At 41.9% G+C, this 576,716-nt stretch overlaps 1 protein-coding gene across 1 annotated transcript; it reads right to left on the reverse strand.

Annotated features, from left to right (window-relative positions):
• Positions 1 to 130,782: 130,782 nt before the first annotated feature.
• RFX3 (regulatory factor X3) lies at positions 130,783 to 397,394 on the reverse strand. The gene is made up of 18 exons (XM_040357345.1): positions 396,704 to 397,394; positions 302,399 to 302,523; positions 254,907 to 255,004; positions 243,857 to 244,115; positions 220,715 to 220,789; positions 194,313 to 194,494; positions 187,030 to 187,149; positions 185,050 to 185,171; positions 178,011 to 178,123; positions 176,410 to 176,525; positions 175,333 to 175,487; positions 161,302 to 161,399; positions 161,073 to 161,222; positions 156,920 to 157,128; positions 150,375 to 150,528; positions 148,878 to 148,943; positions 148,094 to 148,136; positions 130,783 to 133,370 (listed from the first exon to the last, which is right to left on the reverse strand). Exons 1-18 carry the CDS (start codon positions 396,843 to 396,845, stop codon positions 133,129 to 133,131), a joined length of 2,469 nt encoding a protein of 822 aa, XP_040213279.1. The 5' UTR covers positions 396,846 to 397,394; the 3' UTR covers positions 130,783 to 133,128.
• Between the last annotated feature and the right edge of the window lie 179,322 nt (positions 397,395 to 576,716).

The following is a 576,716-nucleotide window of genomic DNA, read 5'->3' on the forward strand; positions in this document are numbered from 1 at the left end:
CCCTGATCTACTTTATCCCAACAATCACCCAACAAGCTGGAGCCTACAAGCAAACAAAACTGGAGACTTTTCCCTGCAGTGCCCCCTAGTGGCATAAATGCATATTTCTCAGAACTGTATTGAAAATATTCCAGGATTTGCTTATCTTCAGCTGAGAGAACTTGCAATAATTTAAGACTTTACATAAAGTGTCAGAAATCTTTTATTAGGGTCTTCATGTTACATATAGTTTAAATACCATATCATAGATATATTACTTATCATTGTAAAATAACGTATTCCGCAGTTAATTTTTCCCCAAAAATTTCCAGAAAAAAAAAAACGTTGAAAAAATCCAGATTTTTTCCCCCACAATTTATCGTCTTTTTTTTCCAGGCTTTCTTATCTCTAGTCAATGGGGCCTGCTTTATGTACGTGTGGCAGAGTGCTCCAACCAGCGATCCCACACTTTATTGTATTCGGACGAGCATCCTCTATGAGTGTAAATTAGCTTTTTATACAGAAGTGTAGTATCGATGTAGCCGACAGCGGACTATAGTTATCTGGTACTGCAGACTGACCCTCTCCCTTCTTAGACCGTCTCGGTGTTCCTCTAGTGCTGGGCTTGAAATTACCAGCATCATCTTCCTGAGACCAGCAGAGAGCATTGTGGGGACTGTAATCTCCTGAACAGACATCCTGGTTCTGTAGAACTATGCCTGGACTACACATCCTAACATTTGCTCCAAAGAAGGAACTCTGGGAGAGGCTTTAAAAGGGTAGCAGACTACGCCCAAGGTCTTGTTTCCTGGGGTCCATCAAGTAAACACCCTTCTGCTGCTGTGCAAGACGGCTGCGGCCTACCACGCGGCAACACGGAGATCCCAGCTCTGACCCAGGCGGGTCCAATGCCGCTTGCTATATAAGGGGGCATCACCGCAGCATCGTTGTAACCCGCTAGATTGGACGACTCAGGGCTAATTAATAGGCAGCATTATACAGTTAGAAGAGAAGCAGTTCTGACGCAAACAAAAGCCTATTGATAAAGGCCTTTAAACTGTCAGCTCACGCAGAAGGGATTACATGATTAGGCACATTTATTTTTGTACGTTTCAGTTTATTACTGTATACATAGTTTTTTTTTTACAACCTTTAGCCAGAAATGTTTAATGATATTTCTCTTTACTTGATTTAGACTATACTGTCTAATAGAAAAATGGAGTATTAAATCAGAATATTTTTACATTTATTATTACTGTCTCTCAATTATAAATGTAAAAGCTCTTAAAATGTAAATCGAATACTCTCATAATCACCAGTACACATAGCGAGTAATGTATTATTGAACAAATATTAGTTTACATTTTTACACGCAGTTTTTAACTATATTCACCACAAGATGGCAGCATTTCTAGTTTTTCGAGTCGACAGTTGGATAATAGCATTTTGCCTTATGATTCTAGTAAAGCAACAAATAGACAATGGGGGTTATTTACGAAAGGCAAATCTCTTTCACTACAGCCACCCTTTCATGGTAGGGTTAGAGCGAAACTTTAATGCCGTGTACACACGACTGTTTTTAATGTCATGGAAAAAAAACAAAGTTTTTCTCGACGTGATTCTTGTCAAGCCTGCCTTGCATACACACAATAGTAAAAAAAAAAGCTTGAGCAAAGCGCAGTGATGTACAACACGTATGACGGCGCTATAAAGCGGAAGTTCCATTCAGATGACGCCACCCATTGGGCTGCTTTTCCTAAATTTGTGTTACTAAAAGTTTGGTGAGGATTTACGCTTTTCAGTCTTTGTGCTTTTCAGTCTGTTACCGCGTGACGAATGTGCTATCTCCATTACAAACGCTAGTTTTACCAGAACGAGTGCTCCCATCTCATAACTTGCTTCTGAGTATGCTTGTTTTTTTCCCGTCGTGAAAAACGACAAGAAAAATTAGAGCATGTTCTAAATTACACACGATCGTTTGAAAAATGTGTGGTGACCGGGGAGGGTGAGCCCCACGGCCACACACATGCGCTTGATGGTTAGCTACTTGGTTCTTGGGGCTAGGAGCCCAGGGTCAGGTGGTATTAACCCTTAGTGAGGGCCAGATGGTATTAACCCTCTCTGTCACGTGACGCCACTGTAGTCTTGGTATACCCCGGGAAACTACAGCTCCGGGGGCCTCCGTATCCCCGCTAGTTAGGATGGTAATAACACAGTCCACAACAGGGGTTAATACAACGAAGGCTTTACTGGCATGAAGGCAGGTGTCAAAATCTTCACAGCGTTTAAACAGAGTGTCACAAAGGTTCTGCAGACAGTCTCTAGAGGATCACACAGCTGATAATGCTTGAGCTTGGCTGATCATATATATACTCGGCTGCTGAGGCCGGATTAGTAATTCAGGGCCTATGCTTAACTAGGCTGAAAAATAGATACACTTACTGAAGTGTCGGTAGACTTGAGGCTTTTCGCCGTAATAATGGATTGATCCGATAAATGAGCTGAAGTACTGGTTCTGTAGTGTTTAGGGATACTCCACGCTTTGCTGTACTTTCTCCTGAACTGGAGGCTTCTGGCCTGCACTGCTTCTCCTCTGACTGTGTTTTGCTCTGCTCTGCCAGGAACTGTGTGAAGCACTAGACTGACTTAAACAGGAAGTACAATCCCTTATAAGGGCCTGATAAGACTGAAGCCCATTGGTTGAGAGCTGTGGATCATAGAGACTGACCTGTATTCCCCTTGGAACTTACATTCAAAGTTTGTTACAAGTTAAAGTATAACACAACACAGTAAGGTCTTGTCTAGCACTTAGTCCTCCTGACTCTAATACACTCTGACTGAACATGAGATGGCTGACTAAACCTCTTAAAGCTATACACACCTAATAAACGTATTATCAACCATAACAGTATAAATCACATCATGACTAGCTGAGTCCCTGCAGGGGAGACCCCACAAGCCGAGGGCCTCAATCTGACAGGGCCTACAGCAAATACCTGTACTGGGACACCACAAATGGTCATGTGTACGCGGCATTACAGTTTTGAAAATTGCAAGCTTATTGCACAAGAGACATACTATTGGGGTTATTTACGAAAGGCAAATCCACTTTGCACTACAAGTCGCTGTAGATCGCTGTAGATCTGAGTTGAAGATCTGAAATGAGGTGAAGCTGATTTTATCATCGACTCATTTGCAAGCTAAAATGCTATTTTTTATTTTCCTTGCATGTCCCCCTCAGATCTAGAGTGACTGCACTTCCAGGTTCCACTGTAGTTTGATACCCCATTTTAGTGGTTGGTCCCTTAGTGGCGACAGCTCCCCTTCTTACCTCCGACCATAACAGTTTCTCCAGCCGGCAGAACCGTCCCTTTTTGGTTGGACTGCAGGCGGCAATCCCAACCCAACCCAGCGCTGCCCTATTACTTCTGGATAGGCCCTCACACAGCCTGGCAGCCAGGTGCCCCCGGGATAGGCCCAATCTCTGGCCTAGCAGCCCAATGTGTATGACACACGTCCACCCAGACAGACGTCCAGGTGGCACAGAACACAGACAACCTGACTCCACCAAAATATATAGGTGCTCCCAGCAGGCCAAGGGATTTAATATAATCCCTGCCCATTGGCTGAGATAATCCATATACCCATAACCTTACCTTGGGCTTCCCTTCTCATATCTAGTTATACCAGGGCTTTTTTTCAGGGGGAGTTCCACCACCTCTGGCTCAGACCCTTTGGTGCCTGCTCACCACAATCACTTGTAAACACAGAAGTCTGGTTTCTGTGTTTGCAAGTGACAGCTCTGCACTCTGTGTGTAACCCCCCTGAATTCTGCACTGTATGTATGGAATGCAATCCTGGTATTTAATGCCCCTTTAAGACCCTTCTACTGTTTGTGAAATATGAACAGGGTCGTGGTTGAGTTCCTCCACCTATTTTCTGAGAAAAAAACTCTGAGTAATACCAAGTACCTGGCCACCTAATGTTAGAAGAGAAATGTGCAACAGTGCCAAACAAAGGAGGAAATCAATAGATCTCTATCAATCAACCAGGATAACTACTCATAGCAAGTACATTTGTGAGGAACTCCCTGCCTAAGCTACAAGGTGCTACACACACATAAAAAAAAATCTTAAAAACCTGGGCCCCATGAATATAATGAGCTCATCCTTCCATGTCCTCTGAAATCTACACAGTGCTATAGGCATGGCCCTGGGTTTCTGGCTAGGGTGTCCCTGATGTCTTTCTTTTGCTCTTTTCTTTCTCTTTCAGTCCAGCTCTATTCCTTTCTCTGGCATTTCTCTTGGCCCTCTGTCCATATATTTTGACCACCTTCTGTATAGGGCCTGACTATCTAATCCAAGAGTGTTTCCTAGTTCAAAGTTAACACACGTTTGCCCTCCCCCTTACCCTTTCCACCCTTCCTTTCCGACCTATTTTCATCCAATTCACAAAACAGGCATTGTTACTGCAACTCTGGCTTGTAGAATGTCATACCTATTGATCTTTACTGTTATAACCTTTATTACTTTCTATGACTTACAGATGCGTTCTGAAATGCTTCTTCATATGTTAGTCACATTTGAGCATTTGTATGGCTTACATTATGTATCTTACGAAAACAAAAAAGTGAAACTAATACACAAAATATTGTGTTCTTGCTGAATAGAAATCCCAGAATGCAGTAGCTGTGGGTAGATAGCAAATTTGTGGAATAAGAGATAAGACGTTGTGAAGGATTTCCCAGTGGGTCATAAGCTCACAAGAAATTGGTGGTATTTTAATCACAAATTTCATCTTCTTTTATTACCATATTTGATGGTAAAACCATTTCAAATTAAATTAATGAAGCTACAATCACAAGGTACTAATAATTTTCTGTACTATATTGTAAACTAAAAAAAAAAAAAAAAACAGGTATTTGCATATATTATTGTTTCTCATAAATATAAAAAAAATACAAGATTCATAATTCTTCATTTAAGTGATTTTGATTTCTTAAAGGCAAATAGGCTGGTCAGTTTGCCAAAGAATTTACATTTTGCAGTGGAGTTTTCGCTTAACTTATTGAATGAGGTAAAGCGTGAGGATGCATGTATACCTGTAATGGGTAGTGAGTAAACACATTTCCATGTTTGGAGGAGAATATATATATATATATATATATATATATATAGTGTTCCATACATTCAGTAATATCATGGCACCTTGCTAAAATTACAATGTTGCAAGCTTTGCCTAAAAGTTTAGAACTTTTCTGCATTTGAACTTTGTATAACAAATCACTACATTTTTGATACTATATACAAGTGATGGCGAACCTTGGCACCCCAGATGTTTTGGAACTACATTTCCCATGATGCTCAACTACACTGCAGAGTGCATGAGTGTCATGGGAAATGTAGTTCCAAAACACCTGGGGTGCCAAGGTTCGCCATCACCGCTATATACCAATACTCAATGTGCCATTATTTCACTATATAAATTGTGAAGGATATATGAAGTGAAAGAATGGCACAAGTGCTTCAGTAGACTTGATTGGAGACTTGACAGTTAAAGTTTTTATTTTTAAATGTTTAATAAAAAAAATTGGAACATGTTCTGTTGTTATGGTGACATAATACAATGTTGTGGATTGGTGTTTTTGAGCACAATATAACTTATCATAAAATAATTATTTTCGGTAATTAATTTTAATAGCTCTGTATCTAATATTAGTATTTTTAAAGATATAGTATTAAAAATTCCAATTGGGGTCCTTAAAGTTTTGATTACTTAACTTACATTTACATAACTTCTAGGCCCCTTTCACACGGGCGAACCTTTCAGTTTATTCGGCGGACCTGAACGGGCGCTCCATGCTCTTCTATGAAGCATCGGATGTCAGCGGTGACCATGTCTGCTGACATCCGTTCCGATCCGCTAAAATCAGACAGATGGCGATACGTCACCGGATCGGGTAAAATTCGATGAAAACGGACATGCTGTCGGTTTTCTTCCGATCTCTCCATAGACAAGCAGCCGTGCTCGACAAGCCCCTCCCCGCTCAGTAAGCAGAGAGGGACCTGTCATCCGCCGGCTCAGCAGAGATCAACGGAGAGAGCTGGTGGACGCCGCTGACAGATCCGTCCCCGTGTGGAAGGGGCCTAAATCTCTGATGGCTGATATGCACAAATGTAAATACACTTTATTAAACACATTCTGGTATGTGCTCTTTGTTTTCCCTAAACATACTTTCTTGTAAAACAATAAATGAACATGAATTCTTGAATCCCGTAAAGAGAGCACCTTCCAGGACCATAAGAAACATTTCTAATGAGCTGTGTAGCCGTGTTGTACATGCTTTCAGTGCTTTATCCCAGGTGGCTACTAATTTTCATATGTTCTATTTTCAAGAGAACTCATACGAAACAGCCAGGAGGAAAACACACATTTATGTCAAGATATGAATAAAAAAAATTCAGTCCCTGGCTGATTTTAGCTAAACATATCCACATTGTGCAAGTCAGCTTTAGAGTATCTGGAAGCATTTTTTTCTTCAATGGTCTTTCCTAGAGGTATTTCTGAAAGCAGACACTCCACCATGAGAAATTATTATAATAATGCAATTTACAGTATTATTTTAATTATAGAGTTAGCTTTTAGCCTATATTCTCTAAAAAGAAAAAAAACATCCCCAGGTAGGTGGGGAAATGGTTGTAAATATACTGTATTTTGATGGGGGGAAAAAAATCAATCCCTGATAATATTAATGTACAAACATTGCATTTCTAAACACAAATTGAGGAATGTCACCAAATAACTTAAAAAAAAAAAAACAATAGTTGATTATAGTTCGAGTTTAGTTTTGTAAAACTATGAGTATCCTCCAGCTTTATTTCAAGAAAATTAAGGGAAACTGTACTAAGAGAAAGGGGGCTGTCAATGTAGATCTTTATTTAAAAAATAAAATATTTTTTTGGGTCAGACCCCAGAATAAAACATACATCAAACTATGTCAGAACTTTCTTATTTTAGGTCAAAGATTTGAAAAGTCAAAGGATCAAGATGATAAACAGCTAGCATTTTCTGAACCAAGGAACACAGCCATACTCTGTCTTCCAGCATAATATATACGGCTTGATTGCACTTGAGAATGTTTGAATTGTACTTGAGAGAACTTGACAGTACGACCACACCAGGATCTCACTACCTGATATATTTCACCCAAAGAGCTTTGTTAAAGGGGTTGAAGGAAACACCTTTGTGTATACTGTAAATAAATCCCATGGAGTTTCTCAACGTCACATATTTTATAAATAAAAATAAATGTACTTCTGCACTACTAATATAAAATAAGTGCTATATATTAAATCTAAGAGGTTGGTGCTTAACATTAACTGTTATCAGCAGATCAGAGTAAAAAGAAAAAAGTGCTCCCTCTTTTCCAAAAAAATACTATGTGATGTAAATACAAAATAAATAAAATAAAATAGTGACCCCTAGTGGGAGTATTGCATATGACACCCAAAATATATTTCCGTATATACTGCATATCACAATGAAAGTGGTATGTGCAACCAGTGACCTATATTGGGTACAAAAATGATAACACATATATCACAATAACATTAACCACTTGCAGACTGGGTCACGGACATTTACGTCAGCACAATGGCACGGACAGGCAAATCGACATATATACGTCACTTTAAATTTGTCGCCGTGTGGGTTCGCATGCGCCCCTGCCACAAGCTCTGTGATCTGGATGTCCGCCGGTGTCCCGCGATCGTGTGTCACGGAGCTACAGAACGGGGGATGCCTGTGTAAACAAGCATCTCCCCGTTCTGCCTAGTGACACTGACACAGATCGTCTGCTCCCCGTCATCGGGAGCAGTAATCAGTGTCGTGTAAACCATAGAGGTGATAAAATACCACCAAAATAAAGCTCTATTTGTGGGAAAAAAAAGGACGCAAATTTTGTTTGGGAGCCACGTCACACGCCCGCACAATCATTGGTTAAACCGACCCAGTGCCGAATCGCAAAAAGTGCTCTAGTCTTTGGCCATCCAAATGGCATACCTCCCAACTTTCTGAGATGGGAATGAGGGACACCTATCAGCAAAAGTATGCAGGCATAGGACACACCCCTTGCCACGCCCCCTTAAAGGAGAATTGTACAAAAAAATAAGATTGGTTAAACCCACAAGTGCTTTTTTTACCACTACTATTTCTTTATATTGGCTTTTGGAATTTACAAATGCAGCAATTTAGAAATCAGATTAAAGGTTTAGCACTGGGAAACACTTTTTGATAGATAAAAAGTGCATTTTATATACATCTATATAGATCAGACCAAAATGCGGGACAAATGAGGAAAATGAGGGACAGAGGGACATTGCTCCAAATCAGGGACAGTCCCTCGAAATCAGGGACTGTTGGGAGGTATGAAATGGTTCGGGGCTGAAGTGGTTAATATGTAAAACTAGTGACCTCTAGTGATTACAAAACGTATAACATATATATATATATATATATATATATATATATATATATATATATATATATATATTGTGACGGTATGCAAGGTGAGATACACGATACACGATTATAGGTACATTTCACCTCACATTCGCTCTATTCTAAGGGAATTACCCGCACTGTATAGAGAGGAGACCATTTGTTTAGTTTAGTACCGGACAGCAAGGATTTCATTTACTGTTTTGTTTATTTTTTACCTGCAAACCTCTTGTAAATAAAACCTGGCACCTGCCTGACTTTTAAGAAAGTGCCTGTTTACGGACTTTGATTCAGAATAGTCAGATAACAAGCTAATCTCCCACACATGGTGGATTCAGTGGGCACTTTTCTGAAGACAGAGGAAATGTTAAAGGCCCTGCTACAAGCCAATGTGGCTCAGTAAGAAACCAATCGCCAAGTCGCAGAGGCTGCTGCAGCACAACAGGCGGACCAGCTGACAGCTTTTTTCCTAAAATTCCACTGATAACCCAATGAAATGGTTGAATTGGTCCATGAATCATAAATATTTTCTGCCCAGATATGAGTGAAGAGTTTTCATCAAATTCCCATTGGATATACCTGGCCGGCTGTAAAAAATAATATTTGTTGTGTCAATGAAAAAGTTGTCTTGTTCTTGGGAATCTTTCTAAAGGTTGAATAAAAGCTCTTGCAATTTTTCCCTTTATTCTTTACTCGGTCTATAAGAGCTACCCTCTCTGCAATTATCAGAAAACAGTTTTCAATCCAATGATTGTTTGACATAATTTTTTCCTACCCAACAAGATTTAACTTGAGTGTAAACCCATAACCTTGCTAATGTCAGATTCTAACTAACTTCCTAAATGTTGAACCGGTTGTATGGGATCCTGCAACAATTTGTCTTTAATGCTGGATATGTTAACCAGGTTTTCACTTGAAATACCCTTTTAGATGTGATGGGGGATTACATAGCTCACAGACAATTCCCCCACAAAGTCACCATCTAGCAGTGGCTTCTAAGTACTTTTTGGTTTAGATTCCTTGTAGTAGTGTGTTTTCAACATTTATTGTCCAATTTGAGAGGACACTTGAAGCCAATGTTAGTTCCACCACGGGTGTCCATGTAATTTTGTGGACATATAGGTTTTTTAAAGTTTAGGGCACTTTTGCAATCTATGCATCCCAGAAGGTTACAGCATTTTCCATCAGAAGTGTGGTATGCCTTGCTATTGTTAATAAAGGTTCATTTTTTTTTTTTTTTATAAATACTTTAAATACATTTTTACACTTTTCTGTCCTGTGCAACATTTTTTATTCACCAGGGGGGCCAAACAGAAGAGAAGTTGTCTCAAATGTACAGTATACTAGGGGGCAGATCCACAGAGATCTGCACGCGCGCAGCATATCAGAGATACGCTACGCCGCTGTACCTTACCTTGCTTTAGTTCGAATCCAGGAACATTTTGCGCTGTAAGTTACGGCGGCGTAGTCTATCTCTGGCGGCGGAATTCAAATCGGCGATTAGGGGGCGTGTTTCATTTAAATGACGCACGCACCCGCGCCGAATGAACTGCGCATGCCTCGTCCCGAAATTTCCCGCCGTCCATTGCGCTAAATGACGTTGCTAGGACGTCATTTTTTTTAACTTAGACGTGAGTTACTTCCATCCCGATTCACGGACGACTTACGCAAAAAAATTCAAATGAAACGCGGGAACGACGGCCACACTTAACATGGCAAGTCTAACTATACGCCACAAAATACCAGCTTTAACTATACGCTGGAAAAAGCCGACTACAGACGAAGTAAGAGAATGCGACGGCCGCGCGTACGTTCGTGGATCGTCGGAAATAGCTAATTTGCATACCCGACGCGGAAAACGACGCAAACTCCACCCAGCGGACGCCGAAGTATTGCATCTATGATCCGAAGGCGTACGAAGCCGTACGCCTGTCGGATCTAACCCAGATGCCGTCGTATCTTGGTTTGAGGATTCAAACTAAAGATAAGACGCAGGAAATTTGAAAGTACGCCGGCGTATCAGTAGATACGCCGGCGTACTCTCTCTGTGGATCTGGCCCTAAATCTGTTGTTGTTGCAGATCAATTTTGGATCATTCATTCAAAATGATTTCTTTACTTTGTTCACTAAATGGGCAAAGTGTAAAAATGTATTTAAAGTATTTATTAAAAAAAAAACCTGAACCTTTACTATTACTTGAATAACAATAGCAAGGCATACCACACTTCTGATGGAAAATGCTGTAACATTTTGGGATGCATAGATTGCAAAAGTGCCCTAAACTTTAAAAAAAAAACTATGTCCACAAAATTACATGGACACCTGTGGTGGAACTAACATTGGCTTCAAGTGTCCTCTCAAATTGGACAATAAATGTTGAAAACACACTACTACAAGGAATCCCTTAGGGTTAGGGATTTTGGACTATTGGGAGTGGGATTAGGGTTAGTGTTAGGGATTTGGGAGCAGGGTTAGGGTTAGGGATTTTGGACTATTGGGAGTGAGATTAGGGTTAGGGATTTGGGACTAGTGGAAGTGGGGCTAGGGTTAGGGATTTGGGACTAGTGGAAGTGGGATTGGGGTTAGGGTTAGGGATTTGGGACTAGTGGAAGTGGGATCAGGGATTAGGGTTAGGGATTTGGGACTAGTGGAAGTGGGATTAGGGTTAGGGTTTGGGATTTGGAACTAGTGGAAGCGGGATTAGGGTTAGGGTTAGGGATTTGGCACTATTGGGAGCGGGGTTAGGCATTTGGGACTATTTGAAAAATTATCGTTTTTGAGATCCCATAGATGTTCGCTTTTAGGCTTGCATGTTACATTTTTTGTGAGATCATGTGACTTTTCTACAGCTCAGGGCGTTTTTACCGCGTTTTCAATTCATTTCAATGGAGAGGGGCGTTTTTGGAGCGTTTTTTTTTTCAGCGCTCAAAAGCTGCTCCAAAGATGCTGCTTGTAGGACTTTTCTCAACGCTCCTCCAGCGCAACGCCTCAGTGTGAAAGGGTCCATTGAGATGCATGGGGAGCAATTCATGTGTGTTTTAATAGCGCTATTTTTACCACAAAAAACGCAGCAAAAACGCACCAGTGTGAAAGGGCTCTAAGGGAATAACATCTCTTTTGTCAGTTTCTTTATTTCTTGTAGCTTAGTGTAGACACATTTGATATACAAACTTTCTCAGAAGTGCACATTTACCACTTTGTGTTTCAAAATGATAATTCCTGAGGGTGTCATTATGACCTGGAATGGCTTTGTTTGTGTGAATGATGGTAGCGAATAGGCTGACCCTCTATGGAATCTTATCTTTGAGTGCAGGTCTGCATCTTTCTCATGCAGGACTGAAACTGTAGACTATCCATATATAATTCAGACAAAGCAATGCACGGCTTCTCACTTGCTTCTCCTCCTGGCCAATCAGGAAGCAGGTCCTGAGACCCAATTGGCCAATAGGAGAAGCAACCGTATTGGCTGGTACAGGGAGGATGGGTGTACATGGCGATCCAGGAGATGCCCATCCTCATCGGACCGATCTCTCATTGCTCTGCATAGCCGCCACCGCCAACACACACAACACAAGCCAGAGAGAATGTATGGGGAGATCCGGGAGATGGCTGTCCTCAGTGCTCTGCATCGCCGCTAACACACAAGCCAAGGCCCCACCACGGGAGTACCACCCCCGGCCACTGGTACAACTATAAGGTTATAAGCTTCTCTCAGAGCTGATTGCAATGGCAGTATGTACAGTACTTGGTAAATACTGCCTGAAATGTCAGTAGTATATAAAATATATTGTCTCCAATGATCAATTATCTTACTTTAAAAAAAGGGCTCTTTAAATCAAGAATATTGCCAGTTTTAAATCCAGTCTGGTCTACTCCTGCCACAATGTGAATATCAAATAGAAAGCATAGTACATGAATCTATTAAAACGTATGCATCATTACATTGTAATTACCTTATCTAAAATTCCTTGTCAGTTCTGGTTAAAAACATTAGGAATAACAAGCACGTATGATCACAACGCTCTGCTTCCGCTTTATGTGTTGTTATAAAGTGCTGATTGCCATCAAACTGTTCAGGACATTTTTGTGGATGCACATTCCATCTGTTAATTTCCGTTCTTTCGGTTAATTAGTGTGCTTTGGTGCATACAGGTACTGTTCCTCAACACATTTCAAATGAAAATTACAACATAATTTACAACTGTAGGACTCACTGGAACGTTACAGCAATTTAGATTGCGGCAGCTTGGAAAGTTATTTTCTCCATTTGAAATAAAATTGCCCATTTTCCACATCTCACTTGTTTTACTAAATAAGGGAGTAATTATGCCTATACATTATAAATATCAATGTCTTTGTGCTTTTTTATTATGAAAGGAACTTAAATATCAGTGAAGGCCTTAGCTTAGATCTCACGTAAGGTTTTAGAACATGGTATATGAAGAGGTGTTTGGTCTAGATTTTTTTTATTGCTATTCCTGAAAGACTTTGTCATAAAATCGTATTTGATAAAATGACCATGAAGAGATATCAGTGTGCAAATGGTAACACACTTCCAGCATTCCTTTTAATTAATACTGGAAATTATATCATATGTGCAGCGCCAAACAGTGATAAACAATAATAAAAAAAAAAATAGTACAATTATACCATAAAAATATCAATAACATAAGTATAATCAACCACTGTGTGTATTAACATATACTGTACAAATACGTAAATAAACTGCCAAGTCCTAATACATGAAAAAAGGGAAACGGCAGAACTTTTAAGGTGTCAAATAAATGAATACAGTAATACATTTTATATGAAAAAATTTTAATTTTATTAACATTAAAATTCATAAAAATTTCTTGTTGTACTATTAGGTCAATTCATATACAGATACAAACACTGACACTCTACATGTTTCGCTTCAAAGAGCTTCTTCAGGAGACTTTAAAGTGTTGTATAGATTGAATGCTAAAAAATATAACAAAAGGACAGCAAGAAAATAATTATATAAAGTTTTGAAAAACAAAAATTACTAGTAGGTATTTACAAAAAATACAATCATAGAGAAGGGATAAGAGATACCGCCTCTTTCCTAAAAGAAAGGGGGAGGGGGGACGAGCATAAATATATAGTTGTATATATGTTATAAAATTTATTTAAAGAATATTCCTAACTTCAATGGATGAAATAGAAATTACCTTAATCCTGTTAATATAATGGGATCAATTGATTTGGTACTCGATGGAGATGGGGACCCCAAGAGTTGAGTACTAGAGGGAGGAGAAAAAGAAGGGGTACAAATCGGGATGTTGCTGTTGAGATGTCTTGAGGATTATCAGAATGGTATTGATCCACTGAAATTGCTCCTCAACTAATTGACCCAAAACTGATCACCTCCCAAATAAGTCAATGGGAATAGAACCTATATAATAGATATAATGAAATCTGCTATTAGAATAGACCACATGGGTGGAAAGATAAAGTAGGAAATAATATGAATTCCTATAAGTATCAAAGAACGAAAACTTACCAAACAGTTGGATTAGGTTAAGGCATAAAGAGAGGGAGGAGAGATATGTGTTCTCTCACTCCTATGGGCCTCTGACAGATAATGGCAGCCACACCCAAGCTTAAATCCCTTCACTGTTGCAGAAGCGTCTGATGTCACTCCCGAAACGCAGATGCATATTTGGGTGCTAGTGCACATGCATGAAATCCAAAAGGCGGAAACGGCGCAGAGCATTGCGCTTGCTGACCAGATTCGCCATTTTGGAGGCTGGCTGCCCGCTGTTCGATCATAGATGAGGGGATCTACAGTGGAACAGAGGGTGCAAAAGATTGAGTGTGTGTACAGATGACCGAACATGTCAGTTGGGATCTCAAAAATGTATGTGGGCAATAGACTTATACCAATAGGGCTCCCATACATCTTGCAATTGATCAAACAAGAGGTAATATGTGCCCGGGCGTCCGTGTGGTCACCATTAATCCAGGAACTTGGGCAAACTTGTTGTGACAACTTGAACAAAATCCATCTAATTAAATTTGTATGAAAAAAATCCTTTCTTATAAAAACAAAGGAAGTATAATAAAGTCATTTATAAATTATAAACTTAGTAAAGAGAAAAATCTTGAAATGGTAGTCCATTCTTTTGGTCTCATCATCCTGCTCTCTTTAACCTCTTGACCACTGGGCACATAAACCCCCTTCCTAACCAGATCAAATTTCATACAACATTGTACCCGTCTGAAATTTTTGTCCTTTTTTTTACACAAATAGAGCTTTCTTTTGGTGGTATTTGATCACCTCTGCGGTTTTTATTTTTTGCGCTATAAAAGAAAAAAGACTGAAAATTCTGTAAAAAAAAAAAAAAAAAAAATCTAGTTTCTGTCATATTAGCAGGTTATTTCTCACACACAGCATATGCATACCACAAATTACACCCCAAAACACATTCTGCTATTCCTCCCGAGTATGGCGAGACTTTTACACAGCGTGGCCACATACAGAGGCCCAACATGCAGGGAGCACCATCAGGCGTTCTGGAGCACCCAGACCAATTCTGACATTTCTCTCCTACATGTAAAAATTATAATTTATTTTCTAAAAAATTACATAGAAACCCAAAACATTATATATGCTTTTTTTTCAAAGACCCTAGAGAATACAATGGCGGTTGTTGCAACTTTTTATCTTGCACGGTATTTTCGCAGCAATTTTTTGAACGCGTGTTTTTAAAAAAAAAAACAGTTTTGTGCTTAAAAAAAAAAAAAAACAGTAAAGTTAGCCCAATGTTTTTGCATACCATGAAAGATGAAGTTACGCTGAGTAAATAGATACCTAACATGTCACCCTTCAAAATTGCACACGCTCGTGGAATTGCGCCAAACTTCGCTACTTAAAAATCCCCATAGGCGACGTATTGCAAGGTATTGGAGTATTGGGGTATTGTGGAGTATTGGGGTATTGTGAAGTATTGAGGGTATTGTGGAGTATTGGGGTATTGTGAAGTATTGAGGGTATTGCGGAGTATGGGGGGTATTGCAGAGTATGGGGGGTATTGCACAGTCTGGGGGGTATTGCAGAGTCTGGGGGGTATTGCAGAGTCTGGGGGGTATTGCAGAGTCTGGGGGGTATTGCACAGTCTGGGGAGTATTGCAGAGTAGTGGGGGTATTGCACAGTATGGGGGGTATTGCAGAGTATTGCGCAGGGTGGGATGGCTGGATCTGTGACTGCAATTGTCACAGATCCAGCCCACAATGCTGCTGCTGCTGCCACCTGCTCCCCCCCTCTCCTCTCACACTGTACCGATCTGTACAGAGAGGAGAGGGAGGAACCGGCGTCACTACATGACGCCGGTTTGTTTACAAGTGATCGCTCCGTCATTTGACGGAGCGATCACGTGGTAAACGGCCGCTATCAGCGGCAATTTACCACGATCCGTGATGCGCCGGGTCTTCTAGACCTGGCGCTCACGGATGATTCCGGGAGCGCGCCCCAGGGGGCGCGCGAGTGAAGGATTCTGGAAGGACGTCCCAGGGACGTCCTCCCAGCTGTAGCAGTATTTTCACTATAGCGCGGTGGGAAAGTGGTTAATAATACTCCTAATATTTAATCTATGCATCTTGTATATGAATGCATTCATAAATAAAAGTCCAGTATTTCATTAACCATTTGACCACCGGAAGGTTTTACCCCTTTTATGACCAGGCCATTTTTTTCTAATCAGCATACAACTGTACACAAATTAAATTTATATGATTTTTTCACACAAATAGAGCTTTTTTTTGTGATATTTGACCACCGGAAGGTTTTTTTATTTTCTGTTATATAAACGAAAAAAGACAGAACATTTTGGGAAGAAAAACAATAATTTTCTACTTTTTGTTATAAAACATATCCAATAAAATTTTATTCATAAATTTAGGCCAAAATGTGTTCTGCTACATGTTGCAAGTGCTAGCAGTGATCAGAGGCTTATCCTGCGAACACTGCGTTTTTGGGAACACTATACTATTGGGGACCCTAGTATAGTCCTCCTGATCATGATCAAGATACTGATCCGTACAGACACTATACTAGTAATACTGGTGATCAGCGATTTATACTGTGACTACAGTCAATCAGCAGGTATACAGCCTAAATGATTGGCTGTAACCCGCTGACAAACTTGTGCTGTGTTCATTCACTGCACAGGTCAGCAGGCGCATGTGCACCTGAAAACCAGGAAGCCAGTGCCTGGCTGTGCCTTCCAATCAGGCCTCGTACACACGACCAAGTTTCTTGGCAAAAACCAGCAAGAAACTTGCTGGGAGATATTTTTTTGCCGAGCAAACCGGTCGTGTGTACATTCTTCCGCCCTCTGTTGAAGTCGGAAGTGACGAAACGCGTCAGGGCGTGGCTACAACGACGCTACACACGGAAGCAGCTTGCGTTCCACCGCGCTCCACAGATCTCCTATCGCAGCCCAGCACCAAATACAGCAACAACTGCACAGAGCGCGCGCGGCCCCAGGAGGTGTCTGACATCAGCGGTGACAGCGGTGAACCCTTTCTGTTTACTTTTGCTTCATTTTCAGTGACATATTGTACGGGCATACACTAATGGTTTTTATTTTACCTGCTTTCATTTGATTACTTTAAGACATCACTGCACTATTATCTGCTTGTTGATTTCTCTTTCATGTGATTTTGCTGAGACGTTTATCACCCATACAATATCTGGAGGAACTGATGGTGCATATGCAGAGTCCTTTCTCTGCCGTGGCAGGTTTGCACCCCCTGAGGGTTACACTAGCCATTTTTGAGGCAATTTTTACTTGAGCTATCTTTGGTGCACATACACTCAGGTTCTGATCACCTCTTGTGCCATCTGGGTCTACCAGTGCCCTTTTCTGAGTTGACATATCTACTCATTAGCGCTGTTTTCATCTTTGTTTGAACTACAGTTCACGTTTAGAGATAATTGTGTGTACATTTTCGTTGAGGAAACTGTCGAGAAACTCCACGAGCCAAAAAGAGAGCATGTTCTCTATTTCCTTGACGGGAATGGAGAAAATTGGCTTGTCGAGTTCCTCGACAGCCTAACAAGGAACTTGATGAGGAAAACTATGTGTTTCTCTTGTCGAGTTCCTCGGTTGTGTACGAGGCTTCACAGTAAATGTACTATGGGTGAGTGGCAAATGGTTAAACCGTGCTGCATAAAGTATCATCAGTGTCACCAATGCTCCACCAATATGCACTCACCAAACAATAAGCTGCAAAAATAAGCAGCAAACAGCGTGTACTGAGGTTTTATCGTCTCCCCTTTCTAATTCCAGCTCTTGACTCCTTCAGGTAAACTCAGGTCATCATACTCCTCACAACGAGGCGGCAGTCGCCAGTCAAAAATTACTTTTCTTGTCAGTGACTGCTTTTTCCTCTATGCCAGCCGGGGCAAGGAGGTTTCTGAAGTTCTGCCAAGTCCAGGGTGTTTGGTGCTGGTCGCTCAGACACTGAGGCCTGCTGGAGTTTATCACCTGTTGCTGTCACTTCCTTGTTTCTTCACCACATTATTATAAAGAGGGGAGTTAAAAGGGATTGTGTTTGGTGGTAAAGCTGTGAGAACGAGACAGTACAAAGACTATTAGGCCAGGTTGCTGTATGTTGTGAAAAACAGCTTGATGGGTCTATAGCCTGAGTGGAGTAGAAGTAGGTATTAAGGTGACAAGGAGTCTGTAGGCGTGAGGGGGCAATGTGAGTGGTAGGTCTGAGTGCAGGGCCTGGTTAGGGAGGAAAGAGGGAGATGTTTTTCTCTTTTTTAAACAGAACTGAGGGAAGTTGTAGGGAAGCCGAAGTTCCTGTTTAGCAAAGGTATGTATATGGACAATGGAGGCCAGCTAAATAATGCTAACGAAAGGCTTTTTCTCTCTTTCTAAAACCATAATAGAATACTCTCTAAGAGACATAACAAACCACCTATACAGTATGCAAAAAAAATGTTCTATTTACATTTGAGGAGCTGTATGTACAATATCCAGAATGGTAAATAAAAGAGATGAAGCAGTGTTTGACATTTTGAATTTTGTATATTTAGATTGCTGTTTTACACAACTATTTTCTTATTTAACTCATTATTTGATAAAAAATTAATTTGAAATTACTGAGAAATGCAAGTTTGAAAAAGTACTAATCAATTAAAAAAAATTTGTTGTGATCAGTATACTATAAACCACAGGATTTGGTAATGTAGGATCGCTTCCCTGTCCCAAGCTCTGCTTCGGAATTGTTATGCACAATTGTAAATGCCTATAAGTTTGTCTGCTAACCTGATTTACAACTTGCTTACTAAGCGGAACCTGACTCTATTGTGGTCAGTACCTTTTGGGCATTGCTGGCTGCTGAAATGTTCGTGTCTCTACTAGACTGAAGTGTATATTACTGCATCTGTTATACCAATGAATCTTTGAATCGGAAGAATTTGACATACATAAGCATATACTCTGGGACCTAAGACTCATAGCTCTGTAGCAGCCAGTAGCCAACCTAGCATATACAGGCATCTACTATGTCATTTCAGTACATCTTCCTAATGGTCACCACAACTTATTGAACACGACCTCTACCTTGCAGGATTTCACGAGGGTCAGGAGTAAACACAATGTACCTTCATCCAATCACAGTAAACGTATCTTAGATACGTGTGGTTCAACGCACTGATCCACAGTGTGCGATCCCATTCCATAAATCCCATCACCAGATTTCCTTTTTGATGTACCGCAGGTTCCTCATAATTATTGCTTTCCCAAACCCCCGGGGGCCATGCACACAGTTTGCCTAGATTAGATTTCTCATTTGAGAAATATCTTCTTTATATGTAATAAACTGCGTATTTCGCCGGCAATCCCTGTGTGTATGGTAATTTGGCATCTGGACCTTCGTTATAAGTATGTGATTTGTTTTATGTCTGTGTGTCCATTGTCTGTGAACCGCACTCTATTTCAGTAGTGTGGGACCTCTTAACCTGTAACCCGGTGAAGACAATGGGCCAGATCCACATACCTTTACACCTGCGCCGCGTATCAGAGATACGATACGCCGCCGTAACTTTTCCGGCTTTGGTTCGAATCCTAAAAGCTTGCGCCCCGAAAGTTACGGCGGCGTAGTGTATCTCTCGGCGCATAATTCAAATCGGTGGGTAGGGGGCGTGATTTATTTAAATGAAGCGCGTCCCTGTGCCGAATGAACTGCGCATGCGTCATTCAAAAATTTCCCGCCATGCTGTGCGCGAAATGACGTCGCAACAACGTCATTTTTTGAACTTAGACGTGAGTTACGTCCATCCCTATTCACGGACGACTTACGCAAAAAAAAAAAAAATCTAATTTCTATGCGGGAACGACGGCCATACTTAACATGGCAAGTATACCTATACGCCGCAAAATACCAGCTTTAACTATACGCCGGAAAAAGCCAACTACAGACGACAATCGAAAATGCGACGGCCGCGCGTACGTTCGTGGATCGTCGTAAATCGCTAATTTGCATACCCGACACGGAAAACGCCACCCAGCGGACGCCGAAGTATTGCATCTTAGATCCGAAGGCGTACGAAGACATACACCTGTCGGATCTAACCCAGAAGCCGTCGTATCTTGTTTTGAGGATTCAAAACAACGATACGACGCGGGAAATTTGAAAGTACGCCGGCGTATCAGTAGATACGCCGGCGTACTTGCTCTGTGGATCTGCCCCAATATTCCTTACCTCAGTATTCTGAGCCATGTTTTTATTCTTTAAAACCTTTGATGAAAATGCAAACAAATGTATTCAATTCGTCTCTAACATTGCCCATCGTTGCCTTGGTAGCCCCTTTTTCTTTTAGGTTCCCTTCATCTGAGGTCTCCCTTACCCCCATTTTTTGTCTAGTCTGTTTGGCTACGGCAGCAACACCTGATTATGGTGAGTGGCATAGGGTCTGTAGGAATGGCAGTTTGTGCAAAATATAAGTATGATTTGTCATATGTATATTTTTTCCTGAGAGGCCTTTGCTTGCATTTATATTCTTAAGTGTGATTCATTCACTGTATGTGGTAAGACTAAAGAAAATTCAAAGCATGCAGTTTTTTTCATGGCTCATTTGTTAGACTGAAATACTAGATTCAGCGGGGATAGATGTGGCACAAAACCATCTTGTCCTTATATTTGTTCTCATAAACGTTCTCTAATTGAATTTGAAACTATGAATTAAATCTATAAATCACATTCATTTAGACGTGATATACTTGCATAAGAGAACAACCTAATATAGCAATAAAAAGTAAAATATTTATGATGAGCGGATTACTGCCAAAATCTCTTCTGCAGACCATATTTTTTATTGATGTATAAATCAACTTTCTGTCCAAGCTCCTCAAGATATCCTGTTATATCCTGTGCTTCTTGTATCTGAGCCAGAGATTTTGGAAAAAAATCACCCTAGCCTACACAAATATTTCTACATGTGCCAATTTTTTAAAGGGTCCTCGATTTAGGACACATACAGGTGTAGCACCCTTCTAGATATGTGCTAGGATGAGTATATTATAGTTTTTGGCTGCTCTGCTTAAAGGGGTTGTAGAATTTTTTTTTTTAAATAACAAACATGTTATACTTACCTCCACTGTGCAGCTCGTTTTGCACAGAGTGGCCCCGAACCTGGTCTTCTGGGGCCCCTCGGCGGCTGTCCCGGCTCCTCCCCGCAAGAACTACCCCCATTCATGGGAGCTCTCTCCCATGGGGGTTAGTTCTTGCAAGCGCAATCCCATGATACAGCCAGCAGCTATAGCTGCTCACTGTATCACTCGCCCCCCCCCCCCGGCACACCGCTTCATTGGATGGGATTGACAGCAGCGCAAGCCAATGGCTGCGCTGCTATCAGTCCATCCACTCTAGCCAATCAACGGCCAGACTGAGCGGAGAAGGTAAACGGGCTCAGGTAAGTAAAACGGGAGGGGGGGGGCTGGACTGTCAGATGGTTTTTCACCTTAATGCATAGGATGCATTAATGTGAGAAAACATGAACCTTTACAACCCCTTAAACAGAGAAACAGTGTGTAAATGTATGTGTTGTCTGCTTAACCACTTGCCAACCGCCCTATAGCAGTTTTAGTGCTACAGAGCGGCCACGCTGCACAGGATATATATATATGTATATATAGATATACTGTATTTATTGGCGTAAAACACTGACTTTTTTACCCTGAAAATAGAGGGTAAACTGTGCCTGCTTGTTATACGCAGGAGGCTGTGGAATGTTTTTTTCCTGAAACTTCCCTCTTAAAGTTAGGGTGCCTGTTATATGCCTGTGCGTGTTATACGCCGATATATATATCTATATATATGTAGCGCCCCCTTACTTTCAGTATGGGCACTACGCTAAAGTTAGTGGGGAATGGGAGAATTACTTTGCTCCCATTCAAAATTTGCTAAAATTGGGACTTCTGTCACTCCAGAAATGTCCACTGGGTCAGTCTGTGCTCCAGGGATGCAATACCATCCCTGGCCAGCAGTTAGCACCAGAGGGGTTCTGGCAGAGCAACTTTCCCCAGTTTCTCCCTCGCAAGGCATGCTGGGGAGGGGCATATCTGTGACAGGTGTCATGTGCTAACCGAGTTTCGCGGGGTCCCAGTTCCAGGTGCGGCATCCACCTTCAGGGTGTGCGCATCCATGGACCCCCCAAGCGAGGCCCACCAGGCCAGAATTGCAGCCTACATAAACCCTCATCCGGAGGTAAAAAGGGACTCCAGTGACTTACTGGGTTCCCGGTTCTATTTAAAGGATCCCAGGCTGGGTGCCGTTCGATTGGGGAGTCGGCTTGAGGGGAACCCGGAGGCAGGTTGTCCAACAGGGCTTGAACGAACCAATCGGGGATCTGTTGACCGGAATGTTGACAGGTACGTTTTGCTGTCATCCGGTGACCTATGCTAAAAACCTACTGGGAGGATTTGCTCAATTTATCCATCTAGATCACCTAAAGTAATTGGCCTGTCGCAGAGGCCCTAGAGCCAGGTCTGTGAGAGAGATCTGTTCCTCCCAGAAAATCATAAGTGACACTTCGGCTGCCAGGCTTGTGAGAGGGGTCTGTCCGGGGGCACTTTACCCATTCCAACTAGAGTGGCGACGAATAACAGTTTGGTACTCTATCGGGCAAGTAATGCTCAATTAATATCCGGGCCTGACACTGCAAGGTTCTCTTTTCTTTTTCATCAACCTGCTCTTCCCATTTGATGTTGGCCGTGTTTGGCCTGGAATAAAGCATTGGAAAACCCTTTATTCACTGTCTGGACCTTCGCTCACTGCTTTGTTCTCCAACTGCACCCTTACGCCACATTAAGGTAACTCAATATGCCGATCCCAATAACAAATCAGTGGCTCCTTTGGGGGTAGCGCTACATATATATAGGTGATCCCATACCTCCCAACTTTTCAACATTGAACTGCGGGAAATTAAAGTTGTTGAGGGGGGGGGGGGTGCTACCACGGGATTCAATTTCACAGGACATTGAATTTGTTGAGCTGGAGGGGGGGGGGGGGGGTTTGGGGGCTGCTGCGGGATGCCGAAATTGTTTTTACCGGACCAGCAGTTAAGGTTTTTACCTCTTCCTCCTCATATTCATGTCTTTTCCTCCTCCCGTGCAGCAGTTAATTGTTGATGTCTATGAGTCTTGGAAGGTTATTTTACTTGCCAGAGAACATGGTCATTGGTTAAAGTGATTCCAAAGGCTGAAGTTTTTTTTTAACCTTCATGCATTCAAGGATCCTTTTTCAAATATTTTTACCAATTTTTCCAATTATTATTTTTTTACATGTTGGTGTTATATCTTTCACTTTGATGTTATAAGTTGCCTTGAGAAAATATAGCTGAAAAAAACAAAAACTGTGTCTGTCTTTATTTCAGGCTGCAAAGCAACAAAATGTGATTATTTTAAAGGGGATGATTTTTTTCTATACCCGCTGTAGCTTCCTCCCCACCCTCTACTCTGAATATTGGTCATTGGAAGAGTTCTACTCATCTTCTAACAACAAATGTGTTAATGTTGGATATTTCAGAGATGCACATATAGCTTAATGCTTGGAAGAAGGAATGTTTACATCCATACATGATAAAGCAAGCATAAACTGCCATTATAAGTAGTTAATATTGCATTATGTGGTAGGGTAATTACAGTTATTATATATTATTATAAAGCATTCACCTAAATGTCTGGTATTGTCACTTAAGAAATCCTACAAGGAGCTAGTGAACAGTGTGCAATAGAACAGCATGACATAGAGACAAATAACAGCACATGCAACACTTACCACTGCATGACATAAACTCGAGCAGAGCATTGATGGCGCCTACAGTAATTAAAATGGATCGCTTTCCAACACGACAATGCTCTCTATCCTGGTTAATTAGGCATTTAAAAACAAAATCTCCGTTACCTGCAACAAAATGTATAGGTCCAAACATTTTAGCCATTTATTTTCTGAATCTTGATAACATTGCAGCATCATCCATCTGAAAAATCTAAAAAGATTGACATTGAATGGCTTCCCAGCCAGTAATGGGGAGAAATTATTGAACCCAAAAGGCTCTGGTGAGGACTGGTCTGAGCTGCTATTTCCATACATACATTCATTCATTCATTCCTGCAGTGAACATAAACTAGCTTCAGCACTAATGTCCCGTCAAAGCATATTTACTAACATAGAAGCATTAGGTATCTTTTTTTTTTTTTTTACTTTATGTTAGAATGTTTGTATTTCTGTTCACTTCCTCTCTTATAGCCCAAAGTGTGGAAATCCCTTGTCATCAGGTTAATCAGAGTTACTGTACTTATTGGAAGATCCCCCTCTATTATTGTTCTGGTGACAACCCAAAATTTGGGATTTTCCTTCACTATCAGTGTTACCCATAAACAGGACAACTAGAGAGGATAAAAAGGGGACACAGACAGTAATACAAACCTGACAGGTATTCTAATACCTTTCCACAATATCCAAAACTAAAAAAAAAGTTGTACCTTTCGTTATACTTTAAATTTTACTTCAGCCTAAATAACTTCATTTCTTATGCCGCGTACACACCATCACTTTATGTGATGGAAAAAAACGAAATTTTCTGTGAAGTAAAAAACAACATTTTTGAAACTTCAATTTTCAAAAACGACGTTGCCTACACACCATCGTTTTTTCACAATGCTCTAGCAAAGCGAGGTTACGTTCACCACTTTTTTCCATTGAAGCTCGCTTCATAACTAGCTTCTGGGCATGCGCCGGTTTAAAAACGTCGTTTTAAACGTCGTTTTTTGCTACACACGGTCATTTTTTGTGAAACAAAAGACAACGTTTTGAAAAACGACACAAAAAATTGAAGCATGCTTCAATTTTTTTTTGTCGTTTTTCACAAGACATAAAACAACGTTTTCCCCCACACACGGTCATTTAAATTGACGTTTTTAAAAATGTTGTTTTTTTCATCACATAAAGTGATGGTGTGTACGCGGCATTAGGTATATTTTGTTTGGCTATCATTAACTACCTACACATAAGCTAGACTTAGACTAAGTCCATAGAGGGCTGGAGCGCCGCCCCCTCTGGCTCTCACCGCCACTGAGTCTAATAACATAGATTCATACATTGCACGAATCTACATTATTGTCCCGCTGCCGCCCACTATTCAGCTGGCTGGATGTTGAGCGCCAGCCAGCTGAATAACGGCAGCTGGTTGGCTGTACAAAAGTGCCTATCAGAGCCAGATAGGCTTTCCGAGTACAGCCCTCGGGTCCCCGGAAGCTTATCCTCGGCACGCATGGTATGTGCGCTCCTTGGATAAGACTGACAGGCGTCTCAGCCAATCAGGTTGATTGGTTCTGGCTACCGGTAACCTGATTGGCTGAAGCGTCATCAAGGGCGGGAGAAGACATCGAGGCGAGGGTCGAGGATGTGGATGGCTGACTCCAGTAAAGGTAAGTGCCGGGCGGGGGGGGGGCGGGAAGGGGCACAGTGACATCAATAGAGACAATTGGCACAGCGGCGACAATTAAAGGGCACAGTGACGAGTCTGACGACAATAGGCACAGTGGGGACAATGGGCATAGCGGCATGAATGGGCACAGTGGCGACAATTAAAGGGCACAGTGGTGATAATTGGCACAGTGGCGACAATTGATGGCACAGTGGCTGCGTTTGATGGCATGGCACAGTGGCTGTGTTTGATGGCATGGCACACTGGCTGCGTTTAATGGCATGGCACAGTGGTGACAATTGATGGCACAGTGGCTGCGTTTGATGGCATGGCATAGTGACTGCATTTGATGGCATGGAACAGTGGTGACAATTCATGGCACAGTGGCTGCGTTTGATGGCATGGCATAGTGACTGCATTTGATGGCATGGCACAGTGGTGCGAATTGATGGCACAGTGGCTGCGTTTATTGGCATGGAACAGTGGTGACAATTGATGGCAGAGTGGCTGCGTTTAATGGCATGGCAGAGTGGTGACAATTGATGGCACAGTGGCTGCATTTGATGGGCACAGTGAGGCTGCAATTTTTTTTTCCGTTTGCGCCCCCCCCAAAAATGTTGAGCACCAGCTGCCACTGGACTTAGTAAATGGTTTTACAAATGCTAATAGAGTTTTCAGAAAATGATACATTCACAGTGCTGGTGATAGAAAGAGCAATCTGTTAGGATCCTAAATCGGTATGGGTGTGGGAAAGAATTCCAGCTTTATACACATAGTGCCATTATCTTAGCCAGTCATTCATTTCACAATTTTGTTCAGAAGCCAGATAAGAATATATTAATATGTCTTAATGCTGAAAATGATCACCGAATCACTTATATTCATTTAAGCACTATATCCTATGACTAATGTTTTATGTTCCTAGCATGTGATTGGGTACTCTGCAAATTGAAACTTTTATTTTTTTTTCACGAGAAAAACGAATTGAAACTTTACCTCATTTACCAAGCTCTGTTGCAACTGCACTTAGCAAAGTGCACAGTCTATTTGCCTTTAGTAAATGAACCCCACAGAGTTCATACAGAATTAAAAGATACGTCACACCTATCTTAAACGTGGCTGGGTTCACCAAGGAGCAGAGTATAAGGAATTGGGTGGTCTTCTTCAGAGCCCCTAGTGATGGAGTAGTATTGGCTGCTTCCTGCTTTCAGATCACTACCCCAGTTACTACCAGCGATGGCAAGGTGAGTGAGAGGCTCTGACAAGGTGCCAGCTACTGGATCGGTACTGCTCACGGGCTAAATGGCACTGAGTGCAGCAAAATGTAAAAGGGTCTCAGGGGACTGGAGACTTCTAGATTTTCAGTGTGAGAAGGAGCAGCAGTAATATACAAACATTGTGCAACACAACAAAGTAGAAACCAGACTGCAAAAGGCTTCCTCAGTGCACAGACATAATTAAATGTATACACAGAAAATAAGGATTTAAAGGAGAAGTACAGCCAAAGCTCATTTGGCTGTACTTCTTCTGTGGCTCACAGGAGCAATCGCCGCCGCAATTAATTTGCAGAGGTACTTTTTATTTTTTATTTTTATGATTTATTTTTTATTTTTATGATTTTGTTTGGTATACTGTACTTATGATTTGGTTTATGTGTGTGAATGATGTGTGAATGTGGGGGGGGGGGGGGGGCTGTGGCATTCCTGATGAAATAAGGGTGTCACCCTCAGTTTTGGTGGAGAAGGGATCCCCAGGACCAGGGAGAAGTGATCCCAGGTCCCTGAATGGTGTATGAATGCACAGTAACAGAATTGGAGCCGTGGCATGGCGTTACTGCTCCCAAGTACCAATGGGGGGGGGGTACTTGGATCTAATCCAATTAGATGTGCATGTGATATGTCTGTGCTAGGGACCACAGTGGTGTGCATTCATGCATTCTCATTGTGACATAATTAATGTGTGTGTTTACTGTGCAAAGATGCATTCTGCGAGGCGTCTCCTGACTGCTGTTCCCTCAAAAGAGGGGGTACCCTCGGTCACTGAAGTCACTAGTCTAGCTATGCGCATGGATGCCCCTGGCATGTTGGCATACAGATTGTAGTCCAGCAAGTGTGTGTGCTCAGCTCTTCCTTAATGGTGTTGCTTTAGCTGACCTTTACACGGCATGTGTAAAATTAGGGCACCTTTTATAAAGTGTAAATTTACACATTGAAACTAACAGAAGCGCACAGGGAGTAATCTACGGCGCACACACTTAATTTTGTGGATCGCCCTATCTCCCTCATTTGCATCTTTGCCTATCAGAACAGCGGCGTGTCTAGCGTAATTTGCGCACGGAAAAGCGCCGGTGTAATTTTTTTAGGTAGGACGGAAAAACCTGATTTTAAGGCGTATCTCGTTTTGAGGATCAGGCGCAAAGATACGCGCCTTGGAAATTTTAATTACGCCGCGTATCTCGAGTTAAGTCGGCGCATCTGCTTTGTGTATCTGGCCGATTGTTCCAAATCAGGGACAGTCCCTCAAACTCAGGGACAGTTGGGAGGTATGCACATGTCTTATACACTGTCAACATGGTGAAGCATTCTTTCATGTAGTCTCTGATGAGAATCACTGCTAATGATAAAATAAAAATGAAATGATTACAAAACAAAACTACCACTACTGAACCTCACTCTTTCTGAAAACTGTACAATACAGAGCAACTTCACAGAAACTAAAAGCTCCCAAGCATACACTTTGGAAATAAAAATAATGCATTTGGTTCAGGAGACACCCCCTGGTATTTTTTCTGTAATTTTTTTTTTGGCTGTAAAGCAACCGTATTATTTTATATCCCATTGCCTTTGTAATACAGCGCCACTAAAGATTACCACAGATCTCTAGTGACATCTACTGGATTATTTAGGAATAGCCTATTAGAAAATGATGCTGGTTACGATAGCAGCTAAATGATTAAACGTAGCTTGTTGGGGATACATAAACACCTGTGTTTTTAGAACTCACACATGCTTTAGGATTATAATATATTTTCTGTGCATTATTCACTATAGTATATACATTATATGTCACATCTGGACAGGGCCGTTTTAATAGATCATGGGCCCCTCGGCAAAGTAATGCTCTGGGGCCCCTACAATGGTGACAGTGCAGGTATACAGACATCAAGTAGGTAGGAGGCAGACTGCCTCCCCTGTGTATATATCACTCTCAATTATAGGGTAGCGTGGGCTCAAGGACCAGCTGCTTTGGGGAAAGTGCAGGGGCCCCCCATGCAGTGCCCAGGTGTGCCCTCTCATTAAGACAGCCGTGCATCTGGATATAAAAGACACAGTGGCCTAGGCTAAACAGCATTAACAGAGGCTGAAATGTAAGAGTCGGTAGAGACAAAATCAGATGGATGTACCAGCACAGGCTGCCGAAGGCAGAACACTAAACTACCTACAAACACAGAACAGATGAAAGGGTTAAAAGTGGAAAACACACTTATTTGTGACCCATCACTATGGAAAGTCAGAAAGCTAGCTTCTAGGAATGAGATCTTAACTGAATAAGGTTTCTGCTGTTATTACACAAGAATTCCCTTTAACAGTCATTTAGTGTTAGCTACATTTTTTAAAGCAGCTAGCTATGATCTTATAAAACTACCATAAACTTTTCTGCTGAACTGTAACCATGGAAATAGTGCACAAAACATCCCCGACAGAGCAAAGAAATGCACCCGAAAAATAAAATATCTTGATGTGATTGGCTAAATGTACAGAATTAAAGCCTATGCTACATCTTGGTTGTAGCTCAGTGTCGTCGTCACATTTTCTCTTTGAGTAACAGTATAGTCCGTACTTCAATTGTAGTCATAAACATGGAAGTAGGGCTGAGCTCAGGTGTGTTCAGATCCTAGTCCTAATCCTTGTGAGCAAGCCTGTCAGGAAGCTTTCACCTGTACTGGGCCAATCATCTATGGCTAAGGCACTCCCTGAAGTCGCACGTATACCGTATTTATCGGCGTATACCGCGCACTTTTTTGCCCTGAAATTCAGGGCAAAATCGTATCAAAATCGTGATACCCTCTTCCCGCACCGAGTTTGAACTACTGCGCCGGCATATACCGAGCGCAGTACACTCGTGTATAGTCGGGCAGGCTCGGCTCCTCTTGCAGTCACGTCCTGGACGTACAGGACGCAGCCGTGCCTGCCCGACTATACACGAGTGTACTGCGCTCGGTATATGCCGGCGCAGTAGTTCAAACTCAGCGCGGGAAGCGGGGATCAAGCGGGGAGGACACCGCAGAAGGACGCCGGACCCGACGAGGACACCACCAAAGCCGCAAACGGACGCCGGACCCGACGAGGCCGCCGATGGACGCCGCGCAAGACACCAAAACTGTAAGTACTAAAACATTTTTTTACAGGAATGCGGGTCCACTTTAGGGGTGCGCGCTATACGCTGGAGCGCGCAATACCCCGATAAATACGTTATATGCCCCTTTTTTGCATCCGGGTCATAGGGTGGGGAAAGCCTTGGCTGCAGATGATTGGCCCAGTACAGGTGCCAGCTTCCTGGCAGGCTTGCTCACAAGGGTTTGGACTAGGATCTGAGCACACCTGAGCAGTCAAGCAAACAGTAGGATGCAGTAGATGTTGGTGTTTATAGATCAAAGGGAATATTTCCTTCCTCACTCCAGTGTGTACCATGCAGGAAAGAATATGTAAACTTTAATATCTGACAAACTCTTTAACTATCTGACAAATGAGCTTTCAAATGTGTCCAGTTTGGCAGTTGGCCCAGTATCATAGTTGAAATGACCCCTATTAGTCATTGGGCCTGCATTAATAAGGTTTAAAGTGACAAGAAGTGAAAATTATCACTTTAAACATCCAGTCATGTGGTGCTGAGTAATTACTTTTAGTACACCAGGCACTACACAAAAGTGGTGCCTTTCTTGTAAAATGAAAAGAACAATTGAGACATTATCCTGGTAGACCACTCCTTCTAAACCAAGAGAAGGAACCACCAAATGTACTGGCGTGTAAGCCAAGAATTAGGGAAAAGTTTTTCAAGACCTCCACTTCATACTTACCAGAAAGTTAATGGCCTTAGGTCAGAAGTCTAGATACTCATACCATTTAGTAGGACCAAAATGCATTACTTAACCAGTTGCCGACCAGCTGCCGCAGTTTTACAGCCGCAGGTCGGCTCCCCTGCGCGAGATCACGTAGCTATACGTCACTCGCGCGGCCGGCTAGGGGGCACGCGCGCATGCCCCCCCGCCGTTCCTAATGATCAGATTTGTTTTAGAACTGATCTATCTCCAGGCCCAGGCCAATGAAATCTGGCCTGGACCTGGTGATCACTCCTGGCCAATGACACCCTTCCCCTGTCTCTGTAACTGTAAACATTGACAAGGGAAGTGATGTTCTCTCCCTCGTGTCGGTGTTTTCGTTCCAGACCGAGAGGAGAGAACATCTAAACGTGTCACCCCGATCACCCCCCCCAATTAACCCCTTCACCACCTGTCACTGTGTCACCCAGTACAGCAATCAGATTTTTTTTTGATCAGTTTAACCCCTTGGTTACCCCCTGTCACCAGTGATCACAGTATGAAGCCTCGTACACACGGCCGAGGAACTCGACGGGCGAAACACATCGTTTTGCTCGTCAAGTTCCTTGTGAGGCTGTCGAGGAACTCGGCGAGCCAATTTTCTCCATTCCTGTCGAGGAAAAAGAGAACATGCTCTCTTTTTGGCTCAACGAGTTCCTCGACAGTTTCCTCGTCTAAAAATGTACACACGACCGGTTTCCTCGGCAAAAAAAAACAAAACAGCAAGTTTCTTGCTGGTTTTTGCCGAGAAACTTGGTCGTGTGTACGAGGCCTAAGTGTCACAGGTGATGCAGTTTAGCTAGTTTATTTTTTATAGCGTCAAGGCACCCACCATATTTTTTCCAATAAAGGGTTAACCCCCTGATCACCCGGCGGGTGATCAAAGTTTGGTTTTAGTGCCAGATAGGGTCTGCGTCGCCCCAGGCAGCGTCAGATTAGTGCCAGTAGCGCTAACACCCACGCATGCACCATACGCCTCCCTTAGTGGTATAGTATCTGAACGGATCAATACAATTCCAACAGGCTCGGAAAAACAAAAAGAAACAGAGTGCTCCAGATGGTGCAGGTCAAAAATAAACCATGACAGGTTTTATTTAAAAGGTCATGAAAAAATTTCAAAAATATGCACATGCCCCCGGTGACGGCTCTCTAAGCCAAAACGCGTTGGTTTCCGCTTTACAGCACCCTATACTGCTTTTATTTATGTGATCACTTTTAACTTACATATTTTTGTCATTTTTTCATGACCTTTTAAATAAAACCTGTCATGGTTTATTTTTGACCTGCACCATCTGGAGCACTGTTTCTTTTTGTTTTTTTCCGAGCCTGTTGGAATTGTTTTTTCCCACTTATCCTGCATCTGAAGGCCCATCAGTTTGGTTCCCGTCGTTCCTGGCATTCATCCCACCTGAGTGATTGAGAATGCACCATCAACCTTGGAGTCCTTGTTGCAGTGATCCAGGTCCACAGAGGCCATCAAGCGTATCAGACTTACTGTTACACCCCATGGTAAGAGTACCTCATTATTCATACTTGTTGCCTTGGTGATCCCTGCAGACAACTAGATATTCATCAGTCTACGTCAGATATACTCATTTCTGTACACGGACTATTTCACATATAGTGTTTTGTGTACACTTTTTTCCAGCATCACATTGTTTGTGGTGTCTGGTCTTTGCACATGGACTTCTTTCATTATTTTTTAAGTCACATTTTTTGTATCTATTATTATGGATCTTATGTCACTATAAGTATTGTGTTTTGATACTTCTGGTGAACTGGCAAGCACCAGCGGCCTAGTACATCCTGGTTGTACATCCAGCACTGCAGTATCACGTGGTGACGTGGCGAGTCCCATAAGTGCAGTTCAAGCTGGCGAGGTGGCAAGCACAAGTAGTGTCCCGCTGCCACCAAGAAGAAGACAAAGACAGGCCCATAGTGCCCTTCCTGCTGCATTCGCCAATCCTGATTGGGTACCCACCACTTCTGCAGCACCCGTACTTCCCCCATTCACTGGCCAACCCGGAATTCAGGTGGAAACAGCTGATTTTACGTCACTTGATTTTTATTTGCTGTTTTTATTCACCTAAGATCTCTATAGATCTATTGTGGACCAAAGCAATTTGTATGCTGGTCAATACATCGCCGCTAATCCCCAGCTGACCCTTGCCAGAGATTGGAAACCAATTACGGTTTCCGAATTTAAAACCTTCCTGGGCCTATCCCTCCTCATGGGCATTACTAAAAAGAGTGAGTTACGGTCATATTGGTCCACTGACGCAATTCACCATATGCCCGTGTTCTCTGCCTCCATGACCAGGACACGATACGAGCAGATCTTGCGGTTCATGCATTTCAGTGACAATGAACTCCGTATCCAGGGTCTCCCCGAGGACGACAATCGGCTCTACAAAATTCGGCCCCTCGCTAAGTTTTCTGGCCGCTTGTCTATCAAACAGTACCTTCCCAGCAAGCGTGCCAGATACGGGGTCAAGATTTATAAGCTCTGTGACAGGGCAACTGGCTATACATCTAGTTTTATGGTTTACGAGGGAAAAGATAGTCACGTAGAGCCGGAGAACTGCCCAGATTACATAGGGAGCGCTGGTAAGATAGTGTGGGACTTGGTGTCACCCTTATTCCGAAAGGGGTACCACTTGTACATGGACAATTATTACACAAGCGTGCCACTTTTTAGTCACCTTTTTGATTGTGGAATTGGTGCATGTGGCACCGTGTGACCTAATCGCCGGGGCTTTCCCCAACGACTTGTAGAATCCCATCTTAGTCAGGGGGAGAGAGCCTGCTTGCAGTGTAATAATTTGTGAAGTGGAGGGATTCACGGAATGTTTTCGTTCTGTCCTCGCTTCACGCAGACACGGCATTCCAAATTCCTACGGCGACTGGTGTTGTGGAGAAACCCCTCTGTATCCACGAGTACAACCTTAACACAGGAGGGGTGGACCTCAATGACCAGTTGTTGGCGCCATACCTAATTGCCTGTAAGGCCAGACGCTGGTACAAAAAAGTGTCTGTATATTTATTTATTTTAATTGGCTTTGCTGAACGCTCATGTGCTATACAGAGCTTCAGGACGGACAGGTACAACATTGTATGACTGCGCAATTACCAGTTAAAGCAGCACAGTGCCAAATTGTAAAAACACCTCTGGTCTTTAGAAGAGTTTATTGTTTGACGAAGGAATGGACTTTCTAGGCACCAATAGTTGACACAGAATACATTTTTATTGATACAATCCCAAAGGATGGGTAATTGAATCAACAGGGTTGCCGTAGCGTCACCAATAGGATAGCACAATGAGGGATCTCCATCTGGACCTTTGGTGATATCTGGATATTTTTATTACCTCCTTATCCAGCTCCTCCTACCGGACTTTAAAATCAAACCTTATCCATTACCTTGGATGGTAGGCATATAATTATTGCCTCTGGCTTCTTTCCTGTGTCACCATATATAGGCCCTTCCATCACCATGTTGGTTCCTATTGGAGGTTCTTTGATCTGCATTCCTATCCCCCCCACCACTATTACCTTTCCTTCACTACTTTGCAGTACCCTCTGCAGCCTGTAAACACATCCATACCAATGTTCTCATGTTTTGCGTGAACCCACTTTTCTAACACTACAAACTTTTCTGGGTGTGTCCCTACATCTTCGGTGTGTGGTCCCTCATTGTGCTATCCTATTGGTGACGCTACGGCAACCCTGGTCATAGATGCACTTGTTTTGCTATAGTGCTTCAATGCACGCATGATACGGTCTATGGTTATTTACGAATGTTTAGCTCATTACTAAACTGTAAACCAATAATAGTCTATTTTTTCCTTTTTAGAAAACCTATAGCTCCTGAAGAAGCACTCAACTGCGAAACATGTAGAGCTCATGCAAATTGTCTACTAACATATATGTTAGCCATCAACCTACGTTGATGTCTCTAGTGGACCTCTTTTGGTTTTCGTAATTATTTTTTTTTTTAGTTGTTTTATTATTACAAAATTATTCTGTGATAATTCATGTTTTTTAAATGTATTTGTACTCATATGTACTGTACTGTTGATTCAATTACCCATCCTTTGGGATTGTATCAATAAAAAATTATTCTGTGTCAACTATTGGTGCCTAGAAAGTCCATTCCTTCCTCAAACAATAAACTCTTCCAATACAATTTAGGACGTGGCATCGCAGTACCCCAGGACACCCATAGTCCATCCTATGGTTTGTGTACCTCAAACTTTTCCAACCTCTGGTCTTTAGGCTGACAAATGGTCCGGGGCTAAAGTGGTTAAGTTGACAATAATGCTTTGACTCATCTGCCTAATTTAAGGCTATCATGTCGTGAATTGTCTGTTTGTTTGCCTTTAATAATGTTGTCCCTACCTCACTCTGTAGTTAGGGGATACTCTATGTAGTTAGTCCCACCCTTGGTCTTCATGATTTAGCCCTCATTCATCACATGTACTGTATTCTGCTGGAGCTAGACAAACTATGATTTTTTTTTACCTACTTAATGTTCATCTGTCCTGATCTGCACACATTTTTGGATTAAAGCTTTGTATGATTTGCAAGATGTTATTTGGATCAAGTCACTGTCTGCCAAGCTACTGAGACTCTAAGTTAAGCTATCTCACCACAACTGGATCAGTTATAGAAATCACACTTTGAGTGCTTAGATTGCAGAAGCAGAACAAAGGCATTGGGTTCATTTTGTAAATAAATACCATTCTCATATTTTTTTTTATAAGCTAACAAATGAGAACGATGGTAAAACATAATTTTTTGGGCTATTTGAACACAACTGATTTTAATTAAAATGTTTTAATGTTATTTCTTTTACACACTGTAATCCACAAAGATATCTGCAGCCTGTCAGCTTCAACTGTCATTTTGTCTCACTCTGTGATGCACAGTGACAACTGAAGCTGCCAGGTAATTTATAAGGTGAGTTAAAGCAACTCTTTCCTTTGCCAGTGTTTAGAGAAATTTAGTACTAAGAATGGGCTATTCAGCCTATAACCAACTTACTGGCTCATTATCAGTTTTCAAAAACTCTGCTTTGTTCTATTGCTAGACTAGACATTATAGTCTGAGACATAGTCAGGGATGGACTGGCCATCGGGACTACCAGGAGTTTCCCGGTGGGCCGATGGCTCAGTGGGCCGGCTTCAGTGACAGCGGACCGTCGCCCCCCCTCCGCTCCTCTGTGTCTCCCTCCCCTCATCGCTCACCTCCTCTCCCTCCCCGCAGAACTCTCCTCCTCTACCTCCCCGCAGCGTTCACCTCTTCTCACCCCCCTTCAGCGCTCACCTCCTCTCCCTGGCTAGTTAACTTCAGCGTGACTGAATACAGACATGCTCCTCGGGAGTCGCACTGAGAAGCTCATAATATGATCCGGATGGGGGTACCATAGAGGCGCATGGGGGACCAGAGCATCATGGGGGATAGAGGCGCATGGGGGACCAGAGCATCATGGGGGGAAAGAGGCGCATGGGGGACCAGAGCATCCTGGGGGGAATCGAGGCGCATGAGGGACCAGCGCAGCACATGGGGGACCAGCGCAGCATGGGGGAAAATAGAGGAGCACAGAGGACCAGAGCAGCATGGGGTGGAATAGAGGAGCATGGGGGGACCAGAGAAGTATGGGAGGCAGAGCAGCAGGGGGGAATAGAAAAGCATGAAGGGGACCAGAGGAGCATGGGGGGACCAGAGCAGCACGAGGGTACAGATGATGTCCGGCCGCCATGGGAGAGACCTGTCAAAGTGGGCAAGTCTGGATAAAGTCCAGGGCCAAATGTTTGTCCCAGTCCAGCCCTGGACATAGTTATTCCCCCCTAATGAGTAAGTGTGAGTGAGTAACTTGTATAGCGCTACCAATGCGAACTAAATAACCTCAATGCCCGTGGCCTGGGCGGAAACCAGATTGTAGTGAGTCCAGGAGTTTGTAGATGTCCAAATGGAGTTGTAGCTGTTGTACTACTGCTTTCTCAATGATCTTGGAGATGGTGTTAAGGCTTGTTACTGGTCTGCGGTAGTTTGGGTCTTTGGGGTCGAGGTTGGGTTTCTTTAGGAGGGGTTTGATTATGCCTTTGTCACGTACCTGGTGGAGATCAAGCTGGAGAGGGGGTTTCTCTTGCACCTCCTGTCTGACACCCCTGGTAGTGATGACAGTGAGTGACAGACACAGAGTGGCACGAGGGCCGATGTAATGGATGGCACTGGCTGAGTCTTGGCAGGAACCAGGTGGGTGGAGAGCGCTGAGCAGACTGGGTCAGCAGATGGAGGTGTAACTGGAACGTAAGCCAGGAGGTCATCAACAGCCGAACAGAGCAGGTACCGAGACGAGAGGCAGAGACGGGACACAGACAGGGTTCGGTACACAGTCGGGCAGCAAGGTGCAGGAACATTAGGCAGAAGCAGAGTCAGACACAAGCCGGGATCAGGTAGGCAAGCGGAGATCAAAGAGTAGGTTCAGTTGAAGCCGGGTCAAGACACAGGAAACTTGGATGAGAACGGGTAAGCAGACACTAGCTGAAAGACCACTCAGCAATGTTCATGTGTCAGTGTTCCGTTTAAATAAGGTTACTTGGCGCCCATACGTGCACGTGCACACGCACGTGCATTGGCGCGCGCATGCATCAATACAAGTCCTTTGTGCACACACTGGTGTGCCCGTGCTTGAGTGCAGGTGCAAGTCTGTTGGCCGGACTTTTCTTACAGCCTTGCTTGAGGGGGAGATCGGAAAAATACCTTCTTTGGATGATTGATTTATGTGGTGTGTTATGGTGGGTGCCAAGATGTCAGTACATTCTTTCAGAAATTTTGTAGAAATAATGTAATGATGATTTTGGTGGTGTCGATGATGATTGGGACCACAGTAAATTTCGTTGATTGTAGAGTATTTATGTGGCTTTTTTTTCTGGTCGAGTGAGGTTTTTTTCTGCTGAATTATTTCACGAATGTTTGTGATTTTGTCAATAAAAAAATCAGATAGTTCATTGCAGAATTCTTGTGTTTCGTTTGCTGGAGACTCCAGGAAGGTTCATAGTCTGAGTGACTAGTTTGAAAAGTTTGTGGGGATGGTTTATGGCTTTTGAGATGGTGTTAGAGAAGTTTTTTTTTTTTTTGCTTTGAAGATTGCTTTGTGGTATTTCTTGGTGAGTAATTTGTAGTTTGTGTGGGTTTCCTTTGTTGAATTCTGTCTCCAGGCTCCTTCAGTTCTTCTGCTTTCTTGTTTGAGTAATGTAAGAGCATCATTGAACCAGCCAGAATTGTTTTTGCGGATGAGTGCTCTGCGTCTTGGTGCGACTGTGTCTGCTGTCTGTAGTAATGCTTTGTTGAGGGAGTTGAGTGTTTCTTCAGTTGAGTAGTTTTGGGTTAGCATCGCATTTTTGTTGGATAGTGTGGTTTTGAAGCGAGTGTAGTCTAAAGAAAGTAATGTTCCTCCACAGACTGACAGATTTTACCTTCCTCTCCAGCCACCTGACATTGGAAGGAGGCTCCCTATAGTCATTAACTGCTCCACATCCAACACCTCAGTTCTCAGAAGAAAGGAGGAAAAAAGTTGCTTGCCATAAAAGCAAAGGTTAAGGGTCCTTTCACACGGAGCGGACCGTTTCTGTGTCCGCTCCGTGTGTCCGCCAAAGCTCAGCGGGGATCCCCCCTAAGCTGTCGGCGGATAGGGCGGTCCCCGCACACAGTGCAGAGAACGCCCTGTCTCTGCTCCGCTCTCCCCTATGGGGGATCGGATGCAGACGGACCGTCTGTCCGTCTGCATCCGATCCATTCCGCCGAACGGAAGAAAAATAGGGTTTCTTCCATTCGCAAAAGCGGATCACGACGGACGCTAACGGACGCGATCCCATAGGGATTCATTACAAGTCCGTTAACGGACTTGTAATGAACGGACGAACGGTCCGCTAGTGTGAAAGGACCCTAAGTTTATTGAAGAAAACTGATGCACAGACAGGTCCACCAGATGCAACCAACCCTAATGCATTTTGCTTCTCAGTGAACTGCTCCACATCCAACACATTAGTCCTTGGAAGAAAGGGGGAAAAAGCCACTCATCATAAAGTAAAAAAAGACTGTTTTTGGAGCAAAGGCAGGTATTACCAGGTGAAACCAACCCTAATGCGTTTCACTCCTAGCTTGAGCTAGTCTCCAGTTAGGAGTGAAACATGTTAGGGTTGGTTGCACCTAGTGGACCTGTTTGTGCATTGATTTGCTTTAATAAACTTAACTTTGGCATTTCTGGCAAGTTGCTTTTTCATAATTCCTTCTGAGCATTAAGGTATTGGATATATATTGGTTGCCACATTATGCCTCTAGCACAGCATAAAGAAGATGTATCAACCACAGCCCATTCATCATACACCCCTGCCACTCCTGTACAACATTTCTCTTGGCAGGACAGAAGGATTATCTAAGTGGCCAGGAGGAGTTCTTATGCCGCGTACACACAATCGGTTTGTCTGATGAAAACGGTCTGATGGACCGTTTTCATCAGACTAACCGATCGTGTGTGGGCCCCATCGGTTATTTATCCATCCGTTAAAAAACGAGGAACTTGGTTTAAAATTATCTGATGGTTAACTAACCGATAGAAAAAAAACGATCGTCTGTGGGCACGTCCATCGGTTAAAAATCCACGCATGCTCAGAATCAAGTCGACGCATGCTCGGAAGCATTAAACTTAATTTTTCCCAGCACGTCATTGTGTTTTACGTCACTGCGTTCTGAAATGATCGTTTTTTTAACCGATGGTGTGTAGGCACGACTGATGAAAGTCAGCTTCATCGGATAACTGATGGAAAAATCCATCAGACCGTTTTCATCGGATGAACCGATCGTGTGTACAGGGCATTAGAGATGAAGTAAAAAACATTACGAATGTGCATATCTGTAACAGTGCTGTTTAGTTTGCTTATATTGAAATATGTTAACATAGCTGGGGAATAAAGGTGTTCATTTAAAATAGAAACAATGACACATTTAAATTTACAATTATTATTTCAAATGTTAAATTAATATTTTCTCCCACAGATTTGTTTTATTATCACGTGGCTGTATTTAAATGTTAGATGTGGAATTGGCATATTTGTAAGATTAAAGGTATGCTATGGTTATAATTGAAAAGTATGTCTTCAAATCCTTAGGGATAAAAATCCATCTGCTCAGAGCTTTAGTTTTTCATCTAAATAAAGTTGTACTACAATAATTCCCTCTTGTTGGTTTTTGTTGGTGATCTGTTTGTAATTTGTTTTAATGCGGGATCCTTATGAATCAACAGCGAGGATCTTTAGTGCAATATAGTTGTTACATGGGGACTAGTAATAACTGTGCACTGAACACTGAAGTCTCCAGGATGTGAAGAAACAGAATTGCTCTGCACACCATTGGGCACCTGGTAAAAATTCACTTTGCAAAGAATAACCAATCACGTGCAAATAAAATAAAAAAAAACAGTATTTTGTTTGTACACGACTGGATGATGGAAGTCCACAGAGCTTCACCTCATTCACTAAGATAAATGAACATTCCCTTACAAAGTGAACAGCCTATTTAAATAAACCCCATAGTATTAGCCACATTGAGGGGCATGGACAATTTACGTTATAAAATGCATATTTAATTTGACACATAGAAGCTGATTTACTAAAGGTAAAGAGATTGCTCACTTTGCAAGGGACGTTGCACTTTGCAAGACCATTTTACCCAGAGCTTAGAATGAGGTGGAGCTCTGCTGATCATGTTGATCTGCTGATTATCTCTCCAATCATGTGCAATCAAATTTTTTATTTTTTTTTGTCCTTGCAGATGGCTACATATTCTTTGCAAAGTGACATTTCAGCACATTCACTAAGCTCTGTGGAAAACACCCTTGCAAAATGAACCGCCTACATGCATTTAATAAATGAACCCCACAGTTCCAAACTAAATATTGTAAAACAATATGGCATCATCTCAGATACAAAACCTATCTTGCGCCCTGATCAACACAAACATCAAGCACAGACATGAAATCCACAACTTCATCGTCCAACACAATATAGATTGCCTTTTCATCACAGAAAGCTGGCTAACATTGGATTGTAATACCATTTTAGGTGAACTAGTGCCAGAGAATTATGGTATTCTAACCAAGAACAGAACTGGGCAAAGAGGCGGAGGCCTAGCAGTGATCTTCAAATCTCATATCTCTCTCACCAAACCAGACTTACAGAGTTCATTGCCATTCATGGAAACACTTACTCTGCAACTCCAAACAACACCCCAGGACATGGTCCACATACTACTATGCTACAGACCACCAGGCCCAAAAACGCAGCTCCTCACATCGCTGACAGAATTAATCTCCACTTATACTTTAAAAACCGAAAACCTCCTGCTACTTGGGGACTTCAACCTCTGGGCCAACTCCTCACAGGATCCCATAGCCAACGCCTGCATTGACCAATTGGAAGGACTAGGTTTGCAGCAACTGATATGCGGGCCCACGCATGTTTCAGGTCACATCCTAGACCTAATCTTCAAACAGGATATGGATGTCAACATTACAGAGAATGAACCCCTACCATGGACAGATCATCATGCAATTAAATTCAAAATAACCACGTACACCATATTAAAAAAACATGCAAACCAGGCAATAACACACTGGACAAGATCCCTGAAGGATCTCCACTCGGAGCACTTCAAAACTACATTATTAAACAAAATGACAGCAATAAAACAAACTCAATCAGCAGTGGAAACTCTCAACTCCATTAAACAAGCTTTACTACAGACCGCAGACAAAATCGCCCGAAACGCAGAACGCTCATCTGTAAAAATAACTCTGGCTGATTCAATGACGCTCTCACATCATTAAAGCAAGAACGCAGGAGAGCGGAGGGCGCCTGGAGTAGAAATCCTACAAAGGAAAACCACGCAAATTATAAATCAATCACTAAGAAATATCACAAAGAAATCTTCAAAGCAAAAAAAATAAAATTTCTCAAACATAATCGCAAAAGCCCGGAATCACAAGATTTTTGCAATGAATTATCAGATTTTTTCATTAACAAAATTGAAAAAATTTGTGAAACAATTCAACAGAATATAACCCACAAACCTCACACCTACGAATCAAAAAGAAATTAGTAATACAAACGTGATTCAATCAACAACATTTTCATTGGAGCCAATTTCCATCGACACTATTAAAAAAATCATCGGAAGTCTACGAGACAGTACATCTGGCAATGACATCATCTCCACAAAACTGCTGAAAGAATGTGCTGATATTTTGGCACCCGCGATCACGCACCTTATAAACCAATCATTTAAAGAAGGTATGGTTCCGACCTCCCTAAAACAAGGCATTATTAAACCCCTTCTAAAAAAATCCAACCTTGACCTAAAAGACCCTAACAACCGTCGCCCTTTAACCGGCCTCAACATATTTTCCAAGGTTATTGAGAAAGCAGTAGTACAACAACTAAAACACCATTTAGACACCCACAAACTACTGGACCCACTACAATCGGGCTTCCGTCCAGGACACGGGACAGAAACATCACTTCTCAAAATATGGAATGACGCTCTAGAAGCAGCGGACGACGGAGAATTCTGTCTTCTGATATTTCTGGAACTTAGTGCTGCCTTTGACACAGTACACCACAAACTGTTGCTGTCTCGCCTCACAGAAGTAGCCAGAGTTGCAGATTCAGATCTGCCATGGTTATATCATTTCTGGAAAAACGATCCCAGACAGTGAAACTAGGACCTTTCACATCTGAAACACGTATGGTGTCATGCAGAGTCCCCCAAGGATCACCCCTATCGCCGGTACTATTCAACATTTACCTCCGCCCACTCCTAAAAATTATTAGTAACCAAGACCTACTTTATCACTCCTACGTGGACGACACACTCTATTTTCGAATCAGCAACAAAAAGGACCAAACCAAACCAAACCAAAAGAGACTGGCCAGGACTACCTGGACACCACCACCCATTTTGGGACAAACCATCACCCCAAGCACCAAAGTCAAAAGTCTCTGAGTAATTTTTGACTCTGACATGACAATGGATGTACAAATAGGATCAGTAGTTAGCGGATCTCACCATCTTCTACGTCAGCTACGAAGACTCGTTCCCTTCATCCCAAAAAAGGATACAGCAGTAGTGGTAGGGAAAATTATTAACTCCAGGTTAGATTATGCAAACTCCCTTTACCTCGGACTCCCAAAATACCAGATTGCCCATCTCCAAGTCGTCCAGAACACGGTGGCACGACTGGTAACAGGGAAAAAACCCTGGGAATTGATCACTCCATCCCTGATATCCCTCCATTGGCTGACCATAAAGGACCGAGTCACATTTAAGGCCCTATGCCTGATGCATAAATGTGTACACGGAAGCGCCCCCCAATATTTGGTTGAATAAAATAAAATAAAATATCAAAACCCTAATCGCGTTCTTCGATCAACTAACCAAAAACTACTCCCAATCCCCAAAGCCCGTTACAAGGCCAAAAGAGAACGAAGATTCGCAGTCCAAGGACCTCGACTGTGGAACGCATTACCGACTAACATCCGAATGGAAATTGATCACCAGGCCTTCAGGAAAAAACTCAAGACCCACCTATTCTGAAGGATAAATAGAAGGAAAATGGATGCCAATCGCCTTGAGGCGATTCAGTTTGCATTTGTAGCGCTATACAAGTTATTCACTCACTCACTTACTCACTCAGATTTATATATATAGAAGGTCAAGCCTGTTGCTATTTATTTAATTTATTTATAACATTAATTGATGGTAACCAAGTGTAACTTGAGTTTTTTTGAGTGAAGACACTAGAAATTCTCACCAATGCGCACTGGCAATCTATCTGTACTGAGCCACAAATTTAGTAAGTTGTAATTCAAGTATGGGAGTGTACTTGAGATGCACCAAAATTTCAGTTGTCGAAACATTTCAGCAGAAAATTTAGTTTTCACCATTTTGCCGATAGTAAAAACATGCCGACATTGGCGCCAAAAAAAAATTAATTACTGTGCTTATGGTGTGTTTTTTTATAGGTCACCTGACTCAAAAACCGCAATAAAAATTAACACAGGTGAGTTATTGATGTGTTCTTGCTGCGTTTTCAATACATTTCAACGGGGAGGTGCATTTTAGATGCATTTTTTTAATTGACCAAAAATGCAGCAAGCAAGGTTTTCAACACCACAACGGAAGCGCAATGGTCCAGTGTGATGACATACATAGAATTTAAAGGGATGCATTTTTCTTGAGCTTTTCTTGCGCTAAAGCTAAATGGCCGACAATAAATTCATATTAATCTAAATTTGTGATATTAAGTAAAAAGATGAATATATTACAATTATATATAAAAGTATATATCTTTTTCGAAAACTGTCATTTTCGCTTTCAGCCAAGTGCATTCAAAATTTTCGGTTTCTGCACCAAAAGGTCCATTTAATGCACGTCTAGAGTTTACCCATTTACAATGTACAGTATTATCCCATATGGTTTCTAATGCCCCTCCCTATCACAATAAGAACATTAACAATGGGCTCAAACTTATAGAAATAACTTAATGGTAGAAATCCTCTTACTTTTAAGAATTCTTTCCTCAGACATGACTTATGAGTAGAAATGCTTACTTTCCATCTCTTCATCTGTGTTCACAGCAAACAGGGGCATGGACCCAAAACACCTTCACAATTATTATTTTATTGTTTGCTGACTCCAGCCAAATATGACGTATAAACGCAACTCCAAATACATTTGGCAGTTGACAGCTTTACGAGGAGCATCTTAGAACTATATTGCCAAACAGAATGCCAAAATTTCATAAAATATAGTCTTTTTGTGAGATTGAAAACTGAATTTAAGCTACAGCTCAAGTCTGACTACCATTCACCGTTTTGTTGCTATGTGTTTAAACCTAAAAGTTCTAGAAAGTTCACTGTCCAAAGTATACTTTTTGGGGTACCATCAAGTCCCCTTGCCTCTTTTCAAGCTCTTAAAGGAGAAGTTCACTTTTTTTTTTTTACATTCCAGCTTCCCTATTTACCAATATACCATTAACGTACCTTGGTTGCAGAAAAAGAAAAACTTTCTTTGATCTTCAGAACAAGGCCTTACCTTAGCCCTGTATTTCTTAGAAAGCTTCAGAGACTTCCTGGTATATAGATTTGTGATGGAGAAACCAGTAAGACACAGGAAGGAGTTTACCAGCTGACCTCATTAGCACACACCCTTCACCCATCAACTATGTTTGCACAGCATCCCCCAGCACCTCTCCACACATTAATTTGCCTGGCTTGTCAATGTAGGCTGACACAGCTTCTAGGTTTGCTAAACTCTCTGGGGACACCCCTGATGTAGTACAAGGGCCTACCTGATTGGATACAGAGCGAATAGTAAGATAAGTGGGTCCTCCTTTTCCATAGTTTTTACAATCAGATTGTATAGTGTATGACCACCTTTTAAATACCTAAAATTAACTAATGCCACTTTCAGTGCCATTAGTTGTTAATGGCACTGCAAATACACATTTTGCCACATGAAAAAAATGGGTGACAAATGTAGAAAATTGCAAAAAACATGCAACTCGCACCGCACCAAAATGTCCCAGTAGCTACTTTGCTATATGTAGGACAGCCCATTGAAATCCCCTATGTGTGTCACAGTAAAAACAAGCCAAAAAATGTGCCTGATCCCTCCAGTGCCTGGACCGGCTGAATAATGTCAGCCGACAGCCGACTTTAGCCTACTGTCTGTGAACTACTGTGAACCAAGTTCAATCCTGTGACCCACAGGAGAAATAGGGCCAAAAGAGGTTTGCCATTTGTACTTAATCAACAGTCATTTACAGCATCCTTATTTCAAATATTTGGTATCTATTTTCAAAACAGTGAAAAATTATCATACACTGTATTTGATTGAATATCAACTAGCCCAAGCATTTCCCAAAAAATAATACATTAAAGCCCTGTACACACGATCGGTTTGTCTGATGAAAACAGACTGATGGACTGTTTTCATCTGACAAACCGATCGTGTGTGGGCCCCATCGGTTTTATTTCGATCGGTGAAAACAAACAGAACATGTTTTACATTTTTCCTATGGATAAAAAACGATAAAAAAATCAGATCGTCTGTATGGAACTCCATCGGTCAAAAATCCATGCATGCTCAGAATCAAGTCGACGCATGCTTGGAAGCATTGAACTTCATTTTTTTTTTTTTCAAAATTCTTTATTTGTACAACACAACGGGCGTTTCCGCACGGATCACAATAAAAGTGCAAAACACAATGGTAATTTCAAACATGTAAGTATAGTGGATTCCAGTCAAACATACATTCCCATCAGATTCTTGTAGTTAGGATCCGTGGGCTTGCCCACATTTTCCTGGTTTCTGAGAAATAGCAAGTGGAAAGAGAAGGGGGCTAGCGGGCAGCAGCAGTTCCCGAGGCATAGCTCGGGGGTTAGAAGGGGGGGGGGGTGACACCCTGTGGGGAGACTTCCCCCCAGGGGGTCTAGTGTAAGGGGAGGAGAGGGGAAGTAAAAGAGTAGCGGGGTGGGGAGGAGGGGGGGGGGGGGGGGACCCACGAGCATGGATCCACGTGTACGGTCCCACGTGCCCGGCGGACCCATCTGTATCGGGCTTGGATTGTCACGTCTGTCTCTACTTAAACAAGGGTATCGGTCAGTTTTTATTAGTTCAAGGGCGGGTCTCTGAGGTTTGAACTTCATTTTTTTTCGGCTCGTCGTAGTGTTGTATGTCACCGCTTTTGGACACGATCAGATTTTTGACTGATGGTGTGTAGGCAAGACTGATGAAAGTCAGCTTCATCGGATATCCGACGAAAAAATCCATCGGGTTAGATTCCATCAGATATCCGATCGTGTGTACAGGGCTTTAGTCTGATAGACCTTGTTGTGACAGCTTCATTTGTCTTAGTTTTACCTCCACTTTCCCATTATAGAAGGTATGCAGTTTGTTAAAATATGTGTAGCCCACCAGAGTTTGACCAAGTGCTCTGTGTGATCAAAAGTTTATATTTTGTTATTAAAAGAATAAATAGGTTTATACCTACCTGCTGTGAAAAGTTATCCCACAGAGTGGCTCCTTACTGCCCCTTCTGGGGTCCCCCACCAGTGCTCTCTGCTACACCTCTTCAGCATGTGTTCCCACAGTAAGCTGCTTGATATGGGGGAAAACGTGTGAGCGTGCTTGCAAAGGATGCATTAAGGGAAAAACCTTTAGAGTTTTTTAACCACACAGGTCTTGTCCTTCCCCTGCCTGTGACTAGACAATGAAGGAAGAAGCAGCAAACTGATAAGCTCATATCTTTGTTGCTCCCTTTCTGTTAGCATGCTCCTGGCTAGCAATAAAAAACCCTAGCCACAACTCTTTGTTTCCTCTCTCTCTATCCCTTAGCTTTCATTTGCAGGGGATTGCTAGAGGCTTTTACCAAGTCAAATGCAGGTACTTACATTGCTTATAAAAAAATACACTGCTATAACGATGCTGCATATGTCTCCCTCCAGCTCTAATACTGAGAACTGAGCGTTTAAAGAATGCTGAATGCTCGGTTCACAACCTTCAGTGAGCAGAGAGCCAGTGACTGCCAGCCATTGGCTCTTTGCCCTGCCCCTTTAGTGCTCACTGGAGTGCTGGGTTGGGCAGGGGGCGGGAGCGGCTGGCTCAGGCTCTCAGCAGCTCCGAGAGGATGAGCCAGCTGTCAAGCCAGGCATGTGGGTGGATCCCAACCTGGCTCAGCTTTAGTCCCCTGTCGGTTGGAAATGGGTCACAGGAGTGCAGAACGAACTGCACACTTGTGATCCCCAGGAGAAGCATAGCCAAAATAGTTTTGGCTATACTTCTCCTTTAAGCTGTATGCAAGAATTTTGAGTATAGCCTCCTATACATAGGGTAGTAATCAATAGGGGTGTACCATCATCCGGGAAAGTATATAACAACAAAGAAGGGCGGGGCAAGAGGGAAAGAGGGACAATAGCTGAAGTTGGCCCAATAATGTTCCCTCCCCCTAAAATTTAAGGACTGTCTTGGTACAGTAAAAATAGCATACATATAATTTAAAAAGAAATTTATTACATAAAGAATTGTACAATAAATACATGATTAAAATTGAAAAAACAGAGGCCTAAGATAACTCGAGGCAATTTCTGTAATTTACAACCATATGGAATGATCTGAGTCTCGACTAGTTTCGTGGTTTGACCACTTCTTCAGGAGAATCATTCTACAAAACAATACAATAAAAATAAGACAAGAAAATTGGTAGACAATAATTCAGCTGAAGATTAATATAGACATTAAAGTTTGATTGGAACTGGCTTACCCGCCATATATGGTGGTCATGCGTGGCACCAACCCGCCGGAGCAATTTACCCTGTGCGGTGGACTGGGGGGAATATGCGAGGATCTTCTAGGGGGGGCATAATGTGAAATAAAGGTTAAGGCGAGGAGCACTAGTGGAGTGGAGGGGACCACCAAGTGAAGGGGAAGCAAAAGGGAGTGAGAGGTGAGGTGGGAAGAGGGAGTGGGGGGTAAGGTGGAAAAGGGGGGGGGGAGACAAGGGGGAGGGGTGGAAAGAAATGGGGGGGGAAAAAAGGAGGAAGGAAGGGGGAGAGAGAAAGGAAGGAAGAGAAAGGGAAGGGGAAGAGGGATGTGAAGGGTTGGGGAACAGGTGTAGATGAGGAGAAGGGGGAAGGGGAGGAGGGAGGGAAAAATAGTGGAAAAGGGACAAAGGGGAGGGGGAGGGAAGTGAAGGGTAGGGAAGGGGTGTGGATAAAAAGGGGTAAAAATGGGTGGCGCCAAGGGAAGGAAGGAGAAGAGTGTGAGAAGAGCAGGGGAAAGTGGGGGGAAAAATGCCCATCACCTAGGTTAGATGAATTAACACGGGAGACAATGAAAAATTAGGCTCACCGATAAATGGGGATGGATTGCCAAAAAAATTATAATAAATAGTACTGCGTGGGTAGAGGCATGATGGAGGTAGGGGGTAACCAAATGCAATGGTAAATAAACATACAGTGGGTAAACGGTATGTGTAAAGATAGATATTGCAAACCAGATGACTGTGGGAAACAGGTTGGTTAGCATCTATGGGTAAAAACAAGGGGATTGCAGTAGTGGTTACAGTGGAGACTTACATGGCGAAAGTGCCAATAAGAACCGGGGCCATACCTCTGGGGAGCCGCTCATAGGTTAGTAGCAGTCTCCAGCCTCTACCCCGCATAATGGACATATCCATGGAGAGATCCTTGCGTGCTCATCCACGGGCGGAGGCCCGGGGACGCCAGACACGCCGCCGGAGGGCAGCGCGTGTGACGTAACCAGGTCAGTTTCTCCACGTGACGCGGGTGCGTGATTGACGCTACCGCGCATGCGCGTTCGGCCCGAGCTACGGAGCCATAAGCCCAGCACGGGGAGAACTCTTGTCTGGCGTCCCCGGGTTGGGGAGCTCATTTAACGGGCCTCCGCCCGTGGATGAGCATGCAAGGATCTCTCCATGGATATGTCCATTATGCGGGGTAGAGGCTGAAGACTGCTACTAACCTATGAGCGGCTCCCCAGAGGTATGGCCCCGGTTCTTATTGGCACTTTCGCCATGTAAGTCTCCACTGTAACCACTACTGCAATCCCCTTGTTTTTACCCATAGATGCTAACCAACCTGTTTCCCACAGTCATCTGGTTTGCAATATCTATCTTTACACATACCGTTTACCCACTGTATGTTTATTTACCATTGCATTTGGTTACCCCCTACCTCCATCATGCCTCTACCCACGCAGTACTATTTATTATAATTTTTTTGGCAATCCATCCCCATTTATCGGTGAGCCTAATTTTTCATTGTCTCCCGTGTTAATTCATCTAACCTAGGTGATGGGCATTTTTCCCCCCACTTTCCCCTGCTCTTCTCACACTCTTCTCCTTCCTTCCCTTGGCGCCACCCATTTTCACCCCTTTTTATCCACACCCCTTCCCTACCCTTCACTTCCCTCCCTCTCCCCTTTGTCCCTTTTCCACTATTTTTCCCTCCCTCCTCCCCTTCCCCCTTCTCCTCATCTACACCTGTTCCCCAACCCTTCACATCCCTCTTCCCCTTCCCTTTCTCTTCCTTCCTTTCTCTCTCCCCCTTCCTTCCTCCTTTCCCCCCCCTTTTCTTTCCACCCCTCCCCCTTGTCTCCCCCCCCTTTTCCACCTTACCCCCCACTCCCTCTTCCCACCTCACCTCTCACTCCCTTTTGCTTCCCCTTCACTTGGTGGTCCCCTCCACTCCACTAGTGCTCCTCGCCTTAACCTTTATTTCACATTATGCCCCCCCTAGAAGATCCTCGCATATTCCCCCCAGTCCACCGCACAGGGTAAATTGCTCCGGCGGGTTGGTGCCACGCATGACCACCATATATGGCGGGTAAGCCAGTTCCAATCAAACTTTAATGTCTATATTAATCTTCAGCTGAATTATTGTCTACCAATTTTCTTGTCTTATTTTTATTGTATTGTTTTGTAGAATGATTCTCCTGAAGAAGTGGTCAAACCACGAAACTAGTCGAGACTCAGATCATTCCATATGGTTGTAAATTACAGAAATTGCCTCGAGTTATCTTAGGCCTCTGTTTTTTCAATTTTAATCATGTATTTATTGTACAATTCTTTATGTAATAAATTTCTTTTTAAATTATATGTATGCTATTTTTACTGTACCAAGACAGTCCTTAAATTTTAGGGGGAGGGAACATTATTGGGCCAACTTCAGCTATTGTCCCTCTTTCCCTCTTGCCCCGTCCTTTAAGCTGTAATTGGATCTACAAAAGATAAAATACTATCTGATATGGCAGAGAAAAAACATAGGGGTTGATTTAGTAGAAGAGAGTGCAAATTCTGGTGAAGCTGTGCACGCTAGCCAATCAGCTTCTAACTTCAGCTTGTTCAATTAAGCATTGTTAAAAAAAAACCTGGAAGTTTTTTTGTTTTTTTTGCACAACTGCACCAGATTTTGCACTCTCCAATTTTAGTTAATCAAACGCATAGTAGCACTATATAAAGTGTTCATAATTCACCAAACATTTACTGTATAAAATATAGAAATACAGTGAAGAATATAAAAACTGTAGCCATGTTTTTTTGTGTGTCTAAAGCCCTGTACACACGGTAGGACTTTTGGCCAACCAACTTCAAAATCTGCAACTTTTCAAATTTGTCCGACCGTGTGTACGCTCCATCAGACCAACTTTTTCTGGTTTCATCCAACAAAAAGTTGGGTCTGCGAACGGACCAACTTTTCGGCAACAAAAGTCAGATGGTGCTTTGTGTGACCGTGTGTACAGCAATCCAACCAACTTTTGGACAAAGTGCAAATACGAATGCTCAAAACCAATGTTAAAAGCAACAAACAATAGCAGAAGTTAACCAAAGGGTGGCGGTAAAGAGCAGAAAAGATAAAAAAAAAACACGTGATGTTAGGAAACTTTTAGAAAAGTTTGCAGAAAAGTCTGACTGGGTGTGGCAGGACAAATCAATTAGGACAAAAATCCAAGGGAAATTTTGTTGGATGTCCTACCGTGTGTATGAGCCTTTAAGCCCCATACACACGGTCACACTTTTTGCCAACCAACTTCAAAATCTGCAAGTTTTCTAATTTGTCTGACCGTGTGTACGCTCCATCGGACCAACTTTTTCGGGTTTCATCCAACAAAAAGTTGGGTCTGCAAACGGACCAACTTTTCGGCAACAAGTCCGATGGTGCCTTGTCTGACTGTGTGTACAGCAATCCAACCAACTTTTGGACAAAGTGCAAATATGCATGCTCAGAACCAATGTTAAAAGCAACAAACAATAGCAGAAGTTAAACAAAGGGTGGCGGTAAAGAGCAGAAAATAGCAAAAAAAAACACGTGATGTTAGGAAAGTTTTAGAAAAGTTTGCAGAAAAGTCTGACTGTGTGTATGCTATGGGTGTGGCCAGACAAATCAATTAGGAAAAAAATCCAAGGGAAATTTTGTTGGATGTCTGACTGTGTGTATGAGCCTTAAAGCCTCGTACACATGATCGGACTTCCATTGGACCTTTCCATTGATTTTTGTGCGGAGGGGCATTGGCCGCGAACTTGTTCTGCATACACACGGCCCAACATTCAGCCAACATTCACCAAATCACGTGTTTTTTTAGCTTTTTACCATCACCCTTTGGGCAACTTCTGCTATTGTTGTCTGATGTTTAGTATACATTCTAAGAATGTGTGTTTGTCAACATTTGTTGTCGTAAAGGGGTTGTAAAGGTAAAAAAAAAAAAATCCTAAATACCTTCCTTTACCTTAGTGCAGTCCTCCTTCACTTACCTCATCCTTAAATTTTGCTTTTAAATGTCCCTATTTCTTCTGAGAAATCCTCACTTCCTGTTCTTCTGTCTGTAACTCCACACAGTAATGTGAGGCTTTCTCCCTGGTGTGGAGTGTCGTGCTCGCCCCCTCCCCTGGAATACAGGAGAGTCAGGACACTCTCTACGTTGCAGATAGAGAAAGGAGCTGTGTGTTAGTGGGCGTCCTGACTCTCCTGTAGTCCAAGGGAGGGGGCGAGCACGACACTCCACACCAGGGAGAAAGCCTTGCATTACTGTGTGTAGTTACAGACAGAAGAACAGGAAGTAAGGATTTCTCAGAAGACATAAGGACATTTAAAAGCAACCCCTTTAATTCAGCCAACAGTTGCCTGATGGAGCATACACAAGGTCGGATTATCCGACACAACACGTCCATGAGAAAATTATGGCCATAAAATTGGATCGTGTGTACGAGGCTTAAAGCCTGATCGGACTTCCATTGCACTTTTCCGTGGATTATTGTGTGAAGGGGCGTTGGCCGTGAACTTGGTATGCATACACATGGCAGAACGTTTTCAGCCAACATACACCAAACCAGGTGGTTTTTCAGCTCTTTACCACCACCCTTTGGGCAACTTCTGCTATTGTTGTCCGATGTTTAGCATTGGTTCAGAGCATGCGTGTTTATACTTTGAATTTTAGTCCGATGGATTTGTGTACACATGATCGGATGATCCGATGGAACACATGTTTTGACGGACAATTTGAGAGCATGCACAGCCAACATTTGTTGTCGGAAATTCCGACAACAATTGTCCGATGAAGCATACAGACGGTCGGATTATCCAACAAAACACGTCCGTCGAACAATTGTTGTCGGAATATCCGATCGTGTGTATGGGCCTTTAGAGATTGTATATTATCAGGCTCAGGCTATGGTGAAAAGTCTATAGCTTCGTACACATGATCGGACTTCCAACCAACTTTTCCTTGGATTTTGGTTCGAAGGGCGTTGGCCGTGAACTTCTTCTTACACACGTCACAACATTTCAGCTAACATTCACCAAATCACGTGGTTTTTCAGCTCTTTACCGCTACCCTTTGGGCAACTTCTGCTATTGTTGTCTGATGTTTTGCATTGGTTCTGAGCATGCGTGTTTGTACTTTGGATTTTAGTTGGACGGACTTGCGTACACACAATCGGATAAACCGACAAAACAGATTTGCGTACACACAATCGGATAAACCGACATAACATATTTATTGCCCAACAATTGGTGAGCATGAACAGTCAACTTTTGTTGTTGTTAATTCAGCTAATAATTGTCTGATGGAGCATACACATGGTCCGACACAACACGTCCGTCAGACAATTATGCCCAAAAAGTTGGATCGTGTTCACCAAATCACCTTTACACTTAAGCCTCGTACACACGATCGGACTTCCATTGGACTTTCCGTGGATTTTCGTGCAAAGGGGCGTTGGCCTTGAACTTGATATGCATACACACAGCAGAACATTTTCAGCAAACATACACCAAACAACGTGGTTTTTCAGCTCTTTATCGCCATCCTTTTGGGAACTTCTGCTATTGTCTGATGTTTAGCATTGGTTCTGAGCATGCGTGTTTGTACTTTGGATTTTAGTCCGACTGACTTGTATACACACGATCGGATGATCCGATGAAACACATGTTTTGTCGGACAATTTGAGAGCATGCACAGCCAATATTTGTTGTCGGAAATTCCGACAACAATTGTCCAGTGGAGCATACAGACGGTCGGATTGTCCGATAAAACACGTCCGTCTGACAATTGTTGTCGGAATATCCGATCGTGTGTACAGGCCTTAATATTGAAAATTTTCTTCAGATTTCTCATTAACCTCTATTCTGCACAGTAACGAGACACATTTTTACACATTCATAATGTTCATACTGCATACAATATGTATATGGCAAGGACTAATGTTAACAACATACGGTATAAACTAGCAAATACACAGAATTTGTCAGCAACATGTTTATTGTGAAATACTTCTCCATATATTAGCTTATTAATTCTGTTTCTTTATTTGATTTCGTCTGAATATGCATAGTTTAACAAACACATTTTGATAAATTAGAGATAATTGCATTTAACACCTTTATTTATATCTCAAATAAAAGTGTTGCATGATTTAAATATTAAAAGTAATTGTGCCTCTTTGAGATTATGCTTGCTAATAAACTATAAAAATGTTAAAACACGAATCCTTGCGCAAACACCATCACAGCGCAAAGCAGGTCAAACACAGCCTGTAAAATGCTGTTTGGACTGCTCAATTAAAGTTCCAACACATGTCAAACACAGGCAAACAAAGCCTAAAACTAAATTATCTAAAGTGAAGCAGGCCTGGAAAACAAGTACGTAGAAAAGGGCAGCACGTTTTACTTCATACCTTGTAGAAAGTACTAAAACACACAAATCTCAAAATCAGTTCCTTAAGTTGAGCTCAAAGTGTTACTAAATTAAAAAGATAACATTTATTAAAAGTAATGACAGATACAGACAGGCACAGCCAATATGGAACTGCAAGTCCAAGCAGTCCCAAGGGCGAGAGAGTAGCACACCATCCATGTGGGAAGTAGTCCTAAACACCTTCTAGTCTCCTTCCAGTGGAACCACAAGACATGAGTTCCCCTGTGTCAATCAGTGGAGGAAGCTCTAAATAGTCCGACCCTCTCCCCTCAGCAAAGGGATGCTATCCAGCACTATCCTGGTACAGGATACAATAAGTTTTGTCCTACATGCTAAAAGGAGCCTCATCCCATACCCTCTGTGGGGACACAGGAACTCATAGACCAAATAAAGCAGATAAGCTGACTTCATTACACACTACCTCTGGATTAGAGGTAAATAATTTCACAATAGTGTTTATGTTTATCACCCTCCTAGTTAGGCTGCTATGTATATTTAGTTTTGTCTTCTGATGTAATCACAGGAACAGTAATTGTTTGGTTTGGCCTGCTCAGAGCTTCACAGGTTGATAGGTTTGATTACTTCCCTCTGCCTCTAGAACAAATATCCAGAGCTTAGGGTTGCAGGATTTAAATGTCCAGTCTGTATATTCAGCAGGGCCAAGGGAGGTATGCCCAGATGAAGCTTGGTTGTTGATAAATAGCCTGGAGACCTGGGGAGATTGTCTTTTTCCACCTGTAGGTATTGATTTGTGATGTAAGGGGAGAGGGGCTGCCAGCAATATAGTGTATATAGTGCAGGAGACTGTAATGCACTATAGTATGTGTAGCACTACCCCCGGAGGAGCTACTGGTTTGTTTTGGGTGGCACATTTACCTCGTGGCTCTCCAAATTCCTAGGGGTGTATGGTGCATATAGCAGAAGTAAAGGAATGTCCGCAACAGGTGTCTTTTGCTGTGCTCTTTATTACCCAGCCGGGTAAAAACAATAAACTTGTGGTGAAGAAGGTAAAGTTGAAGGAAGAAGAAGAATAACAAATTCAGGCGTAGCGATAGAGAAACAGTCCTGCTCCCACATGTAACACTCCTGCTTGAGTGGTAATAGCGTACCTGGACAGACCTCTCTCACTGACCTGGCATCCAGAGTATCACTCGAACCTTTAAAAATAAGTCTCTGCCACAGACCCTTCTGGAATGAACTGGAACCTTTTGGGATAAGTCTCTGCCACAGACCCTCCTGGAATGGATTTAGTGAGAAACCTCTGCCACAGGCCCTCCTTATTGTGATTACGGAGATGAACCTCCTTGGTAGAATTACGCCTGGATCTCATTCAAGTTGCTCTCAGGTACCGACTGACAGGTGACCAGCCTCTTAGTGTCCGGATACCTCGATCCCCGGTGGATTTTCGAGACCCATTGGATCGCCAGTCTCTCATTGGCTCTCCTCAGATGGACTCCCCACCGTACAGCTATACCGCTTGGGATCTTCGGGATTGGGAACCCAGTCGACCACTGGGTTCCCTGCCACAGCTCAAATGTTCCGGACCAACATGGTTCCGGAACCAGGAACTCCACGTGGCATGCACGCCCCGGCCTGGTAGGCCATAACACCGGGGTGCAGACAGCCTAAAGGTGTACACCCTTGTATACATTGGCCCGGATTCACATACATTGGCGCATATTTTTGCGGGCGTAGCGTATCTAATATACGCTACGTCGACGCAGCGCACAGAGGCAAACACTGGATTCACAAAGCACTTGTTCCCACTCGCTCTTATGATACGCTGGGTTTCCTCAGCGTAAGCCAGTGTAAGTGGAAGTGGGCGTGAGCCATGCTAATGAGGCGTGACCCCATGCAAATGATGGGCCAGGCGCCATAGAAGTACTTAAAATGAACATAAATGGGAGAAAATAAATTTTGGACAGCCGCACTCCAATAAAAGGTAAAAAGGTGGTGCCTTTTATTCTGATAAAAAAATACTACAAAAGCAAGAAAAAAACAGCAAACAGTGGGGTAATAGAGCTAACTAGTTTCACATTGATAACCAATGCTTAGTCATTGGTTATCAATGTGATTGGTTATCAATGTGAAACTAGTTAGCTCTATTACCCCACTGTTTGCTGTTTTTTTCTTGCTTTTGTAGTATTTTTTTCCAGAACAAAAGGCACCACCTTTTTACCTTTTATTGGAGTGCGGCTGTCCAAAATTTATTTTCTCCCATTTATGCTCTGTGCATTGCCTGCACCCACTGGATTTTGGGCTATTTTATTCACCACTGAGGTACATCATCTGGAGCGGCGGTTCCTTCTTTCTACTTAAAATGAACGGCGCATGCGCCGTCCCGTGGCCACATCCCAGTGCGCATGCGCAGAATCACGTCGGAACTACTCCCTAAGATACACCGGATCACTGCCTACGACGTGAACGTAACCTACGCCTAGTCATATTCACGTACAACGTAAACGACAAAAGATACGACGGCTTGTGTTCCCTGGTCCATACCTTTGCATGGGTTGTGCCTCCTATATGGGGAATAACTTTACCCTGGACGTACGACTTATGCAAACTGCGTATATTATGCGCCGGGCGCAAGTACGTTCGTGAATCGGCGTATCTCCCTCATTTGCATATGTGCATAGAAAATCAATGGGAGCGGCAAATGCACCCACGATACACCGGCGTAGGAAAGTTACGTCGGTCGGATGAAGCCTATTTTCAGGTGTATCTCAGTTTATGGGCACAGCGCATAGATACGACGGCGCATACTTACACTTACGCGCCGTATCTCGAAATAAGTAAGTGCTTTGTCAATCCGGGCCATTATGTGTATAAGTATACATCTTGGATGGTAATCAGTATTAGTACACTTACCTCTCCCCCTCCAGCGGCCCAAATATTGCTCATCCTTGGGTACACTTGAGTGGTCAGTGGTCTCCCCTTCTGAAGACATGAAGAGTCTGAGTACCCACATTATGCGGATGGGTGTACAGGGGTAGAGTGTTTCCTGCAGTCGTTTGCAAAACATGTTGAAGCCACTACTCACCTGTTGTAATGTGAAGATGTCTATAAAATACAATCAAGAATGGATTTATACTACATATACTGATAATCTTAGTGGGCATTATTACTATTTTTAAGAGAGTCTAGGTTATCGTTGTATAATAAAGCATAATATTTTTTACATATTCAATGTGAAGTGTGTCTTTTTGGCACCTGGAAAGTCCCACAGCTATTTTTTTTTTTACTTGTACTCTCTATATATATGGGATTTGGTGCCTTTTTCTCTCCACTACCCTTATTAATGCTATATATTCACTTTACCTGTCAGACCCTGTTGTAGCTGTATAGAAAATATAAGGGAAAAATTGGGGGGAAGGGAAGGCAAGTTAACCACTAGTATATACTGTAGGTAATCAATATAGATGCCTATAATTGATCATGTACCCTGTTGGGTTTTGTTGCTGTAACCAGGGCTCAAGTCCTGCGGGAACGCGTGGGAACGGAGTTCCTGCACTTTTTTCACAGCAGGAACTCAGTTCCCTTTGCAGGACTAGAGCAGCCGAGTCGCCCGAACCAATCCTTTACTAAGCAGCGATGCCCAGCTCGATTCACTGTCAGGGGCAGGCGAACCTTAGTAATCCTTTATGTTACTGGCCGCTTCCTGTATATGGATTCATCAGGTAGTGTGCGGGTATTCCGTCACTTCCTCGATGCCCCAATGTCTCCTGGGAGCTTTTGTCATTGTTCCCAGGAGACATTGCGGAGGTCTGCCGCGAGTTATCACGGGATTTAGAAAGAAACATGCGGTTTAGTAATTATGCATATGAGCGTATCATTATTTTATTTTTTTGATGGGGGAGTGGATCTTGGGTGAGAGTTCCCACACTTTTTTCCCCAGGACTTGACCCCTGGCTGTAACCAATATGCACAGCTATGAAAAGGGGAAATGGGGAGAGGGAATAGCCTAAGAGAATGCTAATTGAAAGGGGGTTACTTTTAGCAACAAGTAATGATCTAAACAAAGTATGATACAACATTAGTTTTATTCCAGTATCAAAATAGTATATTAAAAGTGCAGTTATGACAAACTTTATAGAAAAAATTGAATAATTTAAAAGAAATAGATTGCCATGGACATATATGACGGACAAGACTCACATGTTACAAAACATAAACACAGCACTAGTCCGGACGTAATTGATTCAGCCACAGTTTATATGCACACCATCCAATTGGATTCATTAATTTAGCTATTAAAGAAATGTAAGAGGGGCAGTTAATGGGTTCAAGAAATAGTGCTTGATAACCCCTCCTTTAGCCAATGGGTGCTTTTACAATGGAAATTTGGCTAGAGGACAACCTAAATTGCCTTATCTTGGTAATGAGAGTAAAGGCCGTGTGCATGCACTGGTTAAACCATGTTGTTAGTTGGTAGTCCTAATTGCTGTAGTCCTTAGTTTGCCTTAGGCAAACTACCGTACTTATCGGCGTATAACAAGCACTTTTTTCTCCTTAAAATCAGGGGGAAATCGTGGGTGCGTGTTATATGCCAATATCACTTTCTTTTTTACAAACGGGGTGGGTGGGGATTACTTGTTGCTAAAAGTAACCCCTTTTCAATTAGCCTTCTCTTAGGCTATTCCCTCTCCCCATTTCCCCTTTTTATAACTGTTGTAGCTGTATGACTGCAGACAGTGTTTACACTGTATACTATTACTACTCCTGTCTGGAGTAGTAGTAGTATAACAAATACTGCAGCCTGTGTCTCACTTTACTGTAGACATTAGAATCTTCTTACCAGTAAAAAACTGTGCACAGTCTAATCCCTGTTGCATGCCAGCCTGCCGCCCCTGCCACCTGACAGGTATACAGCCAATCTAACAACAGCTGCTCTCCGCAAAGCCCTTCCCTCCTGATATAATGAGGAGCATATCACTCTGCCAGCCAGGGCTGCCAGTGGCTATGGGCATGAGTGGACAGAACTAAAATCTTTGTATCTGCAAATGTGACTTGGCTGTTGTTGCCTATGTGCCAAAAATGAAACAGAAGTTCCATAGCTGCTGTTAGTTACCGCTACTTGGGGCCAGACCCCAGGGAAACGTGGTAGAACTATTGATATTTACTCCATGTGGGTGGTGTGTATCAGAGCACAGTGGGCCCCCGTCCCTCAGGGGCCGTGTGCTTCCTCGACAATAGACTTAGGAAGGAAAACTAGCTTGTCAGGAGGGGACCAGTCATCATACAAAACCAATTGTAGTAGTGAAATCCTCCGGATTTTGATCCGATGGCTTGTACACACCATCGGATCAAAATCCGCGCGGAATACATCCGTGGTGACGTGTCGCGCCGTCGCCGCGACGATGACGCGGCAACGTGCGCGACGCTGGAAGGTAAGTACTTCCACGCATGCCTCGAATCATTACGACGCATGCGAGGGAGGGGAGCGGACGGATTGATCCGGTGAGTCTGTACAGACGACCGGATCAATCCGCTGGAAACGATTCAAGCGGATAGATTTCTTAGCATGCTAAGAAATTTCTATCCGCTTGAAATCGATCGGCCCGACGAATCTCCGCGGATAAATATCCGCTAGGCCGTACAGACGACCGGATTTGTCCGCTGGAACTGATCCACGGATCAATCCCAGCAGATAGATCCGGTCGTCTGTACGAGGCCTAAGAAATGCAATACAGAGTGAATGTAGACAGGAAGTGGTCACAAATGGGGTGCAACAAGAGGTTAAAAAAAAAAGAGAAAAAAAAAGTGTTTAGTTAAAAATAAACATGGCAATTGTTTTATGAAAGTAAACAAAAGACAATTTGGCTAGGGTTTACCTTTACATTAAATAGCCCTCAAAGTAGTTTAATTAATATTATACATGAGGATGGATGTCATCTGGTCAGATGCTTTATCAATCCTAATACTGTTTAGGCATAACACTATATCTTCTTATGAGACAAATCACATTCAGTGAGCACCATTGGTTATCTTTCTCCATTATATTTTTTGTCATCAGCCAGATGAAAAATACATTTTTTTTAAAAATCCTGTAAATTAGTGTTTTTATATAAGAGCTCAGCTTTTACTTTTTAGTCCTATGTAATGTTTTCTATGTTCTCTTTAGAAGTCTTATATGTTATTATAAAGCATATGCTTGGATAACTTATGAAACATCTTCAATGTTAAAGAACAAATTCAGATGGATGTGCCTAACGGCTACTCGCTATATTATTAGACTTCTTCCTCTTGGGATTAATATACTAGTAAATTACTGGCATATACTTTAGTATTGTTAGCGATCTATGTTTAAGCTTCAGTCGCTGCTAACTTGATTTCCTTTTTTACATTTTCATGATATTGCCTAAATTAAATAAAATGTACTCTATCAGTACCATCAGCCTTTTAGGAATTGTAATGTTGGCCACAGTTTGTAGCAGCTTTAGTGGCATCACTTACTGTATATGAGGTGGCTTATAACAAACCCCATTAATTTAGTGCATTTGATTACCTTCACTGCATAGATCTACTTATACAGACTCTACACTTTGAGTCTTTACAGATATCTTCAATAACAGTAGGTCTAAAACAAGATTTTACATATAGATAAAGCCCTCCTATTTTTTCTTTGCCATTTTCTCTTAACATACTATAACCTTCAATTTTTATTTTATTTATGACCTGTGTAGGGATCTACTGCACTCTACTGGTCGCATTTGTGAACAACCTAGCTATCACAGAGTTATGTATTGTATAGTTATTTATCAGCACTTCCTGTCTCTGGGAGGCTGGCTTGGAAACCCCAGAAGAAGGAAGTGGAGAGAGAGAGAGAGAGAGAGAGGGAAAAAGAGAGAGGAGCTGAGACCACATGTCCCCATGGAAAAATACAAATATTTTTCAAAATAATGTTGTGCAGTAATATATGCAATCCTAGTGACAATATGTAGTGGTATCCTTCAGGAAAAGAATCAAAAGAAATAGAATTCGAACAATCAAAAAATTATATCATTCCAAAAAAACATTTGTATATAGTGTATGTCCCAGTTGGAAATAAAAACTTAATATAGTCTCCACACAATTCCTGTGTTGGTGTCTTTTGGTGTGTTGTTCCTGAAGTCTCATTTGGCAGTTTTATGATTTACCATGCACAGTTCAATTTCACCAAAATAAAAAAGATGTATCTCTGTGCTGTGGTGGGGGCAGCAGCTAACACCAATAAGTAATATACCAAACTTATAAATCATCTTAAGAAAAAGTGTGTAGTGCCAAAAGTAAATGAACAGCCATGAGATTAGAATACTGTGTTATAAATGGACAGCACATAATGACCAAAAAAAGTGTATACAATGAAAAAATGCTAAAGTGAATTTTTTTTTATATAGAAGTCCAATCTTGTGGATGGAAATCAACAATAAAAAAACAATGTAGTGAAAAATATAGATTTAAATGCACAGTCCCATGATAGGATCAGCAATATAAACGTATAGGTGAAAACACAATAGTTCAGTGCAAAGATGTGCACAAAAATGTAGTGGTGACTTGAAAAATTAAGAGGTGATATATGCAATCCTAGTGACAATATGTAGTGGTATCCTTCAGGAAAGAAATCTAAAGAAATAGAATCCGAACAATCAAAAAAATTATGATTCCAAAAAAACATTTATATATAGCGCATTTGCCTTTATAAAAAAAATATAATAAACTGAGTCCCAGTTGGAAATTAAAAGATATTATAGTCTCAACACAATTCCTGTGTTGGTGTCTTTCAAATTGTGTGTTACTCCAGAAGTCTCTGTGTGCTGCTCCCCCCATTACTCACCTGCGCTCCCCCTCAATCCAGTGATATGCACAAGAGCCTCAATATGAATAGATATCATTGGAAAACCTGGGGAACGACTTGTCATGCAACTCTGATGTCCAAAGTTGCATGACAAGTTGCACAAGTGTGAATGGAGCCTTATTACATTCTATGCATGATAAAAAAAGTCTGTGTGCAGCAGCCCCACTCATAGATCCAGAGATGTTACTCAAAAGTCTCGGCTGTCCGGTCACCTCCCTCTTAATTGGCTGAGACATTAAATTAAAGTTATTGTAAAGTCTCTTTTTTTTCTTCAATAAAAAGAACAAACATGTTATACTTACCTGCTTTGTTGAAGTGGATTTACACAGAGGAGCCCGGATCCTCCTCTTCTCGGGGTCCCTCTTCTGTGATTTGGCCCCTCCCTCCTGTCGAGTGCCCCAACAGCAAGCAGCTTGCAATGGGGCACCCGAGCCGAGTCATAGCTTCCTGTGTCCATTCAGACAAGGAGCTGCGGCCCGGCCCTGCCCCTCTCTCTCCTGATTGGCTTACTGACTTTGATTGACAGCAGCCAGAGCCAATGGCAATCAGGAGGTAAAGTCTCGGATGGCCAAGACACTTGTGGACATCGCTGAACAGAGATGGGGTTTAGGTAAGTATTAGGGGGGCTTCTGCACACAGAAGGCTTTTTATCTTAATGAATTGAGTCTGTAAACCAATGAGTAGAGAGAGGGGGTGGGCTGAGTGTGAATGGACACACAGAGCAGCAACTTGGCTCGGGTGCCCCCATAGCAAGCTGCTTGCTGTGGGGGCACTCGGCACGAGGGAGGAGCCAGGAGCACCTCAGAGGAGAGGAGGATCTGGGCTGCTCTGTGCAAAACCAATTGCATAGAGCAGGTTAGTATAACCTGTTTATTATTTTTAAATGAAAAAACTAGTATCACTTTAAATAGCATTTTTGATCCGTGGTGCTCATATGAACTGTAGTTCCACTTTAATAAAAAAAGTGCCTGAAATGCATTTGTCAATCTCTTCCCATATCTACCCTGTAAAAGTGCTGGATACTGATTGGTTGCAAATAGTACACCACGTTGGAAAAAAAGGAGACCCGGTGTGTTCTCCCATCAGACAAGTGTCACAATAGGGACATCAAGACTTACCCTGGACACAGCACTGAAATTCTGAACTTGAAGTTTTTTTTTTCTTTAATGAAGTTTATTAACCACTTAAGGACCGCCTCCTGCACATTTACGTCTGCAGAATGGCACGGCTGGGCACATGCACGTACAGGTACGTCCTGTGCTAGTACCCAGCCGTGGGTCCGAAGCTCCGTGACCGGGACCGCGGAACCCGCGGACCCGATCGCCGCTGGAGTCCCGCGATCGGTTCCCGGAGCTGAAGAACGGGGAGAGCTGTGTGTAAACACAGCTTCCCCGTTCTTCACTGTGGTGGTGGCATCGATCGTGTGATCCCTTTTATAGGGATACACAATCGATGACATCATACCTACAGCCACACCCCCCTACAGTTGTAAACACACATGAGGTCACACATAACTCCATCAGCGCCCCCTGTGGTTAACTCCCAAACTGCAACTGTCATTTTTACAGTAAACAATGCATTTTAAATGCATTTTTGCTGTGAAAATGACAATGGTCCCAAAAATGTATCAAAATTGTCCGAAGTGTCCGCCATAATGTCGCAGTCACAAAAAAAATAGCCATTAGGAGTAAAAAAAAATAATTAATAAAAATGCAATAAAACTATCCCCTATTTTGTAAAAGCTATCAATTTTGCGCAAACCAACCCATAAACGCTTATTGCGATTTTTTTTACCAAAAATAGGTAGAAGAATACATATCGGCCTAAACTGAGGAAATTTTTTTTTTTTTTTATATATATTTTTGGGGGATATTGATTATAGCAAAAAGTAAAAAATATTGAATTTTTTTCAAAATTGTCGCTCTATTTTTGTTTATAGCGCAAAAAATAAAAACCGCAGAGGTGATCAAATACCACCAAAAGAAAGCTCTATTTGTGGGAAAAAAAGGACGCCAATTTTGTTTGGGAGCCACGTCGCATGACCGCGCAGTTAAAGCGACGCAGTGCCGAATCGCAAAACCTGGCCGGGTCCTTTAGCTGCATTTTGGTCCGGGTCTTAAGTGGTTAACCACTTCCAGCCCAAGGGCGTCATATGAGGTCATTGACTTTGAGTGGGGATATCTGAATGATACCTGTAGATATCATATTTTTCGTGCACTGTAAGAACAATCATAGCGGCAGTTCAGTCGCTTGGGGGATCTCCCCTCCCGCCACTCTCCGACCTATCAGTGTCCATCATTGCCACCTACCAGTGCCCATCCCTGCCCATCAGTGTCGCCTATCAGTGCCCATCAGTGCCACCCATAAGTACCCATCAGTGCAGCCTTTCCGTGCTCATCAGTGCCACCTATCATGCCACCTATAAGTGCCCATCTGTGCCGCCTATAAGTGCCCATCAGTGCTGCCTATCAGTGTCATCTCATAAGTGCCACCTCATTAATTACACCTCATCAGTGCATGTCAGTGCAGCCTCATCAGTGCCCATCAGTGAAGGAGAAAACATACTTATTTACAACATTTTATAACAGAGACGAAGAAAAACTTAAAAAAAAAAAATTACAAAATAGAAACACCAGAGGTGATCAAATACCACCAAAAGAAAGCTCTGTTTGTTGGAACAAAGTGATCAAAATTTTGTTTGGGTACAGTGTAGCATGAAATGAGCAATTGTCATTTAAAATGTGACAGCGCTGAAAGCTGAAAATTGGTTTGTGTAGGAAGGGGGAAAAGTGCCTGTTATTGAAGTGGTTAAAGCGCCCTTGTATGCTCGGGCACAGAAGCGAACGCATATGTAATTTGCCCCCACATATGTAAACAGCGTTCAAATTACACATGTGAGGTATTGCCGTGTGCGTTACAGCGAAAGCAACAATTCTATCACAGGACCTCCTCTGTAACTCTAAACTGGTATCCTGTAAAAAAATTAAAGCATCGCCTATGAAGAATACGGCGTGACATAAAAAGTTACAACCCCCATTTTATTCCCTAGAGTCTCTGCTAAAAAAACATATATAATGTTTTGGGGTTCCAAGTAATGTTCTAGCAAAAAATACTAATTTAAACTTGTAAAAAAGATGTTCCAGAAAAGGCCCAGTATGGAAGTTTAAAGTACAATTAAAGGCAAAACCTTAAACTTTTCTTAAATTTTGCATAGAGTGGAGAGGGATTAGAAGCCCAGTCAGTTTTTATTGCTGTCTGTGCCCCCATTAGGCATATTCATTAGTCATGTACATGATGAAAAAATGTGTTTAGTTTTGTTTAGATACGTTAATCTAGTTATTTAGTTTCATTAAATTCGATTGATTTGTATAATACGTATTCGCAATTCATAACATCGGAAATTCGTTTTATGTCTTTTTTGAATTTTCATTGAATCTACAGATTTTTCTTCGATTTGAAACGTTTGAATTGATAAATTTTGAATCGGTTGAATCGATTTGAATGTGGCAAAGTGAACAAACAAATGAAAAATCTTCATCAAATGATTACAATGACTCTTTAAATCACCTTTGGCTTAACAAAAACAGCATTTTTCCAAAATTGGTACTCTAATGACACACACAGTTTTTGATTTCAGAAACATGTTTACAGTTCGAATTAGACTGAAATTCGATGTAATATTCCAATCGAATTTCAAATTGAATTTCAGAAATTCGGACAAATTTAATTTTGTTATTCGGAGCATTCCGTAAACTTAGGGCCTGATTCTCAAAAGAGATACGCAGACTTAACTGCTGTTCAGCCTGCGTATCCCTGTGCCTAACTTTGGAAACGATTCTCAAAAGGCTTTTTCCAAAGTTAGGCAGAAAATCTGACATGTGTAAGACACTTACACGGTCAGATTTTAGGATGCAGTACCGCATCCGCCACTGGGGGCATTTCTCATTGAAATGCAGCTTTGCGTATGCAAATGAGGACTTAAGCAGATTTTCAAAGCATTTCATCACTGTGATTTCTGCGTAAGTTCCGAATTTGCCTGCGCAAAACTAGGGCTGGTTTTATAATGTGGAAAGTTAGTCACACATTGTAAAGGCCCATTCCAGCGACGGCATTTGGTATGCATTCCCGAGGGAGAACTCCACGGCAATTTTTAAATTCAAAACCGGCATGGGTTCCCCCCCCAGGAGCATACCAGGCCCTTAGGTCTGGTATGGGTTGTAAGGAGACCCCCCCTCCGCCGAAAAATCGACGTAGGGGGTCCCCCTACAATCCATACCAGACCTAAGGGCCTGGTATGCTCCTGGGGGGGGAACCCATGCCGGTTTTTTCTTTGAAAATTGGCATGGAGTTCTCCCTCTCAGGAATGCATGCTGAGCGACGCTGTCATTTTTTTTATAATTATTTGTTTTCCCGGCGCGTCTTTTTTTTTTCACCCGTCGCAACTTTAGTGTCCCGTCGAAATTCTCAAAGCCGCCCGGCGTTAATTACGTTCGCGCGCTGCACGTCGGGAAAATGACGTCACACGCATGCGCAGTACGGCCGGCGCGGGAGCGCGCCTCATTTAAATTTTAAACGCCCCCAGGAGAGGAGGACCGCCTTACGACGGCGGCACTTAAGTTACACGGCCTGAAATTTCTAGGTAAGTGCTTTGACGATCGGGCACTTAGGTAGAAATTTTAAGTCAGTGTAACTTAACTGCTGAAATTTAAGTTACGCAGGTTTTTTGAGAATTTGGCCCTTAGTTTATACTGTAATTCAGGTATTCAGATACATCCAAATCTCCGAATTGGGGGTCGACCTATTATCGGCAGGCCGATATTCACTTTTTTAAGCATCGGTATTGGTCACAAACTTACCAATGTTTTCGATATTGCTGCAAGGGGTTGTACCGGTGTAATCACCCTGTTCTTTAGAGCAGACGGTCAGCTTTCTTTTAATAACAACCGATGCGACTCAGCAGTCATTCAGCTGTTATTACATGCAGCGAGAGGGGACATCCCCCCACCTCTGCCCAGGTCTCCTGTCCCACCGGGAGGCCCAAGGGACAAGCCAGCACGTTCGTCAGCTGACCGAAGCCCTGAACAAAGCCAGATCGGCTTTTTTTGGATCTTGGATCTAGTAACCTGGACCCAATGTCATGATATCAGTTCCCGGATTACTGGCATCGTAAAGGCTCCAGTTTTAGAAAATAGAAAGTATTCAAAACTGATATTGACGTGTTGAATACTTTCAAGTGCAGAGGAGGGGTTTAAAAATAAAACGTTTAAATCTACAGAATATTGGCACCTATCAGCTATCGGCCTGAAAGGCAGCTGAAAAATTGGCATTGGCCCTGAAAAAACGATATTGGTCGACCCTCTACCCTGAATAACTAAAAATGAATCCGAATATTTATTCGGAACAAAACAAACCACACATGTCTAAGATTAACCCTCTCTATTTGTTGCATTTACCATTATCATTGAAAGTGAAAGTAAAAAAATGGGAAAACTTATTGACTCCAGTATAAGCCTAGGGTGTCCATCTGCATGCCTCACTGTGTCCATGTGCAGTGAGGCATGCACATGGACACAGTGAGGCATGCAGATGGACACCCTAGGCTTATACTGGAGTCAATACGTTTTCCCATTTTTTTGTGGTGATATTCGGGTTGGCTTACACTCAAGTATATACAGTAATACATATGTACAGCAGAAGAAAACCTCTCTTTGTGAAGAAGCCAGACTCTCTGTGGAAAAACTAAATCAACCAATAAATGTTAATTAATTTATTCATTCCCTTCAACTTCTGTAATCTGTAAATCCAGTATAATTTTCTTTGGATAATTGCTGTGTAGCACTTCCTTACCCCTGGGCAGTGAGTAATGAAACTCGAGCTACTGGAGAGGCTAGCAATTTAAACATCTAAAAGTGGGTCCTTGGACCGTGTTGTGGTAAAACACACAGTTGATTGCCAGTCAGTTTAGTAATTGTTTGTTTATTTGCTCAATAAACTCATAGAAAGAGGGTTAGTGGCACATGATACCCAAATAAAGCCAAATATCTCAGGCCTTCTACCAGTAATGGCAGCCCTTTAAGAGGAGCCAGATAAGATACAGTGATTTAATAAGAGAGACACCTGTAACTGTCCAAAGTAACAGTATTGTTGGTGGCTTAGATCCTTTTAGTTGGAACCTCTCAATAGTAATTGACCCTTATGAGCAGAAGCAGCAAACTAGCTTTGCAGTTGGATGTACAGATTTCAATGCTGCCACACTGTACTGAAGCCCCAGTCAGTGTTGTCAGCCCTACTTGTGTTCTGTCTTTTAGACTACAGAACACCACCCACCCTCCTCATCTCCATAACATAAGGGAATATGTTCTGTTGTCTAAGGGAAAACTCAGGCAGGGATGATAACACTACTTCAATTTTAATACAGTTAATGTAGAACTAACTAAAGGCAAAATTATTATTATTTTTTTTAATTTTGGATGGCGTGAGGAAAAAATATAACCAATGTCAGTTTTATAATTGCCACCTGTGTTCCATTGGGTAGATATGCCTTCACTTCATGTTCCATAGCCAAAAGAGTAAGGCCCCGTACACACGATAGAATCCATCCGCAGATAAATCCCAGCAAATGGGTTTCTGCGGATAGATCCTATGGTGTGTACACGCCAGCGGATCTGTTTCCGCGGAGAAATCTCCTCTGGGATGGATTCCAGCAGATCGGATATTTGCTGTGCTGCACAACAAATCCATCTGCTGGAATCCATTCCAACGGATGGATCCGCTCGTCTGTACAGACTTACCGGATCCATTCGTCCAAAGGGATTCCCCGCACGCGTCGTAATGAATTGACGCATGCGTGGAATTCCTTATATGACAGCGTCGCGCCCGTCGCCGCGTCATAATCGCGGCGACGGCGCGACACGTCATCGGCAGAGGATTTCCGCGCGGATTTCAATGCGATGGTGTGTACACTCCATCCCATCGAAATCAGCAGAAATCTTTGAGAGGATTTATCCGTGGAAACGGTCCGCTGGACCGTATCTGCGGATAAATCCTCTCGTGTGTACGGGGCCTAAGTGCAAGGAAATCTCTCCAAAGTGAGGGAATTCCTGGTTGTCACCAGGGCCACAAGAACTAGTGTACTGATTGGAAGATTTACCCCATATTACTTTTCTGGAGACACCATATAATTAGGGTTTTTGTTTTAATTTCCCTTTCATTCATAACAGTACACAGGACAAATAGACATCAATAAAATCCTGACAGGTGTTCTCAGGGACGGACTTGGCCGGGGGGTAGGGCGGCAATCCCCCCCCCCCCCCCGGCTGCTTCCAAGGAATGGGTGGCGCGGGTTAACCAGAGAGCAGTGATGGAGGAATTGATTTGCACCACTCAGGACAGAATAGCATACTTCTCGGCAACATGGGCATCCTGGCTTGAATACCAAAACTTGCAGCGTTATCAGGACTTATTCTGGGATTCCGGTATAATCCTTAAAAGGTGCATTGAGGGTCGCTATACCTCTCACACCACCTGGGGTTTACTGGGAAGTGTAGCTGGTGGTGATCCCACCCCCTCCTCACATATTCCCCTTACATTGCCCCCCTCACGCCACCCCCTCTCCTCTCCTCTCTACTTTGCCCTTTCTTTCTTTCCTTTCCTTTTTTTCCCTTTTCTTCTCATTCTTTTCTTGTTTTTTTTTTTTTTTATTCTACAAAAAGGCTCTGGAGTTGAGTTCCGACCTAGTAGTCGGAGGCCTCTCTTAATCCTTGTTTGACGTATAGTACCTACAGGAGCCATATTGAAATAACTTTATGTGAAATCTCCCATTCCAACGTGAATCAGGCAGGCCTGTAATACACTGCAGTATTTCTTTTTTTTTAAAAAAAGATTACTCTCTACTCCTATAAGTTTCTTTATGTGGCCTTCTTTATAGCTATACGTGGAGGCAGCATCTGAAGGTTCTTACTCTCAGATACCTTTAATTTTATGTCTCCGCCTAGTTGGAACCATGTACTTGTAACTTGGTTGTATGTTTTATGGTACTATTTGTATTATCTATAAAAAACATTCAATAAAACATTTTGTGGGGGGAAAGAAAAGGCTGCCACCGCGCCGCGCCGCCACTTCACTCACAGTCAGACAGTAGTATCTTGGCCGACCGAGAACCGCTCTGACCTGTTCCACCTCTGGCCAATGGTTGCAAACCATGTGGGTGTATTGTAGACACTACACCCACATGGTGTACTAAATATACTAAATATTTTTTTCTTTATTTTTTCCAAGTATATAAGGCTCAATGACGTAATTGTGAGTAATGTTGCAGTCAATTAGGTCAATCTGTATTTACAAATAAAGACATTTTAAGAACTCATCTCCTTGGAGACTGGAAAAGTCTATAATCTGAATCTTCTTTCTGTACACCTTTATTGCTTGCTTCTTTGCCACCCTCTAAAGTACCCTGTGCTATTAGCCTCCACTCCACTGTTGCTGTCTAGGTAAAGGGATTGGCAGTTTCTGCTATGGTAAATATGTTCTTCTCACAACAAACCAGCTCCCAAACTTACATATTCTCCCTAAAATTTAAGCTCTGCAGCATGGGAAACACAGTTAAAAATGAAATGGATATTAACGGTGGCACAGGCAGCAGGTGGTGGGACAGAGGACTAATGGCAGCACAGCCTGCATCCACTTACCTGCAACTGCAAAACCAAACTTTTTTTTTTAAATCTTGGAACCTAAACTGGTGGAAATCCCTTCCAAGTTGGAGTATGTTGCACTGACATCAGAGTGTTGATAAGATGCAGTTTATCCCAAGCAGCAACAGTCCAAGGGAGCTAAAGTTCCATTAAAAAAAACATAGAGGTCAGTTCACTGTACAGGTCAATTTATTACCAAAACTGAGGTAGTAAAGATGAAGACAGAAGAAAGGGGTGTCAATCCATCGAGACTTTCATTCAGTGCTACCAAGGTAACAGGAACTAATCATGTGCAGTACCTAATGATCTGAAAAGTAAAAACATGTTCTCCTAATGATAGCACTGATAGCTGCAACAAATTTGTTGACATTAGATCTTTTGTTACACTATGTGACATTCAAATGACCATTAAATATAAAAATTATATGTTTTCATTTAACATACTCCAACCTTTGCCATCATAGTCACATTATGCTCATTGGACCGTGAGCTGCTATTATGAAAAGCCTTGCTGTGGAACACTTATTTTCCTTATTGACTCTTCCCTTATTACCTTATCAAAACTGCTTGGCTATGTGTTTATAGTTCTTCCTTATTCTAGTTAGGCATTAAGGCTAAAACTAGACCCCTTTTATATGTTTGTAAGTTTTAAAGCTTTCTTTCATGATCTCAAAATTCCAGGGAAATGCCTTCAATGGCTGCCTGGTTGCTGCATTTACTATTATCTGGAACGTTACTTAAAGTGTTTGTTAACCCACCCCTACAAATGTACATAATCCTGCTGCTTCCCTAATGACAGGTGCTCCTGTCTCTGTGTTCTCTAAAAAAAATGCCTCCTTTACCTGATTTCACAATGGTTCTCCACGATCACGTCACCAGCCGTGTCTCCTCTCTGCCGGCTGACAGATGCACCGGGCAGTGCCGAGATTTTCCCACTGACGTCAGTCGGGACGCAAGGAGGAGAGAGAGCCGGCCGGCCGGTCACGTGACTGCAAGGAGCCACTCCGCAATACAGTAATTGAGGCATTTTTTATTACACACAGGGAGGAGCACCTGTCATTAGGGAACCAGCAGGATTATATGCATTTAAAAAAGTTATGAGAGCAGCAGGAGTGGAGGGGGATGGCACTGACACAGGAGCAGGCAGGCAGGGAGGGGAGGGGGGAGAAGGACACAGGAGCACATAGGCGGACAGGAGAGCTGTGGCTGACAAAGGCACGTAAACTGACCACGGTGTCAGGGCCAGTGTTGCCAAACAGTGCAAATATCAATATTTAAACTATAACCATGTAACTAGTGCTATTCGTAATGTGTTTAAGTTAAACAAAAAAGTCCAAAAACATATTTCTTCATTTACATGAAGGTCAGATTAATATGAAAAGAAAATGGGCGGGACTTTATCAAAGAGTATATCTAGCACATATTATATACATGCAGAATTGATATATATACAAAACATGAATACATTGAATATATGTACACACATACAGTCATGACTGAAATTGTTGGCACCCCAGACATTTTTCCAGAAAATCAAGTATTTCTCACAGAAAAGTATTGCAGTAACACATGTTTTGCTATACACATGTTTGTTCCCTTTGTGTGTATTGGAACAAAACAAAAAAAGGGAGGAAAAAAAGCAAATTGGACATAATGTCACACAAAACGCAAAAAATAGGCTGGTCAAAATTCTTGGCACCCTTTCAAAATTGTGGATAAATAAGATTGTTTCGAACATGTGATGCTCCTTTAAACTCACCTGGGGCAAGAAAGAGGTGTGGGCAATATAAAAATCACACCTGAAAGCAGATAAAAAGGAGAGAAGTTCACTTAGTTTTTGCATTGTGTGTCTGTGTGTGCCACACTAAGCATGTACAATAGAAAGAGGAGAAGAGAACTGTCTGAGGACTTGAGAACTAAAATTGTGGAAAAATATCAACAATCTCAAGGTTACAAGTCCATCTCTAGAGATCTAGATTTGCCTTTGTCCACAGTGCGCAACATTATCAGGAAGTTTGCAACCCATGGCACTGTAGCTAATCTCTTTGGGCGTGGACGGAAGAGAAACATTGATGAAAGGTTGCAGGACAGTCCGGATGGTGGATAAGCAGCCCCAAACAAGTTGCAAAGAAATTCAAGCTGTCCTGCAGGCTCAGGGAGCATCAGTGTCAGCGCAAACTATCCATCAACATTTAAATGAAATGAAACGCTATGGCAGGAGACCCAGGAGGACCCCACTGCTGACACAGAGTCATAAAGAAGCAAGACTACAGTTTGCCAAAATGTACTTGAGGCAAAATCCTTCTGGGAAAACGTCTTGTGGACAGATGAGACCAAGATAGAGCTTTTTGGTAAAGCACATCATTCTACTGTTTACTGAAAACGGAATGAGGTCTACAAAGAAAATAACACAGTACCTACAGTGAAATATGGTGGAGGTTCAATATTGTTTTGGGGTTGTTTTGCTGTCTCTGGCACTGGGTGCCTTGAATGTGTGCAAGGCATCATGAAATCTGAGGATTACCAAAGGATTTTGAGTCGCACTGTAGAGCCCAGTGTCAGAAAGCTGAGTTTGCTTCCGAGATCTTGGGTCTTCCAGCAGGACAATGACCCCAAACATATGTCAAAAAGGACCCAGAAATGAATGCCAACAAAGTGCTGGAGAGTTCTAAAGTGGCCAGCAATGAGTCCAGATCTAAATTCCATTGAACACCTGTGGAGAGATCTTAAAATTGCTGTTGGGAAAAGGCGCCCTTCCAATAAGAGAGACCTGGAGCAGTTTGCAAAGGAAGAGTGGTCCAAAATTCCGGGTGAGAGGTGTAAGAAGCTTATTGATGGTTATAGGAAGTGACTGATTTCAGTTATTTTTTCCAAAGGGTGTGCAACCAAATATTAAGTTAAGGGTGCCAAGAATTTTGATCAGCCCATTTTTGGAGTTTTGTGTGACATTATGTCCAATTTGCTTTTTTTCCCTCCTTTTTTTTGTTTTGTTATAATACACACAAAGGGAATAAACATGTGTATAGCAAAACATGTGTTACTGTTGACGCATCCGCCCCTGATGAGTGGTTTTTACCATGAAACACATTGGGCCTATTCAGGATGCATAAAATTGGATGGTAACCCGCACTTAGGAAAATAATATAAAAGAGGTCAGACTGCAGCCCCCCCAATAGAGTCCCCCTCAGGGGGATACTAGAATGAAAAAGGATTGAGGTATGGGGGTGGTGGCGCTGCCTGCCCTTCCACCTAAAAAGGAGATGCGGAGTTAAAATGGGACCCTCAAAATAATAAGGTGATAGTATCTACAAATACCAATATGTGTTAGTAGATGAATTAAGTGCTAAACTGTGTATTGAAAGCATATATGTTATAGGCACTTACATAAGCAGTGTGAGCAATTGTCATGTGCCTGTACCGTATGTACTATCAGTTGTCACCAACCAATGTGATAATGAGTTTGTAATCTGTGCACACTGTGCAATGTGTAAATAATAGTGCGTACCGAAATATCATAAAGTACCCTAGTTCCAACCAAGATAATACCAATAAAAAATCCAGCTCCCTAAAGTTGATTTGAAAAAAAAACAAAAAAAACAAGGGGAAAAAAAATGAAAAAAGATGGTATCAGTCTATATATATGCGTTGGTATACACATAAATTAAAAATGAAAATAGTGATCACAGAAATGTTATAATCAAAAAAATCTAAAAATCATGATAATGATGGGTGAAAGTCCTTCAAAAAAACGTGATTAAAGTCCCATACACATTATAATCTTGCAATTCCTGTGACTAATAAAGTGCTGGGCTCCGTAGCAGTAAAGGTCCGGGAGATTGGAATTACATGCTGTGTACCCCTGGAGGGGTGAGTCTATTCGGTGAGTGGGGACCCTTGTGGGGGAGCACTGGAATCACCTTGGAAGCACATATTATAACATAGGACCACTCTTCACTACGGAACCCAACACTTTATTAGTCACAGGAATTGCAAGATTATAATGTTTGGGACTTTAATCACGTTTTTTTTAAGGACTTTCACCCATCATTATCATGATTTTTTGATTATAACATTTCTGTGATCACTATTTTCATTTTTAATTTATGTGAATACCAACGCATATATATAGACTGATATACCATCTTTTTTAATTCCCCCCCCCCTTTTTTTTTTTTTAAATCAACTTTAAGGAGCTGGATTTTTTATTGGTATTATCTTGGTTGGAACTAGGGTATTTTATGATATTTCGGTACGCACTATTATTTACACATTGCACGGTTGGCACAGATTACAAACTCATTATCACATTGGTTGGTGACAACTGATAGTACATACGGTACAGGCACATGACAATTGCTCACAATGCTTATGTAAGTTCCTATCACATATATCCTTTCAATACACAGTTTAGCACTTAATTCATCTACTAACACATATTGGTATTTGTAGATATTATCACCTTATTATTTTGAGGGTCCCATTTTACCTCCGCATCCCCTTTTTAGGTGGAAGGGCGGGCAGCACCACCACCCCCATACCTCAATCCCTATTCAGGATGCAGTCATGACTTCAATCCACCATGTTTCTTTTATATTTTTATAACTTTTACCATTATTATCCCTTACTAACCTTATGGAGTCACACATACCGGCCACCAGCATGTGCCTTGACACCAATGCAATATATGTGTGTACCTATATTCAATATATTCATGTTTTGTATATATATCAATTCTGCATGTATATAATATGTGCTAGATATACTCTTTTATAATAAATACTTTGATACTTTTACACATTTTATGGTCTGTCATATGCTTCATTTAAAATCCAAAACTTTCTCGCCTTGTCAGATTAATATAACCCAGCCAGTACAGAGTTCCCCATATATCAGAGTGTGTAGGATTCCCCCTTACAGTGCAAGGGAACTTTGACGTAAACGGGAATGCTGCAGATCATGATTTAAGGGAGAACTCTGATGTAAGGGGGGCTCTGGTCACCAGAGACCCCTTTATATCAGAGTCCACTGCATTCCCCTTTACATCACAGTTCCCACTTACAATAGGGTCTGTCACAGAGTTCCATCTTGCACTGTAAGGGGGATACTGCAGACTCTGATGTAAAGGGGAGTTCCGGGAACTCTGATGTGGGTGGGGGGCTCTGGTGATCAGAGACCACCTTCCGCAGAGTAAATACACGAAGGTAAGGGGGTGCAGAGTAAATACACTAAGGTAAGGAGGGTTACTCATATAAGGGGGAACCTTTAAATCACTGCTCCCTTAAATTATTGTATTTACTCCCCCTTACATTTCCAAATACTGTATTTCACTATATAAGCTGACTTTACTGTTAAAAATAAGTGTGAAATGCAAGACTCCGGTGGGTGTAACAAGATATCCGCTTGCCGCCTTCTCACTGTATCCCTACTGTGGACCAGTGCGAGGTGTAGCAAGATGGCGACGATGGAACGTCACTTACATTACAAAATCTGAAGGGTCGTCTCATCTGATGAAACACCAGCCCCTCCTATACAGGCACAAAGGCATGAGACTTGTATTTTCTTATTAGCTCAGTGAACTACAATCCCAGAAGGCATTGCCAGAAGGAAGTACAGTAGCAAGCAGAAAATTCAGAAAATGCTTTGAATGCATTTTTCGAAATGACTCACAAAAATGGGATATGCAGAAGAACTCAGGGGTGAGTAATTTTTACAAAAAAAATTAAATATGCACATTAACCACTTCAGCCCCAGAAGGATTTGCCCCCTTAATGACCAGGCCATTTTTTGCGATACAGCACTGTGTCGCTTTAACTGACAATTGCGTGATCGTGCGGCAGTGCACCCAAACAAAATTTACATCCTTTTTTTCCACACAAATAGAGCTTTCTTTTGGTGGTATTTCCTAATTTCTGCGGTTTTAAAGTTACCCCTCATAAAGCAGGGGTAAGTCATGTTAGGTATGGACGTCGGAAACGTCGGAACAGCGTCGTGTTTTACGTCGTTTGCGTAAGTCGTCCGTGAATGGGGCTGGACGTAAGTTACGTTCACGTCGACTAGGCATTGAGCGGGCGTAATTTAATTTGAAAATTCAACGTGATACTGAGCATGCGCCGTTCTATAAAAGCGTCATTTACGTGGGGTCACAAAACATTTACATACAACACGCCCCCTACCAGCCTAGTTTGAATTAGGCGGGCTTACGCCGTATCAGATACACTACGCCGCCGTAACTTAGAGCAGAAGTTGTTTCTGAATACGGGACCTGCCGCTCTAAGTTACGGCGGCGTAGTGTATCTGAGATACGCTACGCCCGCCTAAAGATAGGCGCTTTTTTGAGAATCTGGGCCAATGTGTTTTACTTTTTGTCATGGTAAATATCTCAAAAAAATAATAATTTCTTCATCAGTTTAGGCCAATATATATTCTCCTACATATTTTTGGTAAAAAAAAATGCAATAAGCATATATTGATTGGTTTGTGCGAATTTATAGCGTCTACAAAATAGGGAATAGATATAGCATTTTTATTATTATTATTTTTTTTTTACTAGTAATGGCGGTGATCTGCGATTTTTAGCGGGACTGCAACATTGCGATGGACAGATCGGATACTTTTGACACTTTTTGGGACCACTGGCATTCATACAGCAATCAGTGCTATAAAAATGCACTGATTACTGTATAAATGTCACTGGCAGGGAAGAGGTTAACACTAGGGGGCGATCAAGGGGTTTGGGCCCCGTACACACGACTGGATCTGTCCGCTGGGATTTATGCGCGGATCAGTTCCAGCAGATAGATCCGGTCGTGTGTAGGGCCTAGCGGACATTTTCAAGCGTACATTTGTCCAGCCTACGGTTTTCCAGCGGATAAAAATTTCTTAGCATGCTAAGAAATCTATCCACTGGAAACCTGTCCTTCGGACTTATCCGGTCGTCTGTACAGACTCACCGGATAAGTACGTCCGATCCCCATCCCTCGCATGCGTCGAAATGATTCGACGCCTGCGTGGAAGTATTTACCTTCCAGGGTCGCGCACGTCGCCGCGCCATCGTCGCCGCGACGGCACGGCCATGTCACCGCGGATGTTTTCCGCTGGGATTTTGATCTGATGGTGTGTACAGCCATCAGATCAAAATCCGCCAGCGGACATATCCGATGGAAACGGTCCGGTGGACCGTTTTCATCGGATATCCGCCCGTATGTACAGGGCCTAAGTGTTCCCTATGTGTATTTCTAACTGTGAGGGGATGTGACTGACTAGAGGAGTAGCCAGATCGCTGTTCCTACTTTGTAGGAACACACGATCTGTCTCTTCTCCCCTATCAGAGCAGGGATTTGTGTATCGAGTCCCCCACCATGCAGTGGGCGTGTGTGCTTGCTATGGCTCTTAACCACTTAAGGACCGCCTCCTGCACATATACGTCGGCAGAATGGCACGGCTGGGCACAAGCACGTATATATACGTCCTGTACTTGTACCCAGCCGTGGGTCGCGGGCGCGTGCCCGCGGCGCGCTCCCGCGACCCGGTCCGAAGCTCCGGGACCGCGGGTCCCGCGGACCCGATCGCTGCTCGAGTGCCGCGATCGGTCCCCGGAGCTGAAGAACGGGGAGAGCCGTGTGTAAACACGGCTTCCCCGTGCTTCACTGTGGCGGCGTATCGATCGCGTCATCCCCTTTATAGGGGAGACACGATCGATGACGTCACACCTACAGCCACACCCCCCTACAGTTGTAAACACTCACACAGTGAACCCTAACTCCTACAGCACCCCCTGTGGTTAACTCCCAAACTGCAACTGTCATTTTCACAATAAAGAATGCAATTTAAATGCATTTTTTGCTGTGAAAATGACAATGGTCCCAAAATTGTGTCAAAATTGTCCGAAGTGTCAGCCATAATGTCGCAGTCATGAAAAAAATCGCTGATCGCCGCCATTAGTAGTAAAAAAAATAAAAAAAATAAAAATGCAATAAAACTATCCCCTATTTTGTAAACGCTATAAATTTTGCGCAAACCAACCGATAAACGATTATTGCGATTTTTTTTACCAAAAATAGGTAGAAGAATACGTATCAGCCTAAACTGAGGAAAAAAAAAAATTATATATGTTTTTGGGGGATATTTATTATAGCAAAAAGTAAAAAATATTGCATTTTTTTCAAAATTGTCGCTCTATTTTTGTTTATAGCGCAAAAACTAAAAACCGCAGATGTGATCAAATACCACCAAAAGAAAGCTCTATTTGTGGGGAAAAAAGGACGCCAATTTTGTTTGGGAGCCACGTCGCACGACCGCGCAATTGTCTGTTAAAGCGACGCAGTCCCGAACTGTAAAAACACCTTGGGTCTTTAGCCAGCATATTGGTCCGGGGCTTAAGTGGTTAAAGGAGGCGGCGTACATATATGGCAATTCAGGCAGGAGAGCCAACCTGCTGCCATTTATGTATGGGAGCCAGTTGGGAAGTGGTTAAGATTGTCATCAATGTTAGGCATGATTTATATACTGTATGAATTAGATTTTTAGTGCCAAAGATGAACTTACACTTTAAACTTGTACTGTATGTGTAACAAGGAATAACCCATAACAACCAATCCGAATTTAATTTTTTTTATTTGATTACAGAAACCTTACAACTGGTTGATTTTAAATCTAATATTTTGCACTACCTTATTAAAGATTTTTTTTAAAAAGTGTTCATATAACTTTTCACCCTAATCTACAATTGTTAGACCCTGTTACAGCTCATAAACAATCAGAATTGTCACACAGGGAGTCCATAGTCCTGTGTAAGCTATGAGTGGTTTTGTTGGACACCACCAACTTCCTCAGAGACTTTCCTCTGAGGAAGTTGGCAGTGTCCAAGGAAACTGGTCAGGCGGTTTGTTGACCTCTCTTTCTCTGCCATGATGTTCTTTACTGTGCATACTTGAACATTAATTCTATTTACATCAGATGCAACCTTTCTGCTATATTGATCTCTATCATCTAAGATCCATAACATTTTGTAATGCCTCGTACACACGGTCGGACTTTTGATCATGCAAAAGTCTGCCGTGAGTTCGTCGGAAGTCCGATGGAAAGATAGACAAATGGGGTGGTGGCGCTGAAGATCAGTGGTACATTGAGGTTAGAAAAACAAACATAGGAAGTCGATTGAGAAAAGGGGAGAGTGTCGCCTCTCTTAAAATGGGGGTATAATAGATGAAAATTGTGCCTACATCCCATTGAATATAAAGAAAGATGTGACCACAAATATTTGACAACTTGGGTGCTTGAGGCCAGTAAGAGTCAATATTTGGGTCAGGGATTGGGGGGAGGGGGATTTTGGAGGGGACTTTTCGCGGCACTGATACAAACAATCTGGTAAAAGGTATCGATATTTATTTAACAAAGAAAATACATATATAATACAGATGAAATTTTAAGAACAATCCCCACATCATACATCAGAAAGTGATTAACAGACTGTGTTTTAGTGGAATTGATGACCTCGACCGGTTTCGCGGTTTTACCGCTTCTTCAGGAGGAGATTATGTTCTAAAAGGTATATATAAACAGTTGAAATAAACAAGCAGAACATACAAAATATATATACATTATGTATAATTCAAAACAGCGCATTATACAGTAGAGCAAAGCACTCACCCAGGCTGGTCATATGGTCGGACGTGAAACCTGGCAAAAGCCTTCTGTGGCGCGTGGAGGGGGATATTTTTATTTAGACGGGCTCTATTAGGATAAGGAGTAGAATGAATAATATATATATAACAAGGATGGCCAATTAGTTATTGAGGTATGGATCACCAGGGGGTGAGGAAGGTGTGTGAATGACCAAACAGGATGAAAAGAACAAGGAAGGGAGGGAGGGGAAGAATTGGAAAGGGGGGGGGAAAAAAAGGAAGGAGGGAAGGAGAGAAAGGAATGGGAGAAAGGGAGAGGGAGGGAAGGGAAGAAGATAGGGGAAGAGGGGGAGGAAAACAAGAGGAGGAGCGGAAAAAGAGTTATTGAAGCGGGGCAAGGGGGAGGGAAAAGTGGGGGGGGGGGAAGGGGAAGAGGGGAAGAAAAAGAGAGGGTTTTTGGTTGGTGGAAGGGAGAAATGAAAAAGAGGGGAAAAAAGGTGGAGGCCATGGGGGGGGGGAGGGGGAGTTGGGGGGTTGATGGTGAAGAGGTAGCGGGATATAGGTGAAAAGAAAAAAGTAAAAAATAAACCTGAAGTGAAAAAAAAAGTGAGAAAAAGGGGGGGGAGGTGAAGAAAAAAAGGGGGGGCAAAAGTATTGGTGAAGTATAAAAAGTGAAAAAGATGAGAAAGGTGAAGAAAAAAAGGGGGGGGGGGGGGAAAAGGGGGTAGAATGGTGAAGAAAAAGAGGGGGGATTGACTGTGATGGGGGATTGGGAAAATTAAAACGGGAAGGGAGATTTTAAAGGGCAATGGAAGAAAAAGGGGGGGAAAAAATTGGAAGATGCCAGTGAGAAGCACCAGCAATTATACATCCAAGGTGCAGTGTTGCATAATAGATGATAAAGAATAAAATTCAGAGAAGAAGTGATTGATTAAAAAGAACTATCACCAAGCACTTACTGAAGTTAAGAGTACCCATCACCAGGATAACCAATAGATAATAGGGAAGTTCCCCATAGGGGCCTTACCATCAACATATTGATAGTACACAAATTACTGGGGCACAAAGATTGAGGTGGAATCAGCCTTAAATAGTAGCTTTGCATTGCCAGGATAAGGGCAATCGCTGTGCAGTCAGTCCAACTGAGAAATCCAAAAAAGGAAAGATTTATCCATGAGGGCAGTTGCCAAATCAAGGGTAGAGCAGTCTTAATGACAGGCAGTCAGATGTACTCACCTCGAATGTAGGACATTCACATGTGTCCCCAGGGAGAGCGTCCGTGCTAACTCACAGAAACGGCTGTGTGAGCCGCTTTTGTAGGTATCCCTGGACGGCGTGTGACGTCATCAAATTGCGACGCCGCCGCCGTCCAACGTCCCACCAACCCATGCACGTGAGTGCGTGGGTGTGTAGCTGCTGACCCAATGGCAGTGCGCCAGGTCATAGGCTACAAGCTGAGAGCTCCAATTGGTGCTCACGGCCGGGGACGACACACCACGCGCCAATAGGAAGGGGAAAAACCAGGTGCATGATCCAATCGGCCAGCCAGGCTGTCTGAGCTCCGAGAATGCGCTGTATTGTAAACAGAAATACATGGACATTTGCATTGCAAGTAGAGTGATACACATATTCAATACTGAAATTATGAAATAGCGTGGGGTTACCCCATCACAATGCTTGGCTGTTAATTCAGAGTAGAGGGTCTTTTTTTGCCAAGATAGGTTATGGAAAAATCATCACATAGTTACCCTCTAATGTCCCTATATATATGAATAAAAATATACTTTTTTTGGGGGCAGATAAACGCCTCCACATTAATGCCACAACCTATTTAGGAATGATTGGCATTTAGGACATCAGTATGTTTTTCCAAAGAGGAGGAAAGACACGGGAAGAAAGGAGGGGGGGGGGGAAAAAAGAACAGGGGGGAGGGGGGATGGGGGGGGGGGGGGAGGAGAAATGACCGCCATCTAGGGGACTAGAGGGGGATCTCAATACTAGCGTAGGAAAGATTTGTAGGAGTTCATTTCATTTAATCCTGGAAAAGTTGTGGCATCGAGGTGCTCGATCCACAGGCATTCTTTCTGTAAAATAATCCTATTCCAGTCTCCACCCCGTGGATGTTGTGGGATTATTTCCAAGATAAAAAACCTTACAACAGAAAGGTCATATTTATGATACAATCCAATATGACGCCCTACTGTTGTTAATTTCCCTACGTTTGAATCGTAAAGGTGATCACCCAAACGCTGTCGAAATTCCCTAAAGGTCTTGCCTATATAGAAGGCTCCACAAATACAAGTCATGAGATAAACAATGCCCTTCGTGCCACAATTGGCCGAGAATGGGGGGTAAAAATCCTCGCCATTGGGTAACAGAAAATGATCACCCTCCATCACCCATGGGCATCTTGGACAGCTGCCACATCTGTAGGTGCCCCTAGGTGATGTGTGCGTTGTGTCCTCCGTAACATAATGACTACTGGTCAGTCGGTCGCGTAATGAATAAGCCCGACGAAATACCAGTTCGGGTTGTTGTTTAACATATTTCCTCAGGATATTGTTTTCAGCGAGGATGTGCCAGTTAGCTTGCAGTATGTTACGTAAGTCATTGTGGTGTGCAGAATATGTTGTGATGAATCGTACTGATTCATGTATACGTTTTTTAATATTTTTAGAGGGGTCATACAACAAGGATTGCCTAGGTCGAAGGCAAGCCCTATTGTAGGCCTTTTTCAGATTAGTGTGGGTGTATCCACGAGCAAGGAGACGATCTCGTAGTTCATCTGCCTGTCTCTTAAAATCTGTAGGTATTGTACAGTTCCTCCGCAGTCGTAGGTATTGGGCAAATGGAATACTTCGAATGAGGGGCCTAGGATGGGCACTCGAGGCACACAAAAGGGTGTTTCCTGCTGTCGGCTTCCTGTAAAGGTCAGTGTATAGTGTGTCATCTGCCTGTTTGATGACAGTCAGGTCCAAAAAGGGGACCTGGCTCTCATCAAACACCACTGTAAATTTCAAATTAAACTCATTGATATTAAGCATCTGTACAAACTCGAGTAGGGACTCCTTGGAACCTGTCCAAATGATGAACAAGTCATCTATGAATCGATACCATATCAGTATCTTGTCCATAAATCTGCTGTATAATTCGTTTGCATTTAGGTAACGTTCCCATGCACCCAAATATAGGTTTGCATAGGCTGGGGCACAGGAGGTGCCCATAGCCACGCCCTGGGTTTGCAAGAACAGTTGATCGTTAAAAATGAAGTGATTCCTGGTTAGGATAAACAATAACAACTGTAAAACAAAATTAACCAGCGGCCAGGAGGTGTTCTCCTGTTCGTAAAGGAAAGAGCCAGCCATCCTGACACCCTGCTCGTGGGGGATGCTCGAGTACAAAACATAGGAAGTCCATTTTTATACAAGTCCTTAGGGTGTTGAAAAAAATATTGAAAAAGGAGAGCGCCCAGCTATACGCAGCGCCAGCTCCGAAACGTCGTCGCATGCCAAAGGTTCCTGTGACGTCACCACGACTCACGCTGCGCTCCACGCCTCGCCCCCGATGGTCTTACCGTTCCAGCCAGACTTCCTGCAACACGGACGGTTCGACACAGAGAGGCACCAGAGCACTTTTTCAGCCGACATCTAGTGCGGAAGAACGCACGGTCGGACTTTTAATCATGCAAAAGTCCGCCGTGAGTTCGTCGGAAGTCCGATGGAAAGATAGACAAATCGGGTGGTGGCGCTGAAGATCAGTGGTACATTGAGGTTAGAAAAACAAACATGGGAAGTCCATTTTTATACAAGTCCTTAGGGTGTTGAAAAAAATATTGAAAAAGGAGAGCGCCCAGCTATACGCAGCGCCAGCTCCGAAACGTCGTCGCATGCCAAAGGTTCCTGTGACGTCACCACGACTCACGCTGCGCTCCACGCCTCGCCCCCGATGGTCTTACCGTTCCAGCCAGACTTCCTGCAACACGGACGGTTCGACACAGAGAGGCGCCAGAGCACTTTTTCAGCCGACATCTAGTGCGGAAGAACGCCAGATCCAGGACCACTATTAAAGGATCTACATGCCGGATCTCCATTACCTATTATGTAAGTGGATGCTGTCACCTATTGTAAATTAAAGCTACTTTGTCCTTAACCTGGAGGCGCCTTCTTCTCTTTTTTTCTTTGCGATGGAAAGATAGAGAACATGTTTTCTATCTAAGGTCCGTCGGACTTCCGACAAAAAAAAGTCAGATGGAGGCTACACACGGCTGGACTTTCTGAGAAAAAAAGCCCGTCTGACTTTTTTTCTCTGAAAGTCTGGCCATGTGTACGAGGCATAAGAGGCACATTTGTGGTGGAGGGTCATGAGATTGTTTGGAATGTTCCTTGCATCATCTTGCTTATGAGAGTGAATTTAGGAATCTGAATGACAATTTTGTTTGGTGGATGGACTTTTGAACTTTTTTTGCATTTTTCACAAAATTTTAAGTTGGATTGTCCTTACATTAGCATTTACTTATTGATTTAGTTGATAGTGCACTTTTTGCTTATTTTAAGTATACTGCATATATGTATATTCCTTTTTTTTATCTGGTAGCGCACTGGTTTTAGGGTATATGTTAAGAGCGTCTTTGTATTCAGATATATAATTGGTGCAGCTCTGGATATAGGGTACCACACTGAGTGCAGAAGAACTTTTTTTTCATTTAGCTATAACTTTCACACAAACCAATCAATATACACTTTGTATCAAAATATGTAGCAGAATACATTTGATTTGATAAAAAAAAAAAAAAAAAAGAAAAACATTATTGGATATGTTTTAAAACAGAAAGTAACATTTAAAAAAAAAAAATCATTTATATCACAAAAAATAAAAAACCCAGTGGTGATCAAATTCCGCCAAAAGAAAGCTCCATTTGTGTAAAAAAAATTATACAAATTTGTTTTGGATACAGCATTGCATGAAGGCTCAATCGCCAGTTAAAGTAGTGCAGTGTCGAATAGAAAAAAATGCTCTGGTCATGAAGGGGGTAAAATCTTCCAGTGCTCAAGTGATAAATACATTTTATATAGTAGTATTTTAACACTTTTTCTTGTTTTAGGTAATTTAACACTTGATATTTTGAGCTCTGTTATACTCATATTTGTTTCTTTGCACACTGAGTTTAGTGACTGCAGCTGGATAATTGTTTATTATATCATTGGCACAGAGCTTTTCACATTTATAATTCATTAACATTTTACTTCAATCAACCTGCACTTTATATGCAATGACAGTCACTATTGGTTTACAATTTTAATTAAAAATAGAGCTACTATTATAATTCCTTACCGGCTACAGGGTTCTTCCTATAGGGGATGGTTTCATACGGTTTTCATATGGAATACCACTGTATTCAGGATACATTTCTTTCTATAGGTTTAAAATCTGTAATTATAATTCGTTTTTAATAGTTATGCTTTCTGTTTTTTTTTTAACAACTACATATATGTTTTTTTTTATATAAAACAGCTGGTCAGTTGTATATTTATTCTTTTTTGGAAAGTGTAAAAAAAGGTTTTATTTATTTTTTCAAATTTGACATGTCCATGGCAGCTCATCTAAAGCTCTATAAAAAATAAATAGCTTAGGTTAATTTTTGATCCACTGAGCTCTGGATTAAATATTTAGCAATGTGATGATGTTGAGACTGCTGAAGTTCTATTGCCGTACAGATATTTTGACAGTGGTACGAGCCTTTATAGTCACTCACATTTGAATGGGGCAGTAATGTGCTCTCCCTGTCACTAAAATAAAAAAGGTTATGATTCTATCATTAATTTATTATTGGGAGTGAAAATATAAATGAATATCCTAAGCCAGGAAACCCTCTTGTTTCTTATCAGAATTTAGCTTGGCCCATTTAACTCTTTCATGCCGGCTACCTCTCAACCCTTTAAGGCCCCGTACACGCAGTCGGACAAAACCGATGAGAATGGACCGAGGTTCAGTTTCATTGGTCCAAACCGACCGTGTGTATAGCCCATCAGTCTGTTTTCCTTTGGTCCAAAATTTTAAAACATGATTCAAAACCGAACCGATGCCCGATTGGTCCAAACCGATGGTTAGTACAGAAAAGCATCGGTTTAAAACCCGCGCATGCTCAGAATCAAGTCGACGCATGCTTAGAAGCATTGAACTTCGTTTTATTCAGCACGTTGTGTGTTTGACGTCACCGCGTTCTGACCTGATCGGTTTTTGGAACGATGGTGTGTACGCACACCAAACATTAGATATTATAACAACCCAGGTCATTAACCATTTAAAACCATTCACAGAAAGTGTACAATAGATGGGTGAGAAACATTTTCAGACATTTTTTGAGATGTCTCAGGCAGAAACAAAATTTCTGCCTGGGAAATTATTCATTATGAAAAGATACTTGAAGTCCATTCTGGTCAAAAAATTATAGGAATTCACCTCCATCACATAAACAAATCTCGAAAAAAGGAAACATTAAATTTGGACAAAGGGGAAAAATTGCGCCAACCAATAATATAAACAATAAAGTCCTTTGTGTACCCACAAGTGAATTAGAAAAAATGCACCATATGAGTGCATTTAAAGCATAAGTGAATGAAAAAATCCGGTGTCAGAGTCCATAAATGATGAATCCAAACCAGACAACACCCGGTGTGAAGATGATATTACAGTTTTGAACCGCCACCATATGGACTGAGGCTTACCGATAGGTAATTAAATAACAGCGTTATTCAATTTACAACAGGATACTCCAGAGTACGGGATCACAGCCAGGAATATACCAGATCACGGCCCTTTAAGAGATCCACGGCGGGATGCAGCAGGATATAATATGCAGTACTCGTCCTCATAACATCTCAACAGCCCAGTCGGTTGTAAACATATAAGGAAGGAGACCGCACATAGAGTAGTATGCACTAACAGGTTTATTAAAAAAAGGATAAAAACTACTTACAAACGAAGGTAAATAGGGAGCAAGTAAAACAATTGCCGGCCGGCATCTAACAGGAGCCCTTCCTGTACGCGGTGATGTCACTGCACTCCGTCCCAGACGCGTTTCGTCACAAAATGACGTTCCCATTGAGAACGTCATTTTGTGACGAAACGCGTCTGGGACGGAGTGCAGTGACGTCACCGCGTACAGGAAGGGCTCCTGTTAGATGCCGGCCGGCAATTGTTTTACTTGCTCCCTATTTACCTTCGTTTGTAAGTAGTTTTTATCCTTTTTTTTAATAAACCTGTTAGTGCATACTACTCTATGTGCGGTCTCCTTCCTTATATGTTTACAACCGACTGGGCTGTTGAGATGTTATGAGGACGAGTACTGCATATTATATCCTGCTGCATCCCGCCGTGGATCTCTTAAAGGGCCGTGATCTGGTATATTCCTGGCTGTGATCCCGTACTCTGGAGTATCCTGTTGTAAATTGAATAACGCTGTTATTTAATTACCTATCGGTAAGCCTCAGTCCATATGGTGGCAGTTCACAACTGTAATATCATCTTCACACCGGGTGTTGTCTGGTTTGGATTCATCATTTATGGACTCTGACACCGGATTTTTTCATTCACTTATGCTTTAAATGCACTCATATGGTGCATTTTTTCTAATTCACTTGTGGGTACACAAAGGACTTTATTGTTTATATTATTGGTTGGCGCAATTTTTCCCCTTTTTCCATTATTTTGTGTTAGTTCACGCTATTTCAGCCTTCCTATTTATTCACTTAATTTTTATTTGATTAGCGCAATTTTTTCTTTTTGATTAAATTTGGACAGGATAGGAAAGTAAAAACCTAGGGAAGATATCATTAAGCCTCATACACACAATCGGATTTTCCAACAACAAATGTGTGATGGCAGGATTTTGTTGGATAATCCGACCATTTGTACGCTCCATCAGACAATTGTTGTTGGAATTTCCGACAACAAATGTTTTATAGCATGCTTTCAAATTTTCGGACAACAAATGTGTCGGATTATCCAATCATTTGTACACAAGTCTGTTGGAAAAAAATCCAAAGTACAAACACGCATGCTCCAACCCAATGCTAACCATAAGACCACATTAGCAGAAGTTGCCCAAAGGGTGGCGCTAAAGAGCTGAAAAACCACGTAGTTTTGTGTATGTTGGCTGAAAAATTTCTGCCGTCTGTATGCATACCAAGTTCACGGCCAACGCCCTTCGCACAAAATTCCACGGATTTGTCTGATGGAAATCCGATCTTGTGTACGGGGCTTTAGAGTACTAAACTTACAAGGAACACTGCATTTTCTTGCTGCTTTCAGAATAGTTTCAGCAGTATTTTTGGAGGGAATGCTCACTCAATGCCAAGTTTGCCGTGGCATAAATTGGGGCTGGCTATAAAGAACTGTATATTAGGTATGGTTTAGATGGACAATGTTAATAGAGTCTGAGTCTACTTATAGTAGACACTGCACAGGTTTGGAACTACCCTTTGGCAGTACCCACAAAATACTCTGCCAATACATTGCCATGAGAGAGAAGTCTTGAGAAATATAGAGATGTTAAATAAAATTCAGATCAAACTTCCTGCAGTACAAACTACAAAATATCCATATAAAAAAAATCTACTATCAGACCCAAGATCAGTGTAGGTATGCATATAGACATAGTAGTTGTTTAAATGTATAGGTGCCCTTATATGTATTGTGATCAATTTTGTAAGTTATTCAACATGGCAGAAAATACACTTATCTTTTACTGAGCCAATTGCAATCAACTGATACCTGCTAGAGGTGCAGAACAAACCCCCTGCAGCACAAGGAGCTAATCTATAACTAAAACTTAGCAGCCAAGAGCTGTCACTAAGTTTGTTTAATCGTGTTGCATAGATATACTGCGGCACAAGGGCTCGGCTGTGCAAAATCCTGCACCTGTACGGGGCACGCCCCTGCCCGTGGCTCAAGACCATCGGTCCAGGCCAGTGATTTATGGCCTGGACCTGCTGATCGGTTCTGGCAAATTAAATCTTTCTCTGCCTGTGAAAGAACACAGTTAGGGAAAAAACACACATAGGGGAAGTCATCTCTCCTCGTGGAATCCTTTTCGTTCCAGAGAGAGGAGAGAGGACATCTTACCGAGAGTTGCACCAACACTACGCTGACACCAGTACACGTAGGTACACTTGTCACCCCCTGATCACCCCTTGAGTTAACCCCTTCACTCCCTGTCACTGTGACACCCAGTGCAGTTGTCAGGTTTTTCACTGATCACTGTATTGGTGTCATTTGTGACACTAATCAGCATTAGGGCAGTTAGTGGTAGGCCCAGGTAGCTTTAGGGTACTCCCCTAACCCCCCCATTAAAGGTTTAACACCTTGATCACCGTATTAGTGTCACAGGTGACGCTAGTTAACTATTTTTTTTTGCATCAGGGTACCCGCCGTATATCACCTAAATAAAGGTATAACCCCCTGATCACCCGGCGGGTGATATCAGTTAGGTTTTAGCGTCAGATAGGGTCTGAGTTGCCCCAGGCAGCATCAGATTAGTCCCATACACCTCCCTTAGTAGATCACTGTCACTTACAAAACACATAACTGCAGCGTTCGCAGAGTCAGGCCTGATCTCTGCTTTTTGGTACCAGTAAATTTAGAGGCCAAAATGTCGAAGGTACACTAGTGAAGAGGCCTACATGTTTCTGAGCATGACAGAAAGTGAAGAGGAAGTCACCCATCTGTCAGATTCAGACTCAGAATACGATCCGGTAGACAGCAGCCTGACAGATAGCTCTGACGACAGAGTTATGGTCCCTGCCAAGGTCAGGCGTACCCGACCCCATTCTTCTGCTGTTGTTGAGGTGAAAGAACTGCAGGGCTCTCGTATGGAGCAGAGAGCCAGTACTAGTGCCGCTCATCCTTCTGGTGAACTGGCAAGCACCATCGGCCTAGTACATCCTGGTCGTACATCCAGCACTGCAGTAACACTTGGTGACATGGTGAGTCCCATCAGTGCAGTTCAAGTTGGTGAGATGGATAGCACAAGTAGAGTCCGGCAGCCACCAAGAAGACAAAGACAGGCCCGTCGAGCCCATAGTGCCCTTCCTGCTGCATTTTCCTATCCGAATTGGGAGCCCACCACTTCTGCAGCACCCGTACTTCCCCCATTCACTGGCCAACCTGGAAATTCAGGTGGAAGATCTCTGTAGATCTATTGTCGACCAAAACTATTTCTATGCTGGTCAATTCATTGCCTCTAATCCCCAGTTGTCCCTTGCCAGAGATTTGTAACCTATTACGGTTTCCGAATTTAAGACCTTCCTGGGCCTATCCCTCCTTATGGGTATAGTTAAAAAGAGTGAGTTGCGGTCATATTGGTCCACTGACCCAAATCATCATATGCCTGTGTTCTTTGCCTCCATGACCAGGACATGATACGAGCCGATCTTGCATTTCATGCATTTCAATGATAATGAACTCTGTCGTCCTTGGGGTGACCCTGAATATGATCGGCTCTACAAAATTCGGCCCCTCGTAAACCACTTCAACCAACAGTTTGCAGCCTTGTTTACTCCCAATCAAGTTGTCTGCGTTGATGAGTTCCTGATTAAGTTTTCTAGCCACTTGTCATTCAAACAGTATCTTCCCAGCAAGCATGCCAGATATGGGGTTAGGATGTGTAAGCTCTGTGACAGGGCCACAGGCTATACATATCATTTTATGGTTTACGAGGGAAGAGATAGTTACGTAGAGCCAGAGAACTGCCCAGACTACATATGGAGCGCTGGTAAGATTGTGTGGGACTTAGTGTCACCCTTATTCGGAAAGGGGTACCACTTGTATGTGGACAATTATTACACGAGCGTGCCCCTTTTTTTTTGAATCACTTGTTTGATCATGGAATTGGCGCATGTGGCACCATGCAATCTAATCGCCGGGGCTTACCCCAGCGGCTTGTAGATTCATGTCTTAGGCTGGGGGAGAGAGCCTGCTTGAAGTGTAATAATTTGCTCGCTGTGAAGGGATAATAAGAATGTTTTCGCTCTGTCCTCCCTTCACGCAGACACGACTGGTGTTGTGGAGAAATCCCTCTGTGTCCACGAATATAACCTTAATATGGGAGGGGTGGACCTTAATGACCAGTTGTTGGAGCCATACTTAATTTCCCGTAAGGCCAGATGCTGGTACAAAAAAGTGTCTGTATACTTATTCCAATTGGCTCTGCTGAACGCTTATGTGCTATACAAGCGTGAATGTTGGCTGAAAATGTTCCTGCTGTCTGTATGCAGAACAAGTTCACAGACAACGCCCTTCGGACAAAAATCCACGGATTTGTCCAATGGAAGTGTGTATGAGGCTTTACAGTTACAAATAAAAGTGTTTAAAAAAATAAGTAAAAAATAAAATATATAAAATAAAAAAGCCAAAAATTGTTTTATTCTTTCTCTAATCTCTCTCAATTGTTCTCTCTCTATTCTGCTCTGTTTTACTGTATTTTTTAACTGCAATGTTTTATTGTTACTATGTTTTATCATGTTTGCTTTTCAGGTATGTAATTCTTTTACACTTTACTGTTTACTGTGTTTTAATGTTAACCATTATTTAATTTCCAGGTACACCATTCAGCTGCAGTACTGATTTATCCATCTTGACAGCAACAGCGTTTGCTCTCAAGATACATAAATCAGCCACTCCAGCGCTGTAAGAGGTGATTTCACCACTACAGTTAAAAAAAAGAGCATATATGCCAAAGCATGGGGGCAGGGGTGTAGGAGCCCCTAACATTAGGCCCATGCTTTAGCATATATTTTTTCTCTTTTTTGGCACAGATTGTTGTTGTTTTATTGCGTTAAGGTTTTATTGTTACCATTGTTTGCTTTTCAGGTTTGCAATTTAGCTGCAACACTGATTTATTTATCTTGACAGCAACAGCGGTTGCTCTCATAATACGAAAATCAACGACTGATTTCACCACCACAGTTTAAAAAAATGGTGCATCTATGCCCATCATTAGTAGTGGGTGAATGAAGGGCGGTATTCTAATGGTGGGCATACCCATCGATCAATCGCTTTTTTTCATTCAGCCCACAGGTGTCAGAAAAGGGTACTCACCGAGGCTGAGATGCAGAGAGCGGCTCACTCTTGTGACTAAGGGCACTCCACCCCTTGGAGATGGGACAGAGGGTGGATGGCACAAAGAGGCACGAGCTACCAGTAGGCTGAGCAGGACAGGTACAGGAACTGATGGTGATCAGAACTCAGCTGGTGTAGTTGTGCAGAAAGTCCAGAGCAGGCCGAGGGTCAAACACCCAAAAGGAGGAAAGTCTGAAAGCCAGAAGAGGGTCAAGTACTTGAGACTGGAGGTAATCCGGGTCACAGGCAAGAAGGTCAGGTAAAGGATGCTGGCAGCAAAGTCCGGGTCACAAGCAGGGGGTCAAACACAGGAGATAGCAGCGAAGTCCAATAAGCAAAGCCAAGGGTCAGGTAAGGAGAGATCAGAGTAGTCTAAAGGCAATCTGGGTCACAGCAGTAAATCAGGCAGGCAGGAAACAGGAACTCAGAATCACAGGAAGCTGAAGACAAAAAAGCAATTTGCTTGGGGATTTTCTCAGCTTATATAGGCAGCCAGGATGTCATGTGACACGCTGAATCAGATTGAGGCTGTTTGCTTCCTGGCAGGCAGCCAGGATGTCATGTGACACGCTGGACAGATTAAAGCTGATTATTTCCCTGACAACAGGCTGTATGAAAAAAAGATTGCAATATATGCCCAACAAGGACAAGCAATGTACTGGTATGTTGCTGGACTTTTAGTGGTTATACCAGAATGATGCCTGCAGGTTTAGGTATCTTGGTATCATTCTTTTCAGCCATCGGTCCACTTTCATGTAAAAGCAATCCTAGTGGCTAATTCACCTCTAGACTTCTTTTACAAACAGTGGGAGAGAATGACCCACCTCTCCCACTGTCTTCCATGGTTTTCTCGGGCTCTCCTGTCCCAACAGGGAACCCGATAATGCAGTCTGTGGTTCTGTTAGCTGACCATAGAGCTGATCGGAGACCAGAATGTCTCCAATCATCTCTATGGCCTAAGAAACCGGAAGCTATGAGCATTTCATGACTTAGGTTTCGCCTGATATAAACAGCGCCATTGGGAAATTGGGAAAGCATTTTATCAAACTGATATTGGTGTGGTCAGATGCTTTGAGGGCAGAGGAGAGATCTAGGATCTAAAAGACCCCAATTGTTTAAAAAACGAGTACCTGTCACTACCTATTGCTATCATAGGGGATATTTACATTCCCTTAGATAAGAATGATAAAACATAAATAAAAGAAAAAAAGAAAAATAAATAATAAAAATAATGGGCCAGATTCACAGAAGAGATACGACGGCGTATCTCCTGATACGCCGTCGTATCTCTGTGATCCGCCCGTCCTAACTATGCGGCTGATTCATAGAATCAGTTACACATAGATAGCCCTAAGATCCGACAGGTGTAATTGACTTACACAGTCGGATCTTAGGATGCAATTCTAGGCCGGCCGCTAGGTGGCGATTCCATTGCGGTCGGCGTAGAATATGCAAATGACTAGTTACGGCAATCCACGAAGATCCGCGCGTTCGTCGCAATCTCGTACGTCGTCGCTCGTCGGTTTTTCCCATTGCAAAGTTATCCCTGCTTTAACATGGCTTATCTTTAGAACAGCCATGTTAAAGTATGGCTGTCGTTCCTGCGTCAAATTTCTATTTTTTTTGCGTAAGACGTCCGGAAATACGAAACGCCGTAACGCACGTCGCAGTTCAAAAAAAGCTTCGGGGCGCCGTAATTTCACGCAAAGCACGTCGGGAAATTTTAACACGGAGCATGCGCAGAACGTTCGGCGCGGGAACGCGCCTAATTTAAATGGTGCCCGCCTAATTTGAATTAGGCGGGCTTGCGCCGAGCGGATTTACGTTACACCGCCGCAAGTTTACAGGTAAGAGCTTTGTGAATCATACACTTACGCTGTAAACCTGCGGCGGTGTAACGTAAAATCAGATACGTTACGCCGCGGGGGAGCAACGTAAATGTACCTGAATCTGGCCCAATGTCGGTTTGATGTCATATGTAAACAGCAATTGCACCATGCATGTGAGGTATCACTGTGAAGGTCAGATCGAGGGCAGTCATTTTAGCAGTAGACCTCCTCTTGTAAACCTAAAGTGGTAATCTGTAAAGATCTCATATTTCGACTAAAATGCAAAAAAAATAAATAAATGTGTAATTTGAAAAAATTACAACAAGAAAATATTGCTTTAAGAAGCATGGACGGAAGTGACGTTTTGACGTTGCTTCCGCCCTGCTATGCTATGGGGACGGGTGGGGGCCATCTTACTTATTTTACATATCTAACCCCCGAATTAGAATGCCTAATTTGATGAGAGCATTAAAAGAATATGGAGAATTATCAAATTTTAAGATTAATCCGAGTAAATCAGAGATATTAAATATACCGTATTTATCGGCGTATAACGCGCACTTTTTTCCCCTTAAAATCAGGGGGAAATAGTGGGTGCGCTTATACCGAGCCGAGCATGGCTGAGCCCAGCCGAGTGTACCCGAGTGTACTGCACTCGGTATATGTTGGCTTTCTGAGCGCCGCCGCCAACATATACCCAGTGCAGTACACTCGGGTACACTCGCCCACCTTCGGCTCCGCGAGAGGAGCCAAGCGTGGCCGAGCCCAGCTGAGTGTACTGCACTCGGTATATGTCGGCGGCGGGTTCAAAAACAGCACGGGAGAAGCGGGAAGAAGCGGGGAGGACACCACGAATGCCGCAGATGGACGCCGGACCGGACAAGGCTACCGATGGACGCCGGGCAACTGTAAGTAACTGCATCTGTAAATTGTCAGTATTAATTTTTTTCCCTAGGATTCTCCTCTAGGTTTGGGGGTGCGCGCTATACGCCGGTGCGCGCTATAGGGCGATAAATACGGTAAATATGAAAGTGAGGAACAATGTCTACAACAGGAATTCCCATTCCCTTGGAGGAGGATGGAAATAAAATATCTGAGGATTAAATTAACTGCCTCGCCTTAAAAAATATACCAAGCAAATTACATCCCATTATTAGAGGAAATTAAAATTCGGAATCTGCACCATCCTAAGTTTAAGTGTATTCTCAAACTGAGATACACTAAAACCTAGCTAAGATACGACAGCCTGCGCCGTCGTATCTTAGGGTGCAATATTTAGGCTGGCCGCTAGGTGGCTAGAATGTGTAAATGCCTAGATACGCCGATTCACGAACATACGTGCGCCCGTCGCAGTAAAGATACTCCGTTTACGTAAGGCATTTTCAGGCGTAAAGTTATTCCATCAAATAGCTGGACTAGTAATGTTAAGTATGGCCGTCGTTCCCGCGTTGAAATTTGAAAATTTTACGTTGTTTGCGTAAGTCGTCCGTGAATAGGGCTGGACGTAATTTACGTCCACGTCGAAACTAATACGTCGTTGCGGCCTACTTTGGCGCAATGCACACTGGTATATGTACACGGACGGCGCATCGCCGTTCGTAAAAAACGTCAATCACGTCAGGTCACCCTCCATTAACATAAAACACGCCCCCTCAGCCTAATTTGAATTAGGCGCGCTTACGCCGGCCACATTTACGCTACGCCGCCGTAAGTTAGGAGGCAAGTGCTTTGTGAATACAGTACTTGCCTATCTAACTTACGGCGGCGTAGCGTAAATACGATACGCTACGCCGCCTTAAAGATGTGGCGCTCTTTATGAATCCAGCTAAAAGAGAATAGCAGCACGCCCTCTATCATGGCTAGGTCAGATAAATGCCCTAAAAGTGATAATACTCCCGAAGATCATGTACAAGTTTCAGATGCTTCCTATATATATATATATATATATATATATATATATATATATATATATATATATACCTCCAATGTATTTTAGAATATTAAAAACACTAATTACAAAATTAATATGGCACAACAAGAAACCTAGAATAGCACTGGCAACATTGAAGAAAATAAAAAGCCAAGGGGGACTGAGTGTCCCTGATTTTCAAAAATATTATGAGGCAGTATTGTTAACAAGGGTGGTGGAATGGACGAAATTCGGAAATGATAAAAGATGGGTTAATATAGAGCACACAGGGCCAGCCTTTGGGGTGTGCGAGCTGTGCGGCCGTACAGGGCGCCATGGGCAACGAGGGCGCCGTGCAGCCATCCAGAGGCGTACTGAGGGGGGGCGAGCCGCCCCCCTGGTACCACACACTGGGGGGGTGTCAGACCGGCGCCCCCCTCCGCGATTGTATTACACCTGTGGCAGCGCCGTGGGTTTAGGCAGCGGCACACTGGCACAGGCAGGGAGAGGCGAGCTAGCTACAGTGGCGAGGGGGAGGGGGTGTGTGAGGGGGGTGCAGGGTGACGCCGCTGCACCTACCATCCCCTCCTCTTGTGGCCACGGGCTGCCTGTCTGTGCGATCCTGGATGTCACACAGGCACAGCCAAAAGAAGCCGCCTCCCCCTCCTCTCTGTTTATGTGTAAACAGGGGGAGGGGACCTGCTATGCATGTCCCGCCACGCTAAGGTGAAGGGGGGCTGCACTGGACGAGGGGGGCTACACTGAACGGGGGGCTGCACTGAACAGGGGGGATGCACTGAATGAGGGGGTCTACACTGAAAGGGGGGAGGTGACACTGAACGGGGTGAGGGCTACTCTGAACGGGGGGGGCTACACTGAAGAGGGGTCTGCATTGAAGGGGTGGATACACTGAAGGGGGGTCTGCACTGAAGAAGGGTCTGTGTAACATTCAGGGGGTCCAGAGCTGCAGGGTGCTGTGTAATGTAAAGGAGTGCAGGGGGCTGTGTAATGTAAAGGGGTCCAGAGATGCAGGGTGCTGTGTAATGTAAAGTTAAATTAAAACAAATTATTTGTTACAAATATTTTTTTCCTCTTTGTGTATGTTTAGGTGACCAGGGGGCGAGGCGTGAAGATGGGGGGGTGCCACAGGATTAGCTCGCACAGGGCGCCAGAACACCTAAAGACCGGCCCTGCTGCACATAATGGCAAATACGCAATTAGGAAGGGACATATGGACACCACCACAGTATAGGATATTGGGAGAAAAAACACGTATGCCCTGTACACACGATCGGTTTGTCTGATGAAAACGAACTGATGGATTTTTTCATCAGATATCCGATGAAGCTGACTTTCATCAGTCTTGCCTACACACCATCGGTTAAAAATCTGATCGTGTCCAACGCGGTGACGTAAAACACAACGACGTGCTGAGAAAAATAAAGTTCAATGCTTCCGAGCACGTGTCGATTTGATTCTGAGCATGCGTGGATTTTTGACCAATGGATTTCCCCACAGACAATCGTTTTTTTCTATCGTTTTTTTAACCATAAGAAAAATTTAAAACAGGTTCTATTTTTTTTCACCGATGGAAAAAAAAACTGATGGGGCCCACACACGATCGGTTCGTCCGATGAAAACGGTCCATCGGTCCGTTTTCATCAGACGAACCGATCGTGTGTACAGGGCATTACACTGACAGAGATCGTATTAAAAACCTGGGATAGAGTGCATAGGAATAATACATTTAAATATAATTCACCACTGATGGCACTAAAAGGTAATAATTATTTTGCACCAGGGAAAATTCCATGGGAGGGAATTGGATTAAAAAAGAAAATGCACAACTTCGGGATATAACACAAGGGGGAAAAATATGCACTATACAGGAGTTCAAAATGAAGAAGGATTTGATAGATATAAACGAATGGAGGTTCTTCCAACTCAAGCGTTTCATAGCTGCGCTCCCTTATCCGTTGAGAGAGGGAGATGATTTAATTTCAATGGAGCATTTCCTGACATGCTCCATGGTAGCATTCGTGTGGGTTGGCGCCACCTCCATAACTACCCAATAGGACCCCTCCCTATAAATTTCAGCTGTGGGCTCTCAGCCGTGTTCCTTTTTTGTCCTCCTCCGTAGGACCATGTGTTTTGGTTCTCCTACCTGAAGACGATTGTTCCTACGATCAAGATCGGCCGATGATATGGTGTCTCATCCCTCCGATAAGCCTTGACTGTTAAGCAGGGTATGGAGTATATTGCATAGTAGCGCTGAAGAGCTGGATTATGTCTTCCACTGGACAGACGAGCGCGCACAGGCCTGAATACCTAGCAATGTGCAGGTGGCCATTATCTGCTGAAAGCCAGGTGTGCGTATGGATGCGGTGTCCCTGGCCGGATTGATCATAGGTGGTGGTAAGCAGTATCACCTTCATGGCAGCAGTGTTTATGTTTGTTGTTTGTTTTCTCTGTTTTTCCATATGCTGTTTTTTCATGATTGCTTCATGCCCAGTGAGCGACTGGTTCCCGTGCGTTCCAGCCGCCGCTCCCTCTTACTTCCGGGTTCCGTCTGCGTTCTACGAACAGACGGACCCGGGAACGAAAGCAAAGCTTGGTTTGCGCATGTGCGCAAGTATCGCCATCGTTTTTAAAAAAAGTTGGGGGAAATCTGTGAAGCTCGGGAACGATTGTTCGAAACGACGGCTTCCCGCTGCATTTACAGAGACTAACCCAGGTAACGGTCGGATTTTAGCATGTGTTTTAGTCATTTGAGATCTGGTGTTTGACTCTCCCGCCTGCAATGTGTCTGTTCTACTATGGATGCTTCACTGCCCCCTAGTGGCTAGCCCTCTCTCAGCAGGTAAGGTTGGAAAACTATGGCCCAGATTCTCTAAGGGCTTACGACGGCGCAACGCAATGTACGCCGTCGTAAGTCCTTATCTGGTCCGTCGTATCTATGCGACTGATTCTTAGAATCAGGTATGCATAGATATCCATTAGATCCGACAGGCGTAAGGCTCTTACGCTGTCGGATCTTAAATGCAATTTTTTTTTTGCCGCTAGGTGTCGCCGCCGTCGTTTTCCCCGTCGTGTATGCAAATGAGCTAAATACGCGAATTCTCGAACGTACGCACGGTCGACGCAGTGAAGTTACGACGTTTACATTAATTTTGCGCGGTGTAAAGTTGCCCCTGCTATATGAGGGGCAACCAATGTTAAGTATGGTTCCCGCGTCGAAAAATTTTAAATTTACGTTGTTTGCGTAAGTCGTCCGTGAATGGGGCTGGACGCCATTTACGTTCACGTCGAAACCAATGACGTCATTTGGAGCAATGCACCCTGGGATATTTTCAGGACGGCGCATGCGCAGTACGTTCGGCGCGGGAACGCGCCTAATTTAAATGCTACACGCCCCCTACCTGGCTAATTTGAATTAGGCGGGCTTGCGCCGGGTGATTTAGGCTACGCCGCCGCAACTTTACAGGCAAGTTCTTTGTGAATAAAGCACTTGCCTGTAAAATTTGCGGCAGCGTAACGTAAATCAGATACGTTACGCCCGCACAGTTTTACGCCCATATACGAGAATCTGGACCTTTGTTTTTCTTTACCTGTTGGGGGGGAAGAGAGTGGAGTATAGGGCATTGTCATGACTATGCTTGTCTCTCTCTATTCTTCTTCTTTTTCAGCCCTTCTAGGTCTGACCAACATCACAGCGAGTCCCGCAGACGCAGCAGGTCCTCTAAATCGCACCACCGGCACTCATCTTCTAGACACCATAATTCTTCTAAATCCGGACATCCCAGTAGGGATACTCCTCACCCCCCCCACTCATCTCACAGCAAAAGGTCAGAGAGATTTTGTTGGTTTTGTTGGATTCTGCTAGCAAGTCCCTTTGCGACTGTTGTTTTTCAAAGGCAGCCAATGAAAGGGAAGGTGCAGACAAACACCTAGAAGCATTGGTTAAGCGGGTCGTGGACAAGTCGCTACAGGAGATAGATGCCAGAGTGCAGCATGATTCTCCTCCAGACCCAATGATTCCCTTTTTGGATCAGGGACAAATGCATGAGACTTTTGAAGTCGCTGAAACCAGCCATCCCTCAGCTTCCCCCTCAGAGAGTGGTTCAGAAGTGGAGGATACAGGGATAGGCTTTCATTATGTCTTAGTTCCTGCTTTAGTGAAAGCAGTCAAGGAAGTTTTGAATTTGGAAGATCCATTATCTCTCCTCCCAAACAAAGAAAACTTTTTAAACAGCTCAATAAGGAGCGACATTATTTTCTGTTTGTCACGGAAATAGGTGCCATTATCTCAGAAGAATGGGGTAAACCTGATAAAAAATGCTCTATGCAGTCAAAAATTGCAAAATGTTATCCTTTTAAAGAGCAAGACGTGAAACATCTTGACTCTGTTCCATTGGTTGATGCAGCTTTGATGCGTTTGGTGAGATACGTAACCCTTCCCCTGGAAGATACGGTTTCTTTCAAAGATCCTCTAGAGAGACGGATTAATTCAGACCTGAAGAGAATCTACCTGACAGCAGGATCAGTCTGTAAACCAATTCTGGCTTTAGCAGCTGTCTCAAAAGCCTTAGAGGCATGGTCAGACAAAGTGAATGATTCCCTCAGAAGTATCTCTGAAGAAATGGCCAAGAGCTCTCCTATTCAGGAAATCAGGTTAGCATCGGCCTTTCTGGGGGAGGCCTCTATTGATGTTATTCGCCTAGTGGCTTGAGTAATGTTGTCAGCGGTAACTGCCTGCCGTGCCTTATGGCTTCGTCCCTGGTCGGCGGATTCAGCTTTAAAGCAAACTTGGTGCTGCATTTCCTTTGAGGGCTCTTCTCGCTTTGGCAATTAACACGATAGTGCCATTTCCCGGGTTGCAGGTGGTAAGTCGGGGTCCCTCCCTCAGGACAGGCATTTACAAAATCAGAAATGCACATTTTTCAGAGCACAGAATACAGACCGTTCAAGGGAAGCACGCAGCTACAGGCCTGGTCGTGAATTTTCAAGGCCCTGGAAATCCAGACAATCTTCTTTCAAGAAGCAAACTAAGAGTACTCCTTTTAGTAATCAGGAGTCTACTGAAAAGTCTTTCTGAAATTGGGCGGCCTCAATTCGAGATTTTTGGACCATCAAGTCGGTTTCTTCAGGCCACACCTGGGTCTTCAACAGCGACCCCAGGCTCAGATTCATGCCTACAAATCTTCCATGTACAGAAGAAAATAAACAAATCCTATTGGCTTTTGTAAGCTCTTTAGTAACTCAAGGCGCAGCTATTAATGTTCCAGAGGGTGAACGAGGCGAAGGCATGTACTCCCCTTTGTTCATGGTACAGAAAAAAGAACAGTACCTGGGGACCAGTAATAGACTTGACTCATCTCAACCGATTTATTCGGAAAGAAAAATTCAAAATGGAGTCACTATTGACAATCCAGCAGTCAGTCCATCCAGGAGATTGGTTAGTGTCATTAGACCTGAAAGACGCATAATTCCACGTTCCAGTGGCGGCAGACTATCAAAAGTACCTTCGCTTTGCGGTAGGCAATCAACACTTACAGTTCACCTGCCTACCATTTGGTCTCACGACGTCACCTCGGGTGTTCTCCAAAGTTCTGTTAGCCGGTGTGGCTCTCCTCCGAGTGAAAGGAGTTCGTCTTCATCACTACCTAGACGATCTCTTACTTCTAGCTCAAGACAGAAGTCAACTCCTGGAACACGGGGACCTAGTAATTGCCACTCTCCAAGAATTCAAATGGCTATTGAATTTGGAGAAGAGTCATCTTGTTCCAACACAATCTCTGGTATTTCTAGGTGCCCTCTTCAACACAATAGAAGGCACCATTTCTTTACCCGAAGAGAAAATTGCAACAATCTGGGACAGGATACACGCAACACTTGCTGCTCCTTACCTATCTGCTCTTCAATGTTTTGAAGGTGATTGGCACCATGGCAGCCACCATTCCTATGGTGAAGTGGCACACTCACCCATTCCAAAAGGGTTTCTCCAGCAATGGGACTTCCCCAGCAATAATCAACGCATCATGCTCACTCAACCCATGAGAAAGTCTCTCCTGTGGTGGCTTCAGGGGAAGATTCTCTGCAACTATAATTTTATCCATCCCATCACTTGGGTTACAATATCCTCGTATGCCAACAATCAGGGCTGGGGTGCTCATTGCCTGTCAGAAATAGCTCAGGTCAAGTGGAGCACACCTTCTCAAGGAACTGTATCCAACATACTGGAGCTGCGAGCTGCCTCAGGCGCTAAAATCCTTCCGCCATCTACCGGACTCCTCTGTGATGCTCAAGCTGGACAACACAACCACTGTTGCTTACATAAGGAAGCAGGGAGGAACCCACAGCTGGTCCTTACTCTGAGAGGTGGAGCCAATTGTGAATTGGGCCCAGAAGAATCTAGCCAACATCTCGGCAGTGTACATTCCAGGGGTCCAGAATGTTCAAGCGGACTTTCTATCACAAATCAAATTGAACAACAACGAATGGTCTCTGCACATAGAAGTGTTCAATTGGCTTCTAACACTGGGAGTGTCCCCAGAAGTGGATCTGTTTGCGTCCCCATGCAATCACAAGTTGACAAAGTATTATGCAAGGTTCTCACAGATCGATGGAAATTGAGCAAAGCATATGCCTTTCCACCAGTCCCTGTGATCCTTCAATTTCTTTGCCGTCTCAGATCAGAGGATGTAGAAATCCTAGCAGTGATTCCAACAGGCCATGGTTTTCCCTCCCAACGCTTCTCAGTTACCGGGACTCGATCCCTCTTCCTCTCAGACCGGATCTCCTCTCTCAGGGCACAACGTTGCACCCATGTCCGGCTCATCTGCACCTCAGGGTGTGGTTCTTGAGAGGGGAAAGCTTGAAGCATTAGGATGTCCAGAAGAAGCCATTTCAACTCTTCTTAACGCTAGAAGAAATAGTACTAACAAAGTTTATGAGCGTATCTGGCCAATAATTACAGATCATATGTCTTCCAGAACTAACCCTTGCAGTTCCCCAGACGTCCAAGATATACTCAGTTTCTTACAAACAGGTTTGGGCTTGCCTTTAGCAATCAGTTCACTCCGAGTGCAAATCTCAGCCATCTCTGCATTTACTGGAATCTCTTGGGCCAATCATCCTTTGGTTCACCAGTTCTTCAAGGGTGCCATCCGGCTTAGACCCCAGAGAAAACCAAGGTTCCCCAAATGGGAATTGCCTCTTGTCCTGGGCTATCTTACCACGATCAGCTCTGATCTGGATAAACCACTATCAGCTAAGGATCTTACTCTCAAGACTGTCTTTCTAGTAGGGTTCAAAAGAACCATTCTTGACCTTCTTTCCAGATAGAGCAGTATTAATTCCTATGCTGGGCTCAAATCCTAAAGTTACATCCATTTTTCATGAAAATCAGGAAAATGTACTGCCCACTTTCTGAAGATCAAAGTATTCATCCCCCTGATGTGGGGCACACATTAAGTCAATATCTGGAAATGACAGAATCTTTCAGACAAACGGATTTTCTTTTCATTTTTCTTCATGGAAAGAACAAAGGAAAACGGGCCTCAATCAGATCCATTGCAGCTTGCATAGTTCAGACCATCCAGAGGGCATACAATGCCAAGGGCTTGGCTCCTTCAGAGGCAGTGTCTGCGCACTCAACCTGGAGCATTTCGACTTCTTGGGCAGCCTTACATCATGTCGCACCTGAAGTTATATGCAGAGTATCTTCGTGGTCATCTATTAATACGTTTTGTTTCCCGCTATTGTGTTGAACCGCTTTATCTTCACTGAATTTTAATATATGGGATAGAGGGGTAGTAGGGAAAGGATATAGGGATAGAAATAGGTGAATATGTCTGACACACCCTTATGGACGTGAGAAATGGTGTATGGTTTTAATACATTTTGCAGACTATAAATTATAATAAAATAAAGAATTACATTTTTTTTTAGCAGATAAACACAGCAAATTTTACAAAATTCTTGATAGATCCCTACTAAATATGAAACCTGAACCTGTTTATAAATCATAAATATGTTTACATTTTAAATTGCGCCTTTTTGTAAATTGATGACGAACGTACCCAAACATTTCTCAAAAGGAGGTTTTCATTTTTCACTTACAGCTTTCGGAGTTTGTAAAAGACCCCCCAAACCATATATTTTCTGAAAGCATGCGACCGCTGGAATAAAAATAAGATTCTACTGATTTTTTAGGCCACGCAGTATTTGCGCAAATGTTTATCAAAACAATATTTTTGCTAAACATACACTAAAACCATTATTAGTAAATAAAAACACAGCTAATTTTACAAAATTCCTACTAAATATAAAAGCTTAACCTGTATGGAGTAAATACACAACAAATATTTGTAATTTTTACGATGCGCCTTTTTGCAGAATGGTTAAAATCGAACATACGCAAAAATGTAAATATACAAATTTCTCAAAAAATCGGAAGATTTTCATTTTCCCCTTACAGTATTCAGAATTTGTGAAAGCCCCCCCCCCCCCCGCCAACCATATATTTTCTGAAAGCATAGAACCAGTAGAATAAAAAGAAGATGCTACTGATTTTTGCGCAAATGTTTACCAAAGCAATATTTTCGCTAAAAATACACTAAAATCATTAGCAGATACAAAACACAGCACGTTTTACAAAGTTTCTGCTAAATTGCTACTAAATATAAAAGCTTAACCTGTATTGAGTTAATAAAGTAACAAATATTTGTAAATTTTAAATTGCGCCTTTTGAGAAATAGTGAAAATCGGAAAAAAATATTAAATATTCCATGGACTCAACATGCCTCTTAGCAAATACCTTATGGTGTCTACTTTCCAAAAAAATGGTAATTTGGAGGTGTTTGAACTGTCCTGGCATTTTCTGCCCAACACTAGAAGCCTATGCAATACATCATCCACTCTTCTAACCACTTGAAGACCGAAACCTTTTCTGACATGTTTTCTGCAATTTTTTTGTCACACAGTATTTGTGCAGCGATTTTCAAAATGCAAATTTTTGGAAAAAAATACAATTTTTTTTTTAATTTTATTTCTTTATTTTTCCTTTTTTCTACAAATTCTTACATCATACAAGCATAATAGTCATACCCCCAAATACCCCATTCCTCCTCCCATTCTTCCCTTCCGCTTGTAAAGCAAGGATAAGAAAAAAAGAGCAAATAATAATGGGCTACTACTTGGTTATCTCTTAAGTGGCCTTGGCCTCTTACCGCTAGGCCTACCTAGTGGTGCTCCACCTGGTACTACTATCCTTACCAGGCACTCCTCTTCCTCGTCCCTTACATGCACTCATCCCTCTCAGAACTTCTCTTTTTGCCATAAGCCTAATGCCGCGTACACGCAATCATTTTTCGGGTTGTAAAAAGTTTTTTTAAAATGTAATTTAAAATGAGGGTGTGGGCTTCAGAGCATTTTTCGGGTTCTGAAAAACGTCCAATTTTTTTTCCGAACACGCTCTATTTTTTCACGACGTTTTAAACTATGTCGTTTTTCGGGTTGTAAAAAATTATAGTGTGTGGGTTTTTAACGAAAAACCCGCGCATGCTCAGAAGCAAGTTTTTTATCGAAAATTCCCTTCGTCTGTATGGAACTCCGACGGAGAAAAAAAACGCATGCTCAGAATCAAGTCGACGCATGCTTGGAAGCACTGAACTTAATTTTTCTCAGCTTGTTGTAGTGTTGTACGTCACCGCTTTTAGGGCGGTTGGAATTTGGTGTGACAGTGTGTATGCAAGACAGCTTGAACAGAATTCCGTCAGAAAAATCTGTCTGAGAAATTCCGATCATGTGTACGGGGCATTCGTTTCCATTAGGTCACCTTTCAACAGTTAAGTGCTTTTTTTTCTATCTTTTTCCTTTTTCTTTCCTTCTCTCTCCCTCTCTAATAATTAAACACTGATCCCTCTTGCTTCCCACCAAGGTTTCCAGATGTTATCGTATTTTATTAACGCCCCTTGCTTTAATGCACAAAAACACAATATATTGCCCAATTGTAAAGTATAAAAGATAATCTTAAGCCAATTAAATAGATATCAAACATGACATGCTTTAAAATTGCGCATGCCCGCGCAGTGGCAACAAACTAAGTACCTTTTTAAAAGCTTTTAGAGGTTACCAGTTTAGATTTAAACAGGAGGGGCCAGATTCATAAAGACTTACGACGGGCGTATCAGTAGAAATAAGTCCGAATCCGCGGCGTCGCAACTTTAAGCGTATGCTCAAACTGAGATACGCTTAAATGTTGCTAAGATATGACCAGCGTAAGTCTCATACGCCATCGTATCTTAACTGCATATTTATGCTGGCCACTAGGGGCGTGTACGCTGATTTATGCCTAGAATATGTAAATCTGCTAGATACGCCTATTCACGAATGTACACGCCCGGCCGTCGCAGTAAAGATACGCCGTTTACGTAAGGGGTTTTCAGGCGTAAAGATAAACCACCAAAAAGATGGCGCAGCCAATGTTAAGTATGGACGTCGGAACCGCGTCAAATTTTTCAAATTTCACTACGTTTGCGTAACTCGTCTGTGAATGGGGCTGGCCGTAATTTACGTTCACGTTGAAAGCATTAACGATTTGCCGACGTCATTTGGAGCATGCGCACTGGGATACGTCCACGGACGGCGCATGCGCCGTTCGTTAGAAACGTCAAATACGTGGGGTCACTAGTATTTTGCATAGAACACGCCCCCAACCAGCCTATTTTGAATTAGGCAGGCTTACGCCGGCCCAGTTTCACTGCCCGCCGTAAGTTACAGCGCAACTTCTTTGTGAATACAGGACCTGCTGCTCTAACTTACGGCGGCGTAGTGTATCTGAGATACGCTACGCCCGCCGAAATCTATTTGAATCTAGCCCAAGGTCTATTGCTAGAATTACTGCCTTTGATCTGACAATCACGGTGATACCATGGGGGGACACAGGGGTGCTTTTTTTATTATTTATTTTGCTTTTTTTATTTTATTTGTACACTGTCCCGTTAATTATTTTTTTTATCGCATTTATTGTTATCACAGGGAATGTAAATATCCCCCTGTGATAGCAATAGGCAGTGACAGGTACTCTTTTTTTCTGGATAATCTGGGGTCTATTAGACTCTAGATCTTTCCTCTGCCCTTAAAGCGTCTGACCACACCAAGAACAGTGCGATCAGATGCTTTCCTAATTAAAAAAAATCGCTGTTCTTAACTAACGGGGGGTTATAGCAGCGGGACAAAAGGTAATCCAAGTGAACTGTTTACATCAAATTTATTTTACCCCGGTTCGCTTATGTAAGATGGTTAGATTGGAGTCCTCTGAATGTCATAAGTGCCACAGTGCTACAGGAATTTTTTTCAATATGATCTGGGAATGCTCCAAAATACATTGGTTCTGGTACAGTATTACTTCCTTTATGGAAACAACCCTGGCTTTACCCAATATATGTACCCCTTGCCAGGTGTCTTTTGGGTGATATTATTGAGGAAGGTTTAGGTGCTGCTCAAAAAGTATATGTGCCTTTTTTTTTTCTATGCAAAAAAAGGCAATTGCCCTTTGTTGGAAAAAAAACGGAACGCCTATGCATAAAATGACTTATACTGCTAGGGGGTGCCCAATACAATTTGATAGAATATGGTCTGCGTTAACTTCTAAGGTCTCAGGAGAGATTAAAGCCTAACTAAAGTAGGGGATATGATGTGGATGAAGAAATCTCTGCCAAGAAAAGTGAAAAAAAATAATAATATGCTGAAGCATAGGGGCAATCTGCGCACTGACCATCCCAGCACACATGCTTCACGATATACACTCTTTTTTTAACTGCGGTAGAAAAATCTCCTCTTACAGTGCTGCAATCACGGACGTATGTATTCTGAAAGCACACCCTGTTGCTGTCAGAATAAACAGATCAGCTGTAGCTGAATGACGTTCCTGCAAAGAAAATAATGCTTAACAATAAAACACAGTAACAACAGAACATTAACTCAATAAAACAACAACTATTTGTGGCTTTTTTATTTCTTTATTCTTTTTTACTTTTTTGTAGAAAACTGCAAATGTTCCAGGCTAGGTTCTCGAAAAATGCAATAGCCAGTTTCCTGACTATCTAACATCTTTTGAGACCCTGTGTGAATGTGTGCCCTAGACCAGTGGTCATCAACCCTGTCCTCAGGGCCCACTAACAGGCCAGATTTTATGTATTACCTTGGGGAGATACAGACTAGAATAGTGCAATCACTGAGCAGTAAATTATATCACCTGTGATGTATTTCAGTTATCTTGCAAACCTGGCCTGTTAGTGGGCCCTGAGGACAGGGTTGATGACCACTGCCCTAGACTGTGCTGTACCCTATACTAATACTCCACTGGTGCATGGTAGCGACGGAAACTGCCCCTTGAGGCAGAGATCCAGTTGGCCAGGACAGGAGGGACAAAGATAGCGGGTTTCATGCCTATATCCGCATCTATTACAGACACATTTCTTTTGGGGTGCTCTTTGGGTCAGGGTACCAGGTAGGACATCCGGAAAATGGCACTCATGCAGCCGGCTCACTGCATCTGGATTGGGAAATTGGGCTACAGCACCTTTTGCATACAAAAGGGTTGCGAGGTTCTCTTTTTAGGAAGGATCCACTTCTTCCTGGTGCGTTGTATAGTACAAAAGCATTGAACACAGCCAATTGGAATAAATATACAGACATTTTTTGTACCAGCGCCTGGAAATTAAGTACAGCGCCATTATCTGGTCGTTGAAGTCCACCCCTCCCATGTTAAGGTTGTAGTCTTGGACGCAGAGGGGCTTCTTAACAACACCAGTTGATGATGCAATTTGGAATATCGTATCTGCGTGAATTTAAGACGGTACAAAAATATTCCGTTTGTTCTTCCACTTCATTGCAAGCAATTCATTATTTCTCAAGCAGGTTCTCCTTCCCCATTTACAGTAAGTTGGGTATTTACAAGCCGTTACAAGCGCTTGTATAAAAATCGTCCATTTACAAATGGTACCCTTTACTGAACAAAGGAGACACCAAGTCTCAAACAATCTTGCCACTGCTCCCTATTTAGTCTGGGCAGTGGCGGGGTTTCACGTAAATAACTTTTCCCTTGTAAATCAGGAAACTCCATGTATAGCTTGTTGCCCTCTCACATAGCTTAAACATTTTGGGCCTGATCCACAAAAGGGATACGCCGGCGTATCTACTGATACGCCGTCGTATCCCTGTTTCTATCTATGGAACTGATCCACAGAATCAGTTTCACATAGATAGGCAGAAGATCCGACATGTGTAAGGGACTTACACTGTCGGATCTTAGGATGCTGTACCCCAGCTGCCGCTGGGGGCATTTCTCGTCGAAATCCAGCGTCGGGTATGCAAATTAGCACTTACGGAGATCTACGAAGCTTTTACGCTTAGTTTTTTCTCCGTAAGTATTAGTTTGCCGTCGCAAAATTAGGGCTGCTTTTACAAGGTCTAAACTGTTTACACCTCGTAAAAGGAGACCCTTCTATCCTGCGTCGCTGTCATTTTTTTTTTACATTTTTTTTTTCCCGCCGCAACTTTTTTTTTTTACGCCCGTCGCGATTCTCAAAACCCGGCGCAACGTAAAACCGCGCAAAGCACGTCGGGAAAATAACGTCGGGAGCATGCGCAGTACGTCCGGCGCGGGAGCGCGCCTAATTTAAATAGGACTCGCCCCATTAAATTAGGAACGCCTTGCGCCGGATGGATTTAAGTTACACCGCTCAAAATTTCTAGGTAATTGCTTTGTGGATCGGGCACTTAGGTAGAGATTTTGCGGCGGTGTAACTTAAATCCGAATATTTAAGTTAAGCCCGCTCGTTGTGGATCAGGCCCTTTGACCCCATATCTGGCACACTTGCTGAAAAGAAACTGTTAGAAAGCAAGGTGGCCAGAAAAATTTACGAGGGACTCATCTATGCGGACAAATTGTTGGGGCATATACAAGTCTGCAAATTTTTGGTTAAAATTATTTAAGAGGGGCTGAGTTATATGGAGCCGATCATATTTGGGGTTACCCCAAGGATAACAGAGTTCATTGTCATTGAAGTGCATAAACCGTATGTATTCTCATATCCATGACAGCACACGTGTTCCCCCCTACACGGAAGCACCAATCACGTACTAAGTACGTGATCTGGTGCAGGGCGGCCACTCTCCAGCAATAAATATATGGTAAACGGTCCGCAACAGGTTAAACATTGCCCCAGTCTGCACCTGTTTCAGCAATATTCATATGAATGATTTATATTTAACTCTATACAGTAGGGATAAAACAATGACGTCCTTGTGACGTCATTTCGCGCAATGCACGGCGGGAAATTTAGGGACGGCGCATGCGCATTTCATTCGGCGCAGGGACGCGCTTCATTTAAATGAAACACGTCCCCTACCCGCCCAATTTGAATTCCGCGCCCATACGCCGCGAGAGATGCACTACGCCGCCGTAACTTACGGCGCAAATTCTTTCTGGATTCGAACCAAAGAGAAGTAAGTTACGGCGGCGTAGCGTATCTCAGATACGCTGTGCCGGGGCAGATCTTTGTGGATCTGCCCATAGTTTTTAGGCATCCGGACGATCGTTTATTTGTATCCCATTGTTGTGTGTTTTGTCTTGTGCTTTGTATTGTTTAGTGGCCACAACTTGGTGATAATTTGATGCTTGTTTCCCATTGTTGTTTAGTGTTAAATTTCAAGTATCTCTACTTATTTTCCTCCTATTGTGGAGTTTTATGATATATATCAATAAATTATCATATTTTACTATTTCCAATACATTGCATACAGTGTCACTTATTCGGTCCTTTGGTCCCTTAACGACCGTCGCATGTAAATATACGTCGGCAGAATGGCACGTACAGGCAGATGGATGTGCTGGTACGTCCCTGCCTAGACGTGGGTCGGGGGACCGATCGGGACCCCCCCCGGTACATGCTGCGGTCGGTAATTGTCTGGGAGCGATCCGGGATGAGGGGGCGGCTTTTCGTTTCTAGCCACCCCTTCGCGATCGCTCCCAGCGAATCATCTGCCGCCTCTGCCCGCCCTGCCTGTGTAAGTGTAAAAACAGGCAGGGGGAAGTGATGTCATCTCTCCTCGTGGCGGTCTTTTTGACCAACGCTGAGGAGAGAGAAGACATCAGAACTGTGAGTTGCACTTAACAGTACACTGACACAGTCACACATAGGCACGCAACCCCCCCAGTCACAACCCGATCACCCCCCCAGCCCCCTGTCACAGTGTCAGTGATCATTTATTTTCTGATCACTGTATTTAGTGTAATTTGTGACAGAAAAAAGTGTTAGGGCAGTTAGCTTTAGGCCCCTTTAGGTCCAGGGTAGCCCCCTACCCCCCCCCCCTTAATAAAGGTTTAACCCCTTGATCACCGCCCTAGTTAAAAGCTGTGTAAATTCCAGAAAATGTACCCTAGTTTGTAGACGCTATAACTTTTGCGAAAACCAATAAATATACGCTTATTGCGATTTGTTTTACTAAAGACATGTGGCTGAATACATTTTGGCCTAAATGTTTGACTAAAATTTATATTATTCGATATTTTTTACTTTTTGTTATAAGAAAAATATTTTTTTTCCAAAAATTTACAGTCTTTTTCTGTTTATATCGCAAAAAATAAAAATCGCAGAGGCAATCAAATACCATCAAAAGACAGCTCTATTTGTGGGAAGAAAAGGACGCAAATTTTGTTTCGGTACAACATTGCATGACCGCGCAATTACCAGTTAAAGCAGCGCAGTGCCAAATTGTAAAAACACCTTTGGTCCTTTAGCTGCATATTGGTCCTGGGCTTAAGTGGTTAAAGTATTGTAGGGGTACCCATTTTTTGTTTATATGATGGGGACAAGAGCCTCTTCCTGACAGCCCTGGCTATTGGTTGTCGGGGGCGGGGGGCTTATCAAAATCTGGAAGCATTCTTTAACAAGAGGGCCCCCAGATCCCGCCCCCCTATGTGAATGGGTATTGGGTACATTATACCCCTACCCATTCACCAAAAAAGGTGTAAAAAAGTAAAAACCACAACAGACAGTTTTTGACAATTCCTTTGTTAAAAAAAGAAAAAAAAAATTCCCGCGATATCAACCCATCTTCAATCATGCTGCCTGACAGCCCCAAAAAATAAATAAAAAAGATCTGCCTTGATGGGAGGCCTCACAGCGACTGCTGTCTCTTGACCGTGACAGCTGTTATATAAGCAAGGGTGATCGGATCACATACGCGTGCGCTTCTGCACATGAACTTGGCAGGAGGCGGCGCGTTTATAAATGTTTATTTTTTCTTATTTATTTTACCTTTTATTTTTTACACTGTTCTTTTTTATTATTATCACTTTAATTCCCATTACAAGGAATGTAAACATCCCTTAGAAAAAAGCATGACAGGTCCTCTTAAATATGAGATATGGGGTCAAAAAGACCTCAAATCTCATAGGCCCCGTACACACGACTGAGTTTCTCGGCAGAATTCAGCCAGAAACTCGATCGGAGCTGGATTCTGCCGAGAAACTCGGTCGTCTGTACACTTTTCACCGAGGAAGCCGACGAGGAACTCGTCGGGCCAAATAGAGAACATGTTCTCTATTTCCTCGTTGTTCAATGAGGAAAGTTGGCCCGCCGAGGAACTCGATGTGTTTGGCACGTCGAGTTCCTTGGACGTGTGTACGGGGCCATATTTAGACTTGAATGCAAATTTGTCAACTTGTCAGTGTCCCTTTAACCACTTAAGACCCAGACCATTACGCAGGTAAAGGACCTGGCCAGTTTTTGTGATTCGGCACTGCGTCGCTTTAACTGACAATTGCTCCGTCGTGCAATGTGACTCCCAAAAAAAATTGGCATCCTTTTTTCCCACAAATAGAGCTTTCTTTTGGTGGTATTTGATCACCTCTGTGGTTTTTATTTTTTGCGCTATAAACAAAAAATAGAGCGAGAGTTTTGGAAAAAAAAACAATATTTTTTACTTTTGGCTATAATAAATACCCCCCAAAAAGATATAAAAAAAACATTGGGCCAGATCCACGTACATCGGCGCAAATATAGACCGGCGTAGCGCATCTCATTTCCGTTACGCCGGCTCAACTTAGAGACGTAAGTGCCGTATCCTCATAGTATTTGCGCCCAAATTTGCGCAGGCGCAGCGTAAATTCCGAGGCGTAAGCCGGCGTAATTCAAAGTGGGAAGGACGTGGGCGTGTTCCATTGAAATGAGCTGTGACCCCATGCAAATGAAGTGCCGGCCAGACTGCGCATGTGCATGACGGCGACTATGGTCAGAGCCTCTCTGCGCATGCTCAGAACTCGGCCCGGCGCAATCAGTGAGATAGGAACTAGGCCCGGCGTACTTAGTGAGATACGCCCAGTGCATAAATAGGCCCAGACATACGCCCTTCCATTGCAAAAGTACATCCATTTGTTTCCCTTCCTGAAGCAAGGTGCCTTTGTTTTGTTGCCTGTGGCTGTTTGTTGGTTTGTGTCGTGTCGTTGTGTTTTTTGGAGAGTGTCTTTGATCGTGTGTTTTGGAAAGATGAGTGAGAGGAAGAGAAAGCTGAACTACTCCTCGCAGGAGAAGGAGATTATTGTGAGGGCCATTACCAGATTTGGTAGTTTGCTGCATGGCCCTGAGAGTGCCAACACCACCCAGGCCAGGAGGAGGCAGATACTGCAGGATATCACAGACGATGTCAATGCGTTGCGGGTGAGACCCGGACCCGCAATGGGATACAAAAATAAATAAATAAATCTCAGGCGTGTGGTCCGTGGGAAGCTGGCCAAGATCGTGGCTCATGCCAGGGGCACTGGAGGGGGACCACCATGCAGTATTAGGCTGACTGCTGAGGAGCGTGCGGTGGCCCAGTGCTTCCACAAGCAGCAAGTGGAGGGCCTGCCTGGCTTTGACTCCATTGAGGAGGCCGTGAGGACAGGTAAGTGTTTTTTTTTTCTATCTGGTGAGTAGCATGTGGGGGGGGGGGGTTGGGAATATGTGACAAGTGTGTGGATCCTCCAACCTGTGTATGTTTTGTGTCATCCACAGATGTGCAGGAGGGTGCTGGGCCAACTGGACAGTCCGCAGCCTCCACCGGACACGAGTTTGAGGTAGACACCCAGGCAAGCCCGGAGTCCTCTGAGGAGGTTGAGGAGGAGGAGGTTGAGGAGGAGGTGGTGTTGGGGAATGATGTCACGCTCCATTTGGAGGAGTCTCCCCCTAGGGCTGGCAGCAGTCAGGCCTCCATCAGGGGTAGCCCCTCCCACTCCTCCCCCAACAGGGCTTCCCCCCCAGGGGTCTCCCCTACTCCCAGGCCACAAGCCTCATCTGGAGGCAGGAAGGCGACCCGCAAGACCAGGGGGCTGGCAGAGCTTCTGCCGGCAAATCTGCGGAGGGACCAGGCCCTTCAGACCCGCCATCTGGGTCAGGTCACCCAGACTTTGGGCCGGATGGAGGAGAGCCTGGCCTCCATCAAGGAGTCAGTTCAGGACATGGGCTGCAACTCTCTGGCAATGATAAACTGCTGCAATGACCTGCAGACTGCCACAGCAGGCGTGGGTCAGGAGGTGCGTGCGTGCCAGGCCAATACGGCAGCCCTCAATGTGGGCCTCACATGGATTGCCCAGGCCTTGGAGGGCAGGCCGCCAGGTGGGCAGAGACCAGGGGATGCTCCTCCTTCCCCTGATTCTCCTCCCCCCCATGAGTCTCCCCTGCGGAGCCCGGGTCGTGGCTGGCCCAGGCGTGGGTCACGCCAGCGGCGTTAAGTTTTTCTCTTTTTTTGTTTTCAGTGTTTTTTTTTATTCTTTTTTTACTGTGATTATGATTTGTTTTATGTTTGTGAATGATGTATGATTGTGGGGGTGACATTCCTGCCGGAAAAGGGGTGTCACCCTCAGTTGTGGTGGAGAAGGGATCCCCAGGACCAGGGAGAAGTGATCCCCAGGTCCGTGTGAATGGTGTATGAATGTACAGTGACATAATTGGAGCCTTGGCGTGGCGTTGCTGCTCCCAAGTCCAATTTGATGAGGATGCGATGTGTCTGTGCCAGGGACCACAGTGGTGTGCATGCATGCTCATTGTGCCATGATTAATGTGTGTGTTTAACGTGCAAAGATGCCTAATGCGCGCATCTAAAGCCAGTAGTATAGCTATGACCATGGATGCCCCTGGCATGTTGGCATACAGATTGTTGTCCTGCAAGTGTGGCTGCTCAGCTCGTCCCTAACGGTGTTGCTTTAGCTGACCTGCACACATATGGTGCAAAGTTAAAGCGGTGGTTCCCCCTTAAAAACAACTTTTTTTATTCCACTGCCCCCCCACATTACAATCGAATTAAGGCTCTTATTTTTTTTTTGCTGCTGTACATACCTTGATACAGCATCTTCACCCGTGCATCCGGGTTGCGAGTCCCGTTCCTCACATGCTGTTGATTGACGTTTTGCCCAAAAACGAGCTCTCCCCTGTCGCGTAAGCCGCGTCACGGTTGGCGAAAGCCGCGTCACGGTTGGCGAAAGGAGCCGAACGGCGAGTCGGCGCTATACTGTGCATGCGCATCGCCGTTCGGCTCCTTTCGCCAATCGTGACGCGGCTTACGCGACGGGGGGAGAGCTCGTTTTTGGGCAAAACGTCAATCAACAGCATGTGAGGAACGCCCACTCCCGCGGGACTCGCAACCCGGATGCACGGGTGAAGATGCTGTATCAAGGTATGTACAGCAGCAAAAAAAAAAATAAGAGCCTTAATTCGATTGTAATGTGGGGGGAACCACCGCTTTAAAGCTGCTTTTATGAGGGGTAACTTTAGACCGGACGTACAGCTGATGCGCAAAGCGCGTAGCCTGCGCCGGTCAAACGTACTTTTGTGGATCGCTGTATCTCCCTCATTTGCATAGCAAAACAATGGTGCGTCTAGCGTATTTTTGCGCACACGATGCGCCGGTGTAATCTTTTTACGTTGGTCGGAAAAATCTGGTTTTCAGGCGTATCTCGTTTTGGGGATACGCCGGCGCATATTTACACTTACACCGCGCATCTCGAGATATGCCGGCGTAAGTGCTTTGTGGATCTGGCCCCCTATTTTTTTCTCAGTTTAGGCCGATACGTATTCTTGTACATATTTTTGGTAAAAAAAAAATCGCGATAAGCTTTTAACGATTGGTTTGCGCAAAATTTAGAGCGTTTACAAAATAGGAGATAGTTTTATGGCATTTTTTATTAATATTTTTTTTTCACTACTAATGGCGGCGATCAGCCATTTTTCCGTGACTGCGGCATTATGGCGGACACATCAGACAATTTTGAAAAAATTTTGGGACCAAAAATTGCTATATAAAAATACATTGTTTACTGTGAAAATGACAATTGCAGTTTAGAAGTTAACCACTAGGGGGCGCTGTAGGGGTTATGTGTGACCTCATATGTGTTTCTAACTGTAGGGGAGCGGGGCTGGACATGTGATGTCACTGATCGTCTTTCCCTATATCAGGGAACAGACGATCAGTGACATTGCCACTGTGAAGAACTGGGAAGGTGTGTTTACACACACCTCTCCCTGTTCTTCAGCTCCTGTGACCGATCGCGGGACACCGGCGGCGATCGGGTCTGCGGGTCCCGCGACTGCGGTCACATAGCTTCGGACCGGGTCGCGGGCGCGCGACCCACGGCTGGGCACTTAAAGGGGACGTACAGGTACGTGCTTGTGCCCAGCCGTGCCATTCTGCCGACGTAAATGTGCAGGAGGCGGTCCTTAAGTGGTTAAGAGGTATGGGCGGAAGTGACATTTTAACGACGTTTCCGCCCTGCTATGGTATGGAGATGGGTGGGGGCCATCTTCCCTTCACTCGTCTCCATACCCAGCAAGGACCACTATTATCGTAAACCGGACTGCTGCCTGAAGACTAGGATACCTGGGTTATCCTAGTCTTAATATCCTAGTAATAACAAATATATCTCTCTTCAAAGTGCCGTTGTATATAGTCATGCGGCGGTCAGGAAGTGGTTAACAGTGTAGAATATGGACACACTAGTGACCCAACTAAAAAATCCTTGGAAGTTAACCAAAAAAATCTTTGCACATGGTAACAAGGCTGGTCGTTTACTTGAATATCTGGTCAGACCTGACTAAGTACACACTTTTATTCCCTGTATCCAAGTATCTAGTAATCAAATTGGTACTGCCCCTCATGAGGTTCTGGATGCTTTCATTCCTCACTTTACACCTCCACAGTTCACTATATGGATAATAAACAATCATCCGATTATATGACTCAGATTACTCTCCCTTCTTTGTCCTCACGTAGGAGGGAGGAGTTTGATGCACGTATCTCCATTGAGGAGATCGAACTTGCCATCTCGCAGCTGCCTACCCATAAGACTCTAGACCTTGATGGCTTTCTATCCGAATGGCATGCTAATTTCAAACAGTTGTTGAACCCTTTTCTCCTTCATACAATTACTGAGGCATTGGATGCTGGGGTTCTTCCTCCATCAATGTGGAAAGCGTTGATTGTCATTCTTTTAAAGCCACATAAGGGCCCTCTTAAATGTGATTCACACAGACCTATCTCCTTAAATAATATCGATGTTAAAATTTTGACTAAGGTTCTGGTGAATTGTTTGGGTACAGCGATTGCGAGATTGGCGAGGGGAGACAAGGATGGTTTTATTCCTAATAAATAAACATGTTCGCCAGCACACCATGGATTTTGAATTGCAGTCCAAAACTTTAGTTGCAGAAAGATCAAATCACAACCGGTTAAGTGCAATATTTCGGAGCCATGCAGGACCTTTTCGTCAGGCATGTGATCACACACACTTTGTTAAAAAGTGAAAAAAATTATTTGCTACTTACAAAACATTTGGGGCCGACGCTATTTGCTGGTTAAAGGGCATTAAACATTACACACTGTACCAATAATATTGTAGAAACCCATTTGTAAATGAAACCTGCAAACACTTCTTGCAGGTTTAATTCACACAGGAGCTGAATTGTAGTCCCCTGAAATAAGAGCAAAAACCAGTGTCGGACTGGTGGGGAAGTTGTGCATATGAGATATGGACACAGTATGGGATTAAGTTGTTTTCCAAATTTGGTCTTTAAATTATTAAATTCATTCGATTTGCCCTCTGCATGGTGAGCACATAGTGGTTGAAAGGGTATAGTAAATTATGGATAGTTGTTCCAGAAACTTTATCAATGTAACTGAACATATGATGGAAATTTTCTTGGCTGTCCAAGCTTAGTGACTCTTTCTGAGCCACCTGGAACAATTGTGTAGCATGCAAACTGTGCAGCACTCCTTATATGAATACTTGTTCAAGATCAGTGACTCAAAAAACGGAAGCCAAAAGATTGGAAATCCTCCAATTATCTTCCACCCGTCCATCCTGCTAACAAATGTATTCTACAACATTTGTTTGCCCCAAACTCTACTGCACCTATTTTTTCTTATTGCAAAAAGATTAGTCAGATAGGGAAATTATACAGACAACACACATTTGTAACAAGAAAACAAATTTATTAATTTTTAAAAGACAAGACACAATTTTGTTTTGAAAAACAACACAAGAAAGCTAGCCTGAGTTCAAGTCTGAAATATTCAGAAAAATCCTACTAATATCTTTAGTATGTTCCAGTCATTTTTAAACAACACACTAAAAGTTAATATATATATTTTTTTATAATTATAAAAGTTCCCCAGTTATTGTACAGTACACAATACAAATTGCCCACAAACTATCATTTAGCTCCTGCCAATTCGGAGAGGACATGATATACTAAAAGATTTAGCATTTTTCACAAAAATCACATCAGGAAATACGTATTTACAAAATCCAATACATTATACAAAAAAATGCATCACGTGGTTTCTCCAAATAGGTTTTAAATAAAAAGTATAGTCAACTGTAATCCAAAAACTGGAAAAGAACATTACATTATCACACACATACAATCTCTATTAAGGAAAAAAAGCTGCCTATCTTTTTATGCAAAATATTAATCATATATAAAAACTTAAATAAAATAAAAATAAAAAGAAAGAAAAGAAAACCAAAAATCTCTACTGCTACTATACCTCTGTGCTTATGGACCAAACCTTAGTCCTTAGCCACTTACCAAGTGTCATGGAAATAAATGGCACTTAAATAGAAAAATAAGACACAACAAAAGTAAAAAGATGGTGTTGTGAAGCTTGGTGGGATAAGAAAGCCCTGAGAAGTTACAAATGAATCATGCTTTTAGGGCTCATGATTTTATTACTGAACAACAACGACCAATCCTAGCTTAATTTATGTGTGTTTGTACACAAATGTATTTGTAAGGCTATTTTATTATACTGGCACTGTTTTATTTGGTCGCCCTCATAATGGTCAGTGCAACAAATTATTTTCATTATAACTGAAGCAATTTTTTCAGTCAAATTGTAAAAAGATCTAGGTTTAAGTTTTTTTTTCTTAAAGGCTAATTCACCGCAATCACCCACTACATTTAAGCTGATCTTTTTGTTTTTGGACTTTGAATTTGTAGATCAATATACAATTCACAGACAGCATTTTGAGAGGGGTTAAAAATCCATTTAAGGTGAAATAACTTTGTGCCATACACTATAAAAACACCACAGATAAATATACTGTATGTTTAAAAATGTTTCACAAGTTTTTGTGTATTGATTCGAGTCCCACTTTAATTTGCTTGTTGTATAAAAGTACTGAAAATATTTTCAAGTTGAAGATTAATTTAAATAGTAGTCTACAAGGCTGTGCTTCTAGTTGGATTTGCAGTCCAGATGGTATCTTTTTAATGTCCAAAATCATATAAAAATATAATAAAATAACACAACCAATCCTTCCAGTGCTATACTAATAATTTAAATATTTCTTCTACATGGTTATGATTCAGTCAGTGATGTGTTCATAGAGAATGCTGCTTCCTTCATAAAAAAAACAAATCTTACAACTCAGAGCTTTCATCCCCAGTGTAATAAAATAAGGCATGTTGCATATCACTGAAAATAAACTAGTGACACCTCAAATACTACAGGAGTTATCCAGCAGTAACTTTGTAAGTGGCTTTCACTAAGACAAAATTGGTAAACTCTACTTAAATCTACTGGCACGTACAACCACTAGCAGCAATGATCAAGGCATGCAAACTTAGAAGCATATACAGTAAATAATTGTGAAGATCAACAGAATAATTGTCAAACTACAACCCTTTGAGTATTGTACAGCTGTATTTAACAGATATATAGAAAATAAGTGGGCAGTCAAGCAGGGCGTACAACCACCTAATGTCACTCCCAGAATTCAGTTTTGCGTTGAAATAATTTATACATATTACTCCATTTCACAAAAATAAAAGACAAAAAGGGTCTGGTTTTAAGCTGGAAATGAAATGCGTCCTATTACAGTTACCAAGTATGGCTTATTCAATAAACAGTGCAAGAAACAAAGTGCATTTTTTCACAGAAACTAATCAGAATTATTGTTGCTGATGTAAGATGAATACAACAGATTCTGATTTGTTGCTTTTGCACTGAGCTCCTTTTTTACTGAATAAGTCTTGTAGTGTTAAATTCCTTTCCGCTCTACCATCATGTTCCTGAAAGTGATTTTTCCCATAATCTATCCTCTATTTTTGATAACCTTATCAGATATTCACAAGCAATTTACGAATAAATGAACCATATACCTAAAAAAATGCCAAATATTGAAAAGAAAGCCATTGGCCATGGTAGTTTTTAAATAGTAACAAGACTGTAGTTTAATTCACAGTAGTTTTGTAGAATCAGTGTCCCAAATGTAAGCTCAGGTTAATAAATGCAATCATTGGGATAATTCACAGCTACAAGTTTTCAAATAAAAATGCAAAGCATTAAAAGGGGATCTAATATATTCATACAGACTGCTGACGTTCATATAAACAATGTGTGTACACAGCATATTACTTGAGGTATCATATTCACATTATTTCAGGCTTTTAAGTTCATGTTTTTGAGCGTATCTGTAAAACCAGTGACTTGTGAAAAAAAAAGCTTATCAGTGGTTTATTAAATTTGTACAAAGCAGTAGTAAAGGGCAGAAAGTAAAAGTGAAAGGTTTTTTTATTTTAAATTTCCCTGCACGATTGAAGTTTCTGTTCAATTAACGTCACAGCGACTCAGCCTATTTCACTCTAAAGCAAGCCCACTGTGTCATCCAATAGAAAGATGCTTTTATTTTGCTGTCCCATCTTATACAAAATAATTGATAGGGCAGTAGTTCTTATTTTAGACACACAATGGCAATACAATGTTCCATGGAGAAGAGTTTAATGCCGCGTACACACGGTCGTTTTTCGGCATGAAAAAAAAAGACGTTTTTCAGCATGTCCAAAAAACAAAGTTTTTCCAACTTCATCATTAAAAACGATGTTGCCCACACAACATCGTTTTTGAAAAATGATGAACAAAGCGCGGTGACATACAACACGTACGACGGCACTCTAAAGGGGAAGTTCTATTCGCCTTTGGGCTACTTTTAGCCGATTCCTGATTAGTAAAAGACGATTTGCGCTTTTTTGTCTGTTACAGCGTGATGAATGTGCTTACTCCATTATGACTGGTAGTTTTACCAGAACAAGCGCTCCCGTCTCATAACTCACTTCTGGGCATGCGCGGGTTTAAAACGTCGTTTTAGCCCACACACGATCATTTTTTACAACCCGAAAAACAACATTTTAAAAAACGACGTTAAAAAATGCAGCATGTTCGGTTTTTTTTTTTTTTTTGTTTTTCAGAAGCCGAAAAACGATGTGAAGCCCACACACGATCATTTTAAAAGACGTTTTTAAAAACGTTGTTTTTTTTATGCCGAAAAACGACCGTGTGTACGCGGCATAAACAAACATTCAGTTGTAAGATGAACCACCAAATGTTTTTCAGTAGATTAGCTTGAGTTTTAATTAACATTGAGTTCTGCTTAAACTTACTCCTTCCAGAGATGAACATATTTTACAAACAGACCGCACTTATTAGATGCCAAAACATAAAGGAAATAATTACAGGCATGCATTTCGCATTACCATGTTAAAGGTGAGCCGCCTCCACTTGGCCTAGAAACCAATTATCCAAAGATACCTTATACACGTGGAGCAGAAAATAGAACTGAGCGACTTATTTAATACCTTGGTTATTTTTTTTTTACAATGCTCAAAGGGTTAAGCACAACTTTATAAAACACTAATAATATAAATGATGTTTCTATTCCAGTTTTTATTAGCTAATTTTCCAAATAAGTAGTGCATATGTGTTTTTTAAATACTTGCCACTGTTCTGCAGACAAGATATATGATTATACAGACAAAAGAGGTATTTTCAACCCTTACAACACCAAGTCAGGCCTGTATATCAAACTGTATGCATAACACCTTTTTCTAGCGTGGAAAGGGTTGGAGCTGTGTTTTTTTTTTTTTAATAGCTCCTACCTTTTGTGTTCTAGAAAAAACACTTGTGAGCCTACAGTCTAGCACACACCAAATATTAGGCCTATATGTTTTTTTTTTTTCAAAGAAAAGTAAAAAAAAAAAAAAAAATTAAAGAATGGCTGTGTTGCAAGTAGAAAATATAAGGGAACAAACTGAACTTTGTAAATTATATACAGATTGATTTAATTCATTATGCAATATAGTCAGCTTGTTCCTTCTAATTTACTTTACTTTACTATTTGATTACAGTCATCTCTGTCCACCTACATCCACAGAAAATATAACAATGAAAACAGGATTTTCAAAAATACCCAAAGCTTGCCTATGTGTGACCAATGTATTAAGACAGATGTGAAAGCACTAGATTTTGTTGTGCTAGCACTTTGCCTGAACATACAGGTTTAACGTCAAAAGAATAAAAATGAATGTGCTCAGTTTTTGGTTAGATGCATCTATAGTAAATTACCTGCTAGCTTTAAAAAAAATGTTGGAGACCCAAGTTGAGAGATTAGCACTCAACATGGCTATAACTTAGGAGTAAACAGGGAATCCAACTCATAGTAGTGTAACACCATTACAAGGCTTAGTCAAAAAAGATCACATGCAGCCAAAGGGGAATCTCTGTGAGAAAATTCTGTGAGAACCACAGGGCTTAGAGGAGGTTGATGGTTGATGTCATCCTTCAGCATTAAGATAATAATTCTGGGCAGACATAGCTTTAATGAACAGCAGAAACTTTTTGGATAAAATCCCAATAAATTGCACTTCATACAGTTTTGTTGTTTTTCTGGATACTTGTGCTTAGCTTATGCACATGTTTACTGTACATGTCGAATAATTATTGTCAATATATTTAATTTACAAAGAGCAGACAAAATGAAATGTGTACTGAAGTGAAGGCCGTATAGCAGACATTTGTTTTCCTTTTTAACTTACTACAGATTGAACTGCAATAAATGTAATGTACACTCAATAGAATTCATATTAAGAACTGAGTGTGTGCAAAGTTAAAGGCTGTCTACCAAATACATAAGGACAGAAGGATTAGGCACAACACACCTGAAACTGCCATATTCCCATAAAATGTCTACATTTAAGTGACAGATAGGCACTAAACTTTACAAGCCAAACAGTTCAACACTCCTTTGTAAACAATAAAAAAAACAAAAAAAAAAACAGTACATAGTAAAGAGACAAAAAATAAATTATAAATACAAATCTACACACAAAAAAGGCATATAATTAAATTAGCGTTCTTTTTAAATCCTAAAGAAGCAAGTAAGCTCATAGGCCCAGATTCACAAAAGAGATACGACGGCGTATCTCCTGATACGCCGTCGTATCTCTGTTTCAGGGTCTTCCTAACTATGCGACTGATTCATAGAATCAGTTACACATAGTTAGCCCTAAGATCCCACAGGTGTAATTGAATTACACTGTCGGATCTTAGGATGCAATACCTCGGCCGCCACTGGGGGGAGTTCGCGTTGTAAACCAGCGTCGGGTATGCAAATTAGTAGTTACGGCGATCCACGACGGTTTTTCGCTACGTCACTGCTAGTCTAGTTTCCCGTCGCAAAGTTAGTCGTCGTTTTTGCTGCCCTAACTTTACACAGCCCACGTATGTGCTGTATAAAGTATGGCCGTTGTTCCCGCGTCGAAAGTTGAAATTTTTTTGTCCTTGCGTAAGACGTCCGGGGATACGAAAGTACGCTACGCACGTCGCCGTTCTAAAAAAATGACGTCACTTCGCGCAAAGCACGGCGGGAATTTCAAAACGGAGCATGCGCAGTAGGTCCGGCGTGGGAGCGCGCCTAATTTAAATGGCACACGCCCCTTTGAATTACGCGGGCTTACGCCGGAGGCCGCCAGCGTAAGTTTTCATGCAAGTGCTTTGAGAACCAGGCACTTGCAATGAAAACTTGCGGCGGTGTAATGTATCTACGATACGTTACGCCGCCGCGATTCTACGTGAATCTGGGCCATAATTTTTACCGAAGGTATTTTTGAGGGCAATTTAAAAATATTAAAATTATATTTGATTCTAATCAAGGCAATACTTTCTTATACAAAGCACCAAATTATTTTAATTCATCGTTGCTGTTTGATTATGGAACTAAAACTGTTGAAGTGTTAATAGAAAAGAACGCCCTACTTTTGTATTGTTTTTAAAATAAATTGTTATGAATATTTAATATTAAACAGTACACACTAAAATGAATCAATTATATAGAAGATAAAAATGTTTACAGATAGTTGCTGCAGACATACAATTTTAGAACTAACCTAAAGTGACAAAAAGAATCCATAGTTATTTTAATATTCAAAAGAGAAACCAAAAGATATTACCTTTTACTGTAGTAAGGGTAATTTGCACCCTGATGTCACTCCCCTAAGATCTTTCACATTGGCAAAGACCTCTTGGTCAATGCCTTGGCATTGATCATGTGAACAAGAACAGCTTCAGGATTAGCCGTATTACATTAAAAGGTAAGCTTTGACTTATATCATGCAAGAGAATATTCAAATGACTGTGTTTTCCTTAACCTAAGGAGTCTATTTTGCAAACCCAAAAAAATGATCTCCCTTATTTGCTGCACATTTCCTCATATTTGCTCTAGTTGTCAATGACAGACCAACCTTACTCAACTGCACATAACAGAAAGTTCAAATAGCAGATCAGACTTTAAGTGAATTTATATGTGTTGGCAGGGTTGAAACAATTATATGCAGACTAGGGAGTAACTATGCCCGTCACACCAAAGATGACAGCTCAACTGTCTGTTAAGCAGACTATATGGAACTTTGTTACCTTAGAGAATAAGGGTCAGGTCAGAAGGTAGGACTACTTTTCAAATGTTAATAAATACCAAAAAGATGACTTCTTGCTAAATCCAAGACAAGTTGATAGTTTTCATTGTGTGTTTTAACACATGTCATGGTAAAACAACTCTTTCACAAACTGCCATATTTTATCCAGAATGTAGTAGAAAATCCTTATAAACATCCATGTTAATTTCAGTAAGGACCTACTGACCTCTTTGTGTTTCAATAACATCGTAATGTGGTTTGCTGTACTATGCGTTAAAAAAAATAGTTAAGTATATTAAAGTGTGCTGCTAGCTCATGCAAAATGAATGGGCTACTTAACCACTTAAGGTCCGAGCCTCTTTCTGAGTTTTGTTGTTTACAAGTTAAAAAATGTTATTTGCTAGAAAATTACTTAGAACCCCCAAACATTATACATTTTTTTCTAACACCCTAGACAATTAAATGGCGGCCATTGCAATACTTTTTGTCGCACTGTATTTGCACAGCGGTCTTACAAGCACAGTTATTTTGGAAAAAAATGTTGAATTAAAAAATAAGACAACAATAAAGTTTGCCCACATTTTTTTATATTGTTAAAGATAATGTTACGCCGAGTAAATTGATACCCAACATGTCACGCTTCAAAATTGCGCCCACTCGTGGAATGCGTCAAACTTTTACCCTTAAAAATCTCCATAGGCGACGTTTAAAAATTTCTGGTTGCACGTTTTGAATTACAGAGGAGGTCTAAGGCTAGAATTATTGCTCTCGCTCCAACGATCGCGGCAATACCTCACATGTGTGGTTTTAACACCATTTTCATATGCAGGCTCTGCTCACGTATGCGTTCGCTTAACCACTTAAGACCCGGACCTTTAGGACCTGGCCAGTTTTTGCGATTCGGCACTGCGTCGCTTTAACTGACAATTGCGCGGTCGTGCAACGTGGCTCCCAAACAAAATTGGCATCCTTTTTTTCCCACAAATCGAGCTTTCTTTTGGTGGTATTTGATCACCTCTGCGGTTTTTATTTTTTGCGCTATAAACAAAAATAGAGCGACAATTTTGAAAAAAATTCAATCTTTTTTACTTTTTGCTATAATAAATATCCCCCAAAAATATATATAAAAAAAAAATGTCCTCAGTTTAGGCCGATACGTATTCTTCTACCTATTTTTGGTAAAGCGTTTATCGATTGGTTTGCGCAAAATTTATAGCGTTTACAAAATAGGGGATAGTTTTATTGCATTTTTATAAAAAAACTTTTTTTTTTACTACTAATGGTGGTGATCAGCGATTTTTTTCGTGACTGCGACATTATGGCGGACACTTCGGACAATTTTGACACATTTTTGGGACCATTGTCATTTTCACAGAAAAAAATGCAATAAAAATGTGGGAGTTAACCAAAAGGGGGCGCTGAAGGGGTTAAGTGTGACCTCATTTGTGTTTCCAACTGTAGGGGTGTGTGGCTGTAGGTGTGATGTCACTGATTGTGTTTCCCTATAAAAGGGAACACACGATCAATGACGGCACCACAGTGAAGAACGGGGAAGCTGTGTTTACACACAGCTCTCCCCGTTCTTCAGCTCCGGGGACCGATCGCAGGTCCCGTGGTCACGGAGCTTCGGATCGGGTCGCGGGCCCGGCTGCGACCCACGGCTGGGCACTTAAAGAGGACGTACCTGTACGTGCTTGTGCCCAGCCATGCCATTCTGCTGACATATATGTGCAGGAGGCGGTCCTTAAGTGGTTAAAAAAAATATATTTATTTTTTATTTATTTTACTTTATTTTATTGATTTTAAAACTGTTTAATAGAAAAAGGCATGACAGGTCCTCTTAAATATAAGATCTGGGGTCAAAAAGACCTCAGATCTCATATTTGGACTTAAATGCAATAAAAAAAGTCCCTTTAAGGCGTATGGGCGGAAGTGATGTTTTGACATTGCTTCCGCCCTGCTATGGTATGGAGGCGGGTGAGGGCCATCTTGCCCTCAATCGTATCCATACCCAACAGGACCCAGGACCTGATTGCCTCCGCCACTACCGACCCCTCCGGTAAGCGGCGGAGAGCGCGGGAGAATCCACTGCAGAGACCACCATTATCATAAACAGGACCGGCCACTGAAAAGATGGATACCTCGGTTGTGGCAGCAGCTGCTGTCGTTAGAGATATCCATCTTTAAAGTGCCGGCTGTACAGGAGCCCGTCCTTAAGTGGTTAATCAGTAACACACATACATTATTGGAACACAAAGTCTGAATGGGCTCTAGGAAATTCCCAACATGGCATGATTTGAAAATGGCAAAACGTTTTATTCAAAAAAAAAAAAAAGAGACAGAAAGTAACTGTCTGGTCCAAATTTTACATTTGCAAACTAGACCCTTATTTTGTTCACTTCATTAATTTTACAATTGTACACTTCAACTGTAAAAAAAAAAAAAAAAAGAAGCAGATCGCAATTATTGATTTTACAGTCTTCTTTTGGTTAAAACCATGTTTAAATTGCATAAATCCCAGGCTATATCACAATAATTAGGAAACAGAAACACATGTGCTGATGAGTTTACTTTACAACTTTAACATACACCTATTTTATTATAAAAATTTGAAAAAATAATGAAAGCCAGTGAATATACCTCAGTGTTATATTATGATTTTTTAAGTACATTTAAATCATAATTTAATCTTTTTTTGAATTGTGAGGAACAAGAAAAAAATATTTGAAATGTCAGAACTGTTTTTAGTATTTACCTTTTTAAAGGCTGGAATCCAAATGGACTTAAAGTGGTTGTATACCCTTTTTTTAACTTTTACCTACAGGTAAGCCTATAATAAGGCTTACCTGTAGGTAAAAAGAATATCTCTTAAACCTGTACGGTTTAGGACAGGGGTCTCCAAACTGCGGCCCGAGGGCCAGATGTGGCCCTTTGCTAGCCTTTATCCGACCCTTTGGGCTTTATTCCTCCCACTGATATGAGGCACTATTCTTCCCACTGACGCCAACAAGGGATGGGATACAATTACTCCTACTAATAGGGACACTACTCCTTAGGCCTCGTACACACGATAGGTTAACCAGAGGACAACGGTCTGATGGACTGTTTTCATCGGTCCAAACCGATCGTGTGTGGGCCCCATAGGTTATGTAACCATAGGTTAAAAAAAAGCCAACTTGCTTTAAATTTAACCTATGGATTCCTAACCGATGGGAAAAAAACGATCGTTAGTAGGCACAACCATCAGCTAAAAATCCATGCATGCTCAGAATCAAGTCGACGCATGCTTGGAAGCATTGAACTTCGTTTTTTTCAGCACGTCGTTGTGTTTTACGTCACCGCGTTCTGACACGATCGTTTTTTTTAACCGATGGTGTGTATGCACGACGGACCATCAGTCAGCTTCATCGGTTAACCTATGACAATGGTCCATCAGACCGTTCTCATCGGATGGTCTGATCGTGTGTACGAGGCTTTATCCTACTGACTGCAAACTCTGAGGCCATATTTGCTCTCACCAATGCTGGGCCGGGACATTTTCTATCCTCACTGGCCACAACCCGGCCCTCCTACAGTCAGAAGGACAATAAACTGGCCCTTTATTTGAAAAGTTCGGAGACCCCTGGTTTAGGAGATATTCCCTTTGCATGCAGCCGCTGACATCAGCGGCGCATGCGATCTGAATGACCAGCTGAAGGTCCGGCAGACGCTGCCGGACCTTGCCGGAAAGAAGTATCCTGTGCGGAGTGACGACATTGCGGCTCCAGCCACTCACAGTGCCGGAGCCGCGATACCCAGAAGACACGCCGAGGGAAAATGGCCAGCTCCCTCGGGGTGGACCGAGATCGCCTGCCGATGCCTCGTTCTAAGGTAAGTATTTCATAATGCGCTAGTATGCGGTGCATACTAGCTCATTATGCCTTTTGTCTTACAAGGTTATAAAAAAAAATCTGCAGGTATACAACCGCTTTAAAGATAATATAGTGTACATAAAAAGGGAAATTCAATATCATTTATAGTAAAGATAATTGACAACTGTTCTAAGCATGGTTGACAAATGGACAAAAATACACTTGCACCTGTATTTTTCTGAAATGGCAGAAAATGGCTCCTGCAAGCTTTTTACAAAATATTCTGTCCAAAATACCCAAATAGCCTGCCCTGGGATTTTAAACGGTTTAAGAATTTGAAACGGATGAGCTCTAATCTACTATATATCATTTGCTTTCCTAAGAAAATACATGGTTGGTTTGTGTAATAAAAGTAATAATATTATATAAAGATTTGTTGAGAGAGATTTCTTGTTCTATAAAATGCTTTTTGGAAACTAGATAAGGATGTGTAATTGTTATAATTTTTATGTATTTTTATGTGTATTTTGTATTCTGTGGATGATTATTGTTAGAATTTATGTTGGGGCCACGTAATTAAAAACCAAAAAGGGAATTGTGCTTATTTTTACATACAATAACAAGCTGAGGGCACACAAACTCATTTCCACACTCTCCATAAAGCAAATATAAATACATACTTTTTACGTAAATTTAAAAATCTGATGATCTTGTATTTCCATCATACCTCTCTAATGTGATTCCTTTATTTTCTAAAAATAAAATAGTGTTGACAAGTATATCCAGTCCTAGCCTTTCCCCTTAATTGGAATACATATTTATTCCCAATTACTTTGAATTATTCAGGACACATGGAAACCATGCATTAGGAGGCAATATGTGAGGGTTTCACTGGAGTGCACATCCTGCCATCCCTATAAGGATGAACATCGCTGCAGCTATGCCAACTCTAGTTACACAACGGAATGTGTCCTAATTAGTATGCTTGCTGGAGTGGCTTTCTTTTCACAGCAATAAGTACATGCAGCTTGGGGGGCCTTGGACATTTTAGCTACTTGTGGACAAATTTCCAATAATCCCTAGTATCTGCTACTTGCACTAAAGCAAAATACATCTAGTTACAAAATGGGGAAACACATTTTCATTTTTCACAAACTTTTCATTTTCAATCTAAAAGAGCAGAAAGTATTTTCTAATTTATTACAAAATTAGGACTTTTCCCCACATTCCGTGGGCTTTAAAAACAACAGGCACACCTTGCTGCGGAAAAAAAAAGTGATTTAACAAGAACGAAAATAATTCAACTACACCTTAGCTTCAGTTCTGTTTAAGGCACCATGAAATAGGCGAGGTACTGTGATCCCTGATGTACATTCTTAAATGGCAATGGTGTGTCTAGCCACCTGTTCAAACCCTACACAAATGGGGACAAGTTCCAGTGAGGTGTGCCAGGTACACTGCCTAAAATATATTACACGCACTTTACTCTTTTCACACACTTTATCCTACTCACATTAATACAGCAGTCCTTGATGCCCTGGTTATTATATAAAAGATACATTCACACAAGCTTCCTTTAAAGGCACATGAGTCCTATTGATTCGATTTATCTTGGTGTTTCTCTGGTACAAAATGAGAAATAGGATATTGAAATAAATTTGTGTACAGCCAAGTTATGCTTCTTACATAACTAGGCTGATATATTTCAAGGAACATGATGGCTTTTCAATTAGTCTTGTTCATAAAAAAAAATGCTTCCAAAATTCAACGGATTAGAAATCGTAAAGTGGAAGGCTACCTTTAATAATACTGAGCAATGGCATGATGTTACTGGGTGAATTACCAGGCCTGAAAGTCAGCAGAAAAAGAAGGGCAATAATAGACATGTCATATATACGGTAGATGCTTAGCCAGATAAAGCTTTCTGAAATGCCTAAAGAGAAAGCCTAGTTTTTAATGTAATAATATCAATAGTGCTTAGGTGTCTGGGAAATGTATGTAGAATCTAAAAACAAAATATCTGTTAAGGATAGGCACGTGGCTTACTGATCATAAATCAGTCTGTCTACACAGTAAAGTTGCAACATATCCAATAAAGAAAGCTTGTTTGAACAGCAGTCTCTAAAAATCTCAACCTTGGTATCATGAACTGCAGTTCTAAGAACCTAGGTTCTTAATCCTAAATACTATGCAGGTTGCTACATTCCTTGCATTCTATAATTTCTGTATTTGTGTGTGTGCGTATATATATATATATATATAAAAACACACACACACGCTTACATGCACACACACACACGTACACAGCTTAATAGCAGCAGAATGAACTACTGTTATGAAATAGTTTCTGGAATAGCAGGAACACAAACATATGACATTGGCCCTTATCTATTCTGCACATACATGTCTTTAACCCCATCTTCCCTGAGTTTTGAGTCTTGACATGGCACTCTTTTGGTAACATCAGATTAGGTTCCTTCCACTTCATTTTGACCGTGAGGCTATGTCTACTGTGTCATTTTGCACTGCTTCAAAGAACCCATCAGGGTTGAAGAGGTTAAAGGTTTATGCTAGACTTAATCAGTAAGGATAAGAGCAATATGCAAAGTTCAATAATGGATACCAACAAATCAGAAATCATTGTTGTGGATTTGACTCCATTTCACAGAAATGTGATTGTTTTTTTTTTGGGTTACTGCACTTTGCATGTAATCATTGTAGTTTGTGCAGTTTTACTGAATAAGCCCAGAATTTGGGTTTTTATATCTCATACCTTCAGTTATCAGCATGGTTTAACAGCATATAGCATTTGTGCAATAGTATCAAATGCACAATCAGTAGTATCTTAACAGTGTAGCTAAGGATGCACCTAGCTGAATAAACGTTACAGAAAGATGCTTGCTAAGAGACCCTCAGCCTTTACAGGCATCTTCCTAAAACAGATGGATACAGTTAACGGAAGTTGATTGCGTTGTTCACCGTTACACAAAAGCATACTTTTTTTTCACAACTTTAGCATACTGCACTATTTTATGCAGGCCACGATAGTGATTTGTAGGGCACAAAGAAGTTGCTTGAATACTCCCTTCGCACAACAGAACAACCGCCAAAACATTTACCTCCATAGGTAGAACTATCTTATCTTACATAGATAAGGGGATTCCCAAAATGAGTGTCATTCGTCTGCTGCCGCACCTTTTTTCTCCAGTGTAAATGATCAGCATTTTCTTAAAAAGATGTGCAACTAATAAAATAACTACAATACAACTCAGCAGTAAAATAGATATAAAAAAAAATCCAGTATTAAAACAACTCCAGTGGAACGTCAAGGAATTAGGAATTGTGATACAATCTGCTTGAAACAATAACATGAATAAAACCAGAAATCATATAAAAACAACGTTAACACCAAGCACAAAGAAAAACATGTTTGTACACTGAGAAAAGTAGAGGAAAGTGTGCTTGGGGAAAGGTTGACAAAGAAAGTTAAGGTCACAATAGGAAAATTTGACAACAGTCGACCTTCAGGCGTATTCTGCGTTTCTGCCATACTCTTAAGCCCATCATACATATATTATAAACTTCTTTTGAAAATCTTTCATATTCACTAGACTGCAGTATAGGTATTCCCAGTGGCACTGCACTGTCTGATGGTCTGAGTGCTTGAGACAATGTGCTCGCTGTGTATTTGGTTCAAAACCAGGCTCTGCTGGACGTTGCCCTCTAGTGATGGCTGCATACAGCCCACCTGGAATGCCTGAGCCAACTCAGTCTTCTCCCTCTTTGCCAGGGGCTCTCCACAGTCATCCATTTCATCGTCCATTTCACTGTCTACATCACTTCCCTCATCTGCACAAATAAACAACCATTAAAAAACAGAAATATGCCAAATCATATATTTATTTACTAAGAGCAACATTATACTTAAAGAAAATCTACGGTCACAGCATGCATGTTCATTTTATAACATGAGTACTGTAATAGCAATACAAAAAAAATCTTTCCTCAACTTCCTAGATTTCATGCATGCTTTGTAGCCTATCCACTGCTGTTTTCTTTCAATTTTTAAGGACTACATATCCTATTAAACCTTACTGCCTGTAAGCAGCGATTCCTGTATGGATGCCGCCTCCTGAAACTACTCCTCTCAGTACCTCAGTAGTTCAGAGGTAGGCTCTGTGAACTGTGTGACACAGCAGTGACTACTCACAGGACAGACAGTAAATGTGTGGGGATCTTAGCAAAGTAGTTTACAAACTTCAATATCGTTCAGATTAATAGGTATAGGCAGGAAATACATTGAAATACATTGTAGAAATTAACATATGATTTCAAATGTTGACCATAGTTAAGCTTTAAAGAAAAAAACAAAGGTAATAATAAAGCCCAACGCCAACCATACCTTTCTTTTCAGTTTGAATAGGGAAAGGGAGGGCAGTGACAAACTCTGTCATGTTATTATTGCTGTCTGTCTCCCTGCTGGGGGATCTACCCTTACTTTCTATTTACATGACAGGCACTTGTGAAAAGAAAATGCTGTAAAATGAGGATGATATGAAAAAATTAAATAGTACAAAGGACATAAACATAAATAGCCGGATTCAAAAAGACTTACGTCGGTGTATCAGTAAATACGCCGTCGTAAGTCTGAATGCGTGCCGTTGTATATTAAAGGGTATTCTGGAAACCAGATACGCTTAAATTTGGCTAAGATACGACCGGCGTAAGTCTCCTACGCCGTCGTATCTTATGTGCATATTTACGCTGGCCGCTAGGGGCGTGTACGTGGATTTACGCGGTGAATATACAAATTACCTAGATACGCCGATTCACGAATGTACTTGGGCCCGATACGCTGTTTACGTAAGGCGTTTTTCCGGCGTAAAGATAAACCACCAAAAAGATGGCGCAGCCCATGCAAGGTATGGACGACGGAACAGCCGTCGTATTTTACGTTGTTTGCGTAAGCGTACGTGAATGGGGCTGGGCGTATGTTACGTTCACGTCGAAAGCAATGAGTATTTGCAACGTGATTCTGAGCATGCATGCGCCATACCAACGGCCCTCATTTACATGGGGTCACGGTTAATTTAAATGAAGCCTGCCCACTACATGCCTACTTTGAATTAGGCGGGGTTACGCCGGGCCATTTGCGCTACGCCGACGTAACTTAGGGAGCAAGGGCCTAATCCTCAAAAGAGATACGACGGCGTAAGCCGTCGTATCTCTGGTTCTAACTTTGGAACTGATCCTCAGAAGCAGTTTTCCAAAGTTAGGCAGAAGATCCGACATCTGTAAGGGACTTACACTGCTGGATCTTAGGATGCAGTACCGCATCCGCCACTGGGGGCATTTCGAGTCGAAATGCCTCTTCTGGTATGCAAATTAGCACTTAGGGCGATCCACAAAGCTTTTCTGCTTCGTTTTTTCGCCGTAAGTTTTAGTTTGCCAAGTGTAAAACTAGGGCTGCTTTTACATGGTCTAAAGTTAGTAACACCATGTAAAAGCACATTCAAGCAACGGCATTTGGTATGCATTCCCGAGGGAGAACTCCACGGCAATTTGTAAAATCCAAACCGGCATGGGTTCCCCCCCAGGAGCATACCAGGCCCTTAGGTCTGGTATGGGTTGTAAGGAGACCCCCCCTCCGCCGAAAAATCGACGTAGGGGGTCCCCCTACAATCCATACCAGACACGTATCCAAAGCACGCTACCCGGCCGGCCAGGAATGGGAGTGGGGACGAGCGAGCGCCCCCCCCCCTCCTGAGCCGTGCCAGGCCGCATGCCCTCAACATGGGGGAGTTGGGTGCTCTGGGGCAGGGGGGCGCACTGCGGGCCCCCCCACCCCAGAGCACCCTGTCCCCATGTTGATGAGGACAGGATCTCTTCCCGACAACCCTTGCCGTTGGTTGTCGGGGTATGCGGGCGGGGGCTTATTGGAATCTGGGAGTCCCCTCAAATAAGGGGGCCCCCAGATACCGGCCCCCCACCCTAAGTGAATGGATATGGGGTACATCGTACCCCTATCCATTCACCTGGAGGCAAAAAGTTAAAGTTATTAAACACACAACACAAGGGTTTTTAAAATAATTTATTATTCTGCTCCGGAGGCCCCCCCTGTCTTCTTTATTAGCTCTAATACCAGGGGGGGCTTCTTCTTCCACTCTCCGGGGGTCTTCTTCCACTCTCCGGGGGGGGGTTTCTTCTTCCGCTCTCCGGGGGGGCGGCCTCTCCGCGGGTCTTCTTCTATCTTCGCCGCTCTCCGCTGTTGACTCGGCGAACCCCGGTTCTTCTGCAGCTGTCCGGTGCCTTCTTCTTCAGCGCTGGCTGCCTGCTATCTTTGTGTGTTAGCTCAATTAGTAACAGGCAGCCAGCGCGGTCTTCTGTGACGTCAGGTTCTTCTTCTCCCCTCTTCCGATGTTGACTCGTCGCCTCTTGTCACTGTAATGATGGAAGCGCGCCTTGCATCCCATTTATATAGGCATCACCGTCCCATCATGCTCCGGTAGGTACCCACGTGGTGGGTGCACGTGGGTAGGCACCCACCACGTGGGTACCTGCCGGAGCATGATGGGACGGTGATGCCTATATATTATTTATATAGGCATCACCGTCCCATCATGCTCCGGTAGGTACCCACGTGGTGGGTGCACGTGGGTAGGCACCCACCACGTGGGTACCTGCCGGAGCATGATGGGACGGTGATGCCTATATAAATGGGATGCAAGGCGCGCTTCCATCATTACAGTGACAAGAGGCGACGAGTCAACATCGGAAGAGGGGAGAGAAAGAACCTGACGTCACAGAAGACCACGCTGGCTGCCTGTTACTAATTGAGCTAACACACAAAGATAGCAGGCAGCCAGCGCTGAAGAAGAAGGCACCGGACAGCTGCAGAAGAACCGGGGTTCGCCGAGTCAACAGCGGAGAGCGGAGAAGATAGAAGAAGACCCCCGGAGAGAGAAGAAGACCCCCGGAAAGCGGAGAGGCCGCCCCCCGGAGAGCGGAAGAAGAAACCCCCCCCGGAGAGTGGAAGAAGACCCCCGGAGAGTGGAAGAAGAAGCCCCCCCTGGTATTAGAGCTAATAAAGAAGACAGGGGGGCCTCCGGAGCAGAATAATAATAGGATTTTTTGTACTCACCGTAAAATCCTTTTCTCTGAAGTCCATGGACGGACACAGCTCCTTATATCTTGACAAGTGGGTTATGTTCCCTGTTTACAGGAGAGGACTAGGCAGAAACATGTTAAATAGTTAAATACATGTTACATTAACAGAGTTGAACAGCCCCGCCCAGGGGGCGGTCCCTCCAGACATAACCCTCCTCACTGCAGCTTGCAGCCTCAGTTCGTAACAAGCAGTACAAACCTAAAAAGGAGGGGTGGGAGCTGTGTCCGTCCATGGACTTCAGAGAAAAGGATTTTACGGTGAGTACAAAAAATCCTATTTTCTCTTATCGTCCATGGACGGACACAGCTCCTTATATCTTGACAAGTGGGACGTCCCCAAGCAGTGTCAAAAAACGAGGGGTGGGAAATATATCAGTAAAAACAATTTTAACTTCACCCCAAAACAAGCAGAACTCCTCAACGGAGGAGGTGCAACTTTAAACAGCCGCCGGCAAAAACTAGCGGCTGAAAAAAACATCATAAGATGCACTCACAGCAACCATGTAAATTCTGGAAAAAGCGTGAACGGACGAGCAAATCGCCGCCTCGCACACCTGTGAGACCGACGCATGATGTCGGAAAAAAAAAAAAAAACCCAGGAAGCACCAATTGCCCTGGTCGAAAGTGCCGTGACCGGAAAGGGGGGCCCGCCCTTAGGAGCATAGGCCTGTATGACGGCCTGCCCGATCCACCGAGAAATGGTGGTCGACGAGACCGACAGGCCCTTTTGTGGACCAGACACCGACACAAAAGAGAGTCAGAAGCTCCGAAATGGAGCCGTAGTAGGCTGGTATACCCGCAAAGCACGTACCACGCCTAAAGTATGAAAGGCCAAAACCTCCTTCGGAAGAAGGGAAGGTCGCGGGCGCACCATCACCTAATCCTTATGGGGGATCAAGCATGGCGAATTAAAGAGAAAACCGCCAACTCAGAAACCCCTCTAACAGAGGTAAAGGCCACTAAAGGGGCCACCTTCTGAGATAGTGTCAAGAGAAAATCTCTCTGATGTTTCCAAAAGGAAGGTTCCTGAAGAACCGAGAGCACCAGAGTCAAAACGCATGGGGGAAGAGATGGGCCAAGAGGGGAAAGTATATGACAAACCCCTTGCACACAAAAAAAGGGGACCCACCAGGGAACGGGCCGCAAAAAGGCCACTAAAAGAACACAGCCAAGGCTGAAATCTGCCCCCAAACGGTGCTTTAAGCAATTTTTAGATCCAATCCAAGCTTTAAAAACAGCAGGACCCTGGACACCGAGAGTACACCCGTGGACGTCACTCCATCCCTTCGCACCAAGAGAGGTGCGACGGTAGATCCTCCGGAAGAAGACTACGGTGCCCTGTTGAGATGACCGAGTCAGACAGACCCTGGTCACCTAAAGTCTGGCTTCCAATAACCATGTTAAGCAAGTCAGTGACTGTACAACAGGAGGAAGTATGGGACCTTGAGACAGGAACCTCCTGTACCAGGCGCCCGATATCAGCGTACCAAGGACGCCAAGATTAATCTGGAGCTTTTAGAATCATCGGGATCTCCTCAGCATCCACTCTGTGGAGCGGCCGAGGAAGCAACTACCATGGAGGAATGGCAAAAAATCACCGATACAGACAACACAGGGCCACCAGCGCGACTGACGCGTCTGTACAAGATCACTAGACCTGGCCACTAACTGACACCCTTGCGGCGGAGACAAGCTGCCAGGAGATCCATGCCATGTGAGGCTCACCTCCTGTAAGGGAGCCGAAACACCCCAAGCACAAAGACCAGTCGCCCTGGTCCAGCATCTGGCGACTCCAGTAGTCCGCCTGCCGGCATACCTGATGGTAGACTGAAGCCACGGCCGTGGCGTTGTCCGGCTGAAACCAGATCGGTCGACCACAAGGAGAAGCATAGCCTGATCGCCTAAAATAGTAGGACAATGAACAGTAGACAGCACCTGGTATTCCCAGGCGGTCTCCCACCAGGCACTAGCCAGGCCCGACCCTGGGTAGCTACCGAGACCAGACACATTCAAGGAGGTGTGGTCATAGGTCCACGCAAGTCCAGCGACTCAGGGCCGACTGGACCCCCCAGTTTTGTGAACCTCCAGGTTCACAACCCGTGAGCTGGCATCCGTCGTAAACACCGACCACTGGAAGGAAGGAACAACTTCCCGGACCGAAGAGTCGGGAATCTCTGTCACCAACTCAGAGAGACTCTGACTAGGTGGCGCACAGGAATCTAATGATTTCAGAGACAAGAGATTTTTACCACCTGGACAGTAGTTCCACTGGAAAACCAGGGTGTGGAACTGGGCATACAGTACCACCTTGAAGGAGGCTACCCACAGACCCCGAACCAGCAGGCGCCCGGAGAGAAGACCGATTGCGTGATGCCAATACCTTCTCTGCAGACTGAAGAGTCTGCAATTTCTCCAGGGGAAGAAGGACCTTTGCCACTGAGGAGTCTGGATCAACACTAGATACTCCAACGCTGAGTTGGAACCTAGCATGCCCATAATTTGAACCCTGGGTCGCACACATGGAGGGCAGGCTTGCTGCCACTGAGCTACACTTTCTGGCCTAAACATTTAACATCCACCCGAATCTTCGGAGGGTCTGAATGGGAATAACCCATCCACTAGGTCGGAGACAGAAGCTGCTCTCAGAAGAAAGTCGTCAAAGTAGCCAATGAGGCAAAGCCTCGCTGTCCCAACAAAATTCAAATAAGTGCGAGCTCCTGGCTGAAAACCCATGGTGCTGACGCCAGATCAAAAGGGAGGGCCACAGGCTGACAGAGACCCTTCTCTCATCACGAAGCACAGAAAAAAACACTGTGACATGTGCAAAACGGGACATGCATGTATGCGTCCCTGATGTCCGAGGACGTCATGACATCCCCCGGATGAAGCGCAGCTCCGAACAAATGGATTCCATGCGGAACTACCCGACGTTCACAAAGGTATTTAGGGCCTGAGGCCCATAGAAAACCCCCAAAACTCTCGTCCTGCAGGAAAGGTAAAATTACCTTGCAGCTTAGCAAATCCCACACTGCCCAAGGCAGACCGACGTGCCGGGAGGGGAAGACACAAGGACAGAACTTTGTTCTGTGGATAGGAGGAAACCCTATCTAGTACTCCGAAGAGACCACCTCGCAGACCCACTAGTCGGAGAGCAGGGAGGTTTCACTGAATTGTGAACCTGCAAGCCGCCCCTCCCACCTAGAGACAGGGAGGGAAGGCTACATACATTGTCAGGATTTGGGTGCCGGCGTGATCGGCTTATGCACCCAGGGACAGATTAGTCCCCCAGCTGGGCCTTTGACGGCCTGGGAGGGTTGCCCCTAAATAATACACACACATAGTGTGTATGTATATTATGTAGGTGTATGCACACATGTCTTTGGAGGAAACCGGAGTACCCGGAGGAAACCCACGCAGACACAGGGAGCGACAATGCAAGCTCCAGGCAGATTGGCGTCAGTGTGCAGATTGGCGTCAGTGTGCAGATTCGAACCAATGACTCTTTTGCTGCCAAGTAATGGAGTTAAGCACTACACCACCGTGTGCATAAAACCATTCTGAAACAGACGCCCTGGATAACAAGGGCGCAGCATTCAATGAAGCATCACAGACCTATATGAGGCCCTGGACCAGCTGGTCCGCTAGGCTAATAACCTCAGGAGAGAGTCGGTGCTCCTCCACTGTCTGGTGCAAAATGCTCACTCTGTGAGTTGTATACAGCACTAGGGGTCAGGACTACTCCAAGATGGCCGCCGAGCGTTCAGAACGCGGCCACAGGAAAATGGCCAGCACAATGTAAGCTGCGCCATAGCGTGGCTACGATAAAATGGGCGCCAATGGGAGTTTTCAATGTAATTGAAACACCTCCCAAAAAATAGCGCCAGCGACCACTGAGACCCCAGTGTAGTGGCCACAATAGGCCGCAAGCCAGACCCCAGCATGGTAAACATGAAACGGGTCAGTACTTCGGATCTTCTATCAGTCAGATCCATACAAGCAGGAGCTCCCGCCCGGCGGTGAGGGACTACAAAAGCCCTCAGTGGCTTTTCTCACTCCGCATCTCAGAAATTATCAAAGAAGGGCACAGAAGGAAAAAACCTACACAGCGGTCTGATTTGTGTGATCCAAAAAAGACCGAGCCCTCGGCGGAAACCCAGCTGCACTATGCAGCTTAGGAGAGTCCCTTGCAGCAGTAAAAAGCGCACCCATAAATGCCTTATTCTGCCTTTTTTTTTTTTTTTTTAACTAGGTACCTAGTCCATGGCTCCATAACAGAGCATTCCCCAGGGGATAACGGGGGAAGGGGGCACTCTTTTACCGCCCGCCCGCAGTCCACCCCCACCCTGGCACAAACTGTGTCCAGGACTAACAATAAAAACTCTGTGGGAATCCCAGGTGCTAACACCTGCTGCCACCACCAGCATGTGGGGAAGGACCCAGATACTGACTCCAATATTTACATATAGTGTGTATTATAATATGCACACCTGTCCATACAAATAGACAAAAGCTCCTAGAGCCCTATTCAGGGCCTCTCACCCACTTGCTGCGCTGACCAGGGGTAACCAGGGGACTCCCTCAGGAGGAGACTGCACAGCGCTGCCTGTGAGGAAAAGAACCGTGAGGTAACTTCTGCAGGGACCTGTGTTTAAACAGGAAAAGCCTTCTGGGGCTGTTTTATTTAAGGACAAGTCACAGATACAGCATAAAAAGCAAAACCGTTACAGGTGTCACCAATCAGTCAGCGTCTGCTGAAGTATAATCATAAACATCTGTGCTCATCACAGGGCTTTTTACCTCACAGGAAAGCCCAATACAAAAAAAGAAAACACAGGCCAGATAACACAGTCCCCTCAGGAAGGCCCCCTCCCCCCTGACAGCGGCAATGTTAGCAATGCAGCAAGGGAAAGGAGCAGGGAAGTAAGGGGAAGGGACCCCCGAACCCCAGGAATGCCCAGCCGTACCAACCCACCGAAGCAGGAGGGACTGTACTTACCCGTCCAAGCGAGGACTCGCTGACGCATTCCTGACAGAACTACAACCGAAATGGAGGTAGCTGTCGGCCCGGTCCACTGTGAGTGAGACAACACCACAGCTCAGTCATATGTGGACCTCGGAGCAAAGCTCACTGGCCACCCCAGGAGTCATGGGGTATGGCGTGGCAGACCAAGCCTCTTTGCATAGGTGTGCCCACGCTTGCTGGTCGGACTGAGTAGACTACAAGGATCTATAATATCCAGCCTGTCTCTCAGCCAACAGTTGAAAGAAGATTCTTCAAGAAAAAGTGAAAATAAAATAAAATAAGATAGAATAAAATAAAATTTCTCCTCAGGGCGCTGGGCCCAAAGGGAGCCATACGTCCTTCTCCTTTGCTAGGCAGAACGAAACTGAGGCTGCAAGCTGCAGTGAGGAGGGTTATGTCTGGAGGGACCGCCCCCTGGGCGGGGCTGTTCAACTCTGTTAATGTAACATGTATTTAACTATTTAACATGTTTCTGCCTAGTCCTCTCCTGTAAACAGGGAACATAACCCACTTGTCAAGATATAAGGAGCTGTGTCCGTCCATGGACGATAAGAGAAAAATTATTTTAAAAACCCTTGTGTTGTGTGTTTAATAACTTTAACTTTTTGCCTCCAGGTGAATGGATAGGGGTACGATGTACCCCATATCCATTCACTTAGGGTGGGGGGCCGGTATCTGGGGGCCCCCTTATTTGAGGGGACTCCCAGATTCCGATAAGCCCCCATCCGCATACCCCGACAACCAACGGCAAGGGTTGTCGGGAAGAGGTCCTGTCCTCATCAACATGGGGACAGGGTGCTCTAGGGTGGGGGGGCCCGCAGTGCGCCCCCCTTCCCCAGAGCACCCAACCCCCCCATGTTGAGGGCATGCGGCCTGGCACGGCTCAGGAGGGGGGGGGGGCGCTCGCTCGTCCCCACTCCCTTCCTGACCGGCCGGGTAGCGTGCTTTGGATACGGGTCTGGTATGGATTGTAGGGGGACCCCCTACGTCGATTTTTCGGCGTGGGGGGGTCTCCTTACAACCCATACCAGACCTAAGGGCCTGGTATGCTCCTGGGGGGGGGAACCCATGCCGGTTTTTTCTTTGAAAATTGGCATGGAGTTCTCCCTCTCAGGAATGCATGCTGAGCGACGCTGTCATTTTTTTTTATAATTATTTGTTTTCCCGGCGCGTATATTTTTTTTCACCCGTCGCAACTTTAGTGTCCCGTCGCAATCCACAAAGCCGCCCGGCGTCAATTACGTTTGCGCGCTGCACGTCGGGAAAATTACGTCACACGCATGCGCAGAACGGCCAGCGCGGGAGCGCGCCTCATTTAAATTTTAAACGCCCCCCGGAGAGGAGGACCGCCTTGCGACGGCGGCACTTAAGTTACACGGCCTGAAATTTCTAGGTAAGTGCTTTGTGGATCAGGCACTTAGGTAGAAACTTTAAGTCAGTGTAACTTAACTGCTGAAAGTTAAGTTACGCCGCCTGGCTGAGGATTTGGCCCCAAGTGCTTTTTGAATACAGTACTTGCCTCACTATGTTACGTCGGCGTAGTGCAAATGGGATGCGCTACGCCGGCATAAAGATACGCCGCCATACGTGAATCTGGCTAAAAGAAAATAACTATTTGAATCAATATTTTGTGTGACCACCCTTCGCCTTTAAAACAGCTCAGTTCTCCAACGTACATTCGCACAGAGTTATTTTAACTACTTCTGTATCGCCTTCTGCCCATTTACTGCGGCAAGGTGGCCCGGCTGCGCAAAACGACATACCTGTATGTCGCTTCATGCAGTAGCCTCTGGGAGCGCGCGTGCTGATTGGCCAGAGGGGGAGCCAATCAGCGGGTCCAGTAGGCACGATGTCCACCGGCCACCCACAATTATCTACCAGAGAGGCAGAAAGGTGATCGCCATGCTGACAGGGGAGAACATGGAGATCTTGTGTTCCTGCTTAGCAGGAACATGGATCTCTGTATTCTCCCAGTCAGAGCAATCCCCACACCCCTAGGGAGACACTTAACCCTTTGATTGCCCCAGCTGTTAACCCCTTCCCTGCCATTAGTACATTATCATGTTATTAGTATAGTAACAGTGCATATTTTTGCACTGACCACAACAATATTGTCACTGGACCCCAAAAAAGTGTCAAAAGTGTCAGTTAGGTGTTCCGATTTGTCTGCCGCAATCCTGCTAAAAATCGCTGATTGCCATTATTACTAGTAAAAAAAATCCATAAAACTATCCCATAATTTTTAGACACTATGGCCCTAATTCTCGTAGATGGGCGTAAAACTGCGGCGGCGTAACGTATGTAATTTACATTACGCCGCCGCAGTTTTACAGGCAAGTGCTTTATTTACAAAGAACTTGCCTGTAAAGTTGCGGCGGCGTAACGTAAATCCCCCGGCGCAAGCCCGCCTAATTCAAATGAGCCGGGTAGGGGGCGTAGAGCATTTAAATTAGGCGCGTTCCCGCGCCGAACGTACTGCGCATGCGCCGTCCCTAAAATTTCCCGACGTGCATTGCGCTAGAGGCGCATTGCAGGCGGTATTAACCCTTTTCCGTCGCTAGCAGGGGTTAAAACCGCACCACTAGCGGCCAAATATTGCGGTAAATACGGCGGTATAGCGGCGATAAAAATCGCGCCGCTATACCACCACCGCACTTCTGCTGCCCCGTGTGTGGGGCCTTATTGGGATTTTTTACCAAAAATATGTAGCAGAATACATATTGGCCTAAATTGATGAAGAAATTTGATTTAAATTTTTTTATTTGATATTTATTATAGCAAAAAGTAAAACATGTTGGCCCGGATTCACAGACAGCGGCGCACATTTATGCCGCCGTAGCGCATCTCCTGTACGCTACGCCGACGCAGCGCAGAGAGGCAAGCACTAAATTCACAAAGCCAGTGCTCCCAAAACTGCGCTGGGTTTCCTAGGCGTAAGGAAGTGGGCGTGAGCCATGCAAATTAGGCGTGACCCCATGCAAATGATGGGCCGAGCGGCAGACAGATACGTATAACGAACGGCGCATGCGCTGTCCCGTGGACGCATTCCCAGTGCGCATGCTCAGAATCACGTCGGAACTACTCCCTAAGATACGTCGGATCACTGCCTACGGCGTGAACGTAACCTACGCTCAGCCATATTCACGTCCAACGTAAACTACGTAAAATAGGCCAGCTTGTGTTCCCTGGTGCAGCCCTTTGCATGGATGCTGCTGAGTTACACCTCCTTTATGGGGCATAACTTTACAACGCAAGTATAAATTACGCGCACTTGCGTCGGGCGCACGTACATTCGTGAATCAGTGGGATGAAGCCTGTTTTTAGGCGTATCTTAGTTTGTGGGTCCGGCGCATAGATACGACGGCGCATATTTGCACTTACGCGGCGTATCTGGAGATACGCCGGCGCAAGTGCTTTGTGAATCGGGGCCATTGTTTTTCTGTCAGAATTGTCCCTCTTTTTTTGTTTATCCGCTTAAGGACCGCTGCACGACGATATATGTTGCCAGCGGGGCGCTCGCGACCCGGTCCTCTTCTCTGTGACTGTCCTTGCGGGAACAGCGGACCCGATTGCCGCCGGTGTCCCGCGATCGGGACACAGAGAGGAAGAATGGGGAGAGGTAAGTGTTAACAAACCTCTCACCGTGCTTCCTAGTGAGCCCGTCACTGATCGTCTGTTCCCTGTCATAGGGAACGATGATCAGTGACATCACATGCCAAGCCACGCCCCCCACAGTAAGAATCACACATTAGGGCACACTTAACCCCTACAGCGCCCCCTCCTGGTTAACCTCCTCACTGCCAGTGTCATTTTTACAGTAACCAGTGCATTTTTATAGCACTGTTCGCTGTAAAAATTACAATGGTCCCAAAATCCAAAAAGTGTCCGATGTGTCTGCCATAGTGATCGCCGCCATTACTAGAAAAAAAAAACAATATTAATAAAAATGCAATAAAACTATCCCCTATTTGGTAGACGCTATACATTTTGCGGAAACCAATCAATAAACGCTTATTGCGATTTTTTTTACCAAAAATATGTACAAGAATACGTATCGGCCTAAACTGAGGAAAAAAAACACGTTTTTTATATATATTTTTTGGGGATATGTATTATAGCTAAAAGTAAAAAATATTGATTTTTTTTCTAAATTGTCGCTCTATTTTTGTTTATAGCGCAAAAAAAAACAACGCAGAGGTGATCAAATACCACCAAAAGAAAGCTCTATTTGTGGAAAAAAGGACGCCAATCTTGTTTGGGAGCCACGTCGCACGACCGTGCAATTGTCAGTTAAAGCGACGCAGTGCCGAATCGCAAAAAGTAGCCTGGTCTTTAAGCTGCATAATGGTTCGGGGCTTAAGTGGTTAAAGTGCAAAAAAATTCAAAACCTAAAGGTAATCAAATACCACCAACAGAAAGCTTTATTTGTGTGGAAAAAAAAGGACATACATTTTATTTGGGTACGGCATTGAACGACTGCGCAATTGTCAGTTAAAGTAACACAGTGCCGTATCGCAAAAAATGGCCTGGTCATGAAACGAATAAAACCTTCCGGGAGCGGGACTGAAGTGATTAAGGAACTTGGCAGGTAGGTTTGTTTCAAACATCTTGGAAAACTGTGGATTTAGGCTGTCTCAATTCTACCAGTCTCTTCATGTAATCACAGGCAGACTCAATGATATTGAGATCAAGGCTTTGTGGGGACCAAACCATCCCTTCCAGGGCTTATATGTTTTACTGAAAATAGTTCTTTGGCTTTATGTTTTTGGTCTTTGTCCAGCTGCATATGAATATGGGACTGATCAGATATCTCACTAATTGTGTTGTACTTTTTAGCATTAACAAAAGAAGTCTCACTTCGATTTGTAATAATATGTTCTATTCCTCAGGGGACAAAGCACATGTAGTAGTTTTTCCTAACTTCCCAGGTGCTATCTAAGACTAGCTGTGAACCTACACAGAGATTCCCCAACCCCCACTTCCCCCCATAGCTGCCTGACCATGCAGCTAGCAAAGAGACAGTTACCATAACTACTTGGTGCCTGCGCTATAGCCAAAGGCTACAGCGCAGGCTTCCTTTGCCAGGAGGGCGTAAATGGATGTCCTCTCATTGTTGCGCTGCCTGCGCACGCTGAGATCGCCAAATCCTTGGGGGGCCAATCACAGTGGGCCCATTACCATGTGATCAGCTGTCAGCCAATGACAGCTGACCACAGAAGTAAATAGAAGGCGGTAATCATTTTTTTCCCTCTCTCAGTGTGAAGAAAAGAAGAATGCAGTCCAACAGCTTCTGTTAGAGGGACATCGGTCACCTTCTGCCCATCAGTTCTGCCAATCAGTGCCACATATTAGTGCCCATCAGTGCTGTCAATCAATGCCTCGTCATCGGTGTCACCCATCAGTGCCACCTACCAGTGCCTGTCAGTGCCACCTACCAGTGCCACCTCTCCGTGCTGTCTATCAGTGCCCATCAGTGCAGACACATCAGTGCCACATATCAGTGCCCATCCGTTCCACCCAATAGCGCAGCCTATCAGTGTCCATCAGTGCAGCCTATCAGTGCCCATCAGTGAAGGAGAAAAATTACCTGTTTTCAAAATTTTATAACAGAATATTTGTTCTTTTTTTGTTTGTTTAGCAAGAAATAAACACCAGTGGTGATTAAATTCCACCAAAAGAAAGCTCTATGTGTGTGTAAAAAATGTTAAACATTTTATATTGTTACAGTGTTGCACAACCGCGCAATTGTCATTTAAAATGTCAGAGTGCTGAAAGCTGAAAATTAGCCTGAGCAGGAAGGGGGTATAAGTGCCCAGTAAGCAAGTGGTTAACAGATAGCACTCCAAGCAATTGCCTGAGACAAGGCCCACACAAGGAATGCAGGGGAAGAGGGATATGTCAGCTAAAATGTTCAAGACAAGCAGTGCTTGAAGATAACAAAAAAGTGCTTTCTGTCAAGGCAGGCTTCTCCTTGCTAGCTGCATGTTAGGACGGCCATGGGGGAAGTGACCAGGCAGTTAGCTTATATAGCACCTAAGAAGATGGGACAAAGGAACACAATAATAAAAACTGAAGTAGGATTTATTTTTTAAGAAAACATTTCTTACTGTAATGTCCAACTCCATTATCAGAAATGTGGCACCAAACATGCAAGGAATGGGCCACCAAGTCATTCTCTGTCACATTTGATTTGTATTAATCCTATTTGTAGTCGCCAGGCAGCACAGATGTTGCTAATTGAAAATACTTTGATGAATACATCTTTGTACCAATCACATAACAAAGATGCAAATACTTAACACAAGATTTGTAAATGGCTTGGAAAGGATGTCACAATGAGAACAAAGAATGATCAATTTAAAGCTGTAAAATAGATAAGTACCTTTTTCCATATTACCAGGAGATCCATCGGTTAAGTCGCCAAACTACAATAGGTAAACAAAAAATATTTTAATTTCACACACACATATATATATATATATATATATATATATTTTTTTTTTTTTTTGTATAAAAATGTGCTGCATTCATTTACAAGCTTCCAATATCTGAAGTTATTTGCTAAAAGTTTAAGCTACACATCATATTCTCTGGCTATACTGCCCATGTACTGGGTATTTAGATCTATGTCTAACTGCCCACACATAAGTGTGGCCAAAATAAATGGAAAATAAACAAGAAAGCGATCGACCAATCACAGTGAACACTTGACTAAATCGTTTTTTTTTTCGTTTTTTTTGCACATAATGATTTTGAGCCTATAGAACAAAAATATTTACAGCAGGCAGAGCAAATTGGTTTGAAACCAATTGAAAGATTAAAAAGTTAGCTGCCGATCCTTGGGGTTCCGTGGAAATTCATTTAGAGGTTTCTAAACCTGATTTGTATTTGACTATAATAAATAAATGATGCAACAAGGAAACTGAAATACACAACTAATTTCTTAGCTACATGATTGAACCCCCAAGGAGTTAAATATGTATGAGTTTTATGCATATACAAACTTTTTATGCAATGACAAATGTTGTTTATTGTACCTTTACTTGAAATTTTCAATAAAAATATTGGAAAGAAAAAAAGTTAGCTGCACAAACTGTGGTCACTAAAGTCAAGGTACATATGATAGAGATCAAGATGTTACATATAAGATGACAAAATGTACTGACCATTCTATGACTTTGAGAGAAGTGAGTGAAGCTTATCTCAATAGGCTGATATAATAGACCTGAAACCTGAAAGAGAGTTCTTTGCCATGAGGTGCCATGTTGAACTTCCAGTGACCAGTATGAGAGAATGAGAGAGATAACACCAAATTTACCACACCTGCTCCCCATTCACACCTAAGACCTTGAAACACTAACGAGTCACATTACATCGCGGAGGGAAAATGGCCAATTGGGTCCAATTTGGACATTTTCACTTAGGGGTTTAGACATTAATGTCTGTGTGTTGAGTTATTTTGAGGGGACAGCAAATTTATACTGTTATACAATCTGTACACTCACTACTTTACATTGTAGCAAATTGTCTATTCTTTAGTGTTGTCACATGAAAAGATATAATAAAATATTTACAAAAATGTGAGGGTGTCCTTAATTTTGTGAGATATTGAATGTATAGCTATAGATATATATGCAGTGTGCATTAATGGGAATGTAATGCGATTCTATTAATTTTTTTTTTGTTTTTGTGATATTTCAGGAATTATAAGAAAAAAGCCAGCAAGTGGAAAGTAAAGTATATGTCCAGCCAACAACTATTTTTTATAGAGTGGATCAGAATTTGAATCTCAGTTGGGTTGTTACACATACCTGGGAATCGGGTAGATTTCCCTTCACACACTGCCCCAGTGAGAATGGTTTTATCAGACAGAAATGCGGGGAAATTTTGCAACAGCAGTACAGGCAGAAATAAGTATTTAATTAAATGTTTTTATGTATTGTTTTTTAGCAGAAGGGAAGGCTAGAACTCTTGTCAATTGTATATTGCTGCATGCCTGCTGCAGATCTTCCCTTATTTAATTTCTGGTTAAACCACTGTATCTGTGAAGGTAAGTGAGCATGAATTATATGTGCCTAATGAGGCAGAGGTGGGGAGAAGGAGGACATAACCCTTTATAGGGAAATTCCGCTTTAGGTCTTATTTTAACATGTTGAAAAAGCTTGAATCTATTGCTGTAAACAGCCTGTTGTTCACAGAGCTCAATAGCTAAAGCTCATCATACATATGCAGCTGAAGAAGTCACAAAATGACTGCAATATTGCTCTATATGACTTCAAAAATAATATGTCACTATACACCTATCTGGAATACATTACATTCAACCCAATTCAAAATAATAGTAAACAGTATGAAAGATGCCAGTTTACAAGGTTTGCAAATTGTTAAGTGGATGCTGACAAAGCACTTAAATTATATAACCGGCTTAAATGTTTTAGGTCAGCTTCACTTACGTCTTTACACTGACTTTCTACTGACATACAAAGCGAGTAGAAAAGTTGTGTTTATCTCATTGGCCATATAAATTACTAAGGTAGTATTATGTACTTGGATCCTGTATATAGTTCACGGTTTATATTGTATATAACCATTACTAACAAAGAAATACTAAATGGACCCTCTATAAATAAAATGTTCAGTTAAATGTGTGTTGACAAACTCACCTCTCCCATGACTGCTATTGGTGATTCTCCAGTTGCCTGGGCAACCCGGTGTTCAACTAAATAAAACATGTATTCATCATAGAGAAGGCGAATCAGATGGAAAGAGCCAAAGCTAGCAGCGCTGCGCAAGGTTAAGTCGCGAATAACCATGGAACTGTATGACAAAAAATAAATAAAAAATACAAAGCTTTAAATACTAGTATGCCACTTTGTTTAGTACCATCAATGTAAAAAACACAATTCTATGAGAATCATAGTCAAGTCATAATACAGTATTGCTTTATTTATGGTGTAATCATAATACACAAGAAAGAGCATAAATATCTCAATGCATCTTTGGGGGGAAAAAAGTTCAGATAATTATGGTAGCCTAGATTTTGAAAAATCTTTTTGGTGCTTTGCTGTGCAAGGTTATTATGACCTTACTTCAATTTTTTTTTGAAAGGTCTACATTTGTACAGTTATAATTGATACTTAGAAATCCTGATATGGACCTACTAAGCTATGAGCTAGATTAACTGCCTAAAGTGAACTTGTTGTTTTGCCCTGCATGCTATGCTTTAATCCAGGGGTAGGCAAATTTAAAGGGGTGGAGATCTACCTGAACAACATGGGAGAAGTCAAAGATCACCGGGCACAGTATTGCCACCTCACACCTGATTTAAACCTGTAATTGCCATACTTCCATGTCGCAATTGCGTGTATTGCACGGCAATCATGAGTTTAAATCAAGTGGTGAGCAGACCTGGGTGAAGACATCCCACGTTCAGACTGGCAGACTTCGTTTCACTTTACCCATAAGTCTACGATCTCCTGCTACTCGCAAGAAAAGAACTACAAGATTCTCTCAAGGTGGTACAGGGTCCCCTCCATGTTGCACAAAATATTTCCGTCCACCCCGGCATCCTGCTGGCGATGCTCTGCAGCCTCGGGGTCCTATCTACACGTCTGGTGGGAATGTGAGAGGATCCGCCCCTTCTGGACTCAGGTATTTGAGTGTTATAATAAGACTTATAATGAAGCGTTGGTTCCCTCCCCCAAAATTGCTCTCCTTTCCGTTCTGCCTGGCTCCATTGCATCGCAGAAGCGGAGTCTCCTCCGCTTCTTTATGTCATCAGCGAGGCAGCTCATACCTTCCTACTGGAAGTCGACCACCACTCCTCCCTTGTCACGTTGGGTCTCGATCATGAATGACACTATGAGAATGGAGGAGATGTTAGCTCTGGACAATGATACCTACGAGAAATATAAACAGCTGTGGCTCACCTGGCTCCACTTCTCTTCGTCTGATACTCTGTTGAGCATGTTGTCTCCCGCAACATGATCGTTAGTGTAATGTTTTATGCCCCGGGACGGGTTGGGGCCCCGATGCGGGAACTTCCGCCGTAGATACACCCTCCCTCTAGATTTTCCTGTCGGCAGCCCACACTCCCCCCTTCAAATCCCCTCTCACCTGTGTCTCTTTCACCTCCCCCCTCTCTTCTCCTTCTCCCAACTCATTTCAACTCTCTCTACACTCTTGTACTCTCCTCCCTGTTTCTTTTTTTTTCCTTTTCCCCTTCCCCCCCATTTCTTTATTTTATTTTATTTTATTTTTTCACTTATTGTATCAAAACCGTAGTTTACAGTCGCAGCTCCGCTAAAAAGAAGAGACCTTAGTGGTCACGCATAATTTCCTTTATTATTGGTTCATTTTACATACAGTTGTTGCCATGTCTATTGTTATGCTTATTGGTGAGAGTCTAGCTGTAGGCGATAGCCACTTGGCTGACTCTCCCCTCCAATCATTATTGTGACTGTATGCGGACTGTGCTTTCTAATGTTTATTGTTCTTTTTCTGTTTGATATGTCGAAATTCCCAATAAACATATTTTCAACTCTAAATCAAGTGGTGAGGAGGCAACATATCGCCTCCTCATCACCTGTGATACACATTCGGCAGCAGCCAAAACGTGTACACATGCCTCATCAGAAATTAAGCAGCCTGTTTCTTTTGGTGGCTGCTACAGCCTGCCACTCTGCAATCGCCCTATAACTGCATGCTTCTGCTGGGTCCAAGGGGTTAAAGCAGGTTGTGAGAAAGCAAAAAAAATGCCTGCTTTAACACCTTGTTTGCTGTACTACACAAGTTTACAGGGCACTTGCAGAGCGGCCTCATTCACTTGAATGCATCGTGCTTGGCAGATGCTACACCTGCCGACCGACCATGACAGGGTGTATAACTTTTGCTGCAGCTGCGATATGTGTACACCCCTGGACACTGCAGCTAAAGGGGGTGCGGTTGGGGCAGGAGCGGTAAAAAGACACCTTAACTATGGGGTTTTACCACCCCCCAATCAACTACAAATGTAAAAGAACCCTTATGCCACGTACACACGATCGGTTCATCCGATGAAAACGGACCGATGGATTTTTTCATCAGATATCCGATGAAGCTGACTTTCATCAGTCTTGCCTACACACCATCAGTTAAAAATCCGATCGTGTCCAACGCGGTGTCGTGAAACACAACGACGTGCAGAGAAAAATGAAGTTCAATGCTTCCGAGCATGCGTCGACTTGATTCTGAGCATGCGTGGATTTTTGACCGACAAATTTCCCCACAGACAATCGTTTTTTTCTATCTGTTTTTTAACCATCAGAAAATTTTAAAACAGGTTCTATTTTTTTTCACCGATGGGAAAAAAAACGATGGGGCCCACACACGATCGGTTCGTCAACAGGGCATGACTGTTTTGAACACCCTATAGGGCTGTTTTCACACCGATGTGCTGCGGTTTACCTGCACTGTGGGTGCAGCGCATCTGCAACCTTCCTGGGTTAGCGACACTTTGCCATAGACTTCTTTTATATACTGCAGGTGTAGTTCACTTTCTAAAAGCACTACTGCATTCAGAAAGTGCACCAAACCCACAGGTTATAATTTAAGTCTATGGCTAAGCACAGCAAACCCACAGGACTGATGAAGGTACCCTGCACTGCACTCACTGTGCAGGTAAACTGAAGCACATTAATGTGCATATAGTGCTATACTATTATGCCCATTGTATTGCGTCACACTGCCCTGAAAATCTTCTTTCCTGCTGGAGACCGTTAGCCGGGATAAGAGGTGAAGTGCAGTTGGTAGCCATCACTACAGAGGAGACGAAAGCTTATGTGTCCTTTTGTTCCCTACACCAGCTCCAACTTTACAAGTAGTCCTTCTGAATTGCACTCTGCTTGATGCTCTGGGATGGAGGGTCAGCAAGCCCAGACCGTGATCTACCAGTCATCTGGCCATGATCTACTGGTAGAACCCGATCTACTGGTTGCTGACCCCTGCTTTAATCCATCTATCCTAGAATCACATGCTCATCTTTCCTTCACTTCCCCAAAGCTACATTAGGCTACCAATAGCAGAAGATGCCACCCTGTGTAATCTACTCAGTTGTAGCTTACACTTTGATCTCTCCTCACTGCAACAGTGTTGTTGCATGCTGATTGAGACCAGTGCTAGCATATGAAGTAAGTTACATGATCCACCATACTTGAATGTATTGTGTATTTTCTTTGATCCTGGTGGCTGGATTGAGCAGCAGGGCAGCAAAGGAGATGTATTTGCTTATTGAAAGAGTAGATTAAAGATAAAAAGTTTTTCGTCCTGGATGGGGCCTTATGCCGCGTACACACGATCAGCATGTCGAAAAAAACGAAGTTTTCCCAACTTCATCATTAAAACGATGTTGCCTACACACCATCGTTTTAAAAAAATGATCTAGCAAAGCACGGTGACGTACAACACGTACAACGGCACTATAAAGGGGAAGTTCCATTCGCCTTTGGGCTGCTTTAGCTGATTCCGTGTTAGTAAAAGACGATTCGCGCTTTTTTGTCTGTTACAGCGTGTTGAATGTGCTTACTCCATTATGAACGGTAGTTTTACCAGAACGAGCGCTCCCGTCTCATTACTTGCTTCTGAGCATTCGCTGGGTTTTAACGTCGTTTTAGCCCACACACGATCATTTTTTACAACCCGAAAAACGACATTGTTTAAAACGACGTTAAAAAATGCAGCATGTTCGAATTTTTGTTTTTGTCGTTTTTCAGAACCTGAAAAATTATGTGAAGCCCACACACGATCATTTTAAATTACATTTTTGAAAAACATTTCTTTCATGCTGAAAAATGATCGTGTGTACGCGACATTATGCCTCGTACACACGATCGGAATTTCCGATGAAAAAAGTCAGACGGAATTTTTTCATCGAATATTCCAATGGTGTGTATGCCCCATCTGACTTTTTCCGTTGGAAATTCTGACGGACTTAGAAAGAGAACATGTTCTCTTTTTTTTCGACGGAAATTCCATTCGTCTGTATGGAACTCAGACGGAGAAAAAAACACGCATTCTCAGAATCAATTTGACGCATGCTTGGAAGCATTGAACTTAATTTTTCTTGGCTCGACGTACGTGTTGCAAGTCACCACGTTTTTGACGGTCGGACCGTGAGTATGCAAGACAGCTTGAGCGGAATTCTGTCGGAAAAACGTGTCTGATTTTTTTCCGATGGAAAAAACGATTGTGTGTATAGAGCATTACATAAGGTTTAAAGCTGTCCATAGATTGCTAGCTGACCATAGCGGGCTGAACAAAAGAAAAACAGATGCTTCCATCTACACAAGTGAAGTGGATAGAGGAAACATCCAACGCAAGGACTGCCACAGCTGTCAGAATACAATGATCAGCAGATGCAGTCTTTGATCGACAACAGCTTTCCAGCATGTATCTTTAGCAGAACCAGGGACCGCCACACACCAATTGAAATTTGTTAGGTCCCTGCTGAACAGAATAAATTTCAATGAGTATATGACCAGCTTTACTCAAATGTTACTACTGTATCCAGAACAATCCTAGTGAACAGGTAGTTAAGTTCACTAATGCCTTGTACACACGACCGGTTTTTCCATCAGAATAAACTCCAAAGGTTTTTACGACAGAATTCCCCTCAAGCTTCCTTGCATACAAACTGTCACACTAAAATCCAACCGTCAAAAACGATGTGACGTACAACACGTACGACGGCAGTATAAAGCGCAAGTTCCATTCCAACGGCTTCTTTTGCTGATCTCTTGTTAGTAAAGGTTTGGTGAGATACAATTTGCGCTTTTCAGTCTTCGTGCTTTTCAGTCCGTTACTGCTCTATGCAGCATGATGAATGTGCCATCTCCACTACAAACGGTAGTTTTACCAGACCGAGTGTACTTGATTCTGAGCATGCGTGGTTTTTAGTCCGTCGGAATTGCATCCAGACGAATGGAAATTCCGATAGAGATTTTTTTTAATCAGAACATTTTTCTCTATTTAATTCCGTCGGAACTTCCGAGCACCAATTTAAAGCAGAACACAAACAGAAAAAGATCAATAAAACTCAATGCTACCATTGGATCAGGAGCCAGCTTAACGGGGGCGTTGATTCCCCCTTAGCCATCACTGTTATTAGGAGTTATTGTAAAGCACGGTAGCCAGGGACATATCACATAACAGCACTAGACCTTTTCACTGGTAACTAGCAGATAGCGGCCAATGGCATGCCACAGAATAACACATCTCTCATCTCTGTTTAGGGCATCACTTTGGGTGAGATTTTGACTTTGGCTCTTGCCTGTTTCTGTAATACCACAGCAACAGAAATTATTTATAACGTTTAACTTTTGGAGGCGAGCTTTGCACAATGCATATCCCTGTTGTACCACTTTAGGTAAGATTAAAATGTTGGCTTTTAGCCTGCTTTTGTAATATCACAGCAGTAGAACTACCGTATTTATCGGCGTATAACACGCGCCGGCGTATAACACGCGCCCCAATTTAAGAGGGAAGTGTCCGGAAAATAATGTTTTTTTTTTTTTAATAAACCAAAAATAAAGCAAAATAATGGTATCTAAACATCAATGCAGCCTGATCTGTGCCCATCTGCAGCCTCAATGCAGCCAGATCTGTGTCCATCTGCAGCTTAAGTGCAGCCTGATCTGTGCCCATCTGCAGCCTTGCTCCTCACTGCAGCCGGATTAGTGCCCATCTGCAGCCTATAGACTTACCAAAATGCCCTGCCTGTTCAGTGCCCATCTAAAGTCTCACCTTTAGTGTCAGATCATCCCTGCTGTCTCCGAGGAAAGAGGGGAAGCGAGCGCCACTGAATTACATAGAGTCGCGATCTCCTGTGTACCTGGCGCTCCATCACTCACAGCCACGCCTCCTGCCCCTGCTCATATGATAGACAGTACAGTGGTCCAATGCGGGGCCAGGAGGCATGACTGTGCGTGACGGAGCGCCAGATACACAGGAAGGAGATCACGGATCTATGTAATTCAGCGGCACTCGCTCGTCTTCCCTCAGACAGCAGGGATCGGCATATAACACGCACGCGCGATTTTCCCCTGATTTTAAGGGGGGGAAAGTGCTTGTTTTACGCTGATAAATAGGGTATTTATAACTTTTAAAAAATGTTTTCTATATATAAAAAACAATACAGCTAAAAAAAACATTACATATTTACATTTAATTTTACCTGTAAAATGACCATTTTAGGAGGAACTGTCGTGCTGCCTTTGGAAAGCTGGGTCTCCCTTCATAAGGTTTCAATGCTTGTGTCACCACATTGTCCAACCAAGCAGCCCACTGCTCCAAAGTGCTTTGCTGCTGAAGAGTCATCTTGAAGTCTGTTTCTAATCTCTGCACCATATTATCATCACACTGGCACACCCAAGAAGCCTGTTCCTGTCAGAAACCATCACACCATTACATTACACTTCACGAAATCAGTAGATCCTAAATTACTTTATTAAGTATTGATAAAGTATTGTAGTCTAGTTTTACTAGAAATATTGAATTGACTTAATTAATGACAGATTTATATAAAATGAAGGAAATAAAAAGCAGAGGTAAGGTATAGGCAACCATTCAAATATCAGCCAAATATATTACAGCATTTTTTTTTTAATGTAGAGTAGAAAGTAAAAGGAGAAACCTTTGTCAGGTTTTGATGTCTGCTTCTTCTCTACTAGGTTAATTCACCCTTCTCCATTTCTGTCATTGGGATAAATGGTGAGGGGAAATCCAACAGGGACATGTATTGCAGTGACCAGAGGGATTTCTCTTTACTTTAAAGAGATTTCTTCTTACTACCTGCCAGTGGCGGCCCGTCCATAGGGACGCACGGGCGCCGCCCCCCTCCCACAGTCACACACAAAAAAAACAAAAAAAAAACGGGCCCTTTAAGAACTTTTATTCGGCTAAAATGTCATTTTGACATTTTAGCCGCAGTTCTGGCGGCCGTCTATAGAGGGCGCTGCAGCGCCACCCCCTCTCGCAAATAACACACATTCGTGCATAAATGCACAAATGTATGTTATTGGTTGGTTGCCAGCTGCCTTGTCTATTCATATAACCGGATGTGGGACGCCGGTTACCCGAATAGCGGCAGCTGGTTGGCTGAGGGGAACTGCCTATGAAAGCCAGCGGCTCTGATAGGCTTTTCCCCGGCTCTCAGATGTCTATACTCGGAGCGCAGGCAATCTGCGCTCCTTGCATAGGACAAATGGCCGTTTCAGCCAATCAGGTTCCCGGATTCTGGTTATCAGGAACCTGATTGGCTGAAGCTTCACCACAGCGGCAGAAGACATCGAGGGAGGACATGGAATCCTCAGGTAAGTGCTTTTTACAGGGAAAGGGGCACAGTGACATCATGGGGCACAGTGGTGACAAAGGGCACAGAGGTGACAATTGGCACAGTGACATCATGGGGCACAGTGGTGACAAAGGGCACAGAGGTGACAATTGGCACAGTGGCATCATGGGGCACAGTGGTGAGTGACAATGGGCACAGTGGCATCATGGGGCACAGTGGTGACAAAGGGCACAGAGGTGACAATTGGCACAGTGGCATCATAGGGCACAGTGGTGAGTGACAATGGGCACAGTGGCATCATGGGGCACAGTGGTGACAATGGGCACAGTGGCATCATGGGGCACAGTGGTGACAATGGGCACAGTGTCATCACGGGGCACAGTGGTGACAATGGGCACAGTGGTGACAATTAAAGGGCACAGTGGTGACAATTGGCACAGTGGCAACAATAGAGGGGCACAGTGGCTGCGTTTGATGGCATGGCACAGTGGTGACAATTGATGGAACAGTGGCTGCGTTTGATGGCATGGCACAGTGGCTGCGTTTGATGGCATGGCACAGTGGTGACAATTGATGGCACAGTTGCTGTGTTGCATGGCACAGTGGTGACAATTGATGGCACAGTTGCTGTGTTTGATGGCATGGCACAGTGGTGACAATTGATGGCACAGTGGCTGCATTTGGTGGCATGGCAAAGTGGCTGCGTTTGATGGCACAGTGGCTGCATGTGATGGGCACAGTGAGGCTGCAATTTTTTTTTTTTCGTTTGCGCCTCCCCCAAAAATTTTGAGCACCAGCCGCCACTGCTACCTGCTGTGCCTCTGGCTAGCAAGTAAAGGGGAATTACCACAAGACAGTAAACAAAATAAATGGGGAAACTTTAGCCAACCTTATCCAAAACACAAAAAATAAAATAAAAATAAAATTAAGATACATCTAAACCCAGGAACATAAATGTAATTTATCACAACTTACCAGTTCTAAGATATAGTGGCTGCATTTACCAGTATTCTTTGTAATGAGAAATACATTTTCTGCACATAAATACTGTATTTATTGGCGTATAACACTCACTTTTTTATCCTGAACATAGAGGGTAAACTGTGCCTGCGTGTTATATGCAGGGGGCTGTGGAAAGTTTTTTTCCTGAAACTTCCCTCTTAAAGTTACTGTGCGTGCTATACACCTGTGCGTGTTAAACGCTGATAAATACGGTAAATAAAACCTGCTGATCCTGTCAAAAATCTCTAATGCCTGTTGATCCTTAACTGAAATCTCACACAATGTTATCAGCCTTCTCAGTTATCTTTTGTAAGCATCAGAGCAACACCCGCTATATAATGGCGATAAGAAGAGGAGGCGATTGTAGTCCAAATCAGGACAGCACACTAGGGTAGAAGCCATTGCTCCCTTCATAGATACAGTACAGTGAGGAGCGTTGCCACCCTAAGTATGTTACTGACAGAATCGGCAGGTAAAAAAAAAAAAAGAAAAAAAAAAAGAATAATTTGTAGCCACACCATCTAAGGAATAGTTTGCTGCAATATATTACATTTTTGTTTTTCGGCTTAGAAAAAACATAAAGGGACCTTTGGCCAAATCTTCAAAGGAGATACGCAGGCGAAACTGCTGTTCAGCCTGCATATCCCTGTGGCTATCTTTGGAAACGATCCTCAGAAGGATTTTTCCAAAGATAGGCATAAGATCCGACATCTGTAATAGACTTACACTGTCGGATCTTAGGATGCAGTACTGCATCCGCCGCTGGGGGCATTTCGAGTCGAAATGCTGCTTTGCGTATGCAAATGAGTACTTAGGCAGATCCACAAAGCTTTTTAGCTTTGTGTTTTCTGCGTAAGTTACGTTTTGCATGCGTAAAATTAGCGATGCTTTTACAAGGCCTAAACTGTTTAGACCTTGTAAAAAACAAACCTTGTTTTCGATCGGCGCGTTTTTTTTTAAATTTCGAATTTTTTTCCCGGCGCGTATTTTTTTTTTACCCGACGCAACTTTATTGTCCCGTCGCGATCCACAAAGCCCGGCGTAAAGTACGTTCGCGCGATGCACGTCGGGAAAAATGACGTCACATGCATGCGCCGAACGTCCGGCGCGGGGGCGCGCCTCATTTAAATAGGAATCGCCCCCTCGATCAGACGACCGCCTTGCGACGGAGGCACTTAAGTTACACGGCGTGTAATTTCTAGGTAAGTGCTTTGTGGATCGGGCGCTTAGGTAGAAATTTAACGCCTGTGTAACTTAACTGCTGAAAGTTAAGTTAGGCAGGTTTTTTGAGGATTTGGCCCCTTGTACTTAGTGGACATGAGGCAAATATTAAACATGTACAGGCTGCAGCCAATGAATAATTCATTTTTAATAAAGCAATGCGCTGTAGGGTTAAACATGTTGGTGTGCTCTCGAGCTGGGCTTTGTGAGTCCATAGACACACACAGCATGGTTGGATCCTGCCCCTGATCCCTCCTCACAGGATCTTATTGACAGCTCCAATGAGCGTCAAGAAGCACAGAGGAAAGTCGCTAACTGACAGTCAACGACTTTCCTTTCCGGGATCTGTGAGAACCGAGCCATCTGCGATGTTCGGTGGCTCAGTTCTCAGTGCAGACACGGCGGGGGACAGCTGCAGCATCAGTCTGATGCTCCATACACCGAGGTAAGTATGAATCAAAAATAAAACCCATACTTCTCTTTTAATTTGCAGAGATATCCTCTCACTTCCTGTTTGGCTATGGGACAGGAAGTGAAGGAAAATCTCTGCAATGGGACAGAGATAGTGAAAAAAAAATCTGACAGGGGTTATAACCCTCCCTTACTCTATCAGAAATTAAAAAAAGTTTTGCCCATAGTTCTACTTTAGGGTAAAATATTAGACTTTATAACCACTTCAATAATTATATATTGGCATATGCTCCTTTGCGGATAATAGTAAAATAGGTAAATTGTGTGAAATTTTACGCAATCCATACAAATCATCAAAAGGCGCTTTTTTTTTTACATTAAACATCTATTTTTGCTTTACCTGGACATTGGCAAAGTCAACACGGTTGAGGTCATTGAGCATCTGATTAATCTGAGATGTGTTTTGAAGCACAGCACGGGCTGCCTGCGCCAGGTGATTGAGAGATGTATATCTTCGCAGAGTTTGAGCAAAGGCACTTACAGCAGCAACCTGTTAAGACAATTTTTCAATTACTGAAATCACCATCAAAAATGTAATGTTTTTGTCTACTGAACAAACAGTCACTCACCTTGGTTTGCATCATTCTCTGTGGAATATTACTCATGGCACTAGAGAGCCAACCTTCAAGGCTTTTTGCAAAATTACGAACGGCTTGGGTCAAGGCACCTGTAGGAAGACAAAAGACATATGTGAGCGTAATTTTAAGCATAATGATGAGTATTGTTTTCTACTAATATAATCTGAATATATTGAGAAAGAGGGTGCTTTTTGCTTTGAAAAGGAGAAACGAGTTATAAAATTTAAACCAACCTGGATGTTAAAACAGATAGATGCTTGATAATAATGGGCAAATCTAAAGCCATGTACACACGATCAGTCCATCCGATGAAAACGGTCTGGACCGTTTTCATCAGTTAACCGATGAAGATGACTGATGGTCAGTCGTGCCTACACACCATCGGTTAAAAAAACGATCGTGTCAGAACGCAGTGACGTAAAACACAACGACGTGCTGAAAAAAAGTTCAATGCTTCCAAGCATGCGTCGACTTGATTCTGAGCATGCGTGGATTTTTAAAACAAGATTGCTTTTTTTTTAACCTATGGATAAATAACCGATGGGGTCCACACACGATCGGTTTGACCGATCGTGTGTACGCGGCATAAGGCACCATTGAGGAGCAGCCAAGTCAAAAAAATCCACAGAATCACAGAACCAAATCCAAATATTACCCTCATACTGTCTTCTGAAACCATATAATGACTCCAAGCAGTCTAGGGAATGCTCCCGCTACTATAGGAAACGAAACAATATGCAAGTACCTGGTATAAACCAGTGGAATCTGCACAATAAAATAACATAGATAACTAAAGAAGATGTGAAAATCTGTCTGGCTTACGGTTTATGTTTTTCTACTGATTGACCAATATCAGAACCCTGAAGAAAAGGGAACGTCAGATATTTGCTTGCAAAAACCTGCTAGATAACTGTAAGATTTTAAATCCACACAACCTGAAGCTTTCTGACTGGTTGCTATAGGTAACACCACCTGCTTCATTTTCACAGGTTCATAGAAAGCCTCAGTAACAACCAAAATGCTGTATTGTTAACAGTAGAAGGCCCTGCTAATTTTGCTTGTTCAGCAAACATCTACATTTCCAGTGACCACCAATGCAACCGCAATCACCAGGTAATTGTACCCTATCTTGGTGACCACTAGAGCCCACAAACAGCAATGATATCATTTGAAGGCAAAAAACAAACAGCCAGGACAGTGACAGTAAACTGCAGCAGCTCTTTTTGCCATTTGTTTCTTCACCAAAATCTAATTTAGCCCTTGACAGACAAACCTTGAGTTGTTCTTAAGGCCCCATACACACGAGAGGATTTATCCGCAGATACGGTCCAGCGGACCGTATCTGCGGATAAATCCTCTCGAGGATTTCAGAGGATTTCTATGCGATGGCGTGTACACACCATCGCATTGAAATCCGCGCTGAAATCCTCTGCCGATGACGTGTCGCGCCGTCGCCGCTATTATGACGCGGCGACGGGCGCGACGCTGTCATATAAGGAATTCCACGCATGCGTCAAATCATTACGACGCGTGCGGGGAATCCCTTTAGACGGATGGATCCGGTAAGTCTGTACAGACGAGCGGATCCATCCGTTGGAATGGATTCCAGCAGATGGATTTGTTGTGCATCACAGCAAATATCCGATCTGCTGGAATCCATCCCAGAGGAGATTTCTCCGCGGAAACAGATCCGCTGGCGTGTACACACCATAGGATCTATCCGCAGAAACCCATTTGCTGGGATTTATCTGCGGATGGATTCTATCGTGTGTACGGGGCCTGACAGTTCCTTGAAGTATTAAGAGATAAACCAATTAAGAGTTTATAGCCACATACTGGCATGTGATCAACTAATAACTTTTTATGGCATGTTCTGTGCAGTAAGCCTCACAGATTAATTAGAATCAAGATTAATTATAACTTGCAATGTACAAATAGTAGTAGTAGTAGTAAATTGGGCAAGTTGTCAATTACTGCAGTCAGCACATTCAAAAGTGCTCTAGATATACATTTATTGGTCACAGTAATATCCACAATGATGGCAGAGATGATGCAGTTCTCAGCCCTGGCAGTGATGGAAAGGGTGAACTGCAATTGCATTACCTGTGTGTGCTCAAAATACATACAGCATCAGTCTCACTACATTATACTGGTACTAAACCTTGGAACCACAGCATATAAGGAAAGAGCCAGTGTGTATAAACATGCTTTAGGAGTGGAATAAACCTGTCAATATTGATGTATTAATCTCCCTAGCGGTATGATTATTTCAGATTTTAGGTGCTGAAAGCGGTACCAATATTTGCAAGGAAATTTGGCGTTTTATACTGTAGGTCTGTAATTTTTAGGAATAACTCACTTAAATCTGACCAAACAAGAGTCTAGTAGGCATCCCGGGTATGAATTTTTTTTAAAACAAAATTATAAATTATAATATAATAAATAATTATAAATAATTATAACAAATAATAATATAATTATAATAAAAATTATTCAATAATGTAATCAACTCAAAATCACTGAAATTTGCTCAGTTGCAGAATTGTCACTGTCATTACTTTTATTTTTTTATGACGAATTTCCCCACAAATCGCTATCGCTCAATTCTGCAAGTGATTAAACTTTATTATCGCTGTTTTCTAGCTGCTCTAAAACCATTTTTGACATAAAGGGACACTTTTGGTTGCTATGGACAATCTACAGTTTGCAGGCAGAAAGAACAGTTTTTATTATATAAAAGTACATGTAGGGCACTGGGCAGACCACTAGGGACAAGGGGTGTGTGCATTTTTTACATACAGTACTGTAATCTATAAGATTACAGTATACTGTATGTAATGTGTTTGTTTACTTTTTTGAATTTGGCGTCGTTCTCCGCCCCCGTGCGTCGTAACGTCGCAGGGAACGGAGATCGGCGGCACACAGAGGCACTGTATGAATCGAGCAAGCACCCGCTCACACAGCGCGGTGGCATCGCTGGATCCAGGGACAAGGCAAGTAAACCATGCCTGTGGATTCAGCGAGACGAGCCCGAGTCTGACTCGGGGTTACCGATCGCAGCACAGAAAGTTAACCCCGAGTCACACTCGGGAACACCGTCAGGGGGGGTTAAAGTGTATATCAAGGCAAAAGACCACAAGAAACATATTTACTATATAACTGGAAAATATGCACATTTCCTCATGTTTTATCCCTTTAAACATTCTACAATTACAGAATAAATTGTTGCTGTGCCAGAAATACAGTATGAGTTGAGGATCTGAATTCCTAAGCACATATTTGAATCACTGCCTACTTCATTTCTGATCAATTACAATGAACTCAGACCACACCATCTCCTCCCCTCCTTTACACACCCCATCTTTGTGAACAGGCAGAGAGCACAGGAAGTTATCCGTTTTTATGATTCCTATCAAAATCAACAGGCATTTTTGTATTTATTCAACAGATATAACCAAAGATTTTTAATGGCAAATATAGCAGACCAAAACGGAGGACATAATGGATGTGCAATATTACGGTTTTACATATACTTCCAGGCCATTTAGACACTATTTCACCTGCCATTTTTTGGGGTGATAATTCTCCTTCAGGGGGGCGTGGCAGGGGGTGCATCCTATGCTGACATACATTTGCTAATAGGCGTCCCTCGTTCCATTCTCACAAATTTGGGAGGTATGCATTTCTGTTCAGGTGACCATTGTCAGACAGTACAGAAAGAGACATCTGCACTATGAGGGTAAAGACCATATAGAAAAATCTCCTCAACAGAAAAACATGCAGCATTGTAAACCTGGCAGAAGTTCAAACCCCTCCCACTGCATCGAAAACTAGTGTTGTGTTGGTTAAAGCTTAGCGCTAAACAACTGTACTTTTTGTCAGAACTAACTTTTCATATGAGAAGGCCCTTGCTATTTTTAATAACACATATAGCAGGTAAAAAGTGTTGAACATGTTACTATTTTTCTAGGTAACTATAAAGGTGCTATTGACAAGAAATGTTCACCACATGACGGTAACAACCCATGCAATCCATACATACAACGAAACCAAAACAAATACGTTTAGAAATTAAGTTATGTGTAACAAATTAAATGACACAGGGAAAAAGTATTTAACACATGAAGAAAAGGAGGTGCAAAAAGGCATGAAAAGCTAAGACACCAGCTGAAATCTATCAGTAATTAGAAAGCAATCCTTCCACTTGTTAGTGGAAATTAATATCAACTTGTTCAGTCTCAACTGATGGCCTATACAAAGGTGTCTCATTACCAAGGTGTCACACAAGAAACATCTCATGATGGGTAAAAGCCAAGAGCTCTCTCAAGACCTTCACAACCTTATTGTTGCAAAATGTACTGATGGCATTGGTTACAGAAGGATTTCTTAACTTCTGAATGTTACAATGAGCACTGTTTGGGCCATAATCTGGAAGTAGAAAGAAATTAATTTCACCTTAACATGGCCACGACCATGTGCTCCTCGCAAGATTTCTGAGGAGTGAAAAGAATTATCATAAAAGTTGTCCAAGAGACAGGGACCACTTATGGGGAGCTTCAGAAAGACCTGGAATTGTTTCAAAGAAAATTTGGTAAGTAATGCACTCAACCGCCATTGCCTGTATGCACGCTTCCCACACAAGACTCCATTGCTGAAGAAAAAGCATGTTGAATCTCATTTAAAGTTTGCTGCATTTAGACAAACCTTGGAAATACTGGGAGAATATAGTCTGGTTAGATGAAACCAACATTTAACTCTTTATGCACACCATGTTTGGAGGTCAAATTGCACATTACCCCAAAAACACCATTCCAACAGTAAAGTTTGGAGGTGGGGACATCATGGTGTGGGGCTGTTTTTCAGCATACGGTACTGGCAACTTCATATCGTTGAAGAAAGGATGAATGGAAAAATGTACCAAGACATTCTTGATAAAATTGGCTCAGCCAATCACCTGCCAATCACCAATCACCTGCCAATCTATGGAAAGAACTAAACATCAGAGTTCATAGAAGAGGCCCACATAACCTTCAAGATTTGAAGACTGTTTGTGTGGAAGAATGGTCAAAATTTACACCTGAGCAATACATGTGACTAGTTTCTCCATACATGAGGCATCCTGAAGCTGTCATTACCAACAAAAGATTTTGTATGAAGTATTAAATACATTTCAGTTACTGTGTTCAATACATTTTCCCTTAGTCATTCCATTTTTATTACACATAACATCATTTCTGAAACGTATTTGTTTTGGTTTCTTTGTATGTATGGATTGCACAGATTTTTATTGACTTGTGGTGAACATTTCCTGTCAATAGCACCTTTAGAAATAGATTTACCTAGAAAAATTGCGATGTGTTCAATACTTATTTTACCCACTGTATATACACCAATAAAATGCTATTAAAATTAAAAGAATAGCTGTACTTTTATACAAATATCCTTTAAATTATTCCCCAGTCCATTTAAAGTAACAGGGCCTTTAAAATTACCCAGTCACCACAGGGTCACGTTTACAAAGACCCCTATCTGTAAAAAGAAAAGAAAAGCTTGCAGCAACTTTTCCTTACATAGGCAGCTTCTTTTACAGGTGTGATTGTTTGTGAGTGTGTTATAAGTTTGGCGATTTTTCAGACATGTATTAAACAACATTAGTTTTCTTGTGAGAACATCTCAAACAAATGCCATTGGAACAATGTTTGCACACACCTAGTTTTTCTTCTATCACAATGGGGAAATAGATTCTGTTGTATATTTGGGCAATTTTAGCTACTGCAATTGTTTTATAGGAGTTGTTTTCAAACACTGGACCCAAAGCTGTGTCAATAAGGATTAACAGTAGATTGACCTTTTGACATATTTGACCCATGGCATGTATTATACTAAAGTGTCATCTAGAATATGGAGTTAAAAAATGCTTCTCTTGAAACTGATGTAGAAAGGAAGAGGTAGAAAAAGATACACCCATGTGGGAATGACTGCCCAAGTTTTCTAAATAAACAACCCATTTTTCTGCAATCCCTAGAGATGCCTCAAGTCCCATTTGCTACAGAAATCGGGGACCAGACACAAGCTAAGTGACCATTGGCAGTGTTCATTTGTTAGGAAGGTTAGATAGTGCTGTATTTCTCAACGCCAGTCCTCAAGGCGCCCCAACACGTTTTTAGGCTTTCTGATATTTTGCACAGGTGATTTGATCAATGTCACTGCCTAAGTAAATACCAGAGCTGACGGAAATTCTGAAAACATGACCTGTTGGGGCGCCTTGAGGACTGGAGTTGTTTACTTGCTTGAGGCCAGGTTCACACTATTGTGAATTGGATGCGGTCTTCCCCGCATCCAATTCGCATGTTCGGAGATTGTGATCGGCTCTCTATGGAGCCGGTTTACACATCTTCGGAGCGGCTCCGGAGTGAATTGCACAAGAGTCCTGTGTGTCCTCTGGTCCGTTTCAGGTCCGAATTCAGCCAAAAATGTGGACTGAAATCGGACATGAAACGATGAAGAGGGACGCACCGGACCCCTGCTGTAAACCGCTCCATGCTGCGGTGTGAACCCAGCCGTAAAGCAAAGTAGCCAAAAAAATACAAGTAAAGCAGCTGGTGACACTTTGGTCAATTTAATCACTTCACCCCCCTCCCTGTCCCCCCCATAGGTCTTATACTCAACTGTCTGTGCTCTTGGCAAATCCATGCTGTGTGACCATACAGCTGCTGCTAAAAAAACTTTCAGCTTCTTCCAAAGTCTTCTGTGCATGCACTAACAAAATCCTATATATTCCATCTATCATGCAACATTTGTCCGTACATGTGTATGAGGCTTCAAGACTGGCCAGAAAAAATTGCAGCAGTGTTTGCGTAACTCCCTGCACAGTGTGTATTTGCTAGAAGCATTGATAGTTGAGTATAAAACTTTGGAGGATTTGAAATTTATCCTTACTGAATTAAAGTGGCTCATTTACTTTCATGTGGAGGACTTTGAGGGCTCTGGAGTTTTAACCAGAAAGGAATACAGTTGTGCTCATAAGTTTACATACCCTGGCAGAATTTATGATTTCTTTGCCATTTTTCTGAGAATATGAATGATAACACAAAAACGTTTTCTTTCACTCATGGTTAGTGTTTGGCTGAAGCCATTTATTATCAATCAACTGTGTTTACTCTGTTTAAATAATAATGGCAACAGAAACTACCCAAATGACCCTGATCAAAGGTTTACATACCCCAGTTCTTAATACCGTGTATTGCCCCCTTTAACATCAATGACAGCTTGAAGTCTTTTGTGGTATTTGTGGATGAGGCTCTCTATCTTCTCAGATGGTAAAGCTGCCCAGAACCTTCACTTTATTCTGCTGTAGCCAATGACAGGTCGACTTGGCCTTGTCTGGATCATTGTCATGTTGGAATGTCCACGTACGTTCCACGCGTCGCTTCCTGGCTGATGATAGCAAATGTTCCTCCAGTATTTTTTGATAACATACTGCAATCATCTTTCCAACAATTTTGACCAAATTTCCTGTGCCTTTGTAGCTCACACATCAGCGACCCACCTTGGTACTTTTCTTCATATGCATTGTTGACTACTCTCCAAATGTAGCGTTTATGGTTGTGGCCAAAAAGCTCAATTTTGATCTTAGTTTCAATGTTTTTATTGAATTTTTTACAAAGAAATACAAAATGTAAGTAAAGTCCTTAGTTATTCTAACAATGCATGGGAACCTCCATTACAGACAAATTACAAACTGGAATCATTATGAAGCGGAGTAAGTAAGACATCATTATCCTCAACAATGACTTCAAAGCTCACTTGAAGTTCCACACATGGGCTGGATCTACTACCTTATGACATTTTAGTATTAAATCCTCCAACCATTAAAGGTAAACAAAAGTCATCCATAAAGAATTATTCAGATAAGCATAAATGTTAGACACATCAACTAACCGCTGTATATATAAGCAAATCGGTGTAAACGGCTGTGTGGCAAGATCTCCCCCTCACTCCCTGAGATCGAACCACACTCCATGGAAATGCTCGCTACGCAGCGGTTAGGGAGCAAAGGCAAAAAAATAAATAAAAATTTAGATGACTCTCACATCATCATAATAACAAGACAAGGACAGAAAAGTGAAAAGGAGAAGAAAACAGAAGATAAGAGATAGTAGAGAAAATAGAGGAAGAAATAGAAAAAGAAAAAGAGAGTGACCCCGTGCTCCAACCCCACCACCCCGAGACTGCCCTACTCAGGCAAGACTCAATTTTGATCTTATCACTCCAAATGACTTTGTGGCAGAAGGTTTGAGGCTTGTCTCTGTGCTGTTTGGTGTATTGTAAGCGGGATACGTTATGTGAAAGAAAGGTACAAAAGGGCGCAACAAGTGTAAATAATGTCCATATAAACACCAATAAATTATAAAAAAAAAAATACAGATCCAAAAAATGCAGATCCAAAAAAAAAAAGTTAAAATAATTGCAAATGTAGAACTGGTAGCGAGATTTAACCACGTGCTCTCAGAAAGTGCAACATGCATATTAAAGTGCTTCACCCAAAGTGACAATCAAAATGTGCTCACCAGATTTAGGCGGCCATAATTGACCTTCAGGCATATAAAGATTCTCTCAGGATCCTACTTAATACAATCTCTCCCAAATTGGATCAATTCCCAATAGATTCAACACAGATGGCTCCTTAGTGAAAAAACTGTGTTCCAATCATTCAATGGAAAAAATTCAAAACGGCTCCACCGCAATGAGCCACAAAAACGGGGATAGTGTAATACCATTTTTATTCAAAAGCTTTGCAGGTTAAAACAGTGCATACAGGCAAGTACACACACAGCTATGAATGAAGGCAGCGGCCGGGTTTTTCACAGTGAGCAATATACACCACGGCATGCATCTAAGCTGTTTAAAACTTACAAACACATCGCTCCATTGTGAAGGCGTACTGTGTCAAATCTCTATGTGTTTCGCGTGTCTCGCGTATCAGGGATACTTTATGGCTTTTGCGTAGTAATGGCTTTCTTCTGGCGACTCGACCATGCAGCCCATATTTCTTCAAGTCCCTCCTTAATGTGCATCTTGAAACAGCCACACCACATGATTTCAGAGAGTCCTGTATTTCACCTGAAGTTATTTGTGGGGTTTTCTTTGCATCCTGGCAGTTGTGGCTGAAATTTTAGTTGGTTTACCTGACCGTGGTTTGGTTTCAACAGAACCCCTTATTTTCCACTTCTTGATTAGAGTCTGAACACTGCTGATTGGCATTCTCAAATCCCTTTCTTGTTTTATTTAGTTCAACTACATTTCCCCACAGATCCTTTGACAATTCTTTTGCTTTCCCCATCACTCAGAATCCAGAAATGTCAGTGTAGCACTGGATGAAGGATGCAAGGGTCTGTCAGGAGTCCAGAAACTCATTGACCTTTTATACACATACACACACACACACACTAATTACAAGCAAACAGATCACAGGTGAGGATGGTTACCTTTAATAGCCATTCAAACCCCTTTGTGTCAACTTGTGTGCATGTTAGCACGCCAAAATCACCAGGGTATGTAAACTTTTGATCAGGGTAATTTGAATAGTTTATGTTGCCATTATGATTTAAAAAGAGTAAACTCAGTTGATTGATAATATATAGCTTCAGTGAAACACTAACCGTGAGTGAAAGAAATGTTTGTGTTATCATTCATATTCTCTGAAAAATGGCCAAGAAATCATAAATTCTGCCAGGGTATGTAAACTTCTGCTACATTCATGGAAGAAAAAAAAGATTATCTGTAACATCTAATGTTCTTCCATTAGATGTTGGGTTCTAATGTTTTCATGTAGACAGCTTTAGTTTATGAGCAGATTTATCATTTTTTTTAGTTCATATATGTCAGTCAAGTATGTCTCTTTTTTCACTCTGTGAAACAGGATATCATATGGTGCAACACACACCTGTCTTATAACCTGCAGTAGTTGTCTGAAATTGTTTTATGGAGATGGCAACTTTATTTAATACAAAATAATTCTCTTGTTGCATTTAGTATACAAAGAAAAAAAATTTCTTCTACAGTTTTATATTGTTCACAAATAAAAATCTAAAGTGTTTTTTTTTTTTACTTAACACTTTTTTTGTGTTTGCAAGCAAAGGTCATATGTTTGTTCATGTAGTGCAAAGCCGTAGGCGTTAAACTGTTCTGTGCTATATTGCATATAATAAGCCTTGCGCAATACAGGCATACGCATCAATTGAAAGCAGCTTTGTTTGCCACAAGGTTCTTTGGGATTACGGCTCTTCAGAAAATCACATTGACTTTCAAATTCCTGCTGCTTGGCTTATGGGCAGAATACAGACACACAGGCAGTGGTACAATAATGACTGGAAGGACAAAATATTGTAACCTGTAAGCTTTGAGCACAAATGCTACATTCATGGAAGAAAAAAAAGATTATCTGTAATCCCCATTAGCAAATTACCTGCATCTGACATGGATGGTGTACATTTTTTCAGAGGAAGAAAATGTTTTAGCTACACAAAATGCGTAATTAGACTAAACTGACCATGTATTACGTAGGAGTATTGGCTAGTGAATAAGAGCAAGCGAGGGTACTCAGTCAGACCTTGAATGTGCTATTTTTCTACTAGTACATCAATTCATGAAATACAGACTATAAAATGTTCAAGGCCAGCATTTACTGTAGTGCCATGGATGGGTGTTGTGACACCCTTTAGTAAACCAACCAAAAGATAACACCTATGTTATTCAGGAAACTAAAGCGGTATTTATGAAAAGCTTATGTAGAAATAAAAGGAATATTGTCTACTATTTCTTTTATTACTCCATTGTGGAATTCATTCCAGTTGTGTTCTTTATTTGTAATTTTGTAAAACTCCCAATAATTATATTATGAAAAACAAATGTGAGAAATACGAACCCCAGAAAAGCAGCAACTGTCCTGCGAGATATACACAGTACCTTAATTACTTATTGTGACGGATCTCGGATACCCCAGGTGGGCATCTCTGCCAGACCTGTGTCTCCTGTCCTCCAAACGCACCCGCAGCCTGCAGATTTGCCATAACCAGCCCTTAACCCCTCAATCACAAGACAAGCCACACAGGTGTTGAGGGTTAAACATGCAAAGCATAAACTGTTTACAAAACATACACTTTTACACACAGTTAGGGACACTCCCCTTAGCTTTGTCATAGAGGGGAGGGGGAGGGGACAAGGAAGAACCAATGGGAACTGAACACTTGTACATTGAAACAGACTACAGTTGAATATAAAGGGATTATGGTAAGCAGGCAGCCCCTCAATACACATCCCCTGCAGAGAGATGTCTCCAGTCGAGACCATTGACTATGTGCCATTTACCAACACAACTAGACACAGCAACAAGAGGGGGGGATGGGGGAGAAGGGATGTAGCATTACATTACATTATCTCAATGCCAGCTTGTCCCCAGGTCTCCAGTCTCTTCTGGGCCATAATCTGTGGGTATGAGGCCCACCCACAGTCCCTTCCAAAACACACAGTGACAGTGGGTTCTGTCACACTTATAGATTGTAAACAGAGCTGCGTTATAGTTGCGAGAACATAGTTGGCAGTTTATACACTTGCTGTACTGTGTCTGTGTTGTATTCACTGCATCTACTAGCAAAGTTGTGTAAAAGATATCTGTACAGCACAAATATTAAATCTAAATCAAGAAATCCCTGTGTTGCATTTAAAAGTGAAAGGCAATTTTGTGTGCTCAGTGTTGCTCCAGATACACTGCAGTTTTTAGCTGCTGCGCCTAAAAAGAATGCTTGCCTGTGCTGCAGCTTCAGGCTGCTACCTCTCTCTTTGAACCAGCCCTCCCACTTGTCTACAGCTGATAAACAGCTCATCACTTGCTATGAGAGTCTGAAAATTGTTTGTAGGTAGATGTAAGGTTTGTTTAAAAAAAATAACAAAACATGTTATATTTACCTGATCCTCCTGTTCTGGGGTCCCCCGGTGGCGCTCCTGGCTACTCCTCTGCATTGAGTGCCCCCACAGAGAGTCGCATTCCATGGGGGCACTCGTGCGGGTGTGTTACCAAATCCTGCTGCTGTGTCTATTGACACAGACAACAGGACTCGGCCCCGCCCCTGGCTCCCATGTCACTGGATGTGATTGACAGCAGCAGGAGCCAATGACTCTCGAGGCCAATGAGGACCCAAGACAGCGGCTGGAGCTGCTAGGCACAGTCTTGTCGCTGGAAAGATCGGGTTCAGGTAAGTAAAAGGGGGGTTCTGAGGGGCAGTTGCACCACAAAAGGTTTTTCACCTTAATGCATTAAGGTGAAAAAACTTGAGACTTTACAACTCCTTTAAAGCCCTTTACCCATGCCGTGCAGTGCATTGGAAGGTTCACTTGGCTATTGTATGTACTAAATTGTTGCTTACTGTTAAGGCAGCACAGGACTTCTTCATGCTAGATTTTTTTATTTCTCTAGCTTGCGTTTATTCACGTAAGCATGTGTCTATGCAAACACGTGCCTATGCAAGTAAGTAAGCATTAGGAAACATGTATACTATGCTGCACCTGCTCAACTGCACATGGGCCCATACTAGCATTTCATGGGTTAGCCAAGTTCATAGGCATCCAATGCAGCCTCTATGCTGCTTCAACAGCCTAAAACTAAGCTCCTGCAGACCAAATGCATGCTATTCTGGAGACACAACTCCTTAAAGTGTGGTGATGCCCATGTTCTTACAAAAAAAATGTGCTTATGCCACATGTATCTATGCAACATCTATGCAAAACATGTTTATTCAAACATGCGTTTAAGCAACAAGTGCGCAAGCATGTATACTATGCTGCCCCTGCCCAAATGCACTTGGCCTCACACTAGTTTTGCAGGATTAGCCAAGCATCCTATGGAGCATTTTTTCTGCTTCAGAACAGCCTAAAAGTAAGCTCCTGCAGACCAAATGCACATTATTCTGGAGACACAACCACTTACAGTGCACTAATACCCGTATAGGGGTGTATCAACTTACACCCCCCCCCCCCCCGCATAAAGCATTAGGTATGCAGTATATAATCATGACTTGTCTGGCCACACATTTCTCCCATAGTAAAAACTCACACTTCATTAGTATCCATGGGCTTCTGTAATATCTCAAGAGGCCCTGCTGAACCTGCCGACCACATTGTAAAACATGGCCGTCCCTCCACTTCCTGCCTATATAGATATAGGCCATACTAAGCGAGCCTGCGCCCTTTAGTGTCTGGAGGAGAAACAGCAGCCCAACTCTCCTAAGAAGTGCACAGAGCATGATTAAACAGTACACTGCCTCCACTGGAAAAAGACCAGACAGTCAGATCTCTCAAAAACCACAAAAATGCAGACTTACCATTCCTGCTGCAGGACTCTGAACATAACAGTCCAACCTTCACCCATCACAGCTGGCTTTGTCATAAAAGGGTTCTCTTACGCAGGGGCCAGCGCCGTAAGGCTGCATTACAGGCAAACCCTGAGGAATCTTTATTCCTATCCAATGAGGCTTGGGTACCATCCATTTTGGCTGACAGCTTTTTCAAATGGATACGACTGAAGTTCATGATTCTTGATAGAACCGTCTAGACATCCAAGTATGCTCCAAGAGCACATGTATTACATCAGTGTCCACCACCTTACAGACACTGGCGTATTACCCACATAGTATTTATTTTGGATGCTCTGTGTCCCGTGATGTATGAAAAAAATGTAAATAACTTCTAGGACACATTCCAGAAGTGGTAGGAATGCTGGGAGCGCTGTATTTCTGTGCAAGGGGACTATTTTGAAGGTGATAGTGTGAAAATGTAGATAAATAAAGTACTTTCTTGTACACAGAGCTAGTCTCAAAACTCTTTGATACCACCTCATAATCTGGCATTTGACAGCTACATGGTGGTGGGAGAGGGGGATTTGTAATAGTGGGGACAGAGAATAAGCTCAATATGTACATCCTGGGCCTAGGATCCAAAAATAATCATGCCTAGAATATATCTTACTAGGAATTGGTCTTAGGACATCGGGAATTAGGATCTCCACCAAAGCTTGATACATCACATGGTCACAGTTGCACATCCACTTCAGAATCAATTCATTTTTGCAGAGCAAAATCAACTTTGACTTTGGGAGCCTGCTTTCCATTTCACTTAGGTTGCTAGAAACAGAAATACAAATCAAATGAGAATGTGATTTATCTCCACATTTGCAACAGTATATTGCTCAAGTTGTTTCAAGTACAATAAGAAGTTAAGTGAGTAAGAGAAAAATCAGAAAAGGCAATAGAATGGAATACAATGTGGAATGTGGTTATATAAGGTGAGTTGGTCATTGCTGCAGAAATTATATCCATTTTAAATAAGTCTTTTTAGGAGTGTTTAAATGAACATGTGAAAGAGATCAAATTCTAGCAGATAATTGTATCAATGCTTGGTGATAGCTTATGAATAATTATGTACATGGGAGCAGCCATATTTGCTCATTAAAGACTCCAGCTATGCTTTCTTTGTAGTGTTACATAGTAATTGTGCTTTACTGCTCTCTCACACATCTATGGGTTAATCGACACTGAATACCTTGCACTCTCTTCCTACATGTTAAGCAGAGCAATTGAATAAGGCTGAGCAAAATAGAGAGCTTTCTCTGAGCTGTTAGTCTAAAAAATCTCTAAACGTAATACAAGAACAAATGTATGAAAGGGCAAGCATGTAAAGATGTAAAAATGATATAAAAAAATTAGTCTAACATTTTTTTAGTAACTTAAAATATGTGCTCAATAGAGATATATTTTATTTCCCTTTTAAGAAATAATGTAATGTGCATCTGGCCAGAGTAGCAAAATACTATGGTGCAATAAAAAAGTAGAGAGTAAATTTTCATAACCCTACTGCACTAAAAAAAGTCCTCAGTAGTTAAAATTTGTAAAAACAGCTTCAGAAGAACTAGAAGCTCCCTAAAGCCACAAATTAGGCTGACAATATATTTTTATTCTGTAACTTACATTTAAAATCAAAGACTATGGCTGCTTTGGACAAATGATCCTTTTAGCAGCAACCTCAAAAGTGCTGGAAGGGTCTTACCCAGACTCTGTAATGGAGGTGCCATCAGCTGTAGAGGTCGGAGCGTAACGCCAGAAAGTCTGCCACAGCTTCTCAATCAAGCTAAACTGTAAGTTTACAACAACATCCAATATTGCCTGAACAACAAATTAAAGGAAAATATGATTATTTATTTTGGCATTGAAATATCATTTTATTATTGTGTGCATGTGAGCCAGTTAAATTTGGTGCTGTAAATATAAAAAAAAGTTGTCCAACTAAGGCTTCATGTACACTGCTGCTGGTAAATGGATGTTTAGGAGCAGTTTTTCTTTTTAGCTGCCCCTGAACTCTCCTCAATGTTATCTTACCAGTACATATACACAGGGTCGTTTATAGTCGTTTCTAGGCAGTTGAGTTTAGAAGCATTTTTTGGAAAGCAAAAAAAATCCTTTTAGGACGGATGTTCAGATGCATTTAAAATGCCAAAAGCATGTAAAAGCTTGTAAACGCGGTAACTCCCGTTTAGCCGCGTTTCGTTTACAGGCGTTCTTAATGGAGAAACATTTTTGACTATTTTCAATGTAAAACAGGCTTCTAACAGCAAAGGCAGCTAAACGGTCATTTTAAACGTTAGTTACAATCTGTCAAGTTAAATCGTTCAGGAGAGGTTTCAAAACGTCCCGTGTACATGAAGCCCAATTGTTCTTAATCATTAGCCTACCCTTTTTCAATGACAATTGGACTATAGGTTTTAAGAAATACTCTTTTGCAACAGTTACAAAATTAACTGGGCCCTGACAGTTCTATTCAATGAGAAGCTTTGTGTCTTCAAAGTTTACCATATATACAGTTACCAACTTGCAGCAGACATTCAGACAATACAATAGAGGCACCATTACTATAATAGATACAATAGAGACACTAATACTATAAAAGTTTCTTTGAATATTGATGCCCAGGATGTACAGTATATGGAGTTAGTCATTAGCATAACAATTCTGGCTGCTTTTTTGAATATTATGCTTTTAATGTGCTGGAGCTACGGGAAAAGCAAGAATAATCCTCATTTTAATATTAGTATAGGCTACAAGGTCATCATAATAATGTTCATTCAAGGATAAATTCTGTACAGTTCTGCTTCTACGATTACTAAAACAACATATTTGTTCTTACACTTGTCAATGTAGCTTTAAAATAATGAGACTTTAGGTAGCTCATCTTACTATATGCATTTTCCTCCTGCAGTCAGGTATTGTAATGTGGGAGGAAACATGAGCATGAGGTTGGGTTTCTGAATTTGAGGTATAAATATATCTCTACGGTTTACTCAAAAAATTAGTTCATGTACCCCTATCAAACACAATTTTGAGTGACTCAAACATGTTTTCAAAATGAAGTATGATCATGATAATGAGCGTCTACTATACATGTTTTGTTTCATCCATCCTTTGGATTACCACAACACCTTCAGGAATAAAATGTGTCTAGCTCTTTAGTTACATTATGTGTGTGCTCCAGTAAGCCTACCACATGGACAGCAGATTTTTTTTTCTCATTTTTGAAAACACATCATAGATGAGAGAATAAATACATTGTAGTGTGGGAGTAGTAATTCTCACAAACACATAGGTGCCTTTTACCTCACAGTGCTCCCGATAAAGAGTCTGCAGTGACTTGAGATCTTCAAAGGTTGTACCATCTGGCAGAGAAGAGATTTCAACTTCTGCAAATTCTGGAAGTGCTCTAGACGCATCTGTTGCCATAACAACAAAATAGAAGAAAGATATTGTGGATGGTGCCAATTACAGCTTCATTAGGAAAATATTTAAGAAGCATAGCAAGACAGACATTCTAAAAGGTCACATTACTTAATGAGCAAAGGCTGGCAAGATTTTATTTTTATTCTTTTATTAATGTTGCTATAAAAAATAGATAATATTTTTAAACAATCTCAGAGATATGTGTTCCACAGTACGTACATTTAACAAGTAGAATCTATTAATACTACATGAACAAGTGATGCTGCATAACTATGTAACACACACTCAAAGAAGGGTCCTTCTATACAATATAATAGTGTGTACCTTTATGAAAACCTGTGTTGAGAAAAATACAGGGGCTGTTTTATTTGTCTTTTGAAAATGATAGTTCCCTATCAGCCTGCAGCTCTCTATGGGGGCACCTGAGCTGAGTAAGAGCTCCATGTATCCATTCAGAAACAGAGCCCTGATCTGACTGAGTTTGAATGACAGCCGCTGAGCCGTGGGAGCCAATGGCGCCGGTGCTGTGTCTCAGCCAGTTGGGAGGAGTGTCCTGGACAAGATCAGGGGGAAGTGGGAGCCGGTCCCTGATTAGACCAGGTACCCCCGCCGCTGCAAATGTGGCAGCAGAGGGGGGGGGGATAAGCAGAGTGTCCCCTTTTGGGTGGAGCTCCGCTTTAACTGTACCTTCCACAATCTCAAAAGTGACACACCATATTTTTTAAAATACTTAATTTGCTTTTCTTTAATCAAATATTTTTTGTATACATACTCGGCTGGTATAATTTAGCTTCGGTTTTCCTAATCCTGGGATGATAATTTTTTGACTGGCAAGCATGTCTCAAGTAAAATGTGAAAGGTTTGCATGAGAAGTCCCATGTACAAAGAGGAATTCCCTACAGCAACTGTAGGAGATCTGAAAACCATGTAATAATATGCAAGGTTTACATAAACAGCTATCTAATGATGTACCCTTTTTGCAGTCAGAGGGTTAAAGGAAAGTTGTTCTGACAGAAATACATGTTAACATTTCCACCAGAGAATGCTAGTTGCTTGGTTTTTATGCTGATCCAATAGCTTAAAGGAGTTGTAAAGGCAGAAGGTTTTTTTTATCTTAATGCATTCTATGCATTAAGATAAAAAAAACTTCTGTGTGCAGCAGCCTCCCCAGCACCCCCCAATTACTTGGGGCGGGGCTGAGTCCTGCTGTCTATCAATAGATGCAGAAGCAGGACTCGGGAGTACGCCTGCACAGGTGTCCCGAAGGAGAGCGCTTCTCCGATGGGGCAGTCGAGAAGAGGAGCTACCAACGCCGCTGAGGGACCCCAGAAGAGGAGAATCAGGGCCACTCTGTGCAAAAACACTGCACAGTGGAGGTAAGTATGACATGTTTGTTATTTTATTTTTTTAAACAAGGGTTTAGTAACCCTTTAAGCAGCCCGTAGATGATACAGTTTTTTGTTTAACCAGATATACATAAGTTTTGTATCAATCTTCTTTGGAATAATATTTTTACTTATCTTTAGAAAGTATTTCTCTTGATCTGCCACAAATTGTTAATGTTTTCATCAATGCCATCGAAATTATATTGATAATGTTTTTACCAAATTTTCACTAAAACGATATTTTTTTTTGTTTTTTGCATGATATAAGTCCTATAAATCATGCACAAAAAAACAGAACATTTTTCCAACCTGTCTGATCACTTCATTTTAATTGGGCAAAGAAAAATAATGAAAGTGATCAAACATTTGTTTACTTATCATTCTAGTCTCCTGGCTGTTAGGTTTCCCTCTTGCTTCAATACTTTGTTTCGCTTGCATGGAACAAGTATGTAAATAATCACATTAAACTATAGTGTATATAGAAAATAATTCCCCCCCCCCTCTTATAATAATCACATTATGTTGCTTTGCAGCCTGAAATGAAGACGGATACAGTTTTTGTTTTATCCAGCTCGATTTACTCAGTTCTACTTATAACATCCACGTAAAAAATATAACACCAACATGTCAGAAAAACTTATAAAAAAATCAAAAACAATACAATTGCTGAGTTGGAAAAAGGATCACCCCCTCCTAAAATGACTTATAAACTCAATCAGGTGTAGCTAATCACTTTCTCAATGGCACAAAAAGCCATTTGACTTAAAACTGTGACTAGATGTGGTCATTTTGACTAGCTCAGCAAAAAAAAAAGAGCTTTCCTGAGGCATTTCAGTCCCTGGTAGTGCAACTGAAGCAAACAATCAACTATGGGTGGCAAGGCACTGTCAAAAGATCTCAGGGATAAAGTTGTGGACAGGCACAAGTCAGGAGATAGATGCAAAAAAAAAATCAAAGGCTTTATCAATGCCTAGAATCACAGTGAAGTCTATTATTAGGATGTGAAAGGTATTTGGTACAACACAGACCCTCCCTGGATCAGGATGTTGCTCCAAACTGGATGAAAGAGCCAGGAAGGAACTGCTCAGACGGGTCACCAAGAGGCCTACAGCAACTCTGAAGCAACTGTAGGAATTTATGACATTGTGTGCATGTGAACACATTTCCACAAATGTAGCTTGTATGGGAGGGTTGTAAGAAAAAAGCCACTCCTAAAGAAAGACCACATGGAGTCACAACTGAGTTTTGCCAAAACGCACCTTGAAGATCCTGAGGTCACATGGAAAAAGGTGTTATGGTCAGATGAGACTAATATTTAACTATTTGGCCTCAACACCAAACGATATGTCTGGTGGAAATCCAATACAGCTCACCTTCCAAGTAACACCTTTTCTACAGTAAAGCATGGAGATGGTAATATCCTGTTTTGGGGGTGTTACTCTGCAGCAGGGATGTCAGGATAGAAGGAAAAATGGATGGGGCAAAATACCATCAAATTCTTGAGGAAAATCTGCTGTCCGCTGCCAGAAAGATGTCAATGGGAAGAAGGTTTACCTTCCAACATGACAATGACCCAAAGCACACAGCAAAAAAAAAAACACAACGTAGTTGAAAAAGAAAACGGTGAATGGCTTTGCATGGCCTAGTCAGAGTGCAGACTTAAACTCCACTGAAAATTGCAAATCTGTGGAATGACTTGAAGACTGCAAGCCACAAATGGTCGCCATCAAATGTAACTGAACATGAGCAGTTCTGCAAAGAGTGGGCAAATATTGCAAGCCTAGATGTGAAAAGTTAGTAGAGACATATCCCAACAGACTAAAGGCTCTAATTAAGGCAAAACGTGGTTCAACAAAATACTGACACACAGGGGTGATCCCTTTTCCAACTCAGAAAATCAGTTTTTGAATGTTTAAAAATAAAATTCTGACATGTTGGTGTTATATCTTTCACTTGGATGTTATAAGTTGAACTGAGTAAATACAGCTGGATAAAAAAAATGCTGTGTGTCTTCATTACAGCTGGATATAACAAAAGCTGTGCGTCTTCATTTCAGGCAGCAAAGCAACAAAATGTGAGGGGGGGGGGGGTTATCCTTTCTATACCCACTGTAGATTTTCTGACTTTCCTGATATGCATACTTGTATAAAGTCTTGTGATTCACTCATTATTGAACCCACTTGGTGTATTAGCCAGTGAATATGCATCATCAGAAGGGGGTTGGCAATGGAAGCTTTATGTGTCTCTCTGTAAAGGTTTGCTTTAAAATTGCCATATGTGTGTCTTCTTAAAGTTTGTCTGACTTAAGGAGTCCAACAAAATGCTCTCAGTATAATGGGAGTGTAAAAGAATGTCAGCAGCATGTCAGTGACCACATTTACAGCAGGGGATACATGTTAGGCTTCCATTGTTTCATTCTTGAAGCTGCCTGTAGGCCAACAGAGATGTAAAACTCAGAGGATATGAACCCAGGACTCTGTGAGATGCATAACTCAACAGCCATCCATACCAAGAAAACAAAAAGACCAAAGAATGCACAGCAGGTGGCATATCATGGCAGGGAATAGAAAGCCTGGAGTCAGAGGCCAAAAAAAGATAAATGTGTAAAAGAATACATACACAGTAGACTGCTTCTAAAAAGGGATGCACAAAGAAAAATTGTATGAATGTAAACTGATGACAGACTAGGCAATGTAAAATAATAAAAAATTAGGTTTGAGTATTTAGTGATATAGATTTTCCATATGCCAGAAAAACTGACAATTATTGTAATTGCTCTGCATTGTATTCAAAACTAAAAAAATGTTTTGTCTTTAGTTATACTTTAACTATTGAAGCCCCGATGTCAGCATAACATGCAGGCAATTATCATTTTTAGGAGGAGGTACGCAATTGCAACCCTGGTATTTCTCTCATGAGAAGTTAACTTTAAAGGATAAATTGCATACCTCTCAACTTTTTGAGATGGGAATGAGGGATACCTGTCAGCAAAAGTATGCAGGCATAGGACTTGTGCCCTACGCACAAAAATTGCCCCAGAGAAGCTCCACAACTTCTTCTTGGAGCGAAGCATGGTGCGTTACTGCAGTTTTTGGTGCATTTTCCGCACTTGGGGTGCCTTTAACATGTAATGACAACACAAGCACGATGCACATTTGCAGCATTTCTGAAACACATTGCAAAGCATGCGTTTTCTGTGCAGTTTGCCATGCGTTTGGAAACACACAGATGGAGCCTAATTGCTCTGGTGTAAATGCACCAATTTCACTTTCAGGCCCCAGTTACACCTAGAATAGTGCGAGCGCATGTTTTTTGGCTCGTTTTTCCTCACACACATAGGGAAGTTCGTTGATTTCAATGAGCTGCGCTACAAGTAGCTTATGGGACATTTTGTCGTGTAGCGAGTTGCATTTTATTTATTGTGCTTGACACCTGTTTTTTCATGTGGCAAAATGTGTTTGCTTCTGTGTTTGGTGTGCCATTAACAATTAATGAAACTGAAAACCCACCTAGGTAATTTTAAGTGTATAAATGTGACCATACACTATACAATCTGATTGTACAATCTCCTTTAGATTCATCAAGATTATATAATAGGAGGATACACCATCTATCCCATCACTCTGTATCCAATCAGGCAGGCCCTTGCACTACATCAGGGGAGTCCCATGGGCTGCATGAGGCCCCAGGGTGTTTAGCATGCAGTCTGAGCCTGTCTGAAGGGGTGCTGGGGAAGCCAGGCAAATGTACATGTAGAGAAATGCTGAGGATACTGTAAAAACTTAATTGATGGAAGACGGGTGCATGCTAAAGAGGTCAGCTGGTAAACTCCTTCCTGTGTCTTACTGGTTTCTCTGTCTCCAATCTATACCAGGGAGTCTCTGAAGCTTTCTAAGAAATATAGCAAGGGTAAGGTAAGGCCTTGTTCATAGAATCTAAGAAAGCTTGTATTTTTTTTACAACCAAGATACATTGATGGTATATTGGAACATAGGGGAGCTGTATTTTAGCAAAAAAGAAAGGTGAACTTGGCCAAGAATGGAGAAATGTAATTTTTTTCTTGTGCTTGGAGTTGGACTTAAGACCTCTTTTGCCTTAGCGGAAAAGTGCAGCACATTTTAGGGAAGCTTAACCGCTGTTTAAGCGACGCTTTCCGGCTGCTAGCAGGGTTCTTTTAACCCCTGCAAGCGGCTGAAGAAGGGGTTAAAAACGGCTGTGTTGCGGGAAACTTTGGAAGCACTGTCCATTCATTGCAATGGGCAGGGCATTTTGGGAGCGCTGAATACAGAACTCCCAAACCGCCCCAAAGATGCTGCTTGCAGGACTTTTTTTAATGTCCCGCAATTGCACCACCCCAGTGTGGAAGCACTCGGGCTTTCACATTCATGCAGCATGGGGAGCAGTTTTTAGGCGCTTTACAGGCGCTATTTCTAGCGCTAAAATCCCTGAAAACTGCCTCAGTGTGAAAGGGGTCTTAGTGTGTTTTAACAGGCAAAAGTATTTTTTACTTCTTTTAGATAAGAGTAGGAAATGGTTAAAACCCCTGTCAGTTTTTTGACTCATTCGAGAGAAAGAGATTCCCCCTCTTTTCCTGATCTGACAACTGGTGACAACTCAAACTTCTGAGTTTTCCCTAGCTTTCAGTCCCATTAACAGTATCTTGCTAGTGGCAACACAGGCAACAATACAATACAGGCAGCAATACAAACCTAAAAACAAATTAAATTCTGCCCTCACTTTCTATACATAAAAGTTATGGTAAACATTTGAGTTTATTATCGGAGGGTTAATTTATTAACATAGATGGCATGATTTTCTTCTCTGCATACATGGATTGCTGGAAAGAAAATCGCTCAATTCCCCCATCAACACAGACTGAATCCTTTCCGTGGAGCTATTGTGTTCTCCTGCCGGGAGAACACACAGTGATTATCGTTAGCAACTACAGCTGCTGGCAAATATCGCATGAAAAATTTGACAGGCTGGTTGTAAGCAAGTTGATCGATCAACTTGGGTACAATCAGCCTTCCCATACATAGTTAAATTCCAGCTGGTCCCTGCTGAACCAACAAACATTAAAACTGTCTATGGCCAGCTTCACAGTGTTTTTCTTTTCCAGAAATGCTTTTTTATTCACTTTCAATTTTCCTTTGAACTTGCTAGAAAATGTGACTACTCCAGGAAGTGCCAGCTCTTTAGCATAGCCTCCTCCCTCCATGCACATCATAGCCCTCGCTTTTTCTTGGACTCTCTGTGCTGGCCCAGCTCCTCTGCCCCTCCTTTCACCTCCCCATATAACATTTCATGTAGCTGCCAGGGGGGCAGCTCCAACTCTGCTAGGATTGTTAATATCACATTCAAGGTGGTGGCCCCCAGGGGCAGTCTCTGGCCTTTTGGATGTCTATACAGGGGAGGCTTTTACAGATGAGAAACATTAAAAAACATAAGCTTAAAATAACTTTTAATATTCTCTGCCTGTATTATCATACAGTACCAAATTCATTATCCAGATTTTTTTTTTTTTAAGCTCTTACCTAAAAACTGTTGATGGTGCTGGCTTTGGGCAATTACAGTCTGCTCAACAGATGCACCTGTCTGTTGTCCACTTCCTGTAAATCCATCTCCCACTCCGTCCACTTTCTGCATAGGCTTATACCTGTTCAATAAAGAATCAATTTCAAATACATAGGCCATGAAACACTGATTTATTAGATTGTGTGTGACTGAGTAAAGCCTCGTACACACGATCGACTTTCTCGGCAAAAACCAGCAAGAAACTTGCTGGGATTTTTTTTTTTGCAGAGGAAACCGGTCGTGTGTACATTTTTCGACGAGGAAACTGTTGAGGATCCTGTTGAGCCAAAAAGAGAGCATGTCTTCTTTTTCCTCGACGGGAATGGAGAAACTTGCCTTGTCGAGTTCCTCGACAGCCTAACAAGGAACTCAACGAGCAAAACGATGTGTTTCGCCCATCGAGTTCCTCGGTCGTGTGTATGAGGCCTGAGGATGCAGTGTTGGTCTGCCTTTACTGAGTCAGAAATACCAATGCTGTGTTCAGAATTATTCTTATTGGGTTAGCATCTTTGACTGCATGAAGAAGAAAAGATTATGTGGTCCCAGTGATCAAGCATTTACCACCTCATCCCTGATCCCCCACTTCCCTGTGTATCGGAGACAGCTATACTGATGCAGGAGCCTGACATTGCACCCATTCGCGGAAGCAATGCTTTGATCCCCAGCCTGCTGTCACAGGGAAGGGGGGGGATCAAAGTGTGAGGTGGTGGATGCTAAACATGCTACATATTACAACCTAAATATGCAGGTGTAACATGTTCAGAAAGGTGAACTTATCCTTTAGCTTGGTGTCAGAATCGGAGATTACTGCTTGCACAAAGTTAAATGATCTCTAGGTGACCATCTATGCTCCAGTTCTATGGGGATCATACTGTACATGGCTTCATAACAGCAAGTGATGTAACTATTTCAAGCACTGTATCCCAAAATTAGGTTGTATAGAAGTGCAGTAACGAGCACCTCCTCATCAAAAGCAATCATTGCCCAGTGGAAAAAAATGTTAGAAAGTTTCCACAAAGTGTGCACCTGTAACTTTCACTGGTTGAAAGCAGCACAGCCCTGGTTGGTTAAAAGTACTGACCCTCCCTCTCCTGCTGTGAGGGGAATTACAGAAAGGTAACTGCAGTGAAAGGTACAGAACTCTTTTGCATGCAGATATTTAACAATCTGCTGCTGTCACTTAGACTAATGCATCAGCGTTCATCCCCACATATGCGTACAGTCTATTTATTTGAATACATATATGGAAAAATGGCCAGCCAGACATGTAAAATAATTATTATGTATGTAGCACATATGCTTCACGTGCAAGAAATTGATGAACATTTTACACTTCAAGGTTAGGGAATGTGTAAATGTCCATGTGCACGAGGCCTATAAAGAGTGTTTTCTTTTATATCTACTTGGAGTCCAGCATTAAATATTCTTTAGATATCAGAAACTCTCAAATATTACCAATAAATAATCTATGGTGGAGGCTAACCTTAGCTCTTCTGATTTACATCATCTTTACAGTACACCCTGAAGCAGTACAGTGAACTCAGCCCACATGTAAATGGATGTCCACCCACTCACCATAGAAGGTATCACAACACAGTCAACAAACTCTAATTAAAACAATCTAGAAAAACTCTTCACATCAATTGCTGTTAGCATGAAAAATACTGATTCTGTAAAGATTTGCTTAGAAAAAGATGTTCAGAATTTATCATAGTACAATCATACAGCAACCATAGTTTTTTCATACAATCTGTACCACACTACTACTACTACTTCTTATAAAATGACTTTAAGACTTTAAAATTATTTCATTATTTACAGCTTTATAGTATATAAAGAACAAAAAACATATATTATACAATCATTCATTTATAGCTGTACCCCTGAAAAAGCAGACCTCAGGCCTGTATGGCAGAACTGCACCCACTGTTTCTACATACCGTTGTTTCTGCTGCATCGGTTGCTGTCTCATAGCCATATATTGCATGTCCTCTTGTAAACGATTAAGAGGGGAATCTGGCTTGACACGAATCCCGTAATAATGGTATTTGGAGTTACCCCTTTGATACAAAAAAAAGAGATAAAAGGATTCAGAGAGGTGGATTAAAATTACTTTACAGGTAATTGTATGCATAATTAAACATACAAATCTCTTTCCACAATTCCAAAAACGGTCAGCTTTGGTAAAAATACATAAAGAAGCTCAAAAGCGTGACATAAACCCAAAGATAAGGTATTCTGCATAATTCTAATTACACAGAGTGTGCTTAAGAACAATTCCTATAGACTACTAATAAGTAATAGTAATATAAGACTGTTCTGAAACAAGCAAGTCAGTTTCAGTTGCCATAATCGGGGACAGCACCTAATGCATAAACAGTATATATTTTTTGAAAGGAAGCATTGATTGGATATTAATAAAGGCTGCTATAAGTGGCTTGGAACAGTACTTAGAGAACTTGTAATCTGCCTTTCATGTAAAATACTGTACAGGCCTGAAAATGAAGTAACATAGTCAAAGTGACAAACTCTGGGTTGAAAAAAAACATTCTATTCATGTGCTCATAACTCAAAAAATAACTTCTATTGCTCCCAGCCTTCTACATTTTTTTTTTTTTTTGCTGTTGTGTTCTGACTTACAGTTAGAGTGTGGCTACATTCATTCTTCATGTTCCCACTGTAAGTAGGAGTGTAGCCACTCATTCTTTCTTACTCCAAAAATTAACTTTGGACTATAAAATGTATTGTGTGTGTGGAGCAGTACACATGACCGCAATTAACATGTACTGAAGCAAACAGAAGTGAAGTTGAAAAGAAGACTTCACATTTGCACTTTTATATATTTCTCTTTGAAGCTTACTTCTTTGTTATGCATAAGTGAATTATATGTTATTGGACTGCTATTTCACCATTTATTTGATGCACATTGTCCATTATGGTTTAACCACTTGCCCTGCACAAGAGTTACCCCTCATCATGACCAGGTAACTTTTTGTGATTTTTGCGATACGGAACCAAGTTACTTTAACTGACAATTGCGCAGTCTTGCGATGCTGTACCCAAATAAAAAGGATGTATTTTTTTCCACAAATATAACTTTTTTTGGTGGCATTTGATAACCACTGCGGTTTTTTATTTTTTTGGGCGCTATAAACAAAAAAAGCCCAAAGATTGAGAAAACAAAAACAAATATTTTTTTACTTTCTGCTATAAAACACATTCAATAATAATAATAATAAAAAATCAAATTTTTTCATCAATTTTGGCATTCTGCTACATATTTTTGATAAAAAATCCCAATAAGCGTATATTGATTGGTTTGCGCAAAAGTTATACAAACTATGGGATTTTTTTTTTTAACTAGTAATGGCGGTGATCAGCGACTTATAGCGGGACTGCGATATTGCGGCGGACAAAACGGACACTAATACCCCGTACACACGATCGGAATTTCCGATGGAAAAAGTCAGACGGACCGTGTGTATGCCCCATCGGATTATTTCCATCGGAAATTCAGAGGAATTTTGACTGAGTTTAGATAGAGAACGTCAGACAAAGGTCCGACCGTGTGTGCGGGGCTTAACTGACACTTTTTGGAGACTAGTGACACGAATACAGTGATCAGTGCTAAAAAATGTGTTCCTAGCTGGTGTTATCTTATTGTAGTGGAGGTGGTTGAACTAGGGGAAGGCATGAATCCATGTTCCTGCTTTACAGGAACACAGGATCCATGCCTTCTGTACTGACAGAACAGTGCCTTGCTTACATTGGAAGACCGCCTCTCTCCCTCTGTACTGAAGGATTGGCTGGCGACGATGGACATTGAGTCTGCAGTACCTGCCGATCAGCTTCCTTTGTGTATAATCACAGCGGGAGGGGGCTGCCGGCTATGCGCATGCATGCCCCAGACGTGTCGGATCACACATTAGGCGCGTGATCCAGTGCAGCCGTGCCACTTTGCCGTCGTAAGTATACAGTAGGCAAGTAGTTAATAGGAGTTTTCACACACATATTTTTGTATTGATCACTACAGAGATATTGGTTTTGTGCACCTCTCAGATTAATTATTTTTGTAATTCCTTTATGTCCATAAAATAGAGGTTGCTGTAGTACCTCTTGCACAATTGTTTCTGTTTAAATATTGCAGGGAGAGAGGAGGGAGCCGCTACATATGGGCAATGTGCAGAATGGAGGGAGGACTGGAGTAGACTAGGACTTAGAATTTATTTTGGATAGAAAAAGAGAGGGTAATAACCCCTGTCAGATTTTTCCCGCCATCTGTGTCCCATTGTGGAGATTTCCGTTTCACTTCCGTTCCTAGCCAAAAAGGAAGCGAGAGGAAATCCCTGCAAATCACAGGAATTTATTGGGGACCCCCAGGTCACCAGAACTAGTTTCCACATTGGAAGATTTACTTTGTATATCTTTTCTGGAGACAACCCAACATTTTTTGTTTTTTTTTGTTTTCACTTTTAATGATAATGGTAAAGAGGGTGAATCTCTTTAACGGGGATCACAGACAGCAATAAAAACTGACAAGTGTTCTAATCTCTCTCCACTCTATCCAAAACTAAAAAATGTTTTTGCCTTAAGTTATTCTTTAATACAGGGTATGCATTAGGGTAAAACATGTCTTGGCTTTAGAATCACTTTAAGTTGAAAAAAAGACCATTAAGTTCAACTAAAGAAAAGCAATTGAATTCCCAGACCAAAATCGTGAATATTGAGAGGACAGAGGATGGTAAGAAAACATTATAAAGCAAGGATTGCTCCCTCTCATAACAACAATGCTACAAGTTTTATCTACTACCATTTTCCTTGCATTAGTTTTTAAAGATTAAAAATCAGTTTTTATAGAATACTTTTCCACATTTTCACAGCACTAACAGTAATGAACATTACCTGTGTTTTGAAGTTGCATTCCTTTCGCTCCAGAAGCAAAAAGTGCCCTTGTATCTTTTTTTTTGTATAGATCATACATTTACAAATCAATCCTATTTGTCTTAATTGCTTCTTCTCTACAGTAAATAAATTCAGTTAAGGTGATCTCCCTCAAGAAAAAAAAAAAGTCGATCTGTTTGAAACAATTTGTCTTTGTGTGCTAGCTATAACTTTATGGGTAGTTTACAAATCATTTATTTTCTTGCTATTGGTTGTTTGGAAAATACGGTGGAATGATTAATATTTCATAACTGGCATAATTCAGGCAAGAAACCCCTTGTTCTAAGCATATCAGTCAACCAGGTATTTTCTATGTTTTCTCAATTTCTTTTCAATCAAAGTTGGATGTATAAATTAATTCCACTTAGAGATGATTTAGACACTCTAATTTTCCAACAGTACAGTACTTTTTTTTTTCAGTTTGTCACTTCCCTACTGTGTTCTGTTCTCTTGTCTCATAATAGGCAAAACGTTTCATATCTGCATTTAAAAACATTAAAATTAAACTTTTAAATTAGTCTCACTATTTATCTCCAGATCACTAGAAAGCTCAAGAGTTTAGGGTTAATAGATTTGATTTTTTTAAGCCTTGTGTACACCCGGATATGAATTAGTGCTGTAAAAAGCAAAGTAAAGTTGCAGGGAGCTGGGGGTATTAAGCAGATGTCATTTCACAGCAATGCTAATCACCTGTTCATTTTTAAAACAACATTTTGGTATGTTGTTCGTTTCAATAGGCAACCTCCACATGTGGTAGTTGAAACAGTACCATATTCTTCAGATGGCTACCCTTTTCAAGAACAATATTTTGCAGCAAGAAGACAAATAAATGACATGGTGTTCTTTAGTCTCGCTGATCTTTAAAAGCCAAGTTATTTAAAAATGAATAAATAACACTTCCAACTTGAGTTTTTTTTTTATAGGTAAGAATACCCTTATGAGGGCATTAAGCTGCTGACATACTTTATGTTGAATGCAGTCCCTTGTAGGTGAATTCATTAGGGCAAAGTGCAACTGTACCAGTCAGAATGAACTTCAAATGAAATGTGAGGTTTAAAAGCCACTAATGTTCAAAAGGCTACTCGGACAACAACATTTTAAAGTGGGAAAACACAAACTGTTTGAGATATGGGTTCTCTTTTATGAGAGAGAAGTAGAAATGATGCCTTTTTATTTTTCATCAAGTTAAATTACTTACTTTATCTACTGTTTATGGTATAGAATACAGTCCTATTTTACCCATTATTAAAAGAAAAGCTTTGGTAAAAGGTTATCATTTGGTTCCTAAAAAAGCACCCCTTTTGGCAGTATTTATCTCCATGTCTCTTCCAAGTTTGTAATGCAAACAAGAAACCCATTTGGCTCATCATATTAGAACTGATAACATTGTTTCCACGGTTACTATCAGACTGTTGACATTTATAATTGCATAGCGAAGATTTTTTATGTATGTGATTTCTTGGATCCAAAACCAAATTCAATATGGAGGTTTTACTAGCAGACAGCTAAAGACAAGTGTCTCAATGCATTTAAAAATGCAGACAATTTAGACTGTAATAATCAATTAATATTTCAGTTTACTTTTGATCAAATCATGATATTGTATGCTTTTCCCATTTTCACACCATAATAAGACACTTCCTGGCCCTGTGAGGAATGGACAAAAAATTTGACTGGAGAGGGTTGTGATCGTCACCAAGGAGGGCACAAAAATCAATAAAAACTTTGTTCAAGTTCTAATCCTTCCCCTTTCCAACAGGAAAATTAAGGCAACTCTCCCCAACCAAAACTCTAATGCCGCGTACACACGATAATTTTTCAGCATGAAAAAAACGACGTTTTTCGGCATTTAGAAAAAAATTATCATTATCATTAAAACGACGTTGCCCACACACGAGCGCGGTGACATACAACACGTACAACGGCACTATAAATGGGAAGTTCCATGCGGATGACGCCACCCTTGGGGCTGCTTTAGCCGATTTCCTGTTGGTAAAAGACGATTCGCGCTTTTCTGTCTGTTACAGCGTGATGAATGTGCTTACTCCATTAAGAATAGTAGTTTTACCAGAACGAGCGCTCCCATCTCATAACTTGCTTCTGAGCATGCGCGGGTTTTTAACGTTGTTTTAGCTCACACACGATCATTTTTTACAACCCGAAAAACGACATAATTTAAAACATCGTTAAAAAATGCAGCATGTTCGGGAAAAACATTTTAGTTTTTCAGAACCCGAAAAATGATGTAAAGCCCACACACGATCATTTTAAATGACATTTTTTTTAAACGTTGTTTTTTTTCATGCCGAAAAATGATCGCGTGTACACGGCATCAGCCTTCCTTGCTCTATCTAAAACAAAATGATTTTTGGCTAGAACTGAGATTCAGCTGTATGCATGATAGGCAATGTGTAAATATAAAACAAAGAAAATTATCACTTCTCATTTAAGCAAACTATTCATCCTGACAATGCTTTCACCCTCCATTCTGCCAGAAGAAATGTGCCATCTCTGGTGCCATCATAGAGAGTCAGCATCTACTTCCAAAATTAATATGCTGGCCCAAAGATGGCAATCATGTAAATCTTTGTACCTAAACATTAGTCTTTATTTTCTTCACTGTTTCTACATATGATGTCCCACATCTGTGCCTTTCATCTAGTCAGCTTCCCAAAAGTGATCACTGGGAACAAGGAGACTGAGGAAATGTTTTTCTTCTGCCTGAAGCAGACTAATGACATAATTCTCCCAGCATGCTACTCTCACACATAGGTGCAGTCACTTTAACAATTTTTTTTATACATTACTGTATATATTATTAGGGATTTATTTCATGCAGACATGTAAAATTTCTCCTTTAAATGCTGATTGCCTATTTGTAATGACATTCAGAACATCTGTGCGAATGTGCGTGCTTAAATTAATATATATATATATATATATATATATATATATATATATATATATATATATATACACACACATATACACTCGTTTTCTATGAGACTTATAACAACTTACAGGTTTATCTCCAGTTGGAAACAATCCCTTTAGGTCATTTATATACATGGCAACAAAATAAGGCAAGCCTCAAGACACATATACCTTCCTCTGTTCTGATAGAGACAAAACCTCTAGCACAGGACATGTAAAGTCCAACTTCAACCAAAACATGTTATTTACTTTCAATTGGAGAGGGAAAGGCTAAAGCCCTGTACACACGATCGGATAGCTGATGGAATCTAATCCGATGGATTTTTTCATCAGAAATCCGATGAAGCTGACTTTCATCAGTCTTGCCTACACACCATCGGTTAAAAATCCGATTGTGTCCAACGCGGTGACGTAAAAAACTATGACGTGCTGAGAAAAATGAAGTTCAATGCTTCCGAGCATGCGTCGACTTGATTCTGAGCATGCATGGATTTTGACCGATGGATTTCCCCACAGACGATCGTTTTTTTCTACTGTTCTTTAAACCATAAGAAAAATGTAAAACCGGTTCTATTTTTTTTCACCGATAGATAAAAAAACGATGGGGCCCACACACGATCGGTTCGTCCGATGAAAACGGTCCGTACAGGTGTGGACAGGGCTTTAGAGACTTTGACCAGTTTTTATTGCTTCTCCTTTCCTTGTTGGGCAGATTTATCGTGACAATTTTTTTTCCCGCCAGTATTAGAAAGTAATACATGGCTAAGCATTGTAACAAAAATATAATCCTTTAGCGTACATGGCCTTTATAGTAAAGAAAGAAAGACAGTCTGTGGGAGATTCTTGCATCCCAAAAGACCGCTTATTTCTATAAAGCAGCACCTTGCATCCTAAGCTGATCCTCACAGGGCCCAGGTTACCTTCTATTTGTGAACCAGATTTTGAATATTTGAGATACACACAATGAAAATCTTACAAAGACAGAAGATGGATATTCTAAGGATTGGGAACCAGTTTGAGTATGAACCTCCTCAGAGTCAGTATAGGTGTAGTAAGCAACCTACCAGATGCCACTCTTTGAAGTAAATGTAGTACAAAATGAATTCATTATTAGATAAGGCAATAATTTACAAAATGGCTTATGCAGCAAATATATACATTTGTGACATCAATGTTTTACAGAATTTCATTTTTTTTAAGGATGCTTTACAGTTGAAACGCAGAATTAATCGCTATCTCCAACTTACATTTGATAGAGTTTTATCAAAATGTTGATTGAATTTTTTTGTAGAATTATTTGAATCCCACATAATGGATAAAAAATAAATAAAAATCTGCATATACTAACCTAGTACCCAGTCTTCTCGTTCGGAGTCCCATAAATATGGAGCGGATAAGTTTTCCAAAGGAGGCAGCATTGACTGGGTCTAGTTTGTGCTCCTGACAGTGTCTAAGGTAATGATTGTAGAGAGTGCTTCTGGGAAGGCTCACTCCCTCAGCAGTTTCATAGTTGTCCAGCAGCCACTGGAGCTAGAAGAAACAGATATACTCCAGGTTAACAACTCAGGGAAAATAGAAAAATCTAATTAGATGTTTACTGAGAACATAGCCCAGACCATGTCATTGCAATGAAACTGGAATCTTGGTCCCTTTCCATCTAGTAAGTTTCAATATGGTTGAACACATTCTAAATGAGTGGCTACTTAAAAATACAAAGTAATAGAGGATTAATTCACATAATAAAAGGCTAATAAAAACATTTGATCTTTTATTGCTATCATAGAAGTCCAGGTATTAAATTAAAAACAATTTTGGGAAGTGCAACTGCTTTCATTTAAAACAGCTGGAGATCAGCCATTTAAATCTTTGCTCCAGTTACCAGAAAGTGCTTCCAATTTCTTTTTTCCTCTAGTGGCCATTAGTTTTATAATTATGTCCATTACAGGAATAGTTTATTTGCACATAGTATGCATGGGAACTTTTCAAGCATTCTAGTTTTCTTTGTATTTGTAGAAATAAAAAATAACACTAGGTATGCAAATGTGAACTAAATGGCAATGGGAAATGAAACACTGTACCATATTATAGAGGGAGGAACAGAAATATGAATGAACAGTTACAATTCAGTAGGACCTTTAAATTGGACTTGGCATCAGATGTATTTTTCATTTTAAATGCATGCATGATAAAAGTGAAACATTTTCATGTATTTATTACCTCTGAGATCACAGCACTTCACCCTGACAATGCTTTCATATCTTTCTCTCATCAGAAAGTCAGAACCATCTTTGTTCAGGCATTATGCAGGGTCAGCTTCTATTTCCTGAATCGAGTTGCTGGCTCATAGATGACACCATCATGAATATCCTGGTGACTGTGCAATTATTGCTTACAAAGGTCTGACGCAAACCAGCCCCTGTGGCAGACCCTCAACCTTGTGACTTATTACAAGGCTACAATAATGTAGTCTGATCACTGGGGGTAAGGAGATGGGAAAAATGCTCCCTCATGCCTGCAACAGACTGATAGCATTATTTAAGTTAACTTGTAAAGTTGCAGAAAGATAGACTTTAAAGATGGAATGATGGATACCTGTGCCCATTGATGTAGACCTTCCTAGTATAGCTTAATGTAGAAATCAACCCAAAACCTCTAGGTTCACTCAAGTTAAAGCGGTTGTAAATGTTCTTTTTTATTTTCTAAATAGGTTTCTTTAAGTTAGTGCATTGTTGGTTCACTAACCTTTTCCTTAGATTTCCCTTCTACATGTTTTCTTTGTCTGAATTGCTCACTTCCTGTTTCTCTTCAGAAAGCTGTTCTGGCTGACTAACCCCCAGCCAGAACAGCTCGGATGCTGGGGGCAAGCTTACTGAGGAGGAACAGGAAGTGAGAAATTCAGACAAAGAAAAAAAACATTTAGAAGGGAAATCGAAGGAAAAGGTAAGTGCACTAACTGGTGTGAACTAACTTAAAGGAACCCATTTAAAAAATAAAAAACAAACCTTTACAACATCTGAAAGCTGATCATGCCCTTGGCATCTCTGGAAGAATTTTTTATCAGCTTTCGGTCAAAACACAGTTTGCTTGGGAATAAACAGCCAGATTTTTCCTTCTATTTTTTTTTTTTTTTTTTACCAGTTATTACTTAATCAAAATTGCACCAATGTTTGTCAACGTCTTTTTTAATTATTATTTTTTTTTTGCTTCCACCACAATTTGAATTACAATTTAAATTACGCTGAAACTAGAAATCAACCGAAACTATGGATGTCAGATGTTTGAGTACTGTTCAGATCCATACAATCATTTATTTAATCAAAATCTGAAGGAAAATGTCCACAAAATAGCCAAATGTATGTCCAGCATTGGTGTAATTTAGATCCCTTTCACACTGGGGCGTTTTTCAGGTGCTTTCGGGCTAAAAATATTGCATGTAAAACACCTGAAAAATGCCTCCCATGCAGCCCCAGTGTGAGGACGTGAGTGCTTTCACACTGGGGCGGTGCGCATGCAGGACATTAGAAAAATTCCTGCAAGCAGCATCTTTCGGGTGGTGTGAAAGCGGTGTATACACCGCTGCTCCACCGCCCCTGCCATTGGAATCAATGTGCACCAAAGCGATTTGCGGGCGCTTTTAACCCTTTATTTGGGCGTTAGCGGCGGTTAAAAGCGCAGCTAATACAGCGGTAAAGCGCTGCTAAAATTAGTGGTATTTTACCGCTAAGGCCCCCCGCCCACCCCAGTGTGAAAGTAGCCTTACAGATTTAAGTGACAAGCATATCTAAAGTGGGTGATGATGGGAAAAGATCAACTGTAAATAACTGAAGTGAGATCAAGTATGATTAAGTTTAGATCAAAGCATACAAATGAATAAGTAAAGTAGCTTTTCCACTCACTAAACCATTAGGGCGATAATTGATTTAACCTTTTTTTCATGCTAATAAATACTGCAATGCATAGCACAATATACTTTACAGACTTCACAGTATAATTTATCAGTCTGCTAATGTACAGCTATAGTTTCAAACTACCAATTTATTTATTAGTTTGGCCATTTATGCTTCAATATTCAGAATGCATATTTTTGACTCATACAATGGTAAGAAAAGGTATATGAACCCCTTGCAATTACTGTTTTTCTGCAGTAATTTGCCATAACATGTGATCTGATCTAAGGCCAGCCATAGACAAGTCGAAAACTGAATGTTTTGTTGATCAAAAGGCAAACATAGCATATATGATTGTGCCATAATTTATTTTGTTTTTCTAAAAAAAAAAAAAAAAAAAAAAAACACAGCATGTTGGATCAGGCACCTTCGATTGTGGCACGAAAATCATGTATAGTAGCTGGCACACCAATGATGCAAGAAACAAATGACCTGGCAATCAACAAGAATTTTTGTTCAGTTTTCAACTTGTCTATGGCCTGCTTAAGTCACAACAATAGACAAACAAAATGTGTTTAAGATGATAACACACAATTTTAATTTTCCATGTCTTTATTGAACAAACCCATTAAACCTTCACTGTGTTTGAGGAAAAAAGTAAGCAAACCCATAGACTAATTACTTCAACAAAAGCTAATTGGAGTCAGTAGTTTGCACACCTGGAGGCCAATTATTAAAATGAGGTGTGGTTTAGAGCTACTTTGATAGATAAAATACATGCAAACATTTTAGGATAGCAGTTCAAGAAAAGTACCAGCTGATGTGAACCATGCCTCGCAAAAAGGAGCTCTATGAAGACAAATGATCAAGAGTAGCTGATCTGCAGAAGAACCCACAAGTAACAGCTAAAGGCATGAAGACATCACTGGAACTGCCAAAAATCCCTGTTCGTGAGTTTACCATACGTAAGTCTTTGAACAGGGTAAAAAAAACATTGCTGCGTGCCTGAAGTTTGCCAAAGGGCACCAGATTATGGCTGGTGTAGTATGTTACCAACAGGACATGCGATAGACATATAAGTGGTGTTCTACAGTTTCTGATAACTTCACGATGATTGCACTGTGACTCAATGTTAGCAGAATCACCGGAACCATTTCAGAAGTTGATTCTTTCTTCAGGGGTGTATAGCAATAGAACATAAGCACTTATGATATGAAGAATTAAAGGTTTTTATACAGCAGCCAAAAGGATTAAAAAGGAATCAGTGATATATATCCTGATACCTGGGGAAAACAGGGAGGGAGGGGGGTAGCACCCCCTTAATGCAACTTGGAAGATCAAACAAGGTCTGCCTGAAGCACAAGCTATTACATATACCTACAAGAGAGTCTGTTCCGGCCCCCTCATTGTGAGTGGAAACCAGTCTGTTACCCAACTATATTTCGTTGTGGCATTCCTGCCTCCTCTTGGCATGCGCTTGTTTGATCTTCACAGTAACATTGAAGGTATTCCCTTACTTCTATCTGTAGGGCACAACAATGATCCTAAGCATCAAAGTAAATCCACCGCAGACTGGCTTCAGAAAAATAAAATTTGCATTTTGGACCAGTCAGAGCCCAGTTCTTAAACCTATAGAAATGCTGTGGAATGACCTCAAGTGAGCTGTTCACACCAGACATCCTACAAATGTGTCTGAGCTGAAGCTTGAAGTCATTGCTGCCAAAATAAGGTTCAATCTGCCATGAACTTCAAGGATTCACTTACGTTTTCCTCCATCACTGTGAATGTTTAATGGGTGCATTCAATAAAGACATGAGGAATTAGAACTTTTTGTGTGTTATCAGCTTAAGTACACTGGGCCAGATTCACAGAAGAGATACGACGGCGTTTCAGAGAATCAGTTACGCATAGATAGCCCTTAGATCCGACAGGTGTAATTGTCTTACACCGTCGGATCTTAGGATGCAGTACCTCGGCCGCCGCTGGGTGGAGTTTGCGTCGTATTCCAGCGTCGGGTATGCAAATGAGGTTTTACGGCGATCCACGATGGTTTTTTGCATTCGTTACGTCGTTGCTAGTCTAGTTTCCCGTCGCAAAGTTAGTCGTCGTTTTACCTGCCCTAACCTTACACAGCCCATGTTAAAGTATGGCCGTCGTTCCCGCGTCGAATTCAAAAACATTTTTTCTTGCGTAAGACGTCCGGGAATACGAAAGTACGCTACGCACGTCGCCGTTCGAAAAAATGACGTCACTTCGCGCAAAGCACGGCGGGAATTTCAAAACGGAGCATGCGCAGTAGGTCCGGCGCGGGAGCACGCCTAATTTAAATGGCACACGCCCCTTTGAATTACGCGGGCTTACGCCAGAGGCCGCCGGCGTAAGTTTTCACGCAAGTGCTTGGTGAATCAGGCACTTGCGATGAAAACTTGCGGCGGTATAATGTATATACGATATGTTACGCCGCTGCAATTCTACGTGAATCTGGCCCACTGTGTTTGTCTATTGTTGTGACTTAGATAAGGATCAGATTACATTCTATGGCAAATTACTGTAAAAAACAAAACCCAGTTAATGCCAAGGTGTTCACATACTTTTTCTTATCACTATAAATGTGTAACTGGATGTGTGCGCATATATAGATATACAGATACTTTAGATAGTAAAATAAAAATAACATGTACTATACAGACAGTATTCATTATACTTTCCATGTACTTAGGAATTGAAATCATAGAATGCAGTATGGTGAAAACTTTGTAAGTAAACAGCTCTGCTTATCCTGTTAGAAGTATATGCTGGAAAATAACAAATGTACATAAATGGTTTGCAATGGATTTGAACTTCACGCCTACGTATGGTTTAAAGAACTTGTGGTAAAGTAAGAAGATAGTTTTGTTAAGTTTAGGAATTTAGATTGATCCAGCTAGAGTAATCTGTATTTACACTGACCCAATGTTCCAAATAGAGTGAGAGAATCATGAGAGGCAGTGGGTGGATGATAGCTAGTGATAAAAGAGAATAAACAGTTGCACGTTCCATTTTCACAGATTGGAGAAGATATATAAGCAATTTAGAGCAAATAAGAACCAAGTGAGAGAATGAAGATTTAATATAAGTTTCAGATAGAGATAGCAAGATTCATTAAATTATACATTTGTATTATTAAAGAAGGCAGCTGTGTTTACAAATTGATTGTATGTAGTAGGTGTATCATATGCCCTAAATGGTGTGTAGCTGTAGAAGAAAAATGTAAGATGATATTGCATAGGGCCAGATAAATGTAGCACTTTCTGTCCTAAAGAAAACTCTTGTACTGCCCCTTGCCTACCCCATTCACACTAACATGATCACTAACATGATCAAACAAGTCTCAAAGTACCAAAGTACACTATTTAATCAATTAAATTGAACAGGCTGCCCAAATTGCTATAGAAGCAGGGTGTCACAGCCTATTATGGCAAAGCATTCATTCTGATAAGATTTTTATGATTTAAGGGTATGTGGCTTGAGAAACAAGACTTTTGTCCAGAATCCCTTACTGCAAAAAATTTAATTTGACATTTAGATATTTATGGAGACTGACTTCACACCTATGTATTGCATATTATACCAGAGTTACAAACAGGGGCCCTTCTCTCACTTTTTCCTTGTAAACAAAGCAAGACCCATGTAATTTATTTGTTCCATCACAAAAGTATTTAGATAATCAGCTCTATTCATATCAAGAGGCATAGTGGCAGTTTGTGTATGCAAAAGAGGTGTAGCCTTTAGGACAATTGCTGATAGATCAAAGAAAGTAAAACAATTTAAGGGGATGACTAATGACAACATATTTGTTGGGATACTACCCATGTAACCTACATACTGGATTGCCCATGCGGTGTCCATTATTTTGGAAGAACCACAAGAAAACGGAGTGTGAGGATAGCATATAACATTAGGAAGGATTTCCGTAAACACAATGGGCCAGATTCACATAGCGAGTACGCCGGTGTATCTACTGATACACCGGCTTACTTTCAAATTACCCACGTTGTATCTTTAGTTTGAATCCTCAAACCAACATACGACGGCTTCTGGGTTCGATCCGACAGGCGTACGGCTTCGTACGCCTTCGGATCGTAGGTGCAATACTTTGGCACCCGCTGGGTGGAGTTTGCGTCGTTTTCCGTGTTGGGTAAGCAAATTAGCTTTTTACGACGATCCACGAATGTACGCGCGGCCGTCGCATTCTCTTACGTCGTCTCTAGTCGACTTTTTCCGGCGTATAGTTAAAGCTGCTATTTTGCGGCGTATAGATAGACTTGCCATGTTAAAGTATGGCCGTCGTTCCCGCGTCGAAATTTGAATTATTTTTTTGTGTAAGACGTCCGTGAATAGGGATGGACGCAAGTCACGTCTAAGTTAAAAAAATTACGTCGTTGCGACGTCATTTCGCGCAAAGCACGGCGGGAAATTTCGAAACGGAGCATGCGCAGTTCAATCGGCGCGGGGACGCGCTTCATTTAAATGAATCACGCCCCCTACCCGCCGATTTGAATTCCGCCGCCAGAAATACACTACGCCGCCGTAACTTACGGCGCAAAATCTTCCTGGATTTGACTTAAAGCTGCGCCTATCCAATTATATGTGGATCTGGCCCAATGTGTCTAGGCATTTTAACCACTTGTCTACCAAAGGTACTTTCATATACATCATTGTAGACATGTGGTTAAATCCAGTTAACAGCTGTTGCAACTGTGAACTTAACAATGGCTTTAAGAATTGATTCAATCACTTTATGGGGCTCTCAAATGGCAAAAGAAATGTATAAAATAAATAAAAATATTTAAACAAAAATGTAAAACCCCCCCAATCACATTCCTCTACCCCATATAAAAAGTGCAGCATAAGGCAAACTCAATCAATCAATTACGCCACACATGTGAGGTATCTGTGTGAACGTCGGAGTGAGAGCAATAATTCTAGGGACATCATTTATAGCTAAATCTACATTGATGACACGTAAAAGCTTTTAAAGCTTCAGCTATGAAGAATTTTGGGTGCCAAAGTTTTTCAATGGGTGCGCACAATTTTAGGTCTCAACATATTTAGTATCTATTTACTTGATGCAACCCAATCAAATTTGTATATATTAAAAAAAAATGGATCTAATATATTTGTGTGCACTAAAATACATTTCTGAAAATTTCCCAGAAAACACCATTACTACCATTTTATTCTCCACAGCCTCTGCTTTCAGAGAATATATAAATATATATATATATATACACACACTTTTGGGGTGGGGTATAGTAATTTGTAGCAAAAAAATGTGATTTTAACATGGGTGCAAAACATTAGAAAATTCCCCGTTAGAGATTGGTTAAAAAATGCCATAATAAAGACTACGCGGGTTAAGGTTTTACAGAATTGACAGTGTTCAAAACTGTTTTAATTCAAACTATTAATAGGATTTAGGGGAGGTTCCATTAACAGTATTATATAGATGTATCACTAAATGAATTAGAGGACCTAACCCACAAATAGTCTCATGGAGGATTCTTAATACTAAATATGTAGAGAGTGAGTGTACAGCAATAAGGTAGTTGACCACTAGATATCATCATTTTTTTTTAAAAAGGGCATCAGGAACGTCTGGGGTTAATAGATGAGTAATAATGGTGGCAATATAACAGTGCAAAAACAGCTCCTGGAGATGCCAGGACTGACAAAACACGCATCTAGTTCATTTGAAGGGGGCTGCAGTCACAGAGGTTGATGTGAAGCATCATACACAATTAAGTTAGAATTTCCTTAGTGCTCGAAAAGTTTTGTCTTAATACATTTTTATGGCTTCATGCTATGTTTGCTTCCTGCTCTCTGGGTTTTTCCTCCCCTATCTGAGACAAGCCTGTAATAGTAGAAGTTGGTGTGCAGTACTTTGGTAAAAGGGTATAGGATCTGTTTTACTTGATGCCTTTTAGAGGCAGGATAAAACAAGTTTGTTTTACCTTGTTTTATGGCTCTTGGCTGCTTCATAATAGTATGGATGTTGAGGAAGAGGTGCAGAATCCAATTCCATGTTACCAACGCTGTAATGGGTAGGCTCCCAACTTAAAGAGTATTTCCACTTTTGCATTAGAAATTTGAGAAAAACCCACTATATATTTCTGTTTTCACTTACACAGCATACCTAAAACACAATGTACTGTTTCTCAGGGGAAGATTTCATGCTGATTGCAAGGATTTCTGAACAAGGTCAGCATGAGTCTGTCCTAAGGACAGACAGAGTCTCCTGTCATTAACATACAATGGAGAAACAAAGCTTTTAAACCTTTAAGGCCGGCCATACAGGGTTCGAATTCAGATCCTGCTGAACCAGCCAAGATTCAAACCGTTAATGGGCAGGCTGAATGTACCAAGTTGATTAATCAACTTGGGTACAACCAGCCTGGCAGATTCTCTTGCGATTATTGCTATCGGCTGCTATAGCCGCTAACAATAATCAATGTCTTCTCCTGGTGGGGGCGGCTTGCGGGGTTTTCCCCAGTCAGCACGTTCTGTATTGATGGGGGAATCGTGCAAATTTCATATAGTAGAAGAAAAAAAAAGTATCTAAATTCGTCTGCAAAAGTTTAAATATGATAGTAAGTAAGAACACTCTTTAACCAATATGAATGCTGAATTATCAAGTTGTCTCTCAACAATGGTTCTGAAACTCAAATATACTGTTGCTGTTGAATGCAAAAAGATAATATACCATTGACTTCATCTTTAGGCCAATTTATATATTGTCTTTTTTTTTGTATTTTAGAGCATAGAGAAAACAAATGATAAAAAGGTGGGTAGCTGATGAGGGCAACGAAACAAGCAGAAAAGACAATATAACAGTGTAAGGACGAGATCTGCATTGCATTTACAAATAGACCAGAAACTGAATACACACACTGAGAGCTTTCCTCTGCCACATAATGGCTCAGGACCCAGGTGTACAGAACATGAACATAAAAGATAAACCATCAGGATCAAAGAGTTTTGGCTCCTGCATTTAGAATTCATGTTGTTTTGCAGGAAAAGAGAATGCAGGTGAGCCTTGATATTAGTATCACAAAAGAGTCTCTTGGAGAAGGGCACAATGCAGAACATGAATTTCACATCTCATTGATATTCTCTTTGCTGTAAGACAGAATGCTAGCTAGGCATTGCAGCATGCCCAGTGTTTTTGCTACAGCTCTATACAATCTATATACAACATATTTAAAGAAACTTTTAAAGCAAAAAGAGGACTCTTAAAGCGCACCTTTTACTAATTACCAAATAACGTTACCAGGCCTTGCTTGCTATATCTGGCAAACTGCAAAGGTGCAACTGTTGCTAAAAAGCATCCGATCAGATTGCACTTTTCCTTTTCACTAGTATTTTACTTTTCACTAATGAATCAGCCCCATTGTGTTCAAGCAACAAATGAAAACATATTAAAGTTACATAAAGCTACTCTTTCCATGTCCATACTTAGCATACACTGTGTTGCAACTGCAGTGTGACGCTGCAGATTACAGGAGGCTATCAATTCAGGTACTGTTTACATTCAAAAGTAACTGGATTAACTTCTGTTTTCCTGACTGGAGTTTAGCTTTAACCACTTCCTTACTGGGCACTTAAACCCCTTCCTGACCAGAGGACTTTTTGCGATTCGGCACTGCGTCGCTTTAACTGACAATTGCGCGGTCGTGCGACGTGGCTCCCAAACAAAATTAACGTCCTTTTTTCCCCACAAATAGAGCTTTCTTTTGGTGGTATTTGATCACCTCTGCGGTTTTTATTTTTTGCGCTATAAACAAAAATAGAGCGACAATTTTGAAAAAAAAAAACATTTTTTTACTTGTTGCTATAATAAATAGCTCAATTTTTTTTTTACGTTTTTTTTTTATCCTCAGTCTAGGCCGATACGTATTCTACATATTTTTAGTAAAAAAAAAAAAAAAAAAAAAAAAATCGCAATAAGTGACTGGTTTGCGCAAAAGTTATAGCGCCTACAAAATAAGGGACAGAATTATAATTATTATTATTTTTTTTTTACTAGTAATGGCGGCGATCTGCGATTTTTATTGGGACTGCGACGTTATGGCGGACACATCGGACACTTTTGACACATTTTTGGCGCCATTCACATTTATACTGCAATCAGTGCTATAAATATGCACTAATTACTGTATAAATGTGACTGGCAGGGAAGGGGTTAACACTAGGGGGTGAGGAAGGGGTTAAATGTGTACCCTAATTAGTGTTCTAACTGTGGGGGAAGGGGAGTGACTGGGGGGGGTGACCGATCTGTGTCTCTATGTACAAGAGACACAGATCCGTCTCCTCTCTCCCCTGACAGCACCGCTGTCTGCGAGAGCCGGGAATGAGAGTTGATCTCATATGTAAACATATGAGATCATCTCTCATTGGCCGCACAGATCGCCTAGGAAACGGCCGCTCCGATTGGCCGTTCACGGCGATCTGTGACTGGCTGTGTCCAAGGGACACGGCCAGCACAGCAGTTCCCCGCTGCGCGCTCGGGAGCGCGCGCGGGGAACGTGCAAAGGGGCGGCCGTAAAAAGACGGCCTGTTAGAGATTGGGAGCCGCGCTGAGGCCGTACAAAGTCGTACAGCCGTCAGCAAGTGGTTAAACTGGAACTGTGTGTGAATAGATACATACACAGTTCAAATATAAATATTTTAACTATTTTACCTGCAACTGTAGGTTGCAAAGATGAACCAGCAAATGCCTGCCTGGCTATGCAGCATGGTGAGAGATTACTGTACAGGAACAAACTTACAAATGCTTTATAGCAGGTTCACAATCATAAATGTATTTCAACTATGTATTGCCATGGAGAAATGCATTTTGTAATATGTATCACCTCCTCAATGCTTGATTTAACTCCCTAACTGGGAGGTTGTTTTGAGGCCACATTTACTTTAACTGCTGTCCTAACAGGGTTATAATTCCTGCCATGGCTCTGAAGCCAAGCATTGAGGCTGTGCCATGTGTACACCCCCAGCCGCTGCCTTTCCAGCTAAAGAGGATCTGTTGAGGGGCAGTAAAAATTTGCTTGACCACATAGTTTGGCCTGAATTGCACAAAAGTCTACTGGACTTAGTCACATGTTCAATAGTACACATGACACATTAGTTTGTACATTTGCATATTTATGAAAAGGTACATGGACAGAGAATTAGCAATGGGTTGGGACCAGTAGGGGCACATGGATTTCTATGTCTTAAAATGCCTGATATTGGGTTATTATAAAAACATAAAGCCTACAATTATATCATAGAGCCTTTAATAAAGCAATGTAGTAGAGCTCAAATTAAATGACATAATTATACAAGAGTTGACTGTAAATTCTGACCAACTTAGCATGTAATGGTAGTGAAAATTCAAGAATGGAGATTTTTGAGAAACACCAGTTCTAAGCATATACAAATCTATAAGAATTATAGGGCGAAAACCTAAAATAGTTAGACTGCACTATATGGCAATATTTTGATAGAGTAATTAGAAAACTATTTTGATCAATGTGGGAACAAGGGATACATTTTGGTGGTGTCAAAAGTGAGGAAAGGGCAGTTGCTAAATATTATTGAGCTGGTATTAACCAGTCTTTGCTAAGTGTGATTGATGCAAGTGGGGTTTAGTCAAGTATAACTCCAGGACTGTGGAGTTGGGGCCAGTGAGTTGTGCTTGTTATGCTTGTTTTAGTTATGGTTGTATTATAGCCAAGTTTGTAATGCGCTTAAAATATTGTAATGTGAAAAAATATAACAGATGGCACCTATCTTTGAGCCTGTTGTATTGTTAGAGGAGGAACATGTTCCATGGCTCCTTAAAGCTTTACAAGTCTCATAGGCAAATGTGTAGACTAATAATCTTTGCTTACAGAAGCTTCTGTCTCATCAGATTATTCTTCTAAGTCACTTTTTGTTAAAACAACATCTGGCTAGAGAAGGCCATCATTGGACAACTTCCAAACATGAACTCTTCAATACATTTACAACAGAACTATAGAAGGTAATGTAAAATAGATAATCATACTATATTAAAGTTTAGGAAAATAGCTTAATATAATTAAAGCTGAAGATAAAAAAAATAGTAATGATCTACTGATTTGGCTATTTGAATGTATTAGTTACAAAAACATTAAAAATTATTTTTAAATGTTCAGTGTATGTGTGGCATACAGTGAAAAACTATCAAGCACTTGAACTCTCCACTCTTGGCTAAGGTTTACAGAATATTATTTATCACATATTGTACAAGCAAGTCTGATGGCGAGATCAATTATATTCTCTGACCTTTGCATGTAATCTGTGTTAATTAGACTACAGATACATTTGGAAAAGGTGAACAGTGCTTTGCCTACCCCCAAAGCAGGTCTGCTAAGCACAAATTCCCTATTTATAGAGAATGAATGCACTGGATAGATAATGACCTATTCCTAATTAGTCTTTAATAACGAGGCACAGTACAGATACTTGTCTTATAAAAATTCCCAGTATATTGTGTACTGGATACAGCTAAAAGCTGAAAAAAATAAAAAAAATAACCAAGACTATTTATAGTAACTATCAAAGGCCAATAAAGCAGATACAAGATTTTGAAAAGAACCATTCAGTGGTGCAATTAATAGTCTCTGAATCCAGGAAACATATAGTGAACGTGACATGAACATAAACAGATATGATGAAGATGAACATAAACAGAAAAACTAACATACTTCCCCCCACCCCATTAAGAATGGTCAGACAAGGGTTCCTTGCACATACATTTAGTAACCAAGACAACTGCGGGTGCACACATGGAATAAACTTGAGAAGAGGTGTCTGTATTTCATTGTAGGATGCACCTTTTTGGTGCATATTTTAGGGGATTATCTAAATTTATGTCTATGCAATGTAAGATAACCACTAACAAAGCACAACACAAGATCTTAACTGCTTCTCTACCGGCCACAGTATATATATATATATATATATATATATATATATATGTCGCAGTTGGGAAATGGTTACACCGGGATCATTGTTGAGGCTACAACCATGATCCCGATATACATTTTTAGGGCTGGGCAGCCACTGAAATAATTTTACAGGTGGCAGAAGGGGGTTGTACCCCCTCTTGCCGCCTTTACTGGGCTCTCCTGAGCCATCAGGAAGCCCAGTAACATTCAGCTCCGGCCTCACAGTGAGAAGAGCTGAAGCTGTTCCTCCCACTGTGTGACTTTAGAACCTGGAAGCGACGACTATATCGTCAATTCCGGTTGTGGCTCTTTGTTTACTGGCCGCTTATCGGCCAGTGAAGCAGCTGATCAGACCAATCTGTGTCTGATCGGCTGCATTGGAGGCCCAAAGGAGAGATGGGGGGATCTCTCCAAAAAGAGTACCTGTCATTGCTATTGCTAAGAGATGTTTACATTGTTTTGACGGCAATAATAGTGATTACATTTTTTTTTTTTATGAGAAACACTGTAAAAATAAATACAATAAAATAAAATAAATAATATATTCTTTTTTTAAATCGCTCGTCACCCCATGCTCACACAGAGTGGCGAATGCACATGTCAGTCCCGTACGCATTGTAAACAGTGATCACACCACATATATGAGGTATCACCACGAACGTCAGAGCGAGAGCAATAATTCTAGCACCAAACCTCCTGTGAAAGACTAAACTGGCGTGTTAGCAACTTCCCGTGCCTACAACCACCAGGAAGCTGACACTCTGCAACTCTAATCACAGGCAGCAAGACATTTCCCTATCCATGGCTGCACAGATCGGGAAATGTCTCACTACCTGTGATTAGCGCTGCAGAGTGTCAGCTTCCTGGCGACGCAGGCATGTGGAGATGAGAACACGCCTGAGCGCATCCTTCGTTTGTCACCATTCCATGAGAGCGTGCAATTTTAAAGTGTGACATGTTTGGGTTTTCTGTACTCAGTGTAACATTATCTTCTACCCCAAAAATTGTATTATATTGTGTTTGTGTTATTAAAATTCATGAATGTGTATATTTTCCCAAAAAAATGCGTTTGGAAAACTGCTGCACAAATACTGTGTGAAAAAAAAAAACATTGCAACACCCACCATTTTTTTCTCTAGGGTCTTTGGTCGTATTTATTTTGGGGTTCTAAGTAAATTTCTAGCAAGAAATAGTCGATTTTTACTTGTCAGAATTGACCCAGTATAGAATTGGTTAAAGCAGAACTCCAGCTAAAAATGACAAGATAAAAATGAACAGCAAATTAAAAGGTAAAACAAAACCAGCTTTTGCTGCAGAATTTGCTTTCAAAGCAGAGATTTCTCCAACAGTACTGTTCTTCTGCCGCTAGATGTCCTCTGTCTGATGACTAGCATCATTCAACCCTCTTCGTAATGGCCCAGTTCTGAACTCATCCCAATCTGTTACTCTCTCACACTCTATGACACCAGAGACTTGTGCGTGCACAGATGTGCTGCAGGGCTCCGCTGGGACACTAAAGCCTTGTGGCACGTCTAAGTACACACAGGGTTAGGGCCATTATGAATGTCATTCTCACCTAATCTATTTAATTTAAAAACATATAACAATCATGTCTAAATGGGAGAGGGGGAGGAGTCAGGGCAAAATTAAAGTCAAATTAGGGTGAAGGTCCTCTCTAAGAATATGGCCCAATGGGATCTAGGTGAGGCAAAGGCACTGAATTGATTATCAGGCAGAGACATCCAATCCGTGCCTCTGCTTCACATAAATCCTGCCTTGAGGCGCAGCTATATTGAAGAAGTTAGGGGCTGCCAGTACACTGAACGAACCTGATCAATGACAGGTATTTATCGCTACAGTGCTATACAATGTTTATGTGTTAATCAGCAAGGAAGCAGATGACACCTCTTCTTTCATATAGTTTAGATCTCTGCTTTAAGGACTAGGATAATTTAAAAAAATGCTTCATTTGAGACAATCAAGCTATGAAGATGTGCACAACGGACAGATCATAGCCAGTTCCAACTTTTGCAAGTGGTTGTTATTGCACGCAGTTGAGTCTTTTCAGTTTATAGCCCCCTCCATGCCTTTTCTCACCAACTACCCAAATGTATTACTATTTCTGGGTATGTTTGTTTTTTCTTTGTCTATTAGTACTGCTTGGACCTTGAGGAAGGGGGTACACCCCAAAAGCTTGTCCTGAAAATTTGGATATTAGTACTCAAATGTTTAGACTTGTCAGCAATCCTTCCCTTTTCACATTAGACAAAGGAAAAAAAACTTTCAACATGAACTACAACCACCTATTGACTGACCTAAAAAGACTGTTGGCAGGTCCCAGTGGCATGTAATTTGAACACAGGTAAGCAGTCTCTGACAATTCTTTTCATTTTGTTTCTGTTTTTAATCTGTTATAGGGCCCTTTCACACATGCGGACGGTATGTCCGTTTTTCATCCACCCGTTTTCGTATTAAATACGGACATACATGTATCCCTATGGGATTGCGGATGTCAGCGTATGAACAGCATTTTTCAGGCGCTTTAGTGTGAAACCATGCAGGTTTTCACATTGGGATTGCAGATGCAGCTTCTTTCAGACGCTTTACAGGTGCTTTTTTTTAACGCTAAAGCGCCTAAAAAACGCTCCAGTGTGAAAGGGGTCTAAAGGTTATTAAACAAATTCAGTTCCATTTAAATATACAGGAGCCTCTATGATTTTAAGAAACACAAACATTAAATTGTTGCTTTCTTGTAACCATGGCAACAGATAGCTTTTTCTAAATTAGTGAGCAGATACCACTGTCACTGGACACAGCAGTGTTCATTGCACACTGTTTTTGCATTTTATGACGGTCAAAGTCATGTGACCAGGCTCCAAGTCTTGCTGAATTGTTTTCCTCTTTCTTTACTTATTTAAATGGATGGGGTTTTCATTTGCTTTAGGGGTCCTGAAAAAGCAAGTGAAGAATAGGGCAAATTGCTACTTTATAAATGGGACCACAAGTGTCAGAATGTCCCATTCAAATAAATTGCACTTTATGTAATGGCTTCTCTTCTTTTTCCAGCAGTATTTCTTTTATTATAACATTGAGACTGATCATGTCACTATAGCAGGTCAACCTCCACACTTAGCACACAGTAGGTGAATGGTGGGAGTTTTTGCCAAACAGCATGCATCAGTCTGCATAGGTGCAATCTAATATAATTGCAAAGCAGTATATAGCAAGTCCCCTTTTGCACAGGCATTTTGTCTTTCCATTTCCAACCCTCTTTTTGCAGATAGGAAACACACAGCAATGTATTTGAATGAATGTGTGAATATATTCTAATCAGTATATCCCAGATTTTTACATCTTTATAAAATGTTACCTTTTTGAAGAACAAATGTCCTAGCACAGTGGTTCTCAACCTTGCCATTGCCATGACCCCTTGATAAAATTTCCCAAGTTGTGGGGACCCCTAACAGTAAAATTATTTTTGTAGCGTAAGTTGTCAGCTCCCAATGCAAGACAAGTAATTTGCACCCTTAACCCACGGACATTTAGCACTCCCTGAGTCCCTTCCACTCGTACAGTATTAAAACCCATTATGGTACATTTTAGGATGTACCACTGTTTCTCTTGGTTCTCCTTTCTTTCCCCTTTATCTCTCTCTATCCCAATTTCTTGTTTTTTTTCCCCATCCCTCTCTCTAGACATCTTTCTTGTGCTTTCTCCTATTCTCTCTCTCTCTCTCTTTTCTTGTTCCTCCCCCTCTACTGGCGGGGAGTTGGGATCAGTGGCAGTGCTGGGGGGAGTTTTGATCAGCCAACTTCGGTACTCTGATTAAGGTCATCTGCTGATCCGAGAACTGTAGTGGGGACTTTAAAGCAGAGAAGGGCAACCAAACTGATAAGAGGCATGGAGGAGCTCAGCTATGAGGAAAGATTAGAAGAACTAAATTTATTCACTCTTGAGAAGAGGAGAATAAGGGGGGAAATGATCAACATGTACAAATATATAAGAGGTCCATACAGTGAACTTGGTGTTGAATTATTCACTTTACGGTCAACACTGAGGACAAGGGGGCACTCTTTACGTCTAGAGGAAAAGAGATTTCACCTCCAAATACGGAAAGGTTTTTTCACAGTAAGAGCTGTGAAAATGTGGAACAGACTCCCTCCAGAGGTGGTTCTGGCCAGCTCAGTAGATTGCTTTAAGAAGGGCCTGGATTCTTTCCTAAATGTACAGAATATATGTACTAAGATTTGTAGGTAAAGTTGATTCAGGGTAAATCCGATTGCCTCTCGGGGGATCAGGAAGGAATTTTTTCCCCTGCTGTAGCAAATTGGATCATGCTCTGCTGGGGTTTTTTGCCTTCCTCTGGATCAACTGTGGGTATGGAGTTGGGTGTATAGGATTTTACTGTGTTTTTTATTTTGTTTTTTTATTTTTTGTGGTTGAACTGGATGGACTTGTGTCTTTTTTCAACCCGACTAACTATGTAACTATGTAACTATGTAAAACGGCAACTATAATCAGTGGTGTTACTCACTGTACCTCTGGCTTCACTGTGTCTCCGACTGCTGTCTCGCAGCAGTGACACCTATGCCGAAATCAGGAGATAGGGTCTCCTCCAGCCCCTCCCACTCCACATTCATGACTAGTCAGCTGACCTCTAGTCTCTGTCCCCCAGCCATGATGTAAACTGAATGGGAAGCTCGAAGAGGCTGAGTGGGCGGCCGCGGGCTTCAGGAACAGCCCAGGATTTGGTGACCCCTGGCAAATTGTCATTCGACCCCCGAGGGGGTCCCGACCCCCAGGTTGAGAACCACTGTCCTAGCAGATATAAAAGGATACACACTCCTTAAAGGGGTTGTAAACCTCAGACATGAAACATGAACAAAGCATATCCCTCTACTGTATAGTGTATACATAGTGTAAACTTGTCTCAATTAAGAGCACTAAATGTAATTTCTGTTTGCTACTTTGTTCCCCTGCTATCAGCATGAATCACTTCTGCAAAGTTTTCCTGACAGCAAGAGAAAAAAGGTGACAGGGGAGGAACCTCCAGCTGATTAACAGCCTCAGCTCTGTTCCTGTGTGAGGACCGGTGTGTCCCTTCCTTCCAATCAACTGTCAGAGCTCTCCTCACAGAGCTCTGTAGAGTGTAATTTCAGCACTCCGCCACCATTTTTTTTGACAGCTCAGACAAGCTTTATAATTCAGCACTTTAAAATGATGCAGAGAAGAGAAGACTGCAGATAAACAAGTACACCTTATGTAGGAGGATTTGTTTCATCGCTGTGCAGTCACTTCACTGGGTATATATAAAAATTTAAAACAACTTTAAACAAGTGCGTGATTTGCCTAAGCCCAATCTGGGAGGGAAAAGTAAAATGTATTCTGTAAAACCAAATTGTGTTATGTGAGTGGCGCAAGCCCACATCTGACATACATCTCTGAAGCCCTGTACACATGACCGGGAATCCCATCAGGAAAAAAACATTGGTTTTCTTGACAGGATTCCTTGCAAGCTTGCCTTGCAAAGCCGTGCATACAGATGGCCACTCAAAAGAACCGCTGTTCTTTTGAATGGCAAGAACGCGGTGACGTCATCGACTACGACGAGCCGGCGCTCGTCACATTCGATGCCGCCGCCGCAGGTTCTCTTTTTCCCGGGCAGTTTTCCTGTCGGGAAAACTGCTAGGGAGCATACACACGGCCGGGATTCCCGCCAAAATGCTCTCCTGGCAGTTTTCCTGCCACGAAAACCGGTTGTGTGTACGAGGCTTAAGTGTTTTCACACGTTGATTGACTTTTTGAGTTGTGATTGAATTCAGTCTCTCCCAAAAAAGATTATAATAGAAACAAGTGTTAAAGGGGTTCTAAAGGAAATTTATTTTTTTTATAATAAGCATCCTTTACCTGCAGACATTCCTCTTTTCACTTCCTCATTGTTAGTTTTTTCTCAGAAGTTGCTCTATTTCTTCTCTGTTCTGTTCACTTCCTGCTTGTCTGATTTTACTGACCACCGTGAAGGGAGGCTTTACTGCGGTGGTCAGTAACGTGCTCGCCTCCTCCTGGGAACTACAACTGTGTGCGGCAGGACGCTCTCTACATGTTAGAGACTTCAAGGAAGTGTGAATTACTGGGCGTGCCGCAGTTCATACTGGGAAATGTAGTTCTTATATGAACGAACGATGCAAACCAGGAAGTGAATGAGCGAACAGAAACTAGAATGCCGGAGGTAATATAGATGAAGGAATTTAATAGGTATTTATTCGTTCTTTAACAGAATCATTACACTATTCTGTCTGTCTACCTTGCAGACATTCATTTTAGGCAAAAAAATGTTTTCCTTTACAACTCCTTTAAGTTGAAACCTGACCTATTCATCTTCCACTCTCTGACATATAACAATATGTACTAAAACCTATTGTTTAAAATGTTCTTGTTACTAGGCTCTATCAAGCAGTTAATCACCTAAATAATTAGAAGGAGTTGATAGTTAAAATGTCTAAGAACTATTACATGTTGGTTCCATTTATAATATACAAACAATGTGCATTAACATATAAAATGTATACACAAACTAATATACACACGATTCATGAATGCGCATATTATTGGTGTGAATGGTGTGCTTTATTTTATGTGCATATTTGAGTAAATAGATTAATACATTGTGATAATCAAAAACTGCCCTGGCATTGAAATCCATAATACCTTATGTATTTTTGTTTTACTGCTCAGGTATTGCAGATCTGTTTGCCTTTAATTTATATAGTTACACTATGCTTACATCCTAAGAAAATTCGTATCCGGCAAACTGTAATAACCATTAAATACCTAATTACAAAGACCTATAATTTCACTTCAATGTCCTGATATTCCTTACTCAGATGTATATGATGTAACAAACAAGTATTACCACTGTGCAATCAACATAAAAATTATTATATTGATTTCAATTTTTTCTTTAAAAGTTATTTATTGTGTTACTTTAATAAAGTAGCCACTTTACCCTGGTAATCCATGCTAAATGGTAATACATCATTATACACCATATGACCTGATATGCCTTAATGAGAGAAGAAAAGCATGCCATTTGTCTTATGAGCAATATTAAAGTTTTATCACAGTCTGGCATCTACATTACATGCTTTGGCATTAAGATTATATAATATATTATCCAAAAACACTGGATATCTTGTTTCCCAAAGCTACAGATTTCCAGAGCTACTAATAAAGTGTAACATACATTACAGTCTTGCAGTAGAGGCACACAGATATTTGTAGGTCATATTATGGTATATGCCAGGAGAAATGCCTTCTAGAAACAAAGGGTTTGACATATAATCCCTTAAAGTGGAGGTTCACCCGGAAATGTACATTTTTAACATTAGATTGATGCTCATTTTGTCTAGGGGAATCGGCTAGTTTTTTTGAAAACTAAGCAGAACTTACCGTTTTAGAGAGCGATCTTCTCCGCCGCTTTCGGGTATGGGCTGCGGGACTGGGCGTTCCTATTTGATTGACAGTCTTCCGAGAGGCTTCCGATGGTCGCATACATCGCGTCACGATTTTCCGAAAGTAGTCGAACGTCGGTGCGCAGGCACCGTATAGAGACGCACCGACGTTCGGCTTCTTTCGGCTACTCGTGACGCGATAGATGCGACCGTCGGAAGCCTTTCGAAAGACTGTCAATCAAATAGGAACGCCCAGTCCCGAAGACCATACCCGGAAGCGGCGGAGAAGATCGCTCTCTAAAACGTTAAGTACTAGCCGATTCCCCTAGACAAAATGAGCATGAATCTAATGTTAAAAAAAAATTGCCGCTTTAACATCTTATTAACACCCATATTACAAAAATAAGGGTCAACTTGTAGGTTTGAATGCATTTACAGAGTATTTGGGGGGTGGGCCTAAACTTTATTTTATGGAGGTGCACTAAAGCTGTAGCATGGGGCTTGTCAAGTGTAAATTGATTTAACTGCTTGCGGACCAGACGTCATGATTTTAATGCGGCAGGTCGGCACGATCCTGCAAACCGTCATAGCTGTATGTTGGTCCCTTTAAGCGCTATAGCAGGCGTGCGCCTGCTGCACTGCGGGGGTGCAGATGCGGCCTCGATGACTGCCTGCCACGAGAGGAAGAACAGGGACTCGTGTGTGTGTAAACACACACGTCCCTGTTCTGTGAGGAGAGAAAAGTTCGATTGTGAGTTCCTACAAGCTAGGAACCACGATCAGTCAATTCCTCCAGTCACTTCCATCCCCCATACAGTTAGAACACACACTAGTGAACACAGTTAACCCCTTGATCGCCCCCTAGTATTAACCCCTTCCCTGCCAGTGACATTTACACAGTAATCAATGTATTTTTATAGCACTGATCGCTGTATTAATGCTAATTGTCCCAAAATGGTGTCAAAAGTGTCCGATGTGTCTGCCATGATGTCGCAGTCCCGATAAAAATCGCAGATCGCCACAATTACTAGTAAAATACTAATAACAATGCCATAAGAGCCGGTTCACACTGGGGCGGCACGACTTCGGGGGTGACTCGGCCAGGCGGCCTGAAGACGACTTCTAAGGCAACTTGCAAAATGACTTCTGTATAGAAGTCAATGCAGGTCGCCCCCAAAGTCGTACAAGAACCTTTTTCTAAGTCGGAGCGACTTGCGTCGCTCCTATTAGAACGGTTCTATTCACTAGAGTGGGACGCGACTTGTCAGGCGGCTGCGTCGCCTGACGAGTCGCCCCAGTGTGAACCGGCTCTTAAACTATCCTCTATTTTGTAGACGCTATAACTTTTGCGCAAACCAATCAATATACGCTTATTGCGATTTTTATTACCAAAAATATGTATAAGAATACATATCGGCCTAAACTGAGGAAAAAAATATTTTTTTTTAAACAAAAAATGGGAATATTTATTATAGCAAAAGGTACAAAATATTGTGTTTTTTTTTTTCAAAATAGTCACTCTTTATTTGTTTATAGCAGAGATGATCCAATACCACCAAAAGAAAGTTCTATTTGTGGGGAAAAAAGGACGTCCATTTTGTTTGACCGCGCAATTGTCAGTTAAAGTATAGTGCCGTATCGAAAAAAATTGCCTGGTCATTGAGCAGCCAAATCTTCCGGGGCTGAAGTGGTTAAAGTGAAATGATAGTTAAAATGTTTTCTTTGGATTTAGAGGGGTAGAACCGCTGTCAGGTTTTTATAAGTTACACTTTGAATTTATTTAAAATTGCTTGCCTCTCTGTGATGTCAGAGCAGAGTCAAGTTAGCATAGTTTCCTCTAAGCATGGTAGAAGGTAGATGCCTTAAAGAATCAAGTGGGTATTTCAGAAATTTTTTTAATTACTGGCCATATGAAGATCTGACCTCTATGAGACAGTGGACTTTGATCTTGGAAATGTGACAGACAATACTTTACCACTTGCTTTAGAGAGCCGGTTCGGTTTCTGACATTAACTTACAGGTTAAAATCCATATTTTTTGCTAGAAAATTACATAGAACCCCCAAACACACAAACATATTTTTTATATATATATATATTAGCAGAGACCCTAGAAAATAAAACGCAAATCGTTTTAATATTTTATGTCACACGATATTTGCGCAGCGGTCTTTTGGGAAAAAAGACACTTTCATTAATAAAAAAAAAAAAAAAAACAGTAAAGTTAGTTCAATTTTTTTGTATAATGTGAAAGATGATGTTACACTGAGTAAATAGATACATAACACGTCATGCTTTGCGCACACTTGTGGAATGGCGACACACTACGGTACTTAAAAATCTTCATAAGCAACGCTTTCAAAATTTCTACAGGTTACCAGTTTAGGACAGAGAAAGCCTTGTGCTAGAATTATTGCTCTCGCTCTAATGATCATGGTGATACCTCACATGTGTGGTTTGAAGACCGTTTACATTTGCAGGCGTGACTTAAGTATGCGCTCGCTTCTGTGCGCGAGCGCGGAGGGATGGGGCGCTTAAATAATTTTTTTCTTATTTATTTTATTCTCTTTAAGACCCCAAATCCCTTCTTTGCACTTAAAGGCATTAAAAACGTCAAGTTTAGCAGTTTCAGATGCTGTAAGTTTTTTTTCATTTAGCGCTTTTAAGTCACAGTATACCGGAAGTGATGTCATGACTTCCGGGTTACTAGTTCGAAGCCGATTTGCAGCTACGTTCGGGACTTCAGCCAGCCGGCTGGCCGCTCTGGCCTCCCAGTGGGACAGGAGAGCCCAGGAGAGCAGCGGAAGGCGGCAGGCCATGTCCCCTCCCAAACCCTGGGATAACAGCCACACGACTGCTAGCTGAATCAGTTGTTATCCCAAAAAAGCTGACCGTTTGCTCTAACAAATAGTACCGTGCAGTGCAGGCATCACCCCAGTACTACCCTTTCAAGCCGAGGCCGCATATTTGCGTATGGTTAGCGTAAAAGGGGTTATTCATGTGAAACATGTTTGTATGTATTGGAAAGAATTGAAAGCTTGTGACAATGCAAATTCAATATGTTTTTTTTAGATAAAGTGGTGCAAAAATGTTATGTATCTATGATTTATAGTAACCATGGAACCATAATAATCCCCATTATTTTACATTTAAAGTGATTTCAAAGCTGTATTGAATGTAGAGCTTACAGCTTCTTTAATAACAGTGTAGAAATTTGTATTAAATGTGTTTCCTTACTGGGGAGACTTTCCTTAGAGGGAGGGGGAAATCTTACTTTGGAAATTGCCATATTAGTCTATTAGTCTAGACAGATATATACTAAATAAAAGGTGAAAAATTACTACAGGAAGAACAGAGAAGTGAATAAGTAACAACAAGGACATTTCAGGGAATGTTATGACTTTTTTTTACTGTTGGCCTTTTATGCTAAAAAAATAAAACCTACAACCCCAATTTAAAAAAAGTTTGGGTACTGTGTAAAATCTACATAAAAAACAGAATGGAATGGTTTCCAAATCTCATAAACCCCTTATGTTGTTCCCAAAAGAAAATAGATAACATATCAAGTGTTTAAACTAAGACAATGTACCATTTTAAGGAAAAAAAAAAAAAGGTAATTTTGAAATTAATGACAGCAACACGTCTCAAAAAAGATGGGGCACGGCAACAGAAAGCTGGTAAAGTAATTAGTACCAACATGAAGAGCTGGATGAACATTTTGCAACCAATTATGTTATTTGGCAACAGGTCTGTAACTTGGGTAAAAATGAGCATCATAGAGAGTGTCCCAAAAGTAAAGATGAGCAGAGGTTCACCAATCCACGAAAAGCTGCCTCTAAAAATTGTCAAACAATTTCAGAATAATGTTCCTCAATGTAAAATTGCAAAAACTTTAAACATCATCTACAGTACATAATATCACAAAAATTCAGAGAATCTGGAGAAACCTCTGTGACAAGGCCGAAATGCAATATTGGATGGCTATGATCTTTGGGCTCTCAGACGGCATAGTATTAAAAACAGGCATGATTCTGTGATGGACATTACTGCATGGGCTCAGGAATAGTTCCAAAAATCACTGTCTCTGAAACGGTTCATCGTGCCATCCAACAAGTTAAAGCTTTATAATGCAGAAACGCTGCTGTCTTCTCTGGGCCAAAACTCACTTAAAATGGAATGGGCAGCTTGCACATCTGGAAAGGCGCCAACAATGCTGAAAGATAGATCCAGGTTTTAGAGCAGCATATTCTCCCATCCAAAAAACATTTTTTTTTCAGGGAAGTCCTTGTATATTTCAGCAGCACAATGCTAAATCCCATACTGTTTCTTTGAAAACAGCATGGCTTTGTAGTAGAAGAGTCAGGGTGCTCAACTTGCCTGACTGCAGTCCAGACCTTTTACCAGCTGAAAATATTTGGCTTATCTTGAAAACAAAAAAAAAAAAAACAACAACAAATACCCAGGACTGTTGAGCAGTTAGAATCTTATATCAGGCAGTAATTCAACAACAATCCTCTTCCAAAAGTCCAGCAACTGGTCTTATCAGTTCCCAGACATTTACAATGTTGTTAAAAGAGGAGGAGATTCTACAAAGTGGTAAACATGGCCCTGTCCCCACTTTTTTAAGCACTAATGCTGCCATTTCAAAACAACCTTATTTTTTAATTTTTTGGTAAATGGTAAATTTTCTCAGTTTAAACATTTGATATGTTTTCTATTGTGAATACAATATCGGTTTATGAGATTTTCAAATCATCACATTTTGTTTTTAGGTAGATTTTACACAGTATCTCAACTTGTTTTAAATTGGGGCTGTACAATTTTGCAGTGAAACACATAGTGCACAGTGGCCCGGTAAAAGTTACTAGTCCGATAAGACCTCCTTGATTTGTACTGTTTGCAGTTCAATGACTATGACAACTTTCACAAAATGCAGGACATTAGAAAACCTGTCTCCAACCAGTTGTGGGGTCATATTGTATTACAGGAAACTATTACTTTTTATAGTCAACTTCAGTTTTGTCACGTCAACAAGAACAATAATATACAGCAAGAATTTAAAGTGTACTATCAAGTGAACTTGTATTTAAATACTGTAGGTAAAATACTTTAATATACTGATCCACATAAAATAAAGATAAAACAAGCCATATCTTGCAGTGTATTCAGAGGACAATTGAAAAGCACAAGTTCCAGATACATAATTTAATGCAAATACAAATTAAGTGATTATTAAAATGTATTTGTGAATGATTGACTTATTCTGATTGAAATGAAATAACTTATTAACACTTACATTTTGAAAGGATACATGAAAAAGGAACTTGTGCTTTTAAAAAATGAAATGCACAAAATATGAAAGAAAAGAAATAGCCAGAAATCATGCATGCAGAAGAGAGTTAGTATTTAAAGATATACTTACATGGCTGTTGAGAAGTGAACTTCTGTGACTTGAAAGGCCGTCAGACTTTTGCAGTGTCTCAATCGCCATTTCAATCTGATAATAGATGTCATTGAAAACAGGCTCAAGACTAGATAGCATTAAAAAGCAAAAGCATCACTGACAGATTTTTTTTTAAAGGTTAATCAAGAATACTATTTAAAACCATCAACAAATACAAATAAAATAAACAAAGACAGCATGCAGTTCATTATCTCAGCACCCACCACCAAATCAAATAAGGAAGAGTCCTCAATAACACAAAAGCAACCCATAACCAAATACATAAAAAATAATAAATCAGTGAGAGGTGTGTCATAAGATTTCTGCTGATAGCTGGTTAGTGTAGACCTACTGTTAGGGGCCCATTCTCACAGGGTGTTTGGCCAGCTTTCCTAAACACCTTTCCTCCTGCCAGCAGTGTTTTGCCAGAAAAAAAATCTAGGCGCATCAAGTGCTTGGGCATTAATTTCATTGGCCAGAATAATAATTATTATATTATTAATATTGAAATTAAAATCAGTGGAATAATGAAAACATCCCAACATGTTCAGCACAGTAAGATATGTGACACTTGATATGTCTGTGTGCCAGAATGAGTCCTATATACTGAAAGAAACAATACTTTTGGACACTAGGGCAATGCATCTCTGGTATTTCTCTGATGTCAGCATTATATTTGGAAACTGTAGTCTATGACAAAATATTCAGATTTAAGATATTATAACATTAAAGCAGTCAACAATGGAAGATTATTACAATTTGTGGAACCAAAGTAACACATTTCAGAGCTGACCGCCTTTTGAAATCCTTAAAGCAGAGGTCCACACAAAAATGGAACCTACGCTTTCGGAAACATCCCCCCATCCGGTGTCACATTTGGCACCTTTCAGGGGGAGGGGGGTGCAGATACCTGTATAATACAGGCATTTGCACCCACTTCCAGGCATAGACTCCCGCGGGGGGTCACGCCCCTTCCCATCCCCCCTGCTGTCTTCTGGGAAACACACAGGTCCCAGAAAAAGCGGGGGGCCAGTTAGGACGCACATCGTGACTCGCGCATGCGCAGTAGGGAACCGGGAAGTGAAGCCGCAATGCTTCACTTCCTGATTCCCTCACTGAGGATGGCGGCGGGGGCAGCCGATTGCTCAGCTACGGCTGCCGACATTGCGGGCACCCTGGACAGTGTCCATTTATTAAAAGTCAGCAGCTGCAGAGTATTTGTAGCTGCTGGCTTTTAATATTTTTTTTAGGCGGACCTCCGCTTTAAATTGTGTAAGTCTTGTCCATAGAGTATTGCCGAATATATGAAACACATATGCTCACTCCTGTTCTAACCTCTTTTCAACAGTCTTCCACATAGCAGTCTCTCTTCAACAGGGCAGTGTCTATAACAGGGCAGACACTTACATAGCAATCTATTACAAAGCACTTTCTCTGCCACAGCACTATTGCTCTATAATAAGGCCATCTCTTGCACTTCAGTTTTATGAAACAGGAAGATATTAAAGAAGACATGTTGTGTTTCATGAAATATGAAACATTTACAGTAGTTGATTTCCAGCTCTATTTGTGCCCAGCATATGCAATATTTATCTGAATCACATCAACCTCATTGACAGACGACATACTTATAAATGCGGAGCTGAATATAAGTAAGTGGGAAGAGCGGAAAGGGTTGAACGGTGTCTGTGAGGCTTTGCTAGATGGTGCTCTGTGTCACCTTCCTTCAGCTTCCTGTACTTGTGTTTTGACAGAAGAGACACAGAAGAGAAGGAGGAGAGTGGGCTAAAGTAATAGGTTTTCAGACAGGTAACTCATTGAGAGTGAAAGGAAAAGGAAATAGGACAGTGTTAGAGAGCATTTTTTGTAAGCTTGACAAGGCTTCATAATGCTTAGCGGCTTGACACTAAAATGCTGCCAGTAAAGCCTTTCTCTGAATACCTTCTACTATTTTTAGTGCAGCAGATATAATCATTTCTCCACTTGAAGGTGATCATGAAACATGCAAGAATTAGAAAAGTCATGTCAATCTGATTTTTCTTCAGCCTGCATAAATATATTTTTTTTATTTAAAGCTAACCACCCAGCTTTCAACAGCAGCTAATGCCGAGTCTACTAAATGAATCACCCTACATAAATAAATTCATATTTCATATAAACTACAACATGGCTTGCCATGTGTGGCTGTTTAACTGGTCACAAGCGAATAATATGATTTTTGTACACACTGTGTACAAACACATAAGCCACAATTTTTTGGTAGCAGATAGATCAAACAGACATTCTCTGGTTTACACCCATTTCACACAATCATCTTGGTTGTAGGCAGCGGGTAAGTCCAGGAGAGTAGGAACCACAATAATAATATTAAAGTTGAAGCGCCACAGTCCTTAAAGTGGTTGTAAAGGTTCAGTTTTTATTTTATTTAAATAACAAACAGGTCATATTTACCTCCACTGTGCAGTTTGTTTTGCACAGAGTGGCCCCGATCCTCCTGTTCTGGGGTTCCACACCTGCTCTTGCGGCTCCTCCCCGCAATAGATAACCCCCTCTGGGAAGCTCTCTCCCGGGAGGATTACCTTGCGGGCAAGCTCCATTGTCATACACATGGCGTCCATAAGCGCAGAGTGTATGACTCGACCCGCCCTCCGGTGGCCGTGTCATTGGATTTGATTTACAGCAGCGGGAACCAATGGCTGCGTGGCTATCAATCTTTCCAATGAAGAGCCGAGAAGCCTAGGAGAGAGCGACGTGGGATCACGGCCATGGAAATTCGGGGCTCAGGTAAGTAAAACGGGGGCTCGGGGAGGGGGCGGACACTGCAAGGTGTTTTTTCACCTTAATACATAGGATGCATTAAGGTGAAAAAACATGAGGGTTTACAATCCCTTTAAGCACTGATGCCACATCCCTTGTTGACAGATATGAGCCCAAGGTAGAGAACAGTTCATTAGGATCAGGAAGAGCTGTACCTTTTTGTAAAAATTGAAGCACTGGTAGGTTAAGAAGACAAGTTTCCGAAAAGGGGATATGATGTCAAAAATATTGATTAGGCATATACATATGCAAAGAATCAGATATTTTATTAATGAGTGATGGAGAGAGAACATTTCAGAGACGGACAGACACAAACATGATTTTTTTTTAAGTTCGCAAAACATGACTTGGTACTTGGTGGCAAAACCTTTGATGGCAATCACAGAAGTCAGACGTTTCTTGTAGTTGGCGACCAGGTTTACACACATCTCAGAAGGGATTTTGTTCCACTCCCCTTTGTAGATCCTCTCAAAGTCATTAAGATTTCAAGGCTAACGTTTGATAACTGGAAATGTCAGCTCCCTCTACATATTTTAGGGGATTAAGGTCTGGAGACTGGCTAGGCCACTACAGGGCCTTAATGTGCTTCTTCTTGAGCCACTACTTTGTTGTCTTGGCCGTGTGTTTTGGGTCATTATCATGCTGGAATACCCATCCATGACCCATTTTCAATGCCCTGGCTGAGAGAAGGAGTTTCTCATCCAAGATTTGACAGTACATGACCCTGTCTATTTGATGCATTGAAAATGTCCTGTCCTCTTAGCAGAAAAACACCCCCAAAGCATAATGTTTCCACCTCCATGTTTGACAGTGGGGATGGTGTTCTTGGGGTCATACGCAGCATTCCTCCTCCTCCAAACACGATGAGTTGAGTTGATGCCAAAGAGCTTGATTTTGGTCTCATCTGACCACAACATTCAGATGTTCATTAGCAAACTTCAGATGGGCCTGTACATTTGCTTTCTTGAGCAGGGGCTTGCGGGCGCTGCAGGATTTCAGTCTTTTATGACGTAGTGTGTTACTAATTATTTTTGTTGGTGACTATGGTTTTAGCTGCCTTGAGATCATGGACAAGATTCTCCCGTGTAGATCTGGGCTGATTCCTCACCGTTCTCATGATCATTGAAACTGCATGAGGTGAGATCTTGCATGGAGCCCCAGACCAAGGGAGATTGACAGTTATTTTGTGTTTCTTCCATTTGCGAATAATCACACCGTTGTCTCCCTCTGACCAAGTTGCTTGGCAATGGTATTTTAGCGAATTCCAGCCATATGTAGGTCTACAATCCCTGACATCCTTGGACAGCTCTTTAGTCTTGACCATGGCGGAGAGATTGGAATCTGATTTATTGCTTCTGTGAACAGGTGTCTTTTATACAGGTAACAAGCTGAGATTAGGAGCACTCCCTTTAAGAGAGTGCTCCTAATCTCAGCTTGTTACCTGTATAGAAGACACCTTGAAGCCAGAAACCTTGCTGATTGACAGGCGATCAAATACCTTATTTCACTCATTAAAATGCAAATCAATTTATAACTTTTTTGAAATGCGTTTTTCTGGATATTTTTGTTGTTATTCTGTCTCTCGTTGTTAAAATAAACCTACCATTAAAATTATAGACTGATCATTTCTTTGTCAGTGGGTAAATGTACAAAATAAACTGGGTAGCAAATAAGTTTTTTCCCTCACTGTAGCATCAATGTACTTATTTTGCAAAAATATAACAGCTTTCCATTTATTCTACACACGCTTACCTCACTGTCTTTATGGATGTTTCAAAACACTGCTCAATTATTTTTGCCTTACTTCCTGGATAGGTCATGACACAGGAAGGAGTTGACCAGCTGATCTCATTAGCACACACCCTGCATCATCTACCCTGCTTGTTAACTCCTTCCTGTGTCATTACCTAAAGTCTTTCCAGGAAGACAGACAGAAGTAATCAAACAGTGGTTTGAAACAGCCATGAAGACAGTGAGGTAAGTGTGCGTAGAATAAATTGAAAGTGGTTTTATTTTTTGCAAAAGAAGTACATTAATGCTATATTTGTACATACTGTAGGGGAAATCGAATTTAGAAAAAAAAAGTTGCACTTAGCCTTTAAGATTTGCTCATTGTGTTTACTTGAGTTCTCTTTTAAACCCTATATGTCAGCACACTTTCTTGTCGAGATGTGGCCTCTCATTTTCATTGATGATGCCAGAGATTCATGACAGTGTTTTTCTTTATTTTTGGAGGGTTCAGGCACCTTATTTAAAGTGTTTGTTACCCCAATATTTCATATTCCTGATATGTGCCTGTTGTAACATGTGCTTGTATAAAAAAGGATCATGTTCTCTTAGTATTGCTTCCTTCATGTGAAATTTCTGGTGTTCCTGTAAGTCCTCTGCTTTCCTATTAAAAACTGACCACACTAACAGAACAGAGCTAGAGAGTGGTCAATCTCTAGCTATGCTGGGAACTCAGCATGCTCTCCTCTAATGATCAGACTTTTCCTGACATGCATTTCACTGGGACGATCAGTGTACTGTTGCTTCTCCTCCCCCCAGCTCTTATGCGGCCTAGAGGGAATGTGATCACTTTTAAAAAAACAGTAATGCAGCGTACACATGATTGGAAATTCCGACAAGAAAAGTCTGGTGTGAGATGGAAAATCCGCTCGTCTGTATGCAATTCCAACGCGCAAACAAACACACATGCTCAAAATCAAGCAGAAGAGCCGAACTGCCTTTTGAACTTCACTGATCTCAGCTCGTCGTGCGTCTTGTACGTCACTGTGTTCTTGACGGTCAGAATTTCCGACAAGATTTGTGTGACCGTGTGAATGAAACACAAGTTTGAGCAACCTGTTTGACAGTACATGACCCTGTCTATTTGATGCATTGAAAATGTCCTGTCCTCTTAGCAGAAAAACACCCCCAAAGCATAATGTTTCCACCTCCATGTTTGACAGTGGGGATGGTGTTCTTGGGGTCATACGCAGCATTCCTCCTCCTCCAAACACGATGAGTTGAGTTGATGCCAAAGAGCTTGATTTTGGTCTCATCTGACCACAACATTCAGATGTTCATTAGCAAACTTCAGATGGGCCTGTACATTTGCTTTCTTGAGCAGGGGCTTGCGGGCGCTGCAGGATTTCAGTCTTTTATGACGTAGTGTGTTACTAATTATTTTTGTTGGTGACTATGGTTTTAGCTGCCTTGAGATCATGGACAAGATTCTCCCGTGTAGATCTGGGCTGATTCCTCACCGTTCTCATGATCATTGAAACTGCATGAGGTGAGATCTTGCATGGAGCCCCAGACCAAGGGAGATTGACAGTTATTTTGTGTTTCTTCCATTTGCGAATAATCACACCGTTGTCTCCCTCTGACCAAGTTGCTTGGCAATGGTATTTTAGCGAATTCCAGCCATATGTAGGTCTACAATCCCTGACATCCTTGGACAGCTCTTTAGTCTTGACCATGGCGGAGAGATTGGAATCTGATTTATTGCTTCTGTGAACAGGTGTCTTTTATACAGGTAACAAGCTGAGATTAGGAGCACTCCCTTTAAGAGAGTGCTCCTAATCTCAGCTTGTTACCTGTATAGAAGACACCTTGAAGCCAGAAACCTTGCTGATTGACAGGCGATCAAATACCTTATTTCACTCATTAAAATGCAAATCAATTTATAACTTTTTTGAAATGCGTTTTTCTGGATATTTTTGTTGTTATTCTGTCTCTCGTTGTTAAAATAAACCTACCATTAAAATTATAGACTGATCATTTCTTTGTCAGTGGGTAAATGTACAAAATAAACTGGGTAGCAAATAAGTTTTTTCCCTCACTGTAGCATCAATGTACTTATTTTGCAAAAATATAACAGCTTTCCATTTATTCTACACACGCTTACCTCACTGTCTTTATGGATGTTTCAAAACACTGCTCAATTATTTTTGCCTTACTTCCTGGATAGGTCATGACACAGGAAGGAGTTGACCAGCTGATCTCATTAGCACACACCCTGCATCATCTACCCTGCTTGTTAACTCCTTCCTGTGTCATTACCTAAAGTCTTTCCAGGAAGACAGACAGAAGTAATCAAACAGTGGTTTGAAACAGCCATGAAGACAGTGAGGTAAGTGTGCGTAGAATAAATTGAAAGTGGTTTTATTTTTTGCAAAAGAAGTACATTAATGCTATATTTGTACATACTGTAGGGGAAATCGAATTTAGAAAAAAAAAGTTGCACTTAGCCTTTAAGATTTGCTCATTGTGTTTACTTGAGTTCTCTTTTAAACCCTATATGTCAGCACACTTTCTTGTCGAGATGTGGCCTCTCATTTTCATTGATGATGCCAGAGATTCATGACAGTGTTTTTCTTTATTTTTGGAGGGTTCAGGCACCTTATTTAAAGTGTTTGTTACCCCAATATTTCATATTCCTGATATGTGCCTGTTGTAACATGTGCTTGTATAAAAAAGGATCATGTTCTCTTAGTATTGCTTCCTTCATGTGAAATTTCTGGTGTTCCTGTAAGTCCCTCTGCTTTCCTATTAAAAACTGACCACACTAACAGAACAGAGCTAGAGAGTGGTCAATCTCTAGCTATGCTGGGAACTCAGCATGCTCTCCTCTAATGATCAGACTTTTCCTGACATGCATTTCACTGGGACGATCAGTGTACTGTTGCTTCTCCTCCCCCCAGCTCTTATGCGGCCTAGAGGGAATGTGATCACTTTTAAAAAAACAGTAATGCAGCGTACACATGATTGGAAATTCCGACAAGAAAAGTCTGGTGTGAGATGGAAAATCCGCTCGTCTGTATGCAATTCCAACGCGCAAACAAACACACATGCTCAAAATCAAGCAGAAGAGCCGAACTGCCTTTTGAACTTCACTGATCTCAGCTCGTCGTGCGTCTTGTACGTCACTGTGTTCTTGACGGTCAGAATTTCCGACAAGATTTGTGTGACCGTGTGAATGAAACACAAGTTTGAGCAACATTCCGTCAGAAAAAATCCACGGTATTCTTGTCCGATCATGTGTACGCAGCATAAGTATAATGTTTTATTTTTATATCTATACACAAACGCTTTGCCTTTTATTTCTATTTTAAACTTAATGGGTTGTTTTACAAAGTGATCATTTACAATCACTTTAAGCTTATTATTTTTTTATAACTTACACTAATGTGTGCTTGGATTGTAAGCTGTGAGCTATGCATACCGTGCTTATACTTTCTTTTCTAAAATCTTTAATAAAAAATATTAACGATAAAAAATAAAGCAGGACAGTAAGCTGAAAAAAATTAATAAAATGCGCCCACTTTGGGCTCATATGTGTCACCCGGTCTCTCTCAAAAAAATAAAATAAAAATATCAGCTGTTTTATTACAATAAAGATTAAATGTGGCATGTCATACTATCTGCACTTTAAATGTTTAATATATGATGTGGTGGAAGTGACACCTTGGATTATTATTTACAAATGGAGGTATACAGAGATTGGAGTGGTCCTGTATGGTGGCAACTTACCAACCAAGGTGCTTATTAAAGCGGCGTTCCACCCAAAAATGGAACTTCCTCTTTAAGAGCAGGTGACCCCCTGACATGCCACATTTGGCAAGTAATTTTTTTTGGGGGAGGAATGTTTTTACCGGCACCCAGTTCCTACTTCCTCCCCTGGCTCCCTGGTGCTGGAAGTAAGTTCACCTCTCCCCCTCCCTCCTGGCAATCTTCTGGGACTCGTCACAGGTCCCAGAAAATTGCCCGGCTGCTCCCAGCACGGCTCGCACATGCGCAATGCATGCCCAGCTGTAAAGCCACAGCCAGGTGCTCACAGTTAGAATGCCGGTGCCTAGGAGAGGAGGGGGAGAGGAGAGAGGCTTCCTGCACCCGTAACGCTGGACCATAGGACAGGTGAGTGTCTGATTATTAAAAGTCAGCAGCTCCACTTTTTGTAGCTGCTGACTTTTAAATGGGTGGAACTCTACTTTAACTAGTAAGTTTGCATTTGTTTATTCCTGGTAGGGGACATAGAAAGCTTTCCTGTTCACTGAGGTGGAGGGGGTTCTCAAGCACTGAAAACCAGGTCAAATGTGTACTCTAAATGATTCAATTTTTGAGTGGGATGTTTCCCACTTTTACGGTGTATGACATATTGAAGGAGGACCTATCTCCAACCTTAAAACTCTTGGTGAGAATTACACGGTGAGTGTGTGTGTGTCTATACACTGGGACGATCAGTGTACTGTTGCTTCTCCTCCCCCCAGCTCTTATGCGGCCTAGAACAGAGGGAATGCAATCACTTATAAAAAAAGGGGGAGAAAAATGGTAAGTATAATGTTTTACTTTTATATCTATACACAAACGTTTTGCCTTTTATTCCTATTTTAAACTTAATGGGTTGTTTTACAAAGTGTTCATTTAAAAATCACTTTAAGCTTATTATTGTTTTATAACTTCCATAATGTCAAAAGTATTGGGGCACTTGCCTTTACAGGCACATGAACTTTAAAGTGGATGTAATCCTGATTCATGAAATTTGAGTTGGGCACATATATCTGCAGTGTTTTCTTTTGTCTTCAAAGCGCTAAGTCCCATGGTTTTCTCCTGCTCCGTTCTCCTGTTATCAGCATGATAACTGCTGACAAGTTGTCCGTCAACTGTGATAAAACCAGCCATAATTTTGAGTCGTGTGAGGTTGCTATAAATAGATTAGCAGAGAACTGAACTATTCCCGAAGTGGAGAGGGGGTGTGTGCCTTTCCTCTTATCAACTGATGCCCAGACTTCACTTCCAGTGCTGAACAGGAAGAGAAGATCTGTAACACAATTTGCACTTTCTAAAGAATATATAAAGCTGAAGACAGCAGATATGCATGTAAATATTATGTAGGGAGATTGGTTTCTTCTCTGTGTTTCATCTGAGGCTGGTCACTTCACTAGGTATATGTGAGGGTTTACATCCACTTTAATGGCATCCCAGTCTTAGTCCATAGGGTTCAATATTGAGTTGGCACACCCTTTGCAGCTATAACAGCTTCAACTCTTCTGGGGAGGCTGTAGGCTGTCCACAAGGCTTAGTAGTGTGTCTATGGGAACGTTTGACCATTTTTCCAGAAACGCATTTGTGAGGTCAGGCACTGAAGTTGGATGAGAAGGCCTGCCTCACAGTCTCCTCTCAAATTCATCCCAAAGGTGTTCTATCGGGTCGAGGTCAGGACTCCGAAACTGTAATATGTTTTAACGATTCAATTGCGATAGATAACACTTTATGTGATGCTTCTTCAAGATCAGTGCTTTAAGACTTTGGAATTGCAGCTTTAGCATTGTTGGGTCCTACACTCTTTGAATCAAAAACCTCCTATGATTAAGACCATTAAGTGAAAAGTTTTTAGAGGGCAGAGTCACATTTGATGAGGGACAAAATGTTTGTTTGATTTTTCTGCTTGTTGCAGTTTAGAACACAGTGGGGTGTGGCTTATGTGTTTGTATGCCTAGAGAGAAGGTGGATTCCTGAGAGAATGTGTTCCTGCATCTGGCTGCTGTATCCTTTACTTGAAGTCCATTGAGGGATTTAAGAAGTCATTAACTGACAGATTATCCTGCCGCTTGCAAGAGAATGGGACCATGGAAAACAAAGATTTAGGCCAGCCCAGAAAAAAAAAACATCTCCCACTCCCAGCATTCCGTATTTGTAGCAAGGCAGTACCAAAAGCATGATCATAAGCAAAGTGGGGTGGGAATGGTGTTCTTCACTGGACTCTAAAAATAGTATTTTTATGGCGAGTACAAAAATAATTTTACTGAAGGGTGGACAGCACAGCAAATGAAATGCTAACAAGTTAACAAAAAATAGCAGAACGGTGTACTTCCTGCAGATCAAAGTATTCCCTGAAGTACACCTTATGCTCAAAGCTTGTATCAGATGAAACCTGAACATCCACCTAGTTGAACTTACATGGAGGCACCCTTGCAAATCAAGGAAACAGCAGCCTCATAATGAAGAGCCCAGACTTACTACTGAATGTGCCTTACAATAGTAATTCGCAAACCCTCTGTTTATAAGCATGTTATTATTATAAATGATTCCTTTATTTTACAAGTACTCCCTCTATTAAAGGTTAATTTTACCTTTATCATGGTTACACAGCTCTGTCCATCAGGTGCACGCTTTCCTCAAACTTCCAGTCAGGGAGCATAGAACCCTCTATCTCCTTCATGCTGCCAGCAGGACTACATGTCCTATAATCACTCACACACATGCTGGCATAGGTGTGCGCAGCCTATTGCATTAGTGTGTGCACACCAAAGCTCAGACACATACACGTGTATACATACACAGTATATGGTAAGTGTTTTCTTCACCAGCAGAAATTGTTGACCACAATTTGGGCTTTAATATGACTTTAATAAGAAGGGGTGTAACCCGGTGCTTGAGACTGCCTGAGCCACCTAGAATTAGTGTAAGAAAAAGCTGGTTCATTTTTAGAGGAACTATCTGAAATGACAAAGAATCTTTTTGATGGAGGCAGCAGCTGACAGACGGACAATTTCAGTCATAACCACACCCAGACAATGGAGGGAAATCTCATTCTGATGAACTGGGGCCAGATGAGGAGACAAAAAAATGTCCCGGTTAAAGTGAAAAGTCAGTTATTTTCGCGTTTATTAAAGGTCAGCAGCTACAAAAACTGTAGCTGCTGACTTTTAATAAACACACCTGACCCATGATCCAGGGGTGCATTCACTTCAGCAGTTTTTACTCTCTCTCCTTCCTTGGCGGCGCCAGCATCTCTACTATGGGCACCAGGCTGTGACAGCTTGCGACTTCACAGCTGGGTGCTCACTGCACATGCGTGAGTGGTGCCATGTTCTGTGAAAGGTCAAAAAGTATTCTAGGACCTGTAACGAGTCCCAGAAAACTTTGGGAGGGAGAAGGAAGGAGAACTTCAAGGAAGATATTTCAAGGAAGCAAACTCGTAGATCAAGGTGTAATGCCACTACAGCATCCAATGCTTCAGCTAGAAGATCCCTATAACTAGAGAAAAACCTGACTTAAAACACTAGAACACCTATGGGTTCAGAGGGCAATCCCTTGGGTTCAGAGTCAGCTGGCTGCCAACTGTCCATGCTGACATGTATACAGCAGATAAGGATGGAATGTGAAGTTCTGCCGAGAACAAGATCTGCATTAAGCTTTGGATTAAGCGCTGTCTATGACTGTATGATTTTGTTACAGTGCCTTCGTAAGATCTGTGATCAATCAGAATCTCCATAAGGTCTTGACAGTCAGGCCTATGTTGTCCACCAGAACCTGTACACATTGTTTCCTCCACAAGAGATCATCTAGATTTCCCACCGTGGGAATGCCCCAAGAGTGCAGGAAAATGTACTAGTACCAGCACCCATGGTGATCTGAGGTAGGGTGGATAGGCAGAATAGCAGTGCCAAAAATTGAATAGGCAGAGGACGTACCAGAAGGCGCAGAAAATGCTGATGTGCTGATAAGATGGGTACATGCAGGTATGCCTCCTTAATGTCCAAGAAGGCCAGAAAGTCTCCATGATGAAGAAAGGCTATGACCTGATAGACTTAATGCAGAACTTCTGGGCCTGAATGAATACATTTAGGACCTTGATGTCCAAGATGGGGCAGATGCCGCTTTGACTTTGGGATCTGTGAACATGTTGGGAGAAAAACCCCTAATACCGGTATGCCAAAGGAGCTGGACAATAACACCTGTTCTGTTCCAGAAAACCGGTTAGGGCTGAATAGAAATCTGTTAATCTGGGCGGTGACACAGGAAATATGGAAATTATATACCAGGAAACAGGCTGTAAGAAAAGCTCTAGCTTGTAATGCCCGGAAACCACCTCCTGCATGCAAGCCTTTAAGATGCAGGCTATCCAGGTGTCCGCAAATTCTAACTGACCCTTTTCACCTTTGGAAATTGGGGGTGGGGGCACTCACATGAACCATGGCGTTTTAGTAGTAGGCCTGTGGGCCAGATTGGGCTTGGGCTTACAGTTTAAGGCTAAGTTATGAAAAGGATTTTTTTTAACTCAGGATCAGAATACTTTATTAATTTCATAGGGACTGGCCTTCCCATGAACCTTAATGCTTCATTGGCTGAGAAAGAACCCCACATGACATCCTTTTTAATCTAGAGCAGTTTTGAAAAGAGGCACTGTCTCCCAAAGGCCTTGTGGGGTTACCGCTTCTTACGCACAGGTTTTACATTTCAACACTTTGGTAAGAGTGTTCTCTGCATGTGTAGTGACAGGGAAATGAGACAGAAAACCTCCAAAAACCTGTCTATGCTGTAGCTCAGAGCAACAGACATTTGTTCAAAATGCTCTATGAGCAAGGGATTAACTGTCAAAATGATGAGATCACTTCAAATAGCCTTAAACCCGTCAGTCTGTTTGACAGATCAGAGCTAAACTGGTTGCAGAGCAGGACTGGAACAATGAAAGCTTTGCTAAAACTCATCTCTGGGCAAAGTAAAATTATTTCCTTGCAGTGTGGCTGCCTTCACACTGCAATGGGTTAAATGCTTGTTTGTCTAGGGGACCAGGTAAAAAACGTTTACCTGATTCTCCACTTTCCTGGCAGCTGGCAACTTTTCTACTCCCCTAAGACTCAGCAGTGGATTGTTCCTTGGCATCCTCATGTCCAACACAGGGCTATGGAATCTGCCTTGTACTTGATGATGTAAGAGGACTTGCCACCACTGGAGCAAAGGGAAGAAGAGGCTGTGGGGTCTGGTCTAGCTGAGCAGCAATGGGGAGATGCTTACACAATGCTAAATTGCAGGAGAGAGTGTGCGAAGCATAGGCCCACAACAATCTGCCCACTGTATGATGTCATGACTCAATCTCTCAGATTTATCCATGACAGTATGGCATTTTAAGGTGCCTAGTGGTCCAAATTCCGACGTACAGTGGGGATCGAAAGTTTGGGCACCCCAGGTAAAAATTTGTATTAATGTGCATAACGAAACCAAGGAAAGATGGAACAATCTCCAAAAGGCATCAAATTACAGATTAGACATTATTATAATATGTCAAAAAAAAGTTAGATTTGATTTACACTTTCAAAATTACAGAAAACAAAAAAATGGCATCTGCAAACGTTTGGGCACCCTGCAGAGTTAATATCTTGTACTGCCCCCTTTGGCAAGTATCACAGCTTGTAAACGCTTTTTGTAGCCAGCCAAGAGTCTTTCAATTCTTGTTTGAGGTATCTTTGCCCAATCTTCCTTACAAAAGTCTTCCAGTTCTTTGAGATTTCTGGGCTGTCTGTGACGCACTGCTCTTTTAAGGTCTATCCATAGATTTTCAATTATGTTGAGGTCAGGATATTGTGAAGGCCATGGCAAAACCTTCAGTTTACGCCTCTTGATGTAATCCCCCGTGGATTTTGAGGTGTGTTTAGGATCATTATCCATTTGTGGAAGCCATCCTCTCTTTAACTTCAGCTTTTTCACAGATGGCATCAAGTCATCATCCAAAATTTGATGACATTTTATTGAATCCATTTTTCCTTCTACTCGTGAAATGTTCCCTGTGCCACTGGCTGCAATACAACCCCAAAGCATGATTGATCCACCCCCCATACTTATCAGTTGGACAGAGGTTCTATTCATTAAATTATGTGCCCTTTCTTCTCCAAACGTACCTTTGCTCATTCCGGCCAAAAAGTTATATTTTAACCTCATCGGTCCACAGAACTTGTTTCCAAAATGCATCAGGCTTGTCTATATGTTCATTTGCAAAGTTCAAACGCTGATTTTTGTGGTGAGGACGTAGAAGAGGTTTTCTTCTGATGACTCTTCCATGAAGACCATATTTGTACAAGTATCTCTTTATTGTGGAATAGTGTACCACAACTCCAGTGTCTGCCAGATCTTTCTGCAGGGATTGTGCAGTCAAACGTGGGTTTTGAATTGCTTTTCTCACAATCCTGCGAGCTGTTCTGTCTGATATTTTTCTTGGTCTTCCAGATCTTGCTTTAACTTCCACTGTTCCTGATGACTGCCATTTCTTAATTACATTCCGAACAGAGGATATTTACATCTGAAAACGCTTTGCTATCTTCTTATAGACTTCTCCAGCTTTGTGAGCGTCAACTATTTTCAGTTTCAGTTTTCTAGACAACTGCTTAGAAGAACCCATGGTGCTGATTGTTGGGGCAAGGTCAGATGAGTCTGGGCATTCAAAACCTTGGAGATTGACATCACCTGGTCTTCCCAGACGATGATTGAGAACAGTCCATGACACTGGCAGGTCTCAGCTTTGCAAAGAGGGCATTTTTTTGTTTTCTCTAATTTTGAAAGTGTAAATGATGGAAATAAAAGCTAACTTTTTTTGACATATTATAAGAATGTCTAATCTGTAATTTGATGCCTTTTGGAGATTTTTCCATCTTTCCTTGGCTTTGTTATGCACATTAATACAAATTTTTACCTGGGGTGCCCAAACATTCGATCCCCACTGTAATTTCCAGTGCTCAACCTACTACAAAGTGATAGAAAATACAGCTCTACTCCACTCTTTAAATATAAAAAAAATGCACCAAACCAAAAAAATGCACAAACCAAGAATTTTAACTACGGTATTACATTAACCCTAACTAATGCAGCTGCAGTATTCCCCCATCCAACATTTCACTATATGATAAATACCAATATCAATCACCACTGTGCAGCGCTATAAATACAACTAATCACATCAAACAAAATCATATATTGTCACACAGTGGCTATCTGTTCATATATTCAACATAAAATGTCAAATATTCTCAAACATAGAATAAAGTTTATAGCCTTGTATAAACAATCAGTTTTTCCAACGGGAAAACTACCCAAAAACCATCTTTTTTACCGCAGGGAAAAACGGCGGACCTTTGCCTGGCAGTTTTCCTATGGGAAAAACTGCGATGAAGCATACACACAGCCGGAATTCCCGGCCAAAGCTCCATCGCAGTTTTCATGTCGGGAAAAACAGCCGTGTGTAGGGGAAAGACTGAACCGAGCAAGTTCTCGGCTTTCCCCTCGAGATTTCCGACGGGAACTTTTCCCATCAGAAATCCTGTACGTGTGTACGAGGCATATATAATAAGTCTACTTCATTGAATAAATGAACATTAAATCTTCACTCGGTGCTCAGTGTGCTATGTGATTTTTTCCCACACTTTTAATCTGTGCTTAAAAAAGGTGCTCTGTGTAACTGAATAAATATTTTAGATTTGGGGCTTAAATGTGTTCCCATGAGATATTTTAAGAAGTTTGAAACATTTGCATACACTCAGAAATATATCTGGAAATTGAACCTCAAGAAGTATTTTTTATCTAGTCCGTTGGACCCTAGACTAAGGGAGGTATCAGCCAGAGAGGGGTTGAACAGTGTATTAAAGAATAATTTCCTGTTCAATACACCTTTAATTAATAATCATATTGTAGAAACTTTTAAAGGTTTTGTTTTGTGAGATTTGGAAAATGTATCGGTGAGGAAATACACTAACCCCCAGGTACAGGGGTAGGCAACCTGGGACTCTCCAGCTGTTGCAGAACTACAAGTCCCATCCTGCCTCTGGTGGTAATTGTAACTGGCAGTCTTGCAATGCATCATGGGAGATGTAGTTCCACAACAGCTGGAGGGCCCCAGGTTGCCTACCCCTGCCCTAGTATATAACTAAAGGGATTGAATAATTAGAGAAAATAAATGATATTATTGTGCGGCTAGCAGATAAGGGAGGGGCAGGGGGGGTTGTTTTCATGGATAAGGAAGTATGACATGAAGGAATAAGTATGTTATCAGATGTGGATACGTACAAAAAGGTGAATAGAGACCCCCCACAAAGGAGTTTAATAGGGAATTAAAATCCCTGGTAACAGAAGGCTAAAAAATGGGACTAATTGCTAAGAAAAGTATATAATTACCTTCAAGTATAAGCCAGATCCCCATAAGTTTGATGTGATTAGCAGTATTTATAGCGTTGTACTGTGGAGATTGATATTGGTAATCACAAAGTGAGTCTTTGGAGGCAGAGCCAGCGCCAGATTAACGTAGGGGTTATTGGAGCTGCAGCTCCAGGCCCCTACCATAATATCGGGCCAATACAGGCACAATTACCGGCCACCAACCGCTGGCCGTTACATTGCCTTGCAGAAGTTGCAGGCGCCAGACAGCGGAATTATAGGCCCGCCGGCCCAATACAGACAGTGTGCTGCCCGGCGGCCTCTGCATACATTGCCTTGCAGTTGCCAAGAATGCAAGAACTCCCCCCCTTGGAGTCCAACACACTTCCCTGTTGGGTGGAGCTTGAAGTCCCGGCCGGCGTGACGTCATCCAGAGGCCAACCCGAGAGGCTCATCATCAGTGCACATCAGTGGAGAAGAAAAATTACTTATATAAAAAAAATTATAACAAACTTAAATGTCAGTCTTTTTTTGATGTTTAGCAAAAAATAATAAACTTAATGGTGTTTAAATACCACCAAAAGAAAGGTCTATTTGTGTGGAAAAAAATGTAAAAATATCATATGGGTACAGTGTTGCAGAGAAATATTTTCAATATGTTTCTGTTTTGGCACTTTAATGGTAATTAAAATATTTAATGTGTTTTAACAAAAAGTTTTGTGTCTTCATTTTATTTATTTCTATAAAAAGGCCCACCAAAATTCTCAGCACCAGGCCCATGATGCTCTTAACCTGGACCTGGGCAGGGCAAGTGTTCAGGCAACGTCAACGGTTCTGGAACTGGAACCACTTTGTGGCTAACTTCTACCAGAACAAGGTCTGGAAATTGCCTTTAGCAGATCCCAGTGCTGGAGATAATTTCCAGGCTGGCCTCACAACATCCAGTCCAGCAGCGTATGGGCATTTTAACACTTAACTGAGGAAATAATTATTCAGGTAGCTGCCACGGGCCAGCTTAAGTAGTGATGGCCTACAATGTTTTTGTTTGCCTGTGTCCAATTTTCCTGTAGCCGGCAGTATAAACCCCAAAAAATTATGATTTCTCCGTGAGAAGGACATTTTTATTGCCAGAAAAAGAACATATGCATTCCTATTCTGATACAATGAAAATAATAGCAGATAAAAATGATAGAACATTTTGAACTAAAGCTGAATATAATTAGGTTCCAAGTCTGAATATTTATTCAACAACACATTCATCTATAAAGATTATTTTTCATTATACCAACAACATGATTCATTTCAGTTCACCATCAATCGGGAATGTGACCTTTATATCTAATAATCCTTTATTTAACCTTCTGCTGTACATAAATATTGAAGTGTACCATCACAGTATGATAGGCTTGCAAACGATCAAAATCATTTTGGGATTTTTATTTTATTTCCAAGTATGCAGAAAATGTTCCAATTAAATGTGTCTCAGAGTCTAAGATGAGAAGCTCTTATCTGCATATGAATACTGGCAGCAGAAGGGAAAGTGATCAAGAATGTGCAGGGAAGACAGAATTGTGTTGCAGTTTTAATTCACAGCAGGATGAATAATTTTATCCTGCAATTTATATAATTGTATCTGGCCTAAAACAAGCATCAAATCAATACAATATTATCAATTATCTATGTTTAACCCCCATAATTAAAAAGAAGCCCATAGTGCAATAAAGTGTCTGGAACTGTAAGAAAGTAAAATCAAAGTAAAGCTTGTTAATATAGAATACATAAAGAAATTTTATTGTTTTACTTTGGGGAGGGGGGTCCCCAACCTAGTTTCAGATTTCATTGGCGTTCACCAAAACAGGTTAAGATAATTACACCTGACACTAACAAGGTTTAAGAATGCCCCTCCACCCTTCTGATACCTATGCTGCCTAACCTATGTGAAGAAAAAAATTGTGCATACTATATATTTTCAGCCCACTCCAGTCCGGTGACTTGATCCCCTGTGTCGGTGAGTGCTGGCTGCAGAGGAGAGATGGGAGCGCTCGACAATGGCTGTGAATTCCGAGAGCCATGATGTCAATCGAAGGGTCCCATGTCCCAGGCATTGTCTGAGACCCCTCCCTTTCAGCAGCTGCTGAATGACACAGGAGACCAGTAGCTGCGGGTCGCATAACCATACCGGAATGGGCTGAAAACAGGCATGCATGCCTTTTTTTTACACAGGTTAGGCAGCAAAGCTAGACGGAAGGGTGAGGAGAGATTTTTAAACAAAGGGTTAGGCAGGAATTCTACTTTAACAGCTGTTTACAATTTAGATACATGGGTGCCTAAAAAAAATATTCAAATACCCAGCCACAAATTGGTATGAAAAACAAAATACAAGTTTAATTAAAAGAGCAAAGGAGAACCTATACCTGTTTCAGAGATTTTTTTTTCAGAGTTAAAACGGCAAAAAACAAAGATGTCTACAAGCTGAATGAAAATATATTCTGCTGATATTCCGTAAATACATTTATGATATAACAGCATCAAAGGATTGCTTGGTTGCTGGAAATAAGCCAATAGGAAAGTCAACCAAGCTAAAATACTATACTTTATGTGGCGTTTTTCAATTTTGTGAATATATATATATATAATTTTTTTTTTTACTTGCTCAAAGCACATAGGGCCAGATTCACGTAGGAGAGCGTATCTTTAGTAGGTCGTAGCGTATCCTATTTATGCTACGCCGCTGCAACTTAGACAGGCAAGTGCAATATTCACAAAGCACTTGCTCCGTAAGTTGCGGCGGCGTAGCGTAAATCGGCCGGCGTAAGCCCGCCTAATTCAAATGTGGAAGAGGTGGGCGTGTTTTATTAAAATGAGCCGTGACCCCATGCAAATGAAGCGCCGATCGTACGGCGCATGCACGCACATGCTCAGTATCATGTCGAGTTTACTCCATAAGATACGCCAGGCCCAATGCCTGTGACATGAACGTAACCTACGCACAGCCCCATTCACATACGACTTACGTAAACGACGTAAAAAGATGCGCTTGCCGACGTCCATACTTTGCATTGGCTGCGCCTCATATAGCAGGGGTAACTTTACGCCGGACGTAAGCCTAACGTAAACGGCGTAGCAGGCGCAAGTACGTTTGTGAATCGGCGTATCTACCTAATTTACATATTCAACGCGTAAATCTACGGAATCGCCCCTTGAGGCCAGTGTAAATATGCACCCAAGATACGACGGCGTAGGAGACTTACGCCGCTCGTATCTTGGCCAAATCTATGCGTAACTGATTCTAAGAATTAGGCGCATAGATACGACGGCTCACATTCGGACTTACGACGGCGTACGTGGAGATATGCCGTCATAAGTCCACTGTGAATCTGCCCCATAGTCTTCACTACATACAGTAGGTTATTACTATAAACCATGCTGGAGGAAGGTTGTTTATGTTGCGCATGAAACATTGTGCATTTATAGATCTGTGGTGACACTATACATGGGATAATCTCAACTAGCACAGGTGTGCCCTTACAGATTTCTCCGGTGTAAAATCTTTGGGTAACTGCTGAGCAATGGTATATAAATATATTTTAGTATAAAAGTAAATTGTTTGGATATTTTTGTATACATACTATTGTTTCTTTAAAGCAATATTAAACCCAAAAGCAAACATTTATTATATTGCAGCCTACCATTTCTTATGCCCTGTACACTCGATCGTTTTTCTCGGCAGGAAAAAAAAACAAAATTTTTCCAGACGGGATTCCTCTCAAGCCTGCCTTGCATACACACATTCAGGCCAAATGCAGCCTGTCCAAAGCGCGGTGACGTACACCACGTACGACGGGACTATAAAGGGGAAGTTCCATTCAAACGGCGCCACCCTTTGGGCTGCTTTTGCTGATCCTTGTGTTAGTAAAAGTTTGGTGAGAGACGATTCAAGCTTTTTAGTCTTCGTGCTTTTCAGTCCGTTACAGCGTGACAAATGTGCCATCTCCATTACGAACATTAGTTTTACCAGAACGAGCGCTCCTGTCTCATACTTGAATCTGAGCATGCGTAGTTTTTTTCCCCTTGGAAAAGCATACACAAGACCGGTTTTCCCGACGGGAAAATGTCCGCCGGGAAAAAATAAAACTTGTTATTTTTTTCCCCCGCAGTTTTCCTGTCGGGAAAACTGCGATGGAGCATACACACAGCCGGCATTCCCGGCCAAAAGCTCTCATGGCAGTTTTCCTGCCGGGAAAACCGGTCGTGTGTACAAGGCATTAGATGTGGTGGCTGCATCAGTTTTCTTTTTTAGGCTTTCTTTCTTTTATCTTCATCTGGTGATCTGGCCAGTAGGTCAGGTGTTTTTCAGTGTGAGCTGGAGTTTGACTTGAATTTGTTAGTGTATCCGGATTTTTTAGAACATTTAACACTCCCCTCCCCCCAGACTGACACTGCTGCTGGTCAAAGGTGCCCCTGTGCTTATTCATCCAGAGTGAACACACTCTAATACAGGGAGAGTGTGTTACCAAATCACCAGGTAAAAACAGATGTGCTGCAATTAATGACTTTTTTGGCTTTGGGTTTAATACAGCTTCAAGGGACCTTTTATCCTACCACAACCAAAATGATCTAGCTCTTTGTACATAACCAAATATCTTTTTTATTTTAGTAAAGAATACGAAGGATCTGCTAGACACTTTAAAGTGAACATTTAATTTTGCAGAGCAGTAACAACAGGTTAACTTTAATGCTGGTTTGTACAACAACAGAATTGTCCACTAATTTTCCAAAAGTAGCATGTGGACACATGACTGTTACAACTATATGAGCTTGTTGGACATCCCATTCTAAAACTGTGAGAATTATGGAGTTGCCCTTTCCTCTCCTTTGCAACTATAAAAGCCTCCATTCTTCTAGAAAATGCTTCCACTACAATTTGGAGAAGGTCTGTGGGAATCTGTGCCCATTTTGCCAAAAGAACATTTGTGAGGTCAGATACTGAACTCGGACTAGAACACCTGGCTTGCAATCAATGTTCCAATTTATCTCAAAAGGTTTTAAAAGGGTCAAAGTGAAGTTTTTGGTCAGGCCATTTGAGTTCCCCTCACCAAACTCACCAATGCGTTTCTTTAGGGACCTGGCTTTGAACAATGAGGCACACTAATTCTACAAAAAAATATGCCTCTACAAAGTGTTGCCACAATGTTGAGAGTGCACATTTGTCTGAAAATGTCTTGCTGTGCTGTAACATGAATAGTATCAGTACTCAAATTTGGCCATATGGAAGATGTGATGGGCAGGTAACCACAAACCTTTGGCTATATTGTGTGCAACCCCTTAGCTCCCCTGTAGAAGTGAGAAAAAGAAGCCCTGTGCAAGCTTCAAATTGTGACTTGGAGATTGCGGGTGGGGGGGGGGGGGGTAAGGTCTCTTATCTCTTGCCAACCCCGCATGATGCACTGGGTCATATTGCCAAGCCTCAGAGGTGACATGTGGAGTACCATGCTACCCAAAAGCTAGAAGTACTCTGGGTGAATAGAGACGTGAAGGAGTTAAAGGAACCAACTTTAAACAGCTATGGGGGCCAGTTTTAAAGTGAATCTGTTGCTGTGCCCCACATGGTTGTTCTACATCATTATGGTAATGATTACCATTGACCTCTACTTTTTTTTGACAAGTTCACAGTAACCGAGATTTCATCTTCATGAACAATCCTTAATAGATCACACAGATTTTTATGAATGCTTAATCTTTTAGTTCAGTATGTTATTATTGATTATTTAAGAACTCCTCCACCACTCAACTTTTACTAATGATATTTACATTTCTCAAATTGCTACCTACTGTATAAACATGTAGCACTTGGATGACCTTACTCAAGAGAAATCAGTATTATTACAGTGGCCATGGAAAAACTTTTTCTTCTTTTCTCCTCATTTTCATTGTTTCTCTTATACAATTTCCATAATAAAGATGCATAGTGAATGTTGCAGACTTTCCTTTCACCATAATCAGTATCTTGCCATAAAAAGATTTTACAATTAGTTATGAACATTCCCATGAGCTAAGATATCAAGGCTACAGACAATATAAAAGTCTCATTAAAGCAGAACACAACAGGAACAGTAAATTGGAAAAAAGTGAACAGCACAGATGAATATAATCTATTTGTAACATTTCTTAGTATGTGTTTTTTCAGTATATGGAGAAACATGGTTCAGCCAGTGACAAGTAGCTCCACGGTGACAAGCACTTTGTTACAATTACCAGGGAAAAATGATATGTGCTAGTTAGTTATCAGAAAGAAATACACAAAAAAACAGCTACATCTTTTCTGTTGCTAAGGAAAAGGTCAATGGTCTTTTCACACCTGTATCTTCTGTAAATTACACTTAACAATGCACTTACTGTTGCTGGAGAGGCGCGGGTTGTGTGACTGACAGAATGGCCTGAGTTTTCCATGGAGTTTCCAATTAGGTAAGTTCCACCAGAGCTGCTAATAATTTGTCCTCCAGAGACCCCCATCTGAATTGCTCCAGTGCCCACCATGTTGTGAGATGAGACCACGGTGGTCACTTGTGCAGATCCACCCTGGGTGTCAAAGTAACTTCCCCCTGTGTTCTGGCTGTACATCTGAGTTTCTGTGTAAGGGTATGTTGTTGTCCGGCTTGAGGAAAAAAAAGAACAAACATAAATCATTACATTGAACTTAGTGATGTACCGTATTAATAATATACAATGTTGCTAGCTTTTAAGTCAATTAATTTCACATTCTTTGGTGCTATTTAATTTTTGCATTCTAAAATACAAAATGTCACCCAGGAATTTATTTGAGCAGGGGTTTGACTTGGACGGCTTCATGATCAAACAAAAAAATAAAAAAAATTTACTTAAAAATTCTCCAAATGAAGGGCTGTGTTGATCACAATTCAAGCCAGTAGCTTATTCACAACATCCTCTTTGTATCTGAATGTACTCAATTATCCAAATAAGTTGTATCATATTCAATACAATTTAACACTGGCTTGTACATTATTAAATAAGAAAGCTTTATTCTGCAAGCAAGAGAAAAATGGAAGTCCCTGAACCATAATTAACTCCTCTTGTGAATGATAATTGAAAACCATAAATAAGTTGCTCTCCGTTTCATTATTACATTATAAATGACATCCCCTGTTAATTTTCATGACCTCAAGCGCAGTTATGAGTTCTGCTCTGCAATGTGATAGAAAAAGCATGTGCGCACAAAGCCACTGACAAGTCTTTATTCTCTACTGGATGATGATGAGGAATAGGTCATCTCTATATTTTGATACATGCTTCTTTGCAACCTGTAGCTAGAGAGTGTAAGTACAACCGTTATATTCATGGCAGTTATGCACAAACACATAAAGAGCTGTGTGCGCAGCTGTACATGATTCATGTGCATGATGTATCTCGCTGGTCCTTGGAACATTACTAAATTAGCTGAACATCTGCCACCCAAAGCCAGATTTAACAAAGTCATGTTTTGTCATGCATATACAAGCCACACAGAGCCAGAATGGAAGTCACCTGCTCTAAGAATTCCCATAATTGAACATATCAGGTTACCTAATGCACCAATGCATCCTAAAACCCTAGACATTACTATTAATGCTCTACTCTTTAAAGATTCTTTTTTTTTCTCTTGAACAAGAAATCACTATATTATGCAACCGTTGTCCTTAATTCCAGAATAAGCCAACACTGCCCATACTGTAATGTTTTATTTTTATTTAGATCAAATTATTATGTGCAGGTAAATGAAAAGGACAATCACCTTACTACTCAGTTATGCTACTTAGTTATGCTATAGTAGGTTATGCTCAGTGGCGGAACTACCGCCATAGCGACCCACGCGGGCGCTATGGGGCCCGCAGCCGAGTGGGGCCCGGTGAGGATGAAGAGCCCCGCCATGCCGTTCCGCCCGCTCCACTCCCCCTGCATTTAATGTGTGAGTGACATAAATTTGTAAGCCTTGCCGCCGCGCAGTCCTGTGGAGGAAGAGGAGGCGGCGCTGGGAGGTTGTCACAAACTCGATCATCCAATTGTTTGGTCAGTAGGTGGTGTGCTCCCCCTCCCCTGGCTCCTCCCCTTCCCCCGCGCTCTGCGAATCTCCTACCAAGTGCCATGTGCAGAGCGCGGGTAATGCTGAGCAGCTCCTTGACTCCAGGATGGACGCCCGTAGTGGGGAAGACCTGCCAGAGCAACGCGATTATCGGCGAGCCAGTCTCGAGGTACTGTGCATCATCGGTCCGCTGCCCGACACTGACAGCATCCGATTCCCGTGACGTCACTCCCTGAACAAGGGCGCCCGAACATCCCTTCTACCAGCTGCCTGTGATGACCTCACACACAGCCCTAATGCTGTGGTGCCACCTACTGTCTCCTGTCATCATCATGCTTCTCGTCATCCCCCTGTTCCTGGCATCCCAGTGGGATGACGAGGAGCACGATGATCCCACCACCCTACCTCTGAGGCCTGTCATACATATTATCACCCCTGTCATCTCCATCCCCCCGTCACCTCCCTACCACCCACCCCTGTCATCTCCATCCTCCCCGTCACCTCCCTACCACCCACCCCTGTCATCTCCATCCTCCCCGTCACCCACCCCTGTCATCTCCATCCCCCCGTCACCTCCCTACCACCCACCCCTGTCATCTCCATCCTCCCCGTCACCTCCCTACCACCCACCCCTGTCATCTCCATCCTCCCCGTCACCTCCCTACCACCCACCCGTCATCTCCATCCTCCCCGTCACCTCCCTACCACCCACCCCTGTCATCTCCATCCTCCCCGTCATCTTCCTACCACCCACCCCTGTCATCTCCATCCTCCCTTTCATTTTCCTGCACCCACCCCTGTCATCTCCATCCTCCCTGTCAGCTTCCTACCACCCACCCCTGTCATCTCCATCCTCCCTGTCAGCTTCCTGCACCCACCCCTGTCATCTCCATCCTCCCTGTCAGCTTCCTGCACCCACCCCTGTCATTTTCATCCTCCTTGTCAGCTTCCTACCACCCACCCCTGTCATTTTCATCCTCCTTGTCAGCTTCCTACCACCCACCCCTGTCATTTCCATCCTCCCTGTCAGCTTCCTGCCACCCACCCCTGTCATCTCCATCCTCCCTGTCAGCTTCCTGCCACCCACCTCTGTCATCTCCATCCTCCCTGTCAGCTTCCTGCACCCACCCCTGTCATCTCCATCCTCCCTGTCAGCTTCCTACCACCCACCCCTGTCATCTCCATCCTCCCTGTCAGCTTCCTGCACCCACCCCTGTCATCTCCATCCTCCCTGTCAGCTTCCTACCACCCACCCCTGTCATCTCCATCCTCCCTGTCAGCTTCCTACCACCGACCCCTGTCATCTCCATCCTCCCTGTCAGCTTCCTACCACCCACCCCTGTCATCTCTGATGTACAGAGAGCCACTAGAGGGCAGTCAGCCAATAGAGGGCAGTGATACTTTGTCTAAAACTCCTCAGCACCAATCCAGTTTCGTTTTACACACAGTAATCACACCTCCTTGATTAGTGACCACCGTGAGAAATCTCCCAGTACTGTGGTGATCAGGAAACAGACAACCAGGAAGTGTCCAGAACAGAGAGGATTTACAGCAACATCAATGCAAAAACGAACAATGAGGACATGAAACCAGGACTGCAGTAAGGTAAAGGAAGCTATTTAGCTAAAAAAAAAAATTTCTTTAGTGACCCTTTAAGGCTGGGTTCACACCTGTGCAAATTAAATACAGGTTTCCCCGCATTCAATTTGCATTACAGGAGATTGTGACCGGCTCTCTATGGAGCCTGTTCACATATCTCCGTTGCGGCTGCAGAGCCGCTTGCACAGGCTTGGCTCCATATCAGGGCTGAATTCAGGCAAATATTCGGCCCTGATTCGTCCCTGAAATGGAGAACAGGGAGGCACCGGACCCATACTGCAAGCCGCATCCGTCGGAGGTGTGAACCCAGCCTAAAAGTCAACTTCATTAAAGAAAACAATATTTAAATTTTGTATGGGCTGTCTTAGAAAGAGTAGACCCTGCACCTTTCTTGCAGAAGCCAGTTGCAAAATTTCTCCACAGTTTTTCACTCTGCTGCCTTCCTAAGGTTAAAGGGTTATACAGTTACATAGTTGGATTAAAAACTGTATTGCTTCCAAAAAAGAAAAATTGCTAAACTTGCAGTGAATTCAAATGAAAGTAAAATAAAACAGATACATTTGGTACAATTTGCAGGAACTGGAACAAAAATCCTTCTCGATCCCCCAAAGCAATCTGATACCTCCATGCTTTGTCCCACAATTAGTAGTGATTTTTATTTCATATACTTGAGAACACATCTTGGAAAGATAATAAAAAAGAGCGCCCAGTATCCAGTAGATGTGAGTTTGAAAAGACATTTTATTTAAAGTAGCAACAAATGAATAAAATCAATCATGCATTTCGGGGGAAACCAGACTCCCGCCTTCTTCAGGACTGTTTGACAAACAAAAGGGTACACAAGAACAGATCTATAGATCAGTATAAATATGTAAAAATGGAAAGGTAGCAGCTGCAAACATAATTTTCATAACTGTAGGCAGAAAAAAATTCTTATAAAACTTAAATCCCATAAACTAAAATAATGTCCTATGAGAGCTGTATGGAAAGGATATATGCATATGTCTAACTATAATAATCAGATGGTGTAGGTAAGTATCAATATAGGAACATGTTTCCAAGTGAAATATACAGTACCTCACAAACGTGAGTACACCCCTCACATTTTTGTAAACATTTTATATCTTTTTATGTGACAACACTGAAGAAATTAAACTTTTCTACAATGTAAAGTAGTGAGTGTGCAGCTTGTATAAATGTGTAAATTTGTTGTCCCCTCAAAAAAAAAAAACTCAACACACAGCCATTAATGTCTAAACCGCTGGCAACAAAAGTGAGTACACCCTTAAGTGAAAATGTCCAAATTGGGCCCAATTAGCCATTTTACCTCCCCGATGTCATGTGACTCGTTAGTGTTGCAAGGTCTCAGGTGTCAAATTTAGCATTATTGCTCTCTCTCTCTCATACTGGTCAGGGGAAGTTCAATATGGCACCTCATGGCAAAGAACTTCTCTGAGAATTTGAAAGTCACTCAACATAAAGATAGCATAGGCTATAAGAAAAGTGGCAAGACCCTGAAACTGAGCTGCAGCATGGTGGCCAAGACCATACAGTGGTTTAACAGGACAGGTTTCACTCAGAACAGGCCTTGCCATGGAAGACCAAAGAAGGTGAGTGCATGTGCTCAGCATCATATCCAAAGGTTGTCTTTGGGAAATAGACATATGAGTGCTGCCAGCATTGATGCATAGGTTGAAGGGGTTGGGGGGTCAGCCTGTCAGTGCTCAGACCATACGCCGCACACTGCATCAAACTGGTCTGCATAGCTGTCGTCCCAGAAGGAAGCCTCTTCTAAAGATGATGCACAAAAAAAGCCTGCAAACAGTTTGCTGAAGACAAGCAGACTAGGCCATGGATTACTGAGAACCATGTCCTGTGGTCTGATGAGACCAAGATAAACCTGTTTTGTTCAGATGGTGTCAATTGTGTGTTGGGCGGCAACCAGGTGAGGAGTACAAAGACAAGTGTGTCTTGCCTACAGTCAAGCATGGTGGTGGGAGTATCATGGTCTAGGGCAGCGTGCCGAGTGCTGCCGGCACTGGGGATCTACAGTTAATTGAGAGAACCATTAAATTCCAACATGTACTGTGACATACTGAAGCAGAGCATGATCCCCTCCCTTACAAAGACTGGACCGCAGGGTAGTATTCCAACATAACAACCCCAAACACACCTTCTAGATGACCACTGCCTTGCGAAAGAAGCTGAGGGTAAAGGTGATGGACTGGCCAAGCAAGTTCCCAGACCTAAACCTTATGGAGCATCTGTGGGGTACACAGAAAGGTGGAGGAGTGCAAGGTCTCTAACATCCTCCAGCTCCGTGATGTCGTCATTAAGAAATAGAAGAGGACTCCAGTGGCAACCTGTGAAGCTCTGGTGAACTCCATGTCTAAGAGGCATTGCTGGAAAATAAAAGAGTGGCCACACAAAATATTTACATTTACATTTTGGCCCGAATTTGGACATTTTTACTTGGGGTGTACTCATTTTTGTTGCCAGCGGTTTAGACATTAATGGCTGTGTGTTGAGTTATTTTGAGGGGAGCGCAAATTTACACTGTTATACAAGCTGTGCACTCCCTACTTTACATTGTAGTAAAGTATAATTTCTTCAGTGTTGTCACATGAAAAGATATAACAAAATATTTACAAAAATGTGAGGGGTGTTCTCACTTTTGTGAGAAACTGTATATAGAAATTATAAACAGTAAAAAACATATATAAATATAATAAGAAAAAAACAGACATCAAGATAGAATGAAGTAAATTGCGGACTGGCATTCTAAATGCTTAATCTCTAAAGTGAGTACCAGTCCACTGAGTGGACTGGTTGAATAGATGCAGTGCAGGCAATCTTTTCTAATTTCTGAGAATCGCGTTGACACTTGGTTGCACTCCTTTCAGTTCTACCACATATTTTAGGTGATCTGATGCCCAAAAATGCATTGTAATTTCAAGATGAGTTTTTACCAATGTGCCATTTAGTGGCAACATTGTCTATTTCTCAAGCCTACACCTCCATGTCTTGTAATAGAAGAAGGTATCTAGCTTGATCTAAGGCTGCAGATTGGCTTTATATAATGTTATTACTAGTGGTGCAACAGATCGTCATTGATCCGTGATCCGCACAGATCAACGACTTCGGATCGGCACACACGTGATCCGGGGCGTGCCGTGGGAATGCAGAGCAGAGCAGAGTGGTAAAACACACATTGAAATTGTCTCCGCTCTGCTCGCACACAGCCCGCCTGCTCCTAACCACGCTGTGATAGACAGAATGCGGGTCCAATGCTGGGATGTGTTCTGTCTATCACAGCGTGGGGTTAGGAGGAGGCAGGGCTGTGTGCGAGCAGCGTGGAGACAGTTTCAACATACGGGCGGTGAGTTGCTTTTTACCAGAACATGTGTGCAGCTATCCGTCCTCCCCTCTTCCCCCCCCCCCCCCACACACACATACCTCTCTCGGCTGGCTCTGTCTTTGGGACTCTGTCTCCCCCCCCTCCTCCCCCCGGCTGCCGAGTCTCCTGTCCCTGCCGCCAATCCACACAGTAAGAGGGGTGAGCTGTGCTCTTCCCATCTCAGCTGTGACAGGAGTTCTAGCACAGTGCTAGGACTCCTGTTTTTGGAGGTGACAGGGTCAAAGAATCTGTCACCTCCAATTGCTATCACACAGGAAATTTTCTCCTGTGTGATAGCAATAAAGTTAAGTGTAAAAAAAATAAGAAATATTAATTAAATTAATAAAATAAGTAATTAAATAGTATAGTATATAAAGAATACGAAAAATAATATTAAAAATAAGAAAACTATACAAAAATAAAAACAGTAAAATGACAAGCTGCAAAAAAAAGTGATAAAGTAATAAAAAAAAAATAAAAAAAAAAAATTTGAACTAACCGTGCCGCCCCTGCCATCCAATTGCTATTCTCCGTTGATTGGGGGGGGTTGGTGGGGAGGGGGTGCATTGCGGAACCTGGCCTTGGGGCGGCAGGGAAAGGAAATCTGGCCCTGCTGGCCACCCTCTCACTTCCTCCGCCCTGGCGAGGCTGCAATTGGGCGCACAGTGAGGCGGCAATTTGGGGGAAAATGAGGCGGCAATTGGGGCACAGTGAGGCGGCAATTGGGGGCACAGTGAGGTGGAAATTGGGGGCACAGTGAGGCGGAAATTTGGGGCACAGTAAGGCTGCAAGTTTTTTTTTTTGCTGATCTGAAAAATTATCCGATCCGTGACTCTGATCCGAGGAACGATCCGAACCGTGATTTTTTTGATCCGTTGCACCCCTAGTTATTACAATTATGATCTAACAGAACACTCATGTTCTTCTCTATAACCTCTATCACTCAATCACCCAGTATCAACAACCCCCCCCAACAGATTTTATAATATATGCATGGTTTTGGCCTGGAGTTGAATGATGAAATCAGTCTAAACTCTACACTTTAATGTTACTTTATTGCTGTGTCTCTGGAATTGAGAATCTCTCTAGAGCAGACAATAACATCTAATGATTGTAATGGTTAAGGCGTTTGAGCAGTATTGGGTAAGTATATCTAACCAGCTTATTATCAACCACTCAGTACTGAGAGAGCAGTTTTGTCTGCAATGAAACTTTACTGAAAGCACACAACTTGTAGGGGTGTATTTATAAAGAATAATATGCATAGCAATTCACCCAGTGAAATACTGTTATTATGCCATTTCCTTTGCTGGAAGAATGTTTAGGAGTTGAGTTAAAATGCAAAATACCAAATTTGGGTATTTTTCATTGTAACCCAAGCTACACACCTTCTTCTATTACAAGGCATAGAGGTGTAGGCTTGAGAAAAAGACAATGGCCCAGATTCAGTAAGCAATTGCGCCTGCGTAACCATAGTTACGCAGCGCAATTGCTGACTTGCGCCGGCGTAACGAGTTCTCCTGATTCAGAGAACTCGTTACACCGACTGCAGCCTAAAATCTGCGTGGCATAAGGCTCTTATGCCACGCAGATTTTAGGCTGCATTCTTGCGTTGACCGCTAGGGGGCGCTCCCATTGTGGTCAGCGTATAGTATGCAAATTGCATACTTACGCCGATTCACAATGTTGCGCGGGCCCTTCGTACGCAAGTTACGGAGTTTCCGTACGGCGTCTTTAGCGTAAGGCTGCCCCTTCTAATAGTAGGGGCAGCCAATGCTAAAGTATACCCTCCATTCCCGCATCGTGAAATTTGAATTTCACGCCGTTTGCGTAAGTGATACGTGAATGGCGCTGGACGCCATTCACGTTCACTTTGAAGCAAATGACGTCCTTGCGACGTCATTTGCCGCAATGCACGTCGGGAAAGTTTCCCGACGGCGCATGCGCTTTACGATCGGCGCGGGAACGCGCCTAATTTAAATGATTCCCGCCCCCGGCGGGATCATTTACATTACACACGCTTACGCCGGGCAATTTTGCCGGCGCGCCCTCGCAATTTACGGAGCTACTGCTCCGTGAATCGAGGGCAGCGCAAAATATTTGCGGGGGCGCAGGGCAAACTCGTTGCCCTGCGCCTCCGCAAATAGAGCGCAGATATCTTTGAATCCGGGCCAATGTTGCCACCGCAAGTATCAATCAAATTTTCTGTACTTCACTATGCAAATTTCTATGCAATTTTTTTTCTTTTTACAAATACACATTTTAGTTTATCTGGTAGCTCTTCATAATCACATTAATGTAATCTCCTAAATCTGATTGCATTTCATATTAAATACGTATTTGTAACAATTTCATACAAAATGCATTGTATTATTTTATTCGACTTTTCTGCAGCCAGCTTTAGGTTAGGTTTATACTAATGCGGAGCAGGAAACACCACAATCCTCACATGCAAATTGCACTTGCCCTTGCCATCTGCAGTGGGTGTCAGTGGAATCTTAACCACTTAAGCCCCGGACCTTTAGGCAGCTAAATGCCCAGGCCAGGTTTTGCGATTCGGCACTGCGTTGCTTTAAAAGACAATTGCGCGGTCGTGCGACGTGGCTCCCAAACAAAATTGGCGTCCTTTTTTCCCCACAAATAGAGCTTTCTTTTGGTGGTATTTGATCACCTCTGCGGTTTTTATTTTTTGCGCTATAAACAAAAATAGAGCGACAATTTTGAAAAAAATTCAATATTTTTTACTTTTTGCTATAATAAATATCCCCCAAAAACATATATATAAAAAAAAAAATTTCCTCAGTTTAGGGCGATACGTATTCTTCTACCTATTTTTGGTAAAAAAAAATCGCAATAAGCGTTTATCGATTGGTTTGCGCAAAATTTATAGCGTTTACAAAATAGGGGATAGTTTTATTGCATTTTTATAAATAATTTTTTTTTTTACTACCAATGGCGGCGATCAGCGATTTTTTTTTTCGTGACTGCGACATTATGGCGGACAATTCGGACAATTTTGACACATTTTTGGGACCATTGTCATTTTCACAGCAAAAAATGCATTTAAATTGCATTGTTTATTGTGAAAATGACAGTTGCAGTTTGGGAGATAACCACAGGTGGCGCTGTAGGAGTTAGTGTTCACCTAGTGTGTGTTTACAACTGTAGGGGGGTGTGGCTGTAGGACTGACGTCATTGATCGAGTCTCCCTATAAAAGGGATGAGTCGATCGATGCAGCCGCCACAGTGAAGCACGGGGAAGCCGTGTTTACATACGGCTCTCCCCGTTCTTCAGCTCCGGGGAGCGATCGCGACGGAGCGGCTATAAACGAATAGCCGCGCCGTCGTCCCAGATCGCTCCCCGCGGGTATCCGACCGCCGCATGTAGCAGGGGGGTCCCTTTTTCGGACCCCCGACCCGCGGAAAGGCGGGGACGTACCTGTACGCCCATCTGCCTGTACGTGCCATTCTGTGGACGTACATATACATGCGGCGGTCGGGAAGTGGTTAATGACATCCCAAATGCAGTGCTTTTTCTGGCACCGGATCGTATGGTACAAAATTACCATGCGATCCGGTTTCAGTGCAGTTCCAAAAATGCTGCATGCATGTATTTGGTGTGATGCGGTGTGATTTGAACCCAATTCAAAATGAATGTGCTTAAAGTGGAGTTCCATCCAAAAATGGAACTTCCACTTTTCTGAAAACTCCCCCCGACCAGTGTCACATATGGCAGCTTTCAGGGGGGAGGGGGGTGCAGATACCTGTGTAATACAGGTATTTGCACCACTTCCAGGTATCAACTCCCTCAGGAGTCACACCCCTTCGCGTCACCCCCCTGCTGTCTTCTGGGAAACACACTGTTCCCAGGAGAGAGCAGGGGCCAGTGACGGAACGCTGCGCTACTCGCGCATGCGCAGTAGGGAACCGGGACTTGAAGCCGCAAGGCTTTACTTCCCAATTCCCTCACCGAGCATGGCGGCGGCAGCATCCGAGGACCGAGCGATTGCTCATTCTCGTCTGCCGACTTCGCGGGCACGCTGGCCAGGTAAGTGTTAATTTTTTGCAGTATTTGTAGCTGCTGGCTTTTAAAAAAAAAATTGGGGGGTCCTCCACTTGAAATTGTACCACACTGAAACGCATGCAAATTGAACAGGAATGCGTTGTGATTCACATTAGGTCCATAGTGTGAAATGACTCTTAGTCATACTAAAAATATATTCTGATATAATAGAATGCAAACAATAGAAAAGGGTCATTTCTCAATGACTTTCATCTGTGTTTTGGATATGGCCTGGTACTCAAAGGTGAATATTACAATAAAAACAAAAAAAACTTTACAAATTAAAAATAAGACCTGACTGAAAACTTACATTGCTCCATTTGTGTAGACAGCGTCACTTCCTTCAACGTATTGTACCTGTGCTGGGTAGACATGTTGCACCTGCTGAACAGTCTGTACTTGCTGAACCTGAAAGAGTACAACCATATTGTCAATTAAAACCTGGAAAATGTAGTATGTGCCAGTACTTCTTGTTCTTTGAGGCTTTATTATTTAATGTATACCCTTAATTGTAAGTCTGTAATTTAGGTAAATAATTATAACAATTTTCCCCTGTTAAAAACTTGACTAGTTTTAGTAAATCTGTTCCTTAGCAGGGAAAAGTAGTGAAGCTATTTCATAGGGGGAAAAAGTAGTGAAGCTACTCCTAATTCTAAAACAGAGAAAGTGGAAAAAGGTACTCCTTATTATACAGCATGGAATGTAGTGAAGCTCCTTTTTAGCATAAAGCAGAGAAAGTAGTAAAGCTACGTTTTAATGTAAAGCAGGGAAAGTATTAGAGATACTTCTTAGCATATGGCAGGGAAAGTAGTGAAGCTTCTCCTTAGCGTAAGGCAGGGAAAGTACTGACGCTTCTCCTTAGCATAAGGCAGGGAAATTAGTGAAGCTTCTCCTTCGCATAAGGCAGGAAAAGTAGTGTAACTACTCCTTAGTGTACAGCAGAGAACGTAGTGAAGTTACTTCTTAGTGTACAGCAGGGAAAGTAGTGCAGCTACTTCTTAGAAGGAAAAGTAGTGCAGCTACTCCTTAGTATACAATGAGGAAAAAAGTTGCGCTAACTGTAAATATTGTAAACCAGTAGCAGCTAGCACCAACAAAAGACAATATTGTGTACAAAGAATAAAAAAGAAAAAGTGCAGCGCTGAATATTCAGTGAAATGAATCAAAAAATATGGTAAATAATCAAAGTTCAGTGAAAAATCAAAGAAATAAAAAAACACAAAAAAGGGGGACACACCCCCAAATAATGTGACAGGTAAATAACCTGAAAGGCAGCTAGAAAGTGAGATCTAGCTGGATAATGTGTAATGTGAGCACACCGTGATAAGTGAGGGAACACAAAAATAAATGATAATAAGAACCTCAGATGAAGTCCATGTAATTTAAACGTGTAACTCCAAAATGTAAATGTGATAGTCCAAGGTCAAAATGGCCTATACAGTCCAAAGAAATATATATATGCAATGTATTTCCTTTTTAGGAGTTGGTCAGAAGTTCTTTGTGGAAAAGACCAAATGACTGTAAAGGAATGGAAGATGTTGTGATCTTCTCAGGTGTGGAACTCAGATGTTCTTAATAAGCAGTTGGAACCTCATCAGCAATCCATAATGGTATCCAAATAAACAAGTATAAAGATGGGTACTCTTACCGGAAAGTGTGGACATACACGTCAGCGACGGTATGTCAAACACGCATGTACGAGCTCCTAGGCAGCCGTGATGTCAGTGGGGAAGCTGTTTGATGTGCCGGCCTTTAATCCGCCAGGACGGGTCCAATCCAATGAGAGGAGACAGCTCGTGCAGGTGTGGTTCTCAGATGAAAAAGTGTGATATGCAGGCCAAACGTAGAAACCATGTAAGGGAAAACGTACTCACATAGTGCGGTTAATCCCAAAACAAGCCTTTATTAGGCATAGAAAATAAAAGCCAAAATAGACACAAAACTGGATAAAAATATATAAAATAGATAAAAAAGTACAAGCCCAGTGAAAGACGAGTACAAGTGATCACAAGTAAAATATGGCGTAATGAGCAAGTAGCATATGAGCTATGTACCCGACATGTTTCGAGCGGCAGAGCTCTTCAACTGGGGCATAACTCATACAAGTGCCCAACGCCATCTATTTATAACATAAGACTAAGCAATGATGACAGCGTGCCTGCAAACAGCTGAGAGAAGCCAGAGGAATTAGCCAATCACAATCACTGACTTCAGGTACCGCCCACTACTGTCAGCAAAGGACGTAGGATAAGCAATAATGTCAGCGTGTCTGCAAACAGCTGAGAGGAGCCTGGGGAATTAGCCAATCACAATCACTGACTTCAGGTGCCGCCCACTACTGTCAGCAAAGGACGTAGGATAAGCAATGATGTCAGCATGTCTGCAAACAGCTGAGAGGAGCCTGGGGAATTAGCCAATCACAATCACTGACTTCAGGTGCCGCCCACTACTGTCAGCAAAGGACGTAGTAAGTGAACAGCCACCTGTTGGCTGTGGAACATCCGAGTGTCCATTGGTCCCCAGAGCGTGTCCAGGCGGGACATACGTAACGTCATAGCCATCCTCAATACTGCAGCCGGTGCGTCGGTCTACGGCACCTACAACTGCTGCCAATCTGAGGGCTGGGGGCGGTCAGGCTCTTGACATATGCGCAAGCGCAACCACGGTGGACACGAGGGTTCCTACGGAAACCGCAGGGACACTGACGTGTAATATACGCGGTGCGCGTGCGTCCCACCCTGGAACGCAAAAGGGCCAATCACAGGGAAGAGTCAGTGTATTGTAAACACAGGTCAGCGTCGTGATGTCATCACGCTGCGCCCTCACAATGCGTTCCAAGTATTCCAATGACTCGCACATACGAATCAGTGAGGAATATGGACACTGACCTGGAATGCAAGGGGAGTGACATTTAGGAATATTTAGGAATATCCAATAATAGTATAGACAGTGTGTACCGGGCTGTGTGGCATCATTGCTATTGTAAACAAAAAATATACATTGATACATATACAATCAATAAACAAAATACCTGAAAAATAATAATGAATATGCCTGCATATAAAAATAACAATGTTATACTTTGAATACATGTGAGAAATGGAAAAAATGGCCATAGTGATGTGCTTATAAAAAATGCCTAACAAAAAATCCCAAATTAAGGAAAACACAATAAGAGAAGGACACAAACGTCATACAATCACTAGGATTTGCTAATAAAGGCGTTAATATCCCACTCTATATTGAGTCCATGAGGGAAAAAACAGCGAAGCTGGTATATCCAGAACATCTCAAGTTGGGACACGCCTCTGATCTTGGACTCACCCCTCCAATGGGGGGTAAATTTGCCAATGATCTGGAAACTTGTCCCCTCTGGGTTTTTGTGATGATGTTCCAGGTAGTGTTTGGGCACACTGTGATTAGTTTTACCCAATCTGATCCGAGCTATGTGTTCATTTACCCTGATTGAGAACGTACGTATGGTCCTGCCAACGTATTGTTTTTTGCACGGACAAGTAAGCAAATAGACAACATAGCGGGTGTCGCAGGTTACAAAATCCCTCACATGGTAAATACTGGATGTCACTGTAGATGTAAAACTGGTAATCTTTCTGCTGGTAAGCGCGTTTAAAAGACAGACATTGCATCTCCTGCATGCATGGAATCCCTTCATCTCAGGAAAGAAGGATGGTTTGATAGGAGGGTCTGATACGTTAGGGGCAAGCTTATTCCTGAGTGCCATGGCCCCCCTAAATACAACTCCAGGTCTATCAGGGAGTACTGGGCCCAAAAGGGAGTCGCTTTTCAAAACGTTCCAATGCTGATTGAGTATGCTTTTGATACGTTTATGCTGGACAGAATACTGAGTAGTAAATGCCCATTTGAATTTTGTATCAGGGGGACGTTTTGGTTTCTCTACAGTAAGGGAATCTCTATCGATCTTGCGAACACGCTCAATATCCTCATCCACTTTTCCCGGTGAGTACCCCTTCTCAACAAATTTGGCCTTGAGGGATTCTGCTTGTATGACAAAATCAGAGGCGTTTGTACAATTCCTTCTAATGCGGAGCAACTGGCTGAAAGGTATAGATTTCAGCCAAGAACTGTAATGACAGCTGTCCGTGGGAATGTACCCGTTTCTGTCTGTTGGCTTAAAAAATGTTCTAGTAACCAACTGATTATTGTCCACTGAAATCTCAAGGTCGAGAAAATGTATAAGGGTGTGGCTGAGATCATAAGTGAGGATAATGCCCATCTCGTTGTCATTTAAAGTGACCATAAAGGCATGGGGATGAAGAATCTCTCCATGACTTTATGGTCACTTTAAATGACAACGAGATGGGCATTATCCTCACCTATGATCTCAGCCACACCCTTATACATTTTCTCGACCTTGAGATTTCAGTGGACAATAATCAGTTGGTTACTAGAACATTTTTTAAGCCAACAGACAGAAACGGGTACATTCCCACGGACAGCTGTCATTACAGTTCTTGGCTGAAATCTATACCTTTCAGCCAGTTGCTCCGCATTAGAAGGAATTGTACAAACGCCTCTGATTTTGTCATACAAGCAGAATCCCTCAAGGCCAAATTTGTTGAGAAGGGGTACTCACCGGGAAAAGTGGATGAGGATATTGAGCGTGTTCGCAAGATCGATAGAGATTCCCTTACTGTAGAGAAACCAAAACGTCCCCCTGATACAAAATTCAAATGGGCATTTACTACTCAGTATTCTGTCCAGCATAAACGTATCAAAAGCATACTCAATCAGCATTGGAACGTTTTGAAAAGCGACTCCCTTTTGGGCCCAGTACTCCCTGATAGACCTGGAGTTGTATTTAGGGGGGCCATGGCACTCAGGAATAAGCTTGCCCCTAACGTATCAGACCCTCCTATCAAACCATCCTTCTTTCCTGAGATGAAGGGATTCCATGCATGCAGGAGATGCAATGTCTGTCTTTTAAACGCGCTTACCAGCAGAAAGATTACCAGTTTTACATCTACAGTGACATCCAGTATTTACCATGTGAGGGATTTTGTAACCTGCGACACCCGCTATGTTGTCTATTTGCTTACTTGTCCGTGCAAAAAACAATACGTTGGCAGGACCATACGTACGTTCTCAATCAGGGTAAATGAACACATAGCTCGGATCAGATTGGGTAAAACTAATCACAGTGTGCCCAAACACTACCTGGAACATCATCACAAAAACCCAGAGGGGACAAGTTTCCAGATCATTGGCAAATTTACCCCCCATTGGAGGGGTGAGTCCAAGATCAGAGGCGTGTCCCAACTTGAGATGTTCTGGATATACCAGCTTCGCTGTTTTTTCCCTCATGGACTCAATATAGAGTGGGATATTAACGCCTTTATTAGCAAATCCTAGTGATTGTATGACGTTTGTGTCCTTCTCTTATTGTGTTTTCCTTAATTTGGGATTTTTTGTTAGGCATTTTTTATAAGCACATCACTATGGCCATTTTTTCCATTTCTCACATGTATTCAAAGTATAACATTGTTATTTTTATATGCAGGCATATTCATTATTATTTTTCAGGTATTTTGTTTATTGATTGTATATGTATCAATGTATATTTTTTGTTTACAATAGCAATGATGCCACACAGCCCGGTACACACTGTCTATACTATTATTGGATATTCCTAAATATTCCTAAATGTCACTCCCCTTGCATTCCAGGTCAGTGTCCATATTCCTCACTGATTCGTATGTGCGAGTCATTGGAATACTTGGAACGCATTGTGAGGGCGCAGCGTGATGACATCACGACGCTGACCTGTGTTTACAATACACTGACTCTTCCCTGTGATTGGCCCTTTTGCGTTCCAGGGTGGGACGCACGCGCACCGCGTATATTACACGTCAGTGTCCCTGCGGTTTCCGTAGGAACCCTCGTGTCCACCGTGGTTGCGCTTGCGCATATGTCAAGAGCCTGACCGCCCCCAGCCCTCAGATTGGCAGCAGTTGTAGGTGCCGTAGACCGACGCACCGGCTGCAGTATTGAGGATGGCTATGACGTTACGTATGTCCCGCCTGGACACGCTCTGGGGACCAATGGACACTCGGATGTTCCACAGCCAACAGGTGGCTGTTCACTTACTACGTCCTTTGCTGACAGTAGTGGGCGGCACCTGAAGTCAGTGATTGTGATTGGCTAATTCCCCAGGCTCCTCTCAGCTGTTTGCAGACATGCTGACATCATTGCTTATCCTACGTCCTTTGCTGACAGTAGTGGGCGGCACCTGAAGTCAGTGATTGTGATTGGCTAATTCCCCAGGCTCCTCTCAGCTGTTTGCAGACACGCTGACATTATTGCTTATCCTACGTCCTTTGCTGACAGTAGTGGGCGGTACCTGAAGTCAGTGATTGTGATTGGCTAATTCCTCTGGCTTCTCTCAGCTGTTTGCAGGCACGCTGTCATCATTGCTTAGTCTTATGTTATAAATAGATGGCGTTGGGCACTTATATGAGTTATGCCCCAGTTGAAGAGCTCTGCCGCTCGAAACATGTCGGGTACATAGCTCATATGCTACTTGCTCATTACGCCATATTTTACTTGTGATCACTTGTACTCGTCTTTCACTGGGCTTGTACTTTTTTATCTATTTTATATATTTTTATCCAGTTTTGTGTCTATTTTGGCTTTTATTTTCTATGCCTAATAAAGGCTTGTTTTGGGATTAACCGCACTATGCGAGTACGTTTTCCCTTACATGGTTTCTACGTTTGGCCTGCATATCACACTTTTTCATCTGAGAACCACACCTGCACGAGCTGTCTCCTCTCATTGGATTGGACCCGTCCTGGCGGATTAAAGGCCGGCACATCAAACAGCTTCCCCACTGACATCACGGCTGCCTAGGAGCTCGTACATGCGTGTTTGACATACCGTCGCTGACGTGTATGTCCACACTTTCCGGTAAGAGTACCCATCTTTATACTTGTTTATTTGGATACCATTATGGATTGCTGATGAGGTTCCAACTGCTTATTAAGAACATCTGAGTTCCACACCTGAGAAGATCACAACATCTTCCATTCCTTTACAGTCATTTGGTCTTTTCCACAAAGAACTTCTGACCAACTCCTAAAAAGGAAATACATTGCATATATATATTTCTTTGGACTGTATAGGCCATTTTGACCTTGGACTATCACATTTACATTTTGGAGTTACACGTTTAAATTACATGGACTTCATCTGAGGTTCTTATTATCATTTATTTTTGTGTTCCCTCACTTATCACGGTGTGCTCACATTACACATTATCCAGCTAGATCTCACTTTCTAGCTGCCTTTCAGGTTATTTACCTGTCACATTATTTGGGGGTGTGTCCCCCTTTTTTGTGTTTTTTTATTTCTTTGATTTTTCACTGAACTTTGATTATTTACCATATTTTTTGATTCATTTCACTGAATATTCAGCGCTGCACTTTTTCTTTTTTACTCCTTAGTATACAGCAAGGAAAGAAGTAAAGGGACTCCTTAATGTAAAGCATGGAAAGTAGTGAAGATTCTCCTTAAAGGAAAGCAGGGAAAGTAGTAGAGATACTTCTTAACATAAGGCAGGGGAAGTAGTGAAGCTTCTCCTTAGTGTAAGGCAGGGAAAGTAGTGAAGCTTCTCCTTAGTGTAAGGCAGGGAAGTAGTGAAGCTTCTACTTAGCACAAGACAGGAAAAATAGTGAAACTACTCCTTAGTGTAGTAGTGAAGCTACTCCTTAATGTAAAGGAGGGAAAGTAGTGAAGCTTCTTCTTAGCATGAGGCAGGAGAAATAGTGAAACTACTCCTTAGTGTACAGCAAGGAAAGTAGTGAAGATACTCCTTAACAAAGCAGGGAAATTAGTGAAGCTTCTCTTTAGCATAAGGAAGGGGAAAGTAGCATAACTACTCCTTAGTGTACAGCAGGGAAAGAAGTGAAGACACTCCTTAGTGTACAGCAGGGAAAGTACTAAACTGACTTCTTAACAGGGTAAGTAGTAAAGCTACTTCTTAGATGGAAACGTAACGCACCTACTCTTTAATATACAGCAAGGGAAGCAGTGAAGTTTCATCTTAGCAGGGGAAAGTAGTAAAGCTATTCCTTAGCTTACAGCAGGGAAAATAATGAAGCTGCATCTCAGCAAGAAAAGTATTGAAACCACTGTTTTGCATAATGCAAGCAGTAGTAGTACCCTTTACCATTAGGCAGGGAAAGTGGTGTAGTTACTCCAGAGCTTTAACTATACTGATTTCATATAGTCCTATTTCTTTTCAACTAGGAATGCTAATACAGGTAACATCACTGCTATGAATAAAGCTGAAAGTAATATGTGCAAGTTCAAACCAAGGTTTGTGGAAAGGCTATAGTTTTAGGTAGCAGAATGTGATTTTTTTAATTTTATATCATCACTTTCCTTTCAAACATAAGCTTGAATATGCTTATTTGCATAACAGGCTGAGTAATTTTAAATACCTGGGGCCAGATTCACGTAGCGCAGCGGATCTATAGATCCGCTCGTTCTACGTGAATTAAGATCCGCTCCCGCAAGTTTAGGAGGCAAGTGGCTAATTCACAAACCACTTACCTCCAAACTTGCGACGGCGGATCCTAAATCCCCCGGCGGAATTCAAATTCCGTGGCTAGGGAAGTGTACTATTTAAATCAGGCGCGTTCCCGCGCCGATTTAAATGCGCATGCGCCGTCCGGGGAATTTCCCAGCGTGCATTGCTCCCACTGATGTCGCTAGGACGTGAGTGGTTGCGACGCTTACGTAAACGACGTCCATCCGTATTCTAGAACGACTTACGCAAACGACGTTAAAAAATTTAAATTCGACGTGGGAACGTCGGCTATACTTAACATTGGCTGCGCCTGATGAAAGCAGGGGTAAGTATACGACGGGTACGCCGCTACGTAAATGTCGTAAGAAGACTGCGTCGGGTCCGCGTACGTTCGTGAATTTGCGTATCTCGCTGATTTACATATTATTTATCGTAAATCAGCGCCATTTTTAAATCGAAAAAAAAGATCCGACAGTGTAACACAGTGTAACACTGTCAGATCTTAGCCCTATCTATGCGTATCTGATTCTATGAATCAGGCGCATAGATAGGACCAGTTTACGTCAGAGATACGATGGTGTATCTGTAGATACACCGTCGTATCTCTTTGTGAATCTGGCCCCTGGAGTCCTAACGTAGAACACAGTAAGAATGTGTGTAGATGGACTTTAGGCTTGTGTCAATGGGCAAATGCATCTTGCTTTCCGATGCATTCAGTCTGCATGCAAGATCAATCACAGTTCATTGACAAGTGCATTTAATATGCAGTTGACCTCCCTTTAACCTGAATTCGGATTTTCTATGCTGTATCAACCTGCTTAAAGCTGCTGTTTCATTTCTATTGACTTGTTCAGAAACAGATCCATTCTGACATGAATTAAAGCATGTTGATAAAGGCCCTATAAGTGTTAGGCAGGGAGGAAGTAAGAGAAAACTGTACATCACTATGTTTTGTTTTTAGTATGATACTGACCTGAAACAAGCGAGCAGATCAGAGTTTTGACTCCACTCCAACCAACACTGCTGTATGCTCGTTCCCTGTCAGTAACTTAAAGCGGAGTTCCTCCAGGGCCACAATTGGCACCTTTCAGGGAGGGGGGGGGGAGAGGATACCTGTCTTTGGGTATCCTGTTCCCACTTCCAGGAGTCCTCGTCGCGGCCCATGATGTCACCGCAGGACTCCCTCCTCCTCCCTCTGACGTGGGGCCAGTAAGAGAGAGGAGCGGGGCCTCCGCTTTAAAGTAGCAAAGTAAGTAAGTAAGTAAGTAAGAGCCAGGCAACTAGCATATTCAAAAGGAGGTTCTCAATGGATTCCGGCATTTTTTCCTTAGGGCAGCTTTTCTTTAAAGCGGTTGTATACCTGCTGACACTTTTTTTTTGTACACCTGTAAGGCAAAAGGCATAATGAGCTAGTATGTACCACATACTAGCTCATAATGAAATACTTACCTTAGAACGAGGCGTCGGTATCTTAGCCAGTCTACGTCGAGAGAGATGACATTTTGCCTCGGTGTGTCTTCCGGGTATCGTGGCTCCAGCGCTGTGAGTGGCTGGGGCCCCCCGACGTCGTCACTCCCACGCATGCACGTGGGAGACTTCTTTTCGGCAAGGTCCGGCATCTGTCGGGCTTTCAGCCGAGAATCCCTGATGCGCATGCGCCGCTGAAGTCAGGGGCTCATTGCAAGGGGAATATCTCCTAAATCGTAAAGGTTTAGGAGATATTTTTACCTACAGGTAAGCCTTATTATAGGCTTACCTGTAGGTAAAAGTTCAAAAAATTACTATACACCCACTTTGACTGTTTAGGGGTACGTTACAGTGCTTGAAACTTAAACTTACCAAGAAATGTCTTCAAATGTTTTTAAATTATTAAAATACTCTTACCACTATCACTAAGAATATACAGTAAATAACAATAATGAAAAGTTATCACTTTATTTTGGATAAGCATCAAAAATTATTAATTGGATTGTGAACAGATTACATTTTGTCCCAAGGAAAAAATTGTGAATATAGTAAAGAAAAATAAGCTCAAAAGTCACATATATGGTATATTTGGGCACATAATTCACAAGTTTTTTTTATTTTTTGCTTTACAGCATACCTGTTATTTTAAATTTAATTTAGTAGTAGCAGTATAAGTAGTAGAGTGACAGTTTGGGTTTTAATGTTTGAAAACAAATTCATTATATTTAGCACAGTGAATTGTATTCTTGCGGTTTTCTCGAGCTACACGTACAATACTGCCATCTGCAACAGATTCTTCTGTCTTTGCAATTTACCATGTAAAAGATTCAATCTCTCAAGTACAGTGTGTGAATATATGCTCAGACAAAAACAATACAAAACATGAGTATAGTCAAAGTGAACAATCTTTACAGAAAAAAGGCTAATTGTGTAACTGTTTTTACAAGCAGCACTGCAAGCATTGTCAGCCACAAAGTATAATGCCTTATACACACGATCGGAATTTCCGTTGGGATAAACTCTGACACATTTTTCAGACGGATTCCGTTCAAGCTGTCTTGCATACACACTATCACACCAAATTCCTACTGTCAGGAACGCGGTGACGTACAACACTGCGACGAGCCGAGAAAAATAATGTTCAATGCTTCCGAGCATGCGTCGACTTGATTCTGAGCATGCGTATTTTTTTTCTCCGTCAGAGTTCCATACAGACAAACAGAATTTCCGATAAAAAATGTTTCCGTCGGAAAAAGAGAACATGTTCTCTTTCTAAGTCTGTCGGAATTACCGAAGGAAAAACTCTGATGGGGCACAAACACGATCGGAATATCCGATGAAAAATTCTGTTTGAATTTTTTCATCAGAAATTCCGATCGTGTGTACAAGGCATAAGATTTCCGATGGATTCTCAATGTACATCAAGTTTGCATTACAGAACTGTCCATGCATTTCAATATTTGCATAATTTAAAGTATAGGGCATTTCTAACGAGCACACATTTTGGGTTATTGCAGTGTTTACCTTGAATAAGGCACATGTTTTAAAACTGAGAGCAGGTGGCCTTTTATTGCAAAACAGACTCTGTAGGTCTCTTCTGCATCTACACTAAAAGCTAATTTTCTACCTGCCTTGCAGCAGTTTTCTCCTAGTTGTACACCAAGCTGAGCATGAACAACTCAACTTACAATCACAGCATGCCAATCAAAATGGCTGAGGCCTCCAGACCCAGAATAAGACTGGAAGAGATGTCATCAGCAACAACAAGGGATAGTGCAGATGTAGCATCACTGAAGAAAAATGCAAATATGTTATGCACATAAGCACATTACAATTACAATCTAGGGTCCCTAACTCACATTCGTGCGTACACATATTAGAGCCAATTTACAAAGGAGTCGCCAAGTAACCTACCAGGATGTCTTTGGAGTGTGGGAAGAAAGCAGCGTACCCCGATGAAATCCACCACACAGGCACAGGGAGAACATGCAAATACCAGGCAGGTAGTACTTCAGATGGGATTCGAACATAGAGCACCAAAAAAACTGTTAAAACCTGACAGAGGCTTTAACCTTCCCTCACGCTACTCAAAAATAAAAAAAAATACTTTTGGCTTGATGTACAGTTTTAAGTGAATTTTGGAGATACATTCATGTTTTTAAAAGCTTGGGCTTTCATAGATGTATTGTTTTATTACATGGAGAGATCTGCAGGATATCCACTATAGGGAAGGTTAGATTGCTTACTACATTGTTTTAAAGAGTAGGCAAATACAGCAGTAAGGCAGAACAATTGTATAACAATCAGCAAATATGGCTACTCCTAAAATACAGTATATACGGTACACTATTACACAATACTCTCAACACGTTAACACACATCGATAAGATGGCAATACCATCGACCTTGTATTCTCCCATTTCTGCACTCCTGGAAACCTTGCCAACACCCCCTTTCCTCTCTCTGACCACAACCTCATCAGTTTCACAGTATCCTTGTCTTCAACCACCTATCCCTCCAAGCAGCAATTACTTGTAGAAACCTTTGCCACTTTAACCCTTCTCTTCTCTATTCTGCTACTTACCACCTCTATGACAAAGTCTCACCCCTTTCCTGTCCTAATCTGGCTACAACAGTTCACTCTCATCCTCACTAGACGCACTTGCTCCTCTAACTACATGCAAAATCGGGCCCCAACCGTTACAACCCTGGCAAACTGACAACACCAGAAATCTCAAGAGACATTGCCGTGCTCTTAACCACTTCAGCCCCGAACCATTTTGCTGGTCAATGACCGGGCCACTTTTTGCGATTCGGCACTGCGTCGCTTTAACTGACAATTGCGCGGTCGTGCGACGTGGCTCCCAAACAAATTTGACGTCCTTTTTTTCCCACAAATAGAGCTTTCTTTTGGTGGTGTTTGATCACCTCTGCGGTTTTAATTTTTTGCATATTAACAAAAATAGAGCGACAATTTTGAAAAAAAAAATGAATATTTTTTACTTTTTGCTGTAATAAATATCCCCCAAAAATATATTAAAAAAAAATGTTTTCCTCAGTTTAGGCCGATACGCATTCTTCTACATATTTTTTGTAAAAAAATCGCAATAAGCGTTTATTGATTGGTTTGCGCAAAAGTTATAGCGTCTACAAAATAGGGGATAGTTTTATGGCATTTTTATTAATATTTTTTTTTTTTACTAGTAATGGCGGCGATCAGCGATTTTTATCGGTACTGCGACCTTATGGCGGACACTTAGGACACATTTTTGGAACCATTGGCATTTTTATAGCGATCAGTGCTATAAAAACGCATTGATTACTGTAAAAATGTCACTGGCAGGGAAGGGGTTAACACTAGGGGGCGAGTAAGGGGTTAATTATGCTCCCTAGGTGTGTTCTAACTGAAGGGGGGGTAGGACTGACTAGGGGAAATGACAGATCACTGTTCATACATTGTATGAACAGACGATCAGTCATTTCTCCCCTGACAGGACCGGGAGCTGTGTGTTTACGCTCAGTGCCTCCAATTGCCCAGCAAATTAAATTTAAAATTAAATTTAAAATATTAATAACATACAAAGTAATTCACAACTCTGCACCAATCTTGTCTCCAAATATCACCCAAACCATCCTCCCCGCTCCTCTTAAGACCTTCTGCTGTCACTCCAAGGGTTCTGCAGAGCCTCTCCCATCCTCTGGAACCCTGTACCTCAATCTGTCCAGCCATCTCCTACTCTGGCTGCCTTAAGGTGATCCCTGAAAAGTCATCTCTTCAGGGAAGCCTATCATGCCTCCAACTAAATTTTTAGATGGCTCATCTCCCCCAGTTATAACCTTTTGTACCACCCTATAAGCTCTTATGAGCAGGGTCCTCTTAACCCAGGGTTTGACAAATTTGCTTGGAATCTAGGAGCCAGCTAAAAAAGTTAGGAGCCAGAAAGCGCACCCCGTCCCGACGAGCTTGCGCGCAGAAGCGAACACATACGTGAGCAGCGCCCGCATATGTAAACGGTGTTCAAACCACACATGTGAGGTATCGCCGCGATTGGTAGAGTGAGAGCAATAATTCTAGCCCTAGACCTCTGTAACTCAAAACATGCAACCTGTAGATTTTTCTAAACGTCGCCTATGGAGATTTTAAAGGTCAAAAGTTTGTCGGCATTCCACGAGCGGACGCAATTTTGAAGCGTGACATGTTGGGTATGACTTTACTGGGCATAACATTATCCTTCATAATATTAAAAAAAATTGGGATAACTTTACTGTTGTCTTATTTTTTTATTAAAAAAAGTGTAATTTTTTCCCAAAAAAGTGCGCTTGTAAGACCGCTGCGCAAATACAGCGTGACAGAAAGTATTGACGATCGCCATTTTATTCTCTAGGGTGTTAGGATTAAAAATATATATAATGTTTGGGGGTTCTAATTAGAGGGAAGAAGATGGCAGTGAAAATAGTGAAAAATGGCATTAGAATTGCTGTTTAACTTGTAATGCTTAACTTGTAATACCAATGGCCACCACCAGATGGCGCCAGCTCACAGCTCACACAGCTCACACAGCCACCACCAGATGGCGCCAGCTTTTTTTTGCCCACCTTCTAGTCGCCATGGCGACCTGGCGACCGGGATTTGTCGAGCCCTGTCTTAACCCTCTTGTATTTTATTGTATTGTAACTGTACTGTCTCCCTTTAGATTCTAAAGCGCTGTGCAAACTGTTGGCACTATATAAATCCTGTCTAATAATAATAATAATAATAATAATAATTAACATCAATCCAATGGTTTGTAAATGTGTGTATACATCAAACATTAAATTCCCTAATAATGATATCTGCCTTAACTGGGTTCCACAGTTCTACTTTTATGCCCTAAAGAACAGAATTTTGGGACCTGCCATACACTGACTAAAGTATGTCTGCTAGAAAAAGATGAAATCCCAGATCAAAACTAGTATTTCCAGCTAGGATGTTTAATTTAAACAATATTACCAAATTACCATATGATGTTCTTTCAAATTGGTGTAGGAGAATCCTTGTATTCAAAAACTTACATCTGCAACTTTGCACTGCACTGTATGGCAGTGTACACAACACATTACTGAAACAGATAAGCTCAGGACACCGTCCTTGGACAGAATTTGACCCAGGTTGTTCATTTCACCTAGCTTTTCATTGTTCTCCAGTGTCTGCGAACTGGTCGGTCTGGCATATAGGTATGCAATAGGGTAACAAAGCATCTTCTTATAGTTGGATCGCTACTTAACATACAATGTACATATACTGTATCCCCTAAAGTATGTAGCTAGCTATAACGATACATCTACACTAATTATTGGTCTTTTCTCTTTTGTCTTGTTACTCTTCTTATTCTTAGTGGGTAAACTAATTATATAGCTAGCCTAATAAAACATAGTAATATATACAATATAAAGCAGAGTTCCACTCAAAAGTGGAACTTCAGCTTACCTGTTTTTGCTGCAAGTAATACTTTTTAATTACATGCAGCCATAATATACCTTTGTAAAATGGTGCTTTTAAAAACTACTTGAATATGCCACATGTGTTGGTAAAGTTACAGAAACTGTTATGACCTGTCTGATATGACTCAAGACATTTGGTATATAATTTCTGTTACTATTCTGGTATGTGTTGTGAAGCATTGGGAAACAGCTCAGGGTTGTGACTCTGTATTAGCAAAAAAATATATATGTTTTCCCTAGAGTGGGTTTTTGTTTTTGAACTCTGGATGGTTTTGTTTTTCCATAAAAAATAAAATTAAAAAAAAGTTACAGAAATTGGTGGCAAGGATTTTGAAATCTGGTGCACACCATTTTGCACTCAAGTTAAAAATTAATATTAGGAATTAAAATGCATACAGGAAAAGCTACCTGCTCAGGGCTTTCGTTTTTTTATTTTGGCATAGCTGTTAGGCCTCGTACACACGACCGAACATATCTGCTGAAACTGGTCCGCGGACCAGTTTCCGCAGACATGTTCGGCCGACCGGACCGGATTCCCGGCCTAGCGGACAGGTTTCCAGCGGACAAATGTTTCTTAGCATGCTAAGAAACATGTCCGCTGGAACCATGTCTGTCGGACATGTCCGATGGTCAGTACAACTCATCGGACATGTCCGCTCGGCCGAAATCCCTCGCATGCGTCTAAGTGATTCGACGCATGCGTGAAAGCATTTAACTTTCCAGGGTCGCGCACGTCGCCGCGTCATCGTCGCGGCCGCGTCACCGCGTTCTCTGTCCGCAGGGATTTTGGTCTGATGGTGTGTACACACATCAGACCAAAATCCGGCAGCGGACATGTCCGATGAAAACGGTCCGGCGGACCGTTTTCATCGGACCGTCCGACCGTGTGTACAAGGCCTTATTCCACCTTATTGCTTTTTTTTGGAAATCTGGGTACACTGAGTTTTTTTCGCTCATCTAGTGGGCAGAATGAAAAAAAAAAAAGAACTCAGATTCCTGAATCCACAAAAGCAAGGTGGATGCAGGAATCTTCCCCGCTGTCCTCCCCTGTCAGAATGCATTGATTGGTGCTGCAGCAGCTAATTGATTGCTGGTTTTCCAGCAGGATCATTCTACAGAAGCTGATCCAACAATCAAATTTTGTTGAACAGAGAGGACTACACACAGACCGAAATTCAGTTGTTCTTACTGAATCAGATGAATTTAGATCCATGTGTACCCAGCTTAAAGAGGAGCTCCAGTCTGGAAAAAGAAAGAAAAATGAAAAGTCAGCAGCTACAAATACTGAGACTTTTAATATAAGGACACTTACCTGTCCAGGGATCCCGCGGTGTTGGCACCCCGAGCCGATTCATCAATCGGCTACAGGTGCAGGCACCAGCATTGTAAGCAAGGGAAACCGGCAGTGAAGCGGTCAGGTTTCACTGCTGGTTTCCTACTGTACATGCGTCATGCAGCGCTTTCTGAATGGTCCCGCCGTCTTCTGGGACCTGTGCGTTTTCCAGAAGGCAGCGGAGGGAAGGAGGAGGGGTTGTAAATGCTTGCAAATCACAGCAGCAATCTTACCTGAAAGTAGGAGCGGGTACCTGTCAAAACCAGGTAGCTGCTTCTCCCCCCCCCCAAAAAGTGCCAAATGTGGCAGTGGAGGGTGTAAACAAGAGGAGGTGGCGTTCTACTTTAAGGAGTTGAGCAGCTTGCATGTGTGTAAGGCCTAGTACACACGAGAGGATCGATCCGCGGAAACGGTCCGGAGGACCGTTTCCGCGGATAAATCCTCTGGCGGATTTTGATCTCATGGTTGTACTAACCATGTGATCAAAATCCCTGTGGAATTCCCTCCGCGGTGACGTGTCGCGCCGTCACCGCGATGATGACGCGGCGACGTGCGCGACGCTGTAATATAAGGACTTCCACGCATGCGTCGAATCATTACGACGCATGCAAGGGATGGATTCGGACGGATTGATCCGGTGAGTCTGTACAGACCATCGGATCAATCCGCTGGACTGGATTCCAGCGGATCGATTTCTTAGCATGTTAATAAATTTTGATCCGCTGGAAATCCATCGCCGGGAAAAATATCCGCGGAAAAATATCCACTGGATCGTACACACCAGGGGATCTATCCGCTGAAACCGGTCCACGGATAAATTCCAGCGGATAGATCCTCTCGTGTGTACGGGGCCTAAGGCTACGTACGCCTGAGCACACTAACTACAGAATCCCAACATACAAAAATCCTATTTCATCTAGGCATCAGCAGTAAGTAACCAATCAGATTCAAACTACTTTAGAAAGTTGAATCCAACTAGTAATATATAAATGAATTAGAAAGTAATTTACACAGTTTTAGGAAACAGACATGTTTCACTTGAAAGGAGCTCCCTAAAATATGACTGCAGTAGGTTGCACAGAAATCAGGGTATGGTAAGTGTAATAGACCTTCTGATGCTAGCACAGATGCAGGGTTTGTTGGAAGCATAAGCATTTTAAATACCGGAATTGCTCTTTAAAATGAACCTGCAATTTCAAACTTTTAAAGAAAATGTACTAAGAGCAAGCACCATAAGATTTCTTTAACCTTCCTGGTGGTATTCCCGAGTGTGGCTTGGGGTTTAATTTCAGTACCATTAGCGGTATCCCCGAACCACACTTGGGATTACATTGCAGAATCCTTGTCCAGGTTACTTACATTGTCACCAGGATCTTGCGATGTCCCCCTGCTGTGTCCCCCGTCAAATCATCTGCCCAATGCTCTGTGTTTCCCGGGCTCCATTCCCTGCAAGCGTTGCAACGCATGGGGTGGTGCACGGCGGCAAATTCAAAAAGTAAAAAAAAAAAATTAACACATACAATAGATTGTAATCTTACAGATTACGTTACTGCATCAAATCACTTCACCTCCCTTTTGCTTTGTCCAGTGCTCTGCATGCAGTTTTATATGATATATACTGTTCTTTCTGCCTGGAAACTTGAGATTGTCCAAGGCAACCAAAAAGTGTCCCTTTACGTTAAAAGTGGTTTTAGACCAGCTAGAAAACAGTGATAGTAATTTAGAACACTTGCAGAATTGAGTTATAGTGATTTGTGCGGAAATGTATTTTATTTATTTATATTTATTATATTATAATTTATGATTTTGTGTTTCAAACTTTATCATACCCGGGATGTCTATTATGCCGCGTACACACGATCATTTTTCGGCATGAAAAAAAAACGTTTTTAAAAACGTTATTTAAAATTATCGTGTGTGGGCTGCACATCGTTTTTAATCTTCTGAAATACGGCAAAAAAAAAATTCGAACATGCTGCATTTTTTAACGTCGTTTTAGACAATGTCGTTTGTCGGGTTGTAAAAAATGATCGTGTGTGGGCTAAAGCGACGTTTTAAACCCACGCATGCTCAGAAGCAAGTTATGAGACGGGAGCGCTCGTTCTGGTAAAACTACCGATCATAATGGAGTAAGCACATTCATCACGCTGTAACAGACAGAAAAGCGTGAATCGTCTTTTACCAACAAGGAATCAGCTAAAGCAGCCCAAAGGCGAATAGAACTTCCCCTTTAGAGTGCCGTCGTATGTGTTGTACGTCGACCGTGCTTTGTTCATCATTTTTTTTAAACGATGGTGTGTGGGCAACGTCGTCTTTAATGATGAATTTGGAAAAACTTCATTTTTTGGACAAACTGAAAAACAACGTTTTTTTCATGCCAAAAAATGATCGTGTGTACGCGGCATCAGACTCTTGTTGCGACAGATTTAAGTGTGCTATTACTAAGAATTACAGGCCTGAAATATAAAACGCCAAATGTCTATGCAAAACAATGTACAGCTTTGAGATTAAAAAATCTGACATAATCATACCGCCAGGGAGGCTATCTATGTTAATCATAAAACTCTCTTGCGTGTCTCTATGCAACTAGTTTCACTATGTTTCTGGGAATTACCCATGCTGACCTCTTGGCTAAACCCAGCCAGTTGTCAACCTCTGGTACAATAAGAATGCATCAATGGCCAGTAATGGCACTTTCATTAGGCAAAGGGAATGGCAATTGGTGAGGTTTAGTCCTGAAGTTAGAAAAGTAAAGCGCCTTTAAAGCGGGAGTTCACCCGAAAAAAAAAAAATTAACATTAGATTTAGGCTAATTAAGGGGAGCAGAAACGGGTATTTTTTTTTTTAAATCAATGCCTTCCGACAGTCGCATACAGCGCATCACCAGGTGCCGAAAGAAGCCGAACGTCAGGGCGGCTCTATACTGCGCCTGCGCACCGACGTTCGGCTACTTTCGGAAACTCGTGACACGCTCGGAAGCCTATCAATCAAATAGGAACGCCCAGTCCTGCAGCCCATACCTGGAAGCGGCGGGAGAACATCTATCTCTACAACGGTAAGTACGGCATTGATTTTAAAAAAAATACCCGTTTCTGCTCCCCTTAATTAGCCTAAATCTAATGTTAAAAATGTATATTTTGGGTGAACCTCCACTTTAACTTATTGAAACTAGTTTAAAAAATAAGGGTGGTCTGCCCAATAGAGGAAATAGCAGGCATCTTATGGTATCTGCTCTAGGTAGAAGTGTTATATCTAAAGTTTTCAGGTGGCAGGCAGGTTTGAATAAAACCCCAAAGGAGTTGAAAGGGATTGTGAGGTGTTAGATTCTAGAACGTATGAAGGTAAAAGCCAGGGTATCACTGGTTGCCAAGAGGAGCACTCCAATTTTTTCTCCATGGTCTTGCTTTAAGCCTTGTACACACGACCGGTTTTCCCGTCGGGAAAACTGCCATGAGAGCTTTTGGCTTGGAAAACCGGCCATGTGTATGCTCCATCGCAGTTTTCTTTAACCAGCTTTCTTTTTCCCGCCGGGATTCCCAGCGGTTTTTACCCCGCAGTTTTCCTATGGGAAACACTGCGATGGAGCATACACACGGCCGGGATTCCCAACCAAAGCTCTCATGGCAGTTTTCCTGTCGGGGAAACCCGGTCGTGTGTAGGGGGAAAAAGTTACCAAGTAGGTTCTCGGTTTTTCCCTCGGGTTTCCCAGCAGACTTTTTACCTCCGGGAATCCCGTACGTGTGTATGAGGCTTAACTGTTTCAAGAAGCGTTCAGCATTCTTATTTCATCTGTATATTAGATGCAGCATAAATCACTCAAGTAGATTCAAACATAGCCAGAGAAGATGAATTTAAAATCAATACTGTTGTGCCTAAGGAAAACGTGACAGTGTAAGACTGAATAAGAGATATAATAAGCTGACAGGAAACCTAGTAAATGTAAATATAGGAAATTACATTGAGAGTGGAATTTAAATGCTAGTAATTTGAAAAAAACTAACAAAAAAAAACACTGAAAAAATTGTGACCTACCTCAATTCTTAGAAACAAGAAATACATAATGTTTAATGCATTAAAACAATTGTATTCTGTGTACTGCTGATGAAGTGCTTTCAGTACAGGCAGTCTACAATGGTGGATAGAAAAATACACATTATTACACGAGCATGCATCATCTCTGACATGTAATGTAGGGTTTAAAAGGGGGTTAAATAATTGAATGTTGGTATGCCTAAAGGGGATTTAGAAACTGACTGACTGAAAAGATGAATTTCTATATTGTGTGGGATACAGTATCTCACAAAAGTGAGTACACCACTCATATTTTTGTAAATATTTTATTACATCTTTTCATGTGACAACACTGAAGAAATTACACTTTGCTACAATATAAGTGGTGGGTGTACAAATTTGCGCTCCCCTCAAAATAAGTCAACACACAGCCATTAATGTCTAAACAGCTGGCAACAAAAGTGAGAACAGTACATCCCTAAGTGAAAATGTCCAAATTGGGCCTAAAGTGTCAATATTTTGTGTGGCCACCATTATTTTCCAGCACTGCCTTAACCCTCTTGGGCATTAAGTTCATCAGAGCTTTCCAGGTTGCCACTGAAGTCGTCTCCCACTCCTCCATGATGACATCACGGAGATCGTGGATGTTAGAGACCTGGTGCTCCGTCACCTTTGGTTTGAGAATGCCCCACAGATGCTCAATATTGTTTAGGTCTGAAAACATGCTTGGCCAGTTCATCACCTTTACCCTGAGATTTTTTAGCAAGGCAGTGGTCGTCTTGGAGGTGTGTTTGGGGTCATTATGTTGGAATACTGCCCTGCGGCCCAGTCTCTGAAGGGAGGCTCTGCTTCATGTATGTTCTATTCTATGTTCTATGTTCTTCAGTATGTCTGGCCACGTACACACGACCGGTCCATCCGATGAGAATGGTCCGACGGACCATTTTCATCGGTTCACCGCTGAAGCAGACTGATGGTCTGATGTACGTACACACCATCAGTTCAAAAACCGATCAGGTCAAAACGCGGTGACGTAAAACACACGACGTGCTGAAAAAAACGAAGGTCAATGCTTCCAAGCATGCGTCGACTTGATTCTGAGCATGCGCGGGTTTTGAACCGATGCTTTTGTGTACTAACCATCGGTTTTGACCGATGGTCAGCCGTCCATCGGTTTGATTTTAAAGCAATTTCTCTAATTTTTGTCCGAAGGACAACAGACCGATGGGCCGTACACACGGACGGTTTGGACCGATGAAACTGAACCTCGGTCCGTTTTCATCGGTTTGGTCCGATGGTGTGTACGCGGCCTCACAGTACACGTTGGCATTCATGGTTCCCTCAATGAACTGTAGCTCCCCAGTGCCGATAGCACTCATGCAGCCCCAGACCATGACACTCCCACCACCATGTTTGACTGTATGCAAGGCACACTTGTCTTTGTACTCCTCACCTGGTTGCCGCCACACACGCATGACACCATCTGAACCAAATAAGCTCATATTGGTCTCATCAGACCACAGGACATGATTCCAGTAATCCATGTCCTTAGTCTGCTTGTCTTAAGCAAACTGTTTGCAGGCTTTCTTGTGCATGATCTTGAAAAGAGGCTTCCTTCTGGGACGACAGCCATGCAGACCAATTTGATGCAGTGTGCCGTGTATGGTCTGAGCACTGACAGGCTGAGCCCCCCACCCCTTCAACCTCTGCAGCAATGCTGGCAGTACTCATATGTCTATTTCCCAAAGACAACCCTCTGGATATGACGCTGAGCATGTGCACTTAACTTCTTTGGTTGACTATGACGAGGCCTGTTCTGAGTGGAGCCCGTCCTGTTAAACCGCTGTATGAACTTGGCCACCGTACTGCAGTTCAGTTTTAGGCTCTTGGCAATCTTCTTATAGCCTAGGAATCTTTATGTAGAGCAACAATTATTGTTTTTCAGATCCTCAGAGAGTTATTTGCCATGAGGTGCCATGTTGAACTTCCAGTGACCAGTATGAGAGTGTGAATTTAACACACCTGCTCCCCATTCACACCTGAGACCTTGTAACACTAATGAGTCACATGACACTGGGGAGGGAAAATAGCTAGTTGTGCCCAATTTGCACATTTTCACTTAGGGGTGTACTAACTTTAACAGACATTAATGGCTATTTGTTGAGTTATTATTAGGGGACAACAAATTTTCACTGTTATACAAGCTGTACACTCATTACTTTACATTGTGGCTAAGTATAATTTCTTCAGTGTTGTCAATGAAAAGATATAATAAAATATTTACAAAAATGTGAGGGTGTACTCACTTTTGTGAGATACTGTATATACTGTACATGAAGTGTTACAAAGCACACAACTCGGTGACACAGCTACAGTGGCTCCATTACCCCTCATAATTTGGAATCTTGGGCAGAATCACTGCAAATCTGCTTGCATTTCCAAATCATGTGGCAAATGCTGCAAAATGTGCAATGCACATTTGGGTGTGATTATCCTTCAATGGCAACCCAAACATTGTGCGATTCCGCCACGATTGTCACGGCTCACAGTTTCAGGTAGCGTGAACAAGCACTACCGCTTGCCATTTTGATTAAGCGATTTGCACGTGATTTTGCATGTCACACATAGGGCAGCCCATTCACTTTATGCTCCTTTTTGGGCAACAAGCTTCGCTGCATGTTTTGTTGCGTCTGCTAAGCAAGCATGTCGTGCGATGATTGTGGCAGAACCGATTTTCCATCGGGGTGCCAAGAAAAATGGCACCCAAAAGCATGCCACGCATTCTGCTGTGATTTGGGATCTTGGGCAGAATTGCAGCAATTCTGCCCATGATCCCAAATAACAAGATGTGAACAGGGTTTTTAAAATCACTTGAAGCATGTCGCCCCAAAAAGGAACAGTAGCTTCTTTTTGGGTGACACATGTGCATAGGGCAGCTCATTCAAGTGAATAAGCTGGCCATATGCGATACACAGAACCGGGTGTTAAGCATGCTTTGAAAATTACATAGCAGGAACCCTTCTTCCTGCTATGCGATATGTGAACAAGGCCAAAGATAAATCAGGAATCGGAGAAAAATATGGTTAACATTCGTCCAGTGGGAATGGTCCCCTAAGTAATAATAGATAGAATCTTGCACCCAACAGACAGAGAAGGAAAAAGAGCCCTGACCACAAACCGAACACAGTTATGAAACTCCAATTCCCTTGGGCCCAGCTATGTCTGTCCTTATTACCAACCTTCCAACTAGTGCCAAAACTATCACGAGACAAGACTACAAATGAGATGCAATCAGTCTAAAAATAAAATGAAGCCAACCCTGGAAATAAGAGCAGATATAATATTTTCTTACGCTGTCCATGCCATTGACCTTTACTGTATGAATGGTAAATTGCTGGCTGAAGAATCTTCAAAATTAACAATTTCAGGATTGGCAGATTCCTGGTCCCTTGCTGCGCTTAGTGGTTCATTCCACTGACCCCTACATCACTGCTGGATATTGTAATCGCATGGGGGCTGGTGGAAAGGACTACAGTGCCCATATGGGGGACAAGAAAATTGATTAGCAGCACAGGCTGCAGAATAAGTGAGAATGTGAGAATCTACTGCAAGTTCTTCTTGGAGGGGCAGCTATATTTTAGATTTTGTTTTCAGTGACAGACTCACTTTAATCAAGTTTGGGGGCTACAATATACAAGCTTTTTCTAGAAAAGACACAAATGTATAGATCTCCACTATACCTACCAAGCACATAACAACTTTTTAAAAGAGAAGTATGTTTTTTTATTATTATTATTATTCATACTTACCTAGGTGGATGCAGCATTGGTCTACTCTACTGAGAACTGAGTGATCGAACACCATCGATTGCTCGGTTCTCTCAGCTCCCTGAGCAGAGAGCTGGTGACTGTCAGTCACAGCTATCTGCCTTGCCCCTTCCTCACTCACTGGCGAGCTGAGCTGTGAAGGGGGTGGCAGCGGGCGGCTCGCTGAGAGGCTGAGAACGGTGTCAGTCCAGGCGACTCCATTGTCACAATGAAGCCAAGCCTGGATTGACTCTGTGACATCGGTAGAGAGCGGACTTAAGCCTGCTCTGTGCTGAAAGCGAGTCACAGGAGTGAAAAACGAAGTGCACTCCTGTGATCCACAGGAGAACAGTCAAACGAGCTTTAGCTGTACTTCTCCTTTAAGCCATTTTAAATACTTGCAACTACATTTCAGCCACAAAAACAACCAATTGGATTACAGCACCCAAACACTTAGCACCAACCAGCTAGATCATTTCATTGTATCAAACGAAAATTATGGGTGGTATGCTGCATTCATTCATTGAAATGTTGCTGTGAAAAATAGCTTCCAGAATGATGTTCTTGTAATGCCTACCCAAGATGTCCTAATCTCAGTACCTGGACCCGTAAATTTCTTCTTTTAACCACTCAAGGCACATAAGCTGGGGTACATTTTATCATACTACACATCTGACCCATTTACAATAAATAGAAAAAGAAACTTCATGCTACTAATCAAGTTTTATGAGGAATTTGAAAGCTTAGAAAAATAAGCATTTTGTTCAGTATTACCAGTGATAAAACTAGGGCATCCATAGTATAAAAACAAGATATATGGGATTTCAAATCAGGCCAGATGGATGCAGATGTCTATTATTAATGTCTGCTGACACATACAGAAAGATAGAAATCGAAATTGCATAATATAGGGCAAAGAAGACATATTATAACTACAGTAAGTAACTAGGTAAGACAGAATGTTGTTGGTCTCACCCATAGGAATATATTTTTATTCAAAACTTTATATGGCTTACACATAGGACAGACCCAATAAAATGTTCTAACCAAAAGAAAAGTGAATATTAAAGCTGAACTCTTGACAAGTACAAATGAATACAATTATGCAATGCTGGCATCTTTAATTTTATGTAATGAAAAAAATGTTGGATCAAGTGAAATGGTTTTGGAAAGGAAACTTGACCTAAATGGAACCCCCCTATTGCTTTACAACATCGATAAATAAAGTGTTATTATTATTTGATGAAAAAATCTGGTTTATTTGGTTGGGCATATATCCATGGATTATGGTAAGAGATGTGGCAATCAGAGTGAAGGGGATACCAAAGTAGGGCATATGCTGAACCTTGTAATAGTACACAGTTACCATTGACGTTACTGGGCCTTGTATTATTAATATAGACACTGGTGGGGCATTCTGGAACTTGACTCGCAGTGTAACTGCCTGACTGTAGTGGAGGTAAGGGCAGACAGCTACACAGACAATCTGCAGGACCATGGCGCATTGCAATCTGCTGATCGTGGGTGCAATTCTTTACAGGCTCAGAGCAAAAAAATAATAACTGCATATTTTTTACCTGCAAAAAAATTTGCATTTATTATATTTTTGGGGGAAATGTGAACTTTAATAAAATATTATTAAAATATTATTTATTTTATTTATTATTTTATTTTTAACATTTTCTCTCTCTTTCTCTATAGCGAGATACATTTTTATTATTAAAATATATTATTTCTGTTATTTTATTTAATTGTATTAAATTGTTAAATTTTTCTAATTATTTTAAACTATATTATTTATTTTAAACTATTTGTAAAGGTGTCATTTATTTCCTTTTTCAATATATATTGTGAGCTCTCTTGCTATATCTAAATAATATTTTCAAGTAGCAAGGCCTTAATACCTTTTGTTTTCTCTTATGTTCTGTATTGTCAAGATGTACAGTATGTACACTTATGCCGCGTACACACAACCATTTTTAATGGTCTAGAAAAAATGTTTTCTTTTCTTGTGATTCTTGTCAAGCCTGCCTTGCCTACACACCATTGTGAAAAAAAATGCTTGAGCAAAGCGTGGTGACGTACAACACGTACGACGGCACTATAAAGGGGAAGTACCATTCGGATGGCGCCACCCTTGGAGATGCTTTTGCTGATTTTGTGTTAGTAAAAGTTTGGCGAGAGACGATTTGAGCTTTTCAGTCTTCGTGCTTTTCAGTCTGTTACAGTGTGATGAATCTCTATTACGAATGCTAGTTTTACCAGAACGAGTGCTCCCGTCTCATAACTTGCTTCTGAGCATGCACGTTTTTTTCACGTCGTTGAAGCCTACACACGACCGTTTTTCACGACGTGAAAAACTGCCATTTTTCACGTCATGAAAAATGCTCTGGAGCCCACACACGATCGTTTTTAATGACATTAAAAAAAAAAAAAATTTTCACGTCATGAAAAAACGGTCGTGTGTACGCGGCATGAGAAGTGTATTTATTAAAAATTTGCACAGCTATTTGGGGCAAAAACAAATGTTATTAGGCTATTTTCTCTCCGGGTCAAATATTTTTTACTTATACAGAATACAGCGAATCTGGAAAATACTGCAGTATGAGCCAATTAATATAGGAAAAAAACTCTTAGGGCCAGATTCACGTAGAAGTGAGGCGGCGTAACGTATCGTAGATACGTTACACCGCCGCAAGTTTTCATCGCAAGTGCCTGATTCACAAAGCACTTGCAATGAAAACCTACGCTGGCGGCCTCCGGCGTAAGCCCGCGTAATTTAAAGGGGCGTGTGCCATTTAAATTAGGCGCGCTCCCGCGCCAGACCTTCCCGCCGTTTCGAAATTCCCGCCGTGCTTTGCGCGAAGTGACGTCATTTTTTCGAACGTCGAATTTCGACGTGGGAACGACGGCCATACTTTATACAGCACATACGTGTGCTGTGTAAAGTTAGGGCACCCAAAACGACGACTAACTTTGCGACGGGAAACTAGACTAGCAGCGACCGCGAAAAACCGGCGTGGATCGCCGTAACTCCTAATTTGCATACCCGACGCTGGTTTATGACGCGAACTCCCCCCAGCGGCGGCCACGGTACTGCATCCTAAGATCCGACAGTGTAAAACAATTACACCTGTCGGATCTTAGGGATATCTATGCGTAACTGATTCTATGAATCAGTCGCATAGATACTCTGAGAGATACGACGGAGTATCTGAGATACGACGGAGTATCTGAGATACGACGGAGTATCTGAGATACGACGGAGTATCTGAGATACTCCATCGTATATCCTTTGTGAATCTGGCCCTTATTTACTATGATTGTCTGCTCCATCTAATGCTCACATTACAGTATTTTCAGCCTAATAACATTTGTTTTTGCTCCAATTCGCTGAAGATAAAACGTACATGCAATTAGGGCTAGTTCACACCACATGCAGTCCAGTACGTTTTTTCTGCATCAAAAACGCATAGATAGTAGGTTATATGGTTGCCAATGGCATAGTTCACACCAGTGCAGTCAGTTCCAGGGTTTTCAAGTTTGAGAAAAAAAAAGTAGAACATGCTGCATTTTTCCTTCACAGGACTGTAACGGAACGCAGTAAAGCGCATCAACAGCACACTGGTCCCTAGCACAGTGAAAAAAAAAAAAAAACTGGAAAAAAAGCATATTGGAATGCATCCGGAACCACATCAAAAATGCACTGGAACGTATCAAAAACACGTTAAAAACACGCATGCAGAAACACATCCAGGAACGAATCTGGAGTGCATTTTTGTGGTATGAACCAGCCCTTAGGGCCAGTTCACACCATAGAAATGCAGTCCGGATGCATTCCAGATGCTTTTCTGCATGCGTGTTTTTGAAGCGTTTTTGTTGCAGTCCAGTGCATTTTCCCCCCTCTTTTTTCTTAATCTTAAATGAGGACATGTGTGTTCCAGTGTGTTTAGGTGCGTACCAGGGCGTTTTTTGATGCGTTTTACAGCGTTCCAGTACAGTCCAGTGCAGGAAAAATGCAACGTGTTCTACTTTTTTTTCTGGAACTGGAACACACAAAAATCGCACTGGACTGCATGTGGTGTGAACTGGCCCTTACACAGGATAAACAGCTCTGCTAACCTTTTTTCATCGTACTGTGTATCCTACTGCAAAGTGCTACAAAATATGATGGTGCTATATTGTTAAAAGATATAAAAGAAACAATAATTACATGAAACATGAAAGCACAGCATGTAACAGTGAAAGAATGATGTGAAAGGCCATATATTATGATGGATATCAATGTTTTGATATTGAAAGCCATCTTGTAGGTCTTCTGAACAACTTCAGCCCATTACTACTTGAACAAAGCCCATGTTTTTTCCATCACAAAGATATTTTTTATTGATTTTTTTTTTTTCAGCGTAGACCAAAGTAGAATAAATGGAGTTAGCATGGCACAATATATACCGTAATTATGAGAAACAGAGATGAAGCGTTATGATGTTAAAAAAAATGCTGTAACAACAATAGAGGGTTGCATATGAGTCAAAGCGGACCTTCAGTCATTATTTTAATTTTCCATCTATTAACCAATTAACCGCTTGCCGACCAGCCGCCGCAGTTTTACGGCGGCAGGTCGGCTCTGCTGGGCGAGATTACGTAGATCTACTTCATCTCGCCGAGCAGCCAATAGGGGCGCGCGCACGCACACCCCCCGCTCGCCCCTGACTCCCGTGCGCGTGCCTGGCGATCACCGCCGGGCACCCGCGATCGCTCGATAAATGCTGATAAAAATCGCTGATCGCTGACATTACTAGTAAAAAAAAAAATATTAATAAAAATGCCATAAAACTATTCCCTATTTTGTAGGCACTATAACTTTTGCGCAAACCAATCAATAAACGCTTATTGCGATTTTTTTTTACGAAAAATATGTCGAAGAATACGTATCGGCCTAAACTGAGGAAATTTTTTTTTTTTATATATATATATTTTTGGGGATATTTATTACAGCAAAAAGTAAAAAATATTCATTTTTTTTCAAAATTGACGCTCTATTTTTGTTTATAGCGCAAAAAATGTAAACCGCAGAGGTGATCAAATACCACCAAAAAAAAGCTCTATTTGTGAGAAAAAAAAGGACGCCAATTTTGTTTGGGACATACGTCAATTGTCAGTTAAAGCGACGCAATGCCGAATCGCAAAAAGGGGCCCGGTCATTGAGCAGCAATATGGTCCAGGGGCTGAAGTGGTTAAGGACCGGGCCTATTTTTTACACTTGACATTTACAAGTTAAAATCATTTTTTTTTTTTTTGCTAGAAAATTACTTAGAACCCCCAAAACATTATATTTGTTTTTTTCAAACATGCTAGAGAATAAAATATCGGTCGTTGCAATACTTTATGTCACACCGTATTTGCGCAGCGGCCTTACAGGCGCAATTTTTTTAATGAAAAAAATAAGAAAAAACAGTAAAGTTAGCCCAATTTTTTTTAATATTGTAAAAGATAATGTTACAGTGAGAAAATTGATACCCGACACGTCATGCTTCAAAATTGCGCCAGCTTGTTGAAGGGCGACAAACTTTGAACCTTAAAAATCTCCATAGGCGAACTTTAAAATTTTCTAGAGGTTACCAGTTCTGAGTTACAAAGGAGGTCTTTTGCTAGAATTATTGCTCTCGCTCTAACAATCACAGTGATACCTGTGTAGTGTAGTGACACGTGACACATGTGTAGTTTTAACACCGTTTACATATGTGGGTGCGTATTCGTTCACTTCTGCTCACGAGCACAGAGGGACGGACGGGGCACTTTAAAATCGTATTTATTTTACTTTTTATTTTTACACTGTCCCTTTAAAAAATAAAAATAAATGTTGGATCACCTTGATTCCTATTACAAGGAATGTAAACATCACTTGTAATAGGAAAAAAATGCATGACCTCATTAATGTGAGGTCTGGGGTCAAAAAGACATCAGATCTCACATTTACACATACCGGTATATGCAATAAAAATAAAAAAAAGTCTATGTTTATTTCAATAATTTTTTTCTCCCCTTTAAGACCATTGGGCGTCACTTCCATCATCCAATGGTATGGTATATTCGATGCTTCCCCTCTAAGGCTGGAAGTCGAGTGAGGGAATAATGGCCCCCACTCAATTTTCAACCTCAGAGGGGAAGCATCGGATCATCTCCGCCACTACCGACAGCTCCGGTAAGTGGCGGAGATGACCAGGACGCGGCAGATGCCGATAAAAGTGATCTCACAGCCATAACAACGGCATTCAAAGTAGCAACGTATAACAACGGCGTGCAGTCCAGAAGTGATTAAACCTTATACAGCCCACTTCCTGTGTCTTGTCTGGTCATTAGCCTAGGCTTATGACATCATGCACATCTCTCTCACTCTTGTGAGAGTTTGCCAGGAAGAGAGGGGGGTGAGTCAGAGGGCCAATGAAAGCTGCAGGGCTGCAGAGCTGGAGGTGTGCCTCTGTGTAAATCCAGGAAGTGAACAGGCAGCAACTTTAGCTGCCCACAGTTAAAATGGCTGCAGCCAGACTCAGTGGAGGGAGATTACTGCAGCATATTTGGCAAGTACAGAAACACAGTATATATAAAATAATATGGAAAGTGGTTGGAAGGAAACTTTAGAACGGCAAAGATGTTTTTGTTACAAATTATGTGAGCAAACTGCAGTTCCTCTTTAAGAGTTTGAGAATGACAATTGAAATAGGTTTGGTCCCACAACACAGGGACATGAAAATGCAAAAATATAGACACAAAGGAAAGGAACGGTTACAGTCAAAGATAGGAGTAAGGAAATTAACCACTTCCCTACCGGGCCTATTCTGGCACTTCTCTCCTTCATGTAAAAATCATAATTTTTTTTGCTAGAAAATTACTTAGAACCCCCAAACAATATATATATATATATATATATATATATATATATATATATATATATATATATATATATATATATATATATATTTAGCAGACACCCTAGGGAATAAATTGGCGGTCATTGCAACTGTTTATCTCGCACGGTATTTGCGCAATCATTTTTTAAACGCCTTTTTTTTTGAAAAAACATGGTTTCATGAATTAAAAATAACAAAACAGTAAAGTTAGCCCAATTTGTATAATGTGAAAGATGTTACACCGAGTAAATAGATATCTAACTTGTCATGCTTTAAAATCAGGCACACTCATGGAATGGCGCCAAACTTCGGTACTTAAAAATCTCCATAGGTGACGCTTTCAATTTTTTACAGGTTACCAGTTTAGTGCTAGAATTGTTGCTCGCACTCTAACGCACATGGTGATACCTCACATGTGTGGTTTGAATGGTGTTTACATATGTGGGCGGGACTTGTGTTTGCTTCTGAGCGCAAACTACTGGGGACAGGGGCGTTTTAATTTATTTTTTTAACTTAATTTTTTTATTTTTACAATTTTTTTTACATTTGTTTTTGATCACTGCTATTCCTATTTCAAGGAGCGTAAACATCACTTGTAACAAGAATCTATTGTGACAGGTCCTCTTTATGGAGAGATGCAGGGTCATTGAGACCCTACATCTCTCCTCCAGGTTGGAAAGAATGAGATCAGGAAAAAAATTCACCAATCTCATGCGGACAGCCGCACATGATGTCATAACGTCGCGCCCGGGCCTCCGGCGGTCATAGAGATGACCATCTGGTTACGGTCATCTCTATCCTCGTCATCCAGGGACGGCCAATTCGTTCTCCAGGCCCCCGATGGCACGGGAGAGCCCAGAGAAGCCTCCATTATCTGTAAATCGAAGAAGTTTGGAACCACCAGGACTCTTCCTAGAGTGAGCTGCCTGGCCAAACTGAGCAATCAAGGGAAAAGAGCCTTGGTCAGGGAGGTGACCAATAACCCGATGACAGAGCTCCAGCATTTCTCTGTGGAGAGAGAACCTTCTTGAAAAATAACCATCACTGTAGCACTCCACCAATCAGGTCTGCATGGTAGAGTGGCGAGACGGAAGCCACTCCTCAGTAAAAGGCACTTGACAGCCCTACTGGAGTTTGCCTGAAGGACTCTCAGATCATGAGAAACAAAATTCTCTGGTCTGATGAAACAAAATAAATACTATTTTCCCTGAATGGCAAGCGTCATGTCTGGAGGAAACCAGGCAACGCTTATCACCTGGCCAATACCATCCCTATAGTGAAGCATGGTGTTGGCAGCATAGTGCTGTGGGGATGTTTTCCAGTGTCAGGAACTGGGAGACTAATCAGGATCAAGGAAAAGATGAATGCAGCAATGTACAGAGACATCCTTGATGAAAACCTGCTCCAGAGCAATCTGGACCTCAGATTGGGGCCAATGTTCATCCTCCAACAGGACAAAGTCCCTAAGCACACAGCCAAGATAACAAAGGAGTGGCTAACGGACAACTCTGGGAAAGTCCTTGAGTGATCCAGTCAGAGACCAGACTTGAACCCGATTGAATATCTTCTGGAGAGATCTAAAAATGGCTGTGCACCAACGCTCCCCATCCAACCCGATTGAGCTTGAGAGGTCCTGCAAAGAAAAATGGGAGAAACTGCCCAAAAATAGGTGTGCCAAGCTTATAGAATCATACTCAAAAATACCTGAGGCTGTTATTGGTGTCAAAGGTGCTTCAACAAAGAATTGAGCAAAGGCTGTGAATACTTATGTACATGCGATTTTTGTTTTTGTTTTTTATTTTTAATAAACGTACAAAGATTTCAAACTTCTTTCACATTGTGGGGTATTGTTTTATAGGATTTTGAGGAAAATAATAAATTAATTTTATTTTGGAATAAGGCTGTAACTAAATGTGGAAACAGTGAAGCGCTGTGAATACTTTCCGGATGCACTGTATGAGAGCCTTCTACACGGCTGCCTGATAAGTGATATTGGAAGAACTGTTAGATAAGTTCAGCCATAATTGGGGCCAGTCTTCAACTTTCTAGGAGGCAGGAAAATCCAATAACCATTTATTAACATAAGAGAGGACTGTGGGAGAGGAAAAAGCATTAGGTCACAGGTGTCAAACACAAGGCCCGCAAGCGGAATTCGGCCCTCCAGGCAATTTCATGTGGCCCTTGCACCTCTCTTCCCCCTACTTTCTGCTTTCAAGCAATGCATTCTTCCCAGCTTCTTCCCAGCAGCAACATAAGGAAAGGGGGTGCACTGTGATGTAAGGGAGAGTGGGGGACTCAACTTCTGATGGTGGGGTGGCTCTTGACATCCAACATAGGGGAGGGGATACGTGGGACATCTAATCTTACAGATACAACCGGCCCTTTTGAGAACAATCCTAATGCTGATGTGGCCCACAATGCAATTGAGTGTGACACCCCTGCATTAGGTGATCGTATAGGATGGACATCAACTAAGGGGGAGCAAGGGCCATCCTAGCAGATGCATTCAAATTGAGTAAGAGAATTTGTAGCGAGGGGTGGAGAGATGAGAAACGCTTACATGTTTTCATATTTGCACCCAGCAGCTGGTGCAACTGAATCAATTCTTCACTTCATTTGTGTAGTCATTGTACTACTTTGCTGTCAACAAGTTGTATTTTGGTCTGTTATCAGAAATTACATACAGCTGAATGAATTGGAGAAGGTAGACATCCCCCTCCACCTTACTGCTCACATGGTTCTCTATAAAGTAGCAATTAGACAGTCGGAAAGTGAACAACCAGTGTTGAGCTTTCATTAGAAAGCTCAGTGTGCCCTGTAAATAATGAACTATGGAAGCAACTAGCATGACATGTTTATTGGTAAAGCAAAGATTTTAACATGTAAGGTAGGGAACAATGAAACAACCAATGTATACGGCTGTGTAAAAAATATATATATATTAATATACACACACATATACACAGTATAACTCCAAAAAATAAAACATTGTTTCCCTTTTTTGACTTCCTCAATAGTTTATGTGTTTGTCGCTAGTCCATTCTTCATAAAACATTTTCATTATCTAGTTTAGTAGTTGATTTAAGTATACAAAGACAGCAATAAAAAAACTGACCAAACATTATTCAGTCTACGAAACGTGACAGCCAAGAACATTTTAAATAATCAGTAAAGCATTGAGTAAACTGGACAGGATGCATCTGATTATGTTCAGGTATAATATATATTAACAGAAGTTGATATGCTTCAGTAAGAAAGAGCAAGTTTAAACATGCAAACACTTGCTAAGTGATTGTCCTGTTTGTAAGATAAATGCTTTATTATTCTTCTATTTTTGAATCCCATTCCATTATCCTTATCCATTTTAAAAAGATGGTGACTTCTCTTTTAAATATAGTTGTCACAATGACTTAACAGCTTTTGCATCGCTCATTACTCAGTATCGGTATGTATTTTGCCACACGTCTCACCAGGGGCAATAATGTCAGATTATACCTACAGCTCCACTTAAAGAATAAGTCTGATACAGTTTGACTGTTCGTGCACAATGACACTTAAAAGGGCCGAATTAAAAATAAAATAAAAAATAGTCACTGCCCAGTCACAATCTAGAGGCAGAGACAAAACTTAAAGTGATTGTTATTTTAATAGAAAAAAAACAACAACTTTACATACATTAGTGGTTTAAAATATTTAAGCCACTAATGTTGCTGGTATAATCTTTAAAAGTATTATCACTTATAGGACAATGTTGACCACTGGACTGGACCAACTGATATTTGTTATTAATATAAGCAAAAAAGATGATAAAAGCACCATGAAAATGTAATTACCTGGAAGATGAGGACATACTGTTATACATCAATCCATATCAGTGTCAAATATTACACTTGCATGGTTGGGTTAGTACAAGTAGGGTTCACTTAGTTATGAAATAGATTTTCTTATGCATAATGCTATTGTTTTAGCCACTCATCTTGAATAATTTCACTTAGAAGGTCACCTAATAATTCAGGGAACTTGAAATATAGCTCTAAAAATATCCGCCATGCTTGCAATCTACGCTCACTCTCCTGGATTAATTCAGCTTGACATGCTTTTTGTCTGGTTGGATTTTTGCAGTAAGCTTTTATATACTGGATTGCCTTGGCACACTACAAGATTTCTCACATTTGAGCATGCTAATTATATTGTTCGACTCATTTTTAATGTATCATTGTTCGCTAGTAAGTTATGCTACATAATTACTCCTGCAGTGAGGAAGAACTAGCCCTAGCACTTTTCAAACATTACAGAGAAAAACACAAATAATGCTTTCTTGGGTGCTTAAGTGTAGGCGTCAAAATTAATAGTAATTATGCACGTAATGTAAAACTATAACAAATATGACAGGACTTCCTGTAGGGAAAATGATCTGAGATAAATAATGAGTTGTTTGGTGAACAAATTACATTTTAAAAAATTAGATTTAGTGAAATCATTTGAGTAGACAAATGTTTTGTGTATACAGAGGTCTTTCTTTATTATTATTAATTCTGATAGAGAAGAGTAAGAAATTGGCCCAGCGTGTACAGTTGAAAGCTGCCCCACAAAATACATTATCTAACAATCTTTCAATTCTTATTAATAAAAAAGGACCAATGACATTGGTTTCTCTAGATCTGCTGATACCTGTAGAAGCCCATACAGTCAGGGAAAAAAAGAATTTGATCCCCTGCTGATTGTCTATGTTTACCCACTGACAGAGAAATTATCGGTCTATAATTTTAATGGTGGGTTTATTTTAACAGTGAGAGACAGAACAACAACAAAAATATCCAGAAAACCTTTTTAACCACTTAAGCCCAGGACCAATATGCTGCCTAAAGACCCAAGGTGTTTTTACAGTTCGGGACTGCGTCGCTTTAAAAGACAATTGCGCGGTCGTGCGACGTGGCTCCCAAACAAAATTGGCGTCTTTCCCCCCCCCCCACAAATAGAGCTTTCTTTTGGTGGTATTTGATCACCTCTGCAGTCTTTAGTTTTTGCGCTATAAACAAAAATAGAGCGACAATTTTGAAAAAAATGCAATATTTTTTACTTTTTGCTATAATAAATATCCCCCAAAAACATATATAAAATTTTCCTCAGTTTAGGCCGATATGTATTCTTCTACCTATTTTTGGTAAAAAAAAATTGCAATAATCGTTTATCGGTTGGTTTGCGCAAAATTTATAGCGTTTACAAAATAGGGGATAGTTTTATTGCATTTTTATTTTTTTAATTTTTTTTACTACTAATGGCGGCGATCAGCGATTTTTTTCGTGACTGTGACATTATGGCGGACACTTCGGACAATTTTGACACATTTTTGGGACCATTGTCATTTTCACAGCAAAAAATGCATTTAAATTGCATTGTTTATTGTGAAAATGACAGTTGCAGTTTGGGAGTTAAACACAGGGGGCGCTGTAACATTTAGGGTTCACCTAGTGTGTGTTTACAACTGTAGGGGGGTGTGGCTGTAGGACTGACATCATCGATCGTGTCTCCCTAATAAAAGGGATCACTCGATCGATGCGCCGCCACAGTGAAGCATGGGGAAGCCGTGTTTACACACGGCTCTCCCCGTTCTTCAGCTCCGGGGAGCAATCGCGACGGAGCGGCTATAAACGAATAGCCGCGCCGTCGTCCCGGATCACTCCCCGCGGGAACCCGACCGCCGCATGTCGCGGGGGGATCCCGATCGGACCCCCGACCCGCGGAAAGGCAGGGACGTACAGGTACGCCAATGTACCTGTAAGTGCCATTCTGCCGACGTATATGTACATGCGGCGGTCGGGAAGTGGTTAATGAGTGAAATAAGGAGTGATCCCTAATCAGCAAGATTTCTGGCTCCCAGGTGTCTTTTGTACAGATAACGAGCTGAGAATAGAAGCACTCTTAACCACTTCCCGCCCAGCCTACAGGAGAATGATGGCCAGGCGGTGGTTCAGTTATCCTAACTGGACGTCATGACATCTTTCATGATAACAGCCAGCGTGCTCCCGTGGTGGTGCGCAGCATGGCGATCGGTGGTGCGGCGTGTCAGTCTGATACACCGCAACACTGATTTCGGTAAAGAGCCTTGGACGATGGCTCTTTACCATGTGATCAGCCGTGTTCAATCACAGCTGATCACAGTGTAAACAGGAAAAGCTGTGTATTGGCTTTTCCTCACTCGTGTCTGACAGAGGGGTCGCGGGGGGTCTGCGCTGATCATCAGTGCAACCCACCCAGGATGCCCACACTGGACCACCAGGAATGTCCACATTAGTGTCGCCCATCAGTGCCACCTATGAGTGCCTATCAGCGCTGCCTATCAATGTCCATCAGTGCTCCATATCAGTGCCGCCTATAAGTGCCCGTTAGTGCAGCCACAGCAGCGCCTGTCAGCAAAGGAGAAAACGTACTTATTTACAACATTTTATAACAGAAACAAAGAAAAACGCAGAGGTGATTGAATACCACCAAAAGAAAGCTATGTTTGTGGGAACAAAATTATACAAATTTTGTTTGGGTACAGTGTAGCATGACCGTGCAGTTGTCATTTGAAAAGTAACAGCGCTGAAAGCTGAAAATTGGCTTGGGCAGGAAGGGTGGAAAGTGCCCGGTATTGAAGTGGTTAAAGTGAGTGCTCCTAATCTCAGTTTGTTATATGTATAAAAGACACCTGTCCACATAAGCAATCAATCAGATTCCAATCTCTCCACTGTGGTGAAAACCAAAGAGCTGTCCAAGGATGTCAAGGACAAGATTGTAGACCTACACAAGGCTGGAAAGGGCTACAAGACCATAGCCAACCAGCTTGGTGAGAGGGTGACAACAGTTGGTGTGATTATTCACAAATGGAAGAACTACTAAATAACTGTCAATCTCAACCGGTCTGGGGCTCCTTGCAAGATCTCACCTTGTAGAGTTTCAATGATAATGAGAACGGGGAGGAATCAGCCCTCAACCACACAAGAGAATTAATGATCTCAAGGCAGCTGGGACTATAGTCTTCAAGAAAACAATTGGTAAAACACTACACCGTGAAGGACTGAAATGCTGCAGTGCCCGCAATGACCCCTGCTCAAGAAAGTACAGGCCCGTCTGAAGTTTGCTAATGAACATCTTAATGATTCAGAGGGGAACTGGATGAAAGTGTTATGGTCAGATGAGAACAAAATCAATCTCTTTGGCATCAACTCAACTTGTTTGGAGGAGGAATGCTGCCTTTGACCCCAAGAACACCACCCCCACCGTCAAACATGGAGGTGGAAACATTATGCTTTGTCTTTCAATATTTTTTTTTATTGAAAATGAACAATGTTGTATCAGACACAAGTAACAAAGATAGAAATAACAATCGAGCTCTGTCAGATTATATTACTCATACAAAGAGTCGTAAACGGAAACATTATGCTTTGGTGGTGTTTTTCTGCTAAGGGGACAGGACAATTTCACTGCATCAAAAGGAGCGATGGACGGAGCAATGTATCATCAAATCTTGGGTCAGAACCTCCTTCACTCAGCCAGTGCATTAAAAATGCGTCATGGATGGGTATGGTTAGCATGCTAATGAACCAATACATCTCAGGAGTTGGATAAAATCCCTCCTGAGGTGTGTGCAAACCTGGTGGCCAACTACAAGAAATGTGACTTCTGTGATTGCCAACAATGGTTTTGCCACCAAGTACCAAGTCATGTTTTGCGTAGGTGTCAAATACTTAATTCAATCGCTACAATGCAAATCAATTTATAACTTTTTTGAAAGGCATTTTTCTGGATTTTTCTGTTACAATTCTGTCTCTCACTGTTAAAATAAACCTACGATTAAAATTATCATTAAACCTACCATTAAAATTTTTAAAAAATTGTCAGCGGGCAAATGTACAAAATCAGCAGGGGATCAAATATTTGTTTCCATGACTGTAGATATGGTGATCATTATCTGATTTTTGTTCAACAAATATCTAAAGTTAAAAGGCACTGTAAAGTTTAAGAACCATTCCAAACATGAAGTGAAACTAATCAAGGATATACTAGCCATATTTAAGCAACCCCTGCTGTTTTATCAAATTAGGAAGTTCACCAAATCACATTAATCTTATTTTTTTGCAATCCACAGCATCCGGGATCTAAAGAGTGTACTGCAGAGTCACTGTCAAAGTAATTGTAAAGCTTGTTTTTTTTAAAATAACAAACATGTTATACTTACCTGCTCTGTGCAAGGGTTTTGCACAGAGTGGCTCTGATCCTCCTTTTTTTCGGGTCCCCCGCAGTGCTTCTGGCTCTTCCTCTTCTCAAGTGCCCCCACCAAGAGCCGCTTTCCATGGGTGGCACTCATGCGGGGGTGCGCACCCGAGTCCTGCTGCTATGTCCATTGACACAGACAGCAGGCTTCGGCCCCACCCCTGGCTCCCATGTCACTGGATTTGATTGACAGCAGTGGGAGCCAATGTCGCTGTAATGATCGGGTTCAGGTAAGAAGGGGGGGGGTCTGAGGGGGTGCTGCAGTACAAAAGTTTTTTTACCTTAATGCATTCTTTTAAAAACTGTGAGGATTTACAACCTCTTTAATGTTCTTCTTAAAGCCTGTGCCGAATAACTTACTCCTGCTCTGCTCCTTTGTATTACACATCACCTTAATTTTTTTCAGCTGGTTTGGGAAGCTTCTTACTACTTTCTTAGGCTTTTTGTAAAAGTACCTTTGTGAGTAGCTCTTGCGCATCACAAACAGAAGTTCTCAGATCATAAGACTACCTGATCCACTACTGTTGAGGAAAAACTGAACTACTACTGAACAGGAAGGATGTGCAAAGAGCCCTGATAAGCAACTACAAATCCTTTACACCGTCTATATAGGGACATCTTGAAGCCAACTTTCAAGTCTACAGATAACATTTGAAAAGAAAGGTCCTACTTTTAAAATCAGTGTAAACATGAGAGATTGAGTTTCTTGTGAAAAAAAAAACCATGAGAGATTGAGGGGGAAGCAGTAAATATGAAAGGATGAAGAGAAGAAAAACTTAGAAGGTTGAATGGGAACTATACCCAAAATAGATTTTTCCTTTTTTTCTGAAGTGTGGCAAGGTTTAATCCCTGCGACATGGGTAGAGGTCTTCCTTTTAAAAAGTTTAATTCCTGTAAGTCCTTACTGCTGTTGGAGCCCTGGTAGAGGGCTCTTAGCTGAACCACCAGCATAAGACCTAGCAAGGTTGAGCTTGGTTTTCAGTTTAACTTCTGAATCACTAGTCTAATAGAAGGGGCAGCACAGTGGTGTAGTGGATAGCACTTTCACCTAGCAGCAAAAGGATCGATGGATCGAATCCCGACCACCACACCATCTGTCTGGAGTTTTCATGTTCTCCCCGTGTCTGCGTAGGTTTCCTCCGGGTACTCCGGTTTCCTCCTACACTCCAAAGACATGCTGGTAGGTAAATTGGATCTTGTCCAAATTGGCCCAATATGTGTGTGTACGACTGTGTGTTCCTAGCATGTCGAGATCCTACAGGGTAAAATGACCACACCAGCCAAGCAGACACTGGCTGGAAAAAGCGCCTAGAGGCGATTCAGTTTGCATGTGTAGCGCTATACAAGTCACTCATTCATTCATTTATTCAATATAAATTCTTCATACAGTGTGTCTCTAAGGGGAATTTAATTGTGCATAACAAAAAATGAAATAAAAAACTGGTGCTCTAAGGAGAATTAACTTAAGCCAGTAACATCACATGTTTGCCAGAAAAGCCAAGTTTGCCGTAGTTCATCTGTATCTGTGGAGGAACAGATTTCTCATTTGTCTTCTAGAGATTGAAGTGGATAAAACACGGACTCCATCAACCAAAAAGGAAAAAATCTGATATTACATTGTGGTGAATATAAAAGTTCAGTGTAGTAACCTGAAGATTTTTTTTTTTTTGACTGTCTGAAGTTGGCTATAAAATAAGGGCCATGACCTAATCTGGCTAAACGCGCCTATGACCACCTTTATTAACCTCAGACAACTACATACTTGCTAGTAGGTAGCTTAATTTCCTACAATCTAAAAATCCAAAGAATTGGAATATTAAACAGGGACATTCAGATATCTGCTTTCATTTTTTCAAAACTTGAAGTGCAGAAATGTTACACCTAAAGGTATCTCGTAAGCTTTTCCAAATTTTGGTCATAAGATCAAAGATTTGGCAAATCTATTTATAAATTACCAAGCAAGTCATACTTGGCCCTTTGATTGGAAATGCACAAAATGTCCCGATAAATGTCCACTAATATAGTGTTCATGGAGATATTGTAAGTTTAGGCACAAAAGAAGAATGAGAAGAATATATATGTCTTGTGTTGCTCACATAGTATCTACAACGTTTATGATAAAGTACTATAATTCAGCAAACAACTAATTGCAAAATTGATCAGCACAATGAAGGGACCTGTGTAGTTCAAACACATCTATCAGTCTGATTTCAGACATAAGGAAATGTCACACTATTGGCTTTCTGAAAACCAGAAGCATTATTCTTTGTCTACTTTAACAGCCTTCAAAATAATTGTGTGATACTGTGTAGGATATCAATTTATAGGCTTCAATACTATAACAGCCATATAACTATGCCCTTTTAAACATCGTATTGCCCAATTTTAATTTCCAGGACTACAATTATGCTATCCTCAAACAAACACAAAATGTTTAACTAATGCAGCAAAAAAAAAAAACAGGTATTCCTAGGAGTTTATTTTCAAGATGGGATGTCACCATCTAGAGAAGTGGGACTCCACCAACATAGAGGAATACCAGGATTGTTGCACATCCAAGTATACACAAACTCCAGTGGATGTTTCAACTAGCTCATGCTCAGAAGTCTGGCATTTACAGTGGGAGTCAAACATTCATCAGTGTGATCAGTATGTAAAGTACCATAACACTTCAAGTTACTATCTTGCAATTAGCAGCGTTGTCAGACTGTCATATGCACTCGTTTAATTGGCTATTGGACTGCCCATTAGGTCTTTCAGATGGCTTCTCCAACATCCAACTGGCAGGAGGCTGGCAATGCTGCTAATTGTGAGCTAGTGGCTTAGCGTTGTCAGCCTGCAACAGAAAAAGCTGTTACTGCCACGGTCTCTAGGTAAGAACCACCTTTGCAATGAATTCACAGAAAAAAAAAAAAATTCTTAAGAAATCTGTATAAAGCAGTGAGGTCTGATGCCAATCATACTTTAAAACAGATTTTGGATTTACATACACTAGAACTTCCAGGCATTTGATTAGCTCTAGGAGCCATTTGGTAGATGGGTATTTTGTATTGGTGTATTAGAGACAGGGATGGACTGGCCATTGGGACTACAGGGAGTTTCCCGGTGGGCCAATGGCTCAGTGGGCCGGCTTCAGTGACAGCGGCCTGGGAGTTTCTCACTTCTGCCTAATCTTGTCCCATGAGGGGGGAGGGGGGGCACCAAACTGATTCTTTACCCCGGGAGAAATAATGTCTAGCTTCCCCACTGGTACTGCCTATAAGAGTACCAGTACCAGCCGTATTACTCTAAAAGTAAAACAGCTAGTGAAGGGGGAGAGGGGGCTTGGGTGGCCGGGGGGGGGGGGGGTGTGGGAGTTGTCCGGCCGCCATGGGAGAGACCTGTCAAAGTGGGCCAGTCTGGATGAAGTCCAGGGCCAAATTTTTGTCCCAGTCCAGCCCTGATTAGAGATGGAAGTATGTGCTTGTGTGTTCCTGTTTTGTAAGGACATTGTGTGTGGAAATCCATGATTATTACAGTTGTGCTCATAAGTTTACACACCCTGGCAGAATTTAGGATTTCTTGGCCATTTTTGAGAGAATATGAATGATGCACAACAACATTTTTCACTCATGGTTAGTGTTTGGCTGAAGCAATTTATTATCAGTCAACTGTGTTTATCCTTTTTAAATCATAATGACAACACAAACTACCAAAATGACCCTGATCAAAAGTTTACATACCCTGGTGATTTTGGCCTGATAACATGCACACAAGTTGACACAAAGGGGTTTGAATGGCTAAAAAGGTAACAATCCTCACCTGTGATCCGTTTGCTTGTAATTAGTGTGTGTATAAAAGGTCAATGAGTTTCTGGACTCCTGACAGACCCTTGCATCTTTCATCCAGTGCTACACTGACATTTCTGGGTTCTGAGTCATGGGGAAAGCAAAAGAATTGTCAAAGGATCAGCGGGAAAGGGTAGTTGAACTGTTTTACATAGGAAATGGATATAAAAAGATATCCAAGGAATTGAGAATGCCAATCAGCAGTATTCAAACTCTCAATAGGAAGTGTAAAATGAGGAATTCTGTTGAAACCAAACCACGGTCAGGTAGACCAACTATTATTTCAGCCACAACTGCCAAAAATAGTTTGGGGTGCAAAAAAACACCCCACAAATAACTTCAGGTGAAATATAGGACTCTCTGAAAACATGTGGTGCACAAGATGCACAATAAGGAGGCACTCAAAGAAACATGGGCTGCATGGTCGAGTCTCCAGAAAAAAGCCATTATTATGCAAATGCCACAAAGTATCCCACTTACAATATGCCAAACAGCACAAAGTCATTTGGATTGATAAGACCTAAATTTCAATTTTTGGTCACAACCATGAACGGTACATTTGGAGAGGAGTCAGCAAGGCCTATGATGAAAAGGTAGACCATTAATAGTGTGAAATACAGGAGGTGAATCGCTGCTGTTTTGGGGATGTGTGAGCTACAAGGGCACAGGAAATTTGGTCAAAATTGATGGCAAGATGAATGCAGTATGTTATAAAAAATACTGGAGGGAAATTTGCATTCATCAGCCAGGAAACTGCGCATGGGACGTACTTGGACATTCCAGCATGAAAATTATCCAAAACACAGGGCCAAGTCAACCTGTCATTGGCTACAGCAGAATAAAGTGAAGGTTCTGACATGGCCATCTCAGTCTCCTGACCTCAATATCATTGAGCCACTCTAGGGAGATCTTTAAATGTGCAGTTCATGAAAGACGGCCCAAGAATTTACAGGAACTGGAGGATTTTTGCCAAGAGGAATGGGCAGCTCATCCACAAATACCACAAAAGACTTTAAGCTGTCATTGATGTTAAAGAGGGCAATACATGGTATTGAGAACTGGGGTATGTAAACTTTTCATCAGGGTCAATTGGATAATTTCTTTTGTCATTATGATTTAAAAAGTGTAAACACAGCCGATTGATCATAAATGGATTCAGCAAAACACTAACCCTGAGTGAAAGAAAAGTTTTTGTGTTATCATTCATATTCTCTGAAAAATGGCCAAAAAATCATAAAATCTGCCAGGGTATGTAAACTTATGAGCCCAACTGTATGTCACCAGAACAATATATTTTAAACAGCCTTGCTTTTACTTCTTTAGCCTAACAATGGCACTGCAATTGCTATATGTATGCAGAGTGGTGCATGGAAGCAACTAGTGTATCTGCTGTTCCCTATCCATCCTAGGTGCTTGTAAATGAAATCACAGGGGATAAAAAACTAAACTGAAGTGAAAGCAGTTATATAACCCATGCTACCAGCTACTAAGAAACCTTATTGATGTGCATGTGGCTGCAGACAGTATAATGTGTTCCCACATACAGAGATAAATCAAATTTTTTTTTATTTCGCACCTCCCCAACCATGCGTGATTCTAAATAATTATCCTAACATGATGTGTTCAAAATCCTCTTCAATCATAAATTCATGCAAATAGGCAAAAAAACATTATAAAGGGCATAATATGTGCAAACCATACAAAAAAAATGCATAAAAATGCATAATAAATATTATATATATATATATATATATATATATATATATATATATATATATATATACACACACACATATACATATATATATATATATATATACACATCCAGTGATCAAATACTTTCTTCCAGTGCAAACTTCTATATATTGGTGCAATTTAGAGCAATGATGATGTGATTTCATCTCACTGCATGGTATGGAAAAGAGCACCAGAACAGGACTCACAGCTGCACTGCTCCACTGAACTGAACAAGGAGAACTTGCTGCTCCATGTTAGAAAGAGAAGCCTAATGGATCCAGTGGGTGCCCGCCCTCGGCTCGCCTCCGTGTGCAACAAAAATAGACAAAATCACTGCACTCCACTATATTGATCCAAGATCTTTTAATAGCACGTCCCAAAGGACACTACAGGAACAGAGGGCCAGATTCAGGAATAATTACGGCGGCGTAACGTATCCACTTTATGTTACGCCGCCGCAAGTTTTCTGCGTAAGTGCCTGATTCACAAAGCACTTGCCTGTAAACTTGCGGCGGCGTAACGTAAATCTGTCCGGCGCAAGCCTGCCTAATTTAAATGGGGCGTATACCATTTAAATTAGGCGCGTTCCCGCGCCGAAACGTTCTGCGCATGCTCCGTTTTGAAATTTCCTACCGTGCTTTGCGCGAAATTACGGCGCCCCGACGTGTTTTTTGAACGGCGATGTGCGTAACGTACTTTCGTATTCCCGGACGTCTTACGCAAAAAAAAATTGAAATTCGACGCGGAAACGACGGCCAATACTTTAACATGGATGGTGTCATTTTACACCATCTAAATAGCACTCTTAACTTTACGACGCGAAAAACCGACGTAAGAGAATGCGACGAAAGCGCGTACCTTCGTGGATCGCTGTAAACAGCTAATTTGTATACCCGACGCTGGAAAACAATGCGAACTCCACCCAGCAGCCGGAGGAAAATTACACCTACGATCCGAAGGCGTACGAAGCCGTACGCCTGTCGGATCTTTGCCAAAAGCCGTCGTATCTTGGTTTGAGGATTCCAAATCAAGATACGACGCGGCAAATTTGAAAATACGCCGGCGTATCAGTAGATACGCCGGCATATTACTGCTGTGAATCTGGCCCAGAATGCTTAGTAGACACATTTTACACACTTCAGGTGTGCTTAATCATTACCTGCAATGAATACATGCACCTGAAGTGTGTGAAACGCTTCTACTTAGCATTTTGTTCCTGTAGTGTCCTTTGGGATGTACTATTAAAGGATCTTGGATCAATATAGTGGTATATTTCTTCTATTTCTGCACTGCTCCACTGCACTGTAACGTGCCCTGCTGCTCCCTATGCAATGTATCCCTGCTGCCCTCCTTTACCATGCCCTGCTGACTCAATCCACTTTGCCCTACTAAATCCCATGTACTCTGCCCTGCTAAAGCCCTATGCTTTGCCCCGTTGACCCCTGTACCCTGCCCTTCTGCGCACTACTTTCAAGTTGGACCCAGAATTGTGCATATGCGCAAGAAAAAAAAATAAGCACATGTTTCACATTATATAGGTAATATTTATTAAATTATTTAATGCGATGTCTAAAAATAATTGTTGTGATATCAACAGCACGCTGATCACTTCAATGTTCTATCAGCTGTAGATCTGAACATTATTTCAGGGGTTCTCGGAGATCTCAATGTTTTTGCCAATGGTTCCTCCAAGGTAAAAAGTTTGAGAACCCCAGCTCTAAAATAAGCACATAACAGGTACTCTGGGATAGAGGAACATATTGAGGTAGGCTGCTGAAAAAAATTACTGGTACTTCTACTTCTACTGTGAACTTATTAGAGGTTAGTGAGGGCCTGTTGAAAGCCCATTTACATTTTTTTTTAAATATATGTAAATACATGAATGTCCATTGCCTGGCCAACATAGATGCAATCTTGTAATCATGCCTAAAGAGACCGATAAGAACATTTACAGGTTATGTGTGGTATTTACAATTGACCAAAGTCGAACAAAGCTGGATGGAATTAATATTGATCGGACTTGGCAGATGTAGTTATGCCTCTGAATTTTTCATCCCTTTTCTGTTAAACTGGCCATAGATGGACCAAGATTTAGCTGGTTTAGCAGGGACCAGTCAAATTAGAATCTGTGTGTGGCTGCTCTTGCATGACAGAAGTCAATCTAACATTTGACTCCTGTCAAATGTGCTTGTTGGAATGTTCTTCTAGATTGGTTGCAGCCAAATGGAGAGGAGACCCGGCTGTCAGAATACAATAGCATAGAGATATTCCAGGTATGCATATGTGTACAAGCTTTGCTATTTGAATATTATATAAATGCAATCAGATGGAAAACATGCTTTACAACAGCCTTTACTCCCACTGAAAATTAGGTAATTTGTTTGAATAAACAATGCCCACTTACTTGTTGTTGAACTGGCACTTGTTGCACAACCTGGGTAGGCACTGCTGCCTGACCTGCTACAGATGTCTGTAACGTCACCGTCGAACCTGTGTCCGACACTGTCTCGGACGTCTGCATGGTAGGTTCTGCAAGTAAATAAAACCTTTTGGTTAAAACGTGTTAAACATATAGAACTAACTGAAAAAGTGAAAACAAGTATAATCAGAGACAGCACATTTTCTAACAACTTAAACTGTAGCCGTGAATGTACAATTTAGGAATTAAACACAAAACTAAATATTCATAATCTATGGGCTAAAAATACATTTTACTTCTAAAGCTGGTGGTGATTTGAACAATAATTTTTTAACAGTTAGATTTTACGGAGTTCCCAACAGAAAGTAAGGCAAAGTTTCAGCTCACCTCTGCTTTCTACACAGAAATCAAAATAGAATAATTTCTTAAATTCCCTCATTTTACATTTTTTGCATTAGATCTGCATTGACTAGTGACACGAATGGCTTACAGTAATCTACTAATAAAAAAAGTTTTTTAAGGTTTTAAACACTTGTCAAAGTTAATACAAGACTACATAATAGTGTGTGTGTGTATATATATATACACACACACACACACACACACACACACACATACATATATATATATATATATATATATATATCCAACTTTGATCTGACTTTATACTCAATGGATCCAAGTCACATCAAAAGTTGCACCAAAGTAGTGTCGCAGTCGCACAGATTTGAACGGGTGCCATTGAAAAGATTGGGCTGCAACTTGACATGCGACTTTAATGTCCAAAGTCACATGACAATTCGCACAAGTGTGAATAGAGTCTAAAGGTGGCTTGAATCTCATTATTTATTATGAGATTATATTAAAAGGAAGTCAGCTGCATTGGAAAATATCACTGGTGACCATACTTTTTTTTTTTTAAAGATCACCAGGCAGACTTGAAATAAATACCTAAACTACATCTTAAGGCTAGTTCATGACAGTCCAAACAAGTACCAAATCCAGGTATTATGTGATGCACAAGCCTCAGAAAGTTTTCAACTTTTCTTTGTCTCCCACTGAATGAGCAAAATCCTTCATTTGTGTTTCATGTGCTCCCCCTTTCAGACACTGCAGCTCACAGTAGGAGAGTTTCAGCAGCAAAGGCAGTGCTGTCATTAACAAGCTACAGTTTTATTATAGTGATAATCTAATAGCCACGTACTCTGCAACAACTTCCAATCCCACTGTAGTGCAAGCAGGCACAGTCAGAGTTGCAATTTTGCTCTGAATTTAAGAGCAGTGCAGAATTGTTGCCACACCATTGCAGGAAGCTGTAGTAGATGGATATCACTGCCAGGATTTATATGTATTTGTGGGACTTTGCAAGGAGGATAAGAGAAAACCTGCAGATGTATTGATAATTAAGTACTGCATCACTTTTTAAAGATGTAAACCGTGCACTGTCACCGCTGAAAGCACTTTCATCTTCTCCTGGTCTTCTTTCCGGGTTTGGCTATCTGACTGGCCGAGCTAGCGATGACGTCACTTCTGCGCATGAGTTGCTGTTTACGGCACAGCTCTGAAGGAACGGCATGGGTATGCTGTTCCATCTGAGAACATGCACTGGTGATGTCACCGACACTGCATCTAAATTAAAGGGTCACTAAAGGAATTTATTTTTTTATCTAAATAGCTTCCTTTACCTTTCTGCAGTACTGGTTTCATGTCCTCATTGTTCGTTTTTGCTTTGAAGTTGCTGTAATTCTGCTGTGATCTCCACACTTCCTGCTCGTCTGTTTCCTTATAACCATCGTACTGGGAGCTTTCTCACGGTGGTCTAAGCTGTCATTACTGTGTGTTTAAAACTTCCCAGAACCAATCAGATTCATTTTAAAAACAAAACACTGCCCTGGATTTGTTTGTTTTTGTTCTGTGTGTCTCTCTACTTCACAGAAACATGAAGCCAGTTTAAAAGTGAAACTAGAGGCACATTATATGATTGATTTTTATCTACTTTTAATCATTTTTAAAAGGAATCAGTTAACTTTTATGTCTCTATACCCTGTAAACAGTCATTTCAGCAAAAAAAAAATTTTTCCTTTAGTGACCCTTTAAGCATCTCATAAACGGTGCACGTTTAGGTGATATTTACTGTACCTGTAGGTAAGCCTTATTATTGGCTTACCTATAGGTAAAAATCATACATGGGAGTTTATGCCTACTTTAAAGAGGGGCCATTGATTTACAGTGAGGTATGGATTAACAAATCATTTAATTCTTAAAATCACCTGCTTTTAGGAAGTTCCAGCAACTTTTTTTTATTTATCCTGAATGTTATGCAAAAAATATCATTTTTAGATTCTCTTTCCTTCAAAATAAGAAAAATAATTGCTAATCTGCAAATCTGCATTTATCCTTGCCACACTCTTCTTCAAAGCAGAACTACATTCATCACTCTTCCCCCATTTCCTCTGAGCCCAGCCTGTTATCATGCAGTATTGGGTTGGGTTTAAAGTTCTCCAGGACTGAGCAGTGTTCACAGGTCATTACACACAGTGTTGGCATCACCAGACCAAAAGAAAAAAATGTATATTAACAAAATTTTTAATTTATTTTTTCAAATATAAAACACCTGGGTTTCCCTAGAGTAATGCTTTAAAGTGGAGCTCCACCCAAAAGGGTAACTACTGCTTGTCTGCCTCCTCCCCCCTTCACTGCCACATTTAGCACCTTCCGAGGAGGGGAGAAGAGAGTTGGTACCTGGTTTTGACAGGTACCCGATCCTACTTCCAGGTGAGTTCGCTGCAGACTCAGCCGGAAACTTGGCCCCCCTCCTTCCCCACTGCCAGACAATCCACAAAGCGCAGCATGCTTCACGAATGGACATTAGGGAATCGGCATTAAAGCTGCAAGGTTTTATTTCCGGCTTCCCTTAGCCGAGATGGTGGCAGCAACACCCAAAAGCCGACTGAAAAATTTGCTCCGGTGAGGACATCGCTGGATTTGAGGAATTGTCCTAATATTAAAAGTCATAAGCTACAGTATTTTGTAGCTGCTGACTTTTTATTTTTCTGAAGGAGCCTGGAGCTCCGCTTTAATGTAAGAAGGCAAGTTTTTTTTACTGTAGAATTTCTGGAATAATCACATCATGTTTATAGAGAACACTGATTTCAAACAATATTAACAAAGGTTTAGCTCTGGATGAGTCTTGGGAGTAAAATTGTCATCCGCTCTGGTTAAATATTTTCCTGGATGTACTTTATAAGTGATCAACTCTGCAGGCAGGCCTCACCGAGGTACAATTAGAATGCTAAAGCATGTTCAGGGAAAAACAGCCCCATTGCCAACTTTCTAAAGCCAGTCATTCAGACCTAATGGGCATGTTTAAGCATATACACAACGCATTTTGGTTGATTTCCCAGATTTTGAGTCTGCCAATGATGAACCACTGAAACTACACTTCAAAATAAAAGTTTTGTTTCGACATACAGTTGCAATAAAAAGTATGTGAACCCTTTTGGAATGATATGGATTTCTGCACAAATTGGTCATAAAATGTGATCTGATCTTCATCTAAGTCACAATAGACAATCACCATCTGCTTAAACCAACAACACACAAAGAATTAAATGTTACCATGTTTTTATTGAACACACCATGTAAACATTCACAGTGCAGGTGGAAAAAGTATGAACGGTCAGGAGTAATTCTGGACCATTCCTCTTTACAGAACTGTTTCAGTTCAGCAATATTCTTGCGATGTCTGGTGTGAATCGCTTTCTTGAGGTCATGCCACAGCATCTCAATCAGGGTTAAGGTCAGGCCATTCTGTTGTCGATTTACTTTTATGCTTTGGGTCGTTGTCCTGTTGCAACACCCATCTTCTGTTGAGCTTCAGCTGGTGGACAGATGGCCTTAATGCCGCGTACACACGATCATTTTTCGTCATGAAAAAAAAACTTTGTTTTTCAGCATGTCCAAAAAATGAAGTTTTTCCAACTTCATCATTAAAAACGATGTTGCCCACACACCATCGTCTTTAAAAAATGATGAAAAAAGTGTGGTGACGTACAACACGTACGACAGCACTCTAAAGGGGAAGTTCTATTCGCCTTTGGGCTGCTTTAGCCAATTCCGTGTTAGTAAAAGACGATTCACGCTTTTCTGTCTGTTACAGCGTGATGAATGTGCTTACTCCATTATGAACGGTAGTTTTACCTGAACGAGCACTCCCGTCTCATAACTTGCTTCTGAGCATGCGTGGGTTTAAAACGTTGTTTTAGCCCACACACGATCATTTTTTACAACCTGAAAAACTATTTTTTTTAAAACAACGTTAAAAAATGCAGCATGTTCGATTTTTTTTTTTTCGTTTTTCAGAAGTTGAAAAACGATGTGAAGCTCACACACGATCATTTAAATGACGTTTTTAAAAACTTTGTTTATTTTCAAGCTGAAAAATGATCGTGTGTACGCGGCATAAGTTCTCGTGCAAAATTTCTTGATAAACTTGGGAATTAATTTTTTCTTTGATGATAGCAATCCGTCCAGGCCCTGACCCAGCAAAGCAGCCCCAAACCATGATGCCCCCACCACCATACTTCACAGTTGTTATGAGGTTTTGATGTTGGTGTGTAGTGCCTCTTTTTCTTCACACATAGTGTTGTGGGTTTCTTCTAAACAACTCAACCTTGGTTTCATCTATTCACAGAATATTTTGCCAGTACTGCTGTGGAACATCCGGGTGCTCTTGTGCAAACTGCAAACATGCAGCAATGTTTTTTTTGGACAGCAGTGGCTTACTCTGTGGTATCCTCCCATGAAATCCATTCCTGTTTAGTGTTTTATGTATCGTAGATTCGCTAACAGGGATGTTAGCATATGCCAGAGACTTTTGTAAGTCTTTAGCTGACACTCTAGGATTCTTCTTCACCTCATTAAGCAGTCTGCTCTGTGCTCTTGCAGTCATCTTTACAGGGCGGCCACTCCTAGGGAGAGTAGCAGCAGTGCTGAACATCTCCATTTATAGACAATATGTCTTACCGTGGACTGATGAACAGCAAGGCTTTTGGAGATACTTTTATATCCCTTTCCAGCTTCATGCAAGTCAACAATTCTTAATCACAGGTCTTCTGAGAGCTCTTTTGTGCGAGGTATCATTCACATCAGGCAATGCTTCTTGTGAAAAGCAAAACCAGAACTGGTGTGTGTTTTTTATAGGGCAGCTGTAACCAACACCTCCAATCTCATCTCATTGATTGGACTCCAGTTGGCTGACACCTCACTCCAATTAGCTCTTGGAGATGTCATTAGTCTAGGGGTTCACATACTTTTTCCACCTGCACTGTGAATGTTTACATGGTGTGTTCAATAAAAACATGGTAACATTTAATTATTTGTGTGTTATTAGTTTAAGCAGACTATAATTGTCTATTGCTGTGACTTAGATGAAGATCAGATCACGTTTTATGACCAATTTGTGCAGAAATCCATATCATTCCAAAAGGGTTCACATACTTTTTATTGCAACTGTAGAATGGTCATGTCTTGTTTAGGCTGCTGGCATGGATACAACGGCTGTGTGTGCTGATCTTTCGCTGCAATCTTTGTTGAGTAGATCAAATAATCCAGCCTGATAGTTACATTTGCAGATTGTCCACAATGCAGTCCTTATGTAAATGTGTGGCACATTTATTGAAGGAAATATGTGCAAAATTTCTGTCTAGCCATCCTTGCCTAATGTGGCTGTCAGGTGTGTCACGAACAACAGATGCTTGTATGACAAAAGACCTTTTTATTCTGGCTAATTAAGCAGTTGGACACACCCGCCTGTTAATGGTTCCGCTTTTGTACCGCCAGCCCTGACTGAATCATGCAAGATCTACGGCTAAATAGACCACAGTTTAAAAGGAGGCTAATTAACCCCTAGAAGAAGGAAAGACTATTGCGAAACCCAGCTGCTCAATGAGTCAAGATTAGCATTTTTTTTAACTTCACAAGCAAAACCTTTGAGGGGACAAACTCTGTTTAGAACAAACACACGTACTTGTAGGTATTTGGCATGTCTTTGTCAAGTGTCCTGAACATTATTTAATACACTTAAACTAACAGCGGGGGTCCCTGCTGACATCTATAATTTACATGCTAGGCAAATTGGTTTAATTGTTTGACCTAATCAATTATTGTATCAAACACAGCTACAAAAATGTGCTCACTTCAAATAAAAAAGAAAGGGATACACATTTCATGTGTCCAAGCTTTTTGTCCTAAACATCTTTAGTCTTTCTTCTTCGGTTTGCTAAGTTTCATCCCGCTACATATGTTCGATTTTCAGCTTACAATGCATAGAAAGCCAGCGCTTTAAACTCTGTCTAGATTCTACTTTTCAAGTGCACTGAGAAATTCCTTTTATACAGCTCCTGGACTATTAAGTAATTAACAACTAATCGCTTGTTATAGTGACCAATGTCCTATTCTACACTTTTCAGAATACCAACAAATAAATAGAACATTATTGCAATTGCAGCTTAGGTTACATATAAAAAACAACTTAAAAGGTAATTGTCATTCAGACATAAGACATGAAAATTGATACAGCAGACACATTTAACATGGCAAGCGGATCTAGTTTTCATTCTGGCATTAATGTTAAGAGACTGCTAGCAAGATCCCGATGCTTTCCAGAATCTGCACTTCCTTGGAATCTAACCAGGCCATTGTGTGCAGTTGTTCCAGAACTAATCTCTTTATGGCCACTAGAACCGCTGCCACACATACTGAAGTAAGAGTAGTGGGAAGTAACCAGGCTTAAGTTATACCTTCTCTTGAATCTGACAAAGTAGGCTGTATAAAACACAGATCAAATCTGCAGGCTTGCCTCAAAAATTAAGAAAAGTTATATAAATGCTGTTGAAATTGAATACAGACAGCTATGTAATAAATTGTCAAATGCACTTTTTTTTTAACCATTTATCCTACCCGTTCTAGGAGTGAGAATGTAGTGGCCAATCCAGTTGTTGTTGAGTAGTTGATGGTGGAGTGGAGAGAGGCTTACTCATTTCCACCCACCCCAGTGTCCATTTAAACAGTTTTGAATATCTGGGGGGGTGGGAATGATCAGCAATCATGTGACCACTGCTACAGTGGTCACATGATTGGAAGTCAGTCCCACCAGCTACCAATCTTTAGCCCAGACCAAGAGCGGTCTTCAACAGCTCGGCCCTTGTGTTAGGAGTGCGCAGTGAGCACATACACTCACTGGCCACTTTATTACATACAATTCCTTGGTAATTTGCTAATCGGTCAATCACATGGCAGCAACTCAATGCATTAAGGCATCTAGACATGGTGAAGATGATTTGCTTAAGTTCAAATTGAGAAAGGGGATTTAAATGACTGAACGTGGCATGGTTGTTGGTGCCAGACAGGCTGATCGGAGTATTTAAAAAACTGTTAATCTACATATATCTACTAAATATCCAGTGAGCGGTTGTGTGGATGAAAATGCCTTGTCGATGTCAGAGGAGACTGGGCAGACTGGTTTGAGATGATATAAAGGCAACAGTAACTCAAATAACCAGTCGTTAAAACCAAGGTATTAAATCCTCCTCATGATCTAGAATCCCAACCCCGTTACACAGTTGATCCTACCACTGCACCAAAGTGAGTGAAACAATAAATGTTTAACCAAATATGCAGGTATGGTATAGGTAAGGTATGCAGAATACCATCTCTGAATACACAACGCATTACACCTTGAAGCAGATGGGCTATAGAAGCAGAAGACCACACCGGGTGCCACTAGCGTAAGCTAAGAACAGGAAACTGAGACTACAATTCGCACAGCCTCATCAAAATTGGACAATAGAAGATTGAAAAAACTTTGCCTGGTCTGATGAGCCTTGATTTCAGCTGCAACATTCAGATGGTAGGCTCAGAATTTAGCGTAAACAACATGAAAGCATGGGCCCATCCTGCCTTGTACGGACTAACAATTCAGGTTGGTGGTGTAATGGTGTGGGAAATATTTTCTTGGCACGCTTTGGGCCCATTAGTACCAATTGAGTATTGTTTAAATGCCATGTTATACCGAAGTATTATTTCATGTCCATCCCTTTATGACTACAGTGTACCCATCTTCTGGTGGCTTTTTCCAGCGGGATAATGCACAAAGCACAAATCATCTCACCACTGGTGTCTTGAACATGACAATGAGTTCCCTGCACTCCATGTCACCAGATCTCAATCCAATGCAGCACCTTTGGGATGTGGTGGAATGGGAGATTTGCATCATTGATGTGCAGCTGACAAATCTGCAGCAACTGTGTGAGGCTATCATGTCAATATGGACCAAAATCCGGAAGTAAAAACTGACAGGTGTTCTAATCCCTCTCCACTCTATCCAAAACTAAAAAAAAAAAAAAGTTTTGCCTTTAATTACACTTTAAGCTTTATGAAAGAATAGTTAATTATTTTATGAATTAGGTTACTTCATAATAAATATTGCAGACGTTTCGGGCCATTAAGCAATTATGTGTGTGTGTATCTCTTTATTGTTTATTATTGTTGGTATTTTGACCATCCGAGTCCAATACCAAGATTTAATCCTCCACACACACACCTAAATCCATAGGTTATTGCCCCCTTTTTAACAGTAAGGAAAACATATTCAACGTATTCCCTTTGAATAAAGAGAAATGGATTAAATGTTTAGATATTCATACCCATGACTAGAAATACTCTCATGAGATTTAAATGACAGCTACTGCCTCATTTATCTTGTCACCGGGTTACACCGTTTAATGTAGGCAATGCATGAAAAATTTAGCTAACCAAGACTGAATAGGGACCAGTAAAGCGGTGCAATTCTTCATAGGCTGGCTAGATATAGATTCACTGTTAAGAATCTAGCAACAATAGAACAACAACAACTATATATATATGTGTATACACTGTATGCCACCAGAATAAAATGTAAATGAAACAATCCAAATTAATTTGAAGTGTAGACTTTCAGCTTTATTTTAAGGGGTTGAACATAAATATCAAGTACACATTTTAGGAACTGCAACCATTTTCATACACAATCCCTCCATTTTCAGGGGCTCAAATCTAATTGGCCAAATTATTATAATCATAAATAAAATGTTCATGTTTAATATTTTGTTGAGAATCATTTACTGGCAATGAATGGCTGAATTCTGGAACCCATGGACATTACCAAAGACTGGGTTCCCCCTTTTCTGATGCTTTGCCAGGCTCTAACTGCAGCTGTCTTAAGTTGTTCTTTGTTTGTGGGTCTTTCTGTCTTTAGTTTTGCCTTCAGCAAGTGAAATGCATGCTCAATTAGGTTGAGATCAGATAATTGACTCAGCCATTGCAGAATATTTTACTTATTTTCCTTCAAAAGCTCCCGAGTTGCTTTTGCAGGGTGTTTTGGATCATTGTCCATCTGTACTGTGAAGCACCATCCAATCAACTTTGCTGTGTTTGGCTTAATCTGGGCTGATATTATATCTCTAAACACTGCAGAATTCAACCGGCTGCTTCTGTCTTCTGTGACATCATCAATAAACACCAATGACCCAGTGCCACTGAAAGCCATGTATACCCATGCCATCACACTGCCCTCACCACGTTTTACAGATGACGTTGTGTGCTTTGGATCATGAGCTGTTCAAAGCCTTTTCCACACTTTTTTCTTCCTGTCATTCTGGTACAGACTAACCTTAGTTTCATCCATCCAAAGAATGCTTTTCCAGAACTGGTCTGGCTTTTTAGATGTTTTTTGGCAAAGTCTAGTCTGGCTTTTCTATTCTTCAGGCTTATGAATGATTTGCACCTTGTGGTGAACCCTCTATATTTGCTCTCGTGAAGTCTTCTCTTGAGTGTAGACTTTGACAATGGTATGCCCACCTCCTGGAGAGTGCATTTCCCTTGTCTGATGTTGTGAATGTTTTTTTTTTTTACCATAGAGAGGATACTGTGATCATCCCACACTGTTGTCTTCCGTGGACGTCCAGACATTTTTATGTTGTTCAGCTCACCAGTGCATTATTCTTTTCTCAGAATCTACTAAACTGTTGATTTGGCCACTCCTAATGTTGCTTTTATCTCTCTAATGGATTGGTTTCATTTTTGAAGCCTTACAATTGCCTGTTTCACTTGCATGGACAGCTCCTTTAAACGTATGATGTAGGTTCACAGCAATAGAGTCCAAATGCAAATACCACACTTATGGCCCGTACACACGATCCAAATATTGTACGAAAAATGTCGTCCGATAATCGGATCGTTAGTACAGGGCTTCCGTGAGCCGATCATGACAGTTCATCCGATATTTTATCGGACATGCACGAAAATTTTCCTCGTACGATACCAGATCGTACAATTTTCATTTGGTCAGTACAGTTGTCGTACGAAAGTTTTCGTGACTTTAGTAACCTATTCAATTTCTACTTGCGCCTAGTAAATGAAAAAGTCGGACGATCTGTCGTACGATTTTCGGATCGTGTGTACGTGGCATTAGGATCAACTCCAGACCTTTTACCTGTTTAATTGATGAAGAAATAATGAAGGAGTAGCCCCACACCTGGCCATGAAACAGCTTTTGATTCAATTGTCCAATTACTTTTGGTCCCTTGAAAAAGGAGGGATGGCTATTCTTAAGAGCTGTATTCATAAACCCTTCCTCCAATTCGGATGCACACACCCTCAAATAAAACCTGAGAGTGTGCACTTTCAGCCCATATCCATTATATAGCTTGAATATATTTTTGGTAAATGCCTGAAGAAAAACTAAAATTGTGCCAGTGTCCAAATATATATGGACCTAACTGTGTGTGTGTGTGTGTGTGTATATATATATATATATATATATATATATATATATATTACACATACATACACACACACACACACACACACACACACACACACAGGCATACCCCACACACATATGTATATATAATTATTTATTGGTGCCAACCAATAGATTCCATTTGTCAACTGTTTTTTTAGTTTGCTCATATATATAACCTACTATCTAGAGAAACAGAACTGTACCCAGATTGGTATAAATATAGTAGTTCTATACTGTATAAGCTTGAAGTGAACTTGCCATATCTACCAAAAAGTTCTACCAACATTATTGGTTAAGTGCTGGCAACTTGTGGGATCAACATGTACCTAATCTACACTGTTCTTCTAATCAGCCGTTTTATCTCTGGGGAGGACACAGGATCGTGGACTCAAGCTGTACAGAGTACTTTAACTTCACTACAAACTGAGATTAATAAAGTAATTCTACTATTAAATGCCAGAATCTTGGTTGCCTGTAAATTTGGAATAATATTGTTTCTGTAGGTTAATTGTATCTGACTTTTACATTTTTTAACAATAAGCAAGCTACAGATGCTAGTTTGTTTAAGCCAAGCTGAAGACAAAGGGTCAACACTAAATTGCTCATTCAAAATTGGTGCCAAAATATGGTGTCGTTTCGGTCTGTGAAAATCGTACTGTTCACCACATTCAGCCTAAAGGCATCTCTCTAGCATGCCATTTAAATGATTGGTGATTGCTAGAGCCTAAAACCTAAATATGGGTGTAAAAACCTCAGAGTGTGTAACATGCTCCACTAGGTGAACTTTAGCTTTAAGTTCAGATTATGTAGGTAATGAGTTTGGTTTATCTACTGGAATGTAGTTGTGGAAAAAAATATGTTGGGAGGACCAAGAGGGCACTACACGTTAGAGTGGGTGAGCATCTAACCAATATCGATAAGGGATTTCCAAAACACAACCTTTCCAGGCATTCCGTGTTAAAACAAAATGGACATTGCTGGATATACGAACTCCGATCCCATCAGCCAAAGGGGTTAAATGTTAAGTGGGACATCAATAAGTTTTATTAATAATAGCTAAAGAATTTATTAGTGGACAACATTTATTCAATATTTTATTCAATTTTATTTACGTATTTTATTGTATAACATTTACCATTCACCATATAAAAAGGTACTAATATTTATATATGGTACCGTCAATTTGTGCAGCACTTTGCATGTGCATTCACATCAGTCCCTGCCCTCATGGAGCTTGCAACCTATGGTCCCTGGCTCACATTTATGCATATACCAGGGTTTTTTTTTACGGGATCCGGTTGACCTTCCGACGTGTTTTTGGAGTGTGGGTGGGGCCAGAGTGCCCAGGGGAGACCCACGCAGATGCGGGGAGAGCATGCAGGCACCAGGCGGATGGTGTCCAGGTCGGGATTTGAACTGGCAACCCTTTTCGCTGCTAGGTGAAAGTGCTAACCACTACACCACTGTGCCACCAATAATATGGATATGCCATTAGATGAATTGGAATATTATATGAGGGGATTGAATGTATGCTAACCTAAGGATAGCAATACGTTTGGTCAATTGTTGCTGTATAAGGGGGCAGTGGATCACTGGGAACATGGCCGCCATTGGGAGGAATCTCTGGCTACAGTAACATGTTGATGCGGTCCATGTTGGTTAGCGGACAAACTGCCCTCTAATATTGATGACCCTTACTGCCTCACAGAAGAAGTCCCATTGTACGAAACGTACATCAGGCTAAGCACTGAGCAGCAGTGACGTCCGAACACTCGTGGAGGGTGCTGGACAAACTATTGTTTCCATTTTAAGCCTTATTTTATTGTTTTTGTTGTAAGTACAACTTTTAATAAACTCCTGTGTGCTTTTAAAATAATTTTGTGCAATGAGTTTATCTTCCTCTTTCATATGATGACTGTGTGACCGAACTCTGAAGTTTCCTTAACTGATGATAACTGTGGAATATACACCGGTGGAATCCAATTAAGCAGGCTGGGTAGTGGATGCGGTTAAGCCCATAGTGAGGGGTGAAGGCTCACTAATGCGCAGATAGACCCTGGAGGGTCTTAAAATCCGGTAAGCAGATATACTTACCCTGTCTATCCTCTGGGGAGCACTTGGTGTCTTCACAAATTCAACATTGGATCGGCACAAGTTTTGAGTTCACTTTATGGATGTGGAATTGGGATATTTGGACTATTAAAAATATTTTTTATTCTTCCCTTTTACATTTTTTCTCGTTTATTGCATTATATTAGATGTTTTTTTGCACTTTAATTTTTACGGTCATGGTTTGACAGCGCTACACGTTTTTGATTTTAATGAGTTTTAATGACTTAAAAGTAGAACTAAAGTCAAAACTTTTTTGTTCATTATTTTGGGCTGAGTTGAGTGAGGGAGGGTTGAAACCGGTCAGTTTTTGGTTTTGCCACCTGTGACTAAGATTTCACCTGACTTCCTGTCTGATAGCCAAAACAGGAAGTGGGAGGAAACCACTACAAAACTAAGGAGTCCCTAGTCTTGCCAATGTCCCCATTGGACGTTTTGCCTTCTATTCCTGTTCTGGCGACAACCCACAATTTTATTTCACTCAAATATCAGTCACTAGGACAAATAAAGAGGTTGAATCCCTAATGGGGGCTAAGACAGCAATTTTAACCTGACAGGTGTTCTATCCTCTCTCCACTATATCCAAAACAAAACATATTTTACCTTTAGTTATAGTTTAAAATGACATGCCTATTCTATATTCATATACATAACTGAAGATGGTAAACACATAGATACCTTTTAATGAAGTACACAATCGAAAAAAACATAGCCAGGCTTTTCTAAATAAGCAGTGCAATAAGCAATAATTATGTCCAAAAATCACCCACGAACATGTCAAGCGGTGCTGACCTCTGCAGCTAATAGGCACCCCCCCCCCCAAATAAATAAATTCCAATTAGGCACCTCCCACCATCTACTATACCTAGTGCATCTGCACATAGTATAACATACTTGGGAATAACAAGTATTGCTATTCTGTACAACATAAAACAAAGCCTTTGTTTCACAAGCAGCTCAGCAATCAAAATATCAAGACTCATAATTAAAATGTCTTAAATTCAACAACAAAAAATGTAAGCCTGGTTCCCAGCTATTTTATCATTTGACTTTCAGCTTTGCAGGAGATTAGCAAACCTTCTTGAAGTAATTAGATTTCAGCTTAAGACCTTTTCTTCAGTCCAAACTCGAGGGTGGGGGAGAAGCCAACGGCTTCCCAAAAACTGGGAGGTAGACGAACACACAAAACTTCTGCAAATCCTTAAAAATTTTAGGGAATATTCACCAACATTTTATGATGTGTGCAACAAGAGTTTATTGTACATAATTTGACTTATTTGAGAGCAAACATCCATAAATCACCTTTCAGCAGTTTAGGACCAGCAAAAAAATAAAAAACTCAAAAGAATGTGTACCTTATTAAAAATACTTTAGCTTTTTTAATATGCCCAAGGACAACAAGCAACTTTGCAGATATAACCTCATGCATTATCTACCTTTCTCTGTACTTTAAGACCTGCCACTGCCAACCCAAGCAAAAATAACATTGCTTTTTGTACATTCACACTGTCTGCAATCCACAGTATAATGTAGATATAAACACGACCAGGATTTAGAACAAGAAAATAATCAGGAATGTGCATTTAGATTTCTCACTAGATACTTGGAATAAAACAAGATTGAAGATTGGGCATGGCATAAATCCTAATACCAAGCTGACTATTTTATTGTAACGTTACCATTCATTTCCATTTCCCGGGGACAGTCCCTGTTGTGAAGGGTCTGTACCTGGTATCTTCCCGAGGAATAGTGTAGAGTAAACATTGCAGTGCCCAGGATCCACCTTTTTTTCCAGTAGTAGTATTGATTAGGGGATGGGCATTCAACTGTGGGTGTGGCCTAGCAGACGTGAAAAATTTAGTGCGATAAAAAGTGGATGTACGGCAGTGTACGGAGGTCAGTATGTTGTAGGGCAGAGTATAGAGGTCAGCAGTATGTAGAGCAATGTACAGAGATCAGTAGGATGTAGGGCAGTGTACGGAGGTCAGTAGGTTGTAGGGCAGTGTACGGAGGTCAGTAGGTTGTAGGGCAGTGTACGGAGGTAGGTTGTAGGGCAGCGTACAGAGGTCAGTAGGTTGTAAAGCAGTGTACAGAGGTCAATAGGATGTAGGGCAGTGTAAAGAGGTCAGTAGGATGTAGGGCAGTGTAAAGAGGTCAGTAGGATGTAGGGCAGTGTACAGAGGTCAGTAGGTTGTAGGGCAGTGTACAGAGGTCAGTAGAATGTAGGGCAGTGTACAGAGGTCAGTAGAATGTAGGGCAGTGTACAGAGGTCAGTAGGAGGTGCACGCATCTAAACGCAGCACATTTTGTGGATACCGCAGGGAAATCACATGGTCAAAAAGCACCATGTGATTTAAAGGACACTGCATTTTGGAGGCTGCAGGAAACAGGCATGGCAGCCCATTCGAATGAATGAGCTGCTGTGCCCACACAAACCCCCATAGATGTGCACCAGGACTAACAGCATTAACTAACAATGTGCCCGTGCCACTGTGAACACCACAGCCAAGTCAAGGTTTAGGAACAGTCTATGGGGAGAAGGCAGCACCTACCTGGTTCTGCTGGCCAGCTGAGCTTGGCTCACCATCCGCAGGCTCTGAATACTGCCCTACTCCTCCCACTGTCACTGGCAGCTCCTACCCTGTGGTGTCCCCAACATACAGGCAGTGCTGCCTGTCTCCTGACCCACGGTGACGGAAGCCTGTACAGTGTGTGTGACCCGGTCGGTCATTCTGCAGTGCCAATAGGAGGCTCGTTATCTCGGTTCCCCTCTCACTACTGACCACTTCCTGGAGGAGGTAGAGGAGGGAAGACAGTGCGACACTGTTGGCAACTATGCAAGTGTTTGTGACCAATATCTTCAGGGCATGTTAAAAATGGGGGTGTGATTGTTGAAGTGGCTAAAAATGAGGGTGTGGTTTTGTGAGTGTGGCCAGTAGGCCATCCCTTGTTTTTTTTTTTTTATCTGATAACCTAAACTTATTGGGCAGCGATATAAAATATGTAGAAACACTTGTATGATAAACACGTTGGAGATAAAATTCCCAACAAACCCCAGGTCACTATATTGTCCATGCTGCCAGCCTCCTATAAACAAATTAAAGGGACACTCTAAAGGTTCCTGTTAACAAAAAAAAAAATAATAATAATAACAAACATGTAATACTTACCTAGACTGTGCAGCTCGTTTTGCACACAGTGGCCCGATCCTGGTCTTCTGGCTCGGCTCCCCCCCCGCATCAGCTAACCCCCTTCATGGGAAGCGCTCTCCCAAGGGTATTAGCTTGCGGGAGCGCTCCCGTGATACAGCCGACGGCCATAGCTGCTAACTGTAACACACGGCCCCGGCCCACTGCGTCATTGCATGTGATTGACAGCAGCGCGAGCCAATGGCTGCGCTGCTATTAATCTAGCAAATCTACCCAATAGTCGGCCAGACTCCGAAGAGAAGAGGACGCTGGGGGATGTGCACAGCAGATTCGGGCTCAGGCAAGTAAAACAGGGGGCTGTCATTGCCAGGTTTTTTTTCACCTTAATGCATAGGATGCATTAAGGTGAAAAAAAAAACCGAACCTTTACAAGCACCATCGCTGGCTGAATGGGATTTCAAAATGGATAAAATTCACTATGTGGAACATATGATTGCGTGGGATGATAAAACCAAATCCTACAATCTTATGTGGACAGTGTGGTCTCATTTCAGATACTCTTCTGAGTTTGAGAGAAAGCGGGGAAGGAGCTTTCCCCTCCCTTCTGCAGTTGTGTGGAGTACCTGTATCAGCGTCTACCCATGAGGCAAGGCATCCTGGCGGGAGAAGGCACGGTGGCAGTGACAGAATTCCCGGGGAATCGATTGATTGATGGTAAGTCAATCAAGTTAAATTTTTGCAGAGCTCAGCAATCGATCCCAACCTCCACCACCTCTTAGTGATCCTATCCCCCCACCACTGATCTCATCCCTATCCCCCCTATTACTTCTACAACAGAGGTGATGGGGGGGATAGGGATGAGATCAGTGGTGGGGGATAGGATCACTAAGAGGCACAGGTGGTGGTGGTTATTTCTTGAACCAGGGCCCTGAAGTTTCTAGTTACGCCTCTGGCAGTCAGTAGACACAGCAGTACAATGTCACCATAGTGTACTGCTGCAGCCATAATCTGGATATATATATATACACGTACGCTGGATGGCATTTGGTTAATGTGACCATCAAATGATATTAGTTTTCAAGACGCTAACACGATTGTAATTTTCTCTATTCACACTTGTATGCTCAGTTGCCCTATACTCCCCCAAACTCAAAAAAGCACGTTTTTTTTTTACCCCATGGACTTCAAAGAGACAGCCCTTGAAACACGTGTCATGCACATTTTTGCATGCATTTTTACACCTGAAGAACCCCTATCCTCCTACAAAACTGGTCTCCTTCCCTTACCTAGCCCAGGAAACAAACTACTGAAGCTTGATAAAAGTGAAAACATGCTTGTAAAACACCTGTAATATGCTTGTAATACATCTGGAAAATGCCTGTAATATCCCCAAAAATGCTTGAAAACAACACTTCAAAACCACAGGGAATACACCCTGCTCATGTGAATATTTAGCACCCTTACATCCTTCTAATCTGTAATGTACAGTAAACACAGAGAGCAGGTGCTCTGGGAGGTGAGAGCAGGGTGAGCTGAACTGCTAAGAGAAAAGGACTTTGGTACCTATGCTGTGAGCTTTGAGGAGGAATTGCTCCACTGTGCCTGCAGCTATATACAGTAGGTCAGCAAGAGCTTGTTTTAAATGGGGCCTGTGCCCAGTCTATAGAAAGTAAAGTATTTACGCATTCTTAACAAGCAGTAAAAGAACTTTCAAGTGGTTAACAATTCTCAACAAATCTCACAACAAAGATTTCAGGTCTAATGGCCCTTTCACACACGCGTCATTTATTCAGTCATGTTTTTTCAAAGGAAAAACAGATTCAGATTCAGTTTCAGTTCACATCATTTTTTCACCCCTCCGCTGGCGCCCTTAACAACCATGACTCATCCCTGCTGTCAATGGTGGATACCCCACTGACAGTGTAAATAAAAGCCTTTATAACCAGTTCCCGACCACCGCATGTACATATACGTCCACAATATGGCACGTACAGGCACATGGGCGTATAGGTACGTCCCCGCCTTACCTCGGTTCGGGGGTCCGATCGGGACCCCCTCCGGTACATGCGGCGGCCGGGAACGGTGTACGGGAGGTCCGGGAGGAGGGGGCGGCTATTGGTTTCCAGCCGTCCCCTCTCGATCTCCCTCGGCGAATGAGATTGCAGCAGAGCCCTCCCTGCCTGTGTAACTGTAAACACAGGCAGGGAGGAAGTGACGTTTTCTCCCCTCTGGCGGTCTTTTCGTCTGATTCCAGAGGAGAGAAGACGTCAGTACTGTGAGTTGCACCAACAGCACACTGACACAGCACACATAGGCACATAACCCCCCCCGATCACCCCCCCAGCACCCCCAGATCACCCCCTGTCACAGTGTCACTGATTGCAGTGATCATTTATTTTCTGATCACTGCTTTTAGTGTCAGTGTGACAGAAAAAAGTGTCAGGGCAGTTAGGTTTAGGCCCCTTTAGGTCCAGGGTAGCCCCCTACCCCCCCCCCCAATAAAGGTTTAACCCCTGATTGCCCCTAAAGTTAACCCTTTCACCCCTATTGCCAGTGTCACTAAGCGATCGGTTTCTGATCGCTGTATTAGTGTCACTGTTGCCGCTAGGCAGTTAGTTTTTTTTGAGGTTCGCCGCCAGGTTTATATAGCGTTAGGTACCCCCATAAATAAAGGTTTTAACCCCTGATTGCCCCTAGAGTTAACCCTTTCACCCCTATTGCCAGTGTCACTAAGCGATCGGTTTCTGATCGCTGTATTAGTGTCACTGTTGCCGCTAGGCAGTTAGTTTTTTTTGAGGTTCGCCGCCAGGTTTATATAGCGTTAGGTACCCCCATAAATAAAGGTTTTAACCCCTGATTGCCCCTAGAGTTAACCCTTTCACCCCTATTGCCAGTGTCACTAAGCGATCGGTTTCTGATCGCTGTATTAGTGTCACTGTTGCCGCTAGGCAGTTAGTTTTTTTTGAGGTTCGCCGCCAGGTTTATATAGCGTTAGGTACCCCCATAAATAAAGGTTTTAACCCCTGATTGCCCCTAGAGTTAACCCTTTCACCACTGATCACTGTATAAGTGTCACTGGTGACGTGGTTAGCCAGTTAGTTATTTAGTTATTTTAGGTTCGCCACCAGGTTTTTAGAAAGCGTTAGGTACCCCCATATATTACCGAATAAAGGTTTTAACCCCCTGATTGCCCCCTAGTTAACCCTTTCACCAGTGATCATCGTATAAGTGTTACGGTTGACGCTGGTTGGTTAGTTTGCTGTTTATAGCATCAGAGCACCCGCCGTATATAACCCAATAGGTTTAACCCCCTGATCACCCGGCGGGTGATATAAATTTAATTTTAGCGCCAGTCAGGGTCTGCGTCACCCCAGGCAGCGTTAGGTTAGAGCCAGTACCGCTTACACCCACTCGCTAAGCATACACCCCCCTTAGTGGTATAGGATCTGAACGGATCGATACCTGATCTGATCAGATCTATACTAGCGTACCCAGCAGTTTAGGGTACCCAAAAACGCATTGTTAGCGGAATCAGCCCAGATACCCGCTAGCACCTGCGTTTTCCCCCTCTGCCCAGCCCAACCCACCCAAGTGCAGTATCGATCGATCACTGTCACTTACAAAACACAAGACACATAACTGCAGCGTTCGCAGAGACAGGCCTGATCCCTGCGATCGCTTACAGTTTTTTTTGAAGCGTTTTCTACATTTGCTTTTCTATAGTCAGGTGCTTTTTTTACCTGTGAATCCTTACCATTGTACCACTAAATTTAGAGTCCAAAATGGCAAACCGAAGGTACAATGATAAGCAGGCCTTGGAGTTCATGTGCATGTCAGATAGTGAAGAGGAGGAGGTCACGCATCTGACAGATTCTGGCTCAGAATATGAACCCATTTACGACAGCGGCTCCATGTCAGATAGCTCGCACGACGAAGTTGAGGTCCCTGCTAAGGCCAGGCGTACCCGATCCCATTCTGATGTTGTTGAGCAGCAAGAACCGCAGGACCCTCGTATGGAGCAGAGATCCAGTACTAGCGCCGCTATTCCTTCTGGTGAATTGGCAAGCACCAGCGGCCTAGTACACCCTGGTCGTTTATCCAGCACTGCAGTAACACTTGGTGACGTGGCGAGTCCCATAAGTGCAGTTGAAGCTGGCGATGTGGCAAGCACAAGTAGTGTCCCGCTGCCACCAAGAAAAAGACAGAGACAGGCCCGTCGTGCCCATAGTGCCCTTCCTGTAGAATTTGCCTATCCTGATTGGGTCCCCACCACTTCTACAGCACCTGTACTTCCCCCATTCACTGGCCAACCCGGTATTCAGGTGGATACAGCGAACTTTATGTCACTTGATTTTTATTCGCTGTATTTCACGGAAGATCTCTATAGATCTATTGTGGACCAGACTAATTTATATGCTGGTACTTACATCGCCGCTAACCCCCAGTCTCGCCTTGCCAAAGAATGGAAACCTCTCGAGGTTTCCGAATTTAAGACCTTTCTGGGCCTTACCCTCAACATGGGCATACACAAATTTCCGTCATTGCGGATGTATTGGTCCACACATCCCATTGACCATATGTACATTTTCTCTGCTCACATGGCCAGGAGACGATACGAGGCGATCCTGCGGTTCCTGCATTTCAGTGACAATGCACTTTGTCGTCCACGTGGAGACCCTGAATTTGACCGGCTCTACAAAATTCGGCCCCTCGTAAACCATTTCAACGAACGTTTTGCAGCCTTGTTTAATCCCCAGCAGGTTGTATGCGTTGATGAGTCCCTGATTAAATTTGCTGGCCGCTTGTCTTTCAAACAGTTCCTTCCCAGCAAGCGTGCCAGATACGGGGTCAAGCTCTATAAGCTCTGTGACAGGGCCACAGGCTACACATGGAGCTTTAGGGTTTACGAGGGAAAAGATAGTCAGGTAGAGCCGGAAGGATGCCCAGATTACATGGGGAGCGCTGGCAAGATTGTTTGGGACTTGGTGTCACCCTTATTCGGAAAGGGGTACCATTTGTATGTGGACAATTTTTACAGCAGCGTGCCACTTTTTAGCCACTTATTTGATCAACAGATTGGAGCATGTGGCACCGTGCGACCTAATCGCCGGGGCTTCCCCCAGCGGCTTGTAGATGCCCGTGTTAGGCCGGGGGCGAGAGCCTGCTGCAGATGTAAAAATTTGCTCGCTGTGAAGTGGCGGGACAATAGGAATGTTTTCGTTCTTACCACCCTTCACGCAGACACGACAGTCCAAATTCGTACGGCGACTGGTGTTGTGGAGAAACCCCTCTGTGTCCACGAATATAACCTTAATATGGGAGGGGTGGACCTCAACGACCAGTTGATGGCGCCGTATCATATTGCCCGTAAGACGAGACGCTGGTACAAAAAAGTGTCTCTACATTTATTTCAATTGGCTCTACTGAATGCTCATGTCGTATACAGAGCTTCAGGACGGAATGAATCCTTCCTTCAATTCCAGAGGGATATCATCACAGAACTCCTGTATCCAGGCGGTATTGTACCTCACCATCTCCTACCAAATGCAGTAAGCCGACTGCATGAGAGGCATTTTTCTTATGTCCTCCCGAGTACCCCTACCCAACGAGCCCCCCAAAGAAAATGTCGTGTCTGTACCAAGCGCGGATTTAGGCGTGACACCCGTTATTTTTGTCCCAAATGTCCTGGCAATCCTGGTCTTTGTATTGGTGAATGTTTTGAACGCTTCCACACACACCTTAATTATTAGTGTAGGGTGAAACATTTCACAGGCTAGGCACACTCACACAGGGTCTCCCAAGATGCCATCGCATTTTGAGAGACCCAAACCTGGAACCGAAAAGTTGAAGTTACAGTTCACAGTTACAAAAAAAAGTGTTAAAAAAAAAAAAAAAAAAAGTAAAAAATAAAAACACACAAAAAAATATAAAATAAAAAAACCAAAAATAGTTGTCGTTTTATTGTTCTCTCCCTCTCTATTCTCTCTCTATTGTTCTGCTCTTTTTTACTGTATTCTATTCTGCAAAGTTTTATTGTTGTTATGTTTTTTCATGCTTGCTTTTCAGGTATGTAATTTATTTTACTGTTTTCAGGTACGCCATTCAGCTGTTGCGCGGACTTATTTATCTTGACAGCAACAGCGTTTGCTCCCACGATATATAAAGCCGCGACTCCAGTGCTGTAGGAGGTGATTTCACCACCACAGTTAAAAAAAAGAGCATATATGCCGAAGCATGCGGGCAGCAGGGGCGGAGGAGCGATTTTGCTCCTAATGCCGCGTACATACGGTTGACATTCCTACGAAGGCTTTCCCGTGGAAAAGTCTGACCATGTGTACACGGCATAGAAAAGTCCGACCGTGTGTACGCGGCATAGAAAAGTCCGACCGTACGCGGCATAACTTTTTTGCGGGAGGATGCCCCCATGCTTTGGCATATATATATATTTTAGGCACAGGTTGCGTTAAAAAATGTTTTATTTTTTACTATGTTTTTTTATAGGTATTTGCTTTGCAGGTATGGTATGATCTTACTGTTATACTGGAATGTTACTTTGTTTTAATGTTAACCATCATTTGCTTAGCAGGTACGCCATTCAGTTGCAGTGCGGATTTATTTAGCGTGACAGCAACAGCGTTTGCTCCCACGATATATAAAGCCGCGACTCCAATGCTGTAGGAGGTGATTTCACCACTACAGTTCAAAAAAGAGCATATATGCCGGAGCATGGGGGCATTAGGGGCGGAGGAGCGATTTTGCTCCTAATGCCGCGTACATACGGTTGACATTCCTACGGAGGCTTTCCTGTGGAAAAGTCTGACCATGTGTACACGGCATAGAAAAGTCCGACCGTGTGTACGCGGCATAGAAAAGTCCGACCGTACGCGGCATAACTTTTTTGCGGGAGGATGCCCCCATGCTTCGGCATATATAAATGGTGCATGTATGCCCATCATTAGAAGTGGGTGGATGAAGGGAGGTATTCTAATGGTGGGCATACCCACCGATCAATCTTTTTTTTGTTCAGCCAACAGACTGCATGAAAAAAAAAAAGATTACAATACATGTCCAACAAGAACCATCAACGTACTGGTATGTTGCAGGACTTTGAATGGTTATACCAGAATGATGCCTGCGGGTTTAGGCATCATCTTGGTATCATTCTTTTCAGCCAGCGGTCGGCTTTCATGTAAAAGCAGTCCTAGCGGCTAATTAGCCTCTAGACTGCTTTTACATTCAGTGGGAGGGAATGTCCCCCCCCCAGATATAAACGGCGCCATTGAGAATATGGGAAAGCATTTTATCACACCGATCTTGGTGTGGTCAGATGCTTTGAGGGCAGAGGAAAGATCTAGGGTCTAATAGACCCCATTTAAAAAAAAAAAAGAGTACCTGTCACTAACTATTGCTATCATAAGGGATATTTACATTCCCTGAGATAACAATAAAAATGGTAAAAAAATAAATAAATGGAAGGAACAGTTAACAAATAAAATAAAAAAAGCGAAATAAATATATAAAAAAATAAAAAAATAAAAAAAAGCATCCCTGTCCCCCCCTGCTCTTGCGCAAAGACGAACGCAAGCGTCGGTCTGGAGTCATATGTAAACAGCAATTGCACCATGCATGTGAGGTATCACCGCGAAGGGCAGATCGAGGGCAGTCATTTTAGCAGTAGACCTACTCTGTAAATCTAATGAGGTAACCTGTAAAGGCTTTTAAAGGCTTTTAAAAATGTATGTAGTTTGTCGCCACTGCGCGTTTGTGCGCAATTTTAAAGTATGTCGTGTTTGGTATCCATGTACTCGGCCTAAGATCATAATTTTTATTTCATCAATAATTTGGGCAATATAGTGTGTTTTAGTGCTTTAAAATAAAAAAAAGTGTATTTTTTCCCCAAAAAATGCGTTTGAAAAAACGCTGCGCAAATACTGTGTGGAAATTTTTTTTGCAACACCTACCATTTTAATCTGTAGGGCCTTTGCTTTAAAAAAATATATAATGTTTGGGGGTTCAACTTTACTTTCTTGCAAAAAAATAATATGTTTTTATGTAAACAAACAGTGTCAGAAAGGGCTTTTTCTTCAAGTGGTTAGAAGAGTGGGTGATGTGTGACATAAGCTTCTAATTGTTGTGCATAAAATGCCAGGACAATTGAAAACCCCCCCAAATGACCCCATTTTGGAAAGTAGACACCCCAAGCTATTTGCTGAGAGGCATCTTAAGTCCATGGAATATTTTAGATTTTGACCCAAGTTGCGGGAAATATAAATATATATATATATATATATTTTTTTTTGCGCAAAGTTGTCACTAAATGATATATTGCTCAAACATGCCATGGGCATATGTGGAATTACACCCCAAAATGCATTCTGCTGCTTCTCCTGAGTACGGGGATACCACATGTGTGAGACTTTTTGGGAGCCTAGCCGCGTACGGGACCCCAAAAACCAATCACCGCCTTCAGGCTTTCTAAGGGTGTAAATTTTTGATTTCACTCCTCACTACCTATCACAGTTTCGAAGGCCATAAAATGCCAAAATAGCACAAAAAAAACCCAAATGACCCCATTTTGGAAAGAAGACACCCCAAGGAAACTGCTGAGAGGCATGTTGAGTCCATTGATTTTTTTTTTTTTTGTCCAAAGTGATTGAATAATGAGAAAAAAAAAAAAAAAAAAGAAAAATGTGTCACTAAATGATATATTGCTCACACATGCCATGGTTATATGTGGAGTTGCACCCTAAAATACATTCTGCTGCTTCTCCTGAGTACGGGGATACCACATGTTTGGGACTTTTTGGGAGCCTAGCCGCGTACGGGACCCCGAAAACCAAGCACCGCCTTCAGCATTTCTAAGGGCGCAAATTTTTGATTTCACTCCTCACTACCTATCACAGTTTCGAAGGCCATAAAATGCCAAAATAGCACAAAAAACCCCCAAATGACCCCATTTTGGAAAGTAGACACCCCAAGCTATTTGCTGAGAGGCATGTTGAGTCCATGGAATATTTAATTTTTTTGCCCCAAGTGATTGAATCATGACCAAAAAAAATTAAAATAAAAAAATGTACAAAACATTGTCACTAAATGATATATTTCTCACACATGCCATGGTTATATGTGGAATTGCACCCCAAAATACATTCTGCTACTTCTCCTGAGTACGGGGATACCACATGTGTGGGACTTTTTGGGAGCCTAGCCGCGTATGAGACCCCGAAAACCAAGCACCGCCTTCAAGATTTCTAAGGACATAAATTTTTGATTTCACTCACACAAATCTTGAAGGCAGTGCTTGGTTTTCGGGGCCCCGTACGCGGCTAGGCTCCCAAAAAGTCCCACACATGTGGTATCCCCGTACTCAGGAGAAGCAGCAGAATGTATTTTGGGGTGCAATTCCACATATAACCGTGGCATGTGTGAGAAATATATCATTTAGTGACAACGTTTTGTATTTTTTTTTTTTTGGTCATTATTCAGTGACTTGGGGCAAAAAAATTAAATATTCCATGGACTCAACATGCCTCTCAGCAAATAGCTTGGGGTGTCTACTTTCCAAAATGGGGTCATTTGGGGGGGTTTTGTGCTGTTTTGGCATTTTATTGCCTTCGAAACTGTGATAGGTAGTGAGGAGTGAAATCAAAAATTTATGCCCTTAGAAATCCTGAAGGCGGTGATTGGTTTTCGGGGTCCCGTACGCGGCTAGGCTCCCAAAAAGTCCCACATATGTGGTATCCCCGTACTCAGGAGAAGCAGCAGAATGTATTTTGGGGTGCAATTCCACATATAACTATGGCATGTGTGAGCAATATATCATTTAGTGACAACTTTGTGCAAAAAAAAATCAGTTTGTCATATTCCCGCAACTTGTGTCAAAATATAAAATATTCCATGGACTCGACATGCCTCTCAGCAAATAGCTTAGGGTGTCTACTTTCCAAAATGGGGTCATTTGTTTTTTTTTTTTTGCTATTTTGGCATTTTATGGCCTTCGAAACCTTGATAGGTAGTGAGGAGTGAAATCAAAAATTTGTGCCCTTAGAAATGCTGAAGGCGGTGCTTGGGTTTTGGGGCCCCGTATGCGGCTAGGCTCCCAAAAAGTCCCACACATGTGGTATCCCCGTACTCAGGAGAAGCAGCAGAATGTATTTTGGGGTGCAATTCCACATATAACCATGGCATGTGTGAGAAATATATCATTTAGTGACAACTTTTTGTAAACATTTTTTTTTTTTTTTTTTTCCGTCATTATTCAATCACTTGGGACAAAAAAATTAAATATTCAATGGACTCAACATGCCTCTCAGCAGTTTCCTTGGGGTGTCTACTTTCCAAAATGGGGTCATTTGGGGGGGTTTTGTACTGCCCTGCCATTTTAGCACCTCAAGAAATGAGATAGGCAGTCATAAAATAAAAGCTGTGTAAATTCCAGAAAATGTACCCTAGTTTGTAGACGCTATAACTTTTGCGAAAACCAATAAATATACGCTTATTGCGATTTTTTTTACTAAAGACATGTGGCTGAATACATTTTGGCCTAAATGTTTGACTAAAATTTAGTTTATTCGATTTTTTTTACTTTTTGTTATAAGAAAAATCATTTTTTTTCAAAATTTACGGTCTTTTTGCGTTTATATCGCAAAAAATAAAAATCGCAGAGGCGATCAAATACCATCAAAATAAAGCTCTATTTGTGGGAAGAAAAGGACGCAAGTTTCGTTTCGGTACAACATTGCATGACCGCGCAATTACCAGTTAAAGCAGCGCATTGCCAAATTGTAAAAACACCTCTGGTCTTTAGACAGCGTATTGGTCCGGAGCTTAAGTGGTTAATGTATATATATATTTTTAAACGCAGGTCCTCCCACCAATGCATACCAGGCCCTTTGGATTTTGTGGGGGACCTTATGCCAATAATCCAAAAGAATAAATAAAAATGACATGACCTGCCCTGAATCCCTAACAGGCCTTTAAGTTTCTATTACAGAATTAGCAAAATAAAAATGGTTTGAGGCCCCACAATCCATCCTAGGCTAAGGTCTGGTATGGATTGGGTGGGGGGGACCTCATGCCAAAATACGTTTTTTTAAATGGTGTGAGGTCCCCTCCAAAGTCCATATCAGACTCTTATCCGAGCATGCAGAAAAGAAAGGGAGGGGCGGGGGGTGGCCAAAGGGCAGCAGGTGCTGGCTCCTAACAAACAATGCAAAAACGGACCGTTTAGGTTCGCTTCTGTTTTTTTAAACGTAATGAAAATGGAGACTTTTTCAGTTTAAAAAAAACACACAGGTGTAAACGTACGGTCATCTGCTTACATCCACTTGCCCATGGAAAGCATTGCTGTACTGTTTTTTATCTGTCAACGGATGTAAATGGATAGATGGAATACCCATGTGAAAGGGCCCTAACAGCTTAGAAACACTTGTAGTGTGTTTACATTATAAGGCTGGCCTCCTATGAGCTTTTTAATTGCTCCACAATGTGTAAAGCTATAAAGGGATCGAGGACTTGTTTCAAAGTGCTTTTACTGCTCTTTCAGAATATGTTAATACTTTAGTATGCATAGTCTGGCAACGGGTTCGCTTAAAGTGTTTGTTATCCTAAAAAAATAAATAAATAATGGATCCTGTTCTCTTAAAGCATGTTATACAGCACAGTACACCTGAAATATCTGGCTATGCCCTCCTATCTGTAAACTGACCACGGGTTATCATGGCTGCTGAGCCCTGACACCGTGGTCAGTTTATATGCCTCTGTCAGCTGCAGCCTGCTTTCTGCTCTCCTGTGTCCCCCCCCCCGCCCCTGTCAGCTCCATCCACTCCACTATCTTCACCTCCTGCCGCTCACAAAGTTATTGTATAAGCATTCCATCCCCTCTGCTATGTGCCCCTGTGTCTGCACTGTAAAAAAAAGAAAGAAAAAGAAAGCCGATTATACCTTATATCAGCGTTTCTCCTGACGCTCACGTGACTCCTTAGATCTTTCTCCTCCCCGGCAGACATCAGTGACAGTGCTCGGCCCCACCCACTATAGCTGTCAGCCGGGCAGAGGAGAGAGCCGAGGAGTCATGTGAGCGCCAGCAGATGCTCTGGTATAATGGGCATTTTTTTTATACAGCACAGGCACGGGGGCACATAGCGTTATATAACAGAGGGGATGGCATGCTTGTACAATAATGGGATAACAGCCCCTTTAAAAGTAGAATTAAAGGCAAAACTTGTATTTTTTTATCTGAATAGAGTAAGGGAGAGTTATAACCTTTGTCAGTTTGTGGTGCAATGCATGTCTGTTGGCACGATGTGTTGGGGTGCTCTTAAAGTTAAGGTTATAAGGCTATTATAAGGCTTACCTGTAGCTACCCAGGATATCTCCTAAACCTGCACAGTTTTGGAGATATCCCCTGTCCCTTGCATGTGCCGATGTCATTGTTACATAGTTAGTCAGCTTGAAAAAAAAGTCCATCCAGTTCAGCCATAAAAAAATAAATAAAATAAAAAAAAAATCTTACAATCCAATATAACCAATTATATACCCACAGTTGATCCAGAGGAGGCAAAAAAAACAGCATGATCCAATTTTCTACGGTAGGGGAAAAGATTCCTTCCTGATCTCCCGAGAGGCAATCGGATTTTCCCTGGATCAACTCTACCTATAAATGTTAGTACCCAGTCATATTATGTACATTTAGGAAAGAATCCAGACCTTTCTTAAAGCAATCTACTGAGCTGGCCAGAACCACCTCTGGAGGGAGTCTGTTCCACATTTTCACAGCTCTTATTGTGAAGAAACCTTTCCGTATTTGGAGATGAAATCTTTTTTTCCTCTAGACGTAAACAGTGCCCCCTTGTCTTTTGTGTTGACCTTAAAGTGAATAACTCAACACTAAATGGACCCCTTATATATTTCTACATGTTGATCATATCCCCCCCTATTCTCCTCTTCTCAAGAGAGAATAAATTCAGTTCCTCTAATCTTTCCTCATAGCCGAGTTCCTCCATGCCTCTTATCGGTTTGGTTGCCCTTCTCTGCACTTTCTCCAGTTCCACATGCGCACTGAAGCAAACTGAAGCAATGGCACGTATGTGCCGTTGCTTCAGTGAGTGTGCCTTTACCGACTCCCGCACGCATGCGCGGTAGTGACGTCATCACGGCTCCGGCCAATCACAGCGCTGGAGCCGCGATACCCGGAAGTAACCCCCGGGAGTGATGTCGTTGGCCGGTGCTGTGTACGGGCACCGCAGCAAGGGCTTCGATCTTAGGTGAGTATTACATAATGAGCTAGTATGCTATGCATACTAGCTCATTATGCTTTTGTCTTGCAGGTGTTAGTTTTTTTTTTCAAAGTGGGTTTAAAACCACTTTAAAAATAAATAGCACCACAGTGCACGGACTTGCAAAATGCACATTTTCACATGTTGTAGTAACATGAGTACGAACGTACGTGTTAACACAGAGAACCCTGCCTGAGAGAGAAAGGGCTGGTGGTGATTCAACTCATCTGAAGCTCATTCACTTTGAAATGCCAGTTTTGGATAGAGTCACACATTAAATACTTGACATTGGCATTATGCTGCAAATACAGTAAACCAATATCTGCTTGGTTTGCTTTAAATTGCAAAAGATAAACATTAGACATTCCTGTGCCTGGAAATGATGGACAAAGATGAATGTTTTTCAGTTGCAATCTTAATCTGAATCACTAAATCAAATGGTTTATGCAAAGTACTGTACAATGCACATTTTTTATTTGGCTATAAGCATTGAAACATAATGCCTATAATACTACAAGCAATACATATTTTTCTATTCGTGTTTTTCAATGTTGTACATTTCCAGCAGATACTGATGTACTGTAACAAGATGTCTGCAGGATATGAAGGTCACCAAGATGTTTTGGTGACATCATCAGAAGGAATCCGAAAGGGAATCCACTCATACTCTGCAGGCTGTAAAATCATTGCAGCCTTTTCCCTGTGGAGCGTTTATTGAATAGTGTGTTTTATAAATGCAATTATTGTGTTTTTAATTGAAAACACACAGTGCCAATCCACTCAAGTAAAAAATCCAGTCACTTTAATTTGAACAATCTAAGATTTATTGATTATTTTTTTTCTTCATTTGCATCATGAACGTATTTTTAACCATTTCAAAGCCCAAGAGATTGGAAATTCATATGAATTCATATTTAGCTAATTATAAGCAGAATTTAAAAAAAAATTGCCTACACTTAGCAAGTGATTATGAAATGTATTTTTTTTGCAAATGTTACTTTAACCACTTCAATACCGGGCCTATTTTGGCACTTCTCTCCTACATGCAAAAATCATAATTTTTTTGCTAGAAAATTACTCAGAACATCACGCCCAGGCCTTTCCGACGATCATAGAGATGACTATGCCTCTCTATGCCTCCCATCCGGTGCCGGCAGATCGTTTCTCCGGGTCTCCGATGGCACGGGAGAGCCCGGAGAAGCACCAGGTGGCAGCGGGAGGGGGAGGACATCCCCTCCCGTCGCCTATAAGAACGATCAAGTGGCGGAACTGCCACGTTCTTATGGTGCACAGGATCGCCGGCTGAAGAGATGGATATCTGAATGATGCCTGTAGCTGCAGGCATCTTTCAGATATCCTCACTGAAAGTCCAGGACGTCATATGACGTCCAGCGGTAGGGAAGTGGTTAAGGAGTCTTGGGTAGATGCCTGTAGTGATATGGACTGTTTGTCAACATGATTATCAATAGGTGCCAGCTATCGTCTCATGGAGAGTAAGTACAGGGAAATGCTGATGTAAACAAGCATTTCCCCATTCTTCCAAGCGACAGGACATTGATCACAGCTTTCTGTAATGTGTCGTGTCACACATAGCCCATCCCCCTACAGTTAGAAGCACTCCCTAGGACACACTTAAAGGGGTGGTTCACCCTAAAAACTACTTTTTTTTATTACACTGGCCCCCCACATTACAATACGATTAAGGCTATTATTTTTTTGATGCTGTACATACCTTTGTACAGCATATTCACCCGTTGCTTCGGGGTTGCGAGTCCCGCGGGAGTGGGCGTTCCTAACATGTCTGTGATTGACATTTTGACCAAAAACGAGCTCCCCCCTACGCGTAAACCGCGTCACGGTTGGCGAAAGGAGCCGAGCGGCGAGTCGGCGCTATACTGCGCATGCGCATCGCCGTTCAGCTCCTTTCGCCAATCGTGACGCGGTTTACGCGACGGGGGGGGAGCTAGTTTTCGATCAAAATGTCGATCACAGACATGTTAGGAACGCCCACTCCCGCGGGACTCGCAACCCCGAAGCAACGGGTGAATATGCTGTACAAAGGTATGTACAGCATCAAAAAAAAAATAATAGCCTTAATCGTATTGTATTTGGCATCAAAAGTGTCCGATGTGTCCGCCATAATGTCTCGGTCACAATAAAAATCGCTGATCGCCGCCATTACTAGTAAAAAAAAATATTAATAAAAATGCCATAAAACTATCCCCTATTTTGTAGACGCTATAACTTTTGCGCAGATCAATCAATAAACGCTTATTGTGATTTGTTATACCAACAAAATGTATACATATCGGCCTAAACTGAGGAAAATAAATGTTTTTTATCTATTTTTTGGGAATATTTATTATAGCAAATGTAAAAAATATTGCTTTTTGTTTTTCAAAATTGTCACTCTATTTTTGTTTGTAGCACAAAACATTTAAACCACAGAGATGATCAAATACCACCAAAAGAAAGCTCTATTTGTGGTAAAAAAAAGAACGTACATTTTGTTTGGGACCAACGTCGCACAACCACGTAATTGTCAGTTAAAGCGACGCAGTGCCGAATCGCAAAAAACTCTCTGGTCTTTGGCTAGCCAAATGGTCTGGGGCTTAAGTGGTTAAAGGGGAGAATAAAGGGAACACTTTATTTTTTGTTGGAAAACAGACATGACCTACATAATTGTTAGAGCTGGTGTTTAATTAACAAAGATTTTTAGCAACCTAATTTACCTGTAATAAAAGTCGCACATTGTGCAGGCAGCTAGATCCTGGAGACATCTTCACTGTAGGGATGATGGTCCTCTTCTGTTACTGTATTGATTAATAGCTTCAGGGCTCCGAGCTGAATTCAAGAGAAAAAGCTTTAAATGGTGATCCATTCTCTCCTTCCATTGGGAATAGCTTGTTTACTGCTTTTACTGCAGGTAACACATTCTCTGAATAGGAGAGAGAAATTCCATTCCATCAGACTCTCTTTTTCAGAAATCGTGTTACCAGCAGTGAAAGCAATAAAATAACAATTCTCAGTGGAAGAGGGAAAGGGTCCCTGTCTGGAGATGTTACTATTGCGTTCAGCCTGGAGACCCAAAGCTATTGACCATTATATTGACAGAAATTCAGAGCCAAGAATACTGGCATGCCTGCATAGACAATTTCTTCAGGATCCAGCAACTTGAATGTTGTGGAACATACTTCATTACAGGTAAGTTAGGATTCTAAAGCTGTAGGACTGAATATCAGTTCTAGCTAAATTTTTAGCTTTGAACAAGCTAACTAGACCTTGTATGCCGCATACACACGATCGATCAATCCGATGAGAACAGTCTAATGGACCGTTTTCATCAGACCAAACCGATCGTGTGTGGGCCCCATCGGTTATTTATCCATCGGTTAAAAAATGTGAAACTTGTTTTAAAATTAACCGATGGATACCTAACCGATAGAAAAAAAACGATTGTTTGTAGGCACGTCCATCGGTTAAAAATCCACGCATGCTCAGACTAAATTAGGGGACGGGAGTGCTCGTTCTGGTAAAACTAGCGTTCTTTATGGAGATGGCACATTCATCACGCTGTAACAGACAGAAAAGCGTGAAACGTGTTTTACTAACACAAAATCAGCTAAAGCAGCCCCAAGGGTGGCGCCATTGGATTTGAACTTCCCCTTTATAGTGCCGTCGTACGTGGTTTACGTGACCGCGCTCTGACACGATCGTTTTTTTAACCGATGGTGTGTAGGCACGACTGACCATCAGTCAGCTTCATCGGTTAACTGATGGAAAAATCCATCAGACCGTTCTCATCAGATTGACCGATCGTGTGCACAGGGCATTAGAGTGCCAGTCCAAAGCTTTTCCAATGAAACTCACTGCAGGCAGGTGCTAGCATCTGGAAAACCCATCTTGGCACATTTCAGTGCATTTAAAGCGGAGGTTCACCCTAAATTATACGTTTGGCTGTCTAAAACCACCAGCCATTGTTAGCAATGTATCCGTTTTTTTTTTTTTTTTAATTGGCCTCCTTACCTTTGTACTCGGGCCTTTTGTGAGCCGTCACTCACTTTTCCCTGCGGGAGTGGGCGTGGATTCCAAATTCCCCCGACCAGCGCTATGTCTCCTGGGAGTGAGTCCTGACAATCCCAAGAGACGCGCTGTGCTGAAATCCCGCGATATCTCGCGGGACGCCGGCCGTTGTGATGGCAACAGTGCAGTGTTGACGGCGACGCTCGCCGTCAACACTGCACATGCGCGGGATAGAGCGGTGAATGCTGGGACGTCAGCATTCACCGCATCCCGGAAGGACAAGGAGCTGGGCTTCACAGTGCCCACAGTAAAGATGGAAACGTCCATCTTGGAATTTTAAAAGATCTTTTATGGCGATTTGCAATGCAGCGGGCTAAAAGACTGGGACAGATGAGCGGGTACTTTCACAAGGTAAGAGCGGCAGAAGCCATAGAAAAAAAAAAAAAAAAACCCGCGGAACCCCCGCTTTATAAAGGATGCTACATACCAAGATCAGCCAGCACTCAAGATCAATGAAAAACTGCTTCAGGCTGGCTCCTTTACTTTGCTTTTTCAGGTTGTAGCCAATCATGAGTTGCAAAAACCCTTTCCCAAAAGCAAAAACTCACACTATCCAATCATGTGACTCTACTATTTAGCCACATGAACAGAGCAAAACGTGTCAGTATGGAGAGGGGTGTCTGTCCTTAGAAGGGGATGTTATGAGTTCTGAGTAAGCCAGGCACACACAGCTAGTGAGATCAGTGTGTAGCACATATGGCTGGTGAAAGCACCCAAACACTGAAAAAAAAAAATTCAACCATGCCACTAGTGCTAGGTGTACAGAACATAGAAGATTTGTCACTAAGGCTGCATTCACACTACAGTGTTTTGAATCGTGGGCAGATTTGCCACGGATCTGCCCACGATTTGACAGCGCCAAAGTGTGAATGACAAAATGCAGGACTCTGAATGACACCTCAAATTGCGGTGCGGGTCTACCGCGATTGTCACATGATAAAACGCACTGCAATTGTGGCAATCCGCATCGCAGGATGCATGCCGCCCAAAAATAGTTCAGGAGCTACTTTTGGGCGACATGCATCCTACGATGCGGGTTGCCGCTATTGCAGCGCGATTTATCGCTGCAGACCTGCACCACCATTTGAGGCGTCATTCAAATAAATGCCATCTCCAATGCGAGTCCCATGTTTTGTCATTCACACCTCGGCGCTGCAAATCTGCCCAAGAGTAGTGTGAATGCAGCCCGATTCACTTCTTTTCACAAATTAATCGAAGAACTTGAAGTCAAATTATAAACATCACCGGGTACTTGGCAGGAATCTTTCTGTGTCTGCAACATTTCTTATTACTACCCTGAGACTGACCAAACGGCTATTTTGTAAGGTGATATACTTGCAATGCAAGTCTATATCAACCTCTTTAGAACAAAATCCTTACAATGCGTATTGTTTTTTGGGAATGTTTAAATTTTTGTATTTTTTAAAGATTGGCTTTTGTAAAATAAAGAAGATGTGGTACTTTGAGAGTTCCCACACATTTAATTCCCGATTGCCTGAAACACACATCTATAACTTAGTCCAATTATTATATGGAAAAGTGTTTTGATGGAAACTTTTGGATAAAATTATTTTTTTGGGAGTCTTGTGCTGTGGACATTGGGTATGGAAGCCAACTGAATAGCAACCCAATGCACTAATACAATGCGCTGCAGGGCTAGGTGCATTGTAGTCCATTCAAAGCAAAATGTCTGTCTTAGGCCTCATGCACACGAGGCGGACTCTGCTGAGCCGACGGATGACAAGCTCCTCTCTGCTCACTGAGCGGGGAGGGGCTTGTCGGGCACCGCTGTCTCCTATGGAGCGATCTGATGAAAACAGACAGCAATGTCCGTTTTCATCAGATCTTACCCGATCCGATCTGCATGGACGGATGGGGACGTGCCCCCTATACGTCTGTTTTTAGCGGATCGGATAGGGTCGGATGTCAGCGGACATGTCTCCGCTGACATCCGACGCTCCATAGGGATGCATGGAGCGGCCGTTTGAATGGGGCCTTAAAGTATTATTAAACCCAAAACCGAAGACATAATAGATTGCGGTTTACCAATCATTAGATGTCGTTGCTGCATTACTTTTCTTTTTTCTGGGGCTTTTTTTCCCTCGGTTTTCTCCTGGTGATCTGGCCAGTAACACACATCCTGTATTAGAATGCCCCCACTCTGGATAAAGGAGCACAGGGGGCACCTTTGGACAGTACCATTGTCGGTCTAGGCAGTGTTAGATGAACTAGCACTGTTTAAATACACTAACAAATTGATGCCAAACTCCACCTAATATAGTAAAAGCTGTTTTTTCCTTTAGGAATAAAGGCTATGCATAAGTAAAAGCTGATCATTGTAAGCATCATCTGCCAGTGTTGAATGGTTTGTCTCATCTAACTGTTATATTCAGCTGGAGAACTTGTTCTGTTAAAAAAACGACAGGCTGACTGGCAGGATCAACAGATGAAAATAGAAGAAAGAAAGCCTACAAAAGAAAAGTAATACAGCCATCACATTTAAGAAATAGTAAGCTACAATATAATAAATGTTTGCTTTTAGTATTAATAGCGCTTTAATGCAACACACAAGAGGCTTGCATTAAGGCGAGTGGCCCACCAGTGTGAGCGGCCACAATGATGAACCCCCTTCATACAGAAAGGAAGCTTTCCTTCAGTAAGGCTGTTACACTGGTGCCAGACTATGTTATGCTATCGTTTTTTTTTTTCATCACAACTGCAGTCCAATATAGATTTGAACTCAATTATCCACTAGAGGCCTAGAGGAAGGGAAAGTTGTGAGCCCCAAAACACAAAAACTTTCTCCTTTTGTTATACTACATACAACTCTTGGACTTGGACAACTGTTGTGGCACTCTTACCCTTTTCAATACTCTACAGCAGTGTTTTCTCAGCCTTTTTCAGTCAAGGCACCCTTTAAAATTCCACAAAATCTTGAGGCCCCCCAATTTAAAGTTTAAAAACGCAACAGTTTTAAATAATGCAGCAAAAAACAAATACGTCTGACACAGGGGCGGCCCGAGGGCCCGAGGCCAGTAGGGAGCCCATGTGAAGCTCCTGAGAGATGTTCGTCAGATCTAGGGGGTATGCTGCTGGCAGTGCTGGGATACCACTTGCATGGTAAACTGCACTGCGTACACACAGAGGAACCGTAGCTGTAATTTTCTGAGCAGCTGGCATGCATTTGCTTCCTGCCTTGTGCCTAATCTCCAAGCTGTCATCATTGCTGTTCTCAGAGGCTCCGCCCCCGGAGCGGAAGTCCCGGTTGTTTATGGCTGTAAACAGGTGCTCTGTCACTGTGCAGAGCCCTTTACTCAATATCTCACGTACACAAATCCTGTGTGAAATCCTGAAACGTTGAGAGTCAAAGGATTCCGAGAGCACAGTGCAGTGTGCCGATGATTTTGCTCCGTCTCCTTATCATTCATCCTTTCAATCTCTGCTGTGCCTGCCTCGGCAGCCTCGCCCATACTCCACCCCCTGATGTGCACATACACACAGCAATGTGAAAAGTAAAAGGGCTTTCTGTGTGTATGTGCAGCAAGTGAAAACTGGAGTACACAATCCTGGCTGGATATTTGGTCCCCTGTGATGACGTCTTTGTGAGACTAAACGTTTGTCGGGAAGTTGACGAGCTGACGTCATTGCCCATAGGACGGGTGTCCGCACGTCGGCTTGATCTCTAACATTTTTATTGCTTTTTAAGTCAGATGTTTGTAAGTATATCTGCTTTTTTAGATTAAACATATGCATACAGTATTATGCTATGTGAGTATTCTTTTTTGGAATCTGCAGGATCTGAGGAATCCACGGATATTGTGGTGATCATCCCCATCCAGTCTGGTTATCCCATACTTATCTTCCTGTGGTGTGAACAACGTTACCCAGGAGTTTGATTGATTGAAAGGCGTATTATAGCCTGTGTTCTGGTAAGCAGGCCTTTTATCTGGTGGAGGCGGATGTGTGTTATCGGGTGGCACTATAGTCTTTTTTCCATCACTCCTACCACTCTGGAGTTGTTGCCGAAAGCTACTTACCAGGATTTTCATCTTTGCTGTAATTTTTGCTGTTATATGGACTATTGCCGCGTACACACGATCGGTCCATCCGATGAGAACGGACCGATTTCATCGGTTAACCGATGAAGCTGACTGATGGTCCGTCACGCCTACACACCATTGGTTAAAAAAATGATTGTGTCAGAACGCGGTGACGTAAAACACAACGACGTGCTGAAAAAAACAAAGTTCAATGCTTCCAAGCATGCGTTGACTTGATTCTGAGCATGCGTGGATTTTTAACTGATGGTCGTGCCTACTAACGATCGGTTTTGTCCTATTGGTTAGGAATCCATCGGTTAAATTTTAAACAAGTTGGCTTTTTTTTAACTGATGGTGCCCACACACGATCGGTTTTGACCGATGAAAACGGTCCATTAGACCATTCTCATCGGTTTAACCGATCGTGTGTACGCGGCATAATTGTGTTTGTTCTAACACGACACGCGCTGCAATTGTTTTTTCCATTTCATTGTGTATTGGTTAATACTCACCATATTTATTTATATAAACGGTATGTCTGGTTTATAGCGCAGTTTCTTTTCTTTTATTTCTACTTTGGATATTTGGTGAGTCTAAACCACCCCCTTGATAATTGCAGATGTACCTCCCTCTGCTCTGATTAAGAAACATTGCCACTACTCTGAAAAGCAATTTGCACTTGGATTTATTTTCAGAGGCATTTAACAGGTGGTGAGGAGGCGATATGTCACCAACTGTTTTAACCCCCTAAATTCTGCATCACCCCACCACAACCACATGGTTGCAGGAAGGTTATAGCGCAGACCCTTTTATTTAGATATGTTATGTTTGGCGAGTGGTAGTGCCCGCCAAATGCAATTGGGGTATAATTCTTGCTGAAGTCATGAAGCAAAGCAACATGGCTGCAGCATGTGTATACACAACAGCCACTGCCTTGTCAGCTAACGGTTCATTTAGCAGCTGCGTTACAATATGCTGTGTAGTGCAGATTACAGTGCATTGTACTATTAATTTTTTTTGTTTGAAACTAATTTTATTGAAATGTCACATTTCATAATGTTCTCCTGACCATTGTGCGTTATGAGGTGGTGGATTGCCTCGCACTGTCCTGTGCTGAAAAAAAAAGTACTGCATGCAGTACTTTGTCAGTGAGGGAAAGGGAAATGTACCATTGTTGCACTTTAAGGCCAATTCACACACAGGAAACAACTGTGGGACAGATCTGTGTTCCTGTTTAGCAAAAACACAGTATCTTAATTGTTCCTACTTACAGAATGGCGATCTGCCTCGTTTACGTCGGCAGACCACCATTCAGCCTCTGTTGGAAATGATCATCGGGGCCCGCTGATTAGCTCTCACTGTGTCCAATTACAGCGGCAGCAGGTCGACCAGTGCACAGACCTGCAAGTGCAGAATCAAGTACCTGTATGTGATTCTGTGCACAGGAGAAGCAGCCCCGCAGTAAATGTACGTGGGGCGATTGGCATCTGCTTAATGTAAGTTTATTGTGCTTATTATCTTAACTTTTTAAACATTTATTTTGAACATACAGTAGAGAAATTCTGAGGCCAATGCATGTAATGTAGCAGAGCAATATATAGGTGGGGCTTTGTGAGGGAGTGGCTTGTGTGTGGGTGGGAACAAAGGGGGCCCCATGATTTGTTAGTACGGCCCCTGGTCGGACACCCAACGTTAGAGGAGATTAATCTTTCTAAGCCAACACACCTTTGCACATTGGCACTGATTAGTATTCCAATGTTTCTCTTCTTCCCCAGTTTCTCTCCCTCACTCAGCTAATGTGACCCCAGGGCTGATTGAGAGGGGCAAGTGCCCAACATCCTTCTTATCATCTGATGATGTCATTGGTTGTTAGAGTAGGACACTGGAATCTGTAAGGTTGTAACGGTGCACAATGAAAACTTGTGACTTTATGTAACTAATAGGCAGACTTGATCCACCCACTGGCATGCATACAATTTTAGGACAATATGTAGGAATTTTGCCAAGGCACCACTGAAGACACCTGAAGGCACCCCTTGAAAAAGGCTGCTCTACAGTCTATGTCTGGGAGCCTTTGTGATACCCTGGTTGAAAGAGAGCTACTTCCAAAAAGCTACATTCAGTCGACTGATTCTCATCCACTTTGGGGTCCAGTGCATCTCCAATAGACAACTACATTTAATTGTTTGGGCTGCCCAACACACCAAAAGAGGTGCAAGCACCATTATTGGGGTTTGCTGAAACACAGGGGTGTAAGACTGAATGGCACCCAAGTGCATGAACGTGTGTTACCATAGCCCAACAGAAGCTATCAAAGCTGCGGCCAACTCCTGTCTTGTCTTTTTTTGCACATTAATTATGCAGTCCTGAACATTAATTGTACTGAGAAGAGAAGGTAAGATTTGGGAGAAAGGCATCTTTGACATGACAGCTGCTGTTTGATTTGTTCTATTAGAATTTCATGCTAGAACAAATAAAATAGCATTTTGCAGCCAAATGATTTGCTTTACACATATGACCAGTGTGGTTTTTGAAGAGGTAGTGGCCATATAGAGACCTAGTTTCTGTACATACACATAAGATAACAAAGAAGTATATGTATATTTCTAAGGAAGACAGGAGGTCACTTGTTATAAAGACTTGCAGGTTAAGATGCGACATCTGTACAATGTCTTGACTGACAGTGTTAAAAAAGGAAGATATCAACGCTGAACTGGGCGATGTGCACTGGGCAACAGACAGATGAAAAAAAAGTCAATGTTGAGGTAATAAGTCATGCATGACAAGAGGTGCACAGAATTTGCTCCTAGCATTAAATTTATGTGAGCATGGTGCTCAGACACACATCATGGGAAATATCAAGCGACAAAGCTCCATTACTTTCAAAGATCACATTAACAATTCTTTCCAACGGTACACACATTTATTTATGTCTAGCAACACAATACGGGGAAATAACTGAAGCCATCATTTCATTCAAGGGCTATGAAATCACTGTGATTACCCCAATGGAGTCAGTGAAAGACACAGGCATCCCACCACAGGGACCCTCTTTTTACCTGGAAAGTGTGCTGCTAAGCTTCCCTAAAATTGCATTAGGAAGGGGGACAATGCAACAGATTACATGAGATCTACATAACAATGCCACATACCCTTTTCTGTGCACTGTTCACCCCCCACTGCTGCCAGCATTCCAAGAACTTTCTGCTCACAGCAGGTCTTTATCTACGGGGTTAAAGGGCACTGGATGAGGCCACTTGCATATAAAGGGGAGGCAGGCAGCAAAGGCAAGGACTTTACACTGAATGCCAATTATGATGGCATGCTTTTTTTTTTCCCTTAAAATATTTTTTTTATTGTTATTACCGCTAAAGAAAGAATGTGAAACCGAGTATGAGCAAAAAAAAGGTCAAGGATAAAGTCACGTGATGTCAATAATGTTTCTTTTCAGTTGTTTTCTTTTATGCAGATGCATGTATTTACCGGAAAAAATACTTTTTTTTAAAAACAGTTTATAAAGCATTTAGAAAGTGGGAGGAATTATGTACGCAATAAAAAGCAAAGAACAGTTGAAAAAAATCTCAAATCTGCCATTTTTTAAATCATTAAAATAAAAAAAATTATACAGAGACACAAAGGTAGAATGTATTCTACTATTGTTGGAGTGCTATACAGAATAATAGCAACAACACAATAACACAATATTGTGATTCTATGAAACTTTGAAAAAAAAAAGCCAGCTTATACTTTATACATATAGACCTTTTTATTATTAATATTATACAGGATTTATATAGCGCCAACAGTTTGCGCAGCGCTTTACATCAGGGAAGACAGTACAGTCACAATACAAATCAATACAGGAGGGATCAGAGGGCCCTGCTCGTTAGAGCTTACAATCTAGAAGGGGTTAGAGCTTACAATCTAGAAGGGGTTAGAGCTTACAATCTAGAAGGGATTTAGTCAGTCCATCAAACGTCAGAATACTATTTGCTGACCTTGTAAGGCTTTACTAGTTCTTCTACAATGAATGCAGCTTTGTTAGCCAATGCGTCCCCAGTGATGATTAGCTCTGTAATTGGTATAATGTTAAGCGCTAAACCATCTGCTAAAAAAAAGATTAAAGTTTAAAATTTCAATGAAAAGGCATGCATCTGCATGCTGATACATGAAGGCACAATCATGTGAATGGTGAGTGGATTGAAAGTACGGGTGATGAACCCCTAAAAAATTGTCTCTAAAAAAATCACTAAATTGAGGCTGTAAAGGGAGCGAGGCTGCTCCAGGTATGGGCTGGGGAATCCGATCACTGTGAACAAAAGGAAAGCAAAAGGAGGAGAGAGAGGCGCCAAGCCAATACTTTAAACAGTTTAGGAATTTATACAGTATAGAAGTATAAAACAACACTTAAAACTTGCGTGAAAAATGTTGGAGTACTTGCAGAGTGCTAGAGCGTGTGAGAACTTCCACATGCAGTGTCGCAGGAGCACAGGAGGACCGCCTGGAAGTCTCTATTGAGGGATCCACGAGTGCCGTGTGTTAGCCGCAGCGTTTTGAAGGCACAGCCTCGCCTTCTTCATCAGCAGCTGTGCCTTCAAAATGCATTCTGATTGGCCAGACAGCGTGTGGCTCCTCAGTTTGACAGCCCTGGACCACTCATTCTCACCTAGAGACGCATAACAGACGTCTCCATCAGACTTACTGAGGCTCCAGCTGTGGCTAACTGTGACTTCCCGGCACTCCTCCTGTGACACTGTACGTGGAGGCTCCCACGCGCTCTAGTACTCTGCAAGTGCTCCAACATTTTTCACGCAAGTTTTTAGTGTTGTTTTATGCTTATATACTGAATAAATTCCTAAGCTGTTTAAAGGATTGGCTTGGTGCTTCTCTCTCCTCCTTTTTATTTCCGTTTATACGCCGTTACATGCGTTTTTACACAGAATGTTTCTGCCAGCACGATCTAGTGTAGATATAAGTATATTATTAGGACCATGTGTAGAAGCCCTAAAACATTAGAAAAGCAATTCTGTTAAAAAAAAAGTGAGAATAAGCCCAACATATGTCTCACTGCAGCACTAGTGAAAAGATGCACTTTCATTTTTTCAGTGTTCAGTTTGGAATTGCTTAAAGTCCTCATGCAGTTACTATGAGGTTGGATTTATGTATTCTGCAAAAAAACTGTTTGATCCTGCTGTTCTCTGTCTTCCCCTTCTGTCCATGTCCCCACTGCAGTTGGGGATTTTGCAGAGCAGTGTTAGCAGCTAGTGCACATGCTCAGTTTTCAGTTTATTTTCTACCTTGAGCATGTCCTCCCTATTACATCTGAGTAGCCCATGTGACTATAGTCACACATGTGGGCGTATACACAGTGAAATGACAGTCCACTCCCTCCCCCCTCTACCATGTCCACTAACTAGCTAAACACAATGGGGTGGGATATTAAAATTGATTGATGAAGGCTTCACCTCCCTCTTATTCTAAAACACAGGCTGGAGGAGCATGAAACAGCCTGTTATTGGCAGAAGCCCACACCATGTAACAGTTTATTGATCTTTTTATACTCTACATTCCATATGCTTGTTTTTTTTATTTTGAACATGTGATCAGCAGCACAAGACTAGAGGCTCCCCCTGCTTAGGTTTCTAGCTAGTATGGCATCATACTTTTTGTTTCTAATATGTTTCTGCTAGTATGATATCATCCCAGGGGTTGAAGGTTCTCTCACAGCAGGAAGATGCTCTGTAGGAAAAGTCACTCTTATCTGTAGGCAATCTGCTGTCAATCACAACACCTAAGGATGGAGCTGGGCATGTCCTATGCTGATTGTCTTTGAAAAGAGCAGTGACAACCTTCCTCAGTGTACATAACCGCATAGTCCTGTAGTCCTAACAGTAACAGCAGCTGCACAGGGTAACAACACTGCAGAGAAATCACTGCAGGGCATTTAGTGTTGTTAAAGAAGTCACAATTACTGTCAGAATCACCAGAACAAATACATTTTAATTTAGTTAACACGCAGCTTTTGTATAATGAGTTTTCAATTTTACCTATAGTTCTGCATTGCCCTCCCCTATCCTCAGCAGAACATACTAACCTTACTTTTAAAGCAGAACCTAAAGTAGTACAGGCAAAACTTTTCTTTCACTTTGGATAGAGTAATGCAGGGTTATAACTCCTGTTGGTTCATTGTTTGCCATCTGTGCCCCATTTTGGAGATTTACCTTCATCTCCTGTCCCATAGCCAAAACAGGAATTGAGAAAATCCCTGCAAATTAAGGGATTCCCTTGGGGACCCCCAGGCCATCAGAACTATTACTTTTTTAGGGACAACCCAACATGTGGGATTTTCTATTACTTGCAATTTCAATGATAATTGAATTGCTACAGTTTGACAGTTTGAGAGCACAACCAATGGAATTGTTACATTTAAAGTTTTATGGCTAGGTTTACTTCCGCTTTAAGTGCCAGGTCTGCCCCTTCTAGGAAAAAGGCTTCTGGTGTTTGCTGCCACAAAGATAAATACAGTTTGTCTCTGTGGGTGCACCGAACCAGATCAACATGTAGGTACTTGGGCCTTATTCATTTAACTGGGGCAGCCTGGAGCAGTGTATGGACTTTATGCAAATATGGGATTGCTCACATCCACCTGCTCTGGGATACCACAGTCTGGAATACCTCTCCTTCATGAACTGAGTGCCGCAACATTCTAGGGATTGCTAAGGTATGTAAATATCTCTATTAGCTTTTATTGATTCAGTAAATTGTTCATTTCTGGTGTGGACCCTAAGTCTACCAATCTCTACATGGTAATTTCACCTGGAGAATAAACTTGTGTCCGAGAGGCAAAGCAAGATTGAGACCCAGGGCAGAGGACTCCCAAGAGGTACTGGTCAAGCCAGGACAGGTCAACTCACTGGCATCCCCACACACAAAATAGAGCATGCTAGTTCCCCTGGTGGGGTCCTGTATCCATGTTATGCTATTGAGAGAAGGTTATTAACCTGGGCAGGAATGGGTTAAGGAGCAGCAGTGCTTCCCAACTACACAACAGTTCTACATAAATACAGCATTGTGTAAACTTCAGCAACCGTAGAAGGGGTTACGTAGGGCTGCAACTAACGATTATTTTCATAATCGATTAGTTGGCCGATTATTGTTTTGATTAATCGATTAATCTGATAATAGCCTTAAAAAAAAATAGCATTTAAAAAAAAAATTGGGCCAATTTGTTGGGCAGATTACAAAACACAAATTGCCGCAAAAACACATTACATGCTTTTCTGCAGCCTCTCTATTGAAGTATATTGAACTAAAAAAAAATAGCACCGTTTTGCTTTAAAACGTCCTTGCCCTTTCCAAATACGCAGCAGCTGAAAAAAAATCATGGATGTGAACGTGTCCCATAGGAAAACATGTAAATGAACTGTAGTGTGTTTCTGCAAAAACCCAGGCCTGAGATGTTTAGTAACATAATGGGGTTAAAAAAACAAAAATAAGTACAAAAAAAATAAAAAATATTCGCTACTGTAAGGCCCCGTACACACGGTCGGACAAAACCGATGAGAATGGACCGAGGTTCAGTTTCATCGGTCCAAACCGACTGTGTGTATAGCCCATCGGGTCAGTTTTCCTTCGGTCCAAAATTTTAAAACATGCTTCAAAACCGAACCGATGGACCGCTGCCCGATCGGTCCAAACCGATGGTTAGTACAGAAAAGCATCGGTTCAAAACCCACGCATGCTCAGAATCAAGTCGACGCATGCTTGGAAGCATTGAACTTTGTTTTATTCGGCACGTCGTGTGTTTGACGTCACCGCGTTCTGACCCGATCGGTTTTTGGTACGATGGTGTGTACGCACATCAGACCATCAGGCAACTTTAGCGGTGAACCAATGAAAACGCTCCATCGGACCATTCTCATCGGTTTGGAACGACCGTGTGTACAAAGCCTAAGGGGTTCATTTTTTTTTACTGTGGGACAGTGAAAGTAATATTTACAGTAGCGATTTGCTTTTTTTGTACTATAAAGGGCTAATTTTAGTTTTTTTAACCCCATTATGTTACTGGCCGATTAATTGATTATGAAAATTGTAATCGATTAATTTCATAATCGATTAGTTGTCGATTAATCGATTAGTTGTTTCGGCCCTAGGTTACAGCTTCAAGTTTTCTTGATTCCTTTAGATTTTTTTTTGATGGGGGAAGGCTGATGCCCGCGCTCGCTCCGCGACAAAAGCTTGGCTCAAGGGATGACTTTCAATAGACTTTGAATCCAGAATCAGGTCGTCTACGAATGATTTAGCACCGGGTTCCCAACGAACATACGATGCGCTCCGGGAGAGAGGCGGCCTGCTTCCCTCCGCGACCCAGTCCCGAGGCAAGTGGCACTACGCGCCTGCCCCAGCCCTGGCTAAGGGGTGGTGAGGGCTGGCTATCCCAGGCCAACCTGGGCTCCGCGGCATCTTCACCTTTAGGGGGGATTCTGACTTAGAGGCGTTCAGTCATAATCCGACAGATGGTAGCTTCGCCTATTGGCTCCTCAGCCAAGCATGATTCCTTTAGATTTTTCAGGCTTTATTACTTTTCCCCAGGGGTAACAAAATCAATCCACTATAAGAACACTTGTTAACATAATAAGTAGGTCCATGAGTGTCATATAGCATAAGCAGGTCCTTAAGTGTCACATAACCTATCACTCCTTTTATTATAATTGATAGTGCCTGGAGAGAAGTGGGAGGTTATTTGAGATGTGTATTGAGGAGAGCAGGAAAAAAAGTAGTAACATGAAGATAAAACACATTCATGACATCAAACAATATATTATGATAAATATCAATTTGGAAATACTAATTACACACCCGTGCAATATTTTTTGTTCGTGAACCAAACAATTTAATGTGAAAATTATCCATGAGGTATAAAAAAATACAGTTAAAATTTCTTTTTTTGAATCAACCATTATAGAATATTTTATGTATCTCAGTTTTCACAAGACTATTCAAATTGATGCTGGTAGACGTTATCAACATGGATAGATTTTCTTACAATTATACTCCTAATGAACCTGAATTAACAGGATTAGCTGGAATATGATCCTGTTACTGTATTAATGCATTTGACATTCAAAAGAAAGAAATCAGTGACTTTTAATGACTTTACAAATTTGTGTCACAAGATTGCTAGTTTTCTACTTCTGGGTTGTGAAGGCCTTATCGCATATTCTTAATAGGATTTTTGATGATCACAAATTATTACCTTTTACTTTATGAGGGCATTGGAAAAGATTTTGTGAAACAAGTTTTGTGTTTTTTAATTAAACGAAAAAAAAAAATGTTAAACCACATCCTGCCCAGGCTATAGCAGAATGACGGTCGAGAAGTGGTTCAGTTATCCTAACTGGGCGTCATATGATGTCCAGCAGGATAAGCTGCGATTGTGCGCCCACAGGGGTGATTGGTGGTGTGGTGGGTCAGTCTGACACACCAAATCTCTGATCTAGGTTAGGAGCCTCTGACGGAGGCTCCTAACCAACCACAGCTGATCACAGTGTAAACAGGAAAAGCTGTGTATCTGTTTTTTCTCTACTCGCGCTGACAGACGCGAGTAGAGGAGAGCCAATCGGCTGCTCTCCTGACAGGGGGAGTCTGCACCGATTGATTATCAGTGCAGCCCCCCTAGAGGATGCCCACCCAGGACCACCAGGGATGCCCACTGATGACCAGCAAGGATGCCCACCCATGGCCAATAGGGATGCCCACTAGAGCACACCAGGGATGGAAATCCTTGCCCATTAGGCGTGGCCCTGTGCCCATCAGTAATGCCCGCCAGCACCTCTGATCAGTGCTGCCTATCATTGCCATCTATCAGTGCCTCCATATGAGTGCCCATCAGTGCCACCTATGAATGCCCATCAGTGCCACCTATCCTTGCCCATCAGTGCTGTAAATCAAAGCCACCTATCAGTGCCCATCAGTGCTGCATATAAGTGCCACCTCATCATTGCCAATCAGTACTGCCTCTTCAGTGCCCGTCAGTGCAGCATCATCAGTGCCCATCAGTGAAGGAGAAAACATAGTTATTTACAAAGTTTTGTAACAGAAACAAAGAAAAATATTTTTTTTTCAACATTTTCATTCTATTTTTCTTTGTGGCGCAAAAAATTAAAACCCTAGATGTGATGAAATACCACCAAAAGAAAGCTCTATTTGTGGGAACAAAATGATAAAAATTGTTTGGTTACAGCATTGCATGACTGCGCAATTGTCATTCAAAAAGTGAGAGCGCAAAAACAGCTAAAAATTGGTCTGGGCAGGAAGGTGTATAAGTGCCCTGTATGGAATGGTTAAAGAACGCTCAATAGGGTAAGCGTTTGACTTCTAAATATGAACTCAAAATACAGCAGATGGAACCGGTTTGCTTTGACATATTCCAAAGCAGTGAATGTGACGTTCACTGATCATTCGATCAGGTGATGCTTCCTGGTGCATGTGTTTTGCAATACAGTGATTGATAAACCTGTAGTGAAAATTTGACGAATGCCACATTCAAGAATTGAATTATTATCAAAGTGTATCTTATAAAAGACCAGGGAGGCCGCATGGTACAGTTAAAATGATATGACTGTGCACAAGGGTAGTAATAGTACCACTGAGAGAAGAATGAAGTCTGAGATAGAGAGCATGATTGAATGTTCACCAGTCCTCCAATCCACCTAATATACGCCAGAGTCAAGCTAGGCCTGCAAGCATGACACAGATCAATAAGGTTTCAATAACTACATGCCAGATAAATATTAAAAAATAAAAGAATAAAAGATAAAATCCAGACACAAAACCTGCTCTTCCCCATTAAATACCCATACGTTGAGTATTCCGACAATCAATCAGAGAAGTCTGTCTGCTTTCACTGTCAGGTCCGTGAGCTCATAATAATCTGGATGAATCAGGGGTTAGTCCTGGTCATTATTCCTTCTACAGGCATTCTCACCCTCCTCCTAGCTGACATAAATCTAACAGGAGGTGAAGGCTTGTTAGGAACGGTTTACAATGCATACTGGGGAATGTGTATATTTCACATGTGACAGTGCTCTGTACTGCTTATGAATATGATTCATTAACCACTTCCATACAGGGCACTTATACACCTTGCTGCCCAGACAAATTTTTAGCTTTCAGCGCTGTTGCACTTTGAATGACAATTATGACAGTTATGCTACAATGTACCCAAACGAAATTTTTATAATTTTGTTCCCACAAATAGAGCTTTCTTTTGGTGGTATTTGATCACCTCTGGGATTTTTTGTTTTTGCTAAAAAAAAATTAAAAAAATTACCAAAAATTTCAAAAAAAAAAAAAAAAAAACATTTTTTCAGTTACAAAACATTGTAAATAAGTACATTTTTTCATTCACTGATGGTACTGCACTGACGGGCACTGATAAGGTGGCACTGATGAGGTGGCATTGATGGGCACTGATGATGGGCACTAATATGCGGCACTGATAAGCGGCACGGATGGGCACTGATAGGCGGCATGGATGGGCACGGATAGGCGACACGGATAGGCGGCATGGATGGGCACTGATAGGCGGCACGGATGGGGACTGATAGGCGTCACAGATGGGCATAGAAGGACACTGATAGGTGGCACTAATGTACTGTAATGTATTGCACTAATGGATGCCAATCAGTGTCAAACAATAATGCCTGCCAATCAGTGATGCCCATTGTGGGCACTGATTGGCATCCATTATTAATTTCTGATTGTCATCCCTGGTGGTCTAGGGTGGCATACCTGTGGTGGGCATCCCTGGTGATCTAGTGGCATCCCTGGTGGTCCAGTGTGGGCTTCCTCGGCGGGGCTGCGCCGATAATCGTTTAGCACAAACCCCCCGTCAGAGGAGCAGCCGATCGGCTCTTCTCTACTCGCGCCCTGTCAGAGACTCTTTACCTAGATCGGTGTTGCGCAACAACGATCGCCGCGATGCGCGCCCCCGGGGGCATATGACGTCTGGTCAGGATATTGAAACCACTTTGCCGCCGTCATTTTGTAATAGGGCGGGCGGCAAGTGGTTAAGGAGTGTGCAATCAAAATACATAAAACAGTTATGCATTTCTAATTCCTTTGAATGAATATTTTGCTATAATGTAACTAAAAAGCCACTCAATTTCCGGTTTTGATTTTTGCAGAACTCAACTGCAATCACTAAAATAGAATATGTATTCAGACTTGTATATTACATGCTGTCCTACAATGACCAGTGTAGTGTGCGTGTGTGTGTAAATTAATAATTTAAAGGAAAAGTATGATTTTTCTAATAAACAGACATACATACTCACCTCTATGTTGCAACATTGGTGTGATGCTGCAGCTGTTCTATGTCCGCTCAAAGACTGAGAGATCACAAGACCACTGATCACTCAGTTCTTGGTCTGTTCAGATCTGAAAACAGTGACTGTCAGTGATTACTCTCCCCTCTGCCCCCCCCTCCCGCCCAGTGCTCACTGCAGTGTCGGGCAGGAGAGGGGGTGGGCACAGCTGGCTATCTTCGCCACTCAGCCACATGCTGAGTTACAGAGCTAGCTGCCAATCAACCAGCTGACTTTGGGTCACAGGAGAGCAAAAGTAAGTGAAGTAAGGGCAAAAAAAAGCTTTGACCATACATGTCCATTCAGCAATAAAAATCTGCCTGTTCACAGGATATTTTTTTTACATTCTAATTCCATTTTAACTAACAGCAAAAGAGGTAATCCTTATTATAGGCTTACCTGTAGGTAAAAGTACAAAAAAAGACTATACAACCACTTTAAGTTCTGAGCAGTTTTCCAACCTATCAAATATTAAGAATGCAAGTCAACCTACCAAGCCATCATGAATGTGTTAGTGTGAATTAGAGTGTAGACACAATTAGAGTGTGTAACTACTAGATCCAAACTGAAATGGGAGTCAGAGTAAACATGACAGAGACAGTAGTCAATGTCACCAGTAAATATACCAGGCATCACAACGCAGAGATCAGAAAAATTAGGTATACCATATTTTAGTTATTCTGTTATATACAAAGAAATGAAGGGTCTCCAATTGAAAAAAAAATTCAATGTACAGTGGAACCGCGGATTGCGAGTAATGTGGTTAACGAGCCTTTCACAATATGAACACTGTATTTAAAAACAATCCTGACTCGGTCTCGCAACACGAGCAGGATTCAAACCAAAACGGTGTGCAATACCGCGTCTGGCCTGAGGTGGGGGGACGCTGGAGCCGAGCAGAGCTGAGCGGCGCTCAGAGCCGATTGGAAAATCTCTGAAACACTCAGTTCCCGAGCCTTTCCTAGGTTTTCCAAGTTCAGCCGAGGTGTCCTCGGCCCTTCAGAGTGTTACCAAGGCTCTCCGGTGCCCACCCATCTCTGGCAACATGCGGTATTGCATGCCATTAAAGTCAATGCAATGAAGGCTGCCGAGTAAACAGGAGATTCTCGCTGTATGTAATCTGACAGCGCTCGTCCCGCCCCCCTCCCCGTTCTCTCCGAGGCAGCCCAAATTTGCAACCGATTTGCAGGGTGAAAAAGTGAGTGTTATATGCCAATAAATACAGTATTTTTGTTTCCATTGACTTCAATGGGGAAACTCGCTTTGATATGTGAGTACTTTGGATTACGAGCATTCTCCTGGAACGGATTATGCTTGTAATTTAAGGTTCCACTGTATTATAAATGATAGAGACAGATTATGAACCAAAAATCCTGAAAAAACACGATACAAATGTTATAAATCGAGTTGAAGTTCAGTGAGTAAAATGAAGTATTATTAGTACTTAGTGGAGAAACCCTTGTTGGCAAGCACAGAGGTAAGACGTTTCTTGTAAGTGGTTACCAGGTTTGCACACATCTCAGGAGAGGTTTTGGTCCACTTTTCTTTACAGATCTTCACTAAATCCTTAAGGTTTCTTGACTGTCTCTTAGCAACTTGAAGTTTCAGCTCCCTCCATACATTTTCTATTCGATTAAGGTCTGGAGACTGACTAGGCCACTCCATGACCTCAACATGCTTCTTCTTAAGCTACTCCTTTGTTGCCTTGGCTGTATATGTTTTGGGTCACTGTCATGCTGGAAGACCCATCCTTGACCCATCTTCAGTGTTCTAGCTAAGAGAAGAAGGTTCTCATGGCCCTCTACATTGGCCCTTAATGTGGCAAAGTCAGCCTGTATCTTTAGCAGAGAAACAGTCCCAAAGCACATTGTTTCCACCTCTGTGTTTAACTGCAGGGATGGTGTTCTTAGGGGCATATTCAGCATTTTTCTTCCTCCAAACACGACCAGTTGAGTTAAGGCCAAAAGGCTAAATTTTGGTAATATCCGACCACAGCACTTTTTCCCAATCCTTCTTTGAATCATTTAGATGTTCTTTGGCAAACTTCAGATGGGCCTGTACATGTGCCTTCTTGAGGAGGGCGACCGGCAGGATTTCAATGGATGGCGGCGTATTGTGTTACCAATGGTTTGTTAATGGAGCTCCAGATAGAGGGCGATTGACTGTTATTTAGTATTTCTTCCATTTGCGAATAATTGCTCCAACAGTTGTCTCCTTCTCACCAAGCTTCTTGCTTATGCCCAGCCTTGTGCAGGTCTACAATCTTGTCCCTGATATCCTATGACAGCTCTTAGGTCTTGCCCATTATAGTGAGATTTGAATGGAAGAAAGATTTTCTGTGGACAGGTGTCTTTTATGCACATAACAAGTTGTCGTTAGGAGCACCTTCTTAAATTGACAGGACTAATCTGTGTACCACATAATAGTCTGTGGTAGCTAGAATTATTGTTGGGTGGTAGGGGAGTAAATGTTTATTTTACTCAGTGAACTGCAACTCAATTTATAATATTTGTATCATGTGTTTTTTCTAGATTTTTGGTTGATATTCTGTCTCTATCGTTTTTTCACCTTAATGTATTCTATGCAATAAGATGAAAAAACATCCGATGATTAGCGTCCCCATCCCCACCTCGTTTACTAACCCGAGTCCTCGAAAGTTCTGCGTCGTGAACGCGCTTGGCTTCTCGGCTCTTTAATTGGATGATTGATAACAGCGCAGCCATTGGCTCCAGCTGCTGTCAATCAAATCAATGGCGCGGCGGGGCCGAGTGACACAGTCGGCGGCTATGGGAGCCGACTGTATCTCGAGAGCGCACCCGCAAGCTAACCCCCTTGGGAGAGCGCTTCCCAGAAGGGGGTTAGCTCTTGCGGGGAGGAGCCGACACAGGCGCTGAGGGACCCCAGAAGACGAGAATCAGGGGCCACTCTGTGCAAAACGAGCTGCACAGTGGAGGAAAGTATGATAGGTCTGTTATTTTTTTTTTAAAAAAGAACCTTTACAACCCCTTTAAAATACATCTATGATAAAACAAAAAAATTATAGACCCTTAATTTCTTTGTAAGTGGGCAAACTTACAAAACCTCCAGGGGATCAAATACATATTTCCCCCACTGTAGCTGTCTAACGTGCACATTAAAGTTATGGATGCTAACTACAATGTTCCAAGTTATTTGTTTCTGTTTCATGGGAGGATTTGGCAACTCAGTAAGAAATGGCATGTGTTGTCTGCAGCAGACATAAGTGCTTGTGACTGAGCTGGGGACATGCAGCACAAAAGCAAAGAGCTAATAATAAAACCTGGTAGTAGCACACAAGCCAGGCCACTCTGTAAATTCAGGCCAAATGACTGTAAGTACAAGAAATCCACAGGAAACAATGTTATTGCTTAAGTCTTTCCATTGCTAATTTTCTTTCTGGAAAACTAACAAACTATACAGGGATGAAAAGCTAGATATCTCTCACTGTATTTTTAGAAATAATAATAGATGTTCGCAAAAAGAATGGAAAACAAAAGACTCACTCCAGGGGTCCTCTTGTTGTGCAAGATAAAAAGCAGAGCACAGCCATTTAACGCACATCAGTGTTATTATGCATTTAATATAGTAGCTCAGACAAATAAATGATCTACTGCAAAGCAATAGTATTTTTTTTAAAATTCTTTAGCAATATATCCTAGACCATATGTGCATGCTTGTTTTTGAGGTACTATTATCTATCTATCTATCTATCTAGATAGATTATTATATATATATATATATATATATATATATATATATATATATATATATATATATATATACACATACACATATACACATACACATACACACATATATATATATATATATATATATATACACACATACATTGTGTATGGAAACAACCAGACAGCAGTGGGGGGGGGGGGGGGGGGGGGGGGTCAAGTGACATTTTTGGAATTCAGAAAGTGCAGCAATACATTACAAAATGTTACTTGTGGACTAATTTTTGATGCATTAAAATATGCATTTTTTAACATGAAAATGTATCCAAAAAGGTATGTGTTTAACTGCTTCAGGAGCACCCACTGCACATTTACTGAGGCAGGGCAGGCCGGCTGCATATAACAACGTACGTGTACGTTGTCTCCTCTTCCGCATCTGGGGGGCGCGTGCTGCCGGCAACCTGCTCCCGCTATGACTGGACACAGCGGGAGCCAATCAGCGGGTTCAGTGGACGTGATGTCTGCTGGGACCCGCCGATTGTTGACAGGAGAGGCAGAACGGCGGTCTGCCAATGAAAATAAGGCAGTAATTCTGTTAAGCAAAAACACGGATCTCCGTTTTCCTCCAGTTATGCCATCCCCCACACAGTTAGAAAGCACTCTCTAGGAGTACAATTAACCCTTTCATTGTAAATTGAGAGAGCATTTTTTTTAGCACTGACTGTATTAGTGTCACTTGGCTCCAAAAAGTGTAATTTAGTGTCCGATTTGTTTGCCGCACTGTTGTAGTATCATTAAAAAAAAAATCGCTGATCGCAGTCATTAGTAGTAAAAATACAAATTCCATAAAAATATCCCATAGTTTGTAGACACGATAACTTTTGCGCAAACCAATCAATGTGCGCCTATTCGGATTTTTTTTACCAAAAACATGTAGCAGAATACATATTGGCCTACATTGATGAAGAAATGTGTTTATTTTTTATTTGACAAGTTTTATAGCATAAAGTAAAAAATATCGTTTTTTTTTTTCAAAATTTATGCTTTTTTTGTTTATAGCGCAAAAAAATAAAAAAAAAACTGCTGAGGTGATCAAATACCACCAAAAGAAAGCTCCATTTGTGGGGGGAAAAGGCCATAAATATTGTTTGGGCACAGCGTTGCACGACCGCAAAATTGTCAGTTAAAGCAATACAGTTTCGTATCGCAAAAAATGGCCTGTTCATGAAGGGGGTGAAACCTTCTGGGGCTGAAGTGGTTAATCTTTGCATGACCACATTTTGCTGAAGTCTAAGTGGGCCAGATTCAGATACAAGATACGACGGCGTATCTCCTGGTACGCCGTTGTATCTCTGAGTGCGGAAGGTCGTATCTATGCGCCTGATTCAGAGAATCAGTTACGCATAGATTCCCCTAAGATCTGACAGGTGTAAGTGTCTTACACCGTCGTATCTTAGGCTGCATTTTCAGGCTGGCCGCTAGGTGGCGCTTCCGTATGTTTACGCAAGGAATATGCTAATTAGGTAGATACGGCGATTCAGAAACTTATGTCCCGCCAGCGCATTGTTTTACGTTGTTTACGTTCGGCTTTTTTTGGCGTATAGTTACCCCTGCTATATGAGGCGTGGCTAATGTTAAGTATGGCCGTCGTTCCCGTGCCGAGTTTTGAAATTTTTACGTTGTTTGCGTAAGTCGTTCGCGAATACGGCTTTACGTCATTTACGTTCACGTCGAATCCAATACGTCCTTGCGGCGTAATTTGGAGCAATGCACACTGGGATATTTTACGAACGGCGCATGCGCCGTTCAAAAAACACGTCAAAAGCGCAGGGTCAAGTACAATTGAAATAAAACACGCCCCCAACATCCCCATTTAAATTAGGCGGCCTTACGCCGCAACACATACGTTACACCGCCGTAACTAAGGGCGCAAGTTACAGCGGTGTAACGTATCGGAGATACGTTGCGCCAGCAGAAAGATCCGCTGATCTTTCTGAATCTGGCCCTAAATGTTTAGACCAAATTTAACAGCTTCTGTATGGGTTAATTAACTTGACAATGAAAACCCATTTACACCACTGCATAGCTGTACTGTGTTGCCATTCATTGTGAGTGGCACTCTAAGGCCGCGATACACACGGTCGGTCAAAACCGATGGAAACAGACTGAAGGACCGTTTCATCGGTCCAAACCGATGGTGTGTGGGCCCCATCCGTCAGTTATCCTTCGGTCAAAAATTTTAGAACTTGCTTTAAAATTGAACTGATGGACGCCTAACCGATAGGTCAAAACCATGCTCAGAATCAAGTCGACGCATGCTTAGAAGCACTGAACTTCATTTTTCATCTGGACTCGATCGTTTTTTTAACTGTTGGTGTGTAGGCACATCAGACCATCAGTCCGCTTCATCGGTTAACAGATGAGAACGGTCCTTCGGAAAATTAAAACATTTATAATTTTCCTTCCAGTTCACAATTATGTGCCACTTTGTGTTGGTCTACTTTTTCAAGGCACTGTATGTGCTGACAGGTCACTTTAACATTTAATCATTAAAAACGACTTTTTCAATTATTTTATTATACACATTGTAATACACTATAAAAGCTGCAGCCTGCCAACTTCCAAACAATCCTCAAGTGATCACCTTGAATAGCTGTCATGGTAATCACATTTTCAGGAACCACAGTTACTGGTTCCTGATCTTACATATGCAAATGAGAGATTTCAATGTCAGTGCAATCACAGAACTTAGAATACACACCAGTGCCTTAAGGGAATGATAATACAAATTCTGCTGTATCTTCCTCTTGAGGCACTGTTCTAGAGAGAATCTAAAATCTGTGGTCAGGAACGTTAAGAGTCGGTTCACACTAGGGCGACACGACTTCCAGCGCGACTTTCAGAGGCGACTCTGACACGACTTGAGCATGAACCACATGGCGATCTGGGGCGATTTACAACACGACTTGAATCAGCTGTAGGGGAGGGAGGGGGGCAGGAGAGGTTTGCCTGAGAAATGTATGTGATCTTTCTGGAAAGTCGCTTCAGTTAAGACAGTGATCAGACATGGACCAGACTTGGAGGCGACTTCCATTGAAATCAATGGGTACAAATCGCCTACAAGTCGGATTGAAGTAGTACAGGAACTTCTTTTGAAGTCGGAGTGACTCGGGTCGTGTGTATTAACACCGCTCCCATTCACTTGCATTGTTTTTCTCGACAGCGCAACTTGGGACGACTTGAGGCGACTTCCAAGTCGCCCCAGTGTGAACCGGCTCTTAGAGCAGTGTGCCCAACAATTTACAAAAATAATTTACAAAGTTCTGCACTCATTGGGGTTGATTTACTAAAGGTAAATAGACTGCACACTTTGCAAAGTGCAATTGTTCCAGAGCTTAGTAAATGAGGTGAGGTATAGCTTTACTTTGCAAAGAATACCCAATCACATGCAAGGAAAATTTAAAGAACAGCATTTTTGCTTGCACATGATTGGATGATGGAAGTCAGCAGAGCTTCTGCTCATTTACTAAAGTGCACAGTCTATTTGCCTTTAGTAAATCAACCCCATAGTGTTTGAGTTGGTTAAGAAGCTCTTACAAAGTGCCCTGCTAATTAATGAGGAGTGCACTACTTTCTGCCTTTTAAAGGGTCAGTTCACCTTTAGACCCCTTTCACACTTAGGCGTTTTCGGGCTAAAAATAGCGCCTGAAAAACGCCTCCCCTGCATCCCCAGTGTGAGAGCACGCGTGCTTTCACACTGGGGCAGTGCGCATCTTTCAGGCGGTAAAGGAGCGCTGTACACAGCGCTCCTGCCCATTGAAATGAATGGGCACCACTGCCAAAGCACTTCGGCAGCGGCGATACACAGGCGCATTTAACCCTTTATTCGGTCGATGCCGTCACATTCGATGCCGTCGCCGCCATCTTGCTGCACCCTACCTATGCCTAGGAAGCTACCGCGCATGCATCAAAGTCAGCGTTTATAGCGCAAAAAGCTCCTGCTTCTTTTTGGTTAATGAGCTTAGACAATTTATAAACATGCATTTTTACCAAGTGGTTCTGTCTTGCAACAATCACAGCAGCATTGGACTTCATTTGGAGTGCCATTAAGAATAATTGCACTGAAACGCAAGTTACGCGCAATTTGGAATTGTGGGTAGAATCGGCGTGAATCCAAATCGCAGAATGTGAATTGGGCCTAAAAGGGTCAATTAAAGTACAATTATAATTGTACCGAAAATTGTGCACTTCTGAAGGCATTTTTTTTTCATGCAAGCATAGAAGGACAAAAAGTTTACCTGTGCCATTAACGGCTTTCAATTAAATACATTGATGACAGTTTGGAGAAATATAAAACGAATCGGACTTACAAGATGTTTAACATATACAAGTTAGAAGCCAATCAATGTCCCAAAATCAGAGAAATTAATTATTGTATGGAGATGGTAACGATTACTTTACGCCCTCACAAACATTTTTATCAAAACCATTTTTTAGGTTGGTTTCCAAATTACTTAAAAATTTAACAGAATTCTGCCAAATACCAAAAAGAACATTTACAGTAAATCTTCAATAAGAATACAATAATATGCCATATGCTCCACAGTGCAAAGATAGATGTGCTTAAGACACTGGAAGCACATGCTAACATAATTGAATCATATCATTACAAAACTATGCATTTATACACACACAGAAAAACCTTGGTATGAGAGCGTTTTGCAAGACGAGCAACATTTTTAAAAACATTTTGACTTTATATACAATCTCTGTCTTGATATACAAGTAGCGTCATGTCACAACTGAGTATAAAGGAGAAGAGAGGCGCCTCTAAGTGTAGCAATATGGTTACATTTAATGAAGATACAACATTTAGCAACTCACATGGTTGACGATTAAAAAAGGCACATTAAACTTTGATGTTTAATACTGGGGTTATGGTAGCAGCTAGGTGCCATAACGCTGGTATCATTTTTTCCTGTTGGAATTCTGCATCTGCAGATTGGCCATGGGATCACTTTTAGGGGCGGCGGGAGAGGTGACCCCCCCTCCTGCTTTCTGCTTTTACCAGAGCCGTCGGTAAACATGAAAACGATCCAGTCCATTTGCTAGATAGGCAGGAAATCGAGTAAGGGCAAGATGACCCCCACTCGGCTCTATGCCCTTGGAGGACCGGCACGACCTCCAATGTCACTTCAGGTTCTCGGACAGATGAGCAAGGATTATTATTTTTATTTTTTTTTAAGTCAAAATTACTTTTTTTTGCTTTTAAAGGGTAAATGAGAGATTGGGGGTCTTTTTGAACCCAGATCTCTCGATAAAGAAGACCTGTACTCTTATTTATATTACAAGGGATGTTTACATTCCTTGTAATAGGAATAAAAGTGATCAAAAAACTTAAATAAATGAGAATTTTATTTTAAATTGCCCCATCTAAATTGCCCACCTCTGTGGTCCCATGCAGAAGTGAACAAATACGTAAGTCGCGCCCGAATATGTGTTCAAATCACATGTGAGGCATCGCCGCGATCGTTAGAGCAAGAGCAATAATTCTAGTGCTAGACCTCCTCTGTAACTCTAAAAAGGTAACCTGTAAAAATTGTTAAAGCGTTGCCTATGAAGATTTTTAAGTACTGTATTTTGACGCCATTTTAGGGCTAACTTTAGTGATTTTTTTTTTTTAAAGTGTATTTTTCACAAACAAGTTGCGTTTGAAAGACCGCTGCACAAATACAGTGTAAAATAAAATATTTGCAACGATCGGCATTTTATTCTGTAGGGTCTCTGCTACAGAGACCCTACAGCAAAAAATACTAATTTAATACCAATTTAAACTTGTAAACAAAAAGTTCAAGAAAAGGCCTGGTCAGCAATTATTGGTTAATAAGAGAATGGGCATTTGGATTACCCAGAGCAGTCCACTGCTTGCATTGTCCTTGCATTCTCATAATGGCTTTAGTCAGTTTAGTACTGTTAAAGCACCCTTTAAACTATAAACTACTGTAACAAACATAGAAAATCCACCCATATAATTGATATATATGTATATATATATATATATATATATATATATATATATATATATATATATATATATACACACACACACACACACTGCATATAACGTATACATCTTTTATCTTTTTTAAATATGGTAGACATAGGTATATCACACCACAGTGGCAATTTAACATGGTCTTGTGTACTGTACTATATATTGAATCATGGTCTCTGTGTGATGTATTTATTAGAGCATAGCTGAATGCTGTTCTGCGGTAGAGGATTACAATTCTGCTGCTCTGAAAACAAGAAGTGAGAAGTTATATGTTTAGCTTGTGTTTTTAGCAGTTTAGAGTGTCAGACAATATAAAAAAGAGTTAACTGTGACTGCTGAGTTGCTTGTAGTAATTCTTGCTGCTCCAGAAGTAGACCGACATATCTGAATGTAGGATGTATGCATAATTTTATTTTACAGAGTGTTGGGCATTTCTAGTGATTCTGAATTATTAATACCCGGTCTAATTTAGCCAGTTGTGGACATTGAACTGCTACACATGTGCACACGCTGCCTCTTTCCTCCACTGTCACGTTCCCCCCAGCATGTAAAAATAACAACTGCGTAAATACAGCATCTATTCCAGCCTCTGCCAAACTGACCTTCTGACACAGTGTTTATAAAGAATGAGAGATACAGAGTAACTTGTTTTTCCATTTAACTACTGATCAAAGGGATGAGCTTCGATCTGCATATGATGTCAATTAGTCCTCATTAACACTTGCTTCAAAATGTGGCATTTGACCAGTGTTTTTGAAGCACTCTGCATGCCAATTAAAGTAGCCATCACTAAATACTTTACAGTCCTGTACACACTATTGAGTTTGTTCTGCTTTGCTGCAGAAATTATTCCCCATGTCGCTTTCCTGGTGCTTCACTGCATCTCCAAAGCCTCCACAGAAGTCTATCATAGCGCTCCTTAGGGCCTGTATTACACAGGCTTCAGCTTGTATAAGAGCAGTTTATATAAAACTTTTAGGAAGCTTTTGGAAAGCTTTGCGCAGCTTTCTCTCAAAGCCTTTAAAAGAGAAGTATCTTTTTTTTTTATTTATACTTACCTAGGTGAATGCAGCATTGTTCCGATGCTGCATCTGTCCCCTGACGCCTGTGCACTGAGAACCGAGCAGGTTCAGGCTTGTTGAAAGGCTGAGTCGGGTGTCGGTCCAGGAATCTAGGCGGATCCAGACCCCTGGACCGACAAGACTCATGGTCGTGATGGCGCAGAGCCTAGACTGACTGTGACGTCAGCAGAGAGCAGACTTCAGCCCACTCTTTGCTGAAAACGTCTCACAGGAATGCAAAATGAATTGCACTCCTGTGATCCATAGTACAACTAAACGAGCTTTGGCTGCACTTCTCCTTTAAAGTGTCCTTTAGCTCCTGTTTGAAAATAGTATACTAAGATTTTATTGGGAGCGCTAATTGACACATTTAACAAGCTACTAGCAGGCTCAACAAGCTTTAAGAAGCGTTGAAGTCTGCTAGCAGCTTGTTTAAAGTGGCAGTCAGCAATTCCATTAGGATCCGTGTATAACATTTCTAAACAGGAGCTGGGGGGCACTTTAAAAGCTTCAACAGAGCTTACTAAAAGATTTGCAAATGCGTTGACAAGGCTTGCTGTTCACACTGCTCCTATACAAGCTGAAGCCTGTGTGAGACTGGCCTAACTGCAAATGCAGTGGTAGACATGTTACAAATGCACCAGCCCCCGGACTTCTGTGATCCCCCGCACAGCCTTTGCAGCTGTTGGCTTGTAGTTCTTAATTAACAATTAACTACCTAGATGGGCCGTTCATTCAGCTTCCTGTCAGAGTGTAACTGTCTACCTCAGTGGTACGGGCAGACAGCGACGTTGACAGTCAGGACTGTGGCATTACACTTACAATATGCGGGTCATGGGAGAAATGCCTTACTTTTTAACAACAACAACAAATCCATATTTTTCTACATGCAAAAAACGTGTATTTATTATTATTTTTTTTTTAATAAAAGTAAATGTATCCTTTAAAGCAGGGATCTTCAAACTATGGCCCTCCATCTGTTGTGGAACTACACATCCCATGAGGCATTTCAAGACTCTGATATTCACTGAAATGACTAGGCATGATGGGAATTGTAGTTCCTGAACAACTGGAGGGCCATAGTTTGAGGACCCCTGCTTTAAAGCTTCAAAAAGGCATTAAAAACATCCAAAATGCATGTTAAGTGGTAGACACGTTAATGTGGGTTACTATTCAACAAGAGTAAATAGAGGGCTAAATGTGTTTGTTACCCCAACATTTCATATTCCTGATATGTGTCTGTTGTACCATGTGATGTATACTGTATGTGAAGTGGAAAAGAGAGTGAGCTTTAACATCCACAGACTGCACATATGCATAGCTCTCAACTGTTTTGGATTTCAAGGGACTGTTCCTCATTTTGAATGAAGTCCCTCCTTTCTCTTCATGTTTTAGTCTGATCTATATAGCTGCATATAAAATGCACTATTTATCTTTTCAAAAAGTGTTTTGCAGTGCTAAACCTTTCATCCAATTTCTAAATGGCTGCATTTGTAAATACCAAAATCCAATAAAAAGGAAAAGTAGTGGTAAAAAAAAACAAAAAAAACACATATAGGTTTAACTAATCATTTTTTTTTATATATAATTTTTCTTTAAGGGGCGTGGTTGAGGGTGTGTCCTTTGCCTACATATACTTGCTAATAGGTGTCCCTCATTACCATCCCAGAAAGTTCGGAGGTATCGATATGTGTCCATGGGTGGCTGAGCTTTCTGTGCAAAGATAGCACTCGATTTCTACCAGTGATCAGGAGCCAGTGGTAAAATTGGCTCCCAATCATGTGACCACTTTGACAGCCCCCCAAGACATAAAGACCCTGTTAAAGGGGTGCAGGGCTTGGTGGGAAGTGGTTAAAGTGATAAGAACCTGGGAATACTTTGAAAATATCTACTCCCAGCATGCACACTTGGCTTAAAAAAACACCAGTTCTTTTGGCAGAAGAAAACATTTATATAGAGCGTTCTTGTATGGGCATTTAGGAGCATTCAGAAGTGTTTCATTTTTTTTTTTTTTTACGGCCAGAAGACTGCTCTTTAAAAATGCAAAACAGAAGGGTTTTTCCTGCCTCCAAATGCCAAGGCCTGTAATCGTCCTAATGTGCACGGACACATAGGATAACATTAGTTGTTTCTACGGACAAAACTCCTTTAGAAGCAGCAATTTTTTTTAAGCCAATGTGCATGGACCCCAATTTTACAAAAGCTACTTTCACAAGTAAAGTAGGATAGTGTGACATCTGTGTGCAGATCTGGAATTCTGGAGATATTTTTACATGAATGTAATGTGCACATATAAGTGAATACAAGGCTGCGATCAATTCAGTAGAAAGCATTAAACAAGTCAACATGCTAAATTTCCCAAGCCCCATACCGAAAAGTCTTAATTGCTTGCTTAAACAAACTGATTCCGTTATCCAAATAAAAAGAAGGTGAAAAAAAAAATCAAAACAACAACACCAAACAAACAGGGAAGCCAGAACAGTTTTCGCAGAAGTAAATAATGGTAATTTCAGTATATGGTGGAAACCTCTTAAACGTAATGGCTCCTGTAAAAGCTTTTTTTCCACTTGCACTTTCCACTGTCAAACAGCTTGAGATGCCAGTAACTGTAAAACACTTTAGATGACAGGTTTACAAGCTAGCTGTAGTTTTAGATTTTATGTATAATTTGTGATAAAATGCTGCAGCAATTATCTATCTTGTTAGGTATAATTTAGTGCAATATGGCTTATTATATTTTGCTCCTTCATTTGGAATATTTGTATTCCTTAAACTATTACAGAAATATACCAAACCCAAATACTGAGCCTTTTAGTCTGTGACTGCCTATAGAAATGTTTCTTTCATTTTTTGCCCTGATAACATGATAGGCAGCCTTCACAGACATATGTGGAGCTGTATTTAAAAGTGGCATTAAGCCTAGGTTCACACTGACAGCGGGTTAGAAATCGTGTGAGTTCAGCTGAGTCCGACTTCGGGGGCAATTTCATAGACATCTGTGCGGGTTCCTATGGAGATGGCTATACAAATCGCACCCCGAAGTTACCACAATTAGTACAGGAACTACTTTTGGGAATCTGTGCTGTGCCGCAAAGTCCTACTTTAGTCTGTGTTGCTACAATGTATTTTAGTGAGACACAAAATTAACATTACTTTTCCACTGTGTCTTGGCTCTGCTTTCAAAGAAACAATTTTTGAAAGCAAAACATTTACAGTCTTTTAAAATACTTACATTTAAAACAGTTAGAATTTCTATCTGTGTCTTAAAGCTGTTTAAAAATGGAAACAAAAAAAATAAATAAGGGAAGCAATTTCCTATGACGGACCTCACCGTAGGGGTACATTCACTTAGAGGTGAGTATGAAATGACAGTGAACATGCAGTGGAAGCTTAAAGATAGCAATTACTGCATGAGTAGCTAGCAGGATTTCTAAGTAAATAGACCAGTGGGTCCTGATGGTATGTATCTGAAAACGGCAAGGACAAAAAAAGAGACTTTGCATAAAAGCCACTTTACTTTTGTGATAATTCTCCCACTGAGAAGATACACAGCTGTTCAAGGAAGTACAGATCCAAAAATAAGTACGCAAGGATTCATTTGAGTCTCTAGTTCATTGTTTGCTTGATAAATAAAAATTAAATGGTGGACCCCAATGTTCCTTTCGCAAGCCTCCCCAATGTTATTGTACAATGGAACTCTTATGCTCTGTAAAAAATATAAAGTATAAAGTGACTTGCATAGTATAATGTTTATACAACCTTTCAAAATACAAACAGAGCAACATTAAAGTTTATATAAACCCAAAACTCTAAAATGTATTATACTGCAGCTTACCAGTTCTTCGATGTGCTGGCGGCATTCGTTTTTTATTTTTTTTAATGCACCTATTCTAGTTATTGTCACCTAATGGTCTTCCCAGTAAGATGCTTGCTGTCTTAGGTTTGCTATGCTCAGTATACTACTTTATCTTTGGCGCAACTAGCCACACTTGAAAAGAAGCATTGTCAGCCTGAGGAGAGGGTAGTGTTTGATGAATTACTAGATTCAGATATCCTTTACATACATGATTAACAAATATATGAAACTCCAGCTAACACATAAGCAGTTACAGCAAAAAGTTTTCTTTGGGGATAAAGGCTTTAACTGTATAAATAAAAAAGAATGCCTGTCAGTGTTAAATTGTTTCCATCAACCCTCTAATTGCCACTTTATCTGGACAGGTTATTCTGTTAAAGGAAGTTGAAAAAAAACAGACTTACTGGCAGGATCAATAGATAATAACACTATGTTACAGGGCACAGACTACTTTGTTAATGGTACTGACATACATCATCCCTGAATGTGCATTATGATGCACAGGAATCATCATTAATTTACTAAAATTGGAGAGTGCAACATTTGATGCCACTGTGCATGGTAGCCAATCAGCTTGTTTAATTAAGCTTTGACAAAAAAAACTGGGAGCTGGTTGATTTATATACAGAGCTACATTAGATTTTGCACTCTCCAATTTTAGTAAACCAATCCCATTGTCTACTATTGTGATGCGGTGATTGGCCACAGCTATCACATGGTACAGGGTGCTGTAACTGGCCCAGGTATCATGTGATAACCGATGATCAATCACAGACCACACATAGTAGTAAACAATGGATTCTATTCATTAATGTTGTTTACTAGGTGACATGTGATCACGTGGTATCTAGGCCGATTACAGCAGTGATCATGAGTAGGGCAATGTACTGGTACGTCGCTGTGCCTGATACACCTTAGTCCCCTTTCACACTGAGGGCGTTTTTGCAGGCGCTATAGCGTTAAAAATCGCGCCTGCAACCCGCCCTTAAACTGCTGCTCTATTCACTCCAGTGTGAAAGCCAGAGGGCTTTTACACTGGAGTGGTGTGCTGGCAGGGCATCAGAAAAAGTCCTGTCAGCAGCTTCTTTAGAGCACATTAGCAGCGGTGAACCCACCGCTGCTAATGCGCTCCTGCCCATTGAAATCAATGGGCAGCGCCGTAGCGGCGCATTGTGGGCGATATTAACCCTTTCTTGGCCGCTAGCGGGGGTCAAAAGCGCCCCGCTAGTGGCCGAAATGCGCCGCTAAAAATAGCTGTGTTTTACCACTATGGGCGTCGGCAGTGTGAAAGGGGTGTTACAGCATAAAGACAGACAGAATGTATGTGGACGAGTAGTATGTCCCTCTTTTTCTACATGCCCTCAGTAAATTAAAGAATTTATTGCCAGCTTTTAGTTTATTTTAGATTATAATAATAAAAATAATGCAGCGACATCAAATAAAAATGCCCATAGACACAGTACTTTCTCTTTTGTTTTGCTAAGAATGTATTATGTTCTTCTTCATCAGGACATTACATCAACAAGTATTACATAAACCAAGGCCATGCACAACTTTTCAATGCTGTGAAAGTTGTTCTGCACAATAGCGTGATTTTCAATGCAATTCAAATGCTCAGTAACAAGCTCGAATGAGCAGAGTGCTCAAGGTCCTAGAACTTTCAGTCGAGGTGATTTCAGGACCAGAACCAAACAAAAGCCAGCAAATGTATATAAATGTTAGAGCTGTACGATTAATCATTTAAAAAAAAAAAATTGATTCAACCCAGCTGAGCTGTCAAAAAAAGCCAGCAAATGTTTATCAACATTCTTCAGCAAGAGAAGAGATACAATGTATCTCTCGGTTCTTTTAGATCAGTGGTTCTCAACCTGGGGGTCGGGACCCCCTCGGGGGTCAAATGATAATTTGCCAGGGATCACCGAATCCTGGGCTGTTCCTGAAGCCCGCACCACTCTCCCAGCCTTTTTGCGGCCACTCAGCAGGGCTGTCCCTGGAGCCTGTGGCTGCCCAGCTGGGCTGTTCCTGGAGCCCGATGACGCCCACTCAGCCTCTTTGCAGGCGCCCATTCAGTTCACAGCATGGCTGGGGGCAGAGACTAGAGGTCAGCTGACTGGTGAGGAATGTGAAGTGGGAGGTGCTGGAGGAGACCCCATCTCCTGATTTCGGCATAGGTGTCACTGCTGCAAGACACCACAAAGTTAGAGACACAGTGAAGCCGGAGACACAGTGAGTGTGATTAGAGTTGCCATTAAAAGGACTCAGGGAGCGCTAAATGTCTGTGGTTTAGGCGCAAATTACTTGTCATGCCTTGGGTGCTGACAACAAACACTACAAAAATAATTTTACTGTTAGGGGTCCCCACAACTTGGGAAATTTTATCAAGGGGTCACTGGACTAGAAGGTTGAGAACCACTGTTTTAGATCAAAAGGATGAATTTGGTTTGCAAATGAGGACAGGTTAACCTTTTGTTTTGCTAAGAATGTATTATGTTCTTCTTCATCAGGACATTACATCAACAAGTATTACATAAACCAAGGCCATGCACAACTTTTCAATGCTGTGAAAGTTGTTCTGCACAATAGCGTGATTTTCAATGCAATTCAAATGCTCAGTAACAAGCTCGAATGAGCACAACTTTTCAATGCCTCTTTGCAGGCGCCCATTCAGTTCACAGCATGGCTGGGGGCAGAGACTAGAGGTCAGCTGACTGGTGAGGAATGTGAAGTGGGAGGTGCTGGAGGAGACCCCATCTCCTGATTTCGGCATAGGTGTCACTGCTGCAAGACACCACAAAGTTAGAGACACAGTGAAGCCGGAGACACAGTGAGTGTGATTAGAGTTGCCATTAAAAGGACTCAGGGAGCGCTAAATGTCTGTGGTTTAGGCGCAAATTACTTGTCATGCCTTGGGTGCTGACAACAAACACTACAAAAATAATTTTACTGTTAGGGGTCCCCACAACTTGGGAAATTTTATCAAGGGGTCACTGGACTAGAAGGTTGAGAACCACTGTTTTAGATCAAAAGGATGAATTTGGTTTGCAAATGAGGACAGGTTAACCACTTCCGGACAAAACATCACTTCCGCCCATAGCTCTTAAAAGGCCATTTCTTTTTGCATTTTAGTGTAAATATGAGATCTGAGGTCTTTTTGACCCCAGATCTCATATTTAAGAGGTCCTGTCATGCTTTTTTTTCTATTACAAGGGATGTTTACATTCCTTGTATCAGGAATAAAAGTGACACCATTTTTTTAAAAAAGAACAGTGTAAAAAATAAAAATCAAAGGTAAAATAAATGAGGAAAAAAAATATTTAAACGTGCCTCATCTCGCCAAGCTCGTGTGTAGAATCGAACGCATACGTGAGCAGCACCCACATATGAAAATGGTGTTCAAACCACACATGTGAGGTATCGCCGCGATAGATAGAGCGAGAGCAATAATTCTAGCCCTGGACCTCCTCTGTAACTCAAAACATGCAACCTGTAGAATTTTTTAATCGTGGCCCATGGAGATTTTTAAGGGTAAAAGTTTGTCGCCATTCCACAAGTGGGCGCAATTTTGAAGCGTGACATGATGGGCATCAATTTACGGCGTAACATTATCTTTCACAATATAAAAAAAAGTTGGGCTAACGTTACTGTTGTCTTATTTTTTAATTAAAAAAAGTGTATTTTTTTCCAAAAAAAGTGCACTTGTAAGACCGATGCGCAAATACGGTGTAATGTAAAGTATTGTAACAACCGCCATTTTATTCTCTAGGGTGTTAGAAAAAAAATGAATAATGTTTGGAGGTTCTAAATTATTTTCTAGCAAAAAAAAAAAATGTTTTTAACTTGTAAACAAATCTCAGAAAGAGGCTCGGTCCTTAACCACATAAGCCCCGGAGCATTATGCAGGTTAAAGGACCTTGCCCCTTTTTGCGATTCGGCACTGCGTCGATTTAACCGACAATTGCGCGCTTCCTAAACAAAATTGAAGTCCTTTTTTCCCCACAAATAGAGCTTTCTTTTGGTGGTATTTGATCACCTCTGCGGTTTTTATTTTATTTTTTGCGCTATAAACAAAAATAGAGCGACAATTTTGAAAAAAAAAAACAATATTTTTTACTTTTTGCTATAATAAATATCCCCAAAAAAGATATATAAAATAAAAAATGATTTCCTCAGTTTAGGTCGATACGTATTCCTCTACCTATTTTTGGTAAAAAAAAAAAATTGCAATAAGCGTTTATCGATTGATTTGCGCAAAATGTATAGCGTTTACAAAATAAGGGATAGTTTTATGGCATTTTTATTATTTTTTTTTTTTTTGTTTACTACTAATGGCGGCGATCAGCGATTTTTTTCGTGACTGCGATATTATGGCGGACACATCGGACAATTTGCTATAAAAATGCACCGATTACTGTGAAAATTACAATTGCAGTTTAGGAGTTAACCACTAGGGGGCGCTGAAGGGGTTAAGTGTGACCTCATATGTGTTTCTAACTGTAGGGGGACGGGGCTGGATGTGTGACGTCAGTGATCGTCTTTCCCTATATCAGGGAACAGACGATCACCGACATTGCCACAATGAAGAATGGGGAAGGTGTGTTTACACACACCTCTCCCCGTTCTTAAGCTCCGGTGACCGATCGCGGGACACCGGCGGCAATCGCGGGCGTGGTCACGGCGACCCCGTGGCTGGGCCTTAAAGAGACACGTATAGGTTGTGCCCAGCCGTGCCATTCTGCCAACGTATATCGGCGTGAAGGGGTCCTTAAGTGGTTAACCACTTAAATAAGCCTTTTTCTGACACTTGTTGCTTACAAGTTAAAATCTGTATTTTTTGCTAGAAAATGACATAGAACCCCAAACATTTTATATATTAGCAGAGACCCGAGGGCAGTGATTCAAAGTGCATTTTAAGTGTTCACATGCTGTGGCTGTTATGCTTTGCCACCAAAATGATCTCTCCTATGGCTAAATGTGCCCTATTCAAGGGAATAGAGCTGCTCTGCAACTGCACTGCAACCATGTGTAATGCACACAGTTGCAGGGTAGTGGTGCATCATTTGCAGGGTTAAAACAGGATGTGTACAGATCTGTAACAGATTTAGGCCTCATGAACATGGGTCCATGAGGTCATATAATGTAGACTGCAGGAGCATTTCTGTACCTGTGCATCAAAACTGCAGCTAATAGAGTCACCTATAGTAATTGTTGTATACTATTTTAATGAGTATATGCCATGCTTGCGTAAACATGCATAGGAGCATAACATCCATGGACACTTGTATTGGACACATTAAGTATGTTAATTACAACCCCAAAGTATTTTCCCTGCTCCCAGATGCACCTACAAGTCAAGTGTTTCAGCATAGTCCTACAAAGTGGCCATCTCAATAGGGATATTTTCTACGTCACCAATATTAAACTAAATAAAAATAACATTCTAACAGTGTGAGAAAAAGGCCTGGCTCCCTTAGTGTCGGTTCACACAGGGGCAACCCAACTTACAGCGCGACTTTGCAAGGCGATTTGGAGGCGACTTCAGCGTGACTTTGAGAAATTCAAAGCTACCTCCAGGACAGGTGACTTTGGCTGTGGCCAATCACAGAATAATCAGCTCTGTGGGAGGGAGGGGTTTGCCTGGATAAACTATTTTCTTTTCCTGTAAAGTTGCTTCAGTTAAGACAGTGATCCGACTTTGGAGGCAACTTCCATTGAAATCAATGGGTACAAGTTGCCTAGAAGTCCCTTGAAGTAGTACAGGAACCTTTTCTGAAGTCGGAGCAACTTCAGTAGTGTACATTAAGACAGCTCTCATTCACTTCAATGGAATTTCTTATGTCCAGCGACTTGGGGCAACTAGAGATCTGACAAGTCAGATCCCAAGTCGCTGTAGTGTGAACCGGCACTTAGACAGCCAAAAATGTCTCCTATAATACAACAGACAATCGTATCTTTTATAAGCAGAAGCTACTGGATGACATTAGAGCAGGTGCCATCTGTTACTTGGCTCATGTAAAGATATAGCACCTGTAATAAAAATCTATTTAGATACTGGAAAAAGAATGAAATATGGAATTTAAAACCATTTTGATGAATCGGTTAATCAATACATTAATTTATAAAAAAAAATTGCTAACGTAGAATGGAAGGAACATGATCCTGATGTCTACTAAACTAAAGTAATGTTATGCATGCAGCAGAAAGACAATTCGGTACACAGTATTTCTCCCAAATGTGCTGTGCTAGACATGAGCAGCGCAGGTATATTCAATGCTTTTATCACATTCACGTATTCTTTCAGTGCGTGGGAGGGAACATGAAAACTGTCACAGCAATTTCACAGCTTTAATCAATTACCTATAATTTAATGGTGGGGGAATCAGTTAATTTATTCCTAAAAGAAGCCTCAATAAAATGACTTTATCATGTTAATAAGCAAACATGGGACTTTTCATTATCCATTCAAATCTTATAAAATATGCTGATTTTTATATGCTCCTGTGTCACACCATCCACTATAATAGGATTTTTTTCCTGACTACACTTCTATTTGGCTCATAATAAACCTACATGTAATCGTTAATCTATAAATAAATAACTTGAAGGTATTCTCCAGGGAAAATTTAAAATGTAACCATGAGTTACACATGGGCAGCAACAGTCTTAGGCCCCGTACACACGACGGGGCCTAAGACTTCAGAATTCAGCCAGAAACTCGGTTCAGAGCTGAATTCTGCCGAGAAACCCGGCCGTGTGTACACTTTCGGCCGAGGAAGCCGACGAGGACCTCGGTGAGGAAATAGAGAACATGTTCTCTATTTCCTCGTTGTTCTATGGAAGAACTCGGCCCGCCGAGCTACTCGGCGGCTCCAGGACTGAACACGCCGAGGAACTCGATGTGTTTGGCACGTCGAGTTCCTCGGCCGTGTGTACGGGGCTTAAGGCAGCCCATACATTAGTGTTTTTTTTTTATTCAACCCAGTGGCCTAAACAGAAAAAAAAAAGACCCGATTGCCCCATCCATCCCGTCAAAGTGGATGGGGGAATCACTCCTGTCAAGATATTGTATTCTGACGGCTGGGTTTGAACCTCTGTCTGTTTTTATTGCTGTCTATGCCTTCACTGGGAAAATTGTCTCCTACAGAGTAATGCCTTGTACACACGACCGGACTTTCCAAGAAAAAAAGTCAGACAGGCTTTTTTCTCGGAAAATCCGGCCGTGTATAGCCTCCATTTGACTTTTTTTCTCGGAAGTCCAACGGACGGACCTTAGCTAGAGAACCTGATCTCTATCTTTCCGTCGGACTTCCGACGGACTCAAGACGGATCTTTTTCATGTGTATACAAGGCATAAGTGATGGAAATCCAAAATGTTTGCATTGTCGTGGGAACAGGAAGTAAGAGGAAATCTTATTGTGGTGACAATTGTATAAGAAGGAAATTCCTCGCACTTTAGAGAGATCTCGTGTTACTTCCTGTTGTGAAACATAGCTGTAGTGCATCAAATCACCCCAGTTCATTTTTAATCTGTTGATTTGGAAACCCATGCTTATGATGTAGAAGAAGTATTATGCTTATGATGCAAGACAGGTATTACCAAATGCACCCTCTATTGCAGGCTCTGTGTGTTCTTTCCCATACAGGAACCCTTTGTAAAAATTGGATGCACTAAGACATTTCTAACAGCCACCAATGAGAATTAAACCTGTCTAGGAGGATTGAATGTGATTAAGCGACAGAAGCAGCAGAGAGCGGGAGTTGCAAAGTAAAGGCTTCAAAAATTAGTCTGTGAGGTGCTTAGCATGACCGCACAGAAAATGATTAAATCACAAGGCGGGCTCAGTAATAGCAGCCTACTAAATCTCTTTTAGCCAGTGTCTTTTAGGCAAACCATCTCACGCTAGCGCAGTTTGCTGAACAGCATTAGCATCCCACTGACTGGATTTGTGTTTTGCCTTAGAATTGCTCTTTAGTCCAAAATAAATAATTTTGCATTTGCAATAAAAGTTTTACTGCTAAAGGGCGGCACCTCTGCGCCAATTCACGTATTTATACGTGATCAGACTCTTCCAGGTATGGGCCGCGCATGCTCGATGTCCGCAAGCACCCGCCGATCATCAAGCAGAGAGGCAAAACAGCAGTCTGCCTATGCAAACAAGGCAGATCGCCATTCTGACAGGAGGGAAGAGATGACATTTGTGTCTCTGCAAAGCAGGGAATCAATTTCACCTCTTCCCCTAGTAAAAACACCTCCCACAGTGTAGTAAAACACTGGTTAGGCACACAGTTAATCTTTTGATCACCCCTGATGATAACCTCTTCCCTGCAAGTGTCTTTATTACAGTGAAAGTGCATATTTTGTAACACTGATCACTGTATTAATGTCACTGGTCTCCAAAAAGTGTCAGAATGTCCGCCATAATATGACAGTCCCGCTAGAAGTCGCTGATCGCTGCCATTACTAGCAAAAATAAATAAAATACAAATAGTTCATGGTTTGTAGACGCTATAACTTTTGGACAAACCAGTAAATTTATGCTTTACGGGAATTTTTTTCCCCAATTTTTTTTTCCAGAATACATACTAGCCTAAATTTATGAAGAAATTCGATTTTTCTCTATTTTTTTTTATTGGATAGGTTTTATATCAGAAAGTAAAAATATTGTTTTTTTTTTTCTTTAAAATTGACGGCCTTATTTTTGTGTTTATAATGCAAAAAATAAAACATGCAGAGGTGATCAAATACCACCAAAAGAAAGCTCTATTTGTGGGGGGTGGGGGAAGAACATACATTTTATTTGGGTACAGCGTCGCACGACCACGGAATTGTCAGTTAAAAATACCCAGCTCCTTATCGCAAAGGGTAAATCTATCAAATACTTTGGTGAACAGAATTTGTCTTTTGATATCTTCTGCATAGGAGGCTTTCATATTTTTTCAGGAGGAAGATTCAGCCCATCGCATGGCATTTTCACAGGAAAGATAAAATTAATCACTACAATGAATAAGCCATCATTAAAAAAGTGGTGGTGCTCAGTGTCATAGAGAGTAATAGTGTAAACAAAGATTCAGTCCTGTGCAGTTTAGAACAGATGGAAACTGGCAGCTATTTCGTCATTGACATAAATGGAGACCTTTAAACGTGCTGATATGTGAACAAATGCCAAGTGGAGAAACGTGACTGTCTGACAGTGACTGACTCCCCTCTGGCTCCCCTAAGACTCACGACAGAAAGGTGTCTTTTTCTCCACACTGAGTTAACTGTAATATCTGGATTTTTACATTTCATTTTTACACTTGCTAGAATTTAACCTGACAATATTCTGCCTAATGTTTTGAAAAATTCTTTGCTATAAGACATGTGCTCAGCTGCACAGAACAGGAGGAAAACTGTAGCTGCCAGAACAACAGGGCCATAAACCAGGCCCTCCTCCTAATAAACCAAGGCAGAAAACTCACAGCAGTTGCCAGGTGTGGTAGGTAAAACGCATGTTTCTGTTTATTTGGGGTTTACAGCAAATACATTTGAGGAAAAGGGACTAGAACATTTTAATAAAAACCAACTGATGTTCCTTTTATGTATAAAGTTGCAATTCTATGTATGTCCTTGCCAAAGGTATACAGTAAAAAGCTATCCAGGAGTACCATGAGTAGAGTCCTGCAGGAAGAAATAGATTTTACTGCCAATCTGGGACAATATTTAATATTGACTAACGCCCTGTACACACGACCGGGATTCCCGGTGGTATAAAGTCCGTCGGCAATCCCGACGGGAAAACCCAAGAACCTGCTTGGTAAGTTTCCCTGCGGACACACGGCCGGGTTTCCCGTCGGGAAAACTGCAGGGAGAGCTTTGTCCAGGAATCCCGGCCGTGTGTATGCTTGGTTTAAAACCGGTGTCGGGAAAACCGCGAGACAGCACACACATGGCCTGTTTTTCCCGGCCAAAGGCTCTCCTGGCAGTTTTCCTGGCAGGAAAACCAGTCGTGTGTACGAGGCTTTAGGCTTATACAAACCAATGTCCAAGCATACATCGGGATTGGTCCAGTTGTTATACTGTATAAGCAGGCTTGTGTGCCCATGCAAACGTTCTGTGTTACTACACTATGAAGTCTGGATCAGAAATCCACCTTCTTTGGCAATGGAAATTCCTTTAAGTGAAGCTGAATGCCTGCAATTTACCTTAGTTTGCTTGATTTAAAGCTGCCCTGTAAAGCATACTTGCCAGCTAGGTGTTCATTTTCTATTATTCACAATACTCCAGCAGCTACCGGTGCTATGAAAGAAAGCATTTCACTGTATGGTTTTCATTTGTCTCTCAGAAATCACACCAAGCCTTAAAATAATTAAAAACATTCACAACAAGCAATAAGTATCGAATAGACCTGCTGCTGACAAAGGGAATATCACGCTGGCGCTAAACATATACTTACAAAGGATCTGACTATTAAATATGTCACTAAACGATAGCAGTCTCGCAACCAAAACACAAGCTTGATATCAAAACAATGGAGCACACAGACACTTGGCAAGTACTTGGAAAATGTATCGTAATTACTTTTGAATCAATAAACATTTTTCAGCCCTGGGCATTCAGGATAAAGTGATTAGATTGACCTGGTTGCTCTGTGGCTTGTAAAAAGGCCATCATGCTTCTGGGACAGATGTTATTTTGTGTATGAGTGTGTGAATAGCGCCAACATTGCATTTTTATCTGCTAGATGAAAAGCTCACAAACCATTGTTCAGACTTCACATTACAGCCTTCACAAATCAATAGCATTCCAGGACTGAAAAGGTGATTTTGCGATATCAACGCATCACAGTGGCTTACTGGTTAGCACTCATGTCTTGCAGCAGTAGAGCCCTTGGTTCGAATTATGGTTAGGGCACTACTGCATTGAGTTTGCATGCTCCCCTTATGCTTGCAGGTCCTCCCTTGATCCAAAGACATACTGATTAGGTTAACAGGCTCTATTCTAAACTGTACACCAACGGTTGAATATACCCTTGTAAAAAATGCTGCTCAATAGACCTAGGGTCCCTGTTAGTAGTCATGCCTCCTATAGGAGGTAACTGCCGTAGCCAAAACAATATGCAGAAAAATGGTTAATATCACATGGGGAGACTCAAAGAAACAGAGGGACCCCAGAGATATAAGGGGCTACTAAAGGTAGTAACAGACAATAATCAGGGTATAAATAGAAAATATATTACATTTATTGTATGGAAAATCCCTAGGTAGAAAAAATTACAGCATAATGCTTCAAATAGCCAATCACAAAAACGAGCTTCTCGATGCTGGCCAGTGTTGCACCAATAAACAATGTTTATTGTGTACATGCAGACAAACAACATATAAAGACATGTAGGGCCGAAACAACTAATCGATTAATCCACAACTTATCGATTATGAAATTAATCGATTACAATTTTCATAATCGATTAATCGGCCAGTAACATAATGGGGTTAAAAACTAAAATTAGCCCTTTATAGTACAAAAAAGCACATCGCTACTGTAAATATTACTTTCACTGTCCCACAGTAAAAAAAATAACCCCTTACAGCAGCAATTATTTGCTCTTTTTGTACTTATTTTTGTTTTTTTTAACCCCCCATTATGTTACTAAACATCTCAGGCCTGGGTTCACACCTCTGTTTTTTGGTGCTTTTTGCAGAAACACACTACAGTTCATTTACATTTTTTCCTATGGGACACGTTCACATCCATGATTTTTTTTTCAGCTGCTGCGTATTTGGAAAGGGCTTGGACTTTTAACGCAAAACGGTGCTATTTTTTTTCGTTAAATATACTTCAATGGAGAAGCTGCAGAAAAGCATGGAATGTGTTTTTGCGGCAATTTGTGTTTTGTAATCTGCCCAACAACAAATTAGCCCCAAAAAAATGTAAAAATGCATATTTTTTTTTTTTTAAAGGCTATTATCCGATTAATCTAAACAATAATCGGCCAACTAATCGATTATGAAAATAATCGTTAGTTGCAGCCCTAAAGACATGAACTAACATAAAACAAAGTGTACAAAAGCAGTCCGGACGCCTGGATGTCTGAAATTTGTGTCTTTAAATATGTATATGTTAACTATATTGCGTCAACTAATCGATTATGAAATTAAATCGATTACAATTTTCATAATTGATTAATCGGCCAGTAACATAATGGGGTTAAAAAAAACAAAAATTAGCCCTTTATAGTACAAAAAAGCAAATCTCTACTAAATATTACTTTCACTATCCCACAGTAAAAAAATGAACCCCTTACAGTAGCGATTATTTGCTCTTTTTTTGTACTTATTTTTGTTTTTGTAACCCCATTATGTTACCAAACATCTCACCTCTGTTTTTTGGTGCTTTTTGCAGAAACACACTACAGTTCATTTACATGGTTTGCTATGGGACACGTTCACATCCATGATTTTTTTTCAGCTGATGCGTATTTGGAAAGGGCGGTGCTATTTTGTTTGTTTTTTGGTTCAATATACTTCAATGGAGAAGCTTCAGAAAAGCATGTAATGTGTTTTTGGGGCAATTTGTGTTTTGTAATCTGCCCAACAACAAATTGGCCTAAAAAAAGTAAACATTTTTTTTTAAGGCTATTATCCAATAATCGATTAATCGAAACAATAATCGGCCAACTAATCGATTATGAAAATAATCTTTAGTTGCAGCCCTAAATGCCAGTACCAAATAAAACTAACTCTGGATGAGTCTGATGCAGGTACTGGCTGTCAAAAGCAGCGTCTTTTATTAATCGCTTGAGGACTGCCGCACGACGATATACGTCAGCAGAATGGCATGGCTGAGCACAAGGGCGTACATGTACGTCCCCTTTAAGATCCCAGCCGTGGGTCGCGAGCGTGCCGCTGCCGGCGTGCTCGCGACTCGGTCCTCTTCTCTGTGACCAACCCCGCAGGAACAGCGGACCCCGATCGCCGCCGGTGTCCCGTGATCGGATCACAGAGAGGAAGAACGGGGAGAGGTAAGTGTAAACAAACCTCTCCCCGTGCTTCCTAGTGAGCCTGTCACTGAACGTCTGTTCCCTGTCATAGGGAAAGACAATCAGTGACGTCACACGCCCAGCCACGCCCCCCACAGTAAGAATCACTCCCTTAGGGCACACTTAACCCATACAGCACCCCCTTCCTGGTTAACCCCTTCACTGCCAGTGTCAATTTTACAGTAACCAGTTGGGCTGAACAGAAATAAAACAAAGATAAATTAAGATAAAATTAAAAAACATGTGTGCAGCAGCCCCCTTCAGCCCCTCATACTTGCCTGAGCCCCATCTCAATCCAACGATGTTGCACAAGAGCTTTGTTTGTCCAGGAACACTCCCTCGTTATTGGCAGAGGGAGCGCCATTGTCTACTGTTGTCAAATCAAAGTAAATGGGCCAATGAGAAGAGAGAGGGGGCAGGGCGGAGCCACGGCTCTGTATCTGAATGGACACACCGAGCAGCAGCTTGGCTCGGGAGTCCCCAGAGCAAGCTGCTTGCTGTGGGGGTACTCAGAAGGAGTGAGGGGCCACGACAACCGGCGAGGCACCAGAGAAAAACCACTGCGCAGAGCAGGTAAGTGTAACATGTTTGTTGTTTTTAAACACAAAAAATACTTTAGTATCACTTTAAACCATAAGCAGAGCTAAGATTCTGTCTGTGTGTATGTTAATGTTAGAAAATGTGCTGAAAAAACGTAACTAAAACATTAGCTACTATTGGGTCAACTAAGCTATAACTCATGTTTTTTCAGTAATGTTCATTATTTCAGTAATGGGATTGTTACTTTCAGCTACTGGCTCGCTTTACTGAAATAACAATCATTATGGAAATAAATTGAACATTACAGTATATGCCATAAATGGCCCCACTAATAAAGATATGATAAATATAATGGGCCCAATTTATTAAGCTGCAGTCCAACTCAAGGCTTGTTAAAGCCACTTTAGGATGTCTTAAGTGCTTCAAAAATCAGGTCCAATTTGGCTAAGAAAAGGAAAAGATCATTTAAAAACGTTATCAGAACAGACCTACACTGGGTAATGCAAAATTGACAGCTATATAGCCGTAACTCTAATTATAATATATAATTAATAAAGGAATAAGTTAAAGTAGAAAGGGTAACTAATTAATCTAGGAAGTGCATGATAATATAATGAAAGTAGATATTTAACACAATTTCTAAGATGTAACCAGGGACCGGGTTTAAAAACAAAAGGTCAAACAGCCAAGCTAAAATACGCATCTTATGGCAAGTTCTAATTGTTAATTAGCATAGATGTTATCAATTTATGAGTAGATGCAAAGGAACAGAACTTTTGCTATAATCTATATTAAGACATAAAAAAGGTACAACAATAAACCAGTTAATTCTCAGGGATTTGTCAGTGCTGGCTGGATGAATACACAGCACAGAAAGGTTTGTCAAGTGCTCCTCAGACTGACTACAAATGGACCATGGAACTGAAATGACTGATTATTTTTTTCCTGCTGCAAGCACATAATGCAAATACTGCTGAAGCTCAGAATAAATGCTTGAAAGGTAATGGTTTAATTATGTTGATACTTTACTAATAAGGAAAATGTGGGAGTTAAATCACTCATCCATCTATTTCTAGAGTATTCTCAGCGCAGGGATTTTACTGAATGCACAAAGTTTCTTTTGAGGTTGGCAGTAAAACAGTTGTGTTGATTGGAGAACAGCTTCTTAAATAATGTGCCTCTATCTATGCTCTACTAAAATGTACTGACAACCTTTTTTGGAACAAAGGGGAAAACCTGACTTTATATGCAATAACTGCTGGCACTGATCTTTCAGGAAAAAGCCAACAGGCTGGTTGTACGCAGGTCGATGAATAAATCAACTTGTGTACAACCAACTAGCCCATACATGAATCAAAATTAATCTGGTTTCTGCTGAACAGGCCGACTTTCGATCCATGTGTGGTCAACTTTAGCTGCAAAGGCAGCAGCTGAGGGTGCACATGTGCTGCTGCAGTAATGAACACACTGAAGCATTTAGCGGGCAATTGCGACCCATTCAAGCCACTCTGCCAGTGGCCCACAACCAATTGCAATGCACGTGGTTGCAGCATCCTTGTGCTGGACTCAAGACGTTAAAGTAGGTGGTGAGGAAGTGATACAATGCCTTCTCACCATCTGTTTTAACGATTTGGTTGCTGTACTTTAGATGGCTGCAGGGTGCTTGCAGAGCGACCCCATTAAAGCGGAGGTTAAGCCAATTTTGTTTTTTAAAAGCCAGCAGCTACAAATACGTCAGCTGCTGACTTTTAAAAAATGGACACTTACCTGTCCAGCGCACCCGCGATGTCAGCAGCCGAGGCTGAGCAATCGCTCGGTCCTCGACTGCTTCCGCCGCCATCCTCGGTGAGGGAATCAGGAAATGAAGCCTTGCGGCTTCACTGCACGATTCCCTACTGCGCATGCGAGAGGATCGCAGCACGCCGGTGTAATGTAACATTCCGCTCCCCATCACAGAATGCTCCGGAAGTGACCTTTTGTCGCCGCCATCTTGCTACACCCCACACTCCTGCACAGTAATGATAGAGTGAGAAGTGGGCAAGCGGACATCTTGTTACACCCACCGGAGTTTTATATTTCAGTTATTTTCAACACAAAACTGAGCTTATGTGCTTAAATACAGTATTTGGAAATCCGACGGACTGTTTACATGTTAATTTTTAAAAGCAGCAGCAAACCTGCTGACCTTACATGGTTGCTAATGTGACAGAACACATCTGATTTTCACATTCAACATGTCGGATTTCAAAATACTGTATTTAAACATATAAGCTCCGTTTTGTGTTGAAAATAACTGTGAAATCCAAAACTCCGGGGGGTGCAACAAGATGTCCGCGTGCCCCCTTCTCACTCAATCATTACTGTGCAATGGTGTGGGGTGTAACAAGATGGCGGCGACGGAACGTCACATCTGGAGCAATCTGTGAGGAGCGGAATGTGACAAGACACCGTCACTGGTCCCCGCTCTCTCATGGGAACAGTGTTTCCCAGAAGACAGCAGGGGGGGGGGAATGATGTGCCAGGCTGGATTCCCCGTGGGGACCCGAACCCGGAAGTGGTGAAAATACCGGTCTCAGACAGGTATCTGCACCCCCCTCCCCCCTGAAAGGTGTCAAATGTGACACCGGAGGGGGGAGGGATCCAAAAAGCGGAGGTTTACTTTTTGGGTGAACCTCCGCTTTAACCTGCTAAGGCAGGGATACAGAGAGATGGAGGGCAGTTGATATCACCCGCCTGGGATTGCAGCCAGAACAACAGAGGAAGTATCAGCTGATGCAGCCACCAGCTCCTTCCGCAGCCAGCTCTGTCTCCATTGCAAAAAAAGAAATCACCCCGTTGCTTCCAAATGACTCCACTGTGTTTGAGGCTCTGCAGATGGCGGGTTGGCAAGCTGAGGGTGCTAACTACCAATCATCTGGCTGTGATTTTCAAGATTGTGATCGTGGTATACTGTTAGAATTCAAATAAGACAATGTTGTCTATAGCACATTAAACCCCAAAACCTCCTACTGCAAGTCGTGTGGTCAGGATTAGCCATTTATACAAACCAGATTTATATAGTACCTATACAATACGCAGTTGGGGACCAAGATGAGTTAAAGTCCCATAATAGCAAGGCTATAACATCAGTATTATTCAAGGAATACACGGATAGATAGCATAATACAGATTTCAGTGGAGATTTCACTAGGAGATTTCCAGTAAAGGGCTGTATACACACAGGCCAAATATCGGGTAGTAGCAACCGGTTCAATAGAAACCGACATTCAGTCCGTGTGTACTGCTGCCGGTCTGACATGACCAAAAAAGGTCTGCCGATCAGCATCCTGCCATCCCCCTGCCAGAACACAATAACTGTAGGGAATATTGCTGTATTACTAATCAGCTTGTTAGTACAGGATCTCCTCCCGAGCTCTTCAGGTTTTTTTGTCCGTTCAGCCCGCTGGGTTGAACGGGAAAAAAAACTCACAGTGTGTATTAGGCTCAAATCGGGTAAGAAGACAGTTTGGTTCTCTCTACAAGAAACAACTTCCATAGAAATAGGGTTGATTTAAAGAAGCAGAGAATGTTCACTCTGCAAAATAAATTTTTACTTTGCAAGCAAATTGTCATTTAGCTTAGTAAATGTGGTAGAAAATCACTTTGCAAATAAGACCCAATCAAGTGCAAATAAAGATTTTTGCTTGCACTTGACTGGATGATAGAAGTCATCACAGCATAAACTCAATCACCATGTGAAAAATCACTTTGCAAAGTGAACATGCTTTACTCCTTTAGTAAATCAGTCACACTGTAGCTTGTAAAAAGTTGTATAAATGTAACAATCGGCAGGTTATCTGCTCAACATAAAACAGCAGAAACAGAGATAATCCAATTCTGTTTCAGTTTAGTGTGGTCAACAATGCACAACTGCCGTAGCACTCTAACCTTGTAGAGTGTATCCAATGGCACAAATGTAACAATAAACTAGAACCTCTGTTAAACGCCTTCCATATTAGGCGGATCCGCTCAGCGGAGTCCACCAGCTCAACAGGAAATCGCTCCCTTGATCTTCATTGAGCCGATGGATGACAGGTCCATCTCTGCTTACTAAGCGGGGAGGGGCCTGTCAGAGAGCCGCTGATTCCTATGGAATCCGTCTTATCCGATCTGATAAGACGGATGGTGAACCACCATACGTCTGTTTTTAGCAGATCGCATGGCAGACGGGTGTCAGCGGACACAAATGAGTGGGGATGGAAATTAAGGGGGCGGAACAGACTAAGGTTTTTCTCTGTAAGGCCCCATACACACGATGGAATCCATCCGCTGAAAAATCCCAGCGAATGTGTTTCAGCGGATAGATCCTATGGTGTGTACACTCCAGCGGATCTTTTTCCGCGGATATTTATCCCCTGGGATGGATTCCAGCAGATAAATATTTGCCGACATGCTAAACAAATCTATCCGCTGGAATCCATCCCAACGGATGGATTCGCTGGTCTGTATAGACTCACCGGATCCATCCGTCCGAAGGGATCCCCCGCATGCGTCGTAATGATTCGACGCATGCGTGGAATTCCTTATATGACAGCGTCGCGCACGTCGCCGCGTCATAATCGCGGCGACGGCGCGACGCGTCATCGCCAGAGGATTTTGGCGCGGATTTCAATGCGATGGTGAGTACACTCCATCGTATAGAAATCCGCACAAATCCTCGAGAGGATTTATCCGCGGAAACGGTCCGCTGGACCGTATTCGCGGATAAATCCTCTCGTGTGTATGGGGCCTAAGACTGTTTTATTTCACTGAACAATAAAAGAGGATTGCTCAGACCTGGATTAACTCTGTGTGGCAAGACTGGGCACAGATGATGGACATCTTATACTGTACATTGTTTACATCCACCTTAATCACCCAGGATGCTGGAGCACAATGGATGGAGTAGGCAGCAGTACAAGAGTACTAGACTGAAGCATTTTTTTCTCTCTGTCAATGAAAGAAGAAAGTTCCTTTTATTGTAGTGCACAGCAATAAATTACAAACATCACAACAGTTGAGGTATTAATAGCTATTAAAAGTGCTACAACCCCTGGCAAAAAGTATGGAATCGACAATATTGGCAAATGTTCATTTAATTGTTTAATTGTCTAGAGAAAAAACTAATCACAGACATGCCTCAAAACTATATTTAACATTCTATTTAACTTTTGTTTGGTGCCGTTCCAATAAAATGTATCAAGACGACTTCCCGAAGAAAACATGCACATTTCCACAATCATTGATGACATAAGGTTGCATGTCAGGTAAAGGTATGGATAAGATGGCAATCAAATCTTCAATACAGGCACAAGTTTATATTGGGATTTTGGACACTTGTTTTATTCCATCAATTGAAAGGATGTTTGATGATGATGATGACATTTTTCAGGATGTAATCTGATGCAGATGTTTGTTTTATGCAAAGTACATGATGATTCCATAAGGCTTCTTTCACACAAGGCTACGGAGTCCGCCAGCTCCTGCTGGCTCAGCGGGAGATCTCTCTGCTGATCTCCGCTGAGCCGGCGGATGACAAGTCCCTCTCTGCTCACTGAGCGTGGAGGGGCCTGTGCAGTACCGCTGTCTCCTATGGGGAGATATGATCAAAACGGCAGCATGTCCGTTTTGATCAGATCTCACCCGATCCGATTTGGACGGATGGGGACGTATCACCATACATCTGATTTTGGCAGATCGGATGTCAGCGGACATGTCTCCGCTGACATTCAACGCTTCATAGGATTGCATGGAGTGGCCATTCCGGTCCGCAAAAAAAAACTGACAGGCGGACCTGAACGGTCCGATCGTGTGAGGGGGCCTAATAGTTTACTCAGAATTTTGAGATTTCATATTTTTCTCCTCTGCTTGATCTGCAAAACAGTTGCAATAGATGATAGTTTCCTTTTCTTTTTTGTAAGAGTTTCTTAAAGCCAGAAGGCTGGAATGTTAAATGAAAATAGTTTTGAGACATGTCTGTAATTAGTTTTTTTCTACACAATTAAACAATTTGAATGAACATTTTCCAAGAGCGGTGATTCCATACTTTGTACCAGAGGTTGTATATTCAAACTGGTATTCCCCATTCCCTTGAACAATAATATTTTTGCTCAACTGAAAAAAAAAAAATAAGAAAAAAAGCAGGTTGAGCCATTATGAGTTTTATTAATCTGCATATGTAGGTTTTTCATTGAATGAAGGCCTAAGGGGTACATATGGTTGCAGTCATGACTTTACAATCTACTACACAGTAATGGAGGTGATTCTGACAACGAAAAGAAAATTGTGACATTCATGAAACTGGCTGGTGCAGTAATAGGAAGTAGGCTAGTTGTGTTCAAAACACAGAACAATTTCATACTTTTTAACCAGTTTCTAAAAATTTCTTTGGAAAAAGATTTAGGTCATTTCTGAATTTGAAATATTAAAAACAAAGAACAAAAAACACATTCAGATAAACAAAAGTTTAGCCTTTTTAAAAAATACAGTATTCTTGTATGTACTGAATATGCATACTCTATGTTTACTATACAAAAACATATATGTTAAAATGGCATTTTGTATCAGAAAACATAAAAAAAAAGTCTAGTTCTCAAATGAAAAAAAATGAAAGAAATGTAAAGAAAAATGAATGTGTGTCTGTATTAAACATTCAGTTAGCTTAAAATATTCTTATTGATCTTTCACTACACTTTCCAAATTGACTTTGAAAATAGCCGTTAAATTCATTTTATAAAATTCAAGAAATTCTACCTTAAAAATGGATCAATGGAAACCAGAGAGTAAAGAATGGCAGGGGTCAGGCATTAGCCATAGCCCCCTTAGAGGGGTGATAATGGACCTAATGAATAGGCATTTACTTAATGCTGACGTGACCCAGCATCTACAGAAAAAGGAACAAGCTAGAGAACAAAGCTCTCACATTTTATCACTTCAGCTATTGGATTTTAATTACAATGAAAAAACAGCAGCTTTACCGCACAGCACCAATCGATAAACTACATCACAAACTAGAGTCAGATCAAATGGCAAATGTGCTGCCAGTTCAAATGAATCACATTTAGGTTCTAACAAATGTGACATTTGATGCTGGGACAAGGAAGGCTAAAATGAGATCTACTAACAAATGTAATGAAGACCTAGTACATGGCCCTGTATAGACCCAAAATGCACAAACCACCTATGTTACAGAAAGACCACAGTTACTCATAGTCCCTTGAACATTATCAAACTGATTATTAAGCTAAATTCAAGATCTTAAAAGGTTTTTTTTTTTTTTTTTTTTAAGAGAGTGAGGAAAACAACATTTACTTTATAAGATCCCTGTAGTGACAGCAATATATTGTGCAGGAATCAGCAAAGTATAAAACATTTTAAATAAAATTCTCCTTTGTAAAATATAATACATATCACAGCAAAAAGATGTGCCTTCCTTGAAATGCTAGGTACAGTATATTTTACAATATTCACATGCAGCGGTCTAGATATCGTTTGCATATGTACATAAAGCACATGTAGAATGGTAACATCCAAGTGGAGTATGTCAGGATTGCAGAACTGACAGAGATTCTTACATAGATTTAGGATCTTCTTAATGCACAATGATCTAACCTCTTCCTGCCCTAATCTGTATGTAAATCTTTCTCTGCATGATGTTAAAGATATGTAAAAAATAAATAAACAGAGCATCAGTTTTGACAACTACCAGCCAACACTTGGCTGATTGCTGTCAAATGTAAAGGGTAAATAATGAAGAATTAAAGGGTAGGAGACCATACAGAGTACATAATTAACCAAATAACTTGCTAGTATAGGCCAAAAATATTAGCAGTCCTGACCAATATTTCATAATGGAGGAAAACATAAAAGGATAGACAATCTAGGTGGATAACATGTTGACTTTAGAGTCATCATTAGACTGCTGATGAACATTGAGCCATTATTGCTATCCGGTAAATGCAGCAACAGTTTACCTAAATCTAAAACCTTGGTAACCTCCTGCAGCAAGAATTCAGACAACATCCCGCAGTGGCAGTAGAAGTATAATTCCTTATTCAGGGCTCTATAATGGTCTGCCTTCTGATTCACCATTCTTCAGACTATCAAGGTAAATTTAAATCTGATTGATAGCAGTAAGTACTGTATTTATTGGCGTATAACACTTACTTTTTTACCCTGAAAATAAAGGCTAAACTGTGCCTGCATGTTATACGCAGGGGGCTGTAGAAAGTTTTTTTCCTGAAACTTCCATCTTAAAGTTAGAGTGCGTGTTATACGCCGATAAATGTTGTAATTGTTTAGCACTGGCGTTCTTTTTTTTTTATATATAACATCAGGCTTACGGGATGTGGAAGGTAAAAGGGTGCCAGTGGTAGGTATTTCAATGTTACAAGTACGTGTGTTTTTAGCTTTCACCTTTAATAAACCGTCTTTTAAATCATAGTTGTATGGAAAAGTTCCAAAATTATATATATATATATATATATATATATATATATATATATATATATATATATATATTTACATTTTTCTTTAACTTCGTTCAGTCACATCATTTAAACCATTACCATGGAAACACACTTTCCATCAGATCACAAAAATACAAATAAAATTATAAATAAATACCGTTTTCCTTTTCAGATTAAATATAATATCACTCCATGAATGCTTATCAGACAAATGTTGAATGATTAGACATTTAATTTGCATGTGTGTATGGTGCCAATTATTATAAATAGAAAGATGAAGTGAATTAATCATGTAGTGTACTTGGTAGAAAAAAGTAGACCAAAAACTGTTAAACTGATATGTTACAAAATCATCACAAAATAAATTCAAGTGATCATGGGGCAAATAGAAGTGGCACGGCTATTGCTGAATTTGCTCCCTTTTTCGTCAAATGTCTTTGAAAACAGGAGCTATTTTAGAGGATTAACCACTTTACAGAAAATGTTATTATACATAGAGATAGAAAGAATATTTCATAGAAGGCAAAGGGTACATGTATGTCCAGAAATGACCTGATAGCAAATCATATAGTGCTGGGGCACTAAAAAGCAAAATACGACTTTGGTTTTAGATCACTGGACAAAGCCAATGCCAAGCGTATCCCACAGTTAGCAGCGTAGAATAGCTATTGGCCTCCTTAATGCATATCTAGAACAATACCAAAAATGTAATATATTGCAGCTTACTAGTTCTTAAGTGACAATAGGGCTGCAATAGTTTCCTTTTTTCGGGCTATTGTTTTCCTTTATGTTCACCTAGTAATCCTGCCAGTATCACACTAACAACCCTAGGGTGACAATGCTCACCTACTGTACTGCATATACAGAGGGGAAGCCTTGTAACAGTAGAGCAAGATGTGAATTGTGAAAAGACACATGGCTCTCTCCTCTTCTCTATAACATAAGGAAATGGGTATTCTGTAGTGCACAGAAAAAATGAGAACAATGCTTACTGAGTGTATAAGAAGTTAGTTCAAACTATTTCTGGTCAGATCAACAGGTTTTTTGCATTTATCAAATAGATAAAAGAAAAGGCTTTGAATGGAAAATGTACCAGACCAAGGGATTAAATAATGAATTGCTAGGATGTACATACACTTTAAATAACAACTATTAAACTTGAACACTTACTCAAATCTTCTATGCAACAAATAAAGTGTTACAAATGTCAAAATGTCATTTGAAACCTATCAATTAGATGTAGACCTATTTGTGCTGACTTGAAAAAAATATAATAATGTGTGTCTTGGGTGGGTCTCACATAATACATTTATAAGTAGTTTCTAAAGCAACCTATCTGTATATACAGTTACATCTGTCTGGTCTAGTTAAAAAAGTCCATCTAGTTCAACCAATAAAAAGAAAAAAAAAGTACCATATATTAGTAAAACGAAATTATGTGAAAGCAAGTCCCCCCCTGATGAACACATCCTAATGCCTACAAATGGGCAGTGATGCACAATTCTTATCCCCACCATCTAAACTTTGAATTGTGGTGTGTAGATTAGAGAAGCCAGTGCTCATCGAAATCCCAGAAGCTACTTTCAATGTGCTGACCTACTAAAAGGTGTTGTAGGAGTTATGCCGCGTACACACGATCATTTTTCGGTTGTAATAAACAAAGTTTTTCAGGTTCTAGAAAAAAAGTTTTTTTCAACCCGATCATTAAAATGACGTTGCCTACACATGATCGTTAAAAAAAAAAAATGCTCTAGCAAAGCGTGGTGACGTACAACGGCACTATAAAGGGGAAGTTTCATTCGGATGACGCCACCCTTTGGGTTGCTTTAGCTGATTTCGTGTTTGTAAAAGACGATTTGCGCTTTTCTGTCTGTTACAGCTTGATGAATGTGCTTAACCCATTACGAACGCTAGTTTTACCAGAACGAGCGCTTCCGTCTCATAACTTGCTTCTGAGCATGCGCGGGTATTTCACGTCGTTAAAGCCCACACACAATAATTTTTTACAACCCGAAAAATGACATAGTTTAAAACGTCGTGAAAAAATAGAGCATGTTCGAATTTTTTTTTGCCCGTTTTTCAGAAACCGAAAAATGCTCTGAAGCCCACACACGATCATTTTAAATTACATTTTTAAAAAACTTTGCTTTTTACAACCCGAAAAATGATCGTGTGTACGCGGCATTTCATCTTTAAGATTTGGAAAAGTTGAATTTTGCATTGAAGTTTGGGACAAGAGGACGCTTGGATCCCAGGAATAACCTGTTGCACTTTCTGATATGACCTATATGCCTAATCTCAAATAATTGGGTTATTTGTAAAAAAAAATAAAATACTTAAATTATAGGTATATTTTTATGTAAATCTGTGAGACTGGGAACATGGGAGACATCTTTGTTTACTTGGATTTAAAAATGCAGGCTCCAGAATAGCAATCCTGATTTTTCTATCCACTGACACTGTTGTGAAGCAAGCATGCAGACTGTGACTTCTTAAAATCATAACTCTTAAATGCTTGTTCCAGGTCAATGACTCAGTAGGCAGGCGAAGCAAGGATCACAATGACAGGCCCAATGTATGCAAAAACAAGTCAGCAATGTCAGCTCCCATATTTCCATTCTCATAAGTTCACTTTAAAGTGGTAGTAAACTACCGGTAGGTAGAAGGACTATCTCCTAAACATGCACTGTTAGGGAGACATTCTAGCAAGCAGCAGCCGGTGACATCACCGGTGCATGCACTCTCAAGGAACGACAAACCTGCGACTTTTCTTCAGAGCATTGTGCCGTGGCTGAGACTCCAACACGTGCATGTCACCACGGCTCGGCCAATCAGACAGCCGGAGTCCCTGAACCCAGAAGGAAGACTGGGCAAAGATGAAAGCCTCTGTGCTGCTAGAGGGATTTTTTTTAAGGTATGTCTTATAATGTGCTAGTATGTGGTACATACTACTAGCACATTACGATATGGCCTTGCAGGTGAACAAAAAATGTTGGTCTTAACCTCCCTGGCAGTATGATTATGTCGGATTTTAGGTGGTGAAAGCGGTACAATTATTTTGCAAGGAAATTTGGCGTTTTATATTGTAGGCCTGTAATTCTTAAGAATAACTCACTTAAATCTGTCCAAACAAGAGTCTAGTAGACATCCCGGGTATGATAAAGTTTGAAACACAAAATAATAAATTATAATATAATGAATAACTATAAATAATTATAACAAATAATAATATAATAATAATAACAATTATTCAATAATGTAATCAAATCAAAAACACTGAAATCTGCTCAGTTGCAGAATTGTCGCTGTCATTACTTTCAGTGTTTGAAAACAAATTTCCCCACAAATGGCTATCGCTCAAGTCTGCAAGTGATTCTAATTTATTATTGCCGTTTTCTAGCTGGTCCAAAACCACTTTTGACATAAAGGACCACTTTTTGGTTGTTATGGACAATCTCCAGTTTCCAGGCAGAAAAAACTGTCTTTATTATATAAAAGTGCATGCAGGTCACTGGACAGACCACTAGGGACAAAGGGGGTGTGCAATTATTGTATACAGTACTGTAATCTGTAAGATTACAGTATACTGTATGTATTGTGTGTTTTTACTTTTTTGAATTTTCCGCCGATCTCCGCCATTGTGTGTTTCGCAACGTCGCAGGTAACGGAGCTCTGCGGCACTCGGTACTATGTGAATCGAGTGAGGAGACAGCTTGCTTACATAGCTGGGAGACATTGCAGGATCCAGGGGACAAGGTAAGTTACTTTGCCTAGATACTGCGATGCGATCCCGAGTCTGGCTCGGGGATACCACTAATGGTACTGAAATTCCACCCCAAGCTAAACACGGGAATACCGCTAGGAAGGTTAAAAACGTTTCTACCACTTTAAAGTGATCCAAAAGTATTCAATAAACATTCCCATGGGTGTCCCCACAATAACAGACAAAAAGTACATCACGCTATGCAAAAAAAAAAAAAAACAGATTTTCATGAACACTCTCTGGTTTTGATAAACCTTGCAACATAATGTTATTCATTTATTAATAAAGAGGCACAATCTAGAGAACAGAGAAGACTGTTCGAAATGGTGGCACAGTTATAACTGGTCCAAATATACTGCAGTAAAACAAATAATGCTTTAACAATAGTAATACAGATAGCAACCAAACCTTTTATTTTTATTTTACAGCAAAGCTCTTGTATAACACTATGTAGCATTAGCTTTGAATTATTCAATGCAACATAACATTCTGATTCGTGCAGTAGCAAAGAAACAGAAGTGTACCTGTCAATGCCCTGCTGTCTATGCTTTGCTTGTTTTCTCATTGTAAAATATTACGTTTTTTTAAAAGCAGTACAAAGAGCAATAATATTGTGCAAAGTGCAACATCCCCTGGCTCCCAAACAACTTCATCTTGTATCAGTACAGAAAAGTCAAAACAATGAGCCGTATTTCCTGATCTTTTGCTACGATCTGATGTACTTTCCACATGTTTTTTTTATATTAACCTGTTGCCACCAACGTAACCACTATGTGCTATGGGCTTTACGCCCATAGGGTGTACATATCTGTCACTGGGTGGCCGATGTTTCTATGCTGAGGGAGTGTTTACTGCGAACTCTCAGTACAGTGATGGAGCCGTCAAAGACATATCTCGGTCCCCAGTGGGTCACAATTATGTGACCACTTTGACAGCCAACCACAGTGGTCACATGATTGCTGATCCATCCCCTGATGCATACAGACCCCATTAACGGGGAACCATGGCTGGGCAGAAAAGGGGTAAAGCTTGTATGCATGGAATTTGTTTTTGTTTTTTTATGCTCGATTTATTTTATCTTGTGTAAGTTGTTTTCTAAATAAAACACTGGTATTTTAAAGCATATCAAAACCCAAATACAACACTGTAATATATTGCATAGGTGTGGTTGGATTTGTTTTAACTTATTATGCAAAGAACATTTTTCAGCAAGCACACAAAATACCCGTTATTCTTGCCAAAAAATGTCCTTGTCACTTCCTGTGAGCTGAAAATAAAGTACAAAAATGTAATTGGGATGAACTAAGGCAGACATGTTTGGAATCCAGCCTGTGTGACAATCATAACTCCCTCATAGATACAGTGGAGAAATTAAGAAGTAGGCATGAAGGGACAGGAAATAGGGTTATTCAAAGGATCAAGTGAAAGTAAAGAAAACAACCTAAAAAAATACTAACGCAGCCACTACGTCTAAAGACTGGTAAGGCTGGGTTCACACTACGGTTTTCCCGTCCGTCAGCCGCATACGATTTCAGTATTGAAAACGTACGGGCCCGGACGGGAAAACGTATAGATAGAGAATGCATTGCAAATCGTATGCACCCAGATGCATCCGGGTGCGTACGATTTGCTGGCAAAACGTTTTTTAAACGTACGCAAAACCGTGTTCAACCACGGTTTTGCGGTCGTTTTTAAAACAGTATGGCAACCGCATACGTTTTCCTTTAACATTAATGTCAATGGAAAACGTACATATGTGCGGTTCCATACGTTCCCGTCCGTTTCAGCCGCATACGTTTTTTCATATAAATCGTATGCGGCTGACGGACGGGAAAACCGTAGTGTGAACCCAGCCTAAGCTACGATATATAACATTTTTGTTTTTGGGTTTAGATAGACCTAATTAAAACTGCACTACAAGGAGGTCTGACTAAACTCCCTGCATCTATCTTATCTAACGAGCGTTAATGTTTCTTGGAATCAGATTCTTGTGTTCTGCTTGTATATTTGGCCAACTTATTTTTTTACAAATACAGTAAAACCTTGGATTGCGAGCATAATTCGCTCTGGAAACATGCTTGTAATCCAAAGCATTCTTATATAACTCGAAATAATAGAAACTGGATTTGTTCCACAACCATTTATTCATTTATAGTCCATATAAAAAGAATATAGCAATGTGATGAGTTGTGTAACCATAAAATGTCCATCCACAAGGGAATTAGAAGCATAAAAGAGAAGCGAGGTGCCTCCAAGTGTAGCAATATGGTTACATTTAATGATGGTACAACATTTTCTCAACTCACATGGTTGATGAATAAAAGAGGCACATCTAAATAGGCATCCAAGGTAAAACTGTCCACACCGCCGGCTCTCACCGCTGTAAGTCTCCAATCTTGACCGGGAAGACTACCCTCCAGTAGAGCGATCTGAAAGCGAGGCTTGAAGCGCTTGTGGAGTGCAGCATGGAAGGGACGCAGTCGATGGTGGTGCGGAGGATGGTCTATGTAGACAGCTTTACTGCCTGCATACTTAGTAAAAAAGGATTTCTCAAGGATGGGATTTTAAAATGGACCGCAGGCAGTGGCAAGTATAAATATTACAAATTTCTTAAGTAGCACAAATGATATACAACAAGAAAAACATGAATTGCCAGTAATAAAGACATATAAACGGGATACAGATGTGGAGACCAGCTGAAAAGGGGAGCCCGCAGGCTGGTGTCTGACGCTTCAACACTTCAAAAGCTGTGACTTCCAAATAAAACATTCCACCGGCAAGGGACAGACATTCAAGTAGTATAGAATCAAAGGATCTGTCAGGGCCAGACGGGGAGTGTCAACCCAAATGCTATGGGCTGGTATGTGTTCCCAAAGGTTGCTTGTGATCGTTTGAAGGCTTTAATATGGCAGCTAGCATAAAACTCAGCTTGTGAAAGAGTATTGCTCGTGGAGGGTGTATCAAACCAGAGCCGTGTTCCGATGCTGTGTAGTAGACTTATCTGGAGACATTCATGAAAGAGACTGACCTGTATTTTCAAACCTCATGGCCACTGTCGCAGGAGGTCTCCATTACTGACAATTCATATTTTTTCTTGTTGTATGTCATTTGTGCTGCTTAATAAATTTGTAATTTTTAAACTTACTCCTGCCTGCGGTCCATTTAAAATCCAACCCTTGAGGAATCCTTTTTTACTATACGTATCCGGGATGGGATGCACAGGCAGTATTAGTCATTTAGATGAGGTAAATCCTTTCTTGCATACTTAGATGTGCCTGTTTTAATCATCAACGATGACAGTTGCTAAATGTTGTACCTTGATTAAATGTAACCATATTGCTACACTTAGAGGCGCCTTTCTTTTTTTTTTTTTTATACTGAGTTGTGACATGATGCTACTTGTATATCAAGACCGCTTGTTTATTAAGTCGAAATGTATTTTAAAAATGTGTTTGTCTTGCAAAATGCTCTTAAACCAAGTTACTCTCAATCCAAGGTTTTACTGTACTGCTAAACTAAAATATATTGTATTCTGATCAAAAATGCATTTCTACTGGTTGCAATACAAGTATTAGGGATTGGAGCAAGCACAGTTACATTTTAACTTGGACATTTATTAATTCACATTATGCTGATACCTAATATACAATATACAGAATGACACATTTAAAATGTCCTGCTTTTGAAAAGGCCTACAAAAGGGAATGCTTGACAACAGTAAATGCAGTCTAAAAGGGTGATTCAGGCACCTGTAATCCACCCCCTAACAGGTTTGTCCTTGATAGCAGTGTTCAATTATTTAACAGCCTTATATGGCTTTTTACACCGACTTTACATATTTTAATAAAGACGATGATTAAATACATTCTATGCTTTATGGACCTTATGACTTTCCTAGTGGACTGGGTTTACAAGAATTGCCAACTATACAATAAACACTTACTCCCCATTTCACATCCTTCCAACCCTTTCCTCAAAATGAACATGTCACCTCCATGCTGCATCCAGTTTCTGTGAGTCTCGATGGCATGGTCTTGGCATGTTCCTGCTGCAGTAACTTCATCTAGATTGTTTTTCAGCCGCATCTAAAAGTGCCAGAGTTGTATGGAAGAGGGGTCACTAATGGCATCACGCAAACACATCAGACATTTCATACATAATAGCAAAACTAGAAATGTTTCTAACAACAACAAATCTACAGGCACGTTTAAACAGTGCAACAGACAAAAATAATAAGAAAATACTTACGCATCCACCAGTATGTCGGCTAAATGACATGACTCTGTAAGCGAGTTAACTACCAAGTAAGTTTGTATACAAGATCTGGTTTTTACTTCCTGACCCCTGGGTCAAAAACATATAGTATTCCCCACATTACCCCAACTGGATAGCCCTGGTATCACACAAGATCAGTCATTATAAATGCACGAGTCATGCTGAAACTGGGGGCAGAAAGGCCAAAGAATGCATCAGTACGCATATAACTAACCACTAAAAATAGAATGAAAATTGTCACCCTAATAACTTACGAGACAATACACCCAGAATGAGTGAACTTTAAATTTGCAGTACACTATTCCACCAATAAAAATGCACACGTTGTGCATGGATGGTAACAATGGAACCCATCTAGATGGCACTGGCAGGCAGGCAGGCACCCTTTATTATGTACAGGAATGTATTTCTGTATGTGTGGTTGGTTAAGTGCTGCCCCTGAAAGCCCTGCTGCCTTAGACCGCAGCCCATGCACCGCTTTGTATATACACAGCCACGTTTATAAATGCAAATATATATATATATATATATTGACATAGGCTTTAGTAGTCTTTACAACTCTGAACACAAGGTGAAAAAAAGGTGAAAAAAAAGGCCCAAAAAAATGCAACCATCACATTCAAGGATTAGTTTACTGCACAGTCAGTCGTGTTCTCAAAATATCAGTACTTGCTATCCTGCTTCAAAGCAGAACTGTGGCCAAGCTATAGATACTCAAATATTAACATATGCTTAACATGTAGTTAAAAAGCTTTAAAACACGTGAACCTTAAGCTGCAGCGTCATCCTTAACATTTACAGCATTAAGTACTTTCAGTTCAATTTCAGCAGCTCAATTTATTCTGCTCCCCCTCCTAGAAGAGGCTTGGCAGCCTGCCAGCCTTCCAACCTCCAATGTAAACCCAGAGCAGGTGCTCAGAAAGGAGGAGGAGAGCAGAGTGGGAGAAAGGACTAGAATGAATTCACTCTTTCACTTCTGAACTTTAGCGGTGAATTTCCCCAAAGCTGCATTTTTTTCGGATTTGAAATGAAATGCATTGTTGTCTATGGAACCATGATCAAAGATCAGTAATACAGTAAGTACAGAGCAGTAAAACAAAAATATAAATTTTTACATTTGAGTGCAGTAATTTACTCGCATACGCGTGTTTACCTGTCTATAAGCATGTGTACGTGAGTATAAATGAGTATATTACAACACTGGCAATGAAGAATAATTTTACTCATCTATACGCTAATGCCTTGTACACAAGATCGGAATTTCCGATGGAAAAAGTCAGACGGAATTCCGATGGACTTAGAAAGAGAACAGGTTCTCTTTTTTTCCAGATGAGAAAAAAAAACCTGAAATTACGTTCGTCTGTTTGGAACTCCGACGGAGAAAAAACATGCATGCTCAGAATCAAGTCGACGCATGCTCGGAAGCATTGAACTTAATTTTTCTCAGCTCGTCGTAATGTTGTGCATCACCGCCTTTTGGACGGTCGGAATTTGGTGTGACAGTGTGTATGCAAGACAGCTTAAACAGAATTCTGTCAGAAAAATTCAGAGTTTATCCCAACGGAAAATCCTGATCGTGTGTACGGGGCATTACTTACCTTTACTTGCCTATACTCAATATTACTCAGTCTTTACACTGTCCTTTACTCACAGACTTTCTGTCAATGTCAAGTTCCTGAGTAAACATGATTACACTCTTATGCAACTGACCTATAAGGTCAATATATAAATAGTTTAATGTCCATAACCTAGGCTCAACTCTGCTTTAAAGTTGACCCTAGAATAAATACGAACAATCAAACTTTTTTAAAAGTTGCAAACAATCAGGTCATTGTTTTGTAAGTATTAGGGGAAAACGAATGAGCAATCACTTGCTTTTTGTGATGATGACGTCACCCTCCTTTTTAGGTTGTAAACTCTCAAGAGCAGGGACCACTGATCCCTCTTGTAGTGAATTGTATTGTAACTGTACTGTTACCCTCCGTTTTGTAAATTCTTGCACAAACTGTTGGCATGGTATAAATCCTGAATAAATAATAACTTCATTGGACATTTCAGACACATACCCATTTACAAAACTATCAAGGTAGACCTAAATTAGCAAACCTAAAAGGATAACTTTTATCAGAGTACACATGGCATGGGCAGATGACATCAAACCCTTTATGTCTGCTGGTATTCATGAGCATAGCAAAAGGAGTACAGAAAGAAGAAAAACAGGGATCTATGTATAGCTGTCATGTATGCACACTGAAGACTTCATACACACATACAAGGACTAAGGAGACAATGACAGCACTTAATTTGCAGACATCAAGGCTTTCCCTGGGCTCATATACAAAGTGAAAAAACAATGCCTCCAGGAGAGTCTAAAACAAAGATTATGGATCTAACCAGAAGAAGCATAACACTATAGCAATGCTTTATTGTACTCAGCTACATAATAGTTAGGCGTTAGCTTCCAATGGAAGGTCCATGTAATCGTTAATACAATAAAGCTGGCAAAACACTGATCTAAATTTTCAAATTTTGATCAGTTTGTGGCCTTCCCTGATTGACAGAAGTCGATTATTTAAATAACCTCTGTTGAAGGGAAAACTTTTAGACAATCAGCAGGTGGCGCTTTCAGAATTCAATGTCCGGGCGGGAGGATTCCTCCATCCACCTAATTTGTATGGATGGAGTAATCTGTTTAGCCAGAAGAAGGTTGAACGAAAATAAAAATGAACTGTGTGTGGTCAGCCTAACTTCTTACAATATGTAACTGTTATAGAAATGGTACTTAGAAGAACACATTTATGCTTATCCTTTACAGCTAAAAAAGAGAATACAAAATAAATAAATAAAATCATAGCAAAACTGTCTACTATATGCCGTCCACCTTATTTGCTGTTGTTGCTGAAAAAAAAAAAAGGAAGGCGCACTGGCGAACTATTGCCACAATATCCTTAAACCCCCCCCCCCCCCAAAAAAAAATGGTGTAGCTTCCCAATTAGGTGCCCTATTGAACACCTGTGATCAGAAAAGTGCGAAATAAAGTAAGGCGCTGAACATACAACAAAAAAAATTGTGTACTGTATATTTAAATAGTCCACGTGTATTAAGAGTCCACAGATATTATCCAATAATTGTCCCCACATCACCAAGAAAAACTTTCCAAATCTTAATCATCATTACTCCTCTTCACCATATATGCACATTGGATAGTATCACAACGTGTCAGAAGAGTGCAAATTCACTAAATAATATTGTCCCCTTATAACAGGAAGGTCAAAGAGCACCTTGTGGGTCTAGGCCCTTGTGTATTCTCCACTTGCCCAAGTTCTCGGTTCTTCAGGGTGCTCTGGATGGTGTGTGACCTCTACTTTTACTTCTCTCTCAAGTGCACCAAAGAGAAGCTGTTTTCAGTCCAAAGAGGTTGTCAATTCATCCAAAAATCAATAGTCAAAGCTGAAGCCCCAGCTGTTCGGTCTTTTATGGTTCAGTTAATCAGGATAAAATCAGTGCAAAAATCACTACATTTCATAGTCAAGGTTGCAGTCTTCCTCTGGCTGCATTCAATGATATACACTTTTTGTATAGTACAATGTGAGGCTTTTTGTATAGTACAATGTGGTTGTCATAAAATCTCTCTTGCAGTCCATTGAGAACAAAAGAAATTGTAGGAATTCTTCAACCGCCGGTTTACACTGCTGAATACAAGAGGTTGAGATACTTCAGAAGTCTGTAAATCTCCCCCACTACCCCAGAATCAATGGCTGTGTAACTCTGCAAAGCTTCAACACTTCTTGGTAGTGTCAGTTTGCCTGCTGCTTTCTATACACCTTTTTAGGCCAGTTTGGCAGGTCATTTTTGTGATGTGTCAATAGGAATGCAGGGAAGGTGGAAGGGGGCTTGTATTTGAAGGTGAAAACATCCATTCAGTCCGGGCTTCAGTTTCATATAATGTGATTCAGAGGTGCAGTCACTCCTTTAAAAAGTTGACTTTAAAACCAAATCCAGCTTAGAAGAGATCTCTTTACAAACATCCAGAGTTGTCACTGCAGAGTTATCAGATAGCTAGAATAAAACTTTTGTGCTGGGGATGGGCCTTTCCCTGCCAGCCGGCATTACATACCACTGAGAAGTTTAGGAACTATACAACAGTTTTTCCCATGGTCATGTGTATGCAGCCTCTCATCTATCCCGAAAACCTTTCCCCAACACTAAGGCCCCATACACACGAGAGGATTTATCCGCAGATACGGTCCAGCGGACCGTATCCGCGGATAAATCCTCTCGAGGATTTCAGAGGATTTCTCTGCGATGGCGTGTACACACCATCGCATTGAAATCCGCGCTGAAATCCTCTGCCGATGACGTGTCGCCGCTATTATGACGCGGCGACGGGCGCGACGCTGTCATAAAAGGAATTCCACGCATGCGTCAAATCATTACGACGCGTGCGGGGAATCCCTTTGGACGGATGGATCCGGTAAGTCTGTACAGACGAGCGGATCCATCCGTTGGAATGGATTTCAGCAGATGGATATGTTGTGCAGCACAGCATATATTCGATCTGCTGAAATCCATCCCAGAGGAGATTTCTCCGCGGAAACAGATCCGCTGGCGTGTACACACCATAGGATCTATCCGCAGAAACCCATTTGCTGGGATTTATCTGCGGATGGATTCTATCGTGTGTATGGGGCCTTAGGCCCCATACACACCATAGAATCTATCCGCAGATAAATCCCATCAAATGGGTTTCTGCGGATAGATCCCATGGTGTGTACACGCCAGCGGATCTTTATCCGCGGATAAATCTCCCCTGGGATGGATTTCCAGCAGATGGATATTTGCTGACATGCTCAACAAATCCATCTGCTGGAATCCATTCCAACGGATGGATCCGCTCGTCTGTACAGACTTACCGGATCCATCCGTCCAAAGGAATTCCCCGCACGCGTCGTAATGATTTGACGCATGCGTGGAATTCCTTATATGACAGCGTCGCGCCCGTCGCCACGTCATAATAGCGGCGACGGCGCGACACGTCATCGGCAGAGGATTTCAGCGGGGATTTCAATGCGATGGTGTGTACACGCCATCGCATAGAAATCCTCTGAAATCCTCGAGAGGATTTATCCGCGGATACGGTCCGCTGGACCGTATCTGCGGATAAATCCTCTCGTGTGTATGGGGCCTTAGGGATTGATTTACTAAAGGCAAATAGTCTGTGCACTTTACAAAGTGCAGTTGCACGCTGCAAGTGCAGTTGCTCTAGAGCAGGGATCTCCAAACTACGACCCTCTAGCTGTTGCAGAACTACACGTCCCATGAGGCATTGTAAAACTCTGACTTTCACAGACATGACTAGGCATGGTGGGAATTGTAGTTCCTGAACAACTGGAGAGCCATAGTTTGGAGACACCTGCTCTAGAGCTTAGAAAATGAGCAGAAGCTCTGTTGACTTCCATCATCCAATCATGAGCAAACAAAAATGCACCTTTTTTTTTCCTTGCACATGATTGGATATTCTTTGCAAAGTGAAGTCTACCTCATTTACTACGCTCTGGAGCAACTGCACTTTGCAAAGTGCACAGTCTATTTGCCTTTAGTAAATCAACCCCTTAGTTTTGTAGCCCAATAGAACAAAAAGGTATCCATATGTCTCATTCCATCATTTATTCTAAAAATGAGAGGACTACTTATGCCACATTTCAGTAGAGTGGGTGGAGCCATGTAAATCATTCTTTTACAACCCAACGGCAAAAAGCATATCCAGAAGAGCCGGTATATAGTGCAAATATAGGCCAATATTATATTTTATAATATACTTATTCCAAACAAGAAAAAGCTGTTTTAGGCTTTTTAGCATCAGAATTGTGTTTGAAACCATGGCTTCTATGGAGTAGGACTTGGGACCTAGAAAGCAAGTATAACATTCATAAGTTGGGAACTTCTTTGATTCTATTAGTGCTTCCTACAATATCCTTATTGGCCATATCTTGCTTGTGTTTTTAGTTTTGGATACAGTAGCATTTTTTAAGAAAAACCTTGTAAGTTTTGTCTATCTGAGACCTTTCCAAAATGAGAATATTTCTATTAGAACAGGTTTCTCCATTAGAAGATTTCCCCTCACCTCCACCTGTGACAACTTTTTATGCACTTTAAGTCAATACTTATGGTAACCAATTAAGACCCGGACCAATATGCAGGTAAAGGACCAGGCCCATTTTTGCGATTCAGCACTGTCACTTTAACTGACAATTGCGCGGTCGTGCAGCGTGGCTCCCAAACAAAATTGGCGTCCTTTTTTTTCCCACAAATAGAGCTTTCTTTTGGTGGTATTTGATCACCTCTGCGGTTTTTATTTTTGCGCTATAAACAAAAATAGAGCAACAATTTTGAAAAAAAATGCAATATTTTTTACTTTTTGCTATAATAAATATCCCCCAAAAATATATAAAAAAAAGCTTTTTTTCCTCAGTTTAGGCCGATACATATTGTTCTACCAATTTTTGGTTAAAAAAAAAATCACAATAAGCGTTTATCGATTGGTTTACACAATTTGTATAGCGTTTACAAAATAGGGGATAGTTTTATTGCATTTTTATTAATAATTTTTTTTTTACTACTAATGGCGGCGATCAGTGATTTTTTTCATGACTGCGATATTATGGCGGACACATCGGACAATTTTGACACATTTTTGGGACCATTGTCATTTTCACAGCAAAAAGTGCTATAAAAATGCATTGTTTACTGTGAAAATTACAAGTGCAGTTTGGGAGTTAACCACTAGGGGGTGCTGAAGGGGTTAAGTGTGACCTCATATGTGTTTCTAACTGTAGGGGGGCGGGGCTGGACGTGTGAAGTCATTGATCTCCTTTCCCTAGATCAGGGAACAGACGATCAATGACAGCGCCGCTGTGAAGAACGGGGAAGGTGTGTTTCTTCAGCTCCTGTGACCGATCACGGGACTCCGGCGGCGATCGCGGAGCTTCGGACCGGGGTGGAAGGCCCACGGCTGGGCACTTAAAGAGGACGTACAGGTACGTGATTGTGCCCAGCCGTGCCATTCTGCCGACATATATCGGCGTTAGGCGGTCCTTAAGTGATTAAACAATGCCTTGACAATTATAAATCTCTTGCCACCCATATAACGCATGTTAAAGGTGACAAAGAGGGTGGTCTTTAATGCCTACACACTACACAAATGTGCCCATGGGCTCCTGAGGTTTCTGTGCTGAAATTATGCTAAGCACAGTGATCAAGTAGACATTCGACAGCTCCCGGTCTCTAGTACTGGTCAGGAGTTGGTGGGACTTGGGAAAGCTAATCATGGTGATCACCTGATCGGACAGTTCTTCTAAAGCCTCATACACACGACCGAGGAACTCGACGGGCGAAACACATCGTTTTGCTCGTCGAGTTCCTTGTTAGGCTGTCGAGAAACTCGACGTGCCAATTTTCTCCATTCCCGTCGAGGAAAAAGAGAACATGCTCTCTTTTTGGCTCGTCGAGATCCTCGACAGTTTCCTCGTCGAAAAATGTACACACGACCGGTTTCCTCGGCAAAAAAAAAAAAACCGGCAAGTTTCTTGCTGGTTTTTGCTGAGAAACTCGGTCGTGTGTACGAGGCTTTACACTACCCCCCACCTCTCTGGGCATAACAATCCTGTTAAAGGGAAGGGAAAGGGTTAACCACTAGAACTTCAACATCAAATTCTTAAATGTAACTTTTACTATTTAAGCTGCATTCTATTACTTAAAGTGGTTCTAAGGGCTGAAGGTATTTTTTACCTTCATGCATTCTTGTCTTATGGACACACAGAGTGGGACTTGGGAGCAAGCATGCATGAGTGCTCTTACAACAAGCCGCTTGCTACGGGGGCACTCGGAAAGGGTGAACTAGCTAAACAGGGCTTTTTGAGTCAATGTTTTTTATTGAGTTTTACAAGGTTTAAAACACATAGTTTACCACACAGCTCCCCAAAAAAAAAATACATCTATAGAACTGCAAAAAAATCTTGATATTAGGTGATCGTGACCCACCTTGTTCATGAATGCTTTAAGCCTGAAATATAAATTACCACCTTACAGCTGTTTTTTTTTTTTTTTTTTCTGCCAAAGGAAAAATGTGAACTGTGCAGATGGTCATTTTTAACCATTCTAATAATACACTTATCTCACTTATCTGTCAAACGCCACTGCTCTCTTAGGACGTGCAAAATCACAGTGTTCTGCTCATTCTCTGAGATACACTTTAAAGTCTGTATTTTTAGCAGTCATTTTGCTAAATAGAATTAAAGCATTTACCATCTCACATTAGTGATGACTGGTAACTTCCAAATGTATCCAAAATGTTCTTAATTTTAACTAGGTATTGCTTACCATCTTTTCTTTTTAATTGTATATGTCATGTTAGATTGTGGTCATTTACAGAATATCGCTGATGCCAATGGGCTATGTCTGGCATAATCAGTATGTAATCTTAGTACCCGCTTTCTTTTGCACTTGTATTGTGTTCTTTATATTGTCTTTCTTATAACAATATATGCATATTAGGATTATTACAGCTCTTGGCACTACTATAAGCTTTCTAATGCAGGTTGTCAACCCGTGGTGTGAATCCTTTAACCTCCCTGGCGGTATGATTCTGTCTGGAATTACGTACCAAAAGCGGTACAATTATTTTGCATGGAAATTTGGCGTTTTATACTGTAGGCCTGTAATTTTTAGGAATAACTCACTTAAATCTGACCAAACAAGAGTCTTGTAGGCATCCCGGGTATGATTTTTTTTTAAAAACAAAATTATAAATTATAATATAATAAATAATTATAAATAATTATAACAAATAATAATATAATTATAATAAAAATTATTCAATAATGTAATCAACTCAAAATCACTGAAATTTGCTCAGTTGCAGAATTGTCGCTGTCATTACTTTTATTTTTTTATGACGAATTTCCCCACAAAATCGCTATCGCACAATTCTGCAAGTGATTATAATTTATTATCGCCGTTTTCTAGCTGATCTAAAACCATTTTTGACATAAAAGGGACACTTTTGGATAATCTACAGTTTTTAGGCAGAAAGAACATTTTTTATTATATAAAAGTACATGTAGGGCACTGGGCAGACCACTAGGGACAAGGGGGGTGTGTATTTTTTACATACAGTACTGTAATCTATAAGATTACAGTATACTGTGTGTATAGTGTTTGTTTACTTTTTTGAATTTGGCGCCGTTCTCCGCTCCCGTGCGTCGTAACGTCGCAGGGAACGGAGATCGGCGGCACACGGGGACACTGTGAATCGAGCGAGGAGGACCCGCTCGCTCACACAGCGGGGTGGCATCGCTGGATCCAGGGACAAGGTAAGTAACTTGCCTGTGGATCCAGCGAAAGGTAAGCCGCGCCGCTGCACACTCTGCACGTCCAGCCCGAGCGTGACTCGGGGTTACCGATCCTAGCATAAAAAATCAACCCCGAGTCACGCTCGGGTTTACCGCCAGGGGGGTTAATGAAGTTGAAGTAATCTCATCTTAACAACTTGGACTTTTCAGCAAATCAATGTTAAATTAGAAGAAATTAAAAAAAGTATTTTGGCTGTAAAAGAAAAAAAAAAAAGCATTCGATAAAAAGGGAATTTTTGGGAAACGCTTTTACACATTTAGGGTTAATCGTAAAAGATCATTTGTTTTTAGTAAAAACAAAAAGAGAGCCAGGCGCATGGGTCCAAGGAAGCTTGTAATGCCGCGTACACACAATTGGACATTCCGACATCAAAACCGTGGGTTTTTTTCCAACGGACGTTGGCTCAAACTTGCCTTGCATACACACGGTCACACAAATGTTGTCGGAAATTCCGAACGTCAAGAACGCGGTGACGTACAACACTTCGACAAGTCAAGCAAAATGAAGTTCAATGATTCCGAGGCATGCAGGATTTTTGTGCGTTGAATTGTGTACACGCAGTCGGACTTTCCGATAAGAACTTTTGTTGTCGGAAAATTTGAGAACCAGCTCTCAAGCATTTGTTGTCGGAATGTTTCGACAACAAAATGTCCGATGGAGCATACACGGTCGGATTTTCCGACAACAAGCTCACAATGAATATTTGTTGTCGGAATGTCTGATTGTGTGTACGCGGCATAATAGAAGATTAATAATGTTGTTCTCCGGCCGCTTTTTCTAAACTCACAAGACAAAAATGAGAAGAGCAAAAGTATGAACATAAGAAGTGCAGTTCCAGTAGAATAATGAAAATGAGTGTAAACGTAACAAAACATTAATATCTGTTGATACTTTCATTAGTTTTGAGTGCCTGAAGAAGAGTTACTTTTATCTTTTGGGGGTCACTATTTAATCTGCTGCATGGGGTAGAAATTATTCAAATGTTACATTAGTGTTAAAGTGGTTGTAAACCTCCGACATGAAATATGAACAAAGCATATCCTTTGATATTGTGTCTCAATTAAGGGCACTAAGTGTAATTTCTGTCTGCTGCTTTTTTTTCCTCTGCTTTAAGTATGAATCACTTCTGATCAGTTTTCCGGACACCAAGATAACAAAGGTGACAGGAGAGGGGCCCCTAGCTGATTGATAGCCACAGCTCCATTCCTGTGTGCTGTGTGAGGGGGTCCCTTCCTCCAATCAGTTCTCAGAGCTCCCCTCACACAGCTCTGCAGAGTGTGACTTCAGCTCGCCACCCTCTTTTTTCTGAATGGTCAGAAAGTTGTATAAATTCTGGAATATAAAACAGATGTAGAGAAGAGAAGACCGCAGATAATTAGTATAACTTATGTAGGAGGATACATTTCATTTATGTGCATCACCTAAAACCAGTCACTTCAATGGGGAAATGTAAGGGTTTACAGCCACTTGAAAGGGGTTGTAAAGGTTCCTTTTCATTTTAGAAATAGATTCCTTTAAGCTAGTGCATTGTTTGTTCACTTACCTTTTCCTTCGATTTCCCTTCTAAATGTTTTTTTTTCTTTGTCTGAATTTCTCACTTCCTGTTTCTCCTCAGTAAGCTTGCCCCCATCATCTGGCTGGGGGTTAGTCAGCCATAACAGCTTACTGAGGAGGAACAGGAAGTGAGAAATTCAGACAAAGAAAACAAAGAAAAAAAACATTTAGAAGGGAAATCGAAGGAAAAGGTTAGTGAACCAACAATGCACTAGCTTAAAAGGAACCTATTTAGAAGATAAAAAAAACTAACCTTTACAACCCCTTTAACTGCTAGGATTACGGTCAGCATTTAGGAGATTTATATTTCAATAGTTTTATTGAAAAAGAACTGACAGTAACAAATATACCATTTAAACAATAGTCCGTTCATGGGTTGTTGTTGTTGTAGCAAAGACATAAGCCCATAGAGAAAAATAAACATAATGTAGACCATCTTCAAATAAACAAACATTTGCAATGGAATGTTCTCAGGTAGAAAATCTGATATGAAAAAAAATAGATAATAATCCTCATCGGAAGATAGAAAACCAGAACCTGACCCACAAGGGACCAGGAAGAGAACCCTTCTAATCAGTAACTTGAATTTCAACCAGGTATTAAAAATTACAGGAATAAATGCAAGGAATGAGGAGATAGGCAGGGAAGGGTGGTAGGGGGGTAGTGGATAGGGAATAACAGGAAAACCCCTGTACTTATACCTGAGAATATCAGCAAAAACAGAAACATATAAAAGGCCCTAAAGACAACTTGGTACAAACAAGATTAAGTAACAGAAAAAAGGAGAAGGAAAATCAGAATGAAGGAAAAAAAAAAAAAAAAAAGGTAAGAAGGGTTAGCGTGGGGTTTAATAGGGAACCAAGATATGTGGGATCCACAGATCACATATTTTAACGAAGACTTTAGGAGATTTACAGTTCAGTCCACCCAAAATGGATAATTCAGTATTAGGTAGGTTTTGGAGAGCTAGGCCTTGTTCACATTGAGCATACTAAAGCATGGAGGGCAATGTTTACATGCGCAGAAATGCACATGTGTACCATGTATCCTTGTATTTATGTACCATGTACCTCATTGATGCCAACTGGAATGCAGCAGCTGCACAGAGACAAATGCTGCTACCAATTTGACATCTGTGCAGATGCACACTGTGTTTGGGACCGTGCACCCACATGGAGTGTGAATGAGGCCTTAAACCATCTTACAGTTTCTTTTTTATATATAAACTGCTAAAAAAAATTAAAAAGAACACTTTGAAAACATATCAGATCTCAACGGGCAAAAATCTCATGCTGGATATCTATACTGATTTGGACTGGGTAATATGTAAGGAATGAAAAGATGGCACATCCTTTGATGGCAATACACACCAAACTGAGCATGTGCAGCTTTCCCTCAAGGCTCTGTTCTATCAGGAGATGGTTTGGGGACTGTGGAAGAAGGGGAGGATCAGAGAAGACAGGATCAAACAGCCTTTTTACACAATGCAGAGGATTAACCCCTTAGATTCCACAGTGAGTATAACATGCATGCTTTACTGCATATACAGACGGATTTTACTGTTGTGGGTTTAGGAACACTTTAACACAACCACAATAAAATAGTTGTTGGCATATAAATCAGATCACAGAAATTATTTATATGAAGTCCAGTATCCCAGCATATCTAGGACATTATATTTACGTAACTGCTACTGCACAGAGAAGATTGTGATTTAAAAAAACTGCAGTGGAATTTTCTTTGGGGTAAAAATTGGACACAATTTCTTCCTGAGGTTCCTTCATGGTTTAAACTAGAGACTTCCAATTAGTCAAGTTATGTATTCATTAAAAAATCCTTAAACGGGACATGCTGCCACTGCATTGGAGGCCGCAGACCTGGCTATGTTGTCTGGCAGAGGTGCCTGGAGCACAAGTCCGGTTGCATAAATCTACAAATTATTTGGTGACTAAACTAGTTTACTTGGAGATCAGGAACACTGCTCTATAACAAATTAGGGACTACAGGAATTATGCTAACTAAAACAAACATTGACAAAGTAACCTCTAACAGCTCATAATCATAATATCTTCTGCATGACAAAATCTTTTACATCAGTTTGCATTATAAATGGCAAGAATGTTCCTTCATCCTTGACTGGTGGTATAAATCACATGAAGAATTAGCTCATTGTTAATGAAAATAGGAAGCTCGCTTTCCATTAGCTGAGAAAAGGTAATAGGTCAGTTTGGCATAATGAAACTTATTACATATGTTAATCGATAAAAAAAAAACACTATTATAAAATATGATGACAATATACGTCAGCACTTTGAAGAGGGAAATCTCTGTTATGGCAACAGCTAGCTGCCATAACCCAGGTATCCTCATTTTTCGGCGGCGATCCGGTTTATGATAATGGTGGTCTCTGCGGCGAATCATCGTTATCGGCGGCGGAAGAGGGGCCCCCCTCCCACCGCTCTCCCATGCCCTCCGCCGCTCACCGGAGCCGTCGGCAGCGGAGATTGGGGCCTTCACGTTGCTGGGTATGGATTTGAGAGACGGGAATATATACATCGGCACAATGGCTCAACTGGGCAAATGGGTGTACAGGTACGTCCCCTTTAAATTGCGGCATTGTGGGCATGTGCGCCACGTGCTCCGTGCCAATTTGACCCACGGACTCGATGTCCGCTGGTGTCCCGTGATCGTGTCACGGAGAGGCAGAACAGGGAGATGCCTTTGTAAACAAGGCATGTCCCTGTTCTGCCTAGTGACAGGACAGGAATCTACTTCTCCCTGTCATCGGGAGCAGTGATCACGGTCGTGTCACTGGTAGCCCATCCCCCACAGAATCCCCCAGAATCACTCCCTAGGACACACTTAACCCCTTCAGTGCTCCCTAGTGTTTAACCCCTTCCTTGCCAGTGTCATTTACACAGTAAATCTGTGCATTTTTATAGCACTGATCACTGTATAAATAACAATGGTCCCAAAATAGCGTCAAAAGCGTCCGATGTGTCCGCCATAATGTCGCAGTCACAATAAAAAATCGCAGATCACCGCAAATAGTAATAAATAAAATGCCATAAAACTATCCCCCATTTTGTAGACGCTATAACTTTTGCGCAAAACCAATCAATATACGCTTATTGCGATTTTTTACCAAAAATATGTAGAAGAATACATAAATATCCTCTAAAAAAATCTATAAAAAAAAAACTTTTTTTTCCACAGTTTAGACCTAAACTGAGGAAATAATTATTTTATTTATATTTTTTCATTTTTTTAAATTTTTTGGGGATATTTATTACAGCAAAAAGTAAAACATATAGCTTTTTTTTCAAAATTGTCGCTCTTTCTTTGTATATAGCGCAAAAAATAAAAACCGCAGAGGTGATGAAATACCACCAAACGAAAGCTCTATTTGTGGGGGGAAAAAAAGGACGTAAATTTTGCTTGGCTGCAACGTCATACGACCGCGCAATTGTCAGTTAAATCGACGCAGTGCCGAATTGCTTTGGGCAGTCAAATCCTCCAGGGATGAAGTGGTTAAAGGGCCGATTTTTTCAAAAGACTATTTTTTTTTTATGCATTTTAGTCTCAATATGAGATCTGAGGTCTTTTTGACCTCAGATCTGATATTTAAAAGGCCCTGTCATGTTTTTTTCTATTACAGGGGATATTTACATTCCTTTTAATAGGAAAAAAAGTGAATTTTTTTTAAAAAAAAGAACTGTGTTAAAAATAAAAATATTTTTTTTTTAAACACGCTCGCATGCAGAAGCAAACGCATATGTGAGCAGCGCCCGCATATGAAAACGGTGTTCAAACCACACATATGAGGTATCGCCGAGATCGGTAGAGCGAGAGCAATAATTCTAGCCCTAGACCTTCTCTGTAACTCCAAACATGCAACCTGTAGACATTTTTAAACCTCGCCTATGGAGATTTTTAAGGGTAAAAGTTTGTCGCCATTCCACGAGTGGGTGCAATTTTGAAGCATGACATGTTGGGTATCAATTTACTCGGCGTAACATTATCTTTCCCAATAAAAAAAAATGGGCTAACTTTAATGTTGTTCTTTTTTTTAAATTCAAAAAAGTGTATTTTTTCCCCAAGAAAAGTACGCTTGTAAGACCGCTGCGCAAATACGGTGTGACAAAGTATTGCAACGACCGCCATTTTATTCTCTAGGGTGTTAGAAAAAAATGTATGTTTGGGGGTTCCAAGTATTTTTCTAAAAAATTCTAGCAAAAAAACTTGTAAAACAACAAATCTCAGAAAGAGGCTTGAGTGGTTAAACCCAGTGAAAATGTTTTTTTGCGTTTTTTTTTTTGCTTTAGGCTGAATAGGGTAGTGATAGGACCCCAGTCAGGGGGTAACATTTTACACTTCATCTATGTTTATGCGTGCTAGCTGCTATAGCACATCGCTTGATACTAAAGTTTATACAATGTCTGCTTTAATTAGGCTATTTATTTATGTATCATACTACATCATAAAACCACACTAATGTGGGTAAAACATTTTTATTGAAAGTTTAAGGATAAGGTAAAAATAAAATAGGATATAAGCGAAAACAAATATATCATAAATTGAAAAAGTTACAAGAATATTATAGAGAAAAAAAAGGAAGGATAACAAAACCAATAGTCAAATAGCAATCAAGTACAAAGAGGTAAAGCAAGTAAAGTGTTACTAAACCCAGGAGCCTGCATTCACTATATCTGGTCTCCCACCATACACAGAACATGGAAATGCTTTTTTTTTTTTTTGTAAATCTAAACTGCTGAACACCTTTTCTCATCAGCAGTTAGTGGCTTCTATCAGTGTCTGGTTAAATCTTGTAGAAGTTTTCACTCTCCTCTGACAGTCCTATGAGGTTGCATGACCCATGACCCTCTGTCTGGACAGTGCTGATTGGCCCTGTGCTGATCACATGAACCCTCCCAAGAAAAAAAAAAATCTCAAGCAATACACAGCAAACTGAGCATGTGCAGCTTGCCCCCGAGGCTCTGTTCCATCAGCAGATGGATCGGGGACAGTGTGAGTATAACAAGCATGCTTTACTGCAAATAGACAGATTTTACAGTTGTAGGTTTAATAACACTTTGGAATATCACATATAGGTGAGGAAGAGGATATATAAATTGTGGATGTCAAGGAGATGAAAAGAGAAGAGTTGGGGAAAAGAGAAGAATGAGGAATAAAGGGAGAGGTAAGAGAGGATGTAAGGTTTTGTGTAAAACAGAAACTGTATTCTTTGTTATTGTATAGTACCACATTGATAATATATATTTTTGGAGGAATAATGCCCTTATTTTTAGAATATCACAAATCAAGAAAAGTAATGGCAAAATAACATGCAAATCTGATTGTCCATTAACAAATTCTATGTGACAATTTTATGTGCATGTGTGACCCCTGTGCTTCCAACTTAAATAGATTTTCAGAGGTCTGTGACAAATGTACCAGTGTGGCGCAGAAAATAGGCAGATTTTCATTCAAAGCAGACGCACAAATTAGAAGTGGTCAGGTATAGGTTGTATTCCTGTAGTGTTACTCTTGAGCAGCAGAGGGAGGAATTGATGAATGAATCTGCCTAATCATCAGAAATCTGTCTGATAATCCTTCTCATTGCTACTATTCAGCATTGCCCTGTTGTCTGACAGAACTAATAAATGCCCCTATCCCCTTCTGTTCTACAAAGGCTTTAATCTGCTGCAGTTTTTAGCATTTCAAGTCTAATAAATAGCCCAAAACTTTATAAAAATAGGCAGTAAATTGCCAAAGATTTTTTTTTATTCTTTCCTACACAATCAAAGGCACTTGCTAAGTGGAGGAAAGTCAGTCAGCAGCAGACCTGTCAGACCCAAATCTGTAACAGAATTTGTCTTAAAACGAGTTTCTGAGAGTCAACAGCTTACATGATAGGCACCTCATAGGACAAAAGCTTCAAGCATGGCTTAAAGCGGAACTTTACCCATCACAACTTGATGAAAAATAATGTTCTTTGGCAAGGAACATACATTAAACTTTTTTATGCCTAGGCCCATTTCTGACATTTGTTGCTTTCAAGTTAAAATACACATTTTTTCCTAGAAACCCTAGAAAATAAAATACCGATCGTTACAATTTTTTATGTCACACTGTATTTGCGCAGCAATCTCTCAAACGCAATTTTTGGGGGTAAAAAAATACACTTTCATGAATAAAAAATAAAAAAGTAAAGTTAGCCCAATTGTTTTGTATATTATGAAAGATGATGTTACGCCAAGTAAATAGATACCTAAAGCCTTGTACACACAAATCGGAATTTCCAATGAAAAAAGTCAGACGGAATTTTTTCATTGGATATTCCGAACATGTGTGGGCCCCATCGGACTTTTTTCCACCGGAGTTTAGAAATAGAACAGGCTTTATTTTTTTCCGATGGAAAAAAATCCTATCGGAAATTCCGATCGTCTGTGTGGAACTCCGATGGAGAAAAAAACATGCATGCTCAGAATCAAGTCGATGCATGCTCGGAAGCATTGAACTTAATTTTTCTCGGCTCGTCGTAGTGGTTTACGTCACCGCGTTTTGGATGGTCGGAATTTGGTCTGACAGTGTGTATGCAAGACAGCTTGAACGGAATTCCAACGGAAAATTCCATTGGATTTTATCCCATCGGAAATTCTGATCGTGTGTACAGGGCATAAGAGAAGGAATGCCATCTGTGTAAAAGCTGATGAAAAAGGGAGCCACCTAGAAACGCGAACGTTGCATGCACCGAGGAGAGACATCATACAAAAGAACGGTCTCCGAGACAAGGTCAATTCCAACAAGTTTTCAGCATTGCTGAGCATAGCCTGTCAGTGCAGGCTTTATGGAAACTACCCTCCTTAGTTTACATCCATGCCCTTGGTCAGGGCTTGTGGACGGTGTATGTTCTTTCTATCCCCTGCTTGGCAACACCTATGTCACATACCCAGCGAGTAGGAATTTATCTTTTAAGCAGTTTTATTAATGATCCTAGAATATGGTGGTGTGCCCTGTGTTTTTTCCTTTCCGAATGGTCATGACCTAGTCCACCAAGCTTAGCTTTCAGATGTTAACTCCGATTCATGCCTTACTGGCATTCCATGTCAGACATACTTCATGGGACAGGTCTATTTTTTGCCACAAATCATGAAAAATAATGTCTGTGAAAATGTAAGGGTAATTTATCCTATTACTGGTTTACAGAACTCAGTATGTATTCCTTAGCCCTCTGCCAAAGTAGAAATAAATTAATTAGACCATACCACCTGTACCAATGTTAACATTAATTGACCTATTAGTACTAGTAGCACAAAAGGTGCTAATTATACTTGGATACCAATGACAAGGAATGTGTTAATTAGCCAGTGAGTCTGAAACTAGGAGTTTTAATTAGACTACTACTAACTCAGAGTGGATAGAAAGGTTTAGCCCTACATTCCCTGCAGGTTAAAAACACAAAACCTAACAATTGAATAATACACCATCTAAAATCTGTTAATAACAAGATTCTAATGTGGCCTGTTTATCCACATATATTGGAGCAAAAATCTATTAAAAACTATAATCATTACTGAGAGAAATAATTAATAACAAATAGAGGATAAAAGGTGGCATGTGCCCTATAGTTTAGGGGACTGTACAACACAATGCAGTCACTATGTTTTACTAAAAGTCTAAACTGTTAAGAAACATACATTAAAAGTTATGTACCAATGTTACACTGGGGAATATTTAATTCAAATGAGGTTAAATTAGTATTCTTTATTTGGAGTAGTAGCTAACTAACCTATAGGAAAACATTTGTTTGATGCTCTATGGGTCCAGTCATAATGCACAATTAACTTACTATGTGTAAAAGCTGCATTAGTCATATGTGAGATAAGCCAAACTACGCAATATGGCATAAAATCTGTATATGAAAATGGTTGTACACCATCAAATATACCTAGTGAAGCGACTAGCTTCAGATGATGCACCGAGATAAAAAAAAATCAACCTATATAAAAAGGTTTACCCGTTTATATGCAGCCTTCTTTTCTCTACATACATTCAGAGCACACAGAGTAAGGGCACTTTTACACTGGGGCGGGGGCTAGTGGCCAAATAAAGGCTGGCCATATTTCAATAGCAAGGGCGTTTTAGGAGCGGTGTATCCACCGCTCCCGCAACGTCCCAAAGATGCTGCTTACTTTGTTTCCCATCCTGCAAGCGCACCGCTCCAGTGTGAAAGCACTCGGGCTTCTACATTGGGGTGGCAGGGGAGGCGTTTTTAAGTCGCTTTACAGTCGCTATTTTTAGCCCTTTAGCATCTGAAAAATGCCTCAGTGTGAAAGTAGCCCAAGACCCCTTTCACAATCCCAAACATTATATATTTTTTTCCCTAACACCCTAGAGTGTATTTGTGCAGCAGTCTTACAAGCGTACTTTTTTTGGAAAAAATACACTTTTTTGAATTAAAAAAATAAGATAACAGTAAAGTTAGCCCAATTTTTTTTTATATATTGTGAAAGATAATGTTACGCCGAGTAATTTGATATGCAACATGTCACGCTTCAAAATTGCACCCGCTCGTGGAATGGCGTCAAACTTTTACCCTTAAAAATCTCCATAGGCGATTTTTTTAAAATTCTACAGGTTGCATGTTTTCAGTTACAGAGGGGGTCTAGAGCTAGAATTATTGCTCTCACTCTACTGATTATTATTTGTTTTACCTTTTTTTTTTACAGTGTTCATTTAAAAAAAAATTGTGTCACTTTTAATCCTATTAGAAGGAATATAAACATCCCTTGTTATAGAAAAAAAGCATGACGGGACCTCTTAAATATGAGATCCGGGGTCAAAAAGGACCTCAGATCTCATATTTACATTAAAATTAAATAAAAAAAAGGATTATTAAATGTCATCTGTACAAAAAAAGAGTCTCTTTATGGCTACGTTCACACTGGGGCGTTGCGCCGTCGATATTTTTAACGGCACTTTACTTTTAACCCCTGCTAGCGGCCGAAAAAGGGTTAAAACCGCCCGCAAAGCACTGCTGCAGTGGTTCGTTTTGACGTCGCTTCCGCCCTGCAATGGTATGAAGACAGATGGGGGCCATGTTCCCCTCACTCGTCTCCATACCAAGCCAGGAGAAGGATCCGATCGCCTCTGCCGACAGAGAGACCATTTTTATCTGAAAGCGGACCGCCCACTGAAGAAGAGGATACTGGGTTTAGGGTAGCTAGGTGCTGCCATAACAATGATATTCCTCTTCAAAGTATCAACGTAAAATGACGGCGGGCAGCCCGAAAGTGGTTAACCATGTAATCGGCTGTGTAAATGCAGACGTCCCGTTAATCGGCTCTCCTCGCCTCATACTGACAGAGTGTGAGGCAAGGAGTGACGATCAGTGGTATTTCCTTGCATGGGAGACCAGGGCAGGTAATCAGGGCACTGATCATCAGTGCCCTGATTACATAAAAGCTGCAGCAGTGCCCATCAGTGCCACCAATCAGTGCCCATCAGTGATGCCAGTCAGTGCAGCCTTTCAGTGCTGCCTATCAGTGCCACCCACCAGTGCCACCTATCAGTGCGGTATATTAGTGCCTCCTCATCAGTGCCCATAAGTGCTGCCTCATCAGTGCAGCCTCATTAGCGCACATCAGTGAACGAGAAAAATTACCAATTTACTAAATTTACTGACAAACTAAAAAAAATAGTTTTTTTTTTTTTCAAAATTTTCGGTCTTTTTTCTTTGTAAAAAATAAAAAACCCAGCAGTGATTAAATACCACCAAAAAAATCTCTATTTGTGTGAAGAAAATGATTAAAAAATGTATTTGAGTACAGTGTTGCATGACCGCGCAATTGTCATTCAAAGCTGAAAATTGGCCTGGGCAGGAAGAGGGTAAAAGTGCTCTGTATTATTATTACGTATAAGTGGTTAATGAAAGTCGCCTCCAAGTCGAATCACCATCTATATTGACGTGATTTGGATCTGACATTACAGGAAGATTACCCAGGCGTTCCTTCAAAGTTGCTTCTAAAGGCGCATGAAAGTAGTACTCAAGTCGCCAACAATCGCCAGAAAGTCGCACCGTAAGTCGCGTGACTTTCAGGTCGCAGTGTGAACTGAGCCTAAAGCCCAAGCAAAAAATAAATAAAAAATGGTTTCTGCTCATCAGACGCAAAGACCAGCAAGGAGACAAGAGGAACAGCAGAACCTGTCTACAGTATATGTAATAAGAAAAACATATTGCCACTCATGTTATATTTTAAAACGGTATATAACTTTTTTACATAAAGCTGATATTTTTCACGTGTATTTCGAAAAACACACAAAAAAAAAAAACACACATTTCTACAGTTCACCTTTAAGCTGAAACTGCTCAATAAACTTGTGAATGTAAAATAGGTGTCAGCTTTTTTTTTTCATACAGTGGATAATGTCGCAGGTGACACAGGTGTACGAACGATAGCAGGAAAATATTATAATGTCAGAACCTTTTTCAGCTTGGAGTATTTTGCATGAAAGTAAAAACGTCAGTGAGAAATCTTCAGTATAAAGAAATCTGTGAGTAGCATTGCATATGCACCTTTGTTAACAGCAACAGGTTTTCTTGCAGCCAGGGGACTTGTGAAAAGCCCCTAAAGGGTAATTATATTCTACACTGACGCAGCTTCTTTTCTTCTTCCAAGAAGCCATGTCAAATGCAACTTAATCACCTCCCAAAAGATTGCCAGCAAAAGGTGCTTTCTGGAGCTACAATTTATAGGGTTTGGTTATTGTTGGGAAAAACAATTGTAAAAATTGTCTTTCCTTTTATCAACCAAATATTGCAACACAAGGATTTAATCTCTTGCAGATACCATTTGAAAAGTCAAGTAATTCGAAGCAAGTATACAGTAGAATAAAAAGGCATAAGCAGTGGTTATCTCTAATGACAGACAGATCCAGCGATACAGACCATTGAGATACATCAATTCTGACCATTCTTGTTCATTTGAAAGGTGGTGCTCTCCTCTCCTGCTTCCTATGCTCTCCATACATTTTTTAATGTGATAGGTGTTCTAATTCATCAATATAAAACCCTATGAGAGGGGAAGGGCCAAGCTAGACTTGTTTAGGAAAATTGATATTTGAATATAAATTGCACATGACTATATATCTGGATCTAATGATCACTTTGATATGAGGTTTTAGTGAAGTCAACCTTTGTTTATGTATATACCTTGATACAGGTTTTTTGACAATAACAAATTGTTAAGAGCCGGTTCACACACAGGCGGCGCGACTTTGGGGGCGACTTCGCAAGGCGATCTCAAGGCAACTTGCAAAATGACTTCTGTATTGAAGTCAATGCAAGTCGCCCAGAGTTGCCCCCAAAGTCGTACAGGACTTGTGTCGCTCCTATTAGAACGGTTCCATTGACTACTGCGGGCCGCGACTTGTCAGGTGGCTGAGTAGCCTGACAGGTCGCCCCTGTGTGAACGGCTAGCAATTACAGCAATTTAGCTTAACCACTTAAGACCCGGACCAAAATGCAGCTAAAGGATCCGGCCAGGTTTTGCGATTCGGCACTGCGTCGCTTTAACAGACAATTGCGCTATCGTGCGACGTGGTTCCCAAACAAAATTGGCGTCCTTTTTTTTTTCCACAAATAGAGCTTTCTTTTGGTGGTATTTTATCACCTCTGCGGTTTTTATTTTTTGCGCTATAAACGAAAATAGAGCGACAATTTTGAAAAAAATTCAATATTTTTTACTTTTTGCTATAATAAATATCACCCAAAAAAGATATTAAAAACATTTTTTTCCCTCAGTTTAGGCCGGTACGTATTCTTCTACCTATTTTTGGTAAAAAAAAATATCGCAAGAAGCGTTTATCTGTTGGTTTGCGCAAAATTTATAGCGTTTACAAAATAGGGGATAGTTTTATTGCATTTTTTTCTTTTTACTACTAATGGCGGCGATCAGCTATTTTTTTCGTGACTGCGACATTATGGCGAACGCTTCGGCCAATTTTGACACATTTTTGGGACCATTGTCATTTTCACAGCGAGCGCCACGGCCGGGCACTAGCACAGGACGTACCTGTACGTGCATGTGCCCAGCCGTGCCATTCTGCCGACGTATATGTGCAGGATGGTCCTTAAGTGGTTAAAGCAGAACTTTTATTTTTATTTTATTGTTTTTTATTTTGTGTTTTTTCACCTTAATGCATCCTATGCATTAAGGTGAAAAAACACCTTGCTGTGCCTGGCCCCCCCTAAGCCCTGAGTTTCCGTGGGCGCGATCCCGCGTCGCTTTCCCCACGGCTTGTTGGCTCTTCATTGGATAGATTAATAGCAGTGCAGCCATTGGCTCCCACTGCTGTCAATCAAATCCAATGACGCGGACTCTGGGGGTGGGGAAGAGTCATACACTCGGTGGCTATAACCGCAGAGTGCATCACACGAGAGCGCACCTGCAAGGTAACCCCCTCGGGTTATCTATTGCGGGAAGGAGCTGCGAGAGCCACTGAGTGACCCCAGAAGAGGACAATCGGGGCAAAACGAGCGGCACAGTGGAGGCAAGTATGACATGCTTGTTATAAAAAAAAAAAACTGAACCTTTAATACCACTTTAACTATTTTTAATCCTTATGCTGCTAGCATTAGTAAATAGATAGCAAGGTATTTTATATATATATATATATATATATATATATATATATATATTATAAATAATATATATACACACACATATACATACACACACACACACATATATATACATATATAATCTATAGATAGATTTTTTTTTTATCAGTTGTTTCCTGGCCTAGGCCAAGATGATGTCACACATTCCAGGAATATTCAGGAGCCCCTGCCCTTGCATGCTCTAGTGAAAGGGCAGATCGATTCCATTAAGTAGACAAAATTGAAAAAGTATTTTCCCCCTTCCTGATTTTTTATTTATTTTTTGCATATTTGTCACACTTAAAAATGATTCTGATCATCAAACAATATCCACAATATTACACAAAAATAACCAGAGCAAATACAAAATTAAGTTTTTAAATGATGATTTCATTTATTAAGGGAAAAAAGCTGTTTAAACATGCCTGGCCCTATGTGAAAGTAAGAAATTACCACCCCCACCCCCCCACCACGCATTTTTTGTAAACCAGCTTTAAATTTCACTTGCCACACCCAGGCCTTGTTACTGCCAGACCTGTTGAATCAAGAAATTACTTAAACAGAAGCTGTCTGCCAAAGTAAAGCACGCTAAAATATCTAAAAAAAAGCAACATCATGATGCGATCTAAAAAAAATCAAGAACAGATGAGAAACAAATCAGACTGATGACACGCATTAGTCTGGAAAGAGCTACAAAGCCATTTCTAAGGCTTTGGGACTCCAGTGAACCACGATGAGAGCCATTAGCCATAAATGGAGAAAACTTGGAACAGTGGTGAACCTTCCCAAGAGTGGCTGATCTATAAAAATTATTCCAAGAGCACAACGTCTCATTCAGGAGGTCATAAAAGAACCTAGAACATCAAGAACTGGGGGTCTTACTTGCCTCAGTTAGGGTCAGTGTTCATGATTCAACAATAAGAAAGAGGCTGGGCGAAAAGGTCATCCATGGGAGAGTTCCAAGGCAAATCTATCCATTGGTCATAGAGGGGGTGGCTGGAGAGCACAACGACTCATTCAGGAGGTCATAAAAGAGCCCAGAACAACATCAAGAACTGGGGGCCTCACTTGCCTCAGTAAGGGTCAGTGTTCATGATTCAACAATAAGAAAGAGACTGGGCAAAAATGTCGTCCATGGGAGAGTTCCAAGGTGAATCTATCCATTGGTCATAGAGGAGGGTGGCTGGAGAGAGGGGGCAGCACATGTGCGCCCTTATGGAAGCACCCCCACTGCTTTTATGGATTTACATTCATGTTGTCCTTGTACAGTACCATTAAAATCCACAAAGGCCTCCAAAGAAAAACATTCTCTTCATAGTAATTTTAGGACGTAGGTACTTTTATTTTTTGACACCTTTGGGTCTTTTTGGAAAACGGGTTTTTAGCCTGCTGTTGGTGAGGCTCAATATCCATTTTCCAAAAAAAAAAGGGGGGGGGGTCAATCCCTTGGGACAGTTTGAATCTCTATGATCTTCCCTGTGTAAACCCTGAAGTCAAGGAACGGTGGCAAATTGAAATAAAGGAAACGCTCAGATGGCATAAGCACCTTGAAGTTTGCTGGTAGTAGATGAAGTCCGCATATGGGGAAAGATTTAAATATTGATCAATCAATTTGTCAAACTTCTTGAAATATCAGACGTGACTTTAGGGCAATTGTTTTTTCCTCTCACTCTTGTAGCACAGATGTCCCCCATTGGACCTCTTGGGGATTATCTGGAATGGTGACCATTTAAAAGGTGGTAATGTTTTAAAATAAAGGTCCTACAAAAGCTCCAGAAGAAGCCATGTTTGTGGTGAAACATGTAGAGGCAACCATTCTTTTGTAATATGACCATTGGGCTACTCTTATTGCCCTAATTGTATAAGCAGTTTTATACTGTTTGTGTATAAATACATTTTTTATATAATTGATTTTTGATTTTGTGCACCTTTAAACTCCACTTGCTGCCCCTTTGAGGCTTATATATTGACTTGTTATACTTAATAGGAGGTGGTGCACTTAGTGAAATCTCTGGGTTTCATTAATAACTTTATATATTGAGATACAGTTAAGTTTAATGTATTTTGCTAGATATAATAAGAAATGTAGTCAATGTACAAGATGGCAGTAACTCCCAGCTCATACAATTGTTTGCCCCAAAATAAATGAACTGCTTAACAAGAAGTGCTAAAAGCTTAATAAATGTTCTGAAACAGCACCTTAGATTGACTCTGTAATGTCAATATCACACTGGTCGCTTTCTTTCTAGAACGTACGTGGTTTATTACACTCCAGATATCACTGGTGTTTGGCTTTATTCTTTGCCTCCCAATATCTATGCCTTACCTTCAAAGCAGTATATAAGCAAGAAGAATTTGCTTATTAGAGCCAAGGCAAAATTATGGTTTATTTCACAGAAAGATTACAAAATGAAATGTCAATGTGCTCTGCGGGAGCTGTTATATGTAGTGTATCTTTTCTCTAACAGAAATCAGGAGATATATACAGTGATTGGCACAGGGTCACCAGGCAACCCCACACCTATCTGCCTATACTTACAATGATGTGGAACAATGTTGTGTGCATTTACATAAGCTATATAATTTTTCAATTAAATGAGAAAGCAACAGTCTAAAACAGGGGTATTTGTAGAATAACATGCTGGAGTAGTCAAGAAAGCTTATGTGCTGTAGAACTATTGAAAGTGTAACAAAGAGATGCCAGACCTAAAACACTTGGCAAACAGAAAGCCATTTAGGGTCAACCTGTTGACCTGCCTTTGTGTTAGATTTGCAATGCTTCCACCATCGTTCAATAATCCATCTTTTTTGGTAAAAAATCAGCCTGTTCAATTGGGGTGATGGTCATAACAGTCTGCAAGGCTGAGGACCATCCTTCTGAACTGCTATATTTATGTGGCATCAAATAGCTAAATACACAGCTGCCCTAAAAGTTATAACTCTGTTCAGCCAAATAAATACAACTTGGTCAAGACTGCAATTCAATAGTGAAGGAACAGTAGCTCCTTATTTGTAGACACTTGTTAGAAAAATGTGTCTGCCTTTCATGCACCATGTGGAGCAACTTGTGACAGATTCATGCAAGGCCTCATTCATATGGGTGTACATAGAAATGCACCCATGTGAGGGCTGTGTTTTACCTGAATGCGATGCAGATGCTCTGTGCATCCATGTGCAATTAGTCCCATGGATGTCCTTTATGCAGACACTGCAATCCAAACATTTGACATACGTGTTGGTGCGGGTTCCTAAACACACACACAGAGTGAGTATGAGGACCCGCACCACCCACACTAATGTCAATTCAGGAGCAGCAGCTGTGTCCCGAATAACATGAAAGAGACTGACTGCATGCAAATTAAACGAAAACCTGTGCATCCCGTGCAGGGAAACATAGCCCTCACATGTACGCTTAAAGTGGTTGTAAACCCTTTAAAACCACTTCTTACTACAGGTAAGCCTATATTAAGGCTTACCTGTAGTTACCGTGGATATCTCCTAAACCTACATGGTTTAGGAGATATCCCCTGTATCAGCAGGTGCCGACACCATAGGCACATGTGCACTGAAGCACTGGCACGTTTGTAATCATGGCTCCAGCCAATAACAGTGCCAGAGTCTGCGATACCCTGAAATGACTAGGAGTCATGACACCGGGCAGAACAGTGTTTTCCGAGACTGCTGTAGGGGCTTTAATCCAAGGTGAGTATTTCACAATGAGTTACCGTAGTATGCTTTTTTCCATCTGACTTTAGCAACTCGTGGCAGGAGAGAGAAGACTTGACTTGACATTGTTCTTTAGTCTTCAGCACCAACCAACCCTCCCCCCAACTTATCTTGCGGCAGGAGAGAGAAGAAAAGACACTTTCATTACCACAACCCCCCCCCCCCCCCCACCGCTTATCTCGTGGCAGGAGAGAGGAGGGCCCCCACCGGTTCTCTGCTCAAGGGGGGCCCTGCCTTAAGCTGTGTAAGGGGCACCAAAATTTGTGATGGCTGCCCTGCTGGGAGATTCACAATCTCTATCCTGGTAACCACTGTCACTAGGACTGAAAGTAAGATCGATTCTAATATTTTAAACTGTCATGAGAACAGAAGAGGGGAAATCTTCCAATCAGGGCACTTGTGCTGGTGACAACGGTCTTTCACTTTGGATGGATTCATTCATATTTGTTGTATCTACAGGACAAACAGAACATGTAAAAATGTAGTGCTAGATGGTGATTAGAGATTTAAAAACAATGGGCTAGATTCAAGTAGCCCGCCGTAAGTTTGTGCGGGCATAGCGTATGTTATTTACAAAGCACTTGCTCTGTAAGTTGCGGCGGCGTAGCGTAAATAAGGCGGCGTAAGCGCGCCGAATTCAAATTTGCAAGAGGTGGGCGTGTTTTATGTAAATAAAACATGACCCCACATAAATGACGTCATTAACGAACGGCGCATGCGTCGTTCATGAAAGAATCTCAGTGCGCATGCTCGAAATTCCGCCGCAAATCGTCAATGCTTTCGAAGTGGACGTAATTTACGCAAAGCCCTATTCGCGAACGACTTACGCAAACTACGTAAAATTTTCAAAATTCGACGCGGGAACGACGTCCATACTTGCGTACCCCTCATAGAAGCAGGAGCAATGTTACGCCGGAAAAAGCCTTACGCAAACGACGTAAAAAATTTTGCCGGGGGCACGTATGTTTGTGAATCGGCGTATCTAGGTCATTTGCATATTCTACGCCGAAAACGATGGAAGCGCCACCTAGCGGCCAGCGTAAATATGCACCCTAAGATACGACGGCGTAAGAGACTTACGCCAGTCGGATCTTAGCCTAATTTCGGCGTATCTTGCTTTCTGAATACAGAAAGAAGATACGCCGGCGCAGCTTTGATTTTAGGCGGCGTATCTATAGATACGCCGGTGTAAATCATTGGTGAATCTAGCCCTATATATCTAATGGAAAAAACAGGATATAAACCATAAATAAAGATCACCAAGTGAATGATGTATCATCAAAAACTGTATCAATAAATATCAAATATGAAAGTCCAAAAAAATGTGTGCAAACTAGAAAAAGCTTGATTGATGTATACGACTAGGTAGATGATTCCTAGATCAGCAAAACCATGAGATATTTCCACACTTGAACGTGATGCACACTTGTGAAAGAAACCGCCACCAATAATGCAGAGGCTTACCGGAAGTGTTGAACCCTAAAAAGCATACGCTTAAAGGGTCAACAAGGCTGTATATACTCAATGGGTGTATCAATACAGGACCAGATCTTCACAGGGCAAAAGAATCCACCAATCGAATGGAGAAGATGTGTAGTGAACAAAGATAAATATATTAATCAATAGAGAGGGGATAGTCCAGCAGGGAAGTCACCAACAAATCTGTATACCGTATTTTCCGGTGTATAAGGCGACCGGGCGTATAAGACGACTCCCTAATTTTACAGTTTTTTTAGGATTTTTTGCCTGTACTCACCGTATAAGACGACCCCCCCCCTTCCGAGGCTTCATATTTCTTCCTTCTGGAGACATATTCTTCTTCCTTCTTGCTGGAGCTGGAGCCAATCACAGCGAGCGATGTATTCTATTAATGAATACAAAGCCTGCTTGGATTGGCAGAGGCTGTGACATCAGCCCATGCCTCTCTGACTCTCAAAGCCAATCTGAGCAGGCTACTGTATGTAGCCTGCTCGGATTGGCAGAGGTTGTTACTCCAATCCAAGCAGGCTCTTTATTCATTTGAATACATCACTCACCATGATTGGCTAAGCGGTATAAACTGCATGTAGTCAAAGCTACATACAGTATTACCGCATATCCAGCAGGCATCTGAGAAGCTGACCCGGCGTATAAGACGACCCCTGCTTTTTGGCCAGTTTTTTTAAGTGTAAAAGTTAGTCTTATACGCCAGCAAATACAGTACACATGTCTCAGCTCCAATCTCCTTCCTTAGGACTCATGTCTCTGAGGTCTCAAAGAAAATGGAAGAAAAGGGTATGACATAGATATATATGTGTGTATATATCCAAAATGAGGTAAGGTTTCGTTTTCGAAGGAGTTACATTTTTGCCTGGAACTGCGCTTTAAATACAAAGGCATATGTTATACTTCATACAAATTGTTTTTTTTTAGCTTGTTTGCGCTTTATTATACCAATTAACTGCTATTTACACAGCTTATCTGTTGATGTTATAAAAACTATTCTCAAATCCTCTCTGCCACATTATTTACACATCCTATAGTTGTAGGGTGGCAAAGCCAAAATGTTAATGTTCAAAGTTGAGCTTATAAATCAAAAGTATATATATTATTAACTTCAGAACAGCAAAGGCACTATGTTGTCAGCCAAAACATGAAGTAAGAAGCATGCTGGATTTCTGGCAGACTGATTACCCCCCCTTCTTTGTTTACTTGCAGATTGTTTTAAGAAACATAGGTGGAGGGGAACAGGGATGAAAATATTTAAAAGTTTAACAGAGATATATATATATATATATATATATATATATATATATATTCCATTTTGCCCAGACATAGGGTATGCTTATAAAACATTTGCATATACCGTTTTTTTTGTCTTTTACTATTTCCTGTGCTGGTCAATTATTTTTTATTTGATTTAAAATATAAAAATTCCGCCACCAGATGGATCCTAGTAACATGGGAAATTCCTGATACCTAGCACCACCTAGTGGCCAGCACAGGAAAAAGACTAACATCATTTGTCTTTGCAACATTCGCACAAAACAAATGTACATTCATACATATGTATAATAATAATTACACCCCGTAGTCCTTAGGTTTCAAGTTCTTTTTAAGAAAGTGCTTTTGAAAGCTTGTTTAAGCCGTAATACCAAGTAAGAAACATAATAGTATAGAAGTAAGGAGCTCATGTTAGCTGCATTGTTTGGTCTGGCCAACAGTAAACACTGCCTCTTAGAGCCAATTCACACAGGGGCGACTCAGCCGCCTGACAAGTCGCGCTCCGCTCTGTTTAATGGAACCGTTCTAATAGGAGCGACTCAAGTTGCTCCAACTTAGAAAAAGGTTCTTGCACGACTTTGGGGGCAACTCAGGGTGACTTGCATTGACTTCAATACAGAAGTCATTTTGCAAGTCGCCTATGAAGTCGTTTTGAGATCGCCTTGCAGAGTCGCCCTCAAAGTCGTGCCGCCCCGGGTCTAAAAAGGTGAAGAGAACTGTATGTAAAAATGCTCCAGAACAGCATTTCAGCACATAAAACAACCTGTAAATCAAAAAGACATAAAAAATGCTCCTATTATGTGCTGCATATATTTTATAAGTGGACTTCTGATATGCGTGACAAGCTGGTTGGTGACCTTTGTAATATGTTTTGATGTGCAACATAACATACAATGTGTGACAAAGAACACGGCATGTGGGTTATAACTGTCTGTTTGAGCAGGTGATAAAATCAAGCAGCAGAGCTCGTTAGGAATCTCACATGCTAAGAACATGGAGGTAAAGCAGAGGAAATTCAGTATCACAATTCTCCGCTGTGAAAAGACACATGCTCATTTGTATCACACTGTGGTTTATAAATAGATCCAATAGACTAAACCATTCACATGTTATGTCAATAGTTGTGTAATTCCCTTTACAGCTTTAACCACATTAACAAACGTAATGGAATAAACCAATTTACGAAGCCCAAATTCAGTTTTTTATATATTTTTTAAAAGCCCAAATTTCCAGATAAAAGCACCAATTAGGCCTCATGCAAATGGAGCTTTAGAAAAAACGAGCTGCAAAGCCACTACCAATGCCAGGAAAAGGAAGCTGTAAAAACGCGCTTTTAGTAGCTTTTTGCATTGGCGTTAATGCACGTTTAGCCGCGTTAACTTTTAGCAGCGTTTCTCTGCCTCTATTCAAAATCAATGGTTCCCTATGAGAGCAGTCTTAAAGGGGTTGAAAAGGTTCTAAATAGGTTCCTTTAAGCTAGTGCATTGTTGGTTGACTTACCTTTTCCTTCGATTTCCCTTCTAAATGTTTTTCTTATTTGTCTGAATTTCTTATTTCCTGTTTCTCCTCAGTAAGCTGGGGGTTAGTCAGCCAGAACAGCTTACTGAGGAGGAACAAGAAGTGAGAAATTTAGACAAAGAAAAAAAACATTTAGAAGGGAAATCAAAGGAAAAGGTAAGTGCAAAAAGTGCAAGTCCAGCTGCTGTATAAGGTATGTGAGGAGGCTCCTGGTCACTGCTGAAGTTAAGGGGAACTCCTAATGTGAAGGAGGAGACTTCTGATGTAAAGAGGGATGCTGACATAAATAGAGACACCCGATGTTCAGTAGGAAGCTAGTGATGTAAAGAGGGACTTCTGATGTAAAAGGAGACTCTTGATGTTAATTAGGGGCTCATGATGTGAAAGGGGGCTCCTGATGTTAAGTATGGAGCGTCTGATGTCAAGGGGGACTCCTTATGTGAAGTAGGGGTGCTGTTACATGTAAATCTGACTTCCTGATAAATTACATTGGGGGGGGGCAGCATTTAATTCTTGGACCCAAGCAGCACAATGTCTTGGGCAAGCCTTGCTTACAATGATCAGCTTTTTCTCATTTATGTAAAACTAGGGGTGCAACGGATCAAAAAACTCACGGATCGGATCGATCCTCGGATCAGGAGTCACGGATCGGATCATTTTCGGATCAGCGCAAAAAAAAAAAAAAGGGTGTTTTCATTGGTCCAAAAAAAAAAATGTGTGTGTGTATATATATATATATATATATATATATATACACACACACACACACACACACACACATACATTCTTGATGTTTTTACAGATTATATATATATATATATATATATATATATATATATATATTTTCTGTAAAAACATCAAGATTGTACTTTTAACAATTCCCAAACAGCCTCACCTGCTTCCTCTTTAATCCACCCCTGAAATGTGCTCTTCCCCCCCCCCCTCCTCTCACACCAGTGCTTCTCTGCTAATATTCCCTCTCCATGTCGGCTTGCCAGAGCCCAGTGCACAGCGTGACACGCCTCCCCGGGGAGGCGTGTCACGCTGGGCTCTGGCAGCAGACTGGCCGCCACTCCGGAGCTAGGCCGAAGCCGGGGACTATCCTAGGCCTAGGCTCCGGAGCGCTCCGCGGATCGCGGGGTGTGCCGATCCGAACGGGGTGGCCCGTTCGGATCACGGATCGGTGACGATCCGTTGCACCCCTATGTAAAACCTTTATCCCAAAACAAAAACGGTTGCTGTATCTGCTTAAAAGGTGTTGGCTGGAGTTCAGCTTTACATTTGTTAGTCTAGTCCATGCATGTATATCTACTGGTACATCTAAAGGCCAATACACACGATCAGACTTTTTAACAACGGTCCGACAGACGCCTTTGATCAGACAATCCGACTGTGTGTATGCTCCATCGGGCCATTGTTTTTGCTTTTTCATTGGACAAATGTTCGCTGTGAATATGCTCAAACTTTTCGACAACAAACATCTGATGGAGGAGAATCCTATCGTGTGTACATAAGAGCCGGTTCACACAGGGGCGGCACGACTTCGGGGGCGACTCGGCCAGGCGACATGAAGACAACATCTAAGGCGACTTGCAAAATGACTTCTGTATAGAAGTCAATGCAGGTCGCCCATAGTCGCCCCCGAAGTAGTACAAGAACCTTTTTCTAAGTCGGAGCGACTTGCGTCGCTCCTATTAGAACGGTTCTATTCACTAGAATGGGACGCGACTTGTGAGGCGGCTGCGTCGCCTGACGAGTCGCCCCAGTGTGAACCGGGTCTAAGTCCATCGGACTAAAGTCCAAAGTACAAACACGCATGCTCAGAACCAATGCTAAAGATCAGACAACAATAGCAGAAGTTGCCCAAAGGGTGGCGTTAAAGAGCTGAAAAATAATGTGATTTGGTGAAAGTTGGCTTAAAAAGTCCTGCCGTGTGTATGCATACCAAGTTCACGGTCAACGCCCATTGGGAGCAAAATCCACGGAAAGTCAGATGGAAGTCCGATCGTGAGGCTTAGCACTACCCTAATCTCGGACTTCACAATCATGCTGTCTAAAGCAGAGACCAGCGGAATTTCGATCCATGTATAAGCAAACTGATTGTCCCAAGTCAATTGACGGATTGACTTGGGTACAATCTACGTATTGACTTGGGTACAATCAGCCTGTTTATACATAGTGAAAGGAAATTAAATCAAGTCATCTATAGTCTGCTTAAAGGGATAGTTCATCTTTACCATAAAATTGCCTATTCAGATAAGGGGCATTTGTAGATTAAACAAACTGCGCAGCTCTGACTATAGTTGAATAAAGTCATTGCTATAGGTGTAGGCCTTATTCATACCTTTGAAGCCCGACTGGAATACTCCCAGGATGTTGCCAAGTACTCCCAGGACTTAGCTAAGTAAGGCCTAGTTGTCACTGCTCCCCTCCACCATCACAGGAGTGAGCTCTCAAATGCCGAGCTCAGACTTAGGCCTCGTACACACGACCGAGTTTCTCGGCAAAAACCAGCAAGAAACTTGCTGGGAGATATTTTTTTGCAGAGGAAACCGGTCGTGTGTACATTTTCGCCGAGGAAACTGTTGAGAAACTCAACAAGCCAAAAAGAGAGCAAGTTCTCTATTTCCTTGACGGGAATGGAGAAACTTGCCTTGTCGAGTTCCTCGACAGCCCAACAAGGAACTCGACGAGGAAAACGATGTGTTTCGCCCGTCGAGTTCCTCGGTTGTGTGTACGAGGCTTTACTGCATCAGGGGAGAGAAAGAGTATGTGAGATTTGAATCAGAGAAAGCTCACTCCTGTGATGGTGGAGTTTAGCAGTGATGACTAGGCCTCACTTAGCAATGTCCTGGGAGTATTCCAGTCAGGCTTCATAAAAGGTATGTAAATGGCCTACACCTGGACTAAAGGGAATTACTAATCTTTAGTCAGAGCTGCACAGTTTGTTTTAATCTACAGACATCTCTTACCTGCATAGGCAGTTTTTCTGTAAAGGTGAACTAAATTGCTACTAAAAACTTCTTATCTGCATGCTTGTTCCAGGTCAGTGACTAAGCAAGCACTAAAGCTGTACTAAATCCATCAGTAAGGCAGGTTGCCAACTACCATTTTTAGAAAACATTGTGCCTCATCTCAGGTTTTCTTAAATGTAAATCTGTACATCACTATAGAAAAATATATATATATATATATATATATTTGTTACAACAATGATACTGTGAATATATGCATAAATAACTTTTTGACACATTGTATTATCATTCAACAAATATAAAGCTATCTTTCTGTTTTATATTTACATTTGTCTCCCCTCTCGTGATTCGAGTACTAAGCAGAGACAATCACGATCCCTCAGGTGAGAATACAATGGAAAATTCCCACAGAGGGGAGAGAAATTAGAGAAAATAATTATAATTAAAGAAACTCGGCACCTATATTATATATCAATACACATGGGTGCCATTTACATAATGTAGAAGATAATAATATAGGTAAAGATATACTATACAACATTTATTTGTCCAATAAGACAAAAAATTCCTGTAATCGTTTGTGTATTGGTAATAGAAAGCAGATACGTATATTAACCGCTTGCCGACCGCCGCACGCACTTATACGTCGACAGAATGGCACGGCTGGGCAAATGGGCGTATATATACATCCCCTTTAATTTGCTGGCTGTGTCGCAAGCTCTGTGACCTGCAGACTTGATGTCCATCAGGGTCCTGCTCCCCATCCTTCCCCTGACATGTCACTGATCGTCTGTTCCCCGTCATCGGGAACAGCGATCAGCGACGTGTCACGACAAGCCAAGCCCCCTAACAGTTAAAAGCACTCCATAGGTCACACTTAACCTCTTCAGCGCTCCCTACAGGTTTACCCCTTCACTGCCAGTGTCATTTTTGCAGCACTGTTCGCTGTAAAAATGACAATGGTCCCAAAAGGGTGTCAAAAGTGTCCGATGTGTCTGCCATAATGTCGCAGTCATGATAAAAATAGCTGCCATTACTAGTCCAATTTTTTTTTATAAAAATGCCATAAATAGATCCCCTAATTTTGTGGACGCTATAACTTTTGTGCAAACCAATCAATAAATGCTTATTGCGATTTTTTTTAACAAAAATATGTAGAAGAATACGTATTGGCCCAAACTGAGGAAAAAAACGTTTTTTTATATATTTTTGGGGGATGTTTATTATAGCAAAAAGAAAAAAATATTGATTTGTTTTCAAAAGTGACACTCTATTTTTGTTTATAGTGCAAAAAATAAGAACCGCAGAGGTGATCAAATACCACCAAAAGAAATCTCTATTTCTAGGAAAAAAGGATGTCAATTTTGTTTGGGAGCCACGTCGCATGACCGCGCAATTGTCAGTTAAAGCGACGCAGTGCAGAATCGCAAAAAGTGGCCTGGTCTTTGACCAGCCAAATGGTTCGGGCTGAAGTGGTTAAAGCAACAGAGATAATCCAGCATCCTTTATAGTTTCCCATTTTTGTATCCACCTACTGATCAGACAGAAAAAGAGAGCAGTGTTTTTAAGGCAAAGTATATTGACTTATGCAACTCATATGTGTTGTTGGCCAAGCTTTGGAGAGAACAATCTGCCAGTGTATGGCTAGCATGAGGCTCACAAAACGCAGTATTGCTCACAAAACACAACCAGGCCCTCCAATGAGCTTTTAGCTTAGTTATGTTGACAAGCATATAGGCTATTATGTAGGGCCGAAACAACTAATCGATTAATCGACAACTAATCGATTATGAAATTAATCGATTACAATTTTCATAATCGATTAAATCGGCCAGTAAAATAATGGGGTTAAAAAAAAAAAAAATTAGCCCTTTATAGTACAAAAAAGCAAATCGCTACTGTAAATATTACTTTCACTGTCCCACAGTAAAAAAATGAACTCCTTACAGTAGTGATTATTTGCTCTTTTTGTACTTATTTTAGTTTTTTTAACCCCATTATGTTACTAAACATCTCAGGCCTGGGTTCACACCTCTGTTTTTTGGTGCTTTTTGCAGAAACACACTACAGTTCATTTACATGTTTTCCTATGGGACACGTTCACATCCATGATTTTTTTTTCAGCTGCTGCGTATTTGGAAAGGGCAAGGACTTTTTAACGCAAAATGGTGCCATTTTGTTTGTTTTTTGGTTCAATATACATCAATGGAGAAGCTGCAGAAAAGCATGTAATGTGTTTTTGAGGCAATGTGTTTTGTAATCTGCCCAGCAACAAATTGGCCCAAAAAAATTTAAAAATGCAATTATTATTTTTTTAAGGCTATTATCCGAAACAATAATCGGCCAACTAATCGATTCTGAAAATAATCGTTAGTTGCAGCCCTACTATTATGGTCACGATTTTGCAACACGTGCGGGAGTAGATATATAGTAAATTGATGTGTGACCCTAATCATGGACAAGAAGTAAAATCTTTTTTTGAAAACTATCACTAGAGCTGGACCAATATGCAGGTAAAGGACCTTGCCCCTTTTTGCAATTCGGCACTGTGTCGCTTTTACTGACAATTGCGCGGTCGTGCGACGTGGCTCCCAAACAAAATTGGCATCCTTTTTTTTCCCACAAATAGAGCTTTCTTTGGTGGTATTTGATCATCTCTGCGTTTTTAATTTTTTGCGCTATAAACAAAAATAGAGCGACAATTTTAAGTAAAAATATTTTAAACTTTTTGCTATAATAAATATCCCCAAAAATATATAAAAAAAAAATTTTTCCCTCAATTTAGGCTGATACGTATTCTTCTACATATTTTTGGTAAAGAAAAAAAAATCGTAATAATCATTTATTGATTGGTTTGCGCAATTTTTTTTTACTACTAATGGCGGTGATCAGCAATTTTTTTCGTGACTGCGACATTATGGTGGACACATTGGACACTATTTTGGGACCATTGTAATTTTCACAGCGAAAAGTGCTATAAAAATTCACCGATTACTGTGAAAATTACACTGGCAGTGAAGGGGTTAACCAAGAGGGGGCGCTGTAGGGGTTAGGTAAGTGTGTTCTGAGGGAGTGTGGCTGTGCGTGTGACGTCACTGATCGTCGTTCTCTAACACAGGGAACAGACGATCACTGACAGCCACACTAGGAAGAACGTGGAAGGTTAGTTTACACTCACCTCTCCCCATTCTTCCTCTCTGTGACCCGATCGCGGGACACCGGCGGCGATCGGGTCCCGGAGAACAGGACCAGGTCACGAGCGCGCCACACTCGCGACCCATGACTGGGCTCTTAAAGGTGACGTACAGGTACGTGCCTGTGTCCAGCCGTGCCATTCTGCTGACGTATATCGGCGTGAAGGGGTCCTTAAGTGGTTAATTGGAGTTTGAAGGAAAAAAAAAAAAAAAAAACTTTCAAGCTCATGAGCTCATTGCAGAACGTTTGAGAATGAATATGTATGAGCATCTGCTGCAAGAAAGGCAGCAAAATAAGTAGACTGCAACCATGCCAGGCTGTACAGCGCTGATATTTAAAGAAAGCCTGAACTTTCTTCCAGAATAGGTATGCTGTCAAGTACTTTCTGTTTTTTTTTATTCTACCTCCCTTTGGAGAGAAATAAAACACACTATTCCCATATAATCTAATAGGATAAATATCAGAAATAAAACAAAACATACAACTGGTCTAAGGAACCCAAGATAAAATGTGTTCAACTTAAAAACTTGTGTATTCTACACTTTTTTGGACTACAGAAAACATTAAGATCAGTTCCTGCAGCACTGAAGCTTACAGTCTACTGCCCAGTATAATGTCACAAACACCCATTCTAAATATAATTTGTTTAGAACCAGTAACCTAATCAGTATAACTCACCGGCCACTTTATTAGGTACACCTTGCTAGTACTAGGTTGGACCCCCTTTTGCCTTCAGAACTGCCTTAATTCTTCATGGCATATATTTAACAAGGTGTTGGAAACATTCCTCAGAGATTTTGGTCCATATTGACATAACATCACACAGTTGCTACAGATTTGTCGGCTGCACATCCAAGATGCGAATCTCCCGTTCCATCACATCTCAAAGGTGCTCTATTTGATTGAGATCTGGTGACTGTGAAGGCCATTGTAGTACAGGGATCTCATTGTCATGTTTAAGAAACCAGTGGTGAGATGGTTTGAGTTTTGTGACATGGTGCATTATCCTGCTGGAAAAAGCCTTCAGAAGATGGGTACACTGTAGTCATAAAGGGATGGACATGGTCAGCAACAATACTCAGGTAGGCCATGGTGTTAAACCATTACTTATTTGGTACTAAGGAGCCCAAAGTGTGCCAAGAAATTATCCCCAACACCATTACACCACCACCAGCCTCAACCATTGATACAAGGCAGGATGGATCCATGCTTTCATGTTGCTTATGCCAAATTCTAATCCTACCATCACCTGAATGTCGCAGCTGAAATTGAGACTCATCAGACCAGGCAACGGTTTTCCAATTTTCTATTGTCGCCTGTGCGAATTCTAGCCTTGCTTTCCTGTTATAAGCTGACAGGAGTGGCACCCGGTGTGGTCTTCTGTTGCTGTAGCCCATCTGCTTCAAGGTTCGATGTGTTGTGCATTCAGAGATGGTGTTCTGTATACCTTGGTTGTAACGAGTGGTTATTTGTTATCTGCCCATTCTCCTCTGACATTATCATCCACACAACTGCCACTCAGTGGATGTTTTCTCTTTTTTGGACCATTTGCTGTAAACCCTGGAGATGGTTGTGCATGAAAATGCCAGTAAATCAGCCTGTCTGGCACCAACAACCATGCCACATTCAAAGTCACTTACATCCCCTTTCTTCTACATTCTGATGCTTGTTTTGAAATTCAGCAAGTCATCTTAAACATGTCTAGATGCCTAAACTCATTGAGTTGCTGCTATTTGATTGATTGATTGATTGATTGATTAGCAATTTGTGTTACCAAGCAATTGAACAGGTATACATAATAAAGTGGCCAGTGAATGTATTTTTATCCCAGAACTATAAGAGGAAACCTACAGAGAAAAAACATACCAAAACCACAAAAAAGATCTTGGTACTGTAGCAGAATAGTTAAAGCGGAGGTTTGTCTAAATAATTTGTTTTAAAAGCCAGCAGCTACAAATACTGCAGCTGCTGACTTTTAATAAATGGACACTTGCCTGTCCAGGGTGCCCGCGATGTCGGCAGCCAAAGCCGAGCAACCGCTCGGCTCTTGGCTGCCCCCGACGCCATCCTTGTGAGGGAATCAGGAAGTGAAGCATTGAGGCTTAATTTCCCAGTTCCCTACTTTGTCTTCTGGGACCTGTGTGTTTCCCAAAAGACAGTGGGGGGGGGGGTTGGTATTGGTCTATGCCTGGAAAATATCTGCACCCCCCTCCCCCTGAAAGGTGGCAAATGTGACACGGGTGGGGGGAGGCTTCTGAAAAGAGGTTCCATTTTTATGTGGACCTCAGCTTTAATCTAAAATCTTAAATGGAGATTAAATGTAACTGCAATTACTACAAAGTGCAAACTTAAAAGCAATAATACAAGGTTTAGGATTGCAAAAAAAAATAAAAAAAAAAACACACACACGCACATTGAAGAATGATATCTGCACAAGCACATGCAAGCTGCACAAACACGGCCTCTTCCGAACAATGTCTCTGGTACTCAATCAGGGTAGTGTGGCTGCATAGCAGTCTCTATAAGCCCAATTCACAACTGAGCAGAGTGCTTTTCAGGAGTTTTTATATGAGAGTTTTACAAGCATATTACGAGCAATTAAGAAATGTATTCCAAGCATTCTACATGTGTATTCAAACTTCAGGTGTTTTTATATAAGCCAATAGAAATTTTAATTTCAATCAGTACAGTACGCGTCTGCTTAAAATCAATAGACGAACACCACGCATGATCGAAAACACAAAAATAAACCAGGACACAGGGTCACACGTATTTGACATCATTTCAGATACATAGCTACGCACACCAGAAAGGTTTTTCCAGAATCGTACGTCAAAAATCTTACTTTTCGTAGAGCACATTTTGCACTGTTGTATTCACTATTAGTTTTATGCGACAAAATGCGAACGATAAGTGAAGTGAACTCCTGCGCTGTCTAGAGTGAGGGGACAAGTGAAAAGTGGGGATACTGCTGCAAATAAAAAAGGGGTCTACCTCGATAGACAAAAAGTGATAATTGTAACAAGTGAAATATTTGCGCTGTAAAGTGATATACAGATTAATGTGTGTGTGCATATAACCACATACATATACAAGTACAAAAAAAAAAAAAAATGGGTGGGGAAAGTCCAAAAAAGGGGAAGTGACACTAATATACCAGTAAACAATATTGTTGAATAGTCCTTAATCGAGGGCACAGTGCTGAAGAGGTCCAGGTACAACAAAATCCAACCGTGTAGGGATGCAGTTCATCAATACTTAATCCAATCAATAACGTTGTGAAGTAAAAAATGTTGAAAAACACAACAATAAAAGTAATAAAAAAATAAAAATAAATATAAAAATAAAAATAAAAATAAAAATAAGGGTCAAAGTATTTAAGAAGAAGGAGGCCTTGTATCCAAAAAGGGTGAAAAGATAGAGATCTTGGTTACGGCTCACTCTCTATCTTTTCACCCTTTTTGGATACAAGGCCTCCTTCTTCTTAAATACTTTGACCCTTATTTTTATTTTTATTTTTATATTTATTTTTATTTTTTTATTACTTTTATTGTTGTGTTTTTCAACATTTTTCACTTCACAACGTTATTGATTGGATTAAGTATTGATGAACTGCATCCCTACACGGTTGGATTTTGTTGTACCTGGACCTCTTCAGCACTGTGCCCTCGATTAAGGACTATTCAACAATATTGTTTACTGGTATATTAGTGTCACTTCCCCTTTTTTGAACTTTCCCCACCCATTTTTTTTTTTTTGTACTTGTATATATATGTGGTTATATGCACACACACATTAATCTGTATATCACTTTACAGCGCAAATATTTCACTTGTTACAAAATGCGAACGATACGTTGTACGATAATCGAATCGTGTGTATGAGGCATAAGCCTACAAATCTCTGTTGGCATTGCTACATTGCCTGTACACATTTCTGGCCTGCATCATTACGCATGTGAGTAGTTAAAAGGCAAGGAGCTCGAAATTGATGGCTGTCAAGGATCCAAAACAAGCCTTTTCAAAAGGAAAAGTTAAAACCATTACCATTTAAATTCATGCCATAGTAGAGTGAGAAGCCAGCAATAAGGCGAAAATGTGTGAAATACATGGGATTGGGGAAAACGTCATGGTTACGCTTTGTTTTACTTGCATTCCAACATCAAAATTCATCCAAGACCTGATGTGCCATAAGCTTCCTTTCTTGTCTGCTGCTCAGAAAGTGCTTGAAAAACAAGTTTTACATTTTATGCCTATGTAAGCATTCAGGACTACTACTGTGCCAGTACTAGAGAAATGTGGATATCATGCTACGAAGCCGTCACTGCTGTCAACCATCTAAACATGAACTGACAGAAATTTAGTGCACAAAGTGACAGAATTATCTGGGCTCTTTAGGAATCATCTTTTCACATTTATGCCAGAAAGATGGAACCTACTCACCTAACTCCACTTTAAATTTTCAGAAAGTACACATTTTCGAGCCAGAAATAAAAAATGTATCTGAACTAAATTTTAATGCAAATTTCCCTTTAATACATTTGATTGGCTTTCATATATAGGATTTGTATAATTTCTTGTAAATGTCTATCAAGCAGTATAGATAAAAAGAATTCTAAATGATCACTGATGTATGATCATTGTCTTCAGTGAGTCTGAGAAGACTGGTAGGCCTCGTACACACGACCGTTTTCCTCGGCAGACTCCATCAAGAAACTTGGTGGGAGAGCTTTTTTGCCGAGGAAACCGGTCGTGTGTACGTTTTTAATCGAGGAAACTGTCGAGGAACTCGACGAGCAAAAAAGAGAGCAAGTTCTCTTTTTCCTCGACGGGAGTCTGAATTTGCTCGTCGTGTTCCTCGACGGGCTGGTTTTCGACGAGAAACTCGAGCGTGTGTATGCCAAGAAACCCTTGCATGCTCAGAATAAAGTATTAGACGGGAGTAAAAGTAGCATTTGTAATGGAGATAACACATTTTTCAAGCTGTAACAGACTGAAAAGTGCAAATCGTCTCTTAACAAACTTTTACTTAACACGCAAACATATGAGATTAGCAAAACCAGCCCCAAGAGTTTTGCCAGTGGAATCGAACTTCCCCTGCCGTTGTATGTCACCGCGTTTGAGAACAAGGAGGTTTTGTCTTGACCGTGTGTACGCAAAGAAAGCTTGTCGAGTTCCTCGACAAGCCCAACAAGGAACTCGTCGAGGAAAACGATGTGTCTTTTCCGACGAGTTCCTCGGTCGTGTGTACGAGGCCGTAGAATTGCATTGCAAGAGGCATAGAAACAGTAAGGTACAATCATTGTGCTGCACCACCAAGCTGAAAGCAGAGCGTATACATGTAATAAAAAAACATAGGTATTTACAAACTGTATGGAGTTTTTAAACCATTGAAAACATTTAAAAGGAACACACATTTGCATATTTATATGAAAAAATAAAATAAAAGAAGAGAGAGAGATTTTAACATTCCTTTTAAATGGACCTGTACTTTAGTCATAACGGGTAAAACAACAGGTTCATTTTACTATAGAGACTCCAAAGAAAAGCAGTTAGTTGTCTCCTCTACACTCCTTCAGTTTTATACTAATGCCAGAGCAAATCCCTGTCCTCCCACAGTACACCACTTAATGTCTGAACAGGCAGGTGTCACACGCTCCTTAGGGTCCCTACAGTAAAGAGAACCTGTAAATTTGCCAAGTAGAAGAAAAGAAAATGTTCATTTTTGAAAAGGGCTTCATCTAACCATAAAATCCATTAACGCAATGAATATTAAAGTAAATTAGGTTCGATTTTTAGGTAATAAGTGTAATTATCTGTATTAACTTTTTACATTAAATTTAAATCTTTATCTACATAAAAAAAAAATCTAACTGAAGCCAGGGTGACATAATTGAAAGTTTAGATAATGAACGTACAGTATAAGAAATCAATCATATTATATGGAGGTGCACTGAAATAACTGGTATTTTATATTCTTTAATACTTTTTTTTTTTTTTTTTTATAAACACTACATTCATTAGTGGTGTTTTACATCTGCCTGGAGTTCAGCTTTAAAGTGATCTTGTGTCTGTATCTTGCAAACAAAAATGATTTCCATATTCTGAGCAAGCACTTAAAGCACTTTAAAGTGAAAGTAAATTTCCAGATTTTGCTTTTACCTATAGGCAAGACTATAATAAGGCTTGCCTATAGGTAGTGTTATCTCCTAAACGTGCACTGTTAAGGAGATATTTAGTGTACATGCAGCCAGTGACATCAGGCACATGCACTCTAAACGGCGGCTCCCCTGCACATGCACTCTGAAGGAACAGCAACCCATGCAGTAAACCGCGGCTCCCCTGCACATGTGTGGGAGTGACGTCATTGCGGCACCGTCCAGTCGCTGGAAGAGCTTTGTTTTAACCACTTGCCGACCGCCACACACACATATACGTCGACAACATGGCACGGGCAGGCAAATGGGCGGACCTGTAAAAAAATTGCTTAAAAAAAAAAAAATGGGGATATTTATTATAGCAAAAAGTACAAAATATTGCTTTATTTCAAAATTGTCTCAGTATAAAAAAACGCAGGGGTGATCAAATACCACCAAAAGAAAGCTCTATTTGTGGGGGAAAAAAAGGTATGTCAATTTTGTTTGGGAGCCACGTCGCACGACCGCGCAATTGTCAGTTAAAGCGACAAAGTGCTGAATAGCAAAAATTGGCCTGGTCTTTACACTAAACTAAGTTTAACATAATGTGCTAGTATGCGATGCATATTAGTACATTATGCCTTTACCTAGCAGGTACAAAACAATTTAATAAAAATTGTCCAGCGGTTTACAACCGCTTTAAAATAAGCCCTAAATTTGTCTCTGCATCTATTAGCATTGTGGAGAAAGTTACAGTATTTTTATAATTCACAACACAGAAAATGAAATCTTAGCTTTGTTTTCAATAAAACAAATCTTGACAGCCTGTCAGCCCTCTAATGTAAACAACCAGCAGGTGTTGTGAGCTTTGTAGATCTTTGAGAATGAATAATTTTACATTAAAAGCACCTAGAAAGACAGCTTGTTTTTTAGCTCTTTTATTGCTTGTTAGGTATATGTAAATGGTTTAATGTCAAATAGTCTGGGGCTGGTACTGTACTTTAAAGCAGAAGATCACCCACAAGGGGACATTCCACTTTTATGCCTCCTCTCCCACTCTTCTACCATTTGTGGATATACATACATATATGTGGCTGACTTTAATTTATTTTTAAAATTGGGGGGGGGGGGGGGTTGTCATTTAAGATCCTCTTAAATCTATCACTGTATTGTACTGCAGAATATTCATGCTGTGAACTATGGACTGATTGACATTTTGAACAGACACTGTCCCACTAACAATAGCTTCAATAGCTGAATGTCAAACAAAACAGTTTATTAATTGTAAGAGCCTGTTTACACCATCCCCCGATCTCCATTCCAGCTCGTCAGCATCAGCAGGGTGTTTGTATATGCCGCGCTCATGGAACTGACTGCCCGGCCCGCCTCTTCCACCATGCTCTTATGTCTCTCCTGACGCCAGGAGAGACGCGAGACGTAAGAGGAGAGAGGCGGGCCGGGCAGTCACATGAGCGCGCCTTATACAAATACAAACACAAGGCAACGTCTGAACGGAGCGCTCTCCCGGGAGGGGCGGGGCCAAACATCGATCATTACGGTCGCAAGCATTGGTGCCTTAGCGGGGACACCCGAATTGCGATGCACTGATGCAGCGATTACATTTGTGGGTTATCATTATGCCGGTATCATTATGCTATAGGCTGGGTGGGAATCGGTTAAAGCGGTTGTAAACCGCATATATAATTTTTTTTTTTTTTTTACCTGCAAGGCAAAATGCATAATCAGCTAGTATGCACCGCATAATAGCTGATTATGAAATACTTACCTAAAAACGAGGTGAACAACACTTACCTGGTTCACGCCGAGCGAGATGTCATCTTGCTCCGGCGTGTCTTCCGGGTATCGCCGCTCCAGCGCTGTGATTGGCTGGAGCGGCGCCGCTCCAGCGCTGTGATTGGCTGGAGCGGCGATGACGTCACTCCCGCGCATGCGCGCGGGAGATTTAAAAATCGGCAAGGTCCGGCGGCTGCCGGATCTTCCGCCGTGGATCCCCCCTGCGCATGCGCCGCCCGCATTGCGAGGGGAATATCTCCTAAACCGTACAGGTTTAGGAGATATTCTTTTTACCTACAGGTAAGCCTTGTTATAGGCTTACCTGTAGGTAAAAGTGCAAATTTAAGGTTTACAACCGCTTTAAATATAAAAGCCTTTCCTAGATGCCTAAATTAATCCTTACCATTCAAGTGAATATTTGTTGAGTGGTAATGTGTAAACTACAACCTCAATTAAAAAAATAGTTGGGCAATTGTGTAAAATCGACAAAAAAATAGAATACAATAATTAGCAAATCTCATAAACCCATATTTTCTTTACAATATAAAATATAAAACATATGTTGAAACTGAGAAAATTTACCAATTTAAGAAAAAAAAAAGGTAATTTAGAAATTGATGGCAGCAACTCGTCTCAAAATAGTTGGTACAGGACAACAAAAAGCTAGCACCATTGTTGTCAAGTTCAGAATAATGTTCAACGTAAAATTGCAAAGACTTTAAATATATCATCATCTACAGTGCATAGTATTAAAATATTCTAAGAACCTGGAGAAATATCTGTGTGCAAGGAAGAAGGCCTACATGTAGTATGGGATGCCCATGATCCTTGGGACCTGGCACTGCATTACAAACAGGCATGATCCTGTGAAGGAAATCACTGCATTGACTAGGGAATGCTTTCAAAAATCATTACCTGTGAAAATAGTTTGCTTCAAAGAGGAAAACTGGGTTGTGGTCAGATGAACCAAAAGTTGACATTCTTTTTGGCAACCATGTCCTCTGGACTAAAGTGGAGAGGGCACCTACAGGCTTGCTAATAATGCTCAGTTCAAAAGCCTGCATCTCTGATGGTATGGGAGTGTATTAGTGCACATGGAATGGGCAGCTTGCGCATCTGGAAAGGCACCAGCAAAGCTGAAAGAAATACCCAGGTTTTACAGTACATATGCTCACATCCTGATGACATAATTTTCATATTTCAGCAGGACAATGCTAATCTGCATATTGCATCTATGACAACAACATGGCTTCATAGTAGAACAGTCTGGGTTTTAAAGTGGTTGTAAAGGCAAAAGCTTTTTTTATTTTAATGCATTCTATGCATTAAGATAAAAACCCTTCTGTGTGCAGCAGCCCCCCTCAGCCCCCTAATACTTACCTGAGGTCCATCCAGCAATGTGCACGACTGCCTTGGCCGTCTGGCTCTCTCCCTCCTTATTGGCTGAGACACAGCAGCGGTGCCATTGGCTCTTGCTGCTGTCAAAATCAGTTAGCCAATCAGGAGAGAGAGAGAGGGGGCAGGGCCAAACCACGGTCCCGTGTCTGAATAGACACTGGGAGCTGCAGCTCGGCTTGGGTGCCTCATAGCAAGCTGCTTGCTGTGGGGCCATTCAACGGGAGAGAGGGGCCAGAAGCACAGAACAGGCACCCAAGAAGAGGAGGATCTGTGCTGCTCTGTGCAAAACCATTGCATAGATGAGGCAAGTATAGACATGTTTGTTATTTTTTTTAAGAAGAAAAAACGAGAGACTTTACAATTACTTTAACTGGCTTGCCTACAGTCCAGATCTTTTACCAACTGAAAATATTTGGTGCAACTTGAAATGAAAAATACAATGAAAAACTGTTAGAGCCGGTTCACACAGGGGCAACACGACTTCCAGCATGACTTTGGGAGGCAACTTGGACACGACTTGAGTATGAATCATCAGGCAACTTACAAGGCAACTTCAAGTCGCCTTCAGGACAGTACAAGGCAACTTCAAGTCGCCTCCAGGACAGGAGGCCTTCCAGTGGCCAATCAAACAACAATCGGCTCTGTGGGAGGGAGGGAGGGATTTGCCTGAGAAATGTATGTTATCTTCCTGTATTGTTGCTTCAGTTAAAGCGGGAGTTCACCCGAAAAACATTTTTTAACCTTAGATTAATGTTCATTTTGTCAAGGGGAATCGGGTAGTTTTTTTTAAATCTAAGCAGTACTTACCGTTTTAGAGAGCGATCTTCTCCGCCGCTTCCGGGTATGGTCTTCGGGACTGGGCGTTCCTATTTGATTGACAGTCTTCCGACAGGCGCATACATCGCGTCACGAGTAGCCGAAAGAAGCCGAACGTCAGTGCGGCTCTATACGGCGCCTGCGCACCGACGTTCGGCTACTTTCGGAAAATCGTGACGCGATGTATGCGACCGTCGGAAGCCTGTCAATCGAATAGGAACACCCAGTCCCGCAGCCCATACCCGGAAGCGGTGGAGAAGATCGCTCTCTAAAACGGTAAGTACTGCTTTGATTTAAAAAAAACTACCCTAATCCCCTTGACAAAATGAGCATCAATCTAAGGTTAAAAATTAACTTTTCGGGTGAACCTCCACTTTAAGACGGTGATCAGACTTCTGAGGCAACTTCCATTGAAATCAATGGATACAAGTTGCCTAGAAGTCGGATTGAAGTAGTACAGGAACCTTTTCTGAAGTCGGAGCGACTTCAGTAGTGTGTATTAAGACGGCTCCATTCACTTACATTGATTTTCTCAACCACACGACTTGGGGCAACTTCAAGTCGGATCCCAGGTCTCCCCTGTGTGAACCAGCTCTTAGGCAGTTAGAATTCTTTATCAGGCAAGAATGGGACAACATTCCTCTTCTAAAACACCAGCAACTGGTCTCAGTTTCAAGACGTTTACAGAATGTTGTTAAAAGAAGAGGGGATGCTACATCAGGTAAACATGGCCCTGTCCCAACTTTTTTGAGATGTGTTGCTGCCATCAATTTCAAAATGACCGTATTTTCTCCTTAAAATGGCTAATTTTCTCAGTTGAAGCATTTGATATGTTTTCTATTTTCTATTGTGAATAAAAGTTGGGATTATGAGATTTTCAAATCATTGCATTCTGATTTATGTAGATTTTACACTGTGTCCCACCGTTTTTGGAATTGGGGCTGTACAAAACACACTTTGTAAACCAAGGCGACGTGAGATTATTGGTAATGTTAGTGGTCTGTTGTCTTCAGTCAGAGTCAGGATCACAGTGGGATAACTGAAGCTTACTGGCTCAGCATCAAAGTGCTACTAAAAAAGTATTTCAAAATGTTGGCAGCTAGACTCTATGCGGTGAGCCCCTACTAGGTACACTGTCCAAGATGCCTTTGATTTCATCACAACAGTTATCCCTGCACAAATGCATGGCTTCTATTGCCAGACAATCCTGCCTACTGAGCATTACATATAAAGCAAGCAAGTGATCGCGCATATTTAAGGTGTCTCAAAAAGAAAAAAACTTGAATCGTTAATAGCAACCAAATGAGTATTTTTTTTAGTACAAGCTAGATGATCAAATTAAAGTTACCATGAGTGAATACATGCTACTATTTCAGAAACCATTTGTGTGATGTACTAAAATAGACATACTACAAAATACTAAACAAAAATCCTCATGGGACCAAATGCAGCTTTACTCATTGATCACCATTAAAAAAAAAAAAAAACATACTGGAGATAAACAAGAATATTATATTTATAGTTACAGTAAAACCTTGCATTGCGAGCATAATTCGTTCCAGAAACATGCTTGTAATCCAAAGCACTTGTATATCAAAGCATTTTTTTTACAGGGTATAAAAGAGAAGAGAGGAACCTCTAGGTGTAGCAATAAGTTGCTAAATGTTGTATCTTCATTCAATGTAACCATATTGCTACACTTGGAGGCTCCTCTCTTCTTTTTTATACTCAGTTGTGACATGACGCTACTCTTATATCGCTTGTATATCAAGGCAAAATGTATTAAAACATTTTGCTTGTCTTGCAAAACGCTCTCAAACCAACTGTATTTAACTAGATTTAAAGTGGCATTAAACCCAAAACCAAAAACTGTAGTATAGTGCATTGCAGCTTACTAATCTATAGATGTGATGGCTGCATTCGTTTTCTTTTCTTAGGCATTTTTCCCTTCTGTTTTCACCTGATGATCTGGCCAGTAACACACCTCCTGAATAGAGTGCCTACACTCTGGATGAAGATGCACTGGGGGCACCTTTGGACAACAGCATTATCAGTCTGGGGGGGGGGGGGGAATCTTAGCAGATTTAAATACACTAATAAATTAAAGCCAAATACCAGCTAATAATCTATAAGCAGTTACAACAGTTTTTTTTTACCCTATTTGGGATGAAGATTTTACATGAATAAATAAAAGCTGGTCATTGTAAGTGCCCATGTCAGTAGTAAATGGTTTATCTCATCTCTGTAATGGATCCATTCTGCTGGAGAGCTTGTTCTTTTGAAAAGCGACAGACTTACTGGCTGCATCACCAGAAGAAAGCCTAAAAAAAGAAAATTAATTCAGCCATCACATCTAATGCCCTGTACACACGATAGGTTAGTCTGATGAAAACGGTCTGATGGATTTTTCCATCAGATATCCGATGAAGCTGACTGATGGTCAGTCGTGCCTACACACCATTAGTTAAAAAAACGATCGTGTCAGAACGCGGTGACGTAAAACACAACGACGTGCTGAAAAAAACAAAGTTCAATGCTTCCAAGCATGCGTCGACTTCATTCTGAGCATGCATGGATTTTTAACCGATGGACGTGTCTACAGATGATTGGTTTTTATTCATCGCTTAGGTATCCATCAGATAATTTTAAAGCAAGTTCCATTTTTTTTAACCGATGGATAAATAACCGATGGGGCCCACACACGATCGGTTTGGTCTGATGAAAACGGTCCATCAGAGTTGGTAAGCTATAAAATAATAAAATGTTTTCTTTAGGGTTGAATACCACTTTAAAGTGATCAGGGCTGGGATCTTGAATGCGTTTACAGCAAAAGAAAACAAAATAAATATTCTAGCAAGGAACCTGGAATAAAATAAGCGGTCAAGGTGCCCAAGCATAATTCACCACACAATTTACCATTTTACTCAGAGGACAATTCTTTTTTTTTTACATAGCAAATGGCAATTCAATCTCATATAAACATGAATACACAATTCTCTTTCATTTGAAAACATTTATTCTGCACAATAAGAGATCTTATTTTCAACTTAGAAAAGCATAAAGCCAGACAACAATGCAGCCAGCCTGGTAATATATTAAGTCATTCCCTAATAAAAATGCAAAGAATACAAGACAAATATTCCTCTGGTAAGACTCCTCAATAATAATACTTCCTCAGTTCAAACGATTTCTAATGCCTTGTACACACAATCGCAATTTCCGATGGAAAAAGTCTGACAGAAATGTTTTCATCGGATATTGCGACCGTGTGTGTGCCCCATCGGAAATTTCAACTGACTTAGAAAGAGACCATGTTCTCCTTCTTTCCGATGAGAAATTCCGTTTGTCTGTATGGAACTCCGACAGAGAAAAAAAACATGCATGCTCGGAAGCATTGAACTTCATTTTTCTCGGCTCGGCGTAGTGTTGTACATCACCGAGTTTTGGCCGGTCGGAATTTGGTGGGACAGTGTGTATGCAAGACAGTTTGAACGGAATTCTGTCAGAAAAATCCGTCAGAGTTTATCCCAACGGAAATTCCGATTGTGTGTACGGGGCATAAGTATATATAAATTTGGAGGATTCTGCCCATATTATTGCCCGTATATGTGGCCACATTCATTGAGAACAACATAGTCTTTCTTAGTATATAGCTAGGTAGATATATATTGGGATCAGCACTTTGTTTGCAAAGCTGTGAATGTTTTGCATTCATGATATACAGTTGTATATTAATATCAATAAAATGTTTATAATAAAAAAGGATGAGCAATAAAATATTATATAATGTAATGAGAGGAATGCAAACTGACAGCTTGATCAGGCTTACTCACTATGTTCCTCTTCCATTGTTTGCATTTGTGCAAATCTGGACAGATATACTGTAGGCCAAAGACCACTTTGACCAATTGGGTTCCTTTCTCTAGAACCACGATCAGGTATTTCAGGCTCTGTTCCATTAAAGGAAAATCTATTTATTTCTTAAAGTAGAACTATAGGCAAAACACCCCCCCCCCCCTCCCAAGGGAGGGTTATACCCCGTCAATTTTTTTTTTTTTTCGCCATCTTTCATGTCCCATAGCCAAACAGGAAGTGAGAGGAAATACTTGCAAATTGGATTTCCTTGGGGGATCCCCATGTCACCAGAACTAGTGTAATTTTTTTTGGCATAAGATTTTGGAAAATTAAAATAAAATTATAATTATTTATTTATTTTTTTAACATACTGTCACCAGTGCAGTAGAGCGTCATCATATAACTGGTGTGGCAGTTATCAAGGACACCGACTGGTGACATTACGAAAAAAAAATAATACTATTACAATTATTCTTTTTTTTGTCGTCTTCTTTCACAATTTATTTAACATACTTTTACCAAATCAATATAATATAGTAACATTGTGCTACTCTGGGAAAGTGATCAGTTTCCTTTGTTGTGATTAGCTGTTATTGGTCAGAGCTAATCACATAGTACAGATGGGCTATGATTGGCCCAGTCTGTACCATGTGATCACACTGGCCAATCACAACACAACACACTGACAACCAAAAACAAATAGAGAAGTCGAATCTCCCTAATGGGGGCACAGACAGCAATAAAACCTGACAGGTGTTTTAATCCATCTCCACTCCACTCAAAACTAAAAAAAAAAAAAAAGTTTTGCCATTAGTTATACTATAAAGCTATTTTTTAAAGCTTGCTTAAAATGTGGGTTGTGAAAAACACTTTAGAGTTCACTTATCAGATTCAATTAATTGCTATTCTTTTATAACATTATTCAGCCAAAGCTATTTTGAAACTGAGCATACAGAAACAGCTTGGGTTGCCCTATCTGTGGTCAGCCAGATGCGCGGCTTCCTTATCCAGAGTGATAAGCATTAGGCATTGAGAAGTGGCATCCTTATGTATTCTTGTAGTGGCTAAATACCACTTACTTCGACAATGCTTGACAGAAACTCTTCTATCCTTTGCAAACACTTCTAGATTCCAGAGCCAGTGGTTTAAAAACCAACTTGTTATTTAAACTTATATCTAAAAATCCAACTGACTGTCCATCTGGATTTATAGATTTGACAGATACTTAGTAGATTTTAATCCACAGACTCTGAACCAAGATACCACCATTTCTGTCAAGCATCCTCAAAGTAGTTCATCTACTATAAGAATATATCAAATGTACTTTCAAATGTCTGCAGCTTGCTACACCTCAAAAGACTAAGAGACATACGTAGAAATCATTGATTTTTACAAAGATCAACTGCTTTTATTTTTACCTTTTTATGTTTATTTGACATCTTATATCATGAAAAGCATGAAAAAAGTGGGTGTAATAGACTGATGTACATACCGCGTCTTTCACCGCTGATATTTAGAGTGTTCCTAAACCCAGGACCCTGCATTCACTATACCTGGTCTCCTACAGTACACAGAACAAGGAAATGCAATAGTTTTAGTAAATATAAACTGCTAAATACCTTTTCTCATCCGCAGTATATAGCAGTCTTGAGACTTCTATCAGCATCTGGTTAAAGCATGTAGGAGGAGTTTTCATTCTACTATAATTGTTCTATGAAGCTGCATGACCCCTGACCTTCTGTCAGGACAGTGCTGATTGGCCCTGTGCTGATCACATGCACTCTCCCAAGAAAAACTCTAGCAATATACACCAAACTGAGCATGTACAGCTTGACCTCTAGCCTCTGTACTATCATGAGATATATTGGAGACTCTGGAAGAAGGAGAGGGACAAAGAAGACAGGATCAAACAGCCTTTTTAGACAATGCAGAGGATTAACCCCTTAGGTTCCAACGTGAGCATAACAAGCATGCTTTACTGCATATACAGACTGATTTTACTGTTGTGGGTTTAGTAACACTTTAATACTAAGTAGATATCTATAAAACTCACAAGCCCAGACAGCCTATGTGGGAAACACTATCAGTGTAGAAGTGTTAAAAAAAATCCCTACACTGGACAGTAACTGACACCTTAACAAACAACTCCTGAGGGTTTCCAATATGTTAGCCAACATGCAGTTTTACATATGGTCTTACTTCTGATGCCGGAAGGCTCCCAAGATCTTTCAATGAAAGCGTGGGCTGAGAAGACACACGATAACTATGCCTTTACCAATCTAGAGAATGAATTTACATATTTACATTCTATAAACATATGGTCTTATAAAAGGGGGTGAGGAGATGTAGCTATCTCGTAAAATGGACATACCCTCCCTGATTTTCAGCTAGCAATGCAGCTGATGTGAGCATGGATGGTTATAATTAGCTAGCATAGGGGTCAAAGTCCAGGGTGCTCACCATCTGAGGTCTTGTGAGCATGCTTGACAATCTCTGCAATTGATTAAGGATCATTATTTTTTTACCCAGTGAAAATCCCCTCTCTGTGAACATGTTAGATGAAAAAAGGAAAAAGACAGAAGAATAATTCTCAGCAGGTTTATGTGTAAGGGGATTACCGTTTGATTTCCGATTGTTCATCAGAATTGATCAGAGATCTGCTCTTGTATTACCAGTTCACATGAGCAAAAGTTGACAGATGCTCCTTATAGAATAACTAAAGGCAACACTTTTCTTTTAGTTTTGGATAGTGGAGAGGGATTAGACACCCGTCATGTTTTTATTGCGGTCTGGGCCCTCGTTATGGAAATTCACCCTCTCCATTTGTCCCGTTTACTATTGTCATGAGTGAAAGTAAAAGAAATCCCAAATTTTGGGTTGTCCCCAAAAAAATAAAAAATAAAATCTTCTTATGGCGACACTAATGACCCTGTGACAACCAGGGATCCCCTCACTTTGGAGGGATTTCCTTTTGCTTCCTGTTTTGTCCCTTCATTAAATGTAACCATATTGCTACACTTAGAGGCTCATCTCTTCTTTTTTATACTCAGTTGTGACATAACTCTTATATCAAGACATCGCTTGTATATCAAGTCAAAATGTATTAAAACATTTTGCTTGTCTTGCAAAACGCTCTAAAACCAAGTTACTCTCAAACCAAAGTTTGACTGTATAACAATACCAACAATACATACAAAACACCATAACATGTTAAAAGCAACAAAAAACAATGGCAACTTGCAAGATGGTTTAAAGTAGAGTATATTAAATATAAAACAATTTGCAGTGCCAACAATAAGAAACTAAGCATATATTGTTTTAGAGAGACTGATCCCCTGGAGTACTGTATGTCAGTGTAAAATAAGAATGATTAGCGCAATTGATTATTTAATACATTGAATACGGAAGATATATCTGAGTTCAGAATGCGTTTTCTGGTGTTTTGATCTTCAGCAGTCAATTACAGGTAAAGACTGTGGCTACCCTACCTCTTTCTAATTAGAACCTTTGCTCTGATCCACACAAATTAAATGTGTGAATTTCAAAGGGAATCCTGTCTATAACACACAGATGTAATTTCACTTATTTTCAGCATTTGTGATTAGGCTTAAAAAAAAAAAAAAGGACAGATGGCTGCACATTTGAAAAAGGAGACACCGTCCATAAAGAGCCTATATCACAGGTAGAGGTACTTACACAGAAGTATTTAGGTTGTCTCTTAATCACGTATCAACAACTGGTATTGCAGTACAGATTTTTGATTTGGGTGCAGAAACATACTAAATTAAGTAGCTTAATAGACTATAAAGTAAAATCCTAGATACAAATGTAAAAAGCATGCAAGTCAATTTGTGTGATATTTCTACAACTTAGTAAAAACCGGAAAAAAATATATAAGTTCTGCATACTGTATGTTTTTTTATTATTATTATTTTATTATTAATTGCCAACGTTACAGGTTTACAGCCATTAAACAATTCAATTGTATGTTGGTTTTTGCTGTGGAAAATAGGTGAATAGTAAAATAAAAATACATTCTAGCCCATTCTACAGTTTTATAAATGTGTCTTTCCTTCAAATTTTTGACGTATCCTTTCAAAAAATGGGGCAAGAATGACCCAAGGGGCAATTATGAATGATTCTGACCTATGCAATCACCATCATCCTTCTCTGGCAACAATTGAGAACAACCTTTGGTAAAAGCTCTCATGCCTTATAATTATTTTAGTAAAATGTCATGTTAAAAATGTGCAGTTTGCAGGCTGCTTTATATGCAGAGCTACTTATCAACCGTTTCCTGAACCACTGAAGCCTCGTACACACGACCGAGTTTCTCGGCAAAAACCAGCAAGAAACTTGCTTTTTTTTTTTTTTTTTTGCCGAAGAAAACTTGTCGTGTGTACACTTTGACGAGGAAACTGTCGAGGATCTCGTCGAGCAAAAAAAAAAAAGAGAGCATGTCTTCTTTTTCCTCAACGACAATGGAGAAATTTGGCTCGCCGAGATCCTCGACAGCCTAACAAGGAACTCGACGAGCAAAACGATGTGTTTCGCCTGTCGAGTTCCTCGGTCGTGTGTACGAGGCCTGAGAGCCTTCCCGAATCCTCTGCACATGCACCCCATTCCCTGTACAGTTATCTGCTAGATTTAGCTATAAAATGTCCAGAAGTGGCTAAAAGATGCAAAATAAAAAGAAAAGTTTTTACAGTGTGAAGATTGGTGCTGCCTTTGGTTCTTGCCTATGAGTGCCAATATAGCCACACATATTCTCCGGTTGATCAATGAGAACCTCACAAAGGTTTGGTGGGAAGAGGATCGGATTGAGGACAAGCAATCGTTTCCCCAACAGCGGCTCTTAGTGACTCCTCGGACAATCCACAGACAGTCAAAGCTCATATAGTATTAGAAGCCTCAGACATACTATATGAGAGGCCCCCGATTAGTATACTTAAATAATGCTGTTTCTTGCTTGTGTTACTAAACATTGCCATCGAGAGGAATTGCTCACTCTAGGAATGAGCAAAGAGGCAAGGCTACTGCAATTTTGTCTTTCTTTTTTTCACAGAGAAAGCAACATCAATTGTGATTTCCATTATTCTATTGCACGATTGTATCAATATACATTTTAAAATATGACCACTGCCAACACAGCGTATAGGGGTGCGCAAGATATTATCTGAAAAGTATAAAATTATCTAAAATAGTATATATAAAGAGACTACTAAAACACATTTAAATAGGTTTGTATATTACTCATATTTCATAAAAATGGAATGACAGTTACATTATTTATTGCTTTACCACCAACAAATTCTACAACACTGTACAGAACCATTCATACAAGTCCCTGCATCGGGGTTCCTACCACAACACAGAAGGACCAGTTAAGGAAGAAGTATTCTGGAGGGAGGAAACTAAAAGCACCTGCAAGACACATACGTGGACACAAGAATTACATGAAACAGAGATCCTGCTGGGATCTGCGGCAGCAAAAGGTTCAAGGTAAGATATCTAAACAATAAAGCCGGCCATAGATGGATTGAATATCAGCTGGTTCAGCAGGGACCAGACAAGATTCAACCCATTTATGGGCAGGCTTGTTGTACCCAAATAGATCCATCAATTACCTTGGGTACAACCAGTCTGTCTTATTTTTTTATATTTTGCTATATCCGCTAGCAGTAATCATTGTGTTCTGCCGGCTGTGAAGGCTCCCCATCAGCAGAACACAATAGCGCTGCGGTAGGGATTCTCCCATCAACACTAACTGTGTTGGGGCAATTGAGTGATTCTTTCCTACCACCCATGGTGGAAGGAAAAACATTGTATAATCTATGGGTTGTTTAAGAAGTTATATTGCTCTGTTTAACTTTGTTGTACAACATATTGTCATCTTGTTCTCAAACATTTTCGGCTAAAGCTGGTCAGAGATATAAGGGCAAAAATCTTAATGCCGCGTACACACCATCACTTTATGTGATGAAAAAAAACAACACTTTCTGTGAAGTAAAAAATGACGTTTTTGAAACTTCAATTTTCAAAGACGAAGTTGCCTACACACCATCGTTTTCTCACAATGATCTTGCAAAGTGAGGTTACGTTACACCACGTTTTACCATTGAAGCTCGCTTCATAAGTAGCTTCTGGGCATGCGTGGATGAAAAAACGTCTTAGAAAACGACGTTTTTTGCTACACACGGTCAATTTCTGTGAAGTAAAAAGTGCACTTTTGAAAAACGACACATAAAATTGAAGCATGCTTCAATTTTTTTTGGTAGTTTTTTTACAAGACATAAAACGACGTTTTCCCCCACACACAGTGAATTAAAGTGACGTTTTTAAAAACGTCATTTTTTTTCATCACATAAAGTGATGGTGTGTACGGGGCATTAAGTCTGTGGCAAAAGAAGTAACAGCTCCAACCAACCATTCCTGAAACACAAATGGCAAAAACAAAAAAATAGATAACCACGATAGTACTGTATGCCTGCCTATTCACTAATCTGATCCAGACTTGTGTACGCATGTGTCAGATGATCTGGATGACATTTGCATTGCATGAGTTTTAAATGTGTACATAAATGACAACACAATGCTATTCAAAATGTTAGCGATCACAAACATGTGATTAAGTTGCTATCATGTTAATTTGAGCCCTCACTAAACCGACTTGACCTCAACTTAATGCTAACAATTTACACAAACCCTTTTTTCCTGCGTGGTTCACAATGTAGCCTCAACAGGGGAATAAAGATCTCCTTTAGTAAAAAAAAATAACAGAGAGCGGGTTCACACAGGGGCAAGGCAACTTTAGCATGACTTGGAGCAACTTACAACGCAAATTAAAGTTGCCTCCAGGACAGGCGACTTTGGCTGTGGCCAATCACAGAATAATCAGCTCTGTGGGAGGGAGGGGTTTGCCTGAGTAAACTATTTTCTTTTCCTGTAAAGTTGCTTCAGTTAAGACAGTGATCCGACTTTGGAGGCAACTTCCATTGAAATCAATGGGTACAAGTCACCTAGAAGTCGCCTTGAAGTAGTACAGGAACCTTTTCTGAAGTCGGAGCGACTTCAGTAGTGTACATTAAGACGGCTCTCATTGACTAACATGGAATTTCTGATGTCGGGCGACACAAGTCGGATACCAAGTCGCGGTAGTGTGAACCGGCACGTAATCTTACAGTTCAACTAAGTTACATAAAAGCCACACTTGTGTGATATAAATTAATTTAGCTGATTTTGTTGTTTATATTTTGGGGTAAAAATGTTCACAAGTTGCATTGGAAAAAAGTACAAGAAAACATATTTTCTAATTTTTTTACTATTTCTTCTTAATAAAAAACCCTTTAAAATATAAGTAACCAAATCTGTTTCCATATTAAGCCTTATCTGTTCCAAAAAAGATTTATAATATATTTTAAAAGTATAAGGTGTGAAATGGATACATCTACCAAAACTACTCAAAAAGATTTAGGGAAACAAAGGCACAAGGACCTGAGCGGTTAAAGTAGATGTAAGCCCAAACTGGATAACATTAAGTTCACCCAAGCATTTTGCATCATAAAAAATTGTAAAAAAAAAATTAAAAATCTCAAAAAACTTTTTAATCTTTTTCTCATCCTTTTTACATCTTAATGCTGTTGATCTCCATCCTCTTTTAGACTTTTCCTGTCTGCATGCACTCTATCCAGCATCCCCTGGACTTCATTATTCTAGACAAGCTTCCTCATAGAGACACCAGTGGACCATGCCTGGGCAATGCTTGTTGGCATGGCATTGTGCAGTGTGGGCCAAGGGAGCATGCAAGAACAAATGAGATCAACTGGGAGACAGTGACCCTTTAAAACAGGAAGTAGATGACTAGGGACCCCACCAGGTATTAATATAATGAGTTGCAGATTTGAAAAGATTTAAAACATTTGAAATTCATCAACATATTCAATTCATGAATAGGATATTTTAGTGATTGGGTTGAAAACTACTTTAAAAGTAAGATCAGTTGGTACAGGGTTTAAAATTCTCCAATTGCTACTGTTGCCCCTAAACAAAAAAAAAATGTATTGGTAACTGTCTATTGCTCTCTTCCTCCTGGTCTAGCAAGCTAACAATGTATACTACAGGGAAGCTCGTACATGTTTAGGGGGGCTGACAGATGTTACTGTGTAGTTAAATCCGGCTGACATGACCAACCGCCCTTGCATAACTCCAGTAAACCCGTACCTTGCCAATGAAGAGCTAATCTCTTTAAATCGCCCCCTTCCCACTACCACATATTTGCCTTCCCTCTTCTCCATGCCGTGCCCTTCAGCTCCTGGGGGTCAGAGAAGTCAGAGCAGTTATGTCCTAGCCATAACTTACACTGAGCGTTGAAATCTCCCCATATAACAGCAGCAGTGCTTGATGATTGGCCAAGTGTTGTCATATGAAGTGAGTCACATGCCTCTCCATACCAGGAAGTACAAAGTATTTTCTTTGCGGAGTACATGCTGCTGTTACTTTGCCATGCATTGGAAATGATCAGTTAGATTCAAAATGATCCTTTCGCCAGACCACTGAGAATTTTCAGTGAGAATTTTCTTATAAGATTATACATAACATTTAAAATATTTTAGGCATATTATTTACTTGTGATAGCCTCCGTTGTGGAATGTAACATCAGCAGTCACAGCAGACTCTGAGGCCCCGTACACACGTCCGAGGAACTCGACGGGCAAAACTCATAGTTTTGCTCGTCGAGTTCTGTGTGAAGCCGCAGAGGATCTCGGCGAGCCAACTTTCCTCATTGAACAACGAGGAAATAGAGAACATGTTCTCCATTTGGCTCGACGAGGAACTCGTCGGCCTCCTCGGCCGAAAGTGTACACACGGCCGGGTTTCTCGGCAGAATTCAGCTCCGATCGAGTTTCTGGCTGAATTCTGCCGAGAAACTCGGTCGTGTGTACGGGGCCTGAGAAATCACTTAAAGAAAACTCCTTTCCGACTGGTATAAAAATGTTCAGAGCAAGGCAAAACGGAGAGACAAAGGAGCTTGGGCATACACAATAATTACACCCTCCTACAGACAATAATTAGACCCTCCCAGAAGTAACGGCAGAAGGCTGTGTTCGGGAATTGACTCAATGGAGTGGTTAAGAGGCTCCTGAAGGTCAATAAAAAATGTATTTCCTTGCTATTTCTGTGCCTTCAAGTTGGTAATATGGTCTCTTTAACCACTTGTCTTCTGGAGCAATTTTTTTTATTTTCTTGCACACGTTAAAATCTGCATTCTTTGCTGGGAATTTACTTAGAATACCCAAACATTATACGTTTTCTGAAAGCAGACGCCTTGGAGAATAAAATAGCAGCTGTTGCAATTTTTTATGTCACACAATATTTGCATAGCCATTTATCAAACGCAAATGTTCAGGAAAAAAATACAAATTAAATTAATCATATTGCCCACAAACAAAATAGAATACCATTTTTTTTACTAAATATATAATAATATGATGATGCATTGAGTAAACAGATACCAAACATGTCAAGATTTAAAATTGCACACTCCTGTGAAATTGCAACAATCTACCAGCACCTTAAGAGCAACTTCACAGCCGCACGGAGGACCTTTACAAGAAAGTTAAAAAACCAACAATGGCTGCAGCCATGATCCTGGTATTAACCACTTGCCAACAGGACGCTTGTATACATACATCGGTTGGCAAGTGGTTAAATTAGGCTAAAAGCAGCAATCAGCAGCAGATAATTACCGAACAGGAAGTCCGCTGTATATAAGAAAATATCTACTTCTCCACGATACCATCCATATTTATATCAATTATATTACATTCTATTTTACATTCTAATAAACAAACAAAATGCTTACATATATAAACGCACATACTTTAAAAACAATTTTTAAATAAAAGCTTATCATTTAAAACATAAACTTCAATACAACAAAAGGTGAATTGACAAATTTGTCACAAAATACAAGGCATGATAAAAAATGGATTGCAACAGATGTCTGGTGTTTCATCATGAAAGTGTTTACGCAACGTAGAGTTATCCACCGAGACCACAGGAACAAGCACAAGAAAAGCACTGCCCACAGGGAATTGTACAAACACCCTTGAACAATGAATTAGGGTTCACTGCATAAACTTATGGAGATTTGGAACAGAATAAGATTTCAATGTCTGTCTCACTAGAGCAACAAAAACATCTGAATGCTAGGTCACCATGATCCTTACAATGTCTCATTAAAGGATTGCAGCAAATAATTAAGACACTTAAAGGATAGATCAAAACTCCAGAGATTTATTATTTTGAGTTGGAGGGTCAGGCAAAACTCAAAATCAATTGCTTCACCTAACTTCCCCTTGAAATCATTTTTTCTAAATGGTAGCTTTCTGAAAATGATATATTTTTAATTAACCCTGATCAGGCAAGATAAATGCAACAAAGCTTGCATCAAAAAATCTTAAGGTCTAACAGTAGAGTTGATAAATATTATATTAGTGGCAAGTCAAGCAGACACTTTAAACTGAAAAAAATATATCATGCAACGTTTTCTGCCAGAATTATCATGGAAATAGCCATTTTATATCCCTTACTTCTTTGAAAATATATTGAACCCCAATTTAATCAAATACAACGGATGGCCGGAATGCTATATGCTTCTAAAAACATATCTTTTACTCACTCCACCCAGAAACAGTGGAGGCGTATGGTTCGCTTAATGAAATAAAGTTGAACTTCACTCTTTAGAAAAAAAAAGTTGAACTTTGCACGCAAATAAAAAATTCGGGTTCACATATGTGCAGCCACGGTTCCCAGTATGGGGTCCGGAGCGTTCCTGTTCACCAGTTCAGGTGCGAATCAAGTCCGAATTTTTGCCTGAACTTGCACCGGACACAAACACACACAGGACTCTTTTGGACCATGGCCGCCCCGGACCTGAGTGAACCAGCTCCATTGAGAGTCGGTCACACTCGCACGTCCGTGAATTGGATACAGGGGAAACCCGCATCCAATTCACACATGTGAGCCCGGCTTCAATGTAGAAAAATGCTCATGTTAGGTAAGCTTCTTTCTGTTTTTGATGCGTTCTCCTCCATATCCACAGTTGGTTAATGCCTTTTGTTCCTATTCAGGGGATGGGTAAACCCTGCCTGATCTGTGCCTAGGGTGATAGGTCCCCTTAAGTAGGAGGAGGGATGTATGCATAGTGTGTACAGCTCCCCTATCTTTTCCCACTATCTCTCTCCTCAGCATAGACAATTGCGATATTGTCCTCAGTAACAAGGCAAATATGAGCTGAAGAGTTTGTCAGAGTCCAAGTTGCTCCACTCTGATCTGACGTTACTTTCTGGCGTACCTGGAACAAATGTTAAAATATATGTTTCTGTGATTTCTGCCCCTGGACTGAAAAGTAAAAATCAAGCCAGCGGTACAGTGGTCTATAATTTAGCTTGTTGCACGATAAACAACTACTATAGCACTGAGTCAAACCATGTAACAAGTTGTACAATTGCAACAATCAGCGGTGCTCTGTTACATAGTTGGTAAGGTTGTTAAACAAAAAAAACACCAGATACACTAAAAATTCACTTCTGTGCGTTAATGCTGTCCTCAAACAACTGCTGTATAATCGTGTAGAGAGTTTAACCAGTTGTTCAAATGTAACATTCATCTGTCATCTTCTATGTTAGTTTAGTGCTATGCATATCATCTGAATCACAGTTTCTTGCAAATAGAAGAGCTACTGTACATATTAACCCCAGTACGCCTGTGCTTTGCTTTTATGTTGCTACATACTGTACACTTCAGAAAGATCAGTCTCTTGAAGTAGCTCATGCCTCAATCATAATAAAAAATCAGATTCAGAACTTTAAGACCTAAGGTAACTGATATTCAAAAACTGCAACGTGAAGCCAGAGTGCTATTAGCACTGTGCACATCATCACAGGTACAAGAAAACATAATGGCAACTGCTAATAGGTCAGCTAGGGAAGTCATGTAAGGCTATTATTGAAATTATCAGCAATTCATCTCATTGCCACGTACTCCCTCCCAGGGATCTTATCTATAAGTAGACTGTAAATGCATCTACAAACCCTGTGCGTCTCTCCAGCACTGGCACAGCTGATCAAACTCCAATTCTTCCACTAAAGCACAATGGTCTGAAACAACACCTGCCTACAATGACGCTAAATCCATAAAACTCTACTTCCAAGATCTGGGAATATGCAGCTCGGGCAAACAAACAAACGTTTCAATCAATGAACTGGTAACCTAAAGGTACAGATGTGAGGTTAATTTGCATCCAGTAGCCATTCATTAACTCTAACAACTCTCGACACATGTATATATACTGTGACCTAAAAATGTAAGCTTTATTTTTTGTATTAACACACACGCATAACTGTAACATCAACAAAAAGATTTAAAAAAAACGGACTCTGCACAAAAACTGAAGCCAATGCTGGGAATAAATAGGGCATTACACCATTTTCAATAACAGTTGGTTAAGGTGATAGTTTTAGTAGTTCTCCAGAAGTTATGAGATAAATAACTTAAACAAGAGGAACACTATGTTATTAATCCTTAAAATAGGATCCCAGGCAACAATTTTTATCACAAAGTGAACAGAAATGAAGGAATGTGCCTTCAATGCTTTCTTGTTGCTTTTCATAACAAAAACATGTTTTCCAAAGCGGCTTTCTTTAATATATGTCCTTAACATATTTGCAAGTTCTGTTTTTTTTTATTGTATTTCTTCTGTTTCTAAAGATTAAAACAGCAATAGGCTATCAAACCACAGGCAGCTTTACAACACTAACATAATCACAGCATCCCTGGATCTCAATATAGAAATGGCTGAAATGATAAACAAAAACATCAAAACATAGAAAAGAATGCCATTTTCCTATCATATGTGAGCTTATTTATGTATTTACACATTTATACAATAGATAAATAAAACGAAGATAACACAAAAGCGTGAAAATAAGTTCTACTTGGTAAAAAAAAAAAAAAAAAAAAAGTGTTACCAGTATTATTTTTTTTCACAGTATGAAAAGTTAAAATGAATACATTTATAACAAATGCCAGATACAGTCTCGGCTCTTGTTCATTTTCCAGCCCAGACACAAATGTGAAAATATCCAATGTTTGCCATTCACAACACGTTGCATAATTTATTTATTTTTTTAAAACTGCACGTTTTCATATGTTGTACATCTGTTAGTTAAATGAATAGAATTCTTGAAAAATACAATGCAGTAGGCCTAAAAACCCATAAACACGCAATAAAAGCTTGATACAGCCTAGTGATTGCCCATAGCACAGCCCTAGTCAAGTTTACTGTATGACAGCTCAATGCACAGATGAGACCATCAAAGAATATTTCCACTCAGGAGGAGGCCTTGGCTGCCTTCCCATGTTAAAGCACCTTCACAGCAAAAAGCTACTCTGCTACATTGCAACCCTATACTCCTTCCACAAACAGAACTTTTATTTTCAACTTTTTTGGTTCTTCCAGATATCCCAGGAGGCAACAGCATCAATAAAGCGGTTGGAGGGAAGGTGGAGTCAGCAACATGATATAATTTGGCCAGCTGCAAGAACCCAGAATAGAAAGTCAGCCCAATATGACATGAAGTTGGGTACACAAGGACTGAAAATTGGCCAGTTCAGCAGGGGCTGGCCGAGTTTTGATCTGTGTGTAGCCCTCCCTGTTTGGCAGAAGCCAATAGTTAGTTTGGCTTCTGACAATCAGAACTGCTGGGAAACCTTCTTTGATAAGCTGCTTGCATTGCTGATTAATGTATTAAGGAGTCCTCAATGTCAGAATGGCTGGGAGTACCGTCTGATATCCCAATGGCCATGAGTAGTAGCAACAGAACTAGCAGAAGCAGGAAATTCTAGAATGCCGATGCCCCTCACAGTATAGTCATAACCCTGATTGAGCGTATAATGACTCCTTCCCTACACCAGTTTTTTAAAGTCAAAGAAACTTTTGTGCTCTAGAGTTTGTTTTATTGCATCAGGTATTTGTGTGTACATTAGGTTGTTGGCTTCACATTTTGCACTGGGGTTCCACTGTTTTTGAGCTCTTATCTTTTTTATGTATGGCAGAAGGAGACAAAGAGATGTTCATATTTGCGAGAATACGTGTAAAAATACTGACTGGCAACTCAGATTTCTGTATTTTATTTCTTATATTAATCAATACGCAGGACGTTTACGCATTTGTGTGTACAGGCAGATTGAAAACAGTGGGCTGCATTTAGATCACAAAAAAAACAAACAAAAAAAAACTTGTATAAATAAAAAAGAACTGATAGCCCTGGATTTGTAGAAAAGTCATTGCCTAGAGATACCAGTTTTCAGGTAGGCAGCAGGCTGAATTTTAATTAATACATTTCAATAATCTGTTGGGATGCTAGTATGCATCAATTAAGAACCCTTTCAATTAAACATAAAATGACTATATTTGGTGTTTTGATCATCAAGGTGCAAATATTCGCAGTCACAGGAAAGTGACCCTGGAGGTATGAAAATGAAAGGGCGAAATCTAGCCATAACTGAAGTTTCTGTTTTGAAAAATAAAAAAATCAAATGCATCTTTATTTGAAAATGCCAAAAGACATTCTGGAACATACAAAAAGAGGGTAAAGACACTGAGCCAGATCCACAAAGAAATTACGCCGGCGTATCTAGTGATACGCCGCGTAATTTCAAAATTCCTGCGTCGTATCTTAGTTTTGAATCCTCAAAACAAGATACGACGGCTTCTGGGTTAGATCCGACAGGTGTACGTCTTCGTACACCTTCGGATCTAAGATGCAATACTTCGGTGTCCGCTGGGTGGCGTTTTCCGTGTTGGGTATGCAAATTAGCGATTTACGCCGATCCACGAACGTACGCGCGGCCGTCACATTTTCGAACGTGGTCTGTAGTCGGCTTTTTCCGGCCTATAGTTAAAGGGATGGACGTAACTCACGTCTAAGTTAAAAAAATTACGTCCTAGCGACGTCATTTAGCGCAATGCACGGCGGGAAATTTCGGGACGACACATGCGCAGTTCATTCGGAGCGGGGACGCGCTTCATTTAAATGAAACCCGCCCAATTTCAAATCCGCCGCCAGAAATACACTACGCCGTCGTAACTTAAGGCGCGAACTCGCTGAGGATTCGAATTCAGCCAGAAACTCGGTCGGAAGCTGAATTCTGCCGAGGAAACTGGTCGTGTGTACGGGGCCTTACTCGGTCCTCCAGGCTCCACGGCAAGCATTGCATGCTTAAAGCCCAACTCCAAACAAAAATTATTTTTTTGGGGTTTGGTTAAAGAAGGGAAAATTTGGGACTTCCATAGGGTTTTAGTGGCACTCATAGTAGCTTCCCACTTTAAAACTGGTGAAATAGGGACGCAATGGTAAAACAACATTCAGCTAAACTAGGCATGGCTAAATGGTGCTGAATATTGGTCTGAGTCTGAGCCTATTCTCTGTATACACTACAGTTCTTGTAATCCCCAAATGCTCAAGTTCCATGTCAGAAGTAACACGCTCAAAGACACATGTAAACATCAGAACACAGAATGGTTGTTGGGGCTGACTGCGTTTTCACTTTAAAAGTTGTTCTGCCTGACACCCGCTACCTAGAGAGAAAGTGAGGGGAAATCTCCCCAAAGCAGACAGTTCTAACCCTTCCTCACCTTTTGTTTTAAGAGTGACATCACTGCATTTGTTTTTCCTTGGGAATTATCAGCCTATCCTATCACGGATTCTGTATAAATTAATCTGTGAATGAATGACACCTGGCCTGGTCAAATAAAAAATTAAATACAGAATACAGGTGAAGATCGGGTAAGATTTGGAGTGATTTGAGCCTGGGGTCTGCAGAATGGCACCCTAAGCATGGAACGAAATGTGGAATTATCCTTCAAGCCAAGAATCAAAATCCACGTATTTACAACTACATCTTATAAAGACATTGTCAATTCTATTGTCAGTTTATGAACAGTTTATAAACAAATGCAGTGGTATGATGAGAGATGTCAGAAAGATGATTCTTGTGTCAAAAAGTTGCACACAGCTATGGAATGACAAGGGAACAGTATAATAAAGCTATCGTTTGACGGAGGATCATCCATATATATCCATCTGTGAATGAGTCAAATTGCCTGGGATTGTGAAGTTTGCTAGTTAGAAAATCACAGTGAGCCTTTCGTATAAAAACTCGGAAAAGGAATATTAGCGCTGTGCTGATCATTGAAACCAAACCTAATTTCTAACCTGTAGTAGAAAAAAAAATGACAGTAGGTCTTTCGTTGCTATGGGCACTTTTTTTTTGGTTCAATGTTTTTATTGAGGTTTGGTTTAGCAAAATTACAAACATGCATGTGTTGAATATTTAGCAGCAAGGAGAACAAATCGCTGTGGTTTACAAAAACATAATAACAGTCCAAGTAAACATGGAGTACAGGGGCATATGGAAAAGTAGAGTTCTGCATCAACAACGCAGAAGGCTGGGCCTGATCACAACAAAGGCATCAAGGCAGTCAGGGGAAAAAAATGGGGGGGGGGGTGGTTGGGCACTTTTTTTTATTATTACAGCCCTTAGACATCAAGCTCAATGATCTAATGTGTTATATTTTTTGCATAACGTTATATTACAAATGGTCTTCACTTAAGGTGTTTAGGAGCATTTCTGCTGGAACAACACTCCAATGCCGCGTACACACGATCGGTCAAACCGATGAGAACGATCTGATGGACCATTTTCATCCGACCAAACCGATCGTGTGTGGGCCCCATCGGTTATTTATCCATAGGTTAAAAAAAAAATCAATCTTGTTTTAAATTTAACTGATGGATACCTAACCGATAGAACAAAACCGATCGTTTGTAGACACGCCCATCGTTTAAAAATCCACGCATGCTCAGAATCAAGTCGACGCATGCTTGGAAGCATTGAACTTTGTTTTTTTTCAGCACGTCGTTGTGTTTTACGTCACCGCGTTCTGACACAATCGTTTTTTTAACCGACGGTGTGTAGGCACGACTGACCATCAGTCAGCTTCATCGGTTAACCGATGAAAACGGCCCATCAGACCGTTCTCATTGGTTTGACTGATCGTGTGTACGCGGCACAAGAAACTCTTTTTCTTTTTCTGCTCCTAGAAGTTGAAACTCAAAAAACGCTAATAGGATAACACTATTTAGCTTCTAGGAGAAGAAAACAATGCCAACAACAGCTTCTAGGAGCTTAAAAAAAATGCTAGTGTGCACGGAACCTTAATTTGTGTAGCGGAGGGAAAGCGCTCATACATTATATGCTGATATCTTCCACATTTTTAAACTTATTTCTGAACTGTTGATTTCACGGAAAACAGTTTTGGAGCTAAAAAGGAAAAGTTCTATACAACCTGCAAGTATAGGTATTTAGGACAATACTACAAAAAATTGCAACTATGCACAAGCATAGACCTAAATGGGACCTCAGCGTATTTTTAAAAGCAATTACTGTAAATACCTGGAACTTTGACAATCGCCTGTAGAGCAGAGCTCAGATTAAGAGATGGAAGAATGGCGTAAATGGACACCAAATTGTACTGATGTGCTCATTTGATAACAAGGAACATGCCGACAGAAGGAGAGAGCAGGCTTCTATTATTTCTGTCCAGTCGCAATCTAAGCACAGGAACAAGATCTAGCTGTATTACTTAAAGGGTCACTAAAGGAAATTTATTTTTAGCTAAATAGCTTCCTTTACCTTACTGCAGTCCTGGTTTCATGTCCTCATTGTTTGTTTTTGCTTTGAAGTTGCTGTAATCCTTCTCTGATCTCCACACTTCCTGCTTGTCTGGCTCCTTATGAAAAAACTCATGCGAGCTTCTCACTGTGGTCCATGATCAAGAAGGTGTGATTACTGTGTGTCTAAAACTCCCCAGAACCAATCAGATTCATTTTAAAAACAAACACTGCCCTGTGTTTGTTTGTTTTTGTTCTCTGATCTCTGTACTTCACAGAAACATGAAACTAGTTTAAAAACAAAACTAAACTGCAGGCACATTATGATTGATTTTTATCTATTTTAATCATTTTTAAAAGGAATCAGTTAACTATTATGTCTCTATACTCTGTAAACAGGGCACCAAATGCAAAGCCGCTCCTGCATATGTATGTTTAGCTCTTTGACTGGAGTTCAGCTTTTCAAAGAATGATCCAGTGTACGTAACTTTACTACATTGATCAATGCTGTTGTTCTATCATGCTGTTTTACCATATTGCATGTTGTTACACCATAGTATGTGATTAACCATAATGCCCTGCATGATGCAGGAAGGAAGAAACTCTCATTATAGTTATACGTTTTCTACATTCTCATAATTAATCCTATATCATACCGACAGTGATGGTAGTTTGCCTTTTCTTTCACCCATTTTTCCTAATGAGATTTCCACGCAATACAACCATATACTATTTCAAATAATTCAAAACAGTATATACTGTATATGATTTGTATTTCTAAGACGAAGAATGTCTTCCTTGCACATACGCATTTGAAAAAGTGTTTATTTTTCACAAAAACAATCATGCAAAAAGGGTCATTTAGAACCTAGATGAATGCTATAGATGACTATTACATTTTCCTTTCTCCCAGAATTCAGACATTAGGCTCAATTTACTAAGCTATAAAACTGTTTGTTATAACAACTGTTATTTCCTGCAATGACAGTCAATGAAAGTTGAACAGAAAAGATACATGGCTAAACATGAGAACTGTGATGGCAAATAATACATGTGTTACAGCTTAGTCCATTGACTCTTTTAGCCATGAAGCTGATGCTAGAGCCCAGTGGGTTGTGATTTCATATAACTTTAGACAGGGGTTGACAAATTTGCTTGGAATCTAGGAGCCAGCTAAAAAAGTTAGGAGCCAGAAACGCGCCCCGTCCCGACGAGCTTGCGCGCAGAAGCGAACACATACGTGAGTAAACGGTATTCAAACCACACATGTGAGGTATCGCCACGATCGTTAGAGCGAGAGCAATAATTCTAGCTCTAGACCTCCTCTGTAACTCAAAACATGCAACCTGTAGAATTTTTTACTGTAGAATTGTTTACATTTTTTTGGAGATTTTAAAGTGTAAAAGTTTGTCGGCATTCCATGAGCGGACGCAATTTTGAAGCGTGACATGTTGGGTATCAATTTACTCGGCGCAACATTATCTTTAACAATATAAAAAAAATTGGGATAACTTTACTGTGGTCTTATTTTTTTATTAAAAAAAGCGCACAGAGACACAGGATCCTGTGCCTCCGTGCACCCCCTCCTCCCCCGCCACGCGATTGTGGCGGGCCAGCGATGGCCGGTAATCGAGGCCGCGGCTTTGCGGCCTCAATTACCAGCGGGCGCCAGGTCACAATTTCTTGTCGCAATTGCGACCTGGCGCCCGGATTTTGTCGAGCCCTGACTTTAGCGGAAGAGCGGGATTGAGTGGGAGAAATACCAAATGGATCATAGCAAAACAACTAAGCTAGTTGAGTGTGTATATATATATATATATATATATATATTTCTTTTTCTCAAAGCAAATGCTATTTTTGCTTGGGAAATAACATTCCATTCCAAAAACGAATATTAAAAGCAAGCAAAATTTTGAAGTACTTTCGAAGGACATTCATCAAGTCATTGAATGTACTGAACATTTTCAAATGAATGTTCGTAGGAGAGTTCGAGATAAATGTTTGGTGAAGAACTACTGGTGTATGGCCAGCTTTAGCCTGGTGCCTAGACTTTCTCTTTAACAACAGGGATAGAAGGGAATGCTTCACCCATTATTATCGTTAAAAAAGGAGAAAATCCTGGATTTGTGAGGAAGTAAATCCATCCTTCAGATAATGGAATAGTAATTAGACACACAAAACTCTGTGAGGACTTCTACTTAATAGACAAGCAGTACAAATCCTGGAAATGAAAAGGCCACAGTTGCCTTCTTATCAAGAAAAAAAAATGGAAAAAAGGTGCTAATTAAATTGGGTGAAAATTATAAGGCTATAGAGTGCAGTGCTGATAATCTCTACACATGGACTCTACCAATAACTGAATAAACTCCACAGGGTGCATTTCTCTTTATCATCCCAGGAACAATTTCTAATCTTTACCTCAACAGCACACGTCTTCATCATAAGACATTGGAAACATTGGAAAACAAACCTATCCCCCAGTTTGGTAGACTGGAAAACTTCGAACAGCTTGTTTATATGACAGACACACGTGAGCCATAAATGCTCCATATCAGCCCTTCTCAACCTTTTCCAGGTCTCAGGACCGCTGCTAAAAATGATTATACCCGTCAGTAAGTTGTAGAAAGTGTTAAATAAAAGAAAAAAGTATTTGACACCCAGGCCAGATAATTTCTTCACACCCATGTGCCGTATACAGCAACTTTTGTTCAGTAATAATCTTGAACAGTGAATATGAAAACTTCACGCTTAGTGTATACAATACATGTGCATAAAAGATTGATTGATCGATAAATATTATAAGATTAGATAAAGAAATTAACAGCAGAACTCACAGCATTGCACACAACAATATCAAAAACATAACAACCTTTTTTAGGTTTTAAATAATCTTGAATAGCAGATACTGAAAAGTATGTCCTTGAACACTAGTGGTCGATGTAGAAGTAACTTTGATGGGAAGTGGAAAACTGCAACTGGTGGACACTAACTTGAAGATCAAATTGTCACAGCTCAAGGAACCCCTAAAAAAGGAAGCCTTGACCTCTATGGGACCCTGGTTGAGTAAGACCCCTTTCACACTAGGGCGTTTTTCAGACGCTTTAGCGTTCAAAAAAAGCGCATGTAAAGTGCCTGAAAGATGCTGCATCTGCAATCCCAAATTGAAAGCCTGAGTGCCTTTACACTAAGGCACTGCGCTGGCGTCCAAAAAAAGTCCTGCAAGCACCTTCTTTGCAGCGCTTTAGGAGCGTTGAATATACCGCTCCTAAAGCCCCCTTCCCATTGAGGCACTTCTTAAAAAAATGCCCCAGTGTGAAAGGGGTCTTAGCGGAGCTTTACCAGCGTTTTTCGGGCGCTGGCAGTGTGAAAGGGCTCTGAAAGCACTCTCACATTGGGATTGCAGATGAGGCTTCTTTGAGGCGCTTTACAGGCTTTTTTTTTCTAACGTCAAAGCGCCTTAAAAACGCCCCAGTGTGAAAGGGGTCTAAGGCTGCACTAGACATTCACTCTTTTTAAGAACTCTTGAATAATTTATTACAACTTTTTTTCAAGCATACTGAACCACATCAGATAAGCAAGATACCCCAATTGTGAGCATACTCAAATAATACTAGGACTGAACAGCAAAAAGATCCACTGTGTTAGGCCCCCTTCACACAGCGAATCAGGTCCAAATGTCAGTTTTTCAGGTGGACCTGGATCTGCATAAACTAAGCAGTCATGGACTTGTCATCCGCAGCCCTCTGCTACAATCAGCAGGGGATCCGCAGACAGATCCCCAGCTGAGGAAACCGGATTCCACCTCGTGTAAAAGGGGCTTTATGCAGAAACCCTTTTACAGATTTTTCCCTTTAACCACTTAAGGACCCCATCCACGTACCTGTACGTGGCCCTTTAAGCCCAGCCGTGGGGTCGCACGCGACCCGGTCCGAAGCCGCGGGACCCAATTGCCGCCGGTGTCCCGGGATCGGTCCTCCGGAGCTGAATAACGGGGAGAGGTGAGTGTAAACACACCTTCCCCGTTCTTCACAGTGGCGCTGTCACTGATCGTCTGTTCCCTGATATAGGGAAACACGATCAATGACGTCACACGTCCAGCCCCGCCCCCCTACAGTTAGAAACACATATGAGATCACACTTAACCCCTTCAGCGCCCTCTAGTGGTTAACTCCCAAACTGCAATTGTCATTTTCACAGTAAACAATGCATTTTTATAGCATTTTTTGCTGTGAAAATGTCAATGGTCCCAAAAATGTGTCAAAATTGTCCGATGTGTCCGCCATAATGTCGCGGTCACGAAAAAAATCGCTGATCGCCGACATTAGTAGTAAACATTTTTTTTTTTATAAAAATGCAATAAAACTATCTCCAATTTTTAAACGCTATACATTTTGCGCAAACCAATCGATAAACGCTTATTGTGATTTTTTTTACCAAAAATAGGTAGAAGAATACGTATCAACCTAAATTGAGAATTTTTTTTTTTTTTATCTTTTTTGGGGGTATTTATTATAGCAAAAAGTAAAAAATATAGTTTTTTTTCAAAATTGTCGCTCTATTTTTGTTTATAGCGCAAAAAATTAAAACCGCAGGTGATCAAATACCACCAAAAGAAAGCATTATTTGTGGGGAAAAAAGGACGCCAATTTTGTTTGGGAGCCACATCGCACAACCGCGCAATTGTCAGTAAAGCGACGCAGTGCCGAATTGCAAAAACTGGCCAGGTCCTTTACCTGCATAAAAGGTCCGGGTCTTAAGTGGTTAATGTATCCCCATACCCATTTTCACTCCTTTACCCTTTTTATCAGTGCATCATGCCAAGTCGCAACTCTACCATACGGAATTCAAAACATGGTTAAAATACAATGCATTGTTCTGTCAACCCAGTATAAAGAAAAAAATTCATGCAATAAAAAAAATTTGGCTTTTTTACACTTATGGCACTGTCTGAAAAGTGACCACGATGGACTCGTTTTCAGATAGTGATACAGGCTGACATAGATTCAGGAGGCAATACTGGTTTTTGAATGTGTATACCGCAAGTCAACTACAAGCCCAGCATTTGACGCACAGTTGCTGCGCAGCCCCATTTATTTGAATGGGTCACATGCGACAAATGTGTGTACAGGGCTGTCAGCTCACCATTAAACTATGTTACAAAGTATGGCGGAGGGCAGTAGGAGAGCTTTAGGCCCCTTCCACACAGGGACAGATCCGCTTGCAGTGGTCCGCCAGCTCAGCGGGAGATCTCTCCGCTGGGCCGGCAGATGACAGGTCCCTCTCTGCTCACTGAGCGGGGAGGGGCTTGTCCAGCACCACTGTCTATTATGGAGAGATCGGACAGCATGTCCATCTTCATCAGATCTCACCCGATCCAATCTGTCACCATCCGTCTGATTTTAGTGGATCGGATCGGGTCGGGTGTCAGCGGACATTTCACCGCTGACATCCGACACTCCATAGAGATGTATGGAGTTCAGGTCCGCTGAAAAAACTGACAGGCAGACCTGAACTGTCCAACCGTGTGAAAGGGGCCTTAAACACACTTCTCAACCGCTTAATTTAAATGTGTAAATTAGGCCTTAAGAAATAGAGGCAGGTACAAGGTCTTAATAAGCTTAGTAAATAAGGTTAAGTAGTGTTTACTTCAAACAACCAATCATTTCCTAGCAAACAAATCCTGTTTTTTTTTTTTTTTTCACTTTGAATTCACTAGCAGGTTCAAGGGTAAGAGTCGGTTCACACTGGGGCAACTCGTCAGGCGACTCAGCCGCCTGACAAGTCGCGTCCCATTCTATCGAATAGAACAGTTCTAATAGGAGCGACGCAAGTCGCTCCGACTTAGAAAATGTTTCTTGTACGACTTTGGGGGCGACTTGCATTGACTTCTATACAGAAGTCATTTTGCAGGACGCCTCTGAAGTTGTCTTCAGGACGCCTTGCCGAGTCGCCCCCAAAGTCGTGCCGCCCATGCGTGAACTGGCTCTAACACTAACTCACCTTATTGACTAATAATCACTTTTCAAAGTAATCATACACTTACCAATTATATGCGCTTCCCACCTTCCTATCCATTATTGCTTTATCTAAATTCAGTCAAAATTCGTTTTTTACATTATGGAAAATATAAAATTCAACCAAAATAACTGAATTGTACCGCACACAAACTACCCCCACTAAGAACATCTGAAAATGTTTCAATCTGTCCAAATTCCTTTTTCATTTAAAAATAAAATTATTTGAAAGGGACTGAAAATTGCACACAATTTTTTCTTGAGGAGTAAATATGACCAAGTGATCAAACTTATTGGGTTTTTGAATAAACTTTTTAAAGCCTGTAATGAGGCTCACCAACGCATTTCAGCCAATTAAAAATAATAATTTAATAAAATGACTGGTGAAATGTCAGCATGTTGTATAGGACAGTTTTTTGTTCTGGGGGTCTGGAGTTCAAGGGACACTAACTGCTTGAAGTTGGTCTTTCTTCTCACAGCCCAAATTAAACAGCAGTCCTAGGCAACAAGTGAGACAGATCACCGCAGATGTGGCTGAATGAACACTCAGTTTACCATATAAATTCTCTGTAATCTACTGCTTCATATCATGAATCCCTGTGCATGCAGGACTAGTAATGTCGTGAGCATGGGAACTACGGGCCAGATTCACTAAGATCTGCGGCGGCGTAACGTATCGCATTTACGTTACGCCGCCGCAAGTTTTACGGGCAAGTGCTTGATTCACAAAGCACTTGCCTGCAAAGTTGCGGCGGCGTATCGTAAATCCCCCGGCGCAAGCCCGCCTAATTCAAATGATCCGGGTAGGGGGGCGTGGATCATTTAAATTAGGCGCGTTCCCGCGGCGAACGTACTGCACATGCGCCGTCCCTAAAATTTCCCGACGTGCATTGCGCTAAATGACGTTGCAAGGACGTCATTGGTTTCGACGTGAACGTAAATGGCGTCCAGCCCCATTCACGGATGAGTTACGCAAACGACGTAAAATTTTCAAATTTCGACGCGGGAACGACAGCCATACTTAACATTGGATACGCCACCTAGGGGGCATGTTTACCTTTACGCCGCGTAAATTTACTGCGACGGGCAAGCGTACGTTCGTGAATCGGCGTAACGACTCATTTGCATATTCTACGCCGCCCGCAATAGAAGCGCCACCTAGCGGCCAGCGTAAATATTGCACCCTAAGATACGACGGCGCAGGCCGTCGTATCTTAGGCATGTTTAAGTGTATCTCAGTTTGAGAATACACTTAAACATACGACGGGCTTAGATTCGGAGTTACGTCGCCGTATCTGCTGATACGCCGGCGTAACTCTTTGAGAATCTGGCCCTACATCTTCACGTAAAAAAATAATAATTTATGAAATTCCTGTTTTGCGGTTTAGGAAATTTGTGCTCTATGGGAATTTTAGAGATTCATTGGACAATAGGTTTTAAAAAATCTGTATGGCTATGGATTCTATGTCCCCGTACAGCTCTGCATATTATGTTGGCACTATATAATACATTAAATAAATTCAATTTACTGTTGTGGGCATGTGCTCTTCTTTCTAATGAAGAAACCTGATCTTGGCTCATTCATTGATGTAGAAAGATGATCTCAAATCAGTAATTAGTTGAATCCAGACTGATTTAATCAGAAAGCTGGCACTGCATTTAGTAGCGGACAAACATCTAATGAACGGTCAAAAGTCCATCTCCTTCAAAAAAAAATCTGATATTTGACTGATTTCAGTCTGTGCGCATTTTGATAAGCATTAAAAAAAGTCACCCCCTGCGTTACCACTAGATATGTTATGTTGTTTACATGGCACGGGAAAAGTGCTACTCCCTGAGTTAATCGTTAATGATTAATTTATTCTGAAGTCTCTGCTGTTTTTGTAAAGCTCACTCAGCATGGATGGATGAGGCACAAAGTGACAAAAACAATATCACGTTGTTCACAGAACAATTCAAAAATTGTAATTAATTGGCAGGTAGATTTTCTCATCATGCCGCAATGCTTTTGGCAAATGTGAGTGCTTTTGTATATGGTAAAATGTTCTAATAACAAGAAACCCATATATATATATATATATATATATATATATATATATATATATAATGAAACTTGTAATCTATTCTGTACATTTATCAGCTGTTATACTGCAATTAACTGAATGTAAAGAAACATTCGCTTGTACAAAAAAAAAAAGACGACACAAAAAAAATATATATATATTGTGCCTAACCACAGGGGGCGCTGAAGGTCACCTAATGTGTGTTTACAACTGTAGGGGGGTGTGGCTGTAGGTGTGATGCCCGGGCCCATAAATATTTACCAGGATACCAAGTAAAGAGATTTTGTTCTTTTGTATTGTGGAGCAGTAGGAAAAAGGCCGATTCATGCAGTATGTTGTAGTTGATAAAGTTTTGTGCTAATTTCTGCACTGCTTTACCACATACCGTATTTTTCGCTCCATAAGACGCACCGGACCATAAGACGCACCACTGTTTTAGAGGAGGAAAAAAAAAATTCTGCTCGCTGATTGGTTGCTAGAGGTTACTACGCATTGCCACTCACCATTCAGTTGCTACAGGTTACTGCATACTAATTTCCTGCAACTTAGTGTCCCCCTCTGCAAGCTGCTTAGTCCTGCTGCTGCGTTATTAATCCCAACCCCCCTGCAGACAGAAGAAGGGTAAGGAAATAGAATCCACACACAGCCCGCTCTGTGTGTCTGATCTCCTGCTCGGCTCATGCTGCTGCCCGGAGAAGGAGGGGGAATGTAGTGCCTGTTATGTCTGGAGAAGGAGGGGGGACAGAGAGCGCAGTATGCCTGCAGAAGTTGGGGGGACATAGAGGCGGTGTGCCTGCAGAAGGAGAGGGGACAGAGAGCGTGGTGTGCATGGAGAAGGAGGGGAAACAGAGCGCAGTTTGCCCGGAGAAGGACGGTGGAACAGAGCGCATTATGCCCAGAGAAGGAGGGGGAACAGAGCGCATTATGCCCGGAGAAGGAGGAGGAACAGAGCGCAGTATGCCCGGAGAAGGAGGAGGAACAGAGCGCAGTATGCCCGGAGAAGGAGGAGGAACAGAGCGCAGTATGCCCGGAGAAGGAGGAGGAACAGAGCGCAGTATGCCCGGAGAAGGAGGAGGAACAGAGCGCAGTATGCCCGGAGAAGGACGGTGGAACAGAGCGCATTATGCCCAGAGAAGGAGGGGGAACAGAGCGCATTATGCCCTGGAGAAGGAGGAGGAACAGAGCGCAGTATGCCCGGAGAAGGAGGGGGAACAGAGCGCAGTATGCCCGAAGAAGGAGGAACAAGAGAGCGCGGTGTGCATGGAGAAGGACGGTGAAACAGAGAGCAGTATGCCCGGAGAAGGAGGGGGAACAAGAGAGCGCAGTGTGCATAGAGAAGGAGGGGGAACAGAGCGCAGTATGCCCGGAGAAGGAGGGGGAACATGCTCCCTGTCACATAGTCAGTGCCTGTTTCTCTCTTGACAGGGAGAAGCAGGCAAGTCACAGCTGAAGAGTCAAGCGGCCGGTCTGGTATTCAGTGGCGGGGCTGGTCTATATTCGCTCTATAAGACGCACCAGGCATTCCACCCCATGTTTGGGGGGAGGGGGGAAAGTGCGTCTTATAGTGCGAAAAATACGGTACATCTCACCTGTACCTTCATCAGAATCTATCTTGTTCATATATGATACACTACGCACACTATGAACTATTGCACACATATATAAGAAAATAAATCCTCAAACGGTTGAATGCTTCTTTTCAGCTTTCTTTCACAACTGGATGGGAAGTTTAAATATGTTGTGAGCTTAGTCATTGAAAATACTTGTACTGTGTAGCAAAGAAGAAACTTCCATTATTATATTTGTTTTTTGATTCATACTCTGATCACTGACGGCCCTGTTCTTGTGGCATATCGTTATTGCTTTTTTTTCCCCTCTTATTTTCTTATTATTCTAATGAATGTTGTACCACATATGTATCCCTTTATTATGATCCTCTTTTTCATCTCAAGTCTGATGTAACCATCATACTGTCGCACTTACTTGTTGTATACTTGTACTGATTGTATTAGTCTCTGCTGATAAAACCAATCTTTAATTGCTAAATATCTATACCAACTACACACCAGATTTGTGTATTATGTTCAATATCTTAGGTATTGATTGTCCTTTGAAGCATAGCTGTGTGGGGGACACTTATATGACATTTTCCTGTAAAATACAGATCAGCAGACAGGTAGACAGATAATTATAAGACATGTTGTCGGGTGTTGTTTCTCAATATGCAGATCTATGGGGTCACACATGTCCTCTGGTTACAGATAGGTGATAAAGAAAAGTCATTCCTAATGTGAATTACAAAGTGTAGATAAGGCACAGCACATTTTCAACCTGAATGTGTTCCCAGTGCCTGGGAAAATAATTAGCTGCGTACAGAGATCTTGATAATGACAAAAGCATAGCATGCCACCTGCTTCGGACAATCCTTTTGTGAGCCTGTGGAAGTCCCAGTACAATGTATTAGAAAAAGTGACACCTGTTTAAAGCAGCCATCTGTCCTTACAATGGTTGACTTGCATGTTTGACTATCTCTTACATCTTCCATCAGTTCACACTTAAATAACAAGCACTAGCTTCGACCAATGACAATGAAAAAGCAATACTATGGCCGCCAACTATCTATAATCAAAGATAGCAACTTAAATTATCACTCAGTGTCCTAAACAGAAAACTTGTCATCCATCACCATGATAAAAATGATTAGATTCATTCAATAAAACAGGCAAATAAAGAAATGTGCAGCGACACGCAGCAAGCAATAAGAAATCATTTTTTGAGGGCAAAGCATATTCATCACTCGTCCATCCAAAGGCTCATTAGGCAAGGCATTATCAGCCATGGTCCTTTCCAGCTCTCTTTTTCATGATACAGGTTAGAAAATAAAAGCCAATAGCGGACAGGTCTAGTGCTTTACTTTGCTACAGTGTATATATATTAGGACAACGCATGGGACTGCATTCAGCCTGCACAATGTGTATTGTTCTGCTCCCTTTCAAACCGACATATCTAGACAAAAGGGGAAACATGTTAAAACTCTGTTTTCATCCAGACACACATTCAAACGACCAGAACGGCCATTTCTGCCTCTATACTCTGAAACCTCATTGGTGGTATGCGATATTTAACTTTAATATACAGCTTTATTTTTAATCACCAAGAGCCGACGGTGAAAAAAAATAGCATCATAGATAATTCAAATATAATATACGTGGGCTAAATTGCTGCTTACGTATTAGTCTATTACTTTTTTTAATACATGTCTTTTGAAGTATGTGATTTTTAATAGAATGTTAAAGCCCTTTAAATGGTGCAGTTTATTACAGCGTCTCTTCTGCCTCTCGGAGGTGAACAAGGGTGGGTATCCCAGTCCAACAACCCATGCTAGGAGGCTGCATTGTGAGCTAAAAGTATACTGCATATAATTGGGACTGGATAAAAGGAGAAGTAAACCATTTGTAACATGCTACACCAATATTCAGGGTGTAACATGTAACAAATGTATTTGGCAGGGAGTCGGGGATCTTCTGCCCCCACTAACTGCCACAATCTAAAGAAAACACAGCCATGCGGGGCTCTTCACACCAGGCTGTGGCCCCGTACACACGTCCGAGGAACTCGACGGGCAAAACACATCGTTTTGTCCGTCGAGTTCCTTGTGAAGCCGCCGAGGACCTCGGCGAGCTGAAATTTCCCATTGAACAACGAGGAAATAGAGAACATGTTCTCTATATCCTCGCCGAGGTCCTCGTCGGCTTCCTCGGCCGAAAGTGTACACACGGCCGGGTTTCTCGGCAGAATTCAGGTCCGACCGAGTTTCTGGCTGAATTCTGCCGAGAAACTCGGTTGTGTGTACGGGGCCTAAATCGTTCATTCACTCACAGAGTTCTGTGTATAAATGGACTACAACTACCGTCATCCTTTGTGGCTGTTGACTTGTAGTTCTCAATGAACTACCACGGCGCTGTTGATCACTGTGGTAGTTCATTGATTCTTACTGTCAGTGCGAAATTGCCCGGCCGTATGATGTACAAGCAGACAGCTTACACTGACCGTCTGCAGGAGACTTGTATTGCACCAGCAATCTGCTGATCGTGGGTGCAATGTTTTCCAGGCTCAAAAAAAAAAAATGTGCAAGAAATGTGCATTTATTTTAAAAGGTGAACTTTGTCCAAACCCTACCTGTTGGTACGCAACAGTCTATAATGAAGCGTTTCCAATATTTATACCCAGTAGTACCAAACTAGGTTGCCAATTAATGACCCCTCAATTGATTCTTCATCCTCCACTTGATTGGATCTGTTAAAACCTGGTAGTTAAGCCCATCCCCCCTTCCATCTTCACCTAATAATTTTTAGCCAACCCTCATCCTTGGTGCTTACTGTGACTTCTTTTCTAGGCCCTGTTCTACCAATTTACTTTTGAACCATGTTTTTAAGAACTGTATATTATCATTATCAATTCTTTTTGGCCATATGTTGCCGTCCCTAAAATTTTTAAATGTGTTCTCACCTAAAATATAAAAAAGAAAAACGTGAACTTATTCTTTAAAGCCTTGTGTACGGCAAATGCATCACATATGCAAGTAAAATCAATGCGATTTAACGATTTTAGTGTACATCAATGTAGTGCTTTCACATGTGCTTAAAGAGTTGGTTCATCTTTATCCAAAACTGCCTATGCAGTAGGGCCGAAACAACTAATCGATAAAACGATAACTAATTGATTATGAAAATAGTTGACAACAATTTTCATAACCGATTATTCGGCCAGCCGATTAGTTGGCCTGCACACAGAATGCATTATTGTTTACATATCAGGAAATACAGTGCAGCACACATACAGCTCAGTACACTGTCCGTACATGTAAATAAGTGCCTGACAACTTGTGGATGTGTGAGGAGCAGTGCCTCTTGGGACATGTAGTCCTGGGCAGGAAGTGAGTGGTTCTGAAGTCAGAAGTTATTTTTTACCTTGCTATAGGGGCGCTCTATACTAAACTTTGCAGCTTGCTATTGGGGCAATTTGAAGGCAGGAGCAGCCAGAAGCGTTGGTGGAGGACCCTAGAACAGGAGAATCTGGGCTGCTCTGTGGAAAACCATTACACAGAGCATTTAAGTATGACATGTTTGCTGTTAAAAAATAAAATAAATCGCTTTAAAGACTCTCTGCAGGGAAGATCAGCATCTGAACCCAGAGAAGATGGAGGCTGATAGACTGAAGGTAATATAAGGCATTACATTTAAAGTAAAACTTTTACCAGTATTGTCCATTATATTTAAAATGATTATATCCATGAAAAAAAATAAAAAAATAAAAAAAAAATCGCAGGTTTAGTACTACTTAAATATAAGTATAAAGGCCCGGATTCACATACCTCGGCGCATCTTTAGGCGGGCGTACCGTATCGAATATACGCTGCGCAGAGCACAGTAATCACAAAGGAAATCCTCCCTACGTTCTCCCTAAGAGTAGGTGGAAGTGGGCGTGATCCATTTAAATGAACCGTGAACCCATGCAAATGATGGGCCGAACGAACGGCGCATGCGCCGTCCCGTGGACGCTTACCAATGCGCATGCTCAGAATCACGTTGGAGCGAACGCCTAAGATACATCGAATCACTGCCTACGACGTGAACGTAACCTACACCCAGCCCTATTAATGTTCTACGTAAACTACTTAAAATACGACGGCTGTGTTCCTTGGTGCATTGATGCTGCTGACTTACACCTGCTTTATGAGGCATAACTTAACGCCGGACGTATGACTTACGTAAACCGCGCACATTACTGCGACGGGCGCAAGTATGTTCGTGAATCGGCGTATCTCAGTCATTTGCATATTCGAAGCGTAAATCAATGGGAGCGCCCCTTGCGGCCAGCGTAAATATGCACCCACGATACGACGGCGTAGGAAACTTACGTCGGTCGGATAAAGCCTAATTTCAGGCGTATCTTGCTTTCAAAGTCAGGCGCATAGATACGACGGCGCATCTGTGCACTTACGCGGCGTATCTCGAGATACGTCGGCGTAAGTGCTATGTGAATCCGGGCCAAAATGTTTATATCTCCCTTTCACCCTTCATATAGCTTCATGTCTGAAAGAATAATATGCTTTTGTTTTTTTACTTTACATATTAACTAAATTGTACACCACACTTTTACTTTTTTTAAGGTTATTATCCGTATAATCAAAACAATAATCGGCCAACTAATCGATTCTGAAAATAATCATTAGTTGCAGCCCTACTATGCAGATAAGGAGCGACTGTAGATAACTCCTTTGCTATAGGTGAAGAACATTTACATACCTCACAAAGCCTGGCCTGAAAACTCCCAGGATGTTGCTAGGACATTGCTTTTACTGTTCACCTTCATCATCACAGGAGTGAGCTCTTTCTCCGATTCAAATCCCTCTCACTTTCTATTTCCTCTAAGTAGTAGTAGTAGCAGCTCTAAGCTCAGTGTTTGACAGGTGAATTTTTCTTTATTTTTTCTGTAGTATCAATCATTGTTCTTAAGCAACTCCTTCAATTTGTGACCCTTCACGTATTCATTAGTAAAAATTGCATACAGATTGAAGTACAATTTAACAAATTTTCCTTTTTATTTACACAAACTGAGTGAACAGATGGTTTCCCTAGGAGAAACTGGGCTGATAGTGTTGAAAATATATAAAGAGGAATACATGGAGTTGCTAGCAGTTTCAATACTAAATCTAGGGCCATTACAGCTGTCTCTGCAAGTTTCCTGGCACGCAGCTTTCAGGGGAGAAAATCATTTTGCCAGAATAAAGTTCCTCCGTTTATGGCAGTAATGTGCAGTTGTAAACAATTTTACCATAATTTCCTAGAGGATTTTTTTGGAGTGTGCTGTATCCAGGATTTGTACTAATCACACACAGATCAATTGGCACAACAATCTTATTTAACATGACAAAAAGTAAGGTTCTGTTTCCCATAGCAACTGACATAATCCATCACTGATGTAAAAACTATTAGATTTAATCTCATCGGTTGTTTTAGATCTTTATTAGCCCTTTTGTGTATAATGCCCCTTGCCAGAGAATGCAAACTAATCTCACAGGAAGGCACAACTGTGCATGTTACTTAATCAAGCAAGCGTAGGCACTTAACTCTACTCTCCGACACCTTGGTTTGCAGGTGGGCCCTCATCCTACTCCTGTACAATGCAGTGCTAATGATCCTGCACTGTATATGAAAACATTATGTATACCATCAGCAGAGGATCCCTATGGTTTCAGGGGACTGGTCACACTGCATGGTGGAAGCCTACCACAGCAATAAATAAGTAATGCAGCTTAATCCTTTACCCTTCCATAAAGGGGTTGTAAAGGTACAAAAAAAAAAAAATCCCTAAATACCTTCCTTTACCTTAGTGCAGTCCTCCTTCACTTACCTCATCCTTCCATTTTGCTTTTAAATGTCATTATTTCTTCTGAGAAATCCTCACTTCCTGTTCTTCTGTCTATAACTCCACACAGTAATGCAAGGCTTTCTCCCTGGTGTGGAGTGTCGTGCTCGTCCCCTCCATTGGACTACATCCTTGCGGGGAGATGCTGTGAACATTCTGCGAGCACGCTGACTAACCCCCAGCCAGAACAGCTCGGATGATGGGGGCAAGCTTACTGGGGAGGAACAGTAAGTGAGAATTTCGGACAAAGAAAAAAAACATTTAGAAGGGAAATGAAAGGAAAAGGTAAGTGAACCAACAATGCACTAGCTTAAAGGAACCTTATTTAGAAAATAAAAAAAACGAACTTTTACAATACCTTTAATACTTATACTACTAGAATTTGTACATAGATATTAAAGTATATCATATTTACTTGTTTTAAACTTTTTTTTACATTGCTTCCTAGTTTCCGGGGCTAGGCAAATAGTGTCATACATCCCAGGACCCTTCAGGAGGAGTTCTCCAAGCTAAGCAGATGGATTCCAGGATCCATGATGGCCATGACCCGAAATGCTAGGGGATTGTTTTTCAAAGTTCTCTCTGTCAACAAAATAAAGCATGAAGGCATGGATGGATGGGCGAGTTTGCTCTGAATATTAAAAATGTATTAGATAGGGGTTTATATACTAAAACTTAGGAGTACAAAATCTGGAGCAGCTGTGTATGGTAGCCAATTAGCTTCTAACTTTAGCTTGCTCAATTAAGCTTTGACAATAAAACCTGGAAGCTGATTGGTTTTTATGAAGAACTGCACCAGATTTTGCACTCTCCAGTTGTAGTAAAATCGACATCACAGCATTTTGGTTTGTGGTGCTCAAGTGTCTATTTTTGCTTTTAACAAGGAATGGTGAGGGAAGGGGGGGGGGTCACTGCAGGGGTGTTTTTTTGTAGAATTCCCATTGTTCAGTTTTGATCTTCAAAAATCCTCTGGTAGTAAAATGGTTAAATAAGCCAGCTTTACATTGATAGAAGCCTTGAGAAATCCCAGCCTGTGCCGTTTTTTGAGCCAGCACCCTTAGTAAAAGCACCCACTGGCTATGCAGACTGCCAGAGAATTCTACACTAATTTCTTCCCTGCAGTCAGTGACTTAATGTCTGGCTGCTTTGCTGTGGGTTACTGTACTGTATATGAGGTTGGATACCTTATTAAAACATACCCAAAATAATATTCTGAATATAAAAATAAATGCTGGCATGTTTCCTATTTAAGATTATGCACTTGCCCTATTCATGTTAACACTGCAATTAAAATATAATTATCAAAGCTCCTTTCACAAGCTGAGCAGACCAAAGATACCTTTAAAATGCAATATCTTACGGAGATGAAAAAATGTATAGAGGGAAATGTAAAATATATAGACTCGAAGGTCCAGCCACATGTAAACGAAACAGCTGCTTCCATAGAAGGGCAGTGATGTAGTTCAGAACCATATGTCTGTGGACAGCTCAGTTCTCTGTTAGTAACAATCCTAACTACAGACAGCCTAAAGTGCCTGCATACTTAGCCGTTTCTATTCAGCCCCCGTATTTCACATAAACAGGTAAACATCTAAATTGAGCACCAAATACATCCAAATAACAGCAGATTTCATAGAAAACTTAGCAACATTTTGCAGAGAAGTGCAAAAAAAAAAAACATTATATTGTATAAAGTCGTTCCGCACAGACCAGTATAGCATCAGTAAAAAAATAATTCTAATTTACACGTAACTAGCCTTAAAGGCCAAGTTCACCTTTAAAAAAAAAACCGAATAAATAAAATAAATGCACATGATGTTTTAGGTTAAGAACTGTGCATTTATAATCTTTTTTTATCAGGAGCCTGCAGAGCATTGCACCCACAATCAGCTTATTGCAAGTGCAAAAAGAGAAATAGAGCCTTGTTGGCCTTAAATGTTCTTTAAAAACAGAGTTATAATGACACTAGTTCTGATTATTATGTTATCAGTGGCAATAACCCTGCACAGGAACTTGCAGTAGTCAGTCAGTAGAGTCTTTCGTTACCTAGGAGATTGCAAACCACTTTCACAAACTCCGACTTCTGAAAAGCTTACAAGTCATGCAATATACTGGAACAAGTTCTAGTAGGCAACTAAAATGGCATTTCTTTCATTAAGGTTATAGGTGTATACGATTTGTCACCCACTCTATAACTCTTTACTATGCCGACACATTTAAAGAGACAATAAACCCTTACATAAACCAACTGAAATGACTAGCCTCAGGTGATACACAGAAATTAAATTACATCCTCTTACTTACATTGCACCATTTTATCTGCAGCATTCTCTCATACAAAGCCTTCTGAAGTACATCATTTAGATAGCATTTCTCAGCTTTCAAGAGACAGGGAGCAGGGATATGACGTCACACACTGCACCGCACAGAACTGAGTGTAATCAGAGACCCGAGTGGCGGCCCTCTCTAAAGAGTCTCATAGGGAAACATTCACATCTGAGCCTGTCAATCACTTTTTTTGTGCTGGAGGGTGCAGGGGAATCACCAGGAAAACTGTAGGAAGGGACTCATGCACATAACAGAGGAATGAGAGAGCAGACAGGATCCACACTAAGTGCTATAGATTGAAGCAAGTACATACGTTTTATTAATTTCAGTGTTAGTTCAAAAACATGCAAGAAAATGTATCTTTTTTAAATAATGCAAAAGATTACTACTCAAAGTTTCCATTGTTTCTGTTTTCGTTACCCGCTCCCACTTCTGGTCAGATGCACCGCGGCGATCTGAGCCTGAATTTAGGGCCCCCCCCTCGTCCCCCTGCAGTCTTCTGGGACACATCACAGATCCCAGGAGTACTACGGGACAGTTCACAAGGTGCAGCAACACTCATGCATGTGCAGTGGAAAATGTGATGTCTCGCGCCCAAAAAAAAATCTTTATATTATATTGTTCGTATGACGAACAATAAATGGTGAGCAGCTCCCCAAAAATTGAGACCTAAGTCAAAAATTATATTGGTAATAGTGCATAAAGGGGGCGCCAATTGTCAATAGTGATAATACATAATAAATAGGTGGGTGAGAAATGATATACAAATTATATAAGATGGTCCAGCTGAACCAACAATATGCAAAAATAGCAAATAGTGACACAAAACTACACAAAATGAATGCGAGTCCATAAATAAATAAATGAATAAATAAATAAATAAAGTCCATTCATAAGTGTCCATGTTGAAATAATAAAACTCAATAGTACAGTGCTGGAAATTCGATACAAGAGATGTCCACCTCCACCAAGATCAGAAATATCCCCAAAGGTGCACAAATGGATGGCTCCTTACCACAAGGTGTTGACCTATTTTGTTAAAAAGAGGTCAAATAAAGCATTTGGTCACTGAACCAGTATCCAGGATTCAACTGCGCGGCTCTACGTTCCCTTAGTCCAAACAATCTCACACTGAAGCAACGAATCACGTTCGCTAATTGGCGGCTTGGGAAAGGATCCCTGGACAGGTAAGTGTCCTTATATTAAAAGTCAGCAGCTACAGTATTTGAAGCTGCTGACTTTTAAGCCTGGAGCTCCTCTTTAAAGGAGAAGTTTGGGGTACATAAAAAAAAACACACCTATATTTTTTATGCTGCCATGCACAGGGAGTGGATCCAGACAATATAGTCAGGACTCTTCCAGAACCTGGAATGGCTCTGCAGTGTCAGCTTATACCAGGCAATAGCACCCCAAGGCCAACAAAGCTTTGACCATATTTCTCTTTTAAAGTGGTTGTAAAGGCAGAAGGTTTTTTATCTTAATGCATTCTATGATAAAAAGCCTTCTGTGTGCAGCAGTCTCCCTCAGCCCCCCTAATGCTAACCTGAGCTTATTTTGATCCAGCGTTGTTGCACAAGAGACTCGGCTGCCAGGGACTGTCCCTCCTCGTTGGCTGAGACAGCAGCGAAGCGCCATTGGCTGTTGCTGCTGTCAAAGTCAGTGACCCAATAAGGAAAAAAGATGGGATGGGGCCAGGCCACGGCTCCATGTCTGAATGGACAAAGGGAGCTGTTGCTGTGGGGGCACTCGGCAGGAGGGAGGTGCCAGGAGCACCGAAGAGGGACCCAAGAAAAGGATCTGGGCTGCTCTGTGCAAAACCACTGCATAGAGGAGGTAAGTATAACAAAAAAAAAAAAGAGACTTTAGTATCACTTTAAAGTGGATGTAAACCATCTCCTAAACCTAGTGAAGTGTACAGCCTCAGATGATACACAGGGATGAAACAAATCCTCCTACATACATTTTACATGTATATCTGCTTTCTTCAGCTTTAGTTTAGAAAGTGCATGTCCTGTTAGAATTTTCTCTTCCTAATTCACCTGTGAGTGTGGATTCTTGCCATACACTGAGAGCTGATTGGAGGAAAGGCACACACCCCCTCTCCGCAGAAAAGGGAAGAAACCATGCAGAGCTGTGCTGTAAATAGACCAGCTCTCTGCTAACCTATTTATAGCACCCACCGTGACACAAAATTCAGCCTGGTTTTATCACAGTTGACAGAGAACTTATCATGCTGATAATAGAAGGATGGCGCAGGAAAAAGCCACAGGACTTAGGACTTTGAAAAGAGATAAGAACACTGGAGATATATGTGCCCAGCTCAAATTTTATAATCAGGTTTATAACCACTTTAAGTGTATGTCTAAGTTAAAAAGAAAATAAGGGGTATACAGAACCTTGGGGATAAATATACAATAAATAAATTATTTATTCTTGCCATTAAAAATAATGTGCAACGGTCATGATCCCATAACACAAACCCTTTCTGTGATGCCGCGTACACACGATCATTTTTCGGCTTGTAAAAAACTACGTTTTTCAGCATCTGGAAAAAAGGTATTTTTTTCCAACTTCATCATTAAAACGGCGTTGCCCACACACGATCGTTTTAAAAAAATGCTCTAGCAAAGCGCGGTGACGTACAACACGTACGACGGCACTCTGAAGGGGAAATTTCATGCGGATGACGCCACCCTTGTTAGTAAAAGACGATTCGCGCTTTTCTGTCTGTTACAGCGTGATGAATGTGCTTACTCCATTACAAATGGTAGTTTTACCAGAACGAGCGCTCCCGTCTCATAACTTGCTTCTGAGCCTGCGGATTTTTCACGTCGTTTTAGCCCACACACAATCATTTTTTACAACCCCAAAAACGACATTGTTTAAAACGTCGTTAAAAAATGCAGCATGTTCGAATTTTTTTTTTGTCGTTTTTCAGAAGCCGAAAAATGATGTGAAGCCCACACACAATCATTTTAAATGATATTTAAAAAAAAATAATTAGTTTTTTACAAGCCGAAAAATGATCGTGTATACGCGGCATTAGGGTTTGTTTGATGGTGTGGACTTTGTCAGGATGTGGCCTAATTCAAATCCAGCTTTTTCTAACAGTTTTTCACAGGTGATCACAAACCACTTTGATTAGCAACCAAATCAGTAAGGGCTCTTTCACACGTCAGCTCAGTTTTTTAGATCAGTTTTTTTTTCATCAGTTGATCCGTTTTTCCATCCGTTTTCCGTCAGTTTATCCATCCGTTTTTCCATCCGTTTTTTTTTTGGGGGGGGGCTTTTTACATATTTTGATGAAAAACGGATGTTAGCGGATCGGATGGTAAACGGATCATCCGCTAACGTCCGTTTTTCGTCCGTTCCGTTTTTTTGACGGAAGAAAGGCTCTTTCACACGTCCGTTCCGTTCGTCCGTTTTTTGGACGTCCGTTAACGGACCACAATGCTTCCCTATGGGTTAACGTCCGTTAGCGGATGAGCATCCGCTAACGTCCGTTAGCATCCGTCTGCGTTAAGTTCCGTTTTTTTGGACGGAAGAAAACCCTATTTTTCTTTCGTCATAAAAACGTAACGGAAAACGGACGTTAGCGGATGATCCGTTTACCATCCGATCCGCTAACATCCGTTTTTCATCAAAATATGTAAAAAGCCCCCCAAAAAAAAAGGATGAAAAAACGGATGGAAAAACCGACGGAAAAACTGACGGAAAAACGGATCAACTGATGAAAAAAAAACTGATCTAAAAAACTGAGCTGACGTGTGAAAGAGCCCGAAAAATAGGGTTTTCTTCCGTCCAAAAAAACGGAACTTAACGCAGACGGATGCTAACGGACGTTAGCGGATGCTCATCCGCTAACGGACGTTAACCCATAGGTAAGCATTGCGGTCCGTTAACGGACGTCCAAAAAACGGACGAACGGAACAGACGTGTGAAAGAGCCTTTAAAATCAATTTATAGATTGATAAATACATTAGTAAAAACAGTGCAAAGACCTTGCTGTGATGAGACTTTGAATTTACTTAAAATGCAGTTTTTTGTAGCAGGAGCAGAAAAAACAAAAAAACAACTGTGACATTATGTTGAGTAAAAAGTGGGGTTGAGGGCTAAATTTGGGTAAACCTTTGAGGTGGCTGTAGGTTACAGTTTGCTGCATGATGCATGAACGGCAGTCCCTATTAGGTTGGGGGGATTCTGTTCTACATTTTCTTTTTAAACATAGGACTTTCTGCCTATACAGAAGTGGACATCTGTACATTTAAAAAAAGTAAAGGAGCATATAAAAAAGGAAAAGAGAAGTATTTAAATAGAACGAAAAAAAAAAAAAAAAACACTCAGCCTACACATTTTATATAGTATACGTATAATAAAAAGGTAAACACTTTCTTTAAATACCTCCAACACTTCATGCATTATTCTGACATCGGTTTCTAAACACTACGCTGTAGAAGCTCATCAGTTAGGTGATATGCTGGGTCTTGCAAGTGCCACTCGTTGTACAACAAAGTTATACTTGCTTCAGAAAGATATGACAGGCTCCATTCATCAGTCTGGTAATGAAGAGACCTGTCATTCATACACAAAGCCTGATTCAAGATTCTCTAAATTAGGCTCAGGTTAACTTTCACTCCACATTTCTATTTTTTTACACATTAGTAAATCAAGCCCGCAGAGCAGTTAAATAGGGCAAATAAAGGCTCAGGAATGTGTCCGTGTGCATCGCAGTGCTTAAAGGATTAGTCTACTCATTATAAAGAACTTACATAGTTTTGATGAGTCCCTGCTCCCACTTCCTCACCTCAGAGCAGAAGTTCTCCCCCTTCCCTTCCTCCCTGCATCTTTTTGGGACATGTCACAGGTCCCAGAAGACCATTTGCAAAGCGCAGCTCACGCATGTGCAGTGGGCATCCTAGAAAGAACATATCTGTTGATGCACACACTAAAAAAAATGAATCTTTATTAACATATTGATTAGGAAACACACAAGAGGTTTCACATATGAAAAACCCCAAACCCCCTCCATATACTAAAAAAATGACAGATGTCTTGAGAACACAACCCATGTGTTCCTCTATTGAAAAATTTGCATTTGGCTAATATTATACACTACACATGAGCTGGGCATGAATGACCAACAAAAAATGCAACAAAACAGCCTCCTACAGCAAATATGGATCATCAATGCCAGAAAACCGATTCTATTGGCTGTCATATTGATTTGACAAGACCAGAGCTTCAAATATATCATTTTCCAATCTTCTGAATATCCCACACAGAATAATCAGCACTCAACGGTACTACACGTGTTATCACTATCTGCAATAATTTGCACCTTGCAACCAGTTACATAGTATGGATAATATTTAAAGTGTACCTAAACCCACAACAGTAAAATCTGTATATGCAGTAAACGATTCTTGTTTTAGTCACTGTGGAATCTAAGGGGTTAATCCTCTGCCTTGTGTAAAAAGGATATTTGAGCCTGTCTTTTTTGATCCTCCCCTTCTTCCACAGCCCCTAAACCATCTGCTGATAGAACAGAGCCTTGGAGGCAGTCTGCACAATGCTCCGTTTGGTGTGTATTGCTAGAGAGTTTATTTTTTGTTTTGTTTTTTTGGGAGGGTGTATGTTATCAGCACAGGGCCAATTAGCACTATCCAGACAGAGGGTCAGTGATCCTGATCAACCTCATAGGACAAATGGGTGATAAGCTTGCCCCATTGGGGCACTCGTACAGGCGCGCTCCCGAGTCCTGCAGATGCATCCATCGACAGCAGGACTTGGCTCCGCACCCAGACTCCCGTGTCACTGGCTCCTCCTGCTGCTATCAATCTATCCAATAAGGACCCAAGACAGCAGCTGGAGCTGAAAAAGGGGCGGGGGGGGGGGGGGGCTGCAGTACAAAAGTTGAATCACTTTAATGCATTCTATGCATTAAGGTGAACAACCGTGAGGGTTTACAACCCTTTTAATGTCATTAGGGGCACATGAACACCAGAGCAAAGGGAGGAAAAAGCGGCTGGGCCTGGACTTTCACTGCAGTGGAGCCTGCAGGACCAGAGGATCGTGTTTGTAAAAGTGCTTCCCCTGGTCCCCTAGATGAAAACAAGCATTAAACACAGGGACAGCCCCACTGCAAAGGTGTTTTTTTTTTGTTTTTTTCTTTCCCTGGAGATCAGCTTTAATATTTTGACTACTGCAAGCAACCAGAATTCAGTGTACTGAAGATGTCAGATAAACGAAAGACAAATTCTGATTCTTCATCGGTTTTATTTCTGAAACATGCCCTCATCTATTAATGTGAGCACAGTAATGTTAGATAATGAGAAAAGGTCTAAGCAAAAATCATCAAATAGTGCAGACATTTCTTGTAATTATGTGATTTCTAATACTATAATATGATGCCTAAGCCAGGGGAGCAATTTGGAAAGTTAAGATGTCGACTGTCACATTAAGTAAATGTGCTTTAATGCTGCAGTATTAAAAAAAAGAAACAAAACAAAAAAAACACAAATGAAACGGAGATCTAAATACTACAAATGTTAAATAAAATCTATTTTTTTTTCTCCCAAATAGCCATAACTGGAAATTACAACATCAGATTAGAGCATTGGAGAGAATAATTTATGGGGCTGAGCTTTTCAATAGAAGCTGTAGACATAAAACTGCAGTCAGACATTAGATAATTATCCAACCACAGAAAGATCACTTCCCTTTGACACTCATACACATGTAGATTTGCATCTTACAAGCATGCCATGCTCAAGTGGTCTATGATGACCTACATCTATCAGATGCACTTTTATTATATGTTCTTTAGACTTCTCCCATTAAGGGATCACTGCTTGCATAATGTTATTTTCAAATCACTTTCCAAAACTGCCACCTGCCAGGATATAATAAAGCAGTCTAAAAGAAAATCTAGGATAAAATGACACACCAAAGGGCCAGCCTGTTATTGTTCTCTGCAGCCTTAATCCTGTCCTTTTCTACCCCACCACTGCAGAATGTGTACACTATAGGACCAGCGAGGTGGCTCTAATATGTATCAGTAGTCTAAGTGATCCAGAATGGAAACAACAGGGATGCTACTTCTTTAGACCTGACCTATCCCGGATGTGAAAAAAATAAATAAAGACAAGAAGGATCAGTAAAGCCGTACACACGACCGAGTTTCTCGGCAAAAAACAGCAAGAAACTTGCTGGGAGATATTTTTTTTGCCGAGGAAACCGGTCGTGTGTACATTTTTCGTTGAGGAAACTATCGACGAGCCAAAAAGAGACCAAGTTCTCTATTTCCTCGACGGGAATGGAGAAACTTGCCTTGTCGAGTTCCTCGACAGCCTAACAAGGAACTCGACGAGGAAAACGATGTGTTTCGCCCGTCGAGTTCTTCGGTCGTGTGTACGAGGCTTCAGGCTACATTCACACCGGCGAAAAAGGTCTGTCCCAATTGTAGTAGCAGGAATCTTCTGATTCCGAATGTGGTTCTCATGGGCTAGGTGCAGCCACTGGCCCGATTCACTATGATGACAGTTCACCAGCAGTCGCATCTATTGGCAGATCTCTGCACAGCCAGCGATTACCTGCAGTGATCACTGCTGGACGCAGGCAATTGCTGACTGTGCCGAGAGCCATGACCAGATGTGGCCACCAGAGACCAGGGTTCAATGCAGCAAACACCGAAGGTAATTTCTGGCTGTGCAAAAAGCCATGAATAGCTGTAGCCACCAGCAACCTGCCATGATAGTAAACAGGGCCAGCGTCCCCACCTATCCACTGAGATCTGTATCAGGAACCGCCGCTACAATTCAAACCGGCCTTAATCGCCGGTGTACATGTAACCTTACACTATTCCTTGCCCAATTTCAGCAGTCAACCGCAATTTGTAGCTAGCAATATAATCGCAGGCGATTTGTTGCTATGAAGTGATTTTTCACAGCTACAGGTCAGACTTGTGCTACATCATTACACTGTTACAAGTCACTCTCCTGGAGAGCCTATTAACACTTGTGTGACACAGCAACCTGGGGTAAATTTCATTGGTTACTGTAATGCATCTGCTCTATGTGTGGTGCCCTTCATTGTGAATGGTGCTCTATGTACTCTACAGTAGAGCACAATTCAGAAACTCAACACAGCACACCTCAAAGCATACATTGAGTATTGTTGTGCGCTGCATCGTTAAAGTGGCTGTATACCCTTACATATACCCAGTGAAGACACAGAGATTAAACAAATCCTCCTACTTCTCTACAGCCATTCAAAGTATAACATTTCAAGCTTGTCTGAGAGCTCAAAAAAAAGGGGGTGGAGAGCTGAAGTTACACTCTGCAGAGCTCAGTGAGGAGAGCTCTGAGAGCGGATTGGAGGGAAGGTCACACACCCCTCCACACAGCACTCAGCCGCAAGGCTTCACTTCCTGATTCCCTCAATGAGGATGGCAGCGGAAACATCCGAGGACCAAGCGATTGCTCAGCCTCATCTGCTGACATTGCGGGCACGCTGGACAGGTAAGTGTCCATTTTTTTAAAAGTCAGCAGCTGTATTTGTAGCTGCTGGCTTTAAAAAAAAAAATAAAAAAAATCGGGTGGACCTCCGCTTTAACCACCTCTAGACCAGGTCTTTTTCTGACATTTGTTGCTTACAAGTTAAAAATCAGTATTATTTGCTAGAAGAACATTATATATATTTTTTTTTTAGCAGAGACCCTACAGAATAAAAATGGCGGTGGTTGCAATATTTTATGTCACACTGTATTTGCATAGCAGTCTTTCAAATGTAATTTTCTGGGAACAAATGAACTTGAATGAATGATTTCAATGAAAACACTAAACAGTAAAGTTAGCCCAATTTTTTTGTATAATGTGAAAGATGATGTTACGCGGAGAATCGTGAGAGAATCTTGATCTTTAGCCTAAGTAAAAAAAAAAATTGTGATTCTCATTTTATCCAGAATCATGCAACTCTAGTGTGTGTTAATGCTCTGCAACTGATTAAGTGTGAATGGGCACTCAGCAGTTTTTAGCTCAGCCCACGTTCACACTGGGCTGTGGGAATGAAGCACGAACTCGCACAATTTCACTCCCGCTTGTCTTTCCTGATTTTAGCCGTGATTACAGAGATATCTGTGCAGGTTTCTGCACAGACGTCAATGTAAATCGCGGCCCAAAATCGCTGCAGCGCAGTGTCGCACCGATTAGGACGGCGCCATTGCCGGCAAATGTCGCTGACTTGACGTGTCAAATCGCACCAGTGTGAGCCAGGGCTTAGTCGTAGAGGTGACTGTTGCAGGCGATTATGTCGCTGCCATAAAACACTGTTCAAACTCAATTGATGAAGTTGCAAATCACTGTAAAATTAGCAAATTGGCAATTCCATAGAAAACATTGTGGGGAAACCACCAGTGAAATGTGGCCTTAAACTTTGGTGCGCTGTATGAGGGGACTGGGATACAATGGGTTGCAGTGAGTAAAAGCCTGGAAATTTGAATCCTGCACCTTTTTCCTACTATCAAAATGTAACAAGGTGATTGAATAAGGCTGGATTCACATCTATGCATTTTTGTGCATTTTGCAGATTTGTACTGCAGTCCATTTAACATGGTTTCCTATAGAACACGTTCTGTAGTGCAAATCTGCAAAATGCAAAAAGCACTAAAAATGTATAGGTGTGAATCCGGTCTAAGGAATCATGTCAATGGATGGTGTTTTTGTGAATCACAGGTCGGGAAGATCCCATTGACTTTCACAGAGCAGTACACATGGCAGTTCAGAAGCTGTATGTAACTTGTTTCGAGTGTGCTGTGCTTCTATAGAGGGAGCATGTCCTTGTGTTTTAAATGCATGCAAGCAGCCTTTTCATGTCAAAAGCTGCATATGTTTAGATAGAAAATGTGGTGTTTGAATAGAACTCCTGTTAATATGAACCCTAAATCTACAGTTCAACAAAAATACCCTAGTGCATACCTATGGAAACGTGTACTTCCACACATTTAGTAACATTTAGTAACAGAATCTACAATTCTTTGTTGAAAAGCCTTCCCAGGATTCTTCTTCAGGAAAAATATTAGAAGAAATGTCCAGTTTTTCTGCCTTTGGTGCACACATAAGTCCCAGCTAAAAGCAGGCTTTATGTATTGGGGGGTAGGGGTCTGCCTTGCAAACAAAAACTGTTGGCTACATTGAGAATTTCATCCCATGGCCAAACAGCATAAAGAAATCAATATCACTGAGCTGTGACCATTTTCAGCAACTGACAAAGGCCAGGCCTAAATAAGAATACTGACATCATAAGATGGTCCCCGGTGATTCCCATAATTAACAAACAATTGCATCATCAACCTTACTGCCTGTAATGGGAATTCATAATTTCCCCATGAAACCTCAAGCAAGTGGCTACAGGCTGCTTACATCTGTGACTGCTGAATAAAGGAGTAGACAAAAACATGGAAGCAACTAAGCAAATGAAAGGCAACAATAATATTTAAAAATAACTCGATTTTCTATTTAAAGCTGAACGCCAGTTAAACCACAAAACACATTGCTGAAAGACATACAGTCATGGCCAAAAATATTGGCACCCCTGCATTTCTGCCAGATAATTTACCACTTTACCCAGTAAAAATGTTGCAATTACAAATGTTTAGGCATTCTCATGGGTTTTTTTTTGCTTGTATTGGTACGACACAAAAAAGTGGAGAAACAAAAAGCCAAATCTGACACATTCTATGCAAAACTCCAAAAATCTACAGGATAAAATGATTGGCACCTTCTCAAAACTGTAAGAAATGATTGCACTCCAAGTTTGTGATGTTCCTGTAATTTGAAATTAAACTCACCTGTATAAATGAACAGATGCTGACAATATAGAATATACACCGGCAACCAGTTCAAATGGTGGAGAGATCTGAAAACAGCAATTGGGAAAAGGAACCCTTCCAATCCGAGAGACCTGGAGCAGTTGGCGAAAGAAGTATACAGGTGTAGGAAATTTCGAGGGGTGTGTCACCAAATATTAAAATTAAGGGGAGCCAATAACTTTGTCCAGTCCATTTTTGGAGTTTTGCATAGAATGTGTCAGATTTGGCTTTTTGTTTCTCCACTTTTTTGTGTCATACCAATACAAACAAAAGAAATAAACATGAGAATGCCTAAACATTTGTAATTGCAACACTTTCTGGGCAAATTGGTGCATTGTCTAACAGAAAGGAAGGGTGCCAACATTTTTGCCCATGATTGTATATGAGGTCTGTTTTACTTGCTAAAGTGTTTTAAATTCTGTTTAAACACTCTACTGATCCAGATAATCCTACCACACAACAAAGCAGGGCAAGCATTGCAGCTTGTGCACCAGCCCTAACCTGCTTATTGATTGCTGATGAAGAGCAGCAGCACACTGATGAGGTCACCCCTCTTTCCTCTCAAGTAAGCATGGTCAGGAAGCTAGACTGACAGTGCTCTTTGACCACTTTAATACTGGGCACTTTCACCCCCTTCCTGCCCAATTTTCAGCTTTTAGCATTGGCGTACTTTGAATGACAATTGCGCGGTCATGAGATTTTTGAGATTTCTTTTGGTAGTATTTAAATCACCACTGGGTTTTTATTTTTTTGCTAAAGAAACGAAAAAAGACTGAACATTTAGAAAAAATGTTTCTTACTGTAGTTTGTTATAAAATTTTACAAACATGTAATTTTTTTTTCTTCACGGATGTGCAGTAAGGGTTCACTGATGGGCACTGATGATTAGTACCCCCAATTATCAGTGTAGACAATGTACTCACTGGGGCTATTTACAAAAGGAAAATCCACTTTGCCTCACAAGTGCAAACTACAAGTGCACTTGGAAGTGCAGTCGCTGTAAATCTGAGGGGTTGATCTAAAATGAGGGGAAGCTCTGCTGATTTTATTATCCAATCATATGCAAGCTAAAATGCCGTTTTTTATTTTCCTTGCACTTCGAGTGCAATTTCAAGTCCACTTTGCCTTTGGTAAATAACCCCCACTGTGTCAGACTTGAAGGTTATCTGCTCTCCTTTCCCCACACAGACAGCATGTGAGGACAGAAATGCTGAAAACCGGCAAATCTGTTTCTATTTTTTTTACTAGTAAATGGCAGTGATCAGTGAATTTTTGTGGGACTGCGACATTGCGGCGGACAAAAGTGACACTTTTTGGGGACCAGTGACACCAATACAGTGATCAGTGCTAAAAATAATGCACTGTCGCTGTATAAATGACACTGACAGGGAAGGGGTTAACATCAGGGGCAATAAAATGGTTAAGTGTGTCCCTAGGGGTGCATTCTAACTGTGGGAATCTGCTTTGACTAAAAGAAAACAGAAACACAAGATCTCCATTTTCCCCTCTGGCGGAATAGCGGTCTGCCTTGTTTATATAGGCAGAGCGCCGTTCTGCCTCACCTGAGAGCGATCAACGGGTCCCAGCAGACATCGCGTCCGCCGGACCCGCTGATTGGCTCCTGCTGTTTCCAAACACAGCGGAAGCGGGTCGCCCGCACGCCCCAGACCCCCTGCACAAAATCACATACAGGTACGTGATTTCGCGTAGGAGGACCACCCTGCTGCATTATATCTGCGTGGGGCGGTCCTTTAGTGGTTAAAGAAAACACATCTTGCCACTGCTTACAGTACCGACGTAAAAGTGTCTCCTCACTTGTTGTTAGCGGCCCATGCTTACCATTTAAATTTGTATCATCGTTCTCTGCACAACCAATATCTTGTGGCATTCCATAATAGCAAGTCCTAATTCTCATTTTCTAGTCGTAGATTTGAGCAGAAATAAAAATCGTTTTTTCCTGCCACTACTAATGAAAAAAAAAAAAATAATAAAAATGCTATAAAATTATCCCCTATTTTGTAGACGCTATAACTTTTGCGCAAACCAATCAATAAACGCTTATTGCGATTTTTTTTAACAAAAATATGTAGAATACGTATCAGCCTAAACTGAGGGGAAAAAAATTATATATTTTTTAAGGATATTTATTATAGCAAAAAGTAAAAAATATTGAATCTTTTTTTCAAAATTGTCACTTTATTTTTGTTTATAGCGCACAAAATAAAAACCGCAGAGGTGATCAAATACCACCAAAAGAAAGCTCTATTTGTGGGAAAAAAAGGACGTCAATTTTGTTTGGGAGCCACGTCGCACGAACACGCAATTGTCAGTTAAAGCGACGCAGTGCCGAATTGCAAAAAGGGGCCTGGTCCTTTCGCAACAAAATGGTCCGGGGCTTAAGTGGTTAATAGATACACAACGGTATGTATGGGCATTTTATTTATTTCTGCTGGGAATCACTTTATTAACTTTGCAAATGAAAGCCTAAAACCAGCTTTTACTTTTACATCGTATATGTAGTTCTTTCAAAGAGTAAAAATTTCTGTTAGGTCTTTAGTTTTATTTATATCCCTTTTATTATCACCTGTAATAGACATGCATAAAATGAGGGGCACAGACAGCAATGTTAAGATTGTAAGAAGTTCTCACCCTTGATTTGTTTTTTTTAGCGCCCCACCCCCCTGATGAAAAATTGTCACCACTTCCTGCCCAAAATGAAATATATACTATATATTAACACACAACTATAAATTATCATACACTAATGTACCACTGTATTCATCCCCCTAGAAGAGACAAATATCTGGGGAACCTCTTTATTATAAAGGGGGTTATCAGAGCCCCTAAATACCCCCACATCTTTTTTGGAGCATCAGATGTAGGGAAGGGGCCCCGGTCCCTCAATAATGGGAAGGGGTGCAAAGCTTGAGGTCTGGTCATGATTATATTTGGTCAATTATAATATTCAAGATCTCCAGAATTGGTAACACTACCGCAGCACCTGGTAAGAGCCAAAACAGTTCAGTGGGTCTGACAACTGTAAACAGGCAATGTTCACCTTGTTGGGGTCACCCAATTAGAAGTTTAGAAAACCCATTACCCATTGTGTAAGCCAAGAATGGCCTTGTATCTCTCTCAGAGGGAAAACGGAGTATGCCGTTCCCATGATGTAAGGGCAGCTTTCTCAGCTGTTCTGCTACAGGAGATTTATTGTGGAGGTAAGTAGAGACAGATAGTAAAAGGTATCAGAGTGTTGGGTGTCCTCCCACTGTAAAGAGCGTTATCTCATTTTACTTTCAGAAAGCAATAGCCTGCTCTTTAATTTAAGTTCTGTAAATCACAGCGCAGCAATAGTGTGACATCGGATTAGTACCTTACAACAGCCAACATCTCTACACAAACATGTCAGCACAATAACTGTCACTGTCTATTTCCTGTGGACTAGGTGTGCTTCTAAGGTGTTATTCTGTCTCATTTTATCTAACCCTTGTACTTAAAGGCGACCTACAACTATATAGGCTGCCATTACTGAACTCCACCTGGGTGTCTCAGACCTCAATTCTAACATAAAAAAACCTGACCTGGATCAAATGTGCAGCCGGTGAGGACAGAATGCACATAGGTCCCATCCATTGCAGTGCGTTAAAGGGGCATGCATTAACATGCGTTGTGTAAGGGTAGTCCATTCCCTTGGACAGTTTGTCCAATGCACCTGAACTATCCGAGAATTTCACATGCGGCAAATCTGGCAGCCTGTTAGCCTGTTGAACTGCACTGTAAAGCAAGTGTGCTGAAAAGGTATGTTGGGGTATCATTCAGAATGAATAGCACCGCATCACACTGACAGACAGGGCCCTTAGTCAGAACTCTCAATATGCCTACCATGCCCCAGGCAGTGACTGAAAAAGTCGTGAAACCAGTGTATAAGCATGGTAGCCATGCATTTATGAATCAGGTCAATAATAGTAATATATTGACATAAAAGTCCAGCCTAAGCTCGTTTGGCTGGGCTTTTGCAGCCGATTTTTTTTTTCCTTAACCTCATAAACTCAGCCACTCCCACTCCACTCCACTCCTCCCTCCCTGCTCCTGTCACTCTACCACACACTTGATGTCCTCAGTACAGATGCCACTGGTAGGTTTCACACTGAGCCAATATAGTGTAACTGTGTGTAAAACTGACATATGTAACTGAATGCAGATGTCGGGGGTGGGTGGGACCCAGCAGCTATCAAACACCAGTCAACGATTGGACTGCTTAGAAAGGGGGCAGGGCACGTAGCGGCCCGCCCAGATCTCATCCCATAGGCTGGTGTTTGATAGCTGCTGGGTCCCGCCCACCCCCAACATCAACGCTCAATTTTGACAGCTCCTCTCTTTCTGTATTCAGTTACATGTGTCAGTTTCACACAACCAGTGGCTCTGGCAAGCGTTGCACTGCTCTGCAAAGAGAATGTAGAGAAGGGAGGAGGAACACTTGTGGGCACGGTACGATCAGTGTTAAACATCAGCCTAATTTGGATAATAATCGACGGATGACGATTTCTCAAAAATGGCCAAATAATCGGCCGATATATTGGCCGGCCTCTAGTCACAGGAGTGCAGTTTGTTTTGCTCTCCTGTGACCCATTTTCATTTCACTGAAGTCTGCTCTCTGCTGATGTCAATAAATCAGTCCAGGCAACGCATCATCACGACAATGGAAGTTGGGATCAAACAGGTGACTGGACTGGCACTCATCTGAGTGAGCCCCTGAGATGGCTGCTCCCCATCCCTCCACAGCTAAGCACTCCAGTGAGCATGGAGGAGCAGAGGAGAGAGCTGCTGACAACAGCTCTCCCCTCTGCTGACAGCAGCTCTCTGCAGGGGAGCTGTGAGAACCGAGCCATGGGCGTTGTTCGATCGCTTGGTTCTCAGTGTAGAGGCACCAGGGAACAGATGCAGCAGCGGACTGATGCTGCATCCACCTAGTTAAGTATGATTATGGGGAAAAAACTGATTCCCATACTTCTCTTTTAAGAAAGATAAATAATCTGTAAAACCAAAACAAGCAAATCATCAAATTGTATCGAATATGGGTAAGATTCTTCCCCCCCCCCCCCCATTTGTCTGAAAATGTGTCTAGAGGGGGGCAGAGAAAGGGGGGCAGGGAGCCAGAGCATTTTGTGTATAAGGCAGTAGAGTGATTCCAAAGAAAAGGGGGAGAACACCGGAGCATTGTATGTATAAGGCATGTAAAATTCACGTTGATGGTCCATGGAATTCAAAATTATGAGTTTAGTGTTCCGTGAGGTCCGAAAGGTTGGCGATCACTGGTCTAGACTGCCGAGAAGTAATGAATCACGATTACCTGAATTTAAATGGTGTTCCACAAAAAAGATGTGTCCAAATGAAAAACTCCTGACCCAAAGGTTCTCCTTGTTCGATTATCAATATGTACAATTATTGTCTCATATACTCTTGTGGAGTCTATACTGGGGCCTATTCAGAGAGGCGTCTATTTATAGAAGAATGTACAGGGAATATTGGGGTCTATTTATAGAAGAATGTACAGGTGAATATTGGGGTCTATTTATAGAAGTTCAGTGGGTCTGACAACTGGGGCGACTCGCGAGTTGCGTCCAATTTAATGCAATAGAACCGTTCCAATAGGAGCGACACAAGTCGCTCCGACTTAGAAACAGGGAATATTGGGGTCTATTTATAGAAGAATGTACAGGTGAATATTGGGGTCTATTTATAGAAGAATGTACAGGGAATATTGGGGTCTATTTATAGAGGAATGTACAGGGAATATTGGGATCTATTTATAGAGGAATGTACAGGGAATATTGGGATCTATTTATAGAGGAATGTACAGGGAATATTGGGGTCTATTTATAGAAGAAGGTACAGGGAATATTGGGGTCTATTTATAGAAGAATGTACAGGGAATATTGGGGTCTATTTATAGAAGAAGGTACAGGGAATATTGGGGTCTATTTATAGAAGAATGTACAGGTAATATTGGGCCCATTTATGGAGGAATGTACAGGTGAATATTGGGGCCCATTTAAGAAGGAATGTACAGGTGAATACCGGGGCTCAATTGTGATTGAATGTACAGGTGAATATTGGGCCCATTTATGGAGAAATGTACAACGTACAGACACATATTGGGGCTCATTTATAAAAAAAAAGGACTGTACAGGGGAATATTGGGGCCCATTTATGGAGAAATGTAAAGGGGAATATTGCGAACCATTTATAGAGGAATGTACAGGTGAATATTGGGAGGAGAATGCAAGACGGAATATTAGGGCCAATTTATAGAGGAATGTATAGGTGCATATTAGGGACCATTTATGGAGGAATGTACAGGGAAATAGTGGGGCCCCATTTATGGAGGGATATATAGGGGAATATTGGGTCCATTTATAAAAGAATGTAGGGGTGAATACATGGGCCCATTTATGGAGAAATGTACAGGGCAATATTGAGGACCATTATGGAGGAACGACCTGGTGTTGGCCACAGCAACCAATCATATGCCAGCAGCTGTCACCTTTCTAGCATACATTATGCAGACAGTCAGTCAGTGAAAGAATTCTTAGTCCAGAAAATAACAAAACAACCAGCAATGGACTCAATACCCAAAAATAAAACACCAGTCTAAGACTTCATGTACATATCCATCAAAACACATGCATCCAGAGTAATTTGGCGCTAATGTTTTGCAATGACTGAACTCACGCCTAAAAATGTAGTAGTGTCCAGCTGCATTCACATACAGGTATATATAGGACATTTCTGCGTCCAGGAAGAATTTAGCTGTTTGTCTGCAGCTAAACATTTGTAAAATACAAGTACATTTAAGCCTAGGTTCACACTGACAGCAGGTTATTACGATTTCAGACCCACATGTCAGTCCGACTTCGGGAGCGATTTCAAAGACACCTGCACAGGTTCTTGGTATAGGAACTACTTTTGGGAATCGGTGCGGCTCTGCACCGATTTGGATAGGGCCATTGCTGGCAATAGCTGCCGATTTGGCATGCAATTTGACATGTCAAAATCACATGCCAAATCGCATTAATGTGAACTCAGGCTAAATGAAGGAAAAAAGATCTGGGAAGTATGTTTTGTTTTACTTCATAGATCAACTTCTTAAAAGCAGGAGCTCATGTGAATGAATCTTCCGGCACTGACTATCAGTATACCCAAACAGTGGCTGCATTCAATTGGATGCAGATGCTGTTTGTTTGACAACTTTAAATGTAGCCTGACAAGGAGCAAATATCAGCAGCAATACACCGAAATCCAATGCAAGTATGGCCAGCCTAAGGCTACATTCACACTAGCCTCCCACCTTTGGTTAACTTAAACGCAGGAGAAATTATCTGGGAAGCATGAACAAACTTCATGCTTCCCAGATCAAGTTCTGTGTTTAAGTATACTTGCATTTACATGCACTAAAGCCAGCCATAGATTATACAATTTTCTTATTCAATTTCCTTTAGATTTACCTTCAACCATGTAGTGTAAGGGCCTGTCTGATTTCATACAGATTAAAAGTGTTTAGGTTTAACCGCACATTATATGGTTTTGGTAAATCTAAAAGAAAATTGTATAATGTATGGTCAGCCCTAAATGCATTCAGTATCTAATCTGTCCCTGCCTGCACAGAATTCAATTTTCTTTCATTTATATCCTTTTTTATAAACACACTGTGTGAATTATAGCATTACAAGTATTTTTATGAGTTCCTATAAATGCACGGATGTCATTAACAGTGTGAATGAGGCCTACGGATACGTCTTTCCAAAAAGAGTGACAGTTATTTTTAGCCAAGTCCAGTAAGATTTAAAAAGTACAGCCACATGTCTATGGGTGGCCATACCTACTTAGATTTTATTATCCAACTGATGTGTGATTCAATTAAAACAAATCGAATAGCCATAACTTCCCTTCCATTCGAGTTAGACTCTGTTTCCATCAGCCAAGAGGGGGAAAACTATTGGTCGTTTAGCATTAATCAGCAGCACAAATATGCTTTGGTCATAAATGTAATTGTATATGATGGATTGTTTAGATTATGAATTTGCATAGTGCAAATAGAGATACAATGGATAACTTAGAGCCGGTTTACACTGGAGCGACTCGCGAGTTGCGTCCCATTTAATGCAATAGAACCGTTCTAATAGGAGCGACGCAAGTCGCTCCGACTTAGAAAAAGGTTCTTGTACGACTTCGGGGGCGGCTCGGGGCGACTTGCATTGACTTCTATACAGAGGTCATTTGGCAGGTCGCCTCTGAAGTCGTCTTCAGGACGCCTTGCGGAGTCGCCCCCGAAGTCGTGCCGCCCAAGTGTGAACCGGCTCTTATTATTGTATTATTCAACTATGTGTGGCATATCAAATCAATCAAGTTGGCGACTATCAATCATGGAAGATCGGATCGATCATTTATTGAGGCGTGCATGGCCACCTTATAACATAACTTTTCTTATCCTGTGTAGAAAGTTCATTTGGTATATTGACTCTACAGGGCTGATTTACTAAAGGCAAATCCACTCTGCACTACAAGTGCACTTGGAAGTGCAGTCGCTGTAGATCTGAGGGGGAAGATCTGAAATGAGGGGAAGCTCTGCTGATTTTATCATCCAATCATGTGCAAGCTAAAATTCAGTTTTTTATTTTCCTTGCATGTCCCCCTCAGATCTACAGTGACTGCACTTGCAGTGCACTTATAGTGCAAAGTGGATTTGCCTTTAGTAAATAACCCCCCATGTATCACGTGAGTTAAATCGCCACACTATTTCTTCATTATTGCTACGTTTTTAGAGTGGATCATTCCACTTTAAAAAAGGAACAGCTGCACTCATAGTATTTATCGACAATTCTTTGGTGCCACTACTCGTCACTTTATATACATTCACATTAGAAAGTTCATAACACTTATCTAGATATGTAGTATTCTGCATTTCACTAACCAAGCAAAGAATAACCAAAACTAAAAAGTGAAACACTTTTGCCAACTTTATATTTACCGGCCTATACAATGACATTAATATTGATTAATATTGATATTTTATCAACCAGAAACAAAAAAAGAACACACACACAAGCAGCACAGATATTTCTTTGAAAATAAATGTATCTCTATGTTAGACATATACTCTAAGATTTATTATTGGTAGACAGCATAATATACAGACAATCGATACAACTCATCAAACCGATGCAACAAGACAAATTAAGAAATGACCAATAGAAGACCTTGCGCGGCAAAAGATAAAACCAGCCAGACGTTTCAAGTTCACATAGTTCATGCATTCTTAATGATCGCCCTGTCTTCCATTTCAGCCTTGGGTAAAGAAAAGCCCATCTACACCGGCGTACCAACCAGAGGGCCAGAAGTAAAACCCAACGTGCGTATGGCGAGTGCGGTGGGTCGCTGCTTGCCAAGTGGCCCAGACCCCCAAAAAGCCCTCAGAGGGATGCTGAACTCCCCGGCTGCATCTTGTTGCATCCAACCCTTCATCAGTCACATGGTGCTGACAAAGCCCCCATCATCAGCCACTCATTGTTATCCCTCGCCGAGGCGCAGGGGTTAACAAGGGACCAGGAGACCTCTTAGCGTGCACCTGTAACGCTCGCTAGGGATCCCTGCCCTCCCCCTTCCTTTTGTAAATAATGTCCTAGGGGGGGGGGGGGGGAAGGAACCTTGCAGCACAAAGGAGGATGCGTTTAACCCCTTCGCTCCTGGGATGTGGGGGCCTGTGACATCCATGACACAAGCAAGGGTTACCGGCCATGGGAAAGAAAAACAACGCTGGGATGAATCACGGTGATGAATAAGCTCCATGCTGTATATTTAGCCATCATTTGCAGGGGAATAAAAAAAAACAACAAGACAATGATCGCCTTTCTAGCATCCACCAGCGATCACCATCCCCCCCTTTCTGCAGGAAGACATAGGGAGTAGTGGGCACACAGGGGAGGTTAACCCCATCCCTGTTCCAGCCTCGCTCCCTCCTCCATGGCAGGAAAACACAGACAAGAAGAAAAAAAAAAGAGGGGGCATTTCCTGCAGGGGACACCTGCCTCTCATCCTGTGCCAGGGATCAGAGCATGCATGGATCAGCACCATCATCTTGTAGCATGGAGACAGAACAGGGCTGGCTGAGGAGGAGGGAGGGGAGCAGCCACAGCAGGGACACACACACATACACCACACATAGATCACCACACTACTACTCGAATACAAGAAGGACAAGAATATAATCATAGTCACCTTGGCTGTGGAGGATTGTGTTGTTGGTGGTGGTGCTTGTTGTTGTGGGTGATGGGGAGGATGAGGAGGAGGAGGTTGGAGAGGTGGTGGTGGAGGAGGAGGAGGATGAGGAGGAGAGGAGTAGTTGTTGTTGATGGGTAACAGTCGCCAGGACTACGGTGGCTATGGCGCTGGATTCACAAGGCAACAGTTGCTATAACTCACAAAAGAGGGAGGCAGCCTAACCTGAGAGGAGGAAGAGGAGGAGCCGCCTGACACTGACATACACACAGCCTGAGAGGCGCACAAGCAGCATCCCCGGCTTCCCCGCGGCTGTGCCGCCCGCCTCATCCCCCCCCCCCCCTCAGAATACTACGCATGCGCTGTACACCAACTAGGATACCTCATCTATAGTATCTACTGTACATTGTCACCATCACCCCTCCTCTCCTCAGGACTGTACATTTATTATTACACGTAATCATATCGAACATCACTTCACCTAGGGCTGCATTCACACTGTAGCAGCACATAAATGGCGTTTCAAAAGGCACAAAAACGTGCAATGCACAATAAATGGCAAGAAGACACTTTTTTTTTTTTTTGCAAATGGAAAAAAACATACACCTTGTGATTAAAAAAAAACGCACCAAGGTTAACACTCAAAAGGGTGCAAGAGCTACTTAACCACATTTGTCACACGTAGGGCAACCCAGGTGGGCTGCCTTAGGCCCTGTTTTTACCTAAGCGATTTTCTGCTTGTAGCAAGCAACTTCTTTCACACTGAGGCCTGAAAACCACCGCCCGAATGTGAGAGCCTGAGTGCTTTCACACTGGGGCGATGCGCTTGTGGGACGCTAGAAAAAGTCATGCAGACAGATTTTTGGGGGCGGTTTGGCAGCGCTGTATACACCACTCCCAAAATGCCCCTGCCCATTGCAATGAATGGGCAGCGATTCCAGAGAACCTGAAAAGCGCTACTGAAGCGCTGCAACACATTTTTAACCCCCTTCTTCGGCTGCTAGCGGGGGTTAAAAGTTCCCCAGTAAAAGCGCAGCTTAAACAGCGCTAAATCGCAGCTAAAAGGAGTGTCGCTTTACCGCTAACGCAGGGGCGGCCCCAGTGTGAAAGGTCTAAGGCCGGGTACTAACGAGCAAACATGTACGATGAAACCGGTCCGTCGGACCGTTTTCACCGTACATGTCTGCCAGAGGGCTTCTGTATGATGGCTGTACTAACCATCGTACAGAAGTCCGCGCGTAAACAATACGCGGGGCGTGTCCGCGTCGTCGCCACGACGATGACGCGGCGACGTGGGCGGGCCTGCCATTTAAAGGCCTCCACGCATGCGTCAAAGTCATTCGACGCATGCGAGGGACGGCGGGCGCTCGGACATGTACGGTAGGTCTGTACTGACGACCGTACATGTCCGAGCGGGCAGGATTCCAGCGGACGGTTTTAAAACACGTCCAGGAATATTTGTCTGCTGGGAAAAGGCCCGGCGGGCAAATGTTTGCTGGAATTCGGCCCGCTCGCGCCTACACACGACCGAACATGTATGCTGAAACTGGTCCGCGGACCAGTTTCAGCATACATGTTTGGTCGTGTGTACGGGGCCTTAGGCTGGGGTTTACACTATGTGCGGCTGCGGCTCACAGCAAGGGGTCCGGTGCGTCTCTGTTCACCGTTTCAGGTCCGAATTAGGTCAACATTTTTGCCTGAATTCGGACCTGAAACAGCGGCCGCCACAGAGATGTGTGAACAGGCTCCATAGACAGACGGTCACACTCCCCTGTCATGCGAATTGGATGCAGAAAAAATCCACATCCAGTTTGCATGAGTGTGAACCCAGCCTTGAAATTGAGTGGGTTCAGCTGTACGACAGGATTTCAAACCTGCATTTCAGTGCGAGTTTGGGGGCGATTTGAAAGACATCTGTGCACAGATGTCTATTAAAATCGCCCCCGAAGTCACCAAAAGTAGTGCCAGAACTATTTTTGGAAATCGGTGCGGTGCCGCAAAGTCGGCTTAGCATTGAGACCGTGCCGTTGCCGGCAACAGGCTGTGATTTGGCATGCAATTCGTCAAATCGCACCAATGTGAACGGGGGCTAAGGCTGGATTCACACTTATGCGATGCCAGACATTGCATGTGATTCGCATTGCTGTGCACATCGCATGCGATGTCTGTGCGATGCAAATTCAGCCATGCAGTTTGTATGTCTGAAATCACATCGCATTCACACCAAAATGGTGCAGGACCCTTTTTTTTGCTCCACACTGGAATCAGGTCGCATAGGTGTTCAGACCCATGCGATCAAATTCTATCCAATTTCACAGTTCGCACTGCGTTCTGCATACCGTTTTGGTGGTGTCGTTAACTTTACATTGAAAACCGAAGCGGTTTGCAGTGAACTGCCTTCGAGCCAGACGCACAGGAATCCCACTGGTTCCCGTATTGTATCGGGATGAAAATGTTAAACAAGCAAAAATCCCTTTAATTTCAAAGGCCCCTGTTTACATCTGTGCGTTCTGTCGTCTAAAGTTCAAAAAAGTACATGAACTTATTTTTGGCAGATTACAAGCGACTTCAATAGAAACACCTGACATGAGCGTTTTACCAGTGTTTTAAGTTTTAAACACTTCTCTACTTTGGGTGTTTTTCAGATTTGGTGTTTACAAGACTAAAACAGTTTTTTTTGCTAGAAAATTACTTAAAACCCACAAACATTATATATTTATTTTTTTCTAACACCCTAGAGAATAAAATGGCGATCATTGCAATACTTTTTGTCACATCATATTTGCGCAGCGGTCCTACAAGCGCACTTTTTTTTGGAAGAAAAACACTTTTTTGAATTAAAAAATAAGACAGCAATAAATTTGGCCCAATTTTTTTATATATTGTGAAAGATAATGTTACGCCGAGTAAAATGGTACCCAACATGTCACGCTTACAAATTGCGCCCGCTCGTGGCATGGCGTCAAACTTTTACCCTTAAAAATCTCGATAGGCGACGTTTAAAAAATTATATAGGTTGCATTTTTTGAGTTACAGAGGAGGTCTAGGGCTATAATTATTGCTCTCGCTCTAACGATCGCGGCGATACCTCACTTGTGTCGTTTGAACACCATTTTCATATGCGGGCGCTATTCGCGTATGCGTTCGCTTCTGCGCACGAGCTCGTCGGGACGGGGCGCTTCAAAAACATTTTTTTTTTTCTTATTTATTTTTATTTATTTTATTATTTTTTACACTGGAAAAAAAAAAAAAAAACATCCCTTGTAATAGAAAAAAGCATAACAGGTCCTCTTAAATATGAGATCTGGGGTCAAAAAGACCTCAGATCTCATACTTAGACTAAAATGCAAAAAAAAAAAAAATTTGAAACTGTCATTTTTTCAAATGACAAAAAAAAAAATGTTTCTTTAAGAGGCTGGGCGGGACTGACGTTTTGACGTCACTTCCGCCCAGCAGAGCTATGGGGACGGGCGAAGGAGATTTTTCCTTCAGTCTCGTCCCCAGTCACCAGCCGAACGGTCCCGATCGCCTCCGCCGCTACCGACGGCTCCGGTAAGCGGCGGAGGGCGCGGGAGAGCGGCGGGAGGGGGGCCCTATCCCGCCGCCGATAACGGCGATCTCGCTGCGAATCCGCCGCGGAGACCGCCGTTATCGTTAACAGAACCGCTGACACTAAAGATTGATACCTCGGTTGTGGCAGCAGCTGCTGCCGTTACCGAGATATCAATCTTTAAAGTTAGGCCATATAAAGACGTACAGCGGTTTGGAAGTGGTTAACAGACCCCTAATTTCCTCTCCCCCTCCTTCCTAGTGCTTTCTATCGGGCTAAACAAAAATGCCCGAAGCTATAAAACGCTTGTAAAACACTTTTAAAAAGCTTCAAGATGGCTTAAAGAATTCTGCCCACAATTCCAAATCGCATGGTGATCGGTGCAAAACACACAACATGCCATTCCAAATGGCACCCTAAATTCAGTGCGGTTTTGCTGCAATTGTCACGCAACAGAATTGAGTTGCATTCGCATGTAGGCAGGTTGCCTGCAGGAATTTGGTTTTAGTTAGTGGGTAGCCCAGACTTGGGGGGGACAGAGTAAATAAGTACACTATATTATCAAAAGTTTTGGGACGCCTGCCTTTACACGCACATAAACTTTAATCACTTCAGCCCCAGAAGATTTTACCCCCTTCCTGCCAAGGCAAAATGTCAGCTTCAGGCACTGCGTCGCTTTAACTGACAATTGCGCTGTCGTGCGACGTGGCTCCCAAACAAAATTGATGTCCTTTTTTTCCCCACAAATAGAGCTTTCTTTTGGTGGTATTTGATGGCCTGTGCGGTTTTTATTTTTTGTGCTATAAACAAAAATAGAGCAACAATTTTGAAAAAAAACACAATATTTTTAACTTTTTGCTATAATAAATATTCCATTTAAAAAAAAAAAAATTCTCAGTTTAGGCCGATAAGTATTCTTCTACATATTTTTGGTAAAAAAAAAAAAAATCGCAATAAGCGTATAGTGACTGGTTTGTGCAAAACTTATAGCGCCTACAAAATAGGGGACATAATTATGATTTTATTTTTTACTAGTAATGGTGGCGATCTGCGATTTTTTATTGGGACTGCGACATTATGGCAGACACATCGGACACTTTTGACACATTTTTGGGACCATTCACATTTATACAGTGATTAGTGCTATAAATATGCACTGATTACTGTATAAATGTGACTGGCAGGGAAGGGGTTAACCACTAGGGGGCAGGGAAGGGGTTAAATGTCTAGCCTAGTGAGTGTTCTAACTGTAGGGGGAGGGGGGTGCCTGGGGGAGGTGACCGATCTGTGTCCCTATGTACAAGTGACACAGCATCGGTCTCCTCTCCCTGACAGGACATGGAGCTCTGTGTTTACACACAGAGCTCCACGTCCCTGCTCAGTAACTGGGCAATCGCGGGTGCCTGGCGGCGATCGTTGCCGCCGGGCACGCGCATCCAGTTCCCAGCAAAGAGGCGGGTGCGCTCGGGTGCGCGCGCGCCCCCTAGCGGCTTTAAAAGACGAGGACGTCATATGACGTCCTGTCAGAACAACTGAGCTACCTTGCCGCCGTCAATTGACGGCGGCTGGTAGATACGTGGTTAATGGCATCCCAGTCTAAATATGCTGCAGAAATCTCACTCCACTGAGTCTGGCTGCAACCATTTTAACTGTGGGCAGCTAAAGCTGCTGCCTGTTCACTTCCTGGATTTACATAGACACACAAAGGCACACCTCCAGCTCTGCAGCTCTCATTGGCCCTCTTATGACTCATCCCCCCTCCCTTCCTGGCAAACTCTCAAGAGAGTGAGAGAGAGAGAGCTGTGCATGATGTCATAAGCCTAGGCTTTTTACCAGACAAGAAACAGGAAGTGGGCTGTATAAGGTATTTACTGGCAGAAAAAAATGTTTTACTATGCAAAGTACAAGGGCAGAAGGTTTATTAGATGGAAAGATGAAAAAATTACTGAAGGTCCACTTTAAAGTGCTTGTAAACCTAATATAAAAGAAAAAAAAAAAACCCTGCAAGACAAAGGCATAATGAGCTAGTATGCATAGCATATTAGCTCATTATGTATTACTTACCTCAGATCGAAGCCCCCACAGCGGTCCTCGTCCCCCCCTCCAGCAGCAACATCTCTCCCATCGGTTACTTCCGGGCGGGGCTTTTTTTTTCCAGAAAATGGGTACAGGAACTCAACCATGAATCCCCCCCACACACCCTACAAACCGCATCAAATAGTGGGTGTGGTCAACTTTCACTAACAGTGGGAGAGTCTTAAAGTAACATGAAATACCAGGAGAGTTCGTGGGTGCGCTACATGCAGAGTGCAGAGTTCGTGGGTGCGCTACATGCAGAGTTAAGCCTTCTTCCACAGCTACTTACCTCTGCATCCCCCATCAACATCTCACTTTCAGCCCTCTTCAGCTCTCACCCCTACATGCAACCCCCCTCCACTGCCCCCATCTTCTTCCCACCTTCTTAAAAGCTTCTTCCACATGTCTTTATTAAGCCGAAGCACCTAGTCAGCTCTAGTACCTTGCACACTGTAGTTGGCTCCGCCTCTCTTACTTGCATGGAGATCATCCAGTATTGGTGTTGGCATCTGCACTGCACCCCAGGTATCTGCTTCTCTCTTATCCTCATCCTACACTTAGTGGGAGCCACTCAGGAGATCAGATGTGTGGGAGCCATTGGGAGACAAGCTGTCACTTGTAAACACAGAAGCCAGACTTCTGTATTTACAAGTAGTAGTGGTGAGCAGGGAGCAGAGGGCTTGAGGGTTCCACCAAGTTACAGCTGAAAAAAAGCCCTGTTTCCGGGTATCGCGGCTCCGGCGCTGTGATTGGCCAGAGCCCAGATGATGTCACTCCCAAGCTTGCGCGCGAGAGCCACCAGTAACGGCACACGGACTGAAGCAATGGCACATAGGTGCCATTGCTTCAGTTTGCCCCAGTGCGCATTTGTGCCAATGACATCGGCACATACAGGGGACAGGGGATATGTCCTAAACCGTGCAGGTTTAGGAGGTATCCTGGGTAGCTACAGGTAAGCACTAATATAGGCTTACCTGTAGAATAAAGTGGTTGTAAAGGGTTCAGCTTTGGGAACATGTTACATGTTACCAGAGGCGTAGGGGGGGGGGGGGGTTGGGGGGTCCGTCGCACCGGGCGCAAAATTGGGGGGGGCGAAATCCCGGCGTCCGTGTCACCTTTTTAAAACCATTGAAAGCTCATACTGTGTCACTCACATTCACTAAACCGAGCGCCGAGCAGCCACCATTTTGCTGCAGATGGCGCCCTGTGATTGGGCGTATGTGTGGTCATGTGCTGGCGGGGCTGGCCAATCCATGAACGTGGGCGGGCGCATGCGCAAAGGCTGCCCCTGGAGGAGTCCTGCCCGCCCGCGCGCGCTTCTGCATCCGGATCCCGCCGCAATTTTCTCCTCCGCCCTGACAGCGGATGTTCAGTCAGGACTTCGTCTGGGAGCCGGAGGAGTGCTTGAAGTTGCAGGTGAGTGAGCCTGACAGGAGGTAGTACTAGGAGTCGTCACCGCACCGCCACGCCACCACACCACACCAGCACCAAGTTGGGGGAGAGGAGGAGATTCAGACTACCTCAATGCTGCCACCCCACCAGGCACCATCACATGCCAGTGCCACACATCCCCATCCTACAGCACCCTGATCTGTATGTACAGAACATCCCCCATACCAGACTCTCCTAGATCCCTTTACAGGAAATATATCATCAGAGCAAATCCTCTTCTTAGGTCTGACCACAAATCCCCACCCCAGATCCCCTGTATTCTGTGTGTTTATAGAACAATCCGGGTACAAATCTCCAATGTCACATCTCTGAGCATAAGCCCCACTATGGTGTATGTTCAATAAACCTTCCTATCCCAGGAAAATACATAAGATACAATATAAATCTGTCCCAGCACCGCCCAATCACCAGAAATCCCACCCTGATACCTCTGATCTCTATGGGAGAATACAGCACCCCCCCCCCCAAAAAAAATCCCAGCACCTCCCAGTTATAACTATACCCCACCCTTACATAGTAAAGAACCAATACAGACACCCCTACATTCTGTATACCCCCCACCCTGATCACCCTGTGTTATAATACACTGCCAGTCCTTCCCCCCCCCATCTAATATCCGAACCCTCCAATATGACACCCCCCATGTAGTATCCTGACCCCCATGTCATAAGGCAGTATGCCACGTGACGTTATCTACTTCCTTCAGTACACACCACAGATTGACTGCACAGCAAAGAAGTTACTGAAATTCTGTTAAATGACAAATCCCCCTACAGTGCATTATGTTGAATAGTATTACTGTGCTGTACCTGTTGCAGAGCAGTATGGTATATAGTAATACTGTGCTGGACATGTTACAGAGCATTATGTTGTATTGCAATACTGAGCTGCATTCGTTACAGTGCATTACGTTGTATAGTAATACTGTGCTGCACCTGTTACAGAGCATTATGTTATATGGCAATCCTATGCTGCACCTGTTACAAAGCATTAAGTTGCATAGTAATACTGTGCTGCACCTGTTACAGAGCATTATGTTATATGGCAATCTTATGCTGCACCTGTTACAGAGCATTACGTTGTATAGTAATACTGTGCTGCACCTTTTACACAGAGCATTAAGTTGCATATACGCATGGTACATACACACAGTGCCTCTGGCGCAGCGGGGGGGGGGGGGGGGTGAAAAAAAAATCTGCCCCGGGCGCCCATAACTCTGGTTACACCACTGCATGTTACACCCCTTTTTAGCATGTAACATGTTCCCACTCTTGCAGCCACTGCCTCTAGCCTCTAGTGACAGCAAGTGGGAAATCCACCCCTGCAGTCACCATTTAAAAAAAAGATTCTTAGTTCTGTAGATGGGGCCGACAGCCGCAAAAGCTTTTGGCTTGTAGTTCTCAATAACCTAATCTGGCGCTGTTGATCGTTCTTGTAGCTCATTATCTCTACCTGACGAGATACGAGCAGACAGATACACTGACAAGTCTGCAGGAGTCCTGCATGGCACCCACGATCTGCTGATCATGGGTGCTATGCTTTACAGGCTCCAAGTAATTTTTTTTTTTATTAAATACATATTTTTTTTTACCTGCAAAAGCATGTGCATTTATTTATTTAAAGGTGAACTTATCCTTTAACTGCATGTGGTGTAAACTAACCCTAAGGCTAGGTTCACACTAGCCTGCACTGTGCGTTCCGGTTGCGAGTACGAGAATCATGGGACAGCAGACAGGAAATAACCCTTAATACTTTAAAATAAATAAACGACAGCAGACAACTGTTGGATGTTAAAGGCCGCGGTTGTTTAATATTGGTTTCAAATTACTGTTAATAAATACTTTCAACACATTTTCATAAATAAATAAGCATTCAAATAAGCCTTAAAGCTAGCCTAGCCACTAGGGCTCAGGCTGCCAATACAACTACCCAGCTTCAAACCAAAACAATAGCATAAGCTAATAAATAATAATAATTTTATTTATAAATAACATAAATTAAATAAATATGATATAATATATAGCTAGTCCCCCTTTGTTGCTTTAAAATCTTTTTTTTTTTTTTTTTAAACAAAGGTGACACTACCACATAATAAACACTGCGACAAAATATTATACAAAAGGGGTGGGAGAATACCACGGCTCCTAAGTCTTCTGAGGCGAATGAGCTAGCAGAACCCCGGTTTAAATAGCCCAAAACCGGGCTGGTTCCGACTAGTTCAAACTGGGTTTTCCCGGGCTTTCTACCCCAGCACCTAAAGGTCATCTGTAGGGCAATGAGCCCGCCAAATTCCCCCACAGTGAGAGGTCAGCTGTAGGGCAAATGAGCCCGCCAAATTCCCCTGAGGGAGCATAAGGCTCCCCTGGGGAACCTGAAACTGTTTAACCCGTCGCTTTCCCATGAGGAAAAGGGGGGCTAGAAACTGCCTTCCCCCTTTTCCTGTCATTCTGAATGGCACCCCCACAAATCTCAGCATCCAGCATGTTTGCAGGTGTGGGAACTGCAGGCAAATCACATGCTCAAAAAGAACATGCAATTTCCCCTGCAGCTACGTTTTTTTTTTTTGCGTAAACGCAGGCACAGCAGCTCATTTACTTGAATGGGCTGCTGCGCAGACGCAGCCCGCACAAAACGTTAAGATGTGAACCCAATGTTATGGTGCCCATACACTAGGTGAAAAATATTCCAAAATCTGTCATTTGGACAGTTCGTTTGTTTATTGTTATTGGGTACAAATTGAATATCGGTTGTGCTGTTTTTGAGCCATAAAATCGGAGAAGTTTGGAAAACGTCTGCTGAACAGACAATAGATTGAAAGGTTAATCTATTTCTCGCCCAAACAGTTTGCACTAGGCATATGTGACAAAATGTCCATTGAACAATTTATCAATCAAAATTTGGTCATTACATGATGGTAAAATTGTTTGCTCTCATGACCGTGTGTTCATTTTTCCAAAACGTGTTTGAACTATTTTTCAACAGGTGTATGGCTAGCGTTACACTGATAATGATTAAGGATGAGCTCAGGTGTGTTTGAATCCTAGTCTAAACCCAAGTGACTGGGCCCGTCAGGAGGCCAATCATAAGTGGCATTCCCCATACACAAGAAGTGTGTATACAGTGCCTTGAACAAGTATTTATATCCCTTGAAATTTTCCACATCTTGTCATGTTACAACCAAAAACGTAAATGTTTTTTTTATTGGGATTTTATGTAATAGACCAAACACAAAGTGGCACATAATTGTTAAGTGGACAAATAAATATGTGAAAAGTGTCACATGCATGAATATGCTTTGATATAAACCATTCCATTGTAGCTCTGGCTGTATGTTCAGGGTCGTTATCCTGCTGGAAAGGGAACCTCCGCCCCAGTCTCAAGTCTTTTGCAGACTCGTACACACGACCAGATTTTTGGATGATCGAACATCCGTATTTTGTTGCATGCTCGTCTCATGTCGAAAGTGAAGGTTTCTCACCATAAGAAAATTATTCTCGTATGACAGAATACAACTTCAGAAGTGACATAATGTGTTGAATAGTTTTGTATATATTCTTTTCTGAGCATGCGTAGTCTTGCTCTTATGATTTTTTTCAGATAACAACCGTACTAATTAAATGAAAATCAGACGTTGAGTTTACATCTGACAAAAATTGTATAATCTGCACATCCAGCTTTTGTTGGATGAAAAATCGAAATCAGCTGTCGAAAGCACCATACTAACGATCCTGAAAATCGGCAGATTGTTCGTCGGACTAAATTTTACTTCCGATTTTCGTATCGTTTGTACAGGCCTTAACAGGTTTTCTTTTATGATTGCCCTGTATTTGGCTCCATCCAACTTCCCATCAACTCTGACCAGCTTCCATGTCCGTGCTGAAGAAAAGCATCCCCACAACATGATGCTGCCACCACCATGTTTCACGGTGGGGATGGTGTGTTCAGAGTGATGTGCAGTGTTAAGACCCGTACATATGATACGAAAATCAGAAGAAACATTTCGGCCAATGAACGATCTACCGATTTTTGGATCTTTAGTAAGGTGCTTTCGACAGCCAATTCCAGTTTTTCATCCATCAAAAGCTGCATGTGCAGACTATACACGTAGTATAACACGTACCTGAACTCAACGTCCAATTTTCGTAAATCGTAAGAGTAAAGCCTCGTACACACGGTCGGACATCCGACAAACTTTCCCTTGGATTTTTGTCCGAAGTGATTTGTCCGGTCACATCCATAGCATACACACGCTCTGACTTTTCTGCAAACTTTTCAAAAAATTTCTCAACATCACGTGTTTTTTCTGCTCTTTTCTGCTCTTTCCCGCCACCCTTTGGTTAACTTCTGCTATTGTTGGTTGATTTTAACATTGGTTCTGGGCATGCGTGTTTGTACTTCGGACAAAAGTCCGATGGCTTTGCTGTACACATGGTCGGACTAGGCACCATCGGACTTTTGTTGTCGTAAAGTTTGTCCGTTTGCACACAAATGTGAAAACTTGCAGATTTTGAAGTTTGTTGGACGAAAGTCCGACCGTGTGTATGGGCCTTTAGACTACGCATGCTCAGAAACGAAAGAACATACAAAACTAGTCAACACATTACGTCACTTCTGACGTTGTATTCTGTCGTACGAGAATTTTCGTGTATCGCTACCCCCGGTGGAGCCGCTGGTTAGATTTGGGATCGGCGTGTTTAAGTTACCTCTATACTGTGTCTAGGGGTGATGGTGGTGTGGAGAGCAATGATAGAATGTCCAGGACCGTTGATTGCGTTTTCAAATGCTTTATTTTCCCGGTCAAACACGACCAACATGTAACTTGAGGTAGACAGGACAGATTGGTGAAGGAAGAGCAACTTTACAGTATCAGGCCACGGATAGTAAAGGCAGTCCTGCCCTTTAGCAATAGTAGTTGCATGCGTCGCCACTCCAGCCGGAGTGGGTGAAGTGCCCCTGAACAGACCTCTCTCACAGGCCTGGCAGCCAGAGCGCCACTTAAAGCGGTGGTTCCCCCTTAAAAACAACATTTTTTTATTCCACTGCTCCCCCACATTCCATCACGATTAATGCTCTTAATATTTTTTTCCTGCTGTACATACCTGGGTACAGCATCTTCACCCGTGCATCCGGGTTGCGAGTCCCGCGGGAGTGGGCGTTCCTCACAGGCTGTTGATTGACGTTTTCCCCAAAAACGAGCTCTCCCCCCGTCGCGTAAGCCGCGTCACGGTTGGCGAAAGGAGCCGAACGGCGAGTCGGCGCTATACTGCGCATGCGCATCGCCGTTCGGCTCCTTTCGCCAATCGTGACGCGGCTTACGCGACGGGGGGAGAGCTCGTTTTTGGGCAAAACGTCAATCAACAGCCTGTGAGGAACGCCCACTCCCGCGGGACTCGCAACCCGGATGGACGGGTGAATATGCTGTACCCAGGTATGTACAGCAGGAAAAAAATATTAAGAGCATTAATCGTGATGGAATGTGGGGGAGCAGTGGAATAAAAAAAAGTTGTTTTTAAGGGGGAACCACCGCTTTAAAGCTTCTGGGAAAGGAACAAGTTTCTGCACAGACTTGGCTCTAATTTAAATTTGGATGTCCAGATGAGACCTCTGCCACAGGCCTAGTGTTTGGAAGTTAGAACAATAGAGCAAATCCTCCCAGTATGTCTTTGGGGTCACCGACCGACAGCTTAAGTATGACCTGTCAGTGTCTGGTGCCCAGATCCCCGGTGGTTCGTTCAAGCCCTGTTGGATCACCTGCCTCCGGGTTCTCCTCAGACCGATCCCCCACCAAACAGCACCCAGCTTGGGATCTTTTCAATAGAAGTGGAGACCCAGTTGGTCACTGGGGCCCCTTTGCAGCATACGTTGCTCCAGGCTATCAGAGCCCAGAGTCAGGAACTCCGCGTAGCACGCGACCCTGGCCTGGTGGGCCATAGTGGTGGGGTCCGTGACGTGCGCACATCCTAAAGGTGGGTGCCGCACCCGGAACCAGCGAAGAACCCCGAACAACGGCCTCCGCCACAGAAATACCCCTCCCCAGCATGCCCCGCGAGGGAAAACTCCTCCAATTGGCTGCTGGGAAGAAGCGGCTCCGCCTGGACCCTTCTGGCGCCACCTGCCGCCCAGAGATGAGACCGCATCTCTGGGGCACAGACTGACCCACAGGACAAATCCAGATTTGGCGACAGACAAATTTGTCAAATCACAGAATGAGAGCAACATAACTCTCTCATTCCCCCTCTAAATTTAAATAGCGTCCATTACTGATAGTAAGGGGGCGCTACATTTGTATGATAAGTAACCTCTTCACTTTCGACATTAGACTTAACCAAAAATGGACGAATGGTCGTCTGAAAATCTGATCTGTGTGTGAGAGGCTTTCGTTTTATGTCACACATAGTGTTTTGCTATTAGGCCAAAATGTTAAATTTTGGTCTCATCTGACCAGAGCACCTTCTTCCACATGTTTGCTGTGTCCCCAACATGGCTTCTTGTAAACTGCAAATGGGACTTCTTATGGCTGACTTTCTTCTTGCCACTCTTCCATAAAGGCCACATTTGTGGAGTGCAGGACTAATAGCTGACCTGTGGACGGATTCTACCACCTGAGCTGTGGATCTCTGCAACTCCTCCAGAGTTACAATGGGCCTGCTGGCTCTCCTTGCTCGGGCTGTCAGTTTAGGTAGACGGCCATGTCTTGATAAGTTTGCAGTTGTGCCATACGCTTTCCATTTTCAGATGATGGATTAAACAGTGGGGCAGCAGTGGGGCAGCAGTGGGGCAGGGAATTTCTGGCCCCAGTAGTGTATTTAGGTTTTGTGCTGCCCTAGGCCTGACAAAACTTGTGTACCCCCTAATTTAAATATGACACACCCCTTTCGATCAAGGCCACACCCCTGTCTGTTTAAGACCCACCCTGAAATTTTCGAGTGGGGACACTAGTTCTGAGTTCCTGGAGGGGGGGGGCAATAGATTCCCTTAATTTGCATAGATTTCACTTCCTGTTTGGCTATGGGGCAGGAAGTGAAGGGAAATTTCTGCAATGGGACAGGAAAGGTAAAATTTATGGTGGCGCTAGACAAATTTTTCCTCTCAGCCCAGTCTGCCCCATAAGACAGTGACAGTGTAGCACAAGTCGGTGGGGACTCTTTCTGTGCTGCCCCCCTGCAAAGTGCTACCCTAGGCCTGGGCCTTGTTGGCCTAGGCCAGGATACAGCATTGACTGGCCCAGTACAGGGACAGCTTGGTTGGTTTCCGACTAGGATCAGACACACCTGAGCTCATCAATACTAAGCACACCACAGCTGTATGCAAGGGCTCATACTATACTGTCATGCTCAAAGCTGTCATTTTTTTTTTACACTTTATGGATTTTAATGCAGCGTTTTTTTACACCCATGCAAATGAACACTTGTGTATAAATCTGATATTTATTTAGTTAGGATCAAGTGCAAACATTCCTCATTGGTGAGACTATACAAAAACACTGCAGGCTGTGCTGATATATTTTGAGTTAAAGCAAACCTGCTGGCTTCCAGGTTGTCTTCTGGCCACCGCCCTGTGGAAAGAAGTCAGGCTGATGTCAGATCAGCAACTTCGCCGCTAGTGATTCTGCCTGTTAAATTGCCTGCATCGGGATTGCTAAGGGGCCCCTAGCTTTTCCCTATGGAATGGCCCCCTCTGTAGCTGAAGCAGTGAGATGTTGCTTCCATTGCCAGTAAACAGATCATCAGCATTCAGGCCAGTGACAGAGCAACATCTCACCTGGCTACAGAGGAGATTCCATAAGGACAGGCAGCCTCTTTAGTGATTCAGCAATTTGTCTATAGCAGCAGAGTTGCCCAACTGACATATGCCTCTGAACTTCAGATTTGCATTCAAGTTCCAGGCCAATGATTCTGAAAGTATACAAGCTGCATGATCAGTATGAAGGCAAGGCGGCTAGCATTCCTCTTAGAAGAGATCAAGGAAATGTACCCTGCATACATCTCTCAATGAGATTTGAAAATGACAGTCACATGTGTAAAGTAAAGATCCTTATCCTTGTGTGTAATCTTTGAAAACTCAACCTAATGTGTAAATAGGGTGATCTCATATGACTGATGATGGAGGAAAAATGATCATTTAATAATAAAGCAGTACCTGTATACAGGAAAAGGGCAGGCATAGACCAGCTGTTTATAGTGGTAAGCCCAGCCCTACATATATTACAGAGTGCGTATAGTACGGTTGGCTTTGTGAGACACATATAAAACTTTAGGCACACATAATGCCATCTGAACGTGCAATATCTATACAATCTACCAAACAACCAAATTACTTTGTAATATGAGTATCTACCTTAACTATCTAATCAATTTCTACCCAAAGACAGGCCCTTGCACTACATAATTGTTGGTAGATTTGGAAGCAGGGCCGGTGCTACCACTAGGCAAACTAGGCAGCCTCCTAGGGTGCACTGCTGCCTAGGGGTGCCCAGCCACTGGTGTTCATACTCTCTTCTCTTTGCAACAAGCAACTAAGTCTTAGCATCAGCAGGAAGCCGCTGCCGCTCTGATCGCACATAGTGTCAGAGGCGCAGTGGCGGCGGAGGACTGTGTCTTTGTCTCGACTCCCAAATGAATGAAAGCAAGCAAACATTCATTGATGGGCGCTGGTGAGACTGCATTGATGTAACCAGCATCTCTGTTGCCCTGTTTGGTAACACCTCTTTGCTCAAAGTACACGCCTCTTTAACTATTGTTTTTGTTGGGGGTTTGGGGTTACTATGCATCGCCAGTTTTTACAGGGGATGTGGGGTGGGGGGGAATGTTTTCTGCCGTTGCAGATATTGGGGGAAATTGTTCAATGTATGTTTCTGGAGTTTCTTTATTACTATAGGGGACCTGTTGTCTCTTACATGCACTATCTATGTGGTATTGTAATTTTTGTTGTGGTACTGTTCTTCATAAGACATGTCTGTTCGAGGGGTACAGTGGTCTGGGTGGCTTTTCTGCCCCTATGGTATTGGCTGGATGGGGTGAGGGCATGCAGATCATGGCCATTTATCTAAAATCAGTGATTAATGTCAAATATATCCATCACCTCATGGACTATTCGGGGCCTAAATTCCGCAACCAAAAGGTCCCTGGTTTTCAAGTACCTGCAGAAATATAACCCAGTCATTTGTATTCTCCAGGAGACTTATTTGATAGGTTCCAGGATCCTGGGTCTCTGGAGAGCATGGGTGGGAGCCCACTATCATTCCACATACTCAAATTACACAAAGGGGGGTAAGCATCTTGATCCGCAGGTCCGTCCCATTCCAGATATTAGATGTACGTAACAGGCCCTGGGGGAAAATTTGTAATCCTACACACCCTGGTATACGGTAAACAGCTGGTGGTGGCAGGTCTATATTTGCCTCCACCGGCAAACGTGCAACTCTTATATAATGTCATGCAGATTGTGATGGGGTATAATACCCCGGGAGTTTTTCTGTTAGGGGTTTTAACTTGGTTCCCTCACAGGACCTGGACAGATTGCACCCTGTGGCCCGCCCTTCTTTAGATCTACAACATTGGGTTGATACGTTTGCTCTGATGCACGTCTGGCGACACTTTAATCCAGGAGATAGGTAATTCACCTGTCACTCTACCTATTATTGAGTCCTATCCCGTATAGATCTGACGTCTGCGTCCTCTGGTGCACTACACTGGATAAGGGAGGCGCAGCATCTGCCCCATGGAATTTCAGACCATGTCCCTCTCAGCCTTACTATCTCTCTAGCCCGGTCCCCTGGTCTGAAGTTATGGTGTCTGTCCAGGTTCTGGGCGATGTATGAAAGGTTGCAGGAGTCAATGGTGGAGGCTATTTGTAATTTTTGGGTGTTAAATGGGGATTCTGCTACTGCCACAACCCTATGGGACACGTTTAAATTCTGGACAGGGGGGGGAATATATTTCTCAGATCTCTTCCCTGCAGAGAGAGGCTGCTCTGTCCCTAGAGGTGTTAGAAAGGGAGGTTGCTAGGTGTGAGACAGCATCTATTGACTCTCCAACTGCTAATAATTACTTGACATGGCAAGGGGCCTTGTGGGACCTCTCCCTGTTTAATGTTGAACAAACCCGAAAATCTATGCTCCATTCCAAGCAGAGAATTTTTGAATATGGTAACAAGAATGGCAGACTTCTGGCCTGGCTGGCAAGGGGGCAGGCAGCCTCCACGCACATTGCGGGTATTCACGATGCTCGGGGGAGATTGTTGTCCTCTCCCGAGGAAATTGATTCCAGATATGGACCCCTTATATATTTGTACATGTTGGTTATATCCCCCCTTATTCTCCTCTTCTCAAGAGAGAATAAATTCAGTTCCTCTAATCTTTCCTCATAGCTGAGCTCCTCCATGCCTCTTGTCAGTTTGGTTGCCCTTCTCTACACTTTCTCCAGTTCCCCGATATCCTTTTTGAGAACTGGTGCCCAAAACTGAACTGCATATTCCAGAAGAGGTCTTACTCTGGAGTCCATACCTCTTCTAATACAAGAAAGGACTTTGCTCGCTTTGGAAACCGCAGCTTGGCATTGCATGCCATTATTGAGCTTATGATCTACCAAAACCCCCAGATCCTTCTCCACTACGGATCCCCCAGTTGTACTCCCCCTAGTATGTATGATGCATGCATATTCTTAGTCCCTAAGTGCATAACTTTACATTTATCAACATTAAACCTCATCTGCCACAAAGTCGCCCAATTAGACAGAGCATTGAGGTTGGCTTGTAAATTGGCGACATCCTGTAAAGACGTTATTCCACTGCATAGTTTGGTGTCATCTGCAAAGACAGAAATGTTACTTTTGATCTCAGACCCAATATCATTTATAAAGATATTAAAAAGTAAGGGTTCCAACACTGAACCTTGGGGTACACAACTGATAACCTTCGACCATTCAGATTATGAATCATTAACCACGACTCTCTGAATCCTGTCTTTTAGCCAGTTTTCTATCCATTTACAAACTGATATTTCCAAGCCTGTAGACTTTACCTTACACATGAGCCGTGTGTGGGGAACTGTATCGAACGCTTTTGCAAAATCCAAGTATACCACAGCCACACCTCTGTCCAGGGTTATACTTACCTCTTCATAAAAGGAAATCAGGTTTGTCTGACAACTTCTGTCTTTCATGAATCCATGCTGTTTGTTCCTTAAACAGTTATTTAAGCCACATAGGTTTTATTTTTAGCCTTTTAAACTTGTTGCCCATGGGAATATACTTTGCAGTGAATTCCCAAACAGTCTTTTTGAAGAATTCCCATATCTGTTCTGTGTTTATCGATGCCAATATTCTCTCCCAGTCTAATGCCGTGTACACACGATAGTTTTTCGCGATGTGAAAAATTAGGTTTTTTTTTAATGTCATTAAAAATGATCGTGTGTGGGCTCCAGGGCATTTTTCGCAACGTTAAAAATGGCCATTAAAAATTTAGAACATGCTCTAAATTTTCGCGTCGTTTTTAACGTTGTTGTTTTTAACGTCGTAAAAAATGGTCGTGTGTAGGCTTTAACGACGTGAAAAGAACGCGCATGCACAGAAGCAAGTTATGAGACATGAGCGCTCGTTCTGGTAAAACTAGCGTTCGTAATGGAGATAGCACATTCATCACGCTGTAACAGACTGAAAAGCGAGAATCGTCTCTCACCAAACTTTTACTAACTTTTACGATCGTGTGTAGGCAAGGTAGGCTTAACAATAATCGAGTTAAAAAAAACGTTGTTTTTGCTAGACCATTAAAAATGGTTATGTGTACGCGGCATAAGTCCTGGAGAGCAGCCCTCATGCTTAGAAAATTTGCTCTCTTGAAGTTAAGCTAACATCAAATGAAATCATGTTATGATCACTGCTACCCAGGTGTAGGGCCTAGCGGACAGTTTTCCGGCCTAGCGGACAGGTTTCCAGCGGACAAAAGTTTCTTAGCATGCTAAGAAACTTGTCCGCTGGAACCATGTCCGTCGGACATGTCCGATGGTTAGCTACGACTCATCGGACATGTCCGCTGGTTGTGACGTATAACCAGCGGCCCGAAATCCCGCGCATGCATCGAATTGATTCGACGCATGCGTGGAAGCATTGAACTCGCGTGTTAGAGAACGTCGGTGTCTTATACGTCACCGCGTTTTCTGTCCGCGGGGATTTTGGTCTGATGGTGTGTACACACATCAGACCAAAAGCTCCCAGCAGACATGTCCGATGAAAACGGTCCTCGGACCGTTTTCATCGGACATGTCTGCTCGTGTGTACAAGGCCTAACTGTCTCAGCAGTGCCATTACTCCAGTCAATTTCTGGGTAGTTAAAATCCCCCATTATTATCACCGTCCCAGCCCTTGCAGCCCTTTCCATCTGTGCAAGTAGCTGAGTCTCGACCTCCTCGTTAACATTGGGTGGTCTATAAAAAACTCCAATGATTAACTTTAAACTAAGCTTAAGAAGACTTACAGACACTCAATGAAATTGAATGAGAAGCAGTTTCATCTTAAACGGTTTAAGGTTTCATGTACACATAGCCTATCATGACCGCCGGCCACAGGAAAACGCGAAATGTATCCTATCCTGAACGCAATTCTTCTGCGTTCAGGAGAGGGAGGTTGAACCTCCCCTAAGGCCCCTTTCACACTGGGGTGGGAGCGGCGGTGACGGTAAAGCACCGTTATTTTTAGCGGTGCTTTACCGCTAATTTCGCTGCGCTATTCGACCTCCTTAGGGGAGGTTCAACCTCCCTCTCCTGAACGCAGAAGAATTCAGAATAGGATAGGTTTTGCATTTTCCTGCGGCCGGCGGTCATGATAGGCTATGTGTACATGAAACCTTAAATCGTTTAACCACTTAAGACCCGGACCATTATGCAGGTAAAGGACCTGGCCAGTTTTTGCGATTCGGCACTGCGTCGCTTTAACTGACAATGGCTCCCAAACAAAATTGGCGTCCTTTTTTTCTCACAAATAGAGCTTTATTTTGGTGGTATTTGATCACCTCTGCGGTTTTTATTTTTTGCGCTTTAAACAAAAATAGAGCGACAATTTTGAAAAGAAAATCAATATTTTTTACTTTTTGCTATAATAAATACCCAAAAAAAGATATTAAAAAAAACATTTTTTTTCTCAGTTTAGGTCGATACGTTTTCTTCTACATATTTTTGGTAAAAAAAATCGCAATAAGCGTTTAACGATTGGTTTGCGCAAAATTTATAGCGTTTACAATATACAGGATAGTTTTATGGCATTTTTATTAATATTTTTTTTTTTACTACTAATGGCGGAGATCAGCGTTTTTTTTCATGACTGCGACATTATGGCGGACACATCAGACAATTTTGACACATTTTTGGGACCATTGTCATTTTCACAGCAAAAAAATGCTATAAAAATGCATTGTTTACTGTGAAAATGACAATTGCAGTTTAGGAGTTAACCACTAGGGGGAGCTGAAGTGGTTAAGTGTGACCTCATATGTGTTTCTAACTGTAGGGGGCGGGGCTGGACGTGTGACATCACTGATCGCTTTTCCCTATATCAGAGAACAGATGATCAGTGACATTGCCACTATGAAGAACGGGGAAGGTGTGTTTACACACACCTCTCTCCGTTCTTCAGCTCCTGTGACCGATAGCAGGACACCGGCGGCGTCGGGTCCGCAGGACACGGAGCTTCGAACCGGGTAGCGGGTGCGCGCGACCCACGGCTGGGCACTTAAAAGGGACGTACAGGTATGTGCCTGTGCCCAGCTGTGCCATTCTGCCGGCATAAATGTGCAGGAGGCAGTCCTTAAGTGGTTAAGATGAAACTGCTTCTCATCCAACTTCATTGAGTGTCTGTAAGTCTTCTTAAGCGACCTGAGACTGAATAGTTTTCTCCCTATGCTAGAGTCATCATTTAGATCATTTGCGATCATATATGCTCTTCTCCAGGAAGAATAAGTTTAATGATTGTAGTCGCTTTTTAGTGGGGCATTTAAAATAGAGCTAAGGGCAAAACTTTTTTTTGATAGAGTAAGGAAGGTTATAACCCTTGTAAAAAAGGGTGAGATAGCCCAAGTACCAACAAAGCAAAGTCTCTTGTAAACAGGTGAAAAAAGGGGTTAAAAAAAATGTCCAATGTTATATACAGGATAGGGGGAAATTGATAATAGTCAAATATGGGTATGATAATAGTCAATATGGGTATACACCGTTGGCCGCAACCATGAGAGGAGAAGCACAACTCTGGAAAACACAATAGGAAAAAAGAAAGGTGCGCCAATAAGTGCAGTATTTAAAGATGCATTTAATATAATATGACAAACAGCCAAATGGCTACTCACAAAGGGGTGAAGTAATCAGGCATGTAAATGTAATAGGTGTGGCAGGCGCAGCACTATAAAGTGCCTCATGCGCTGTGGCATTAGAAGAATTGTGATATCTCTGACTTTTCAGTCCAACAAGACTGTCTATTACTCTGAAAATTCCTCTATTGCCATTCTGTGGAAGCAGTAAGGTTTAAAGAGCACACCAAATGCTTAAAAATAACTTCTTTATTAACTTCACTTTCTTCATAGATAACACTGCTGCTTTGCAGCAGACAGTCCATGTACAAACACGTGTTGAATAAGTATAACAAAATGGCGGTTCAAATATTTAATCTTGTCATTCAACATATAATGGTGGATATATTTCTTTCTTCAGTATTTATACTCTCTATCTCTCTCTCTCTCTGTAAGTTATCAAAGCATTCTCGGATTTCTCTGAAAGGTATAACTGTGGTTTGCAACTTGGTTTGCAGGGTTGCTTTAGTTCGGTTAGCTTTGGTGCAGTTAGGGCGGTTAGATGACTTTGTTTGGTGGAACTACAAGTGAACACACAACTAGATCAGTATACAGTTCTGATCACACTATTTACAATAAGAACATATTTATATATATATATATAACTTGTGTAACATACCTATTTAGGCCCTTGCTTCCATAAAACTGAACTCTGTATGTCTGCTCTGCTCCCTGTCTTCATGTGGAATGAATTTGCAGCACATGTACAGTATTAGGAACCTCCCAGACAGAATGGATGCAAAGGTAGCTGTGATAGGTCAAGACTCTGCTCAATGTGAGATTAGCTGTGATTGGCTACTGATGAGTCACAAAAGCATAACTCTATGCTTTCTGATATGAATTCTACTGTGTAATTTGAGCTTACCTTCACTGTCCTATAAATAAACGATTCTTAAAGGCATATTTTTTCTTTTGCTTCTGTGAACACAACATACAACTATTATATGACATTCAAGCATAAAATCACAGTGAATAACTTTGCTTTTGTCTCTCACATATAAACATGTGCATTACATTTAGGTTCTTAGCAGGTTTAGCTGTATATACATGTAGGTTATATTAGCTACCTAGAACAGGTTCTAGCTGGCCAGCTACAATAGGGTCCGGGGTCACTGGATGGTCCGTGGGAAGATGAGCTGTGTCCCAGAGGAGATGACAGGCCACTGAAGGATAGGGCAGCAATGGAGCCTCTACAGGTGGTCCTCTGGCTGGTAGCCCTGTAAGCATGTAATTCCAACAGCGTCCGGACTATATATAACCCTTGTCAGTTTTTTTGCCATGTGTGTCCCATAGGAGAGCTGTGAATGTGTTCACACAATACAACACTTATGTGAATGGCCAGAACAAGGCAGGGGTGGGCATAGCATTTCCAGCGACTCTGCTCTTGAAGGAACTGAGGCCGCAGTGAACAGCATTGGAGCTCTGGACTTTATCTTTCTGGAGCACAATAAACCTGTCAAATGTAAATAACAGGCACCTCGTCAGACTTAACGCATGGTATACCTGCAGTTTTTACAAAGTAACTGAATTCTTGGAATTCAGTTTTTAAATATATTCCTTAATGACCAAAGAGGACATAAATCCACTTTGTGTGCTCCAAATGCCTTTGCAAAACCAGACCCAAATGACAGGAACAGAGCTTTGGGAGGGGCCCAGTAGGCCCCACCCACTACAGGCTGCTGCAGGCAAGTCACCCTACACAAGGAGAGAGAATAGCAGTGACCTAACACAAGTATGGCGTAGGGAGTGCTCTTTCAGCATAGTAGGTGGTTTACACAGGACCGCATATATGCATGCATCAAGAGGTTAAAAATTCAGCGTGTGTAATATCTGAATTTGGCTTAATTTCAACCTCTTGTGAATCAGCACTGAACTCAGACTCAGACTGGGAGAGGCAGGGGGAGCACTTGGGGTCAATCGTCTGCCCTACATGCACAGGTGCTAATGAAGCAGAGAGTAGAGTAATAACATCATCAACCTTTTGCTGCTTCTTCAGATGACCAATCACAGGCTGTGGGTAGGGAGGTGACCTGTGCTGTTTAACTGCAGCAAAGAAAAGTCAGGTCACTAGACTGTCTGTACTCTCTGAAAGTCCGGTGTAAATCTCAGGACTGGGTGGACAGAATACCTAACTGATCCTGCCAGTTTCTGACCCAACCCCCGCCCCCCCCCCCCCGTACGCTGACCACGATAATCAGAGCTTTTTTTTTTCTTAAAACCACCGCAGACTCCACCAAAACAAAAGACTTGCTCATGGTTTATTTGGTTATATCGTCTCTGCAATAGTGATAATCAGAGCTTCTGAACCCCTGACACCATGGTCACTGTACGTGCCTCCGTCATCCGCAGCCTTGCTCTCCTGAGTCTGTGTCTCCTTTGTCCTCCTCCTCCATCCCCTCCCTGCCTGTCAGCTCCCCGATCCTCCACTCCTGCTCTAAAAATATTAGTTTTGTTCTTCTATACTTCCCTCTGATATATAACACAAAGCTCCCCAGTGCATGTCATTTATAAAAATATGCGGTATAATAACTTAGTTCAAATCACTGTTCAGTGCTGACGTGACTGCCCGCCGGTCTCCTTGTCTCAGCTGATGTCAGCGGGGGTTTCCCAGCACCTTCCCCTGCAGCTATCGCATCAAGAGAGGAGACCAGCAGGCAGTCACGTCTGCGCTGAAATGCTCTGAAGTAAACTATTATACCGCATATTTTTATAAATTACATCCACTGGGGAGCTTAGGCTGCTTTCACACTGAGGCGCTTTGCAGGCGCTATTGCGCTAAAAATAACGACTGCAAAGAGCTGCTCCTTTATATCCAGTGTGAAAGCCTGAGGCCCCGTACACACGGCCGAGGAACTCGACGTGCCAAACACGTCGAGTTCCTCGGTGAGTTCAGGGATGAAGCCGCCGAGGAGCTCGGCGGGACGCCTTCTCCCATAGAACAACGAGAAAATAGAGAACATGTTCTCTATTTTCTCGACGAGTTCCTCGGCGGCTCCATCGGGCCAAAAGTGTACAGACGACAGAGTTTCTCGGCAGAATCCGGGTTTGACCGAGTTTCTCGGTGAATTCTGCCGAGAAACTCTGTCGTGTGTACGAGGCCTTAGGGCTTTTTCACTGGAGCATTGTGCTGGCAGGACGGTAAAAAAAGTCCTGCCAGCCGCATCTTTGAGGCGCTGTAGGAGCGGTGAATATACTGAAATCAATGGGGCAGCGCCTCCAAAACGCCCGCAAAGCGGTGTTTTTGCGTGCAGGTTTAATCCTTCTTCGGCCGCTAGCGGGGGTTAAAATCGCGGCAAAAACGACGGTAAAGCGTCGCTAAAAATAGCGGCACTTTAGCGCTGACGCACCCAGCGCTTCAGTGTGAAAGTAACCTCCGTGTTATATATCAGAGGGAACTATAGAAGAAAATGTTTTACCTTAACAAACACTTTAACTCTGTGTCTGGAATGCATCTTTTAATGACTGCAGCATTTTTTCACTGCTGTGAGTATAGCTTAATGCTCTAAGATGCTGAATGGTATGGTATAACAACAGCTGGCAAGAGTTCAGGAGGTGATACTGCCTTTTGTCCTGGTGCCTTTTTTTTATTTTTATGCCAAATGACAATTTTACATTGTGGAAACATGCTGAAACGGTGAGTCAAGCATTTGGTTGACAATTGTGGTGTGGCCCCATTGATCTCAATAGGTGAATTTGATAGGCATTGCCACCTGTCAAACTCTGCAGCCTGAGTTAAAACGGCAGTGGCAGTTGTGGTGAAGCCCGATTGATCTCAATAGGTGAGTTTGAAAGGCATTGCCGTTTGTCAAACTCTGCAGCCCGAGTTAAAATTGCAGCGGCAATGAAGCAAATTATCGTGGCTGTGGCATGTGTACAGTCCTGTAATGTTAAAACTCAGGTCGGCGGCCGAAGGGGGAAAAACTACAGCTCAACTTTCTGTTTTTACTGCCCACCTCTGTGAAAGAGCTCTTAAAGTGTTACTCAACCCACAACAGTAAAATCAATGGGGTAGATTCAGTAAGATATGCGCATTTTTTACGTAGGCGCACCGTTTTTGCCCTGCGCCCCCGCAAATTTTCTGTGCTACCCTCGATTCACGGAGCAGTAGCTCCGTAAATTGCGAGGGCGCTCCGGCAAAATGCCCGGCGTAAGCGCGCGCAATTTAAATGACCCCGTAGGGGGCGGGAATCATTTAAATTAGGCGCATTCCCGCGCGGAGCGTAGTGCGCATGCTCCATCGGGAAACTTTCCCGACGTGCATTGCGGTAAATGATGTCGCAAGGACGTCATTTGCTTTAAAGTGAACGTGAATGGCGTCCAGCGCCATTCACGATTCACTTACGCAAACGACGTAAATTTAAAATTTTGCGACGCGGGAACGACGGGTATACTTTAGCATTGGCTGCCCCTGCTATAGAAGGGGCAGCCTTACGCAAAAAAACGCCGTACGCAAACAACGTAATCTGCGTACGCAGGGCTCGCGTAACGTTGTGAATCGGCATTAGTATGCAATTTGCATACTATACGCTGACCACTACGGGAACGCCCCCTAGCGGCCATCGCAAGAATGCAGCCTAAGATATGCGGGCATAAGAGCCTTATGCCACGCATATCTTAGGCTGCAGTCGGCGTAACAAGCTTTCTGAATACAGAACACTCGTTACACCGGGGCAAGTAAGCACTTGCGCTGCGTAACTATGGTTACGCAGGCGCAATTGCTCTCTGAATCCGGGCCAATGTGTATATGCAGTAAAGCATGCTTGTTATACTTACTGTTGAGCCTAAGGGGTTAATCCTCTGCATTGTGTAAAAAATATGTTCGATCCTGTGTCCTCTGATCTTCCCCTTCTTCCACTGTCCCCAATCCATCTCCTGATACAACAGAGCCTTGGAGGCACTCTGCACATGCTAAGTTTGGTGTGTATTGCTAGAGAGTTTGGGGTAGATTCACGTAGATCCGCGTATCTTTGCGGCGGCGTAACGTATCCGATTTACGTTACGCCTCCGAAACTTAGACGGCAAGTGCTGTATTCTCAAAGCACTTGCTCCGTAAGTTGCGTCGGCGTAGCGTAAATTGGCCGGCGTAAGCCCGCCTAATTCAAATGTGGGACAGGGGGGCGTGTTTTATGTTAATGTTCTGTGACCCGACATGATTGACGTTTTTCCCGAACGGCGCATGCACCGTCCGTGGAATTTCCCAGTGTGCATTGCTCCTAATACGCCGCAAGGACGTCATTGGTTTCGACGTGAACGTAAATGACATCCAGCCCCATTCACGGACGACATACGCAAACGACGTAACTTTTTCAAATTTCGACACGGGAACGACGGCCATACTTAACATTGGTATGCCGCACTTACGCCACCATATAGCAGGGGTAACTATACGCCGGGAAAAGCCTAACGTAAACGGCGTAACTGTACTGCGTCGGCCGAGCATACGTTCATGAATTCGCGTATCTAGCTCATTTACATATTTTGACGCGTAAATCAGCGTACACGCCCCTAGCGGCCAGCGTAAATATGCAGTTACGATCCGACGGCGTAAGAGACTTGCGCCTGTCGGATCTAAGGGAAATCTATGCGTAACTGATTCTATGAATCAGGCGCATAGTTACGACGGCGCAACTCAGAGATACGACGGCGTATCTGGGGATACGCCGTCGTATCTCCACTGAGAATCTGGCCCTTTATTTTTTTCTTGAGAGAGTGCATGTGATCAGTACTGACCAGACAGAGGGTCGGGGGTCCTGTAGTCTCACAGGACAAACAGGGGAGAATGAAAACTCCTCCTACAACCTTTAAAGGAGTTGTAAAGTCAGAAGTTTTTTTGAACTTTATATATTCTATGCATTAAGATAAAAAAAAAAACTTCTGTGTGCAGCAGCTCCCCTAACACTTACCTGAGCCCCCTCTCTGTCCACGAGTGTCTCGGCTGTCAGTCTCTCCCATCTGATTGGCTGAGACACAGCAGCGGCGCCATTGGCTCCTGCTGCTGTCAATCAAAGTCAGCTAGCTGCAACACGGGTGCTTTTAACCCTTTGTTCAGCCGCTAGCAAGGGTTTATAATTGCCCCGCTAGCAGCTGAAAAGCGCAGCAAAAACGACGGTAAAGCGCCGCTAAAACTAGAGGCGCTCTACAGATAACGCGATGTGGCCCCAATGTGAAAGGGGTCTTTAGGTCACAAGACTGCTCTAACTGCTGATGAGAAAAGGTATTTAGCAGTTTATATTTACTAAAATATTTGTATTTCCATGTTCTGTGTACTGTGGGACACCAGGTATAGTGAATGCAGGGTGCTGGGTTTAGTAACACTTTAAAGCTGACGTGTAGATATGCATATTTTAACATACCAAGCTAGACCAATGTAAGTATATGTGTGCCATAGCTGGGTGATCCTGGAGGAATCTAGAAATCACTGTAGTAGGCACGGTTACCACAGTGATCTCCTTTAGCTTTTGGGTCCTGTACCCTGCTGCTTACTAAACGCAGGAGGAGGTCCCTTCTCAGCCCCATTCATTGAACGCTTTCTATTTTCTCATTAGACGCAAAGTGTTCCCTGATTGGACGAGGTAGAGATACCCCCACCCTGCCTTGTCACCTCATCCAATCAGAGAATGCTTTGCACTCACTGAGAAAATGCAACGTGTTCCCTGATTGGATGAGGTGGAGGTTGTAACGCTACCACCCTACCTTGTCACCTGATCCAATCAGAGAATGCTTTACATTCACTGAGAAAATGCAAAGGGCTAGATTCAGCATTGATTTACACTGGCGTATCTATAGATACGCCGCGTAAATTCAAAGCTGCGGCGGCGTATCTTTTTTCTGTATTCAGAAAGCAAGATACGCCGAAATTAGCCTAAGATCCGACTGGCGTAAGTCTCTTACACCGTCGTATCTTGCACCTCATATTTACGCTGGCCGCTAGGTGGCGCTTTCGTTGTTTTCGGGGTAGAATATGCAAATGACCTAGATACGCCGATTCACAAACGCACGTACGCCCGGTGCAATTTAGTTACGTCGTTTACGTTAGGCTTTTTCGGCGTAAGGTTACTCCTGCTATTAGGAGGCGCAGCCAATGTTAAGTATGGACGTCGTTCCCGCTTCGAATTTTGAATTTTTTACGTCGTTTGCATAAGTCGTACGCGAATAGGGCTGGACGTAATTTACGTTCACGTCAAAAGCAATGACGATTTGCGGCGGAATTTCGAGCATGCGCACTGGGATTCTTTCACGAACGGCGCATGCGCCGTTCGTAAAAAAACGTAAAATACGCGGGGTCACCATTCATTTTAATAAAACATGCCCCCCTCATCCTCATTTGAATTAGGCGCGCTTAAGCCGGCCCCATTTACACTAATCCGCCGTAAGTTAGGAGGCAAGTGCTTTGAGAATACAGCACTTGCCTTAAATACGATACGCTGCGCCGCCATAACAATGCGCGCAGCTACCTGAATCTAGCCCAAAGTGTTCTCTGAATGGTGCTGATGCAGAGCGAGCGACCTCCTGTGTTCACAATGTAGCGGTTTGGGATCCCAGAGGTCCATCACATACATATGGTCCAAGCTGTAATCATTTCCACACCTGGAATGCAGATTTAAAGCGGGGGTTCACCCTTAGAGGGCACTTTTCCCCCTTAGATTCCTGCTCGTTATTACTAGGGGAATCGGCTATTTATTTTAAAATATGTGCAGTACTTACCCGTTTACGAGACGCATCCTCTCCGTCGCTTCCGGGTATGGGCTTCGGGAATGGGCGTTCCTTCTTGATTGACAGGCTTCCGAGAGGCTTCCGACGGTCGCATCCATCGCGTCACGATTTTCCGAAAGAAGCCGAACGTCGGTGCGCAGGCGCAGTATAGAGCCGCACCGACGTTCGGCTTCTTTCGGCTACGAGTGACGCGATGGATGCGACCGTCGGAAGCCTCTCGGAAGAATGTCAATCAAGAAGGAACGCCCGCTCCCGAAGACCCATACCCGGAAGCGACGGAAGAAGATGCAGCTCGAAAACGGGTAAGTACTGCACATATTTTAATATAAATAGCCGATTCCCCTAGACCGAACGAGCAGGAAGCTAAGGGGAGATTTTTTTTTTTTTTTTAAATGGGTGAACTCCCGCTTTAAGTTTTGTGTGTGTCTGATCTCAGGCTGTGTGCACCTAAAAGCTGACCAGGGTGTCCTCACAACTATTGATAGATGTGCAGCAGCTCCAAAGACTTGCAGATCTAAAAGGATGCAGGGGATGCCGTGTTTGTAAGAACACCGGTATGAATGAGGCGGAGAAGAGGCGGGGCCAACCTGCAAGCTGAGCAGCTCTTTTATTCAATCCCTATCAAGCTTTATTGTGAACTGACAAATCTATTTGCCTTCTGCAAATGTTAATTCGCACGTATGATGTGTTAGTGGAAGCAAGGAGAAGCCTTTTCCTTCTTCTAGTATATCTCTCCATGGTGTGGTAGAAGCGATGTCTCTGCTGTGAGATGTACCCAGCACCAGCATGCTGCTCACTCAGTCTATGCCCCCATTCTATTGTCTCTTCTTTCCCATCCACACACTGCATCCAAGCAGCATCTGCTGCCTGATCAGAGACAAATGCTTCACAAATCATTCATTTATTATTGGCTTCCAAAACAATAATCATTATATGTGTGTTAGTAGAGTTCCATAGTAGTCTAATGGGCTTCCTAGCCATTGTCTCTATCCTTATTGCTAAATATTGTACTGTATATCCAGCAGATATCCAGTATATATATATATATATATGTATGTAAAAAAAAAAGCTTTCAATAAATGCAAACTCCAATCAAAACGTATTTTGTTTTTTTATTATTATTTTTGGATAGTATGGGGAAGAGTTAAAGCAAAGCTCCGGGCATTTTTTTTCCCTCCATGCATTGGGGCTGTACCTGCACTGCACAGGTTAATTGCTCATCTTTGTCTAGGACAGGGATCTCCAAACTACGGCCCTTCAGGTGTTACGTAACTACATGTCCCATTAAGCATTGTAAAACGCTGACATTCGCAGACATGACTAGGCATTATGGGATAATGGGATTTGTTGTTCCTGAACAACTGGAGGACCATAGTTTGGAGACCCCCGCTCTAGGAGATTGGAGAGCGGAGATATACTCACCTAATCCTCCCAGGTCCTTGCCACTCATGCCCAAATTGCGATCTAACTGGTCTCATGCGGTGGACTGTTCCTGACATCATCACGGCCATAGACCTGCTCTGGATGTGAAGACGTCAGGACTCAGGAACAGTCCACCACTGGATCGTGGGGGAGCGTTGTTTGTCGCTGAAGCAGAGGATCAGGTGAGTATATGCTTTTTATTCGCCCCTTGACAAAACGAGCAGTTAACCCATGCAGTGTGGACACAGCCCCACTGCATGGGAGAAAAAACTTGCCCCGAATTCAGCTTTAAAGTGGTTGTAAAGCATTCAGGTTTTTCACCTCAAAGTAGATGTAAACCAGGGGTTTTAAACTGGTGGCCCTCCAGCTGTTGCAAAACTACAAGTCCCATCATGCCTCTGCCTGTGGAAGTCATGCTTGTAACTGTCAGCCTTGCAATGCCTCGTGGGACTTGTAGTTCGGCAACAGCTGGAGGGCTGCCAGTTTGAGACTCCTGAAGTAAACCCTCACATATGCCCAGTGAAGTGAACAGCCTCAGATGATACACAGCGATGAAACAAATCCTCCTACATAAGTTTTACATGTATATCTGCGGTCTTCAGCGCGCTATATTCTTTAGGAAGTGCACATCGTGTTTACATTTTTTCTTCCTGTTCCAGGAGGGGGAGAGGAGTCTTGGCATACACTGCGTGACAGCTGATTGAAGGAAAGGCACACCCCCCCCCACACCACATAGGCATAGGATAAAAGAAACATGTAGAACTGTGCTGTGAATAGACAAGCTCTCTGCTAATCTATTTATAGAACCCTCCCCAACACTAATTTCCAGCTGCTTTTATCTCCAGTGTCTGAGAACTTATCTGAATTTATCATGCTGATAACAGAGGAACGGAGCAGCAGAAAGACACAGTACTCAGAGCTTTGGAGAGAGAGATGAGAAAACACTGCAGGTATATGTGCCTAGGTCAAATTTAATGAATCGGTTTACATCGACTTTTATACATTCTTTACTTTAAGGTGAAGAACAACTTCTGTGCTACAGCTTCCTCCCCCCTCCCCTTTTTCTTACCTGAGCCCAATCTGATCCAGCGATGTGCACCAGTGTAGCATCTCCAGCCACTGTTGTTGTGATTGGACAGATTGATAGCAGCAGGAGGCATTGACTATGAATAAAAATATGTGATACAGGGGTGGGACCAAGTCCTGCTGTCTGTGTCAATGGACCCAGCAGTGGGACTCGGGAACGAGCACGCAAGGTGCCCCTATGGAAAGCAGCTTTCTGCGGGGGCACACAATGAAGAGGAGGGGCCTGGAGTGCCGGCGGGGACCCCAGAAGAAGAGCATCAGGGCTGCTCTGTGCAAAACCATTACACAGAGCAGGAAAGTGTAGGCATGTTTGTTATTTTTTTATTTTTTTTAACAGAAAGGTTTACAAACACTTTAAAGCCACTTTATAATATATTAGTATAGTTGTCTATGTCCCTATTTAGGAGGTTCCCCTAAATTCCTGTTGTGGTGTCCCAATGCACATGTTCAGTGGTGGCTGGTGCTCAACATTTTTTGGGGGGCACAAACGAAAAAAAAAACAATTGCAGCCACTGTGCCATGCCATCAAACGCAGCCAATGTGCCATGCCATCAAACGCAGCCACTGTGCCATGCCATCAAACGCAACCACTGTGCCATGCCATCAAATGCAGTCACTGTGCCATACCATCAAACTCAGCCACTGTGCCATCAATTGTCACCACTATGCCATGCCATTAAACGCAGCCACTGTGCCATGCCATCAAACGCAGCCACTGTGCCATGCCATCAAACGCAACCACTGTGCCATGCCATCAAATGCAGTCACTGTGCCATACCATCAAACTCAGCCACTGTGCCATCAATTGTCACCACTATGCCATGCCATCAAACCCAGTCACTGTGCCATGCCATCAAACACAGCCACTTTGCCATCAATTGTCACCACTGTGCCATGCCATCAATTGTCACCACTTTGCCATCAATTGCCACCACTATGCCATGCCATCAATTGTCACCACTTTGCCATCAATTGTCACCACTGTGCCCATCAATTGTCACCACTGTGCCATCAATTGTTACCACTGTGCCCATCAATTGTAGCCACTGTGCACCGCAATTGTCGCCACTGTGCCCCGCAATTGTAGCCACTGTGCCCCGCAATTGTAGCCACTGTGCCCTGCAATTGTAGCCACTGTGCCCCACAATTGTCGCCACTGTGCCCAGTAAAATGCCCCCCCCCCGGCACTTACCTTTCTGGGGTCAGCCGTGCTTCTACTGTCTCTCGATGTGCCTCGTCCCGCCCTCGATTACGCTTCAGCCAATCAGGTTACCGATTACCAGAATCAGATTACCTGATTGGCTGAGACGCCTGTCAGTCTTATCCAAGGAATGCACCGCCGGTACGTCCCGAGGATAAGCATTCAGGAAGCCGACTACAGCCTCAGGGCTGTACTCGGAAAGCCTATCAGAGCCGCTGGCTCTGATAGGCACTTCCACACAGCCAACCAGCTTCCGTTATTCAGCTGGCTGGCGCTCAACATCCGGGCAGCTGAATAGTGGGCGTGGGCGGCAGCGGTGAAAATATATAGATTCATACAATGCATGAATCTATATATTTTAGTGGCTGTGCGAGAGCCAGAGGGGGCGGCGCTCTGGCGCCCTCTATGGACGAACCGCTCCTGCGACATGTTCCTGAAAATAGAGTGAGTGGTTGCTGTAGTGATCACCACCTGGGGACTGGAGAGACTTTAAGGCATGAAATATATCACCAGCACACCAAAGAACTCCATAAAAGGGTCCAACACGTTACTGAATGATCATATCACAGCTGAAGGTAGGTCACATGCTTGATGAAGGGGTCCAGTGTGGTTCGGAAACGTCGTTAATTTCTGCTGTGCTGTGATTATTCAATAAAGCATTGGACCCTTGTATGGACTTCCCTGGTGTGCTGGTGCTGGTGACATATCTCATACATTGGTGACAGAACAGGACGCATGGTGAAGTCTCCGTGAAGCCTAGTACACTTGATGAGAAAGCCATACAAAAAATACAGATTTCGAAGCTATCGTACAATAATCTGATTGTTAGTACAGAGCTTTCGAGAGCCGATCACAACAGTTCATTCAAAATTATCCAAAGGGACAAACATGAACAATTTTCTCATATGATACCAGATCGTACAAATTTTTGTTTAATCAGTACAGTATTTGTCCGAAAATACAATACAAATAGAACACATTACATCACTTCCGAAGTTGTATTCTGTTGTAAGAGAATTTTCGTGAATTTCGTAAATGCGTACATTTCCCATGCAAAAAAACGAAGATAATAATTTGTGCGATATTCTCATGTGTGCACCAGGCTTTAAGCTTACCACATCCATTGCAATCTGATTGTACAATCTCCTTTAGATCATCGACAGCTATGTAGGGTAAAAACCTGCCTGATTGGATACAAATTATTTTCATAGCTTGGGTAGGTCTTCATATTACATAGTTTTGGAAAATCTTGAAGCTGAACTCCAGGTATGATTTGACATTGGTTCAGCTTAGATCAATGTAAGTATGCATGTCTCATAGTTCAGAAATCACGAGGAAGCTAACAATCACTGTTGTAGTCAGTGCTACTACAGTGTTAGCAAAGTTCCTCTGGGTCACATGTTGAGTATAGTAACCATACGGGCTGATTGCTTGGCACTGCAGCAAATTAGAGAACGCCTTGTATTATTTTCAAGGCATTCTCTGATTGGATAAGTTGTAGATTGAAATGGTATTACCCAGCCACCCCACCTTGTCCAATCAGAGAATGCTTATATACTATTTAAAAAAAAAAAAAAAAATACAAGGCATTTTGTGGATGGGGGCAGAGCCAACGAGCGATCCATTGTGGTTAGGATGCAAAAGAGAAGCTGCTCGGCAAAGCATCTGGAAGATCGCTGCTATGACGGTAGCAACCTCAGCAACTAGTGTTTCCAGATTCTGAAACAATCGCCCAGGTATGAGATGTGTATATTTACAGTGGTCCAAGCTGCACCAACGTAACTGCAATAAAAATCATATCTAGAGTTCAGTTTTAAAGTGATTGTAAACCCTTAATTAAAAAAAAAAAAAATAACAATTATGTTATAATTACCTGCTCTGTGCAATGATTTGGCAGAGAGCAGCCCTGATCGTCTGCTTCTTGGGTCCCCTACCAACGCTCCTGTCTCCAACCCACCCCCCCCCCCCCCAACGAGTGCCCACCAGTGCTCACTCCTGAGCTGTCTCTGTGTATCCAGAGACTCACATAGTGCTCCACCCACCACACCACTGTGATTGACAGCAGCAGGAGTCAATGGCTCCTGCTGCAGTCTCTAAGCCTATGGGAAAGGAAAGAACCTCTGCTCTTGTGCACAGCACTCGATCGAGATTGGGGACAGGTTAGTATTGGGGGGGGGGGGGGCTGGCGGTGGAGCTACACAGAGAATGCAATAAGGTGAAAAACCTTCAGCCCTTAGAACCACTTTAAGGGCCCTTTCACACGGGCGGATCAGTAATGATCCGCTCCGTGTGTCCGTAAAAGCTCAGCGGGGATCCTTCGTAAAATCCCTGCTGAGCCGTCGGCTGACAGGGCGGTCCCCGCACACTGTGCAGGGACCGCCCTGTCTTTCCTCTGCTCTCCCCTATGGGGGATCGGATGAGCACGGACCGTAAGTCCGTGTTCATCCGATCCGCTAGACGGAAGAAAAATCGGATTTTCTTCCGTCCGAAAAATTGGATCTGTGCGGAGGCGGACGATTACGGGTGTCAGCGGATGGTCATCCGCTGACACCCGCAATCACATTGGGACCAATGTATGTCCCGTTTTCATCCGCAACGGATGGATGAAAATGCGGACATACGGTCCGCACGTCTGAAAGGGCCCTAAGTTCATGTTCAACAGCAACATAATAATTATAATTGAATGTAGGGCAAGCTAATGTGGGCGCTCTAAAAAGTTCTGCTCCTGCACTTGGAAACTTAAATATAACCTTTTAAAACTTCAGTCTTTTAACCACTTGCCTACTGTGCACATACACCCCCTTCCTGCCCAGACTAAATTTTAGCTTCCGGCACTGCGTCACTTTAACTGACAATTGCGCGGTCGTGCGACGTGGCTACCAAACAAAATGTACGTCCTTTTTTTTCCACAAATAGAGCTTTCTTTTGGTGGTATTTGATCGCCTGTGCGGTTTTTAGTTTTTGCGCTATAAACAAAAAAAGAGCGTAAATTTTGAAAAAAAACCACAATATTTTTTACTTTTTGCTATAATAAATATCCCATTTTTTTTTTTTTTTTTTTTTTTTATCTCCGTTTAGGCTGATACGTATTCTTCTACATATTTTTGGTAAAAAAAAAATCGCAATAACCGTATAGTGACTGGTTTGTTATATTGCCTACAAAATAGGGGGACATAATTATGATTTTTTTAAATTATTTTTTTACTAGTAATGGCGGCGATCTGCGATTTTTTTTCTCGGGACTGCGACATTATAGCGGACACATCGCACACTTTTGACACATTTTTGGGACCATTCACATTTATACAGTGAACAGTGCTATAAATATGCATTGATTACTGTATAAATGTGACTGGCAGGGAAAGGGTTAACCACTAGGGGGCGGGGAAGGGGTTAAATGTGTAGCCTAGTCAGTGTTCTAACTGTGGGGGGAGGGGGGTGACTGGGGGAGGTGACCTATCTGTGTCCCTATGTACAAGGGACACAGATCGGTCTCCTCTCTCCCTGACAGGACGTGGATCTCTGTGTTTACACACAGAGCTCCACGTCCCTGCTCAGTTACTGGGCAATCGCGGGTGCCCGGCGGCCATGACGTCCTGTCAGAACAACAGGGGATTCCGCCCGCCGTCATTTGACGGCGTGCAGTTGTAAGGAGGTTAAAAAAGAAATAATTTTTAATGAATGTTCTATAAATGTCCAGTCATAGGTCCTCTAGGAACTAACATGTCTTCCACATTTATTCTACTGGGCTTTCCTACGGTATACTTGCCCAACTCAGAGCTGCAACTACTCTTCTGTTCAGCTCTTACTTACTTACCATAAAGCACTTGCACTATGGATGACTATGGCTAGTGATGAGCTGAACAAATAGTAGTTCCCCTGCCTTGCTAGGTAAGTATAAAACAAAGGCTGATTGCATTAGTATGCATTGGTGGGGGAGCAAGAGTCCCCTGCACACGCAGAGGCTGGTCACTTTTGCGACTGAAGCATTACTATACCTACACCTCCAGCTTCATGTCTGGACCACAGGTGACTAACTGATGGGGCAGAGATAATACCATATTATCTTAGTAGTTTATTTCTGTAATTTTTTGGAACTGTGCTATTTTAAAGCTTAACAGTAGTATCTTATAGTATGAGGTTTTTGATTTGCATGTTACATTTTAAATACATTTATTAATACTTAGCTAACTAGCTTACATGGCTTATGACAATGGAAATTCAATTGTTCAGGACTCCATGTCCCCACTATAATAAAAACCAATTACATTGGTAATGAATAGACATTTGTCAAGTGGATTTATTCCAAAAGCATATTCATTTTAAACCTTATTGTAAAAATCATTCATTCAGTATAAAAATCACAGAAGACAAGAACATTGAAGGCACACTTCAGACAAAATGGAAAATAAAGTAGTGAGAGGCATGTAGGAAACTTAGTCTTTGTTACCCTGGGCTCCAGGTTTTCATGCGGGCGTTAATGTAATACCCTAGTCCAACTTTTTGCTTTATAAAAAAAATGTACAGGTTTCTATTTTACGTATTTCATAACATGCTTAAACTAAAGGCAAAACTTTTTCCTGGGGCCTCTGTGGCAGCATGCATGTGGTAGTAGTCCCGCCTACTTCTGCCCACTGGACCAGTGCATAGCTATAAAAAGTTAACACCCACACAACAGCCCATTTCCCATTTTTGTCCTCACAAACTCACAGCCAGTATGAAGAGAAGAAACCCTTACCTGACACATTTGGTGGTTTTCAGCCTCTCCTGTAGCACAGTTCCTGACCTTGGGACTTTAAATGCTCTGATAAGGCAGGGAACCCCTTCTATGGATCTTTTAGAAAATCAGGTGCTAACTAGACCCACATACAGCAGTTTGGCCAGGGCTGTGTTCCTCAGAAGTGCTGTCCATGTCCCAAAGGAAGATTCCGTCTCTTGGTTGGATGTGGCTGGGATGGAAAGTTTCTCTCAGCCTTTACTTTCCTCTTGTTTTTCAAGATGGACCCTGTACTGATGCTTCGATTTCTAGTTCCATCATGTTAAAGCGGTGGTTCCCCCTAAAACACATTTCTAACAATAGATTCGTAAGACCCGTTACACTGCGGGTAGGCTGGCTTTTTTTTTTTTTTTTCGTACATACCGACATCTCGGCGTCTCGGCGTCTCGTCCCTTGGCGGTGGGCGTTCCTATTTGATTGACGTTCCTCGGACGGGCGAATACGTGACGTCACGACTTTCCGACAGAAGCCGAACGTCATTGCGCATGCGCCGTATAGAGTCGGCTCTATACGGCACCTGCGCAGCGACGTTCGGCTTCTTTCGGAAAGTCGTGACGTCACGTATGCGCCCGTCCGAGGAACGTCAATCAAATAGGAACGCCCACTGACAAGGGACGAGACGCCGAGATGTCGGTATGTACGAAAAAAAAAAAAAAAAAGCCAGCCTACCCGCAGTGTAACGGGTCTTACGAATCTATTGTTAGAAATGTGTTTTAGGGGGAACCACCCCTTTAAGTGAACTCAGCAGACCATCAACCAACTCCATGGTCTAGGGTTCAGGTTCCATCCTGTCTTGAAAAGATGCAGTCTACTAAATCTATGAGTACGTCCTGAACTGCCACCTGGATTTCTATTCTCAGTTTCCCTGTGTTCTACCATGAGCTTGAGGTGATTGTAGCAGGATTAGTGCACTTGCTGCAGGAGCATTTGGGCGCTGTTGTCCTTTTTACCATCTGGACTGGTATTTTTGGGGTGGGCTTTCAGGGCATGCTCCCTTGAGGGGGGGTGCGCTCTGGGGATCTGTCCTGGGGATTTAAATGTTGGTGCGGGTGGGGCAGGTGGGGAGGGTTGTTTTTTCTACCAGTTGGACATTCACCCTTATCTGAAGCCAGCTTCTGGATTAAGAATTCTTGGGGAGGCTTTTCGAGCTGCAGGCAGTTCACACCTATGCTGTTGTCACGGCATCAAGAGCCTGTGGGCATTTATTTGCATGTGCCATAGTGGGATTGATTTTACCGACTGGGTGAAGTACTTCTTCAACACCTTCAGATTAATTATAGCACACTTACAAACAGTCATTAGCTAGCTATAACAGCTATACCTAGTTCCTTAGAAACCAACAATGTGCATTAGAGCCTTCTGACAATTGTATTGGGGTTCCTAAAGTTAATTCCAATGCCTTGTACACACGTCCAGTTTTCCTGTCGGGAAAACTGCCATGACAGCTTTTGGCCGGGAAAACTGTCCGTGTGTATGCTCTATGGCAGTTTTCCCGACAGGAAAACCACCAGGAATCGCGGCAGGACTGACTTTTTACCGCCGGGAATCCCGATCGTGTGTGCGGGGCATAAGGCACCGAAAGTAATTGCTGTACATTCCTCCGGCAGCATCTGGACATTGTGGGCAGCTTATGCAAGAGATGTCAGCCAACATGGCAGGCAGGAGAGCCAATCATGTTCTATTATGGTACATTCTTTCAGCACTACTGATGGGTTTAGTAGTCCTTAGGCTGCATTCACATCTAGACGGACGAAATCGCGGCGTTTTGTCGCCGCAAATCGCGGTAAAAATAGCGGCGTTTTGTACCGCGATTTGCGGCGACAAAACGCCGGTATTGTCCGCCTAGATGTGCCCCAAGATGACCCCCTCTATGGAGATGATTGCCATCTCCTAGCCGAACGCTCGAAGACGCCTGAAAAAAAGGTCCGGGACCTTTTTTCACGTGGCAGGCGACAGGCGTCCGGCGTTCGGCGTGGAGATGTGAACCATCTCCATAGAGGGACATGTGTTTTCAGCCCTCTGGCGGCAGCGGCGTAGCGCTACAGGCGTAAAAACGCCTAGGTGTGAATGGGGTCTAACTACACCTTATTTTGTCAGGAAGTAGCTAATTCACTTTGAAGTATGATAGGATTTGTGGAAGCTTCCCACCCTGGTAGTTAGTTTTTAATCTACTGCATGTATGCTGCCATGAAGGCACCAGGAAAGCAGAAAATTGTATCATACTTACCATATTTTTCCTTTCCTGGGCTGTTGTGTGGGTGTTAACTTTTTATAGCTCTGCACTGGTCCTGTAGGCAGAAGTAGGAGGGGCTACTACCATATGCATGCTGCCATGGATAGGCATCAAGAAAGGAAAATTATGGGAAGTATGATTCGGTTTTTTTTTGTTTGTTTTTTTAGACCCAGTGGAGATGGATTAGAACACCTGTCAGTTGTTAGTGCTGTCTGTACCCCCTTTAAGGATTTTCACTCTCTCTTTTTATCTTGTTTACCATTATAATTGAGAGGGAAAGTAAAAGAAGATCACAATTTTGGGTTGTCCCTAGAACAGGAATAGAGGGGAAAACTTCCAATGGGGACCCTAGTTCCCATGACCTGGGGTCCTCCTTCCTTTTTTGGCTATATGACAGGAAGTGAAGAGAAATCTCCCCAATGGGTCACAGATGGCAACAAAAAAATGGACAGAGGCTACGACCCTCCCTAACTCTATCGAAAATGGGGAAAAAAAAGTTCTACTTCAACCACTTCTTGCCTGCCCACAGTAGTTTTTCTGTGGGCGGCTAGCAGCTATAGGCCAGTAGTTGAACCTTTAATTGCAGTCATGTGCACTGCTCAATGCACACTACAAATCCCACAATCCATAATCCATGTCGGAAACAAGCAAGAGAGGCTGGCTAAGTTCCTACATACAGTGGCTCCATGGAGAACGAAAGTAGGCACCCTTTAACACATATCTAAAAAAATATAGGTACAGGAACTCAACCACGACCCCGTTTAGATTTCACAAATAGTAGAAGGGTCTTAAAGGGGCATTAAATACCAGGATTGCATTACATACAGAATGCAGAGTTCAGGGGGTTACACACAGAGTGCAGAGCTGTCACTTGTAAACACAGAAACCAGACTTGTGTGTTTACAAGTGATTGTGGTGAGCAGGCACCAAAGGGTCTGAGCCCGAGGTGGTGGAACTGAGTTCCCCCAAGTTCCCCCTGAAAAAAAGCCCTGCTCCTAACCTTTCAAAAGAAGGGTCGTTCACAAAGATTAACTCTTATAATAAACTAAGCTTTGATTACATTGTGGAAGGATCAGAACCCTGCAAGGTTTTTTTTTTTTTTCAGTCCTCATCATGGCAGGAGTTTGGCTGTATAGCCCAATTGTAAATCGGCGGCAATTGCCGGCAATGGCACCGTCCTAATCAGTGCAACGCTTCATTTGCAGCACAGCACTGATTTCAAAAAGTAGTTTCTGTACCATTTTTTGTGATTTTGAGGTGCGATTTCCATTGACATCTGTTCAGAAACTCGCAAAGATGTCTGTGAAATCGCTGCCGAAATCAGGACTGACATGCGGGAGTGAAATCGCACAGCTTCTTTCCCGCAGTTCAGTTTGAACCTGGCTTAAATATCACTTTTGTCTGCTGCTTCATTCCTCTGCTATCAGCATGAGTCACTTCTGACAAGTTTTCCTGATGTCAAGAAAAAACTGGTGACTGGGTAGGGATCGCCAGCTGATTGACAGTTCCAGCTCTGTTCCAGTGTGCTGTGTGAAAGAAGGTGTGTTCCTTCCCTCCAATCAGCTCTCAGAGCTCTCTTTACTGAGCTCTGCAGAATGTAACTTCAGCTTTCAGTCCCCTTTATTCTGAACTCTCAGACAAGCTTTAAAATTCAGCACTTCGAAAAGATGTAGAGAAGTTAGAGCTGCAGATAGACAGATTATGTAGGGTGATTTGTTTCATCTCTGTGTATCACCTGAGGCCAATGACTTCACTGGGTATATGTGACGATTTACATCCACTTTAATGTATTACTGTACTGCAGTCAGGCTGCATATATAGTAATAAATAACTTTTATCATTTAAAAAAACCTTGTGCTGACAACAGTAGTAAAGTAAAATCGCTGCTCTCATACACGAGCAGTGGCTCTGCTCTTCTACAGTCCAATACCACAAACTAAATGCTGTTTTATTCAATATCCCTCTACCTCCCTAAGCAGCAAAGGGGAACATGTTGGGGAGCTGCATATATCAGTCTGTATATGCAGTAAAGCATGCTTGTTATACTCACTGCGGAACCTAAGGGGTTAATCCTCTGCATTGTGTAAAAAGGCTGTTTGATCCTGTCTTCTCCGATCCCCTTCTTCCACTATCCACAATCCATCTCCTGATAGTACAGAGAATCTGGAGTCACTGTGCACATGCTCCATTTTCTTTATATTTTTTTTCTTGGGAGGGTGCATGTAATTAGCATAGGGCCAATCAGCACTATCCGGACAGAGGGTCAGGGGTCCCGCATCCTCATAAGACAGTCAGCAGAATGAAAACTCCTCCTGCAAGCTTTAACCAGTGCTCAGCTGGACAGTGGACACTTATAGAAGTCCCAAGACTGCTATATACTGCTGATGAGAAAAGGTATTTAGCAGTTGTGTACTTTGGGAGACCAGATATAGTGAATGCAGGTTCCAGGGTCTAGTAACACTTTAATGCTCTTTAGGGTTGTATCGGTGCAGATACTAAGGCCCAGATTCTTAAAGGACTTACGACGGCGCAGCGCCATGTACGCCGTCGTAAGTCCTAATCTGGCCCGTCGTATCTATGCGACTGATTCTTAGAATCAGTTACGCATAGATATCCATTAGATCCGACAGGCGTAAGTCTCTTACGCCGTCGGATCTAAACTGCAATTTTTTTTTTGCCCGCTAGGTGGCGCTTCCGTCGATTTCCGCGATGAGTATGCAAATTAGCTAGATATGCGAATTCCCAAACGTACGCGTGGCCGACGCAGTAAAGTTACGACGTTTACGTTAGGCTTTTTCCGGCGCAAAGTTGCCCCTGCTATATGAGGCGCAGCCAATGTTAAGTATGGCCGTCGTTCCCGCGTCGAAAATTTAAAAAGTTACGTTGTTTGCGTAAGTCGTCCGTGAATGGGGCTGGACGGCATTTACGTTCATGTCGAAACCAATGACGTCCTTGCGACGTCATTTAGAGCAATGCACACTGGGATATTTTACGGACACCGCATGCGCAGTTCGTTCGGCGCGGGGACACGCTTAATTTAAATGCTACAGGCCCCCTACCCGCCAAATTTGAATTCCGCCGGGTGATTTACGCTACGCCGCCGCAACTTACGGAGCAAGTGCTTTGAGAATACAGCACTTGCCCGTGTAAGTTGCGGCGGCGTAACGTAAATCGGATACGTTACGCCGCCGCAGGAGATACGCCGATCTACGAGAATCTGGGCCTAAGCATTTTTACGACCATCAGTAGTCATGCAAATGCTCCGATACCTGAAACGGATACTTTCAGGCTCGGTTCTTTTAGCTGTCAGTGGAGTTCCCCAGTTGACAGCTGAAGTGTAAAGTCCTGGCACAAAGTGTAAAGTCCTGTCAAAAAGAAAAAGAAAAAAGCAGCAGGCAATGTTTATCAACAGCATTTTGTTCACATTCACATTTTATTCAACATTCACATTTTATAAACTATTAAAGGGGAGTTCCACCCACAATTTCACTTTTTAAATATAAATACTAGGGTTGTCCCGATACCACTTTTTTAGGACCGAGTACAAGTACCGATACTTTTTTTCATGTACTCGCCGATACCGAATACCGATACTTTTTTTTAAATGCAGCCACGTGTCCCCAAATGCAGCCTTGTGTCCCCAAATGCAGCCTTGTCCCTTAATTCAGCCATGTCCCTAAATTCAGCCATGTCCCTAATGCAGCCTTGTGTCCCTTAATTCAGCCATGTCCCTTAATTCAGCCATGTCCCTAAATTCAGCCATGTCCCTAATGCAGCCTTGTGTCCCTTAATTCAGCCATGTCCCTAAATTCAGCCATGTCCCTAAATTCAGCCATGTCCCTAAATTCAGCCATGTCCCTAAATTCAGCCATGTCCCTTAATTCAGCCATGTCCCTAAATTCAGCCATGTTCCTTATGTCCCTTAATTCAGCCATGTCCCTTAATGCAGCCACGTCCCTAAATTCATCCATCTCCCTAAATTCAGCCATGTCCCCAATGCAGCCTTGTGTCCCCTAAGACAAATCCAAGTCAATCCCCTCCCCCCGCCGCTGCCGACATCTAGTTACTATGCACTAGGGGAACACAGCTGACATTTGCATTTGAATAGCTGGGTGTTCCCCTGCCGCGCCGTCATGTATAGCCCCTCCCCCTTGCCCGGGCACTTTGATACGACGGGTGACCTGTCTATCAAAGTTTCTCGGCAAGGGGCAGTGTGCCCCCTTTCTCCAGGTCGCAGTGTGCCCCCTGTCTCCAGGTCGCAGTGTGCCCCCTTTCTCCAGGTCGCAGTGTGCCCCCTCTCTCCAGGTCGCAGTGTGCCCCCTCTCTCCAGGTCGCAGTGTGCCCCCTCTCTCCAGGTCGCAGTGTGCCCCCTTTCTCCAGGTCGCCGTGTGCCCCCTCTCTCCAGGTCGCAGTGTGCCCCCTCTCTCCAGGTCGCAGTGTGCCCCCTCTCCCCAGGTCGCAGTGTGCCCCCTCTCCCCATCTCACACTGTGCTGGATGAGATGTTGCCACTTTATAACTTATTTACAAACAACTAGAAAATGTTTCCAAATCTTCCATCAAACTTCTACAATGTTGCTCATCCTCCTCCTCAGCTCAAGGTTCATGTCCCACAGACATGTTACAACATCAGCACAACAGTCACCCAGCATCAGATTGCTAGCTCTTGAGTCCAGGCTCCTTAGCCATACCTTGTGTGTGGAGGACAGTCAGTGATAGCAGCAGCAGTGATCCCGCAATGAATGAAATGAATGAATGAATGAAAAACTTATAAAGCGCGGCGCATGCGAACTGAATCGCTTCTGGGCGCTAGTTGTTCGTGTCTCATGACATCAAAAGAGCAGAGTTTTGATCCGTCTTCTGAAAGTCAGGTGGTTTTCCTCCAACCGAATGCTGGTTGGTAAAGCGTTCCATAGTCTAGGACCCTGAAAAGCAAACCTTCTTTCTCCTTTGGACTTGTATTTGGTTTTTGGTACCCTGACCAGATTTTGGTCGGTGGATCGCAGAACGCGATTCGAATTGTGAGGTTCTAACTTGTCGCAAAGATATTGCGGAGCCTTCCCATGGATGCACTTATGTGTCAGGCAGAGTGCTTTAAATGCAATTCTGTCTTTTACTGGCAGCCAGTGAAGGGTTCTCAACGAAGGTGAGATTGATTCCCATTTTTTTTTCCTAGTCACCAGTCTGGCGGCCGTATTCTGAACGACTTGCAGACGGGAGATTTGGTACTTTGGGAGTCCGAGGTACAGGGCGTTAGCATAGTCCAGTCTGGAATTCACGATTGTTCCCACCACGACTGCTACGTCTTCTTTGGGGATAAATGGAATAAGTCTGCGTAGTAGGCGCAACAGATGGTGCGCTCCGCTGACTACTGACCCTATTTGTGCGTCCATTGTCATGAAGGTGTCGAAGATGACCCCGAGACTTTTGACTTTGGAGCTAGGGGTGATGATTTGGCCCAGAATGGGCGGGGGTGTCCAGGTTGTTGCCAGTTGACTCTTTCGGCTGGGGTGAAACATAAGGAGTTCTGTTTTTGAACTGTTGAGTTTAAGATAACTCTTAGGCCCCGTACACACGACCAAACATGTATGCTGAAACTGGTCCGCGGGCCAGTTTCAGCATATATGTTCGGTCGTGTGTGGGCGCGAGCGGGCCGAATTCCAGCAAACATTTGCCCGCCGGGCCTTTTCCCAGCGGGCAAATATTCCTGGACGTGTTTTAAAACCGTCCGCTGGAATCCTGCCCGCTCGGACATGTACGGTCGTCAGTACAGACCTACCGTACATGTCCAGGCGCCCGCCGTCCCTCGCATGCGTCGAATGACTTTGACGCATGCGTGGAAGCCTTTAAATGGCAGGCCCGCCCACGTCTCCGCGTCATCGCCGCGTCATCGTCGCGGCGACGACGCGGACACGCCCCGCGTATTGTTTACGCGCGGACTTCTGTACGATGGTGTGTACAACCATCGTACAGAAGCCCTCTGGCAGACATGTACGGTGAAAACGGTCTGACGGACCGCTTTCACCGTTCATGTTTGTTCGTGTGTACACGGCCTTAGTCATCCAGTTTTCTATCAAAGAGAGACATTTCTCTAAACTGGGATGATGATCCTTTTTGTTGCAGATGCGAAAATACAGTTGCGTATCGTCTGCATAAGAGTGATAGAGTAGTTCTTGGCTACTGATAATATCAAAGAGAGGGCGAAGATAGATGTTGAAAAGCACCGGTGACAGGGGGGATCCTTGGGGGACTCCACATGACACCGTGCGCTTTTCCGACGTGAAAGAACCCAATTTAACTGTTTGTGATCGGTTTTCAAGAAAGGAAGAAAACCATGGTAAATCACCTTCTGCGACTTCTGCTACCTTGGCTAGTCGCATCAGTAACAGTTTGTGGTCTACCGTGTCAAAGGCTGCGCTTAGGTCCAGCAGAACCAGGAGACAAGATTCTCCTTCGTCTGCGGCCTCGAGGGCATCGTCCCATATTTTGAGTAAGGCCGATTCTGTCCCGTGTCCGGGACGGAAGCCTGATTGTAATGGATCCAGTAGATTGTGGGTATCTAGATGCTGTTGCAGCTGTTGTACCACTACTTTCTCCATTATCTTGGAGAGAACATTTAGGCCTGTTATGGGACGGCGGTGAGTTGGGTCCTTGGGATCCAGGTTAGGTTTTTTCAAGATGGGCTGGAATGTGACCCATTCCTCCTCCTGGTAGTATTAGGGTGACATAGGTGCACAATGTATGCAGCAGCAGCAGCAGCAGAACCCCCGATCCCCAACCATCCACAGACAATCCAGCCCAGGCTCTCCTCTTCTCTCACTACTTCCAGCTAGGGGAACACAACAGCTGACATTTGCATTTGAATAGCTGGGTGTTCCCCCGCCGTCATGTATAGCCCCTCCCCCTTGCCGAGAAATTTGATAGACAGCTCACCCGTCGTATCAAAGTGCCCGGGCAAGGGGGAGGGGCTATACATGACGGCGCGGCAGGGGAACACCCAGCTATTCAAATGCAAATGTCAGTTGTTGTGTTCCCCCCGCGCATAGTAACTACAGTAGATGTCGGCAGCGGCGGGGGGAGGGGAGGGGGATTGACTCGGCTTTGTCTAAGGCGGCAGCAGCTCTCCTCTCCCCCATACGAGGACTGCTCTGCTCCGCTCTCCGCCCCCTCTCCGCCTGCACTCCACCCCCTCTCCACCCGCACTCGAAAAAATAAATAAATAAGTATTCTATTCTGGCATCGGGAGTATTTGCGCGAGTACGAGTACTCCCGCAAATACTCGGTATCTGTCCCGATACCGATACTAGTATCGGTATCGGGACAACCCTAATAAATACCCCTGTAAAACACAAGCTTAATGTATTCTAGTAAAGTTAGTCTGTAAACTAAGGTCAGTTTTGTTAGGTTGTTACAGCATTTAGATAGTTTATAATCTAGAAATAGACCGTGCTCATCTTAAGTGTGGGCATCATGAAGCCAGACTGTATGACTTCCTGGATTTCAGCTTTGCATATCTCGCACATGCTCAGTGCTGCACAAGCGATGTAATAGGTTTCAGTCAGGTTTCAGTCAGGTTTGCAAGGACTACTGGGAAACATGATGCCTGTCCCAGAAACCCTTGCAAATAGCCTTGTGACTTAATAGCCTAGGCTAAGAAGGAGGAGGAAGTAATGAAGGATTACAAAATAAAGGTATTTACAAGCAACAAATTAAATAAAAATTGTCCATTCTGAACACTATGAGATTAGGGCATGCATCACAGACAAACATAAAAAAATGGGTGGAACTCCACTTTAATAATTAAAACTTTTTGTTTGTTTGCTTTGTTCGCTAATATTTGTACACCTTTAACCAGTTCCCGACCCCCGCATGTACATATACGTCCACAATATGGCACGTACAGGCACATGGGCGTACATGTACGTCCTTGCCTATTAGCGGGTGGGGGGTCCGATCGGGACCCCCCCCCGCTACATGCGGAGGTCGGGTCCGCTCGGGGAGCGATCCGGGACCACGGCGCGGCTATTTGTTTATAGCCGCTCCGTCGCGATCGCTCCCCGGAGCTGAAGAACGGGGAGAGCCGTATGTAAACACGGCTTCCCCGTGCTTCACTATGGCGGCGCATCGATCGCGTCATTCCCTTTATAGGGAAGACACGATCGATGACGTCATTCCTACAGCCACACCCCCCTACAGTTGTAAACACATACTAGGTGCACCCTAACTCCTACAGCGCCACCTGTGGTTAACTCCCAAACTGCAACTGTCATTTTCACAATAAAGAATGCAATTTAAATGCATTTTTTGCTGTGAAAATGACAATGGTCCCAAAAATATGTCAAAATTGTCCGAAGTGTCCGCCATAATGTCGCAGTCACGAAAAAAATTGCTGATCGCCGCCATTAGTAGTAAAAAAAAAAAAATTAATAAAAATGCAATAAAACTATCCCCTATTTTGTAAACGCTATAAATTTTGCGCAAACCAATCGATAAACGCTTATTGCGATTTTTTTTACTAAAAATAGGTAGAAGAATACGTATCGGCCTAAACTGAGGTAAAAAAATGTTTTTATATATGTTTTTGGGGGATATTTATTACAGCAAAAAGTAAAAAATATTGAATTTTTTTCAAAATTGTCGCTCTATTTTTGTTTATAGCGCAAAAACTAAAAACCGCAGATGTGATCAAATACCACCAAAAGAAAGCTCTATTTGTGGGGGGAAAAAGGACGCCAATTTTGTTTGGGAGCCACGTCGCACGACCGCGCAATTGTCTGTTAAAGCGACGCAGTCCCGAACTGTAAAAACACCTTGGGTCTTTAGGCTGCATATTGGTCCGGGGCTTAACTGGTTAACATAGATTTACACGTTTCACATTGAAAAAAGTAACACAATTAAAAAAAATGTATTTCAATTGTAAATAACTTTTTAATGCTTTGTACCATTGCTGACAGCTGAAGTGTACACAAAACAGTTGCGGTAGGTATCAGTAATTGGTATCGGCGAGTACTAAAAAAAAAAAGTATCGGTACTCGTACCCATTGTAAAAAGATTGGTATTGGTGCATCCCCAATGATCATCATAAACCACGAGGAGAACAGAGTTACCCTGCCAAGCCTCGTACACACAACCAGTTTTCCCGGCAGGAAAACTGTCAGGAGAGCTTTTGGCCAGGAATCCCGGCTGTGTGTATGTTCCCTGACAGGAAAACTGCCCGGGAAAAATAGAGAACCTGCTCTCTATTTTCCTGTCGGGATTCCTGGCAGAGTGTTTCCTGCCGAGAAAACCGGACGTCTGTATGCTTACCTGCAGGGCAGAAAAACCGTGCATGCTCGATAACACTTTGACGCAAGCGCGGTAGCATACCACGTTAGTGTGGGGTGTAGCAAGATGGTGGCGACGTAATCGAATGTGACGAGACACCGGCTCATCGTAGTCGATGACATCACTGTGTTCTTGCCATTCAAAAGAACGGCAGTTTTTTGTGTTTCAAGGCAAGCCTGCCAGGAATCGCGTTGGGAAAACCAACGTTTTTTTCCCTGACGGGATTCCTGGCCGTGTGTACAGGGCTTTAGACTTTTCTTACCCCTTGCATGCAAAAGAATTGATCTAAGTAAAAGATGTCATAGCTGTGCCCTGATGTACGCATACCTCCCAACTTTTTGAGATGGGAACGAGGGACATCTATTAGCAAAAATATGTAGGCATAGGACACACCCCCTTAAAGGAGATTTATAAAAAAAAAATGATTAGTTAAAGGGGTTGTAAAGGTTCATTTTTTATTTTCTAAATAGGTTCCTTTAAGCTAGTGCATTGTTGGTTCACTTACCTTTTCCTTTGATTTCCCTTCTAAATGTTTTTTTTCTTTGTCTGAATTTCTCACTTCCTGTTCCTCCTCAGTAAGCTTGCCCCCATCACCTGAGCCGTTCTGACCGGCGGTTAGTCAGCGTGCTCGCCCCCTCCCTTGGCACTACATCCCTGCGGGAAGACACTGTGAACTTACTGAGGAGAAACAGGAAGTGAGAAATTCGGACAAAGAAAGAAAACATTTAGAAGAGAAATCAAAGGAAAAGGTAGGTGAACCAACAATGCACTTTTTTTTTTATCAGACCTGATCATATTTAATGATGTTGTATTCACTTTTTAAAGCACAGACAGAATTCAAACAAGTTAAATCACATTTCCCAGGTGTAAATATATAAACTGTTTACAGCATAGAAGCCCAAAAGGCTGCAGAAGCAATCCGAGAAAATAATTAAGGAAAACAAATCTGTCACTGGTGTATGGTTTCTGTTAATTGAACCATTTTCTCATTGGAAGTGAATTTACATACGTTTACCATATGTATGTCTTATAGATGTGAATGTTTTTTTACAATACTTTTTACTTCCTTCGTGAAATGGTAGAGGTACAGTGTACCCCATTACCATTTCACACAGGGGGGGGGTCAGGATCTGGGGGTCCCCTTTGTTAAAGGGGTCTTCCAGATTCTGATAAACCTCCCGCCCGCATACCCCCACAACCACCGGGCAAGGGTTGTGGGGATGAGACCCTTGTCCCCATCTACATGGGGACATCCTCCCCATGTTGAGGGCATGTGGCCTGGTGCGGTTCAGGAGAGAGGGGGGGCCGCACTCTGTCCCCCCCTCTTTTCTGCGGCCGGCCAGGTCAACGTGCTCGGATAATGGGTCTGGTTATGGATATTTAGGGGGAACCGCACGTCATTTTTGTTTTAAATTGACGGCGGGGTTCCCCTGAATATCCATACCAGACCTGAAGGGTCTGGTTATGGATATTTACCGGGAACCGCACGTCACTTTTGTTTTAAATTGACGGCGGGGTTCCCCTGAATATCCATACCAGACCTGAAGGGTCTGGTTATGGATATTTACCGGGAACCGCACGTCATTTTTGTTTTAAATTGACGGCGGGGTTCCCCTGAATATCCATGCGACTTCTGGAGCTGGACTTCAAGAAAGGGTGAAATGTTTTTTATTAACGGACGTTAGAAAGGAATGATATAACGGATGTATACGGATATATACGGATAAACATTATCCGTTTTCAATAAAGGAAGAATGGTAAAATATTTATCCGTATGTACCCGTTATTAAATCCGTTAATAAACGTCCGTTAATAGGTGTAATACGGATATTATAAAACGGACATACAATCCATAGTGTGAAAGAAGCCTAAGCAGTCTATATTCCGTTTACATATACAACCTTTCTCTAAAAAAGCAGTGTAGCCTTCACAATGTAAAACAAATAAACTTATTATGTTACCTGCAGCTGGGTCTGTCTGACATAATACGGTTTTAACAAGCTATAATTGAAGCTCTATCTAAGAAAAGGTTCTCTAGAATCTGTACTACAAGGTAGTATTTTACGTCAAAATTTTCCTTGCAATAGGGTTCTTTTTTTTTTCAGCGCCATGGACCGGGTGTGTTGGTAAGCTTCCAAAATATCCCAGGCATCCCAGGACACATGGATGTAGTTTAACATGGAGCCCATGCAACATGACGAAATTATAGTGCCTTTTACCCGAAGGATGCCTCACTGAAACTTTATGCTTCTATATACCGTATTTATTGGGGTAAAGCGCGCTCCCGCGTATAGCGCACACCCCTAAAGTTGCCCGAAATTCCTGTGGAAAAAAGATTTTTTGTACTTACAGTTTTGGTGTTTTGCGCGGCGTCCATTGGCGGCCTCGTCGGGTCCGGCGTCCGTCTGCGGCTTCGGGTGTCCTCTTCGTCTGGTCCGGCGTCCTCCCCGCTCGTTTACCGCGCCGAGTTTGAATACTGCGCCGACATATACAGAGCGCAGTACACTCGTGTATGGTCGGGCAGGCTAGGCTACTCTCGCGCTGACGTCCTGTACGTCCAGGACGTCAGCGCGAGAGGAGCCAAAACTGTCCGACTATACACGAGTGTACTGCGCTCGGTATATGTCGGCGCAGTATTCAAACTCGGCGCGGGAAAGCAGGTATCGGCGTATATCGCGCACCCACGATTTTGCCCTGATTTTCAGGGCAAAAAAGTGCGCGGTAATGCCGATAAATACGGTACATTATATAAAAAGCACACATATTGTAAATCTAGGAAATTTCAGCTGACCATGTGATTAAAAATAATATATATATAAAAGCAAAGACTACCTTCTGTGATATAGGCACTGGGCAGCTGAATTTATAACTTATAGTATACGTTAAGGCAAGTTTTAAGCTTAAACATTTGGCTAGAGTGTAGAGGGGTTTGCCATTCAGGTTTTTAGTGCCGTCTATGTCCCTGTTAGGGGGACTCATGTTTACCATTACCACACAAAGTTAACCCCTTTGAGCCGGCACCTCCTGGCCCTTTAAGTAGTCTAGGATGCTGGGAGGTGGGGCTTGTGATCATGTGACTGCCGTGATTGGCTGTCACCGAGGTCACATGATTGGAAAGCTCCCGATTGCAAGTAGCAATCGGGAGCTTTCCTGTTAGCCGCTGGTAACTGTGTCGGGAGTGCGTAGGGCACGCGCTCTCGGCACATCTATATTTACACTAATGCACCCAAATTTGCCGCAGCTCAAGGCCCACCCGCTGAGAGGTCGCAGAGCAGTTATAGAGATGAAATCTTCTTATGGGGACACTAGTTATGGTGACCATGGTGACAACCAGGGATTCTTTAACTTTGGAAGGATTTCCTCTCAATTCCAGTTTTGACAGCAAGTGAAGGGAGATCTCCCCAATGGCAAACAAATGTCAACAAAAAAAAAAACTGTCAGGGGTTATAGCCCTACCTTACTCATCCAAAATATCCAAAATTAAGTTTTGCCTTTAGTTCTACTTTACTTTTACAAGACTTTGTTCTTTTCCTCCCACTTCCCTAGCCTCTGTGTTGACCCTTTAGTTTAATGGCCAGCTTCCCTGACCAATAGAAAGCCTTAAATGTTGAGGCCAAGCCTAACTTATACAACTACTGTATCTATCTCTCTGGCTCTACTGACCTTTTTAATACTTCACTTCTACTGAAATTAACCTATCCTTATGCATTTTCTTTCGATTAAAGCGGGAGTTCACCCAAATGTTTTTTTTTAACATTAGATTGATGCTCATTTTGTCAAGGGGAATCGGGTAGTTTTTTTAAAAACGAAGCAGTACTTACCGTTTTAGAGAGCGATCTTCTCCGCCGCTTCCGGGTATGGTCTTCGGGACTGGGCGTTCCTATTTGATTGACAGTCTTCCGACAGGCTTCCGACGGTCGCATACATCGCGTCACGAATAGCCGAAAGAAGCCGAACGTCGGTGCGGCTCTATACGGCGCCTGCGCACCGACGTTCGGCTACTTTCGGAAAATCGTGACGCGATAGATGCGACCGTCGGAAGCCTGTCGGAAGACTGTCAATCAAATAGGAACGCCCAGTACCGCAGCCCATACCCAGAAGCGGCGGAGATCTATCTCTAAAACGGTAAGTACTGCTTCGTTTTACAAAAAAATACCCGATGACAACGGCGCAGGCGCACTGAGAATGCTAGTTTTCTCAATGGCTAATGTCGGCTCACGCGCGCATGCGTGGAGTGACGTCATCGTCGCTCCGGCCAATCAGAACCCCGGAGCGCCGATACCCGGAAGTAACCATCCGGAGAGATGTCTGCGACCAGAGGGAGATACGAGGACGGCTTTAGGGGCTTCGATCTAAGGTAAGCAATTCTTAATGAGCTAGTATGCTATTTTTCTTCCGACATACAGTCCGTGTTCACCTGATCCTCCATAGGGGAGAGCAGAGGAAAGACAGGGTGGTCCATGCACAGTGTGCGGGGACCGCCCTGTCAGCTGCCAGCTCAGCGGGGATTTTACAGAGGATCCCCGCTGAGCTTTGCGGACACACGGAGCGGATCATTACTGATCCGCCCCGTGTGAAAGGGCCCTTAAACCCTTTCACTATTTGATCTAAAAGTAAAAAAAATATGTTTTGGCTTTGCATACATTTTAATGTGGGTAGAAACCAAAGCTCATTGTACTGCCTGGGCCTAGGATCCAAGGGGGGGGGAATCCCCAGGGATCAGTTTCAAAACAGTCCTTTAATACCTTAGGAAAGGATTCTTTTTTAATAAGGACATTAACATTATCAGCTGGAAAATGATCCTTGCAGCGTGCAATTCCCTCCAGGGGTTTGTACATATGAGCAGCTGCTTCAAAAATCATCCAAAACTCCAATATAAATGTTATACTTTGGTTTAGCTGTCACCACGCTTCAGATTTTATTCTAACTTTACTTGCTGCTTGCTTCTTCCAGGTCAGTGGGTTACAAAGTCAGAGACAGGCAGTTAAAAAAGTCAAAAATAGGTCAGCAATCACAACCTCTATATTTTTTACAGCACACATTTTCTGTAAAAAAGTTCAGGTTGCTAAAAAGGCTGGTGAACCTGAAAGATAGAAAATAGCTTCTGTCAGTAATGCCTATGACCTGTGTTTAAGAAGCCTTACAAGTCTTCAGTGTAAAAAAAAAAAAATCTCTTCTTTCTGCTCTACCTGCTTTATCTCCATTCTTGTAACCTGTATATTTTTCACCTCTTAGACAGTGTTTCCTATGGGGGAGCCATCATTCATATTGAGTGTTAACCTCCTGATTGTGGTTTGTCCTTTAGTAGCAGGTAAAAAGCATATAACAATTGCTATGCCCGATACTAGAGAGGCAAGGGGCAGAGCAAACAGTTTTAGCAGCGGTTGTGGTCGCAAATAATCCCCTGCTCTTGAAGAATGCATTGGCCCGGATTCAGATACAATTGTGTATCTATCGGCGGGCGTAACGTATCTCAGATACGTTACACCGCCGTAAATTAGGGCGCAAGTTCCGTATTCAGAAAGAACTTGCGCTCTAAGTTAAGGCGGCGTAGCGTATGTGGTCCGGCGTAAGCCCACGGATTTCAAATTTTCACTGCAGTGGGCGTGTTGTATGGTAATGATGGCTGACCCCACGTAAATGACGTTTTTGGCTAACGGCGTATGCGCCATCCGTGAACGTATCCCAGTGCGCATGCTCCAAATTAACCCGCAAAAAGCCAATGCTTTCGACGTGAACGTAAATTACGCCCAGCCCTATTCGCGAACGACTTACGCAAACAACGTAATCGACGTAAAATTTGACGCTGGCCCGACGTCCATACTTAACATAGGATACCCCTCATATAGCAGGGGTAACTTTACGCCGGAAAAAGCCTAACGTAAACGACGTAAAAAAAAGCGCCGGGCGTACGTACGTTTCTGAATCGGCGTATCTACCTAATTTGCATATTCCTCGCGTAAATCTACGGAAGCGCCACCTAGCGGCCAGCGTAAATATGCAGCCTAAGATACGATGGTGTAAGAGACTTACACCGGTCGGATCTTAGGGAAATCTATGCGTAACTGATTCTACAAATCAGGCGCAGAGATACGACCCACGCAACTCAGAGTTACGACGGCGTATCCGGAGATACGCTGTCGTAACTCCGATCTGAATCTGGGCCATAGAGTTTACTTTTTAAAGTGATGTGGAAGGGGGTTATAGAAATTTGGGGAGGGGGATCTATGTGCACAAGGTGTTTACAAACGTTGATGATTTTCAAGAGGTAGTAGGATGGAGAAGTTGGCTGCAGAGACAGTTATAGAAGTTATGGATGTTAAAGGATAAGTTTGCTTTAAAAATAAAATAAAAAGGACACTTTTATGCAGGTAAAAAAATGTGCATTTGCTATTTTTTTTGTAATGCCGCGTACACACGGTCGTTTTCTGCGATGTAAAAAAACGACGTTTTCTGTGAAGTAAAAAACGACGTTTTTAAAACGACACTTTTCAAAAACGATGTTGCCTACACACCATCGTTTTTTCACAGTGCTCTAGCAAAGCGAGGTTACGTTCACCACGTTTTTCCATTGAAGCTCGCTTCATAACTAGCTTCTGGGAATGCGCGGGTGTAAAAACGTCGTTTGAAACATCGTTTTTTGCTACACACGGTCAATTTCTGTGAAGTCAAAAACGACGTTTTGAAAAACGACACATAAAATTGAAGCATGCTTCAATTTTTTTTGGTCGTTTTTCAGAAGACATAAAACGTTGTTTTCTCCCACACACGGTCAATTAAATTGACGTTTTTAAAAACGTAGTTTTTTTACATCGCAGAAAACGACCGTGTGTACGCGGCATAAGAGCCTGAAAAGCATTGCACCAGCGATCAGCAGATAGCTGGTGCAATGCAGGACTCCTAAAGACTGTGGGCCTAATCCTCAAAAGAGATACGACGGAGTAACTGCTGTTACGCCGTCGTATCCCTGGTCCTAACTATGGAACTGATCCACAGAATCAGTTTTCCATAGTTAGGGAGAAGATCCGGCATGTGTAATTGAATTACACTGTCGGATCTTAGGATGCAGTACCGCATCCGCCGCTGGGGCATTTCGCATCGAAATGCCGCCTCGGGTATGCAAATTAGGACTTACGGAGATCCACGAAGCTTTTCAGCTTAGTTTTTTTCTCCGTAAGTTTTATTTTGCAAACACAAAATTAGGGCTGCTTTTACAAAGTGTAAACTGTTTACACCTTGTAAAAACAGACCTTTCTTGCTAGCGACGCGATTTTTTTTTTATTTAAAAATTTTTTTGGGGCGCCGTATCTTTTTTTTTTACCCGACGCAACTTTATTGTCCCGTCGCAATCCACAAAGCCCGACGTAACGTAATTTCGCGCTATGCACGTCAGGAAAATGACGTCAAGAGCATGCGCAGTACGGCCGGCGCGGGAGCGCGCCTCATTTAAATGGGAATCGCCCCCTGGAGAAGAGGAACGCCTTGCGCCGGCCGGATTTAAGTTACACCGCTCAAAATTTCTAGGTAAGTGCTTTGTGGATCGGGCACTTAGGTAGAAATTTTGCGGCGGTGTAACTTAAATAGGAAAAATTACGTTACGCCCGCTGGCTGAGGATTTGGCCCTGTCAGTGTAAGCTGTCTGCCCGTACATTTTATGCACAGGCAGTTTCACAAAGACAGGAAGAATCAATGAACTACCTAGAGTTCTCAACAGCGCCCTGGAAGTTCATTGACAACTACAAGCCGACAGCCGCATAGGCACTCTGTGAATGATTGACGTGGCCATGTGGGCAGAGCCCTGCATTGCTGCGTTGTTTTCAAATAGTGACAGCAGGCACACAGAGAAGATCCCCTGCCTACTGTCATAGAGAAGGCTCGGATCGGATCTTGAAATGCGTGGAACATGTAATATGTTCTCAATGGTGAACTTATCCTTTAAATATCAGGTATGGGATTGAAGATTAGGGGCTCTTGCTTAAAGGGTAACTCCACTTTTGTTTGTTTGGGGGGAGTATGGAAGAAAAGCAAATAAAGAAAAAATAATATAGCACATATAATTGTGACACAAGTCATATTGTAATTGAGTGTTAATAAAAATTACCTTTCCTTTTCAATCTGCAGTATTGTAATTGTCTGGGAATGCAATGCAACATGGCAACCTTGAGTTGTTCTGTACACAGATTGTGCACTGACCACTCCCCAGAAACATAATTTCCTGCTTGTGTGATTGGCTCACAAATGTTCCCCGAAGTCTGTCAGATTTCAGACATCCCATGCAACAAAAATGTAATTTTTGAAGAGATACTTTCAATAGGAACACGTCTAAAGGGATGCAGGCCCAGCAGATTTCCTCATAAGTGTTCTGCAGCTGCACACCTGACAGTTAATTATGAAACCACTCCCATTAGACCGACTAAGCACAGAGGCACAAACAAACACACAGGGATTTCTTCAGAATAACAGAGGGAAGGAATCTGCAACAAAGGTTGTTATAATCCTTGCAATGTACATTGATCACCCAGAGAGGAATGTTTTTTTCTCAACAAAAGTGGAGTTATGCTTCAAAGTAATTCTAAATGATCAACTTGTAAAACAACCCATTCAGTTTAAAATTGAAATGAAAGGCAAATCATTCGTGTATAGATATAAAAGAATTTGAATTTGCGATCCATGTGCGAACCAAATGCTATCTTAAAAGCGTTTTGGGGACTTTTAATGGAAACTCCTCCAGCCCTTCCCACTTCACATTGCTCACCAGTCAGCTGACCGCTAGTCTCTGCCCCCAGCCATGCTGGGAACTGAATAGGCATCTGTGCAGAGGCTGAGTGTGCGGCCACAGACCCCAGGCACAGCCCTGCTGGGCGGCCACAAAAAGGCTGGGAGAGCGGTTTGGGCTTCAGGAACAGCCCAGGATTCGCTGACCCCTGGCAAATCATCATTCAACCCCTGAGGGGGTCCCGACACCCAGGTTGAGAACCACTGTTTTAGACAGAGCATATGCTATGTCTTGCCATTTAGTTAGGTCGGATTTAAAGCGGGGGTTCACCCTTAGAGGGCACTTTTCCCCCTTAGATTCCTGCTCGTTATTACTAGGGGAATCGGCTATTTATTTAAAAATAGGTGCAGTACTTACCCGTTTACGAGACGCATCCTCTCCGTCGCTTCCGGGTATGGGCTTCGGGAATGGGCGTTCCTTCTTGATTGACAGGTTTCCGAGAGGCTTCCGACGGTCGCATCCATCGCGTCACGATTTTCCGAAAGAAGCCGAACGTCGGTGCGCAGGCGCAGTATAGAGCCGCACCGACGTTCGGCTTCTTTCGGCTACGAGTGACGCGATGGATGCGACCGTCGGAAGCCTCTCGGAAGACTGTCAATCAAGAAGGAACGCCCGCTCCCGAAGACCATACCCGGAAGCGACGGAAGAAGATGCAGCTCGAAAACGGGTAAGTACTGCACCTATTTTAATACAAATAGCCGATTCCCCTAGACCGAACGAGCAGGAATCTAGGGGAAGAAAAAAATTTTTTTTAGAAATGGGTGAACTCCCGCTTTAAATACCGTTCCCACTGGTTAATTTAGGGAAGTTTTGCATTCGGATCAGTGAGGGAAGGGTATTACAGGGGTATATATATAGACCTGGAGGAACGCCAACAGGTGTATAGGCGTCCTCCTTAACCCAGGGGTTATTCCACACGACTGTACAGCAAGGCTCTGGGCTTCAAGGTAAGACACACTGTTACTGACAGGCATGTCACCTGTAGTAACTGATGCTATACAGAACTACCATTCTCTAAAATACTTTTGCATACTTTTTCTGCCCCTAGGACCTTTGTGTTGCTATTGCTTGCATTCACCTCCATTCATCTGGACTGGAGACTTTGAAGCTGGCAATTGGTGAGTCAGGTGTACCCCCCTGTTCACTGGCCTCCGGCCTACCCTATTCAGCCTACTACCTGATCATCCGTGTATACCCCTGGAATATGCTTCTTTTCTTTTGCTTACCAGCAACTGATTGCCCTACAATTTAATGCAACATTGTTTTTGTTCTGACGGTGAGACTTTTTGAACTATCTCTTACTTACGGCTTTGTACTTGCAATTTTTGAAAAGCTTACAATGCTTTGTGACGAATTGTCTAGAGATGCACTGACACAGATACAATACTATTCACAGATATTATTCCCCTAACTGGTTTGATTAATACTCTTTTGAACTACAGCCAATGTTAGGCTAAAAAAGACAGATTGTTGTCTACCCCCAACGCGGTTTACCTTGTGTGAGTATGCATGCTTAATACATAAAATGCTGTATGCTTAATTGCAAAAAAGGCCATCATTTGTACATGTCTTACCATGCACACCTGAATATTCCCCCCCCCTTTTCTCCCCTTTCTCCCCTGTCTCTCCCCCCGCCCCCCCCCCCTTTTTTCCCTTTCCTTTCCCCTTTTTACTTTTCCCTCCCCTTGCCCCTTTTTTTTGGGACAGCTCTGTGGTGGGCTGCCCCGATGCTCTGTTACACATCCAACATTGAACTAAGTGTATATATATATATCTTAATCCTGTATGTGTTATGTAATCCTTTTATATTCTTATTTCTATTTTTTGATGTACTTATACATTTAACTTATTATGGGCCTGATCCACAAAAGGGATACGCCGGCATATCAACTGATACGCCGTCGTATCCCTGTTTCTATCTATGGAACTGATCCACAGAATCAGTTTCACATAGATAGGCAGAAGATCCGACATGTGTAAGGGACTTACACTGTCGGATCTTAGGATGCAGTACTGCAGCCGCCGCTGGGGGCATTTCTCGTTGAAATCCAGCGTTGGGTATGCAAATTAGCACTTATGGAGATCCACAAAGCTTTTACGCTTCGTTTTTTCTCCGTAAGTATTAGTTTGCCGTCACAAAATTAGGGCTGCTTTTACAAGGTGTAAACTTAGTACACCATGTAAAAGTAGACCCTTCTATCCCGCGTCGCTGTCATTTTTTTTTTATGCCCGTCGCGATTCTCAAAACCCGGCGCAACGTAAAACCACGCAAAGCACGTCGGGAAAATAACGTCGGGAGCATGCGCAGTACGTCCGGCGCGGGAGCACGCCTAATTTAAATGGGACTTGCCCCATTAGATTAGGAACGCCTTGCGCCGGACGGATTTAAGTTACACCGCTCAAAATTTCTAGGTAAGTGCTTTGTGGATCGGGCACTTAGGTAGAGATTTTGCGGCGGTGTAACTTAAACGGGAAAAATTAAGTTACGCTGGGTTTTTGTGGATCAGGCCCTATGTTTTTTGTATATGTTTTAATGGATTGAAATGTCTGTGCTCCTGAGGAAGCGCTATTTATAGCGCTCAACATGTAGAGCAAGCCCTTCTGTTCCTCTGGACTACCACTCAGTTACACACTACACAGTCAACTTTATAATTATGCTTTTTATCTAAGCTTTCTATGGTAGAACTGTATCATTATTGTGACAACCTATGTGGACCAGTTATTTACTTGATTTCTTTTGATTTTATGTTTGTAACTGTTTTTATGTCATTTCTATAATAATAAATGTATCTATATGTACCGTGTGCCTTCAAAGTCCAATTCACTAGTTTCTAGCCAATTCCATTAATATCGGGGCGGTGGCACACTGATTATTGGTACACCTGCAGTATCACCCTGCTTTGGATGTACATTAAACATAGGCCTTTTTTCTTCTCATATATCTTGACAAGACAACTCAAAATTTGTAAGCATAAGAGGTCCTAATAAAGGCCTAACAAGGCCTTTATTGAGCCACCACTGAAAAAGAGTTGGCACTAGCACTGGTGTGAACTCAGTGTTGCAAAAAATAGGGGCTAATGGAGTATGCTTCAAAGACACTGCTTGTATGTTGAGAAGGTCCAGCCAGCTTCGTTGTATTGTAACGTACCGTGTCAATTTATTCATCCAAAAACATGTGTGGTCAGTTTTTAATAGGAAAGCAGAGGGATTGCAGCGACAGGGATTTCACACAGCAGGAGTATTTTCTAAGTACATGTACACATATCATGAAAATGAAATGCTAGGTTTACTCTTTAAATCTTGCTTCTTCAAGGTCCAGATGTGTCATGCTACGCCACTGCCAGAAGCTGAACTACCAGAGAAGGTCATGTTATGTGCGTGGAAGATGATGTGAAAACAATTTAAAAAAATCTGATTAAAACTGACCATACAAATTAAAATAAAACAATCATCAAAATCACATGTGGTTGCAGGGAAATATCGTCGCGTTCCGAGGGCTTGCCATCTGCTGATTGCTACATGTCGGGTAAACATCTCTGTCTGCTGCCTATTGCAGCTTAAGTGGGGGTAGTTGGTGGGTGGCAAAACGCGGCTCAACCATGCATTTTTGCCACCTCCCTCCGCATGTCCAAATAAAGCCTTCTACTGTTCTCACACCATTTTATGACTTCATCTTATGTCTTACACCATATACTGTATTGTACCAAATACTGTCTGTATTTCTTCTGCCTTGTACACACGATCGGTTTTCCCGACTTTTTACCGCCGGGAAAACCGAGGGGAAAGCCGAGAACCTGCTCGGCAGCTTCCCCCCCCCCCCTACGCACGGACGGTTTTCCTGGCAGGAAAACTGCCATGAGAGCTTTGGCCGGGAATCCCGGCAGTGTGTATGCTCCACCGCAGACTTTCCCAATAGCAAAACTTCTGAGAAAAATACAGCCGGGAATCCCGGCAGAAAAATAGAAGACATGCTCTCATTTTTCCAGCTGGGATTCCTGACGGTTTTCCTGTCGGGAACACTGCCATGGAGCGTATTACACACGGCCAGTTATCCCGGGCAAAGCTGTCATGACAGTTTTCCTGCCAGGAAAACCGGTTGTGTGTACAAGGCATTCAATTCGGGGTATTTGAAGATACCAGGGATGAGGAGACACCTGCAATTCCTTTTCTTAAAGTGGAATTTTTTTTCTAAAAAAAAACTTTCATTACCTTTCCAAGCCTGCATGAATAAATTCATGAGATTATAAGTATGTAAAGCAACACTATAATGCAAAATAATAAATAAAACTCTATCTTTTATCATTGAAAAGCAGTCATCGAGATACAATCAAGCACATTTCACTAAGCCGAGGTATTGCCACTCTGCTACAGACACAATGAAGCATTTCCTTAGTCTCCTGTTCTCAGTGATCATGCATACTGCAACAATATAACAAAAGAGGATGCTGCAGGGGGCTGATATGTGTCAACATTTGTGAACATAGCAAAGAACTACACGGGGCCCCAGGATTGACAAGTCTGTGTCATCTCAGTCCAAGAAGTAAATGTTTACCTCAGAGTTTTCCTGAACAAAGATAGTGTCATCCTTCTGATGAGGAAAACAGAAAAGATATTGCCAGGATTACTGTGTGTGGGAGGTAGTAAATAGCTGTTTGTATTGCTCTTATTCACAACTCAGCATGTATGAACTTAACATAAAAAACACATCAGATGCTGGGTCTAATGTAAAGAATATGTTATTCTCAACATTTCCCATCCCTGATATGTGTCTGTTATACCATGTACTTGTAGGAAAAGTATCCGTTCTCTTTATTTTGCTTCCTTTGTGTAAAATCCCTGTTTTTTCTGCCAGTTCCTCTGCTTTCCTATTAAAAACTGACTAGGCATGAGAGCACATCCAGCCCAGGATAGTCAGTTTTTTGGCTGTGCAGGGAGAACAACCTAGCGCCCTAACCGAGGGGGAAGGACGAGGAGAGGATCCCGTTAGTTCGAACCCTGGCCACCTGGGATCTATACAGTAGCTGTATCCGGGAGACAAAATTCGGGCCAGATCCAAATTTGGTCAAAACCGAGTCGAAGGCCTTTTCCGCATCAAGGGACGCCACCACCCCAGAGGGGGCGACGCCCCCTGACCTCTTAATGTTGGTGTAATGGGCGCCTGACATTAATGTCCGTGCCCTTCCCAGGCATAAAGCCTGACTGATCTTCGTGGATCAGGGACAAGATCACTGAATTTAGACGATTAGCAAGTACCTTCGTGAAAATGTTTGCGTCTACATTGAGTAGGGCGATAGGGCGATAGGACCCACATAGTTCCGGATCCTTACCTGGTTTGGGCACGACAACAATAATTGCCTCTGACATAGATTGCGGAGCTTGATCAGCCTCCAACACTGACAGGAAGAGGGAGTGTAGGCGGGAAGCCAGAACATCCCCATGTTCTTTGTAGAACTTCGCCGGGAGTCCGTCCGGCCCCGGCGTCTTAGCTGTCTGTAGGGAAGCCACTGCAGTCTGCACTTCTTTCAACGTAAAGGGAGCGTCTAGTCTATTGCGAGCATCAGGGGTGAGTTCCGGGAAGTCAACCGTTTCTAGAAAAGCAAGTAATTCATCCGTAGTGTATGTCACCCGTGAGGAGTATAGTCTAGCATAAAAGGTGTGGAACGGGCCAATAATCTCCACTGGGTCTGAAAGTAGGGAGTCGTCATTTATGTGTCTGATACAAGCAATGTGAGTCATCCAGGCACGCTCCCTAGCAAGCCAGGCCAACAATCTACCCGTGCACTCCCCCTGCTCGAAAATTCTCTGGGACTGGGACAGTAGGATTTTCCGGGAGGACGTGGCTCGAAGGACAGCTATCTCTTTGTGAAGCACTTGCAGGTGACCATAGATCTCCCTATACCCTGTACTAACATATTGCGTCTCTAAGCTCTGCGCCCGATCCTCCGCCTCCTTAATAGACAAGGAAGACTCCTTGCGTACTTTACCAACGACCAGCTGATACTGACCTCGGATGTGGGCTTTAAAAGCATCCCATACGACCGCAGGTGCAGCCATACCCTCATTCCGCAGCTAAAAATCAGCCAGCTCCAAGGCCATGGCCGGAGAGACTCGCTCATCAGAGACCCAGAAGGCGGAAAGCCTCCATAGGGGGGGACCTGCATCCAGACCAATTTCCAGCTGCAAGCATACTGTAGCATGGTCAGACACACCCCTTGGCAGGATGGAAACCACCAGCGTGCGGGGTAATAGGTGGTCACTAACATATATCAGGTCAATACGGGAAAACGTGGCGTATGAAGCCGAGTGGCATGTAAATTGTCTCTCCCGTGGATGCTTCCATCTCCATACATCATGTAGCCCAGCCCTCAAAATTTCCACTCGCCTGCTAGCATTTGGCGAGGGAATTTAAGCTGGGGGCGAGTGATAACAGTTCTGCATGACCAACAGTCCAATCTGTGCCTACACTTAGAGCCATGCTGCGATTGGCGGTCGAAGAGGAAAGGTGCGTGCCCAGGAAAAGTAGTCAGGGGAGCCGCACACATGCAGAGCAGTACACAGGTGCTCTCCTTACAATTCTCGTTAAGCCATGGGACCTGATAGTATGACCTCTCTGAGCCTGACTTCCCAACCTGACCAATGTAGCTGGAGAGCAGAGAGCAGGAAGGAACAAGTGAGCTGGAGGACTGTGATTATCACCACTCTGGGTGTCCCAGGTAGGCAGTGCAGCACAGGTTGCCCTGACAAGAGAGCGGCAGTATGCTGTGCAGTTTCAGTGTGCGCTGTGTTGTGCTGTCAATGGCTATGCAGGTGTGTGAATCTCGGTGCTGGATTGTACTCCCTCCCGCTGTGCTGCAGCTCCTCTCCTCACTGCCCGACAATGAAAGGGGGAAGTGGGGACATGCAAGTGTGGAGCCGCACACAGGGGCTCCTGATTATGAGAGTGGGTAGGATAGGAGAGGGAGAGAGAGAGGAGGATGGATGGGGGTTTCAGAGGAGACAGCAAGAGAATGGGGGAAAAGACCTGGTTCTAGAGAGAAGGCAGAGGAGGAGGAGGGAGTCTTGTACATAAGAAGAGGGAGAGCAATATTTGCAGAAGTAAAAAAGTCCATGTCACTCTGGTTTGCCCCAGTGCCATATCCCTCTGGTTTGCCCCAGTGTCATGTCCCTCTGGTTTGCCCCAGTGCCATGTCCCTCTGGTTTGCCCCAGTGCCATGTCCCTCTGGTTTGCCCCAGTGCCATGTCCCTCTGGTTTGCCCCAGTGCCATGTCCCTCTGGTTTGCCCCAGTGCCATGTCCCTCTGGTTTGCCCCAGTGCCCTGTCCCTCTGGTCTGCCTCAGTGCCCTGTCCCATTTTGTTAAAGTTGTGGTTGGTAATATTTAATTGTGTAACTTGATTCGGCATAAAACTTTTAACAGTGTCATTCTAAGAGATAATCTACAAGGGCGTTTTTAGGGGTGGAATTAGGGGCGGGGCAGTGTATGGGTTAGGTGAGGCAACTGGTGGCGAGTAACACTTGAGGACTGGCTAGAAACTCAGGGCTTGAAATTTTGAGCCCTTATGTAGCCCATATGTTTCAGCCCATCTAGACAGGGGAGAGTCCACTGGGTTGGGAGAGAACTTGTCCAGGCTAGGAACCAGGGGCATTTTAAAATCTCCAGCCAGGAGGACCTGTGCAGCCGGATGCTGCACCATTATGGGAGCCAACTTGGACAGTAAGGACATGGTGGCTGGGGGTGGTATATAGATCCCTACAATAACCAGTTCACATCTGACACACATAGCATGAACCACTACATATCGCCCTTCAGCGTCAAGGTGGAGATCCAGCAGTTCGAACTGTAGGGACTTGTGAATAAGGACACTAACCCCTCTAGCGTACGAAGAGTAAACCGAGTGATAGGATAGTCCTACCCAGGGTTTCTTGAGGGACAGAACCCTACTGCCCATTAGGTGGGTTTCCTGAAGTATACATATGTGTGGACGGTGCCGCTTAAGGAAATTGAATACTAAAGTGCGCTTAATCTTAGAATTGAAACCCCGGACGTTCCAGGAAATTACCGTTATAGGGGCCATTGGACAAGAGCTGGAACCTGTAATGTAAGCCCAATCTCCACCTGCGTCGCATCGGGCACCGACGCTCCTGTAGAGAGCAAAGGTGCATTCAGCCTGGGAGACAAAGCTTCCAGAAGGTAGTAAAATCTTAATTTCTGTGAATGCATAGCAAGAGCATGTACCAAAGGTAAGGTTACTAAACATAACTGGGGCAAAAACCACCCAGCCATAACATAAAACCCAAATACTCTCGCCACCCCCCGAACCTGGGTGTGCCTCAATCCCAAAAACAAACATGGCTACTCGGTTTATGAAAGTTTAGCGTTATATCTGCCAGAAAGCTTTAATTAGGAATGCAAACCAGAAGGTTTTTTTTTCCTGCCTCTTAGATTGAGCTCACAATATTCCTGTAATCATCCTAATGTGCATAGACACATAAGATAACACGAGCTTAGGAAGACCACGCGTCCCGGATTGCCCGGGACTGTCCCGCAATTGACATGTCTGTCCTGGGTAGGGTGACCACGTGTCCCGGATTGCCCGGGACAGTCCCGCATTTTACAGGTCTGTCCCGGGTACCTTTATGCCAGAACAATACAGTGTCCCGGTGATCTGACGTGCTGGTTGCATGTATCATGGAAGTTCCAGCGCATGCGCGAACTGATGCGCTGAGATGGTTCCAGCCATCGGGAAAGTTCATTCAAGCACTGCGCAGGTGCAAACTTGCTGACGGAAATCCCCGAACGGCGGCCGGCATCCAGGGCGACGTGGATTTTGAGGTAAGTGGCCAGTCGGCCTCACGTCCTCGCTGCGCTCGGGCGGCTCGCTTCGCTCGCTCGGCCTCCTGGCTCTTTTTTTAACATCCTCCAATCCACGGGGATGTTAAAGAATGAGCCTGGATGCCGGGGGAGGTTCGGGGATTTCCGTCGGGAAGTTTGCGCCTGCGCAGTCAGTGGAGGAACTTCCCCCATAGGGGAACATTCAGGACAAGTCACCGGAATGAAACTGACACAGCTTCCCCCCGAGCCGATCTGATGCCCCCAAAAAAGGCCACCACATCAACGCTTTACTCACTGACAGTACTTGCCCTGGCCGGGAATGCCTGGAGGAGCACAATCCCGCCCCCTGCTTGTGATTGGAGAAATCCCGCCTCTTGTGTCCAATCACTGTGCTGTGGTTCGTTAAAGACCAAGCTGATTTTTGGGAAGGGGGGGGGGGTGTCCCTGAATGGTAGTTTGGAAATGTGGTCACCCTACACGAGCTGCTTCTACAGGCAGAACACAAAACTCCTGTAGAAGCAGCGATTTTTAAATCAGTGTGCATGAAGCCTGAGAGCAAGGTTGAGATCTTTCTACATTCTTCTGTGCAATTCTGCTTGTCCTTTCTTTTTAATAGGTTTTCAAGGCCAGACTGCAAGACATTCTGTGTTAAAAAAACAATGTGTTTCAAATGGTGGACTCGGTTGCATTGTAGAAACCTGAGCGACTTTTCAAGCAATGCAAACAGCTGCTCACCGGGTGTTCTTAATAGGGAGACCCTCCAATCAAGAGTGTGTGTATATGTGTGTATGTGTGGGGGCTTCCTTAAGAGTCTATAGATTCTCTGAGTGCGTCTATTATGTCTGTTCTGTGAGTTATTTGTTCAAGTACACGTCAGATTTGCTTTATAAAAGACCTAGCCTGTATTCTTTTTCTGGGCCAGTGAATCACTAAGTAGTGAATCCACCAGGTTTTTCATTTTATACTACACATGCACACACATACTGTATACATACATACATTACATACACACAATATGCTGTAAAGGGAGACAGTCTCAAGTGGTAGTGGATAGCCTTGTACAGCAAGTCCGTAGCAAAAAACAAAGTAACTAAACTCATGTCAGTCCCTGATTAAAATTGTGCCTCCAGTTGGTTCCCCAAAACAAACAGGCAACACATGTAATTTTTTTAATTCTGTCTAATGTGGGGCACAAACTATAAGAAAATCGGACAAACAGTATGATATTTGGACAGGACGATCGATCTTTGCATAGTGTGTACAGAATTTTCGACATCTGAAACCGATCCATCGAATGAAAAAAAAAAAAAAAAAACGAAGGGACCTCCAAAAATGTTTTCGTCCATTACCAGTACTAATGATTTATTTTAATGTGTACTGTAATCATACGAGAAAAATCAAACAAAAGACTGCGCATGTTTTGAAGTTGCTTATGACCCAGAAGAATATCCGAAAAAACACAAATTGAATATTTGTATCCATAATCATATACATAGTGTCAATTGAGCAGCTCATGTCAGGGGATGCCCGCGCAGGCATCCGAGTACTGGGTACAGGTCAATGGGCTGCACTAACGGAAAAAGGCACCAAGATAGTGAAAAAATATATATGTTTATTAAGTTAAAGCACACGTGAAAAACAATCAATGAAAGCAAGCGTGACACAGCAACCAAAAACCACTAAGCAGGTAATGCAGGGATAAGACATAAGCAAGTCCGAGGTCCAAGCCAGGAGTCAAGGATAGGAGAGAGCAGCAAAGTCCAAAAATACAACCTGGGGTCAATAAGCGACAGGGTCCAGGGCAGGGAGCGAAGCAGGAACAGATGGGCAACAGCTAACAGGTCAGGCAGGGAACAGGCTGACAAGCAAAATACTGAAGCCCTGAACTCCAATTTAGGGCGGGCTTAAATACCTGTGCAAATCTGTATTGGGCGACACCTGCTGGAGGCCACCAGAACTGCACCCCTGTTACTGAAGAGAACAGTGCCACCAGCAGGTGACCAGAGTCATGACACAGATCATGACAGCTCAAATCCATTAAAGCCTTTTAGAAATCTCTCCTCCCCCTTTCCCAAAACTCAAAATATAGATATATAGATAGCTTTATATACTGTATCTCTCTCTCTCGATATATATGTATATATCTATATATAGATATATATATATATCTATAGATATATATATATCTTTATATATACAGTTATGCAGAAATTTTGACATTTTGGCATTAATATTGAAAATATGACTGATCGTGCCAAAAAACGGCAAAAAATATACATCATGGTGGGATAAGGTAGCCTCCCAGCAGTCAGTCTCAGACTTAGCTGGCCACGGGTAGACCCCTGCTGGTGGACACCAGAATTGCGCTATTCCTGGCTATGAATAATATAGAGCCAACAACAGTTGCTCTGGCTGTACTGCATGTTCTTGACAGTGAGATTTTACCTTGCTTCTTGTCTTTTTGGCGATTGCCAGACAGAACAGCAGGTGAGGGAAAATCATCCCACTTACTGTCTCTTTAGTAGATGTAAGTTTGAATAAGAGGTGAGGGAAAACCACATGTGCTCATTAACTGCTTGCCGACCAGCCGCTGTAGTTATACGCCAAAAAAACAAAAAAGGTGATCAAATACCACCAAAAGAAAGCTTTATTTGTGAAAAAAAAGGACATACATTTTGTTTAGAAACAACGTCACACTCCTGCGCAATTGTCAGTTAAAGCAACGCAGTGCTGTATTGCAAAAAAAGGCCTGGTCAGGAAGTGGGTAAATCCTTCCAGGGCTGAAGTAGAGATTCTTACCCTGGCTGCAGGGGTCAGGTGTTTCTGCACCTAAAAAGTATAGAGTATAAAATTGTATTTGATTTTCAGCGTTACATAGAAACCTAGTAGAAAGAATACAAATGCAAAGATAAGATATGCCAAATATAGACCAAATATATATAGAAAAAGCAGGTAGGATTTGCAGGTCATAGGTTTTAGAATGAGTAAAGTGGTACAGAAGCAAAGCCAAAATGCAATTGAAAGTGTCTAAAGTATGTTTTCTTAATTTTGAATAAAGTGGTAAAGGGTTAGAACCTTTGCCAAATTTTCATTCTCCATTATTCATTGTTTTGATTTGTCCAGGTGATCACGTACTCTGGATTGTAAACAAGAGAAAATACAGAATTCTTAAAGCGGAGTTCCACCTAAAAATGGAACTTCCGCTTAACCCACTCCTCGCCCCCTTACATGCCAAATGTAATTTGGCATGTAATTTTTTTGGGGGGGGAAGTGGGGGCTTCAGGAGAAGGGGACTTCCTGTCCCACTTCCTCCTTCCGCCGAGGGGCTGGAAAGACGATTAGCTTATTCGCCTTTTCACAGCCCCTCCCTGTAGGCAAGCGCCTGTCCAATCAGATGGCGCCACGCCGCTCACGCATGCGCAGTGCTGCTCACGCATGCGCAGTGGGTGCCCGGCCGTGAAGCCGAAAGCTGTCACTGCCGGGTGCCCACACAAGAAATGAAGACGCCGGCTGGCGAGGGGGGGGCGAGGAGCAGAGCCCCGGCCGGCGTGCCGTGGAGCAGGTAAGTGTCTGTTTATTAAAAGCCAGCAGCTACACTTTTTGTAGCTGCTGACTTTTAATAAACTTAAAAAATGGGTGGAAAACCCCTTTAAGCCCTGTACACACGATCGGTTTGTCTGATGAAAACAGACCGATGGACCGTTTTCATCGGACAAACCGAACGTGTGTGGGCCCCATCGGTTTGTTTTCCATCGATGAAAAAAAAATAGAACAGGTTTTAAAATTCTCCTATGGATAAAAAAACCGACAGAAAAAAACGATCGTCTGTGTGGAAATCCATCGGTCAAAAATCCATGCATGCTCAGAATCAAGTCGACGCATGCTCGGAAGCAATGAACTTTTCTCAGCACGTCGTAGTGTTTTACGTTACCGCGTTGGACACGGTCGGATTTTTGACTGATGGTGTGTAGGCAAGACTGATGAAAGTCAGCTTCATCGGATATCCGACGAAAAAATCTATCCCATATCCGATGAAAAAATCCATCGGATTAGATTCCATCAGATATCCGATCGCGTGTACAAGGCTTTAGTCTTCATCAGAACACAAATAAAAAGAAAGTATTCCTGTTGGGTCACTTCTTTCCGGGCTACAGGGCAAAAAATGATTTCTGACAGTTTGAAGAGGTTTTCTCTTGGTTTTTGTTTTGTCCACAGGACAGTAAGGCTATTTTCTCACTGACGCGCTTTACAGGCATTATAATGCTAAAAATAGCACCTGCAAAGTGCCTTGAAAGAGCCTTTCCTCTAACTCCAGTGTATTGGCATTTGGACGATAACAAAAATCCTGCAAGCTACATCTTTGCAAAGCTGTAGGAGCGGCATTTTGAGG

Source organism: Rana temporaria, chromosome 1, assembly GCF_905171775.1.
Source record: "Rana temporaria chromosome 1, aRanTem1.1, whole genome shotgun sequence".
In the NCBI taxonomy this organism is placed as follows: Eukaryota; Metazoa; Chordata; class Amphibia; order Anura; family Ranidae; genus Rana; species Rana temporaria.

Coding starts and splice junctions, on each gene's coding strand:
- RFX3 (XM_040357345.1), bottom strand. CDS start 396,845: ATGCGGCTGAAAAACAATCTAGATGAAGTTACTGCAGCAGGAACATGC. Junction 150,529..156,919: donor CTAAAATGGTCATTTTACAG/GTAAAATTAAAT, acceptor TTTGTCATACAG/TTCCATGGTTATTCGCGACT. Junction 148,944..150,374: donor CAATAGCAGTCATGGGAGAG/GTGAGTTTGTCA, acceptor ACTCTCTTTCAG/GTTTCAGGTCTATTATATCA.